We start from the raw sequence: 479,438 nt of genomic DNA on the forward strand, positions 1-479,438 counted from the left end.
GGCGAGATCACAAACTAGACGTAGAGGCTTCGCCATGTCTCATTTTCACTCCTCGATCGACCGATGATCGCATAACACTGTACAGTATTCTGACATACTGTATTCACACTTGTTTGCAATATTATTTCAAATAAACTTTGTGGTTTAATAAAATTTGAATCTACATAATATTTTCGATAAAATTAGTACACGCGATATAACATTATTAATACAATATTTACTAAGATCGAAAAACCACAATTGATTTACAGGAATTAGTTTTCTACGTTTACTACCTTTACCAATTTTGGTTATTCAGTTGAATATAGTTTCTAGAATCATCATTCTCAAACAAAGAGGTCACTCCGAAACCTTTGATATATTACAAGGTCGGTATTTCAGCCCGTTTAACATCAACTTCCATAAAATGAAGTGTCCATTCTATGTCTCGTCTGTGACACTAAATTCCGTAATATAAAATGTCTATTCGATATCTTGTCTACGATACCAACTTGCCTTCACATCTTTCTCTTACTTATTAACCCTCGATCGGCAAGTTAGAAATCATATTATTATAAAACACTTCAGACAGGCTGGCAAACTTATAAACTTCCAACTTAGTCTCTAAACATTACGAAACGATGTTTCTCGAACAGAGGTGGGTGACCTAATAGGTATTCCCAGCAAACGAAGTACGAAATCATGTTATCTATTTCTGTGTTAAAATTCCAACTTGATCAGTTCTAAACTATAAATACGTCATTTGTTGAAGGTAAGGACATGAGAATGTTCGAAAAAAAAAAAAAACAGCTACTCGCACAAGCACGAGTGGATCGTTCATCACTCTGCAACATTTTGCACTGTTTATTATGTATGAAAATAAACAATCGAAAGAGGGGGTACGTTCAGTGAAGAGAACGTCCCCAAACACAAGGGAGGCAGTACGCTCGCTCACGAATAGCTGGTAATGACGTCACACCATCCTCGTCTCTCACGTTCCGCAACCCGCGGTGCCCATCAGCCGTCTGCGATGAGTTTAGTTTTGAAAACAAGAGGCTGGTCGCCGCTCGTTGGCCGCGCTCGCGTCTAAACGAAAGCTCGAGGCAGAGTTAAAGCCCGGTGATACGAAAGGCTGTGCCGTACTCGTGTCTTGTGCGTGCCTCGTTTCGTCTGGTATTTTCTTCATTTTCGAAAAAACGTGACGAAAAAATGGACGCCCTTCGTGAGCAAGTGATGATCAATCAGTTCGTACTGGCCGCAGGTTGTGCCAGAGAGCAAGCGAAACAGTTGCTGCAGGCGGCACACTGGCAATTCGAGGTAAGAGAATGCCTTTCCGCATCTTTTTCACACCAAACATAGAGAACTTCACTATGTTTGCATTCACCGCGGTTCGATATACGGCTACGTAAACAAAGCAGTGAAAATGGCCGACCGACCAAGCGGTACTGCTACACGACTCAAAATTATTGCGTATTTGCACGAATTAAATTAATAGAACTGATTTAATTCGCCGGGTCGATGCTTCGTCGCCGGGTGTCACGTATGCTCGGGTTGAAGCCCGATCGATTCGTAACAATTCCAAGTCGTAACTGCTCGCGAGTCAGTGAGCGCATTTACTACCACATAGAGATGAAGTCCATTCATAAAAATCGTATGATGTTGCTAAGAGGTTTTGTTCGTTATTCGTTGCGACGAGTGGGATCGCTTGTGGCCCGTCAAGGTTATAGCAGCGCGCGATGCTTTCAGATTAACGCGTTACTACGGCTTCTGTTTGTTTTCATTTCCGCGCTTGTATTTAGCTGCAAATTTTGATTTTAGACTTGGCTTTTATTCACTGTCATCGTTAAAGCACAAGTACGTCTCACGTAAAGTTTCGTTGCCTCTTAAAATAGATCAGTGTATCTATATTGCGCTCAATTTCTTCGAACGTACCCTGTAAACGGACTTGGCTATTAACAATGGAAACAATGCCGACATCGCGTGTACGGCAATCGCGAACAATAATTATCTTTTCGGTACCGGGTTTCCAGGCCTATCGATTCGCAGGGTATCGTTTGTACTAAAAGCCTCCTTTGGTTTATGTAAATTAAATCGAATTCAGCTCTCGTTCGATATACCGTGCACTTACAATTTAACAACCCTTCGTACGTAACATTCCAAAAAGAAGTACAACCCGCGTCTCGCCGTGTAATTATTAGAACTCGTGAGATCGTTCATTACAATTGTAAATGAAAACAAAGCGCAACGACCATCTGTGAACTGCTGCGCTCTATGTAAACAAGCCTCGTTTCTATACGGTGGTGTATTTTTACATACTTTTTTGTATATTTACGACATAGAATCAATTTATTTCTCGCGTTCGCGATCCAGTAGCATCTCACCAGTAGCACTCGTCCAGTGGCATCCTCCACGCTCGTGAGTTGCATTAAATTAATAAACTCGTTTTGTTGATTCTACCTGCGTCTTAATAGTTGTATAAATAACTTGTGTCCCTTTTTTTTTAACAATTTATAGATGTTTCTGTGTCACCGAGAATTACTAAAATTATAGTCGAAAGCGTCATGAGTAAATATTTAGAAAACAAGAGGATTATTTTTGAATCGACTTAAGCAAATCCCAAGTTTATTTCTGTACTACGTTTACTAAAAACGTATGATGAAATGAAATTATTTCTTAAACCCTTTTAATACACATGTGTTATCGCGCGCCGCACCGCGTTAGTTTAATCGTGACTCAAATTGTTCGTTGAATATCGCTTCTCGACCTGTCCGTTACGTTCCCATATACAGGGTAATCATAAATTCACGGCACAAACTTTGCACACCTGCAGTACTCGTCGAAATAGATACAACAGATTTTCTTTATAATCGATTGGTTAATTCGCTTCCTGTATTATCGTCTATTATATTATTATTAACCCTTTGCACTCGGAGCTTTTCTGCCACCAGAAACTAGCACCTCGATGAAATCCTTCAAATCGTGTAATTAATTTAAAACGGAACATTTTCATTTCAACATTTCTTATATATATATATACAAGAAAGGAGTAATTGAATTTTAATTTCAATTTCAAACCACGATGGTTTTCTGAATTGGAGAAAGTACACCGAATTAAGTGACGATCGAGGATCGCCTCTCGAGTGGAAAGGGTTAACCCTCCAGAATGACGCACGATATGCAACGTACAATTTTTTACATTTTTATAATTAATTTTTCAAAATACATTTTCAAAAACTGTACACCAATATAAAATTGCAACGCAAAATAAACCATAAACAATGACCCAGAATTGATTATTACATTATCATCGTTGTTTCTACGGAATTTATTGTTATTTCGATTAGCTGGAAAAAACTAGCTTTTCGGGGACCACGTTTGCCAAAGCTTTCGTGTACCCGTTTCGACGAGTGCTGCACACATACAAACTCTTTTATCACGAATCTGTAATCAACCTGTGAACGCGTGACGACTTTCAACTCTTACGCGAGGCACAGTTGCTAAACGTGTGAAACGATAGAAAAGAAACTAAAAAAAAAAATGGATTAATTAAATATTTAATCACGAGATGGAATATTAACAATCTCACCGTGCAATTTCTACGGAGTTATTTTAATTTTTGCGCTGGCTTGAAAAATATCCCATCGTACACGTTGGGGTATTAAAAAAGGTGGAGTATTTCTTAACCCATTGCGCCCCAAAGAGTTAAAAGGAATCCGTAATGAAATTATTCGCGCTCCTTCCCGTCGAACTTTCACGGATTCGTACAGTTCACGGTTTAAGCTTAACGACTCTCGGTAATGGCAATGTGCGTGATAAAAAAAATAATGACGACTCACTCGTCCCCTAATTTCTCACCGCTACCCGAAAATTCGCAAGGTTGACGTTTCTCGTACTTTCACATGACATATACAATGCGGTCAAGAACCTACAGTGGCCTTTCCAGCAATTAGTATCTTATCCGTGGCGGGTATTATCGAGCATTTCTTTCGCGAAAGGTTCGCGTTTCTGGTCGCAACGAGTTCGTGGAATAAACAGAGCGCAAAAACAAACGCCGCTAGAATTTTGCTAGTACTATTAATAAATACATAGTGGTGGTTCTAAGTCCGTGGCGATTGATCCTCCTTATTCAGAACACGGGCTTATGTAACCGGATCGTAATATTAAATTAAACGTAACGCTGTTTACCGGGCGATTATTAGTGCATTTCGTACATCGTGCCTGGCATCAGTCATGGTCGTAGTTCTTGTAGATACAAGATGTAATATATGTTATACACAAATGTTTTTACACGAAGTTAGCGGTGACTAGCGGCGACTGTGTTAATTCATAATTAGTTCCTCGATGATAGGTTGCGAGATTAGATTGGTTATTCCGCGCTGTGTTTACTAAGCGATTGCAACACAAGGCTAGACTTGAAATTGTAATCTCGCTTGCACTTCAAATACGAGGTTTCACAAGAGTCGTAAAGGATGCCTCGTATTTATGTCATTCTGTTATTATTATCATCATCGTCGTCGTCGTCGTCGTTTATTTTTCCAATTAATTCTTTTTTCACGAAGAAATTATTGATTTTATTAATCGAAGCGTTGCAATTTCGTACGAAAATATCCAACGACAGGATTTGTATTTCTGTACCGCAGAGTCGTAATACATATCAGGAGAAATCAATATTTGGTGCCCAGGGAAGGTGGTTACGTGTTTTTATTTTCACGGCAGACTAAACAAAATTTTTTCTACTTTTTTTTTCCGTTCGTTTAGAAAACTCGACCGATACCAAAAGAATATATACTATGTTTGAATAATAATGCCCCGTTATCTCCAGAGAATACAAAGAAATAAGGGAAGAGAGAGAATTCAGCGCGTTTGTTGAATTCAGTCTGAGAACTTTCTCTGGTCGGCTGCTAATGCGTTTAACAACAGATTACGACATGGGTTCTAATGACTACTAGCAAGTCTGTTACGTTACTCCCGGTACCTTTCCAGTTTCTCTCTCTCCCTTTCTCTCTCTGGTCCCCCTCTCTTTCTCTTTCTCTTTATACCCCCTCCATCTTTTCCTCTCTCACTCCTTTCTATTTCAGTATCAATATACAATCTTCGAGGTATTTTCTTGATTAGTAGCGATGGGATCGAGCATATCGCAAGTAGTATCGAAATTTTATGGGATACGTGTCCCCTGTACGTGTACAGCAATCCCCCACTCCTTGTACCATTGTTTTTCAATCTAGGGGGCACTTATACAATACAAGGGAGGGGCAACAGAAAATGTGGATAACATCGTTTTTTCTTATCGATACATTGATCATCGAAGTTCAACAACTGTAGAGACATATTATTCTCGTAACATTTTAAATACACCTCTTATCTCGCGTAATAAATGTTCCTATTCGTAAATATTAGAATTTTGCTAATTTAGATTTAGAAAAAATTATACAAATATATCGAGTTAGATTATTTGCAATGTATAACGTAGTAATTATAATGGTGGAAGTATTTAATTTGACCAGAGACTTTCTTTGAAAAATTTCTTGCATTCAATGGATACAAAAATTTAATTTTGAATCGTTTAATATAAACGAAAACTTTCATATCGATAAATCTCGAGCGCAGAAATTTTCTTTTTTTGGTGGATTGTCTTCCAAACGATATTTCAGTAAAATCAAAATTCGACCGTAAAAAACCTTGTAAATATTGCTGTCTGTTTCTGTTCAATTAATTTTTCGAACATTTTGTACAGAGAATTCCATCAAGTTTCTACTTAATTAATAATTCATGTATTGGCAAGATTTTGCATTTCTGGTAGTGCAACTTTTGCTACAGTATATCTGTACCGCAATTCAAATGTATCACTAACCGTTGATATTTATCGCGAATACGGCAGCTATATTAAATATATCATTAATATATTTTACTATGGACGTATGCACAACGTTAACATACTGTAGGCAGTTTGAAGGATAGACTTTATTTTTCAATGCACGTTAATTTAAAACACTGGTGGTTGTGTTGAAATGCACCGACAGCGGTTGAATGATAAAACAACGTTCGTGTGAAACGAACTGTTAAAGATTCAGTGGTTGAAATAGGCACCTCCTGGTAATGATACAGTAATTGAATGTCGACCTGGAAATAAATTGGTAAAGAGGCAGAGCTATTAGATTGTTCGAAAAGTCATTTCGTTTTTCTTTTTGGTGAAAATAAAACACGATTTTTTTAGAGTGTGTAAATGTTTTATTAAATTATATATTCTCCATTTTGGAAAACGAAATGACTTTCCGAACAACCCAATAGAATATCCGATACAATAATAATAGAGAAATGAATTCTGGTAATTATTTTGAACGAACGTATGAATGTCTTTTCTGTAAAAGTGGTTGGGATTTGCAAATATGTGTAAGACATAGTGTTTTGAAGCATGAATCAGGATTCGGTGACGCAGGACTAGAATGACGTAAGATTTGGGTGATGCAAGATTTCGATGACGTAGGATTTGGTTGACGCAGAGTAAGGTTGACTTGGAGTGAAAGTTATATGTAGCTCGACAAGCTAGAAAGGATCATAACCTCGTATTTTTGTTTTCAATTTATGGCACCTGTTCGCAACGCCAAACAACTGAATATTGTAAAATATCAACCATCTGGCATTAACAGTTTTCGAGATACGATGAGTCTCTCTTCCAAGTGACAAAATGGGTACGCTGGGTCGCTTGAAAACGGGATACGTAGCGATCTTTGTCTGGAGCGGAGGTCCAGTTTCGCATATACCGTCCTATGAGGGACATTGAACAGGATACACCGAGAGCGAGCAAGATAAAACAACAAAGAGCGAGTTTCGCACTACATGCGCACGGTGATCGAAGCTTTTGAACGACGATGCACGCGTATAGGTGTGTCAGCTGCTAATGCAATTTAAAAATATTATACTTTTCATTATATCTGTATCCGAGTATTATCAACCGATTGACGAAGTTTTCCCGTTGAAAATGAGTTTAAACACAACCTTGTTCGAGGGCGAACGAATTTGCAGAATTTATAAGTGATTCATTTTACTTGTAATAAAAAAAACAATCCAAACAGTGTGGTCTCTTGAATCGTTTTCATAGAGAGAAACTTACCGATCCATTAAAGACACCGAGATCGGTACATCGCGAAGATGCAATGAAAAATATATAAATTTTTTGAAACCGATGTAAAAAATATACAGGCTCTTCTGTCTGTAATCAAATTCCACTGTACGGTGTTCGCTAAAAGTCTTCCTTCGTCCAGGAGGTCTGCGACGCGATGTTTGAGAAACACTGAGGCGTTCGATACTTTCGAGTTACGTAAATTAGAATAATCAACGTTATTATATTAAATAGAATATATTCCTTTCGGTTCTCAATACTCTGCTTGTATTCACGAGCGGCTCGGCTCAAAAACACGATCGTTTAATAATTTCTCCGTGCAGTATCTGGTACAAGCGCAGCGAAAATAAAGATCGATGAAACTTCACTTTACAAGGCGGCACGTAGAGTACACACACCCCGACCATGATTGTGTTTGTAGACTTCGTTCGAACTCGCGCGATATTGATCACTCGGGATCGACTTCACGCTCGTGGCCGATGTTTATTTTTAGCGTATTCGTATCGTGTTAGCAAGAGGAGCGAGTGCCAAATATTTTTCCTTATTCTTGCGCTTCGTCCTGAGACATTCAGTTTCGTCATTCGACATCGAGTCGTTGTTGGAAGATATAATTACGCGGTCGGTTCGCGAAGATGTTCCCATAGGCTACAAAGAAGGAGGAAACAAGACTATTGTTGTCATTATCGTGCGCTCGATCGTCAAAGGATGCCATTTAATCGGAGATCCTTTTCAGAGACCGGAGCCCGAGCTAGACGCGGGCAGATTACGACGATCCATTGCGGTGACATCTGGCAAAGTCCATCCGTTCTGTTTTTGTCGCCGCCAGTGTCTCTCATCGCCGATGAGACCCGCGGCTTCGTTTCAATTCGATAATGAAGGTCGACGGCCACCGCCGCTCGTACGATAATTCGTTCGACGGCGTGTTTTCGTTTCATCGTAACTTTCGATCCGAAACTCTCCTCCCCCCTCCCCGCGCGCGAACGCCAACGAAAGGACGACCCGTTTGACCTATCGGCTCGTCGCATTCCCGAAATTGTTCGCGCGTACCGCGGTGATCGCGAGATGAGAAAACAGCACCAGTATATATCGGAGAACCGTGAAAAATAGCACACGGCATGGGTGGCAGCGTGCCATTCTCTTTTATTCTTGAGACACGGCTGGGAGTTAGGGTACGTACTTTGTTTGCAAACAGCGCGAAACCTATTCGCGAACGATGTTTCCGTTAAATTGGTGCTCCCTTCGGGGAAACATTTTCCAATTAAAGAAATTACTCTCGAGTGCTCTCTTTAAACTTGGAACGCGAAAGGTTTAATCTTCCCGTCGGTGCTCTCGCGCGCGTCAATACTACAATCGTTGCTTATTTAAACGACGATTTTTCTTTTTAGATCTGTAATAGAAGTCATTTCGTTAATTATAAATTTATCTCGTTGTACATAGCGAATCGTTTCAAAAATGTATCCTACTTTTCGATAAATTTTCAGTATTTCAAGCCTCGTTGCAGTGGGTTTCTAAGCAATAATAGAAGTTTAACTATTGGAAAATAAATAAAGAAAATTTGTATCGAGCACGGACTTTTTTTTTTCGATGTAACGAAGAAAAATTCTCTACGAGAATTTCTGTGAACATTAACGAAACATACGTTGGAATTTATACCGAAGCTAATCGCATATGATTCGCATGTGACATTACGTCATTGTGTTACCAAATCGGATGTAAGATGTCGATAACCTTGAAATCTCAAAAAAATATGCCTTAACAGGAAAAATTATCGCTTACTAGAATACTTTGTCTTCTTCATTAATTTCCTTCGGTTCGTTAAAAAAAAATAAAGATTGTTTTATTTTGATATCCCGTTCCAGTATAAGGAAAAGTAGAAATTAAAGATCGATCGATAAAAAGTTCCATTAAGTTGCAAAATAATGTAAAAAATTAATACAAATTGTTATTGAAATCGTAGAAAATTTTGGAGAGCGATTTATGCATTAAACATAAGATTGATACCAAATTTCCAAAAAAGTTATATTAAAACGTACTTAAATAGCGCTGTCCTCGACTAATGTTCTTCATAGAAATAGAACATTCGAACGCTTTCAAGTATATTTATAATGATGCCACGTGCTAACCCTGTAAAAGTAATTTAAAAAAATGACAAGGAAAAATCATCTTTTTCTCGTATTTATATGTGTTCTAATTAGTGTAGTAAGCGTAAAAGACAAGAATCTTCCCGATACGTAGTCATAATGTATAACAATCGAGTACGTACGATTTAATCGCGGAAAGCTTCCACGCAACACAATCACCCGATCGTTTTTATCGCACGATCAAATAATTTGATTGTTTGTTATCTTTTGTCGGGGTTTGTTGACGTGAATAGAATTAACATTAACATACTTGTTTCGGAATTGTTTGCGATACGTGGCTCTTTCGACAAACACAGATAAGATTTATTACTAACAGTTTATCGGTATTATTTACGCGATACACGAAAGAAAGTTATAAATTGTGCCGATACCTTCTGCACCTCTAGTGATCTTTCCATTCGAGTTTTTCGCTCTGTTAATTCCAGTATACAAATGCCTTGCAAAATTATGGGACCAATTACTAAAGTATGCGAATTCCGTATGCCAAAAGTTTCACGACTTTATCGTTGTATTGAAAAATGGCACCGAGAATGATAACGAGTATAGTCCCAACATTACAAAATTATTTACAATAGTGGAAATATACAACCGATATTGTATCAACAGTTACATATGTTATAAAGTTGTTCAAATTATTATGTAAAAACTAAGAACACTCGATACTTCGGTGACGTACTTATTATTTTAATAACCTTACTCTTAGCGGCATAAAGTTAATTCTAAACTTTACAAGTACAGTATTCGCCAGATAATTGAAACAATCTGTCTCTAAAACGCTGAAACGAAATTACCCCCTCCACTATTCATGCTTATTCAACGTGAGAGACTCGTTAATTCGCGCGGCCCCTAGCATTTGTGTAAATAAAAACCATTTGCCAATTTACAATACCCCTGATTGGACGCAATATAAAATTTCATTCACTAACGAAAATTACAAAATTTATCTATATAGTTATATCTTCACGAAAATATCACCAATAGATTGACAAGATCTTCCCGATGAAACTAAGTCCAAACACGATCATCTTCTGACTACGTACCTTTGAGCGACATTGAAAACTAAAATGATACAAATATCGTGGAATCAAAAATAGTTCAAATGTTGTCGTGTTTGGGCTCATTTTCACCGAGAAAATCTCACCAGTCCATTAGCAATAATAATATATCTTTCGTGAAGATATACTAAAAGATATGAAAGTTTTTATTTTAAATAGTGGGTGACTCACACGCGCATGCCTTATCGTTCTTGGTTGCGAGTCACCAATCGTTGTTAATCTAACACTCGCTCATTGGCACGTGCAAATCTCGGTTTCAACTCGAAATAAGAAAGATCGGTTTATAGAATAAAAATATCCTCCCGGTTATATGAAATTGAGTAGACATTCAATATCATATAACCGGGGACGAATATATTTCATATAGCACTTATCAACACACCGTGTATGGCCTAGAACGAAACACATTTTTCACGTCCTACTTTTCTCTATATATTTGCGCCTTTGTCTTATCGCTTTACAAACCACTGCTGGCACTGTATATTTTGGTCTCTCAAGGTCACTTTCCCGATCGAAAATGATTTCACAAATTACCAAAGTCGTGAGACAGAACGACAGAATAGCTGAATAATATAGCAGGATTTACCGCTTAATCATTGTTTTTACTTGCAAATTTTCATAGAAATATGCAAATAGTTTTATCTGGACAAAAATTTCAAATAACAAGAGAAGGTAAATAATTTTTAATGCATTATTTGTCCAATTGTTCCAAAATTGTAATTTGAATTGTAAAATGAAATTATATTTTACATTGAACGAATAAAATTGTATTTGTATGAATAAACGTTACGAATAACTAGCTGTATATTTTTATTCGTCATCCGTTATTCGAATAAAATGTTTTCCACCTCTCTTTTTCCTGTACCTTTTTTTTCTTTCGTTTTTATTCTTTCGTGTGTAATCTCTGTAAATATCTCACGCCTCGTACACGTGTCACAAAAAAAAACTGTACAGTTCCTGAATTTTCTTACACGAATAATTACGGGGTCGATAAATTATTTACTAAGAAAGGTCCAGTATAGTTGATGATATCATTGAAGCTTTGTAACATATTCTCGACAACGAATTTTGTGCCGTTTATTATTCACACCGAACAAGGAAAAAAAATAAAGAAACAAACGAAGAAAACGGTTGAGCCGCGTCACGGTTTTTCTTGGCAGTAAGTTCGAAGAAACTAAGGCTATCTCGCTCATGTGTACGCAAGAATCGGGCACGAGAGTGTGTGTAAATTTCCGTAGCAATTGGGTCGGTTAAAAGTCGTTGCGTACGCACAGCCGTTGATCCGCGGTCGGTAAACTTTCGCGCGATCGCCTAAAGCGCCGATAAAACGCACGTTTATAATGTTCTGTCCTGTAATTTAGTCCATGGGTCTTGACAAACACGAACGTGTCGCGACAGGCACGTAAGGCAGCCATCGACGTATAGTGCATTGCGGTCGAACTGCGGTGTCCGACCTGTATCAACAAATACCGAGTCAGAGCTTGTGTACTTGTCCGCGCGATATTGAATATTTCAACAGCGCGTTAAGAAAGACACCAAAGCTCTCCTACGTGCGTTAACGTCTAGTTACAACCTCGACACGCAATCGCCCGGCCAAAGTCACGCGGTATACATACATATGTATGCTGTGCGTTCGCAATGTACCGTTTACAGTGAACAGACATTTACGTTCTCCGGCAGGCGCACAAATTTTTCGCGCGTGTAAGCTAGCGGATGCTTACTTTAAAGGCGTCTGTGAGGCGAAATTCTAGGAAGTTTCAAACTATCGAACTGATTTATAATCATGCGGAACGACCTAAGGATAATCGATCTCTAGTATGTCACACGATAGCTCTTCTTTTGACGCTTTTTTTTTTCGAGCCAAGGTAAGGACTGGGGAAGTTCTAGGAAAGATTGTCAGACGGTCAGTCAGTGAGAACGAACGAAAGAATAAAAAGCTCGGGAATTGTACCGTGAAATAAATAAAGTAACAGTCTGGTACATTATTACCAACTTTATATTTCCTTAATATTTAACACGTGTAACGATCGATTAATTTATCCCGACAAAACTTTCGATGAACTTCGCATAGAATTCAACTTACGTAGGAATTTTCGACGTGTAATAATATACCATTGAGATTGCGTTTCAGTTGCAATGCGATCTTGTGACACAAGTGTTAACGTTGTCGCTACGACGTATCCCCGTTGATAAACCAGAATGTCCGCGTGTAAATAACCATGTGTAAAATAGCGGTAATCGTCAAATGAATGGGCATTCGAGTAGATAGTGAAGTTTAAAAAATATATATACGTATAAGAAAATGAAACATTTATAAAGGTGGAGATACTTTGAAATTAAAACGTTAAAATTACGAGTGCATTTAGGATGTTGTAAATAGTAAGGATCGTATTTTGGTTGACAAATACAGTAATTTCCGGATAACTGAAACGATATTGGGTTTTCAGTATTTCAATTATCCGGGAATGATCGAGTTGTTTTCTTTTTTTTATTTCAAAAAGATGAACAATTTTCATCTATTGAGTACCGAGATTTTCTCAATGAAAATAAATCCGATATACATTATTTGAATTATTTCTAAAAAAAAAAAAACCTTCAATTTTTCGTAATTAAAAGTTTCATTTTCATCCGAGAAATCTTACCAATCTATCGATGACATGATTTCGTGTAGATACAATGACAAATATAAAAAGTATAATTTTCATCAGTGAGTGACTCAGACTGCCTGCGTATCTTATCACTCTGGTCTATAATACCATATCATCGGAGATGAGCAAATTTTTATTTAAGTAATACTTAAATGCCGAATGAAAATAAAGTTTTAATTTTGTTATGTCTCCAAACAACTCCGTAAATTCCAACAATTTCCAGATAAAAAAAAAATGATACGGTGTAAAAATACACCATTCGGAATAATAATAATTTGAGATGTAAAGTTTTATCCGTATCGAACGTCATTCAACCAGTTGTCGTTAAACAATTAGTCACTACGATATTTATGCGTACGGAAATTCTTTCGATCTCATTTTTGTTTTAATTCATTCAACAAAGAAAAATTATTTTAATATGTTTCGAGTAAAAATTCTTGTGTTTAAGTAGAGTAACGTAATTATTATTGATTTTACACGTTTCGCGTTGAAATTACAAAATATTCAGTAAATATTAACACTGTTGTACAATTACAATTATGTAATTGGAAAACGTATCGAGTGTCGCGTGTATTTAATCTTCGTTTTTTTTCTTTCTATTTTACAGACTGCCCTCAGTATTTTCTTCCAAGAGGCTGCGATACCTCCGTGTGCGCAAGGACCTGGTACGCATTTTGGCCAAGTAAGTCGACTCTGTCGTTTCGCTTTCAACAAAGGTTATCGGTTAGTGTAAATAATGCTCGAGCGAAAGGCACGGCCTGTCTTCGATCGTTCCTATATTCGTAACGGCCGACTAATCGATACGAAAGTATTTTCGCGTCGCGAGCGTCGACGACAGTTTCGTTCCGTCTCTCTCGCTCCTTTTCCAGCGGCACCGTTTTATTTGTGTCACGTGCAACGATCCACAACGCATCACGCGAACGACTTTATTCATTAAGTTCGTCGCGCGAATTGCGACGTGATCACGTGCCAGAAATTAAATGTTTCTTTCATTATTTTTATTTTTATTTTTTCTTTTTCTTTTTGCTCTCTCTTTTCTCTTCGCGGCCTTTCGTTCGTGCAAAAGCGTTTCAATTAGCACTGGTAAACATCCCCGTATCTCGAAACGTAATCGTTTGTTTGTTTTCGTTCTGTACGGAATAATGAACATTTATTACGGTTTGCTGCTTGTAAATAGTTATCGATCGACGTGTATCGTATACTGCTGAAAATAATTACGGGATCATCTCCTTAAATTATCGTCACTCCGTCGGTATAACGTTGAAGAACATAGTATATTATACAGGGTGTTCGTAAATTATTTGGTCAAACTTTAATAGCGTGTTGTACCGATCGTGGATAAGTGTCGAACGTACAGTCGGTGGCAAAAATATACGTGCAAAATTATAGTTAGTAGAAGTTATATTTACCGTAAGACACGTTGTACAAACAAACACTAAATGAAAAATATTAGAATCGAATTTGTTCTCCGGACCGGTTAGTCGCAAAAAGTGTGAAGACATTTTCGTTTTTCTTTTTATATCTAATATTTAGCAAAATTGTACAGGGTATTTCATTTATCGCGCCCTAAATATTTCTCCGCGCTTGTACGAAAAAATGTTTTAACGAGGTATTATTCGTTTCAAAGGGGCGCGTATTATGACGAACATTTTTTCCCTGAGGTCATCATTTTCGAGATTGGAAGGTCATCGGCATTTTTTTTAACGGGACGGTACATTTTCATTGCCGCGGTATTGTTGCTGGCGAAACAACAAGTTCAATCATACACGATATGTTGACCTTCTGATGACCTTCAACGCTAAGATTTCGACAGGAAAACTCAAATCGACGACCAACCGTTTCAATACTATCCACCAGTTATCTCTTTCTAAGATTGTCTCTTGTTTGTAAACACAGACCAGAGAAACAGTGCCGATGCTAACGTTCGACGATCGAGTCACGGTTTAAATTTAGAATTTCTAAGAAGCAGCTTTTAGCTCTTAAAACGATCACTGTAGATAGAAGACGGAATAGAATTTTCTGTTACGGTGAAGTGCAACCAGCATTGAACGCAAGAAGGTATCTTGGAAGAAATTATCTATCTTTCTCAATATACATTTTAAGAAACTTATTAGTACGTATAGTATGATACGATACGATACGATCGTTACTTTGAACTCCTATAAATGAAATTAATAACGTATATACATAGTAGTTGTTTATTATCCTTTCGTATCGGTGGTCATCTCGAGGTCAACATATCATAAGTAAATTCATCAATTCAACGCCAGCTGTAATACTATTGAAAATATGGCGTTCTATTTTTAAAATATTTCGATGACTTTGAAGTCTCAAAAAAAGGCGACCTCGAAGAATTTCACTCGTCATAACATTTATCTTTTCGAAACAAGAACATTTCTTCGTATCGTTAAAAACAGCGGAAGTATTTAAGATCGTAACGATAAACGAAATATGCACCTTATATAGTTTTATTTACATCTGCCTCGTTCAACGAGATAAAGAACATCTGTCCTCGTGGTGTTATTGATGAGATATTTTCTGTGATTCTTATTATTTAATTCTCCCTGAAACTCGCCGGAATGTGAATAATAATAAGACCGTATAATTTGAAAATGTAAATATATGCAACTTTGAACTCTTTACAGTGAATAATTTTATCCGGTTCCTGGTTTATCTATTCCGTTATCTGGTTTCCTCTTCCAATAAAAGTAGGAAGTATAGCTCAACAAGTTTAATAGGATCCCTGAGGTTGGAGTGAGTGGTAGGCACGAGACTAGGCGATTAGACTATTGCTCGGGCCTACAGCCTAGCGAACGAATGTCATCTGATACCGTTTAAAAGAAGTAACACCGTGAAATGATGACAAGGGCCAACGTAGAAGCGAATCCAGGCATCTTATACAACTTGTTGAGTTTTATGTTGTTTCCAGGTTAAATAATTTTTTTTACAAATAATTTCCATGTCATTTTAATAGTAAAAAAAATCAATTGGAAATATATATTTAAACTGGATTTATTACAAAATAATTACTCAATATTTGACAGGATTATTTCATTTTACAAACATAGAATACCATGATAGGATATTTGTTCACTTTTGTCTAGAACATACGAAGTTCGATATAAAAAGAAAACGGAAAAATAAACGAATATTCATTTTTAATAGTACTTGAGGTAGAGCACTATAATGAAAATCTATCATCGATAAGGTGTATACTATGTGAATATCAAACCGGGTACAAATCTCCAAAGAGATCGGAAAAAATAATTACTTTATTAAATACATGTCTAATATCTTTCTATGTAAGGCATAGATTGTTCGTATAATAGAAAGATCAAGTAGCAGACTATTCGGATAATAGCACCTTCGTTGGAGCTCTTTGTTGTAAGCCAAACTCGTACCGCGCATGGTTTATTCTCCTTCCATACCTAAATATCTGAGTTATCGGTACTAAGTAAATGTAAGCTTATCTAAGGTATACATAACTTTCCACGATGTCTCTTTTGAAATCAAGAAGGCCTACGTTATCAGTGTTGTAATAAAAATCCATTGCACGATGATAATTTTACGAGTTTGTGGTTGTGGGAACGCGCAATCCGCGATTACAGACACAGGAGGCAAACGAACGAACCAAAAATAATGATTTATCGTGGAAATAGGTACGCAATGAAAGAGGAATCTAAATAAACTGTACGAAATTAAGGCCAAGGTGATAATGATAATCGTGATTGTACCAGACATTAGTTCACTGTAGTGTCTGGCGTTAACCAGTTTGGACTCCTTTTTTTGTCTGTGTTCAATTGAGCGAACAAAGCACATATTTTCTTATCTTTGGCGTGGCAATGACGTTATTTCCAAACGCTTGGGACCATTTTAAAGTCAGTTCTTAAATTTGGGATAAAGGATCATTACAAATTTTTGTGCAAAAAAGTGATACGCAAACGATCTAGATGTATCCAGGATAAATTAAAAATAGGTGGCTGAATAAGGAATTTATTTTATTTTCTTTAAGCATGATAAAAGCTCGTATAACGATTACGGAGTACAAGTTATAAACACTTTGTCATTGAAGTAAAATTTGGTGAGAATGCCTGGCAAAATTTGAACACAAAAAAAAAACACCGTTACTGTCTTCTTTGTGTTAGAAGTAAATAATAACGGTGCTAGCTGTGATCAAAAGAGCCAAAAAGTAAAAGACGGGAAGAAAAGCAATATCTGTTCTAAGATCATATTTCTTTGAACATTTCAAGCAAGAATGGCTGTCACTGAAGGTTAAAAGTTCTATTCCTTACCTCAAATTTCGTTAAGAGAGAGAAAGCCACGACCAAACCATAAACAAATGAAAAAAAAAACGATACTTTCAAAATACTATACAAGAATATCCCGTTAAAGGATAAATATTCAAAATTATACGACTGAGTTCTAAGTCAGACAGCACAGATTTCACTGTTTCGTGTACCAATCGCTTTTGATGGCTTTAGTTGCGTATGCGTGCCATTTCTTAAACTTGCACATCGCTACTGATTTACACACAGTGATAAAAAATTCATTGTAAAAGATACATAGCGCATAACTATCTTTAATTGTTGAAAAATTGTAATGTTCTTTAGATATTGCATTGTTCACAGAACATTCGGGAGAAAAATTGAAAGTATATTTTATCGTATTATTTTCTGTCTCATTAAAGATATGGAAACATGCCAAAAGAAGAAGTAGAACGGTACAATAAAGTTTCCTCTCTGATAATTTCATTTTTTTCGTACAACGATTCACCTGTCCATATATTAGCTGCTGTCATAATTATTATATCCTCTAATTTCTTTCTTATTTAATATCATTCTATTTCCTCACTATTCTCCCAAATGTTCATATTTTTAATATTACACATTATAAGTTGTACGGAGACAAGTGAAAACGTTTATAAAAATCAGCTTGTCTAAAACCGATAATTAATTCGATATTAAATCAATTACCATTTTATATTCTATCTTTAATGCGACAGGAGATAGGCAGGTAATATCTGTCGCAATTGCGTGACTCAGCCTGTACATTTACCAGAATCGCAAAAGCAGTGGAAAATCTGTGTGTTGGATTACGTCTTATGGGAAAGTGAATAATGTCCTTCGGGGCATCTGAACGAAACAAATATACAGAAGCTGAATGTCATCTTACGTGAAAACGTCAGGCTTTGCATCACCGATCGAAATAATGTACACAAATAGACCGCGCGGATATTCGCGTCCCTGCGACGTATACCCGGCGTGTTTATTCGTGCACGATCTCGTATTGAACAGGACACAACAATGTTGCTACCGGAATGCGACTGGCACTACTCCTGAATCGTTGGACCTCGGGACCAACCGTCCAAACCAATAACCGACGGTAAAATTCATCGCGTCATCGTCGACGATTTCTAGTAACTCCCGACCAACAGAATTACGATCAAAAGCATGGCAACGTATGCTCGGAATCCGTGCGGCGACCAAATGGCAATTTAATGCCAACGGGCGTGGAATAATTGAACCGTTTTACATTCTTACGATTAAACGAACTTCGGGTTGGGATTATATATCGTTCACGGAACACGTGTCTCGTTAATGCGCAATAAAATAATCGCGGTCTCACTTATTGTTACGATCGCAAACAATATTTTTGATCCACGTTTTTACACTCGGCATTGTTAATATATCGAGCCGAGTCACCTGATAGCACGAGTTAATTGTATCACGAACATAACGTTTCGTACGTGAAATTTCATTTCCGCCGACGAATGACACGTAGAAGCGGTCCGAATGTATTTTGCCATATAGCTTTCGATACGAGTGGCGATTACAGGCTGTGTGAGGTTGCCAAGCGTCCCCGCATGCGACCGGAACGTCGCGACTACACTGTTGTCAAAAATGCGACTTTGACTTGCGTGTACATTTCTCGCTTAAAGATAGAGTTTCGGCACGGGATTGATGGAACCGAATCATCGAATTTAAATTTAACCGATGGATTCTGTACATAGAAAACGGTGAAAGTATAAAATAGCTTTCTTGTAGTAGAAAATAAAACAAGAATTAATGTACAAGTTTATTCGTAATTACACTTAGAAACTAAATATTCTTACTTATTAAATTAATACCGTTAATATTTATACTTGGATGGTTTTTATTGTGTAACATACTGTTTATAAGCATTTATTTATTCTTAGAGAAAAGGAAGGGGTATATGTATATGTATATGTATATGTATATGTATATGTATATGTATATGTATATGTATATGTATATGTATATGTATATGTATAACGATAACTTATCATCGAAGATTGCCAAAATATTACACGATAAACGATACATTACAATAGAACGACATCGATTAAATTATAATTTAATTTTGTAATGGATCGAATTACAAAGTCAGATGCAATATATATGAATGTACATCGTACCTTGATTACGCTGTTCCATATCGAACGAAAAATCAATAATCTTTAAATTTAATCTAGTTTCATTCACGAGCGAGGCGTATTGTTTATTAACGATGATGTTCGATAGCTTTATTATTTCCATTGATTTCATCTATTTTTAGGCATTAAATTTTTCTCGATATTAACAATTAACGCTAAATTTTTAATAATGCTTCTATTCATTTCATTCGAAAATTCAGCCAGCGTATATTCGTTCTTTTTTAGTTCGATCGACGTATCTTCTTATTTATTTATTTAGAACACATCGTAATCATTGATATCATTCTATAAATGTTCAATGTGCGCAAAATAAAGTCGAGTTTTAATGTACGATAATAAAAAAAAATTGACCTGATTTCAGTCTATATTTTCACGATTATTTACGATAAATCAAACACGAACTTCGAAACACTTTTTCATTATCTAATTCAGATGATATTACAAGATTTCTTTGTACAGCGATTGTCGACATCGATAATTGTACATAGTAGCCTGTAACGTTGCATAATCTGCAAGAGCTAAACTTCTGAAAAATGATCAATGCAGCATTCATATTGTTGCACCTGAACACCGTTCTATACCAGCTTTTGTACTTTCTCGTGGCTATTAATTTTACGCTTAACAAACATGAAATTTTAAAGGTACTCGTGCGAGATAAATGTATTAAAAATTTTTATTGCAGCGGAAGATCGTAAACGTGTAAAATACAATTTGTTCCGACTGTTCCTCGCATGGTCTGTATACTTAAATTTTGTTTGCACACGGTGAACTAGCTCCAAATTATTTTATTATGAAATCTAATTAATCAGGAAAATAAAAAACATTCCTCTCGACCATTATCTACCGATATTAAAAAGCAAACAAATCTACTATTACTTACAATTTATTATATCTCGGTCGGGTTAAACTTTTACTGTGCAAATATGATTTTAGGTGTAGATGATTTTTGAATTACTAAAAATCGATCAATATTTTCGAAACTTTGACTCGTCATTTTGTCTGAAAGGATTGTTCATGGATACAATTTTATTAAAAGTGGTATGAAATAGTTTTGATTCTTTTGTAAAATAAAATGTACGAGACGAGAAATATATGTTATTACATTACGGTAAACAAAACCACGTGACTACAGCAAGTCCATGTTGTTGCTCGATTCTTCCAATAGATGCAGATACAAAAGAATTTGTACAAGTTACCATTTATGTATATAAATAGCATTCTTGTTCGTTCTTGCTGAAGACTCAAACTTCTGCAGCAGTTTTTTAATGGAAGGTTTGCCCCAGTTTCCCAACCGTTTGCCGTGTCTTTTCGTCTTCCAACTCGCTGTGCGTCGGATCTATAATACCTAGCCAGAGCGACGTGTCGACACAACGAACCAATAAGATTCCAATCACGTGATGTTGTTTACATCACTCCATCTTTAACTTGAACTGATTGTAGTCGTTTGTAAAAGAAATTTAGATACGTACGATGATAAAATTGAAGAAACTCAAAGTCGGGATAAGGTAATATAAAATAAAAATTAAAAGTACCAAAAAATTATGAATTTGCAATAATCTTAATTTTCCCTTCAATTCTGCAATTTAAAATTCCTCGTTTAAAAAGAAAAATCGATCTGTTTACAAAAAACTGAATTGTAGTAAAATGTGAAAGGATATTACAGAATACGGATAATGGAATCAGAAAACGAAAAAGTTTATCAACAAGCATATATCCAAATTATTATTTTACCGTGTAATGTTTTTGTTCGTAGTACTATAAATGGTCACGTGTATAGATAGTAACGTACATGTATTGTTAATAAGAAAACTGTTCTGTTATCTGTATGGAGGTCATCAATGATGTTATAGACCAGATTGTACGTTACATTATCTTTCGAACTTACACGTTCAATGCGACAAAACTGATTCTACGTAACGCTACAATTTTTTTTGTTCCGTTTCTGATTCAAAGCACTTTTTATACATCGAAGTAACTGTTAAGACCCGATTTGTTATTTATCGGTATCACGACGACGGTGTTGTGTAACAATATATATGACTTACAAATGAGATAAACGGTATATAAAATTTTCATTGATTTATTTCCGGATCTCGAATATTGGTATACTTCCAGAGGTTTCACGACGATGCACGCGGTCCCTTATCAGCCTTGTAGCAAGAAAAAAAAACATCACGGAAGATTTCGAACTACATGGGATCATTGCGTAAGATTCTGATAAGAAAAAAGGATATTGTCACATTGTATACATTTGCTTTTTAACACTTCCGTCGTTTGACGTCACTCCATTGATCGATTCGACAAATGTTAATTATTCCTAGCATTCTCTTGTTTCATCAGTGAAACATACATATTTAATGTCTTTATACAGGGGATCGCGCCCGAGGGATTTTCAAAAATGATTGATTTCATAACTGTTTGCAAAATAGTGCAAAATTGTATTTAATAAATTATAATAATTCAATTGATAATGGAACGAGAATGAGCAGCGTTCGTATTAATTCATTTTCATATGATTAATTTTAAAGCGTCGCCTTTTTTTTTAAATTACTTAGAGAAGAGGACAAATAGAAATATGCTCTCAAGTTTTCAGATTTTTCATTTTTCACCCGCTATCAAAAAATAGCATTTGCTTAACAAAGTAAACTGGTTCAAAAAAATTTATTTAAACCGAAACAGTTTTTATTCGGGGGACCACTGTTGACAGTGTAAACAATCATTTATTGAAAAAAGTTAGTACTATTTTTTTAAATATTCTAGTAAAATAACAATTTTTTCAATTTTGAAAAATCTATGGATGTACGTTTATCGTGAAAAACTAAACTATGTTTGAATTTTTGTTAAATTTGAAATATTGTACCAAATATTGTTTTATTCGGTATGGAATGATCCTCAGAGTGTATCACACAATTCATACGGTACATATCTCTTATACGGTTGACGATAGAAAGAAGCAGTAAAAGAAAAAGATGACAGCGTACCAACATCTATCTTTTCATGACCTCATTTTTTCTTCAAGTGCAACGATGCATATGCAAGATGCAATTGCGTCTATTTTGTTTTACATAACGAAGCTGCACATTTCTTAAATAACCGGTTCATCTGATCGTTTCACGTATAAAAGTATCAAGGTACTGAAAAAAGACTGAATACAAATAATTGAACAATTTACGAGATATTTATGAATGAAGTATATTGAAAGCTGGATTGTTACTCTATATTGCAGCGTCAATCGAAATCGGAGTTTTTGCATTTTCTGTCCTTCAAACGTCACTTTAAAGGTGCTTCATTTTCAAATAAAGCACTCAGTTATCAACGTTCATATCGTAATACTTTTATCCGTAGAACGATAAGAAGAATCGATTTCTGTAATACAAAGTGTACAATTTCATTTTTGAAAAAGGTGCAATTAGATCCTGCAGGTGCATTGGTGCACTTAACACCTTATCGACGGTTGACGCAACCGTGCGTTAAAATAAATATTATCGTGCGGTACGGATGTCGCAACAATGCACGTCAAAATAAACATCAATGTTTATTATATTACTTATCGAAATTTTGAAAACGCAATAGTAAAGAGATATATGAAAATCGATAGCACATTTGTAGGCTCGTTTTCCTCTGTTGTTAGGAGTAGGTACTCAGCTTTGTGACCCCGTCGATAAGGTACTGCGAAAAAAAAAACGAGGTCATAGAAACATAGATACTGTCATACCATTCAACATTTTCTTCTACCAAGTTTTTCATCGTAAAGCGTATAAGAAAATACTATTCGCGCAAACTGTGTGACTCACCCCGTATATTGTATGCATTTATTTACACATATGTGTGTATACTCTTCCATATGTATTCGTTGACTTAGCCACAACAATGATTAAATAATATGCTTTTACAAACGTCTAATCGTTGTCCGCCGGACGTAGCCCCGTGTATTATGTACATTTATTTATACACATATATCTATATTGTTTCGTATCTACTCCTTGACTTAACCACAACAATGATCATTTTAATAAATACCTAATCGTTGTCCGTCAGACGTGGCCTCGTATATTATGTATATTTACGTGTACACATACACGTGCACATATGTACGTCTTCATTGTTTAGCCACAACAATGACCAAATAATACTACATTTTAATAAACGTCTAATCGTTGTTGTCCGTCAGACGTAGCGTGTATTTATTAGATCGAATCAGTGCTCGAGCTGCGGCACGTGATGCGTTTCGCGAAGCTTAATTGTCAATTAAACAAGCCATGCGTTGCAAGCGCGATAATTTTATCGATTGAAATACTGTTGCCGTGTTACTAAACACGTTTCCATTTACTCGATTCGAATCGGCGTAGCTGGCTGCCGCACTGCCTCGTTCAACGCCGTCGCCGTTAAGGCCTATTAAAATTTACCGAAGGGGGATCGTATTAATTTCACAGTCTGTTATTTCCAGACATCTGCGCAACAACGAATCGGTCGTATTTGGCTTAATTAAAAGACTCGTAAAGCTACGCCGGCATGACCACGTTGATTCAGCGGAATAAGTTCCTCCTCGTTAACTTATGCACCTAGTTCATCGCTGATTCGTTGAGATTTCGTTTTCTTGCGTTCTTCGCGTCCCTTCTTTGCGCGGTGCTTCGCGTTCTTCTCGCCCCTCCCTCGCACGGTACTTCGCGTGCATTCTTCTCGCTCCTCCCCCGGTCTGTACTTCACGTTCTTCTCATCCCTCCCCCAGTCTGTACTTCACGTTCTTCTCGCCCCTTTCGTCTTCGTCTCGACTCCCCCTCTCTTCACGCTGTACTTCACGTTTTTCTCGCGTAGCTTCGTTCACCGTGACACAAACTTCGCTTAACGTATTTCAAAACGTTATGAAAGGCAGAGAGAACCACTGCGGGCAGACAGTCGCTAGGTGTGTTACTATTCTCGGTCGGCGGCATTCCGATAAGCCGTGTGCCAAATCTTGGCCCAACCACTGGACTAACGACAACGTTCGTATCTGACGGCGAAACTCGCCCGCCTCCCAGCCCATTTTCGCCTTCTTTTCGCGACGGGTGACTCTTACGAATATAGTAGCCATCTCACAGATTTCAGCGCCGTGGATAGTCGCACAAAGTTGGTCATTTATGTATTTTGTACCAGTGCAAAGCTCCGCAAAAAGCGCTTCCAATATCGAAATGAACTAAATTTTGAACCACTTTCTTCTCTTCTACCATCTTCCTATCGCTTTAACTTCCTTCAAAGTAAGAACGTTTTAGCAACCAAGTATCGGGGCACGAATTAAATCAATGCCATTTATTTATTACAGTTTGAACAGGGTGAAAGACCTCTCAAGAAAATACATTTGTCGATTTTTCGCGACAAGGAAAGAAGCGAACTATTGTCCTTTGAGTTGTCGCGTAAATATCCCCACCAGTTCTTCAAACTGCTCGGAACCTATTTCTCGCTCTCGTCCTCGATGTATACAAACGAGCGGACCGGAGGTAAATTACTTGCTAATGCATAAACCTGGGCAATGAGCGTGTCCAACATTATGTTGTATGTATATACGAAATCCATAGTAATCTTTCTTTGTTTCAACTATGGGCCATTAAATGTACTGATAGGAGTGTAAGTTAAGAACGGTACGGTACCATAAATTTTAAATCAAATAGAACAAAGATCAATGTCCTTGGAAGAAGTGTAGCATCTATAAAAACCGGATATGTCTGTGATTGTAATACACCAACAACGAGAAATAAAAATATTGTATTAATACTGCATTATTAACTAGCTGGGTTCACCAACTATTTTTATTACTATTAATTGCAACATTGTAGAAGTTACACGATATGATGTAACATTCTCGATCTTTCTATTCCTTCAAGTAAAATATCGATAACTGCATTTTCTAAAGAGGATCCTCATCTGGAACGAAACATAATAAATCGTCATAGGTATTATTTATACATTGATTTTGCAGCTTTGAGTTTTATGATCAATGGTTAAATTTACAGATATTTTCATGTTTATGGCAACCCTCTTTTGATATTCGTTCCGTTTCGATCCATCTCTCATTTAAACGCGCTGCCAAATCCTCCAACATTTTTCCTAATTTATTTATTTATTCGTCGTTGGACTTCAGTTTAGATTTAATAGCCGCGTTATGGCTGCACCTCGGCTCGGCATGTACACTTATCTTGTTATATGTACTTTCTCTTACACTGTTGCGTAATAAAGACATTTATAATTATTAATTTTGATAATAAACCAGCAGTGGTTTAGAGATTGAACACTCACTCCCTCCATTTGAATTGCTCGGTTTGTTAAGAGTTTCTGAAGTAGGAGCGAAGGTGATAAGCATGGTTGCCAGATCTAAAATTTTGTTTTAAAAGAGCGTTTCAAAAAAAAAAAAAAATTAATAACATTCTTGTTTTACTAGAATGTTTTTACGTTAAAATTAAAAAAAGGAGTTTTAAATTGAAAAGGAGAACGAATTTAACCCAAAATAATTTGTAATACAGATTAGTCGGAATAATCGATAAAATGGCTATATTGACTTTACTTTATCTAATTCCGAACGTACGTAAGAGAGGTCCGTAAGTCGTGTTTTTGACTTATTTTTATTTTTGAAGAAACGAGTACTCAAATTGAAAAGTATTGTTGAATTAATTTCGTATTAACATTACACAACATTTAAATAATAAATACACATTTATTTTATATAAGTTATTTATATAAAATATGTTTTAAGTTACTCGAGTTTCTAAAAAATAAATTTTATCCTTTCAATACGTTCAATTTTTCGAGCTCTAGAGATCTCCGAGATATTCGATAATGAAAAATCGATTGTTCCTTGAAAATTGTCCACAATCGAACATTCTGTGACGTCTACAATTTCGAAATCAGATTCCCCAGTTGAGAATCAATTGTTGACAGTTTACATCGAATTATAAATAAATTTTATTATCATTTCCCGAAAGCTAAATTTCTTGAGAAACGAGAATTGTGAACAAATTGTAAGTTTTCGTCGTGGAAGACTTCCCGAGATGAAACGCCGCTCGTAAGTTTCTCGTAGTTATTAAGCCCTCCAGTCGGGTTCTTCTATTTATTTATGTAATCAGCCGGTCGTCGCCGCGCGAACACGTGTGCGCGTTGCATTGTCGCGTTCTGTCCACCTGGTACACCGATGGTTACATTCAGGTCCTGAAGGTTCGACGACCTTAACAACCGACGGGTTCTCGGCTCGCAGAAAGCTGCTTTTGTTGCTCTCTTTTCACCCACCTACCATAGATTTGTGCCGCTTCGTTCGCGGCTTACGTAAAACATTGGTCCGATATTTTTAGCTTCGCAGGCGAAACCGATGTCCCGTTCCGTATTTCCAAAATACGAGCAGGAAAACGCTATAAACTCTTCCGCGGTAACGTTTTATGCTTCGTATAACGGTCACCGTTGAAATTAGATGAATGAAACCCGAAATGCAATTCACTACACCGAATGCATCCTATTATTCGTCGACTTCGAAAATACGAATTGTAATCGAACAATCGGAGGATAGTTTACGCTTGGAAATAATTAATTAACATCCATTTCAGAAGTTGTTTACGTGTACGAGTTTTCGACATGTGTTTTATTATTGTTGTTGTTGTTGTTATTGTTATAAATAGTTTTTAATTTGCGCATGCGTTCTGTATGCTTGAACGAAAAGCGTGAGAAAAACATTAGAAGTTACATTAGCTACCGTAGGATGCGAAGATGTAATGAAAATTTTTTAAACGAGTCTCACGTACTTGAATTTATATTCTTGACTACATATTGTACTTGATCTCTCTATTACTAATTAGCTGGTCCGTATATAATAATCGCTTAAAATATAATTTTAAATAATTATCATTTCGAGAAATGATTTCAATAACATTGTAACGGAATTCTTCGTCGAGTCGGCTGCAAAACTGTGCGAAAGAATACCGTGGAAAACGGTGAAAGTGACCTTAAAATCTACTAAATCTTTTCGATACCTTGCCAACCTTTGGAAACCGAACCGACACGTGCAATTTGTTTCTCGAAATATCTAATTATGATTTAAGATTGTATTTCAATAGATCGCGATGCACGGAGGACTACCTTGTAGAACGAAGATATCGTGCACAAAGTTCAACCAATTTAACCGACTGCATATCAATAAGTAAGTCAGTCCGTTTGAAATCGTGTCGCGTAATATACGCGCCAATGTAATAATAATCGCGATATAAAATCTCTGCATTCTCATGCCTGGTGAAGGAACACGCGAAAGAGGTTGATTGTAGGTATCGATCCACGAACGAAGAATCTATGTTTGCGACCGTACAGTCATGCGCCCTGGTCTCGACCTAAATAATCATACACGCGATCCACGTGAACGTAAACAAACAATGTTATAAAACAGACGTATCAATGATGTTTATCGAGGCTTCTGAAAGTCATAAACATACATTTCTTTCGTAGATAACGCCCTGCAACACACCGGCCACGCCGCCAAATTTTCCTGACGCGCTTCTCGCGTTCTCCAAAATGTCCGCAGGAGAGAAAACTCCCTCGGGTAAGTTTCACTCTAATTACTTCTGCACTAGCGCGCTTTACTCGACAACAACCCGATCCTTTGCAGTCCACGTGTAAAACTTTTCTCAAAATACTGGTGGATCATTTTTTCCCCGTGTTATTTGCACAGTGTTCCTTATTAAAATATTCAATTAACAATAGTCGTATGGAATACATTTTTTTAACGACGTTTCGAATCATTCCTGGGAAAGGATTTCATTGATTAATCTTGATGAAAATAACGAACGAACAGGAATCTTGCGAGATGCACTTTTTAACGTTGTTATTATTAAAGAGTTGCATAGGAAGTGGCGGATATTGGAGACTGCCGTGCTTGATTACGCTTTTATAAATGAACATTATCAGTAAACGTCACAACATCGTTTTTATAGCATCGTTTGCATTTTTCGATAAAATTGACGTAAGATTAAAGTAAATTAAATTGAAAATATAAAATAAATAACAGCTAATCGGAATCAATTGGGTAATCGGGCCAAAAAAGTCGTAGATAACAATGAATGCTACAAATGTAGTTAGATCTTGTTGGTATAAATGTGCCGAATCTGTTGAAACTCGATGAGATTAATAAAATTTTGTTTTAAGCTCTTGTTAATAGCGATTAAAATTTTACCGAACAATCCATCGCTTCGTATGCAACAACTTGATAGTAATTTGTATAAAGTAACAAGTTCAAATGTATGGAACATAACTACTGAAGTAAAATAGAAAAAACTTCTGTATTAGCGAAAAAAATCGTATAAGTATTTTAATTGTTTTTTTTTATTCGATATATTTTACATTTTAGTTAAAAAGAAAAAAAATCTTTAGAAGTAACTTTTAAATATTAGTTTTTCTGTCTGAGCTTCGTTTGAACCATATATTTTACTTGTTTAACAATCATAAGTATTAAATTCATCGTACAAAATTTCACCGATACGTGCCTTTTATTGGCATAATAACTTATGCGCATTTCCGTTAATTTATATTTTCATCTTAAAAATAATTTGACGTAATAAATTATTCCACCAAGAACCTCCTATTTAATGAATCCACCCATGGTCGTTTGCATCGTCATTTTTCATCGAATCACATTCTGCTTTTATCGCACTGTTTTCCTTCTACCAAGGAACTAGTCGTTCCTTTTGCGCATACTAATCGATTTGGTAGAACGTAGAAAAACATTCTTGCACTTCGTAAACGTTGGCTACTGCTTCGTAACTATAGCCTCGTGGCCCTTTGTGTCCTACTTAGAACTTTAAATAAATTATTCAAGCACCGTTTAAGCTATTTTCAATTTGTTTTCCATATCAAATTATTATCAATAGGATATTCGGAATAATACATTATTATAGATCATGCTTAAAGTTTTAATATATAGATGACACAGATCTTTTTTTATATTTTCATTTATATTTAACAAAGAGCATGATGCGATCAAACTGAACTCAAAATTTCCATAGTAAACTATATTACATTAAAATTGGCATAAATATGCAGAGATTGAAAAAGTTATCAATACTGTTTCGGCAAAAAATTTATAAAGAAACTTGTTTTTGTTTTTAGTATTCTAGGCTAAAAGACCCTTTGAAAAAATATCACCTTAAAATCTCGAAGTGAAATAACCTTAGGGAAAGTTGGTTGTACTATTTTTGAAGGCCTGTAAATTAGTAGAATAATATTTTTCCTACTAATTCGCATCTTTTGTCATTTAAGAGTTACGTAAGCATAAACGAAGAGAGTGGTTTCTCCATTAATGTCGAAACATAGCAGCAATGAAATACGGAATAATTGTTAGATTGGACCAATGAATATTTGTATAAAGTTTCATAAAAACTGGTATTTATAGCTTTCCCTTGTCAGTTTATATTCCTCTTGTCCAGATTCTAACACTTTTCAATACGTTTCATTCTATACGCTCCACGTGGTGAAAAGGAAAAAGTGATATACTCGTCATTTGTCGTATCATACAGGATAACTGAAAACGGAACATGGATCTAAATTAGAAATTCGTTATACCATTGCAGGAATGTCTCCGAGTCAAAATGGATTGCACCAAAACTCGATGCAAACGGGGACGACGGTGCAGCATCACGGAGGACGGTGTAGCGTGACCGGGAACGCGCAACAACAGACGCAGAGTCAACAACAATTTGGCCTAGGCGAGCCGCAGAGATAAAAGAAACTGGTCACTCGGCGGCCCGTGCGCGAGATCCCGAGGTCGCTATGCGATATGCACGTTAACGGCGTTTAAAAGAGGATGCATGGTTTCACGAAAAAAATCTACTGCTCCCAAGAGTTACGCGCTGTGGCGACACGAGCGATTATACCCGAGATTCGCACGCGCTCGTATCCTCAACCCCAAAAGGACGCATGATTTCCTGAAGACGCGTTGCGCGCGCACCGAGGAGAGGTTAGGTTTATTTAGCGCGCGCGCGCGAGTAGAAGAAGCGATCTCCGTAAAACGGTCCATCGTATCGAATCATGGTGTATATGGATCTCTAGTAGCCGGTTACGACCCTCGATTGTTTGTTATATTCTTTGATGGTGCACCGAATGTCAAATCGTGTAATCGACGAGCCTCTCAGACCTCTCCGTAACTTTTTTTCTTCCGTCGATATATGTGTATGGTATGTCAAGGTGATATATGTACGCAGAACACGAGAGCAGAGGCTGCAAAGACTATTATCTTATTTTCTCTCCTTTAAACGCGCTGAGACGGTAGTTCCTACAATTATGAAAGACAGCGATACTCCTCTAGTGTTTATAAAACAAAACTTAGTACGCGTCCAGAATGCCGCTTGATTGTAAATGAGTAGCGAGAAGCCTCCTCCACCGTCCCGGGTATCTTCCTCGTTGTTTCTCGATCTACAGACTCGCGGCTAGATAGGAAACATTTGCGGTCCCTGTACCGCGGAAGTCAATGAGAAATTTAATACCACTTCCACATCATAGTACAAAAAATTGCCGGCACTGGATAGCGCTTAGCGAAGAAGGTTAGGTTTCTTATTTTGTTATAGTTGAACCAGAAACACTGCGAATGTAATTCGATTCTATTTAGCACCGATTAACGGATTGAAAAATTCGATGGAACTCATATTTCTTGTCACCCTGTTTTCAAACGATGATTGAACTTAATCAAAGGATTAGCACAAAATCTGATATTGTCGGTATTGTTTTGTATCGATAACGTGAAACGAAAGCAGAATTATTCGTACTCGATGCGACGCGAGTGACGAATAAAAGAAGAAAGGCAAGAGTCTAATCATAGTAAATGAGAAACTAACACACGAATTATAATTACATATGTAAAAAAATTGTAAAAAGGAACCTATCGATTATGTAAGGTCCATTAGGTGTATTTATGTAAAGTTATTGTTCGAGAAACTATAAATTTCCAACTGTCATTCATAACAGAAAAATGACTTGCTCAGATGGTATCCAGTGTAGGTCATTTTTTTCTACAGGGAAACTAAGCAGTGGAGCCATATTAGCTGAGCTGTTTCATCGTCAATTGAATTTACAAAATACGAATTACGAATAGAGATTTCGTACTGCCTGTGTCACGTGTAAATGATTTCATCGTAGATTTTCATGTTATTCGCTGGAATTCTTGTACGGCAGCTTGTGTAATTCACTACAGATCAGTATATAATAAAAACAATTTTTCATTCAGTTACCCTTGTTATAGTAAAGCGTTCGATACGTACAACCGAAGTTTATGTTCATTTTTCGCTCGAACGATTGTTTTTCACAATAGCAGATTTAATCTCACAGCGCATCTACAATTCGTATTTCGTTCGAGAGACAGTGAAAAAGAAAATTGTCGATGGATCATAGCCAACGATGAAGCTTCGCTGTGAAAATGTTTATCTACAGTTCAATTAATCAGTCACAGTTTGTAAATTGTTTGCCCGCAATTATAATCGTAGTCTCGAAAGATGCAGTAACAGACGTTGTGATCAAGTATAATCTAATTTTCATAGATGGAATAGTTCAAATATTTGAGTTTCGCTGCAGCTTCATCACTATGCATTCATTTATGTAAATACGACAGAAATTATAGTCATACAAAATTTAGTATGACGAGATGTTTTTCTCTAAGGTATACGCTTTAATATCTTCCTTGTGTTTGTACCATATGGACCAGTGTCCCGTAATCTCTTTACCACAAAATATAATTTACATGTTATACTTTGTTGTTGTGACCTGATTGTAAAATGTGTACGATGTATTGAAATTATATTGGCGTGATATGATATTTTTTTTAGAAAATATTTTGTTTGCCCTAAGAGCACACAAATTCCGGAACACTGGTCTTGACTATTATGAAAATACTATTATGTTAAAACTCATTATTATTATATTATTATTGTTTATTTGACTATCAATAATAATAAATACTGTTCATGTACATAATTCTGAAAAAATGATCTAAATAAAACATTAATAATGGTGCTTTCATAGATTTTTATATGATTTTATCTCACTGTCATTTATACCCTTTATACTTCGAGTTTAAAAAAACATTCGCTTGTAAAGTTTAATATAAACTTATATACATGTAAAACAGTTATCGACGTGCTGATGAATATAAACACAAATGATGCGATTTAAATGCTTATTGCTACATGATTATATAGAGTTGAAACTATACATGGGGAATTCACGACATCACGAGGATAACTTATTTTTATCACTTCATTACAAAATGCTGTAATTTAGTAAAAACTAATAATTCCATAAAATATTAATATACATTACGTATCTCTATACGGAACATTGTTTGTTACACATGTGTCAGCTGCATAGAAATTATATGTACAATAACTTTAGTATAGAATAGTTACGAAAAATTGAAAATCTCGTTTATGTTTCTACACCTCTAGCTAAGCCAGACCATCTGTCTGGTACAGGTAAGAAATATCGGTGCATAGCCGCTATGAAACGGGCTCGATATTCTTCCGGTGATATTATTGTTGGTAATTTTCCTTGGCCACCTAATATGCCTGATTTTTTTACCATTGTTTCTAATTTTTTATCCCACGTAAATGTTCGTATATAATCTGCCAATAGAACAACATTGAATAAAATAACACTTTGTACTTAAACAAACAATCATGTAACTTACCTATTATGCCTAATACGAGTTCGTCCGACTTTGGCTCTAAACCAACTAACAACGAATAATCCATTACTGAATTATCGGCCAGAAATTTTGTGTCTTGTTCAATGGCTCTGTTTAAAACCGCTTTAGAATGTGGCCTAATGTACAGTGGAGAGTCGCAGCTCACTGAAAATACAATTTATTTGAAAACTGGGAAACTGACGTATAAAAAATATTAACAAGATACTAACTATTCAATAAATTTTCATCAAGTAATACTAGTTCTCCCTCGTGACACATGTCGTCAGGATTTACAAGTCGATTTCTCACTGATCCTTTCAAATCAAATTTGTCCGTTATCGTCCTATTATAAAATAAGTTTTCCATCACTAGCACGCTAGTGCGAAGGGCTGCATTTGTCGTATTATTTTTAAAAGAAACCCTATAAACACCGACTATTTTTCCTAATAACGTCGGTTGCTTGGTTTGTTGACATTTCTCCATATAGGAAAAATAATTTGGTGCAAAATCAAGAAATATTTGCATTTCCAATCTGGACATTTCTTTTATGATGAACCTGTCGTCTATAAAGAGGAAACACATTTAGTCGAAAAACGAAATTGATATTGTACAGAAAGTATAATTTTCTGTTTCATTGGGTAACATTGTAACACACATTCCTACAATAATTGTTTACCTCGACTTTTACAGAAAGCGCTTCCACTTTTTCCACCTCTTGCCGCCCATTGTACACTTCGACTCATACTTCTCGTAAATCCATCTTCCCCACATGTTAGAACACTATCTCTGAGAGCAGCAAACTGCGCAGCAAAATATATTCTACAATAGAAATTGGTGGTCGCGTCGTTAAATTGAACTTCGATGTAATTTTGTTGTTTTGTTGCCTTTTTGTCGTCGTCAGTCGTTTCCGTCGCTGACAAACCTTGCGTGCCAAAATCCACATTCAAAACACTCTTATCGGCATCAATGGGACTAGCTGGATTTGGACTATTTCCTCGGAAAAACGATAAAACGGACGGTCGTTTAAATTCTCCCGATTGCATCAGTTCAGGAAGACTATCTTTATTTTCGGGGAATTTACGTTTGTTCAATGGACTGGGATTTAAGTCGGGCCCTTTTGTCGTACGCATTAATTCGTGCAATGCGTGTTTGTAATCGTGCGAGTCCAACGCATACGCAATTATAGAAGAGGGTTCCGATTCGTATACCACTATAGGTACGACCGATCTGTAAAATAAAAATAGTTTTATGTACAAAATTAATGAAAATTAATTTATTTGCAAAGTATTTACTTCTTTTATATATTATTATGGAAGTATTTAACACATATATCAATATTTTACCCTCGTTGTAAAATCCCCTGTATAAAAAGTTCAAAAAGTTATGTATAACAAAGGTTCTATTGCAGCTTTTAAAGCACAAAGTTTAAACAAAATACAATTATCGTACCCAAGAGGTAGTAAATGATGCTCTAAACATCCCAAAGGATTCGGTATTGGTTGAGTTACAGGTAAGGAGGGCAGTAATTGTGATAAAATTGTTTTCTTCTTCTTCTTCTTGTCTGGCATATCTTCCATTGCGGGAGGTAAAACGTCAGAGTGGTGAACAACAACGATTTCATCGGGATTATTACTTTCCAAGAGTTCATTATCTGAACTTTCTATGGCTTCCGTTCCTTGTAAATCATATTGTGCGGACGCAATAGCGTCGATAGCATTGTAATCCGCTGACATAGGACTCAAATCTTCAAGCTGCGATTCAGATGCAGTGTCTTCCGTTATGTATCCATCTGTGTCGATGATGCTGTTGCTTCCAGCGGTTAACGAGCGCTCGGTAAACCGTCGTGGTCTATCGTCCTTCTTTTTCACGGACATTTCTAAAATTTTTGCATTCCAAGTGAACACATTCTCCGATATCAACCGTTTAAGAATCACAATTCCGTCCTCAATTCTGAACATTAAAGCTTGAACCTGTTTTTCGGACACCTTACCCTCGAGTTTCTTAACCTCTAACGTCGGGGAAGTCAATTTCAATTGGATCTCTTCCCTTTTATTTTTAAAATACTGCTGATCTTTGGTCAATTGTTGCTTGGCGCCGTTTAAGCTGTCAATATCTATTTGCAGAGTCGTCAGCTTCTCTCGTATAGTCGAGAAAACTTCATCTCCCTTCAGCGCCAAACTTTTCATCTCCTCGATCACATCCGCGTGTTGTCTCGGATCGTAAATAATATTTATTAATGGCGGTGGCAGAGAAATCTCCCACTGAGATATCTTCGTATATTTAAACACGGCCAGCGTGTTTTTCTTCGTGAAGTACTGATAATGATCGTGATGGAGTAAATGTTGGCAAGTGTCCGTACCGCGTCTGAGGTAAGCGTTCCCATGAAAACGTAGTTCCAAGTACTTGGCAAAGGACAAGGACCATGTATCGCCCGACATTGGTACTACCGGTGAAACGCTTTTACATTTCACGCATTTACTCCACATCAGGATCTGATTTGCGTCCTCTTGGGCGAAAGGCTCAGTGTTCATTTCACTTAAACTAATGTGTATGCATCCACCGTCGTGCGTGAATCGTCGAACGTGTTGAGCAATTTGTGTTCGACAAGCTTGAGCAGGACACTTGTATTCAGACGTTAAGCAGTAACGTTCTAAAAAACGTCCGAGCGCGATATCATTCCTTCCGTATAAATCCATGTTAACCACCCATGGATTCACGCAGAATGCCGGTGTATCGTTGCCAGTGTGCGAGAAACTGCAGAACAATACAGACAAACGTTGATGACTCGCTGGATCCAAGCAGTCAGGCCACGTTGGCGTTTGATCATTAACCTCGGACTGCATTAGAATTTGCTTGTCCGATAAAACGTTATTAGTTGGATACAATCGGCTGCCACAAGCTCTGAAATTAGCTAGTAAAGTTTGTACTTCTCGACTATTAACATCAGTGGTCAACCTTGCTTGAACGAAAGGATGTCGTGGCTTCAATTTCAGCTTCATTAATGAATTTTCGACACCACATTGTTCTACGGTTACACTGCTCGTTTTAACTTCTTTTACTTTGTCTAAAAATTGGACAGAATAAAAAATCTCTCTTGGAAAGAAACTGCGCAGTACACAATTCCTTCCTGTTTCGGTTTCCAAGTATGGTATGGAAAATTTTAAATAAGGTGAAACGGTTAATATATTTCCCTCCAATGCTTTTTTAAATTTATTTAATAGTGGAAGGTCAGCGACACTCAAATGCTGACCGTTTGGACTAGTTGGATTGAAAACGTCCTCGTCGTCTTCGTTTAAATATTGATGCAGTGGATCGCTCCGATCACTAATAGATTCTCCATAAATACGTTTTTCATCCGAAGCAAATTTGTCTTTTACTTTTGGTTTCTCTGTTTCTTCTTCGATATCTTTGTTCACTCTTTCATCAACTTTACTATCAAATAATTCCAGAGTATTATTTTGATCTACACTACAATCCATATCAAGTTTGGAAGTATTAGTTAGACTATCATTCAATGTTTTACAATTCTCTGTGCTTCTTGAATCACTTCCAGAAGACTTTGTTTTAGTTTTGAATAATTTTAAAGTGTCATAAGGATCAGCATCTTCTGATAACATTGAGGATATTTGTTTAACAGAGTTGGAACTTATCTTATTCTCTGTACAATATGTTTGATCTGTTGTCTTATCTTTGAGGGGTGTACTTCTAGTAACTGGAAATTCTATTTCTGTGCTTTGTCTATCATTCAATGTACTTCCAGAATCTGTTTGAACTTTTGATGTTTTCAAAATTTCAGTCTTATCTGCATAATCTTCATCATAAATCATAGTCAGATCATTTTCTTCGTTAGTTTTGGTGTGCAATACTTTATTAGTTTCCTCCAAATCTGAGGAATCCGTATGCGATGATTCATCTAAAAATGAATTATCCTTGGGTGATGGCGGTCTTGCAAATTCATCCATAAGAAATGATTTTTCGAGACGCCAAGAATAGGCGGCAAAAATCATCATCGATGTTACATTTTTCACTTTTTTCAATTCTGGTTGAGAACCGCCTCGTAGTAAAATTGTAGCTCCAAGATGTGGATTTGAACATCCCTCAAAATACATTAATGTTTTAATACCATCTGAAAAAATCATTAAATTCTATTTCATTAAAATAAAAGCAACATGTCGGGATCGTTAACAACTCACTTTTTTCGCATGAAAAATTCCGCAAATAAAATTTTTTACAAGTGCCAAGCATGTATCTTGCACTTATGTGTGCATCAATAGTATTGACAATATTTGCACCTGTGCATCGTGCAACTCTTTCCAAAACACTAAGTTTTACATTTAAAACAAGTGTTACACCACATTCTCTAAGTCTATCTTGTGCTAATCTTGATACAGATCGATGTACAAGTACAACGTCTGGACCGAGAGCAGTAATTCTAGCAACTGTATGTCCTAAATATTCATTTTCCTACGAATTAAACATTGTTGTTACGACATAAGATAATAACACCAATTACAAGTTAATCAATTTTGTTCGTACTTGTAACATTACGGGTTCTAAACTTAATAGTTTTCCTTCTACACGTTGGTACATAAGTCCACATTGAAGTAACAATATTTTTGGATGAGCTATCATCGCATTCATTCCCCTGTGCGCAACATTTTTAGTACAAACTACACCAGACACGATTTCACAATCGTCTTTACTGCCACCTGGACATTTTTTTATTTGAACATATTGTCGAATATCCAGATCATCGACATTATGATTTAGATCTGGCCTAACAAAATCGACAATTTGATGCGCAATGGGAAGTATTATGTCTGACCACATTTGCGACAAGCCTTCTTTATGAAGAAGTTGTTTAATTAATGAATCTTCATGTTGTTTATACGCAGATCTATAATTACGTAGATTTATATATAAACTTTATCATTTTTATTAATTTGTACATAATACTTACGTCAAACATTCATATGCATGTAGTTCACCTAATATAGTTCTAAGGTTTGACGGTTTGTGCCAACCATTTCTTTCTTTAAATTCTTGTACCTGCAATGTGTCATTTAAAAGATCATCTGCAATTTTTAAATTACACTTATGTGATGTTTCTGTGGCTTCTTTCTGTTCGATTACACCATCACTACTATCTATGGAAATAGTAGTTAAATCTTCCGAGGTGGGTCTTTTCAATGTAACAGTAGATGATTCTAAGTTTAGATCTAAGTAAAAACTTGAGCTAGACGATGGTAAACGTCCAGTACTTTGTTGTACTGAATTTGAAGGCTTTGTTTCACTTTCAGAATCTGAAATATATTTGTATCGACAACATTTCTTCTTGTATAAAATATAGTATTAAATATTACCAGTTGTTGAATCATGTTGTGGAATTGTTTTCACCCATGCTGGTTCTTGTGCATCACACGTAGTTTGAGTTTCACTTAATAAATCCATACTTTGCATACGAGATAATTTTACTGGTTTAAATACAGTTGCTGTATCACTAAACACATTATCAACGACTACTGGTTCAATAAAACCTGCTTCCAGTAGTGCCTGCCCCATAGCAGTAGCCTGTACACTAAAAAATATTTTGTTTTAATATTTTACCATAATATTTTTTCTGTATTTCCATTTATTAATTTTATACCGAGTAGCTGCTTTATTTTGTGCTATCATCCAATTTACTAATTCACTAGCTAAAAAGCAATTGTGATAACTTTTCAGCCTAATTCTGTGTGTTTGTAAAATAATTGCTTGGTTTGATCTAAATAACTCTTCGTATATCTTTCTCAAAGAAGCTGAGTTTTGTAAAACAAGAGAACGCTCATGAGATGTTAAATAACTATTTACTGACCTGAAAAACACATTAGGTTATATATAAGTGTGAAATTCATTAGAAAAATAGAATAGATACAAAAATGTACCGTCCAATAGCATATTTTTCCTCCATGTATCCCACACTTGGTTTTCTGCAGATTGAAGTTTCATCCTCCACTGATTCATTTGCCCTTTTTTGAGTCGTAGGTGGTGGATCATTTCCATATTTGACTTGAAGATCTTCTTGCAATGCTTTTAAATCTGCTGACAGATCACTTCTCATGTCTGATGATTGTAAATAGGATAACACCACTTTGCAGCAATATGTACAAACTCTAAGATCCCCTATGGCCAAAATTTTGTTATCATTAAACATGCAAATAATAAATAATAGATATACATCTTAAATTTTCATACCAGTGCATCCCATGATTTTTCCAGTAATCTGATCAGAGCAGCACTTTGAACAAAATATTTGACCACACACACGACAATGATGTCTTCTGCGAAATGTTGTAAATCGTTCACCACATTCATAACATTGCTTGCTTACACTATCTGGCATCCAATAACTTCTTAATTGGGAATCTTTGTACGAGCGTAGATTCTATATTTAAACAATAACAATATAAATTTATACACTGTATTTTATATTATTAATATTTGCACAACACGTAAATGATAACTCACATTACTTTTCAGAGCTACAATGTTACTAATACGTTTTAAAACATTTGGTAAACTTCTTCCTTCTCGAGTATCTAATGGAAAATTCATCATACTAGAGCTGTCATCCTCTGGTGTTTCTTCAGTACTCTCTGATTGTTTCCATGACTCAGAATCGGACGAGCTTTGTTTCTCATTATTAGACGAGATTGTAGAATCGTCGACATTTTGTGAACCTGGAAATTAAATACAATATAGTACGAACTCTTTGATGATTACTAAATACTTATATTGTATATTAATGATGTAAAATGCTGATAAATATTCATCTAGGTAAGAAAAATTTATTTTAGCAAAAAGCAACATTTTTTATAACATTCAAGCACAACATGTAAAAAGATCTTACTTCTAGTGAAGCTAAAGAATTTCGAAAATAGGGAAGCTACAACAGGTTGACTCTCCTCAGGACTTAACGGAGCAAACTCCGTAAGTTTAGACGGTGAATTCATATTCTTATTCATTTTGCCTGGTGCTATCTTCTTGCAAACATTTTTAATATAAACTTTCACAAGACGACGTTTTCGTACTTGTACCAATAAATACAAACAGACAAATTTTCGACAGAAACGTCAAAAGATCACGCTACGCAGACGAAGTCGTCTGTAATGTTATCTTGATAATGTTGTATTTACATACCTACAGATGGCAGTGTAATACCTATGAGCGTAGTAAGTACTGCATACTAAATTTATTAAACATTCTGTTAAAAGAATGATAATTGACTTAAATTGTCCTTGACAATGATTTTCCTACCTAAAATAGAATTAAATTAAATAATATTAGCTCTTTAAATTTCATATGGAATAAAATTTTTAATTTATTACATCACTGGTAGAGGAAAAATAATTTTTTCATCAGATACTGGTTCGATAAGTTATTAACAATATGATTGTAGATATCATTTTGATAAAATATTAATTTTTTGTAACGAAATTTTTTAGTAATTTGAACCACAGTTAAATTTAACTATTCATCTCTGATGTATTCCCTTGAAAGTATAAATATGTAGAACCGTTGCCAGCTGAGAATGTTCCTTTCCATGGCGTCGTGAATTAAATTCTTAATTTCGGATCTGTCTATGCTAACTAATCCTGAATATTCCTTTATCCTTTGTATCGTCGATTACTGATAATCATTCTTGTCATCTGTGTTCAGCTAAATAGTACTAATTAATATGAACGACTATTGTTGTATGATTCCATAATATATTCGCACTTACCCGTTTATTTTTTTTTAATTGTTTGGCCCCAGACGTAACTTTCTTCAACAATTTTCCTGTTTTATTTTTTATTATTTGTTTACATTCCTTAACTAGGTATTTCTTTGCAAGAAATTGCTTTAGAATAACATATTTTATTCATTTACAAAATTTATTTTCACATTTTTCTCGAATTTGTATAACTCCAGCTGAATATTAGGTGCATTGAAAAAAGATAATTTAGAATAAAATATTTTGTCTAAAAATTCATCTAAGTGTATTTTTCTGCAAAGAGGGTTTTGAACAGTGAATGAAGTGGCCTTGTTGTCAGACTTGACAACCCTGAACAGAAAATTATTGAATAAGCAATTTTTTTTTGCTCGCTCATTCATCCCTTGCTACATTACTACCGATTGTTTTACAAATAGATTTGATTTAAGACAAATAGGACTATATTCCGAATTGTTACCGATTTTTCGATCACTTGTTTAAAACATTAGTAAAAAATAATAATGTGGATATAAATTTTATTTAGATAATATCCGATGTAATTTTTCTTTAGATATGTGAATTCCATAAACTACACAAAACTATAACATATCGATCAGTTTTTTAAATCAATGTTACGATGCACTTGATATTGTACTCTGTCCATAACATCAGTTATATCTCAATTCAGTTGACTTTATGCACGTTACGTTAATAACTATCTATACAATGATTTTTTACCCGTTTCGCTGTCATTAAATTTCTGGTATAATATAAGGTTGCAAATAAAAAATATATTACTGATTAGACATCATTAACAAAACGGTTGTAATTAAATCCTTATCTATCTATTCTTTATCTATATGATCTTCCAAGTTAAGTGTCGTTTGAAATAACGCTTAAAGTACTGATTTTATGAAATAATGGCAACAGGTAAGTTTTTTCTATTTTCCATATATAATTTACGGGAATAAAAATGTCATTTTTATTTTTGTTTTTTGAAAGTCATTCACCATGTCAATAGACTTTTTTAAAGCAGAATATTGCTAAAAAAAAAGGATTTCTGAGTCCAAGTTATATAGACGAAATATTTTAGTTATAATATACATTCATATCAAATTAAGATGTTTTTATCGATTTTAATTAATCAAACTTTTTACTCATTGAATATAACAAATTTTCTTTCATCCCTCCATTGGAGTCGCGCCCCCTATTTTGGAAAATACGTCTGTAATAAGTGAACGAGAACTTTTCTACATCTTATGATGTTTAATTTTAACTACTGCGTTCGAATACACGTGAATAACAATACTATTATTTTCTAATAAATTGTTTATTTCTTTGTTTAATTTTTACATATTTTTATGAGTATAAATGTTCAAAAATAACTTTTTGGGTTAATTCAGCGCAAAAGCTTTTCTTACCACTGATTAATTTAACAGTGAACAGTTTAACAACATGTAATCACGACGATTGAAGCTTGTACAAAGAAATCTGATTATGTCTTTACGGTTACATTCGCAACGTCGCACCTCGCATAATTCAGCGAAACGCGACCCAAGTGGGTAACAGAGAACGAGTGTTTGTCGGTGGTTTTCCTTATATCGCCAGCGCCCGCCAGTTCGAGCGTTTCTGCTCCGCAGCTGCGCAGGTGTATCGCCAGCACCTTCTCATTAACATCTTGCCCAAAAAGCCAGTCACGCCAGCACTTGGATCTGACACGGTCGAGTCATCCTATCGATCTTATTTTGTTAACACGGCCGACCCATCGACGAGCTGTTCGGAATCACTGATCACTTTGGCATCGTTGTGTCGCGCATCGAGAGCTGATCGTCGAGCAAAAAGATGCAATGGGCGAGGGCAAAAGCGAACGTTCCGGCAAAAGGTAATACGTCTTGCCACAGTTCCGCGAATCGGCGGGAAACGGATCGCGGAGTATCGAACTCCTAAGGTTTAACGAACGGCTAAGGAGACTCGTCGAAATCTATTTATAGAATCTTGGGCTCTTTGTGTTTCAACCGAGTATCGAAATTATTCGTGAAATTAAGCGAATTTTTACCAAATATCTGAATTTTTAGCAATCAAGTCAACCATTATTTTTTGCACACCTTTTATTTAGTATTTTAAGGTATACACAAAATATTATTTATATAAAAAATGAACAAAATGACAATTTAGGTGGTTACAATTATCATTATTTCGATTTATATATCTGGAAATGATTCTACTTATTAAGTATGCTAAAAGTATATAGACTTAAGAACATATGGTGATCATAACCTTAATTAATTTATCCGATTCTTGAAAAGGACGCAGAATAAAAATCGAAACATAGAATAATATTAATCCACATTATTGTAGCCTAGAATCTAGAGTCCATATAAATATGATTTGGAAGAGATAATAGAGTACGAAAATAATTCTTTATTTTCTACGAGGACAATTTAATTTTTATTTAGGAAATGTAACGTGTCGTTAATGCATTAACAGTGTTTCGATATTTTCGATACTAACCTTAAAATAAATCAATGACAGTATGGACTTCGAGTATGGAAAACGCAAATTTTTAAGGTATTCGTGCACGATAATGCAAATGTATAATCGGTAGATTCCTGCTTTCAAGGAGATCGAACCTTCTGTCACGAAAGGAAAATAAATTCGGGGCATTTTCTAAAATTGAACATCCATAATGGAATTGAAATTCGTATATATATTGCGGACAGCATTACGAGACAATCTTAACGATACTGTTGTGTCTGTAACGAATTTATTACTTTAAAGATATTTACTAGGTTTGCTAGGTTTCTAGGTGAAACTATTTTGAACGTATCAAATAACTTTAAGGAATTAAGGATATCAAGTATCGAGCGTAAATGAAAATTGACAACGATCGTCTACAAATTCGAATTGAGGTTTAATTTCCTGTCCTGACTAAAAGCGTTTCTTCACAATTTAGCTATTCACCGTCTAAATAAGCGTTAAGTGCTTCTATAGTCTTTCGGACGTTTTAAGTTTGTCTTTAAACCTTCAAAAAGTGTCACTACAGTATGATCGTAATAAACGTGTACTAAACTTTACCGCTATAAATATACAGACAATTCAGGTAATTGACCAGTAATTCACTGTATTCATTTATTTATTTTTATTTGATGTAACAATTTGAGATGTACAGATGCATATATGACATAAGAAAGTATAGAGTAAGAAATACAAGATTAAAGTTAATATCAATTATTTTAATTAGTAAAAATGTTGCACAATACGAATGGTAAAACATCTGAAATTGATATAAAAATATTATCATATGTTGCTCCGTGACGTAAACAATTGAATTTTATCTCCGAAACTCAAAGTTCGTAAATACGAAATGTATACAGAGCATCGGGAAAGTGATAGAAGGTAGTCATTGACAAAAATTAAATCAAAACGTTAACACGAATAGGGGAAAAGTTTTAGAACACATGGCCCTCTTATTTCTTCGAAGTAGATTCGCATGCGATCGTTGTCGGTAAAACGCATATAGATCGAATCGTGCGAACCAGCGAAATTACTGACCGAACCCGGTAGCACTATTGCGTGTGGCGTGCGTGAACGAGCTGTGGACATTTATTTGTCAGCGTATGGAGATTCGTTGTACCACGATGAACAAAAATTAGGGTCACCGGGTCGCGTTGGATCCCGACATCGTACTGCCCCGCTGCGAACGACAATTCGGCGCACGAAAGGATCTTGAATAAGAACGGCCATGAGTTCTCGTGACTTATATTCGTCGTGCGCTGTTTAAGCGAGATTGAAAAGGGAAACGCGCCTCGATCGCGATTACGAAGCGATTGCGATCGCTCTAACCCGCTGCCGCGATACGTGTGGATGTAAATGACAAATACCCTCTTATTCAACGATTAATTGTGTCGATAATTTTTGACACGATTAATAAAAAAAAAAAAAATCAGTTATCGCAGGAACTCTCAACTTTTTTAAAAATATATACCGCAAGAACCAAAATTTAACAATTTTCGTATCATTCGTATGTATTTGTATTAAACCGATTTTTATGAAACTTTGCACAAATGTTCATTGGTCCGAGTTAAGAACCATACTGTACTTCGTTACTACTATTTTTCGACTTTAAAAGAGAAACCTGATACCTTGTATCAGAGCCACTCGCTTTGTTTATATCTATATAACTTAAATTATAAAAGACACTGAACAAATTTTCAAATAAGAATTATACGGTTTCTCATTGTTTTCCAACTTTTTTTTTTTTTTTTTTTTTTTATTCAGCAGCCACATTTTGACGTTTATAAGCTAAAAATATTGCACAATGCTGTCGATAAAAAATGTTGTTTCGGTTCTCAGTCGTTTATATGTTCATTGGCATTGTAAAATATGAAGAAAATAGAAAAAATTTGGCAGCGATGGGATTCGAACCCATGCCTCCGAAGAGACTGGTGCCTTAAACCAGCGCCTTAGACCGCTCGGCCACGCTACCCCGTGATGAATCTCCATTCATGCGCAATCACGTATTTCTTATACCCTTTCCTCCGTACATTAAACCAACCCTTACCGGTCGAGTAACGAGCTGGATCCGTAAAAACACTTTTGTTATTTCGATCGCTGAACGAGGTGTATCAATGACTCTATTACAAAAATGTTAGGATATATGAATTGAGTTTCTAATTCCAAAAAAGTCGAGAATATGAGTTTTAAAAGTTCAATCGTGAACAGAGAATGTTAAACATTAAACATTCGTTAACGTAATTTCGATATTCTGCGTAAAAAGTCATGAAATTGGAAAAGCATATCACTTAGCGTGCAGCAATTGATGACTTTCCATTACGATACGAGAAAACCACGAAATAGAAAGCCCTTAGTGACAAATAATAGTAAATACAGAATACATTATCGGATAACACAATTATTAGATAATGCACGAGGATCAAACTGATCTCAAATTAGTCGTTCAGAGATTATTTGTATCATCGTTCTAAAAATCAGGAAGAGACCTTGGATAAATGCTTTGATAATAAAAGCAGAGTTAATTAAAAAAGTTATGGAATATAAATTTCGTATAAGTTATTACAATAGTCGGGTTATTCAATTTTAATTTTAATCGAACAAGTAACAGATAACGAGTTATTTATTTTTTATTTGTTATTTAAAATTTGAAATGCTTTTTAGCCGTGTATACATTGACAACTGCTTTACTTAGCATCTTCCAAGATTATTCTGTACGTTATTTACCAAAATTCTTATTTAAAAGAAAACCTGTGGACGAAGAAGTGGCGAATAAGTGATAATACATCTAGAATTTTATATAAAATATCGGTTCGATTAACTTCTGGACATAATCCAAATCCACATCGATAATAAACACAATGCACCGAATTGAGGCCAATTTGAAAGAACTCTGTAATTGTGTGCCAATCACGAAGAATCGTCGGTCAATTACACTCAATTACTTGTCTTGCAGGTCACGCTAAGATATCGATTATAAAATAGACAAATCCATTTCTCGCTTTCGATAAAATACAATACATCATGGCTCGTATAATTTGTTGCATAATAGTTCACCCAATAATAACCTGATACAATTTGTAATAAATAATATACGTATTATTTGATCTATTTGATTATTTGTAAGAAACCGAGCAATACTTGCATTCATTATTATAACGTTTATTGGAGCAACGATTCAAATAGATTGGAATTTCTTTTGAATTTATTCGAATCGAGCGAAATTTATTGAAAAACTTTTTGCGTTGATTACGAACAATGCTTTCCTCGTGAAGTAAAATAAAAAGTATTATGTGTAATAATTCGATAATTTCTTGAATTTAAATAATTAAAATTACGTACTTTACAATACCAGAGTCTATTAATTTTTTCACGAACCGTCCGCTTATATCACTACGTCATCATAACTTTGATAATGCAATATATGAAACTTTAATTACACGCATATCTCTAAAATTATCAACTCGACAATATCGAGTTATTACATACACCCAATATTTTACATGTAGCATCAGGGACCTGTAATCTACCGTGTTGTAGAAGTAGGTTAAAATCGGAGGGAGAATAGGTTGGGTGTTTCACTTATTATTAGTATCGAATTATTACATACTACATCGAGCATTTGTAAGATTTGGTTTAGTTTCTATTTTTGGCAACAAGAAAATTATAAACAACATTTGCAAACCTTAAGATCAACCATATAAAGGTAACCCGGAACAATATGTGTAATACAACTCACGGTAAAAAATATATCGATCGAATGCAAGAATAACGAATAGCAGAGATCAATTTTCGGGTCAAAGCCATACGCATATAAAAAAAGTTGCTTAATATCTCTAAAGATATACAATAAGAAATTGAATTTTTTAAAAGTATTAAACTATCAAAGAAGCTTTAACAAAATTAAAGCAAGTCTCTAATAACCATAGTAGTTGACACGAGCTTAAATCTACATAAATAATTGTTACTTTTTAGTTTTAAATAAGCAATTTTTTGTTAACGTTTCGACTATGATTTTGAATCATCTTATGATTGTTCACTCTTTTGCAAGTATTTTCAACTTAATCTTGACTACTCCTTCGTTTCTGTCTAATTTAGATTTATAATTTTCGTAAAAAGAAGAAAAAAAAAAAAATGTAAAAAGTGTAAAAGAACAAAATACAACTTCCAACGATTACAAGATCTAACGCCCGCAATCGCTTGCTTCGTATCGGTCAATAATTAATGATACAGGTGTATCGATCAGTATTTACTATAAAAGTATCGATATTGAAAATGATTCGTACGATGTATAGAAAAAAAACCGATCGATATTCATTATAAAAGTATCGTCGATGTTTTCGTGTTAGGAAAACGGTTCGATACAAAATGATACTTTCCTATCGATACGTTAGTCACATCGGTAACGATAGTCGTCAGCGTGTTACCTAAACGTTTCCGTGCCCGCGAGCCATTAGGCTCTAACGAAATTTCTTTTTCAGACTCCTCTTCGTAGATCGATGCGTCGCGTCTAGAAGTCCCGTTGTAAAGGCACGTAGCTTCGTACCACCCTCTTCCTGTTCCTCGTTCTGCCCTCTGCGCGTCGCTTCGCCTCCTACTCGACCAACCACCATCCTTCTCCTACAGATTCAGTTTCCCCGGCCTCGAAGATTCAGTCCGTTCCGGGCATCCACCCGGGTCGGTGCTCCATCACTTTCGTACATTTGGTTCACCGTTTCTTCGCTGGATTTCCGCGAGGAATCGCTTCTTTCGACAATCCTTCGATTCTTCCGTGAATTAACAATTAATTTTTTTCATTCTTCGGGGAAGGGGGGTGAGGGGGGGAAGAAAGAAATCTTTCCAATAGAATCTTCGATACGAATTTTATACCACCTCCAAGCATTCGTAATGTTCAATTCGATTTAATTGAAATTTAATTAAAATCCATCGGATAGTGAACAATTACCATACACAGAACGTTTCGCAATGTGACTGACCGCTTGGATTACTTTAGCTTCCTATAAAAGAGTTTCCACATATATATATATATATATATATATATAGGTAATATCGCGGAAGATTGTAATCAATCCGAGGAAATTTTCCTAAATGTGTGGACCGAACGTAACGTGATTTTATTGTGCAGTGGTCCGGGCAACTAACTTCGATTTCATGAATGAGACTTGTTAATACATGTACGTGGAGCTCCTTAAAGTAGGTGGAGGTTGAACGACCAATTGGTCAAAAACCGATAACATCGGACGAGTAGGGTAAACACGCTCTAGAACGTAATTTAGCAATGCGATAACAGTGGCCGGTATTTCATTACCCTAAAAGATAAAGAGCGATCGATACTTCTTACAATATAAACTCCGACGAAAGTCACGTTTCTTCGATTGATCGCTAACTTAATTTGTCGGTTAAAACGATGTCTCTGGTAATCGATAGTCGGGGCGAGAAATCTTTCGGAGTACTTGTTTCGACGAACTTCAAGAAGCGTCGATTGTCGTGGAAAATGTTGTTAAAAAAACGATTGAACATGTTGTACACAGGCACAGGTCCTCCTCCAAAGGTGCCAACAAATCGTCCTCGGACACTGAGCTAGCGCAGGGCAAAGACAAAGGGCGGAAAACCAAATCTAAGGAAAAATGGCCCCTTTTAGATGGGTTAACGGTCGACGAGCTGGCTCGTTATCGAAGAAGGCGTATTCACGGTCAACCGAAGGACAATCTGGGACTTCATTCTGAATCGAAAGACAAAGTTCTTGTCTCCGAGTATTGCGAAACCATCGGCGCGAACAGTGAGGACTCGCTCAAGGTTAGCGTTCTCGACGAAACTTTATATCCAATTTTCGTTCTCTCGAACGAAATGATAAAAATTTTAATCCTTAATCCAATTGACGAACCTCGTTTTATCAAAGAGTAAATACACGAAATTGAGTATAAAGAAATATTTTTTCCCCGAGAGTAGTTACATACCATTTGAAATACGACAAATGAATCGAAATTGTATAACACACGATTACGTAAGTTGTATATAATTGTATAACCTTTTTTTAACGAATCTTTTGGATTTAAAATTACATACGTCCCTCTTTCTCGAAGATGTGAACAATTCTCTATTTAAATAACCATTTTAAATGTCGTTGTTTCTGCCTTTAAAACTTTCCTAGACCCTTCAATTGTATCTCGCTTGTTTCTTACTGTCCTGTCCGATGCACGGGGTCTTAACGCGACCTTCTTTCAGGATCTCGATTCCTCGTACGAAGACGAATCGAAAAGTCTTATACCGTTTCGCGATCCGAAGAATCGTCACCGAGATACAAGCAGATAAAGTTTTGCCGGTGCAATACTTGATACTTCTCCGCTATTTAAATCCCAGTCAATTAACCGCGCAGCTGCGCACGCAAGCGCGCAACACGTGCCCGTAACGTTGTGCGCGTGAAAACTTTAACTGCTCGTATCTCGATAACGAAGCCTCGAATTGAAAAATAGAAAAGGACTTTTCGCTTTGTATCGCCACGAGGAATTGGGTCCTGGAAAAAAATCTCTTACTTGTTCGTTAATACTCTGTAAATAAAAATGAACGTGTCGAGATACACAAACGGCGCACGAATCCTAGAACAAGAGTACTTCGTTCTTCGATCGTATAAGAAATTTAATTATTGCATTTCAACTATCGTTGATAGTACAGTTACGAGGTCATCGATAATTCGTCAATTGAGAGAAGAAAAAGAAATGCGTTTCTAAAATTAACGAAAAATGCGTTTCCAAATTAATCGAGCAACAGCTTTCCGACTCATAAATGTATCGCTTTTGTCGTAGGAAAATATCTGGCCGAGAGGAGCTAAACAAATCGAAGATGTTCAACTGAAGGGCTCGATCGAAGGTGCGCAACCTTCGGATCGCGAAGAGCTCAAGGAACAAGAAACGAAACAAATCGATCATCAAACCGAAAGTAACGATCCTGTGAATTTTCTACCACAGATCGACGATGATAAAACGATGGAGACCGAAACCTCAAGCTCCAAGATCGCTGCCAATGTCAATTCGTGTAAACGACCATCTCTCGTTAGAAGGTATAGTTTCGATCAGAGTCACCGTTCTTCAAGCAACTCTGTCCATTTGAGAAATATTTATTCTTTCCGTGTAAATTGTAAAACACGATTCTCGTCCGTTTATTTCTAATCATACTTCCGACTATGCGTACCGACATATTCCAGAAAATATGGCGTACTTCAAAACCATAATTTGTTTAGCAATAATTTCAAGACGATATTGTTTCGAGTACATTGATCTGTGATTTACGCGTCATATTGGTCCTCTAGATGCAAAACACTGTGCACATCCACGTTCAGTGTCGTTGTCATTGTTGAATCAAAGCGCACGTTATTTCTTGGAAAAAGTGATGAAAAATTTGAACTACATACTGGCTAAACTATAGGTTTATAGTTTTTATTCCCAATAATAGCGCAAAAGAACCGAGACATGGATTTTTTTGTAATTCATTCTAAAAATAAGCCGAAAACACAAACAAATACACGATATATTTCGTAAACCACACAAGTGCTTCTCGATACTTTATATTTAATGGACGCTTGATAATTCATAGGAAACAAAATCATTGAAACGCGAAATATTTTCTGGCATATATCCTAATGTATAGTAACGTGTAAAATTAAATGGTATCAATTAGCGTAGCACGTAACATTAAAATTTTGCTGCTAGAACAGCACACCGTTCTTTTTACCATTGAATGTCTGTCATTTCTTGATTCGATGAAAGAAGGACTACTTTAAAACGGGACGGAGATCTTTATACGAACTCGGAAACGTATTCGTCGTACGTACCGTACGAGGGTCAACATAGACCCGAACTAGCTCGTAGACCAACGTCTTTAAAAATGGAGGGTGATTTGGACACGACGACTGAGAAATGCGAGAAATTCATTCAATGGTTGAACGTCAGCCGTCCTGAACTGATGCGCATGCCGACGAATCTAAAACTCGAGGGTGAATTCGAAACATTGACGGAAAATCATGAAAAATATGTACCGTTTGTTGGTGTACGAAGACCAGGATTGCTAAGGCAGAATACGAATTTGAAATTAGAAGGAGAGTCGAACTTTGTGCCGGAGTACGCTGATGTTTTTAAAAAGCATAATAACCGAGGTAATATTACAAACATCCTTTTTAAAAGCCGTGTTCGAAATCTACGATACTCGTTTACTTTGTTTTATTATTTAACGTCGCAGTACGCTCACAACCGATGAAACCTGAAACTCATCTGAAGACTGGAAGAGACTTTTTCCAAAGTACAGAGAACACCGACTACGTTATTAATTCTCGTTCCAAAGAAGTACAATCGATGGCTGAATTAAACGACATCGAGGAAGAACGAAAAAGTCGAAAGGATAAAAATGCAACAGAGGAAGAGATGAAAATGTTGGTTTCGAAGTTAGAAGATTTAAAGGGTCCGCCGCTTGGAATTCCCGAGTATAAAGACGCGTACAAGGCAGGTTTATATTCCTTCGTGTTGTACCAGTTTCGTTATGTGTTACCAAACATAAGCGCTTTTGAAATATCTACCTATCATTTATACAAATCATGTTATCTTATTTCGTGAAGTAACTTTGAAAATTATAATTTTGATTTTAAAGTATTTTCGTAAGAAAATCACAAATCTTTTTGTGTCATTAAAACTTGTGTGCGAACTATAACACTGTTATATAAAAGTTCATTTGAGATATCTATCATTTCAAATAACTCGATATTTCGGATATTTTCAAATAACGTTGCTAGAAATAATATTCCAAATAGTTATTTCTTATTTTTATTTTAAATAAGAATATCTCTTATTAATATTTTCAATGTCCAAGTCTGTGCGTTTACTATTAATACGATTTTGAGCGGAAATTCCTTCGCTTACAGGATTTTCCAAGAGAGCGTCCCAAAATTGTAAAACCTGAGGACGAAATCGGACGAGCAGACGGCTCTAAAATACCTTCGTCGCCTACGACCAAATTTTCAACTAAAATCGATCAAGATCCGGAATATAAATCGAAATACTTGGATTATCAAAGAGACCATTCTGTGTATCGAAAACCATCGATGCCTATTAGATCAACGTTGATTCCTTTGGAACATGGGACGGGTTTTGGTAAACAAGAATCTAAACGATACGATTACGAGCATACCAGCGAAATGAGATCTCAATACGTTCCTTATGGTCGCGTACCAAATGTCGAGCCTTTAAGAATGCCATCGAATTTGCGTTTGGAGGGCAACCTTGATCTTGAACCAGAATATAGAACAGCTTACTGCATAAAACGTGAAAACCAATTATATACCGAACCAAAAATGCATCGTAGACGAGATCGTAGTTTAAGTGCTTCCAAACGAAAAGAAAATTATTGGATAAATAATAATGTAGAGCAATATGATTGCGTAAACGCTGTCCAAGATCAAGATGCGTTTCAAGTGTTGCATACAGGAATTCAAGAAGAAAATATACGTGGAAAACCACCATCAGGTGGTCGAAGGTTTGTGTAAATAAATTTTCTTAATCTAATTACTCTAGCTTTATTTTAAAAAATGTTACTGATATAAACTAACCGCCATAAATATAATAATAATGATAATACAGAGGTTCGAGAACTTCGCTAATTCAAGTCCAAAGACCAATGCAGTTAGATGTGGCAGAATACAACACATTAAAAAACGAATCAACTAGTCCTACTTATCGTCTTCACGTCTGTAATGTTGACGATGAACCTCAAGGTTTCCGACGCAAACGATCACCATCACTTCAGTCTTCCGGAAGGATACGTAATCCTTCGCCCGATCGTGCAATTCAAAGCGATATTAGACCATATTCTCCTAGTTTTGGCAAAGGCACTAAGCAACACAGTAATGGTCAATCATTTGTTGTTTTGGATAACGAAATTTTTGACATGAATAAAAATGAGAGACGCAGAAGGCGAGCAGATAGAAATTACAATATTGATGGTACACTTGCCTTTTCTAAGGGAAGAACTAGAACTACAACAAATTGGATGCCTCCATGGTATGACAGTACAAACACTATTTAAAACAAGTGCATTCTAAACATTTTTATTTGCCTTATATATATGGAGAAAAAGGCATCATAGTTTATAATATTGGCCCAAAGTAATAAAGTTTTTCTGTAAACTAAAATGTATAAAGTATGTATTAATAATTATTTCTTCCAGACAAATATACATATATACAATATAATAAAAAATTAATACATATAATACATCACTTTCAACGTATATAATAATAAAAAATAAAAAATAGCAAATGCAACAAACCTCATATGGTATACAATTTAAGATGCTATATATTCATATGTATGTATATACATATGTGAACATTATATAGTACATATATCTCATAAACAGGAATGAAAAATATTTATCATCTGAACTATTTCCTTTATTTTTAGGATTGCAAACAGATGTTTTCTACAAAAGTCATATGATTTCAAAGAAGATATTATACAATTGTTTTTTAATCAGTGAAAATATTATATTATTTTTATCAAAATTCATTAGCTACTCCTGAAATTAATTCAACAACATACAACTTAGAGTGTTTCAAGATCACTACAGGTAAAAATTATTCATCTGATTTCCTGAAAACATAGAAGGTAATATTTCATTTAGTTAGATCCGACATTTTATATTTCACTTTAATCTGGTTCATCAGATTACTTGATTCATCGTGTTTGAAATCAGTGACTAGAATTCTAAGAATCTTCTCTAAAAATTATACTGAGATCATAAAATATATTGTATTACAGACCATTACTTAATTTCCAATAACAATCAAATATTAATAAACAAAAATATAACAGTTTTAAAAAAATAAGAATGACCTTACATATTTCTTAAATATTTTTATCCAAAATTAAAGTATTTTAAAAATCAAAATCATATAACTTGTGTTGGAAACATTATTTTGTACCTCTATAAATAAAAGAAATATTTTACATACAGATTATGCTTATACATAAACTCGTGCCTACAAAGTGACAACACATACATATATTGTACAGAGAATCCAGAAGGACCCTAAAATATATAATAAAATAATTTTTGTTGCTATTTTTAATTGCTTAAAAACACATGTAGAGATTTATTTCTTTATTATTCTATAATACTGTGATAATTAAAATGCAAATGGTCTTGAAATATTAAAAGAGGTGACTGTGAAAAATATTGTTTATCATAATACTTGCTTTGAAGTAAATAATATCTCTCTAAGAAACTTGTATTGAATACAAAAAAAATATCTATGGTCATCACAATAAATTGAATGCTCTACACATGTAAATTCAAAAAAGTCTACAAAAACCTACCTATTAAACAATTATATAAACAATTATAGAATGTATAATAATTATTAGTACGACCAATTTTATCACACTGCCATGAAAAATGTTAAAAGCAATTAATTTAAGAAATTTTAGTTATTTCTATTTTAGATGATTGCACATATAAAATAATTAAGAATTCATTTTGAAGAATTGATATATAATTCTGCCTTATTCTATTTATAAATATTTGTATTTTAACTATTACTTACCTGCTAATTCTTCGTGTACACCTGTCTTCATGTACTTTACATCTTCCATAATATTTTGGGTTATAAATTTTTACGAATTTGTTAAAATATATTTTTCACATCCGTCTATATACATAATGAATTGAGCTATATTTTTATTTTATGTGTATATATATATATATATACACATATATTATCAAATAAAATTATTTTTATTGGTTTGATATGTTTATTAGACGCTAGTTATAGACGCAATTAGTTTATAAAGATTAGTCAAGGTGAATTAATACTATTTATTTAAGGACGTATATTATTTTTAAAAAATTTCATTTATAATAAATGATCATTTTATACAATAATAATTTTTATAATCAACATTGACGAAATATTTGCAAATGCAATTCATTATATTCATATTGTTTTTACACCAGTGAGATGCAAGATCCAATTCATGCGTTGACTAGCTTTAACTAAATATACGTGTAATCGTTCGATTGTATGTGCGACTAACTTCACACTTTTTACCATGAGAGTTTAATAGGAATTACGGTCGGTGACAGAAGCAGTGTGCATGCATTGGAAACATTCATATATTGAATTTAAAACAAGTTTCTTAAAGATTTTGTAGTGAAAATTTAATAATGCAAAAAATGTCAGATCCGGAATTGGAAGCGATACGACAGCAGCGATTAGCTCAGTTGCAGGCACAACATAAGGTACATAAATAAGCATTCTTATTCTGTTCAACACAAAACTAAGTACTATATAATAAGTTAAGAAGAATATAAATAAAAATGAAAGGAAGTAATAAACAATACCTGAAATTATTACAATATAAAAATTAAAAATACATTATTATGAATTCTAATTCTTCAGAATTAAGCCTGTTTTATCACAGTTAAGTTGTGTTGAAATCAAACTATTTTTAAATATAATGTGTAAGCATTATTTTATAAATATCTATGTTTACTATTTCTATTATTATTGCATTTAATATATAAATTTTTAGGGCAACAATGTCGACAACAAACAAGGAATGGAAGAAAAAAGGCAAGAAATGGAACATATGAAAAATTCGATTCTTACACAAGTATTAGACCAATCAGCCAGAGCAAGACGTAAGAATATTTATATATTTAAGTTTGATACAAATGTAATTGTCTAAAATATATTTTTTCTTTAGTCAATACATTATGTCTTGGAAAGCCTGAAAAAGGAAAAATGATAGAAGGTTTGATATTAAATATGGCACAACGAGGTCAATTATCTAGTAAACTTGGGGAAAAAGAACTAATTAGTTTAATTGAAAACGTGAATCAACAAACACAACGGAAAACTGTTGTTAAGGTTAGATAAAATATGGTATATATAATCATAGTTTCTAAAATTAAGAAAAATTAGTGACAATTATTAAACTCTAGTTTGACAGGCGAAGAGCAGCATTAGATTCCGATGATGATGATTTATTGCACTGATAGATGTTACTCAGCCTGTTACTATCAGGCAGCAACATTGTATTCTACTTTATTTTCAAATACGAATTGAGGTTACAATATATAAATATATGCTTAATTCATTGTATGTTCTTATTTTTTATGGTACATTAAAATAAAATTAAAAAAAAAAAAAAAAGTCACATCCAGCTAATTTTTTTTAATTCAAAATTACTAAGTTGGATTTAAAGTATTATTCTTTTCTTTATTAAATATAATTAAATACACATTTAAAACCCATAATAATTTACTATTTCTAAAAAAGAACTTCCATACTTTGAAGCAAAAATGTGAAAATGTGAAAATTTACATTATGATTTATGTAAACCTCTGATATAAGATATTGTTTCACTACACTTATACAAAAACAGATGTATCACTGTTTCTAAATATAATCACAAAATCCTATTTAATATTCACATTTTTTCACAAATCTTAAACATATTTTATACTTCAATTACTTAAAATTATAATACAAAACAAATTTTTTCACATAATTTATAATAACTCGATTAATTGTATGATTTGTATTGTCTTATAAACATTCCATTTAGCTAAGATTTGTTTTAACCTTTACCAGTGGTACATGGTTTCCTTTGAATTTAGGTTTATAAGTCTCCGGCTTCACTGTTCTACAAATGATATCTAAACAATGGTAATCAATGCTTAAACGACACAGTAATATTTACGTGTCGATATATTTAGTAGTATTCTTTAACTACTTAATTTATTTGATCAATATTTAGTACATAAACAAAATCTCCACATGTTGTCATTGAAATATAGGAAAGAAAAAGTGAAATGTAAAACTGCAGCAATTACATGTTTCAGATCCGTTACATACACGTCTAAAATGATAATAAATGTGGAATAGTATGTAACAACTGTTACAAATACCTCTAATGAATATTCAATATTCTTGTGTATGTTTTGTAAAGAAATAGAATAATTATTATTTATTCATATTTCATAAATCGGTTTCCTTTTTTTTATACTAATATTATTAACTATATATTATTTCTGTATTAGTTATTTAAAAAAAAGTTTAGAAGTAAAAGAAATTAACACTTAAAAAAATAAGCTTATTTTTGACTGAGTAGAAAACAAGACATTATAGTAAAAAAAATTCAAGCATTGTAGCCTGTGCAGTAGCCAGTATTGATCCCTCTTTAAGGGTTATTCATTATTCTATTTAATTCATACAATTTTTTAATTTTATTGACTATAAAAATGACCGTTTAAATGATTCATATAGTTTTTCGATATTTATTTTGACAATATATCGAAATTTTTGAATATTAAATTAGCAAATTTTATTTAGATAAAACTAATAATTGTATATTGTAAAATAATAGTATATACACCTTCATATAATTAAGAGTCTCACAAAATTAATAGAAATAATAATAACCTATGTTTTTTTTTAGTCTTTCTTCATATGATTTGCTCCTGAGTTTTCTGTAAATTTATTTGACATTAAGGAAATGTAAAATATAAATTTATATACACTATAAATTTAAAAAAGAGCATTTAAATTACCTTCTTCTTCATCATCTGCATCTAAAATATCTGGACAACAAATGCCATAACATATTAATGACAAAAATCCAGCTGGTAAGCCAAATAAAACCATTGTCAAGATAGGGTTACCCATCCACATTGCTGTAAGAGTTGTTTTTAATTCAAACCATGATCTGTAAACATGGACGAGCCAACTGTTACCACCATATCGCTGAAAATTTATATTTTTATGTCAATTTGATTTTATTTCACAAAATAATTTAAATTTACAAATATACAAAAATAAGTTTTTATCTACCGGAGCACTTTCATTGCGAATTTGTTCTAGAAAAAACTCTATCACTTGTGGAGTCAATTTTTCTGCTTCATCCTCTGGAATGTGATGATGATTTGTTGTAGTATTAATAACAATTAAACTTGGCAATGGTAGAACCATCATTGCTATACTATTGACTAGATCAGGACTAGCTATCCAACCAAACTGAAAGTGGCTAATTAAAACAATAATAATTACAATTAAATTTCAATTAAAACTAATAATACATAAATTATTGTAACATAACTTACTCATGATACTTTTCTCGTTTGCTCTTAATTATAGATTCTATCATATCTTTAAATCGTGCCATATGTGGTGGTACTTCTTCTAATTGATTTTCTTCTACTACTGCTAAAACCAGATTTTTGTTTGTTAAGAAAAGTTGATTTATATTTCCTCTTGTTACTTTCGGGAATGTAGGAAAACGTTCTGCATTTACCCACTTATATAAGGTTTCGTTTAATTTTTCAATGTCATTCGTAGTATGACCTATGTTGCAAAATATATATCAATATTAAGTATTTAAATACATTAATACTCTAATGTTTTGCTTTTCCATGAACTTTACCAGTGAAATTATAATGTGAATTTTCTTTATAAACAAATAATGCTGGAACACTTCCCCTGGGAGCATGTTTTTCAACAATGTTTGGATGAGATTGGTAGAAAAATGCATGTGGTTGAAACACATCTGCAGTCTTGTGATAATATTCCTAAATACAATATTACTGTTAATCAAAATGTCTATTAATATATTATAGGTAAAATAAAATATCCATACCCATAATGGCCCAAATTTCTCTCCAATATACAAAAAGTATAAATCGCGTTCTTTTTTAATTGTGTCAAAACTTTGAGTTTTTGTTATTTCTTGGACAGGTGGACCACTCACTCTTAATGCAAATTTCACTATTTCATCTCGCGTTCTGTCTCCATGGTAAGTAAACTCTTGCTCACCTTTCAAACTAATAAAGATTAATATCAATGTAAATATGTTTATCTTATATTATAAGGACATATGTAATTTATTCTCTTACAACAAAATAGTTGGAAAGCCTTTAACTTTGAAAGCATGTGCTATACTTGTAAATCGAGTACAATCAACACGTCCTACTCTTATGGATGTTGCATGTAAATGTTGCGCTACATGAGCCCAGATTGGTTCCAAACGTTTACAATGTGCACACCATGGTGCATACATCTAGAATAAAATAGTATTTTAAGTTTATGAACAATAATGTTGCACATGTACTTAAGACATTTACTTTATACTATATATTGTTCGTAATAATTTATATTTATACCATTACTAGCCATTGTCCATCTTTACGAATGTCCAAGAACCTATAATACACTTTGTATCAAAATAATGAATTTTTAGATAAATGCTATAACATAACTTTAACCACTTTGTACCTGTCGCTTAATTCGAGTACACGCGATGCTGTTACATGTGTGAAAATTCCTGAAAAAACTAAATTATGTTTTAATAATAAAATTGCATCTCCTAAACCATATATACTAAAATTTTATATCATATAATTACTATAATTTCATTAATAGTTTGTTTATTATTTTACTAAACAGCAAATAATAAATAAATAAATTTTTAAACAAAATTTTAAGTAAATTAATTTTTCATAATTAAATGTATTTATAATAAATATGATTTATAAAATATTTTCCAGTGAAAAAAATATACCGGTAATCTAACTTTAATTGCTAAAATCAAATTAAAAGACTGCTAAGACACTAGGATATTATCGATCGATAGTATTCGAGGTTATGAACTATGATAGTTCACTGAATAACAGGGTCTCGCTTATGAAATTAATATTAATACAGTGTTATATTTTGCAATTAATTAATTGGAATAAATATACTTACCATAAACAAATGCGATGAGTACGAATTTCGTTAATGTTACCATCGCAGCAAACAGTGGGAAAACACTTCCGTTTAATGCAAAATATTATGCTCAAACAATTTATTTCCACATATTTATAATTGTTAACACTTTTAGCGGTTAAATTGCAACGTATACGACGAATTCCAGTATTTCTCTACCATATTTTCGTTTTATAACGCCACACAGTCTTCATACCGGCTTTTTCTGAACTGCTGAGTTCTGCGCTTTGCATCCGATACCCGCTGACATCTACACCAACACGCGGTGACACAGATTCATGCTGAATGAGGGGAAAGTCACTAATTGTAAATCCTATGTCCTCTTCAACTTCATAGTAGGCTTTTACATATGTATATAATTGTCACGTGATTGAAAAACTAGATGATGTTATTTATACATCATAATAGATTACACTATTCAATAGATAAAAAACTTTTTCTCTGTTTTGCAATATCCATTGAATAATTTTTATAGAGTTTCTCGTTCCAAATACAAATTCAGAAGTAGAATTGCTTTATCGTTCTCAGTTTTTGTAAAACCGCAGTTTTACAAGATAGAGAAGAATTTCCTAGATATTTTGGACAGTGTATATTTTTATTAAATATTGTGATTTTTAATGGGTGTAAATAACCGAACAAAATTTTTAAGAGAACTGATGTGCGAATATCTTACGAAATATTTTTACATTTTTACGAAATGTCACTTGGAAGCATAAATATAATATGCCAACTGCACGAAATATGGTATGTAAGGAGGGGATAAAAAATGCATTAATTGCGGTATGTGGCGTGCGTATAGCTTTCACTCGAATTATTGAAACTACGAAACTGAAAATACTAGCAGATATTTTTCTACTGTACTCGAGTTTACACGTTTCTTATGTGAGTTTAATACAATTATAAATAATTATAACAAAATTTAGTTCTACAAACTGAATCAGTGAATTATTTTGTGCAAATAACGTATAATCACAATTTATGTTGCAAACAGCAGTGTTAATCATTATACTTCAGAAATTATCATTGCTGTAAAACAATCGGTAAGTTAAAAGTCTATATAAGTTAATTTTTTTATATGTATACCAAAATATTATTTACACATTATACAAAAAGTATTTAACTTTCAACTAAATGTACGGGCAAAATTATTGTAAGTTTATTCTCTTCTGTTCTTCTCATATAATTATACGTATCAGTGACAAAATTTTATGGGTTTGTTGATTCAAATGTATCATCGCTTTCTGCATTAGATCCAACCTCATCGAAATCCTGAAAGGAATATTATAAAATAAGCTTTGTTGTTTTGCCGTTGTGTTTATGTTGCATTTTAGATTCTAAATTTTAAAACTCTTACGCAAACTTAATCGATATTTGTACTCTCGGGAAAATCGTGAAGCAACATTAAGAGGAAGATATAGAACGCATGTACGATGTTGAAGATGATCATAATGAAAAAAACGTACACATAGCAAAAAAATACAAAAGGATAAATAATTATGGTGATAGCAATGGTTGCTAATCTTGTCAATATACCGCCCATTTTTCGTTCCTGTTTGCGAGATTCACTTTTTAATTTATTTATATGCAACAATTTACAATCAATTCTTCTAATTTCTAATATTTTTTCTGCATTTAATGAATCATCGAGTTTTCGTAAACGTCAAAACACAATAGTTCGTTAAACTAACAAAAATTATTATTATCGTTTTATTTCGTATCCATGTCATGTAATTTCGATCATACGTAACGAAAACGATCGAGAATGATTCGATCCGATACATTTAAAAAGAGTTGTCCAATATAACACAAACATTTGTAAAAGAAAATCTAATTCTTTTTAAAAAAATGATTGTTTTCCACGTGTTTTACATACATATTATGTAAACATTTTTTTAATAAAAAATGTTCATACCTCTTCTTCGTCTATTTCACTGAATTCGATAGTAAACGGATGAACACCAACTAGTTTAAATATGAGCACAAAATAAATCGTAACCGCTGTGTTAATTAAAGTCATTAAGTAAATGGAATATAAATACATTAAGTACAGGAATGGGAGAATAATTATTTTAATAGAGATTTTAGCTATTCCTCCGAAAAAGTATCCCATGTTTGAAACGAAAGTGAATAGTGCAGATATTTACATACGATTTTTGTTTCAAATTGCTTCCTTTAAATAAACAATTTTTCTATGGAAGCAATAATATATTAAATGTATTTTTTCGGTCCGGGTTAGGTCTGTCTTGCATTATAAAGCATAAATGTCTCGTAGATACTTACAATCGATTATCTAACCAGCTTCATGCGTATTATACGTTACTATGTATGAGCGATTAATAAGTACTGAAATTTTCATTTAGCAACCCATTGAAATGAAAATATACAAAATGATATTTCTCGTATAAAGCGTACCAGTAATATATGTATGTATGTATGTATTTATTATTTGCACGTGAATTACTTTATAAATATTTTTTTTTTTTTATGAATATATAATTGTCTAGCGATTTTTAAATAATTAATATATAGTGGTCAGATCGCATATAGTGACTACAGAGCAAATTGTGGAATTTCCTTCACCACTACATAAGTACTAATGCAAGAACCATGAGCTCGGCACTTTGTACAGGTTTAATTTTTCCATCATATATATTTACATAGTTATTAATATTTAAATACAATCAATAATTTAGTTACTTCTTTTATGGATCCTAAAGTATCCTAACGAAAAAGAATGTAAACAAAATTTTTCCTTCCATTCACTCTCACAGATTGAATTTGAACAATTTTAACAACATAATACCAAGGATATTTTCTAAGTTACAACTACTTCTAAAATTTTCAGTTGTTAAAATGTTTCAAGTTTCATCCATGATAATAATCCGCCAATGATAACCCAAATAAATAGAACTTGGTATTATAATATTTTCCAAGATTAGTAGGTTTGATGGAATTACAAATAACATATAGAAGCAGAGACGAGTTTCTTGCATTTTACTTTTTTTACCGACTTCTCTGGTTCAGTTGAATGTAGTTCCTGAAATTATCTTTCTTAAACAAAGAGGTCACCCGAACACCACTGATATTTTACGTGGTCGGTATTTCAGATCGTTTCGCACCAAGCTCGGAAGATGACATGATGTATCCTATTTTTCGTCTGTGGTTGTAATACTATAGTACCGGAGCAGAATGGAGAAGGTTCCCTAAACTCCGGAGTTTAACTAGGAATTACAACGTGCGCACACCTTTCAATTTCTAAACATTCAATTTTATTAAGGAACCCCTTGTAAGCAACATTATTTTAAAATATAATATTTATGACGTACGTTATTGGTGATATGCAATGAATAAAATTTCATTTAATTTGTTCCTTATTAGAGAAAATAAAAAAAAATTATTTAATACTTTTGGGTAAAATTTAATCTTCTCTAAGATTTATTAACTTAAATTAAAAAATAAAATTAAATATAATAAAATATTGAAGGATAAATATAATGTCAATAGAATAAAGCATTTATTAGAAAGTTTTCTTATAAGTCTGTTTGTTATGTATACTGTAAAACTTACTGCAACTCAATATTTCTGAAAATATTTGATAAAAACTACATACGTAAAAAATACTAAAGTAAAATACGTTTCGTGTAACGGTTCTTTCTAAACTTAAAATACAATTTTATGTATAAATAATTTATTTAAATATTGCAATACTTAATTCTATGTACCTAACAAAATTATATCAGATAAGACTTTTTTTTTCGCCTGGGCTTCGGAACAGGAACTTCATTTTCGATAGTAAATGTTGCATTACTGAGCACAGAACTTCCACTTTCGGAGTGTTTTGTAACGTTCGAGTTATTTTCCGTATCGCTCTGAATCGAATCTTCATTTTTAAGTAATTTAATCGAATCTTCATCGCTGTTTCTATCGATATTACTCTTTTCCACAACGTACGTTCCAGCACTGTCAGATAAATTTGACCGATCATTATCGTTAAAAGAATCGTCGTTGTGGAAATTTTTCTTCTTCAAATTATTTTCTTGCGCCGGACGAATAAAATTAGTTTTGATATTTTCCAATGCTCCAATTTCTCTAAATTCGTCGTAAACTTTGGTCTTTCGATAGTTTGCAGCACTATCGGAAAGAGACTTCGACACATCATCGTGCACATTATTGCTTCTCATTACCTTTGCGCTCTTTGATCTTGTTTTCACACACCAGTCGCTCGTATTCATATTTTGCAGCATTTTCAATTCTACAATCTCACCCTGGACGCTGTTTCCTGGACTCGAATCAAAATACGAATATGAACGATCGTCAGTGCTGCAATACCCTAACGATTTCTTTCTTCTTAATTTTTCTTTTCTCTTTATTGTATGCTTGTTCTGAGTGATTAAAACTTTATCAGTTTTAGATATTTCCTGAGAAAAATGTTTCCCGGTCTCTACATCGCCCGAGGACCTTGATGTATTCGATAAGATTCTGTCAATCTTCTCGATGATGTTATACAAACGGTTCGCGCTTTGACTTTTGAACGTTCGCTCAGTTTCGTTTAATCGCAATAACCATATTTTCGCGTCGGTGGGCCTATCATCTTTTTCAATAGGGACATTGGTGGATTCGATAGAATGAAACTTATATTGTGAGTCTTGATTTTTTAAAATGTCTTCCGGTATTTGTATTCTACAGTTTGATCGCGATTTTTCTCCAGCTGCTGTGGAAACGTTCAAAAATCTCGTTGAAGTGTCGCTATTGTTTATTTCAAATCTAGTCTGTTCCGTCATTTTCAATCCCACGTCCTCACCGGTTACGTCTTTGTTGAATCTCAAAACTCTTACTGGTGCGGAACTGCCGAACGTCGAAAATACTAGCGTGTGTTCATACGGATGATAATCTACGCAGGTCACGGCACGAAAATTTCGATCGAGTATGTACTTCGCGAGAAGAACGCCAGTCTCCAAATTCCACACGTTCAAAGTGGAATCTTCTCCTCCGCAAAAAATTAGACCGCCACATGGAGAGATGCAGGCTGTCGATTGTATCCTAAAATCGGTATTTCACTGTAAATCGCATTATCTATCATTAAATGTCGTATCAATGATGACATGAACAAGATCTATCTTTCTATAACTTCACTTTTTTACAAGTGCAGCGACGCACCTGCAAAACGCAATGCACTTCTGTTTTAAATGAAATCGTATGTATTTTGTAGATAGATCGATACGTACGAAAATATCAGAAGAAGGTTATCGAGAAAAGAATGCTTCGCGAAATATTTCAAATTTCTTAAGAAGGCGCGTATTTCATTCAAGTGTTTAAACAGTTCACCATTACATAATAGATATATTCATTGTTCGAACATCTGCTAATATTTTTACACACGTGAAGAATCGATTTATCGAAAAAAAAGAAAAAAAAAACGTTTATGTAGTTTCATTTAAAAGAAAAGTGCAATTATATTTTGCGGGTAGATCGTTGCACTCCTAAAAAAAATTGAAGTTATAGAAAGTTGAAAGACACTTGCTGTGTCGTTCAACTGTTTCTTCGAACGTTATAGTATCATTCAAGGTAAGTCTCGTGCTATAAAAAAATACCTTTGATTGTTCAGCTCATTGTATTTTTGCAACACGACGCCAGTTGCGAGATCCAACATTCTTAATCCGTTATTTCTCGAATGCACGAGAAGCCTCGATTCTAAAGGGTGCAAAACGATCGTGTTGATTATTACACCATCGACTTCCCTAACCTTTATCTTTCGCGATATATGCCATTCTCTTCTGGACGGTGCATCTCGATTTTTCTTCACCGTCCATAGTATTATTGTGCCAACGCTATCTGCAGTTAATAAATTACTATTCTTTTGAAAGCACATTGAGTTTATGAAGCCTTCATGGCCTTCTAACTCCTGGCTAAGGTCACGATTCTTCGATCTCTTGTCTCGCGTCCAAATGCGCGCTGTCCGATCGTAACATCCGGTTGCTACGATTGAAGTGTCTTCGGGACTAAATTTACCACAGTATACGTACGATGGATGCGGCATCATCTGTTACAAATATAACGAGACTTGGTCTCGATCGGTATTATAGATACGATGATACACATTCTTACCTCTATGTGCTGTACAATCTGATTGTGGACATCCCAAATACGAGCAGTCTGATCTGACGAAACAGAAAGCAGATACTTATCATTGTTGGACCAATGGAGAGAATAAACAAACGTTTTGTGTCCTGAAAATCGGATGTAAACCGTTTTTTCTTCAACCTAAAAGCAATGATGAAGTACATGCGTAGTGTTGTAATAAACAAGGCATCGGTGTCAATAAAATTTGAAAACTTTGCTTATAATTTACCTCGTAAACGATGATAGGATAATCATGTTCCTCGGAATGACTGCAAGCCAAATATTTTCCGTTATTACTAAAAACAACGAAGAAGCACCCGTTCTCGCTGATCTCAGTTTTGAAATTATTTTCGTTCGGTAATTTACAGGACTGCGCAGCTAATCGCGTCCATTTTGACAAATCTATGGAATCCAAAGTACGATTCGAAGCCTTCTGCGATTCGCCACGTGCATCGGATAGATCGTGTAATGATAATTGCTGATAGAAAACAGATTCCAATTTAGGTGGATCGGTGGACGTCACAGTAACAAATAAACTACTGGGGTATTTTTCCCAGTTACTCGACTTCCACCACGTGTACGCCTATAAAAACAAAATTGGCGAAGAGCTCAAATTCTCAAATACAAGGTGACCTTAGAAACTGGAACAAGTTGTGTCTTACTTTTCGATAAAAAAAAAAAGATACAACTCATTCAATTTCTGCCTAAGTATAGTACTTATTTATTGGGCCTGATTTTAGCCTATACGTCGAGAACTGAATGTTCTATTCGCTATTTCTAATTAGAAATCTTAATCAATCTCAGAAGACAATAAAGGAGCAAGAAACGATTCGAGACAGTCGAAGCATCGAAATTTTGTCTCACTTCATTTCTCGGACGTCCGATAATCTATCCTTTGCATGCAGTGAAGCTTTGTCTTTCCCGTACCGTTCCACGCTTACTTTTTGTCCCTTTGATTTGCTCTTGCCGTCGACAAAAAAGAAGCAAGAATTTATGTATTAGGTCAGGACTCCACAGGCATTTTGTAAGCCGTGCATTATGTCACGTTTTCTCCACCGTAATAGAAACTATGTGTTTTAATGTAATTGATTATATAAGCGCGAAACACGGTCTGATACGCTACAGAAATGCCGCCTGTTGCGTGTCGCACGCAACGGACGAAACTCGCCCGTGGAGTTTCGACTCTTGTATCTATATTCAGTGCTATCCGGCGCAATGACCCGTCGTGTGCTGTTTCCCTTCCAATTTATCTCCGTACACACATGCCTATATGTGTCGGAAAACCGGACGATGCTAAAGAGGCAGCGTTCATAATAAGAAAATCACATAGTACGATACACGACATACATAGGTATAGATGCAATAATGTTACATTTAGGCGGAAGTGGGAGGAGTCTAGTATCGCGAGATCTCATTTACTCTTAACAAATAGATACCTAGATATCTGTTAAAGTAAAATTATTCAAGCCTACGGCAACATAGCTTTGTATATCTTTGAAATCACTTACTTCGCACGTGCAAAATCTCTCAAGTTTCTTCACACTCTTTCGAGGTTTGTACAATTGTAATCGAACCATTTTGTCAACGTGAAAGACATTGTTCCTTCCTAGGGGTCGCAGAAAAGCCCATGCAATCTTGTGCCAACAACTTTCGTGACCTGTATGCGATATCGGTACAATTATTTCGAAGTAATTTTACAAACTATCAGAGTATTATATTGCGCACCGACACTTGCCGAATTTATCGTAATTAAAGCTAGCCTCGACGAAACTCAACAGATCGACAATTTCGAAAAGGATTACGACTTGCTCGCCGTCGGCATTCAACAGTGCGTCAAAATCGTGTTCGAACAGTAATTCCTCCTCCCACACAGGCACTATGGATCTGTTTTCCTTAAAATCAAATTTCCCGGTTATTACAGGCTGCAAATATGTTCCCGTACTTGATTCATTCTTTAAATACTCTCCAGTTTCGGTTCTCACTATATGAACTTTCACCATCGGGTGTCTCGTTACATAGTCAATTTCTAACATGTTCGCCCTATGAATCGTTACAAGTATGTACTTTGTGTCCTTTTTGTTCTTTTCTTTCTTTTTCAAATCTACGTTGGTGTTAAGATACGGGCTACGTATCGAAGAATCAAAAATATTCTTGCGATGACTTTTTCCCTTTTCCTTTTCACTTTTCAATTGATACTGATGTTCTGTATGCACCGGTTTTTTTCGTTTTGTAATGGATCTTCTCAATTCGCTTTCATCGTACGTTGAACTCGAATGATTTTCGTCCGGATCGTCATCTTCGGATGTAGATATAGTATGCCGACTGGAATTAGTTTCATCGTTTGCGGAATGCTTTTTACGAATTCTTTTAGTTTTCTTGTTCACCCAACGACCATTATAGTTTGTTAAGACTTCTTCAGAGGAACGATAATCGGACTGTATCGTAACTTCTTCTAAACTTTGCAAAGTATTTGAATCGTTTAAGTTCCATTTATTGCTTTCGTTAGAATTTTTTTTCTTGTTCTGAGAATCACGATTTATTCTATTTTTCGAAGGCACATCGTCGTCGTTACACTCGTCAATACTTTTGATGTCTAATACATCATTTCCATTTTGTCTTTCAAAGCACTTAACATTTGAATGTTTCGATTCGTTCAAATTTTCGGCCATAGTAGTCGCTTGCTCTAAAATGTTCTTTTCGGCTAACGAGTGATCCGATTTTCTTGAGACGCTAACTATTTCTTTTATTTCGATTCCCGCGTCTTCACGATTAGTCTCAATTCTAAGAATTTCCTCGTCTTCCGAAACAAACGCTGCATTATCGAAACCGGAGTGTGTCACTGATAACGGTTGCACCGAATCTTGAATTGTATTTTCTGTTGAGACAGTTGTCCAAGAGTTGCCTCTTACATTCGGTAATCGAAATACTGAAGTATCTTTCGACCAACGTTTTCTTGGTGGTTTTTTTAATTCCTCAATTTGATTTTCCTGAGCACGCCATTGTCTTCTGCTACAGAATTTCTCTTTAACAAAAAATTGATTATTGTGCATCTTAGCCGATTTACTTTTCCTCATTGTTCCTAATCTTCTCTCGTCCATTTTATCCACCAAGGATTCCTGAAATTCTTCTGTTAAATTTATCGAATCCACAACCTCTATATCATTGTGTTCTTTTTTAAGATCTCGATACTTGACCGAATTCGTTTCTGATATTCTGCCTCTTTTCTCATGAAACGTGTCTGTTCTCGAAAATATTTTAGAATTCTCAGGTTCTTTCAAAGGAACATCCGTTGCTTTTTCATCCACTGTTTCATTTTTTCCCTTTCTTTCACCATAACATTTTTCTGCTTTATATTCTTGATGAATATCGACAAAAACATTTACCGATTCCGTTGTAAATTCCTTGAAATCCATAGAGCCCGTATTACCGAATTTCTTCGCCTTATTTTTATCGAATACTTTGAAAGATTTTTCGGTGTTTTTTTTTACGTTCGTTTTATCAACGATATTAGAATTTTCAGATGAATTATCAGTATTACTATTTTTGGTACATGATTTACTAACATTAATTACAAGCGACTGGGAGTTTGTTTCATCCTGATATCGCTTCTTCTTTTTTTTCTTCGATTTTTGTATTAATGCATTTCGCAATTCTAATTCCATTGTGTCTTTATTCATGTCAGAAGTTCAGTTTTCTTCATTATATTGTTAATCTTCAAACTTTTAAATGATATTTATACAAAGTACTCGAGTTTGTCGTAATTGCTCTTCTAAATTAATGTTTTTATTGGTATATAATTATAAAGCAATTTCTTTTTAAAGAGATACAGTACATATACGAAGAATAAAACTGTATTTTGTTTTGTTAACGATAAAAAATTATTTAGAAGGCTACTATAAACGGTTTATATACAATCATATTTAATGAAAACCGTACATCTCGAAAGCAAGGTTTCAAATTTTTATTTTGAAAAGAAAAACATTTATTTTTTACTTTAATCCCTCGTAAAGTTCCATTTAATACTAAAAAAGATAATAATGCAATAACACGAAGTAATCCTGTTTTTTTTCTTATTTCTTACGCAAAAACATTAAACATCATTTGAATCCCTTCAATTTCTTAATTATGCAAGTTTCTCATAGGTTATGTAACACTGGTATTCTTGAAATTCCTTTGGTTGATACGTGAATTGATGTAATTGGATCATTTCCTCCTTCCAGTAGAGTATATCATTTAAAATTCGAATAAAATTCTGTTTACACTTTTGTCAAAATACTCTTGCAAAATTCTCGTGTTAAATTTTTCACATATTTCGTAGTTTGCATGCTTTTCACTGTTTTATCAAAATTATTTTATTATAAATCAAACTAATTTTTTATAATTGATACATTTTTGTAGATATTATTGCTTAGATTTAAAAAAGTAAACTACTTGGTAGAGGAATGCTATATTGACAGTGATATTAAGTGTTAAATTGATTGAAAAGTGTCTATGTACATATTATGTCAATAAGTACGAAACTTCAGCTGTGTTGTTGTGATACAAGTTTTGACGAATCGATAGATAAGTGTGCTTTTATTTTGTAATACGATACTCGCTTATATATATATACATTATTCTGCTGTAAAGAGATTCAAAAAAATGTAATATATATATATATATTGTTATGTATTCGTTAAAAATGTGATCAATAAGTTAAATAAAATAATGTTTGTAAATTATAATTAGATATAAATTAGTATTATACACAGAAAAACAAATTTAATAAACAACAGAATAACGTTTTATTGACAAATTTTAGTACATGCACATGTTTAACAATCATTTTTTTAATTAATTGTTCCATTTATCACGTTTTTATCATTTACTTCCTCATTATCTGTTGCTGTTTGTCTTGCTATTTCCTAGTAAAGTGCAATAAATCTTTTAATTAAAATAAAAAACATTATATGTGGTCTAATATCACATAAAATGTTGAATCATACACACTGTTTTAATGGCACTTTCATAATCTTGTTCACAATTTATTATCATTTCATTATTAGTATCAAGATTGAGACACTTTGAATCTGGTTTCTCATCAATTTTTATACTGCCTGTTGAGCATTCAATCTCAAAATTGGTATTTCGAAGAGATTTCATTCTCAATCTCATTTCTCTATTTTTAGCTTCTATAACTTTTTCTCTCCGTGTCTCTCTATCAAGAAGCTATTAATTGCACTAAGATAATTATAATAAAAGTAAGTTAATAATTTTTAACTTACCGCTGTAAATAAAAGTTTATCATTTTTTTGATTAGTTGTTAATGCTTCTGAGAATTCAAGTAGAAATGTTGTTCCATTTTTATTTGCAACAGCAGCCAATTGTCCTTGTTCATGAGGTCGTATACATGTTAAAATTTCATCACACACCTAATATTTGTTATTTTAAAAATATAAATAGTATATCTAAATAATAATAATCAAATGAACATACTTTTACACTAAGAATTGGTGAATCTTGTTGAATTAATAAATCCCACACATCCAAAGTGCCATCCATTTTTATTAAGAAAAATATGGAAAATCGTGTTACACTCCATGCTCCACCCATTAAGAAGTCCCTGTGACCACTGAAATATAATTTAAATAAAATTTTGTTCAGTTGTACTATTGTATATTCAAAACTGTTAAATATATTTACGGTGTCCAAGCAATACAAGATTCTTTGCAATCTTCTGACCATATTCGTGTTGTCCAATCACCAATAGTCAAAAAATTTTTGACAAATGTTGGATTTCTTTCTAGACTTATCACAGGTCCATATTGTGCCTTAAATCTAGTTGCAATTTTCTCACCTGAAGTTTTACCTTTACGATTTCCTGATATTACCATACCTAATCATAAAAATAAATATATAAAAATAGAAATAAAAATATGTGGATATTAAATCCTGTTTACCATTTTCAAGACCACACATAAAACGTGTACCCATAGATGGTTCAAACTGTAATGCTGAAATTCCAATTGCTTTCTCAATATTTTGATCATCAGGTTTACATAAATCTATCACTAATGTTTCTGTAGGTATTTGTAATTTCCTAATATCCCACCACATTATCTACAATTTATATCTTTTCTTTATTATCTGTAAATATATTTTTATTTCATACTTTACTGTACCTGTCCATCCTTTGAAGCACTAAAAAATTCTGTACCACTTTTAGAATTTATCCATAAGACTTTATTGCATAAATCTCTATGACTAAATTCTACTGAACTAGTTTCAATTGGTTCTGGTCCTTTTCTAATATCCCAACAAGCTACTTGACCAGTCATTAATCCACCAACTAACATATTACTATCCTTAGAATTATACTCCAATGTTAAAATTGGACAGAATGGTTTTAATGTCATATAAGGAATATTTGGACTTTCTATAAATGCAATTAAATTTTCTTACTTACATATTCTGAGCAAGTCAAGTTTAACTTACCTACATCCCAAATATATGAGACAGGATTATCATTTACCCCCTTTTTGAAGTCAGTATTACAGTAACTAGCTGCAAAATAATTTCCCTGATCTGGCGACCAAGACAGGTGGGTTACTTGTCTTTTCATTGGTAAAATATCACGATATACATTCACTGTACGTGAATATGCTCTTTGTGTTAATAAACTTGGTTCCATGTAGCTATAGTATTGTTCATAAATATTACAAGTATTGTTTTGCAATATACAATGTTCTATTGACTAAAAATAGTAAATACTATTATTTATATCAGTATATTAATTTATAATAAAATTTACTCTTATAAATAAATAATGTAAAAGGAAATATAAATACAGGTAACAATTGAAGCATTGTATGAATATACAGTTCATCCTTTTCTATTTTACGTTTATATCTAATTATTTGTTCTGTATCTTTTATATTCAGATCCTTTGGCCAGCCACCTTCAGAATGACACATACTATTATCTTTGAATGTTTCAGTATTTGTGTTTACCTAATTATATTAATAACATATATTAATGTATTTACAAAAAATTTTAGCATGAATTTATACCTCATGAGCAGAATATGTTTTGCCACATTGAGTTCCATGAGTTGCAGGATCTACTTGAATATAATTATTCATATACTCTATATGTGGTTTAACATCAACTTCTATTTTTTGAAAATCTGAAAGGCTGCATTGTTTTCCAAATTGTATTCTTTTTTTTGTGTAAGTATATTGTAAATTCATGTTTTTCATATGTATAGATTTAATATTGATTTTCAGTACAACAAACACTAGCTGTTGATGATTTATTGCAAAATACTTTGAACTGTATTTTTTCAGAAAAACAGTATAATACAATTTTTCTTAAAAAAGAAAGTAAGTAATTACTAATGTTACTCACAGATTAAAACTACATATATTAGATCAATATATAAAACTGTTGCGTTAAAAATATGTGCAATAGAACATATAAATAACAGCATTTAATTTTGTGTACTTCAATGATTATATAGATATCAATGTTTCTCAGTTACTATAGTAACATACATCACAAGTACATAATCGTTTGTATTAATACAAAATTCTTTATTTAATACAACTTTAAAAATTTTTATTTATCTGCTTGTACTAAAATTGGAATTTTTGGATTTAAACCCTGGTAGAGTACACAAATCATTTTATATATTTTTACATATTCTGGTTCTGTCGAATCGAAAAACATCATATTGGAAAGTACATTCTCTGAAATAATATTAATATAATCTTTAAAATACTGTATTTGCTGTAATTGTTGTATCATTTCAAAGAATAATAACAATTGATTCTTGCTTTTGTAACATATACATTGTACTCTTGATATTCCTAAAAATAAGATAAAGTGGAATAGCATACTAGTGAATGCATTAAATTAAAGGTACCTTCAAATTTTCTATTATAGAAAAAATTCCAAATTCCATTTGACATCCATCCTGTTGTATCAAAGGTATTGCAGAACAATATATTTTGAATATCTGATTCCAAATTATGTAAATTCATAAATTCTTTTGTTTCGTATATTTTCCATATATTGTTTAATTCAGTATACACTTTTTTAATATTAGACAAATTACATATTTTTATGTCTTCAGTGAATAGATTTTGGAATAAAGATATAAATTTAATCAATAATGATGTATCATGAGTCTTTTCCATTAATTTATTTTGTACAATTTTATCCTGCAATATATGTATACAGTTATTTTTTGTTCATTATTTTATTAGTATTCTGTGAAAGTTGCTTACTATTTTGTTAAATTGTATCAAAAATATATTGAGCATTTTTTGTCGTTTTCCATTATCAATTGATTTTTCTGAAAATTCAATGTCAAGATATGTATGATACGCTTTCAATGATTTAATTATTCCTCCAGGAATATTAAATGCATTCAGACTGTCTATGACACCCATAGTTATAAAACTTTGTTCATATATAACTTGCGATGTTACAGTTCCAAGTACTGAACACTTTGCATTATTCATATTGGAAAATGTGCAATTGTTAGATTCTGATGATACTCTTTGTATTAAATCTTTTAATTCATTAGTGGATGTTGTAGATTTTTTGTCAAATTCAATATAATTTGTCTACACGAAAAATAATTATGTAAAATAACTAAATTATTAACCAAGCACTTGCATTACTATTGAGTAGATTAATGTATATTTCATTCTAATATGATTAAATTTAGCGAGTTTACTATATGAATTTTACAATTAAATTGAAATGAAATTTTGATTGTGTCACAAAATCGATATTTTAAAATGTGATGACCTTGCAGGAAGTCAAATATATAAATTATTATTTAGCTGAATTTATACTTATGAAGTATTTCCAGGTTTTAACAACTTCTAAAATATTTAACCACAAGTATATTTTTATCTTGCATAAATTACGTTTAAATAAAAATGATTCTTGTTTGGTTTAAAGTTTATTACAAAATTAATATATAAAAGATTATAAAAAAGTGGATAAAAATTGAAATGGAAAATAGTGTACCTGTATATCTATAAACTTATATTACCTTTGTTATGGAACTAGTAGATTTAAAATTATTTACTAATTTATAATCGATATTTTTAAGTTTTTTAATTTCCTTTGTATTTTTAATGTTGCATTTATTTATTGCAAGAAAATTTTTATTCCCCGATAAGTTTTCTACGGGCAATATAACTTGTTTATTATTCTTTGTTCCTTCATTATTCTTACTAATATTTTTTCTTTCAATGGGACACAATTTGTTATTGACTGCACTTAGATTTCTTACTGTTTCGGTTTCTCCATCACCTAATTTGGTAATAAATATAATTATATTTTTAATTAAATAATAAATAATAGATTTTTTTTGTTAAATATATACCAGTTGTACGAGGATTATAAATTTCAGATGTATTAGACTTTTTTAAATATTTCTTTTCTTTTATTACTTTCACAGATAACTTTTCACGTAATTGCTGTGTTTGTAGTAATGCCCTACTAATTCCTGCTGCAATTTCTTCGACGCTAATTTCTGGCTTTTAGGCAAAGAAGAACAAATTAGCCAAATTTGATTATAAAAAAAAATGCATAAAATGACTATTAATTGTCTTACATTAGAAAAAATGCAAGCATTTTTACTAACATCCTGTTTAGTTATAATTTCCTTATGCCATGGTTTTAAAGAGAATATTGCTTCATCACAATTTGACTTCAACACGTTTTTTACTTCTTCTGTAAATGCCAATGTCTGATGTAAAAATTTAGTCAATGTTGAAAGATTGAAGGTTTGTTCCATTCTTATGATTAATTCTTGCCGTTTCTGGTGGAGGAGAAAAAAAAACAAGAACAGAAGTGAATAAAAAAACAATACTTAACAACTTGTTATATAATCTACAGAAAATTATGTGTCACTCAAAGTGTTAACTGGGTTCCTCATTATATATATCATATAATTATATTTATATTTATAATATATTCAATAATTTTTTCTGATACACGTGCTAACTAATATTAAACAAAAATTGTGTTATTATTTATTGGAATTGTTTCATGGAAATTAAATAAATATGAATCTATAGAATAATGTATATGAAAATATATATTAGAATGATACATAATAAGACTTAAGGGTAATTTATTTTTCTTCTTTATCACTGATAATCCCATACCTAACATTTTTAGTTAGTCGAATTTAGGAAAATATTGTAATTATTTTTACCTTAAATGTTCACGAAATAATATTATGGATTGTTTTAAATACTGTAAATAAAAATATAGTTACAAATCACAAATTTAAGAAAAACGACTCCTTAAAATTTCTACTTTATCATAATAAGGACAATAATTTGTAGTATATGTGTGTTATGTGTTATACACGCGCAAATGTGTATACATGTAATAAAAAAACAAAATTGTTTTACAAAAATAAAATGCAATTCACAATTATACGAGATCCTTAGCTTAATGATTTTTCACAAATCATACCCTAATACATTAATAGCGCGAAAAAAAAGGATCATTTATAAACATTGCGGTTTTCTAAAGACAAAAAGGTATAGTAAAAAAAACATAACAATACCGATAGCAAAACTGCTCTGCTCCTAATTTTGTTTTGATATATAAATAATCTCCACACCTCGCATTCATATAAAATGCATTTTAAATCGAATAAACTGTTCTCTTCAAATTATGTGCAGTATATCATTTCAGATAGTTATATAGATGCATTGTGATCGAAGTATGTTAGTCGTATTTTTATGTGTACAGGGTAAAGTATCTAACAATAAGACTCGAATTGCAAATATCTCAATCGTTCTTAGTGATACATTTCCACTCATGAACTTTTTAATTATTATCATCAAAGAGATAATTATAATTCCATATCAATGAAATATTTGCAACTCTATTCTTAGATGATTAACCTTGTATAAGAATATAAACCCCTGTTTAAAGCTGTAAATAAATCCTTAACAGTTAATTGTACACTTTGAAAAACTGATTTATAAACATAAGTCTGAGAGTAACAAAATGAAAATGAATGATTTAAAATGATTTTCTATAAATAATATTTCTTAAGTAGACTGGCAGAGTAAATAATGATAATTTATAGTTCATCTTTTCTTGGCACATCATCATCTTCATCCTCTTCTTGAGCCTGTAATAATAAGAATTTGAATTTTGTAATTAACATAAGATAATTGGTATACATTAAAACCCATTGGCATCAATATCCACCTGAGGGACAGTCGTACAAGTTTAGATCCATTTACTAACAATTAGGTCTCTCTGGTGATCATTATTCTTTAATTTTGTGTTTCTAACACAAGAATGTTCTAACATTCTTGTGTTAATAAATAGTAATAATAGTAATAAATAGTATTAATTAAATAGTAAATATTGACATATGTCGTTTTATACACAATGTGTCATCTTCTATGCATAATTCATAATGCTTAGGGTTTACTAAACAAAATTTGAATTTTAGAGTAAAAGTAAAAGAATAAAAATTAAAATGTCAATAGATTAAAATATAAATGTATACAAACTTCTTCTGCAGCTTGAACAGAAGCACCATCAGAATCAATAAATTTGGAAAGTTCTTCAAATGTTCTTTCACCAGTGTATTCCACAGCCTAAAAATTTATTTTATGAATATCATTAACGTTTGAATAGTAATTACAAAATTAATATAATTTAAACCTAAGATACTTACTTCATTAGTTTTTTTTTTGAAAAGTATAATTGTAGGGTAACTAAGGATTTTCACATCATCTAATTCATTTGCAACAGCATCTAGTTTTGCTATGACTAAATCTTCAGTGTTTTCGTACTTTTCTCCAAGCTAAAAGTATATGAAATTACCTCTATAAATTTCTACTGAAAATTTTTGTTATCTACAAAAGCAAAACATATCTTAAGAATACGTACTGCTTCATAAATAGGAGCTAATTGAGAGCAATGTGTACACCATGGAACATAAAATTCGACCAAAACGTTCTTTGTTTTATCAAATGCAACTTCATAGAAGTTACTACTAACAAGAACTTTCACAGGGTGTTTATCCCAATCTTCGGGCAAATCTTCTGTATTCAAATGTTTTTTCAATTTGCCTTCAACATATGCAGTTACAAATTCCATAATATTTTCACTGGAAATTTCTGGTTTCTCTGGTTTATATTTAAGCGTTTTTTGGTCAAGGTTTATAATACGCATAACAGGTATGTCACTTTTCTTTATACCAAAGAATTCAAAGATGCGTCCATGATCAGATTCATCAGCATTAATCGTAACAAATAAAACCTGTACATATATTGCAATGATATTTTATAATATTTTCTATGAAAATTAATATATTGTGTAAGCGTATGATTCATACTTATACACACCTGACCACGGAAATTCTTTGCCAGTTCTTTAAGTTTCTCTACATGATCATCAAAATGACCAGCTTCTTTACTAAGGAATATAAGAAGGTGGCTTTTAATATGACCATTGAAAATCTCTTCTGCACTATTTTGATTGAATTCAACAACTAAAGGCATTGCATGTATAGAAATGAAATTTTGTAATTTCACAGCATCAATTTCTCCATTAAACTCACTTTTGCCTTCATCAAACTAAGACAAATATTAAGTACCACATACTACATCAATAATATATGTATAAATAAGCATAGAATAAACTATTAATCGTATACCTTTTTAAATAAAATAATTTTTCCATCTTCTACTCCATATTCATTAAAAACTTCATTGTTGCTACTTATACCAAATGCATGCTCATCAACAGCATTACCAACTTCCAAAAATTCTTTTGCTGCATCTGATTCTATATCCTAATAAGATAAAAAAATAAATATATAATATTTTACTTGTATTAAAATGTACTATAAACTAATTTATGTTAAATCATTACTTTAAATAAAACATAAAATATCGACCTTAAAGAATCCCACAATTGTAACATTATATGCTTCAATAAATGATTTTGCTTCTTCCACAGTTGGTAAATCTTTAACAGCTGGGGCAGTCTTCTTCATTACCCAAGCTATAATTTGGTCTGCTTTACGTCCACCATTGTAATCAATATCAATACCTTTACGGTAAAATCTGAGAGTTGGATAAGCCGTGATACCATGCTTTTCAGCTAATTCTGTTTCAACAGTTGCATCAACTTTAGCTAATTTCACAGTAGAATCAGTTTCTTGCAATTTCTTTGCTGCTTTTGCATATTCAGGAGCCAAACCCTTACAATGTGAACACCATGGAGCATCTAAATATTAATGAATATAAAAAAGTATTAAATTGTAATAAATTTATCATGCTATAAAATTAATAATGTAAACATTTAATAATAAATACACATAGACAATGCAAAACACAAATTATTCAAAATTTACAATTACATTAAAGATGTTTGAAATATTAAATACGTTTTTATATATCTCGAAATTATTTGTTCAATCAAATTGTACAAATAATAAATTGCCATGTTATTCCTTTCTAGAAAGTTACAAATTATAAATTAATTATCATGAAAGACTACCGAAATCACATGTACAAAATTTGGAATTTATTTATAAATTTTAAGATTATAACATTCATTATTAAGATAAATACTATTTACAAAATTTCAATTCCATATTTTTAAACATAAAATCAAAATATCATCAACAAGTGGTATTAATCTTAGAAACCGGCTTCTAAATGGTGACGTGTAAAGATCGAGCATCTGGATCAGCTTCAGTTAGACTTTGGGTGTTGTGTACAGAAGTAGTGAACAAAATTATGAATACATAAATGCAATTTAGAGAATCTGTTACAAAAGAAATGATTCGTTACTTACAAAATTCGATAAGCACATAATCATTTTGCTCGATAGCTTCCCCAAAATTATCTTTTGTAAGCACTAAAACCGCATCTTCGGTTTCAATTTTTGCAAGAGTAGTAGCAAAGACAAAAATTACTAAAAATGTTAGCGTAGCAAACTTCATTCTTCAAACAAAGCAATGTTATTTCCTAGTAATTTATGCCACAACACGTAGGAAAAATTTGGCGATTGTATCAGAAAACAGTAAACCTGTCGTTACGGTATTGAGATTGAAGGCACTCAACAGAACTCGTTGAAGAACACGAACAAAGTGACCAAGTACAATGATGTAGAGAACTATACAGTTGGTAGATCGCGGTTAATGCGTGGCATCACATTCACCGTGGGAGCTGCTGATTGGCCAATGCAATATTCAAGATTCTGTAACAAGTTCAGGATATCATTTTGTTTTTCAATGATAAGACGAATTTGTTATTTTACACAAAAGCAAAGATATTTTCTTTTCTTTTAAATTTGCATGCTAATTCAAGATAATTTTTATTTGGAATTGTATACAAATTAGTATTGTAGCTATACGTGTATGAAAGAAAAATAATCCATCGGTAATTACATTAATTCAAATATCATTTCTATTTGAAGTAATGATTCGTCACGTAATGGTTTAATGTTGAAAAATTTGTTTTCATTAAAGAACAATATATGTGCAAGTATTACAATATATATTCGATAATCAATGAAACTGTTACTATTGGCATATTCAAAATTTTGTTTACCTAATAATATTCATATGTAAATATCCGTATACATAATTGAATATTAAGTCACTTTGAAATCTACTTGTTTTTTATTTAAACTATAATTATTTTAAATTTCATTGAATTTCTAATTTTTCAATACAAAAATATTTAAATACATTATAAAACATACATGTAATATAAACATTTGTCATATTTTAGATTTTGTTTTCTTTTGTTTATATAATATCACATTACACATGTTACATACATACATATATGTAAGTACATATAATCAATTTTAGGCGATTAAAATAGTAATGCTTCAAATATTTTAATCAAAAACACAATGATATAACATTAAAATTAGTATTTTTTGTATAATAAGTACAATTATTTAATGTAATTATTTTTAATAATATATTAAAGAGGTAAAAGAATATTTCAAACAAAAATATATGGAATACGTTTTATATGTAACGTATAACGTAGTATCACTTTTTTTTTTCTTAAAATTGAAGCGTAAAATAAAATTTGAATATTTTTTACATAAAATTAAGAGTTCAAATATTACTGCTTTTAAAAGTGTTTTATTTTAATATAATTATTATATAAAATGCGAAATTTGCAATATTTTGCAACTATTTTTAATATAGAAATATTAAGATTGTTGAAAAACAATGAAAAGTAATTTTGAAATTTGCCAGTGATGAAAATATTTTAATGTGCAATAATATATTACATAAGTGCAGTTAAAATATAGACTACCCAAATAAATGGAATGAATATGTAAGTCGTAGTTTCGTCGCGCATAGATAGTACACTGCTATTACATTTCGATAATGTTGGTTTCAATTAAGTATGTAATATGCACGGTAATTCTATTTAATATATAATTGTTTCAACCACACAAACATGTTATTTGTATAATCGGTAAATTTTTTTTTAATCAATAAAACTCAATCACCAATTATTAATAAGAGTAATACATTTGCATTTTGAATTGGCTGTCAAAATAACTCAATTAATTTAATTTTCTACTTTAGTGAAATTATTATTATTAACTATAATTTCTGTTTTACCTAGAAGTGAGTGATGGAGGGGGGGGGCAGTATATTCCGAGGAATGTGACAATAAAAGGAATATTGGAAAATTAAAAGTTTTTTTTATATAATAGTGAATTTTCATTATCAGGATGACATTGTATACAGTAACATCAGAAATATTCACAGAAAATAAAAACGCTTCTGTAAAGTTTAAAAATGGCAGTAAGTTTATCCTTTTAATTTGTATGCAGTATTATATTGATTATATCATATTTTTATATAATATTGTAGTAATATATATTTTAATCAATATATATGTATGTAATCATAATGTATTTTCAGATGCAATATCAAGTTTTGCTTTTAAGTGTCCATCCTACATGATTAAACCAAAAAGTGTTATCAATAATATAATACAAGACAGTGACAACGATTTAGATATAGATAGGCAAAAAGAAGAAAAATTATTGATAGGTATAAATAAATTCCCAACTAATTATATAATATATAGAGTAATTTTTGCTTGTATGAAATTATATATTAATACATATTTTTAGAACATCATACGTCTACAGAACTGCAACATGTAGGATTGCAAGTGTGGCGGGGTGCCTTGTTACTAGCAGATTATATTTTATCTAATCCTGATATATTTAAAAATAAGGTAGTTCTAGAATTAGGTGCTGGAGTTGGTTTAACTAGCATAGTAGTAGGTTTCTTTGCTAAGGAAGTAATATGTACAGGTAATAAAAGAAGTCATTTTTATCATGAAAATTGTATACTATTCATCTGTATTAAATATTAACATATTTCTTGTTTTTCAGATGTTGATATAAAAGGAATATTAGAATTGATTCGTAGAAATTTTATCAGAAACAGTGTTTATATCAAATCTAAATTTTATATTAAAGAATTAGACTTTTTAAATATAAACTGGCCTACATTCTATAAAAAAAGAATGGATGAAGCAACTATTATTTTAGCTGCAGATGGTAAGTTATAATCTTATACAAGAAATGTAAAAGTGATGTACAAATTATTAATAATGTAGTATATTTACAGTAATTTATGATGAAAACATAACAGAAGGATTTGTTCAAACATTAGCAAAACTTTTAAATTCAGAAATTCGAAAGGTTGTCTATATTGCTTTAGAGAAAAGATTTGTTTTTACTACAGCCAATATGGATACTACTGCCCCAATGTATGAAGATTTTTTAAAATGCCTTGAAACACAAAAACTTAACTGGCATATTGAATATATTAAAATAGATTTCCCACGATACTTCAAATATGATAGAGTAAAACAAATGATACTCTTGAAAATAGAAAATAAATTAAATGAATGACTTAATTTAATATATACTAATTACAAAAAAAAAGAGTGATAAATGCTAAAAGTTTATGTTATAATACATATTCTTCATTGAAAGCAACAAACTACATGTATAATAATAATAATTAAATTATTGAACTTCTAAAAAGTAATAAATAAACAAATTAATCAGCATTATTTTAGAATGCAAATTGAACTACTTTTTTTAAGTTTAAAGAAATATTTACAAGAACTTGAAAACGATCGATGATAACAGGGAAAAGTAATATGTGAGATCTTATTTTCTTATAAGTATGGAAAAAGTATATGTATAATAAATCATAATTCAGAAAAAAAATGTGTCTATTTAATAATAGAAATGTTTCTGCATCTACTCATTATTATTAGTATTATTATTTGCAAAAATCTATGTAACTGTTTGTACGTGTGTGCGTGTGTGCGCGCACATCAGTTAAACTGGATAAACTGAAATATTTTATTAATAAAGGTATTTTCATCTACAATATAATTTTATATGTAGGAAAATTTCGCTATAATATATTATTACGTCAAGAAAATTAAAAGAAAAGACGATTTTAACAATTTTAAATAAAAATATTTATGATTTATCATGTCCATATGTTTATTGTATTTTTTTTTTTATTTACAACCTAGCATAAGTAGTAATATTAATGGACAGTGATTAAAGTCGTTCGAAGAGAACAAAGATTCCTCGTAAAAGTACTTGCTAAGAGCTTAAACGAGATTAAATAATACCACCTAATTGAACTATAAAGAAACGTCACGCACGTACGTACGGGAATGTAAAAGTTTCTTCGAACGACTATCGGCAGTAGAGTTGTGTATATTACACACAGAATAAATTCATTGTAATACACTAAATTTCATCTCCAAGCTCATCTGAGAGAACGACAATCGGCGAGAAACCATTTTACTAAAAACAAAACCATATACGTTTAATATATATAAATGAATACGTCTATTCAACTTAAAGATTACAAATTAACGATAGTCACTCTCATATTCAGATTTCTTGGCTTGTAAAGGCACTTCTTTCTACTTATTTCTTATTTTGAAGTAAAACTTATAATTTACAGCCTCAGTTTATTAAATTGAATTTACAAGAAATATTTGAAGTAATCATACCAAGGTCCCATCTTTTAAGAGATTGTGTGATAGCTTTTTAATTTTGTATCAACCTCAGATATTGATACATTTATCTAATTCATCTAATTGATAATTTAAATTAATATTACATAGGAGGTACAACTGTTTTAGTTTGTAAAAGAATAATCTATTATCTCTAATTATGAATGTACTAGATTCATCCAGTGCCTTTGAATTACTCCATGAACAGCAATTACATATAAATTTAATATATTATTTTTCATTATTTTAATGTTTCTTGTTTTGTTTCAGTTTTGTTATTAAAATATTATTATATCTTACAAATAATGAAAATTATAGGTATATGAGGCAATACGATTTTTGTACATTACTAAGCAAATAAAAACTTTAGAAAGTTGAAAACAAAATGTCATTGACTAGACCAAAAAAGAACGGGTATGTTATACTTTTACAAAGTAAGACATTCAATTACATACAGTCAAAATAAATTTCTTTTCAATACTCAATTAATTTTTAATTTAGTTAGAATTATAGGAGTTATTCAAATTGTATTTATCTGAAAATTTGTTATTTGCTTCATTTTTACATGAAAAATAAAACTTTCGAATTTGTAGAAAATTGATTTAGTGGCTAGAGCAATGATTATAAAGTATTAGCTGTAATATCAATCATTCTAATCGCAATTATATTCTTTGCAACAAATACTGTACAAAAACGTACAATTAGCATAGTAACGCATATATGACGGCTACTAATAACTATTTCCATTTTGGGGTGGTTTTTGGTGTGTGTTACCGGTATTCGGTATTGTATCCAAAACCAATTTTCTTCTATGGTATTCAGTACTTGCACTTTCACTGGCCATCGACTTTCGGCGTAAAGGCGTTGTATTTTCAGAAACTTGAACTATTGAATTTGTACTTTTACGCCGCGTAGGTATATCACTGGTTTGTCTCTGTCCTATTTCATTTTGATTAGACACTCCATTAGATATTGGAACCATTGTAGAAGTTTTACTACTAATAGTATTTGTTGCACAAGCTGTAGAAGCAGTTTTATTTGTACTACTTTGTATAGATGTAAATGTCCCAACATTTTTGTTAATAGAGTTTTGAATTGTATTATTATGATTTACAGTCTTATTTGATGATGTTGTTATCATACTAGCATGTTTACTAGCATTATTGTGGATGGATATAGTCGTTTTTATACTTTGTGAATTTGGTGAACCAAGTGGTAAAGAAGTTTTTCGTCTTGCATTGTAACTTGTTCCATCGCTATTAAAATTTACTTTAGTACTTGTACTACTTTGTTTACTAGTATCTGAAGATGCATGACAACCTGAACTAATCCATTTTTCAACTTGAGCTTCGTGAGATTTTTGTAAAACTTTTCGAATGTCACTATCTTCACCTCCTTCTTTCATAATTTCTTGTAATTTTTGAATTGTTTGATATAAAATCACGGGACTAATAAGACCAAAATCGAATAAACTGCACATATGTAAAACAAAATTTCGGTACAAGTTTTTCATGAGCAATTCCTTTCCTTTAGTTTCTAGAAACATCTGGCAAGCCAGTGGTATTTGGCAATCTCCTACATAGCCATATTTCATGACATGTAAATTCCACATTTTCATAAGTTCCTTTTCTCCTTCATTCACATCCGTAAAATCGTCAATCATCATCATTGTTTTTGTTTGCAACCATTTTGGATCATTCTCACCCTCAGAATCAATATCCATTTCTTTCGGATATATGGGCAAACACGTAACAGTATGATGATACAACCTATAGAAATTTACATACATACTGTATTGTGTAACAAAGAATAATACTTATGTTTCATAGCTAAATGTCGTACCTATTGTGTCCTGTAATGTAAGGTCTTTGGCTCTCATATTCATTTTCATCGAGTTCCAGAAACTCAGAAAGGCTTGGTTTAGTCCTTTTTGGACGACATACTAAAATATTTGTTACACTTGTGCGTCTTGTTGGACCTGTCCTTGAGAAAGCTATGCTACAAGGTTGTGAAATCAACTCATGAGGACTACCTGCATACGAACCATCATAGCATTCGTTTATTGCTACATCTATACGAGCTCCTTGTGGAATCGGCTATTAAAATAAATATGAACTATTTTATGATATTTAAATATTATAAAAACATGATGTTTAGAATAAATACTTACCACGTATGTGAATGTAAATCGCGAATGACACAGTTTTAAGTGCTTTAAAAGAGAATAAAGTTTTCCACAGTCTAAAGAGCACCATGGACAATGTAAATCTTCACAGGCTTCTGTTTGTTGACGACTATTATTATTATATAGAAATTGATAAACTATTTGCTGTGTACCCAGAGAAATATCTGCCTTTTCATTGGGTGTTGTTATTCTTGAAGAATTAAGAGGACTAGGCGTTGGCAGTGTACTATTATTATTATTATTATTATTATTATTACTACTACTATTATTGTTGTTGTTGCTGCTATGATTATTATTATTATTGTTATTATGATTATGGTTATTATTATTATTATTATTATTATTATTATTATTATTATTATTATTGGTACTATTATTATTGTTATTTGTGGAAGAACGTTCTAGACCAGCTAAAATAATAAATAAAATATTAATTTTATTCTTCTTACGTAACTTAAATTAGAAAAATCATGGACAACTTACTGTTCCCAGATCGATTTTCTTTGTTATCTCCACTTGGTACTGGATGTATTGGAGTTGGTCTATCTACCAAGCCATTACTTGGTTCAGTTGTCCAATTAAGTCTAAATTTTAATGTTGGTCCTTTGCTGAATACTTCAAAAGGACCACATTCCTTGATGTCAGGTACAGACTCCCAAGAGCTGTGTTTCTTTGGGCTAGATCGAACATTGGTTTGTACTTCCTGTAAACCTAATTCATAGTCGCCATCTGTCAACAAACATCGATTATGTTTATCGTACACTATGAGTTCAGAACCATACAATTTTACTTCTTCTCCTCCAGTTTTAATTGAACCAGTGGAGGATTTACGACGCTTTTGAGCTGGTTCTGAAACAAAATAAATTAATGTTGTGGTAATATAATATGCAATTTAATTTTGAACAAAAATTATTACCAACCATCTAAATCACAGTTATGTATAAGGCAGCCAGTATTGGACGTACAATAAACTCTAAGTAAAAGCATATAAGTCTTTGCTACATGACCATTATTTAAGCTGAACGATTCGTTAGGTATGGATATAGTAGGTGCTTTTGGCGGAGGTTGATTTTCACAAGGATTAATCGGAACTTCACTTGTACCAACAGAAACCTAAAGAAAAAAATAGTCTTAAGTATTTAAACATGAACAATAACTTATTTGACCAATTTTATATCTAACTAATTATAAAAGAAACTTGGAGAATTATACTTACCTGCATAATTGGTGAACTCACATCTTTTCGTTTTTTATGACAAATTTTCAATAATAGTGTTTCTACTTTCACAGGATCTTGAGGTGCTTCAGCTGCAATATTATTTTCATGATGATTTGATAAAATTATATTAAGTAAATTAAATTTTGAATAGTATCCTGTAATGTACAAATTGAAATGAAATTTTCTTCTTTCATATAGATTTACCTTTTTTATCATAAAAACCTAGAAAAGTAAGAGTCATATATCCACGGACACCTGGATTCTCTTCTTGATTATTTTTTGACATTAACTTTTCCAATATCATGTCAATTTTAAATCCCCGTCGAGATTTATGACTTCTAGACATACGTTGCTTCATATAAGTTAAATTTCTATATAGAAATATTGGCTAAAAAGAATACGTTATATTTTTACATAATCATGTATATATTTATTAATACACACATGGGAAAATATAATAAACACAAAATATAAAAAGGCAAATATGTTTTTTGTAACTGAAGTGTATAATAAATTTATAGAATAATAAATTTGTATACCTACCGTTTTTATGCATCAACGACAAATATAAAAAGTTTTGAAACATACTTTTACAATCTTTATTATGATGCATTACATTACACAAACATTCACAAACACACTACTATAGTTTATGATATACTTTGTATAACAACCCAAGAAAAGTTCACTTGATTGTTGGCACAAAAAAGTGTATTAAATACATATCCATTCATCTGATTTATGTACATATTATGCACTTATTGTTTTACTTTTATCTACTATGCATTTTCTATTATTATTGAATATTAAAATATTCAGTTAACACTTTGAGGACAAATTGAACTATAAATAATTAATAAATGAAATAAAATACAGGACACAGATTAATTTGTTTTTTACTCACTGAAATTTGGTTTCTTGTGCGTAGAAATCGATAAATTTGGGTTGGTTCTGAAAAAAAATACAAATGCATTATGAAACAAAAATTCAAAAAATGAAATTTTTAAATACTAACTTTGAAAATATATCAAAATTACATTATATAAGAGAAGAGTTAAGTTTAATAAAATCCCCCCAGATGGCACAAAGGTTGATATCTTTCTCAAAAGTAAAAGGATAGATACAAGAGTATAAAAGGTCTGGGTTAGGTGAAGAAAATTGATCTTCACAGTTCAAATAAGATATGATGATTAGGTTATTCTCGTTCTGTTACGAGATGCCTGCAAATTTGTTGTTACGCATAAAAGCAGGTTAAACCTCTCTGATCTTATTTTGTTAGGGAAAAAAAATTAAAACACTTCAGTCTGCATTAATTACTAAATTAGTTTTTATTTAAACATAACAATATTATTAATGGAATAAATATTTTTGATACCTAAAATACAGAATTGACCGTAAAAAGACATAATTAATTTTTAAAAAATTTGGTAACATTCATAAATTTGTAAATGGATAAATTTGAAACATACTTTTCGTGAATAAATATTTAGAAAAGACATATTTTACACCAGTTTGAATATGTACTTTTTAATTTGGGTATATTATTATATTATAAACAAAATTATAAGAAGTAGTTACAAATAAATTTAATCTACTTTTTAATGAAGAACACCTTTTCGTTTGATTATTATGATTATTTTAATACGAATTTTTCCAAAAGAGAGTACATTCGAACTTGGTAAAGGAATGACAGGTGTCCCATGCGGATTAAAGCAAAGGAGGGAACGAAGAGGAACCGACGCGCGCTTCGGCGCTCGGTACGTTTTCAACAAATGGGGTTATGTATGATCATTTTCAATATTTATAGAAAATATTTATAAAGAAAGGAAATCGTTAACTACTTAGACTCTGAGATCCTAAATATTAATAATTTTCAGGTCACAATTGTATATATAAAAGGGAAATGATAATTGTAGGTTCTTACTTTCGAAGGCCTGTAGGAATAGCTCATGATCTGCTTGAATTTGATCCATTCGAGGACCCTTCTGTCCATCTAATTCTTTCTCCCGCTTTTTCGGCGGCATTTTCACGCGATTCGTCGTCGAATATTCCACGGAAACTCACTTTCGTCACGTGAAAATACAATGACAACACCCGCCCCGCGCGAAATCTGCGGCGCTTAGCCAGCAACTAAAGCGCAACCTTATGTCGTTACCAGTAACTAAAACTGACTAATTTTTCGTTATCAGTATATATCGCGGCAAATGTAAATAATGTATTTATCATTTCATACACATATGAATATTACATAATTTAATTTAAATTATTTAATACTATACGTAATCCAAAATATAATATTGTTTATAAAGAATTTTCATTGAGTAGTACCTTCTTTAAATAAATGCAACATAGTATTTACTTCTCTGAAAGAATAGTGCATGTATTACGATGATAATGCACACATAGTATAAACAATATTAAAGTTAAAAATATATAAATTAGATTTTTTATTTTTTAAAAGAACTTAAAATAGTGCATATGTATTTTTACATCCCTTCAATAATTTCAATATACGGTTATATCGTAATGAAACAAGAGAATACTTAGTAATAACTATTTAAAAAACCAATTTGTCATAGTATACTATTTCTCTTAGAAATTTAAAAAGTAATAAATACTTATCACTTTTTCAAAATAAAGATAAAGTAAATATAAACAAACAAAGCGTTACTTGGACAGATCCTCATTGGTGCTACGTCGACATGACGTTTTGATCAGGGATGTACTGTGGGTCTGATGCACAAGATCAAAATACCAAAAAAAAATTAAACGATTGAGAAATTAATGCTGATATTCTTATTAAAAAATTGTTGTAAAGATTAAAGCATTTGAAAGAAACTAAGAATATTATTATTTATATATATGAAAATACTCGTGTAAATTTATTATGTTTGTATTTCTTTGGGGGATATTACCTTGCCAATACGCTCCTACTAAAATTTCATGTGGTTTTATTTATACACAGTCAAGTTGAACGTATTTCCGATTTTGCAAAATCTGATTGATTTGCTATTATACTTATACACACTCTGGATACTCTGGGCAAAAATGTGTAGGTTTAATGTACAGTGGAAAGCGACTAATAAATTATTAAAAAACTGATGGTAATTTTTCTAGGAATAAATGCGTAAATATAGTTTTCAAAAAAGTTTACTATTATGTACAAATAGTAATTTGTATAAATTCTATTGTATCTACATTTGTGGTATTTAAGCTCTCAGTATTCGGTTTATAAAATTACGTAGTTTTGTTTATATCGATTGTTGCTTGTTGGGTAAAATACAGTGTAATATTAAATAATATATTTCCTTAGTATTTTTTAAATAATTCTCTAAAGTTGGTATGGTTGTTAATTATTTTCTAAAGTTGGTACGGATGTTAATAGTTCTAGGTTGATGTAATGTTAATAATCTCTAAGTTTTACTAGACATAAATGCACATATACGTATTCCAATCATGCATAAAATATACTAACGAGTGAAGGCAGTGAGGATGGTTGACTGTAGTTAAGAGAAAAATGCGTTAACACGTTATACATTTTTGATATTCTATTTACATTTGCTGTTGGAATATTATAAACAAACAGTAGATTAGAAAAAAGTTTAAATTTATGCATACATTGATGTATTACAGTGAACTGCATATCACGTTTCTTTATTATAATGTGAAATAAGACAATTTTAACATTCAATGAAATTTAAATTATAACCTTTATATAATTTAGTTTGTGATAAGATGCACCGTAACATACTGCGTACCTTTAATATTCAATTTGTTCAAAAACGATTTTTCAGAAAAGATCAAGTAAGAGTTAGATTTGCACCCAGTCCAACAGGTATGTAACATGGATATTTTTCTTTATAATTTTATATAAAATAATTTAAACTTTATAAACTATTTTTTAATTTTTTTTTTGTAATATAAATAGTAGATTTAAATGTCTTTTAAGAAGAATAGTATTACTCATAAATATTCAAAATTTTACAGGTTCATTGCATTTGGGAGGTCTTCGAACTGCATTATATAATTATTTATTTGCTCGTGCTAATAATGGCACATTTATCTTACGAATTGAAGATACAGATCAAACTAGATGTATACCTGGTGCAATAGAAAAAATTCAAAATGATTTATTATGGTCTGGAATTATATCTGATGAAGATCCAATAAGAGGCGGACCCACTGGGCCATATATTCAATCAAAACGACTTGAAATATATAAGTATGATAAATTTCCTTTGATAAATAATAATAAGTATTTAAAATCTTCATAATTCTGCAATTACGTTATTATTAAAGTACATATCAATTTCATATGCGTACATCTATATATAAACATTTTTTTCTTATCAAAGTCACTTTTTAAATGAAGCCCATATATTTTATAACATTAAGCATCTTTTATTTACAAATATTTGATAACTTGAAAACTATATGCTTAAAAAGACAACTGATCTTGTTTCCAGAAGCAAACATTTTTCTGTATTATCAAAAATGATGAAATAGATATTTTACATTCTGGTAGTAGGTGATTATCTTAGTAATTAGGGTGATCTAATATCTGTTATTACATTAATATCTCAGAAATTATAAAAGTTCAAGTTATAATTTCAGTAACAGTATGTTTATAACACAAATATACTGTAGAAATATGAAGGTCATCTTTACATTTTGAAATAACAAAATATGTTTGTTTTTTATGTTAGGAGACAAGTTTTCGAATAAATAGAACCTAAGATCATTGGAAAGCATTCTAAGAAGAAAAATAATAAGAAGTATTTGTTTTTATAGAAATATCAGTAATAATCAAAATTTGTCTAGTTGTATAAATTATTGATTCAATTAAGATTCTTATATTGGAAGTATAATTACATTTATTATTGGAATATATAACATTATTGTCACACTTTTAATATTGTCAATCTATGCAGCAGACCTAATTTCTTTTGAATTATTTTATAAAGAAACTTTAAGAATAGGGATTATAAAAAAAATTAAAATATGTGTCAACGATTTATTATACATAACATGTGTGCTACAAAGAAAATTCCAATATTATAAGTTGAAAGAGTATCAGTTGTTGCATTAGTACAATTTTTTGTATAAAAATTTAAAAAGCCCTTTTTGTATTTTTTTTTTGTCAATAGTATCTTCCAATAATCTTATATTTATTGACTATTGTACCTATTTGAAGAATCTTTACTCTAGTATAAAATAAAGTTTAAAAAAGTAAAAATAATCTTTTCTCTAATTTTTACAGTTTCAGATATATTAAAATGGTAATCATTATTAAACAAGAATTTTCTTATTAATAAATATAAAATTTAATTGAAAGTGCTATTTACACATTGACAATTTTTTAGGTAAAAAATAGTTTTTAATTAGTATAACTTTTATTTGAACAAATATGCAATTGTACAATAACATTAATGTATGATTCTTAAAAATATGTTATATTTAATATTATTGCCACATTATAGAATTTTTATTTTATCTTTTTCTCTTAAAACTAACAAACAATACCTTTAAAAAAAATACTAAATTTAAATTTGTGCTATAACTTATATTATTTAAATCCTTAATATAATATGAAGATCATAATGTACTACTGATTAAATTACAGAGAACAAATACTTAAACTTTTAAGTAATCAATCTGCATATTACTGTTTCTGCACAGAAAGCAGACTGCAGTTATTACGAAGGGAAGCTTTGAAGTCTAGACAAGTGCCTAAATATGATAATAGATGTCGACATTTAAGTAATGATGAAGTGAAAGAGAAGCTCGATAAAGGATGTTCATATTGTATTAGATTTAAGGTACATGCAAATAAAATGAAACAGTACTATCTTGATTAATTCTATATTAGAAAAATTTTTTTAAAATTCTTGTAGTTATCTTCTGTATCAGAATATTTCGATGATATGATATATGGCAAAATTGTTCACAATGTTGCACAAACTGAAGGAGATCCAATTATTATTAAAACAGATGGTTACCCAACTTATCATTTTGCAAATGTTGTTGACGATCATCTTATGGAAATATCCCATGTCTTTCGAGGAATTGAATGGCAAATATCTACACCCAAACATATAATGATGTATAAGTAAGTTTAGACATTTAAAATTCTTATTAATACTATTAAATATATAGCCCTAATAATATAGAGCTTTATATGTATACATACAAATAGCTTAATATTCCTTTTAATCCCTTGGAATTGAAAAAGGAAAGTTACTATTCAGCTTTTGTGGATGGAGATTTTCGTATCCTAATAACAAAAGTGTATAAAAAAATTAAATCTGATGGTCCTGTGCCTTAATACTTTGACAACCATATTCCCATGTAGATCTTATCACTTGTTGCTGTTGCTTTTCACACAGTTGTTCATGATATTATTACAATATACTTATTGTGAAAAAAGCATTAAAGTTATCATTATCTAAATTTGTTTTTATTCCATAAAATATTAATCATATAAAGTTATCTGTTTATTTAATAATAAATAATGATATGAGCGTGATTAACATATAAATGTTAGAATTAACATTTTGTTTTACTTAAATATTGTTTCATGTTTTATTGCGTGTAGGACAAAATTTATAGTTATTAATAATTCAACATAATCTAATAGTAATGTTACATAATACTTATATCTAACAGTTATAAATTTTGTTAATTTTGTTCACCATATTAGAGCAATTGTATTAGCCAGAAATGTTGAAACTAAATAGATAATTATGTTATTGCAGAGCATTTAATTGGACACCACCTATATATGGACATTTACCTCTAATACTAAATTACAATGGAACAAAATTATCAAAGAGGCAAAATGATATACATATTGAGTCTCTCAGGAAAGATGGACTTTTTCCATTAGCAATTTTAAATTATGTTATACATGCTGGTGGTGGTTTTGATAATAAAGGAGGTGCTGAATATATTCACAGTTATGAAGAATTAATTAAACAAGTAAATATTCTTCTGTTTTGAAATTTTATTGTAATAAACTAATGATTTGTATTAATTATGTTACATGAATGTTTATTACATTCTATATTTTGTTTTAGTATATTTTATTTATACTCTTTCAGTTTAATGTTTCTAAAATAAAAACGAATTCCAATAAACTTTTACCCGAAAAATTATTACAATTTAATAAGTTAGAAATTTCTAAACTATTAGAAAATGAAAAAAACAACAAATTTTTAATTGAAAGAATTAAAACATTAGTTATGGAGGCATTTCCAGACAGGTATGCATTTTTTTTTTACGTGTACTTGTAAAATTCTTTATTACTTGAAGTTTTCATGTTACCTTAACTATTGCTTTAGAAAAACTGATGGAAGTTTATATTTAGATGAACATCATATAATTAAAATAATGAAATGGGCGCAAAAAAGAATGTATAAATTAAGTGACCTGGTGTGTCCAGAACTAGCCTTTTTATGGATTGTACCAACTGCACCATTGGATGTTACACAATCAGGATATTTAGGTATAATTAATATGAACAAAATATTTTCATATAATTATAACCACTGTTTTCTATTACAGATATACTTAAAATGTTGAATATGAAATTAATTGAAATTGATGTTCAAAATTATAACAAGGTCTGGATTAATAACTACCTTAAAGAATTCGCTAATGAACATAGGATTCCGTATCCAATGTTGATGAAAATTTTACGTGGTATTCTTAGTGGTTTGAAGGTAAATAAGGAAGTTTTAAGTTGCATTTCAGAGATTTAAAATTATGTTATATAATATATACTGTCACATATTTAGGATGGTCCACCTGTAAGTGAGATGATGGAAATTTTAGGAAAAGATAGTACATTATTAAGGATAAACCGTTATATTTCTTAAATTTAATCCTGTGATCAAATAGATTTGCAAGTTTATAATTGCTATCAAATTTAAAAACTAAGCATCTGTTTAATGTATTTATGAAACAAGATATTTCTACTTTGAACTTTATAACGGTTATTTATATTAATATTATAATAAAATGAACTCTATATATATGTAATTTTAACTATAAAATAACATATAAAGTTTAGACACCTAGTCAATTTATGAAGCATTTATCTTGTAAAAATTTATAACTATTAAAAAACAATTAGTTTTGTATATAATAATTGCATGAAGTGCTACAAACTGTGTTTCCAAAATTATTAAATCTAGAAATACTTTATACTTTACAAACACTCTTGTATAATAATAGGGTGTTTAGAAAAATGCAGAATATTTAATCAGGACTAAGTCTTCATGCTGATATGAATAAAAAATTCTTTTCCATTTTATAATCTGAAGCTTTGTTATTAAGATATAATGTAATTTAATATTCAATAATATAGATATATAAACACACTTACATGCAAGAACATGCGTGTATTACTAAGAGTAATGGTTTTAATCATTTTTCATGTACTAAAAATGCATGAATTTTATATTTTTACAATTTTAAATATATTTATTATATAGAATGTGGGAATGGAAATTATAGTTATTCAACAATAAATGTTACTGCTTTTAATAATGGTAAAAAAATGTTTACAAATAATGTTTTTCTTTAAACAGATTGAAAATATCTATACTGAATCTTTTGTCTTTTTTTTTTCTTATTTGTCACTAAGTACGAAATTGGGTTGAAGAAGAATAATATTTTATGATTAATAATATCAACTCTTTACAGAGATTACTTACATAAGGTGTTTAAAAATGTTTCATTTAATTATGCATTCTATACATTTTTCTTCACTATTTATTTTTTATTTGAATTCAATGAAAAATTCCATATCTTCCATGAAGGTGTTTTTTGTATGCCACGTTAGTGCTTTCGGAAAGAATAAATTAGTTCAATAAAAATCTTTAATTAGTTTCTAAAGTTATATTAAATAATATCACCATTTTTATTATATTAACATCATTATTTTCATGTTTTCACACATTCACATACACACCCGTGATACATTGTTTTTGTTTATCAAAACAAATTATGATAACAGATATTGTATTATAAATTTGATATACATTCCTTGTACCCTTGTAGAAGAGTGTACCTTCGTACACCCTGTACGCTTTATAAAATTCATTGTTAGTTACTCGTAAATATTTTAATAACTTGTATTTCATTTAATTTTATAATTACCATTAATTTCATTAATGAGAAACATAATTTAGAGATACATTAGAAATATATCCTAACAAAAAAAGTTATAATTATTAAGAGAAAGGTAACTTGAAATTAATATCTTAATCGAATCTGGTTGTGATTTTTTTATCGTCGTCTTTTTCTTGTTTTACTTTACCGTGTATTGTTAACTGCACACACCTAAAATTGTTTAAATTAATGGTAGAAGAAATAGAATTTCAACAAAACGAATTTATTTCTCAAGAGTTACTTCTTGAAATTTCAGGAAGTTTCACTGCTCAAATTCTTCTATTAAAAGAAGTTCTAACAGTTATATCTGTTTCTTTAGATTTTTCGAGATACTATTCCGCGAAAGAGAACCAATTTGTAAAAAAAAAACTCTAATACTGATATGTATCTCTCATTTTTTAGCCGTGTAAAAACTAGTGGAAAAATATAGTAATTCAACTAACATTTCATTTCTCTTAGATCGAAAAATCGAAAGATTTTTTCTTAGCATAACTGGTAGATATAAATATATACATTAACGTAATACATACTATTTTTAGAATATAACGCATGCCTTATTTGATGTACATTTAAATAACAAATCTTATGAATATTTGAATATTGAGTAGAAACGTAAATAGGAAAATGACGATGATACAATAATACAATTTATTAATGTTTTAAAACATTACTCATTTATTGCACTAGTGACACAATAGAAAAGGCTGCGACTTCCAATTTACGAACATAAAGCAAGTTGTGAGTTATGTATGGAAAGGAATTAAACTTGTAAAAGATTGATATTTGATAGTTTCTTTCTTATATCAATTTTAAATTCAGAGAAATTTGCAAACATTCAGGAAAATTTCTTAAAGAAATAACTACAGGAACGAACGAAAAGCCTTATCAATGAAAAGAAAAAAACATTTAAACGGTCAATAGATTTTCTTAACCCTTCATATCTTATTCGGAAATCACAATTATAATTTAAATAAGCAAATTTGAACCAACAAGATTAGAGTTAACTTCTACTACTGCTGGTGACAAAATTTGTTATATAAAGATGTAATATAAATTTTATAATTTATAATTTTTAATTTTCAATAAGTACAATGAATGTCAAGTGATAATAGAAGAATATATTACTAATCTCAGAAATGAGTGATAATAAATAGTGAGATCAATTATCGAAAGATATAATGTTAAAGTGTATCTACAAATATAGTAATCTAATTATTCTACACAGTGTATAATGTTATGATATAGTAGAGTAATATATAAAAAATGATGTGGTTTATGTAAATACATTTTATTTCTATAAGAACTATTGGTCATTTAAACTTTACTGCATATTATTTATCATTTATTCATAAATAAGTTACTTTATTAAAAGCACATTTACAGTTGGTTAAAAAAAAGTAAAGTGTAATAAAAAAATATTTTAAATTGTGACACAGGTACTATATTTGCTTTCTATTGTTATTAGAAGGAAACTAATAATATTAAAACTAAAAATATAGACATACTATATTCAATTTTGTATTATATCAGATGTAGTTTAACATATCAGTGAAAATTGACAAAGGCAATTAATGGTGTAACAATGAATGAATATTACATTATCTCTTCTATAAGAAATGCTAGTTTATTGACAATTAAAACTTACTAGTATACATCAGAAACTTAAATTGAAATTAAATGCTTATTGCGATTGAAATTGTGATAGTATCTTAAAAATGTTCTACTACTAAAAATTATTATGCTAAAATATAGTGCACTACTTTTTAAGCTGAGTTCCTAAGCAAGAAATGTTTCATTTGACTATAAATTTTAATGATATTCCATCAATAAACAACAATTTTTACAATATAATAAATCATGTTTTATATTAAAAGTCTAACATTGCAAGATTTTAATTATGTATCATATTATCATTCTGTATATATAGTTTATTTATTATAGTACTTTAAAGTCTATTATAAAAGAATTGAATAACTTTCGAGTTAAAAACAATTTTGGTTAATTTTTCATGATTTATTAATGACTAATTTTTGTTTTATTTCGTAATCACAAAAACTAGCTAGAATTTAGTATACATAATGAAACTGAAAACATTTGTACTTATGATGTATTTATTTAATTTAAATTAATAAGTGTTGTTATATTTTCATTTAATTGTGAGACAATTTAAAATTTGTAATCATATGAATATAGAAAGTTATTTTTAGCTTTAAAGTTACTTAATACTATCTGTGTTATATACATTTCAAAATAAATACTAATTTATTTATTATTTTACATACAAAATTAAGTACCTTCTGTTTATTGTTATTTGTTAAAAATACATTGAGAGAAATTTAAAAATATATATTCAACATATATAAGTGCCTCTTTGAATTCATAATTTAAGTAGATTTTACATATACATACACTGAGAACAGTTGAATATGTGTATAGCATGCAATGGTACTATTTTCAAAATTTCAAATAATAGATAACATTCACCAAGAACTTATTTGTGACATATATGCATATAACATATATGGATAAACTTTGATAAATGTTATGAATTCTAATAGATTGTGTATCATGTATTGTGTACTTTTTATTGAACTAAATAAATGTTATGTTACAATATGTTCTGAAAGATTAATAATTTATGAAATACTTCATATTTTAATATTAAGTAACTAACAGTGTATATTGTATTTATTATAATCATTTTGTTTTTATTTTAGTTGGTTTCTATAAAAAACATAATATAAAAACTTTTTATATTTGCTATCAAATATTAATTAATAATAAATTATATTGAAAATTTCTACACATATATGATAAAATATTTTTAAGATATATAAAATATATTGCGACTTTAGTAAAAACGTTTGGGATTTAATGATGAAGACTAACAGATGAAAATCTCATACGATACACTAAAATAAATAATATTTGTTTATTCAGTTAGAAATTATGTAATTATAAATTTGCAATTTAAATATGATCAAGCATAAAAGTATAGTCTATTTGAAACATAAATACATATGTATGTTTCTTAAATAAAAAAACATGCATGTATATATATATATATGTCATATGTTACTGAAAAAGTATTTTCATCTTCAGTACCAAATAAATTATCTTGACAGTAGAAAAATACAGTATTATTCTGAATTATTTTTTAGTTTAATAAAATTTTAGGACAATTTATGTCTTTTTAAAAATATTCCCTTTAACTGTATATACGTTTAAAATATATGTTATTGCTTAAAACATTCAGCATAATAGTCACATGGTTTATTCTTTTTTGAACGTTCTAAAAGATATGAGATGTACAAATATAAAATTACAACTGAATATTTAACATTATGTAATACTGCTATAATATTATTACTTGAATACAACATATAATTTTTGGTATAGTCTTAAATAAATATCACATGCAAATTATTTTTATGATTCAGTTTCTTACAATATTAAATATACAAGATGGAATGCATAATACAATTTTGAAGTTAGTATATTATAATATAATGCCTGTTAAGTAAGTATCATCCACATACTCAAGATTAGAAAATCTAAGATAGGCACTTTTGTCCTTGTGGTTTTACATTGGAATGCAAATATATATATATATGAAGAAATTGACTAATTTTTGTGGTATAGATTGAGCATCCAGTAACATTCAAAAAGACAGGGTATAACAAATGAAATGTTACATTAAATTGTATAGTTGTGAAAACTTTCAAGATTACATTACCGACATTTTATCCTAAAACTTATATTACAAAAAAAAGTTTATGACATTGAGAAACAGTTTCACTATTCTCTTTTCATTCTTTAAAATACCACATTGAAATATGCAATATTTTGCTCCTTCTTTGTGCTAGAAAGAACAGTAGAATTATTTAAAGAATTTTGCCTTAAACCAAGCAGTACATTAACATATTCATTCATTATATGTACTGCTAATTAAAAACTTGCTATTTATAAAAAAATCTAAGGTGTAAAATAATTAATGTGTACCATACAATCTTATTTTTAAGTTTAAATGTAACATAAGAATAAATGCTACAATATAAGACTAGACAAAATTATGAATTACTATATAATGTGTTACTATTTTAAGTTATTTATTTCTTTCTTAATAATGCCTTAAATTTTTTTTATTTATTAGCAATTAAAATTCGAAATATTTGTTATATGTTATATTTATGTTATTTTTAAATATAAACAAATATAAAACTGATAAGTCTATGTAATATTTTTAATATTAAATGTACAATAATAATTAAAAGTATTTCATTGTTACATGATTATAAAATTAGAATAATAAATAAAAATTACGTGAAGACATTTGATTTATGTCTTAGGTATAATAGATATTCAAAAAGTTTGTGTAATTTATTAAGATAAGATCACTCTAATAACTGTCAGTATCCCATTTTTAAATTTTAAACAAATTGTATGTATTACTAATGTAATGAATTAATGCTTTATTGTTATAATTACTAGTGTACAAATAATATAGAAATTTATTATTGAAATAATCAATATGTATACATCCCCGCTTTCGAGATGGAACTCTTTCTCTTTATTCAAGATTCGTATTATACCCTGTCATCTCCACTATTGTTCATGTTTCTACAGTGTGAAAAATCCGTCGACTTGAGAGCATTTTTTGTTGTGCGTCGCCCCGAATTTCATTCTCTAATCAAAGTTAGTTCTTACATTTATTATTATATCTTTATGGCAATATTACCAATAAATGAGTGGGTTTTTTCAATGAAAATGAATTTAAACATGATGCCATTCAAATTATTTTACATTGTGCGTAAAATGAAACACTTCTGTAGATCATATTTAGACTCACTTTTACCGAGAAAACCTTGCTAAATTTTGCCTAATATATATGTTTTATATATGTTAATATATTTTGTCTCAATGTACCTCATTCACTTTCTTCGTCGGACGGATTATGCGAAGATTGGTTCTTGACTCAAAATAATATTCGTTATCGACCTCAAACTTAAGACAGTAGATGGAACTTCAATTTTCATCTCAAAGGCGAGATTATATAGTATTTGATATTTCTGTATAATAACAAACGAAATAATAAAAAAAACATAAATTTATATAGTAAAATATAAACGATAAAAAATGAGATCAATGATAATATACACACGCGCGCATGTGTATGTGTGCGTGCGTGCGTGTAGTAAACATATATATATATATATGCAGAGAGAGAGAGAGAGAGAGAGAGAGAGAGAGAGAGAGAGAGAGAGAGAGAGAGAGAGAGAGAGAGAGAGAGAGAGAGAGAGAGAGAGAGAGAGAGAGAGAGAGAGAGAGAGAGAGAGAGAGAGAGAGAGAGAGAGAGAGAGAGAGAGTAAACTAACACCATAATCAAGATGTTACATTCATTTCCTTGACTCTAAATCACATTGGGCACAATTTCCAATTTTACTATGCTAATTTGCCTCTCTGAGAGACAGATATATATCTATTTATATTAGCATTTTCTGTCTCTCAAACACAATAAGTGGAGTGAAGCTGGAATAGCAAAATAGTATGGTGGAAATAATCCCTCAGATTTGAGTACAACTGGCAGCAAGAAATTTTTCCAAAATTAATAATATACTATAATATAGTGAGAAAGTGGAATATCATAATATAATGTACATTAAATTTATAAAGAAACATATACATGCATTCAGTAGACTTATAGATAGACATCAGACATTCAAGTATGCTGTATATACATCCATATGCAATTGCATATGTACATACATAACAGGCACACATATATACAACCACTCAGCATAACAAGCAAGTACAATATTAGCAAATCCACACATAACACCTTAGAGATGCGCTCGTAAAAGAGACCTGAATATCAGTGTACTGTACCTGCCTCAGGCTTTGAAACTACCAACTCCTATTTAAGAAATTTCTTATCTAATGTAGCTTCAACCTCTACCATTTTCACTCTACCCTGAAGAGTAAAAGAAAAGACACACCGCCAAAGGCAAGTACTTATATAAGGAGGTACTGAACCTCCCATCAACCAGTCATAGGCAGTACTGATAGATAGATCATCAAAAGATAATGATTGTTTTTCTTGCATTCACAGGTTTAAGGTTAATAATACATAGGGATTATTAATTTAAACCAGATATAAAAAATACCCAGGTACTTCAGAGCCTGATACTGTACCGCCATATAGGATATGTCCTGAGTAGACAAGGTAAAGTTAAATGTCTGTGAGATTTTTAATTTTTATAAGATTTAATATTTTTAAGTTATTAATTGTTTTTGTTCAGACGTTTTTATTTTCATAGAGGGAAACATCATTAAAAGTTAAGCCTCATATTTTATAAATATCTCTACTCAAGTTTAGTTCGTCTACTCAAGACATGATGGATATTAAGGTGTAGTTCTAAACTCTTAAGTACTTGACTATCTCATGTATTAATAGCATTAAATCGGATCAAATTATATTGGCCACTCAAGGTCACTTTTCCAACTGTAAATCACACCATATACTACACTTATTTCGGCATCATAACAGCTTGTCTCTGTTGGAAGACAAAATGAGTGCGCCCATAGATTTGCATCAAATAGTATAATAAGTATAACTCTATAGTGACTATTGAGCGCCCAGTCAATTTTAATAGTAGTAACAAAAATAACCAATAGTAATCGTGTTTCTATTAGTTTCAAAAACATAAGTATAAAAAAATTCTAGTAAATTGAGTTAATTTTTACTCAATGAACATGCTATTTAAGATAATCTCATATCTGTAATGTTTAATTTAACCGCAAGTGGTACTGAACTCCATTTTTGTGAAGAGCTCCTCAGAGAGTACAGTATTGAAAATGCGATACATTTTAGAAATTTGTTTTCTCTTTTTCTTTTATTAAATTTGTACGTGATACTTTTATTGCCATCGGCGGTTAATTTATACACGCGTTTAGTTTATTATTACTATTACTATCACTATTACTATTACTATTACTATTACTATTACTATTACTATAACAATAACAATAACAATAACAATAACAATAACAATAACAACAACAACAACAACAATTATCATCATCACCATCACCATTGTTGTTATTATTACTATTGTTGTTGTTGTTGTTGTTGTTATCATCGTCAACTCTGACAGTTTATTTTATGCAATTATTACATAAGATCGCATTGAGTAAGTCTCACTTTCATTTAATTATTTTATATTAAAAACATGTCTTTGAGTACTTTTTAATTATTTTAGGAAGATAAATACGATTAAAAGTTTTAATTAACGAGCATAAAAAAGTTGTAGAGCACTTACACATACACAGTGTACTATTTGTATGCATGTACAAGATTCTTTGTGAATGTGCATATATGCATGTGTATATATACATATATTTCATATAATATGGTTAGTATAAAGATTAGATTAATCTACAGAATATAGAGATTAACATACAGGGTGTCCTACTTAAATGGGTTGGGAATGTATTACTAAATGTTTGAGATAGAAAAGCATAAGGCAAAACCAAATGATTTTAAATGCTCCTACTTATCAAGTTACAGTTGCAAAATGCAATAATTTTTAAATAGGAGTTCATATTTTTTAGTGCATTAATCACCGCCGTTCCTCATCCTCCACATGAAAGCATTAAAACACATTTGCAAAAAGACTTACGATTAAGAGATACTTCAACTTTAAATTTGCGAAATAGTACTTCTATCTTTTAACATGTAAGAACCTAGATATTACATAAAAATAACAGAGATATATCCCCCCAAGCCATACAACTTTTACAAACAATACGTTTTCTTATTATGTTTTTGAAAAATATAATTCTTCTCTGTTTTGTTTTGTATTTACCAATAATAGTAAAGATATTAAGAACTCTTGTTTTTATTGGGGTACCTTATATAAATCAAATTTCAAAATTAATTAACACCAAAAATTTGTTTCTATGTGGTATAAGGAGATGTAATAATATTAATTTACTTGTAAACACTCCTTGTTATACTTGCAATATATAAGGTTCACACTTACAAATACCCTGTAATAAATAGTTTTTGATATCGTGTTATATATATAATATATATTTATATCATGTTATGTATATATGTAACATACACATACATATACAAATCTATTTTTTGTACAAGAAACTAAAGTAAAAAAAAAAAAAAAAAATATAAATTGCAAATAGAATACATTTGTATAAATTATATAATTGACAATAATTATTTCATATCTAGATTAACTTGTAACTTTCAAATATATTAATACTGCTTTGATTAAACTTAATGTAATATTCTGAGATTTTTAGTTGAAATATTTATCAAATATAAAAAATAGTAAATAATAAGTTAATATCTCTAAATTGATATATGATTTACATTAATATATAATTTTTGAAGTCTTTAATTTTTGTACAATGCACAAAGCAATAACTGTAACTTAAATCATAATTTAATAAGATTTTTGTGATGTCCAAATCTTATTTGTTTGTAAATGCATCATCGATGTTATGTTTACTATATCTAATAATGTTCTGAGATTTCAAATTGCATTAAAATATACTGTACTAAGCAGGACTGTATCATGTTTATATTCTAAAAAAACAAATGTTTGTTTCTAATTTTTTTGGTTGATTTCCAACATAAAGACAGTTCAATAGTTTGGCACAAGTAATATAAGTTTGTGATATAACAATAATTTTTCTACAACACTTCTGTGTCACACTGAATACTCTTTTTTATCTGAGCATCTATATTGTGAGTTTTTATCATTACATAAAATTTTTAATTACAGTGTAAGTATGATGCTGATCTGATATATGTATTTGTTTTTCAGGAATACACTTGACAACACAAAACTTATTTTCATTATCACAGATGTACGTATGACGTTAAGACTCTCAATTGATATAATAAACATTACTAATGTCATTCTACCAATCAGAAAACTTCCGCTTTCTGTGTATCTGTAGTAATAAGAACAAGTTTTTTCTTACCGAGCGTAGTCCTCAGAGATTTGTATACAGATAATTACCACTTTTGACAGCAATAATTCGTAATTTTAACAGTATTAACATAAATTTGTATTTGTCGATAATTATTAACCGTTATAGCACACTACATATTTTTATAATATGAAATGTTTAAGTGTCATATACCTAATTATTCAGATCATTGATAGCTTGTAAGATTCGTTTAACGTGTCCTACTTTAGTAATACCAAGTTCCTTAAGATCCCTACGGGCTAGTGTTAACAATTCCCTACCTCGTATGTCGTGAGACACGAACTTGTCTGTGTATTCACCCAATTGTAGATTCTCTAACCAGGAGCATACTTCTTGAACACCCCATGTAGTAACTTGATCCCTAGCAGGATGTCCACTAGAATTACCTCCTGAACGCCGGAATTTTAACCAGAATAAACCTTTGTGGCGATTTTTTTTATCACCCTGTTTAAATAAATCTTTTAATAAGCTTAAAAACTTAAAAAAAAAACATTCAAAATATGTTACCTGTTCATCTGATGGTAAACTTTGTAAATATACTAATCCTGTACCTCCTTCATCAAATATACATTTTTTCAATTCCTGTTCCATATTGGCCAAAGAGAATGATAACTTACTTTCTAAATCTTCTCGCAATCTCTGCATTAGATAACCCTAATTATTAATAAGCAATGAAATATCAAAATAAATTAATGAAATACAATATACTTACTAAATTATGTGCTTTATCTCTAAGTAATTCACACGAGTCTTCATAAAGTTGCCTTGCACTTGAGACTAATTCTGTTACAACTGGTCTCAAATCGATCTGTTAAAAAATGTGACTCATAAAAATGTTGTATAAATTAATAAATCAATCTTTATCTCTAAATAATCGTTTCAAAGAAAATATTTAATAAATCATGATGCTAAAAAAAATTAAAATGTAATTATAAACAAAAGATATTATTATTATAAGAAAGGATATTATTGATATTTAATAATAATTTAATAAAGACAACTACTAACGCCTTGTAATATTTTTCCATCAGGATGTACTTGTTCAAGTGCTTGGGCTGTCCTAGCTGCAACTTGATATAAATCTGGCTCTAAACTTGGATGTGATATAATGAGTAGTTTGACCCATTTAACCAGAGTTGTAACTACTTCAATGAATCCCAGTAAAATAAGCATTTCTTCGTCATTTAAAAGTGATGGTTTACTCTGTGTATACAAATGAGACTTAGGTTGTGATTGTAATTGTGCATTGCTTAAAGTAGATGTTGATTGGGATATTGCATTGAGCGTATTGCGCTGTTTCTCTTCCCATGTTTTTAAAGATGTTTCAAGAGCCTACAAAATACAAATTATATTACAGTTATTTTTTACACACAAACACTTGCGCGTATTATGGATATAATTGAATTATTTTACTTACCCTATTTCTGTAAAGCATTTGCATACGATTTTTGTGTATAATACGTATAATACCAGGTGGTTGAATCCAAGCTTCACCATCAACTTGTATAGGTACTCCTTCATCGCCCAAAATATTAATTTGAACTGTTTGACACTGTGCAATTCTATGATGCTGCAAATTAATAAGTCGTGATGCAGCCATTTGTACAGAACCAAATACAGCAACAACTTCCAATATACGGTCGTCAAAAGATGGCGCTAAAAATAAATCTCCTTCTTTTGTACCTCCCCAAAAGTTTGTGCCACCCATAAAGCTAAGAAAAACAAAATTTGTTTCAGTTGTAAAATTTAGAAAAATACCTACTTTATTTCTACATTTATACCTTGGAATGTTTAGTACAACAATCCCTTGTAAAGAAGGTAATGGTATCCGTTGACCATCACATTCTAATTGTACTCTTTGTTCAAGATTTTTATATGTTTTTTGTAACCATTGTTTGGATCCCAATACACCATACCACATATAATTTTTTGCCCGTGATCGACATTTCTCAGGGTGTTCTTCTCTCTTATGATGAAAGTCAAGACTGATTTTTGCATCAATACCAATTCCAAAATAATTATTCATAACACAACGTTCAAAATAGCCTTCCCTGGAAAATTGAACAAAATATGTTTTATTATTATAGCATACTAATTTGATTCATTCAATACAAAATAATACATTTTATTGTTGTGGGTATTATCAGTTATCTATACTAAACTTTTTTACTAAACTGTTTCAAAATATTATTATTAGATATAATGACTCATTATTAAATTATTCACAATTATCATGCATCATACATCATGCAGCTACTTTACAACAAATCATTAATAATTCAAACAATACTATAAAAATATAATCTTAATAAGGTATAATACTATACATAAGAGATAATACTTTAGTTATCAAATTTAAAAAATAATTAATTATATATTTAATAGAAATCGGTAAAAAGGAAAGTCTAAAGTAAGGTATGTTACAAAAATCTTATTATGTTGCGTATAAATACAAACCAAGTAGAATCAGTACAACAAAATGTATTAAACTTACATTAAAGTTTCATCAGGGTCCATTAATGGTGATACTGCAGCACAAAGTGCATCTGCATTTGCAAGTAATGCTTGACTAATGAGACCTGTTCCTCCACTGACATCTATAAAACATAGAATACTTAATAGAAATAATGTTTATCTTAAAAATTGCGTTTTATATAGTCAAATATTAATAATTTTATTTCATAAATTTTCTATTTTAGTATTAGTCTATTTATATATTCATACTTGGCGCCAATTAAGTTACATTCAAAGTAGTGTATCACTGTGGTGCAACCACTGTTTGTTTTCTCACTACTAATCAAACTTGTTTGCTTTTGTCTTGTATTCTTATATTTATTTTTTTTCAAAGGTATTTATATCATTATCTTTGTGTCTATAACTTTCTTACTGTAAAGAGATAAGGAATAAAGCAATAGAGTTAATAAGTAGTAAAAGATTTACCTCTCAGTGGGCTTGAATAGCTAACTAAATTGATGCCAAGAATAGTATCATAATTTTATGATACTACTTTGCATTTATCGTTTTGATAATATGATAGAAAAATATTATTTTATATGAAAAGTAAAATACTTACTTGGCCACATAGATAATTGAACCAAAGGATTTATAATTGGAAGTTTTTTAGTATCTTCGGTTTTATCAACGGATTTTACTCTTTCATGACGTAAACTTATATTAGAACCACCAAATCTTGCAGCTGTGGCAGCTAAAGAGACTACTTCCGATGCTTTTAATAAACTCCCGCTACTAATTCGACGAGTTGCTTGAGGAGAAAAACCGGATTCAAGCAGCTCTACGCTTACTATTCATTTGTAAAATAGTTTAATGTCTTTAAATAATTTAAATACATCAAAAATATTTTATGCAAATAATTTATAGAAACAATATTCCATAAGAACAAATCTTCATAAGTGAAAAATATAACTTCAGTAAAGCAATAAAAAATAGATATGTATAAACATATAGTATTTTATATATAATTTCATGTATTTTAATAAATGAAACTATTGACTTACACTTTTCCATACTTTCACCATTATGTCGTCTAAAGTAAGGGCTCATTTTATACCCTATGTCTAAATCATGTTGACTTTCAATCGACATTGATGGACTAGGCGGATTAATTATAACACTTATTGTAGGTGGAAAATTATTAAGTTTTTCGTTTGTTGGCGTAGTATCTGACGAAACAGTAAAACAACATACAGGACTCAATAAATCAGATGTTTTGCCATCTGGAGAATCTTTAGATTTGCCAACTTCTGTAGTATTTTGTCCAGATGGTCCTAATTTATATTTGACTTTATTATTCTGTTGAAAATTAATAAAAAGTTTTAATTACAATTAGTAAGTACATTTTAGATTAGAATCATTAGATTAGTTATATTAAATGTACCTCTTTCTCTATAATTATGGCATTTTTAGTTTGTTTCTTAAATGATCGTCTAGCAATATCATTGCCTTCTACAAATTGAGCTAAACTGCAATATTTTTGTGGTTTCTCAATATTCTCAGATTCTAAACACTCTCTTACAGAGTCATATTTTTCTCCAATCATTGTACTAATCAAATCTTGTCCAAGAGAGCTTAAATCATCAATTAAACTTTCAGAATTTTGTATTTCACTAGTAAACATGTCTGAATTATCAGGGGAATCAATATGACCAATTTCAGAACTATCAGATCTTTTTGTAGAATCAAATATATCACTACTTATACGAGCTAGAATAAATAAGACAAGTTATCTATAAAATACATACAAAGTAATTTAAATGTATTCACATAAAGTATTTTGAGTTCTTAATAGCAATATTTTGATATTAAAATGAATTTAATAATCTATGTAATTATACAAGTTATTAAATGTACAGTGTGTTTCGCATAAAGTGTTAGTAATAAGAATGTTGTAAGAACTACTAAAGATACAAAAACTGATATGCTTTATTACTTAAAAAAATAATACGGATGCTATTGTATCTTCTTCTTTCGGATAATCTTATAACAAATACATGTGATCATATACAAGTTTTCAGTGCATACAATTTTAAACATGAAAAAAGAACTCTGCCACTTTCACTAAAATAGTTTTTGAGAAAATAGTTCATAACACTTTATGCAAAACAACTTACAAAATAAAGTTTGATTTCTTAAAAGATATCTAATATAAAAATTTTATATTGTAAATTAAACTAAAATTTTTCCAAAAAAATAACATTAACATATTAATAACACGATTTTTTTCAATGCCACATATATGATGTAGTTGTTTAACATCAAAAGTTAAATAAATTATAATGACATTATTAATTATGATTATATACATTTTTTATTTATATACTTACCAATTTCACTTTCACTATTTCGAATAACATAACTCTTAAAATCCAAGGTATCAGATATTATACTATCTGTACTAACAATACTATTACTACAGCTACCTCTAGTTGTATCCATTTTATTTCTATTTTCAAATTTTTGTTCATGTTCTGGGGATATGTGTCTAAATTGGATTGAATCTGAATCAGGAGAAATAATAATGTCTTGCATAGTAGCATCATCTGAAGGTGAACTTGTATCAAAGTTAGTTCTTGTAATGCTTGTTTGAAATTCTGAAGAAGCTTCTATGTTATTATATTCAGATATATGTTGATCATTACATGCATGAATTTCTGTTTCTTGTTGGTTACACATAGTCATAGACTGAGTTGTAAGTGCTTGAAAGTTAAATGAACTGAAACAAAATTGAGAAATTTATATTTTACAGTATATTCTATGATAAACACATTACAATATTGTCTGTATCGTCTTAATTAGTTTAATTTGTTTCTGTTATCTTTTTATGTTATAAATAGTCTTGTGTTTCCAAAAATGCATTAGCTATTATTGCCTTCATTTTTGTATTAATTAATTACAACATTTAAATAAAAAATTAGTTCCATGTAATGATATTAGCTGTAAGAATATCAAAGTATTGAAAATGTATTAAAGTAGCACTGATTTCATTTTCATTAACTCATATATGGAAAATTTTGCACATTAATTGACTTTCATTTTCATGGCCTTACAGTTATCCAAAAGCATTATAGAAAATTAGAACACTTAAAAAATTTGTTATGGGAAAAATGGAAGAAAATATATTTATTGAATAAAGTACAACACGTTTGAAGCTATGGAAAATAAGAATTAAAAATGAAAGATGAAGAATAATAGAAACAAACGTTTTGTACAAAATTTCATGTAGCCTCTATGACTTTTGTGTTATTTTTTATCTATTGCAAAGTTTATAAATTCCTTTTTTATTAACATATATACCTAACCATTTAAAAAATAATATGTTTCAAAAATATACTGTTTCTATGATTAACAAACTATTGAAAAGGAAAATATTTGTGTGTATAAATTTATATAAATTGTAATTATTTAAAGTTCTATGAGCAACCTTAACATTATTCTTAATGATTATTAATAACACTGTTTAAGAAATTTTTCCAACACCTTCTTTCGAATTTGCAGAGTATCTCATTTCAGCATTGAACAGTTAATTTATTAAAAGAATAAGTGATGCTTAAATAAGTTTTGCTTTGCCTTAAAATATTATTTAATGTGTTTTAAATGCCATACTTGTAAGCATCTTGCAAGCATCTTGCAAGCATTTATTATATAGCAAATATTTATTGTTTTTAATCTTGTAAGAATATAATAATAAAATGCAAGTTCAAAAGTTGGACAGTGTAATTTGTATACAACATAAAAAGCAATATACTTACCCTTGTGGTAAATTTTCACTATTCCGCCTAATATCAGCAAAACCATCAGGAGCAGGCAATGTTAATAACTCTTCAGGTTGAGAATCTCTTCTAAGATCAGGCATTGGACTTAAAGATGCCACGTTAGGAGTAGGACTAGCAGTACATATTGAATCTTCTGTACTTTTTAGAGATTCTATGAATGGTCCTACAGATAAATTTTCAACGTGATCTACTTTCAAACCAGGAATATCCATTTGTTGCTTTTTGTCTAAAGTGTATTATTTGTATTATCAATAGGTATTAGAAAAAGCAAAAACTAGAAAAATAATAAAATTTAACTTACTTGATACAGAATTTACTATTGTAGTATCATCATCTAGTGAAGTAGTTATATTAGCTGTTTTAACAATATGTTTTGTATCAGCAATAATTTGATTATCCATAGTCAATTGTGAATATTCCACAAGATGTCTTATAATTCTTTTTAAACTGTTTGCTCTAAAAATTCAGTAAAAATGATACAAAATATTTAATGTCCATGTGCTATTAGTATTACATTTATACTTATACAAAGAGTAGTATAATATACCTTGACATTACAATTTCTTTTTCCATAAGACGTCTTTTCCTTTGAACTCTTTTTAAGTTTGTTATATCTTTTTCTGGCTTTTCTAATACTCCTTTCTCACAACTGTCTGGTGAAATAGAAATTTCAGCATTTAGTGTAATATTATCTGCATCTTCTGAATACTCAGTTAAATAACATTCTTCTTTACATAATATTTGTAATAACAAATCCAGCTTGTGCTGAAGTATTTTACATTTTTCTTCCACTTCTTGGTCCTCTGAGTTTATATTTTCCACTATATGTGTTGCAAAATCTTTTACTGTGTCACATAAAATTCTGTCAAGAAAAATATCTTGTTGAAATAATCTACATTACTTAATTTACTATATTTTTCTTGTATGTGTATATGCATATGTATAAATAAAATGTGTGTGTGTGTATTAATATTAAATTTCTAAGCAATGAATAATATTTTTTCATAACATTGTAGTTATAATGAAAATGTCATTATAATTACAAATTTATAGATAAAAACTTTATTGGAATGTTAGGATAGAATTCTAAATATTTTTATATAGTTACTTCATGAATTTATTTTCAATTACGTATTATTTATATAATTACTTATTAGTTATACCAATTAGTTATCTTCCTAATTCATTCTTATACTATTTTCTACGAAATACTTACTTAATGCTAGATAAAACTACATTATCTTGATCTGACTGTAAAATGTTTGTTATGTGCTTAATAACATTGTTCTCATATTGATGAATAATATTGGATTTTAAAGTAGTTTCAGATCGACTTAAAGCAGTTTTATGACATGGCAAAGATATGCTACGTTCAAAAGTCATAATACTCCATCGATCAAGCATTCTTGTGCCTGCCTTTTCATATTTCTCTAATAATTGGGGTAAATGAGTATCATCATCACAAGAAGACCCCCAACCCAATACACGAGCCAGATCATTTCCTGTTCCCAATGGCAGAACTCCAACTTGGCACTGCTTCTATTTTAAATTTTAAAGCAATAAATAATCTTACTAGATATTTTATAAATATATGCACGAAGAAACGATTAATAATTATGAAAATGCATTAGTCAAAACCTCAAAGTTCATGAAACTGTTTCCTATTTTTATAAACTTAATTTTGTTGGTTTATAGCTATTGTTAAAAAATAATGCAAATAAGCTACATAAACTTTGAGGGATAAGTTATATTGTAAAATAAATAAATATTTATCTATTATGCAGCATACATTGCAAATAAATAAAGTAACTTTTGAACACCAAAATAAAATTTGTTTCTTACAAAAATTTCTAAGAACAATTACATATCTCACTACAAAATATTTTATATTAAATTCTCTTTATTAATAGGTCTATATTGAATTTGTTTGACTACACATTTTATATTTTAATTCAACTTGTATTATTTATATCAATTTGCACATTCCTATACTAATCATATTTTAAAATAGAGCAGAAATTATTTTTTCCAAATTCTGTACTCAATGATTAAATTTTTTTACAAAATACTTCATAGCCTCTAATAAGAGAACTGGTTACAAACAGTCTTTACATTATAAAATGGAATTGAATTCATTTCATTGGTACACTGTAGAAAGAAAGTAATTAAAATTTAACAATACCCTGATTCTATAAACTAAAAAGACTGTTATAACAATTAACAATTTAATCTAAGTTATACGTACATGTCTGCAATTTTCTTTATGTTCTATAGAAATTACATTAATTATTATTTAAATCATAAACATATCATTGCATAATTTATTAACTACACTCAGCATAAAATAATTAATATAACAATGAATAAATTTCAAAAAATTTCATAAAAAACATTATTATATAAAATTATAAATGATAAAAGTAGCAACATAATATTTAACTGAAAATTATTCACATTTAAGAATACTTATGATATTCGTGCTTAATTTACACTTACCATCTACAAATAAAGTTAATGAAGCTTCACGCATACAAAGAATCCTAATGCACAAACACCAGTATCATCTGAAATAAAATGATAAAAGAGACACGCCATGCTGTTTAAAATATTAAAGCTTTCCATTATCATTTATTTAACTCTTATGTGAAATTTATGTGCCTACAATCTCTAAGTAAATTTGAGTCAAATTGACTCAATATAAAGCATGTACATCTTATGATAAACATAAGAAAATATGTAAAGTACTCTATGATACTTTTACTAAACAGGGTGGAAAGAAAAAAGGGTTCATAATTTTTAGGGCAGATAGTACACACCAAATAGAACAGAAAAAGTCCTAATAAACATCTGTTTTCTTTTTCTATTATCTCTGTGGCTGTTCACTGATCATAAAGATGCATAACTAACATTTCTGTAGTGATGCAATGTCTCATAAAAAGATAATCCTGTGTTATAATATGTGTATAGTGTGGACAGATAGATAATCTATTGTTTCTAACTTTATAAACATTAGTTTTTCGTCCCACGTTTATTAGAACTTTCCTGTTCCATTTGGCGAATACTATCTGCCCTAAAAATTATAAACTTTTTTTTCTTTCCACCTTGTACATAGAAGAGTATTGCTGTTCATCCTCAAATATACTTTTATCTCTATTAAAATAAGTTTGACAATATATATTCTATTCATTCCAAACATTCCTGACAGAAACTAATTTGTCTTTCATTTATTTTGTGATACATTTACGTTTTCTTTTTCTTAATTTTAAGTGAAAATAATTCACTTTTCACAGAAGGGCTAACAAAATTAACTTCACACAAGTATTCTGGCAAAATATTATAACATTCTAAATAATAATAATATAGTGTGGACATGCGAATCGTAGAAAAATAATTTCATTTCAGTTTTATTTAACTTAATTACGTTTTTTCAACTATATAATTATGTGACTCATAGATGTTTATAATTGTATTAAATGTTTGTGTGTACATATGTGCACATAAACAACATTTAATATTAATAACTCCATAGAGCATTGCAGATTCTGTACAGCATAATCAAGTTTAAGATAAATATATGTATGTATATAACATAACAAGTTTAAATTCATGCATTGGCCAATATTTACAAAATACAATATCACTCAAATTCTCTACTTTTACTTACATGCATCCCTAAACGATCAATCTCAGAAAGGACCCAACCAACAGATCCATCACCACTGCATACCAATATCCGAAATGGATCAAAATGACGGAACAACCTCAACCTATTTGCAATAAATTACCAATATGTTTTATTTTAAAAATTAGAACTTAAAAAAACAATTAAGCACAATAAATCTTACCCTGGCCCTGGCCCTCCTTTTATAAGATCAAATACTTGTGCTGGATTTAATAATTGTTTAAATCTTCTAAGAAATTTAACACCTTGATTGTCACCAGATTTACTATTTACAAATACTAAAAGTGGACTGCATCCAGTAGGTCTAATAGCTTCCCAAGCTTCATCACTACCTATTTTTTATTAATTCATATTATTTCAACATAGCAAAAATTGATTTTATATCATAAATAATATTACATTTTATAAATGTAAAACCTTATAATTATTAAAATATAAAAAGTTATTGTATATTAAAAATGTTACTAAAATTTTACAAGTTACCTATACTATGTAATGCTGTAGGAGGAACTACACTCAATTTAGCTGGTCCTAATGGACATTTAACAGACATGGAAGGTCTACATGCTGTGTGCACTGTAGCTCTACACCATAAACATCTCCAATCTTGAAGCCTGAATAAGTGGTAGAAGAAAATGAACATACAATTTAAATACTAACATTGTATACTTTTATACCTGAGCACAGAGCCACAAGTTTTGTCACACACTACACATTTTGAGGATACTGGTAAGTTGCCTTCCATCCACTGATGTGGCATGGTAATGTTCTAAACAAAAAAGTGTAAGCAATTTAACTAATGATTATCATTCTTTCAAATAAATTAATTTAAGGAATTATATTTATTATAATATAATAAAAAAAATTTATCAGTTGATTCTTCAAATATTACTTTTTATTTTCTATTATCCACTTATGATTTACTAAGCTTATGCAACTTATTCAATACATACCAGAAAATAGGTCTATAACTATTTGAATAATTTAATATTCAAATATTTTAAATGTATTCAAGAGTTATGAATAAACTTACAATATTTGAGAATATCATTATTGATGATCATTGGAATATTACATCTTGTCATTGTCAATCTCATTGCATATAAATGTATACAAGTACAAGCGGATCATTTGCGTAACATATCTTACATTAGTGGTTTAAAGCTCCTTACAGGCAAAAAATGTGAACCTATTAGTTTTTCTTTATCAAAATACAAATGTTATTCAATTAAAAAAGAGTTTAAAAACATTAAATAGTATCAACCATACCAGAAAATAGATTTCTTGTAATAATTTTATTTTAATCAATATTAAATTAATTGTAGTTTAGTCAGTATTATATATAATAAAATGAAAACAAAATTTTAATAAACTTCTTATACATACTCCATCTTGGTCCTCAATAATATCCTTGCCAATAGATGCCAATGTAGTCCATTTGCAATTATTTATTGCTTTTAGGCTACATCGTTTGTGAACTTTATATTTACATATTTCACAACTTAAACCATGAGAAGTAACACCTATGATATATAAATTATTGTATTTTATTTTATATAAAATAAATTATACATTAGCAATATTTGAGTCAAAATGTATTAATTTGTTAAAATAACAATTGAATTGGAAAACAGAATAATACCTTGATTGCTTTTAATATATTTTTAAATACACTACATTCTGTGAATATTTTAATATAACATCTTATTCACCAATTTATTTTAGCAAATTATTACTACATAATTTATCAATTTCTTTCTTAGAATATATTAAATATTATGATTTTTTTAAATGTTGGAACTACAAGTTTATTTTAAAAATTGTATTCTTTTTTGTTGTTTAATATCATATTAATCTATAATACTAAAATTGATCAAAATAAATAATTATAAATAAATAAAATTGTATTATGTTATTAATACTTCAAATATAATTTTTGCTTTATAACTTAATAGATTAATTTTTCTTATACAAAATTCAGAAGCTATTTCCCATTTGAAATATACCCCAAGAGCTATTTCCCATTTAAATTATATATTAATATAATTTAACAAAACAGAAAATGTATAGATACCACAATATGTATGTATGTACCATAAAGAGCATCTCTACAAACATTGCAGTATGTTGGTCTTGCATGACTTGTTGCATACCACTGATGATTACCACTGAGCATTTCTGTTATACCAGAATCAGTTTGAGGATGATTCTCTGCTACTGTTCTTAACGCATTTAACCAATCTTCCATTTCTTGTCTACTTTCGCCACAGAGAACCAATGATCGAAATGGAGTTATCACCTAATAATAAACATGTTATTTGATGCTTTGAAACTAATACTATATATAAGATATCATATTATAACATACAAATATCAATAAATTATTTCATAAAAAAGGAAAATAATAAGATTTTAATTTAATGCATCATATCCTAATAGGAACATTTTCCTAAAAACTTAACAACTATATAAAATATTTTACATTAAATTAATATAATTTTAAAAATTAAAGTTACTTTTATCATTCCTCATGGCACAGAATCTGTAGATCATAATACACTATTTGATAATAATTGCATTATATGTAATTGCATAATTTAAATAAAAAATTAACCATATTATTCTGAGAAAAATAACTTTGTGTATATACCCATAGAACAAAACGAAACATTACCTTGAATCGAGAACGGGTTCTCTGTTGCTTTGGTGACATTTGAATTGCAATTTCAAACACATTTGAATTCCTATAATTTGTACATATACCAAATAATTGTAAATGTTATATTGGAATAGAAGAAATCGACTTCTGGGTTTGCGAAAAGTATCATAGCAAAATGCACTGGGCATCGGAGTAACCGAAGTAGTAGTTGTAACCGCGATGCTCTTTTCTTCTTCTTTAAGCCATTGCTATGTCCTATTTTCCATGGCGCATGTCATGTCACCTCGTTTATAAATAAGTGTCCAAATGAAAACGACATACATTGTTGTAGAGTTTTATTTCGTGCATGATTCCTTTTGCCAATACACATTTATTCTGCTATCAAAAGCTACTATGAGAAATAAATTCAAGAATCACATACAAAAATGCAATATATCTAATTTTTAGGGAACTTCCATTCAAAGAAGGGTTGAATAGACTAAATGTGCGTATATTTTGCTTTCAGATATTGATTATATACTTAATTTAAAATTCATAGGATAAAACATTTGGTAATTAGAAAATGTAATTGAAGATAAAGTAAAACATAAATAACTTATTTTTGCTCATAGAACATTGATGTTAGTCTAATTATATTTATTTGTTATTTTTTATAATATAAGGAATTTAAATAATAAAACAGTAATATAAATTATAGTGGAATACATGTAACAAAAAATCTAAAAATATAAATTTGAACAAATTAATAAAAATTAAATATAAAATAATATATTTCTGTAACTCAGTTATATTTATTTACCAAATATATATGTGCATATGCGCACGCACGCACATATAATGAACATTCAAATTTTTACCTAATAAATGAAAAATACATGTATAATATAAAATAAATGTATATGGAAGTATACATATACATACGGATATATATATATATATATATATATATATATATATATATATATAGAGAGAGAGAGAGAGAGAGAGAGAGAGAGAGAGAGTAATAAAAATTTAGTATAGCAAAAATTTATTTTATATAGTACATAATAATAGTGTACTTTATAAGTATGAAAAGTTGGTTCTAAAGATGTTTTAAAATGAAGGGCCAAGTAAAAACATGCAATTTCCTTAGAAGGTTTTTACCATTTTATAATTTGAAGCTTCATTTCGAAATATCTATACACAAATAAGAATTCGACTTTCAACGCGCGCTGTTTAAATGTTGGACACTTGAATGTTCAGCTGTAAATACATAACTTACACAGGAAAATATACATAATCACGCATCAACATTGTATTATTAATTGTAGAATTTTTAAAATAAAAAGGATGTGCATCTTAATATGTGAAATAGCGTTAAGACCAGTGATAATATATTTCAAAAATCACTCATTTAGCATTTTTCGTGCGAGTATGTGTACTAGGTTGTTCAATAAATTTTATCGAACGACAAAACTTATTGATCAACCTATCATATGCTGCCACGTGGACAATCACTCATACTGTATACAAACTAGATGTTTTATACTGTGTATAAACAATGCAAATCGAACATTGGATTAAAAAATTTTAATTATTGATATCATGGAAACAAACCTTCAAATTGATTTTTCAATTTCTCTTAATATGATGAATTTACTTGTTTAAACTTGTTCTATTGTAGATTTTATATATCTCTCAGTAGTATTTTAAAATAGAAAAATTGCAAGTAGAGAATGGTATATGAATTAAATAAGAATTACAAAATTATCTTGTATTTAATAGAACCCGCATCTCGAAAATTTATGTGAACTAAACGCTCCTCTTAATTCGTTTCTACTCCGATGATGGCGCAAATATCATTTCATCGTATAACCTTATGGTAAGTTTACATGTACTCTTAACTATCAGGACGATGTAATATTTTTCAAATAAATAGTATAGAAACATATCTACAAAAATAAATAACAACAACAACAAAGACTATTAACTTTTTCTAAAAAAAAATAACCCATAAATGAATATTGTTATAATTACTCATTATGATTATCTTTAGTTCTAATTTATAAAATTATGAAGCTAACGTATTGAAAAGTTGTTATATATTATTCTGAATTTGCTTGACCATAGATTTACTTGATTTTGCGAAAATATTAATCCAATAACAAAATAATACTCTAACATTTTTGTATTATAAAACTCAAAGTATACAAGCATATAAGTGAAGTTTCTACTCGAAGTTTAAATGTAAACAATACGCGTACTGTGAGAGAATTTCATTGGTCCGTGCGTCTTTGATCAAGAGTGATTTATGCGTATATATTATGATGATAGCAGAAATCTATTATAAAATTGTCTTTTAATAAAACTAATAATATTTTCGAATGATCTATTTTTATTACACTTATACCTCTATTTATTTCAAACACAGCCCTCTGCTATTTTAACTCTGTTACAGTTACGTGGTTTTATTTACATGTAGTCCGTTTGAGTTAGAAGCAATATAGTAATTTTGTTGTATCTAGTTTTGAAAAATTCAATATCTTCACTGTTACCTTTCCAAATAATTGATCATCAACAATTTTCATTTATAAAGTGAATATTTTGTAAATAAAATTATAATTAAAGCAAAAATATAAATATAATCGATTAAAAATAATATATAATGAGCACAACCAATAATAAATCAGCTGCTGCTAGATTGGTGTAACATCACACACGGTTGAGTGACCTGGCTGTGTTGAACCTGCAATCACTTGGTTCAAGAGGAAAGATTAGAAATTAGTCAGAATCGTATATATGGTTAAATTTCTCGGTAGATAGTTAGTAATTATTGTGTTATAATATTATAATTAATTAATATAAGACATAATAATGATTTTGTTAGAGACACACAACAGGATACTAGAAGAGACGTTAACTAATAAAATAAAAAATACTTTGTCAGGGTAAGTAAAATACTTTCTTTTTTAAAGATAGATAGGTATTTTATGTTTCCGAGATAGAACCAGAGATTGCAAACAAGGGCGGTGTCCGTTTCAAATATTACTAATGTTTATTTTAACAGAATAAAAAAAAACATTTTTAACATTTACATGCACTATAAACTTTGTTCTAAATAAACAAAACGATTTAAAGTAAATGTTATTGGTTTTTATTATATTAAACATTGTTATATGTAAAATATAGTATTTATAACATTTAATACTTGAGAATTATATTCAAACTATGTTAATGCTAAAAATGATTACGAAATTTATGTAAATACAGTGTTCAATCAATTCATAATTAAAATATATATAAGAACATTATAATGATATTACATTGTTTTTTTTATTTACTACCAATTTAAGATGTTTTATATTTTACATATTTTGTATATTTGATACAACAAAGATATGTTTTTTTGTAGTCATAAACCAGAATCTATAGATGTTGTTGTAGCAGATTTTGATGGAGTTTTATTTCATGTTTCTAACTTATATGGTGACAAGTCAAAAATTATAGTAAGTTTGTCAAGACTTTTATAATCTATGCAATATATTTTTGTTTTATTTTATATTTTTTTTTATGTTGAATAATTCATAATATGGGTTCTGTAAGCATAAAGTTTATATTTTATATTTAATTATTTACAGATAAGTATTTCACTCAGATTTTATGATCTAATACAAAAGCAAGGAGTTGAGACGTTTCTTGCATGTAAACGTGGATTTTATCTTTTTGGTCCTGAACAAGGTAAATAATGTAATTGAAGTTAAAAATTGTAAGTCTACAATTCGTAAAATATTGTATAATAGTATTTAATTAAATCATTGATATTCTTTTTAGGCTATGATCTATCAATATTTTTAGACTTGAATAGTTTACCAGGAGATTGGGAATCACTAGTTAAAAATATTGCACTTTTAAAAAGGCATTGTTTTGCTAGTGTTTTTGAAAAGTACTTTGATTTTCAAGAAGAATATTATAATTCACCAGGTACACAATTACAGAAGCAGGCAATAATCCGATTTGGAGATAAAGAAACAATGTAAGAATATAACTTCATTTTGGAATAATACACAATGAAAGTAAATAGTTCTTTAATACATATATTTTTTATATTAAGGTATTTGGAAGCCAAAAGTGATAGAGTAACAGTGGTATTTAGTACAATATTCAAAGATGAAGATGATATGGTTATTGGGAAATTATTTTTACAAGAGTTAAAAGAAGGCAGACGTGCAAGTCACACAGCTCCACAAGTATTGTTTAATCATCGTGAACCTCCATTAGAATTACAAGATTCTGGGGTACCAGTTGATGACTGCATTGGATATATTACATTTGGTAAATATTGATTATATTTTCGCGTACATTAAAAATAAATGTAGATGTTTAAAAAATATATTAAAATTACTTGTTTAATTTTACCTTTTTATAATTAGTTACTGTGAGCTATTCACGTACTTATTTATTTTCTTTTATAGTACTATTTCCACGACATACAAATAGAGCTGCTCGCAATAATACCATTGATTTAATACTCATGTTCAGAAATTATTTACACTATCATATCAAGTGTAGTAAAGTTTATATTCACTCAAGAATGCGTACCAAAACAACAGACTTTTTAAAAGTTTTAAATCGAGCAAGATCTCAATCTAAAAGTACTGAAAAGAAAACCATTACGTAAGTTTTTTCTAGAGTATTCTATATTTAAAATATCTTGTTAGGATAATATACTTATAAGTTTATTTTTTACAGAGGTCGAACATTCATCAGGAAGGAATGAGAGTGTAAACATAAGGTTTTATTCCTAATATTGTTTTGCTAAAGAATAAATAATAAAGGTTTCATTTATCGTATAGATTTGCTAGAAACTCTTCAATTTTCTAGCAAGAAATACTTTTTGTAATGGAAAATTCTGGCTCATAAAATTAATGAGTCAAGAGCTTTCAGTCTTCGAATTTTATCACAAATTGTCTTTGAACAGTACAATGTTCTTTAGAAAAATCTATATTGCTGTAAACATATTAAAACTGTTATGTGTACAGCAACAAAGTGCATGATTAAAAAGTCATTTTATATTAAAGTTCTTATACTAATGCTACAAGAATGCATAGAGTTTACAAAAAAATCAAGAAATACATAGTGAATGAAGTTAAGTATCTTAAGTATTAAAGTTAAAGTACTATTTCTTTATGTAAAAAATGATAATGACATTAATATCAATCTTTATGATCAAAGTATGTACAATTGCATGTTCTGTTTTTTAAATATACTTTATGTTAATTGAGTTCTAGTGAAATCCATGTATAACAAAAAATGTTTAAAATTGAAATAATACACTGATGTATCATTTGTATGTTTAACACAGCATTGTGTTTTTTGATAAATTATTTGTATCGTCTATACTCTCTTATTAACATACAATTATTGTAATATAATCAAAATATTAATTCTATATAATAGGTGATATAATTATGAAACCTTCGTTTATATTAATTATAAATATTTATGTAGTAACAGTAGAAATTAGCATTATTGATTTGTAATTAGGAAGTGGATATGCGGGCTGAAAAATCAAATCAAGGTGCAAACTAGGGAGTGTCAGACATGAGTATTCATTAATAACCACACCCCTTTATTTAGTATGGACACAGGAGTTGAGTTTAGTATGGATACATTGTGTGTCTCTTAGAACTTCAGTTACAAGTGTTCTTTCAGTTAGTATATATCACCACATTTTTGGATTATTTTCAATGTTAAGTAAAAAAATATATAAAATCTTCAGCTTTAGTGTAAATTTCGTTGCAGTTTTAATCGTATTCAAGTATTGTGAATTACAAATTTTCTATTATAATTGAGAACATTTATATTCAATATTATATAAGTATATTGTTAATAATGTTTAATTCAAAAGGAAGATTTACATTATCCTTCGTAGTTTTTATTTATATAAATTCATTTGAAGGAAATATTGTGTATTGCTTATATCACATCCATTATAAAACAAAATTATACAATCAATATTATAAGAAGATAAAGTTAAATAGCTATATATGACAATTTGATACTGAAATTTATTCATCTATAAAATTACTAAGAAATTTCAGTTGTTACACTATGAAGGAGATGGATGAGTCAACTGTCACATCAATTTTGTCTTCATCTTTTTCACCATGTTCGCCTAATGAAGTAGCTATACGTCCAGGAGATTGTGTTGAAGGTGGTGTTGAGGAATGGTTGGAAGATGAGGCATTACCTGGATTCCGCGTTTGGCAACTCGCTGGCATAATTCTTTCTATATTACTTAGTGTACTCATTGGTCTTTGTTGTTGTATTCGATTTAGAATACCACGCACTAAGCAAGAAATAGAAGCTGATTATATTCGAAAAAAAATAACAAAAAGTTTTAGGAATGAATTATCTAAAATTAATAATATAGAAATGGATGACATGGATTTGAAGAAAGGTAAAGGAGCTAAGTTTAAAATGAAGTTATAATATAAAAAACACTTAAAAAATATTTACATTTTTCCAATATATTATTTCAATTAACCCCGATACATGTATATTTTCTTTTGTTACTAGCATTAAATAAAATTCAAAATAAGTTTGATGTGGAAACTCATGAAATACAGAAAGGACATCAAGAAGCAACACATGAAAGTGTACAATATGGATTACGATCAAGATTCAGTGCAATGATTAGTGGAATTCATTTCACTAAACAAGAACATATTAAACCTGACAATATAATTTGATAAATACATATACATATCACTATATCCTTACAGATATAATATTGACAATTATATTTACTTACTGATAATTAACATCTTAAAATCAATAGTATTTTTAATAGTGTTATGTTCTCCAATTAAAGTTTTGAAAAAACATAGTGCATTTAACAGAATGAGTAAATTCTACACAGTATTAATTGACTAAATATAATCTTTATTTTATGAGTATAATACAGAAATTAAGTTACTTTACATGCAACAATAATCTACAGCAAAGGATAATATATTTTGGAAAGCACTTAATGGGACTATAATGTATATTACCTACCGCATTACGTTTTATTTACTTATATTATAAACTGATTAGTACTGTTGATAGAGCAAATTTTTCACTATTATTAAGTAAAATAAATTTATATAAATCATATACAGTGTAAATTAAACTTTGTTTGTGACAAGAATTCAGAGTTTAAATTTCATGTTATTCATTATTAAAGATCATTAATATATTTGTTTTTAAATAATATTGAATTCTTAACGCCATTCTTATAATTATAAAGTTAAAACTTATACATCTAAGAAACAAAATCTTTAAGTAAATTACGTTTCTTATTGTCTCTCTGTCTCTTCCCTTCCTTTCTTGAAAAAAATGAAACATTCTTACACTTTACTATATACGTTAACAGATATAAAACTGTTTATTATTACAATTATGAAACAATAAATTTTTGGAAATATTATGAAATGAAACACAATTAAATACAAATATTCGTAAAAAATATTTATTACTCAACAAATATAAAAATAGTAGTATAATCGCCGAACTGAACTAAATATAAGTTCATAACTAGACCTTTACATAGAGACTATCTAAGCGAAAATAAAGAAGAATAAGAAGAAATAGAAGTCAATACTTCTAAAGAAAGTCTGAAAACTCAAGAAAATAAACGAAATAAGAGTTAAATTCTTTTCATTTTTTTAGCAATATGGATCCATTGTAAATATAAATTATAGGAAATAACATCATTTCTCACAGAGAAATACAAATAGAGGAAACATGCCTTGTCATATACACATCGCTCGCACGTAACACTTTGCACACACGCATATAGGAATGATTCAGTTAATCATAGTATCTTAACTACCTTAATGCTTCTTTCATTTCATAAAACGAATTTACATTTCTTTAATAAAGATGTCAACAAGAGATTTATAAAGGATTAATCTAAATTCTTAACATTGTATAACACCAACTGGTGAATTATTTTTCATATTTTTAATAATATCACATAGAGTAGTTATTCACATGGAATAATTTATGTTTTGATGTATGCATTAAAAAGGATAATACCTTTAGAAGCTCGTATGGATCAATAAGTTTTTTGAAATAATATATTAAATTAGAAAGATCATATAATTGCTTATTTGATATTATGATAAGGAAAGTATGTTTAAATAATTCCTTACTTTTTGACTTATGATCATATATATTTGAAAATAGATACACTTCTTTTAAAAAAAGCAATTTATAATAGAAGCATAAATTTAATAGAATTACAGTATGACTGATGTGTCTCATTAGATCCATATTGTGGTTTTTATTTTTGATTTTTCTATCATGAATTTCTAAGATTATTGGTATAAGTAGACAAAATTATAAGAGAACTCTCCGTATGGAGCAAAAGGTATTTGTTTAATTCTACTTATAAATTAGTAAAGTTTAGGAAAAACTTCATAGACTAGAGGATCCAGTAGAACCGTAATGTACAATATAGACATTATTTCCAAAGGATTCAAAGTTGTTTTACATTGTGCAAAACGTTTCCATAGTGTGAAGGAACTATTTATGTTTCTTTTAAAATCTACCTGCATGCGTTCTCTCTGTACGACTCTACTTGTAGTAATAAAAGGGTATAGACTGATTGGCATACACTTGTGTAACGATGACAGGATACCTCTAATTGATGAAGATTGGGAACTCACTACGAGGTAAGAGGTTTTCATACAGCTTGATTAAATAGCATTTAATTGCGCTACAAGACCACTAGCAGCAGTCGCGCTAAATGGTCTTTTAAGCGTACCTTCACGAAATTTTATTTCTCCACCACGAAAATTTCATTTTTGGGCTTAAATACTGAAAGCTGATGATCGTCTGAGGAATCAACGATAAGATGGGTAAAAAACTCCCACAGCTGCGACTTTTTGGTTCATCATCTAATGATTCTGTTACAGTTTCGCTCATAATGTTACGATGAGGCGTAGAATACGGGTACGGGGTTGACAGTGGATTACAAGTAATATGCACCTCCCCCATATTCCATTTATTTTTTCTATCATTTGAATCGTTTCCTTGAGTCATTTCAGAAAGACACGAAAAAGGTACCTTTTTATCTGTGAATGTGGTGGAACAATTAGAAATATTGGTTGTATGGGTATCCGATGTCAAGTCGTTACTTTTACGATGACTTGGTGCAGAATTATCTAATACAGAATTTGATAAATTCATTGACTTCAAAGATGCTTTTCTATAAACTTTCAATTGTGTAAAGGGTTTAATTGTTAATTGTGAAGATGATGCCGATCGTAAGAAATAGGAATTAGTATCTCTCTTAATATCCAAATGATTTTGCATAAAATGACAATCATTACTGCTTGTATTTAAGAATGTATTTTTAGGCGTGTCGGAATTTATGGATCGAGGTATGGATATAACTGGACTTGTGGATACTGTAACATTTGATACAGTGTTTTCTTGGGTAATTGCAGAATTTTGTATAGTGCACTCATTAGATTTTGTTTCATTATTATGTTTTATGTACTGAGCAGATACAAGATCATGTTTTTTGTAACCAGTATCAGATTTTAGTATACTATTTGTGCATTGACCATATTTCTTTTTATCATTTATGGAAGTGGAAAAAGAAGAGGTAGTTTGAGAAAGGATAGGGGTATTGATCAGCGCTTCATTTGTTCCTAATTGATTAGGACTGAATGAAGCGTCCATGAACCCTCAGCTTGGGAATCTTGAGTAAAATGCACAGGTCAAATCATAATTTTTGAAGCGACAATACTGAACATCTGTACGCAACCAATCGCCAGAACATTTCAGATAATCAGTTTGTTCTAAATCACGTGGGCAACTAGCAGCTATAGATTCTTTGTTAGCAAATATAGTAACAACAAATTTTTTCGGTTTAAAAGTATTTAGTACACGTCGTATTATCTCCTCATATGACGTTTCTGGAATGTTACTCTCAAATGATACATACGAAAACTCTGATTCTGGTGTAATGTGAATAGTCATGTAGTTTCCCTGTAAAATACGTTTTTTACTTGTAACTGAAATGTTTAGAATTAAAATTCAAAATTTGTATTAAGTATACTTACACTTTTAGATACTCCGTTCATTGAATATCCACAAGGTTCAAATAAAAAATCATCTATAATCATATTTGGAATAAGTTTATCAATTCCTGACTTTCGAGTTGCTTCATCTGCAGAGGAGCATACATCTCTAGTGAAAATAGTCATTATTTCTGGGTCTAAATGAGTCATGAGGATTTCCAAAGTTTGATCTGGCTCTGAGGGTTCATCTAGAGATTTCTCTTTATTCAGAGTATATAAATACCAACAATCTGTATCTACAGAGCCTAAACAATAAGCTTCCCCATCTAAAAAAGAAAAACAGCAGGCAGTTAAAGTTTCTTATATAATATTAATAATATTCATTTTACATAACATAAAATCTAAATTATATAGACACACATAAAAAATATAATTACCAGGAAAAAATGTATCAAGCAAAGCAACTTCCTCTTCAAATGCTTGATGTGGTGATATTTGTAACTCTGGTTTCTTATAATTTTTCCGTGAATAAAATACATTCTGAAAGAATTAAAAACTGTATAAGTATAAATCCTTCTTTATGTTTTTCTTAAGGTTTTGCTAAAGAAATAAATAACACGTGCTTAATCATATATAATGTTAAAATTGACATATGTACATCACACATTTATAGGTATAGTAATCAGAGACAATGAATTAGAAGTGATTTTAAATAAATGCATTTCATGTACAGTATCATAGGTAAGAGAGATCAATAAACCAAGAGGTAGAGATGTATCCTGTATACTAGAGGTTTCCTATATATAGACACATCACTTATCCATGCACTAGGTCAAGTTATATAGCTAAGTACTTTCGACTTCAATTAGCTTGCAGTAAATGAAAATTTTTATGAACAAAAATTGTGAAATGGTAATATCAGAATAACCAAACTTCACTATATTTACAATGTAATAATGATTGTTACAACATTGATTAATAATCCTCAATATACTCTTTCCTAAGAAAGTTGTTTAATATTTGTAAAATAAAAAGTTTCATGTACATTTTAAATATGCAAACAATTTTTTAATATAATGGAATCAATAACAAGTGATCAATTAGTAGTAAGATAATTAAAGAATAATAGAAAGAATATATACCTCTACTTCCTCAAAGCCAGTGTGCTCTTTTACAAGCTTTAAAAGTGGCTCCAAACACTGAAGAGGTGTAGTTGTACCACATGTTTTTAGAATAAGCCTACGCTTTGATAGGAACATGCTGCTTTCACTGTAAAATAAAAATTCATTTATGTTTATAATACTTTGTTTAATTTAGTAAATTTTAATAATGTACCATGTGCAATATTGATTTCTAAAAGTATTAAATAATTTGTTTTTTATTATGTTGTTATTATACAAATCTAAAAATTTTGTCTATTTCTATTTTCAATGTACCTATTTAACATTATGGAATTTGTCATATTAATGTTTCTTTGAAGTTTTAAATTAATTATTATAATAAGTTTTCAAATAAAAATCTTGTTGAACTAAATATTCGAAATGTTCTGTAGATTGCAAATAATATAAATTTTGAAATGTAATATATGTTTCAATGTAAGATAACATTATTTTACCTTAAAAAGGTTTTTATATTACCAGTTAACTGCATTTGTAAAATCTTATAAAATATTATTGCTTTAAATGTACATTAAAACGAAACAATTTTTATCCCTATTCTTTAAAACTTAATATGCATTTCTTTTAATTTTAGTTTGTAAAATATTACAATTCTTACACAAGGTTTTCCACTATAATTTATAAACTTAATTTTAGAAATATAATAACAAACAATATATCTCAGAAAACGTTAATAGTTGAAATATATTTCGCGTTCAGAAAAATATTCATATTGTAATTTGAAAAAGTAATTTAAGTTCATTGAAATTTTTATATTATGTAAATCTGTACCTAAGAATGTTTAAATATGAAAGAATATTTAAGATATCGAGTTATTGATATTAATTTCAAATGTAATTTACATATACGACAGTCTAGAGTTTAAATATTCATCACCTAGTAGTATTAAATATACATTTGTGCAGAGAAGCGTACCGAATTTAACTATAAAATTATTTCTACATTATTCCGTCTTTCCATACGATATTATTTTTAATAAATATTTCAAAAAGATAACAATAACGAAATACACATTCGACTAATTTAGAATTCGTTATCAATTTATTGTTTTTTGTTTCTTTTCCTAAACATATTCTTTATGGAGTTAAAACTATAGAATATCAGAAAAATTGTGACTCAAATAAAAATATTGTCAAAGAAAATACTTTATTAAACTTTATCCATTCTCGACTCCTTCTTCAAGTAATTTTGGTAATAATAGTGAATTGAAGGTTATCAGAGAATGAAAGTTATTAAAAGACATTTTACTTGGCTTCTACAGTAATATTATTTTTAGCTTCAGATTTAGACGGTATTAGGCACGGATAAAGGTATGACAAAATATTTGTACGCGTAATAAGATTTTATAAAATTTTAAACAAAATAAATAACGCAATTAACGTTGATAATTATTCGAAAAATATTCCATTTACTCGTTACACCAATTTGTAACAGATATTTAATATCGATCGTTGGCGACACTTAATAAAATTATTTCTTCGTCAAATACAATTTTTTAAGCTAAGTATAAATCATCTTAATTTAAAATACATATGTTTTTTAAAAATTTACGTTTAAAAACTATGTGAATGTCGGAATTTTTTTAAAAATATACCCCACATTCCGAAGGGTTATCATTGATATATTTCATATAGGCATTGACCCTAGATTTTCTGAATACAAGTAGCGTGATAAACGAAACACACGAGGCACTTTATTAGTTCAAACGAAAAGCAACGATAAGCGGAAAATAGATAAAATGGTAAAGTACAATGACCACAGACAAGAAACTAATTGAATAACGATAAAACATAAACGAATAAGGCATCGATTTCTTCCTGAACAGAGACAAAATTATATTGCATTTTCAAATATGATACTTCGTTATTTCGAATACTTAATTCTGTTTAGACTCATTATAAATTATTAAATTGTTTTGAAACGCTTGTAAATTGAATACAGCAATTTTTCCTAACTTAATGAAATTTAATTTTTACGCTTCTTCCTATGTTTTTGCATTTAAAAATTTGTGTTTATGAAAATCTATTATAAATTTATAAATTTAAATTATTAGATATACACATTTAGAGAAAAAGTAAGACAATATTGATGAAAATAATTTATCGCGATAAGGAAGAATTTATTTTTAGAAATAGCTGCAAAAGGTATACGAACTTGACAACAGAAGTAGACAACCTCTAAGTACTTGATAAAATGTGCGAGTTGTACGATTAACCTTCTCTTGTATAAATAAGTTAATCATGTGTACAATTATCATCAAAAAATTTTTGTGCGACAGATTTAACACCTATTTCTATTTACTATTAAAATTGTTGTGCATCACAAGCAATGCTTTTGCATCGTTTAATTATTAAAATTTAACAAATATAGTATGTAATATAAATAATTGTAACAATAAGAATAGATATGTACAAGATGACAAACAATTTGTGAAGTAAACTTTTCTGAATACAAAGTAATAGTGAAGAGAAAGGATACTGATGATTAATCAGACAAGAAGGGTGTATAAAGCGAAGTACAAGTTCAAGAATAGTTCCCCATGGCTCTAAGATAATTGATGCGTTTTTAGAGCAAATAATAATAAGTGTTACTGCAAGTGAGTGAAGAATTTCTGAAACAGAGTTACGTAATAATGTTATAATTTACATTACACGTAACGGTAATAAGTAACAAAATAATACTGAGGCACGATTATAAGATAAAGCATACATATAAAAATATGTTCAAGAAACACTGTAAATCTTGCAATTAAATTTTGCAGCATACAATGACAAAGTCGTTTTATACTAACAACTAGAGGTCACAGTAGTGGGGTCGTCGATTTGAAGCAAGATTTTTCCGGTGAATCTAGAACGAAAACGAGCAGACACATATCCGAGCGTTTGTATCAATACACATTTATTACAAAGATATTTAATATTAAAGTTTTGATACACCGAAGTAGTGACTTTATTACATGTGCAAGAGATACTACACCGTGTTTCTTGTAATAAGTAACTCAAATATAAAAAATAATTTAACGATAATACAAAGATTCCGAAACAAGTGAGATGTTTTTTTGTATGTACAAATTTAATTAGAAATGTGGCATTTTAAGTTTTACACGTCAGATTCCGAAGCTTTCATTTTTTATCTTTTTAAACATTCTTTATTTATACAAACAATAATCATTACAAAAATGAACAACAAATGTGCAATGCAACTATATCTCGCATGCTATTTAATATTCTGCATTATATCTTTCTAATAATTTTATATTATACTGCGCTTATGCTTTAATATACTAGATAATATCGCAAACTTTTATATTGAACCAGTTACATTACTCGACATTACCCGGAATAGGAAATATTATTTGACACAAAAGATATTTCAGCACTGCCTAATGTACAACGTATTTCGCTTTCAATTCTGTCACCCTTGGAGGGTATTAATGGCATGTAAGTTTGTGTCAATTCTCAGTTACTGGATTAAAAATTTATGCACTTTTTTTACACAAATAACTACAGCCGAGGTATTAAATATTTTATAGTTGACGTCTTTCCTCCCCCAATACCCCTTCATTAAAAGAATTATTTGATGTCATGTAATTTATAGATTATGCGAGGCTACCCTACTCATATGCCCCTAGATTTGGCTCAATCCTTATAGCCGTTTTTGAACGGTAACAAACATTTCGACAGAAGTGCGTTTTATTTTTATTTTGATTACTATCGGTTTTATGGAAAATTTATTTACTGCAGAAACAGTTCCAAATTTAGTTCACAACAACTTTAACTTTGCACATTTTTACTGTAAAATCAATGGTAAGCGAGAGATACCGTACTACATAGCCCTTTTATGAGGGGGGACACCAGACACCCCCCACCCCTCTCGATAGTTGTATTACATATTCTGATGCCGGGGTGTGTTAAAGCCATGTGGCGGTCATTTAGTATAGTGGATAGGTCAGATTCAGAAAGCACTTGATGAACGTCCAGTATAGTGGACACACGGGCTATAGAGAGCGCTTGGCGGCTGTCCAGTATATTGGACGCTCTATCGAAAAAGTTAACACTTTGACGAAGAGTGTCAATATACTTCTACTTCGACTTACGGCGGATGAAATATGCTCTTACTTCGATATACGGCTGGCAAAAGTGGTTTTAAACTGATATTATTATATTGTAGAATACTAATTAGCGACATTTACTTTTTTCGTGAGATGTCTTTGTCCCGACGAATATTTCCATATAAAGAAAGAAATGAATGACTGACTGGTCACGTCAGATTCATATGTAATGTTACACGTCCAGTCGGTAACCGTGTCATCGTAAAGTGTTAAGTTGGACACCCTATGGATACGCCCCAGGTATCATCACGATTCTTCTAGCAGTTTTTTCGCGACTTGGTAACAAACGGGTAGACACAACTGTGTTTTGTTTAGTCTTTCGCGTACGAGCTTCATACCTCGTATGAATTACAGTTTTTTCACATATGACTGAAATCCTATACGTTGTATTAGACTATAGTTTCTTTACAAGCGGCCGAGTTCCATATGCGGTATAGACTTCTTATCTGACTTGTCATAACTCACACATAACCTATATTTTTTTTACTATTGCCTGCTCTGGAAGAATGTATGTGAGAATGTATGTGATTTGGATCCATACGACGTATGAAGCCCGATCTCAACGACAGTTCTGAAATATCGGAGTGCATTTAAAATTTAGGTTGACCGCACGAAAATTATCCTTAGCCACATGGACAGAAAACTGACCAAGGTCGCCGTATGTGAAGGGTTACGGTAAGATTACCTAAATTGGATCGTATTAATAAATAGTTCAAATTAGTACAGTAATTAGAAATATAATAATTTAAGAAAATGTCGAAAGTGGTTCAATTTAAGTAACCTTAGTATCGAGTATATGCGTATGTACCTATATAGACAGATTTTGCGTTAACATCATTCGAGGAAAAATATATAAAATTCTATATATATATTGCATGTGCTAAAGAAAAACTTCATTATATCCTTACAAATCTTTGATTTGCCTGAGTAACATTAATTGATATCACAATATCTTGAAATGGAAGTTTATATTTTTCCTCCATTGGTAATTTAAGTAAGTTATCTACAGTAATATTTCTATTTAGTTTACTTACATTTAAATGACTTTACTTTCATTTAATTGAAATAAAAAATTGAAACAAAAGAAATCTGTTTTGGAATTTCGTTATTAAAACTAAATTATTATATTCATTAGTTAAATTATTTTACCAAAGGTCGAACGTTTGTCCTCTGCGAACTCGGGACATAGTATGCAGAGCGTCCTACTTAAAGCATTACAAGTTGTATTCTCCGAAACTATTTGAGTTAAGGACATTTTTCTCATTTTTATAATTGAAACCAACTCTTTATATGACAGGTAGCATGCCGACTTTTACATTTTCAGATAGATATTACCATATGTAATAACTTTTACTGGGAACACATTTTTCTACTTTACATAATTGAGGAGTTCTAACAAAAAGAAGAATACGACTTTAAGAATATTCGTTGCTATGTACCGTTATCCCCACTACTACTTAAAAGCTTCATTCTCTCCCCCACAACTACCAAAAAGAGGGATTTGAAGTTGTTAACAGTTCGTTTCTAATATTAACATTGCAGATTATTCGTTATCGAATTACTAATTATTCATTTTGCCACAATGTCTATATTTTTAAGTATTGTTCATTACAAAATCAAATCCATCTTATTTAAAGTCGTTTATTGTTAATCGAACCACTTTCGTCATTTTATTATCTTCGATCGATTGTGTTAAAAGAAAAAATACTAAAAAACGCTCTTGAGATAAAATATCAATTGGAGGAATACAAATTAATGCAAGGAGCAAAGAAAAAAACAATATTCACTCAACGATAAACTGTTTTAACATTAATCGCACAAAACGAACTTCGAATGATCTTCTCGTTTGTATAAGATTTCTGTTATCGCGTTTGGCTACTAAGAAGTAAATGAACTAAAATTGACATACGCAAAGGAAATATTGTAAACGGAAATAAGATTAAATCTCTTAGGAAAAGCTTTCTAAAACGAGATTAAGAACCTTGAACTCACTATCTAAGAAAAACAGTTTTTATCGGTTTGTATAATATTTATAAAACATATTCAGCTCTTTTCATAGTGTTTCTGTTAATAAGTAATAAAAGATGAAATACTCTTAAATAAAAGCCAATAAGATCCATGCGATTATACTAATTTTTTTCATATTTATTTTTGTATACCGTTTTATTAAACAACATATGAAAAGTTCAAATTATTAGATATATAACCATTTTAATTAAATAAAAATTATTTAAATAAGAATACAGTTTTCTAAAGAACACTTTTATAATATGTTTAAAAAATAATAATATAATTCTATTCTAGAGTCCGATAAAAGTTTTTCTTTATTGAGAGGATAAAAAGTGAAATTTACAAAACTCTGGTCTAAACAATGCACGGCACTACATGTCAATAATGTCAAATATTACCTGTATATTAGAAATAAATAATGGCAACTATTTGTGGTAATTTGATAACTAAATCGATCTAAAAATACCGCATATGTTTCTTACAAGTACGTTAGTAAGAATAGAAATAAAATTCAAGCTATAGGTGCGCTACACTTCACGTGTAATATTAATATTTTAGTTTTTTGTTCAAGAAAAATGTATATCGTCATAACATTTGATTTTTAAACTATTTCTTGCTCCATAATGGTTTAATTTAATGTTTGAAGCATTATTTTTTTATTATCGGTTATATAAAACTTATAGCGCAACTGAATCTATTTATACATATGCATTTTTATGAATCTCTCTGTTTTCTTCAAGTATATTATACATTTAAAAAAAAAATGGTAATATACAATAGACTATATTTTTTCTCTATTCATAATTTTGATCAATCTTACGAGAGAGAAGAGTCATTGAACTCGTCCAAATGTAGACTACAATTATAGTATGCACATCACAAATATTCGTTCAGTTTGAAAACAAAAATGAACGACCTTAACATTTTTTTGACTTTTTCATTTACAAGAACATAAATTTATCTGAGTATGTGCTACCTAAAATACTTTGACTTTACTCTATAACATTTACTAACGTTAACAAATTTTTGAAAATATTAATTTACCATCCTTTTTTTAACTAAGCCTATATATAGAGCGATCCAGACTTCACATGAAATTTGATGTTGTTTTTTTGAAAATTATTAGGCGCAGGTATACAATATTTCTTTGATTTTGTAGTTTTTGAAAGCCTGATTATGGAACATATAATATATTGTAACTAGGCATTCCAACGGGGTAGAGGGATGCCAACTTTTATTTTCTTAAAAACAAATAACATTTGTTTGAAGTTAAGACATACAGCGATAATTATATTTTACGCTGATGCTATTTTATTACATTCAATGAATACGTGAAAGGTAATTCTTTAGAGGAAATCAAACCAGATTTCACACTCCTTTATTTTTTTATGATATTTTATTAATGATAAATTAATGCCTGTAATTTCCACAACAAGAAAGAATATAAAATAAGGAAACTGTCTCTGTCACGTTACGATTGTTTTTAAAAAAGGAGGTAAATAAATATTTGAAAATAACTACTTTGAATATTTAATAAATTCAACTCTAGGAAATGTTTTAATTAACGCCTTTCAACGTATCTCTTTAAAATGATTTATCATTGTATCTCTTAAATCAAGTATTGTAGGAAAAAACATATCGAATAAATGTGTATTTGTTTAGAATTTTATTTAATAATAACAACAACAACAACAACAACAACAACAACAACAACAACAACAACAACAACAACAAAAAGAAAGAGAGGGGCAACCCTTTGCTCTTCTAGGATGTCTAATTACGTTACTTCATATATTGCATAAAAAGTCCGCGTAGGCCCTATAAAATCAATTTTTATTGTAATAATTTTAATTAAATACCGTTAAAATAAAAAATGAAAGAGACAAATAAGAGAATCTCATACAAAATATTAAATATAAGAACTTGTAAAATTTGTTACAACCTATTGTAATAAAGTCATGAAATATTAAATTTTATCGATTTTTGTACATTTATTCAATCATTGAAATAAGTTTTATCAAGCATAAAAAATGTTATTATAAATAAAAATGATTAAAAATTTACTCTATATTATATTTTATTGTTGGAAACATTTTTATGCCACTTCATTGCACACTTTTATATTTCAAACCCATATATAAATTACGATCGGTACGTAATTGTGTATGAAATCACATGCAGATAACGTTATTTAAGCTGTACTAATGATTCATTAGCAAATTAAATTTATAATTAGTAACCTATAAACACTTTCACCTTATTTGTTATTAAATACTTGGTAAGACAGATAAAATTTCGGATAATGTAGTGTACCATTCAATCACATTCTCAATTAATAATTGGTTTTGAGGATCAGCAAATTTTTGATCAGAACATTATTCAAATACTAATGGTAATGTACTAACAGTTATCAATACAATTAACGATTATATGTACAGTCCTGAGTAAAACATATCTTCTAAATTCCAATACGATTCATCTGGTAGTTTTTAAGTATATTTCACGTAAGTACAAATTAAGTATTGTTTATTAATGTATGTACGTGTACTGTAATAGTAATCTTATATGTATATGTACGTATTGTGCATCGCGTATAATTAATGAGATTAATCAAGCTCGTACACAAGTATTAAATTACTGAACTAAATACATATGGAATAATTAGAATATTTATATAACTTTATTACCTTAGAACATAAGCATCCACTTGTTCGGTACGACAAATGCTGATGATCTCGCAACGAACGATCTTGAGTAAGGACTGCCATTTCCATCTGGAAAAAAGTGTATCGACTTTAATAAAATTAAAGTCATATTCAAACTCATCTTGATTTTATTTTTATGACTAATAAATACTAAGATTCTTTAAGTATCTGTAAGAAATATTAATATTTTTATCAATATCATATCTCTTAATATTAGTGGGAACTAATATTGTTTGCTAATAAGTAGTAGACTAGTAATTATTAATGACTGTAATTCATGCATATACACGTGTTAATTGTCAGCATTACAATTTTTTTTTTAAATCAACAAACTTAACTTCATATTAATGAAATATAATTAATCTTACTTAAAATATTTGAGAAATTGTTAATTTTTGAATTTTAGTCGAAATCTTGTAATATTAATTTCGATGGATTAATTTTTGTAAAATAAAGAATGCAAAACTTGACATGTGATATTAAAGCATATTGATGATTTGGATAAGCTGTGCGAACTGTAAATAATCAATTGCAAGATCTTTTGACTTGCCAACAAATGTACATTCGACTATCATTCACTTAGGAATTAACGCGTGAAATAATCAGAAAATATAACTGTTGCATACAAGATTTTATAATTATTATCGCTATTTTTATTGTATTATTAACAAACACTTTCGTGGCATTATTTCACATGCAAGACAGCTATAGAAATTAAAATCGTTTTATGTCATTATCGGAAATATCGTTTCAGAGTTCTTTTTTCGTTATTTATTTAATTCTATTTATAATATCTTAGTATCCAAGAATTTCTATTGTGCATTTTATCAGTAAACATTAAAATGATTAATATTACAAAAAGGTATGTGTTTTATACGTGTCTTAATTTTATAAAATGAAACAGTATCCAAAAGTAAGTGTGATAAAAATAGTAACCGACCTGAAAAATTCTCTTAACATTGATCTATGCAAACAGTACAGTGTGTCATTTCTTAAGGAAGAAAGGATATTATAGTAGAGTAGCCCGTAAAAAATACTTCGTAAACAAAACTAATAAGCAGAACGATTGCAGTTTGCAAAAATATTATTGGAATCGAATAATATTTACAAATGAGAGTAAGTACAACATACAAGGGTCTCATGCACAATGTACAGTATAGCGGCAAAAGAATACAGAATACGAAAAAAGAAAATTGCAGACCGCTGTAACGCATAATAGAGGATCAGTTATAGTTTTAGGTTGTATGAGCCTGAGTGGCATTGGCTCTTTTCGTTTTATTGGTAGGATTATGAAATACAAAGTGTACAGTTATATTAAAAAAAAAAAAAAAAAAAAAAAAAAAAAAAAAAAAAAAAAACAACTAATATTATAAAGTACCTATGGAGTTATGTCAAAGAAATAATTCTGAATCATATTTGTTCAAAACAATATTTAAAAGATGCATTTTTAGAAGAGTAGAATAAAATTTTCAATAATATAAACAATAAATTAATAAGGTCAGTGACACAAAGACTACAGCAATTATACAATCGAAAGGCAATTCAACTAGATATTAGAATAACAAAAAAATTATTTTTTTTTACGTTAATGTATAAAATATTAGTTTTGATTATAAAGTTGTAAGTGTACAAATATTTAATAACCATAAATTTTTCTTATTTTTCAAGTTTTTGTTAATATTTTTGTAAAATATGCAAGTACATTAGCTGTATTTATATGCAGTTTACTATACAAATTTGTATACATATGTAAACATTATTTGTTTAACAAAAATTTTATAATAAACAGAATTATATCAATTTTGTATTGATATTATTCCCTGTATAAATACCTCTTACACTCACTATAGTAAGTAATTTTGGCGTTCTATCATTACGCTTTTATGTCAAACTGTAACTCTATTAAAACGTAATCATAACATCAAAATAAAATACAATTTACAGCACTAAGTGCATCCTATAAAAAACTGTTAATGGAATAAAACATGCATACTTTCAAATAATATAATTCTCTTCATTCATTTCCTTATATTATTTAAGAATTTATTTTATATTTAAACGTAAGCTTAAGACAACGGGGTGCTTTCTTATAGATAAAAAAGCACGAAATATTCTAAAAAATTGTTACGGACGTAAAAATTCGGAAATTTGTTCTTAAATTTTGTATCTACGAGTGAATGAAAACATTTGTAAGTGGAATAAAATAAATCTATAGAGCAGATCTAACAGACTTATAGTTATCATAATTCTAGAAAATATTTTCAATTATTTAATTACAAAGAATGTATGCAACAAATGGAAAGTATATTAATGAAATGATCGGAAGATGAGAAACTTAGTTATATATACATTCTTAATGGCAATGTGAATTTAAAACGCGTGACAAATTTAAATCGTTTTGTTACTATTTCTTGCATTATTAATTATGATAAATACTATGACATAGAAACGCATTTTTCACATATTAAAGAAACAATGATAATAAATAAAATAATTTATACAATTAATTATAGAAAAGTATTGGTATTAGCACATTTTTTAACAAAACCATACATCATTTATAAAATATTCATAAATACGTAAACCATGTAGAAAGAAAATATAAAATGGCATTTAAGCGAAAAATATGATTTATATGAAGTATAAAGTAAAATTATTTCGAGTTTTGCATTTCTCATTTATTAATACTTGCTAACATTTACAGTTGTCGTAACACGTAGTGTTTGTATGTATGCGTTGCAGCATGAGATAAACAGAATTCATTTACAACAGAACTCACGAAAAATTCGATAGTATCACGTTAAAGAGTGAAATCACCAAAACGTAATGAAAATTAACATGCTACATACTAATAAATATGGTAATGATAAAAAGAAGTAACTTAAACGTCAGCAATAATAACAGTAATAATAATGATAATAATAACACATACTTACACGACTTCCATTCAATAAACATTATACTTATTCGAAAAATAAACGATTATAGCCTAGTTAACTTTACTCTTTTAACAAGATTTAACGAAAGACTTATCTTCAAATCCAAATAAACCCAAAATATTACTTTATATATAACATAAAGTGGATTTTTAATAAGGAAATAAACGAATCAAAATTTTAACGTATAGTTTAAATTATTAAACGTTTCCATATTATACGATGGTCACTAAATATAATACAATTCATTGTAAAATATTAATGTGCTATGATAAAGTATAACATCATTCTATCTGAAAAGTACTTTACTCAAATAAAAATACGTACAAGCGTCCATATTTATCGAAACAAATGTGTCGAAACTTTATTGAACAAATTCAATTGATAATAACATACTTTTATCCGACAGGGAAATACAGGAATATATTAAACAAAACTTTATTTAATAATTATCTTCGTTCTCTTTTTCATGAAAATTATAATGTTTTAGGTGTATTGTATGTGTACGTGTGCGCGTGCATGTTCTTTCTGTTTCAGTAATCATATTCTTCAAATTTGTAAAAATAAAAAATGGTCAAATTAATATATAAATTTTATCGAACCATTGCTTTTATTATTTATATGTTTATCCATTCTTTTTGCATTGTCTATCTGATTAAATATTTCACGACAACATGGTATTTCTTCTCGATTCTTCTCGAATGAATGCAAAACAAATTCCAGTTTGAAGCTAGTCTTATTAGAAGAAAATGAATAAGTATTCACCAGTAGCGAATAAATATTAAGATGTTAAATTTTACTTAATTTATACAATAAATATTTTAAATTCTGATAAACAACGAAATAACAAATAATTCGAAATGATGGTAAAATATTGTCTTTCCATAATCATTGTATAATCTTTTTATAGATGTTGCTTATTAGTGTATAAATGTTTATTCAGTATATTCTTAAAAATTACTAACCAATTAATAATTTATGTATTTGTAATCAAATAAATCACATTTTTTTGAAATATTACAAGTTAAACAAAACACAATATTTTCCAGATTTTATATGCTCTTATTTAGACGTAAAATATTACAACTCTACAACTCTGAGAATTCACTTACTAACAGTACTGTTCAAATACGAGAACATTTGATACATAAACAATGTTTTATGCAAGAAAGTTATTCTAATCCCTAATTTCCACACTACACGTATATTATACATTTTTCGTAGAATATTAAATTTCAATCACAATTTGTAATTTATACTTTTGTAATATATTCGGTTCATGTAACAATATAATAGCTCAGAAATATTTGTTTATACGAAGATAAATTATATATCTCTCTTAATAAAGTCGCATGTCACATGAAGTATAATAATGATTTGTATACGATTTAAAAATCAAGTTTTTATATTTATAATAATCAATATCTACAAATTAGTTTTTTTTCGAACCACAATTGCTTAAAATACTAGTAAAGTCCTAGAAAAAAAAGATCATTACCGATACTTACGTCTATTTATATTCAATTTAAAATAAGGAGATAATACGATGTATATACATATCAGAGTCACGTAGTCTCACTTTGAGCGGTCGGTATTACTGGAACGAGAAGGTGGGCGCATCGATCTTCGCCAAAAAACACGACACATACACGCTACTGTACAATTCAATCTATTCAATGTTAGTATGTCGTCAGAATATTTTTTTCAACCATTTCATTTGTTTATCAATATTCAACAAATTGGTTAAAATAAAACAATACTAATTCTTATCAAATATCGAAAGCTAGTCGAACCAGTGCCTTATCTTTGTAAAAAAATCGACGCACGTGAGGCACTGATTCTCACGCAACTGTTGGGTTAAGCGCACTAACAATTACTATCAGAACATTGTATCGTGAGGTGCCGGCGATACAGTCATGGTTACCAAGCCGGTTTCATCTTACCAAAACATTTATTTCGATTAATCTATGTGTCATTGACAAATTCTTAGTATTTATGTTACCTTGAATTACATTAACCTTTGACATATGTGTACTTAAGTTCAAATATATTGTAAAGTTCTAACATTGTTATTAAATTTGCGTAAAGGTAGATGTTATACAAAAATAATAACAATTTTATGATAAAATTTTTTATGAATATTGTATGATAAGTTGCAAGAATTAAGTTTAAAGCAAAGATAGACAAAAAAAAGAATTTGATTAGATTCGAGACACAACATTTCAACTTACTGAGGAATCTGCCTGAGATCGCCCTGCTTTCTGTTTATGCTACTGTTGCTTGTGAACCAAATCTCGAGGAGTTTCTCCACGCCTTCAAAGAATTGCACACTATCAGTGCTGTCGTCTTTTGTAGTTGCCATCCTTTGGTGGCACTAAATTTTATTCACAACAGTGATACTTGTAAAGACAAACAAGAATTTCTTTTTTGAGTTTGTGTTTCGCTCCAAATGTACGACGAACCACTTTTCACACCAAACTTTGCTTTACTACTGAGAACAAGTGAACGAGCAATCATATCGGCGGTGGTTCTGTCCTTTTCCGTATCCCTCGCGTGCGCAATATGGTAGCTTCTGTCTTTTTCCTACTTCATCGTGTAATGTCTTTCTTTAACTATCGCATCTATGTTGAATGCATGTACCTACCTTTCTACCAATCAGAAACTGAGTTTAACGCGTGCGCATATTAACCAATTATATTTAATTCGTACAATTCATCAATTATATTACATTCATACAATCTTTGTAATAACTACGAAAATTTACGTGCAACATAAATGTGTGTATGTGATACAACAATTTTATAGTACAAATATTTTCAACTATAATGAAGCATGTACATAAACAATAATTTCATTATGTATCTGTTAACAGTGAGTCATTTTTATACTTATTATAAAATTATATTCTTATAATTTATTCATATTGATAAAGAAATTATAATAAATTATAAATATAACTATAGATTAACACACTTTATCAGTAAATAGAAAATACTTGGAATTGGTTGTAAAAAATTATTTTGTATCATATTCTATTATTAATAACGTCTCTTAAATTTAACTTACCGTTATAAATACTTTCTGAAATAACAACAAAAAACAAAGTATTATATTACACACATTATTCATAAAAGAAACATTTTAAAAATAAATTTGAAACTTATATTGCAAAATAATTTGTACACATATATTTTATGCTATAAATATTTATACTTTATTTGTTTGAGTTATTTTATTCCTTTTTTTTTATTTATTTTACCCTTTTTCTTAGTAATAAAATTTCGATGCTTCTTTTTCTCTACTTTTAGTAAAATATTCTCATTCATTGGTTCAATAACTTTTCCCATACTTATTTTAATTGTAGGTTCGATTAATTTTCTATGAGCATTTTCAGGTACAAAATTTCTGCCTATCGGCATCCTGAGACTAGCTTCATAGTCTTTCACACTTGTAAATGGATATGGCAATTCATTAACTTGATGTTTCTTTAATTTAGGATTATTTTCTTCAGATATTATTACATTTCCCTTATTCTCATCTTTACGGGATAAATCTTTTGGAAACTTTAAAATAAAGCGTCTCTTTTTACGTTTTGATACTTTAACGTTTTTCCCACCCCAAATACCCCATCCTGGTAGAGTTAAATCGATATTTTTAGGTTGAGATTTTTTCACCTGTAAATGAATTTTGCGTAATATTTTAAAAAGAGATTAATAAATAACTGATTAATAACATAAATATTTCAATGTACCTCTTCCTGCTTTTCTTTTTGAAACTGTTCAACAACATCATCATCAGCAAATGCTTCACTTATTACATTTTGTTTTTCATCTTCATTATCACTGTCATCCAAAACATCATCACCTCTGGTGATAACTGTTGGAAAATTCGTATTTAATTGCTTGTGTTTTACATTTATATATTTATTAGGATCTATTTCAATTTCAGACCTATTTCGTTTATTTATAAACAAAGTATTATTGCATTCTATGTTTTTAGAGTTTTCTAATTCAGTATTTAATTCCAAATTACTTTCATCAATACTTTCATGTAAAGATGTATCAATAATAGGTTTCTGACTTTTAGCTTGCATTTCAAGACCATCAAAATTTTCTTCCTTAAACTTAACACTCTCCTTAATTTTGCGTTTTTCTGTCATTTTATTATAATTTTGTGTAATATGTTGAAGTTTTGATTTAATTTGATTTTGCATTTTTTCTTCCATAATATCAAATAAATTACTCATTTTTTCATTATTTAAAATATCCAATGTTGAAGAGTGAAACACAGTTTCTGCATTAGCGCTTTCTATAGATTCCACATTCCAAATACTAGTAGCTGTAATATTACTCAAATCTTTCTTTTGCAATATGACTTTTTTACTCAATTTTTTATTAATATCTGACAATTTCTTTTTTGTATTTTCATTATATAAATTATTCGTTATATTTGCATCATTCGATCTCGTTAGTTCTGTATCCTTTTCATCCCTTTCAATTTCAGATGATTTTACATTATACATATTTTTACCTGTAAAGAATAAATTTATTACAAAATGTTTAACTTTCATTAAATTTACGGATATATAACTTTTTAGGCGTACGACATTTCTATTATTCTCAACACTAGTAAACTCTATGTTACAAACACTATTTTTGTATGTAACGAAAAAAAATTAATGATAAATTTTGTAGTTTCTATTAAACATTTCAATGATTTATCACGTATACCTTCAAGAGTAGAAAAGTCATTTAAGTCGCCCACTAAAATTTTTAATTGTTTAATTTCAGTTTCATTTTTATTATTAAGATCGAGTTTCTGAGTTCTTAATTTACTATTTTGTTCATCCCAATATTTACGGTAATTCTTAACAAATGTGTCTATTTCTGATGTTGTTTCAGAATTATACATCCATGGATTTTCTGTATCATCAAGTATGGTTTCCATAAAAGAACTATCATCTTCATTATCTATTTTGCTATTGTTTGGTTCTTTTAACTTTTGTGTTAATTCTCTACCAACTGATAATTGTTGTGCAAGTTCTTGTCGTGTCTAATAATGGAAGAAATAAATTAATAGTAAAATATTATGTAAAATAAAAAATACATAACATTACTAATAAAAAAAAATATGAATAGTTTATTACAAATATTATTATTAACTAAATTTATAAAGCTTTTAAATTCTTTGCTATTTTATGTGTAAAATTTGACTTAATGTAATACTTCCAAAGTAGTACGAGACTTGAGAAATAAATTTTATTTACAGGAACAATGATATATTTCATTCACCCCAATCAAGTATTCCTTTTTAGCTAACTGTATAGAAATGGTTCTCTCTGCTTCTTTCATTGCATATAATACACTTACATCTTTATCGAACTTTGCCCTAATTTGCTTAGATTTAGCCCATTTTCCTGTACTTTTATGTCTTAATGACATTCTCTCTTCTGCTCTACTTTTATCCAATAGTTCAAGTTTCTCCAGTGCGGCTTGTGGATTAATTTTTTGTAATTCTTCAAACTCCTTCAATTGTAGTTTTATTTTTTCTTTTTTTTGAACACGATGAAATTTCTTACTCTTAATTCTTCCTTGACGACGTGATTTTGCTTCTCTGTAAGACTGAAAACAAACAGAATTAAATTTAGTATATATAATATATAATAATGTTAAAAAAATACCTTCATAGTTTAATACAAACTTGTTGTGCTCTAACTCTTGCAGCTTCTTTTCTCTTTGTGATAATTTCTTGTAAAGTTAATGAAAATTTATCAACTTTTTGCTCAATATTCTCTTTCTGAGAGTCAAATGCAGCAAGTTCTTTTTCTAGCTCTGATTGAAGTCTGAATCTTTTGACAAATTGTTTGGATGGTTCTAAATATATTGATGACTGATTTATAGGAAAACGAAGTGATGCAGCTGACCTATTTTTTGTTATTACAGCATTCCATTTTTTTAGTTCTTTTTTTGTATTTTCAAAACCAACTATTCTTTTTATCTGAAAATAAATTAATATCTAGCTTACAATGCTAACTATCTTATACAATGTTTCTAATATTTGTATCAAATTACATAGCTTTATAATACTCTAAATAAAGATATAATGTAAAAAGCATCTTACTCTTTCTGCAGCAGGTTTTTCCAATGGTTTTTCTAATACATTTGCTTTCTGTTTTGCAGATTTGAAAGTTTTAGTAATATCAAGGTGATAACTCTTTTTACCCAATACCTTTGCCAAATCATTTACATAAACTGCATCTTTATCAGATATTCCACTTTTTACTAAATGAAATTCTGATACTTCTAAAGTAGGTTCACTTCTTTCTGCTTTTTTTACTCTTGAAAAAAAAAAAAATATTTGACAGCAGACACAATGTTTTTAAAATACATTACTAATCTTTAACAAACTACTTTATTACTCATATAATCACAAGACTACAAATAGATTCAATCGTATATCAATAACAAAAATTATTATGTGTGTTAACTTAAAATTAATTTTAAAATTAACAACATAAGACAAAATATTATTATTAAATAATATTCTAGAAGCAACGAAGCTTTAAAGTTTCACAATTTTCTCCTGAAAAATAAAATAATCATTTTATTGTTTAATTTTTATAATGCTTGGGTAGAAAAACATGAAATATTTACAGTTAAAAGATTATTCAAAATAGTTAGTATTTTTTTAAATATGTCAACATATAAAAAAATTCTCTTTAAAACATTTCATACATGTCTAATTACGGATTCAATCCATTTTAATGGACATATATGTATACAAAAAATTAACTTTGAAAAATAAAGGTTATATACTGCAATCTTATTTATATAATATCCCTATTTACCTTTTGCCTTTATCAAGTTGTGATACAGCTTCAAGAAGTTTGGAATGTGATTCTGATACATCTTGTTCTGTATTGTCTAAAAATTCTGTCTCGCCCCTCATTATTCTTATGTATAAAATATAACTTGTGCTCTACTTCTCACGAAACATAACATTTGACCATAAAAAAATTAAATATCTAGAGATACTAGTGTAATACGGTCTGATGTAGAATGCGCGTATAGTACATACCTCACTCGGCATGCTCTGTGTATGACTCGCACGATAGCCTAATTACTAATAACCATTGACAAAAAGCGCCAAACGCGTTTCAACTGGTGATTGTATAATATAAATTTTTATGTATTCAAAAATCTTCTGGAACTATTTAATTATATACTTTTATTAATTTTGAAATTTAAATAAATTAATAATTTAATAACTTTCAAAATTGTAATAAATGTTACAAAATTCTATTGAATGTTAATAAAATACGCATTTTTGGTTATTTATTAAAATTCACAAATTTGTAAATTTATTTATTCATTTAACAATTTTAATTTATTTATTTATCTGCATTTATAAATAAATTAATTTATTTATATTTGTTCGTATACAAAATGTATTTATCTTCTGTATTTATTAAACTTATTCATTCATTCGTAACATATAATACTTTGCATACTGTACATAACAATTTAAAGTTAGAAAAAAGTCCAAAACATACAGTTTCAAAAACTTTGCAAAATATTTTAAGGTGTTTTGAATTTTTATCTCAAACTTTTAAAACGACTTGAATTCCATCACTAGACTGTAGTTGTGATATATAAAACATGAAAAAGAAATTGAACTAGAATTTAGATGTTTATGCTCGTTTCATTTCGAGGCATATCGCCGAAAGCGCTGCAGAATAATCCACAAAAATCAAGAGTATTACCTATCTACATTAGTTATCTTTTGTCTATGCGTACCATACTGAAAGCTTAGATTATTGTTTGGATTACTATTCAATTTATTTGTTCTCTGATATTTAATATTCTAAACAATATGATACGCTATCGTTAAAATTCTACTAAGTAGAACGTTTATTGAGAGATCTGAAGTGATATGATGATTTATTTTAAAATAATTTTATCACTTTCCCTCACTATTAGTATGCGTACCTGATACTAATAGTGATACATATTTCGTGTAGATGAAGGTGAGCGTACATGTATGTAAATTTGATACGTATGTGCACGTTAAGTCAATCATTATTTCTCATAACCTTTTTATGAATACGAAATATAGCAGATGCAATTAGACAATCTTAAAAGATGTGGTTATATCCATGCGTCTTGTAGCCGGTAAGGGGCGAAGATAGTAGAAGCATACCATATCCAATGGAGTGGACCGTGTTCTCGTGATTTTTTGCTCGAAGTAGATTTTGCCGTATCTTCGCTTTGCGAAAAATTTTATTCGGACTCTAGTTAAGCGTGTAATCTCTACAGTGTATCATATCATGGCCTCGTCAAATAGAAAGATTCAAATTGGTTCTGCTTGGTTTCAAACAAAAATTAACCTAAGACCACAGCGCCGAGGTATCCATCACGTTACCGAAGAAATATTAAGAAGAATTCCAGAACTCTGCGAATTTTCTGTTGGAATTTGTCATATACAAAGTAAGTAAGGTTCTATGTTACAAAATATGAGTATTGTTTTTGCAATACTATGCAGTATTACAAAATAATAGTATTAATGGGAATGCAAGATTCTATTTTATTTACTTCTTTATTTAATGTAATTATACAGATTACCTAGTGTACTTAAAGAAAAAGTGAATTTGTATGTAGAACCAATTTATTAAATAGGAGCTTGGATTACACACGCACACGTACACGCGCACGCGCATGCACACACGCACACGCACACACAATTTAAACATAATACATACTAGACACTTGTTTAACCATTTTTAATTATTATTTATTTGAATTCCTGTATAAGAAAAAAATTAGAAAAAATGTTATAGTTTATTGTAAATAATATATGCAAACTAATGACATTATATCTTGTCTAATAAACAAAAGATGGACTTCAATGATAAATATTTTTTAAGAGATCTAAAAAAGAAGTAATTAGATTCAATAATACTGCAAGCAACAAAATTATTTTGAATATTAACATAGATAATAGAAATGCAATGTGTTATTGAGTATTAGCTTCTGAAACTTTATAAATTCAATTTTGTAACCAAAATTTATCAAGTTATATTTTTGAATTTAAAATGTTAAATAAATTTTTGCCATAGAATATACAAAATATTAAACTTCTTCTGCAAATAATACAAGAAATTTTGTAAATATTCTAAAATACAAAACTCGTTTTTTCTTAATTTTTAGTTCTTCATACATCAGCAAGTTTAGCATTAAATGAAAATTGGGATCCAGATGTTAGAGATGATGTGGAAATGATGCTTAATAAAATAGTTCCTGAAGGTTTGGCCTATAGACACAGTTGTGAAGGACCAGATGATATGGTAAGTTTGTGAAATGTATCTGTAGTTATTGAAACTAAATTGTGTAAAATATATATACATTTTTTTTTTTTTTTTTTTTTTTTATAATAAAGTATGTTAGTTTATTACATGTTTATGTATTGCTAAAAATTAATTTTAAGATCTCAATGTCAATGGATCAATAAATGTTTTATATTATTATTATGATAATGTTAAATGGTAATGCAATTAAATATGACTAATAATAAATACTAAATATAGTTATGTTATTTTGCTCAAGTAGTATATTTTAGATCGAAGGGAATTAAATTCTTTTACTTTTGATGTAAAAATCTTAGATAACCTTAAAATATAAATTTCTGTCTCTAAACTATTGTGAAGGTATATAGCTTTTTCATAATTGTATTATTTATAGCCAGCACATGTAAAGGCATGTTTTCTGGGTTCTTCATTGAGCATTCCAATAACTGATGGCAAATTAACCTTGGGAGCATGGCAAGGAATTTGGCTATGTGAGCACCGTAATGATGCTGGCAGTCGCAAAGTAGCTATAACATTGACCGGTTGTCTCAGGGATCCTGCAAGTAGCCCTTTGAGTCCTGTTAGTCCTATTGCTTCTACTAGCAGCTAGGACCACTCACACCCCCAACGGCGTAGTAAACGTCAACTGGGCATATCTACATCCAACTATTCAAGCTAGCAGCTGCTTAATTTTAGTCATATTCTAAGAGTATAACTAAAAAAAGAGTGTATGGATACTTTAAAAGTATACACATAAATATACATCTTTATATTGTGGACCTAATTACAATATTCATTTATAGTATGGAATTTAGTCATTTTATCACTATATAATTTTTAGAGTAATAAACGCTATTGACAATATTTATTATAAAATCTCATATCCGTGTAGAGAAATAATATGTTCATTTGTATTTTACTAGACATACAAATAAATAATAAATTTACATTTGGTGGTTTTGTTTAGATTACAATGAGGTATGTATTTCAATCTAAGTTAACAGCAGTGGTCAAGAGATGTGGTTCATTAAATATAATGTTGTTTAGTAGTTACAAACTGCCAAAGCAAATGTATGTATACTCCATGCATCCAAAAAGATGAAAATGAATTAGTGCAAGTATCCAGCACTCTTCTTCATTGCTCTTAGACAAAATTAATTTAATGCATTCTGATATAATGCGTCCAATACTCCGAATTTAATTATATAGCTTTATTTAAGAAATCCTTTTGTAAAAAATGATTATCAAAGAAAATGGCATTAATAAATACTCAGCTGAGAACTTGCATTATTTTTTACAATATGTAAGGAAATCTCAACTGTAGTATGTGCAATATGTTAAAACGTTCTAACTCACTGCTTATCATAGGGTAGGCATTTATAATGACGTTTCCATTGCATTGGGGGTGTATATAGATTATAATCAACACTTCTTTGCTGTGCTATTATATTTCTACTAGAGATATTTACATAAGCTATAATAATAGTTTGAACATGTGGGAAACTCAGTATGAAAGTAGAACAGTTAAGAAATTTGTCAAATTATGCAAATAATGAGTTAGAATGAATACATTGATATATATTTACCAATACAAAAATGTAATATAGAAATTTTGATTAATCTAATTAAATATGTAAAATGTCATCTAGGGATCTAGCACTGCAAAGAGTTGTAATAAAGATTATTTATAATGTTACTATATTAATCAAAGCTTATCATGGGAGCTTGTTGGCGTATCTAATATACTGTTAAGCAAACAGTTGATGTTAGTTGTTAATCTTTCTCATAAGTAGCATAAATGATCATTCATTATGATGAATGGATGTGCTTTAATGTAAAATATCCAATGCAGTGCATACAGCTTAAACATGAACAACTCATACATGCAGCAGCATTGTCAAAAATTATAATAATCAAGATCATAAATTTGTAGTAAATTATAAATTTCTTTTGTCCATAATGAGAATTATGGATCAGATTGCCAATATTCACAATATAAAAAACAAAAATTTCATGTGCAAATGTAAACCTAATTTTCCAATGTCTTGAATAATGCAAGCTCCTGAATATGTAAAAAGTATAATCGTAATGAAAATAATTATGATATTTAAATTAAAAAAGTTGGTACTTTACTATATAATTAATACATGTATGTAATAGCAATTTGCTAGTAATCTACTTGCATACCAAGATCATTTTATAAATTAGATAATTGGTAAACTATCATATTTGCAAGGCAATTACTGTAAACACTATTACAATACATTTTACAATTTAATGATACATAATTATATATTTAATCTCATCTCAACATTTACAAAATAATTAAAAATCACATTTAATTTTTTAATAAAAGTTCATTAATCTTTCATAAAAATTAGTATGATAATACTTTATTTTAAATACTGATGGAAAAGCAGCTAGTGCTTTTTTAATGTACTTTTGTAATTTTTTAAAATTCAAATTTGTCAACATACATCGATAATTTATATAAATAATCTATGCTTTTTTTTAGTAAGAATTTGCATATTACATAACATGCATGATCAGTGATTATCATGTAATTGTTATTATTATAAAAGGTTACAAATCTGACATATTTATAAGCATTTAATTCATTAGCTGAAATTATAAAATAAAGAAAATTTAAACCTCATAATTATCATGTGATTTGTAAGAAATTAATAACGTATACTGGCAATTAAGCGAAGCTAAGCTTCTATAAGAAAATAGAACATAAATTATAAGTAACACTTATAATATTATTTTTTATTTATACATACAACATACTAATTTGGTATGGTTTCTCATTTTTTGAGAAAAACTTTCTTACATTGTTCCAACAAATGACGTTAAAAATGTTAATGTAATATAATTGTGTGTACAATCTGTAGAGTTGTTCAAACATTTCTCAATCTTTTTCCTATCTGTATAAAAATCAAATGTTATAATTAATAATTTAATGTCTTTTGACAATACCCATACTTTATTTCATGTGCAATGTAAGAGGAAATGATATTAAATCGTATATATATAATGAATGGTTTAATGAAAATCTTGCCAAAGAATGTTAAAATGTAAAATAGTTTTGTGCAAATTTTTCCTACAAATATTTCATAATTTTAATTTTTAATACTATTTTACAATTTATTTGAAAATTACCAAATCCTTTTTTATTTTATGAACTGCTTTATTATAATATAGTACAAGTAACAATGACTAAGTTTAAATCCAATATTCAGAAATAATTAACAATTATATCTAAATATTCAGCTATTAATCAGATATATTTATATTGAGAGAAGTAATATTTAAAATAATCATAATTTTATAATTTATTGATTAAGTTACTTAATATTTGTACAATTTTCTAAATAAGATTCCATTAGTCTTTATTTAGCTGGATATAGTGGACCTGTATCTTTATAAACTAATAAAATTTAATATGTTAGAAAGAATCCTACATACATATTGAGTACTGCTATACATAAACTTAATGTTACTAATTGTACATATAAAATGATATTGAAACAAAAAATAGTGAGAATATCATATTTATGAGTTAATGTAACAAAACTTAATTGCAAATGTTGTATATTATCTTTAAAATATAGACAAATAAAAATGTTTGTATAAAATAAAGATTATAGTAGATAATTATACTACTTGAAAAGAGCTTCATTACAATACGAAAAGAATAAAATACAAAATGATGCATCTGTTCATTAATATAACTTTATTTCTACAGCTTAATATTTTTTTAATTTTGATGTCAACTTATTATTTATAATTATAAAAACTCGAATATTAATTTTTGTAACATTGAATTCAAACATTGTAAATTTTAAAATACATGAATATCACAAAATTATATATAATATACAAAATGGAAATTTCAAATAAAATATGGTTATACATTAGTTAAAAGGATATAAAAGAATATATTGTTATAAAATTAACATCTACTATTGGTTAATTTGTTGATATAAACATACGAATAATTAACAAACGGCAGCTTTGTTGTTGCAGACAAAGGTCCTAATGTACCAATGGATCAAAGCTGTATGAACGTGTTAATAATATACTGTATTGATTCACCGATTGTATAAGACTTCAAAAAGACAAGTAACTAATTATTTTCAAATATATTAGTTATAATATCTAGTAATTGCATATAAACAATGAAAACTACTTAATTTTTTAGGCTTTATGTGATTTTTTATACTTCATTTTAGGTTTAACAAAGTTAAATATTGATTAACGGAAAATATTTTTGAATTCCTAATTTTTATATGTCAAGATATTATTTCTATTGCTTTTATTATTTATTTTACTAGTTCTATACTTCTTGTTCAGTAGTTTACAACCAATAACAAGTTTTTTTTTTAAGTATCTACTGAGTTAACCATTCACATTAAATTAAATGGATGTGTTACCCTTTATTGTTGTAGAAAACAATTATAGCTAAGTAATTAAATAAATAATGTGGGTCAAAATGAATGAGTAAGTACATAGGTGTTTTTTAAAAATGTATTTCTCTTCTTCTCATAACTACATTTATCTTAAATAAATAATTAAATTTTAATCTATCCCAGGAAAAATAAGGAAGAGAACATCAGAATTCAAGAATTTTGTGACAGTCTATAATAATTGGACTTTGGGGTTTAATTAAAGGTGTTCCATACAATACGGATTGTGTCCTATTGTGCAGTCATTAAATTAGAAACTTAAATTTATATTTTATTAGTAAACTTTATTGTTTTAACTGGAGTAGGCAATAACAATGATTTGTTAAATATGAAACAAATAATATTTATCAATATTGTTATTACTAATGTTAAAAATATCGTCATTATTAACACTAGTAGTACCACAGTAATGCCATTTTTTACATTTGAAAATGTTCATAAAAGTTTTATTTTTAAATTTTTGTGAAGTGTAATTTGTTCATACCACTTTAATAATTATACTTTTTATAGACAAAATATACAATAAACAATAATATATTTTTATGTACTAATATGCAGCTTGTTAAAATATGCACCTATATATTTCAATTATTCCTCTACTTTACACTGAATGATATGGATCTTGAAGCACAGATCATTTTCATATTGCATCAAATGTAAGTTTATTAATACATGATTTAGATATAGAAACACAATAAGAAATATATATTGTATTAAAACAGTATGTTCTTATTATTGTTAACAACATTGCAACAGTATTCACATTGTACCAATATGATGATTGACATATAACAATCATTGTAATAAGCAATATATATTTATAAAGCACTTTTTCCGCAACATACATGATAATTATTACATAAATATATGCGAAAATATATATTAACATTGTTTTCAGAATAATAGTTTATAATACACTTACAATGTAATATTCTATGCACTTTCTTTCATGATTTTTCAATTGAAGAACTTAATAGTTAATTTTATGGTACGATAATATGGCAATATATTGATCCAAACTTATTATATTTGAATAATATTAATACATAGTAAACTTTTGTCATGGGTTTCATTATCTTACACTTTAGACCAATTACAGTGATACATGTTTAAAAATTATATATAAAATGTTTTACATATATGAACAGAGCACTTCTGGACCAATATATTAAATAAAGTTTAAAAAACATATATCATAAAATAAAAAAAATAATATGTAAGTAAAATTTAACGATAAAGATTATTTAAATTCATATTCTTTAATTATATATGTTCCTTATCGTTAAACAAAAATTAAAATAGAATACTTTGAAAAAAAAATATATAACAATAATATATATTATTGTGATGAACATTAATATACTAATCATGTAGAATGTGTAATCTTCAATACAACTTGATATATGCCACTAACGGTGGTAAGACCCTCAATATGAGATTGATATTATTTTACTTTATTTTCACAACTAAAACAAATATTTTTTAAATGAGCAAACTATGCTTCAGATCTATTACAGATATTTTAAAGATATATTCTGATAAAATTATATGTCGTTAAAAGACAAAGTAGAATGAGTTGAATTAGATTGAATTGTAAATTAACAAAAAGTATACAAAATTTAATTGTATATGAATATATAATATTGTAAATGGTAGAATACAAATAACAGTCTCATACTAGATTTGACATGCACTTACAGATTGGTATTGGAAACACAGTTTAGTGTTTGAAGATAATACACAGAAATATAAGTTTAGTTAATTTGAGGATTAAAAATATGATTAACAATTTCTGGTAAAGGCTTACCATCTGGTTTATTATTATTAGATTCATTCAATTCTTTATAATTTTCTGGTATTGGATGTGGTCCTGGATGTCTTAAATCATTTGTTTTATCTTGAACTTCTTTGAATGATGCTTTAATATTATCTAATGCAGTACCTAATCCTGTTTTTATTTGATTAAATTCTTGTGTCACTAATGAGAGTCGCCCCAAAAGATAATTTAAGTTTTCATCTACTTCTTCCATACGTTTTGTTATTTTGCCCACCTATTGTACAAATTATTTATTGTACAATATTAAAAATTCATTTTTAATGTTATTTAAGATTTAATTATTACCTTTGTTTCCATTCCACCCATAGTGGAAGTTGTACCATTAACATATTCTTCATTTTGTTTATGTAATTTATCTAATGCTTTGGCACTTTCTGTCATTTGTTGGTACATAACATTTATTTGTCTCCACACCTTTTACAAAATTAGTTATACAATTATTTAAAGATTCAGCTTATAAAAAAATTCTTGTTTAAATATTACCTGATTCATTTCTTGTTCCATTTTAGTCGTCAAATTTGCCAAAGCTCCATTTTGATTATCCATTATATCATTGGATATACCATCAAATCTTTGATTTAAGGTATCATTGATATTTATGCTTTGTGCTTTCACTAAATCCCCTACTTCTAAGAGAATTTGATGCACTCCATATTCAACTCTTTTTTTAGTATCCAAAACATGATCAGCCATTGAGACCATTACTGATTGCCCTTTTTCGAGATCATGTAATTCTTGATTAACATGTTCAGTATTATTTACCAAGTCCATTCTAAAATCTCAGAATACTCAATGAAATATTGTTATTGATTTTCAATTTATTTAAGATAATACACACATACTGCTTAAATGGAGTGCAGTTGATGCCAAAACTAGTCTATTTATAACATTCCTATACGATATAGAAATATTGTTCTACATAATTATATTTGTCATTCAATGTTTTACACTATGTACACACATACTTTACTATCAATATATTTTTTCCTGTATTAGACAAACGCACAAAAAATATGGGCATTTTTTCATATTTACCTCATGAAAAGTAGTATCTAAATTGTCTAACATCCTATATTATCATACTATTATAGCATATAATAGCATATAAAAATATCATATATAGACTACTTTTCAGTTCAGACACAATTCAAATTTGTAGTATTATTTGTTGTTATATAAGTATATAGTTATACAATAATGTTACCTAAGAGCTCCTACTGTATCTTTAGTTTCATCTTTAATCTCCATTAGTTTACTTTCAATGTCATTAATTCCTCTAGTAACAATATCTTCTAAAACATGTTTGGTTTCTTGTAAGAATGCCTGGGATTCATTGTGAAGAGTTTGAATTTCACTAATCCTAAATAAGAAAATTATATTCATGTATTTTTTTAAATAGTACATTCATTTCTTATTTTCAAATAATTAATATTTGAACTGTAATTATATACTTTATTGAAAATATTGTTTTGTATAGTCATGTGAATAAAAAGTGAATAATTTTTAACATTGAAAAGCATTAAAAGCTTTTTATAATTTTTGAATACATTAAGAAATAATAATAGCAACATACCTTGGTAATTCTCTAATTTGATTAGAAGTATTTTCTAAAATTTTTTGGATAGGAGGCAGTGCTTGTGCATACTGATCAATATTAGTAATATCAAATTGTGGTTCTTGCAATTTTTCTTTAATATTTTGAGAATGTTCTCTAACTTTTTCCAATGAAATTTCAAGAACAGTAATTCTTGAACCAATATCCAGGATCTATAGAGTATTTAACTTTAATATGTTTCTTAATATACAATTAAAAATTATTTACCTCTCCCAATAATGCTTGTGTTGTTCTTGATTGAACACTTGTAGTTTCTTTTAATTCCACTGTCTCAGATTTTAAAATTGACTCTGCTTTTGAAATTCTTTCCATTAACAATGATTCTGTATCGTTTAGTTTTGAGAAAACAAGAGAGATATTATCAACAGGAGGTATTGCAATGTCCGAACGAGTATTTACTTCAGATACTTTATTTTCAATATCTGTAAGCCATCCTTCCAAACGACTTTCTAAATCTTCCAAAGTGTCAACAGTTTTCTGCATTTGTATTCTTTCTCGTTCATCTCTCTATAAAAATTAAAACTTGTGATTATTGTATTATAGTAGATTCAAACAGTGTTATAAAAATATGTGCAATTTCATTGAATAATACAATTTTAAGTTAAAAATTACAAATACAATTTGTTATAGCTAATAATAATTATAAATTGTTATCCATATTAAAAATTATATTTGCTAATATATTCATATTAGAACTTTAAATTTTCAAATAATATTCTTTGCTTTATTTAATACAATATTCTATTAATTAATAAAATACCTGAGAAATTAATTGTTCGATTCCAGTTACTTTTTCATCAAGTTTTGTCACCTGTAATTTTAGAGCATCAACTGTTGACATGCGTTTTGTCAAAACTGCAATTGTTTTCTTTAATTGTTCACCTAATTGACGTTCTCGTGCTTCGTGCCTTTCTAACTTTTCATTATTTTCACGCATCATGTGTACCAAACTCAACATTGCATCCTTAATATCTTCATGCCTAAAAGCAAAATTAATTTTTTAATTAATGAAATATTATTATTTCAAGATTAAGTTTATATTACTATTTTGGCTAGAAAAATGAAATAATGATATAAAACTTACGTAATCTCTCTAGCTTTACCAAGATTAATACAAAGTAACTGTAAAAGCAATATTAAAATATACTTCATCTTTCAAGTATGATCAACAATTGGTACAAAGTAATATCTGAAATAAAAAAAATTAATTTTATTCTACAACATTGTACAACTATGTTTACCTTCAAAATAATTATAATAGGACTATATCATTGCTGTAACTACCAAAGTAGATGCTATATCTTTAAAATGAGTGGAATGCTTCCTTTGGTCAATTAATTGAATATGCTGTTATTGAGATAAGAAGCAAAGAGGTCATAGCTGATGACTCTTTGATGGGTAAAGCACCGTTGTCGATAAATTACAGTAATAATTAAAACTTTCATAGTTGTTGAGTAAGAACTAATAATGAAAATTAATATGAGTTCATTCTTTTTATGTTCATATTTAAAATATTTAGCATGTTTGAATTATATAATATTAGTAATATTATAATATTAATTATATTGAATTGTACATATGTGTTCATTGAGAGGGATGAAAGAAGAAGGGAAAAAGAGACAACAAAATGTTACAAGAGAATTATTTTTTATGTATATAAACAAAAATTGGTGCATAAAAGTAAATATAAATTAAGTTTTTATTCTACATTATCATCATAATGTTACATTAAATAAAATTTAACCCTATTTTATTATTATTATTTTCGGATGAAAACATTTATAATTTTTCACTGTTGTATTTCTATCTATATAGATGCACATTGAGTGCCATTTAATGGAGCCATATGGCATGTGGTCTACATAAACCATCTATTTCAAGTGCAATAAATTAATTCATGTCAATAAACCCATATATATATATATATATATATACTGTTACAAGTATTTAAAATAAGACATATATTATTTAATACCGAAATAAAGTAACATTTGTTAATTGTTAATTGTTATTTTAACTATCATTAGGACTGAAATTAATTAAATTTGTAATTGAGAGATAAAGATATTACTGAAACAATATTAATAGCTATTTTAATATAATTTAAATAGGATTAAATATTTATTTAAAAACAAAAATGCTTTATATCTGTGTGTATTCCATGTGTATAACCATAATGTTAAACAATATTAAGAAATACATAGTAATAATAAGTGATTAAAATGATTTAATATAAATATGGCTTTTATGCAATTATTAAACTTTGCTATATTATCGTATATATGTTTTATTATGATTCTTAGAACACTATAATTAACAATTATTTTAAACACTTAATTTTTACTCCACAAATAAACTGAATTTATTTCAGAGCGTTAGAAAATTAATAATATTATTGTATTTTAAATAGTTTTAAATTTATTATTTATTGTCGTGATTTCTAACACTGTATTTTGACCACCATTTTAAAACGGAAATCGAAACTTATATTCAAACAAAAAGAATTATATAAAATAATATATAAAATAAAAAGTTTTAATTTAAACATTTTACTTATGTATTATATGTTAGAAGTGAATCTTTCAGAATAATACATTACATTTTGATTATCAATAATAATAGAACTAGGAACATTTATCTATTTTCTATTAAATACTGTGTTTATAAACATTGGTAGTACGAGGATATAAATTAATAATTAATTTTTGAAAACAATAATATTACTAAACATGATAGAATAAAATACATTGTCAATAAAAAAAAGTATAATATATGAAATTTAATTTTACTTACATAAACAATAATTGTATTTCTTTGTGTAAAAATAGAAGACGTAAAGAACGTTCCGTTTCCTTATTCGATCAATGATGAACTGATCAGAACTGATTGTCGTATCATTAGCTAAGTCCATATTTGGATTTTTAAAAAACTAAACTCAAGGTATATCATATTATATAGCGACAAATAGCGGACGCGTTCAGTACTAATGAAATGCATCACCTAAGTCTGTTCTATAGGCGACAAAATGAATCTACGTATGTAAATAAAGCCATGTGACTGCGCAGGACCGTTAACAAGATATTCCCCGAATGCATACGAATCATACAATAGAATTTGTATGCACAAGTTATGAGTTGTATAGAAGGAGGTTCTATATTTACAACAGTTTTATATTAAAAGCTGTACCATCGCTTTTTCAATCATTTTTCGAAACTTTTCGTATTTCTAACTTTTGGTCAAAGATGTAACGGACCAATGACATTCTTTCGTTGTCATGTAATTTTGTTTACTCCTTTCGAACAATCATTTTAGTTGATACCTATGGATGATGCTGTAATGGGTGACTTTTTCCTAGAGGGTAAAATTAAATAATCCGGTAATTTACCCAGGAGCGCAATTGTGTTGTGGCAATTTTATTAAAAGAAGTGAAAAATGGGATTCGTAATCAAAAATTAATTCATAAATAAATACAAACTTTCATTTATTGTATTGTACTTTTTATTAAATTCGAGTTAATTTAGTTGCGTTTAACGCGTCATCAGCAATTTTAATTATATTATAATTAAAATATTTTGTGATACATTTATAAACTTTTCCTTCAATTTATAATATTATTATTTATATTTTATTTATTTTTTATTTTTCTACAAAAAATATATATTTTATAACTCTATGTATATTTATATTTGAATAATTAAATTATAAACGACAATATTAAACAAACTCAAGTTATTGAGTATAGTGATGTAATGTGAGAATTAGAAATCAATGTCAATGTTAAAATAGCATTACCCTCTATGAAACAATTCGTGATTTTTGGATAGATACTTTGTATAATATGTGCGCGCGTATATGGCGTCGCTGACATTTGTATGTGTGCTGATGTATCGTTACGTATCATGCGGGAATACGGTTTTTCGCTTGATTTGTAGGTTATTTTGTCTATATAATTATTTCTGCGTATCAATTAATTATTTATGAAATGACATTGTTGATTAATTGTGATTAATCACATGAAGATGTACAATTTTTTTATAACACCAGTTATAAAACAGATTTATTTACATGGTGTTATTTTTATACCAAAGCAAATAATTATGCAGAGTTCAATGCGATGCTCTTTCTGTCATTTCTATCATGGGAAAGTATCAAAATGTATGTTCGCTAATATATTATTATATATCAAATTGATATTTCTTTAATATATCATTTTTTCTAATTGCTTATTTAACAATAAAGCGTTGGTTGTTTCTGCTGATCAAACTGTTTGCTTACAAATTTTTGAAGTAAGAATATTTATCAGCATGGAAAGTACTATATTATTTATTACATATAATTGTATATTGTTTTTTTTTAAACATTACAAAATATTATTTTCTTCATTTTAATGAAATTTATACAATTTTTAATACAGATATGTATGGTACTGATATGTACAGCGAAATGACTTTATTTGGTACACAATAATTGCTAATTCAAATATATTTGTTTTTAAAATAATTACAATCAATTTGAATAATTACTATATTTTTAAAAAGATGTAAATTGCAAAATAGAGATGCACTTTATGAAAAATTAATATATTTAAATATTTAAAATAATAAAATCGAATAAAACTCTATAGAAAATATTTTATAAGGTGTAATATTTATTGATTACACATAATTTCTTGTACATTTTTATAAGTATTTTAATCTTTATTAGTGTGAATTTATTTTATTTACAGTGATGCATCATCATATTTGTACTCATACTACAATATTAAGTCCAGTGAATCAATCTAAAATGAAAAAAAAAGTTAAACAAAGAACAAAAAAATATGTTGAATTATTAGAAGGTAAAATTTTGTAAATAATTTTAAAAAATTGGAATAGCTTCTTAATTTTAATTTTTTTTATTACAGTATTAAATCAAATAACAAACAATAAAAGGAGTACAGTACAAAATGCAAAAGTCTCTGATACGGTCATAGTTGCCAATCAATCTGGTATCATTACAGATAAATCGCATAAAATTGAAGATATTACTTGCAACAAAACTTCTTTCCATTCAAAAAATTTAAATAAGGTTTGTCATATTTCTTTTGGGTATAAAATTGGTTTGAATATTGTAAGCATATAATAATTTTGATATTTTGTTGATTATTCATATTATATATTTATTTATTACTATTTGTATCTTTTAAAATGATCTAGTTAATTAAATTTGTGTGGAGACTCTGAAACGAATGAGTTAGGGATATTAAGACTATTTATAGATTTAATCTGTATCAAATAGTGGACATATTATAAATATTTAATTTTAATAATTATTTGTATATATAATTGTGATATAACCAGCAAAGTAGTAATTCTTTGTGAAAAAGTAAATTGGAATTGTAAACTAGTGTTTTTATACAAACTTTTTCAAAAAAGTTTTAAAACTTGTTTTAGACATTTTTATTAAGTTTATTCCCTGACCTACTCATTGTGAAATTCTTTTGAAAATTAATTTAAGAAAAAATATATTTCGTTAATTTTGTTATGAAATAATAATTTCGTAATATTTTATTTCAAAATTGTTTTTTTTTTTACAATTTTTAGTATAATTGTACTGTGTACTCATTTTTGAATGTTTGTGTTTTACTTAAAAAATATTTAACAGCAAGAAAAATATATTTATTTAAAAGTAAATATAATTTTAATATATGTAACAGGGACACAAGAGAGGTACATTTTGTAACAAAGAAACAAAAGGTAAGAAATTCTTTAATTACCATACATCTACTAAAGATTTGAAGAAAGCACTGCTAAATGGCGAAGAAATTAATACTATAATTAAGTCAAATATGTAAGTACTATAAAAATATAATATCTATACAAATTAAGTATAAAATTTTGTATATGTATTAAGAACATATATGAATTGAGATCTAAGTCACACATTAGACATGTGGAAACACAATTTAAGAATCATTATCTTTTATGATTTTGAATGACTTCTTATCCTTTATATTGCATCCCTTTCAAAGTATATATATACTCATTATTAATTGTATAATTGAATCTTTTATTGTGGCCAGTAGAAACAGTTTTAATTTGATTAATGACAGTCTTGTACAAGTAAATTATTATTTAGGAAAGAAACAACTCAGGAGAACAAATCTAAGCATCTTATTGATAACATTAATAAAGAACAATATATTGAAGTTTTGTTAGCACATATGCAAGTTTATCTAAGCTGTGGAATGCTAAAGAAAGCAAATGAAACATTAATAATGTTTAGTAAAAGTAAATTACACAAATTCCAGCCTCGTGATGAATGTATTTTACTTTATAATATTCTTTTAGAAGCTTATGCTTCTAGAAAAGATTTTGCGAAAGTATTAGAGCTGTATGACAAAATAAAAACTGATTTCTTAATCAGAATACCACAAACATATGCACATATATTTTGTGCTTTAGGTGAAACAAAACTTAATGAAGAACAATTTGGTAATTATAGATTGTTTAAAACAATAGTATATTTAAACACGAACAAAATGTAACAGCTTTTTACTTCTGTACAGAACTGTTTATAAAAGTGAAAAATGAAATGTATGCAAATAATATATCTTTTAATGACATCTTGACTAAATCACATTTTAAATATAATCAACGAGAAATTATATTAGGGATAATCGCACAATTAGAACCAACATTCGAACCATTAAATGACTTAGAAAATCCATTAATTGTAAAATATACACACAATGTTTTGACAAAAACTTCCATGGAAAATAATTATCAAAGTCCAGTGAAAGGACTATTAACAATTGAAGAATTAAAAGAGGCTTTAAATATACAGCTACAAAATGAAAGAACAATTAAGATACAAATAGACAGTATAGATAAATCTTCCAAAAATATTAATTTGATACATGTAAGATATTATTATATTCATTTAAATCAGTTTTTTATTTAAATTTATTTTAATTTTTAAAATTGTAGTTTTAAAAATATAATGTTCCTTATAAGGTATACTTATAAATTTGATACAATAGTAATTGGATTTTTTTTTATTTAGGAGGAAAAATTGAATAGTCTAGAAAAGTATTGGGAAGAATGTGCAGTAACAGCATTCAGAAGAAACGTACAATGTTTAAAAGAAAAAGAAATGCGACTAAATAAGCCTTTCATACTATACCCATTTTTGAAAGTGTTGAACGAAGAAGACTATGTAAATGTTATTATGCAAGAAATTAAAAAACTTGCTCTAGGTTCAGAAACTTATAGTACATGTCTTTCATTGTTATATATTGATGCAGGAAAACATATTTTTAAGAAATATGAGGTATGTAAATATTTTTATATTCATTAAATAAAATAAATAAATGTCATTTCTGATTATATTAATTATTTTTTCCATGGTTGTAAAATGAACAAAATTTGTTTTTATTCTTCATTATTTGATGTTACATGTTTAATTACATAATTATTATTTTTCATAATTATAATTTTCAGATTAAAATAAAAGAACAGACTGGGGTGATGGATACAATAATTAATGTTTATCATAATTACCTAAAATGGTATTTAAATACTGAAAGTATATCACAATTCAGCAATATAAATAATCGTAGTGTTTGGCAATATTTTGAACAGGAAGGAAATAAATTTTATACATCTATAAATGCTGTGCATATAAATTGGCCTCCAAGTATAATTGCAAAAATTGGCAAATTTTTATACAATATTATTGTAAATGATATAATAATTCAACCAGAGTTATTAAAAGGGTACGATTTTAAATGTTCTACTCCTTCATTCTATACATTGTTTAGAAATAGGGGAAATTATTTATCAGAGCAGGTTTGTACATTAAGGAATTTTATTATATAAATATTCTTTTAACATATTAATTACACCATAATTTAGTATATTTATTGATTGCTATAATTTGGTATATCAATTATAGATTAAGCCCCATCCTTTTGTATCAAAGCTGTATAAAGAATCACGGTCAGATAAGCTAACGTTTGATTCACATCTTATACCTTCATATTCTCCATCACGTCCGTGGACATCAGTCTATTCAGGAGGATATATTTTAAGTAAAACACAATTTGTAAGAATTCATAATAGCAAAGTAAGTTTGCAATTAAATCATTTATAACAATTTAAATGATGTAATTTACAATATTTCATCTAATGTTACCATGCTGAATGTTTTTATATTTAATTTAGAAGAAATGTTTTCAAAATGAAATTTGTATAATTTTGAATAGCTTAGACAAAAGTAAACTATTTCCACTGTTTGTCATTTCGGTAGTAGTGCCAAGGTAATCTTTAATTGTTTTGTATAGGGGATTAATAAATAGTTAATATATTAATCAATTAAAGTATATTAATCTAAAGAATAGATGATGATGTAGATTTCAAAGTACTTCTGTGGAGATATGATATGCAAAAATCGATATGTATATTAGAAAGCTGAAGAGAATGCTTCTGAATAAAATCCAGATTTAGTGATTAGAATTTTTGAAAACGACTATTTATCTAATAACATTATTCTCGTGAAAACACTTCTCATGTTGTGAACAACACTCAAGGATATTCTTTACAACTACGTTTCAACTACTTACAGATTCTTTATCCCTTGTAATTAAAGTATTAAGGACATTTCAAGATCATTACAATTTGTATTGTTTTATGAACTGTTCATAAAACAATACAAATTGTAATGATCTTGAAATGTCCTTAATATATATATCTTCCTTTTGATAAAGGTCTTTATGAATAAAGTAAGAAATATGTACTTAAGATTGTTATGTTCAATGGCCAATATGTTGTATTCTTTTAGTATATATTTTCAATATGGTAATACATGACTAACATGTACTATGTTTATTATTATTAAACTGAAGTCTTTTTTAGGATAATACATGGTATAAACTTATAAATACAAATTCACAACAATTGCATGCTGTTTTTGATTGTTTAAATCAACTCAGTTCTATTCCGTGGACAATTAATACTGCCATACTTGATATTCTGATTCAGGTATTAAATACTATAATTTGAATATTTTGTTCATTATTACTCATAACAACTATAAAGTACAATACTTATAAATAACTTATGTTTCCTTTTGGTTTAGATATTTCAGGATGGTGGTTCTATGGAGTTAAATGTTCCTCAATCAGTTTCTGTATTGGTTCCTCCACCTAGTATAAAGAAAGATGCTTCAGCTGCAGAAAAGCGCAATGCAGCAATATTAATGGCAAAGTATAAGCAAGAAAAGGATGAAATGTATTCATTATGGTGCGATACACTTTATAAATTATCTCTTGCTAATCATGTAGGTATATTATTATCTTTTTAAGTAGTTTTATAAGTTTTTGTAGTAAATTAATAATGAAGATATTTATGAATTAAATAAGTTTAATTTCTTTCTGTTCATCGTCTTGTGTTATGGAGAGTTAACACATAATGCAGCAAGAACTAATATTTATAAATATGACAAGAGTAGGGACAACACTGATTTAATTACATAATCATTTGATGTTTGAAATGTCAAAGTAATATAAATAAATAAATGTTGTAAACTGTATATAAATTATTCTGTTACATATTTTTATTATTTTTAAAGTTTAGAAGTAAAATATTTTGGCTACCCCACAATTTGGACTTTAGAGGACGGGTTTATCCTGTTCCTCCTCATTTAAATCATCTATCATCTGATTTGGGTCGTTCTTTACTCTTATTTGCAAATGGAAAACCTTTAGGTCCACATGGATTAGATTGGTTAAAATTGCATGTTATTAATTTAACAAATTTAAAAAGGACAAGCTCTTTGAAGGAACGTCTTGAATATGCAAATGAAAATATAGAAAATATATTGGATAGTGCTAGTAATCCTTTAACCGTAAGTTATTGCTTTATTATTATTAGTTTGTTTAAAGTTTTTTTTGTTTACGTGTTAAAACACACGATTAACTTGTAATAAATAGTAAAGTTTTGTGTGAAGTACAAATGTATAAATTTATAAAATTTTACAACTTAGAAAACTTTAAATAATTTCAAATGAACATGGTATTTGTATTGTAAAGGGTAAAATGTGGTGGAAACAATCAGATGAACCATGGCAAACTTTAGCAGGATGTATAGAAATAGCAAATGCATTAAAAGCACCAAGTATAGAAGAATATAAAAGTACATTTCCAGTGCATCAGGATGGAAGTTGTAATGGTCTTCAGCATTATGCCGCACTTGGTAGAGATCAGATAGGTGCTGAAAGTATCAATTTAGATCCATATGAAACTCCAAAAGATGTATATTCTGCGGTTGCTGGTTTAGTAAGGTTTATATGTTATAACTACCTATATAAATTTTGTTGAGGATAAAGAAGTATTTAATTATCCTTTAGATTGAGAAACAACGAGAGATCGATGATAAAAATGGCATTAAAATTGCTCAATTATTAAGAAACCATGTAAAGAGAAAAATTATAAAACAAACAGTGATGACAACAGTATATGGTGTAACAACATATGGTGCAAAACTTCAAATTTCAAAGCAATTGAGAGGTAAATATTTAATTTCCTTATTACAAATAATTAACTTATGTTCTTCAATCAAAGTCCATTATTTATATTTTGTATAGATATATCGGAGTTTCCTGCCCATTGTATTTGGTATGCCAGTATATATTTGACTGAAAAAACATTTAATACTTTGGGAACAATGTTTAAAAGTGCAAGAGAAATTCAGGCTTGGTTGACAACATGTGCTAAAATTATTTCTTCCATTTATTATAAAAGAGTACAATGGATTACTCCCCTTGGTTTTCCTATTATACAACCTTATATGAAACACAAAATGGTGAATAAGAAACAGGAAATGTTAGTAAAAGTATAAAATGTTTATGTAAACATAAACAGGATAAACTGCATAAAGTGATATTAACAAGCTGTTTTTCCTGAAACTCTTGGAACTTAAACCAAATTTTTTGGTTATAGATATTTCAAAGCTTAGTGGTGTAATTTTACCAAGGCCATATTATGCTTACAGATATGGATATCTCTAAATAGTTTGTTTAAACATAATTGTTATTTATTCGAAGCATGTTTAATATTTTTAATAATAAGAAGTTACTAACAAAGATTCTTTATTTAAATAAATTTTACGATAAGGTAAAACTTAATATGTTATATGTTAGAAATCATTTTATTAAATGCTTAAAATAATGCAAATCTATTTACAAATATATATTTTATCTTTCATTGACCTTGTAAAATATAAAAGAAATGTGTTAATACAATGTTTTACTATCTATTTGAAAAAAGACTATTTAAAAATTGATGTACTATTAACATTTCATTTTCTAAAAATGAGAAGATATTTCACTACTTCTTCCTTAAGTAGCTTGCCCTAGTTTGGTTACTATGTTTGTCACATAAACAGCTTCTCTAAGCTCTAATAAAGAAAAAAGAATTTATGGCTATCAATGTTTATTTTAGTAATACTTTAGTCAGTTCAGTCTGAATAAAATTGAGTCTATTAAATAATTTTAAATTATCCGAAAATATAATTAAAAAAATATGATATACTTTTTACTTGTAGTTTACCAGATGCACTAAAACAAAAGAATGCATTTGCAGCAAATTTTATACACTCCCTGGATTCTACTCATATGATGCTTACTAGTTTACATTGTAATAAAGCAGATATTACTTTTGTCTCTGTACATGATTGCTTCTGGACTCATGCTTGTAGTGTGGATAAAATGAATAAAGTGAGTAGAACATGAAATAAATATAATTAAGATTTTCAAGTATTACTTATATTATCTTATATGTTTTATAATATACATTCAAAACTCTTTATAGATATGTAGAGAACAATTTATTGCTCTTCATACTGAAACTATTCTTGAGGATTTAGCAAACTTTTTTATACAGCATTATAAAGCAGAACATAAGTAAGTAATATTTATGAAACCTTTTAATAAAGAAATAATACTCATGATATTAGAATCATTCATTGTTTTTGTTTTTTTAACGACATTAAAAATATTATTTTCTTTAAGGATTAGCATATGCATTGTATATTATATTGTATAATAATTGTACATATAATTTAGAGTATTAGATCATTTATTAAAAATGTTATTTTAAAATATTTAATACAGTCAACATAGTAAAAAATATATATTACTCTACATTTCATATGATTGCAGGAATCTAAATGTTAAGGACACATTACGTTTAGCACGGCTGAAGCAAAATATACTTACAGTGCCAAAAAAGGGAACCTTTGATATTAATAAGGTCATGTTATCAACATACTTCTTTAGTTAATATCTTATAATTTTTTATGTATATTAATGATGGAAATAAATCAAATTTGAAAATCATATTTACATTCTATGGTCTGTGTACTTAGAATTTCTAATTTCATATTTGGAATGTCAGTATTAATCACATAATATTTTAATAATAAAATCTATAATAAGAAATCTTTTTTGTAAAATTGTTGTATTTAATAGGTAGATGTGGCTACTAATATTGGTATATATTTCTTATTCTTGATAAGTGATGTAAATCTCTTATGATTATAAGAGTGTATCTGTTAACTGGGCTGGACATTGTACCCTAATACTTTTTTATTTGGTATAGCACTGAACCGATGTACTCCTGAAAAAAATTGCACTATACAATGATAGAGCTTTTTAAACAATGCCAAATTTTCTTTTACAATTTTTTTCTAACTTTAGTAAGAACAAGATTGTAGTCCGCCTCAGTTGCTAGATACGCTATATACGATATATATATATATATATATATATATACTTAATTCGCATAAAATTTAAAATAAATTCAACTGTAATCTAAAAAAATGTAATTTTTTATTTCTAGTTTCTGTTATTCATAATTCTTAAATATTATACGACTTTTACAAACATCTGAGTGTTATAAATATGGTTGCCATCCAAAGTATAAACGACATAGATTAGCAGGATCACGTGCTTGCTGTATAAGTCTCTCAACTTGACCAAATACACTTGATGCTAAACCTTCTTCAGTACCCTGCAGTTTTTGTTCTATTCTTAGAAGGGCTCTTTCTGCTGTTTTATTAGTTCCTGTAGAACCTAATCATAATATTTCTTTCATAGTTTTTATTAGTAGTAATATGATATTTCAAATATTTTAAGTAAACAATTTTTTTAAAGAATGATTATACGTAGCAAAATATAATGAAAAAAACAAAAATAAGAAGTTGCATTATTACTACTGCACTTATACTAAAAATGATATGAAAATAGAAATATAATATTTACTTTGACTGATTTCGACCGATTTCAAGGAATTTTCACTTTTTTGTATATTGTGTGCTTTAGCTGGTGTTATAGTCCATGTAAATAATGGATCATACAAAAGAACTTGAAGTAATGTTATAATTACTTGTCTTTGATTACGTAATACTGTTAACGTTTTTACACAGCAATGTCTCATTGTACCTTCTATTCCAGACACACCCATTGCTACTTCAATATTCTGCGTCAATCGAAATGGAATAGTCTCAGGAATCGGTAATACTTTTCCCTGTTCAAATGCTATACCTAAATATATTTAATAATATTACAATTTTATTTTATTTTTTTTATTATACTTTAAAATAATATAATTATTTTTACCAAAATCAATGTGAATCACTTCTGCAGTTGTTTGATCAATTAAAATATTATTTAAGTGTCTATCCCCTAAACCTAAGATGTATCCTGCTATAGACGTTGTTGCTATGCTAAAAAATAGAGAAAAAGAATATTGTAAAAGTTTAAACAGTAAATAATAGTTTATCGAAAAAATCAAATTTAATGTAGCAGTTAGAATAATTTTCATATAATAAAGTAATTACCTGCGTGTGTATGCTAATCTTCTTTCAAACCATGTTTCAGGAGATGGATATTTTTCAATAAAGAAGTAATGCATCACTGGATGCATATGAGCACAGCAATTCGTAAATACTTTTAATTTTACATCAGTTGATGATTTTTCCACACTCTAAAAATAAAAATAAAACTAAATAAAGAAATTAAATCTAAAGACTTCATACTATATTTGATATAATACATTTATTATACAGAATGAGCTATTTACGATTAGAATTTAAAATATTAATCAAGTACAATTACTTTGTCTCTTTTACAAACATAATCTTATTTAAGAAACTATTAATACAATCTTACTGCTAGTTTCTTCTTGCAAAAGCTTGGTGTATAATCTTTTGGATAATATTTTTTGTGAAGTCCAGAAAAACTATTTGAACCTGTCAGTATAGCTACAATGGGTATTGTATTATCACACCATTCTAGAATTCCTGATCTTTGTGTCAACGGTACAACCTAAAAAATTGGTATAGATTGTATAGATTGTATAGATTTTAAATGCATAGTAAATAATACTGTAAAAATCATGTCTATAATATACAACAAATATTATTTAAATATTTGAGTCTGATAGTAGATAAAATTAAAAAAGTAGCTTAAAAAATAAACAGCTTTCATTAAGAGTACCTTGTAAGTTCTAATCATTAATTTTCTTCGTTTAGTTTCGTTGTAAGTTTTTAAAAGTATATTCATTACATTAAAAACTTGTTGCATTACAGCATCTTGTCGTAAATCATCTTTTCCCTATAGAAATGTACTTAAATAATGGAAATTTCAATGTTTGAATTAAAATATCATGCAATTAATGAATTTATTTCATTTATGTTAATGAATATTAAAAAAAGTTAATAAATAATATACCTTTATTAATTGATATCTTGCAATACCATCCGTACCAATACAAATAAGCTTCTTTGGGCTATTTAGACCTCCAACAGTTTCATATGCTTCCATGTATTTAGAAATACTAATAATATTATTGTAATTTCTGGATGGCTTTGGATCAATTGTTAATGTTGGAACAAGTACGTTATTAAAATTTATAACTTTCAAAATTTCTTGATGTCTAGGTATGTTGACGATAGAGCCAGCTATAAATAATAAATTCATAAATAACTTATCTAAAACTATCAGTTGGTAAAAATTAACTATTAAATTAATTATTTAAAAATTCTATCAGTTATGATGAGTAAAATGTATCTATTATCAAATTATAGTATGAAAATATAACAATTATCTTTGTAATATAAATAAATGGCATTGGAAAATGTATAAACAATGATTGAACAGTATGAATGAAAAAGTGGCTTTGATCAGAAATGGTGTCATGCTGCATTTGTCAGCAATTCATATGCTAGCAGCAAACGTGTTAAATTATAAATTAAATTAATACTCTTTTAAATACACTTTTAATACACTTACGTTCACTTGAAGAAGTTGTATGATTAACTAACATAACCAAAGAGTGTGATAACTTATCCATTTCACACACAGTCAAGCTTATACTTGACTTCATTAATTCATGTAACAATTTTTGAGCTCCAAGAACCCTGGGCTCTAAAGTTTTATTTTTCTTAATTGTACTGTACTCGTAATCACCATATAAATTTTTTAATGCTAGTAATACTGGTAATGTATGATGTGGGTGCTCCAGGGCACAACGTTCCATAATTTTATATATTTTTTCAGAAAACTCATCAAAAACATCATTTATATGCACTGCTAATTGTGGAGTAAGTGGAATAAATTTAAATGATGGTATTTTGATAAGATTTATATGCAATAAATCACTGACTTCTTTTTTATGTATATTGTCTAACCAAAGTGCTACAATCCTAAATATTAATAGATTATAGACTTCACTTTGTTGCAGTACTAGTAAATAGTATCTAAAGAAAGAAACATTTCATATTATAATGTATATAAAAAAATACATGTTTTTATATGCTACACAAGTTTATAACAGTATTAGATTTTTAAGATTCCTTTATACAAATTTTTTGATTCATTGAAACTTACTGTAATGCTAAGATTAAGTAATTATCCTTCTCCTTTTGTATGCGTTCTAGCTCCGCAACATCATTTATATTTTGCCTCTGATTCAAAATAAAAGCTTTTCTAACATCCTTATCTTTAGTAACTGAATCCATATTGATTTCTTCACTAGAGTATGTAATACATTCTTTTAAACTTTCAAATTGGGGAGACTTCATATATGAACATATTTGTTCAAATTGAGCATCAGCAAAGCGAGCCAAAGCCACTTGAGTATCATGTAAATTCTTAAGATTATTAGTAGTTTGTTTATCAATAGAAATGCTTGTATCTATAGATGTTAAATAATATTTTTTTATTATAGCCTGAAAAATAAAGGTAAATAAAACACTATTAAAACAAATATCTAAATAAGAAATGTTCATCAATTACTGAAAGTATTTTATATACACCTCAGGATTTTCTGATTTTGTTTCAGCCATCCAATCTCCATAAACCCTTAATACTTGTGCTCGTAATTCTTTATCCAAGGTTTCTTTATACATTAAATTACGTAATAAAAAACGTCCAATTTCCAAATCTTTTCTAAGTCGTGCTAATAGAGATTCCTGATAAAGCAATTGATTTTGAATTTTTGGGGGCAAATCCTTTTGTTTTGCTAAAACAGCTATTATGAAAACATTACATATGGATAAAATGTGTATGTAATATACATAATTTAAATATTATGATAAACAATTTCAATGTAATTCATATTTTTATTTGTGTATACCTAATGAACGTGTAGCAATATGTAAATTTTCTTTATCTGCTGCTATTTTTGAAATTTCTAAATATGTATTAAATAGTGTATTTTTAAGCTTTACATTATCAATTAAAGTATCATTTATCTGATACATAATAATTCGTTGAGTTAAAATAGGTTCAAGGTATTGAAATTCGTTAAAATTTGTTGTATCTTGCTGTTGCCACTTTTGTAATACTTTTTCATATTCATCTTGTTTAGCACAGCTTAATTCTTCAATCTCACGAATTAGCTGTAATTGCATTAACTTTTCATAGATAGTTTTAGTACTTTCTGAAAATAATATATTCTTAGATAAACAATATTTGTTATATAGTAAAAAACTTACTGATCTTACCGAGGCTAATATTTCTAAGTGCTTTAATAATACTCATGCGAGCATTTTCAATTGCATTTTGTACACCTATTTCATTGCCTTCATGAAAATATTTTAATGCCTGATAATGAAAAAAATGATAATCGCATTCAGTTATGTTTGATTTTAATTTACAGTCATTTTGTACATATAAAGTCTGGTTTGTTTCACATAGATTCCAATTGCTAAGTCGCCAAGCACATTCATATTGAATATCTTCATCTATTTTTTCAACATTGTTGGATATAAAATTACCAAGTAAATATTGCAGACCAGACTGATGCAATCCATTAACCATTTCTGTAATGCACAATCAACTATATGTATTCCAAACTATTACATGTAGAAATATAATTTTATTTTATATCATGTACATAACATATAGTAATTGTCTCCCATATATTTAAGTGGCACATTAGTCATAATTTTTAATTTTGTAAATGTGGTCTATTAAATCTGATAACACTTATTAAAAATGTTCCAATATTTTGATCTATTTTTTATAGTCTAAACTAACATTGTGTTCAAATATTAATAGAATTTTATATGATTATAAATGTTTTATAAAATTAGATACAAAATTTTGATTCTGAATGATGTTACCAAATATCGAATCACTTACTTGAAAGTAAGTACTTATGATTTAAAATATTTCTTAAGATAACTCTAAAACTCTAGAAATGGTTTTCACTATCTTTATATCTTATAACACTTTATATAATATATTATGTGGCCCTGCAATTACTTTATAGTAGCATTAGGATAATTTGATGACTATATTACATATTAAAATTATTATATACTTACATACATACAAATATGAAATTTAAAATATTAATGGTTTCATGTACCTTTAATTACTGTCATATTTCCAAAAGATAGTTCTATATCTTGGGCAAGCATTACTTTATTCCATTCATGAGTTTGAACATAATGTTGTATACGACAAGAATGATCTTCTAAATGTGAGGAACCAGTACCATGAATGGCATCAAAGTCACCTATTTTTGCATAAGTGTCTCTAAGTATACTTTGAATTACTTTTCCATGTTCAGGTGCCAATTCATAGATATGATCAATTTTCGAAACATTAGTAAAATTATTATAGTCAATTAAAATATTTTCACAAGATATTTCTGCATATAGTATTGCAGTAAATAATGCTGAACAATATTGCGCAGCTTTTGCAATATATATATAATTCAATTTTAAGTGAACATTATCAGCAACTTGTATTCTCAGGTAATTTACAACATTTAACATACAGCGTACAATTTGACGATCACAATTTGTAGTTTTACGCATGTCACACAAAGAAATATTTGTTGCTATTGTAAAATTAAAATGGTAGTCAAAAAATTTATTGATACAAGAACATACAGCAGATGTAAACTTTTTATCTATATCAATTATTAGGAAAATAATTCTTGGTAAAATTATTTCACAAAAATCAGTATTTAATGCACAAATTGAGACTAAATTTTCAGAATAAAATCCTGCAAAACATTCGGCGATTTTACATGTTATCGTCACAATCCAATTACTATATGAACCATCAGATTTAATTGTCCAAATAATATTATCTGGATTTAAAATACTATCCATTTTTACATTATTTATATCAACCTTTCTCACTTTTGAATTTTTTCCAACTATAAATGGTTGAATATAATTTAGAGGTAGTCTTACTTGTGTTTCACCTAAAATAGATTTTAGATGTTCCATGAATTTTGTATTTAATAATTTTTGTCCCCAAAAAGATGATAATATAACATAAAGTGCATTAGCACTAACTTTTCGAAGTTCTATATTACTTTGAAATAAAAATTTTATTAGTTTGGTTACTATTTTATATGACAATATTTCTATTAAGTCAGAAGTTTCTTTAACATGACTTTTTTCTAAATACAATATCATTGAAGTTAAATCATTCGGACCTAATTCACCTAAACATTTTGAAGCTTCAATTGAAACATTTAGGTCAGAAGATGCTGTTAATTTTATGAGTTTATATATTAACTGGTGCAACATGCTTGAGGCACAATCTTCAGCAAAACCACGAAATGTTTCAAGTTTATTGTACAATTCTTGCAATTCTTCTTTTTTCACTGATAATTGTAGTCGTAAATGTGAAATATCTTCTAGACTATAATTTATGTTTTTATCAACCAAAGATTTTAAAAAATGTTGTATTTCAGTTTCCAGATTACAAGTCTTTCCAGTTTTACATTTTAAAGTGTTATGTACATTTCGGATTTTTTCAAAAATAGGAACATTTGGAAATGAATTTAACTTTACTATTGCTTCACATAATATCTCTTTTTGGTCGATTAATAGAAAATTAAGTATATTTAAAGCTATTGGCATTTTTTCTACTTGTGCAATAGGAATTAAAGTTACAACTATGAAACTTAAAATTTCTTTGATCTCTTCACTTCTCACAGGTAATACATGTTTCACAAATATGTACAAATATTTACATGCTATTTCGAGAAGAATATCATCATTTATTTTAATTATATAAAGTAAACTGCAACTAATATCTTTTATTAAGTACATAGACAATGTATTAAAGTAATCTTGTTCCAACTCATCAACAATTAGTGTACAAAAGAATATGTACTGATGGAAGGCTTTTATTTTATGTTCCACAAATTTTTTTTTGTAAACGTTACTAATTAAATGTAATAATATTTTCTGTAATATATTTGGACAATTATGTGCTAAAACATATTGTACAGACATTTCTTGTGTAAAAAAGTTTTGTTTCATATACTTTAGGCAAGTATCAATTATTTCTTTTTTAAAGTGAGGAGGGTCTGATATTGCGAATGAAGTTTGCACTTCTAACATTGTTTCAAGATAGTCTTCATCATGTAATCTTTCAATAAGACATATTAATGTTTCCTCAAATTTATCGTTAAATAAATTAGAAAATTTTTTTACTCGGATGAATTCATCTTGATTTGATATTAACTTATGAAACATTTTACTTGCTAATTTTTTTGTAGTACTTTCATTACTTTCATTAATACTACACAATAACCATGACAAAATTTGTGGAAAAATATTTTCAATAATTTGTTCAAATGATAAATTCACATAATCACAAAGAGACACAACATTAGAAAGATCTAACTTTTGAAATTTAATAAATGCAAATATATTAATGTGTGTTTTATAGAATTCTTCTTCAGATTTACACTGTACCAAATTCCAAGGAAATGGCTGTGACGAATACTTTGAATTAAACCAATAAGTCACTAAATAACTTAAATTATCTTCAATAAGATTTGTGTAATTTATTTGATTTGTTATAGTTTTTAATGCTTTTGGTATTATTTGAATTTCTATCTTTCGATCTATAACAAAGCATAACATTGTCAGTAAAGCACGACATTGAAATGTCCCATTAGTAGATATTATGGAAGTAAGTATTAGTAGGACACTTGCTATTTTGGTATCTTTTTCGTTGATATTTATGTTATTGTCCATTTTTTCATTACCAATAATTGAATTATTTACTAATTCTTCTATCTGTATAAACAATGTTTTTTTCCATTTGAAAGCAATGTTCGTTAAAAAATATACTTCTTGCAGACATTTAACTGCTTGTAATCGAACAACAAATAAAGGACTAGCAAGAGATAATAAAAGACTATCAACTATTGGCATTAATTGATTAGAAGTATCGTATAATGTATAATGAAAAAGAGAAGGATTGACAAGAACAATTCTTGAAAGACATTTAGTAAATTCTATATGAGTACGAAAACCACATTGTCTTTTAGATCGTAGCTTATTTAATTGAGAAATAATATTCATTAACTCATCTAGGTCACAATTATATTTTGCAGCATACTTAAGAAAGTATGGTAAAATATTTAATATGTAACGAACGGCAGTTTCGTCTTGATGGCATTCACGATATAATGCCAATAAATTTTTTAGTGGTATTTCTTTGTGATGCTTCCATAATTTTTCTGTGCCATATTTTGATAAAGATTCTAAAACTATGACTGCCATTTTAAACTCAACTGGACGTGAAAGTTCGTACATTTTTATATTAAGCAAATTGTTCATAAGTTTTGCTTGAGTCTCACATGTTTCTTGTCTTATATTCATACAACAGAACAATGCTAAAGCTTTTGTTGCTTGTAGTCTAATTGTACCTTTATCACAAAAGTTACATTGGTTTGTGTGTAGAACTTTTCTATCTAAATATTTACGTCTACCTTGAAAAGTACCATATTCATTATAATAATCTTTAGTTGCTTCATAATCTGCAATTTCATTATCTTCAATATTCATTAAACTAAATATATTTGTTAACATATCTAATGTTGCAGATGAGACAATTATTTTTGTTACATCTGTATTATATGAGGTCTCGTACAATACATTAAGTGCTTTTGTTACATTACAAAGATAGATATATTTACTTCTTGATGGATCTATATTTGCCAATAAAGTATAAATCATATTTAAATACTTTCTCATAGTGTGTACAAGAAATATTTCCTCGATGTTCTTAGGTATCATATTCAACTGCCTCATAATTGATATTACTTTTGCTACAACAGTAATTTTTATTATCATTATGTATAAATCATCACTTCCATTACTTTCATTAATTATGTCACATAAACTGTTCATTAAAGAAGTAACAATATCTTGCATGTACAATATGCTTTCAATTACTTTTGTGTTATCTTGAATATGTTTTTTCTCTTTTTCAATGAACAAACTACTATTATATGTTAATAATAAGTAGCAATTCTCAATATCTTCATATGATGGCTCAATATATTTCTTATTGTTTAAGCAATTACATGAATTATTAATATTATGTTTATAAAATTGTATCTGTTTTTCATGTCTTGACTTTGATGTAATACTAATCAACAAATAACATAACTCATCAATTACTATCTGTGTTGCCATTTTATTCCATGGTATATCTAATGCCCATTTTAATAGACATAGTCTGACAGAATTTGAATTCATTCTTGGTGAGCATATATTTATATTAACCATTGTAATATCAGTTGGCAATGGCAGATATTCACAAAGGATTATTAATGTGCGAAGACTCATAATAGACCACTTGATAACATTTGTGAGGTAGAGTTTCAAAATTGCATTTGGATTAGTTATTTTATTATTTATTATATAGAGTTGTGTAAGTTTATGAGTTGATGTCTCATTTTGATTTACATTTAGAGACCTAAAATTATAGTTTATTATTATTAAATGAAAAATCAATGTTTGATTTATATAATAAAATTGATATTGTTTTATAAAGCCAAGTCTGAATATTTTACCTTAATAATATATCCCATATTTTATCCCAATAAATGTTTGAATTTTCTATGTCTTCCATGGAAAATACTTTTTCATTCTTTAGCAGAACAGCAGCCAATTCATATAAGTTATCCATAATAGTTTCTTCTTTGCAAGATTGTGTAAGAAGATCTACTAGAATTTTTAAAAATGCTGTAAGGTTTTCCGATTTTAAACATTCAGGATATTGTTTAAGTAACGCTGTTAATATCTGTATTATTGGCCAAGCCTCTTCTGCATTATTATCAATAATCATATTAATTAATTTATCCATTCTGGCAGCAATTCGTCTTCGTTTTGTTGGTTGTATATATTCACATTCAATAAGTGATTTCCTTTCAATGATAATGTTTGAATTTTCTAGCATTTGTTTAAAAACTAAAATAATTGTATGTATTTTTACGTTTCATAATAAATAAGATATATGTATTTGAAAAGTATTACTAGAAAAAGAATATAAAAGTTACCTTCACTTGCAAGATAAATAAAACTTTTTGAAAGTGTATCTGCTTTAAGATCTTTCAAGATCATTAAATATATACTTTTAAGTATTGTATACCATTTTTCCCAATTATCAGCATAAGCTCCATTAGAAACTTTACATATTCCTTTAGGATGGTGAATTTTAATAAAAAGTAATAAAAGTTTATATTTCTCCAGTGAACTTTTTAGACTAATTATGTTTGGTAAAATATTTTCACAAAATCGACAAAGCAGACTTCTACACTCAGTTGCAATTTGCCGACATGCTGTGTTTGTAAGTTTATAAGCAGATTCTGCTAAGATTTCTTGATTTGTTTTTACATCAAGGAAGATACTTTCTGAAACCATATAATATTTAAAGTGCTTTAATCCATAACTGAATATAATATTTTTAATTAGATAAATAAGATATTGAAAACTTATCATTAAGAGAGGTTTATGTAATTGATTTTCTCTCTTAACAATTTTACCATACCTAAAAATAACAATATTTCTTTTACATCAAGAAGTAGATCCGAATGTAAACAACCATAATATACAATCATTTGTAATGCATCTAAAGTAGTTCGTTTATTTGTAAGTGAAGATACATTTTTATACGAGTGTACACATATCTTCAATAGCTCTTGCCAATGTTCCAATGACATCTTTACCTGATAGATTCTAAATGGAAGTATATATGAAACCAATATACCCATATAAGTTTCATGATAATATTCATACATTTTTGTCCCCAAAATTTGCACAATTAAAGGCATTATGTCTGTATGCTTTACAAGTGGCACTTTGTAACAATTTGCATGTTGAATTGTTTTTCGTATAAGTGTACATGTATTTTGTCTCTCAATAATTATAGCTCTGTTATGAGTATCTTTAGAAGCAAGTCTATCTGCTTCCTTTAATAAAAATAAATTCATTTTTGAATATTAAATATTGAATTTAATGAATTCATTTATAAGAATTCTTTAAATAAATTTATACTTACATTTAACAATATCTTATGAACTGTGTGCAATATATATGACCAATTTACAACACCTTGTACATTATGTTCTGTATTTCTACAAACCTCATTTACTGCTTCTTGATTTTCATATAATTCTAACAACTCTATTACACATTTCTAAAATAAATAATTACAATTAACATTAAGTATAAATGTTTCAATAAATAATATGCTTTTAATACAAAAGTAGTAAATAAGATTTTTAAGAAAATATTAATCATTAATTTAAATTATTATAAAATTATTTTAAACTATTAAGATGCAAAATTCAACATAACAAAAAATAAATTAGAATTAAATGATATATTCTGGATACATTGTAAAAAGTTAATTAAAGATGTATACAAAATTACGATATATACCCTTTTGTCTGTAATATTTTTTCTGATTGCATTTTGTAATATCTCTTGTATCCTTTCAGAATATTTTGACATTTTACTTACGAATAGAAACAAACTGACATTCTGTAAATGGTTCTTCAGTAAACTCCTTCCAATAAAAGTACTAGAAAAATGACTGCAGAGAAACTCATGAAATTCATATACATATGTAAATAGATATATATATAATACTGTAACCATACAAACCTGAATAACTAATGGCTCGCCAGCTAACAAACCTTTAAAAATAAAATATTACTATTAACGTCAACTTTTTATTTATTTGTAATATATTTTAACACTAAAAGTGTAGCGTGTGCGTTAATAATTTATTTATTATCAAAAATATGAATAAATTAAGTAGTTATGACAGGTAAATTGTAAAAATATTTTTTGTTCTACACATTTCATCGATTAAAATAAATTATTATAATAGTCAATTTATTTGAATATTATGAAAATTTTTAAATACAAATTAATGTGATTATTTAAGAACTTCAATATATTCATTGATGACTGCTATTAAGTTGATACGTCCATACAATATGTATGAGAATGATCATTCCCATAGGCCAATTCCACTTTAATTTAGTTTAAGTATTGGACAGAGTTAAACAATCACTCTCCACAAATAATGAACTAAATTGTCAATTGAATTCCTTTGTAAACAGATTATAGTTCATAATCATTCGTCAGGGATTGACTTACAAATGGCCTGGCAAGATAATTCTCCTATTACAAAAGTTCCAAAGGTACCTGGTACCAACTGCCAATTAATTGAATAATCTATTTATTTCAACTACACATAATATAATATATTTACAGACTTGCATTTTATACAGTTACATCACATATAGTTTTGTACACAATTAATACAATGAAGTGAAGGAAAATTTAAACAAATATTTGATTAAAATCTGTATTAAATAAAAAATACAAAAATAGCATATATTTAACTATATTTTTAAAAATATTTATCTAACAAAAGACTTAGTTAGATTATTTAAATATAATCGAACAAAAAACACTAACTGATGATAAAATTGCAAAAATTTGTTTACATAGATCGAAGGTATATATCACAAAGGTTACAGAAATGCAAATTAAAAATGTTATCAAAAACTTATCGAGAGATTAAAAAAGGAGAGAAGTAAAATAAGGGAAAGAGAGCGACAATTCATCTGTTTAAAATTAATTATCTTCATTATGTAAAAAAAACTGATAATAAATATTTAAAAGTGCAAGAATACGATCAAGTACCTATGCTTGATTTAAAGATAACTATATTGTAGAAAGAGATTGTTATCTTTAAAACAAGTTCCATTCTGTTTTAATACATTGTCAAGTTATAAATGTTAGGTAACCTTTCAACAGTGTTTTGAATAGTGTTTTTTAAACCTGATTCACAAAATTATTATAAACGTAATGGATATTTACTCATTATTATAATTTCATTTATATTATCATTTATACTAATTTTTATCTATCATTAATTTATTATCATTCGTTTATTATAATTAATTTTGAACAGACGGTTTGTCATCTTCTTTCTTTTGCTTTTTTCTTTTTTTACTTCCACTTTTGTTGATCTCTCGTTGTCAAGCTAGCTTTTAGTAACATTTTCAATTTGCACTTCTCTAACCTTCATGACCATACACTTTTAATCTACATGTATAAAAAAAAGACTGTGCGATTCTATCATCAATTGAATAATGTTCCTTGTAAAATTTAAACTTTTTTATTAATAATATTAAACAGTTGTAGCAGTTACATTTGTATTATATATGTTAAATAGATTTATATTTATTAAATATATAGCAAAGTATGGATTAAAATTTTTGTATAATAACTTATATTATTAAATGAGAGCAAGTAAGAGCAATACAAATTTAGTTAAACAAATATAGAAAAAATGTATTAACATTTACATTCTAATCAAAGTATTGAAATATTCGTACACATTTAAGAAGCAAAATTAAAACTGAATTTGCCTGAATAAGACAACACGAGAAAAAATAAAGAAGAAGACGAACAAGTTGTAAACACAGCATATGTATAGTTTATGTCAGAGAACTTGATAAAAACTGAGTAGTAACCGAATATAATAGGTTCCAATTAAACGAAACTGGAAGGGGACTGCGCACTGTTTCTTTTAAAGCGCATGCTTGTGCATTTTTCCGACATTTACGTTTTAGCTGTGGACATAACGTTTTGTATATTCACCTTCGAGTGTTATTTGCGTTTAATTTGGTTATAAAGTTTGTTTTCTATTCTTTGCATTGTAAAGATACATGTCACGGATTAAACAGTACTTTAAAAAATTTATTATACGCATCATTAATTTGTATATTTCTCAATGTTAAATTTAAAATAGAATCGCATTATCCTCTCGAGTTCTATCAATCTATAATCTTCGAATTCGATATTTCTGAAACTATATTTTTTGTGACACAAAAGTTTTTGTATACTTATTATATTTGCTAATATCAGTGCACAAGCTTTGTATCACTCAAAATGGCTTTGAAGATTCGGGTTGAATCTCCGAAAGTAAAATACACAGAAGATTATATTGAAGCACAATACGAGTATCAAACGACGAATGTTACAGAGGAAGACGGTATGAAATATACAGTAAGTGTACCATAAAAGTTATTTTTCTATTTCTGTGCACATACTTCTTATCTTAAATTCGATTTTTCCTATTATTTTTATTAAATATTACCTTGAAATAAAATTTCGCGAAAGAAAAATAATAAAGTGGAAAAAATACGTATTTTGCATTTTTTATATCCAACGCTAAATTTATATTTAATCAACGATATATGGTGCGCTCATTAAATGAATTACTTAACATTAAATTTTATTACAAGTAAAATGAATTTTTTCTTTTATTAGAAAAATGTATTTATGCGTACAATTATTTTTTACTGTAGAAATTCATTTTTACAAAGATTTTATAAGTAAGATATTAATTCATTCACTGAAGAGATTTGTTTGATTGAAATAATTTGTATACTTTAAACAATGCTAGCAATAGTAGTAATGAATATAACTACAAAAATACCCGTTTCTAGTGAAATTTACGGTTTTCTTATTATTTGTCAAGTTTTATAATGACTTTTCTGCATATATGACAAAATATATATTATTTATGAATGGTAAAACTGCGTATGATTTTATGAAAAACCATAATTGACAATTAATTTGAAAACAATTTTAGTACTATCCTTTCAAATTATTTTCTTACGTTTATAAGATTTTTTTATTTAGAAACATATCGTTTTACAATTTATTAATTTATACAATTTTACACATAAATTGCAATTTATGTATAAATTATTATCAGCACATTAAAAGCATAAATTATAATTATTAGTATTCTTAAATATATTTATAAATATAATTATCCACAAATTTTATTGTTAAGAAAAAGCCACAAATATTTAATTTAATTGATACATTTAAGGCTGGAAGGCTTTTTTTAGAAAAAATGGTAAAAATATTAAACATACAGATTTTGTATTTAAAAATTCTTTTTTAGGGAAAGGAACAAATATAATAAAAAATGAACAGCTGCTCAAACGTTATGATTTTAATTTTGGAAATAAATTTTTCAATTTTTGAAAACCAAAGGTTCTTGTATTGCACATCACTGTGTACTAGCAGAAAAAAAACTTGGATACAAATATTAACAATTGCTACGTGTAATATTATTTCCTTTACACACTTAAGAGTAATATATTACAGAATATAAATGTATACTTATTTTAATAGGTGACACCTGTATCGACAAAATTATTAATTAGAACACAATTGAAAGTTCCAAAACTTGGAGTAATGTTGGTAGGATGGGGTGGAAATAATGGTACTACTATTACTGCAGCATTGTTAGCAAATAAACTTAAGTTAACTTGGGAAACAAAGAATGGCCTTCAGAAAGCAAATTGGTATTTATAATAGTTAATACAACCTCTATGATTATTAATTGAACCATGAAACTAACATTTTTATATCTATTAATATTAATAGTTTTTATTTAATATTTTAGGTATGGTTCTTTAATCCAAGCATCTACTGTTAAGCTAGGTAGAGGAAAGAAGGAGGATGTATATGTTCCCATGTCTTGGATGCTTCCAATGGTAAATCCAGATGACATTGAAATTGATGGCTGGGACATTTCCAATATGAATTTATTTGATGCTATGCAGAGTGCAAAGGTTTTAGACATTAATTTACAGAAGCTATTGGAACCATATATGATGCATATGAAACCACGAAAAAGTATATATTATCCAGACTTTATTGCTTCTAATCAGGTGAATATTATTTTTGTTTCATTTCTATTACTATATATATTTTATTTATATTAATATTACTATCTTACCTTTTATTAATGTATTTATTCTGAATAAACTATGTTATTTCGTATTTGTGTTTTTAGGAAAAAAGAGCAAATAATATTATTTATGGTACAAAACTTGAACATTTAAATTGGATTAGAAAAGATATTGTGGAATTTAAAAATACAAAGAACTTGGATCAAGTGATTATCTTATGGACTGCTAACACTGAACGATTTTCAGAAATAATTGCAGGTGTAAATGATACAGCTGAAAATATATTGAAAGCTATAGAAGAAAACCATTCAGAAATTAGTCCAAGTACAGTGTTTGCTGTTGCAGCAGCTTTGGAAGGTGTAAGTAATCAATTTTCATATTAATTATTATAATAAATTCTTCATTGAATATTAACATATATTTATGTTTATACTTTTAGTGTACATTCATAAATGGTTCTCCTCAAAATACTTTTGTACCAGGAGCAATAGAATTAGCAGAGAAAAAAAAAACATTCATTGGTGGTGATGATTTTAAGTCTGGACAAACAAAATTAAAATCTGTACTAGTAGACTTTCTAGTCTCTGCTGGTATCAAACCAGTATCAATTGTCAGTTACAACCACCTTGGAAATAATGATGGATATAATTTAACTGCTCCTCAACAATTCCGATCAAAAGAGGTAACTTGATCTTACAGAACAATTATTTAATACTGAATAAGTAAGTTATATATTACTATGATTAACAACTTAAACAAAATTTTTACTTAGATTTCAAAGAGCAATGTAATAGATGACATGGTACAATCAAATAAGATTCTTTATCAACCCGGAGAAAAACCAGATCATTGTGTTGTTATTAAATATGTTCCATACGTTGGTATGTATACAAAATGTACAGGGTGTCCAAATATCATGCCATAAACGGAAATATATTAATTCCTCTTACCAAAAAAATAATAAACAATCAAAATAAAATTTTATGATCCAATTTTAAGACAGTGTTTAAATCTTAGGTGAAATACAAATTCATATACACTTTCTTTTGTGTTATGACGTAATAATTCTTTTGAAACAGTGGGCAGCTCTGCTCTGTATAGATATATATAGAGGCAATAAAGTATACATATCTCAACTGTAATATTTACAATAATTTTCTAATGAAAATTCTAGTATTGGTTTTTAAATCATTTGTTGAATCATTTCTTATTATGATCTACTATACATCAGACTTACAATATAATCTTGACCAGAAATGCAATCGATCAGTGAAATATTCTTATAATCATATGTTTTTGTAATTTTTTTAGCTGATTAAAATATAGTAAATGTATACATTTTTTGACACTTTAGTATTTAGAAACATATAAACATTTTAATAGATGCACATTCATGCAGCTTCTGTCAATTGCCGACAACTTTCACAAGAGTGTCATTGTAACAAAAGTTTCTGAATATAAACTAATATATAACATAAGAGCTATTAAACAAGGGTGATACAAGTTGAGTGTATAGTGATATTGACTGATAACTGTTGGCAGGTGAAGTCGCACACACATGACAGTAGTTGCCAAAGTATTATGTATGTGCAACTTCATAAGAGTTGCATACAATTTGATAAAAAAATTTGTATTTAAATTTATTTGGGATATATATGAATATAATAATGATTAAATTATATGGTGAGACAATAATATATATTTCAAACATTAAATTGAATCGTTAAACTATCATTTGTTGATAAACTTTGTTTTTAATATGCAATACATTTAATAATAAAAGTTCCATTAATTGTGTACATCATTTTATGGGAAAAATTAATAGGTACATAAATTTATTAACAAATGCGTGCATTAACTAAAAATAAGTACTATATTATTTCTCTACTGTCACAGGCTTTACAGAGTATTTCTAAGAATCAAGTGTTATCATGTATCTTTAATTATCTCACTTGTAAATATATTGGAAACAAAAGTAAAAAACACTGAGAGTAAATAAAATACATTTATATAATCAGTATTTAATGGTAGGGATAACTATGCGACAGTTAGAGATACAGTACTGTACATGCTTTTAATGTAACATAGCCATAATCTATTTCTTTGAGAATACTGAAACTGACATTTAATCTTTTATTAGGTGATAGTAAACGGGCAATGGATGAATATACATCAGAAATATTACTTGGAGGGCACAACACTATTGTAATACACAATACGTGCGAGGATTCTTTATTGGCCAGTCCCATCATTTTAGATTTGGTTCTATTGGCAGAAATTTGTTCACGCATTACTTTTAAATTAGCAGATACAGAAGACGAATTTACTAGATTTCATAGTGTGCTTTCTATACTATCATACCTTTGCAAAGCACCATTAGTACCACAAGGAACACCGATAGTAAATGCATTATTTAGACAACGAGCTGCAATTGAAAATATTTTAAGAGCATGTCTTGCATTACCTCCTGAAAGCAATATATTACTTGAGCACAAAGTTAATTTTGGAAAGCAAATGACAGATACCATACAAAAATTCTATGAATTATCGTATTGAATATATAAGAGTATGAAAGCATTGTGTATATTCAATTTCATACAATTTTACAATATATAGCTATGATGTATATTTTGAAAGGAGAATACTTAAAAGTATATTTTTACAGTAAATATTTTTATTTTTGAGTAGTATTTTTAAACAATAAAAAGTTGCTATATTTGGACAAATGTGAGATTTAATTATACACTGAAAATTAAACATAATTTCTGCTAAAAATGTTTTGTAACATACTATATAGTTCCATACATTTTTGTTCAATATAGATTTCATTATACAAAAATTTGTAATTCCATTAAATAGTAAAGTTGAAAAAATAATGAAATCATGATGTTACTTTGATTTTGCTACAAAATATTTACATAATGCATTATGAATATAACAGGAAATGATAAAATTGTCTACAATATATATTTCATAATCTGCATGTTATCAGATTATAATGAAAATTTGGTCAGAAATTAACTTCTTCAAATTACCATAAATATTCATATGGCTGACTGATTGAATTATGCCAGCTGACGTGCCTCTTACTGTTTTTGTACTACAACTGCTGAATCTATAACAATTGTAATCTTCAGTAATTCAACATTAAGTGGATGTTCTGTTCTTGGCTTACATTATACATTGAAAATTCCATTTTTGAAATATATATACTATTTTCTGCAGGTCCTTTTATTGCTCTCTGCATTTTGACAATATGCATTTTTAATGTTTTTTTGTTATGACACTTGTATTCAAGTTTCTTTTTTATTATATAAATGATTATTACTGAGTATTTGCTATTAATAGTATTTTAATAACTTTTGTTTGAATATAAATTCTTGGAAATAAACAGAACTTTCTTTATAGACCAATACAATAAATACAGGAAAATATATTATAATGCGGAAATTTTTAGAATAGTTTCATTTAATTTTGATACATACATGTTGAATAGCAGTTATAATTACAAATGAGATATCAATCACTTGTTCTTATTATATCATGATTCCTTATAGGTTTATAAAACTATATAATAAATATAAGAACTAATTATACATTTTGAGTAATACTATAATAAAGTATATATTTTTATTGCTAATAAATATTAGAAAAAAAGTGAAGGACTAAAATATGTACAACTATATTTTGTTTTTTCTAAGAGAAGAAAAATTTATAAAATCTATAAAAACAAATATTAATATTTTATAGAATTTAATGCATACAATATTTTTAAAAATACTTTTCAAAATCAAATTAAAATTAAAAGGGATACATCTAAAATAAATAAAATAAAATTTTATGAATAAATAATATAAATTTATAATATTGTTTCCTATAATATAATGAATGCATTAAATTTTAAATTGAGCTCAAATTTTGATTTATAATAACGTAATAAAAACATCAAAGAAATGTATGTATCATAAATAGTTATAACTATGATTAAAAAATTAAAATATTAATTCTCGAGTTTTTATTATACATTACTAAACTTGTTTAATTTACATATATCGGTATTTCTGAAATGTCATCTTTCTTTTATAAATATATTTTAAAATTATTTATAAAAAATGAATCTTTGAAACATTTTTTCTGGCACTTGGAAGACAATTTTTTAATGGATGTTTTTAAAAAGGAATCCAAAACAGGAACCACTTCCGTTCCTAGTACGAAAGCCATTTGTTTTATTCCAGTGTATAATATTCAGTGTTGACGGATTTCAAGAGTCTGTAATCATATTTTTTAAAAATGTTGACGTATATTATAAAGAGTATTTGTTGTTTCACAATTTTACTTCATTTATTTAAGAATATAATTGACTCATTTATTGGGATACGTAGTAATGTTATATATAATTTTCCAATAAGTATCGAAAACATTTAAGGATTTATAACTATTTTAAATTATAATATTTAATCTAAATAAATATTTTTAATCGTTTAATTTCTCCGAAGATAATAACTTATCTATCGATACTTTTAGTTACAGAAACAGAATATTTCTCTTGTGCAAGAAATCAAATCGGAATTTTCGCGGTTGTTATGTACAATTATACGCACGCGCCATACGCATTGAAAATAAACAGAAAAAAATGAAACCATATTAATGTTAATATAAATATAGAATATGTTTTATTTTTTTATTATATATACATGCTTATATTTCATAATCGAATGTTCGATAAGCTGTCATTATTAAATTCAATTTTTTATATTTGACGTTTTCAATTCCAGAAATACGATTGCGGCCATTACGAATAAACGCAACGTCATAACTTCGGTAAAGGAATTTCAGAACTCGACAGTTAGGTAAACGTGGCATATATTCTCGTTTCAGTGCGTGCAGTTTAACTGATTTGCTTTACGAAAGTTACATCTCTCGGATTGTAATCTATGACAGATCTTAATAATACATTACTGTTACAGAGTATCGTATACGAAAATATTCTATGGCTATTGAAAGCTAGTCATGAATTTCGGAAGTGTAGAATGCCCGTTGCGTAGGTCGAAAATAACATACGCCAAAGGCGCTATTGAATCGCGCCATCTGGATATCGTTAGGAAGAAATTATATTAGTTAGAGTTTGGAAAAACTTTTGAATAATGTTATTACTCTTCCCGATAACGAGTATTGTAAGGTAAAATTAATGAATTTAAAAATTGGTATAACGCACACCGTTCATGTTTGCGTCAAGTTCAAATGCAAGAGCATATATATCTTATGATTAAAACCACTTAACCTCAATTTTGGATGAAAAATGAATACCTGCTATTATGAGAACGTAATTTCATATTTGTCTTATGGAGAAAATAAAAAAATTCAATCTTTTCTGAGAGAAGAAATCAAAGACATTTTTAATTTCACAAATAAAAACGTAAATTTCAGAAGTCTGAAAATATCGGTAATATTAAAGTAACGACTGCAATCTATTACAGTAACGATAGTAAATAGTAAAATTATTTAAATTGATTTCTATCAGTTTCTCATGAATCATTAAACTTATAATAATGGCATTTAATGCATATAATAGTTCCGTATAAAATTAACCTAGAAGAGGAATAACAAGCACTGTAAATACAACATGCACAAGCAGCGTTACAAAATGGATTAATTTTCTTTTTTAATGATAAGGTAAATCAAATATAATTATTCATAATGTCGTTTTGTAAGAAGTTTTAAAAATAAAAGTACAAATTAATAGACTTCACATTAATTACTTTTTCAATAAGAACATTTGTTTACTTCGTTTCCTCATATATTTTATGTCTGTAATTCAATAAACAAAAGTAAAAATATGATGTAACTATAAGATTTACTTTCAACATCACTTTTTTTTTTATTTAGGTCATAAAAGTTAAAATATTTGCAAATACGTATTCAAAATACAATGCAAAAAATTTAAGTCATTGGATTAAAGATGCAGCACACTGAAGTTAATAACAGGGATCATAATTATAGTGAAGTAAAAGTAGATAATCTTCAATGTAGTGATAGCAATATTCAAAATGTGTTCGACAATGATATTAAAGCAGTATGTAAGTCAAATAAATCTGCATTAGTATCAAATAAAGAACCATTTGGTCAGATTAAAGATATAAATGAATTAAAAAAGATTACACCACGTGTAAAATTATTGGCTCATGATGCTAACAGTTTAAACGAATTAACAAAAATTTCTTTGCACAATAAGATATCTGCACAAAAACGACTATCAATACTGGAGCAAACAAAACAGGAATTAAGAAAATACTGTAGGACTTGTGCAGGTTTAAAACTTCCATTAGTTGACATTTTTAGTGAGAAAGGCATTCAAATGAGATTAAGTCAACAAATTAAACACTTAGAAGAAATAAATCCATATGACAGTTTGTCAACTCAAATGTGCATGGATTGTATCTGTGACTTAAAAATGAGTTACAAATTTTTTATGCAAATTAAGAAAGCAGAAGTTAAATTAAAATCTATTCACATTACTTTAACAGATACAGCTGCAAGAAATATAGAAGTAAATAAGATGCAGACTATAACAAATGCAGAAAATTCTGAGATGCAAACAGAAAATTTTGTAGAATACAGTACAATTAATCCATCTACAAGTAAAGAATATAATGAACAAATATCCCGACAAAAAGTATCTTCAATTTTTTCACTGAAAGATAATCAAAAATCTTTTAAAGAAGTTGAAACAATAGATACTGTTGATGAATCAGAAAATAAAATTGAAGTTGAGATTTTTGAAGATATGACAGTTCAACATAACAGTGATGATAATGAATCTATAGAAGAATTTGATCCAGATGATCCACCTTTTCAACCAGACACTTCTGATGCTGCAGAATCTGATGATGAAATGGATGTACAATTATCAAGCATAAAAAGGCGAAATACACAACAGAAGGAAAATATTATAAAACAGTGTTTACAACCAGTTTTTCTTTGTGATAACAATTCAGTTCCCGATAATGAAAATACAGATTTTAATCAAACAACATATAAATATGATACATCATTAAATGCATATATTAAAGTAGATGACATAGAAGGTAGTAATTATGTTACTGAACCATACAGCATATCTAAATCTGAAACTATATATAACAGTGAAAGTACAAAAGAATCTTTGAAACAGCCAAACATATTAAAACGCAGGCTTTTATTACAGACAAAGAAAGAATCTACTGAAGAAACAGATGAAAATACTTGTCAGTCTAATATCTCTGATAAAAATGGAAGTCATAAAGATATTAAAGTACAAAAGTTAGATCTACATAATCCTTTGAGCATTAATAGTAATCAAGAAGATGGAATAATGTATGTTACTGTTAAAGGTTCTAAACCAAATGAAATATTATTAGTGAAAGTTAAAAAAATGGATAAACCACTAGAGAAAAAAGATGATAAATCCTTAGGAAAAAAAAGTTTTGACATTAAGCCCATGGAAAAAATTTTAAAGCGATATGAAACATTAGTTACAAAAGAAAAGGATTTGTTCCCAGAAAGGACGAAAAAGTCTGAGATAAGAGAACAGATTATTGAGGAACAAATAGAAGAGTATAAGAAAAAGCGAGAAAAGGTATTAGGTGGACATGCTAATATTTCACTTCCTTTAAAACTTGAGGAAACTCAAACTCGTTACATTAAGCGCAATGAAAGTCAAGAGGGTCAAAGATGTTCTATACACACAGAAAATGATTCGATTGTAAATATACAACTTGATAAAGATAATAATGATAGTAATGTAAGTATTAATAAGATTGAAAATGATATTTCAGAAATTATAGAACCTGTAAAAGAAAAGGCTACTACTGAAAGAGCATATGTAAATACTGAAGAATATTTATCACGTTTAGCAAAACTTAAGTTAAAATGGGAAGAAGCAAAGAAGAAAAAAGAATCTCTTCAAAAAGAACTTGATGAATCTTATACAGAAGGGAATATTGAAAAACTAGCAAGAATTTTGGGAGAAAAAGAAAAGAACTTGCAAGATTTTCAAGATTATTTAAAGCAGCGAAAAATTGTAATTACGAGACTAAAGGATGAGGATATTATATCTCTTTATGAAGATAGGAATAATGCAGTGCTTAAAAACAGTTTACCTGATTTAATAGATGAAAGCCAACCAGCAGACTATATTCCAGAAGAACATTATCTGGAATGTGATTATTGTCCAGAAACATTTGCTTCTAAAGAGGTACTTGAAGAACATCTCAAGATGCATGATTATAAAATTATGCATTTTTGTGAAGACTGTATGGAAGAATTTCCAACAAATAAGGCAAAAAGAAATCACAACGTAGTTTGTATAAAAAAGTTATTGTGCAAATATTGTGACATGATGTTAGATTCAAAAGGAAAAAAACGTCAGCACGAACAAAAACATTGTGACAGTATGAATGGGCAATTATGTGATGTATGTGGTGAAAAGTTTAAACACCAAGGAACATTAGATCAACACATAAAAACGCAACACATGAGTTGGGAAAAAATATTTCAATGTCCAAAATGTCCTAAAAAATTTGCATTCAAGCAAAAACTTAGTTTTCATTTAAAATCTGTACACACCACATTAAGAGCCTATTTATGTGAAGATTGTGGAGCAGACTTTAAAAATCCTGCAAGTCTTAGACATCATAGAATACGTAAACATCAACCAGTAGGAAATAAAAGAGAGTGTCCAGTGTGTCATAAGTTAGTACCATTTTATAGTCTTTCAAAGCATATGCATACTCATAAAGCATATACTATTCAATGTCCACACTGTGACAAAATGTTCAAAAATAGTTCAACTTTAAAACAACATGTAAGAATCCACGAAGATCAGCGTCAATATCGATGCGATACTTGTGGTGTTGGTTTTAATAGGCGCGATGGTTTAAGATTACATATGAGAGTGCATGAAAAAACTGATAGTAGAGGATTAAAAGAATGTTCATGTCAAGTTTGTGGTGAAAAATTTCCAAATCATTCAACACTTGTTATACATAGAAATCGAGTTCACAAAGATGGTAGACAATACACATGTCATATATGTAATAGGTCAATGATTTCAACTAGGTCATTAGAATGGCACATGTCTCACATACACAATGAATCCCTTCCTGGTGTTGTAAAAGAAGATGTAGATGGAACACCAGAAAAGAAAAGAGTGTCATGTTATCATTGTAATAAGACTTTTAAAACAGAAATGATTTTGAGAACACACATTAAAAACACTCATATGGAAAAAGATCCTATGAAGTGTTTAGATTGTGAGTTAACATTTACTTCTGAGGTGAGATTAAGACATCATATGATGGTAACACATAATAGGCTAGAAGGAACTTTACCATGCCCACACTGTCCAAAGAGATTTGTGAATCAACTTAGATTAAAAACACATATGATATCTCATTCTGAAGAAAGACCATATACTTGTGAAATTTGTGGATTTAATTTAAAAACAAAGATTCAGTTGATCAAACATCACCAGAATAGGCATAGTGATGAAAGGCCTTTACAATGTAGATATTGTCCATGGAGATGTAAACAAGTTAGTGCTCTTGTATGTCATGAAAGGACGCATACAAATGAACGACCATACTCTTGTAGTGTGTGTAGGCAGCGTTTCAAATATTTAGGTGATAAAAACAAACATGAAAGACGACATGAAAGTTTAGGCGGATCTGGATTTAAAAGGATAGTACCCGGCCGAAATATTAAACCGAAAGTACAAGAAGATTCTTCCTGTTCTGATCAGGAGCAGGAAGGTTTGACTAAAACAGAACCTCAAGTTCCTGAAAGCGAATACGAAGAACAGGCAGATCAACAGTTCGAGGAAGAACAGATAGTTAAGTTTGAAGAACAAGAAATAGTAAAATTTGAAGAACAAGAAATAACAGAAGAATATGAACAAGTATATGAACAGGTAAATATATAATCTTATATTACTTCATAATAAATTCATTCTGGCCTAATTTATGCAAATGATTATGTTACACTTATTCTGTTAGGAATATGAAGAGACGTCCAGAGAGGCTTCAGATGCAGCAGAAGTTATAATGAATATGGAAGACACTACTGTCTACACAGAAGAAGTAACTGCAGATAATATTGAACCCACAGAAATAATGGCAGATGAAATGATGACAAATGAAATACTACAATCAGGTGCTGTGGTTCATTTGCAACAAGAAGATGATTCAGGAAAGATACAAGTGATCCCAGTTATGTTGTCCTTGCCTGATTTATCTGATGCAAATACAGAGGTCAATTTAGCTACAGCATCCATTATGTATAATAATTGAATTTAATATCGCATTTTGTACATGCGATATCCTTTGTAAAAAGAAGTGACTTTTAAAGTTTTATTGTGGTAATTAAATCTTAAAAAACTTTTTAATTGGGGTAAATAAGTAGGGGCTAAATCACATTCCTGTAACTAAAATTATGGATATTCTAAAATGTATATTTCTTTGAGACATATGTACGTTTCAGTTACTAAGGATATTAAATATGTACCCAAAGGTCGTGATAGTTTTCTGCCATTAAAGCAGAAATTTTGTAAGATTATTTCGCTATATGAAAATACTTATTAAGATTGTAAAAATGATGACAACAAATTTTATCTTCGTAATGCTTTTCAATACAAAATTTTCATTTAGTTATAAACAATAAATAAAAATAACTGCACTACGATATAAAGTATTTTGTACAAATCTATAAAAAATGAACATATATTTTACTTGATAATACATATATAAATTTCATGGTATTAATAAAATTGACATTATTCATAACCATGCGTTTATTTATGAAATATGTCGTTTGTGATTCATATTCATTCGTTTTGTTACGTTTACTAATTATATTATTTTCTTTTATGAGTATTTTTTATTTCTTATATGGTTAAAGCGTAGATAACAATTACGTTTTTACCTATTGTAGAAATAATGCATTTTATAGTTGTAAATTATAGTAAACTAAGAAAAAAATATCCTCTTTTTTTGTAATATATGTTCATATAACATACACTTCAGATGAAATTCTATATGTTTAAGACAAAAATTACATTATAGATTTTTATATATTATAAAATGGATGCTCAAGTGCTAGTTTAAGCATCATTTATATATAACATTTATTATTAGCATTGCTTTATAATATTTCTTTAGATAAGAGTGAAATAGAGACATTCATGTTAATTACAATTTCAAAAAACATAAAACTACTATTCTTATTATTATAAAATCAAATTCATTAATACACATTTCAGTAATTTTTATGTTTCATTAAAAAATTTACTATTTAATAAAGCTATTCTTAAAATATGGTATAATTACTAAAATTTTAAGCAGCAGGTACAGGTTTCATTTACCACACATTACAATAAGTTGCACATTTTCACATTTCAGTTTTCTTTTTATTACAAAGCAATTTAATATTTTAATTTTTATTTATTTTCTCATATTATTGAATATTTGTCTGTGAATCATATCTGTATTTTATTGTGACAATAAAAAAAATTTGAATGTCATTTACTTTTCTATTTGATATTTTATAAAGTATTTTTAATATTTTTACTGTACACATAAATGTTTGTTGAATGTAGATTAAAATTATGTTTGATCTATGGATTATAGGAAAATATACATTTTTTTAATGTATATGCAGTAATAAATCACATATTCTTATTATGTATATTTGTATAAAACGTATATGGAAAATACAAGTAGGTTTTGTATTTGTATAAAATAAAATTAATGTATACATTGTAGAATAATTGTAAATAGGTATGATTTTATCTAATATGCAGATAAATATTGAAATCGCTGTGCTGTACAAGAAAAATGTACAAATATACAAATGTATAGCAATATTAAAACTACATTAGTTTTAAATATTTTCGTACTTATTATCCTATAACAGTTGTAAAATTAATTTTACTAAGAGAAATGTGTTAATTTAGACTGCTTAATAATCTCTGATGTTTTTACAATAATTTTTTACTTTTCTAGATTTTGATAGTACTGTGCCAAAATAAGCCATGCTTTGGTTGACATAAAGCCTTCAGGTGGATTTTCACCTGCTTTTGCTAATCCTGTAAAAGAACATTGCAAGTATTTAAAATATTAAACTTTTATGTTTATCAAATCGACTGAAAATGTCTCCTTCAATGCTGAACAACAAATTATCACATTTTGTATAAGTACGATAATATTATGCTTATTACAATGTATATAGGATGAGTCACCTAAAACTGAAATCTAAAATAGTTCTGATACAAAAAAAGAAATCTAGGAGAAAAAATGTTTCTTTTGAAGGGGCAAATATCTTAATAAAGATCACATCTATTCATGGTTACAGTTTTTGAGTTTTCAATTAGTTTTTCATTTGGACTTTTTTTAAATACAATCTATAATCTTTTAAATGAAGAAAATAGTGACATGAGTTTGATTGTACCAAATGTACGATTTTGTTGAAAAGTTTAATAATAAAATATATTTAAAGTTGCATTTGAAAAACAGAGTATGTGACTATTAATAAATGAGCAAAGAGTGCATAATGTGTCACTCACCCTGTATATTTGTGTGCGCACACGATGTAGATATATACATATATGTGTATAATACGTACCACGCATTTTTGTTCCTGATATGAACTCAAAGTCTTCTTTTCGTCTTATGTCAAAAAAAGACATTTTTTTATATCTTTTATCATATGCAGCAACCTTGAATGGTATAATTTCTAGGTTTTGCAAACCTCGAGCTATTGAAAGAATTCGAGCACCATGAGTGGGATCATAAAGATTTCCATCAAGAACTGCAGTTTTATCAGGATGTGGTATACCAGCTGGGTCTCTTCCAACAATATAAAAGTTAGCACCTGCATTCATTCTGGCTTTTGCATGCCATTGTACCTAATATTATATAAGCAGCACTGAATCAAAAAGTGATAGAAACACTAGTATATTATAAGTTACATATATAATATGTAACTTATAAATATATAGATAACAACATAAAAATTTACCTCAATTGGTCCAGCATACATCATTGGACTGGGAAAAATGGCTAATAACGTAGAATTAGCATCTAATACACCTTCATTAAGTACAGCTTCATGTTGAAGAATTCTTGTATGTAATGGAACATCATCAACTTTTGTCCAACCACCCAGAGGATGTAAGAGTAATATAGGATTTTTAAATCCTCTTTCTTCCAATAAACACTTTCTTGTGTCCTACAAGTAAATAAAACAAATTCATCTATATTATTATATAGATACATCTTCAATACCAAATCAATAAATCAACATACTTGCATTAACAGTGCATGACCATTATGTATAGGATTTCTAAGTTGAAATGCAAACACAGCATCAGCTTTCATTTTCTTACATTTTATTCTAATTTCATTTGGTGTAAGCCTATATTTATCCAGACCATCATGCCATCTAATTCTTTTAAGAACTTCTATATCACCACCTACTAACCAATCTCCAGATTCATAAATCATCTTCACATATGGGTGGCCTAAATTATTAGTACCAAATTGCCATCCACATCTTTCTTCTTTCCTATGAAAATAAAATTCTGGCCTACGTAATATTGCAAGAGCCTTATTCTTATATTTCAAAGTAAAAGCTGAAAGTCCATCCAAACGTTCTTTATCCTCTGTGCATATTGCAAGAACTATTGGAATAGATTGATTAATTTCCTTGTCGCCTTGAAGGAGACATTTTAGATGTTGAGTCTAAAAATATTGTTTAAGTATTTTATGCTTATAATAATAATAATAATAATAATATAATTAATTTTGTGATAATATTTTATCGTTATTTAATGTTTCACCTAATTTTCTTGTACATACCTGGAGATACTGATCTTCTCTCATAAAACCTGTAAGAGGTGCAGCCCAACCTTCTGCTAAAACCTGGAGCCATTGTACATCTATGTCACTAATTTCTAAACTTTGAAGTGTTGTAGCTTCTGTTTTGGCAGAAGATACTCGTAATTCTGGAACGAACAACTCCCGTATTGATACTGTGGATTTTTGTAGCACTGGTATAATGCACTGTTTCTCCAGAAGATCAATAACTGTTGCAGCTGATTCTTCTGGGGTACAGTTTTCAGTGGTTACCACTAAATCAGGATTTACTGGTCTTTCATACATCTGGTCTATACCAGTAAAACCTTTAATAGCCCCTTGACGTGCCTTTTTATACAATCCTTTGGTGTCCCTAGCTTCACATACATTAAGAGGTGTATCAACAAAAACTTCAAAAAATGGAAGATCTGACATTTTATGGATTTCTCTTGCCATTTGCCTATCTTCTTCAAATGGTGAGACAAAACTACATAAACAAATTTGACCACTATCGGCAAATAATTTAGCTACTTCTGCAACTCTTCTTATATTTTCTTTTCTATCTTCTTTGCTGAAACCAAGGTTGCAGTTTAAACCACTTCTTACATTATCTCCATCAAGTCCATAAGCAGCAATTCCATGATTAACTAAAATAGCTTCAACTTGGAAAGCTATAGAAGTTTTCCCTGCACCAGAAAAACCTGTTAACCAAACAGTACATCCACGAAAACCTCTTACACTTCCCACTGCTTGTCCACGTTTTGCTCTTGATACATGGTGTGCTTGCTCCGATACATTGGTACAAGTCTAAGAAAAGTATTCTTTATAATATAAAATATTCAATAAATATGTGCATTATAACATTATTACATGTTAAAATTTTTTAACATTTTTAATTACATATGTAGATATATACATTTTATTTATAAAATAATAAAAAATATTAATATATATATTAACAATACATTAATTGTTATTTCTACATAAGTAAATACTATACAAATAAAACCATTTTAGTTATAGTTTGTGAAACTTATATGTCCCATTGTTTAGTATGTATGAAAAATAATCATAATGAATAATGTCAGCATGAACATAAAGTTTATCTGCCATATTATTTTAAATGAGAAAATAATATTTATTGTTTTTACATTTTCTTACATATATTATAAATAATACATATGCATTTATTTAAAGAAAAAATTATTATAATAAAATGTATGTGTATGTATATGTATTTTAATCGTATATAACAATTTGAAATATTTAATTTAATTAAGTACTACGAACGCAAAAATATTTCTAAAATCGAGTATAAAGTCTATTTTGATTATACATACCGTCATCATTCGTTTATTTGGAATTTCAATAGTTTCGTTTGACATAACTGTACTATATCTTGCTTCGTGTATTATGTAGTCACTCTTGTATATGTGGCAATTGATCGAATGAGATCAAAACTCAATATATTTAATATTTAACAAAAATTTATCTAGCTTTCAAACATCATAAAATAAATCCTGTGTATATCACGCCAAGTATAAGTTCTCGAACGATCGTCATTTATGAAAAGTATTGAAAATTACAATAAAAAGTATGTTATATCAACAACCTACTGTTTCCAATTGCGGCTACGAAGCATGCACTAACGGTAATACAAACCAGTTCTAGATACTAGATACTGCTAGATACTAGCCACTAGCACTTTAATAAAAAATGTATCTGTTAATAATCATAATAAATGTTGTTTCTAAGTTAGCTGTAATATCTGTAGATTGATTTATTTCTTGTACCATTTTATTACATATGATTCCGTAATTTTATCATAAAACATAATAATATTAAAGACATTGTAAAATAAAAAGATTATATACTCTTTTCTTTAATAAAATACACAACAAAAATTCATAAATTCTCATTTTTGAGGTTTGATGGTCATAAAGCTTTTAATGTTATGAATATTTGAATTAAACATATTATCTAATCAAATATTTCATTAATTTAAGTAATTTATTTGTATGCTTCCAAGTTTTTAAATATTGTCAAAACATAAATATTGAACATAACTGGTAGACGATTTTTTATCAACTATATATGTATGTGTAATTATATATATATATATATATGTGAGTATCAGGAAAAATGAAATTACTGATGTATTTTTATGCAAAGAATAATTTATTTTCTTTAATTAGTGAAATATTACATGAAAAAATTTCAACGCCATTTATAAATGAAATAATAATTAAATATATTGGTTATAAATTCTTTGTTATAATGCTATACTTTTCTTTATTAGAAATTTTATCTATTGTATGTTCAACATATACCTGTACAGTACTTGGATTATTTGGAAAATAATATACATGAGCATTAATGTTCAATATATCTTTTGGATTAGATTTCATAGTTATAGAATATATAGGTTCTCCGATAGATCCAAATATATCATCTATATAACCCAACAATATGTATTTTGTTCTACAATTTTGAGACATTGATTGATTTAAAAATAGTGGAGTGCCAAAATACAAAAGAATGTCTGGAGCAATTGGTTGTACTAGTACTGTGTTAAGTGTTTCAATAATACTGTTAATTTTTCCTGCAAGCTGTGTATCTTCTTTATTATATTCTAAATTAGTTTGTATTCTTAATTCTTTAAAAATTTTATTTATCCTATAAAACAAAATACACATATTTAAAAATACATATTGTACATATTGTACATATACAGTAAATCATTTAAAATTAGAATTGTAAATACTTCTATTGTTTTTGCAATAAAAAAAATGTTTAAGAAGAAAGTGTTAATTTGAATTAACATTAGTATGCATGCACATGTATAATATAGAATAGATGCGTGCGTCGTGTGTGTGTGTTAAAATCTCTAAATTCTTTAAAAATAAAATCTAAATTTTTTAAATTAAACAAAAAAAATATTGAAATTAATTCAACAATACTTTATGTTATTTGATTTGTGTATTGTGCGTGTGCGTGTTTATGTTAAGTTATTATTAATTATAAGTATTGAAGGTTAACATAACTTACTGATTCATTGATGTGAAATTATTTCCACTTTTTGAAGATAATGTGCAATTAATTCTGAGTGAAGTATATAATTTAAAAGAACAAGTAATATTTCCTTTCTTAACGTAATCTTCAGTATTGTGTAAACTTGTATTATAAATAAGAAAATATTTTATATAATCTTTGAATTTTTGTTCAATATATTAGTTTAGTATTTAATTCTTATTATTTCATTCATAGGAAGAAGTGTATTATAAAAATGCTATTATCACAAAAGTTAAGAATATGTTTGTTATATACTTGATTTTTATGGTAATTTTCGTTTTAAGTCACTTTGTAATCATAAAAGGTTACAAGTAAAAGTAAATAAATGCAAAAAACATTCCACAAAACTATACATAGTATTTAAACTTACCAGTACACTCGTCTAATACATTGAATTATTTTAGTTTATTTTTGTTTAAAAATCAAAACAAGCAAATAAAGAAAGGAATTTTTCACATTTTATTAATTTTAATATCTTTCTAATAGCTTCTTCAAAATTAATATATGATGGCAATAATATATTACTAATTGAATGAATTTAAACTGGTACATAATAAACAATTTTATATGTATTTTTTAAATATTTTATTTATATACATTACATATATACACATATGCTGGTACACAAATTTTAAACAAATTTAATTTATTTCAATTAAGATTTAGTAAAGTTACATTCATTTTTATCTTTAGTATCTTTATATTTTTCTTTGTTATTCTTCATTTCCCACAATCCATTTCTAACAAATCTTTGTGCAGCATCTTTATTTATACGTGGCATAAGCGTGTTTCTGTCTTCAATTTGTTTTGCACGTGTCATGGATTTCTTTAAGCGATCATTTTCTGACCTTATTCTATGTTTTGTTGGGTCAATTCCTAAGTAACCGTTACATTAGGACAGTAAGTACTTCAGTAATAGTGAGACTAATAATTCAATTTAATCTAAAAGTGCTGTATAAATATTCTTGTACAGTTTTCACTTTATGTGTTAAGTTCTTACCTTCTGCACGTAAATACATCCAATACATACTATTTATACTATAAGACATCAATAAATTATATTTAACTTTATCTGCGTTAGAAAGTTTTTCATATATTTCTGGATTTCCAGCAAGTCTAATTGTATCCTCAATTTGTAATGTTGCATCTCGAAATAGCTTAACTTTTGCAATAAGGTCTGTGTCATGTGAAAGTTCTTCAAAATCTGCATCCATGATTAGCCTAAAAAATGATATTTTAATTTATATTTGCATATTAATGTTTTTTTTTTTGCCGATTAAGTACCTTATTATAAAAAGTAAATTATAAAACTAAACATTTTTAACCTACTATCTATATGTCTAAATATTTAACATACTTCAAAATTTAAGATTGAAAAATGCTTTATTCTATATACATTACGATATTTACCGTTTATCGTTATTATAAATTTTTACTGTTGTAAATTATTTGATTATTTAGAATCAGTATATTACATTTTTTTTTGCTTTAAAGGTTATTACGTCTTTTTTCGTCAACAATGTATCTAACAGAGGCCGTTTCAACTCTAGGGAATTGCGTGTCGAAATACGTTTGACATCTTCTTTTCAAGTTACTCATGGACAATCAAACAGCTGATTCGTTCTGTGGTAGAGCACATGTGCGGCAGTTTGCTATGATATTACGGCTTTTTCTCACGAAGTAATAAAGTTTTAACAAAGAAGTACGTACTTGCATCTTGAAAAAAGAATATACTGCTCTATTTTATTTGAGTGTGCAATGAAAAAGAAAGAATAGCAAGATTTTTTTAAAGAAATTCTTGTCTAAGAAAAATGGCTGACCGTGATAGCGCATCTGAAAGCGACTCGAGCTCGATCGACGGAGGACCAATAATGATGCCACCGTCTCCTGTAACCAGAGAACAACTTCAAAAAAGAATCGAGTCATTACAACAGCACAATCGCGTCCTTAAAGTTGAATTAGAAACATACAAATTGAGAGTAAAGGCATTACAAGAAGAGAATCGTGGTCTTCGTCAAGCCTCTGTCATTATAGTAAGTTACCTGTATATTTTTATTAATTACGTCAATAAAATATCGATGTATTAATTGATTGTGTATCTCATTTTACATGAGATATTTCGACATTTCTATATTTTGATATTTAATGCTATTTTAATTAAATTAGAAAGAAACATTCAGTGTAAAAGGAAATGTTACTGACATGAAACTATCTTCTCTTTTCTATTACAATTCTCTTATTTTTATAGTGTTCTTAAAATTTATTTCTATTCACTTTTTTTTTAAAATATTTTTAGTTTTTTGTGCATATAAGAATTTATCATTATAAGGTCATATTTAATATAGAAATGCTTATATACAATATGAAACAAAATTATACTTTTGACAAATGTAGTGCATTTTATTATATAGATTGTACTTTGCAGTAATATGGATTAGGTTTTAGGTTTTTATTTTAAAGCAGATAATTTTTTGTTTCCAGTACATGATGCTTGAAAGTTGCACAAAATTAATAGTAGACATATTGATCTAAAATATCAGCATTTACTTTGGAAATTTTTTCAAAATTAGGATCTCTTAAAAAATGTACATAGTTACATCTAAAAGCCCAGGGGCTTTTTCAAATTCCTTATAAATTATTTTTTTAGAGATAAAATGCAATATATCTTCAGAATATAAATCTTGTTTGTTTTTTCTAAGTTCTTCAAATTTTAGCTCTTCAAAATCTTTATTATTTAAGAGTTATAAATATGACCCAAGTAGTTTAGTAAAACCTTCAGGCTTTGCTTCTAATTGTAGCACCCTTCCCATACCTGTATTGTTTGAAGTAGCATCCATGATTTTTAAATCCTTCAAAATCATCAATTATAAACTGAAGATATAACTTCACCAAAACATTTTTGTCTGCTTTACTTTATCTTATACATTTCTAATAGCTTTAATATTGTCCTAGGTTTTGTTATATTTATTCTAGGCTTAATATTTTAGAATTTAATGTTTGTTGCAGCTACAGTCTTAGCGAATATATTTTCTTTAAGTAATGTAATTTAAATGTAGTAATAATACTTTGATCCATTGGTTAAAGCAATGAGATAGTATTTACAGGAAGGAGAATAAATTGAACATTTGGCTTAAGGTCATCTAATAATTTAAGGTGGCCAGCTCTATTATTCAAATAAAATAAAATTTTGCAAATTTTCTTTCTTGCACAATATTCCTTAATTCTAGTAGCAAAGTATTTAAGAAACATTATTCAAAAAAGATAGCAGTGACTTATACTTTTAAATATAATTTCCAATAAACAGGAAGACTGTATTACAATATTATTTTATTATAAACTTCTGCAAGATGTTGGTAACATATGTTTGTACTTTGCATCATCAGCATTTGACAACAAAATATTGTTAAACTGTTGATTTCAAGAATGTAGCATCTTAAAATATAACCAAATAGCATTTGCAGCAGTTTTATAATGTGTATATTATTAATGTATTATTGATTAATTACTATATTACATAAATATGTATACATATTGTAATGCATAAAAATTTGTAATTAACGCAGAAATAGAAATAAACAGCAATCAACAATGTCAAATACAAATTAAGCCATTGCATGAAGTATGTATTGGTTGATTTTTCTTAGCATCGTATTATTAGTGCAAGTAGTATGTTTTACAAATGGATTTAAATATGATTTAAATGTGTTGTGAATCTGAATACCACTCAATAGTATTGTTTACCATAAAAAAGATTTATTGCAATGTAAGTTTTTTATTTATAAGGTTAATTCATTAATTTGAATTTTACAAATAATATTTATGTTTTCTAGACAATTTTAATTTAGGAAAGTAATTGAAGTAAAACATAATTTTATATATACTTTAATGAGTAAATAAAGATTGAAGAAAAGAACTTTATTTAATAAACACATATACATACAAAATATATATAACAATATAAACAAGGACTTATTTTTTAAAATTGTATAATACCAATGTATAGTTCTTGAAAATCTGTTTAAGAATTTATAACTTATAAGGAGAGTGCAAGTTCTTCGGGCCATTGATTTAGTCAAAACTTTGCATATTTGTAGATTTAGTCATTCAGTTCAAGAAAAAGTAGCATTATAAAGGTAACTACTCAATAGTTTTTGAGATATTTATGATTAGAGTTTTATTATTGCAATAACTATGGATTTACTCCAAATAATTACTGAGTACTATTGTGGTTTAGCAGTAACATCCAAAGGGGGCTGGGGTTTGAGTACCCCATTTGTAATTAATAGTTTTTAATCTATTTTTTATTTTGTATTAATTTTTCGCCCATGAAGGCATATAATTTTAAATAAATTGTAAATAAAATTTGTTAATAAAAAACTTTATTTTCTACACATTCTCATACTAGTATTTATTTATTACAAAATAATAAGAATACTATGTAAGAAGAACATATTAAATCTTTGTCAACAGAGTCTGAAAACAAAAGAAAACTATTCGTCACAGAATAAATATAAGAAAGTAGTTACTGTTGATTACAATAGTGGTATTTACTGTAGAAACAGAGAAAGTATAGGTCACATAACATCTTGCACATCGAATAAAGTGGATTATTACATGAATATCTACTTTTTACTAATAAGTCTTTTGAAAAACAGACTTGGTTAGTATTTTCAAAAATTTCTTTCTCCATGTATAAGACAGCCACAAACCATACATACTTCAGCATAGATAATTAATATTTACATGAGCAATAGGTTTTGTATTTCCTGTATATAATGATAATTCATATTTTTGTGTTCTTTCTATAGTAAATGAAATTGCCGGGGAAAATTGTTCTTCTTGCATAGTATTCTTATTATTTTGTAACAAATATATACTAGTATGAGAAAGCATAAAAAATGTTTTTATTAACAAATTTTACTTACAATTTAAAAAATTATGTCTTCATGAGTAAAAAATTAATACAAAATAGAAAATAGATTGAAAAAAAAACTATTAATTACGGACAGGTGACTCAAATACTGGCCCTCGGCATAAGAATCTTTGAATATTGCCACTAAAACACAACAGTACTTGGTAATTATTTGAAATAAATCTATAGTTATGGCTATAATAAAACGCTAATCATAAATATCTTAAAAACCATTGAGTAGTTGCCTTATATTGCTACATTTTCTTGAACTGGATGATTAAATTTATAAACATGCAAAGTTTTAACTAAATCAATAACCCAAAGGACTTTTCTTGTTAATGACAATTTAATTAACATAAATAATATTTAACATGTTAATGCAATAATTTCTAAAAACATATTTCATGAAAATTTGTTTTATAAATAAAGAAATAGTATAGTAAAGTAAAAATGATCAAATTGTTGAATTAGGAAGTAAGTTTGTTACAATAAATAAATTTTATAGTTTTTATATACTGAAGATTTTTATAAGTAAAAATTTTAACTATATTTTTATTTTCACAAGTAAAAATTTACTTGTGAACAATTATTTTATTTTCATAAATAAAAGTTTTACTACATATTGTAATTATATCATATTGTAGCAAGCTAAAGCTGAACAAGAAGAAGAATTTATAAGTAACACGTTATTGAAGAAAATTCAAGCGCTTAAGAAAGAAAAAGAAACGCTAGCACATCACTATGAACAAGAAGAAGAATGTTTAACAAATGATTTGTCGAGAAAATTGAATCAATTACGTCAAGAAAAATGTCGTCTAGAACAAACTTTAGAACAAGAACAAGAATGTCTTGTTAATAAACTAATGAGAAAGATAGAAAAACTTGAGGCTGAGACTCTTGCAAAACAAAGTAATTTAGAACAACTACGTAGAGAAAAAGTTGAACTCGAAAATACACTTGAGCAAGAACAAGAAGCGTTAGTAAATAAATTGTGGAAAAGAATGGACAAGTTAGAGGCAGAAAAAAGAATGCTTCAGATAAAATTGGATCAACCTGTATCAGATCCTACATCACCAAGAGAAATTAATAATGGTGATACTGCTACTAGTCTAAGTACACATATTCAAACTTTAAGAAGCGAAGTAGCAAGATTAAGACATACATTGCTCATCTCCCAACAAGAACGTAAGAATTTCTATCGTATAATAATATGGATGCAAAAACTATTTTTTTACATAGTTTTTCAAATATTAACTAATCATAGATATATTTACAAAATAACAAATTTAATCAAGATAACAAAATATATTATACTTTACCTACTATAGAATTGTTAATTTCATTCTAAATTAATTATCATTATATAAATTTGTTTAATATATTTATATATTATTCATATTAGACACAGAGAAAATGCAGCGATATGTGAATGAAGAAAAACAAATTCGTGAAGAAAATTTGAGACTTCAAAGAAAATTACAGTTGGAAGTAGAACGTCGTGAAGCTTTATGCAGACATCTTTCAGAATCAGAATCTAGGTAAATAATTGTAATATATAAACTATACAATTTTTAAATTTGATTTGAAATTTGATTTATTTGTTAGTTTGGAAATGGAAGAAGAACGGCACTACAATGAAATTGTGATGTCTGGTGGAAATATAAGAAATCGCACAGTTTCTAGCCCAGTGCCGTACAATCCTTCACCTAGTTCCTCTAGACCGCTAAGTCCAGGTAATTATACCTTTCTTTTTATGCATTATTTATTATATGTTTCTCTTTTTTGTATACTATTTGTTATTTGTAAATGCACATTTTATTAATAAGGATTAATGATACTGCTTATTTTAAGGTTCTTCAACTAGAGAGGGATTTAACACAAATCGATGTTATGCTTGTGGTCAGCCTACTGCAATTCCGTTTGCAAGTTCATCACCTCCTTCCACAGTAAGTTGTGTTTCATTGTAGATATAAATTAACTTATGTAATGCATTAAACGTCACGTATTTTTTTTTATGTTTTAAAAGCCTTTCACAACCTAAGTTGTTGCAGTTAAAATTGTTGAAGTTACTGAACATAAACTGTGTTTATTTTAGACAAGATTTAATTTAAAATATTACATCTTTTATTAGTGCATCTTTCAAACCTTTTTTTCCACAAGTTACTTCACATGTTACTCATATTTGATGCATCTAACAATTTTAACTGCATCCTGTATTTAGAAACTTTATTTGTAAAATAAATATATTTTAAGCTCATACTATTTTTTAATATTTTACAATATTTAAGCAGGGCCATGTGGTAACATCGTCCAATAGACGTACATCAGACAGATTTGTCAAACCTGCAATTCCACCAACTATTGTAAGTCCAGGTGGTCCACCAATTGCTAACACGGCTACAAATGCAACTGGCGGATCACCAATGGATATTGCTAAAACATAAGTCAGTTAAATTTCTCTAATAACAAATACTTCGTCATATATTCATATAAAGTACTTCTTCGGTTGATGCATTTGTACTATGTGATTGTATAACATATACGAGAATTATTTTAAAGAAAAAACTTGACTTTTTAATATTTTAATTGCTTCACATTCGTAGTACTGGGCATATACACTTAAAAAATACCCGTAGAAATGAATATACTATACATTTTTCTTTACTTTGTATCGAGTCGCTTAGATATTTCTTATAGTAACATGATGCAAAACAATATTTATAATAAAAATTAAATAACCATTTATAAAATGCTGATCTGCTTCATAGTAGCCTAATAATATAAAAATTAATCGAAGAAAAAGATTTCAATAGACTCGCTCTTCTAATTTCTTTTATGCTTCATTACTTCATATTATAAATTAATGTATTATCTTTCTGGCATTGACAAAGTGTAAAAAGAAACTATATTTTCTAATTTAAGTACTTAGGTGGTAAGGAAAACTATTTCTATAATAGTTACTATGTAACTTATTTAAATTTAAATATTCTTTTCATTTTATGATTAATCTTTGCAATGTAACTGCATAGCATAATATAAAAAACAATAGTATAATTTTCTGTGTTGGATTATTACAATTTTACAAATATTATTTGTAATGAAACTAGAAGAGCGAGGAAATATATAAAACATAATATAACTTTTAAAAAATGCTATTATGAATAAAATAAAACGGTCAACAAAAAGAACAGAAACTTTAGAATATTTATGTTACCAATCCTTTGCAAAATATTCTTTACTGTTTCAATAATTTAAGTGATACTGATTTAATATTTTGTATACAATCACATAACTTGACTATTTTACATACAAGCATTTGTATGTTATGTTTGAGTTCGACATAACTAACATTAAAATTAACATAAACATGACATTGTTGCATTTATATGCTGATATACTGGACATTTAGAAAAGTAACTACATTATTAACATTTATTACACTAATTTTTTTATTTTAAAATATTCCAAAAATTGTAACGTTATTATATTAACGGTGTTATAAATGTCAACTGCAGTAGTGCATGCTTCACTGACGCACGGTCGGGATCGTGACATGTTAATTATTTGTGAAGGTAGGTGTTTTGAGAATTGTCGTATTTTATCTCCTCGTGTTTTTCAAAAGCCACAGTAAGAAATATTGAGTATGAATGAAACAAAAAGAAAGATTTTTAACTCAGACCTGTTCCATTGAAGCAATTCCAGCAATTCGGGTTAATTTTGCGTCAATTAAGCGTGCAAAAAGTACGTCAGTTAAACGTGTCTTACCGAATTACTTCAATTTATAATTAATATTTATTTAATTTCGTGTGTTAAGCATGTCACTATGTAATGTGTTGACAGTGCTTGTTTAATTTTAAAAGTAGGTGTATGTTACTAATTCTCGGCAATGTTTTATCTAAAAATTAAACAAATATATTTCGGTTTTTGATCATAGCTTTATCTGCTGTTTTGTAACATATGTCATGTATAAAATATATTCGGTCGATATTTATATGAATGTGATAAAGTAAATCATAACAGTTTTGTGCTATATTTTATAGTAATTTGAACATTATTATTCACTATTGGTGCTCAAAACTATTAAAATTGTAAGATTTTTCAATTTATTATTAAAAGTATGTTATGGACAGCATTTTCATTTTTTGTCCAATATTAAAAAACAAATAATAGTTCAGTTTTTTGGTTAAAAAAATTAATATAGTTTTTCGCTATAGAATTTCCTATAATACAATTTATACATGTAATATTTGGGTATCATATGTGTCGCAATATCAAATTATAAAGTTATTAACAAAAAGGTAAACTGATTAACAGGAAAGCTAAATTAAACAGTAAGATAAATATTTATCTAAAGTAATTAAATTAATAACAAAATTATCGATTTCTTTTAAGCTTTACAAAATAGATGTTTCATGAATACTCTACACATGAATAAAATATTGTTTGCTACGTTATATAGAAAAATATAGATGTATCAATCGTCATATATAAAAAGGTTTTGTTAAAACATAAAATTATTACTTATCAATAATTATATGCAGATATATATTTCACTATTATGTATTATGTACTTTATTCAAGCTTTTACGAAATACAGTCACTTTTTTGCTATTACATCTATAAAATTTATTATTATCCATATAAAAAATGATTTAAAGTAATGAGATATACAATATACCAATTAATGCCATATGTACAGCAAGTATAATAATTATTTGATTATTGTATATGAAAAAGTAATTTTATGTACATTTTTTAAGTTATTTTTGTTTATGTATTAATAGTTAAAAGCTAACTTGTATTAAATTTTTATGCGCTGGAAATTCTTTAAGAAAATTTCACTTTGTTATTTATATACAACTTAATTTTAGTCATCAATAGTATGCTCTGTCAATTTTTTACATGTGGATATAACAAATCTAGCAATTATGAACCACATAATTAAAGAAATTGAATCTTCATGATAACATGGCCAACTTAAAAAGTTTTGTATTGGCCATAGCATACCTTTTGGAAAAATTATTACTGGTTTATTTTTGTAAAGATATGATAAAATCAACACGAACAAACCCTAAAAAATTTATAATTACTAAATTAGTGTACATTAAAATTATTTAAAGAACAAATGAGAGAAAAATTACCTACATTTAATATATAAAAACCATGTGTTATAAACGACTGCATCTTCATTCTAGAATGTAATCGCTTATTTGCTAAAAGGTAAATATTACACTGTGAAAAATTACATAGATAGATGAATTTATTACAAAATAGACAAATACATAATGAACTTATACTTCTATAAATTAGATTATAAATTAATTTAAAATTGAATTAATTATAAAATACTAATCATTATATTATATTTTTTAAACAGAATTTTGACTTACAATTATCAGAATGAAAATATTGCGAATTTGATAATTCCTGTTAATGATTATCTATATTATGTAATTATTTTACCTGTTTCTTTTAAAATGCCTTCTAATTTAACGTATTTACGTTGAAGTTTTGCATATTTTGCAAATTCATCAACTATAGATATCCCAACCATTTCATGTTTTAGGTTAATCAGATTATTTCGCAATTCCATATCATGTTTTGTTATTGTGTACAAACGAGATGTCATCTGTAGTGGAAATGGTAATTTGAAATAATGGAGTATTACTGTAAAGTATCAGTATTATAATACTTACATATTTAATTAAAATTGGAAAAACATATTCTAAAATACAACTTATAGTTGATACTATAAATAAATTCATTTTATGTTTTCAATAAAATGATATTTACATTTCACACTTTTTTTTTATATAATATTACTTGAAAAGTATTTCTCAATATCAATGGAAAAAACTTTTAAAGGTTATAATATGCAAAATCATTTACGCCAACTTTATCACTTATGAAAACATGTGTAACAGATGGGAAACACAATTGTACTAGGGAATTTGACATGAATTTTAAAGTTTTTTTTATATGTAATGTGTGTAAAAAGAATGGTCCAACTATAGTAGATATAAAAAAAGCACTTATTCAAGCATCTTATTCCTAATTGGTAAAATACGCATTATTAATTGCATTTTATCAACTGCAAGTTAGAACTCGCTCGTGGTTGCATGTGAACAGTGATGCCAAGCGAGAACTTCTGGGAATTTCTCCTCCGATTGGAAGCGAAAGTGGGGGAATAGTACATTATACACTACAGTACAATTAACAGCATGAGCCACACGTGGACGGTAGTGCTTGATGCTACGTTATTATGCAGAATTACTACGTTACTGCGAATTGACATCCGTCGAACGCAGAGCTGCGAAAGGGTAATTTTCCCACTACTACTCCTATTCTCGGAAGGTGGTCATAAAAGTTCTTGCTTGGCATTGCTGCATGTAAACAAATACTGGTTTAAATGGATTCCGGTCAATTCAGGGGAAAGTCACTATGATTCCAGTTATCCTTTTTCCTTCACAGGTGGTTCTCACTCGCGCTGCGAAATAGATATGCAACTGGTAATGAAATGGCTTTAACATTTTGAAATATTTAAGAAGTATAGCATTTAAATCGATACGAAATAACAATGTTTTGGCAATATGTCATGATATGTAAAGTAAAAAATAAATTATTTCAAGCATTAAATTATTTATTAAATATGTTTCCATTATGTCCTCAGAATTAATTTTGAAACATAATATATATGTAATAGAGTACATAAATCGCAACGAAATAACGATGCTGCTATTGGTTTTGTGGTAAATAACATATAAAATACGTAATTTAAAGATTGAATCATTTATTAATTATTTATCAGATATATTGATTATATTTTTAGAATTAGTTTCAATACATGTCACTATACTGGACCATACTGAGGTAAAAATAATTATTTTATTGTGTAATATGCAAATAATTGTATGCAAAGAGTAATAAATAACTTTGTACAGATAATTTGAGACAGTCATTCCATTTTACTTGCACATTTGGGAATCCATAAATGTAATTTTTATCTTTTGTTTCATGAGTCAAATATTAATACAACGATAGCTTGTAAAGTTTCCATTTGTACTTCTATTCCTGTATTTAAAATAGAAAATTGACTTTCTAAATTCTAAAAACTTATTATGCCACTAAGAAAAATATAATTTTCATACTATAATTATATACAATTTGCACACTAAAATCTCTCTGCATTTTCACTATGTCATATATAATATAATATCCACATTGAACAAAATTTAATACTATCATACATAACTGCAAAGCAATAGGAATAGATATTTAGTTTCACATTTTCCATCAAAGACTTTGATCATTTTTTTCTGTCGCATTTTTCATTACCTGGAAAATGTATTCCAATGTGTATTTCATCACATTGAATAATGTTGGAAAATTTATTTTAATATATTGTGATTGCACTAGTACAAGGATTACCAATACTTTCTGAATTATGTTAGATGTTGTCATTTACACACTAGCATGAATGAGTACAACTCCATTTGACAGCTATTACTTCTCTTCTATTTGGTAGATATTGGATACTTAAACTTCCAGTTAATTTAACTGTTGAATAGTTAGCAAATAACTCTCAACTGGAGGCAAAGAAATGAATATGTAGCAAATAACTTGCAGATAAATTTAACTGGAAAATATCTGGATGTAAAAAAATCCACTGAAAATCAGCTGCAGGAGAAACTCAAAAACCTCTTGCAATTTTGCTATTGAAGAAAAAAGTATTATACATAAAATTAATTTATTTACTAACAAAAATACAATGAAATAATCATTTTAAAATTAAAGATCCAGAATAATGTAAAAACAAATCGAATTATTCAGTATATTAAATATTTATTTCAGTTATCCTTATTTTCATAGTTTATAACATTAATATGCTAACAAAAATAATATATAAAAGTTATAACAAATATATGTAATCAGTCTTCCTCTCAGAAATTTTAAAACCACTAAATTTTAATATGTATTTGACATTTTTAAACCAAAGACAATTTTGTACAGTTCTCCATAAATAATCTTTTTTGAACGTTATGCCAATCATAAATGATACTTTTTATATATAATAAAATGTGTTTCAATAAAATTTTATTTTCATTATTTTCTTTGTTGGACATTTTCATTTATGTATGATCTTTTACCAGTTACATTATGTTAACAATTATTAAAATTCATGTATTTCTTTGTTTGTATTTTCAAGGCATTAAATATTGTTATGTGTCTTTATTAATAGAAGTAATTTTTTCATAATTATAGAAAAAATTAGATAGTTATAGGTTTGATTAAAAATTGCAAACTATAATTTTAAATTAAAGTACAGTGTTCATTTACCAAATATATATTTAAAGGTAGTATAGTAGACCAGAGAAGGAATATAAAATTGAATAATAATAATAATGTTATTGAAATACATCTTTATATGTGCTTTAATGATTGTAAATGCATAAATTTTAACAAAACTTGCACAAATAAAATATTCCTTTGCTTTACCAATTTCTTAAGTTATAACATATGATGTAACACTTTCTTATTAAAACTGTAATGAAATTACTGCATAATAGTAAGTAATGCAAGACATAAGTATTTTCATACAACCCATAACCAAACCTTAAGTGTTTATTTTACTACATATTTATAACAATACGTGTGAAATAATACATGTATTATTAAAATTATTCTATGTATAATTTTGAAGTAGGATCAATTTCCATAACAGTACTCTGCAATTCTGCGATATCACAAATAGGATTTTCTCTTAAATCAAGAGACTTTAATTTGTGTTTTTTTAACAATTGTGATATTTCTTCCAAATTTCTTAGTTTATTATTTCTTAATGACAAAACCTCAAGGTTTTGTAACATAGGGAATTTTTTCAAACTTTCTAACTGATTATTTGAAAGTGATAATTTTTTGCAATTCTGTAGACAAGATAACTGATACAAGGAGTTTGATAGGAAATTTGCATCAAGATTTACTTCTTCAAAAAAACCAAGATGTTCATTACTATTCAGTGTTGTTAGATTTAATTTTGAAAGATCAATTTCTGATTTTATTTCCTGATCTCCTTCACTGTTCCATAATTCGTACAATTTGTACTCTATTATACATTTACTTTCTGAAAAAAATCTTCATTATTCGATTTCTGTGATAATGAAATAAGCATTACTAAAATAATAATATTAGAAATGTGAATTACAATTACAATGTGCATGTTACTATTACATTTCTTGTAACTTAACTGCCAAATATACTTACGTAAATCTCTGTAATAATTAAACCGAAGAGGATCAATATTAAGAAGAGTGTTCAAACTTGTTAAAATATCATCATTAAATTTGATAAAATTGATTTTTTTCATTAAATGTACAGAAGTAAGAAGGGCCCATTTATTACTAGGTTCCAATTCTACAAGCTGCTTATAATTCAATAATTGTGCAAGTAATTGGTCTTCATTATAATGAGGTTTAAATTTGTTTTCTTTAAACATCCACTTTTGATTAAAATAGTATAAAGGGTAAAAATGTCCTTCAACATCAACCTTAACCTCCGTTATTTCATTAAATTGCTTTTTAAATTTTCCAAACCACAATTTAGAAAATTTAGTATTTTGCCAAGATTTCCACAGAACATTTTCATTTTCATTATTTATTTGCAAACATATTGATTCTATTGATATACTTTGATCAATAAAAAGAATCACATTATTGTCTTTCAGTAAAGCTTGAGAAAGAGTGGGAGAAAATTTATGAGTACTTAATAACCATCTTTGGTAAAACCAAGCACTAGTATCATTAGGATCTGTAAATGTAGCATTCATTACCAACTCCAGTTCTAAAAAAAGAACACAATTTTACAATCATATATTATAAAATAAGTGTAAACAAAATTTTACATATTTATACAATAATTTATGTACAATAGAAATATTACCATCTTTCTTTTTTTCATTAATATCCTGTTGGTTGCAATTATCAAATATTTTTGACAAAAGTCGACTTCTATAATGCCAAGAAGAATAATTAGAGAAATTATTTAAAATTTTTGAGGTAGAAAATTTGAATTCTTCTTCAGAAGAAATTCCTGCTTTTTGCACAACAAATTCTCTATAATTCCAGCAATGAACTAAAACAAAAAATAACACATTTATGTCTTATCAATTCTTAGACATTAAAACTACAAACATTGATAACATTAATGACTCACAGTTTCTTTCATCAAAATCTAAATACTTAGTACATAACATTAATTCTCTTTTCCAATCAGGTTTGTTCATGTGATCCATAATCCATTTTCTTTGGTACCATGTACAATATGATTTAGGATTTTGTTTTAAACAGTTTTCAGTAAGCATTAATTCACTCTGATAAAATTGTTTTAAAAGTTCTTCATTCCTGTTTCATTAAATTTTATATTATATCAGATTTTGTTTTTATTTAAATACAATATAAATATTCAATGAAAAATGCATATTATAGTCAGCAATAAATACTTTTCATTAAAACATTCTTTGATTAAATTGTTATATTCTTATTATATTAGCATTTGTAAAGTCATTCTTGCTAATTAATTGATACATTACATTAATAAAGTAATAAATTGAAATTATTGAATATTATTTACATTGTTTATTAATAAAGATAAACATTAATGTATAATTACCAGTTATTGTTTATAAATGTCTCTCTGCGAATATTCCATAATGTATAAATTTCAGGATGCTCTAGTAGCAAACGCTCAGTCATCATCATTAACTCATCATCATAAATTTTATCATTTCTCTGTAAGATTTAAAGCAAAATCTTTATTTTATACATGGTATCAACATCTTTCATTTCTTTATTTTATTCATTTGACTTCTTTATATTAAAATTTCTTTTTTACTTAATCTTTAATCAATAGTTTATTTATATATTAACATATTCTGGTTTCATTATATAATATAAAAAGAAATTACTTTTTGAAACACTATGCTCATGCCACATTTATACTGTGTAAGCTTTTTCTTTTGTTTTTTTTTCAATGCCTCTTCTTTTTCTGCACTTGTTAGAATTTTTAATCTGCCATGCTAAAAACAAATAATTATATTACATACAATATACGAAATACGTATTTATTTAATTATATTTTAATAAAACTGAATAATTTGAAAATATTAAATCAAAATAGTAAATTTGATTCAATTGCAATACATAAATAATATTATTTATTAAAATTCTAAATATATTGTTTGTAAATAAAATTGATCGAAAATAGAACTAATTAAAGTGAACTAAAATATTAATTTTTATTACCATTGTGAATGTTTTTGTAGTTTTTTAATGTAAAATGTCTTAACCTTGAAATTATTCGTTTTTAAGTTTGTTTGTATGTATATGATTCGGGTTTATATTTTTTATTTTATATATTTACGTGACTAATAATCCATTTTATAATTAACTATTTATTTTTAACATTTATAATAAAAACATCTATGTCAATGTTTTACAGTTTTTATTTAAATCAATTTTGTTTTATAACTTCTTACTTAACTATTTATTTTGACTGCAAATAAATTAATTACAAGTACATGTATTAGTTATAAATTCGTTTTTAATTATTTTTTAATTGATTGAAATAGTCACAAGTTTTTTCATTTATAAATTATAAGATACGTCACGTAAAATGTAGATTATAAGGCTTTGTTAGGTTGTGTGCCGAAATACGTGGTGTCAGAGGTCGGAGTTGTCAGACAAGCCACCGTTTTCATTCATGCGCACTGGAAATCGCAACACTATAAAATTAAATGCATTGAGTAAAACAGGGTAACGTATTTGTCTCTGCTTGGTTATTTTAGAAAATTATCTTAAGATTTTGTAAATGGAAATTCCAAGTACAGCCCTACTTACATTAATACAAACAGAATCGATAGAATTATTCTGAGATACATAAATTAGCATATTAATGACACTAATAAAAGGATTATACTTCGTCCAGTGAGAGTTAAGAAGTGCTTGGAACGTGTTAAACAAAACTATGTGACTAAAAAAAGAACTGAAACAAAACAAACATAATAGAATTTATACAAGTTGCAATTTATATATATATAAAAATAGCTGTGTGCTTGTATTATATATGTTAACGCATATAGATTTTAAACCCAGTGTTTCTATCAGGGTTGCTAAGACATTCTTATTAAGATGTTTGCAGGTAATTTTGGAATGTGTAGAATGGGCAGGGATTTTCGTGCTTTCCCTTTTTGACTAAGAATTTCATAGCAATCTTGGTTTTGATTCATTATGCGTTAAACATACAAATGAAAGACTGTACGACTACAAAGAATAAGTAATAGGAAATCTTGGATAAGAGACATGAAGTTAAAAGGGTTAAAGAAATATGATCACAAGAACATTCTTTAGCCATCTTACACAAATCTACTAACGATGCCATCTAATTGAAGTGTGGCAAAATTTAAACATTTATCTTCTTTCACATGTTCCTTCAAAAGTTGTTCGCTATATTGTATATAAGAATTTATATTTAAAAATACTAGATAATAAAAGAAAAGTATAACAATTTAATAGCCATTAAAGAAAACAATTTTATTAAAAGTATCTTTTGCTTTTTACATCGATTGATCGTTTATATTGACTATTACTATGGTTATTTGAAAATGGTATTATACAATGTTGTGAAACGAATTAAAATGTTGAGTACACTCCTAATCAGAGCTCTTTATCTAGAACTGCTCCTAACTATTCACAACTATACATACAGTATTCAGTGAACATATATAGTAATGTCTCATTGTATAACCGTCATTTGGGATCTCCAACAGTCTTGTGTATACAATGTGCGCAGATTAGTTGTCTTTGTATTTTATCAACAATAGCAGCTAGCAATTGAAAAAAAGAAGTAAGTAAAAGGCACTGAAAAAGAATGAAGGATAGTCAAAGAAAAGGACATTGTGTGAAAAAGAGTAAGAGCAATTAAGGGAGAAAGAAGAAGGAATTCGAGAAAATAAAAGTGAATAAGTACACATAGATTTTTCATCTATTCTTTCGTGTAAAATTAGGAATTGAGTACATTTCGTGCATATGCAATAAGCTTTTAAAAGCAGTAATGCGCTCCGATTCAAGTAAACAAGTTAGGTTTCAGATGCGATTAGTAAATACAGTCAATCGACCAAAATAACGAATCGCGCAGCTCGAGAACTATAATTAAAAATTATTCAGATCATAGTGTTTGGTCTTAGTTATATTAGAAAAGTTTCATCGGTATGTTACAAATATTTTCATAAGAATAAAAATTATTATTATTCTTTATTTTGTCTGTTATTATTCTTTATTAAGTTTGCAATCTTTAAATGCCAATTGCCTTTTTACAAAGTAACAACCGGTTCATATCGAATTTCACACTTCACTAGGGACGATGGGGATTTCCCTAATTAAACTCATTAATTGATGATAAATAAAAATGAATTAATACTAATACAAAAGAGTGCAATACATTCACATAAGATGGCTGAAAAACTTTTGAAGAGGATTTTTGTAAGTTGAGCCTTCTTCTATAAGCGACTCACTCCCGTGGATTATGCACAGTCCTTCAGGTCCGCGAGTAAACTGTTAGATGGAAAATCTACTTATTTTATAGTCTGTGTCAAACTTAAATCTTCATATAGATTTTCATGTCAAATATTGCGTTACGAATGTTTCGATACTATTCTGATAATACATATTAACTACAAACTATTAAGACTGTTTAATACTATATTTATAAGGATTATTATAATTTGCACAGAATTTTTTAACATAACCTTTCTTCATACTTTTTTAAATGTTTTTACATTGTTATCAAAGTATCTGTTTAACAGTTCAAATAAAGTAATCCATTTATTTCAACCTGTACATACAATAATTAACACGTCTTTATAATGTCTATATTAGTAAAATTATCAAAATTATCGCAAAATTTCTATTCTTTTAAAAATATTATTCAAAAATGTTCAAAAAGAAATATAAATTTCTCGTCAGCAACTCAGCAGCCTTCAACAATAAAAACTATATTCAAAACAAGTTTATTAGGAATTTCTGTTGGAGTGCTTATTACAACAAGTTATTCTTGGTATTTAAATACACAAAATTCAAAAACTTATCATCTTGATGGTACAGAATACAAAATTAAAGCTTTAAAAGAAAAACCAGCAGTACCAATTTCAAGAAAGGTTTGCTGAATTCACTTATTATTATACATAAATTATGAATTTTACATCCTGCAAAAAAAATTATTGTATCATAAACTTTTAACTAAAATTATTGAATATTTGTTATAGATCTGCTAATTATCAATATAAAATAAACTTTTTTTAAAATTTAGCAACTTTATTAATACATTTTTAAATGAAAAGGTTACCTCTATTGTGTAACAAGTTTTACTTTAAAAATTGATTTTTATTTTAGATTGTTTTACCAACAGATTCAAGTGGATTAAAACTTACCCTTTTCCAGTATCAAACATGCCCCTTCTGTTGTAAGGTAAAATATCCATATTAAAGGATCGATACTACTCTATTTAAAATGTTTGTATTTTTAAATAGAGTAGTATTTCATAAATAATACATAAAAAATATTTTAAAATGATAAATTCTAATATCATTTTGGAAGATGAGTAATTTTCAAAAAATTTATTAAAATTCCATTTTAATTGTTTGGCAATAACAAGTTATAATAAAACTAATGAATAAAATATTTTAGGTCAGAGCTTTTTTGGATTACTATGGTTTGTCTTATGATGTTGTGGAAGTAGACCCAGTATTACGTAAAGAAATATCATGGTCATCCTACAGAAAATTACCAATACTTTTAATGCAAACAGAATTTGGTTATCAACCTTTAAATGATAGTTCAATGATCATTTCACTATTAGCATCACATATAAAAAACAAGTCACAAAAGGTTGATGAATTAATAGAATATTATCCAAATATAGCATTGCATGATGAAAATAAATTGAAATATGAAATTATGAACAAATATTTTTTAATGTATAAAGAAACTTTGCCAGAAAATAAAAACCTGGATGCTATCATGTAAGTTATATTATGTAAATTAATTTATTATTGGATTTATTAATAGTTAATTTCTTGTAGAATTGATATTAATGTACAATATTTATTATGTGGCTTTTGCTAATTAACCTTGGTATCAAATTTGACTTACAAACTATGATTTAGTTCGCACACTTCCACACTTATCCCTTTCCTCTTTCTTCCCCCTCCCCTCCCCCTCCCCCTCCCCCATACACATCAATTACTTTTACTTCTTCATATTTAATTTCTTTAATATCCTAATCATTTTCACCTATTTCAGTATTTGTATCTTTTCATCTCCTGCTTCTTTTATACAGTTATTGAACTCTCAAACAGTTATCATATTTTTTTAATAGGTGTTTTAGGATCCAGTTTCCTTTTTTCTATTAACTCTGATCTTTTTCTTTGTCTTATTTTTTCTGTTGCATTCATATTTCTTTCTCTCATCATTTTTGCTCCCTGTGGACTGTAACTATTCTCCATTAAATAACTTACCCTGGTTATTGTCAAAAATTAATATTGGAAGTAATATTAAAGTCAGTATTAATACCATAACTAGAACCAATACATTCACCAACTTGGATGTTTTATATTTATTCAACTTAATGATTCTTGAGACTATTTTGTGAACTGGAATCACTATTTAAGCTTTTAATCTCTGTACATATTTGAAATATTGGTTAGGAACAAACAGTAATAAAATATAAATAAATTTATTTTTTTAGGGAAGAACATAAATGGAGAAAGTGGGCAGATGATGTACTTGTTCATACACTTTCACCAAACGTGTATAGAACATTTAATGAAGCTTACAAAACATTCAACTGGTTTTCAGAAGTAAGTATTTACATAATAGTTAAATTTAATATGACACAAAATGTATAATAATTTTTTATTTAAAAGTACGCATATTTTAAATAAAACACAATTTAATTAATAAATGAAATTAAATAAAATAATGATATTAAAGTTAATACATAAGTGAAAATGACATATTTAATATCTCATTGTCAATTAATTTTATTAGCCGTTTATAAAGTTACAAAAACATAATTAATTTTTAATTTCATACACATTGAGATACTCAGTATTGAATAATACCTTAAAGATTGATTCAAAGTTGATACAGTCTTAGAGCACATTAGTAAATTGTTGCTGAAACCTTTGATGCATTTTATCATATTTTATAAGTTAGAAAGATTTTGTCAACAATTCACTAATGTCCTCTAATCCTGTATCAGCGAATTGAACTTTTGTACATGTACTAAATCTCGCGGCAGCGAGAATTTTAATTAATCTAAAAATTGAGAGAATAATTTTTTCATTAATCAGGTTGGTAGATGGGAAGAATATTTTCCAACATGGGAAAGATTAATGATAATAAATGTGGGCGCTATAGCCATGTGGTTGATATCAAAACGCTTAAAACGAAGGCATAATCTTAAAGATGATGTTCGACAATCTCTCTATGATGAAGTTAATGAATGGTTACGTGCCATTAAGAAACGTGGTGGTACATTTATGGGAGGGGAAAACCCGAATTTATCGGATCTTGCTGTTTACGGAATTTTTAAAAGTATAGAAGGTTGTAATGCTTTTAAAGATGTTTTGAATAATACAAAACTTAAAACATGGTATAATGCTATGACGAAAGAAGTGGAGACACATTCTGGAAGTAAATACTTAGTTAATTAAATAATACAAATATTAATTAACTTTTTCAAAACTAATTTGTATTATTTAACTTATTTCCATTACTACAGTATTGTCTTGCAATAGGTTGTTCATATTTCGTTGTAAGTAGTTTCTCTATCCCTTCCACTGCTTTTGTAGTTGCCCCCGCGAATACGACAGACTGCAAGTGAACAAGAAGGCACATGATGCCAGCAAACCATAAAGTTTATTCGAGACTTTGGCGACTTTTATAACTAATCTTATATCGTGACGATTTTCACATTTCATTAACCATTATAGTAATCCTTACTGGCATTGAATGAAGACAGCATCCTAATTTCATTTCCTATTTCTAATGTTTTCTCCTGTAATAATAAATCTGTGAGTTGATTTCTCACTGTCCGCTGTTATAGAAACCACGTCTAAAGACAGTTTTCCAAATTCTCAAAACTGCATGTTCTTTTTTTTTAAATTTTAATTCGTGGACTTTAACTATATAGCTTCTTAATTTACTTTCCTCGCGTTGAATGCGTCGAATTGTTTCTAGACAGATTTGATACTACTCTGCTAAATTGGAATAATTCCTACCACCATGTTCAACTTGAGAAATTTAATCTTCTTCTTTTGCAGCTCATGATAATTTAACAATAATTTAACTATAATAATACATGCAATTGCAATAATAATTGTAATAGAACAATGTATTAAAATTTAAAAAATTTTTAATAATCATAAAAAAAAAACGATATTTCTTTTCCTGTATCCCTACATAATCGAAGCTGTTGAAGACTCGAGTGACCTTGTATGGTTTATTGCCGTCATTTGCCGTCTTTCTTATTCGTAGTTGGTCACACTCGCCACGGTAAATAAGAGAAGAACTGCAAAATTGAAAACTGTTTCGCTGTAAGTTGTACCTGTTTCTTCAAATGGACGATCTATAACGAGACAATACTGTACATTCAAACTAATTTTATCTTGAACTATTGATTCTTATTTGATCTCTAGTGTAATAAATTAGATATACAGTTGCATTTCATATTTTATTTAATTTATATAATACATAGTATTCATGTATATAAAACAGAAAATAAAAGGAAAATATAAAAAAATTGGTGTCCTGTATCTTGAATATTATTCAGGGTGAAATAAAAGATTATAAAAAATTATGCTTTTTTAAATATGAGATGAAAATTTGATAATTTGCACTTTATCCAGATTTAAAAAAGATTTTTGTTATTAAATAATGAATATAAGAAAAAAATTAGACAGTGCTATCCATTACCATTGTAGGAATCTAAGATGTGTCTAAATGATACACAGTAATATGAATTCATATCATGTCAGGAAAAAGACAATAGCTTTGGTTACTCCTTCTTCATGAAATGCATTTCAATCTCACGCGTAAAGCGTTTGACAGGAGGACAACATAGATGTGCTAAAATATTATACTATTGAGCCCAAAATGGCTTTAATCTTTCAAACCACTTAACTTATAACCAACAAGTTACATGAATCACTATGAAAGAACAGTATTATCAGTATCTTTGAAATGTGTAAAGTTCAAAATAAGGATTAAACTATTATTTATTAAATATACTTCATTACGTTTCAGAATTAATTTCGATACATGTTATTATATAGGACTATATTGTGGTAGGAATAATAATTAATTTAGTTTGTAATATGTAAATAGTTGTGTATATATGGCGTAAATATTACGAATGTGTCAGGCGAATTTATACCTCATTGATGCTCAAGAAGTAAATTTGTATTTTTTAAATAATTGGTATTTAATATTTTGAACAGTGTAATAAATATTTATACATAAATGTGTGTACATTATTATTGTGTGTTTCACAAACTCACATCTAAGTAATGAAATTGAAACAATTTTTATTTCAATTGTTATGTTGAAAAATGATAAAGAGTTTTTTAAATTTCAATTAGAAGGAAAAATTGTAGTAAATTCGACAATTAATAATTACATAAGTTATCTATAGATCTATCTTTTTAATTTAAACTGCACAAGGTATTTGACGATAAGTCAGTGAGAATCCTTTATTTTCTATTTCTCCCATTTCATCTCCATTTGTGACAACATACAAGACAAATGGTTTTGAATATGCTAAAAATGAGAAAATACTTTATGTAGTTAAAATTTAAAAAGTTTTACAACCTTTTATTTTAAAAAAATTAGAAAAAGTAAAATGTTTTTAAAAATGAATAGAAATTAATAAATCAATAGTTTAAACAAAAATTTGGAAAAACATTAAAATATACATACATGTTTTTGTTATAAAACCATTACCACAGAATCGTTCTACACCAACTGCACTGCCCACTATAAATGGATTTGCAATGATAACAAAGTCTTGGGTACAGTCTGTCCCTTGTTCTGCTGCAAATTCTGGACCTGAATAAAAGTTACTAATATTATTATTGTTATCACTGATAACTAACATTAAACATTGTATTTATTATAATTTTTTGTTAAAATGTAGAGGGTGTTTTCAAATTGAAATCACAATGAAAAAGAATAAGGAAAAATATTATAAATATAATATTTAAGCATAAGATACATACAAATATTTTATTAAAAAAAATATAAGAAAAATATTAAACGTAAAAAAATTAATAATAGGCTACCTAATAATTAGATATATTATTATTTAAGAATAGATCAAGAATATTTATTTAATTTTTATACACAAGCTGCGTTTACTACTTGATATTGAAATTTTGAGTTAGGTTTTATTTAATTTTATTTACGCCTGTATAATTCTTAAATTATAAAAGATATTAAAAAATGTTTCAAATAGAGAATGTAACATTTATCCTAATAATAGACCTGTTATTATAATTATAACATATATAATAATTTACAGACCTTTAGAAACGGTAAAACTTGTGTTTGAAACATTCTTCTATATCTTATGTAATTGAAGAATTACAGAGATGAAAATAAATTAGGTGAAATAAGGGGTGGTTTTTCTCTTAAAATTAAAAAGTAGCAACAATGAAAGACAGCATATTACTTACATTATTTACTTTACTACTTTTTTTTAAATATTTTTCACAGATATCTTACCATTTTTAATCTAATTGTAATAAAGTATTAAGATTTTATTATATAATATATACCTATTATAGTAGGGTCTAGAGAACCTGTGTCACCAGATACAGAAAATGAATTCGCAGTTGTTTGTGACCATTCAATGGCACAATATCCTCTGGCCATTCTTATGCACACACCATAATTTGTATTTGCTATTTCTCGTGTACCAATTTCTGGTGCTATAACATTTATAAATATATAGATAAAAATTATGTCATATACTATACAATTAATTATTAATTAATATTTTTCTGTTTGTAAAAGTTCTTTTCTGTTATATTATGTTAACATAAATACAAAAAGTAGTAAAGTATCTGAAAATTTTATAAAAAATTATTATTTTACTCAACATAAAATTTGCATATAAAGTTCCGTTATTTTAAAGTTTGTGTTCATTTACATTAATAACAGATAATTTAAAATTATTTATTATATCATACGTTAATAAAAAATGCAATTCAACACATTTATAACAGCGTAATTCCGCGATATTTATTCAATTTAAGTTATTTGAATGAATTTAACAAATTACAAGTTGTTTATTCGTAAATTAAAATGTTTATCTAGGTAAGAATTTTGACCCTCTTTGCCAGTGATTCATGCTGAAATGTGTTACAGCAACTTTTGAATTTGTAGTAATTAATACCTTATTTGGTTTTACAACATAATTGAAATTAAATTAATGTTTGTAATACATTATTTTTTCATTAATTCATATAAACTGTAAATAATTAATAATTTAATTCGTATAATTATTTCAACAAATTAAAGTGTTGCTAATAATACCTCTTGGATTTTGTGTTGTACCATAATTAAAACTTGTTACAGTATCTGAAACACTATCGTAATATTGTAAACATCCGTTTGGAGCTGTAACAAAGGTATAAAATACATGAGTATTTAATAAAAGAATATAGTATAGTTATACACATACCTTTATAAGTAGCATCACAGGGTATTTGTTGTATTCTTATATTCCAACGACGTTCTGTTGTGTACTCAGAATTAGTATCAACTGATATCATAATTGGTGTAGCACCATTAAAATCCATGTAAACTAGAAAGTTTAACAATATGTCAAACAATTTGAGAACAATTATTTATAAAATGTTCAACATTGTAACATCTTGTAAATTATTGAATATTTATATTTTTTTTTTATTGTTACCATGTTGGTTTGCATTTTCCCCGCAAATTCGAGGTACTGATGTTGATGATCCAGAAACTAGAACAAGATCGTAATCACAAATTCCACTGGCATTTGGTGAGGCAAGACTTAATTCCAAAAAGTCCAAACGTAACTAGAACAAAAGTTGTAGTAACGTTTTAACATTTTACTTTTTTACATATAAACTCTAACAAACTCTGTGCCAAATAAATTTTATCATAGTCCTTAATGTTTCAAGAGTTTACTTTACATTAAACAACACACGTATGAATTACTAAATATTTAAAAAAAATATTACTACAATTATTTGTGTGATAAGTAATAGAACAGTTAAAAAAGTATTATATTAAATAACAAAAAAACGGACAATATTTATTGATACAATAAAGTCAGGTTTTATACATATTTTCTTAAATGCACACCTGACATATGTTTGAATTACAACGATTCACTGTTATTGTACACCGCCCTGCCCCATCGTAAGTTGTTGGATACTCTGGATTTGTAAAATATGTATTATTTACATTCGTAGTAGATCCACATGATTTTTGAACTGTAAAAATTATTGATATATTAGGTTGAAAAAATATATGTAGATTACTTACAAATTATTTATAATAATTCTTTTAATTTCCAGAAAAATTATCTTTTTATTATTTTAAATTTTGAAAAACCCAATTATCTATTTACTTACAAACACAGCAAATACCATGTCCATTTGCACAAGTACCAGATGCTGTTCCTCCATATTCACGGCATTCTCTTCTAGTAAAACAAGTGCCATTTAAATTATTATTGGCCAGGCATTGTGAATTTGCAAAACGGATAACACTGAATAACGGGAAAACTGAAAATCCTTTTAATAAATTAATATCTTACACTTTGTGAAAAGTACATATTATATTTTGTCCTAATTACAAACTTCTATATAATTAAATTATATCTTTCATTTTTAGCTTTCAAGAATAAGTTTTGAAAATATATTTTTTCAACTTTTTAAAACAGTAAATATCATTTATTTTTAAATTATGTATGAACATAATAATTGAACATAATACACAAATATACTTCAAAATACATTTCTATCTTTATAAGCAATTTAATTTTTATATCAAAATTTGAATTTGTTTATTATAAATTTCTGAGGGTAAGGGAACAATTATTTTTATGTTAAAAAAGAACAATTTATTTTAATAATTACTTTCTTTTAGTTTATCAGAATAAATTCAATGTTATGTACTTCATTTAAAAATGTAATTAATACTTCAAAGATAACATTATTCTAAATATTTTCTTGCCAAAAAAGTACTCACATCTTCCCCGAATATTTGAATCTTGGATTTCCGTAACATTATTACTATCCAATTTACCAGTTTCACAGAAGGCGGAATTTCCAAAAAGAAAAATCATTAGAGCGACTATGCACAACATCTTTCGGACTACAACTGTTCGAAACGAACTTGATTCTTCCGAAGATTTCGTTTAACGGTATTCAAGGAATCAGAACAATTAGCATGTAGATAAGAACCAACTTACTGTTTGTTCGTGTATATAACTGTATTATTAATACCTAGCACAGAACAAGGTCAGTTAATAGCAAACAATTTCTATTATCTGAATAGGTATTATTTTATACTATGTTAGCCAGTTGTACTTTATGTCTTGTGTAAGATTACCTATGATAATTTTAATATGTATAAAAGTCTGTAACATTACACAAAATTTTTAATATTTTAAAATATTTTTATTGTATACAAGTAACTATCATAGCATTCTATTAAATATGTTTAGCCTTTTAACTGTATAGAATAGAATATTGTTACAAGATGCATCAGGAATTGATGTAATTTTGCATGTTTAAAATCTTACAATTTTGAATTATACCACATATTTATATATTAGTTGTTTATGGTAATAACTACTATACTAATAATTAATGCATTTGACTTTCTTGTACAGCTATATACTCCAATGATATTCTTCCTTAAGATTAAAGATTATTATTTGAGTTATGTTTATTTTATATAAGATTGTGATGTATTTTAATTATTTGAAATGTACAACAACAGTTTATTACAATACAAACAAAATTTAATTAGCAAACGTGTATCTCATATTAATGAAAGAATCTTAATTTGAAAATTTATTTAATGTTCTACAAAATGGACAGTGCCCATATCGTAATACAGCCAGTTCATAATCGTCCAAATGAAATAGCTGAAAAGAATGATGACAAGTTATTAACATAATATGCTATTATATTGCTATATGCAAATAGCAAATGAGAATTTTCTAAACTGTAAAGGGATTCCAATACTACTATGAATATAGTATTACATGTATTATTAATTTTAATTTATATTAATTTAATTTACTTTATTTTAACTAAAAATCAGAAAATAAATATGAAGCATTTTTCATACCTTTAGACAAGATTTACAAAAAGTAATTTGCAGATCAGGCAAAAGATTTTTAAAATATTGTGTTTTGAATGGTCTTGGCCATTTTATGATTAATACAGTACATGGATCCATACTTTTCAAAACACTTTTTCCCACAACTATAGTAGAAATGCTTGATTTTTCCTAAAATGTCATTTAATAAATGCATTAAAATCGAATTATTTACCAATTTAAGTAGTTTTATTAATATTTTCACAACTGGATGAAAATGGTACACATCGACATATAAAATATTAAATAAGTATGTAAATTATAGATATATAAGAAATATATTATATACCTCATATTTCATTAAACGTGCAGTAAACATGTCTACTTCAGGAATAATAATAAGCTTATCTTTATCTATCATAGTGTCAGATGATGATAAAGACTCATTTATTAGTTTTTCTGCTTCTTCATCTGAAATATCTTCTTCTAATTCAAATTCGACTAATGGTAGAATTTCTGAAATTATTTTTTCAATGCAAACTTCTTAACATTATTATTAAAATAATTTCTATTTGAATGAAATAATGTCTAATATGTATTTAAAAAATGTTGTAATCTACGTCTACAATAAAATTTTTTTCAGTTTAATTATACAAAGCAAAATATTTAAAATATATTTGAAGCTTTTTGAGATAATCTTTGAAGAAAATCTTTTTCAAGTATACAGTTACGTAATTTAAAGAAGTAAGTGGGATGTAAAAATTTTTCTGGAGCTTCTTTTGATGAGATACCAAGATCATTCAATTTTTTTAAGTAAAGTAAATATACTTTTCATTCATCATAAACCACTTTACGTTATCCAGAAGTTGTGTTAAAAATTATGAATTTATTTTTATATTAATATGAAAAATTTCCATGATTCTGACACTTTGAGAAACAAACTGATTTTAATCTTGACAAAATTTTTGTAGTTTCTAAAACGTTTCATTTATTCAAATATATCTTTTTAGATATTACACTGCACAATACTTTTATCCGAAGTAATACTCCTCTATTTATATTATATTCTTTGAAAAGATCTGCATATATAGTTAAATGAAACTTACCAAACATTACAAAGGAATATTGAAATTTTAAACAACACTGTACACAATGTCCCTGATTATCTGGTAACAACAGAGGATTAAAGGTTGAACACTTATAACAAAGGGGCATAAGTTCCTTAGGATCTCTATAAGGGGAAGCTTGAGCCAATAAATTCGAAATTTCTAACTGGCCAAGTTGCCATTCTGGAATTCTTGTTTTACGTAGTTTTTCAAGTAACTGCATTGTCAATTTATTAGCACCAAGAAGAGAAGCTTGTTTCAATAAAGTGTACATTATAATAAATTTTGAAACTCCATCTATTTGAATATTCTGAATTTTTGTTAAAAGAAATCGTGAAATGTTAAAAAGAGCTTCTGGCATTAATGATGTGAATGGCTCCTCCTAAAATGGAATTACTATTTTTACCATAATTATAAATTTTGAATAATTATTGTTATAATAATAAAATTGCTATTATTATGTGTTTTAAGAATTTATTATAAAGGTTAATATCATAAACATAAAGTTAATTTATTAAGATTATAAAATAAAAAATGATTTCCTTAAGGTATTTACTTACAATAGATTTATGAACTTCATCGTAAGCATAATACACATCAGCCTTTTCATAATATTGGGAAAACATTATTTGTAATTCGTCAGTGCTTCTGTTAAGGTTTAAACTAATTTGAGAGAGGAGCCAGTAAAAATAGGATGCATCACGAAATCTTTTCTCAGCAACTGCATTTTTTGCCAACATTGTTAAAACCATTATAGATTTTTCTGATTGTCCAGCTATCTGAAATGCTAAAATAAATATAGACAATTTTTAAATATTTGTAATTCTATACTACTATGATCATACTTAACAGAATATATTATATTTCATATTTCATTTTATCTATATTTTAAGTACATACATTTTATATTTTTAATTAATTTTTATTCGGTCACATATAAATAAATTTAAACCAAATTTTATATCAATAAAGTACTCCAAACAGTAATATAGTATTAATGTATTGAGAATTTGTGACTCGAGACTGGTATGAGTTCTATAACATAGAAAAGATACGTTTACTGAACGATCATTTTTCGCTTCTTTCTCATCGAAGGCAAGAGCGCGTCCGAAAAACTGAAATTGAATGCAGAACGGTACTTTCAATGTTTCAGCTGCTTCATATCGTTCTTTGCTTTCAGTCTCTTTACTCGTTCTCATCTGATCTCACTCTTACTTTCACAGGCCAGAAGTAGATTAGAAATAGTGAAGAGTGCATTAAGTCCTCAGTGTTCCAGGAAGCCATGCTGATATGCTGTACCGGCAATACCGGATGCGGAAAATCCCACACAACTTCCGTCTTTTAGAAAATTTTCCCACGTTAAAAAAAAAGGTCCTCAGTGTTCACTATCTGGCATGATGAACGCTATGCTTGGCAGCGAAAGAAAGTGAAAAACAGGGTAACCAAATGAAGTTTTTACGCTTCCCTTGGATATAGACTAGTAACCTGCCGTGTATCATAATACAAAAAAACACCCGTTATTTTTCCCCATCTAACGTGCGACCCCCTTAGATGAGTAGCGTCATGGCAGTGTAATCCTATCCTGCGATCAGGCGTTTCCAACACCGAGACCACAGTCCTCTCAACTTTATCCCTTTAAAGGGTTGGAGAAGTCTTAGGAAAGTTTCCCCCATGGAAAAGAAAGCCTTCAGCGTGCAAATCGAACCGCACTCTCGATGAATAAATACTGTATTAGGTTGTGCTCACCTTCCTGTGCTTCGGAAAAATGACCAGTTTCTGCCAACCACCTAGCATATGGTCCATATATTCTTGCTTTCAGTTTGGGATTTCGTTCAGCTAATTCAAAAGCCTCTGGCCATGCTTGAGCATCCACTAAGACATCTGCTACATCAGGATCATCGCCCAAACGACCAAAAATTTCTGCTGCACCATGCGTTGCACCTAATTTCTTTAATTTCTTAGCAATTACAGTTAAATTATCTCTATCTGTTTTATCAAGTTGTCTGCCCACTTTAATTAACATATCAATCCAACCATACTCTGCAATTATGTTAATTGCACGATCAACATCTCCTGCTGAAAGAAACGTTTCTGCTGCGGCACGAGGTTCTCCGAGACTTTTAGCCCACTCTGCTCTTTTACGTAATAATATCGTACGATCCTAAATGTATTATTAAAATAAAATTGGTATTCTTATTATTTTTAAATCTTAAGAAGTTACATAACATACAAGTTATTTATGAAATTAAATTCTAAATATTTAGAAATGTTGATAAAGGAGTATATCACTAACCTGGCTATTTCCACTGACAATAAATTCTTGTGCAATATCAAACATACGCAAATCAGTATACATGGTTAGTGCATATTGTTGCAAACCAGCTTTTTGATAAAGTTTTGCAGCATCCTTTAATTTTCCCATAGCAGCAGCAGCAGTTGCCATACATGCTTCTCTTCCCCATTCACCAGATTTAAGCTTTTCTTCTACTTCGGATAAAATTTCTATATACCTTAGGTTTTTAACTCTAGCAAAAGCAGAATATGCGATATTTAATTCTAAATGTTCTAAAGCAGAAATGCCTAGAGCAAACCAATCCGAATCTGCTACTCCAAGGCATGCTATTTGATAAGCATGAGAGAAGAGACCAATATCTAGGTATTGGTACATGAATAAAGATAATGGCACCTATATACAGATAGATATTTAAGTTATTAGTATATATAATATATCATATATGATTTGTTCAATAAATATATAATACTGGACAAATGTATTCAGACAAATGCTTTGTCATATTCCAAATAGTTATTTTTGCACTAAATCGAGAAAATTATATATAGAGAAGATAAACATAAGTAAATATAGTAACCCAATAGATTCTAATCAAAATATAGAATTTCTAATAATAATACACAAAAATATGAATGACAAAAATACTCTTTGCCCGAAGACATTTATCCGGTACAGTAGTTTACAAACTATTTACAATTTTTAACTTAAATGAAATTTTTTAGACTCAATTCTTAAATACTCAAATTTGACTTTACCTCCACTGTAATAATACAAGATCCATTTAAACAGTAAACTTTTGATCCATTGTGACCCACGACAAATCCAGTAAATTTTTGTCTATATTCAGTAAAATTGCCTACTTTAATTACCAAGTACTCTCCACTTGAAAAACACATTATATCTTCAAAACTGCTATTAAATGCTACACTGTTCACTTCTTGGAATTCTTGGAGTTTTTCCTCTGCATACAAATCAAATATATAAAGAATTCCATGCTCACTAACAACTGCAAGCTTTTCTTTTAATGAGCTAACATCAAGACATCTTACAGAGCCTTCAATTTTTGTTAAATGTACTGGGAAGGGATTATCTAAATATATTTTTACTATGTAGCCTGTGTTTAAACCTAAATGAGGATAAAAAGAAAAAATCGTTAAGTAAATTACCTTTTTTATTTGATTTGCTATAATATACTGAAAAATTAATTTAAAAAATAAGAAAAATAAACAAACACTGAGTAATAAGTTACATCATTTAATAAACATCAAAAAAAGTAAACAAATTGTTATGGATAACTGATTTTTATGTTTTGTGTACAAAACTAATAATCTAATTATAAAAATTAATTAATAAGTATTCATAAACTTTGGAAAATTTTAGATACTTTGCTAAAAATATTAAAAATTTCTTAATAAGGCAAATGTTAAAGCTTTAAGGAATTGGTCAAATATTTTACCATCACACAACCAGTACTTGTAATTATTTTTTTATATTTCTAATTTGATGCATTTTGAGAATGATGTTGAAGACAACTTTTTATCTCTTCAAATTTTGTTTTGATCAATTTCCTCGTATATTTATTAATAAATAATAGAGATATTTAGTGTCTCATATGTTGATGACTAACCAAATTATTCACCTCATATATAAATCTTTTTATAATACAAACCTGCAATTAAACATTCTTGGCCAACTGGACCACCCACGACTTTTATGTAAGTTATAAGTCCGTCAAGTATCCATTCTCTTTCTACAATTCCACTTAAAGATAAACTCTGTAATCTTCTTTCTGTACATAAAATTAAATTATTTGCTGTAACAACTAACAAATTACAACTTAAAGCTTGATTTAATTTTTCACATATACGATAATGCATTCCATCAGTGGAATTAGTTGGTTCATATATTATTACACGTTCAGATAATTGAACTGCTAATCTACATTTGTACACAGCAATGCGAGAAATCTGAAATTAAAGTGATAATCTTTGTAATGTATATTAATTATCAGTAGATTTCATTTAAGTACAACTATTGGTAAAATTTCATTATTACTATTTTTCAGAGGCAGAGTACTCCTATTTCCTTTTTAAGTTTCATTTTAACTTATACAGGGATTTTATTTATACGAGATTTTAAATACTTTACTTAATACATAATCTGTCACTAATTTTGTATTAAGTTAATTTTATTTCTGAGAACTAAATAATTATTCAATTTTATTAAGAAAATATCAGATTTCTAATTATGTACATTTACTTACCAAATCTTTACATTTAATTCGAACTTTTTCACTGGTAATCAGATTTTGTATTATTACATCAGTCATATTTTCCCTGTATGCATATCTATCTCCATATAATCCATGTATAACATTCCATGATAATTGTAAATATGTTATTGTACCATCCTGACAACCTAATGCCTGCATTGGTAAATAAAGAATAGCTTTATAAGTAATTACTTAATATGATAATTACATGCAGTAAAAATTGTAACACAAATAAAAGTGCTCGACTAATAATTATAATTCAGAACATTGAATCAAATAATATTAAAATAATAACTGATATATAATTAGATTCTCACAATATGTGTAGATGTTGGATGTACTGCACAACTCCATACCCAGGAAGAAAATGTACCACCAACATTAATTAATTGTATTCCATCATATGTCATTAATATACACTGTTTGTTACTTCCTGAAATCAAAATGTATTGGCCTCCTGCAAAATTGCACATTCTAAGAGGAATAAAATTTAATAATCTGTCTTTTCCAACTGGTTTTCCTGTGATTGAATAAAAGGATATAGTTCCATTCCATTCTGCGATACAAAGGACATCTGTAGAATTTTCCCTGTGAGTAAAGCCAAAATTCAGTGTTAAAATATGTTATATATTAGTTCTGTATATAAATACAAATTTAATAAATATTTTTTGTTACATAACTTGCATAAAATTTTAATTAACAGGATAAATTAAAATGATATTAAATTATAATAAATTTAATTAAAATTTATAAATCATTAACACAGTAAGATAATAACCCTTTATTACCATTGACGATTCCATAGTAAACTCCATATTGGTACTTCATTTTGTCTATCAATACGTATCTGTTCTTCTCCATTCTAAAATTCAATAATGTTTTCAAATAATTAAGTATAACAAAGTTAAAGTACATTTACTGTTTAGAAACTATTGAGCAAAAATAAAAATAAAAATATTGCATTGTTTAAATAGTTATTTTATTTAAAAATTGATTTTAAGAAACTAAAAAGATATAAATAAGAATTGTCCACAGTTAATATTCTATAGTCTTTAAAAGAATAAAACAAACTTTATTTCTAATAGACACATAGCCAGTTGCCAATCCAATGGCCAAATATTGACCATCGTTTGTCCAAGCACAACAATTTACTCTTCCTCTTAATTTATGTTTCACAACTGCTTTTTGTTCTGGAGACCAGAATGCTATATCTGATATCGAACAACTCAAAAGTTGATGTGATACTGGATTGAACTGCATAGCTTGAACTGCTTCATTATGTCTAAGAAATTATATTATAATAAATATTTTGATGTAATTGAAATGAGTGTATTATACAAAGAAATCTATTTTGTTTAATTAAATTAAGCATGGGATATAGAAATATATTGTGAATAATGTTTCAAATACAAATTCTTGTTTACTAAATATAATTTCTAAAATTAAAGAATTCAATTAACAAAATATTATATTTAGTAGTAAAAAATTTAACTTACGAATATTTAAGGATACCTTCCAATCTTGATGTCCAAATAATGACACTCTTATCTGCACCTCCCGATGCAAATTTTTTACCATCTCTTGCATAACATACACAGTAAACTATGTCTTTATGTCCTATGAAGTATAAATACAAATATGTCCTATAATTCTTTTATATTATTAATCCCTATGAACTAATCATAATGTATCAGAATTAGTTATTTACAAAAAAAAATAGTACACCTTGAAATTCTTAAACAATCTTCAATTTATAATATTATAAGTTTAATATTTTTATAAATATCAATCATACTTGTTATATTAAATAAAGTTATAAATATTCATTGTATAAAAAATGTATTTATTAAAAAAATTACAAAATGTAATTTAATTTGTATGATAAAATAAGGACACACTTCTGTGAATTACCACACACAAAAGAAAAAGGTGTTTATACACTTATTACTATCATTTTAATAATATGTTTCTTCTTTTTCATGTTTTATCATTACAATAGTCCTATTAGAAAAAGTTTTATGGAGAATTCATGTTGTTGTCATTATATTGTTACATACATGTGTTTTTCTTAAACTTTCTTGTTTCTCATAATTACTTAATTATTGTGGATGAATTTCTTTCTTCTTCTTTCTACCGTTATTAAAGTTTTCAAATAAATTACAGGCTACCTATTTGCTTCTATTGATATTTTTTACAAGTTTTAAAATTAAATCATCTAGATTTTACAATCGTTTAGTTTATCTCTAAAATCAATTTTTAAATCTACTATTTAAGAAATACAGTTTATACATATGAAATATTTATTTTTTTATACTACCTAACTACAACTAATATGACTCTAACACTAAGGATAACTAATAATTGATTAAAAATTAGAAACATTTAAATGTGTTATCATTTTATTGTATCAATCTTATCCACTAATTTTATTAATAAATATATTTTCTTCTGTAATAAACATTTGTAGTTGTATTCAATATATTTAATGTAATTTATACTTATAAAAGCATTAAACTCATAGTATTTTAAACTGAAAATTGTATAAGAATTTCAAAATGTGATATAAATTTTGTTTTCAACATGTTCAACTTATATGTACTACAAGAATGACTTGTTATTACAAGGCAAGAGGGTAAATCCAAACAATTCAATCTACCTTTTAATGGCTGAATTAAAGCACCTTCAGTTGTCTCATAAACGAGAACTTGCTGGCCAGCAGCAATAACTAATTGAGTTCCATCTGGGTTAAAACATAAGTCATATATACTGAAACAATGTTTTGTCCATGTTAGGAATAGTTCCTGTTATTTCAAATAACACACAAAAAATATTAAATAGCTCTATATGATAAAAACTAACAATTCAAAACTTGTCTTTTTGTATCATTGTGTAAATATTGTATATATACAAATTTTCATGTACAATACAAAATAATTAAAAATTAAAATATAAATTAAACTAATTTTCTTCAACTAATTAAAGAATTGTTTACTTATTATTGTATTGTACAATTTTGGTTATAACTTTCTAACTTTTATCTATAAAAAATAATTTTAATTTTACATTGATATATTTTGAAATCATAAATAATACAGCAAGAATAGGTATGTGGAACAAAAAATTACAGGAGCAATGCAAAAACAAATGAAAGAATAAATAATAATACAACCATATGTTTTTAAAAACAGTATTTAAAGTGTTAGAACTAAAATGTTATTAGTGGCAATATCATTAATTGATTGATACAGAAATAAAAATGTTCTCAATTGTTGTTTTTAGTAATTTAAGAAGAATAATTTTAAAAAATATTTTTTAAAATTACCACCATTCTGATTTGTCTTGAACTTTATCAACCCAAGCTGGTATAGCCTTCATTGTTAATTTTACTACAAAAATGATTTTTCAATATAATTTCAAGGTATTATTGACATTATTTTTATATATACGTTTGTTTTCATGGTTTCCACGGAAACTGTTAAAATGGCGCCGTAAATAGAAAACGTCATCTTTTATTACTCTATGTAAGATTATGAAATGAAGAAATAAATAATGGTTAAAAAATACTAATTCATGTAACATAGTATACTATATTACAAAATTTTAAATAACAATATAGAGATAAATGAGTAACAAATGTTGGGATTGGTCGGTACCATATCCTTTGAGTCCATAATTAGCTATTACTTTTATTACACGACTATCTACAATGATATATGACGAATGAAAGTTCCTAGAACATTTACTTCTAGCGATAACTATAACGTACAATGGTCTTGACCCACGAATCGTAGACCAAACACTACTGTAAATTTCAATTTCTTGTCCCATTATTAAATTATATAAATAGTACAAAATATTTTAACAATTTTTCAATAAAAATGAAATATATATATATTTGTTATTTACTCTTTATTCTTGAAAAGGATATATTAATCAAAAATTTTATATGAAAACATTCAACCAAAGTTTGAGGAATTTAGTAATCAACTATACATATGGTATTGTATCAGGGTATCGTTTCATTTCATGAATTAATTCTAGGTAATATTATTTTGACATTTGTGCCGAATTACTATTTTTCATAAATAATCCTGATAATAAAGAATTTTCAGAGAAATAAATATCTAAAATAAAAAAAATTTTTAAAGGAAATGTTACGAGAAAAAGGGGAGATAATACGTACCAACTTATGAAAGAAAAAACGACTGAACATAAAAACGAGAAAAAAGAAAATAACCCTAAATCAAAGTTCTTTGTTGAAACATTAATTAGTGAATAGCATTATTAATGAAATGTTCTAGAACAAAATGAGAGGGAAAAATTTGAATTCTATTTCTATTTCCTTTTTATGCTGTTTCTCCTAAATTAATAAATGATAATTAATTACTGTATTAATTCTATTTACTTTTTTAAACATTCAGCTTTTAAAAAAATAAAAGAATATACTTTAATTTTCGTGAAAAAAGTTTCTATCAAGTACGCATATTAAAGTGTTATTAAAAATTATAAACAAACTTTAAAGTTGAATAAACCATATTATAGAAATACTTAAAATATTTATTTAATTTTTATTAACTATATACGTTTTTATATAGTGTGGATTAATTTATACGCACATACATCAAATTGACTATATACAGGGGTAATCTCAGAAGTACCTAATTTAACAAAGAAAACACAACAAATTTGGGAAAAAATATTTTTATTTCTGTACATAGTCTCCTTTCAGATCGATATACTTTTCCCAACAATGTTCAATAACTTTGACATCCTGTTTATAATGCGAATCATAGAGCTCTGCAAAATAGCCATCAACTGCAGACTTCACTTCTTCATTATTGGCAAATCTTTTATCACCGAGCGATTGTTTCAAGTTTGGAAACAGAAAATAATCCGAGGGGGCTAAATATGGCAAATATGGTGCGCGAGGAAGTAATTCAAACTTTAACTTATTGTTTTTGGCCATTACAATAAAGAATGCGTGAACTGGTGCATTGTCTCGATGAAACAAAACCTTCTCTTTTGTCAAATGCTACCATTTTTTCTTGATTTCATAACTAAAACGCTGCAATAAGTTTGCATAATACTCGTCGTTGATTGTTTTTCCTTTCTGAAGATAATCAATGAAAATTATCCCACACGTATCCCAAAAAACTGACGCCATGACCTTGCCTGCAGATAGAACTGTTTTCGCCTTCTTTGGAGTCGCTTTTCCCCTTTCAGTCCATTGTTTTGACTGTCCCTTCGTCTTAGGTGTGAAGTGCTGGACCCATGTTTCACTCACAGTTATAAATTGACGCAAAAACTTGACTTTATTGCTGTGAAACTCGCCAAACACTCGATCGAAACATCCTCACAACACTGTTTTTGATCCGTAGTGAGTAATCGCGGCACTCATCTTGCGCACAGCTTTCTCATGTGCAAATTTTCAGTCAATATCCGATACCATTTTGTGGATTTTTGTCATCATTTCAAGTGTAGTCACCTCATTTGGTCAACCACTGCATTGTTCGTCTTAACAGCTTGTACGACCTTGTTTAAACTCTGTCACCCAATATTTTACTGTTGCAAACGACTCCCCCAAAGTAGAATCTAGCTCCGCTTTGATATAGATTAGAGTGAGGCCTTTCAAATGAAAGTATTGTATCACATAACGATAACCAATTTTTTCCATATTTACAAATTCACTAAGAGCGTTCACTATTGATGGCTGCAAATATTAAACAACGTAGTGTTATCAACCTTTAAACTTAAGATTTATAAGTTCGGTACTTCTCCCTTAGTTATTTTTTTAAAACAACTACCGCTATCTACACATCAGGTTGGGTACTTCTGGGATTACCCGTAGTTTTACAGCTGTTTTCTCAAAAATTACTAGTACTAGTTAAAACTATTAACATTTAAAATTATATGCGTAAAAGTAATCATACCATACTAAATGTGCAATGTATAATTACATGAAAAGTTTTCATTTCATTCTTCTCATGTTGATCTTGAAACAACATAATTTTTATTTAACTCTTTTTTCTCTAGAGATAATAATATTGTCATAAATTAAGGTAGAACTTTCAAGTGCCTCATCCTATATACATTAGCAGAAACTTTTACTCTATTTTAAGAAATTTATTGTACGAATTAAAAATTTAACAAATACTCTTCTTTATCTTATGATTAATTATTGTAAACATATAATTACATATATATTAAATATACTACTACATATCTACACGTACAACTTTTCACATATACATATTATTATACGTATACATTTCTTTAACATAATAATCTTTGGTATCAATTTTTGTGGGATGAGAAATAATGAAAATAGAATGCATAATTGCACTAAAAATGACAATAAATACATGGTATTGGAAAATTCTTACTACAACAATTGTTATCTTTAAAAGTTTTAATAATAATAAACATTAATTTCCAAAATAATATATATGCTACATATGATTAGATTCTGATGTTATAAGTGGAAAGTTTTGTGTATCTATAAGAAGTTCTTCATTATTTGGTTTTTCTTCAGGTTCAAATTCATCTATGTCTTCTTCATCAGTTATCATTTGAGGTCCAGTAGATTTATATTGAAATGCGGAATGTGATAAATCAACCTCTACAGGAAATAATGTCACAGCAGATAATAGATCTCTTGTGTTAGAATAATATTTTCCTAAACCAGCTGCAAATTTTTGCAGTTGCCACACAACATCTTGAACATGTTTATTGTCTAATAACTCTAATTTTACAAGCACATCTGATCTAAGTTTTGCAAATTTTGTACGAGCTTCTTGTCGACATCTTAACACTAAACGATATTCGTAATTGCCCGTTTCCACTCGATAAAGAGGTTCTTGTAGTGCTGCATAACTTTGTTCTTCATCATCTAATTCTTTTACTTTCAAGCAATATGAAAGGTACTCAAATTTTGCATCAGCATACTTGCTAATAGTTAATCGAGTATCTGGAATAGCTTTATGAAGATATGTGCCTAAGTCGTTCAATATGGGTTTTAAAGTTTTTAGCATTGTTACTCCAAACTTTTCCATTTGTCTATGTTGTTCACCAAACTGCCTGAAAGCTTCACTAGCTCGCGGTTGTGGTTCTCTCACTCCTATTGCAGCAAAAGTATCTCCAAATACTGAAACATGTACCAATATTATATAATTTATAATAGTATAGTTCCACAAGTTAAATAAGATCCCTGAAATCGGAACCATTGACCCAATCCTTTTTCCTACCAAGTATCTACACGAACTGTTTTGCATTGATCTTTGTCATCTTTCAATAGTCTTACTTCTTTTAAACAGTGTCAAATACTCTACGTCTCATTATCCGATCTCATGTTCAACAATCACCCCTACATTCTTAGGTTTCTCCTGTAGAGATCTTATTAAACTTATTGAGCTATACAAATTTCCGAAATTGGAAAACTAATACAAAGTATGAAGAATACTGACATATATAATATTTTAAATTTAAGTTTTATACAAAGATTTATGTAAAAGTACTTTACATTTAATAATTCAAATAAAAATTTCTGAACATACCTTTGTACATCTGTGTTAAGTCAAAAAATGCATGTAAAGTAGATTGAGCATGAGAAACTAGACCTCTATATAAATTTTCAGTGCGCTGTAATGCCATTAATCTTTGTACAAGTGCATCGTTACAAAGAATAGCACGTGACAATCCAAGTGCATCTGCTGTTGCACTTCCCATTCCTTCAACTAATCTATGTTTCACCTAAAATTTAACTTGTTGGCTATAAACAATACTGTTGTTAAATAATTTATAATAAATACATGATTAAAGTGTAATATAAACCTTCTTTAGAGCTATATCGAGAGTACGACCTTGTTTAGGATCTGCATGTAGTTTATTATAATTGATACTGACTTGAGAGTCACAAGATTGGATCATTTTTGCAACTTCTACTTTTGTCTTTCCTCTGACAGATATCCCATTTACTGCTACAAGTTCATCTCCTGATTGCAAAGTACCATCTATTGCTGCAGGTGTGTTATCAAAAATTTGTACAATATATAAGCAAGGACACAATGGTGCTCCACCTCCAATGCTTATGCCTATAAGATTACTGCTGTCTTTTTGTATTACAACGTTGCCAGAAGTAATCGTCATACCCCTGTATAAAATAATTTAATAAAAGAAATATATTAAATATCATTAAAATCAATATTTACTTTACATAAGAACTATAAATCTTTTAGATAAGTAAATGAGAGAATCTAATGAACACATCTCTAAAGATACATAATAGAAGAATAACTAATATTCTACTTTATATATATATTTACATAGCACAATCTATAAATTACTTCAATAAAACAAGTGTCTTGCTAAATATAATAAATAATTTAATACTATTAGTATTAATATAATAATAATTTCATAAATATATTAACTATAAGATAATGTTGATAATTTATACTTGTAACATTTTGTTAACCAAATAAACTTGAGTTATTAATTTTAAACGTGTAATAATGAGAATATATTAATATATATTGATGTTACACAAATATTCATAAAATTCTTACCTGACAGTTTTACAATAACTAAATGCTTATCAGAAATGTAATAAAAAAAAAAGTGAATTGTATTACTACAGTATATAATATACTATAAAGAAATCAAACATTAATATGATTTTAACGGCAAGCATATTATCATCAAAACTTACGTCATACTGCTGAGTAGCTGATGAAGAGACTGATCTTGAGCGACCAGTTCTACATCTGGTCTATATTTCACAATAATAAAAGAAAAGAAAAATGTGAAATTTATAAAATTTTAAAAATATATATTGATAAAGAGAAATGTAAAAAACTTAAATGAAAGATAAAATAATGAAACACAACAATGCGTACATGCGATCTTCCCTCATAGTAAATTGTGATTGCACATTAGCCGATGGCACGGTGGTTATTGGAAAAAAATAATTTTCCTGAAACTTTTCACTAGATTCGTTCAAAGTAATGTTATCTGTAGATAAAATTGTTTGGTTCTTCAGACTATTCCACCGCACCGTGGCATACAGACATGCATGTTACAAGAAAAGAGAAGCACATTTAAATTGAAATTGTAACACATATTAATAATGAAAGAAAGTTTTAGAAAACCAACATCTTATCCTCTTCAAAGAAGAAATCGTCATCGTAATCCATGTTTACGTTTGTAATCTGCAATATTATAATTAAGTTGATATCCTAAATATCACTTTTATTAATATATAAACAAAAGGATTGAACAATAAATCAAACAAATTGATATGCTTTAGTAGACATTATAAATGAAGTGAATATGTTATACCTGTTTGTACTATTTAAAGGAAAAACTATTGAGGTTACATGTCACAGGAACTTTCGAAAAATGATAGTATACATAAACTTTAGCCAATTTTAACGAATGAGCATAAAAAATAATTTTTTAGCTCAGTTTTCATGTAGGACATTAATTCGTTTCTGCTTCAAAAGTAAGTCACTAGCTCCGTATTAATCGAGGTGTTTGTTGAGAAGAAAGATGTTGGTTGGTGCGGAGCTGGTAACTTTCTTTTGAAATGAAACCAATTAATGCAATCAAGTGCATTAGTTTATATATATCAACTCTTTTGAATGATGATCTATTCTATACCTCGTTTATGATATATGGACAAATTTTCTACAATACATTTGCTATCTTTATCGACATCAATATTTGAGTTGAATATGACTTTTAGAGTCACCATTCTCCAATGTAGAGTGCGTAACAAAACCACCAAGTTTTTATACTTTAGTCACAGGTAATGTTATTCTGTGCTTCAATCACATTCAATTCGTATGACACCAACTTTTATTGAATATTCTGTCTATCTTATATTTCGTTTGTGGTCAAACTGACAGTTTGATTAGGAAATGGTTCTGAAGCAAAGATGGCAGTGAGAGGTGGTGCACAAATTTTTCTCCTCGTAATTTTGTGTATTTTCTTGTTAAAATCATGCAATGGAGCTGCGACAGACATTGAATTAGACGCGAAAGCACAGTTGTTACATAGACTTGATAGTTTAAATCTCTTATTATATACATTTTTATTAATATTAACTGTTTTAACAATATGGACATTTAAGCATCGTCGACTTAGATTTCTCCATGAAACTGGTCTAGCTGTCATTTACGGTAAGTCGTCTGCTATAGCAAGTATAGACATATGTATGTATTATAATAATTGATTATAAAATATTATGCAAGATTTAAGTTTAATTTTGAATTATAACTATATACGTATGAACCTTTTGTCATTTGGTTATTGCATACAGTTATATACATGTTAAAACTTTTACATTTGAAGCTTGTACTTTATAAAACAGAATATCTTCTTTTAAAATTTTTTTTGAAAATACAAATATTTATTTGCTGCAATGTATCTGTATATGAAATAAAAAAGGCTGTGTACAATTTTAGTTAATTTTAATAGAAAATCTGAATTGATAGCTATCTCTTTTAAACCAATATATTCTTGTTCTTCAAAATAAATTATAAAATTTACTTTTAGAATACATTAATATTCTATTTTTAGTATAAAAATTTGTTATAGTAATTATTATAATATTATTATATGTTTATTTATGTTTTTGTACATATATGTGTGTATAAAATACATAAAAAAATAAAAATTTGTACATACTTTAACATGATTATAAATATTAATGGTTTTAAGTAACAAATTTTAATTTTACTTGTATGCACTTTAATGGATGTCATTTATGTGTAAACCATGAAAAAATGATATAATAAAAATTCTAGTTATGCAAATTGTTAAGAATATTTTTATAAACAAAGAGACTAATTTATTTTTTTTAATAACGCTTTAAAAAAGTTTGAAATTAGTTATGAATATATGGATATAAATGCATATATTTCAGGATTAATTATAGGAGCAATAATTCGTTATGGTTTTGCAACAAGTAGTACCATTCTCCATATGCCTGTTGTGCCAGACAATAGTAGTAAATACAACCAATCAGTTCCACCAGATACGTTGTGGTTACGTTTTCCAGAAGATAAAGGAGGTCTTATTAAAAGTAAAACATTTTCTTATTCGTTTAGAGGAGAGATTCACAAGCAGGACAGTGAAATTGATCTAAAGGTATTTTACTTTGCTAGAATGATGCATAAAATATGTATAATATATAATGTTAGTGAAAATTAAGAGTTAACAAAATAATTAAATTATTACAGGCCACTTTTGATCCTGAAATATTTTTTAATATTATTTTACCACCAATAATTTTTCATGCTGGTTATAGCTTAAAACGAGTAAGTAATATCACCATACATTAACGCGTTCAATGTTCTTGCTTGCAAATGTGAGCACCATTTAAATGTGTAGAAAGACACATATTCTTTCTTTTTATCTAAACATTATGCATTCTGCAATGTATATAGTTACATTGTTTAGTTTTAGAAAAGTTATCAGAGTAATTGTAATTGCAATAGGTGTTGTGAATGCAGCAGACTTGTCAGTTAAAACTGTTTTGATCCACATGTGGGTAAGCAAACAGTGAACGTGTTAATATTTTATTTTACATTAAAAGAAATGTATGCTGTAATTAACTTTTCAATTTTTTATTTCAGAAATACTTTTTTAGAAATTTGGGAGCAATTCTTATGTATGCTTTGATTGGAACAACAATATCAGCATTTGTTATAGGGTATGTGTTTTTTGTATAACAAATATACCTCGTTAATAAGCACACATATACATTCTGAACTTAATAACAAGTTTATTTGCATCTTTTAGAGCTTTAATATTCAGTATTTCTTATGATAAATATGCGGCCATAGGTCATTTAGATTGAGTTTATCTGTTATTTTTCTCATAGGATGTAGATAAAAAGAAAAATTCTGCTCATAATACAATGCGTTACCTCTTTTAATCATATATGTCACTTATTTGTGTACTATACATCTCTCTTTTTTCAGAGCTTTGATGTATGCCTTTGTACAATTGATACCACTTTCTGCTTCATTCACATTTTTGGATACTTTATATTTTGGTGCATTAATATCTCCAACAGATCCACTGACAATAATCTCGATTTTTAATGATTTACATGTAGATGTAAATTTGTATGCATTGGTATTTGGAGAAAGTGTATTAAATGATGCAGTTGCAATTGTACTTAGTGGGTATGTATATAAAAATATTAAACCTTCTTATAAGGAGTCTTATTTAAGTTTAAATATATTTATAAATATTCTATTACAGTTCTATACAAAATTATGGAGAACGTTACCGGTCAGGATCAGGTGGATTTGAAACTGTGGCATTTTTCCAAGCATTTGGTGATTTTGTTGGAATATTTAGTCTTTCTTTATTTATTGGTGCTACAATGGGTTGTATTACTGCTTTATTAACAAAATTTACTAGAGTCAGAGATTTTCCTCTATTGGAGTCAGCATTATTTGTTTTAATGTCTTATAGTACTTTCTTAATTGCTGAAGCATCTGATCTCACAGGTAAAACATATTGAGATGTTGTATTAGTTAAAAATATTGTATAGAGTGTATTAAATTTACATGATATATTTCAAACATTGTATAATCTTTTTTCTAGTAACATAACTATTATTTTAAATAACAATTTATACACAGGTGTGGTTGCTGTCTTATTTTGTGGTATATGTCAAGCACATTATACATATAACAATTTAAGCCCAGATTCTCGTCAACGGACAAAACAATTGTTTGAGCTTTTGAACTTTTTAGCTGAAAATTTTATATTCAGTTACATTGGTGTTTCAATGTTTACTTTCCCAAAACATCATTTTGATCCAGGATTTATTTTTGCAGGATTTGTATCCTTGAGTTACCACATTATTTTGGAAATTAATATCTCATAATACATACCATTGAAACAAGATCCTTAACTTTCTCATTACAGCTGTGTGCTTTACTAGGTCGAGCAGCAAATGTATATCCATTATCCTTTATATTAAATTTGGCCCGAAAACCAAAGATATCAATAGATTATCAGCATATGTTATTTTTTGCTGGATTACGCGGAGCTATGAGTTTTGCTTTAGCCATCAGGAATACTGTATCAGATGTTCGTCAAGCTATGTTAACAACAACGAGTTTAATTGTAATTTTAACAGTTATTTTCCAAGGTGGAGCAACAACTCAATTTTTGAGTTGGTTTAATATACCGTGAGTGTGAACGAATTTTCTTACAATTATTTTTATATACATGATTATTTGCTTTATTTTTATTGAAACTGGTCATATTTCAGAGTTGGTGTGGACGAAGAAATAGAAGGCTTATCACATAATGGAATGCGTAGTGTAAGTATTATAATTTTATTTTATATTAAACTAACGTTATAAGCACTGAACTCAGTACAGTAATATGAAATTGTATTTGCACTAACATGTTTGTGTGTTAGATTTGACTTTTATAAATTGTCAATACAAGAAACGTAATAGTAACATTTAGCAAAAGCCATTTTTAAAATGGATATAATCATAAAAATGTAGTTCAGCTTATATAATGCTAATATTTACTTTAAAAGAACGCAATTTTTTTATCTCTTGTAAACTTTCAAGTTTTCTTCTAGTGCATATACTTCAAACTACATTGCTTTTTAACATCAAATAAAAGTATTTTCATGTTTTTAATTCTAAATTATGCATACCTAATATAGATGAGTATAAAAAACAAACATCAAAAGTAAGAAAATTTTCATTTTATCTATTTCACACTACATAAAAAAAGGAAACAATGATTTTTCTGTGGTAAATTAAAATATCGTCGAAGGTAAAAATTTTAATAAGATTATTTTCCTTTAGAGCATTCTAAACCTAAATTTAGCCCTTAATATCAGAAAGCATCTCTGTATAAATAAAATTGTAATTAATATTTTAATAAGTATCTAATTTTAAGAGTATATAAATGTATAAGGTATATTTTTTCAAAATCATCAAAAAACTATAAATATAATATTATATGCCATTAAAAGTCAAAGAACTATAAATTTCAAATATTTTTAACTACCGCATTGTATTGAAAAATGTGTTTAAGCTTATTGTAATGAATTTAAGTTAATTATGGTAAATTTAAAGAATTAAAAATAAAAAATACTTTACTGTAATATATCATACACAGTGAATGAATTTATATAAAATGATCTAGAACATAAAGCATAATGATGTTTCCTTTAAAAGGTTCCAAAAGCAAAAGTATTTACGCACGAATGCTTCAATTCAGACTGTTCTTACATTATTATTTTTATCTATCCATTATACCAAAGTGTCTGAAATACTATGGTTTGCATTTTTAATATCATTAATCACGATTAAAAATTTCCGGAATTTTAATTTTCATATTTATTAATTGTATGAAAGAATTACATTCATTAATATTGTTTCTTATAGTTTTACTTGAGTAATATTGGGTTACTAATGCACAAAGTTACTAAAAGTATAGCTTGCACTAGAACTTAATGTTCTAAGAAATCCAGCATGTCTGTTACATTGTAACAAAATTTATAAGAATGCTTTATTAATCCTAAATAAATGCGCTTGATATTTAATATAGAAAATATTGGAATTTAACTTGCCAATTTTAATAGTCTGGTGGCGAAGGTGGCTTTGGAGATCTGGACATGCATAGGGAGAGAAGTCCTCCGGTATGTTCCTTATTAATTCAAAAATTGAGTTATGCTATTAATATGATCACAAATAGTTCATGCATTTAACATATCTTTAAAGAAATAAGCTTTATCTATTTAGATTGATTTAAACTTATGGTTTTTATAGTATATATTTCATTCATTTTTACATAATTATATAGAATGTAAATTACTAGTTTTGTACATAACAACTAGTTTTATAAGAGTTGCTTTCTGTCATTAATGGATGTACAAGGTAATCAAGTTTAAAATAGAGATGTAATTAAGATTGTCTTATTAAAATGTTTGCAATAACAAGTAATTTGTCACATATTATCAATCATAACAATTGGTAACATTGTTTCTCAAGAATAATAAGATAATATGTACAAAAACAAGCATTTCTGACATTATCAAATGGCTAAAAACACATTAAAATTACAAATACATAAATATCTATAATTAAGACAAATTAGTTGTCATTTTTAAATATAAGATTTATTTTTAAATGTTCCGTTTCTAAAGGTTTAAAAAAATATTGTTTAGTTATTTGTTTAGTTGTCAGATTTAATCTGCTAAAAACTTTTTTAATCGCAATACTAATAATTATATTTATTTTTAGTTATATTTGCTTCTACGAGACAAATTAATTATAACACATAACTTAATATTACTAAAACTTTCAGTGCTATAATTTAAATGAATGGCTTTATATTAAAACTATGATTTTATTTTTATCATATCAAATGTAAATTCATATCAGTTAAATTTGCTAATAGCATGTGTTTAAATATTTCCTTTTGTATAATTTTTGTTATCCATTCTGTATGTTGATGATTAGTAGTATAGAAAATATTTACATACACTTATATTCATTAACAAAACATATGCAAACAGAATTAACAGGGCACACCAATGTAACAATGAACAATCAAGCATGTTCGTTAATACCTAATAACAACACCAAATAGTTTATTATATAAAAATTTCTGTCAACTTCAATATTTTATGAAATTACTCCATATAAACTGTAGTTTTCAAATTATTTTCATGTAATTTAAATTTATTTATCTAAAAATAGAATTAAAAATCTGTTTCTAAATATATAATTTTTAAACTATCTTTAATAAATATAACTGTATACTTATTACGATATTACATTTCAAGAAAATATCATGATCATACAGGATGGATAATCAATATATCCTTCACATTTCACAGTATAATTCTATGCAGGATGGATCATTACCAGCCAGTGGTGCAAAACCTAATGAAAAAGCATTGCTTGCCAGAATCTGGGGTGATTTTGATACTCGCTACATGAAACCACTTTTAACTCACTCCAGACCTACATTATTGGAAACACTACCAGTATGTTGTGGTCCTTTAGCCAGAATTCTTACTACAACACAACAAATGACACAGGTATAAAACATAATTTTTAAAGAAAAACTATATTTCAATAAGTTTAGTAAAATTATTAAGTATTTTATGCTAAGGTTATTATTTTCTAGGATGAAGCTATTCGAAAAGCAGATTCAGATTCGGATTTTTGTCTTGAAGATCGTGAAATGGAGCGGCGACGGACCAGTGTTCAACCGGTGAGTTTTCATCAACCTAATCTCAATTATACTATTAATCCGTGCTATCAGCCTATCAACACAGATGCCACTAATCCAGATGAACCTTATGTAATTCTTAATTTACACAGAAGGTAGAAGTAATAAATTTAAATTCAAATATTTAAATTTTTTACTAAACTTATCCATAATGAAAGTATTTCATACATTAGTACAAATGAGGTTATCATTTGTATTTAATTTTCCTGTAATTACATTTTAAACACTATTTCAAAAATTATCTCTTTGTTATACATTTACATGTAAACATTCTAAAGACACTTGTACAACATAGTCTTTCCATTTTATATGAAAGTACCACTTCAATGTTTGGTATAACACTTATATCTCTATTTAATGTTTTAAGTTTCCTGTTAATATCCATTGCAATTACATAAATCTCACAAAGGCTATGCTTTCCTAACTTGACAAATAATTGCTTATGCTAAATTCTTTCATATAAAATGTGTTGAATATGCATGAGAAACTCATTTTTCTTCACTGTAGAAAGGCGGTCATACACACGTGAACAATTAAATAGCGTACATAATATGCAATTTTACAATGTATTTATATATAGTAAGTATACATATTGATTACCATTTGAACATTTTATTAGTATAAAAAATATTGTGTATCGCTGTTTATCATAATTAGGTTTTATGGATTATTAACAACACTAACAATATTTTTACACTGACAAAAAATCAATTAGTTGTAAAATATACTGAAGTTGAAACGCCATTGTATAGGCATGAATCTACATATAGTCTTCTTACTAAAGTTATTTTACAAATGCAGTAAATGTATGCAACTATTCTAGTCATTAATTACCTGTAATAAACACATAAAGAATTAATGAATTAGACTTTATTCAAAATCAATATGTGTAATGCTACAGTTTGACACTTCCTCATCCATGTAACTTATATTAGTTAATATCAAGAAAATCACTTTATTTCTAGTTTCTGTATCTAATTTCTTTTAATTTGAAAATTATGTTTAATGTCTACCAACCTAGCTATACTGTTAAATATTAAAAGGATATATCTATTAATTTAACTTAAGCATCAAGAATTTGTATTTTTTACCAAGTTTTTCTTTACCAATTTAAAGTAATTTCTCCAGTCTACATTTGATCGCGCATTTACCGATTATCCTTTAGAGAAAATACTTACCAGCCTAACCCAAAATAAAATTAAAAATAATTACTTTGTGTATAATAAAATTTTTTAAATAGTACTTTTACTTTCATTCCTTTACGTTAATATTAAATAAAATCTATATTATTAGCTAACATTTCCTTACTTTTGTACAATTAGGAAATATTAGTTTAATTTTCTTATTTAAAAAATTTGATATAAATTACATATATGTTTGTAAAACATATTTATTTAAATAATAATTATAAAATATTATCAAAAAATGCACTGATTATTGTTTTTGAAATATTAGCAATAAAGTAACAAAAATAATATTGGAACAAAAAATATTTATTTATTGTCTCTGCACTCAGCTTGTGATGTGACAGTGTGATGTATATTAGCATGAATGCAAATTACAAAAGTCAAATAATCTATGGTACGTAAACAGCAAGTTTCTAGAGTCTGTAAATAATGTAATTTCTTTGAAATTAGAATAATTATAATATATTGAAATTACCATATTTAAAAATATTGTGATTGAACATTAAACATAATTTTCAGTTTTTAGTAAATCTCATAAGCTTTCATACTTCAGTAATATCTAAACAGTAAAATTATTAAGAAGTTTAGGGAGTAGACATTACCCTTTGCAATTTTTTGATTTTCTTTTACATTGCCTACATGTTACTATATATATAGTTCTAATGGTTAAAAATTTATTTCAGATCTATTGTATACTGAATGTTATTGCATGAGAAACCAAATCACTTTTCAGACATTAATTTTTATACAAAAAATATTGTTTAAAAATTGCCGCTTGCACACCACTTATGCTATTAGTGACAAATAATATCTATAAAATAATTTATTATATATGCTTTCTTTCGTTATTTAAAAATATCTATCACTGTAATATAGTATTACTTACAAAGTGTAATTACTTACTGCTTAACTTTTCCCACTTAATTATTGAGGTATTCCTTACAAAGTGCTATAAATGGCTTAAAGTACACATCATCATATTTAAGTCTCATGTTACAATTTTACTAATTATTCAAGTGAAATTGAAATATATGTTACAAATATTTTATAAATTTATATAGTGTATATAAGTTTTTAATAATAGTAGTATTATTAACATCTTGTTTTTAGATAAAGTTATTGTGCAATCGGCAAATGATTTATTCTGCTAGTGATAAACTGTTTAAAATTATGTATGTATAGTTATAATAGAGTGTCTTTAGTTTTGCATAAATTATTTTTTATATTTATTTTTATTATTTATTTTATTTGTTTTTATTGTTTATTTCTATTTGGTTTCTCCACAGACACATGTAAGGAGCTCTCCAAACAGAATACATTTATAAAAGTGAATATAACTAATATAGTTTATTACATAATAGTAAGTTGTATACATTTTTGAGGATCTGGTTGCAATTATTTTTTAAGTATTAACTATTATTCTCTCTATCTTTTAATATGCCATAAATATTTATATTGTTTAACATTATCTTGTTATTTTACATAAATCCTAATGCAGTATATTTAATTGCTTAAGTATGTAATTTTGTTATAGCGTAAGTTTAATTTCTTCAAATGATACAATATGTATATGCTTGCTTTTTGCTATATTGTAATTGATACCTCAAATAATATTTAGTGAGAAAATTATGACCTAGGTACGTGCATATGCAATATTCATGTTGACTCATATTACAGTTGTATTATAGTCTCCATAAATATTGATTATATTTTTCTGGTATTTGTTTTCTTTGGAAAATATTGTTCAATATTTTGGACAAGAAAAGATATTGACAACAAAAAGTTGGATGTAAGTATTTTCGTACCAAAAATAAATAATCTGAGGAAGACAAAATAAAATTTGTCTTTCATAAATTCTAAAATGGAAATATATTTTTTCAGAAAAATTTAAATGGCATGTGTAACAAAAAAATTATTTTCTTGAAAACAATTTAAATAATTAAAAGTTGCACAATAGAAGGAAAATGTAAATTACATTTAGTCTTCTTGTTTGATAGGCTATTTATTTCTGATCATAATACTTTTGTGAAAACATATTTTATTCCAAATACTTGTTTAGTTCAGTATGTGTTATATATAATTTTATAAGAATAATTTTGATTAAAAATTCTTACCTACACAAAACTGATATTCTAATAAGTGTATTTGGTGTACCATCAAATAATGTAAGTAAGAATATAAGAGATTCTTGATGTGTTTAATACTTTGTGGGGCAGCTGGGAACTGTGATGGGAGAAGTTAGTCCGGGACCACTACCACTGCACACATGCGTCGCCTTGCCAGGTTTGGTCGGCAGACATTTATAAAGACTAATTTGTATTGGTAAATAAACTTACCTTGATAAATATATAATACTATATGTCCAACTGATAAATGTATTTATTTAAAAAAATTATAATCTGTGCAGACTATTATACCTAATGTAATATTATCTGTCGTAAACAGAATTTGAAAAATATCCTCAGTATCAGCTGCCGGTATTATTAACATAAATCATTCTATAATCATTATGATAGCAAATTCTTGACTATAATATTACTTCTCCATAAAATATGAATATCAAAATAACTATACCTCATGTTACTTTTATCTTATAATTGTTATAGTTTTATAAACTTTACAATTTATTTTAAAATGATTTACACTACACTTTCAGACTTGAAAAATATCTAAATTGTTAAAACAACAGCTTGTATGTGTGTGCATGTGTGACATGTGTGTACGTGTGTGTACTATATTCAAATGTATGTTACATTTACTGGTTATATTAAATATGGTGAACTTGAATTTGATGATGTTCTTTACACAACAAAGATGTTTAATGATAAATTAAATTTTTCATTTTTAGTTGATATATAATTTACTATTCAGTGGAGGTCCTGGCTTGTAATAATTATTAGAGAAGAAATTTATCTTACAATGCTATTGGATCAAATGCAGTAATGTAATACCAACCTACATTTTCTAAGTATGCATTATGCATTCAAATATAATAATTGGCAAACAGAATAAAGTACAATAAACGATTATTAAAGAATTACACATTTGGTTAAAAACACTATATTTGTGCAAAATTCTTACATTAAACCTTATTATGTTGAAAATGTTAAGTTCTTAATACACATTAATACTAACATTTATGATTTGATTTTAAATTAATATGTTTGAATGTATTTCGCAATAGTTTGATAAGAATGGACAATTACAGTTGTAATACAGTTATTTGGATCTAGAATTTAATTTGTTGTTTTTAAATGTAAATTAATTTTGCTAACATATACAGTTGCATTTGCATTGAAGGTGCAGGACACTTAGTGTACAATGATATCCAAATATATGCTCTTTGTATTATAATTTGTAATTGTATAAGCATTTTTAAAATATTAAAAGTGTGTAATTAATATGTCGGACAAGCCAATTAAAACAAAACAGTATACTTGAAAAATTTCAACATGTGGCAAGTAAGACTAGTGCCAAAGTTTATTGTTTAAAAAGTTACAAAATAAATAATGAATGCTTTTCATAAAAACCATTAGAAGTGAAAGTCTAATATGTTTCAAATGTATGATACAATTTTAAAAGTTAACAAGAAATACATATTACAAGATATAATGATTATAAAAACTAAATAAGATGATATTGTTTACAAGAGAAATACATAATATTGTGATAGCAATGCTTGATAAATTTATTAAATTATTAGGTGTCCATTTATTATTTTGGATTTATTGTTATTTAATGTACATAATGTATGTACAAATGTATTTAAATATGATTTATTATCAACAGAATTTAAACTATTGAATACAGATATACTAAACATAAACATGGTTGATAAAGATACATAAATTCTTACTTTAGATGTTGGCTGTGAATGCATAAGAAACATATGCAAGTATGTAGTGTACATTCTAGAAATGAATATTTAAAATGCAACATATTAAGAAATTATACTTACAATATATGTATTATACCATTCTTTTTACAATTACATACATTTACTTAGTAAAGTATTTTAATTATACAGTGTTTTAGTTTTAAAAAACTATGCTAATTGACTAATAAATATTGCATTAAATCAGGATTTTAACATATAGTATTTAAAATGCTCTTTTCTATATATTGGACAGTATGTAATAATTACTATTACTACGCATACATATATAGAATACTGATGTTGTGATATTATGTACTACATTTTACAGTGTTTAATAAAGTATTTGTAAAAACAAATTGAAATCATGTCAAATTTAATTGATTACTGCACAATATGTATAAATAAAATTTCTTTATAGAACTCTGCAACTTCATGTGAATAAAAAGTATCTAAACATACAGAAATCCAGAATATAGAGCTTAAAGTATGTTTAAACATTTAATTTTTAGAAAAATATAAATCTTAATTATGTAAATATTATGATACTATTAATTGATCTTTAATAATCTTTCTCATATCATTAGTAACATGAAACATTGGTCCGTGTCCAGGAATTATAAAGTCGGCTTTAGTTATTACATAAGCTCTCATGTTCGCTTGAGTCTTTTGTAATTCCACAGTTCCTACATCTTTCCAGATCGATGGATCTAAAATATCTTCTTCTTTTTCAAACAAATCTCCTATAGATTGTATAAGAATATATATATAAGGTAAATTAATTTATTTAAATCATTAAAAATGATAATATATTTGTAAAAGTACCTGTTATAGCAAAATGTGTAGATTTTCCAGAAACCATAGTTTCAACCCATACAGTAACATCATCAGATGTATGGCCAGGGGTAGATATAATTTTAACTCCTGGGCAAAGTTTGTATTCCACTATATTCAGAACAACTATAATTTGTATGTGTTAAGTAATAAAAACTGATTATGACTTTTAACATATATAAAATGCTTCACCATTTTTTAAATCTTTTTCAAAAAATATATCACCATGATGAACACAAGTTCCAATTATATGTTCAGCATTTGTAAAAAGATTGTTATTCCCTATATGGTCTGCATGACTATGACTACAAACGACGTAATCAATTTCATCAGGTAGGATATTATGTCGTGAAAGCGCTAAAATAAAGTAATTGAGTATTTTATAAAGAAATCGAAAATGTTATTAAAATGATACCATGTATTATTTTGTCTCGATCCCAAGCTGTCATAGTATCAACAATAATATTTTTCGATGATTTTATTAATGTACAAGAGCAATTTGCTTTCATTATTCCATCTGTACATTTTGTGGAATATCCATCAAATAACACAATAATTTCACTCATCGTTTGAAATCAAAGTAAAATATAATAAAACTGAAAAGACTAATAATTATAATTTATACATTTTATATTTTATATTTTATATTTTGTATTAATAAAATTAAATCTGTTTAACTTTCCATAAAACAATTACGTCAAAAAGTTTTGAAACCAGCAAGCTTTATATTGGAGGTTACGTTTGCAGTATTTATACACTAATCAAAATATTTTTATTTTATAGTTGTGTTTAATGAAAAATTAATAAAAATACCACATCTAAAATGAAATTGGTAATTATAATTGTCATAATAGTTTAATATATATATATTGCACGCGCGCGCACGTGTGTGTGTGTGTGTGTGTGTGTAAGAAATTTTTGTTGTTTATATAGGTTATTTTTAAACATTACTTTTATTGTTACCATAAGTTATATAAATATTTTTCATCATTAAATAACTTTGATTAAACAAATATTTGATATTTGTTAACTTTCATTATTGTCTTTTAAAAATACTGTGTTTGTAGTATTGTTTATCAAGCGAACCAACAAAGCCATGTTTGGTTTTGAGTTTTAAGGGAATTACTCTAATGTTGGATTGTGGTTTAAACATGCAATCTATATTACATTTTATGCCAATGCCCTTAGTACCCAGTGCTAAATTTAATTCTTTGCCATTGTGGCTTCCACGTGATAATCATCAAGACTGGCAAATAGAAGGGGTTTGCACATTTATGTATCTTAATTTAGATATAAATAAAATTACATATTTCATGTGTTATGTTAAATTTTTAGGAATTAAAGGAATGTTGTGGTAGAGTATTCGTTGATTCTACTCCTGAATTTTCCCCACCATTGGAAAAAATAATAGATTTCTCAGAAATTGATGCTATTTTAATATCAAATTATACTTGTATGTTGGCTCTACCTTTTATAACGGAAGACACAGGTTTTAAAGGCATAATTTATGCAACAGAACCAACATTACAAATTGGACGATTCTTCATGGAAGAATTGGTAGAATTTATTGAACAAACACCTAGAGCAACATTAGCTACACATTGGAAAGAAATGTTACATGTTTTGCCTCCCCCATTAGCTGATGCTCTTAAACCAAAATCTTGGAAACATATATATTCATTGTCAGCAGTTAATACTGCTTTATCATATATTCAAACAGTTGGATATGATCAGAAATTAGTAAGTTAATATAATGGATCTATTGCCTTAAAGTAGATATTTATTGATCTTTTACAGGATATATATGGTGCATTAACAGTTACTCCTATCAGTTCTGGGTATTGTTTGGGTAGTAGTAATTGGTTGATTTCATGTGACCATGAAAAAGTTGCATTTGTAAGTGGATCTTCAACATTGACAACTCATCCACGACCTATGGAACAAGCTACATTAAAACATGCTAATATGTTGATATTAACAGGTTTAACTCAAACCCCTACTGCTAACCCAGATACTATGCTTGGGGAACTCTGTATGACTGTTGGTACGTGCAGAAACTATCTATTTTGTTTATTAAAAACTTAATGTTTATATGAAATTGAATTTTGCAGCAATGACACTTAGATCTGGTGGATGTGTTCTAATACCATGTTATCCATCAGGTGTTGTGTATGATTTATTCGAATGTCTTAGTACTCATTTGGATAAATCAGGTTTCTCACAAGTTCCTTTGTTTTTTATATCACCAGTTGCTGAAACATCTTTAGCATACTCAAACATTTTAGCTGAATGGTGTGTTTTAAAATGTTAACTTAGAAATTAGAATTTATATGTTTTATAGTCTAATTTCATTTTAGGCTATCGACAAATAAACAGAATAAAGTTTATCTTCCTGAAGAGCCATTTCCTCATGCTTTTCTTGTTAAAAATGCTAGATTAAAACATTTTACATCTACATATGCAGAAGGTTTTAGTTCTGATTACAGACAACCTTGTGTTGTGTTTTGTGGTCATCCTAGTCTTAGATTTGGTGATGCAGTTCATTTTGTTCAGTTGTGGGGTAATAATCCACAACATACCATAATTTTTACAGGTATTATATTTTATTATTTAATTATAGAGAAACACAATTTATATTATATCATAGTATATGTATAATATCCAGGTTACTTTGTTTATTTTGAATATCTTATTTTATTTTAATCTTTGAAGTTATTTGATACAACAATATGGTAATAAGAATATATTATTACTATAAAATACAATATTAGTAATTTTAAAAACTAAAAAAAAGTGACCTTAGGGAAAAAATTATTGATCATAATATTTATTCTTTTAAAACAACTTCTTTAAATATTTTTTCGTGATAATTTGCAATAAGTAATTATTATTTCAGAACCAGATTTTCCATACTTGGATGCTTTGGCACCATTCCAGCCATTAGCTATGAAAGCTGTACATTGTCCAATCGACACATCTCTAAACTTTACCCAAGCTAATAAATTAATTAGAGATTTAAAACCAGAACATTTGGTTATACCTGAATGCTATACACAACCACCAATAACTGCACCACATAGGACAGATCTTGTAATAGATCCAGTAGGAGTAAGTTTTACTCTATATTAGTAATAGAATATTTGTATGCAGATTGCTTGGCTTCCATTATGATGCCTTAATTTTTTTTCTCGCATTTAAGGAAAAACCTTTAATTACGTTTAAACGAGGTGAAGTTATAAAATTACCTTTGAAAAGGAAGAAAGGACGGGTATTTATTGAACCGGAATTAGCAGGTACTATAATTCCAAATGAAATTCGACCTGGCCTAAGTCTCGCTTCTGTTACTGGTGAATTGGAAGTTAAAGATAATGTTTATACAATAAAGGTATGCGTTATTAAAATAAAAATGTAATAAATATAAATTTCCAAAATATTTCTTAATTAAATTGCATTGTTAGAGTCTTGAAGATAGACCTACGGGAAAACGTAAAGCCTCTTCTGGTTCTCCTGCACCAATCAAGGAAGAAGTTCTTAAAGAAAGGAAACATGAATATGGTAATTTGGACCCCCAGGAATTACTTCAAAAACTTAACCAGGAAGGCATTCAAGGGGCTAAGTTACAGCATAGTCCAATTTCTACAAGCATTCACTTGGTACGAAACATATTTATTAAATAAATAAAAAAATTATATTCAATTTATATGTTATATTTATTCTTTGTTTATACTTGCAGCAAGATGAAGATACTTTAATTCAAATAGGAGACAATTCAACACATATTTTTTGTAATGGTGACCAAAAGATTAGAAGGCGATTGAGAACTATTATAATGCAATGTCTTAAGAGATTTTAATATAGCAAGTGAATACTATTAAATTATATATATTTTATATAGTGACAATTAATTACAACGTATTTTTCTATATAATTGGAATTTTTGTTAATTTACTACAGAGAAGAATATTAATTCTAAATATTTTTATCTAGTAATAAGCAACATTTACTTCTGAAATTATATATAATTTTGTTTTGTACAGACATAGACTATATTATACATAATATCTATGAATACATACAATATAAAAATGGCAGTATTAAAAAATCCATTCTATTTTCATAAAATAATGTATATTGACTAAAAGAATTATTTTCCTACACCCAATTTTAAGGGTTTCAATATGTTACTGAACCTTTCCCTATAATATAATGGTTCCAAGTAATTTAGTATTTGAAAAAATCTTCATATGAGTGTTAATACATTTTGGTTCACTCTTTAATAGTTATTATTAATAAGAGTGTTTTCATATAGTAACCTCTTTAGTAAATGAAAATTTTATTAAATAATTCGTAACAAACAATAGTAACAACATTACTTTAATAATTATTTAGTGATCCTTTGTTCTTAATAAGACCTAACAAAAATTAACAAATAAATTTCTTCTTGATATTAACCAATTTCTAGAGTAATATGGGCCAAAGATTCTGCTAAGTAAAGAAATTGTGTTTTTCAGAGCACTAGATTATTTGGAAACATTATTTCATATAAAAAAATTTGATAACATATTGAAACTTTCAAAATTGAGGATGGTCATATAATGTATTTCAAATAAAGAAACCAAATAACTTAGGTATATGTCATTATGAAACTGAAGATATATTTATGAAAAAAAACTTTTCTTATACTGTTATATTATGATATAATCTTTTGCAATAATATATATATACATTTTATACTGTTTAGGTAAAATTTATAACTAGTTTAAAACTAGTCGAAATATGTTGTTTACATAGTAAATTAAGTAGGAAAATGTTCTTTGTCATATGAAAGTGCATTAATATATTATAAATTCGATTAAATGTTGGGAAATAATACAAAAAAATGTACTCTATATCGTGTATTCATATTTCTTAATACTTATCATAGGCTTAATGTAATAACCATTATGCTTCTTCTATGCCCTAAAGATACAATTACTAAAACAATTGCATTTTTATTATTGCTGCATTCTGAATGGGCATACATGTATATTTTATCCATTGCAACAAATGTAATATTATCTACATTTTTATTTATTAACTAAAAAGCAATAAACTTGTTCTTACAGGTAAATAAATGTTACTGAAAATTTATGCTCGTAATTAATGTTACTTTATAAAATGTACAAAAAGCACTTTTAATTTGAAACGCACAAACGTTTTTTAAATACTGTTTTACGTTTTTCACTTTTTATTTGAAAAAAAAACAACAAAATTCAAGCTCAGTGGAAAGAAAGCTATCAAAATTTCAAGCACAAAAGTAATATTAGAACTTTCATTTGTTTTATATATACTGTTGATTGTTGAATAGATATCATAATCCATTCTTTTAATTCATCAATTCTATTTTTTTATCTGCATTATGAGAGTTTTCCACTTATTATTATCAAGTTTGGTAACATTAATATTACTTTAGGGATTAGCACTTTATTCTGCAATTGCATCTAGAGTGCAGCATATTTAACCCTAATTACCAGTAGCAATACCAAGTGATAGACCAGCTACAAAGGATGCAATGAAAATGTGAAATTCTGTAAGTTTAAATGTGTTATCACCAGTAACAGAGTGGTACCAACGTCGTGTACGAGATTCTCCATTTTTCAATAATTGTTCGGCTTTATCTAACTTTTTATCAACATATCTCTCAACCTGAAACAGTAAGTTCTATTACTAAAATAAATTATTTACTTCTAAAGTTTGCAAATATTTTTGTAAACGTAACATACAAATTTACACAAACTTTATAAAATAAGAAATAGAAGTAGGAATAAATTCCAATTACTCTGTTTATTACAAGGTCTAATTTAAACAGTACTTCTATTATTTTTTTCGTTATCATAACTTTTTTTAGATAAACTTGTATATATATGCACACATGTAATGAACAATTAAATACTAATAAAGATTATAATATGTATAGAATGCATATTTTTTAAATGCATATACATGTCTTTTAGAAATATTACAATTTTAAACACATACACATGACATGAATACAAATTTATACATAAATCACACATACTCACACGCGCACACACCCACACACACGCACATGCACGCACACGCCCCCACACACGCATATGAAAAACTGAAACAAAAATTTGTCCTATATTTAAATAATCTTATTAATTTAAACGATGTGTTGGGTTCTTACACATCAGTGAGAATAAAAATTATAGCTAATATACAATATTGATACAAAAAATACCGAATATACACTGTTTACTCCCATTTTTGTTAAACATTAAGTATTTTCTCATTCAGGATACTAAACCAATAAAGAAACCACCAATGAAACTTGTTGCCACAAATGAATTATTTTGACACCATAATCCTACCTGTAAAAGATGTGAACATATTATTTGTGGATTTTAATATGTTAATATCAATGACATATATGACAAGTACAATGGTATTGTAAACTTGCCTTATCCATAAATTTTGGTCCTTCACCAGTAACTTTTTCCTCTACCTTATCTGTAATCTTCTCAGCTTTTTTTTTAATTTTATCCCAGTTGATTTTTATATAACCTTGATGTGCTGCTATTTGCAACATTATAATACCACCACCAACAGCAAATGCAGCAATTTTTCCAATTTTCATTGTTACAAAGCCTGTCACCCTATATGAAATATTTATACAAAAAAGCTAGATAAATATTTTTCTTTATATATTTGTCATTGATTATGTACATAACATATCAATAAGAAACATTTTAATGAAAGTATTTTAGTATTGTATAATGTTAATATATGAAAATAATATTATTCATCTTTAATTTAATATACTCTACATAATATTTAACACATTGATTGTCCGATATAAGTTAACACAAATTTATTTGTAACAGAGAGATGTAAAAAATGGATAATGAGTGTTTGAGAGAAAATTAAAAACATTAAAACTGAATGTTTATTTCTAAAACAAAAATGAGTTGTCTTGCAGAAGGCATTTGTTTGAAATAGTTTCATTTTGCAGTATTATGACAGTCACTATGTTAAAGATATTAAAAGATTTTCAAGGAACTTTAATATATACATAATGCCTACCATCCTGATGTTGTGCCAATAATAATTTGTTTGGTAGCAGATTTCTTGCTCACATCTCCTAAAATTTTGTCTATTATATTTTTTGCATCCTTTGAAATATCCATGTTACATTCTTCTTTGTTTGCATCGTCTTTACTTTTTTTGGCTACAGGAAGACTCATTTTGATACTGAAAACAAATTACTATTTTCGGATCTTGTTCCAAATTTATCATTTTAAATTAATTACAAAGGAAATAGTTTATTAGCACATATATTTTTTCGAACTTTTAAGCTTATTATATTTTCACACATTCTTTTTCACAAAATAATCTGATTATCTGGAATTCTGAAAATAATCAAATATAAATGCTATTTTCATGTCTCCAAATAACAAAGTGTCACGAAATCATTCTTTGACTATTCGTCAGAACGAAAATATATCGATGATTGCATTGCCAAGAATTTGCAGTACTACATGTTCTGTTATAAGAAACTTGAATGTTTTGGAATTAACTATTTATATCTCATAAAATACGTATAACCAGTATATTGGAATAATAAATGTATTCCAAAATACAGTGAAAACAAAAGAGGTCTACCGTTTGAAACATTTTGTTGCTCCTAATTTGAGCGTTTCCTTGTGTAGTTTGGGCATGATTAAGTTCGGGTGTATCCTTAAATTATATAATATATTATGGTGGTTAGTATTTATACGTATAAAGCTCACCTAATCGTTAAATCACTGAAATATTTAACGAAACTAACGTCTTTACGCACATAAACCGCTCTGACAGATCGAAATCTCCGGTCTTTCACAACGACCGTTTGCGATTTAAAGAACGTGAGACGTTAGAATAACGAAATGACTACGAAACCGTTTTGAATGAGTACAATTATTATACTTTCAAGAAGTACGTATAAATAAAACCACGTGACTGTAAAAGAATCTTATTGGTACGTTGTGTCTGTCAGAATGTATCGTGAGTCCGATACGTAATGGATTAAAACGTAGAAATATTTGACTAACGATTAAAAAACCAATGGCAGAAATTCCGTTAAAGAAAATTTTTGAAAAGGTATTTCACATGGAATTAAAATATTACTATACTGTACACGAATAGTGACTTGCATAAATTCTATTGTCTAATATCTATTCAAGACATAGTTCTCCGTTATCTTGACGCTGTCGCAGTCATGTGGTTTTGTTTACGTGTATTCTGTTGAAAAATTGTATATACAGAACTATATAAATTTTGAATAATTTTTGTAAATATAAATGTTGTAAATGCAATAAAGAAAGCATGGATAATCTTTTATTTAAAATATTTTTTTAAAGAAATTATTGGAATTTACGTTAATAGATGCTTTATATTACTAACAATACTACACATTTTAACATTTACATCAAATAATAAGTAATTAATATCACTGTACACGATAATTTTGTATTTAATTGTTTACGCGTATTTTCACTATAAAAGATATTCACATTACTAATATCTAGCATTTTTTTCGTAAATGAATGAGTCTAGAAAAACTAGAGGAGGCAAAAGTTATACCACTTTTTATGAAAAATGTGAGAAATGAAAAATATGAAAAATTTCGAGTGAATAGCTGTTTTGTTTAGACTATATGTTTCTGATTGTTACGGCGAATTCAATATGTATAAGGATAATAATAATAATTTGATGTGTATTAGAAACGAGATTAGAACAAAATTAAACTTAGTTAAATATACTTAGTTAATAAATTTAGTTAAATATACCCCGGAATAAGATAAAGGTTTCAATTTTTTGCGCCATTCTGGGACGTTACATGGAGCAATATTCTTCAGTACCGGAATTACAAGTCGATGTGAACCATGGTAATGGTCTTCCATCGCGTGATTCGCCATCCTGGTTTAACCTGATCGCCGCTTTCAAAAACTTATCGTTCCGATGAGGTGACGGCGTGTTGAGGGCGCGAACTGGAAAGACTCTCGGATTTCTGTGTAAAGCGGCCTGTTCCGCGCGTAATCATGTGTCCTTTCTGTTTTTAATGAGAATATTTACCGTGTGTGAAAATGGCCCAGGAGACTGACGATATCAACTTGACTCCTCAAGAATTACAAATACTATCAGAACTAGACAGGTGATTTTAAAGTAAACAAAGTCTACAATAACAAAATGCACGCCGATGTCTTAATTTTATGCCTGTTTATCGTGTTTTCTTCGTGTACTTCTTTAAATATAACCTAAAAAGTTATTTGACAGAATAGGCGCGCAATTCGATCGGTTTATTTAGATGTGCGTGCAACCTACTGACATCCTTTTCATACAATGATCGTACTACATTTAGTTGATATATGTCGTGTTTTTATACTTTTTTTACATTCAAAAATTATTTATCTCAAAGACGTAAGTTATCTCGTGTAAGTTTATTTAACGAGTATGAAAGAATGTAATTTGTGTTTGATAATCTGTATTTCATGTCAAATATATTATGATTATTAAGTTATTAATGAATTCACAAATAGTTTTCTCTGTGTAACATCCTTTATATTTACATGTAAAGCTTACTGACTACTATGTTTTTGTCTTTAATTCATGTATAGTCGGCAGTTTGGATTTCTGAAATTAAATTCACCAGAGCAATCAAAGAAGAAAGCTTTAGTTGTTCGTGCAATTAAATATTTAGAAAGGATGTTAGTTCAAGCGCAAGCTGAAAAACAACGTAGGAAAGCAGATAGTACGAAAATGAATCCCGATGAGTTGAAAGATGATGAAGAAGACAAAGGAATCAGTATTGATCCTAAAACATATTGTAAACTGGGACATTTCCATTTACTGTTAGAAGATTATAGTAAAGGTAATTAATGATTTTGTATCAACTTTTGATTAGTCTTCTTTCGTACTTTTGATTTTCATATTCCTTTTTGTTTATTTTGGCAGCTATGTCAGCGTATCAAAAGTTTTATTCTCTTAAGGGAGATTATTGGAAAGATGCTTCCTTTTTATATGGACAAGGACTTGTTTATTATCACTTCAACGCTTTTCAGTGGTAAGTAATCGAGACATAACTGCTTTTTTAATAGTAAATTATTTTATTAAATTTCTCTTCCACCATTTTGCATGCATCATTTTTTGGCTACTGGCATAGTATTTAATTTTTATTCTTTTTACATTGATAATACACTTTGGGAGATGATAAACAATGATACGTATTTACTTCATTTTGAATATATAATTATAAGATCAAGATTTGTATATTTTTTCATATTTAAACGAAACAAGTAGGTATTTCGTATTATTTGCTTTAAAATGTTACACTATATTAGATTAAGCTTACAACTAAATTAAATTATCTTAAGTACATTTGTATTAAAATAATTTACTTTTGTATTATTATTGTCTCTTTATTCTTTTACGATGACTAAAAGGATCAAAATATCAATTAATTACCGAAATATCGTCGAGTAATCGATTCTGAAATGTTTATTAAACTTGTACTTTGAAAAACCAAAGTAATGCAGTGTGGATGAAAATGTCTCTATAGAAAAATGTTGTAATCTCTCATGAGAGTTGTTCGCCTTGAAAAGGGGACGTCGGCCTCATGGACGGTGTACACATAGAGTTCATCGTTCTCATCCTGTATCTTCTATTTTTTTAATTTCGTGCAAAATCCTGTTGGTAACATTATTTTGTTCCTTACTGTCGGTAAGGTAGTACGTCGCACAGTCTTGATAAGGTAGATCACCAGCGAAAGTTATTCTCGATCGAGTCAGTCATTAGTAAGTGAATTCGGAAATAGATGTCCTCAATTTTTCCATATTGAAGTAACGAAAAGTGCCTACGTGCCCAGTTGCTGTGGAGTTATGGCGACTGGGAAAGATGATGGAGAGGGGGATAGTAGGCCAAATACGCATCTGTTTCAGTAACCAAAATGGTAATTTAGATTTCTCACGCACATCTTCGTTTATACGCCACGATAATAAGTTACTTTCTTCATAATATTTTGCAGCTTTGCAAATAAAAATTACTCATGCTTTTATAATCCTTAGGATTAGTATGTTCATTTCGCATGTAGTGTTTGAGGCGAAATATATAAACGGATCTCTTGTTATCATTAAGCTACATATTTATGTACAATGTCATAATATCTATGAAGTTTCGAAGACGTTTTTACAGACATTCGTGCTTCAAATTATTTCGGTGACTCGAATATCGATTATAACGCGTCATGACCGTCTTAATAAAGCTGTTCAGGAAATGTAATTTAACCGTAATCGACGTCAATGATGTACAGATGGGCTTGAATTTCGGTACGTACGATTGCGCGGGAATGTGTAATATGATACTTGATTATCAAAAATTTAAGAATCGGAACATTTTCGTTAATTTTTCATTGGATACTTTGATAGAGTCCAGAAGTTTGCAGTACCGCCAAATATCACTTAATGCGGTTTCCGTCGTGTTAGTGACCAGGTCAAATGTTCGGTCGTCATATTCTAACATTATCTTCTTGTCGTGGGAATACGAGCTTCGTTAAAAATATCAAGTAGCAGTACTCAATTTCTAGTCACATGTACGTTAGTGAAATCTCTTGGATTAAATGTGAATTCCATTCTATGTAGTGTCAATTCTTAATTGATTTCTTTTAAAACTTTCATTGCTTTTAGTGTGTGTGTGTGTGTGTGTGTGCGCGCGCGCGCGCGCGCGCGCGGTATGCATTTAATTTTCGAGTTTATCGACTACTTTTGTTCGGTTTAAAAGTTTAAACGGTACTTTCTTATCATTTGAATCTTGGTTAAATTCTCTTTGCGAAACATAACCATTTTTTCAATTTTGCATTCTTACATTTTATTGCATTACGTGGTTCGTAAACACGTGACAGATATTATTACTGTTGACTTGACGTTTCCTGTCAGGCAATCGGCTTTGTAGACGGTCAGGAGTGGGAATATCGATTTCCTGTTCAACCCTCCTTAACTCGGATGGAGCAAGATTCCCGTGGAACAAATCTCGCAGAAAACTCCCTTTTGATCTTTCGGCATTCCACTCAATCACACAACTGTTATCGATATTTTTCATTCACATCTCGGGATCTTTTCCCAAACGATCGTTAACCCCGAGTGCGTTGTTTAATCGATCACGTCGATCTGAATATTCGTCAACGTGTTCGAAAAGAAAAATCGATGCGGAGAGTGTGACAGTGCAGTTCTAAAATTGTAAACGATCTAACCTTGTTTCTTCTAGCCTCGCTCGAGGAAGAAATCACTGGTTCGAGTAAAAATCATCGTCGGGGGAGAATATCTCTTAAAAGGTTGAAAAGCAACTGCGACTCGAAACCGTTTAATTGGCCACGATTATACGTCTCTACTTTTCTTTACACTCGTACCGCTATTAACGTCCATTGCATTCATGTTTCACGTGAGTCTTGTACGTATGTATGTATTTAATTGATTACGCGTAATCGATTACAAAGTTTCAGAGATTGCGAGGGTTATCGTTTTGCGTGTTACCGATACAGTTCTTTCTTTCTGGGTAAAACGTTAGACGACAAATCGATATCGACGTACCAATGACAGGGATACCGATTGTGTCGTTTCTTTGTGCTGTCATCTAGAAGTAAAAGACAATTACACGGCGGTGACGTGGAAAGGTAGAATGCCTTTCGTCTTTATCTTGGTCGATAAACCGCAGACTTATTCAGCGGGTGAAATTGAATGGAAAATCGTCTCTTTGCGGATGTGAGAGGCGGTTTCCTTGGATATATTGGATTACAAAGAGTCCGTTCAGGTGTGCTTAGTAGGAAGTACGTACGTAATAGCAATTATTCGAGATAGACCACTCGAGTGAAACGACAGGTTCACATACGTGCGCGTATCTTCAGCTCCATCGATATCGATGAATACCCGTACTTGTGGAAATTAAAAAGCTTCCGTGAAGCACGCTTGCTTCCAGCGTTTCTTTCCATTCTCGTTCCAATCTATCGTGCATATCAACTATAATAACATTGTAATCTACAATTAACGCTGTTCGATACTTTACGATACAAATCACACGGAAGAATTTAGACAACGATCAAACTATCATCGAATAATTATTCCATTAATGGTAATATTCGTTCAATTGAGAAATCGCAAACGAGTCGTAACTGCCTTTGTAAAAGTGCAAGTAAAATTTTCGGTTCGTTTTACTTTTCATGCTTCTTGGGCTTGTTCTCTCTTTTCCTTCCTTCCGTTTACCGTAGAAATGCAACAGTAAATGAAACCGCGAAGTCGTATCCAGCAACTGAAGAAACTGGAACGGGTCGCTCGATATTGTGCTATACAGTTGGCAGACTCGGAGATTTCGTCGTTGCAACGCGACAAAAATTTAATTACGAATTACCAGCCTCTTAATCATGGTCGGAAGAATTGTACTTTCATTATTATTAATGTCTTTTAGTTGTCAACGGGAATGTATCGTTTAAAATTATACGGACGCACAGTATTTGACGTTTTGTATTTGACGGTACAATTGTAAAAATTGGTCCGATACTGCAGTTCTTTTTTTTTTTTCGTTGTATTATTCTAACAAATTGTAATAACTTTGGATTTCGTGTAATCCGTTAATTTTTGTAACTCGCATGATAAAACGATTTTATGTACGGCATTGGATCGAGTGGTTTTCGATAATGTTCAATTTCGAGAATAAATTAGAATTTTATTGCGCGTTACTCGCGAGGTACGTGCGAATTGAAATCTTTGGTTTAAGGATAGGTTAAAACGGCGAAAAGGAAAAAGTTCCTAGACGCGAACAATGATTTTCTGCGTCGCGTGGGCGACGAATATGAAGGGAAACTTAAATCGAATAGTTGACGGAAAATGTCAGCGTTCCGCGTGATCGCATGCCGAAAAACGCTTCTTCGTTTTTCGAGTTTTCGTAATAACAAAACCGCAAAGAAATTGTTATATTAATTGCATTCGCGTGATAGGTTAGTTCATCGCAGTGAATGGCATCGCGCTACGATCGCGATAATTATACGAATAGAGCCACGGTTCGTCGATAACAGAAATTACAAAGAGAAAATGGTTCGGCGCACGCTACTCACTGAAGTATCGACGGTGAAATTAATATTACCGTTTCTGTACCGTGAAGTTATTTCTTTGTTTCCCCGCCGTACGTGGCGATGGGATCGGGCATATCGCAAACCGTATCTAGTAGCTAAACCCGACGGGATACGGTCGAATTGTGTACAAGTATAGTTTGAGAAACAAAAGCAATACTTGTACACTAGTGGAATCGAACCACGACAGATTACGATCGATCTTTATACCTACGAGTGCGTGGGAAAATAATAGCAGCACCGGTAAGCACAATTGAAACCTAACCAAACACGTTCGAACATACGAATACTCGATAATACCGATGGTTTAACAAATATTTTCGCTAAAAGTCGTACGTAACTCGATCTGTCCAATTCCTGCGGTTTCGTTATACACATTGCGTATTACGTGTCTGCACAGATTACTTTTGCTCGAAACAATTATTTCTATCGGGTTGTACGGAAAGTCATTTCGTTTTTTTTTTCTTTTTTTTTTGGGTGAAAATATGAAACACGATTTTTTTAGAGCGTATAAACATTTTATTAAATTATATATTCTCCGTTTTGAAAAACGTAATGACTTCCCGAACAACCTAATACAATCGAAGCGTAGAAATAATTGTACAAGCACGTTCAATACCGTTTATAGAATCTCGGAAACGAAAGTCGTTTGGATTCGAATTTATCAGGACTCTGGCGTTGGTTCCGAGACGCGGTACAATAACTTTTACAACGTTGCCACGTGACGAAGAATTTAACCCCGCAAAGTAGAGAATCTATCGGAACAGAGAGCGGACTAATATTGTATTTTTAACGTGTATCGTTCGACAGTCCTTCGATAGAAAGAAGGGAGCCTGCGACAACCCCTTCCATCGGTCAGCGAACCTTTTTTTTTTGCCAACTTTTCATTCCTCCTCCTCCTCCTCCTCCTCCTCCTCCCGCTCTTATTCGGAGTCGGTGGAGAGACATCCCCTCCCCTTTCCCCCCACACCTCCCACCCGGTTGAATGGAGACGAATCTCCCTAAGGGTGATTCACATGACGCGTGACTCGTCAGTTTGTAATCTCTCGTACGTGTGCGACTCGCGTATTGTCTATTGTATCGGTGTCTGCAATATTTATAGCGGCCACGGTATTATGCAGTCGTCGGCTCTGTACTCGCTACTGTTTTAATATATCGATCCTTTTGTTTCGTATGTGACCGACGACCGAACCACCGTAGAGAAACACGGCTACCTTCTCTTACCACCGAGAGTACCGTTCTTTCGATTCCATCGAGCAGCTAAGTCGTTTTTCCGTCCCGTACGATGCGATTACAGTCGGACGTTTATTGCGAATGATGGATCTACAAGATGAACAGCGAGCGAGCGTCCTGTCTCGCGGTTCGTTTTCAGTACGTTCGATGTCACGTTGATTTTCCATGATTCTTCGTTCGCACCGTGTAACGGTTTCACGTGTGTTTCGAAGTTACGTTCGAAAACGACGCTTTGGGCGCACCTCCGTACCTAAATGATATGGTACACGTGGGGTTCTTCGTTTTTCATACGTTTATTTTCATATTTTTGTATCGTCGAAGAGGATTGCAACGTAGTTGGGCAAAATTCTATTCAAAAATTTACTCGATCGTTTGCATTTTTATTCGTCCGTTGTAAAATATTGGGTTGTTCGGAAAGTGATTTTGTTTTCCAAAATGGAGAATATATATAATTTAATAAAATGTTTATACGCTCTAAAAAAATCGTGTGTTTCATTTTCACCAAAAAAAAAAAAAGAAAAACGAAATGACTTTCCGAACAACCTAATAATTTGATTCCAGTATTCTAGAATTCGAATTCTAATTTTTATTCGACAAATAACGGATGAAAATTATTCGAAAGACTTTCAACTAGGTACAAGTCCCTGGTTTTTGCTACAAAGACAATTGTTGTATAGCATTTTACGCTATATAAGTTTATCGAATCGATTCGTTAAGAATTAATATTATTTTGAATATTAATGGATATCGTTGTAATTAGTAAAGAAATAAAACTTTAAAAAGTAAATGTATACTTTAAATATACGTTACTAGGTAGTTATTGGTTACATCCGTTTCACGACAGTAAGTTTGATCAGAGATACTCCTCAAATAGGAAACGGCCAAACAACTAATCCTGTCTGAGGCAGTATCTGCTAGATAAAGCTTTACCGATAAGTCCAACTAGTAATTCCGGGACGAAACGTAAAAGGAATTGGAAATATATTTATGTAACAGGACATGCCCCGAAATTGATTGCATCGTTCCTAAGGAGCAATTTTTTCAAATAAATCAAGGTTTTATCCGCATTTATCCCGCATTGTTCGTAACGAACGACCAATGAAACATTTATTACGCGTTTTAAAACCAAATGCCAAATTATTGTCAACGTAACGTATTAATAACGTAAACGTTAATATTTTGTAAAGTTTTCGCGCGATGCGTTCACGAGGTGAGAATTGTTACGATTTCTAGTTTGATGTGTGGCTGTACATGGCTGAACACGTGCGTAGAAGGAGAAGCAGTAAAATCGATCGTCTGTAACGCATCTCTATGCGTTGCACGTGACTCAACGGCACTCTGCCATGGCGGACAAATGTCCCGGCTGCTGTAGCTACCGGCGACGTGCGTTGCTCGTGAAGGTTAGCTAGAAGCACGCTTAAAAGAAATTATGCGCATTGTATAAAAAGGAAATCACTTATTATTTATAGTTTCGTGTGAAAATTTAAATTTCGTTTATGATTCATTTGACTGCATAAATTATTTAAATATACACGTTGCTCGATGGTATTCATTGTCTTTCGAATATATGTAATAAGATAAGATACACAGGGTGTTTGAAAATTATAGATTGCAAAATTGTCTGGTTAATAAAGCGCGGCGAAGAAAAGGATAAAATTGTTTTAATTGTGACACACATACGAGAATTGTACGCGTCGTAATCTACGTAAAAGATTCCTTTCTTGGGAAATTAATACTTCGCGAAGTTTGAACCGATAATTCCAAAATCGATTTAAGCGCGATATTTTAAATGTATAAGTTCTTATCGAATTATTATCGATGATGTATCAAAAATTAATCCGCAACGATACATCTGTTTCTATTGTAGGTAGTACAGTAGTTGTCAACGTGCTTCCAATAGAAATGATAGAATATACGTTAGAGGCTGGAAGGACTGGGTCGATGTTACCATCGATTCTATTAAAAATTTATACGGGACAAAAAATTGGTGTAATTCAAATTTGCAACAACTGTGTGGCGTAGCTTGGATCGTAATCGTACACGATACGTACTTGCATCGATTCGGTTCTATAACGATAACATTATACCCTTGTACGTATCGAACATACAGCAAATTTATTTGTCTCGTTTTTTCGCGAAAAAACGTCCACGTATAAAATATTACGTAAATATTCGCGCACGAGTGAATGTTTGTTAAAAAAAAAAAAAAAAAAAAAAAAAAAAAAAAAAAAAAAAACGATCGAAAGGTAAAAAAAATTTTCCCTTACACCGTTTCCATGTTCTATTTCTAACATTGCTTCTCTTTGGATGAATTGTGATAAAGTTTCAAAAGTTACGCACCGTGTGTGTCGATCTACCGTGTATATATGTATATATTACGCTCGTTACCGATTGTCTCGGTCGTTTTCCCGCGGCAACAAACCGATGGAATTACGCTCGATCTTAAATGTACATAGTAATCTCCAATGTTACGCTTTCAATAGCGCGTTCAATGATACGAACGTTTAATGGAATCCAGAGGAACGAATGTGCACGCATAAAATTCAGAGACGACAAGGGTCAATTAATTTGAATACTTATCTTCCCCCATTGGGCGTGTATTCGAGCCCCGGGAATTAAACTAAGGAAGTAGTCCCTTAGCAGTCGGCGGTTCGCATTTATTCGCCCTTATCGCATCGGTTGTAAGTTTCCAGGTAGGCACCTTGCGCGTGAGACTTTTCACGAGCCCCGCACACGTGTACATCGTCGCTCAAACGACACGGCTGCACTCGCGCTGCATCCTGCCGCGTACGTGCAGCGCAAGGTGCATGCAAGCTCTGACCCAGATCGTACGATCGATATTCCCTGGCCCAGATACGCTTCCCGAGATTAATATTTTTTCCACGCAAGCCCGACGATGATCGATCCCCCTCCCTTCCCTCCCTCTCCCCTGTCTTTCTCTTTTTCTCTCGTTCACTCGTTCCATTGCTCGCTCTCTTCTCGAGAACTTCATCGCGACGTACCAGAGCCGAGAGAGATTCTCGCAAGCGGCGATTAACTATTAATGCGGGACGACGCTATGCAACGGATGTCTGCTACTTGCGTACCTATGCATGTACGTGCCCGTCGCGAGAAACTTGCAGCTGACTTCGCAATTTATCCCCGGTTACTTCCAATAGCTTTGTCGCGGTATCGCGACGGCAGTTGCGAAAAGATTAACGCACCGAATGGAAAGTTGCCACGGCTTTGGTTCCCGTAAGCGCAGGGTGCATCACGGTGTACGAATAGCAACCTCGTAGGGGTGTTCGGCACGCGAGATCAACGAAAAAGTTCGTACAAACGTTTATCTTGTTTCGCTTTGTTTCCGAGTTGCGGTCGTTTTTGTGTTGCGAGCCAAGCGGCCGTAACCGATTCGATCGAACACACAGATACGCGCAATCGCCACTTCGTATCTCGTGTACGATTTTGCTGATTATCCGCGCAAGACTTTCATAATGTTGCGTGAATCATACCAGTTTTTTAACGAGAGCGGTACGCGTTGAAAATTTCTAATAGCGGTTTCTGCGAAGATAGCGGAGCCAGGTGTACCGTATTACGAAACCAGCTTCAATTCAGACAGTAGATCAGATACGACGAACGATGACAAATTATTTTTGCATTCATCCCTGATGTTCATTGCGGTTGGATAGCGTATTGTCACGTGGTGATGCACGAGTACATATTTTTGGTATTTTTTTTCGTTTTTTATTTCTACTTGAAAATTGACATTAAACATCGCCCGTACTGGAACTGAAGTGAACTAATTGGTTTTTGGTTGATTCTGAATACTTTGGTTCGCGATATTTTAGCAACAATTTTTCCATTGTTTTCGGTGAATGCATAATTATACAAATTATTCGGAAATAAATCAAATGGGTCGGCTGAAAGGAAGTCGATGCATCGTAGGAGAAATTATAATTGAAAGTTAAAAAATTCAACGTTTATTTATGGTGTATGGTTTGTTTCGTCGAAGCTTGTAGTCTCTCTCTTTTGCAATCACGGGTCTAACATTGTTTGATAAATGTTTATCGTTGTTACGATTTTTCTCATTACGACGTTTAAAATTGGATTGCATTCTAATGAGCTGCGTTATGGTCCGCTAAATCATACCCGTAATTTTGGTAGACGCGAAATCAGTCGCACAAATTGTTGCCCACAATTTCGTGTTACGCGCACGAGTCTGATTTATCCGCTTAATTCGGAATCATTGATCCATGATTGATCCTCGAAATTCATTTCTCGTCGTTCTCTCGTTTAGAGTTTCATTCAGCAATGTGTACACACATTTTCGGAGATAGGAAGAAACTCTTCTGATAAAAGTTGTTCAGTCGTGAGTAGAGATAATCTCGCGTTTATGTTATCACACTCGTGGATAGTGAAAGCGTTAACGGGATGTTTATTTTACTTTTATTCGATAGTGGCTTCGAAAACGAGTTCAACGACTTACGATACAATGTGCTTCACAGTTTCTATCTCACAATGTGAACTCGCGACCTCCTGGTTATACCGATCTAGCTCACGTTTTCTATGCAGCCAATGCACACCATGCGTTATAATATACCAAACACATAGGGTGCGATGTGTATTCCAAGTTTTGCCAGGAACACGAATTTATAATTTCGAATTCATCGTATACCCTGTACATAATACGTATTATGTATAAAGTATGCGTTTCTCGTTCCCCACCAACGCTCGAGTTACTTCCTCCCTCGCGGAGCTATACTTACACAGCTACGAGTCGAATTTTCATTCGACAATTTAGTATAACGGTAAAGTTTCACTGTTGTCGTGATCAAATTACAAATTAAATAATAAGAACAGCAACACGCTTAACCAATAATGGTACAGATGTACTAGAAATACAGAAAATGAGAATAATTACAATAAAGAATAAACGAGAGAAAAATATAAGAAACATTCATTATTGAATAGTAATCCGTTAGAAAGCATCGCTCTTTAACGTAAATAGCAGTCCTGAGGTCGAGAATGCTATCCAAGCTCCTTTTCCGTCCGTACAGTCTCGTTTCTTTCAAACACTATCGGATAACATCCGATAAGCTTTAGTCCTAGGTGATAGTCCCATCGTCCGGTTTCATCTTTACTACCGTTTCTCCACGCTCGTATCGTACCTTCGAGGCTCTTGTTAAACTCAGCCGTGTTATACCGTGTCGGTGAAAATCGTGAAAAATTAACATTTTCTCCACCTTAAAAAGTTCGAGGGGTGGAGAGAGGGGGCATACCAACTTACTCTACCAAGGTATCACCGCCCGAGTATTCGAAAACAATTCGGTCGCAAAACTGAGGGGACGGTTGCAACGTTCCCCCGCGTTGAGATGTCAGCGCGTTACCATCGAGAGTCGAATTCTGCAGCGGCTTGCATCGGTGAGGCGGGTAACACCGGCACCGTCAAAGCGTCAGGTGGATTGTGCAATGACCGGTGCACCTTCGGTGCTGTGCACTCACGTACGGCTATATGCAAGCGTTACCGTAGGAGCCGGCGGGACAACGAGGACAACGACGTCGACAGCGGGCGGCAGGGAGTCGTCTCGGTATTACTTCGCGGATCGTTCGGCGAGGTCATGGTCAGCCGGCGTGCTGAAACCGAGAGTCAACAAACTCTGGCAGCCAGCAGCAAGCAGCGAGCCAGCTAACCGACGAACGAACCGGCAAGAGTACCCAGCCAGCCAGTCGGCCATCTAACCGGACAGTTAACCAGCCCACCAAACGTAACCCCCTATCCTTTCAGGCATGAGCTCCTCGAGGAAGCCGCTCGCTGGTAGCGGATTCTGTACGCCCCCTTTCTCTTTTACCCTTCTCCTCTTTCGTCCTTTATTTCTCCCTTTCCGCCTTCTTCCCGCTTTCTCCACACCTACCACCTCCTTGTCCGTTGTTTCTGCCCTGATACTTCTCTTCCTTCTTCTTCACCACCCTCCTCTTCTTCCTCCTCCTCCTCCTCCTCCTCCGCGTGTTACATCGCTAAAATTAATTCGCAATCATTATTTATAGCTCGACCGTTGCGTGAGAGGTAGCGTGTACCATACGCGGCAGGTGCGGCATTCATAATCGTCGCGAAACATGTTTTCTCTCTCGTAGTTTTTCGTGAAACCGCGATTAGCAGAAGATTCGTATTCCCCTCCTATCGTACGAACGCCATTGAACTAGGTATTGAATTATTATTTCGGAGAGAGGAACAGTCGTGACTTACCGATCCTTTGGCACCTTGTGCCGTGTACGTTCGCGATACTTTGGTGGTATTTTAAATTCGGATCGTTGGTTTGGCAAGCCACGTGGTCGTGGAACTTTCTCAATTTTGTAATTGATTCCGAGTCGAGGTTTCCTGGTGGTCGAGATATCGGAACGGTATGCTCGTTGATTGTATCATTTATCGGAATGGAAGCGATCAAGGTCAGTGCGGGTTACGTTCAATTTAAAGGACGATTCGTTGCCCTTGACGTTGTATTTATAATTGACAGCATCCGATTCGACGGAACGCATGCCTGTTTGTTTACAAGCGTATCGGCGCACACGTGCGACTATTTTTAAGCGCACGTGAGCGTCGTTTCGTGAATCAATCTCCCCCGTTATGGGATACGCCGCACCGTTGCAAAGTAAACAATGCGGAAAGTCATAAACAAGGTATATCGCTGTCGTGACTCAACGACGTGTTTTTCTCTCTCAAATCGATGGAAATGTCCACGGATGTGTAATTGGCTTTTAAAACTTAACGTCGTATTCGTTCGCATTGTTCTAACAGAGGTTCGGTAGAAAGTGAGAAAAAGACGCGTTATTTGCGCGCTCCTATTGTTCGAGTACAGAATACACACGTGTTTATGCACACTGCGTGGAGCACGCTGAGTTTATCGGCATTGGTACTCGTGACGTCGTGACTCGCGGTGGCAGCGCCCTGGACGGACGGGTCCGTGCCTCCGCGAGCGGTGACGTCATTGGGTAGCGGGGCGAGGTTTCAACCAATGGCGGCGCGACACGTCATCGCCTGCCTCTGCTCTTCGGCAACGGCGGAGACGGCGAGTCACGTGACGTCACCAGGGACGGCACGGCACTCCGCGGAGTTGAATGACCCGCCAGACCAAGTTCAATACACCGACGAGGAAAGACACGACCCGCGGACCTGCGAGTCCACGACCATAGTTCCTTGGTTGCTTGTTGTTTCATCCGTGTTCGGCCCTGGGGGAACGAGTCTTCCTTCTCCCGCGTTCGGCCGCCTCGGATACGCTCGGTACGTCTCGACTCTCCTCGGTTCTCTCGAATCGCGGTGCTGCTTGGACCGTCGAATCGGACCGACTCGCGTTCGATCCGACGGACCGTTGCATTCGGCGACTGCTTCTCCCTGCCTCTGAACAGGATCCCATACAATGTTTCGAAATCGCACGGATCCATTAGGGTGCCACGAATATTGCAAATTAATCTCGAGCGAATTTGTACCTTGTACTTAATTTTACGATATTGATATCACCTCGAGGATGTAGAATACGGTGTGCTCCGTAGTAAGGGAGTATTTTCGTAATTTTGTATAAACGAGATCTATTTTTTGGAGCTTCGAGAGTATTATCCCGAAATGGTCGTAGAGAAATCTGGAAAATTAACCAATGTTACAGGACTTTGAATCGTACTCTCTATATGCTTTAATCGATTTGCATTAAGAAGCGGAATTATTGGTCACCGGTAGGTTGAATTACCAATTACCGATATTGAAATTATTCGTATCGGTGATCCAAACGTCTGTTGAACTATTTATGACATTGATATTTAATTGACAATTGGCTGGTAAATATTCCGCTTCTGGATGCAAACGAATTCGCACTGAGCACTGAAATTTTTAAACCGATTCTCTCGAAATGAAATTTGTTGGCGGAACAATTCAAAAGTTACTTAGTCGATCAACGTGAAATTTGAGTATATTATAAAAAGAACATGTATATAACGAACGAACCACCGACAGTCAAAAATTTACATTTTTTAATCGACTTGAGGAAAGGAAGAGAATAATCTTTATCATTTTTTATATTGTATTTTGGTTATTTCGCATGGCATACACAGAGCGGTTTACGTAGAATTGGAATGGAAAATGTGTCCCTTGTCTCTGTTGACGCGTACACAGTTTAAGAAAGGCAATATTTGATTTGAAAGTGCGCGTGGCGTGACGAGAACCAGTTTTTGAGATTTCAAGGTCACCGCATTTTTTTTTTTTTTTAACGAAACGTGTATCTTCTTCATTAACACGGGCGTGAAGAGCATAATGAAACGGAGTCAACCGTACCATATATGGTATCAATTTATTGCACAATATTGAAATAAAACACGTCGAAGGTTGTGATTTAGAGACACGGAGCGTAAATGCAGGGTCAGTCGCGCAATTTGAACCAGTCATATCTCCTTTACGGTTGATAATAGGAAACGTACGAAAAGGAAAAAAGTTGAACGGTTTAATAACGTCAAACAACCTATGGTATTACTTTTATTGCAGGTGCAACTTACACCTGCAAAGTGCACTTGCACTTTCCTTTTAAAGGGCGTAGTTGCACCTGCGAGAAACGTAATGTCATAGGCATTATTAAACTGTTCAACTTTTTCATCTACCACCTTTTTCTATTGTCAATCGTAAAAGGGACATAACCCGATCAGATTGCGTGACTCACCGTGTATATTTTCTCATCGAAGCAGGAGAGCGTGCAGGTCGAGCGTTGCTACACGAAAAAATGTCCAATGGTGAATCGCCTAACGCTTTCCGGGTTACAACGTCCGCCAGTACGCGCTCCTGCTCGAGAGAGAAACCACGTGACGAGCAGGTTTGCGCACGCTCTCTTTCCAATGCAACTTCAAACACGGTAGTAGCATAAATTATCGTCGAATAATTCTCGTCATATTCTTTCTGTCTGTATTAAATAAATAAATAAATAAATAAATAAATAAATATATATATATATATGTGTATATATATATATATATATATATATATATATATATATTTAAAAAATAACTCAAAGACCTCGAAAGAGAAATTATTTCTCATTCTTCTCTTCGCCCTTAGAATCGAAGATTTTATCGTTTAATTCTTTTTGTATAACTTAAAAAAAAATTGCAATTTTAGTATCGAGATACACATGCGACAATGATACTTTACGACGTACCGTGTGTTCCATAGGTATTTAAAAAAATTTTAACGTTTCGTTGGAGAGGTCCTTTCGAAGGAATCTAACTATGCCGACTGTACGATTATGCGACTCGCTTTGTGCGTAGAAAAAAATAAATGGTATCTATTATCGAAATATTGTATATTGTCGCGCGAAAGGGTTATAATTTCACCGCAACGGTTTCCTCCGTTCGTTATGAAATAGCTTGTATACACGGTAGATCCTGGAGATACCGGGAGACAATATTCTTTCAGGGTGTTTAGCTGGTTACAGAAACACAACGAAGAAACAGAGACGAGCCAATTCGAAACATTAACGAAGCTGTGTTACGTTCTGGATAACGAGCGAATAACAACAACAACGACAACCCGGAGTGGAGATAAGGGATAATGTGGCGCGTTAATTGCGTCGAATCATTTTCGAGAGTCAGATTGTCCGACGGGAGCGACCTTTATCGTATCGTGCACAACCACCTTAAAAGCGAACGCAGGTGACGTCACTTTGTCGCGGTTAATTCGCCGCGTTGTCGGTAAATACGGATATTTTTTTCCTCGATAAATGTGTTCCACGTCGCGAAATTAGTCTATCGAAGGCATAGCTCCAGATAATTAAATTTCGTTCACGTTGTAGAAATTCCCTGCGAATTGCGACCGAGCGTATCGGCCCGGATTCGCGCGGTCCCCGCTGGAAAAAATCGCTTTTATTTCGGGCGAAACGCATCACGATCGGTCTGTTTTTATTCATTTAGCCACCGAGGAAGTTAAAATTAGTCGTCGCGACGTTACATCTGCGAGTCAGTGACTCCTATGCGAATGTTATTCGCTTGCACCAAAGAAATCAGTTATGCGCCCGTTCCAAATGGAGGACAGAGATTTTCAGCGCTTCGTGCGCGCTTCGCTGCGAGCGAATAAATCGAATTCCTGCACGGAGTTTATTCGATAAATATACTTTACTAGGCAGTAAATTATCCAATGGTCAAGCGTGCATTCGCGCAATGCAGAATCGCTTGAAAAGGTGCTTTTAAGTATTGTTAACGAAGCTGAATATTAACAGCGGGTTATCCATCGATTAAATATAGGGTGGTTCGATAGAAATGGACTATCATAATCGGTAAGAACAGTGGAGAAAAATGAATGTTAAATAAGGGGTGGTAGATGGTCATCGGGAGCAAGTATGGCGTAGAGGTGTATTAACATTTTGTTTGTTTTGCATTCGTTTCATTGTGCGTTGTGGGCATCGTGTGACAAGTGTAACACATCTTTAAAGTTAATTATGAAATATCTCACGCGCAGGATCAAATGATCCACAACGAACGAGGTTCTTATTAAATAAAATTCGATCTTGATAATTAAGAGAAAGAATAATTCGGAAGAAAAGAGAAGTATACAAATAACCAAACACCGATGCATCCAAGATCTTTAAACGTATCTTAATGGCTTAAAAGAAGCAACACCGGAATAAAATCTTACGTTACAACGCGTTCGTCTCTCGTTAATACGTCTATCCTTGTTCGATACATTTTTTGTGGCATCAACCTCAACAGAGGGTATTAACCGTAGAATGATTTCTGCTGCGCTCGTCGACTCCTAGTGTCACTTGAGACATCCGCAACCTAAGACATTAGCAATTCTAGTACATATGGTGCAATTAAAAAACTCTTCCAATTCGATGCAGAGTATTGTACTTGTCGATTTTATGCAAAACTAAACGACAAATAGAACCTCGTTAATTGCACGCAAATTCGTTGAACTCCGCTTGACAAGTGTCTTTGCAACAAAGTGAATTTCGAAATGGATACCATACCTTCCATTTGAGATGGAAGTAGATCATTGGTAAAAGGATTACACGAGAGACCGACTACTGGCCGTAGATTGTAGAAACGTATTGCACAAGCGGTTGATTACCTCGATAATTGTACAGATACTCGAGTAGAAATGTTCAGTTCCCTCTCTCGTAGCTGTCGAAGTTCCATTGCAGCGTAGAAGTACGGAAAGTCTAGCGGTAAACCCCGGAAGCTGTTATAGAGTTCAGGCGATCGGTATTTAACGGATCACCTTATATATACGATGGTTCTTGTTAAAATTCATTTGCCGCGAGAATAAGTAATATTCGACCGCGGCCAACTATCCAGCCCAGATCCGCTGCGTTTCCCGATTGAGGTATGAAACCATGCTGCGCGATTTATATGCATCCATTTGTAATAGATGTCGTGAAAGTAAGTTGGCACCAGCACCGTTGCAAGAGAAACGTAGGCATCTCACGAACACGTGGTAAAACGGGGTGCGTGTTACAGCCACGTGGCCTGGCATCTGATAAGACCGGCCTAACGTGCTCGTACTCGCCACTTAGGCTAAGTAACCGGCCATGTTCTTCTGAGGCCATCCTTAAAAAGTTCCCGCGGATCGGACTGTGAAAAGACATCCGTATCTCGTTAGGGTAGCCGATGAATTTTTGTTCAATTCATTGGAAGGGACTAATTAATGCTCGAGTACGGTTCAATTATATTTGAATAAATCGTACAATTAGTAGCGGGTTCGGACAGCGATAAATTTATACGTTAATGTTACCGATGGATCGATCGATCCTCTACGATGTGGTTCTTCGATAATTTGACTATGATTCTTACGTACAGGGAATGCTAGTGATATTTTGTGAACATTTAAAATAGTAGGAGTTCAAGGGTCACGATTTCAAGGTCTTCGTATCGGCGAAACGTTAATATTGGATTATAGATATCGATGAAAGGAGTGGAAAATTGAAAATTAAAGAAAAAAAAAAAGAGAGAGAGAAACGAATTGTATAAATATTCATGTTCGAGAAGCACGATACAGGATAGTTTTTTTCGTTACGAGGGCCCACGAAACCTTTAACCCCATTTATCTCTAAGAAGGCGTGGCCGTACATATACATGTCCGATGGAAGGTTGTTCCTTCCAGAATTTGTGGAGATACACAATTTGAGGTATGACTCATTCAAAACTGCGTTTCCATTTCCGGTGCCCTCCCCGTGTGAGTTTGTACGCCGAACGATACTTTTATCGTTCTCAATCCACGCGTCAAACATTTCGAAACTTGTTCAACGTGTTCGGATACACCGGAAACGGCCTGTTCGTAACTTATTAAAACGTTACTCGGACGATGTTCGTCGCTCATTGCGATTACTTATGCCAATAGATAATATCTCCGTGTCGTAACAAATACTTTTCACCGTGACAGACTTGGAACGATTTTGGGTTGTGGATCGATTCAATGAAAATCCTCTAAATCTATCATAAAATTCGTTCTATATTTAAATATCGTTTTGCGACAAATTGTCTCCATTGAAGGTTACTTCGTATCGTTGCATTCGTTGCGTCCGATAACGAGACAATAGTACAAAAAGTAAAATTTCGCTGGAATCACTCCAACGCGAATGTATAAAATAAAATGTAAACGTTTCGTCTAAATGGAGAAGAGAGGTGACCTTCGGTGTCGCGGAAGCGATTTCTCTATGGCGTAACTTCGGTCCGATAAGTTCTCCTCTAACTGCTATAGTTTCGGAAATAATTATGGCGTTAACGGTTACTGGACCACCGTGCACACGATCGATCGTTTTCTACTGTATAACGCGATTCTCGACCAGAGTGAAACCGATCCATTCCGGTTGACTTATCGATTCCGTTGAAAGTAACAGTGTTTCCGTAGAAAAGCGAATTAGGGCAGATAAGTGAGAGAGAGGGGTGGCGATGTCCGGACGATTTCGCGCGGCGTTACTCCGTATCGGCGAGCAATTATTTCCGCAGATTTATGCGTCATAATTTTTCACGAAGAGCGAGAGACGGACAGCTGGCAGATAAATTCGTAATCCGACGAGAACTGGGAAACGAGCGATTCCCCCCGGTTCGTGCCACGCCTGCCTGTGGCGTTTGTCCTCGTTGGGAATAATTAAATCTGAGTTTAAAGTCGCTCCCTCGGCTCGGAAGAAAGAAGGAACTGAGAAAACGAGATTGCACGGCAACGCTGTGTGTATTTTGGTAACGAACCTCTCGGCTGGAATTTTCGTCGTTTCCATCCTGACGAATGCACTCATCTCGCTGCTCTACTTTACAACGGATACGTGGAACGAGGCGGAGAATCGCTTGTTTCTCGTTTTCAACGGCACCGATGGCAGAATATTATCGAGACCACCTAATTGTTATCTACGTTAACTGCGTTACGCGTTATCTAACGTCGTTCTCACGAATCGTACGAGAATCGGTTCGCGAGTCGAAGCTGGAAATACTTCGAACAAATGACAATGTACGTTGAACTCGTTCGTATTGTACTTGGAACGAATGGTAATGTAGGTTGTATGTTCGTTGAAAAAGAAGGAAACATCGGCGATCGGAGAGTAAATCTGAGAAAAATATTACCTCTCTCGCTTCAATTTCGATTTTTATATCATATCCGACGTATGTGGATCTCTGTGTTAACAAAAGGTTCCATGACGTTGATAGGATTTAATACGTCTTCTTCTATTCTCCCTCTTCCATCTTTCCATCACTTGTCAGATTAATAATAATTGATACGCTTTATAATCTATATTTCTCCTAAAATATACTCCGTCCACGATATCTTTGAAACCGGATGAAATTTCATCCGTCGTAGGACGACAGTGTTCGATCTTACGAGAAGTATTTCAATCTCCCTACATTTCTGACGAGGCTGAAATAAAAACATTTTACTATTTAACGATACATTTCGATTGGAACAAACACGACGAAAGACATTTAAATAATGCCCGGTGTTTGCGAGACAGATATTCTATGCATGCGTCCAGTTGGGAGCTGTAAAATCTGATCCTGGAAGGAATGCAGGTCCTATTGGTCAGAATTTCGTAACGTGCACCACTAAACGTCACGTACGGAGAATGTCATTTATCGATCTGCGTTGAATTTAGACTCCGTTTGTAAAGCACTCCCCTTACTTCACGGTACCCCTTCGTATCGTAATTTTCATCGCTCAAGTGTACATCGAACGTTTCGATATATCATTTCGACGTTTTAACGATTTAACACTAAATGCACGGTGCTTTGTTCGTTCCAGGTATTAAGTAGGAGTTTTTTCAAAAGTGTGCAATAAATTCGATCAGATTTACGCGGCGGTGTTTTATTTTACACGGCGCGCATAGATTACACGTTAATACAGCTACGACGAGCCCGTGCGATTACGCAAAGGTTACATATTGCGTGCGAGATTTCGCGCACAGTTTTTCCTTCGATTAATTAACCGGTCATATAAAGTTGATATTTATGGAACCACGTCATGGCCGGAGCGTTACTTCAGAGTGAAGTAACTGCAATCCCCGTGCTTGTTTTTATGTAACTAACCTTCGTCGTGTTGTTATCTATCTATATTCCATTCGCTGTGGAGGTAAAGGCTCACGCTCGTTACGTGTGCTCGAACTTTCTTAGATAGCAGATTATCGCGGCAGAAGTATTTTTCTGAATTTCTAATGATCGTTTCACGTGAACAACGGCCTAGAGAAAAAAAACGCCAAGCGATCACTTCATAAGAGTATATTAGCAGTAAAAGATTTTATGCTCTCGGTCGGCCGGTATAAACTGCGTGCCTAACGGGCGCGCTTTCCCTTCTCGGCGTCGAGCAATTCCGCTTTGAAAACAGAAAAAAACTGAGAATCACTGGCGATGTTTCTTTGTCCAAGACGAGCGAACGTGAAACGAGAAAAACGAAACAGGAAAGTGGCGTCGTGTGTATTTTAGTAACGAATGTTAAGGGAAAACGTGACGCTTTGCGGTGGTGTGTTTGAACAAAGACGACACGATTTTTGACGGTCGAGAAGTTTTCTCTCGCTTATTCTCTCACGCTTTGCTAGAACTGTCCGCGTACTCAAAACTCGTGAGAGTTTTTTCGTTCGTTTGGTTACGGTTTATAGTGTTCATAAATACATTTGGCGAATGGTTTTGTCGCGTTGGCGTAGGCTTACGCGGCGCACAATCGAGCTGCACAAATTCGTTCGAGTTGCTCGAGTGATCGCGCTACTCGATTCTGTTACGCGAATTCCCTCGCGTTACTCGACTAATCGTTCGTTTCTTTTTTGTTTTTTTAGTTACTGGAACAACTAGGGAGCTACTCGAATTTCTTCGAGCAACTTGAATAATCGAGCTACTCGAATTTCTTCGAGCGACTAGAATAGTCGAGCTACTCGAATTTCCTCGAGTGCCTAGAATAGTCGAGTTACTCGAATTCCCTCGAGTTACTCGATCGATCGCATTATTCGAATTTCTTCGCAATCGGAATGATCGAGCTACACGCATTTCTTTCGTTTATTTCAGTGATCGAGCTATTCGAATTTTGTACAATCGTTTAATATAATCGAGCTACTCGAATTTTGTGCAGTCGTTTAATATAATCGAGCTACTCTAATTTTTCGAGTTACTCGAATATTTGAATTTCTTCAAGTTCCTCGATATTCGAATAGATGATAGGCGGCTAATTTTTTGTTACGACACAGGGACAGTTCTGTGCTCGAATTTGTACCCACTCGGAGCACCGTTTCTTTCTACATTTATATTTACCGATTCGAGCTGCGGCCCTCCTTTACGTTTTGCCTATATATAACGAATCGTATCCGTTTCCGCCTTCTCATTTGAAATTGTAATAGGACTTTTAAATAGACTTTTTCAAATGCAGAAAACAACATCCTCGTGAAGGGGCGAGTTACATTTACATCCATGTAGGTATGCGTTATATAATGTTTGCGTTCAACGATCTAATTTTCTATTTTATCCTACCCAGAGACATCATTAACGGTTATCGATCATTTATCGTTGCTTCTTAATATATTGATAATACAGTGTACTAATTACCGATTTTAAAGAACAGTTTTTTTTCCACACTTTGTACACGGGGTCCCCGATAACTTGAACACCTTAAATATCTTTGTCGCTTGTGACAAAATGTTCCATTTGAGTAAAGTTTGCCGATATCTTTTAAGACCAGAGTATTCATTCGAATATTATCAATATACGCTTTAGGTCAATTGAATATTTCATCGAAAAGTTGTGAAAACATTTGATATAAATAGTACCGTTACGCGAAGGTTAAGAAAATATCGGTGACCTTGAAATCTGACAAGAAATTAATTGCGATGAAATAACATTATAAGTCCCGTAGTAATTATAGAATAGATAAAAATGTGTAATAGTATGTTATTATCTATTGGTAAAGGCGTGCAGAAATTAATGTAACACACTTCGGGTAATAGAAATTTATTTGTGTATTAAATGTGGTAGTATAATTTTATAAGAAATCCACAAGGATTACTGCAGCAACCCAACACTTATGTATATATTTGGAGTGGTAGCGAGAATTTGACGAACACGTGCCTTTGTGAAGCGCTACAACCTTACTCTATAGAACCGTGCCAGATCGGAGACGTATAATCAGACAATTATGCTCATAATAATAGACTTGGATTCTTAGTAACTCCGCCGCGAAGAGATCTACCGGCGAAGCCTTATTTACCTACGTGCCTTATGGGAAAGTTTTTGGTCGCTTAGTTGCAAAAACCGACGTGCAATTTCACGACGTGGACGTTCACGCTTATTGTAACTCGTTCCTCGATAGTCCACGAATTTGAACCGGATAACGTTGAAAGATTTCTAAACTCTGTTTTAGCCAGACACGTGTGCGGGGTGTTTTGTTATTAACGGGAATAAATACCGCACCACCCTGAATACCATAAAGTTTTGCGCTTTACGACTTCGTACGATACCGTAACTCGAATACAAAACAAAATTAATTCCCGAAGTTTCATATAATTTTTTATATTCTTCAATGGGGATCTTTCGGTTAAGCATACTACTTAGCGGTTTAAATTTTAAATGGAGCACCAACGTCGCGAAATGCATATCGCACTTATAACAATATAAATATCGTGTTATAATTAAAAACGCTCTAACGTTCTTATTATATAAGTATATTTAATAATTGCACGTTAGAGAACGGATCGTATCGCAAATTTTTCTTGACCTCCTAGATCAAATTAAACGACTTGGCCAATGTTTCGATGAAAAATACGAATTACATTCAAGTGAGAAAAATCTATATTATCGATTCTCTTGCAGTATTTATTTTCATTTATGAGAGGTCAAAGATCGTACCGATTTTAAAATTAATGGAAATAGGTCGACTTTTATGTTATTCAAATTATCGGCGTTCGTATCGCTGTTACGGATAATCGTGTAAAAAAAAAGGCGGGAAAAGTACACGGAATCTAGTACTCTTTTAAAACAGTTTTAAGGATTCAAAGTTTTCGAAGTAGCTGAAATCTATCGATGCGAGTTTGCGAGGCAATCCGCATTGAAAGCAGCGTCGAAATTGCCCTTTAAGCAAGGTTAAAATATAAAATAGAAAAGAAACGGGTATATCGCCCGGGGCGAAGTATCTTCGCCGAAAACGATCACAGTTTTTTTAACAGTGGATCTTTCGATCCGTATCTCCGATCCACCTGAATATTATCGGACCCTAGTGGATTTTAGCAGAACGTAATATTATAGACGCTATACCGTTAGTACCATTCCGTGTTATTACAGAAAATTATGTACGAACGACGGTGTTCGAATATTTAACGATACAATTAAGATAGTTATAAATCGACGATTTTAATTATACACATCTATACGCACGTCTCGTATTAAAAGTAATTTTATTGTTGTGTATCGTGCAAAGCGTGATTACTCTGGCTAAATTTTTTTATGCCATGCTTATACATATGTAGGTCTTGGGCTTTGTATGACGTTCTCTTTCGCACAAAGTGGCAAAGTGATACCAGCATACGAGAAACGGATTGGCAAAGGCAAGCCTGCGCCGTGGTAATTCGGCATAATTTATTAACCGCTTTGGGAGGGGCAACTTCTCGTTCCGCTCGAATACGAATTTCCCGCGCAGCTGCCCGATACATCGATTCATACGCACGTTTTCGAAACGAATGCGAACTAGTGATTCCACTATGCAGGAACTTTCCGAAAAATTGGTTTAAACTTTCGATGTACACACGCGTATTATAAGCACCAAAACACAAAAGATTTGATGAATGTGTATTCCGAAATACTTCTCTCACATCGTCTGCAGTTTTAGGATAAACTATTCTTATACGTAGCAAAATGATCGGTAACGGGTGTTAAATTAAATCCAATACAACGATGTGAATTTAGTACGTCGAACGTTGAAGAGAATCATCATAGCGGCGATGGCCGAGGCAACGTACCAGATAAGCACGCTATCGAAACACTGTAGACAGCTGTAGTTCATACCGTGACACACGGGGTGGGTGCACCGGGCGGTGGCTTGTCGACGAGTGTCACGGTACTGTTCTAAAACAGGGCCACTACGCATGCGCGATTCCCCTATCGTTCGTTCTCGTCCCCGAACGTCCCTCTGCTGTAATATTACCGTCGGTCTCCCCTCCATCCATCTTCTCGTATCCCCTCCCTCGTCCTCTCCTAATCCCCGTGTACCCTTCGCGCCAGTCGCGTTAGTTGCGTGAGAGCCTTTAGTGGGGGAGGTGCTCTTCAGCACTCACTGTGCGTAGCACCCTCTCCTCTTTCTTATAATCACTGCCATTAGTAATAATATAAAGTAGAATTTATCCGTGGCCGTAAGCGGGTCCGATCAAGTGCGTGATTCGTGATTCGAACAGTGACACCGAGTTCGTGGAGATTTAAACCGTGGTCGGTGTCCACAGATCTACCAGCAAATGTGTCGCGGAGAGGAAACCGTAAGTGTTCGTTTCACGCCGAGAAAGAAGTGAGGTGAACCTTCGCGGACCCACCGTTGTGTTCCAAGTGCTCCGCTTCTCGCGGCAGAGCGCACGGTCGCGTTCCTTCGTGTCGAACAGTTTAATCACGTTCCGTCAGCTTTTGTTTTGTGTATCGACACGTTACTGCCCGACGCGTCCGACGGCCTTGTTTGTTCTTTCTCGCTCGCTATACTCGACGCGCGTTGCGTAGATGTATCATAATATGTTGCGTGCGACGTTGTGACCGAAAGCGACGTCTGGGATTCTGTGCGTGATTCCAACGAGGAAGTCGGCGAACTTGTGTACCGCCAGTGTGTGATATTCTCGTTCTCCAGCGTCCTCTTCCCGTTTCAACGAGCCTCCAGCGAACCGTGCGTCGGCCTTTCAGTGTACATGTGGCGTCTTCCTGGCGCTGATTGAGGTTTAAATTCCACCGGACCTTGGGCGATTTAAATGGTGAGTGAACCGCTGACTGTCGGTGCGTGCGCGTCGTGCTTGTCTCTTGGTTGGCACGCTTGCACGTCTACGCGACAGGAAGCGTGCTTTTCTCGTTGTTACCGACCACTGTGCGCGGCGTTTACTTCGAGATCGATTGTCGCGCGTTGTTTAACCAGTACATTGCGATGCAATTGAACGAAATACGCGTCTGTCCGGTTTTCCGACCGAATTTAGAAAGTCCGGGCGTGAAATTTTTGTCGAGCGGTACGATCGATGCCTCAGGGACGCTTTCGTATACGCCCTAGACTCGTCCTTTGACCCTTAAATGAGCAAGCGCTGTGTGGCAACGAATTTGGAACGTTATTTTTTTTTCCAAGCTTCTACTTTCTGTAATACTTTCATCGTTCGATAAAAGGGGAATTATTGGAATCACGAATACGATGAAAATATATTACCCTAATAAATGTTCGGGACTTTAGAAATTTTATTCGCAGTTTCTTCGAACTTGACGGTAATAATGTAACCTTGTTAGGTGGTATTCGAATGTAGGAGTTGTAGATCGGTACTGTTGAAAAATTGTTTAGGCATCCGTTTCGTTACCTTGACCCGCATTACTTTTTCATACGGTCGTTGGGAATCGTTTACCGATAGATGATAATTTTCATACACCATAGAGAAATATTTTCAATAGAATAGAGGTGGAGAGCTCGTAGCTGTATTTTCGTCACGTGTTTAGAAGGTATATCGTGAGTCGCGGTGTCGATTATTCCCGCGACCTTGACGGGACCTTGATTCCCGTTGAAAGTAAAGTCTCCGGTAAGCGTAACTCAAAATCACAGTTTACTAAATCTGCGGAACGCTGTGCGTGCGCGTCATGGGAGGCTAGCGAACGTGGAAACAATAACGTAGCATTAATCGGCTGCAGTCTGAGTAGGTCAATGCAACAAGTCGCGTAAATGCCAAGCTCGATGATGATAATGCGTGAAAGGTTGAAGAATACCGGTGCGCTGACTAACTACTGTTCAACGTGAATCGTTAACAAGGGAAAAACTAGGTCGCTGTGAGCGCGTGTATGCGCTTCGTTGATTTATTTATAAGTAGCTCAAAATTATATATATATATATATATATGATTTCTTTGATATTTGATTTCTTTAGATATTTTCGCAAATTGTCATTATTTCACAGTACAATGACGATTTGGAACACGGTATTTAAATTCGAAACAAAAGATTTCTTAGCTAAGCGGTTAAGACTATTTTTCCGTTCCTGATATAAAGGTCAAGGAACATCGGGTTGACCTTCTAAAACATGAATGAAGCAATCAATTTTTTTAGTTTCATTGCGACAGTACTTGGACAATATTTGTTATGTGAAAGCAAAATGAATTCTCAAATTTGCTCACAATACACACAGTGCCTCGAGATAAGACTCTGTTGGAACAATTGCTGAACGATAAGGGGAAGCGTGGGTACGCATCTCGTTATTTTGTATGTAAGATTTAAAACATGTAAAAAGACTTTTTTTAAACGAACAGCTATATACTCTATATTTTCTAATTTACCGAGTCCGTATATACGATTGCTACAATTCCTTAGCAAAGTTAGTGTCACGAAAGCAAAAATTTATTAATTTCGCAAAAGTTATATCAATAAACGTAACCGTAGACTGCTTCGATTTGAAATGTTCGAAGATCGCTGAGAAAAAGAACTAATCGACCGTTTTTGCTTATATTTGAGCAAAAAAAAAAACTGCCATATTTTATTTAAGAGCTACGTACTGGCACAGAAATAACAGCGAGAAAGAATAATAAAAAAATATTGTTACTTTCGATTCAGTTCGTCACGCCGTCGAAATCCTAAATCGAATATATTAAAAATCGTCTTGATGCACAAATTGGACGAATTCTTTCGCGAAGAAAGAATGTGTTTTTCGCTTTATATTGTTTCCTTGTTTACTTTATGTATCTTTTTTGCCGTTATCTTCCCCGTTCCCGATAAGTCTGATGCAAGGAACAATTCAATCCTCTTGGCAATGGTAGTGTGAAATGGAAAGCTGCGATGAACCTCAAAACGGAACGACACGACACAGACACTCTTTCATCGCATTTGAATTACTCGCGTTTTACAACTCATGGGCGGCGAGCAATTACAGTTATTATCGCGCGTTTAAAATTGTTTCAAGCGTTTTCCAATCGAGGTCCCCTCCCCCCCATCGTTTGTGCATAAAGTTTCAAAATTAATTTCCGTAAAATTGCGTTTCAATCGTCTCTTCGTCTTTTAATACATCGCATGTTTTTAACTCTTTCGGTTTTCTTTTTTCTTTTTTTCTATTTTAACGACATGAATTTTTTTTTACGCTTACACTGTTTATATACATATTTGCGATTATTATCACGTAAACACTGCGCTCATTTCGCGTGCCGCAGCCTCATTATACGCTTTATTGAGGTTATGTTTCGCGACATTGTAAACGATTAAAGAAAAATTATTTTTGCTTACAAAAGATTGCACTTCGTACGGAGGCCTTTTTCTTTTCTTTTCTTTTTTTTTTCTGCAACGTGTTCGAGTTCAAATTATAGCGGTCAATGAATACAAATAAACTGCGATACATTGGGGTTGTCGTTCAGCCATGTTCGTACGAGTCGAGTTTCAAGATTTATATCGATCGCAACGTGTTAAAATTTCAGTTAATTCCCAACCGCCTTGATGATCCAGATGCGATCTGCTCGTTCGAAAGATTTCCCCTTTTTACCAAGGAAAATAACGAAAGGAAAACTATACCTGTAATTATGAGAACAGTTTATCGAGGAAGTAGTATTTTATCCCGAATAGTTTCGAGTGACAACGGTGGTTGTTGCCTCTCACGGGTCGTCCGTTTCGCCTTGTGTTGATACGCGCATCCGCGTGTGTATCGCGTACATTTGTCTGCATAAGTCTCTCCTGTGTTTACGTTACCCACGTACGGGGAGTCCCCGGTGTTTAGCGAAAGAGGTGTCGAGTTTCAAAGCAGAGCAAGTCACCGCGACGCGCACACAACAAACGAGAAATGTAACGAACCCGAGAGCGGAGTTCCTATCGCGTAAACCAGATGGATGAAAAACGCTTTAAGTAACGAGACACAGGAAATAGAGGAAATGGAAATGTTTTCTCAGGATGTGGCGCGAGCGTGTGAACGTAGAAGAAATGATACACTAAATAGGAAAGAAAATTTTATCACGTCCACGGGGACGTTGGTGGGGGGTTACACACACGGCGTTTCGAAAAGGAGATTTATAACAAGGGAGCTCGGATCTTTCGAACGAGTACGTTCTAAAACGTACGCATTTTATCGTAGAACGAGACGTATTCTCGAACAAAATTTTACCGTGTTGCAAGAAAAGTATATTGTCGAATAGGAAGACAGAGAAGACTGTTCTTTTTTCGTTGTTATTTCAAAAGTTATATCTATCTTATTTCAAACCCTCGCTTCCATATTATCAAGATACTATACCTGGACGAACATTTGGTATCTTCCGATTTTTTTTTCGACATATTTTTCTTTTCAATGTTCTTCGCTAACTCACCACTGTCTATAGTTTTCAGCGACACCTTGGACATTCTTCTCGTAATTTTCAAACGACTCTATCACAATTCGTTTCCTTTTAATTATTTTTGCGACAGCTTTCGAAACATTGAATACAAGTATATTTATTAATAAAAGTCGACGGAGTTTTAACACAAATGCCAGCAAGACTTTCTCTGTCCGAATTAGCTTGGATATTTCTTGAGAATGGAATATTTTTATCACCACGTACGATACTGTCGCTTATTCGTTGGTTATTTAAAACATACCTTGTAATCGTTGGAATATATTCAGCTCTCTCTCTCTCTCTCTCTTCTTTTTTTAGCTTGTCCTACGGTCAAAAAATTCTGGACAATGAAACGCGAAAGAAAGAGTAGGCGAGCAGCGTAGAATTTAAATTCTTGATCTCACGGTCACTGACCATGGCATTCAGGCAATGCCACAGTGTTGTTGAACGAGTTGAAGATCAGTGCCCCTTGCTTCACGGCCTGAGTTCGACGAAAGATCCGACGATCAATGAGTCACTTATGTATTCATACCAGAAAAAACGACGCTCGGGAATTTAATTAACACTACCTGCCATGTAGCGCCCGAGTTGTTTTTCTTTTCTTGCCTTTTTCTTTTTCTTTCTTTCTTTTTTTTTTTTTTAATTATTGTGATATCGCGATTACGTATTATCGGTGGAAGGAATTAATGCGCAACTAATGTTAATCGTTACCGCATAGACGATTAAACATGGATCCCAGATAAGGCATTTGTAACGTACGAACCTCAACCCGGGCATTAATTCCCTCCAGAATCGTTAGTGCGTGTAATCGTGCTCTCGTTAATCTGATTACTCTGTTATTGCGTTGCGTCGAGCAATTACGTTGGTACACTACGATCCGTTGCACGCGAAATAAACAAAACCGATCAAACTGTTGACACCCGTGGTATATAAATCAACAAATATACAAGCTGAAGCCGAAACGCGTGTCACGATCGTGAAAGAATTCTACGTTTCAAGATCAGTGAAAACGTTAACGTATTCTCCACGAAGCTTGCGTTAATAATCGTTTTTTTTTTTTTCGGTAGAGAAAAAATCTATTTTATCATTTTCATTTACTTCGAGATGTGGAATTATTTCGTTCTCAGCCATCATATGTATATGCGTGTGTGTGTGTGTATCAGCGCATCCTGTATATTGGTTACGTTCGATTGAAAGTAAAAGAAAAAAAAATGAAAAAAAATGGACGATCGATTATCGAGGGCACTGATTACTGCTGGGTACGTTTACTTTAAGTTGATACACTGACGGAGATGTAACATCATAATGCACTTAACAGTGTATGTAAATATTACGTGCGCGGAACATACGGCTCTCTTGTATCTCTGAAAATTACCGTAAAATCGTTTCAAGATAAGCAACTATGTTGCCCGGTTACACGGCCAAGACGAGCGAATTGTATAAAAACGCCGCGCGCAGGAATGGGGATCAATTTGGTCGTTTTGCAACGCAAACACCTCGCGACATCCCAGAGGAGTAATTTGCACGCGAAACTAGTTTTCCCGCACATATTGGAATACGTGGACGGCGCGTAGAGACCAGGAGAGCAGAGGATGTGTTCGTACGCACAGTTAGGCACAAGTACGCGTCTCTGTCGGAGAGGAGTCAGCCTGATGTGATACAGGTACTAGAGACCGGGTCGTTGAACCTAGGTTCCTCTTGTGTACACTCCGCCACTGTCTTCCGCCCGTTTTCGTTTCAGTTTCTTACAGTAGGGAAGCTCCGTGGAATCTAAATGCGGGGCCGTGGCAAGAAGTTGAATAGCGCGGTGAAGTGGAAATAAATTACTTGGTCGATTAATAATTTAACGGGCTCCCTGTACTGGTAATTCAGTTGACTGATAATTAACCGTTCGACCGCTGACGAGTGCTAGATTCTTCGAAAAAAGAAATTTCTTTTTCTTTCTTTTTTTCCCCCCCGTATACAGCGTGCTGGGAATGCAATGGATTGCGTAAGATCGTGCATTTGATATTTTTTGTACGGAATAGCTACGTATTGATCAATTACGTTTGTTCGAATGACCTAGCAGCATATTTTGATCTATACTTTAAAACCTCGAAACCTTTTGTAGAATCAATTTGTATTTTTTTGTATAGAAGAAAAAATTGCTTCGATCAGTGCGTTAACAAATATAGAATTTTAATTTCAATCGTGGAAAAGATTGTAACTGTACGGATCTACGTACGGGTGCACATAATGATAAGGTATGGGGTTAAGGAGTATCGAGAGATCGTTCGATTTTGTATTATCGCATTTAACATCGTGTTTTGAAATTGTTTCGATGATGGAGCTCGGTCGAATTTTTCAGGACACCCTATACATTTGAAACCTAAAGTCACGTTAAATTACTTGTACGTTCCGTCCTAATCAAATGTTCATAAGTACACGTATGGCTCCGTGAGTTAACGATTTCCGGCATGTTCGTGGAATCCTGTTTGAAGTTAGTCACCAACTACAGTTAGTTTCCTGGCCTGCCATCCTGCTTGATCAAGGCGGCGCACACCTTGTCGGCTCGGATGCGCCTCTTGTTCGTGCACCTTCTTTTTTACTTGCACAGACTCTCGGTTCTGCCTAGTGTCTAGGCACAGTCTATACTCTCGGCGAAGGACTGGAAGAAGGAAAGGACGACAGGAATGAAAGAACCCTATTCTCTTCGTACGAGGGATTATTCGTAGCCACGAATAGCTTCGGTTTAGCGTAGAATTTCTACGATTTTGTAAAAGGTTTCGTAAAATTTTACAAGCGATAATCGTCGCTTAGAAATAACGTAAAGTAATCGTTTACTTGGAACGTATAAAAGTATTTAAAACACTTACGTTACAGTTTACCAGACGTACCACTTCCCGAAGTACAATACTCCGTTTATCGAACGATTTCGATAAAATCCTTTTGTAATCGTTAAACCCCTTTTAACGACCTCAAATATTGCGCGTACGAAAAAATGTGAAATACAAAAATGTTGTTTCGATCGAAGGTGTAGTCCGCTCCAATTTTGTAAACGCGATTTAAAGTTAACAAATTTACGGATACCGATATTCTCAGAAATACCCAGCGTTCGATTTCTAAACGATTAAATAGTCCGTTTAATTCTAAACTTCGCGTCTGTAGTTTATTTCCACCCTGTAGCCGAACTTCTGTGGTCGATAATCTATTTTTACCACGTGACAGACTGCGCGCGTCAAACGCAACAATAACCGTCCCGCTTTCGATTGGGCACGCAGTGGACATCTCTCGGTGGTATTCGTTCGTGAAACGCCAACGGGCGAACCACCACGCAGGCTCTCTCTCCTCTCCCTTTGCCCCTTCTTTTCCACCCGTGAAACGCCGTAACGTTCGGACCGAGCGGCGCGTACACGGGCTCGAAGCGATTCTGTCGAGATTGCCACGGATGCACGGAAGAAGCACTAGTCGCGTTCCGACTTCCGATTGGTAGAACACGGATCGTCGATCGAAAGACGGAGCGCGGTCAGCGTATCTTCCGTGCGTGCACAGTAATACGGAATCATCGAATGCCGAGTGACGCGACGCGCGTACGTGGTTCTCGATGAAATCACGACTCGAAACGAAAACAATATTTCGGGGAGCCGTGGACTCCACTCGTGACGCGGCAAAGCCGCGGGACGGCCCTGAGAGTTCACTACCTTCCCCGGATCGTTGCGAACGCCAGTTTCGAGACGGTGCGCGCGTGTGCGTTGCATGTCAGAGGCTCTCTCGTGGAGCCCCGCAGGAGAACGGTCCTTTCTCGGCACCGAAAACTGGTTCCGTATGCTTTCGTGCACTACATCGGGGGCCTACGCGGCCCGCTGCACCGCTGCCCAAGACTCTATCTGTCCCGGAGCAGAGAGCATAGAGGCTCGGGGACGACGAATTGGCCCGACGGGTCGGTCGTCGATTCCGTGGCCCAGAGGGCGCGTCGTTAGGGACGGTTTAGGAGTGAGTTTTCGTGTTGGGGCGGCTCTCTCCTTCCCCTTCCTCCACCGTCGTTCTACCGCTACCTCTTCTCGCCTCTTTCCGAGCACGCTTTCTCTCTCTCTCTCTCTCTCACTCTCTCTTTTTCTCTCTCGTGCTCTCCCCCTCTCTCGCTCTCTCTCGCAAGCTGGGGGCCCGCGGGAGTGACCCTGAAAGTTCAACAGCCCTCCCTCGAATGGCGCCCCTAACCGTCCCCCCTTCTCTCCACCCTCGTACCTCTTCCCGTGTCCCTTCCCTTTGTGTTGTGCACTGAAACCTAACTTCGCTTAGGCGGCCGCGGTTGCCGCCGCAGCCACCGACACGCCGTTTCTGTGCTGCACGAGACCCGACCTTTTCTTTCCGTCTCTTTTCGGTTGCTTCCTCTGTTTCCATGGATCGCGTGCGTGCGCGCGCGCGCGCGCGCGCATTTTCTCTCTATCTCTTTCACTCGTTCGCGCTCGGTTTCTCTCGGGCTCGTACCCTGTCCAGATATCTACGACGACCGGCCGCCTGCCAGCCGGCCCCGTGTTCTAAGGCTAAGGACCTTCGCGCTTGTACCGATTGCCCGTACATCACACGGGGACTCTTTTTCGCGCGAGAGTTTGAGAAATCGCGTTTACTCCAGGACTGTGGAACCAATTCCGTTCGAACTGTTTTTTCAATTCGGCGATCCACGCGTATACGAATATTAACGTCGCAATTTATCACGGAATAAGAATTGAGTAAATATCGGTTCCCGTTATCCCCGAACGTTCGTCTCGCAAAAAATTATTTTAGAGTTATTTTACCAATCGATCGTTGCGATTAATTTATGCGGGTCCGTGTCGGTGAATTAAACATCGTTTCCGAGGATATATCCGTTATAGTTTCCAACGATTTGAATCGATCGACTCGAAATAGCTATTCCATCTAACTGATATTTATAGACCGAAGTAAGGTACACGAGGATGTTATGAATATTATCGCGATGAATTATAAATGTCGATACCGTGATGAACATACGACATTTTATATACGTATCGCGATATTGTTCGTCCATTCGATATATAGCTTATTTTTGTTTTTAATTTACGTAACTGAAACGCGATTTATTTCACCGTTCTAAGAGGATCTTCACTGTTCTCGTTTCACTGGTTTCTATGTATCAGGTTGTTCAATTTAACGAGTGGAGTTGGTTTCTTTAGAATGTAGTCTTTTCTTATTTTTTGTTTTCCAACCGAAGCAAGTGAAAGCAAGATAAATTGTGTTTTTAACTGTAGTAGATTTCAAGTACGGGTACACAATGCGCGATACGACGGTACTTCGGAAATGTAAATTGCAACGTGAAGGACTTGAGTCCGGATGCGTTACATAACTCGAGTCTAAAGGCTTGAACCTTGACCATAAGATCAGCATTGTGCAACATTACTATGCACACTTGGTACCGTAGTGGTATATTTTCTTTTCTCTCTCTTGTGTTTCGAATATACTCTGTTTCGGTGCGCACAGGTACTCGAATCGACTCGATTATATACGTGTTTGTCGTTTCCAGGTTGTAAGCGCCAATTTCGCGCGTAGTTGTCGCACACGTAATGTCAGTCGTTACACGTGTTTCTTCTCGAGTTTCATTTTCAATGGACGTACGAAGACAACTTTCAACTACACCGGACGAGTATTTAAAATTTTCTTTATATTTTTTCGTGAACGTTAAAAATTCAATTTCCGCGTTCATTCGTAACGTTACGTTACATTTGTAAAAAATTTTCAAAATTAAATGAAAATTCTCTCGTTGGAACCGTGTCGTTTCTTTTAATTCGACCGATCGAGGTTCAACGGGTATTTATCATTCTGTACTCGGATGAAAAGATTTCTAACGAGTAATCGTCCAATTTACTCTCTAACGTTACTTCAATTTTCCCGTAATTTCGCTCGGAGTAAACGTAGTTTCTAACGAGAAAGTCTACTTTTTATACGTTTTACCGGCTCCGCGTTAGAGGATGCCCTTCGAGCCAAGGACGAGTGAATGGTAATGGCTTCCTAGCATCGAATAGGGTAATCTTTCGAGAGGTTGTAGGTAACGTTGCAACGATTGCAACTCGGGGCACGCTATGCGTGTGCCCGAGGTTACGCTTTCGTGTAGCTTGTTCGGAACGGAATAAGTATCACGGCGGAGGAGAGACGTTGCTCAATTAAGTAGGTGGTCCAGAGCTGTCAAATTAACGATAACTTAATAATACGCTTAGCCAAAGCCGTTATAAATTTGTCAAGCGGCAAGACAAATTTCTGCTCGTTTGCACGCGTCTTGTTATCCTAACTGAACGTTCGCGCGACAGCTTCCGGACACTTGGATTAATCAGTTTCCAGCTGGAGCATTTATCACAACATTTAGTGCCATTAATCTGTTATACCGGGTGGGGCAGTAACTCTGTTCATTTGAAATATTAACGGGACGGTCTGATGCACCGAAAGGATGTTATTTACAACTGTTGGACAACGGTGTCGGACACCATTTTATTCGTATAACGGGCAACAGTTTATTTATCGACTACGAATCAAGTTTTACGCGAATGGAAGTTCATCCGGGTAAACGGACGAAAAAAATCTTCGTTAGTTGTTCGTACAATTATTTAACCGATCGATAACCGGTGAACGTCCGTCAATATATTTTATTTTGTTTAATTTTCGTTGCACGGTATCGAGCGAGTATTATCGAATCGGACGAGAAGTACCCACGACGAGTGATCATGTTTCAATTTCACGCGTGCGCGCATAATTAAATAATTGACCTCCGTTGCGGCTATTAAAAAAGGAAGCGTGAATATCAGTTCACTACTTTGTATTCCCTTGAGGGAAAAAAATGGGAACACTTTTTATTCGGTTCGATAATAGAGTTTCTTTACGAGCGGAGAATCGAGATTCGAAGGTTAGCCGTATTTCTTAAGCAGAACTCGACAGTTTTTCCACTCTTGGCGGTATTCACGCGATTGAAAATCGTAGTCGAGGATTTTTCGTTTGTCATCGAGCAACGGTCGAACGTGGTCGTTGCGCAAGATTCTATAAGAAAGAACTAGTCCGGAAACGAAACCCTCGAGTGTACGATTTCTTCGTGTTGCGAAGTAACCATTGAGCGAGGTCAAGGTGGCAGCTGTTACCCGCCGCCATTTTTACGTCCGCTCCGAATTCTTTTCGTGTACGTGAAAGATGCGCACGCTATTGCAGGAAGTCGAACGAGCCGCAGGAAACCTGTGTTCGCCGTCGGCGTTAAATCGGACTTGTCGGTGATCGTGGGAAATGCTGGAAGGTGTAGCGAGAATAAAAGGATCAACCACCTGGAGAAAACTGGAGTAATTCTTCGTATCTAGGGTCGAGGCGAGAGAGCTTCCCGTTCGCTCGAAAATGGACACACGCTGCATTGTACGAGGACGTAATTCGTGACGGTGGATCCTTTTACTCTCGTTTATTTATTCTACCGGCACAGGAGAAACGTAATCCACGGTAGTGAATCGAGTTTCGAGGAAAGTAACGTTTGCACCGCGGTCTAGATGAATCGTTTCTTTCGAAACGAGCCCGTATAGACGGTAATTCCTTTTGAAAAAATACGTCGAAAGTATAGAGTACATTTTTTTTTTTTTATCGATAGCAGTTTTCGTTTTCGAGATCAATTTGGTTCGAAGATTGGCGGTGTACGCATCTGTGCGACCGAGAAACTTGTAAATCTCGACCTCGCGTGTTTCATTATCGAGCATCTGAACGTGAACTGCATCGAAGTCGTAGTGTTAGCGATGTTAACAAAAAAAAAACAAAAAAAAAACGCAATTTAATTCGACTTACGTTGAATGTATATTTACTTTAACGAGAAGAGTTACTTTTGGTTCGTATTGTGTATTTTGGATAGCTCTTTATATATATTTGTATATTTCTGTTTCGATCGCTAGTTGAAGAGTTTCTTATTTTAGAGCGACAAGGATATCAAATATATCCTTGTTTATTAAAGGACAAAATATTACGGTAGCTTGGATGACGTTCATTGCGTATTTTTCACACGTTCGTCGAAGACTGCAAGGTTGTGTTAATAAAAAAAATTACACCGAGTTGTTGGAATGTCTCGATCATAATGATTTGCTTCTCGTCCTGTCTTTAACATTTCAGTAAGGTGTATTTACACGAGTGCACGTTTCATTTTTTTTCTGTACTTTGTACAGAATAATAAGCAGCCAAGATCTTCCGTTCCCTTCTTTCTCTGTAATCTGCTTTTGGCGCTCGCATATTTTCACCGTTTATCAATTCCCCTTTGAAATATGCTGTCGCACCTCTTTTGGAAGAATTTCCCCGAACCTGTGACACCTTTTCCTCTTTTGCTTATTCTTCCGCTTTCGGTGCGATAATATTTTGCCTTTTGCCCTTGGAGAAATTTTCGTGCAACTTTATTCGAGTCTCGTTACCAGGAACCTCAATTAACTCCGGATCCGTAGGATGGAAATCCAATTGCCAATAAAGAAAAATTTCACCTTTGACAAAAAAAAAAAAAAAAATAGGTGAACTGTACACTCTGTGCAAATAAACATACGACTGTACGTTTGGATTAACTTGTTATAAAATCAATGATACCGGTGGCATACATCGGTACACGCGACCTTTTTTTTTATTTTCCACGCTCGGAGTTACTTAAAGGAAATCGCCTAGCAACGGCGAAAAAAATTAGCGAATAAATCCCCTCTGCGACCGGATTGTCTTTTCAATATCGCTCCCTTTCGTTTTCCGATTTTTTCATTGCCCCTTTTACCCGCTGGAACTGTTCGAACCCGCGAACGCGCTTCCTGTTTCGCTCGGCTTCTGTTGTCAGCTGATGATCTTCGCCGACACGTTGCTCGTGCTCATACGTACGGTACGTTCGTACTTGAAGGCCTCGTCCTTCATACGCGCACGCAGACACGCGTCTCCGTGTACAACCAACACACGCGGGCAAACGGTAGCACCGGGAAGGGGAAGAGGAGGGGAGGGGGTGTGTGTGGAGAGACGATGGTCGCGGAGGAGGTCAGAGTGGGGGACGCATTGCCGCATTCTGCGAACGTTATACATGCAACGCTCGTTGCAGCCTCGGCGTTGCGCTCGTTGCAGCGACGCGTAATCAGCGCTTACGTCACCTCGGTGTGTGCCGTTGGTGAGCGCGCGCGCATGTAACCGTGTGTGCCATTGCTCTTCCCTTTCGCTTTGTTTCTCCCTTTTTCGTCGTCTTTTTCATTGCTCCTCTTCCTTGTTTCGCGTTCCTGCGGGTTCACGCGCATGCGCCCGCTAATGCGCGCCCGTCGTGCGACGCGCGTGCAAATCCCCTCGCACATGTGTACGGGCACCGTCGCTCCGCACACCTGCATGTTTGTAAATACTTTTGGACACGGGATATTTGGAGGAGAATATTAAGGGACTTAAGAACACGAAGAAACTGAACCGTGTAAATATTCCGTGGTAAACGTATCGCGGTGTACACGATTATGCGAACGACTCGCGCGTGTCAGGAAATACGAAGGTTATGTTTTTCATGCGAAACGTGGCCAATAAATAGCACGGTTCGGAGTACGTAAATTTGGAGCCAACGTTGCGAAGAATAAGGAGTCGGTAGGGTCGGTGAAAAACCGAGGCGGTTGGAACACTCGTGTTTTAAGTAATTTGTGCCCCGCTCGGATAAAAATGTATCGGTGGGTACGCGTGTACACGAAAGATACGCAAATAAAACTCTCTGACGAAAACTTCCGTACCATTGTGTTTCAATACAGTTCTGTACTTTTGTACGTATTTCGTTTTGTCTTTCTCCTTTGTACTTTTTAAAATTTTGCCAACTGTACGGAACAATTCCGTAACAACGGAGGCGCACCAAACTGTATTTATCCACAAAATTAAGTTACCTACGCTCTTTCGAAATACGTGTACGTTCGTTACCTCAACTCCGTGTAGTTCGAGAGTCAAGAAAAATGTTAACCCGACGATAAATAGAAAAACGAGTATTGTAATTTTCATTTCAAACGGAACTTACGCGATAATGAATCCGCGTAACTTTACGGAGCGAACTTAATCGCATAACGTCGTCCGTCGAGGAAAAAGCGTTTTCACCACCCACGATTTCTCGTATCGCGCAAGCAATAGAGGCGTTTCAGGTTCGAATGTTAAGCGGCTCACCCCGTGCACGCGGTATCTATATACACGTTCGCGTATTATTTATGGGCATGATAATTCTGCATTGCATAACGTAATGTATCGCGCACGCGGAAGTCACGGAGCAATAATTAATCGTTAAAAGATAGTATAAATTGAACGCGTACACGGGTACCACGGTGCAGATGCGTGGATCTTTATCTTGGTGGCTCTTTACGCGTCAGATAGTTTAATGGATTCGTGAGCTGGAAAGAAAGGCGCTGCATAACGATAAGCCTTGGACCGAGTGCCACTCGCTACGGCGAGCTCGACGCGATAAGAAGCATTTTTGTTCGGGCCGGGCGCACGATCTATTCGCCGTTGCACACCTCGTATACATGAACGTGTTGCATCTGTACGAGCTGCATACGACCGCCACGAAACTTCCGCTCGCCAAGGAAATGATACTGTTAATCCGACGTCTCTCGGCTACCGTGCAAAACACCGACGTCGCGTTTAACTCTTTCAGGCACGGTTGCTAAACGCGCGAAACGATACAAAATAACTATAATTAAAAAATGGATTAATTGGATGTTTATTCATGAGAACGGAGTACTAACGGTCTCACCCTGCAATTTGTTCTTAAACGCGCGAAACGATACAAAATAATTAAAATTAAAAATAGATCGATCAATTATTTATTCATGAGATGGAGTATTAACATTCTCACCCTGCAATTTCTTGCTAAACGCGCGAAACGATACAAAATAATTAAAATTAAAAATAGATTGATTATTTGTGTAATTATAGGATGGAGTATTAACAGTTTCACCCTGCAATTTGTGGCTAAACGCGTGAAACGATACAAAATAATTGAAATTAGAAAATAGATTAGATGTTTATTTCTGAGATGGAGTATTAACAGTTTCACCCTGCAATTTGTTGCTAAATACGTGAAACGATACAAAGTAATTGAAATTAAAAAATAATAGATCGATTAGATATTTATTCACGAGATGGAGTATTAACAGTCTCACCGTGCAACTTGTACGAAGTTATTTTATTTTCTCACGGTGGGTTGAAAAATATCCCATTGTGCATACCAGGGTATTAAAAAGGTGGGGCATTTCTTAACCCACCGTGCCCCGAAGAGTTAACACCGACTTCGAACGAAAAATTTTGAGAGCGTGTTGCATCAATGAACCATACAAATTATGAACATCGAATTGAAAAATTAGTGGTACGTTCAAAAACGATTAACCAAGGCAACGTGACGGTTTAGTGTACAAATTTTGCGAAAGATCACCGAGTTTCGATATAAATGCAAGTTATAAATTTAAAAGATAGCGACGATGTTGAATCTTGGTTATAATTCCAAGCCGTATATCAAAGATCAACGGGTGTTACAACACAATTACAACACAATCTGTCAGTTACGCAAAATTATAGTTGATGGTTTTTGAACCGTGCGAATGAACTATTTGTTACAATTTTTTACATTTTGCCGAAGAACGTACAAGAGTTTCTTCTTATGTTATACGAAAAGTGACAATTATTTGGATACTTCTCGAACGATAATTCCTCGCGGTGTTTGCGCGATATAAATTTAATTATTAGTCTTACGTTCGCATTCCAGCTTCTTTTTTTTTTTTTACCAAGGAAAGCGCAAAGAATAAACTATCGTTATTTATTACAGGGGAATACATTTACGTGACCAACAGTTTACGGGCAGTCCGCATAATCTGCATTTTTCCATGACACGGTACGATGCATGTTAACAACATAGCAATTTAATGAGCCGAGGCTAATTATACTCACGTGAAAATTTCTCGTGTTGAGTCGCAGAAGCGCGATTTCAATAGATAATGAAACGAGAACTAATGGGAACGCTTCGACCCGTTTCCGGTCTCCGTGTTTTCTCAGTGTTTAACATTCTAATGACCGTTGGCGTCACACTGGCGTCACGTATAGATTGCGCGCTAAACAGTACTGGATATCTCTTCTGTATCTTGACCTTAACAGGAAAGACGTGCAAATTTATTATTTACTTTGTTATTATTACTTGTTTCCCTTTCGTAAAGATACTAATCTCATTGGCTGTACGTTCTACGTGTATATATTCCTGCGGTGCTATACCGGCCGGGAAGGTGTTAAAATGCTGTGAGATCACGGAGTGAGCTTGATCGTACAACGATCAATGGGCCGTATTTTTAGCGATGGGAACGCTGACTCGAGAAGATTTAAACGAAACGGGGCATTTCCCATTCAAGCTCGTCCTTAATCGTCTGAGTATACAGGCGCGACCACGAGCGCGGTATGTAGCTGTTAAAGTCGTTAAACTTTAATTGGCAATCAGGTCCAGGAGATTGCCACCTGCGCGTCCATGTTGCCGGGCATATGAATATAAACTTGTAGATCGTTGGAAACTGCACGATTGCATCGTTTTAAAAAGAACGAGCGTGTTCGTATTTCTTTTACTCCCGTCTCACGAGTCACGGATTCTTTTCGATCGCGACGAGCCCGGATAGGCGAAACGGAATTATTCCCACAACTGTTCGGGTTCGTTTGATTTGTAATAATTTTGTTTTTTTTTTCTTTTTTGTTTCTTAGAGAAATTTTCGCGTATCTGTGATAATAATTGGCGCAAATACAGGGCGTGGTAATAATTTTGCCTCTTTCTCTCTTAGAAAAATGTCAATACATGTACAATAATAATTGAAGTAAATATAAGAAGCAATAATAATTTTAATTTTTTCTCTATTAGAGAAATTTTCGTATATCTGCAAATTTTCGTACAACTTGACAAAATTTCTCCGCGATGAAAATTCTAAAATTCTAAAATTCTAAAATTACCGAAAGCACATTATTTTGTCGAGCTTCTTCGATCTGCATACTATTTTTTACACAAAAGTGTCTTTTGAAAAAATCGGAAAAAAATATGTTAAATTAGGGCAAAATCGCTACGGCCGCAAATTCGTTAAAAAAAAAAAAAAAAAAAAAATATAATTGTCGTCCGCCAATACCAACGCGGGATTACGCGCTCGGGCTACTTGTGTGGACGCGTAAAAACGGCACGCACGTGCTAACGCGAGGCACGTGACATTAAACTCGTTTCGCTCGAGACTATTAATAATACCCTGCAGTCGTACAACAGAACGTATTATTGCTCGTTGTTTGTCGCGCGTAACGCTCGCGACGGTGTAAGAGTTTTTACATAATTATTCGTCATGATTGACGATGCTTTAATAACTTTCGTGACTACTTTCGCGTTTGAAAACAACGGGACGTAGATAATTGCGTGTGAAAATTCAGGAAATTATCGTTACAGCCGCACCAGTAGGAAGGAATCGAATGCACTCTTTAAACGTGAAAATGAATTTAATTCGAACTATCGTATCGATTTTAGATCGAAATCTATCGAATTGTTTTGTTAAAATTATTGCTCGTATGTTTTCCAATATCGGGAATCATGGTCGGGTTTTTTTTTTTTTTTTGGTAAATAAAAGTTAATTTATCGCAACGAACGTAATTCTACTTAATTCATTGATTTCCAAAATATTCACATTTGGTCGGGTGAACTCGAAAGCTCGTTTCGTGAATATTATAACGCTGTGTGTAATTGCAGAGCTTTTATTTCGTCTTTATGTTTTTTTTACTTTCCTTACATTGTTCACGGACGGAACATTCGCTCGTTTAACGTACACTATAAACCTTGAACGTAATGAACCCAACGCGTACGTGTAACCAGCAGTTAAACGCACTTCCGACGGCGCACGCGTACCACCGGAAGTCGATTTATTGTTACGTTTTGCCGTGCCCGGTTCTTCGTTTCCGACCACCTTTCATCGAGCGCACTTGCAGCGAAGAAAATCGATATCGTTTTCTCCCTTTCAACTTTGCCCATTTCAAATATTATTCACTTCGCGTATATTCGTCCGTTTCGGTCATAATACTGCTCGGTATCTAATTATTCGAAGCAACGTATATTTATAAAATAGATTGAAATTAAAATACGAAAACTGTTGCAACTGAAATTACCTTTTTTTTTATCGAGAAACGTAAAAGTTAATCTTTGTAGATTTTCTGCACGATTCAACATTATTCGTTACAAGCACACGCATGATCGTAAAGGTTAAGATGTAATTTTAAATTTAATTAAGAACAATCTAAGAATGCGTTCAATGACTGGTTAATATTGACTATTTAATATCGAATTGTTAGCGGACAATTCTCGTTTACATATGATAGAGTAAAGGAAGAGAATTTATTAATCGATTTTGTGTTTGTATTTAAGTAAATAGTTTTTGAATTAATTAAAGAACAAAGGGAGTAAATGTAACATTTTATAATACTATAGAATGAAGTATTTTTTAAGAAATCAAATTTGTCAAGTTCTTGCATTGTTGCTCCTATGAGTAGCATTGACTTGATTTATTAGTATATAGCTTTGAGTGCTGGATGCTAAAAGAAAAAGAGATTATTTGTTACGTAATCGAAGACATTCGTATATCGAATGCTATTTATCGTAGCCTTTGCCTTTTGAGATAAGAGGTATAATAAAATACGTAATACTACGTCAAGAATTCTCTACAATTATTTATATATATATATATATATATATATATATATATATATATATATCGGTTTATATATATATATATATATATATATATAAATAAAAAAAACGTGTTACATTGAATGTTCTTAAAGTCGAATAGGAGTTCTAGGATTTACGTAGCTCAATATCATTCGTCGTAAAATCGTTGATACTGCTCTACTCTAAATATATACAATGTGCGTCCGTTTACAATCTCCGATTACAATGTTGTACACAGTTTATTTATGAGCCTATTAAAGATATCAGAGAGTTAGGAAGGAGAAACACGATAACGAAACTATTTTTTCAAATGATTAATAGCAGAGATTATAAGATCACTTTTTTCTTTTAAAAAGAGCAAAATATAGCGTGTACATTTAAACCGGATATAGTACTCTTTCAAAAAAAAAACTTTTGATAACAAGAATAAATAAAGATTCTACAATGTAAAAATAATTTTTCTCCGTAAATTTATGTCTACAAGAAAACGAAACGTTTTCAGTGCCAGTAGATCCAAACGTAACAATACAGGATCAGTATTTTTATTCAGATCCAACATTTCTAACGACAAATCGAAGATAAAAATATTTTTTTAGTTGTCATTCGTCAAACAGAGATAAGTATTATACAACAATAATCCTTGGATAAATGCTCGCTTCTCATCTCGGGTAAGTGGCTGCTAAGTCAATTTTTTGTCATCTACGGTGGACAATTGATACCGATAATAATAAATTCACGCAAGATCGAATCTTTGCTCAATGAAAGTCCACATTTTTTTTATCTTTCGCTACATCTCCGCGAAAGCATTGCCAATAGATTAGCCAGAGTTTTTGAACTGTCCAGTTGAACTTTCCAATGAAACTTCCAGAATTAGAAACCTTATTAACGAATAAATAATTAACGTACGACACAATTCAAACCTCAACAAACTCGATAACATTTTAAGGTAAATAGTAACACGACAGTGGCCACAAAAGTGTCCGTAGCAACGTTTCAATTTTAACGAATAAATATTTAATAATTTACCTGAACGTGTACCCAAATTAATTCAGTGTTTCCCAACCGATGTGCCACGACGCGCTCTAAATAGTTATTTCTCAACTGTAATACTCGACCCCGTTACATTCGATACAAATTCCTTCTTTCGTAATAAACGAAAACATATCTGAAAATAACATATTCAACAATATTACACTCTCGGTCCGAGAGCAAGGGGGAAACACCGATTTAATGGAACAAACGTCACGAACAATTCCCTGTGCGTTACTTTTGTTCCGTGTCTGGTATTCGAATCGAATTTAGCCCGTCTCTGACCAAGGTTGACAGAAGCACGAAGTTAATTTTTCATCGTCGTTCGATCGTCCCCTTTAATTGTCGATTACACGCACGTACTCGGCGAATGTTTGGCTGCGTACGCGGTTGTCGTCGCAAAGTGCGTCGCAAGTGTTGCAATCGGCAAACGAAATCCTCGTGTGTCGTCGAGCAAGAATAACACGATGCAAGGGCGAGACAATAAATGAGTAATGCTCTGTTTCGATTGAATAACGAGGGTCGACGAGCATCACCGAGCTCTCTCTGTATAGGGTTCGAAGAACCACCCCTCCACTTTCTCAACCCTCGACGCTTGTATTTTATTGCGACGCCGTTACACGCGCGCGCGGTCGTCGACGATTTTCGGAGAAACAATATTATTATTATTATTATTATTATTAATATTATTGTTATTAATATTCTTATTATTATTATTTCTTTGTTTTCTTATTTCTTCTTTTCTTTCTCCTCTTTCCCCGTTCGATTTTACGAGCGCGCGTTATTATACGCGCGCGAAGGCGAACCCCGCTATCGATTGCTCGCACGCCACCGGCGTGCACATCTACGTTATACGATTCCTGTTACGTTAGAACGAACGGTGCCCGTCGATAAACGGACACACCAATAAAGATCGTGTTACAGCTGTCAAAACAAGTATGCGTGGGTCTTGAAGCGTTCCGCCGCGCTTAACGCCCACGATTTTTGCGTCGGCTCGATGTCGTCCGGCCGGCAAATCGGTGCGCGAGAATTCTCGAGCCGCGAGAATCGTTCTCACTTTCTTTCTTCCCCGTGGTCAGACGGACGAAATTTTGGTCCGTGACGATACCGTTGCGTTAGAACCATCGAAACCGGCGAGGGTCGCTAACCGAAGAAAAGACGCAGTACATAGTAATAGGTTGTTCGATAAAACTTATTGAACAGTACTGTTCAATGTGGTACTGTTCATTGTAGTACTGTTCAGCGTGGTACTGTTCAATGTGGTACTGTTCAATGTAGTACTGTTCAATGTGGTACTGTTCACTGTAGTACTGTTCATTGTAGTACTGTTCATTGTAGTACTGTTCAATGTGGTACTGTTCAATGTGGTACTGTTCAATGTAGTTCTGTTCATTATAGTACACGTTCAATGTAGTACTATTCAATGTGGTACTGTTCATTATAGTACACGTTCAATGTAGTACTGTTCAAGGTGGTACTGTTCATTATAGTACACGTTCAATGTAGTACTGTTCAATGTGGTACTGTTCATTATAGTACACGTTCAATGTAGTACTGTTCAATGTGGTACTGTTCATTATAGTACACGTTCAATGTAGTACTGTTCAATGTGGTACTGTTCATTATAGTACACGTTCAATGTAGTACTGTTCATTGTGGTACTGTTCATTATAGTACACGTTCAATGTGGTACTGTTTATTATAGTACACGTTCAATGTAGTACTGTTCATGGTAGTACAGTTCAATGAGTTTTATCGAACGACAAAACTTATCGACTAACCTAATACTATACTGTTCGATAAGTTTTCTCGAACGATTACGGTCGATATCGAAGAAACAGTTGTTGAGGTACGAGATTAATTTCACAATGGGAGAACACAATTTTTTTTTTCTATATACTGGTTTATTAACACAGTTTCTTTCTCGATAAATAGTAAATCCTGAGTCAAAGAAACAGTTGTTGGGATACGAGATTAATTCCACAACGGGAGAACACAATTTATTTCTATATACAGGTTTATTAACAAAGAGAGTAACACAAAAAATATAACCATTCGTCACACGTGCACACTCTCTTTCTCTCGATCTCTCGATTCCACAATCGTATTACTATCTCTCGACCTCACGTATCCCATACACTATCGTCAATTTGGATCTGTAGCCTAATCGATACTTGAACTTATAATCTCTCAATCGTCCATATAAACGTTCGTATTCTCTCTCGTGATAAATTCGACAAAAATAACCTCACGCAACAGTTTCACCCCGCGTAGATGCAATCGAGCGATCGTCGTCCTTCTCGATCATTGGCGTACACCGGATCGAACTTCATTCATCGTTGAAAATTGAAACTTTGTACAAACGCCATTGTATCTTCGCGAGACTATTACCATAAGGATTATTAAGGATCGGCGACGCTCTCCAAATGAAAATTAACCCAAACACGATCTTACTGGAACTATTTTCAATCGCACGTTGTACAATCGTTCCGGAGAAACTTTCAATTCTGTATAATTAAAAATCGTCCCAACGAGGTCGTGTTTCGATTCATTTTAATAGTTCTCTTGTAAATATACAATGAAAAATATAATTATAGCAAAGTAGACGATTCCTTGTGCAACAAATTGAAATATTTCAACGACACGAATTATATTCGTAGAATAAAAACGTGACAACGTACGCCAAAGAGCGTACGTACACACCACCTGTTTAATTTACGATTGAATGCAATCTTCGTTAATTTTCGTGCAACCGAAATCGAAAATGCGTGCACACATCGCCTATTTAATTTACGATTGAACGCAATCCTTGTAAATTTTCGTGCAACCGAAATCGAAAATGCGTACACAAGTCGCCTATTTGGTTCCCGATTGAATGTAATCTTTGTTAATTTTTCCGTGCAATCTGGATCGAAAATGTAGTAAGAAGTAGAAAAGGTTTTGAACGCTTAAAAGTGAAACTTCTGATTTAAACGTGCTTTCAGCTCAAAGAGGAGGGTGGGAGGGAGAGACGTCTATAAACGCGGCGTTTCCGTGATATTCGAGGTATTTCATTTCCATCGGTTTCGATCGTGCGTATCTAGCAAGCACCGCGAAAGGAGAGAGAAAAAACGATCTACAACATACATACATACGTACATACATACATAGATACCCCCCTTCGGTTGTCATCCCTGGTGCTTGTGCTTCAGCCGAACGAACAATAGATTCTCGCGTGTGTCTACACGCACGCGTTGCAAGGGTTTTCGGTGCGCTTTCCGTGTGCACGCGTGGATCGTTCTTTGTGTGCCCGCGGACAAGTGTACGCGTCGCACATGTCACAGTGCACCCGCGAGCATCGGTGTTTCCACGGGAAAGTACACTCGAGAGCGAATGAAGGAAGGATACCACCACCACCACCACCACCACCGCCGCCGCCGCCCCGTTCCATTTTTTTTCTTCCTCTTCTCCTTCTTTTTTCTTTTTTCTTTCTTTCTTTCTTTCTTTCTTTCTTCCGCCGTCGCGCGATGGACCGGATCCTATGTGTTTCTACTTGAAATTTTTTTAAATAGCCGTCGGCAGAAGTAATTAGAGCGATTCACGGAATCCCACAAAGGCGTAATTCCTTGGGTAATTGGTATGATTTCGTGCTGCGCTCTTCGTAACGTGAATTGCGTAATTATCATCCCCGCGAACGCCGGGAACATCGAGGAGGCGTGCTCGACGAAAATTAAGATGAAACGCGACTGGATGGATCGAAATGAAACGCACTTTGCACCCGTTTCTGGGCACCGTGCGACGACTCGATGTTCCAACGATTCGTTACTTTTAACTTTCAACGTTACGGAATTATTCGCAACGGGCGACCGCGGAACGCGAAGTGTTCGAAATTGGCATCGAGATGCGTTTCAAAAGTCGCGAGACGAGTATTTGAAATCGTGAAACTATTTTTTTTTTCTTTTTTTTTTTTTTTAAAGTTTTGAAACGCGTTAAATTGTCGATTAAGGGAGAAAGTGCAAAAATGTATCGAACACGTTTGTGAGAAAAACGTCGTTAAATAGAAAGTACAATGTCTGGGAAAATGTACACCGGAACATCGTGGATCTATTGAAACAAAGATCGCTCTTCGAACCCCGCTTAAAGATACACCAGATTTACACACGTAAGTCTGAAGTACAACAATCTATTTCCAATGTTTATTCGATCGACGATGACTCGAATGAGCTTTTACCCGTTCAAAGTGGAACGCGTGATTCGACGATGTATATTTCAAATTGTAATTTTCAAATTCGTCGAAATTTGTCTATACATTGTATACCCGTTGCACGAAATTTCCAACCGGATAATATAATGTTGCTCGATTATTTGTACACGAGAGTGTATCGATTTCGCGACTGGAACGTGTATCGATGGCATCGAAACGCGGCGAGACAGTTGCGCCGGAAAATAAAGGACAATTTAATAAAATTCTTTCGCCGGTAACATCTACATACATGCATATAAATGATCCCCGCTAGATTATCCGCTCGCTCGCTCTCGCTCGCGCTCGCGCGACCGGTGGCTCGTTGTGCATGCGATATCGCGGAAAAGAAGAGCCCACACACGCTTGGCCAGTTTCTGCATGCGTGTGCAGACAGGGGTGGAGAAAGGAAGGGTAACGCGAGCGCGCGGCACCCCCTTCCCTTTTCACTGTGTACTCAGACCTCTTGGTTGGCAACCCTTCCTTCCAAAGCTGACAGTCTGAAAAAGAGGCGCGGAAGGGCTGCTGGTGGATATTCGAACTCGGCAGATGCCGAGTAGCGGCGTTGGATCGAACCCCAACCGATTAACGACTCCCTTCCGCTTTTTCTTTTCTTCGCCCCTCCCTCTCTTACTCTCCCTCTCCCTCTCTTCCTCTATAGTCAGCTCTATCTCTCTCCCCCTCTCCCTCTATCGAACTCTCTTGCTCTCTACCTAGCTTTCTCTCTCTCTCTAGCTCTCTCTCTTATTCTCTCTCTTCCCTCTCTAACTCTCTTTAACTCTCTTCTTCTTTCTCTAATTCACTCTAAATCTCTCTCTTTTCTCTGTAGCTCTATTTAGCTCTACTTAGCTCTCTCTAGCTCTCTTTAGCTCTCTTCTTCTTTCTCTAATTCACTCTAAATCTCTCTCTCTTCTCTGTAGCTCTATTTAGCTCTATTTAGCTCTCTCTAGCTCTCTTTAGCTCTCTTCTTCTTTCTCTAATTCACTCTAAATCTCTCTCTTTTCTCTGTAGCTCTCTTTAGCTCTCTCTAGCTCTTTATAGCGCTCTTTCTAGCTCTCTTTAGTTCTCGCTCTCTCTCTCTGTCTGTCTCTCTCTCTCTAGCTCTCTCTAGCTCTCTCTAGCTCTCTCTAGCTCTCTCTAGTTCTCTCTATTCTTCTCTCTGTCACCCCTCCGTACGCAGCGTGCGCGCACGTGCACGGAACATCCGTATGTCGCCCTTGCTGAGAATTCGCGAACGTTAAACGACTTTCAGGAAGTAGCCGCATTATTTGTTTAATTGATCTCGAGACGTCTTTAATAGGGCTCGCTGAGCGACGTGGGAACTTGTTCCGGGAGCGGTGGGGATTAATTTTAATATATGCCATGCTGGTGGGTACCACGGGCAACGTTGAAGATGCACTTCAACCCTTTGTGAGCCCAAGTTTTTGTTACTCGTGAAAGACTACGGCGAAAGATGAATGCGTTGTTCGACAGGGGAGGGAAAACTGAGAATTAGAAGGGTTCTCGGCGTACCTTGCGCCTATTTTTACGTGTCACGGCGATATGCACAGAGGTGTGCAAAGTAGTCGACTTTGGCTACGAAAAGTTTTTTTTTTCTCTCTCTTTTCATTGTAACGCTTTATTCAAATTATCCTCGACGAGTTCTCTCACCATTATTCAGTAGCAACGATATCATCCGACCTTACCGAATCGAATGAAAAAATTAATTCCACGGTAATCCTCGCTTTCGAGAGCTAACTTTTACACCGAATCTTATACCTGATCCATGCGCACGTTTACGAGGTGTATAAGCGACCCTCTTGTGAGATCCTTCCTGTTGTCGACTCGAGACAAAAATCGTTACCTATCTCGCTTTTTCCAACACCACGGAGGGTTTCGTTTCTTGAAAGCGGGGCGAACCGTACACGATCGACTTTCGGGTCAAATTCGACGAAATTAATTTCAAAGAACGCTGGAACATTTCCGTGGAACGATCGGTACAATCACCGTTGTTCGTAGCGTAATTTTAATAACGGACCCAGGCGACGTATCGGAACGGAATACGATACTTCTGGAATCATGCCCGAAAAATAATTCACCGAACAATTCACGCGTCGTGCGCCACGATCGTTCAACGTCCCGACGCGGTGACAAAGTTGTTCACAGGTGAGAAGTTTCTCCGTGTAATTGATCTTGTAAGCATTCCGCTGTCTATTTAGAGAAAGAAGACCGGTGCTAAGTTTAAATCGAGAACAACTCGACAACCTTGTCAAGTTCTCCGCTTTCAGTGTCAGGAAGATTATACCTCTTCGATGCCCGATAGAGCTAGCAATTACGCAACACGCCGATGGAATCTCGTACGCGCCGCGGTCCGCGACTTCGAATAATAATTATTAGCGCACTCGACGCGGACGAAGAAAAGAAAAGAGAGAGAAAAAGAAAATACCGGGCAATATAAACAGTAACAATTCTCGACGAGCATTCCAACGTGCGGTTTTCGAGAGAGGGTGTGCGCGCGCGCGTGTGTGCGTACCTGTGTGTGTCTCTACGAGTACCGGTGCAATACTCTGGCAACACGGGAACGCTTTTCGCGCTCGTTCGTACGTAAATACCCTAAGTAGCGCCTTTTGTCTTATTACTTTCAATAACCGGGACTTCATTGAAAGTGTATGTCAGAACGTAAAGACAAAAAGAGGTTGAAACGACCGGCGTGCTTTCGTCTTGCTACCCTCGAGCGTTTTTTTTTTTTTTTTTTTCTTAACGAAGCCTTTCGAGGTAAGGTAAATATTACGGAGGCTAATGGCACTCGACGTTAATGTTTACCGATGCCACTAATACCGGTTAATTGCATTTTATTTTTGCGTCATCTGTTTTAAACGTCCGGCTACTTAACGATGAATCTGGCGCGATGAAATGTCGAAATGTGACGCGACTCCATCGGAGACCTCGCGCCTTGTCGGGCGATCGTTCTTCGAACCGCGATGAAATTAAATTGGGTTACAAAATGGTACTGGAACCGCTGGAAGAGAGCTGGGAAGATTGCAAGAATTAATTTCAAAGATTTACGTTTCGAAGTTATCGAGTTACTACGTCACTTTCGAGGTATTTCGAATTCTCCGTTTCTTATATTCCATTTGGAATTTTGTTTCGTTCAAGGTCGTTTCAAGGTCGGGTTAAATGTTCCAAGAATCGATCTTTTTATTCCGGTCTGTGCGTCGCGTGTACCGTTAACGGATCAAAGCGTGAAAGCGGTTGGGACGAGTCGTTTGTTAATGGAAAATGGAAAATTTCGATATTTTTCGTAATAATTTCGCGAGAGTATTACGAATGGATTCGCGAGACTCTCCCGATGGAATTGAGTCCAAACAGGACCTAATTCGGACCACTTTTAATTATACCCAATTAAACATTTTTTTTTAGCGCGGTTCGTGTAACGTATAAATAAAAATCGTTGGAACTGAGTCGCGTTCGGACTGATTTTCCTCGGCGAGGCAGCGTCAATCTGTTTATAGTGCTCTCGTGGAGCTGCATTGAAAAATATGAGAATTCTAATTTTTATTATTGATCGGTAGTAATTGTGGACAAAACGTATAAAGATACGATTGATCTAAGAAACTTAAAAAAAATGTATATTGGAACAAATATTTTCCGCTCTGCGTTTTTATACTCGTTCCACGAAACAATTTAAATCGCCTGTGACACATTTTTCGTTCAGAAGATAATTAGGCGATGTTAGTTTTTCTCATACATTTTCTAAATTTTGAGCTTCTTTTTTGAAAATAGTGAGCTGCCGGTGATAACTTTATTCCTTTTCTAAATTTTGAGCTTTTTTTTGAAAATAGTGATCTGCCGGTGATAATTTTATTCCTTTTCCAAATTTTGAACTTTTTTTGAAAATAGTGATCTGCCGGTGATAATTTTATTCCTTTTCCAAATTTTGAACTTTTTTTGAAAATGATGATCTACTGGCGACAATTTTATTTGTTTCCTAAATTTTTAGCATTTTTTAAAAGAAAATAGTGATCCTCCGGCGATGATTTTATTCCTTTTCCAAATTTTGATCTTCTTTTGAAAATGATGATCTGCTGGCGACAATTTTATTCGTTTTCTAAATTTTAAGTTTTTTTATTGGAAAATAGTGATCCGCCGGCGATAATTTTTCTTTCTCCCTTTTCAAATTTTGTGCTTTTTTTTTTGAAAATAGTGATCTGCCGGCGTGCGAACTTTCGTCGTGAAAAAGGATCCCTTTCGCGAGGGTAGGAACAGAAATAAAGAAAATTGGTATCGAAGGGACACCGCACGGGCTTGGACGGAAATCACTTACAAAAGAATTATTCAACCTGAGTTTACGTTCTATATGCGCCCGAGTACAATGCTCCTGGAACATGTGCGTTTATCGAACCGACCGTTCCATGCCGAGTTATTTTTGTGTGTGCTGCTGCTGGCTTTCAGTTCGATCGGAATTGTTATCGGCTCTTTTCCCTCGATGCACGTATTCGAGGCGCCTTGCTTTCACGGAAATTTTTCGTTTGCACCGGTGAATGCCGTCGCCTCTCCGGTTACAGTTCTCAGTGACGTCGGTGAACGATGTCATTCGATTTGCCGTCTTTGCAGCAAGCATTGTCGTTCGTTGAAATTTTTTAGAACGCTTATTTTTCTCCCTCGAGGGTCCGGGGTTCGTAAGAAACGGAAGAATTCATTTACTTCGAGACGAGATTCTGAGATTCTCTTCTCGTAATTTTTTCTTCGATTTGAAAAAAAGAAAAGGTATTTGAAATCGTCGGTGGAACATTGTACTTACCTCGAAACGAAATACCGATATAGGTGCAACGATGTACGCGAATAATTTCGAACGAGTATCTCTTGGAAATAAAACGAATTTTCCTCGATTTTAATTTTTTATTCTAGTTTATTTTAATTTCATTTTAAGGTAAATTTGTACTGTCCGGTACACGTGTTAGAGATGACTATCGTGTTTTCGAGGCCGTTCACTTCGAAGGAAGATCTCGAAGTGTCTTCTTTCGAATGCAGTTTGCAGCTATTACGAACGAAACACGTGTACTCGTTAGTAACGAATTTCTCTTTCTGTTTTTCAGGTAAGTGGTTTTACACCTCGCTGTGCAAGCATCCAATCGAGTTAAATTAACTCGCGAAACCAGTGAGTAGCCCAAACTTTTTACAAATTTATTTTCTCTCTTCAATTGTCATTATCGTCGATCGTTGCTCGTACGCGAATCGTTTACTCGGAAACTTGAATCTGTGAAAGTGAACTCTTCCTATATTTAGGTATACTTTTCTCTGGTTCAAACTTAGGGTGCGACGACTTGTTTCAAAAGAAAAGATTCGCTGGACTAGCCTTGTTCAAGAGTCCATCGCAAAGCCAGACCTGTATCGGCTAACAAGATTATAGTTCAAAATCGATATTCCGAATTAGGGAAGGTGACGTAAAAATCGGGAAAAATCGCACAAGCAACGGACTTGTTCCCGTAAATTGAACCAAAAAATAGACACGAATAATTGACAAAAAGTAACGTCTCGATAATTCCCAATGTAAAAACCCTTGAAAACTCTACGAGATACGAGGAAATGTCTCCGTGATTCTCAACACGGTCGAAATTAATTTCATCCGTCGTCTCTTGTTTTCGTGTACTCGTATTTTAATTTATAAGTTTTCAAACGAGGAGTAAAAATCTCCCGTAAGTGCCGCGCCCCGAATTAAGCTGCTCGAATAAATTAATATAATCGCTATAATAAAAATGTCTTCGCGCGCCCTTCCCCGATAAATTCTCTCGGGTTACAATGTGGGGTGTGTTATCGTCGTTCCAAGACAAACACGATCTCCCCCTCGGAAAAGTACCGCGCGCGCGCGCAAAGAAAAAAAGAAAAAAGAAGAAAAAACAAAAAAGAAAGGAAAGAGGAAGGAAAAAAAGAAAAAAAGAGGATAGAACTCGCGACCAAGTTCGCCCGACTCGAATCTGGGACACCCTGTAGCCGAAGATCAATAAGAAGAGCGGACAGATTCCGTCGCGTCGTCGTTGCACAACTCTCTCACGACCACGTAGCTATCTCGCCTCATAATTAACGGCACGGATGTACGTTCGGGACGAAATAAAAATAGCCGTCGTGCAATCTACTCATCTGCTTGCGGTTGCACCACGCGAAACACGCCGCAGGGTCACTCGTGCTACTATGCGATGCAGCGGCTCTATCATTATACGCGCTCGCTATATTTCTCTCTCTCTCTCTCTCTCTCTCTCTCTCTCTCTCTCTCCTCCTCTCCCTTCTTCTTCCACTCCCTGTCGCTCTCTCTCTCTCTCCCAGCTCGATGCGGAGTCGATACGTCGCGCGTTTCGTAAGGAGGAAACGCTCTGACAGTTACACAATCAAGATTCAGTCTAGCGTCGAGAAGGTAGGGAGGCCACGGTGGCACGGTGACGATGGTAGGAGGAGGGAGGCGGGGCAGATTTCCCTCCAAAGTCAATTCGCTATTCCATTCAGAGCACTCCCCCCTCCTCTCTCTCTCTCGCGCGCGCTCTCTCTCTCTCTCTCTGACGTTGCTTTCTTTGCATTGCAATATACCCCCTCCCGCGCGCCTATCTGCCGGGTTGCAGGCATCGAATGCAACGGTACATGCCGGCCACGAGATGCATAGACGATGATAGCGTGCCGTAGCCGAGTACGGCACACGTACGTTACAAACGTGCCGGAATAACTTCGCCCTTGTCTACACTCTGCGCGGCGGCGCGCCTCCTTCCCTCGCTTTAGCGCGGTGCGGTTTCGTCGCTCGGACGAATAGCACCGGCCGTTCGTAAATTTTCCAAAGAGTGTTACCCACGGCAGCGAGCGAGCGAGCGAACCAACCAACGAACCAACGAACGAACGAACGAACGAACGAACGAACGAACGAACGCGGGCACCAAGAATGCGAGCGGGGAGACTGCATCGGCGGTTTAGCGCGATTAATGAATGGAGGAGCGCTCGCGCGCGAAAGAACGCGCGCCAGGATTCTTTTCCCGCAACGCTTTCAACGCGGCCGTGTTATTCACTGCTTTGATACGCGCGCGGTAATTATATCGGCCGAAGAATTCTTTTTCCTTTTTCTTTCTTCTTTCTTCTTTTCGGAGTTTTCACGGAGTCGGGTATTTTTCCCGCGTCGATCGGGGAGACGATAATATTAGGGGGACCGGAAAGTAATGTCGTTTCCTTACATTAAATTCAAACACATAAATTTTTAACGAGTTTTTATTTTTAATCAATGATATAATCACCCTCATTATCAACAACCTTTTGCCATCTAGTGTGCAAATTTTCAATGCCGGATCGATAAAAATCAATTGGTTTTTGAGCAAAATATACAGAGATGGCATTTTGAATATCATCCAAATTTGCAAATCTTTTGCCACTTAGAAAGTGTTGAAGCGATCGGAATAAATGGAAATCCGATGGTGCAACATCGGGCGAGTATGGTGGGTGAGGCAGTACCTCCCACCCCAATTCATTAATTTTTGCCAAGGTTCGTCTTGCGCAGTGCGGTCTTGCATTATCGTGTTGCAGAATAACGCCTTTTCTGTTGACAATCGCTGGCCACTTTTCAATTAAAGATTTATTTACACGATCTAATTGTTCACAGTAAAGGTCTGCATTCACAGTCTGTCCAGGTTTCAGCACTTCAAAATGAACAACGCCGCGAATACTCCACCAAACACACAAAAGGGCCTTTTTGGGGTGTAAACCTGGCTTAGCAGTACTTTGTGCCGATTCATTTGGAGAGAGCCACTGCCTTTTGCGTTTTGGATTATCATAAAGAACCCACTTTTCATCTCCGGTGATGAAGCGATCAAAAAACGCTTCTGTATTGTGCCGTTGAAGCAATAAGTTGCATGTGGTGGATCGGTTAGCCTTGTTCTCTTCGGACAGATTATGCGGGACCCAAACACCTGCTCTGCTTACTTTCCCAATCTGCTGCAAATGTTCTTGGATGGTCGACCAAGGTTGGTTAAGACTGTTTGACAATTCCTCGATTGTCTGACACGGATTTGCTTCCACTTCCGCACTTAACACGTCATTGTCTAACGTTGTTGGTCTTCCTGATCGATACGAGTCGGAAAGATCAAAATTACCGGATTTGAACTTGGAAAACCACCTTTGGCATTTACGAACGTCTAATGCATTTGGATAAACATCGCAAATGTTTTTGGTAGCAACTGTTGCGTTACTACCCTTGCGAAACTCAAAAAGCATGCAATGCCGGATATGTACCTCTTCTGGTATTTGGCTGGCCATTTCACCCAAAATTGTAAAGAAAAATTTTAAATTTAATTATTTACAACTAAACAAGTCACTATAACCTCAGAATGTCTTTGCTACGACTTTAATGTACACAATGAGCTGACAAATGACAATCAAATAGTGACATGCGCAGAAACGACATTACTTTCCGGTCCACCTAATACAAGCCAGGCGTTCGATCGTGAATTTTGAATTGTACATCGTCGCGAGCCGGGTGTGAAATTCAAGTTTCTTCGCGCGCGTTTCGAATATTTCCTCCGAGTTTCGCAATTTTTACTCGGCCAAAAATTACCGCCAAAAATTTTACTCCGGATCACTTGGAACATTCGAGGAAGATCGGAATATTACTTGGAAAATTCGAGGAAGATCGGAATATTAATTGGTTCATTTGTGAAAATGAATTTTATATCGTATCGGTGTGTGTTCAAGTGTAGTGTTTTGATAACGTTCACTCTGTTAATTGAACGACTGATCCGTACTACCGGCGGGGACGATCTTTACGTTTTCGCGAGTTAGCAATCCTTGTTATTAATACTAGAACACTGTATTGGACAGTGAAACCTGTTACTATTTGCGTCAGAACGTGTACGAATCGAAGTTAGACGCGGAAAGAGCAAATTGATTTACGAGAACGAGTTAGTTGCCTATTTTGATAATTGTCCACGAATATTGTAGGTAAAGTCACCGTTAATAATCGAATAATTTTAAAAGAAAGTATGAAACAAACCGAATTGTCTCCTTTGATAGTTAGTTCTAAGCTCTAGTTTATCATTAAACGTCAAAAAACAAATTTTCCCTCTCATCGAGTTCCCATTTACAACTCATCGATTACAAATCGCCTTTTAAAAAATTCTATTTCATCGCCTCTACCTTGAATCACTACAAAGAAACTTTCGTCGGTTTTCAAAGAATCTTCTTTCGTATCCGTCATTTTCGATCGTTCTAAAATCCTTTCGGTAGTTTCGTGAAAATCGAGAAAGAGAGTGACACTTCGCGAATCATTCTCACCACTGTTTTATCGCACTTTCGACGAAACTCGTGTTCGTCGATATCGAGGCGAGACGTATCGTAAAGTATATTTCTCGCGTTTGGTTGCCGGTGTTTTTTGGACGATTGACGCGCGAAAGAGGCGTACATCGTAAAATCCTCGATGGACTGCAAAGGTGGGGCTTCACTGTCACGTAGACACGACAGAGCGCATATGGTAGCGAGACAATGCACGTGGAAGGCTTATTGCACACGGTATCAGATGGCATCTCGTAGCCGCTGGAACATATTCCGCACGCACGCACGCATGCACGCACGCACCGTAATGTTCCTTGGTTGTATGCGCGGTTTACACGCGCGAAATTACAATCTGACACAGCGTCGCTGGTTGCTTAATGCCCGGGCTCGCTAAGAAGGAACTTTTCAATGGAAATTATGTTGCCCGCGGTGAAATACGCTTCATAATACGCCGGAAAAGAAGCGACGAGGAAGGGAAGGAACGGTACTCCGGGGTAATTTTCGCTCGTTCGATAGAGAGATTTTCTTAACTGGAAGTGGTTGCGCGATTGCGGGTCATTCGTTGAAATTAGTTGGCTCTTGCCAAGTGTGCTCGAAGTTAACAATAGGAGGCACCGGTTCCGTAGAATCTGGAAACGTGGACTGCGTGTCAATTCACGTGGTATAATTTTGTAACTTATGAATCGTTAATACTTCGACAATAGATGGATAACGGTAAACAACGCGACTGTGACGCAATTCTTTGCAACGCTTCGCAACTCTCCGATCAACACTTCTCATCTCAACTTTGCTCGGTTTGACACTTCTCGGTTCAACATTCCTCGGTTCGACACTTCTCGGTTCAATATTTCTCGATTCAACATATTTCAGCTCAACACTCCACGGTTGAATCGTTCTCGGTTCAACACTCCTCGGTTGAACAGTTCTCGGCTCAACACTCCTCGGTTGAACACTTCTCGTTTCGATACTTTTCGGTTCAACACTTTTCAACTCAACACTCCTCGGTTGAACACTTTTCAACTCAACACTTCTCGGTTGAACACATTTCAACTCAACACTTCTCAGTTGAACAGTTCTCGGCTCGATAGTTCTTGTTTCAACACTTTTCAGCCCAACACTTCTCGGTTCAACAGTTCTCGTTTCGACACTCCTCGGTTGAACAGTTCTCGATTCAATACTCCTCGGTTGAACAGTTCTCGATTCAACCCTCCTCGGTTGAACACTTCTCGTTTCGATACTTCTCGGTTCAACACTTTTCAACTCAACACTTCTCGGTTGAACAGTTCTTGGCGCAATAGTTCTTGTTTCAACACTTCTCGGTTGAACAGTTTTCGGCTCAACATTCCTAGATTCAACCCTTTTCAGCTTAAAACTCCTCGGTTGTACACTTTTCAGCTTCAACACTTCTCGGTTGAACACTTTTCGGCCCAACACTTCTCGGTTCAACAGTTCTCGTTTGAACATTTCGCGATTCAACAGTTCTCGATTCAACACTCCTCGGTTGAACAGTTCTCGACTCAACCCTCCTCGCTTGAACACTGTCTTTCTTTCCGCAAAAAGAAAGGCCCTTACCTTCTTTCTCGTTGGGCCTGTTTCCACCCCTACTTTCTCTTTTATTACCCTCGCTCGTTGCTCGTCGAATGCTCTCTTAAAGTTACGTTTTCCTAAACCTACGCTGCCCTAAAATTACGATATTACACTTGTACGCAATATACGCTTGAGCTAAGTTGCATCGCGTTACGCTGTACCAATTAGTCTTCTTATCGAAGACACGAGAAATTACCCAGCAATGAATCGTGAGAATACGATACCGTTATCGTAACCGGCGATCGTGTCGAGAATCGAACGTCTCTATGTGTGCACGGTTCCTCGCTCGGAAAGAATATTCTCCGGATTGGCGGAATATATCGTGGCGTTGCGTAGAAATGGTAATAAGAATTATGAATAAAAATGAGTGAAAATTTCTAGAAAAGATCCCTTATCTAGCGAGTGATAGGTGGAATGCGGTGAAAATTAAGTCGTTAGTAGACACGCGAGGGTCTGCAGATCCCCCTACTGGTATAAATTATGCGCTACTATCCGATACAGGTCGACCGTTTTTGAATTCGACGAAACAAAATTAAATACACGGGGTATAAATAATTATAGTCGTTCGTAATTCGAAGAAAGGGAAAAAGAAGAGAAACAAATTGTTACCCGCGAGATTTACGAGTCGCGAATAATAAGTTGGTCGATAAGTTTTATCGTACGACAAAATTGATCTAGCAACCTGGTATTGTACCGTTCAATAAGTTCCATCGAACGAAGAGACTTATCGAACAACCTACCGGTACATCGATTTCCGTTTCACTTGTGCTAGTTCTAAGTTTCAATTCTTCCGTGTTGCGCTAATCCTTTCTTTTTTGCACTCCGGAGGATTTACCCCGTAAATAAGTAAACAAAAATAAAGAAACGCGATCACGTTCGGTTAAAGGTGAAGAGTTCGAGAAACGAAATATTATATTTACAGAGATAAAAGAAACTTATTCTCCAGTTTTCCGTGATCGTAGAAATGGCGTTTGGCCCGTAATTGGACGATTTCCGAAAGAAATCCCCCTCGATGTCCGGTATCTCGACGAAACGTACCCGATATCGATCGATGGTTCGGATTTAGCTGCGCTGCTGACCAACGACCATCCGTAGCCCGGATTTCGTGGGATTTATTAAAGTTTTATCCTCGGTTGGATCGGATTTTTCTTTCTTCGGCGCGGCCCGTCGTTCGAAGGGTTGATATTCCGCCGAGCGGAAGACGCCGCGGGTGTTTTTTTTTTTTTTTTTTTTTTTTTTCCGTATCTGTGCCCACGATCGAGCGAACATCCTCCCTCGTTTAGCACCGAGCTTATGCAGGGCCCGCTCAGCCTCTTCGCATCCCTTAACGCGCCATACCTTCAAGCGGATAGGGCATTCCGAGTATTGACCCGTTTACCCTGCGCCTCTCGAGGCATCGGAGCAACGGAGCCCCTCTAAATTTCGCTAATTAGTCGTTGGCTTCCTCGTTGACGGATACATCGAACCCGTTATGGTCGTCGATCGCGTAAGCGACGCGTAACGATTCCTCGCGCGTCGAGTCGCGGCGTTTTTCATCGGAAAAATATGAAAATGTAAAAAAAAATATAGAAAAATTCAAGGACGCGTTGTACTCGGGGGGGAAGAAAGAAGAAAAAAAAAACAAGAAAAAATATACACGTCCTTTGATCGTCCACGAATCGATCTAATTGAAAGTTCCGACCTCGTAACCCCCGGTGATATTTTCTCTTTCGTTCCACGAAGGTCGTGGCGCACACGACACCGGTGTGTAACGCAATTAATGGCTTTTTGTTTTGTAATTTCATTTTTTCGTTCGATGGAATTCTTTTTTTTTTTACTTTTAATCGCCACGTCGGCCTTGGTACAACGTGTTCGTTCGTTCGTTCGAGTTTGTTTTCCTCGTGGTTTCGTGAATGTTAATTACGATTATTCAAATATCTCGAGTCAAATATTCTATTCACGAAATGAAAGCGCACGGAAGTTTACAAATATCACGTATACAAGTACGCTAGTGTTCTAGAAGTGTACTAGATTGTTCACTAGGTTTCGTCGTTCGATAAGAAATGGAACATGTGTGAAGTTTCACATAGATTTGTCGATTCATTCGTATATTTACATTTGTCCAAAGTTAAAATGTCTCAATATTTTTTTACAATGAAAAACACGACGAAAGTTATCGAACAACCTAGCACAAATACAAGTATTCCTTTATTCTAATTGCCAACGAAAGAACATAAACTGCATATTACACGACTATTGTCCACCGATGGAAAACACCTACATTTTATAATTTTGATCAAATACGAACAATTTATTCTCATTTCGAATATTTCGTTGGTGTCGCGATAGGAAACCGGTGGGTCGATTAACGGCAATGTTCACCTTCGACAAATACCCCGTTTGTTAACAGTCACGGCTCGAACGGTGTATCATGCAAATCTCTCCTCTCTCTCTCTTTCTCTCTCTCTCTCTCGATTTGATTTTCAAATCGCGCGAGTCACCTGTAATCTTTCCGACGTGCTTCCACCCACGACGTTTCTCGAGTTAAACATATGATTCGAGCTCAGGGGGCAAAGGTGAGTGGACATTCACGACGATGAGCGTTGTTTCTAGCGTTGAGACTTTGCAAGGCAAATCCAAAGGCCCGTGGGCCATCATCGTCGAACACATCCACGGGTTCGCGCCCACACGGTGCACGAAAATCGATGATCCCCCCCTCTACGAACCGTCCCAGCTTCCATCGCTGACTGTGTCTCTCATCCCCTGTCTGCGCTTACTCGTCATCCGCCCTTGCAGCTAAGTTGGGCTAGGTTAGGCTGCGTTTCACCGCGACTCGGGCTCATAACACGCAGGAACGCGTATCTGGACCGTTCTGACCAATCGTGGATCGTTGTTCGCGGGGAATCCCGTATCGTGGAAACGCAAACCTCTCGATAGCTCGTTAACCGAGCGAAGGCGTGACAATGGCGGGGTAACGAGCGCATTTATCGAACATTTTCGATCGTCTCGTCGCGATCGTTCTTCGAACACTGGAATTACAAGTCGGGTTAATCGGAGGAATTGTCGCGAGTGCGACGAAACGGGCGAAAAATTATTTAAACAGAACTCTTCGAGTTCTTTGTAATTGTCAGATTTTGAAGAAAAGAAATTTAGGCGTTAACGAAGGAACTGTTACGAATGTGATGAAACGAACGAGGCGAAAAATTATTGGAAAAAGAAAAATGAAAACTCTTTAATTTTTCTGTAATTGTCAGCCTTTGAATCGTTGCAAGTGCTATGAAACGAGTGACGCGAAAAATTATTACAAAAAAAATTCTTCGATTTTTCTATAATCGGCAGCTTTTAGAGAGAAAAAATTTAGACGTTAAAGGAGGAATTGTTAAGGGTGCGATGAAACGAGCAAAAATTATTAGAAAAAATAAACTGTATGACTTCTCTATAATTGTTAGCCTGTAAGGAAACAAAAATTTAAAAATTTAGGTAAAGATGATGGAATTGAATTTAAAATTAGGAAAAGTAACACGTACAACGAGTATGCGCAATCGTGGATTCTACGCCGATAGGGAACAGTGTAAAGGTTGGAGGGAATATATTGCTCGAAAAGAGGGGAATATAAGAAGAGAAAATAATAATTCGTTTATACGACAACGTAGTTTAATTAACTAACCCAGACTGCTTAGTACCGAATTTCTTAAAGTTACGAGAATAGAGTCTGTTTCATCACCGTCTGGTATAACGCTCGACCTCTTTCTCGTTCCACCTTTTCGTTCCTGTTCCCCTTTTTCTGTATTCGCCATTACTCTAGGTTCTTTCCTGCCCTCCCCTCCCAACCCCCTCCATTACCACCCTACCTTTCTTTTCCTTGCTCTATTATTCTTCTCCCTTCGCGAAGCGTTAGACCACTGCTCGTTTCTTTCTTCGATTTTTTCCCCTACCGGTCCCCCCTCCCCCCTTCGCGACCTTTCCCTTTCTCCTTCGTTCGATCTAGTCTCTCGTTCGATCCACGGTTTCGCGTACTGTATCCGGTAACCGACGACAAGAAATACGGTTATCGTTCGCGCGTACTGTACTCGCTGAGTTTTCTTTCGGCGCACTCTTTGTCACGTGGAAATTTTCTCGATGTAGTAAATTTTTAGGGATTCGTTTCACGGATTTATTCCTAGGGATTTTCGACCGCTTCAAAGAGCTGCAGAAATTTTCGCCTCGCGTTTCGAAGTTTTTCCGCGTGAACATTACTGCTCCGTTGGTAATTGCGAGTTAGAATTTTTACGTTCGAATTATTCGAACGTATGTTTCTTTTTGTTTAAATAGGTCGTATTACCCAGAAATTGATCAAAATTTAGAAATGGAAAAAGATAATTTTTGAGTTTTATTTTTTCCGAACTTAGATCATCTATGATTAAGCGGAATTTAACTCTACCGTGTGTAGAATGTTTAAAACGTGGTCATAAAATCGAGGATAATTTTAACATGGAAAAAGTTCAAAAAGTAGAAAAAATGGTTCAAAATTGTTCTTTAGAAACAACTGAATCGTAAATGGCATTCTTTGTTACTTTCCGGTGTTCTGTTCGCTTTTAAAATTGTTTCCGCTCCACGAAATAATTTCTACCTTGTATTGGAATCGAAAGGAACAACGAACGAGAATACATGAAATTATCCTAACTTGCGAATCCGATTTACTTGGCCATAGTCGACTTAATAGGGTCTGAGGCGAAAATCGTTTTTTGTTTTATGTTTCGCGCCTAGTTGACGTTCATTGACAACCACCCCGTGCTGCCTGTGGCAATTTAAATTCCGCGTAAGAGGAATCTGGGTTAAGTAGACGCAGAAATGCGAAGCAGGTGAGCGACGTTCATAGATGAATGCGTATTCTGAATGAGATCGATGGAATAGTTGCGGCACATTTCATTCACGGTGATCGGAAAAGCGTTTATAATTCGTTTCAGCGAGGAATCGTATATCGGTACGATGTTTTATATATTAAATTTTTCTTATATCGGCAATATCCGTTCTAATTAAAATTGTTCCACGTCTTTGAACAAGTTCTTGGACGAGAGAATGTCCGAGCGATTCATCTAGAAGGAAGTCTCGGTAACGATTAACTTTTGACACCAAATACGTTAAATGTTTGTCCAAAGAGCTGAGAAGAATTTATTACAGCTTATTATTCTATTACGTGTTTCTCCAATTACTATGAAGTTTTGGTTCGAAATATTCTTTCGGAGAGATACTTTCGTGGAGATACTTTCGTAGAGATACGTTCGTGGAGATACTTTCGTAGAAATACTTTCGTGGAGATACTTTCGTGGAGATACTTTCGTGGAGATACTTTCGTGGAGATACTTTCGTGGATATACTTTCGTGGAGATACTTTCGTGGATATACTTTCGTGGAGATACTTTCGTGGAGATACTTTCGTGGAGATACTTTCGTGGAGATACTTTCGTGGAGATACTTTCGTGGAGATACTTTCGTGGAGATACTTTTATGGAGATACTTTCGTAGAGATACTATTTCGAATACATCTCGTATTGTAACAGGACAGTTACCTTGACAGTTGAGTAAAATACAGTGCGAATTGAGCAAAAAGTGATCGAGATTTGACAATAGTAGTATCCGAATGCCCGGAGTGGAATTCGACGCGGTCGGGACGAAATTAATTGGCCGCTCAAGGTCACCGAAGCGCTCTCCCCACCCTGTACGGTTCGGTTCTCCCCACCACCTCTCCGTTCTTCCACGCAGACCGCGCTGCGTCTTTCGAGGTACCTGCGTACGGTAAGTTCTCGAGTTACTCGTTCCAATCCTCGTTCGTGTACATTTCGTACGTATTTATTTACACGTTGAACAAAAGTGCGAGAACCTATCCACAACGAGAGAAACAACATTCATCGGTCAAATTAAATTACATTTAATCTACTATAATTCTCTACAGCGTGTCCTATTTTCGCGTTTACGATTTTACTTATTGATCAACCGTTCGAAAAAGGGGAGTTACTGTACTCGTCGCTAGTGTCTCCTAACGAGAACACGGATTCGAGCGAGAAATCGCGCAGACTATACGTTTCACCTGTGCGTACGCGTTTTCACGAGTGCATGATGGGAAACCGGTTGAACGGTCATTAATTACCGCGTAACGTCGAACGCCACCCTCGCTTGGCGGCGGTCCAATTCATCATGCGCTTTGGATTTAACCCGGTACAAGAGGGGTAGGGGGTAGGTGGGTTGGAAGAGAAAACTCCCCTTAGAAAAAAAAAAAAAAAAAAATTTTTTTTTGCGGCGTACACGCGCGCGCGAATAAGAAAAACAGACGAACGCGCAGGCGCGAACGCGACGCGGCAACAAAGGAGGCGAGAAGCGTGGAGAAAGATACACAAAAGCTCATCAGCGATTCGTTCGCGAGTCGCGATACATCTTGGGGGACCGCTTTGATCCTCGATTTAGCGATGACCTCGTTAACCTCGGCCCAACGGTTGCTCGGATCGAAGTCGGTGATAGTGGCGAAGGGATGCGAACTTTTCCATCAGTTTTCTGCGTCAATTAAACCCTGGAAAGAGTTTGTAAAGATTGGGGCCTCGTCGAGCCTAGCATTCGAAAGATTTTAAAACGCGGTTAGTTACTTTGCGCGAAATATCGAAACGAGTATTTTTCACGATATTTGCGATCGTCGTTCCAAATTTCTCTCGATGCAATCGTAAATTACCGGTAATGAAACTACCGTCGCACATAAAATATAGGGTGTTCCGATCGTCAAGTTCCCGAATGGTTAGCGTTAAAGATCACAATTTTTCGTAATACGTCTGAATAATTTGCACGCGTTCTTTCAACCGTGTACTTTCCCCTCGTTAATTTCCCATCCGTCTAGATAACACGTGTCAAGTTTCGGGTTAATCGGTTTGACGGTTTAAAAATGGCGCGAAATTCAAATCGACCGTTGACGATTGGTACACCCTGTACCTGCATAAGGTAATTATCGTATATAAGGTGAGCGTAGGAGGAATCTCTCTCTGTCTTTATCTCGATGGTTGTTGGTTCGATCGATGGAAAATCGGTTTGGTAAATATTCGTAAAAACGCGCGATGGTTTCAGGTTGATCGGTTTGACGTATTAAAAATAGCGCGAAATTCAAACCGACCGTTGACGATTGGTACACCCTGTACTTGCATAGCGTAGGAGGAATCTTTCTTTGTCTATACCTCGATGGTTGTTGGTTCGATCGATGGAAAATCGGTTTGGTAAATATTCATTTAAAGTGGAGAGCATGGTGTCGACGCGCTATGGTGGGGGAACGAAGGAGAGCCACGGTCCGGTCGAAGCGGTGTCGCGCAGTACGGGGATTAAATTCAATCCAATCGGAAGATATTCTTTATGCCTTTGAAATCCAATCGGTATCGGGGAGGATGAAGGGTGGCCGACGCGTAGTAGCACATTTCGCACGGCACTTTCAATTCAACCATGGGAGGGATTCAATTTCTCGTCTCCCCTGGATGCAAGAAAGGGACATTAGCGGGATCTGCCATTCTTTTGTCTCTCACGGCGTCGTAGATTCGACGGGACACAAACGGGGGGTTAGGGTGTAGTCGTAGGGTGGGGCGAAGAGGTGGGTGGGTGGGGGGTTGTAGCCAGGGGGCAAAGTCCCAATTTAATTCGGATGAATCCTCGGGACCCGGTCCTCTTTTACCTCTCTCGGTCGTTCCTTTACCTCTTTCGTCTTTTTCTTCCCCTTTTCGCGATATAAAATATTCCGAGAGAGCGAGAGAGAGAGAAAGAGAAAGAGAAAGAGAGCGCACCGTCGGGGCACGCATGCATCCTTGGACGTAAAACGCGCCCATGTACAACAAAGAGAGGACGTAGGTGGCCTCCTAATTCTTTTTTTTATTTTCTCTATCGGGACCCTTCACCATCAGCCGCCTATGAGGTCTCTGCTGTACAGGTATACACGAGCTATTAGAGGTTTCTAATATGTTCTTTTTTACATCGTGGTCGGGCTCTCTCTCTCTCTCTCTCTCTCTCTCTCTCTCTCTCTCTCTTTCTTTCTCTTCCCCCTCTCTCTGTCTGTGTGTTCGTCTGTCGTCTCTGTCTTTGTCTCTGGTCTCTGTCGAGTTTCGAGAAAAACGATGGTCGCGTATGCGTTCCGCTCGTGCTTCGGTGATTAAATGGTACCATGGCGCGTCGCGGCTCTACGGATTCCTTGCGCGAGTTATGGGATCGTTAGCGCGGAATCTTTTTTCGAAGCCGTTGACGAGAACTGTTGGGATTCGACTTTTTTCTCTCTCTCTCTCTCTCTTTTTTTTTGCTCCTTTTTTTCCCGCTCGCTTCGTGGCGTCTTTTTTCGGCACTTTTGCGTGTTCCCCGGGATCATTGTTTCTCAAGGTTTTCAAGATCGCCGATATTTTTTCGCACGAGAACCTGTACCTATTCTCCTCGCGCCGTGTTAACGGTGATTAATCTTCGTTGAACGTATTCGATGATCGCGTAAACTGGCTTGGAAAGACAGTAGGAGCTTCGATCCAGGAAAAGGTTCACTCGAACCCCTTTCGTTTTCAAACAACACCAGTGTCTGCGAGAAGCAAGAAATTGGACTATCCGAAGATATCTTCCAGTCAGAAAATATTCCAAGGACGATTACACTCTATACGATCCAGGAAAAAGGTTCACTCGAACCCCTTGCGTTTTCAAACGCCCCCAGTGTCTCCGAGAAGCAAGAAATTGGACTATCCGAAGATATCTTTCAGCGAGAAAATATTTCAAGGACGATTATACGTATACAAAACACTCTATTGTCCTCGTAATAACTCTTATCGGGTAACCGCAACGATACCCGAATAACCGGTGAACACGATCCACGTTTCGCATTGAAACATATTCAACGATAATACCAACTAGCCGCGTTTACGCGAAATTGAAAGCGTAATTATCGGAGTAATTTCGAGATAATTGCAAGAATACATTTTCGTATATTCGCCGGATGCGAAAATAGCAGACGGCTGGATGGAAACGTTCTCTTTCATAATACCGGGTACGCGGTTACGTGGCCCACGGTGGAAATAACAGGGTAAAATCGCGGGAATACCGTGGGGCACACACGGCGGCGACCGCGGACAACGACGTTAAATACACGAAGAAAGCGGTAGAGGTTTCGTGTCTTTTCAAATACGACGAATAAAAAGAAAATATGGCCGAACGATGCGTTCATTGTTGGGCCCGGTCGGCTTTGTTCTGTATTTCATCCACGATCGGTGGGCACAGGAGACAGGAGGACACCACCGGCCGGTGAATTTTCTTTTCCGCTCGAGAAATTCGTCGTCCGTGGCCCCCGGTACACATCGCCCGGACACGTATTTTCCATCGGCCTACCCTCCACAATGGTCGTCTTCCTCGGTGCCTTTCAGAGTGAAACCGGCTGCACTGCCATTTACCATAGGATTTTAGAAAGGTTCCTTTTACAAAGTGGAGCTCTAGTTAAGTTTTTGTTGGCTTCCAGCGTCGCCTCCGCCGCCCACCCTCCCCTCCCCGCTCCCTTCCACTCGTCTCTTCCCGCGCGGTGCGGAGACGAGAGGCCTTTCTGCTCGCGTTCCATTCGCTTCTGCCGATCAGAATCCATCTAACCGATTTCGGGATCGTCTTAAGGTGGGTTCACGGTGAGACGATCGGCTCTTCTTTTATGCCTCTCCCCTCGTCGTGCAGACGAGTGAAAAAAGAGGACTCGTAGACCTTACCCGAATCCATCGCGGATCCGCGCTCTAATCGAAAAACGACGAGACCGGTGAGAACGGCTCGGTTCCATTTCCGAAATCGTGTCTCTCCCCTGTTGTTCCAGCTCGCTCGTGCTACGGACATTTTTGCTCGCGGCGAGTAGGAAGATGGTTAAACGCTTTAAAAATATGCGTGTACGGTGTCTTGTGTATGTAAGGGGGAACGAGATTAATTTTACGTTACGATTAACTTCGAATCGTTAACAATCGTAACGTTGATCGTTACAATCTCTCGTGTAATAGGTTGTTCGATAAGTTGTGTCGTTCGATAAGAAATGGAGCCGTTAGGTTGGATGTTTTATTTTTCGGAAGATAGTACCATTATTTGATGAACATGTGCGAGGTATCGCGTAGATTTGACGACTCGTTCGTATATTTACAGTTGTTCAAAGTTGAAGTGTTGTAGCATTTTTTTTTACAGTGGAAGAAACGACAAAACTTATCGAACAACCTAGCGTATACAGGATGTCCCAATCATCACCGGTCGATTTACTTTTTCAATAAAACTCGAACGGTTTAAGTGATCTTGATATTTTTTATTTTATTTAAAAATACACACTTGGGAGTTAATAATGGAACAATATATCTTCCAAATAGCCCAATCGCGCTTTTTGAACAAAAATCGCACCAAACGGTGACTCGCTTTGGACGCATTGGCAATTGTTCAATTTGTAGTAGATTTTCCAAGCTCCGCGTGCAACAATTTTGTTTATTCGCGTATCCACCGAGGTGAAAACGTCTCGTTGCTGAGGATAATTTAGTCGAAAAAATCATCATCGTCTTCTTTCTTCCGCAGCGCCCAATCCACGAACTTAACAACGTTGGAAATTGTCCAATGGTTTAAATTCTTGGCATAATTGAATATTACAAACATGCAAATGAAGATCTTTTGTCAAACTTTGCAAAGTGGTCCTCGAAATATTCGAGGTATACGCTACTATGAACCTAACTTTCGACCGTTCTTGTATCTCATTTATCGATTCCTCTATCCTCGATGCTGTTTATTATTTGTTCAATTAAAACTTATCGAACAACCTAGTATATTTATCTCTACTTCTACGTATCGTATTTCGAATCTTGAATTCATCTTGCACACAACTCTTGCAAAACAGAGATGCGATATTACTAGACTTCTTAATAATCCTCAGACCTGTAGATCGTACTTATGAATCATTATCCGCGCAAGATCGATACTCACGGAGGAATATCATCGAAATTATAATTATTATCGTTCAATGAACGATCTTATTGCGCAACGTGTACAACGGAGGACCGTTTTTAAAGTTGATCTCATCTTGTTGTCGGTGAGAGAAAAATGTTTCGGTCGAAAGTCGAAGAGTTTCGAGATTTCTACCTTACGTAACAAAAGTCATGAATTCTTTATAGGTGGAAGCGTTTCGTACACTCCGAGAGATGCCATCGTTCTTACTTTAATGTAATCATTTTCGCCCGGTTTTGATTATTATTCAACGATACGTAACCATAACGTGTCGAAGTTTATCGTCGTTCATCGTACGCGTTTCAAATGAAACTTTCCGTTATGGCAACGAGCCTCGTCACGAATTCTTTTCTCCGACCGAATCTTCGGCATACCAGACCGGTCCCGGCTGTACGCAATTTTCCGTTTTCCTTTGAAGTAGCTCGACTTTCCCGTAGAATCTCCGTTTAGGGAAGAATTCGATTCAATGCTGCTACCTTCTTCTTCTCGCTTTGATCCTTTTTTCTTCCGGAATCTATTCACGTATTTACGCTACGGTCTCGGGATACGAGCCCACCAGCGGCCATGGAAAAGAGATAATCTCGTGTCTGCAGCTCGTTTCATACAGAATTTATGGGCCAGTTTCCAAGTGATCGCCGTGTTACCATCTTCCTCTCCTCAAAACATAACTTGCGACACGTTCGAGCGTGGTATGCGAGTACGAGAATACGAAGACACCCGACGTTTGTCATTTTCATTTTCACCTTACGGACGTACGGACGTACTTTCCACTAGTGAAATGAATTTGTCGTTCGGTAGTGTTTATCGACCGATCGGATTCGAATCGTCGATAATTAGTTCTGAAATTTGCACCGAACGTGTACTCGATACTGTGGCGAATTTAATCTAAACGAAGAACCCAATAATTTAAAATATTGGGTTGTTCGGGAAGTCATTTCGTTTGTTTTTGTTTTGGTGGAAATGAAACACGATTGTTTTAGAGTGTACAAACATTTTATTCAATTATATATTCTCCATTTTGGAAAACGATATTACCTTCCGAACAACCCAAGACAATAATTTGAATAGTAACGAAGAACGAATCGTTAATAACGATAAACGATTACGCAATTTTGAGAACAGAGGGAGTATTTTTGAGACACGAGCGTTACCTTCGGGTTTAAATGAGCTTTTCTCAGAGAAGAATAGTACACCGGTAGACCTTTCGCGGTTAGACCGCGAACTTTTGGACCGCACTGCGTAAGATCGAAACACTGGAAACGTTACCTGAAAGTTCCATCGAGGTAGCCGCCGGATCTGTAAGCACCAGGAAGACGCGTTTTGTAAGGGAACACCACGGTATCATCCTCCAGCTGGTAAACAGCTGCTCACATCCTGTCTCACGTACGCTATGCGGCTCTTCTGTCCTCTTCCTTCCTGTCCCCGACGAGACGTTCACGGCTTTTTTTTTTCTTCATCTTGTCTCCTCCTTCGCTTTCTCTCTCTCTCTCTCTGTCTTGCTCTTACTCTTGCTATTGTTATTGCTCTCTCTCTCTCTTGCTTTTATTCTTGCTGTTGCTCTTGTTCTGGCTCCTGCTCTTACTCTTGTCTTCTCTCCTTTCTTATTCTTGCTCTTGTCTTTTTTCTCGTTTTTACTCTTGCTCCTATCTTTGTTCTTGCACTTGCTCTTACTTTTTCTCTCTCTCGATTTTTCTTTTACTCTTGCTTTTGCTCTTGCTCTTACGCTTACACTTACTCTTTCTCCCTCTCAATTTTTTTCTCTTATTTTGTGCTTGTTCTCTCTTTCTTGCTTTTGTTCTTACTCTTGTCTTCTCTTTTGCTCTTGCTCTCTTTCTCTTGCTTTTGCTCTTGCTCTTTCTCTTGTTTTGCTCTTGCTCTTGTTTTCTCTCTTACTCTTATTCTTGCTCTTATTCTTTTTCTCTTTTTCTTTCTCTCTCTCTCTCTCTCTCTCTCTCTCTCTCTCTCACTTGCTTTTGTTCTTACTTTCATCTTCTCTCTTTCTCTCGCTCTTACTCTTTTTCTCTCTTACTCTTTTTCTCTCCTTCTCTCTCACTTGCTCTCTCTCCCTTGCTTCTATTCTAGCTCTTACCGTCTCTCTTGCACTCGCTCTTTCCCTCTCTCGATCTTCCCCTCTTTCTCGTATCCTCGTTCTCGGTCTCTCGCGCGTACGCACACTCCCCCTCCCGTTGTTCGAGATCTCTCGGTGTTCGGAGGCCCCGAGCCAAGGTGGAACAAGGGCCCTCCGAGCGGTACCAAAATGGTGGACAGGTGCATCGACGAGTCGCGCACAGCGCCGAGTGGCTGGCACGCGACTGCACGGCTGTTTACCCATTAAAAATCATGCCGGGACTCGCCACGTATTACGCGCGTGCTTTTCACGCGCGTGTGCGTCGCATTTGCGAGACGGAAGGTGCGCGCACGCTTACGCGCGCAGCGCCACGCCGCGCCGCGCCGCGCGCGTACCCAAGCCGTATACATTATCGCGGAGATCCAAGGCGATAGATTAGCGCGCCGCTAAACTGTTTAAACGCTAGCCGGCCAGATAGCATCGCGCCCATGAGAAAAGGCTGCCCCGTTAATTAGTCTGGAAATCGTTACCGCGATTCGACCCAATTCTTTGATTACATACGCAATGCTACTGCGATCTCTCGTCGCGAACAGCGCGCGATCGTTGTTTCAACGAGCCGATGGTTAACGGGTTACATTATGGTGGATTTCAATTCATCGAGCCCTCGACTCGCGATCTATTTTAACGTTGGAACCAACGACGATGAACGTATCGCCATTTCTATCGGATCGCGCGTACGTGTCTTCGAATTTAGACGGGGAGAAGGTAAATTAATTTACCGAGTACCGTTAGTCGTCTATTTTGATAATTGTCCACGAATATTGTAGGCAAAGGCACCGTTAATGTACAGTTTTAAAATATATGTTGAGGTAATTTTATATACATTGAAATAATTTTAAAAAGAAATTCGAAACAAGTCAAATTGGCTACTTTGGTCGTTCTAGCGTTAAAGAGTCGAACTCTGTACGCGCGATTGTTGCAAAGAAGACTGAAATATTTCAATTTCCATCAAATGTGAAAACTATTTTGTTCTCGAGACGGTAAGAGTAATGTGAGATGTTTAAAGGAAGGGATGAAAATTACAAATTCGTCGATTATCAATCCGTAGTAGGTGTAACCACTCGAGGGATTAAATACCAATTCGGTACCGTGGATTGTGCGGAAGACATTAGAGATTGAATTCTTTTCACCGGTATTTAAATTTATTCGAACTGATCGATTTGGTCTCGTGATCTGTTTGCAACCTTTTTTTCAAATATATCGAAAGAACTTGCTTTATAACGTATTCTGTACAAGTATCTTGTTATTATCAGGTACGTTTGGGTGCTAGTTCCTTTGTTACGAGTCGTAGCTTAAAAAAAAAATATTCTCTTTGATGAAATAATCATCTAAAACACTGTACACGTGCTCTGAATAATCAAAAATATTGCCGGGTACCCCGACATTTTGTATTCCGTGCTGATCGAATATTGCCATTCGTTTCTGCTTTGTATTCGGTCGTGTTGTTATGAAATACTTGTATTCGATACGCACTTATATTCTGTTTCGTCGTCGAATAAAGAAGCATCGCTGTTCTAGATACGTTTTATTAATCACATCACATATATGTACACCATAAATGTGAATATTGCTTAGAAACGTACACGATATAAGCAATAACGTATCGGTTTGGATATTAGAGTTCTTCGCTTGTTAAAAGTTCTCACTTTTAACGAATTCCTAACAAGATGTTAAAGATGTTACATTTATCTAAAATATGGGATAATTCTTGCACATGTTTTCGTACAAGAGGATCAAGAACATTTGAATTGTACGAAACAACGGTGAATTTTTATAATGGTTTAACGAAGACATTTTCAAGTTCAATTTTTCTATTTATTCGTTTGCAGTCTGGTTATTGGATCGCATTGTGGACGATCGATTAAACGGCAAATGTACAGGGTGCTTTTAAAGTAAGTGATAAAAATTTTGGAATCTGTTCTACTTATTGTAACGATGATAATGTGTCGTGCAAACGTACGTTCAGGAATGTTTCCTTTACGAGTTATAACCTTTTAAAGTTGCACGTTACAGGAAGTGCTTAAAGCGGACTCGAGCAAGAGGACCGTTACTTAACCAATACTATGATTCTTAACATTATTCGGTGTCTAACGATGTTATAAAATGTTCCATTATCGTATCGGAGCAACATAAAATCGTATTTACGCGCTTCGCGCTTAATGCAAATCCAAGAATCTTTCCACTAATGTACAATTTTCAATGCGTCTAACCCGGAAAGTGTGTTTATACATTTTTCTTATCGTTGTAATATTTTAAAAATATTCCACGACATTTTACACGAAAGTACAATTTATACATTAATATAATTCAAAATGTAATTCATACTTCGGACAAATTCACCGTTCGAAATTTTAAGCGAAGATTAAAATCGGACAACAATTGTGTATATGAACCAAGAAATTGAATCAAGTTGTAGCACGTAGAAATTCAATAGAGCCTACTTTCCCGTGACTGTATATTTTTAATTATTGTAAATACTTATAATTGATCGCGAGAACAATTGTTTCGTTAAATGTGAATTCCTACGACCAATTAAAAGATACCATTTTACCGGAGAAAATTTCCTCCGAGTACTAAGAACGAAATTAATATTAAACTTCGCGTATTAAATATACGGTAACAATTTACGAGTGATTTTTACTATCGAAAAGACAATGCTTGTTTAATCTCGCGTAAATCGCGAAAGTGTGAAAGTTTCTAAGGGTTCGGTAATTCTTTAAAGGTTCTTCGATTCGTATCGCATAAATTGTTGTAGTTTCGCGCAATGATAGTCGAGCGACGGGGTCATGATTAATTACGAGCGAAACAACGTGCACCCTGTTTTAATATCATGCATGGTTTGCTTATCAAATTGTCGTGTTACGATTGCGGGATTAATTCATTAAAGAGAATATCATTTTCTGTGCGAACGAGGGGAATTTTAATTTAGATAAATTTCGAGATAGCGGGTTTACGTTCGATTAACATCGTAACATTGTGATTCGTCTTTATTTAAATTATTAATCGTTGCACGTGCACGCGATTAAACGTTCTTGAATAATCGGTACAAATTTTGAAAAATTCTTTCCTAATGTACACGCTGACCCGCTAATTTCTTCACGGTGATTATTTTTGTTCTTGGACGATCGTTATTCCAGACGAAGGAATCTAATGGAACAAGTCTCGCGCTGGTAAAAAAGAATTTAAACGACTGGAACAACAATTGGAATAATTATAAGCGGACGAGCGATTGAAATTCTTCTTGGACGAAGTCTTGGATCGATTATCGATTCGATTGCGTTTGCAAATGAATCGTTCTTTCGTCTGTTTGTTCGCGTCTACAAATCCTACGTGTGACATTGTTATAATGATAGCCTTGAAGATCTGATAACGATGCACCTTCACGCCACGTCACATTTCACGTCTGACTGCAAAATGGCAAGGGCAAATGTGTCTCGATAAACAGGTGATCATTGCAATCCCGCATACAGTGCTCAACAAAAGAACCATTGTAATTGTAATCACGTTTGCAACAACATGCTGGTCGGAAGATTACCTCGTAGCATGTTTTCACAATAGATCGTAGAAGACAGTGTTCGGAATATGCTCTGTAAATAAATGTGAACAAGGTATGAAACAAAGACGAACAAACTTTTATTCGAACGAGAAACGACGGTTAAACCGAAGGTGTGATTTATTTGCAACGTTTATTCAACTGAACGGATAAATTTTCATTCGTTCACCGTGAAATGTTTTGTGATATAATTTCAATTCTTATTTTATTCGTTCCTCGAGACTTTTCGTGGAGATAAAAATTTTACTGGGATAAATTCTCTGGTATTAATTCTCTCGTGAAATATTATTACGTAATATTAAAATACTCGATTTTAATAATTTCGATAAGATTTATAAAAATCTATCGGGCCTGTTTCTTTTTATTGCGTCGATACTCGGAATAAACGACGTATTTTTTGCAATCTCTATTAATATAGTAATCTATTTTTAAGTAACCGCGTTTGTATCAGCGCGCAATTATTTTCGTGTAAAAGTAAATTAACCGTCATCGTTAATTCTCTTCCCAATGAGCACGCGCACAATTTAAGAGATGCGTATAAAATGCATTGTTGCATCGCGCCGTGTACGAAGCATGTCTGGGCATTATTCAAATAATTTCGAATAAATATTTATCCGAAGTAATTAACCGAATAAAATTGTTTCGGTTTCGGATAATAATTATTCGTTATTCATAATGAATTATTCTGTCTGCAACGGTCGTACAATGTTTCGAGCAATCATTAATATCCAATTAAAATAACTTGAATAATAGATTCAATGTAGTTTCCTTTTTGTGTTTTAATACTTTTCGGTAACTCGATATACTTGGGACAATACTTACCAGCATGTATCTATTTATTCGCAACGATTCTGGTCTTACGATCACTAGACGACACTTTATCGATATAAATTATTAAAAAATTATATGCACCTGGATGATTTGAAAAATCGATTTTTCAAAAATACGTTTATTCGATTGTACGATATTTAAATTATACACAGTTCAAATTTTATTTGAAAATTCGTAAAATAGACAAAGTTATAGCCTATTGTAGACAGATACCTCGTTTATTGTTTCTGACATAAAAGAGGGGTTTACCTGGGCTTTTCTCATCGATTACTTCAGAGATTTTGAATATTTAGAGATTTTCCCATTGACTTTATACTTGTCGGATGATCACGGTATATTCGTATTCTGAAAATCTCATTCAAAAAATTTCGATAAAAAAATTTTCAATTTCATAAAAAAAAATTAGTGAAAATGTACCCAACTATTCCCACCGCTAGGTGTACGTAACTCCTTAATCGCTCGAGGGATTGTTTTCTCGATCGTCCCGTATAATAGATGGACAGGTGGAGCAAGCACCTTTTAATGCCGCGCACTGTCCGATTCTCTGGCGAGAATTGTCAGATCGCAATTTACCACTGGCGTTCAGGGTCGCTCATATTTCATGACTCGCACGGTATGTAGTCGTTAAGTCGTTGTCTCGGCCACGATAAGGGTTTTAGCGAGTGCCGATAGCATCAAAGATATACATACTTGACCGATGCGAGATAAGGGAAACGTCTTCTCCAGCCTCACGTTCTCGCGGCCCGTAATTTACTGTCATTTTGTAGTGTCCGATACTTCACTTTCGTTTTCTATCCAGTTACATTGCGAGCAATCTGAATTCACCGATAATATCTGAATTCGATGAGAAAAGCGACACGATTAAAAGAAGCCTTGACTTTACACGATCGAGGACAGAAAGTATTAGAATATATTTAACATCTCGATTTACGCATCGTTTTAAAGAAAGTTTCAAACGAAACGATCCTTTTAAAAGTTATCCATCGTGCGTAGATACGTTTGAAATCTACGGATATTTTCTTTCTCGGAATAGAAACGTTCTGTAGAATATCGCTAATAAAATGTCTCAGGTGAAAAAGAAGTTGGGAAAAATTTCTAGCGAAATTGAAACAATTTGTAACGCTCGTCACAATGTTCAAATACCTAGTAGGAATATTCAGATACTTGATAGCATACCAGTAGTCAAATACTCGAATAGTAAAATACTCGAATAGTGAAATACTTGAGTAGTGCAATAATCAAATAATTAAATACTCGAGTAGTGAAATAATCAAATACTTGAGTAGTAATTAAGTTAAGTAATCAAATAGTTAAATATTCGAGTAGTCAAATACTCGAGTAGTCGAGTAATCAAATACACGAGTAGTCGAGTAATCAAATACACGAGTAGTCAAGTAATCAAATACACGAGTAGTCAAGTAATCGAATAGTTAAATACACGAGTAGTCAAGTAATCGAATAGTTAAATACACGAGTAGTTAAATACTCGAATAGTCAAATACTCGAATGGTTAAATACTCGAGTAGTCAAATAATCAAATACACGAGTAGTGCAGTAATCGAATAGTTAAATACACGAGTAATAAAATAATCAAATAGTTAAATACTCGAATAGTCAAATACTCGAGTAATCGAACAATCAAATAGTTAAATACTCGAACAGCCAAGTAATCGAACGATCATCGAAGCGTTCGAATATTCAGATACGCGTTGCGTACGTTCGAAGAAAGTGCATCGCGCGAGTAGGCTCCGTTTCTCTAGTCCGGGTGACATTTTTTTTTTCCCCTCCCTCCCCGTCCCGAACGAAGCGCACGATCGAAGTGGACGCCGGTTTGCTTAACCGGTTCGAAAAAAGGAAAAAATAAAATAAAAGAGAATCGGTAAAAGTTAAGCGGGCTAAGGACAGAAGCGGGGTCCCGACGGACACCTTGTCCAACAAGATTTAGTTCAACTGCACTTTGCAAGCTGCACCTGCGCGGCGCGTGCTACGGAGATGCATCTGTCGCATTCGCATGCGGCCACGTGCCTGCGCGCGCGCAGACCTGCCCGAATCGTGGACACTCGCGACCGAGAAATGCGATGCGCGGACACTCGGGGAACGAAAATGAGAAGCTTTCGCCGCGGTGGAAGGGCACCGTGCGAGTACAAATTGCTCGATCGAATTTGCGAAACAAATCGTTGTTGGCAACGGAGAAAATAACATTGAGGTATTACAGTGTCGCGTTAGGATTGCCAACCGACCTCGAGATCGTGAAACTACTACGTCCACTCTTACTGTCCATTTATCGAAATCGAATAGGTATATTCATCGAAAGAAAATCTTATCGTACGAAAATCAAATTATCTGGTTTAGTCGATTTATTACTCAGATTTATCATTTATATCAGAATTTTCGCGAAAACTTCCGATTATCGATCTTGGTACACGTTTATTGTGAAAATACTTGCAGTGTGTTACAATACACGGCTAGTCGCTACAATTTGCGATTCAATTTAATTTTTACAGGTAGATACTGATCGAAGTTTCTAATTGTTGTATCGAAACGTTTGTACCGATAAAAATCACAATTTGGGTGTTATTTTGTATTGTCGAAGGCTCGTTGCGTTTTACGTGTACAGAGAAATGATATTTTCTATTTACGATACTCCGAATTATTGTTCGAATGTCTCGTGTACTCTTTCCACGTGATCCGGGAACGGTAATTTTAAACGATGCCGAGGAACCAAATTGAATCGAGACGATGATTTCAAGGATGCGTTTGAGCACGTACCACGCACGATAATTAACTGCACGAGAACTCAATCGTGTGTTCGTGGAACTTGTTATTCTCTTTCGAAGTGTAATTAATACCATCCTTATTTTCGTTAACATTTTATTATTGTGTTTCATTTGAACGAGACGCGATAGCCTCTTCATTATGTCGATAAACTTTGTTTGTCGTTTAATAGGTTGACTGCCAAGTACTGCAAATATACACTTTCTAGGTCAAGTGATATGCCAAACGAGTGTTTCGTTTATTCGTAATGGCTTCTGTTCCATTTTATCGTTTGATTTGCTCCTTTTGGTCGTTTGATATTGTTCTCTCTGTGTATTGTAATACACAATGTTACAATCCAAGTCCGTGAAACATCTTTTACTTCTTTCACTGCGTAGATTCGTTCCGTGAAGCATTTACGTGCCATCGTAAGTCACGATGCGTAAGAAGACATATGTGTCGTTGCAAAAAGACGTTAAAGAAACGTTTAAAAAATGTTAAAAAAGTCTGCGATTAAATTGTGAAATTTTCCAAAATATCTCAGAATAGTGCTCGGGATTTATTCACAATGATAGGAGAAATTATAACGACAAAAAGAAAAACTTTTACCTTCGATTTATTCGGCAGCTGGAATTTTTGTTTTTTACACGATACAAATGAATTTGAAGAGATTCGTTGCTTCGAGGTAAATTTTTCAAAATGTCTCAGAATAGTGTTCGGGATTTATTCACAATGATAGGAGAAATTATAACGACAAAAAGAAACACTTTTACCTTCGATTTATTCGACAGCTGGAATTTTGGTTTTTACACGATACAAATGAATTTGAAGAGATTCGTTGCTTCGAGGTAAATTGGGGAAGAGATAACGGCACTGCAATCGATGAAAGGTATCCTGTAGCGAGATTAATTGTCTCTCTAATAATATTTGCTGGGTTAGGCGTGTACAGTTATCCCGTTTTATCGTGAAAGATAAACCCCAAAGTAAAATGGAGTGCGTGCACACATTCCCCCTTATCTAACCCTGCCAAGGAAGCTATCTATAAATGTATCTTCTTTCTCGAATATAGTAATGCTTTCCATCGAACGTTTCTCTCTTTTTCTCCTGAAATCTATTTTAGAAGATACGCCACGAATCGTACAGCACGGTAACGAATCTCTTAGATGGAAGATTTCGCAAACTCCGGTTGAAAAAAAAATCGGTGCAAAATTTTTCGTTCCGAATATTCCATTAAATATTTCGTTAAATATTCCGAAAAATGTTAACCTTCTCCACTCGAATTATTCTCGACAATTCACCATTGATAAATTTCCAATTATTGCAATTCGTCTTCGATGCACATAATAAAAAAAAAATAGTAGAATTCCCCACGATGTAAGAACTGAAAATAAATATTCGTGTTCTTGTTCGAAACGAATTCGAAAAAGCAATCGTACCGTCTTCTGTTCGGTGTTTAGAGAATCACGTACGTGCGAAAGAAACGTTAGGTGACCGTGGAATTTTTTTCAGAGAAAATTGCGATGCAATCATCGAATCAACGTTCGATGAAAGAAACGTTAGATCGTTTCGTGATTTTTACGGGAAAATTGCTAGAAACGGTCCGGTCGTGTACGATGGAAAATTTGTCCAGATCTCCGGTCACGTCGAGTGCAACAAAATTGCATCGCAAAAGTGCATCGATCGCTAACGCGTAACGTATAGCGCGATTCGTCACATCGACGTGTAATTTTCGATAAAACTACGAGGAACGATCCGATGTATATACGATACAGTTAGCTGCGCTGGAAAATTGAGTCGAATTCAACGTGAAGAATATTCTTTCGTTAATCTTCTCCCATCGACAGGTAGGCGGAAAGATTTCTACAAAGTGTACGTCCCATTTCGTTCCGTCTGCCTCGGGAGAAGGGTATCGTGTTTGTGCACTTACACGTGAACGGGCTACTGGTTCTGGTAAAACGTATAATGGAATCTATAGTTGGCACTCGAGGCAGAGGGCATCGTGCCTAAAACGATACAGCAATGTATTTCAGAGAGTGAAACAACTTCTGATTCTTGCTCGGAAGTATCGAATGGGAGCCAGTTTTCTTTTTAGATTTACAACGATCGTGCAACGTTCAGAAATATTAGGAGATTACGTTTCACGGACGGTTTGGAAAAGTAACCGAAACCGGCCCGGTGGAAATACCACGTGCACGCGTTACGTAACAATATTTACAAGACGATTGAAAAGATAATCGAACACTTTGGAAAATTTGCCAACTCCATTTGCGTTACAACTACTCGATCGAAATCATATTTCCAAACGAAACTCGATCATAGAATGATACACTTCCGAAAGAGTTGAATCGTTATTGATAATAACTCATACCTAATATTAAAGTTTCAGAAATATTTCACCTCGCACGATCGCTGGCTCGTATCGATTATATATTTATTTAATATATTCGCGAGAGCGACTCGAAGCAGAGGTATACTCCCGAAGCAATACTATTATCGTTATTCGTTTATTAAACGGACACATTTACGAGAAAATTACAAACAACAGAATATACCTCGTCCCCGAGTTGTCACATAGAGATCAATTTAACGTAAGTTACAATACCGATAACTCGTAGATGGAACAACGATAACGGTAAAGATAATCGCACAATAAACTTCTTTACGAATCACGGAGACAGAAGATTATCAATTAAACATTTCTCGCCCCGTGGTGTTGAACTTTCGTGAAGAACCGACGTAGAAACGAAACGTTCGCGAAACGGTCGCTTAGGATTGCAAGCGTTTCGATGAAACGATCCGTGCGAGATTGCACTTTCGATGAGAAAAAAAAGGAAAACCGAGATCGGAGCGATTCGCGCGATGGATTTATCACCCGTTATTGACTCTTGCGGTGAAGATGAAAGTTTAACGGTTTTCTTTCGTTTCGAGGTGCACGATTGATACTCCCCGGGCAGGGGACGGTGCTGCTCGTCTTTTTCTACGTTCGTTGCTAGGGGCGAGGGAAGAACTGGATTAATTCACGATACACCCGGTATGCATTCGCGGGGTCCTATCGCGGGGAACGAGATAGCGCGTTGGTGGTAGTAGGAGTACCGTTGCGCGCGTTGCATCGCATGGCAAAAAGACCGGGCAATTTCCAGCTGCACAACAATGCAGTATTACGGCGTTGCGAAACCACGCCGGACCGAGGCTGTCTCTGTCTCTCGTCTGTCGCAATTTACGATCTAGTCTGGTGGTCTTAGACGTGCCTTACGATCAGAATCGCCGATACTGTGCATACCTTGTGTATAACCGTTGACGTGCACCGTGATAAACTCCGGAATAAAATTATTTACGAGAACATAGAAAACGCATTAGAAAATCGATTAGATTAACAACGAAGAGCGTGGAAGGAACGTGCCGTTGTTTTTCGTACGATTGTCGGTGTGGGATCGCGTGGAGTTAATCGTGGAATAAAATTATGAAATTTTGAAAAATAAAATTCTCCGCTGGAAATTACGTGTCGGCGAGTAGGTATCGGGAAGTAGATGGCCAACGGGAATGTATAATTGTATCGATCATTTATTTCGGTAATCGACCTATCAAAGGGCAATTTCAGGCTGAACTTGCGTCGTCGTGAAACGAATTAAACGAGGTTAAAATTTGTTCTCGTGTAGGTACTTTGTACGAATCGGAGCGGAGGTAATTGTGCGCAAAAGAGAAGGGGGATAATATTAATGAAAAATTTTACACGAGAGTGTAACAATGCCTTTCTTTCCTCCAAAATGTTCATTTATTTGTTACTTTCACGATTGTTAAATTTTCAATGTTTCGAGCTATTTTTACGAGCCCTTTTCAAGAATAATTCGAACGATGAAACTAATAAACCTTCTAGGTTGAAAATTAAGTTACGATAATTGTAATTTTCTTTCGTTGCGTACGTTTAATTTGATTTGATGAAACGACAAATGGGTACGAGCTGGTGGTAAATTTAATCGAAACGATGGTTGTATATTTTTCTTTTACGTTCGAATTGATTTAATTTTCGTTCGTGTGCAAGCGTTGCGAAACTAAGCCTCCTAGATTCGTTACGTTTTATTCCAGTTCACTGGCAATGATATCGTACGGTTCCCGTGTGTCCAGCAGCGGTCACGTGGCAGATAAACTTGAAATTAACGCTCGACGTTTGCGGCGGTTTGGTTTGACGCGGATCGCTGAAAACGGAGTACGTATGTATACTCGCGTAACACCGCGCGCATCGTGTAAAATTGCAACGTTACACGATTACAAACGTCGAGCCAATGGAGAAAACAATACACGGAGAACGCGATATCCGGCTTTGATTGTAATCAAATTGTTTCCACCGAGTGTCCACGGGACTCCGTTTATTGCCAATAGAAATTTCAAAATGTTCCTACGAGTAAATTAGTTACATTGGTTACATTTTATACCGTTTCCTACAAATGTTATCGTTCACGATATCGATGAAAACGTTTCGGAACGAGACAAATCGGTTTTCGAGTGCATCGAGAAATTGCAAATTTACAAATTTACAAATTTACAAGTTTACAAATTTACAAATTTACAAATTTACAAATTTACAAATTTACAAATTTACAAATTTACAAATTTACAAATTTACAAATTTACAAATTTACAAATTTACAAATTTACAAAATTTACAAAATTTACAAAATTTACAAATTTACAAATTTACAAATTTACAAATTTACAAATTTACAAATTTACAAATTTACAAAATTAACAAATTTACAAAATTAACAAATTTACAAATTTACAAATTTACAATATTACAAATTTACAAATTTACAAAATTAACAAATTTACAAAATTAACAAATTTACAAATTTACAAAATTTACAAATTTACAAATTTACAAATTTACAAATTTACAAAATTAACAAATTTACAAATTTACAAAATTTACAAAATTTACAAAATTTACAAAATTTACAAAATTTACAAAATTTACAAAATTTACAAAATTTACAAAATTTACAAATTTACAAATTTACAAATTTACAAATTAACAAATTAACAAATTTACAAATTTACAAAATTAACAAATTTACAAATTTACAAAATTAACAAATTTACAAATTTACAAATTTACAAATTTACAAATTTACAAAATTAACAAAATTTACAAAATTTACAAAATTTACAAAATTTACAAATTTACAAATTTACAAATTTACAAATTTACAAATTTACAAATTTACAAATTTACAAAATTAACAAATTTACAAAATTAACAAATTTACAAATTTACAAATTTACAATATTACAAATTTACAAATTTACAAAATTAACAAATTTACAAAATTAACAAATTTACAAATTTACAAAATTTACAAATTTACAAATTTACAAATTTACAAATTTACAAATTTACAAAATTAACAAATTTACAAAATTTACAAAATTTACAAAATTTACAAAATTTACAAAATTTACAAAATTTACAAAATTTACAAAATTTACAAAATTTACAAAATTTACAAAATTTACAAAATTTACAAATTTACAAATTTACAAATTTACAAATTTACAAATTAACAAATTAACAAATTTACAAATTTACAAAATTAACAAATTTACAAATTTACAAAATTAACAAATTTACAAATTTACAAAATTAACAAATTTACAAATTTACAATTCGGTGTATTAGGAAACTTCGATATCGAAATAAAACGGTGAATTAACTCTGCACTTCGCGATAACCATATATTGGAAAAGTACATTGCAAATTTTTCGTTCGTAAATTGAATCCTCGAAACGAGAATTGTTATGGAATAATAAAGACGATTCTTCCAATTTTTCTGTTGCACCATACGACGACGTTTTCCGTAAATAGATAATGTTGCGGTATAATGAAAAGCATTCTGCACTCGGGGGTTAAGAACCGGTGTTAAAACTGCCACGAACACCGGGAGTGTAATCGACGATACGTGCAACGTGCTGCAGAAAAGTGCACGGAGAAAGGAAAGAGCGTCTGAAAAGAGCGACGAATTGTCGCCCCATGGCGAAGGTCGAATGTCGCAACCGTCGTTGCATTTTGAAATTATCGAAGGTGCAGAGAAACAAGGAGAGAGACATCGACGGGCGTCGGTGCAGCTGGATCGTCGATGCAGGTGCAGATGCAGCTAGGTCAACGCATACGCTCGCAGCGGCGGTCGACGGTGTCATCGGCGTGTACATTTGTGTGCTGAAAATTAATCGATACACGCGCTCGATCCTCCTCGATAAATCCAATTAAATTAATCGTTACAAATGGGACACCACATGGACAACCGTATGAAAAATGCACGAATGTAATATTCATTAGCGGCCTTCGTTAACTGCTCGTATTCCCAGGAGCAGCAGGGACACACTGTGTGTATAATAAACCTCCACGTATCGCATAAAGGGACGTTACGAGGAAGTAACTAGTTGGTTATTATCGTGCAATAGTAATTATCGCATTTTTTTTTTCGCCTCGGAAAAATAAACCCTCCGGTTGACCAAGAAACAACGATCGTGTACAATTGTACCGATGACCAGCTGTTGTTGTTAATTATTTCGAGGCTCTCCCATTGATAAAGCCATGAATAATTAACTTTAAAATTTAAAAACGTTTCGTATTCCGAAAAAGAATTATATCGCGATTATTATTAATTACCTCGGGGCTCTCTTCGGGTATCGATAAAGTCGGGGACGATTAATTCGAAATTATTTCGAAACATTTTATTTTCCAAAAGTGTACACTCTGCCTTAGGTTACCGGAATATTATTCAATCGTGCAATCGTTCTTTTTTTTCTGCGAGAACAAAATAATCCACGGTGAAATTTAATTGTGGAGAATTTTTATAAATTTGAAAAACAATCTTCTTGATTTTCCTTTATCCGTAGAAAGAATCCTAATACGTTAACCACACTGACAATTAACGATATTCATACGATACCAACGGTTTTGAATATTTATATCTCTGTTTGAAAATTAGCTATCTCGTTTTCCATGTTTTCTGTATCGTACACAAAGGTCCTTAAAATTTTCAAACATTGTTTCGTTCGTGATTTAGTGTTGTGGTTGGTGACCTCTCTTCTCTTTGTCGGCCTGAAGTTTCGAGCTGTTCGTACGTTTCGAGTTGTCGGGCAACTCTGGTAGGGTTTCAGTGTCTACGATGAAACGGTGCAGAAACGCAGATGCAGTCGCGGCACGGCGTTGACGAGTGCGTGGGAGTGCAACGTGGGGCGACGAGATCGCGATGTGGGTCACTAGGAAATTGTTAGTCGTCTGTCGTTCTGACAGCCTTCCTGCTTCGGCGCGCGCAATGTGGGCGCCATTGTCTGATCTCACGGCAGGATGTGTAGGACTCGCATGCTAAGAAGGGCACGAGGAAAAGTTCGACGAGCGATGAATCGTTGCCACGTATGTTAATCAGGAATTCGGGATTGTAGACCGACGCGTTGAAAGTGAAAAGTAACTAAAACCGGCCCGGACCAATTACCACCAACAATGTACAATAATACAGGACGGTCGCGAAACGTTCGAATGCTTCGAGAAATTTTTCTTTATTTTATTTTCCTTATTTTTATTGTCTCGAAACGATCGAGACCACATTTTCAGATGAAATTTAATTATCGTGTAATACATTTCTGAGTTACGTACAAAGTACAATGGCGGATTGAAATTAAGAAATTAAAGAAAAGTTTAAACATGGATACAGAAAATAGTAAGGTTATTTATTTTCGAGATACACGTTCGGATTTACTCGAATGGAGGCTCGGTAGCGATTTTTATTCGTAGAGACACGTACACGTCGTTCGACGAGGGAATTGAATGGGTTACAACGAGAGCGAGGGAGACAGAGCGACAACGAGCGAGTCTCGCATTACATGCGGGGTGTGTCGATCGCTAATACGCGATGAATTCTTTTGTATTCTCCATTGTGTATTTGTAAGAGTTTTATCGACGAATCGGTGAGGTTTTAGCGATAAAAATAAGCTCAGACGAACCTAGTTCGAAATACTTTTTTAATGTACATTGTATCGCTACCGAAAAACTTTTAACGAGGTGCAATTAAAAATTGTCCGAATATGATCGTGCTTGGACTCATTTTTATCGGGAGGACTTCAGCGATCCATTGATAATACTGTCAGGAAGTTGTGATAAAAAATGTACAAATTTTAATTTTCATTAATGCACGACACTCGATACGATTTTATATCGAAACCATTTTAAAATTAACCGTCGTTAAAAAAGTGTTCAATCGACAAGAAACGATCTCCAACTTGCTGGTTCGTCGTTTTTGCGATTACATTTTCCGAAAAATGTCCGCCGATCGTTTTTCTAATAATCGCGTGTGTTTCACTCGGATAAATCGACGATTGCCGCGCGTACGCGTGTACAAAAATAACAGTTAATTAATACGATATCTCTTTCGATTTAAGGTAGTCCGTTCCGTTGGACGTTTATTTGCATACCGAGGAAAGCGATTTGTTACATTTCACTTTCCCGCGTGTCGCTAGTTTCAATGGGATAAAAACAGTTGCATAACGGGGAATGGAGAGCAACAGCAATGAGAATACGAATCCGTGTGGGTTCATTCTGCCTCGCGAGCTCTCCGAATGATGAACATTTATTATCTCTTTTTTCAGAGCGCGCCACGCCGCCCCGCGTTCACTGCTTTTATATCCGGTGCGCTTACACGCCCACTCTTTCTACGATACCGTAAACTTATTAGTAGCTGAAGTTACATCGCAATCGACCGTTCAATTACGTATCCGTTGGGCACAAAAATCGGACAATTTTATCGTGGATCAATTTTATTTAACCTTAAAACTACCAAAGGGGTAATTTGAGCGGTTTTGAATTTCTTTTTAAAGTTACTTGATTACTAACAGCGCTTTTGGCTGAAATATTTGTAGATATAATAGAAAACTAATTATATTCGTAAAGTAGTTCGTCTTTTCCCTTTCTACTTCCAAAGATACGTATAAAATCTGGTAGAAATCACCAAAGGGGTAATTTGACCGATTTTGAATTTCTTTTTAAAGTTACTCGATTATTAAAGGTGCTTTTGCTTGCAATATTTGTAGATATAGTAGAAAACTAACTATATTCGTAAAGTAGTTCGTCTTTTCCCTTTCTACTTCCAAAGATACGTATAAAATCTGGTAGAAATCACCAAAGGGGTAATTTGACCGATTTTGAATTTCTTTTTAAAGTGACTTGATTATTAACAGCGCTTTTGGCTGAAATATTTGTAGATATAATAGAAAACTAATTATATTCGTAAAGTAGTTCGTCTTTTCCCCTTCTACTTCCAAAGATACGTATAAAATCTGGTAGAAATCACCAAAGGGGTAATTTGACCGATTTTGAATTTCTTTTTAAAGTGACTTGATTATTAACAGCGCTTTTGGCTGAAATATTTGTAGATATAATAGAAAACTAATTATATTCGTAAAGTAGTTCGTCTTTTCCCTTTCTACTTCCAAAGATACGTATAAAATCCGGTAAAAACCACCAAAGGGGTAATTTGAGCGGTTTTGAATTTGTTTATAAAGTTACTCGATTATTAACGGTGCTTTTGCTCGCAATATTAGTAGATACAATAGAAAACTAATCGATCGTAAATTAATTCGTCTTTTCCCCTTCTATTTCCAAAGATACGTATCAAATAAGAATAAGTTCACAATCGGTAGTTTTAGCATCAACTCCATCGAATGCACCGTAAACCATTGCACTTCGAACCGAACTTCAACTCTGTGTAACAATAAAAGCGATAATACAAAAATTGAAACGAAACATTTCGAAAAAGAAAAACTATACGTTTCTATATATTTGTAACTTTATATTCTTCCATTTACAGTTCATTGTACCACTGGATAACGCGCGAGATCGCGGCCTATCGTGATAAACTTAGCAGTACGATAATCTAAATTCGCAACAAGATGCACCGGGACGACGTTGCATCGGGAATTGATTATTCACCGGTACCTTTGGTTCTGGCAACGGTGCATCGACGATTTGGTCAGGGACACGCGAGATCACCGCGCGAAATAAATATCGCGGACCGGAGAAGAGAAACGCGTGCAGATTTAACGGAAGTGTTGGCGCTGGCGCGGTGGTAATCTAATTTTATTATCGTCGAACGAACAACGTCGTAGATGTCACGATAACGCAATTATCATGGAGGAAGTAGTCGATTCACGGCCCTCGACAACGACCGTCGTTGCAATTATCGTGCCCGAAAATATTATCACGCGGAAGTGTTATCGGCGGGTACGCGCGGGGCTGTTCGTGTTTCTTCGGAGGGCGAAATAAATCGTTCCTTTCGGCTCGGTTCGCCAGTTTCACCGTGGCGCGTGCGTGGGCGGGCAATTCCGCGCTGCATATAGCCCCGTATCGTCGAGAACCGCGAGAATTACTATTCTAACGAGCGTGAACCAGCGCGATACCGACAAGGACAGAGAAATGTAAACACGAGCCTGCCGCGAATCGTTTCTGCGGATTTAACACCTTTCGTATTAACGTCACCGGTTGACCTACGCCCGGATTCTCAATCCGGTAGGTCAACGAGTACATTATCGACACCGTCAGCGAGAACACTCTTGCGAGATTTTACGATATCGTTCGGTGTTACGTCGAATCATCGCGTACGGTGCGTTAGCGTGGGTCACGAGTGACCCCCACGGTGACGTTTCGATGTTTCGAATTGAAAGTTTCCAGAACGAATTTTTTCTGCGTCAAGTGTTATATCGTATTTACGATATTTACCGTTGTCTCGAATGTATGGGTCACCGTTGACCCGTGGATATTATTTTACTCATCGGTACGGTATTGTCTCGTCGTAAGTAGTCCACTCGAGATTCTTAAGTCGAACTTGGTGGAAGGGGCTGGTCAACGAAATTTAACGATCGTTACGATGCAAGCTTAATTATCAAAGCTGTCAAAGACTCGAAATTTATGGTTTTGTGCACTCGTTTCAGCAACTATAAAGCAGTGGAGGGGATAGAGAGACTGTCCTACAACGAAATTAGAATGACGATCTGTAAGGAGATAATAGGTGTATTGAATCTGTACGTGGAATACATTTAGCGAGGATCTCGAAGAAATTTTTTATTCTAAAGAGTTAACGTTTCATCCTCCTTCTGGGTATGTTTTTTCTATGAATCGGTGAGATTGTTCCCTTAAAAATAAGCCCAAACACGACCCTGTTCGGACTACTTTCAATTATGCTACAAAAAAAAAATTTTTCAAAATCAATTCGCCTAACGTGCAATCTCACCAATCCGTTGACAATTCTCCCGCGAGGATACAATGAAAAATATAAAAAAAATTGTAAGTCGTGTCAGCGATGGGGTCTTGAAACCGAGATACGAAAAATCGGTTTCAGGAACGAATTCGCTACTATCCCTCGCTGAAAGATTTCTCGCGATCAGTTTACACCCCAACGAGAGAATTGTACGCGAGGAAGAATTATCATCGCGTTAAATTTACAATATTTTCCGCGTGTCTCAGTTACTCGATTCACTCTCGTAAGATTTCATCGTAGCAAGATAATTTTCTCCGTATTTTCACAGATTCAAAGACACTGAGAACGCTATACTCGATTATCGTCGTAACTCCAGATTTTCGCGTGTCTCGGCTACTCGATTCGCTCTCGTAAAATTTCATCGCAGCAAAATCATTTTCTCCGTATTTTCACGGATTCAAAGACACCGAGAACGCTGTACTCGAGTATCGTAACTCCACGATCATTTTCAATGTATTTTCACGGATCGAAAGACACCGAGAACGCTGTACTCGATTATCGTCGTAACTCCAGATTTTCGCGTGTCTCGGTTACTCGATTCGCTCTCGTAAGGTTTCATCGCAGCGCGATCATTTTCTCCGTAATTTCACGGATTCAAAGACACCGAGAACGCTGTACTCGAGTATCGTAACTCCACGATCATTTTCAATGTATTTTCACGGATTCAAAGACACCGAGAACGCTGTACTCGAGTATCGTAACTCCACGATCATTTTCAATGTATTTTCACGGATTCAAAGACACCGAGAACGCTGTACTCGAGTATCGTAACTCCACGATCATTTTCAATGTATTTTCACGGATCGAAAGACACCGAGAACGCTGTACTCGATTATCGTCGTAACTCCAGATTTTCGTGTGTCTCGGCTACTCGATTCGCTCTCGTAAGGTTTCATCGCAGCGCGATCATTTTCTCCGTATTTTCACGGATTGAGAGACAGCGAGAACGCCAGACTCGAGTATCGATGTAACAGCAGATTGCGCGAGCGAAAGTTACCAGAAGCTCGACTTGGCGTATTTCGCGATTCAACGACGCGCGTTAAAGAGCGCGCGGCACGGGCGCAGAAACGCCATAAAGTGGAGATTTTCTGGAAGAATGGAAAGCGAGTTTCTCCGTTGCGTCTAACCATTTAGGATTTTACCATTGTCGCGTGGGTGTCGAAACGTATCTTACCACGGTGTAGGGACATTCGTGCCACCCCGGACGAGGTAGAATGGCGCTATTATTGCGTAAGAACGGCCAAAGGTACGAGCAGCTGACAACGATACCGTAATATGTAACACCGTGAACACGAAGGTCCATATATTATTATTCCCTAAGCGAGATTGTAACGCGTTCTGCCCAGCTCGGTTGTTCGCGGTTCGAACACGATAATTGCAACGGCGTCGTGTGTAATAAAAAAAAAGAAAAAATGAAATTTTGTTTTGTTACGTCAACGTGCGTGAACGATGTGACCGCATTTCAAGGAATGTTTATCGCACTTGTAATAATACAATACCGGGGTTATACCGTGGTTAAGTTGGGCGTGGCGACAACACACGGTGCAAACACTGAAATATATCGGTCGCCGCTCGATACGGAAAATACGATTTGCGAAAAAATTTCACGAGTGTGTTTCGAAGTGTGATCGTTCGTATCCGATTGTGAAATTATTCGTATCGCGTTTCACAATGGTCGTTGAACGATTATATTCCGAAAGAGAGTTTTTAACTTTTTTTTCTTTTTCTCTGTCTCTACCTGGAAGAACGAAAGGAAGAAAAATCGTGTAATCGAATAATAAAAGTTCGTAACGTACGGCTGTTAAAAAATTGTATCTGTATCGAGGACCGACAATTTGAACATTTACTGCAAAGCACCGTGCAATAAACCAATTTCACACTTTCAGCACCGGTGATGGTACCATTACCGCGCATTGAAATCACCGGAGCGACGGCCCTATTAAGGTTCGCGATTTTATTGCGCGAAATCTAGCCGAATTATCGGTCTGATTTCATCGCTGTACAATTTTACTTTTTATTTCCCCGTGAACGGTGAAATTTCTTGCCCGATGTAATCAAAGTTGGCAGAGGTAACATTTTTATTCATCGGAATTCCAATATCGTGATACTGGCGTATTAAAAAACGGTGCAGCGCATCGAAAGCGTTGAAACGTATTAAGTTGTTCGATAAGTTTACAGTTAACAGTAAAGTATAGTACAGTGCTAGGTTCAATGCTCGATAAGTTTACAGTTAACAGTATAGTATAGTATAATATAGTACTAGGTTCAGTTCTCGATAAGTTTACAGTTAACAGTACAGTAGAGTATAGTTCTAGGTTCAATGCACGATAAGTTTTCAGTTAACAGTATAGTATAGTATAGTACTAGGTTCAATGCTCGATAAGTTTACAGTTAACAGTATAGTACACTATAGTACTAGATTCAATGCTCGATAAGTTTACAGTTAACAGTATAGTACTAGATTCAATGTTCGATAAGTTTACAGTTAACAGTATAGTACTAGGTTCAAGGCTCGGTAAGTTTACAATTAACAGTATAATACAGCATAGTACTAGGTTCAGTGCTCGATAAATTTTATCGATAAAATTTATTGAACAATCTATTATTAGATTATTGCTCGGAAAGTTTCTAAATTCGGTTCCCCGATGAACGAAGCGAAATGTTTATTGCATAATTCACGAACGAGGATCGTGTCCATTTCACTTACAAATACAACCGGACTTAAATAGGAATAACTGTAAATCGTGAATCGATAAACAGATCTACGACACGTATGCATACTAACTGCAGCATTTATCGATATTCCGTACAATTACCTAATCAGCATATTGTATTTAAACGTAATACACCGTACTGGAGTGGTTTAGAAATAAATTGTGGATACAAATCCTAAAACTATTATTTGATAAATAAAATGACATCGCGTGTATTATAAAACATCAATGTTTTGTAAAACCGATGCAACATTAAACGAACGATGAATTCGTTTCAAAATGACTGGTTTTCAACTACGTTTACAGAAAAATTTATTTTAAATTCCACAGCATATTTTCAAAACTCGTGACATTTTTTATCCTATAGAACACTCTACGAGTAACTTATTTAATGTTGTTCCGTGCAAATATTGGACGTTGAAATCGTTCGCGGCCGTAAACTCGGTGTCGCGAATGAAATTGCTCGCGTTCGTTGTTGACGCGTTCGTTATTTTTACATTTTTCTCGTTCACGTGAGGACACGTCGGTATCCGTGGTTTTAACACCGACACTCCGGTCGGTAATAGCAATAATTCTGAACAGTAAACGCTCGGTGGAGGCCACAACGGGCCCGAGAAAGCTGTGCGTGCATCGTCGACTATCAAGATTGAGCAAACTATAACGAGGAAGTTATTAAAAAAAATAAAGAAGAAAGAAAGAAAGAAAAAAAAAGACCGCGGTCGTGTTTGTATCGCGGAAAGAGGATTTCGCGTTGCAACGTTTCGCGATACCTACGGTACCCGGTATCGTTCTCTACGTACCTGCGAGGTACACATACCTCGTGAGGTTTACTCGGTGGAATCGAGTTCTACACCCGTGTAATCGCAAATATCAATCAGTTCGATAGAATCGACTGTACGCGCGAAAATAAACATTTCGTTTAATGTTCACCCGGTGAACACACCGAGGATCGAAAACACTGAGGTTTATACTCGCGAGGAGTATTACACACTGTTGAATGTATCGAGAGTCGGTTTTCCACGTTGGTTTGATGTTTAATCTTTCTTTTCTTTTTTCTTTTTTTCTTTTTTTTTTAAGACGTTTCTAATTATATTACACGAGAACCGTGTCGTTCCACCGGCAGTTTAAACGCGGTTTAGGCTGTTCGTTTTACCATGTGGCCGCCTGTTCGTACTTCTTATCTGGTTTACCTTTTTCGAAAGTCCCGGAACGAACCTGTTGCGAATACTTTCTTACGTCGAATCTGCACCCGGAGCGCGATTAGTGCTTCGATCTTTATTGGAATTTCTTAACTACGGATTCGAAACTCGGTGCATTGTAACAAAATTTTCGAACTTTGCGAATAAATGGTGGTTTTGTCTTTTTCGCGAGATAGTGGAACCGATGGTGTTACTATTTGGAGAAAAAAGGAGGAAAATTTACGATTTCGATAATATTCTCTGGAGAGTTACTTAATTGAGAGAGGAAATGGAAGTTGGATAATTTTGATTATTTTTAAAACTATAGTTCTTTTCGAGCGATTAGTTCTTGGACGATACGTTACTCGAAGTTAGTAATTTTGGATAGTATATTTCTTAAATTTTTTCACGGAGTATTGGTAGATAACATCGAATCAATATCCATTTGAAATACTTAATACTTGGAACAATTGTAACTTTCTTCGCACACTTTTCAAGAAAATACACTAAAAAATCAAACGCGGTCTAATTTTTCTTAGAATGAATTTTCGATGTGTTTTCCAAATTTGGAGCTTATTTAAAAGAAACCAAATATCTCTTAGAAGAAACTTTCCAAGTGATATACTTTTTAGATTTGAAACTTATTTACCAGAAACCAAATATTTCTTGGAATGAATTTTCGAAGTGATGTACTTTTCAAATTTGGAACTTTTTTACCAGAAACCAAATATCTCTTAGAATCAACTTTCGAAGTGACGTACTTCGAACTTGATGTTTCAAATTTGCAACTATTTAAAAAAAACCAAATATCTCTTAGAATAAACTTTCCAAGTGATGTGTTTTTAAATTTGAAACTTATTTAAAAGAAACCAAATATCTCTTAGAATAAACTTTCCAAGTGATATACTTTTCAGATTTGAAACTTATTTACCAGAAACCAAATATTTCTTGGAATGAATTTTCGAAGTGATGTACTTTTCAAATTTGAAACTTTTTTACCAGAAACCAAATATCTCTTAGAATCAACTTTCGAAGTGATGTACTTCGAACTTGATGTTTCAAATTTGAAACTATTTAAAAAAAAACAAATATCTCTTAGAATAAACTTTCCAAGTGACACCTTCCTAATTTTTAAACTTATTAAAAAGAAACCAAATATCTATCAGAAAGAACTTTCGAAGAGACGTACTTCGAACTTGATATTTCAAATTTGAAACTTATTTAAGAAAAACCAAATACCTCTTAGAATAAACTTTCCAAGTGACACCTTCCTAACTTTGAAACTTATTAAAAAGAAACCAAATATCTTTTAGAAAGTACTTTCGAAGTTACATATTTTCCAAATTCGAAACTTATTTAAAAAAAAATAAACTACACACTTAAAACTAAAATTGAAAAATGGTATTGAAACGAAAGTATCGGAACAGTTTCGAAAAATCGCTGTACTCCTGCGCGCGAAGCTAAGAAAAATCGTATCGATGATCGAACATCAAGAGCGAAAGGGAAAACGTCGAGAATGTTTTCGCGTGTTGTGTTTCGTGTCGTCGTCTTGGGTGTCCAACGACGAACGGTCAACAAAACGGCCATTAATAGGTTATACTCGCGGTAATTAATTTATGAAGTGTTAAAGCGGCCTCCTGTGGCAAGGGTGCATTAAAATGCACCCTTCGAGGCTACTGCATCGCGACGCGGGAAACGGTGGCTGCCTCTGTAGACGCACTTGCACACGCGCACGCGCACACATATACAGCACGCACGCACGCACGCAGGCACGCAGGCACGCACGCACGCACGCGCGTGTACGCGGCCTTTTCGTGCCGCGTACACACGAGAGCAGGAAATCCGAAATGCTCCGGTGTACAATAATGAGACGGTCCTCGCGATTCTCCCGAACGATACCGAGAGAGGCTCGTCACGGTTTTAATGGCTTCATTTAGATTCCATTTCAACGCCCGCGGCTGCCGTTTAAAAGTCTCCCCCGACCAACGTCGATCCTGGACGCCGCAAGATTTCCTTAATCACGTGACTTTACTACCGTGATTGCGTTTTCTTCCAGTCGAAACCATATCGGCGGTGATTCGACAAATTAGAAACAGTTTATTGCTCCCCGTGAACGACTGTGCACGTACACCTGATACAGTGAATGAAAAATGGGATCTGAATTTTATACGTTCGATGGAAAAATCAATGACGGTTCGTTGTACAACATTTTATGAAATCTGTCTATAATACTGTCTATTTATCTATGTATCTATGTAATATAGTATAAGCTTGTCAAATATTCTATTGAGTTTCTATAATGTCTCATAATTATACAAAAATTATCTCTAGTTAATGTGTGTATATATAAGGTCTCTCTCTCTATTTATAATACTGTCTATTTATCTATGTATCTATAATATAGTATAAGCTTGTAAAATATTCTATTGAGTTTCTATAATGTCTCATAATTATACAAAAATTATCTCTAGTTAATGTGTGTATATATAAGGTCTCTCTCTCTATTTATAATACTGTCTATTTATCTATGTATCTATAATATAGTATAAGCTTGTAAAATATTCTGTCGAGTTTCCATAACGTCTCATAATTATACAAAAATCATCTCTAGTAAATGTATGTATATATAGTCTCTTTCTCTATTTATAATACTGTCTATCTATCTATATATCTATAATATAGTATAAGCTTGTAAAATATTCTGTCGAGTTTCCATAACGTCTCACAATGATACAAAAATCATCTCTGGTAAATGTGTGTATATATAAGGTCTCTCTGTTTCATCCAGACCATTGGTTCTACGGAATTATGGTGTTTATTATACAAAGATAAGAGTTCGTCACCAGGGTGAATTGCGATTCACATGTGTCTTCGGCGGATGAATCGCGCTAGTGTTACTCGATCGTGGTACATTGAATTTCACGATGAAAATTTTTATATTTTTCTTCATTATCGTTAATAACGGATCGGTTGTCTCGATGGAAGTGAATCCAAAGACGAGTTCGTTTAAACTGTTTTCAATAACGCGTTATTGTAGTTACTTTTATCGTCAAGTGTCTTCGTCGCGCGTGTCTAGATGCATACGAAAGTAATAGGTTGCTCGATAAGTTTTGTCGTTCGATAAGAAATGGTTTCGTTTTATTTTTCTAAAGATGATACTACTGTTTGACGAACGTATGTGAAGTTTCACGTAGATCTGTCGACTGATTCGTATATTTACGATTGTCCAAAATCGAAGTGTCATAGTATTCTTTTACAATGGAAAAAACGATAAAAATTATTGAACAAACTAGTATACGTATATACAAAAATATAAACCTAGTATACGTATATATCAAAATATAAACCTAGTATACGTATATATAAAAACATAAGCCTAGTATACGTACATATAAAAATAAAATATAACCAGAATACACTTAGCTAGAAATATCGTTATACAAAACCTAAATTAAGAATTCTTCGGCTATTTTTCGCGACAAATTTTCCACAAGAAAATATACTCAATAAGAGCGTTAGTTTACGCGATTACATCTAGCTTCCGGGGATTGCAAAAATTACGCTCGTGGGAAATCAGAGGAACAAATCAACGAATTGATTAACGAATAAATCTCCGTTCGAGTCGGTGTCGGAGAATTTCTCCGATCGCTTTGAAATTAATAATTCAGCTACCGATCTCGAACGGTTTCGTGACGATCGTTATCGCGTGCCATCGTCGTGGTTATCAATCGTCGTAAATTTGGGTATTTTTTTTTCTCTTTTTTTCTTTTCGAACGCGTATAAACTTTCTAAAATATCCGAAACCGGCGATCGGATCGATGAAACGTCAACGATGCAGAAACGAGATGCAATCTTGACGCGATTAGTTATAGTCGTTTACGCGTCGCGCATATGATCTCTCTCTTGTGCGCGCGCACGAGCGCGCGTGCGCGTCTATTTGTATTTTTCAATCCGGCCGACGAGGATGATAAATATCAACGTCACTCGTCAGACTGGTACTACAAGCTGTCTTGTGCTGAATCGATGTTTCAACCTATAAATACCCGGGTCAATGGCAGCGGTAGCAAACAAGCGACATCAGCCGACGGAATCAGTATCGGATTTCGTTTCTGTTTTGTCATGGTTGAGATAGGTCAGTCACAGATCCGGCGCTACTTCGCGAATGGTCGTTCTATTTTCTGCCCGGGGACCTAAACAACGCTGTCCAAGAAATTTTTCGATTCGAACGATTCGACTCCGTAACGACTTTTAAAAAAATATTGCGATAATTTCGGGAGTAGGATATTTTGGAAATATTTTTTTTCGAAAAATTTCGACAATATCGATGCAGCGAATTGCATAGAAAAGTATGCGTGACTTTCTTGGAATGTTTGGTATTTCTTGAGGCATTTACAGTGCATCGAGAATTCTTTGGGGGGCGCCACTGTGACGAAAGAAAATATATAGTATACTCGAGATGAGTAGTCGGTTCAAAATTGAAAAACTCGGAACATCGATCCGTTGATGGAGAAAGATGTCCAAGTTAAACATTTTTATCCGTATTGAACAATTTCTTTCGCGCCCCCTTGTCACACTGTCGAACGTATCTTCGCAATTTGTTTAGAATAAAATTATCGGTCAAGGTTAGGTTAAGTTTCTCAGCATTTTTAATTTCGTCTCTTACTTACGAATTGTTGGTATAGTTTATATAGAATACAAATTGTGCACGTACGATGTACTTCCAGTATACGATCTTAATTTTCAAAAATTAATCACAATCGAACACGGTCGAATGTATTACTTTCTCGCGAGAGGAAAAATTGAATGAGAATTGAATAACATCGATTTCTATTGCAAATCGTAAACACGCGTGGGTCACGAGTGACCCTACGGAGACATTATCCAGGACGAATACGTTTTAATTATTATTGTTAAATATTTCACAGTATCAACTATCGATATTTACCATCGTGTGAATATATTGTGAGCACCAATGACCAAAACTTGAATAAGAATTAAATAAAATGAAATTCCATTGAAAATCACAAACACGCGTGGGTCACTCGTGACCCACGGAGACATTATTCAGGACGAATACGTTTTAAGTATTATTGTAAAATATTTCACAGTATCAACTGTCGATATTTACCATCGTGTGAATATACTGTGGGCACCAATGACCAAAACTTGAATAAGAATTAAATAAAATGAAATTCCGTTGAAAATCACGAACACGTATAGAAGAAACTGCGTGCAAAGAAGCAAATGGTAGTTCACAGCAGCCGTGAACTCTACACGACGACAACGACCTACCGAATCCGCGTTTTGGTAACCGTGGTCGCCGCGAAGCCGGCGAGGAACGCGGTATTTTTACAGTATCGTCTGGAATCACGGCTAAACGCGTGTGTTCTCGGTACGAACCGACTCGCGGATATTTCGCAAGAGTCTCTCGACTCGAGTCACTGACATTTCTCCTTCTCCCACACGATCGAGCAGGCGTGTGTAACAGTGACTCATTCCCGAAGACAACGAACCCCGAAAGGAAACGCGAGTGAATGAAGCGATGAATGGTCTTCCCGTGAATGAATTTACTACCGCCTTTTACGCGAGAAGGCGACGGTCATCTTTTTGCCCTCTATTCTTTTCTGTTTTTTTCTTCGTCTCTCTCTCTCTCTCTCTCTCGTTCTTTTTTATTTATTTTCTTTTTTTTTTTTTAATACCATCTTCGTCCGTTCCAGTTTTCATTGTGCTCGGTCGTCGCGGCGCGCTTCAATTAATTTGTCGTCCTCGAGAGCTCGGTACGGGAATTAACGTTCTCGTTACTTCCGCCTCCTTCCCCACACCACCCCCCGGTCTTCCACTGTAATGAAACAATGGCATATTTCTGCTTTATCGCGCCCGAATATTATTATTATATTCCTCTCCCCGATGATTCTCGTTTCTCCTGTCCGCGTTTCAACGAGTGTTCTTCTCCCCCGGTTTCCTTGGCGACTTGAAAACGAGCCGACCGGTTACGGGTAAAAGTTTACTCGCGCGTTTAACGAGATTCGATCGAACAGACACGGGGCGAGAAACGTCCCCGATAACGCGTCGTCGTTATCGTAAACAGTCGCGATAGGAGGGAGAGGAGGCAGGGGGAACAGACAGAATGCAAAGTGGAAACACCAACCGTGAACACCGCGTTGAGAGCGTAGGAAACGGAATCTCGTAACTATTGTGTTCCGGATCGAGCGAGAACGTGTTCTCGAATTAATCATTTCGATAATCTCGAAACACACTCTCGCGGCTGGTTAACACACTAAAATTACCAAAGGGGTTCATTTAACACAGTTTTGAATTTCTTTTCGAAGTTATTCTCTCGATTAGTAACGATTGTAACGGTTTCTAGAGGGTGTTGTGATGAAGTGAGAGGCAAGCGAGTTGGTAAAGGAAAGAGAGCGTTTTGTGTCGGATTTTTGCTAGTGGACTCGTCGTGTAAGGCATCCTAGCATGCCCCGCCTTGTATTACGGGACATTGGGTTATCGGTAAGAATCGTATATATACCGATCGGAGATGGTACGGAAACTTGCGGGAAACTGTCAGCGGTCGAGTTTCCCTCTAGCGGCGAACGTGGGAGGTAACGTCATAGGCACGAAATATTCGGTGAGAATTATCGAAATAGAAATATGTACGCTAAAACTACCGTAGTAATTCGATCCGTTTAAAATTTTTTTTTAAATTAGTCAATTATTAACACGTTAAGCTCTATATCTGCCTTCCTTAAATGCGACGATTTGTGAATTTACAGTTCCGATAGAAATGAAAAGAAACTTTAAAATTCGCAATTTTGTGCAAATATTGGCTGGACAATTTCTTCGAGAGAGAGAAAAGTTGAACATAACCTTACTGTAATCGCGCTCGAAGAAAATTTCTTACGAGCATTGTATCTAGTATCGTTTCAACACGTCGAGAGAATGCGTGTCGTAATCGGAAAATTCCATAAAGATTGTATACAACGCAACTGTAACGATCATCTCCGTATTACGATACTTAAAATAACGTAAGAATCGAACAGATATGTGCTGGTACTCTTAAAATTGTTGAATACATTTGTCCTGTTTAACGAATGACTCCGTTCCTAAAATTTACCTCAAGGAACGAAAATAAGTTGCTAAAATGTAATTTTCCTATATTTCTTCTATATTCGAGTAAAAAAATTCAAACTCGATTTCTATTGGGTTGTTCGGAGAATCATTTTCCAAAATGGAGAATATATAATTTAATAAAATGTTTCTACACTCTAAAAAAATCGTGTTTCATTTTCACCAAAAAAAAAAAAAAAAAAAGAAAAAAACGAAATGACTCTCCGAACAACCTAATAATTCCGAATCGTTTCAAAGAAAACGTGGTAGAAATATCTCTTCGTAAGCCTCGAGCAAGAATCTCTCCATTTTGCACTTTCATTTTTTCGAAAAAGTTTGTAAACGATCGATTTGAATTGATTTACAAAGACAAGGGTCGGCTCGGGAGCGATTTTAATTCCATGTCGCAAAGCTTCGAGTGAATTTCGAAAACGACGATCCACCGACGATCGGTTTTCAATGAACTTCGAAAAAGGTTGGTCCGAGTACTTTGGACCGGATCGTGGGGGCATTACAGCACCTGTTACGCTATTGGTTCCCGCAGCGGCGTAGCCTGTTCAAAAGTGTGCCGCCCGCGCTCACACACACAATACGCATACAGAACTGTGTCTCGTAGGACGAGATTGACGAGTGAACTTCAAAGCCTCGAATTGCTCAATCCGTGTACGTTGATTCGACTCTGGCTTCTGTCCAGGAGGGCCAAAAGCCGAAATAAAATGACACTCGAGGTTGGTGTACCTGGAATTCGCACGTGTCGTTTGCCAGACGATTCATCGAAGCAAAGGATCGATTTAAACCGCCTAAATGGTCGTCTGGGGAAATGTCCGACGAACTTGGAAAATTCGAAATTTATTTATCGATTCTTCGCGTGGTATTTTATCCCTTCCGTTTAAAACGAACAAATTCCTCCGTTGTTGTTCAATCAGACCCAGATCTCTTAATTAGACTCTAACTCGAAAGTTTCTACCGTTTCGATTAAAATGTATATTAAAATATCTTATAAATTTGTTTACTCGTGCTAGTTAAATATATCGATGTAATTACATCCAGCTATAATTGCTCTATGATATAGGTACAATATAGTTGTCCAATTTATAATTTCCAACTAGGTGTCTGCGATTCAGACACCGGAGGACATTGACTCAATTACGCTTGATGTAGATTAATCTACGACATAAATACGATACATTTGTCCAATTTATAACTCGTAACGAAGCGTCTGTAATATCTAATCACATCGATGCAATTAGTAGTAACTATAATTTCACCGCGAACCCTATAATACAGCGTTACGTAGGACCTTGGGAGCGCTTGTTCCGCTTCCAAAGAGTAATGATATAGAAAGAGTACTTCAAGCGGTTAGAATAATCTTTCTAATCGGTTCTTGCTCGTTCAAGGTGTTGAAACACGCCCCAACGTTTCAACGCCAGGATAAACGATACAGGAAAGAGTAACGAGATGGATATATGGGTTTCCTGAGTTTAATTAAGGAAAGAAACCGATATCTATGTATCTATATCTGTGTATATATATATATTTTAGTTGCAATACCGTATACAATGGAACAAAGCAAAATGATATATATTGTGCGAATTACTAGGTGATATAATGGGGAGTACAATACCTAGTTGACGATAAACTTGTCTAGTGGGAACCTTCGGAGGTTCAGGACCTTGTCAGCGCTTTGTGAACCTACGATCGATCCAGCTTGTCCTAAACATAGAAGAGAGAGGAAACTTGTTTAAAGACGACGTTTCTGAAGATTCGTTTACGCGTGGGCGAGTTTCGTACGCAAAAATTTCTCTCTCCTCTGTATACAATTTTAGACGAATAGAAGAAGATTTATTGGGTTGTTCGGAAAGTCGTTTCGTTCTTCAAAATGAAAGATACATAATTTGATAAAATGTTTATACACTCTGAAAAAATCGTGTTTCATTTTCACCGAAAAAACGAAATGACTTTTCGTACAATCCAATAAATAACAGACCGAAAATGTTTCCCTGAAAACAATGTTTGGCACGACGAGAAGGACCTGTAGATATTATTATCGATAGTAACTTTTACGATCGATATGACGAATTTAATTTCTAGAAAAGAAAGTTGACCGATATATTCGACTTCTAGAGAAGAAAGTTTACCATTAATAAAATTGTTTTATTCGGAGCCATAAAATCTACCTGACCTCGTTTCCATCACGGATTACAAACCACTCTTTATAAATGAAAAATAAATATGTTGCAGTCCCGCGACGATATTCATTAAACCTTTTAGTTACTTCTTGTACGAAGAGCTCTCCTGTGCGTAAACGACCTAGCTAAAAGATTAACCCTTTTGTTACGACGATCCTCTTTGCTAGAACGCCCCCACTCGACGTGAAGCCACGCCGAAAGTGTACACATTGCGCGCCGACAACGTTTAAGTTTACGTTTTGCGTCTAGAACAGTTGCTCTCGCAATGATTTTCGGAAGACAAGAACTTTTCTTCGAAGCAAGATATTTATAATTTCTTAATGGGCTCTCTTTGATTAAACATTGAAAAACTGCAAGTTCGAAGTAAACGCGAGAAAGAACACGACGAGCGACTATAATCGCCCGTCGTATGTAAATGGGTCTTGTGCAGAGTGTTGGCAATTATATATGAATGGAGGATTGTAGAGAGTAACTATAATCGTACGTGAATAGAGGTTTGTAGAGAGTAATTGTAGTCGTATATGGATAGAGTCTTGTAGAGAGTAACTATAATCGTACGTGAATAGAGACTTGTAGAGAGTAATTATAGTCGTATATGGATAGAGTCTTGTAGAGAGTAACTATAATCGTACGTGAATAGAGGTTTGTAGAGAGTAATTGTAGTCGTATATGGATAGAGTCTTGTAGAGAGTAACTATAATCGTACGTGAATCGAGACTTGTAGAGAGTAATTATAGTCGTATATAGTATGAATGGAGTCTTGTAGAGAGTAACTATAATCGTACGTGAATAGAGGCTTGTAGAGAGTAACTATAATCGTACGTGAATAGAGGCTTGTAGAGAGTGATTATAGTCGTACATGAATGGAGTCTTGTAAAGAGTAGCTATAGCCGCGTGCGAATATAGTCTTATAGAGATATAATTATAGTCGCATATGGATCGAGTCTTGTAGAGTAGCTCTAGCCGAATAGAGTCTCATAGATATATAACTACAGTCGTTTATGAATGGAGTCTTGTAGAGAGTAGCTATAACCGTGTGTGAATAGAGTCTTATAGAGATATAACTACAGTCGTTTATGAATGGAGTCTTGTGGAAAGTAAGTATACCATACGAATGGCGTTTTACGAAGAGCGATTATAGTCGTACGTAAATGGCGTCTTGCAGAGAGCGACTGTAATCTCCCGCGGTAGCTAAAAGATCAAATACTGTTGCCAAAGCATCGGTGAGCTAATAAATGCGGATCGAGAGGAATGAAGACATTGCCATTGTATTTAAATAATGTACACGGCTTTCGACGTGAAAAAGCAAATGATCAATTCTAATGGAAATTCGTTGAAAGGAGGACCTAACGAGAAATCACAAGATTCAAGAAGACGACACAGATGGAATCCGCCATAACGGTGTACATTGACCGAAAAATTAAAAATTGAATCGTGTTACAACCGGCACGGAAAATTTTGATCAGCTCATCGAGTTCTTTCACTCGACGACTAAGTGGTTAAACAAAATTTGATAAAAAAATCACCTTACAATATTTAGACATTTTTTTACTTACAGAAGAAATTTACAATCGATAAAAGGTTTATTGATATAAACCTTGAAAAAAAGAAAAAAACTTCAACACGAGGCAACAATGAACCAACAGCTGGTAAACAGGAAGGAAAATAAACAAACAAACAAATAAATATATTTAAAAAAAAAATGATACAAATACCGCGAGACAACGTATCGGGTTCCAGCGATGCGAAAAAATATAGGTCGCTACGGAACGATTGATACGATGGTCTAATTTTGCAACTAAACCGCTCGTGACACAGACACGCGCCTAATCGGTACACACTCGTTGCCAGGAAACATTTGTTTCCGGTTTACCTCGATGGCGTCGAATCGGTTCGTTTTCGTCGACCGATACTTCGTCCCCGGTGTCTCGACCGAGCGAGCATATGCACCGATCCAACAGCGTGTCATTTGCCACTGGCCGATTGTTATTGTTAGCGTCCACCGGTCCCTATGGTTTTTTTTTTTTCCTCTTTTGTGCGCGCGTTCCCTGCGCGGCCGTTCGCGTGACAAGTCAGAACACCGACCACTTCCTGTTCATCTTTCTCTATATAAACCGAACACGCACGCAAGCACGCACGCACGTACGTATGCACGCACGCACGCACGCGAGCACGCGCTTGTACGCACGATGCACGCGATTACGCCGACGTGTTTTTGGCGTAACGAGAACGCGTAAACTCGTTTCGTAACCGTGAATTTTTAACGATCGCTATTTTTATCGATCCGACCCGTACTCGGTTCGAGCCTTCCGCGACTCGAGTCCGAAACCTTAAAGGGGAGGAATCGAAGAAATTCGCGAGCACTAGATACTTCTTCTCGCATTTTTCTCGAAATTGAAAAATACACAGCTGCTCGAAAATGTTGTAACGAGATTGGAAGTGTACCCGATAAAGATACACGACGCTCTTTCGCGGAGAGTTCCAATCATTGAACTTTAAACGCGTTTTCCTCGAAACAGGTTTTTTAAAGTGGAGGGTAACTTTTCTCAGAAGCTGCTTATCCGATCGACTCGAAAGTTGAACCGTGTATTCACGATAACGCTCTCTATCGTTGCGTACACGAATTTGTATACACTGTTTTTAAATTGTTTTTTTTTAGAGACCTCGAAAATTGTCGAGCTTTTTTGGAAAATTTAGATGGGAGTTTTTTTTTTTTTCTTTAAATTTGCCGTGAATGAAACAACATTTTTAAAAATCTGTGAGCGGAACGAGAACGATATTGGGCTGGTTTTAAAAAATTCTACTTTTATTCAATTCCGACGGTTAGGACCCGAGAAATCGATTTCACCATGCGACTAGGGGATTCGGGTAACGTGTTACAAGGATGCGTGTATTTTTTATATGCATTCACATTTTTTTGTAAAAATTGATAGAAATATTGCCCAAAATTATACACTTTTACTTTGCGTACGAAATATTTATATTAAATGTTCGTACAAAAATGCAATAAAATTTCGAACGTATATTCGTAATTAAATTTTCCGATAATATATACACAGCAACATTGTTGGAATATTAATGGGTGTGCAACAAAGGAATTCATCTCTGGGAAGAATTAAGGCTTCCTTCGTATAAATTGTATCGCTTCGTTGATTCGTTTCGCTCCTCTTTTGCTTTAGAACGTGTAGATGACAGTGAGATTATATTCAATGTGTATCCATGAGCATCGACTCGGTTCCTAAGCAACATTTCGTTGGAAAGTTGTATCAAAAATAAATACATTAAAAATTGTACTGCCCGAGATCCGTAGACGAAGTGTTCGAGTGAAATAATCGATACTTTGGGAAGTTTTGTAACGTTAAATATAAAACAATTCGTCAGTCCTCTCGGTTTGATTCGTTCTCCATATCTTATGTACTCTGCAATGTGAGTACGTAACATTTAATAAATTTAATGTCCCTTGAGCGTGGAATTCGAATTGTAATTACGGTTAAACGTTCGTTGATTTGGAAATATATCTGAAAATTGTTGCGCGATATGCGTATCAATAAAAGACCGACCGATGTACCGTAATTGCACAACTAATACCATTAACGCTAGAAGTTTCTTGCCATTTAAATAATTCGGGGAATAATTCTAGGGCAGTTGATTTCTTAAGAGTTCGACAAAAAGAGGCAATATTTAAGTTACAAAACTTGGTATTTCAACATTTACGAGAGAATAAAGCGTGAATACCGTACAACGAAAAATTGAGATCGGCAATGTAGCTAGTTTTCGTATAATAAAATCGCGAACGTAATTAATACTGGTATCGCTTGGGTGATTTCAATGCGTGGTAATAGCACCATTGCCGGGGCAGAAAGTGTTTAACATGTGTAATAACATAGTTTTCTCAAAGGAGTTCCTTTATTATAGCTCATAAATTAACAAACATCCGTTTTACTTAATATTGCAGGTATACTTGTTTTTTTTCTCCTTTTTCTTCTTTATTCTTACAAAGAGTGCTTTCGAATGCAGGATATACGAAGAAAAAAATAGACTAAGATTGTAATTTGCATATTATTTTTAAATTACAATAAATTTCAATATTGTAACAACGTTGCAATCGATACGCAAAGCGAATAATTCTAATTGCTCTTACAGATCGATTCTAAAATACGGACAATTTTTTGAATTATTATTTATATAGAAGTAACTATGTAATAACATGTCTCCTGTATTTCTATTATACTTTTAAATCTTTTCGAATATACTAGGTTGTTCGATAAGTTTCGTCGTTTTTTCCATTGTACAAAAATACCACGACGCTTCTTTGAACTTTGAACAATTGCAAATACACGAACGAGTCGACAGATCTGCGTGAAATTTCACACATGTTCACCAAACGGTAACACCGTTTATAAAAAAATTAAACCACGAATCTAATAGTGATATTTCTTATCGAACGACGAAACTTATCGAGGAATCTATTATACAGAAAGGATTTGAAAATCCGCCATCGTGTTTCGATACTATGTAGGTATTTACTTGCGACGCGCTTGATCCCATCGCTACGTGTAGAAACTCGTTAATACGGTGTGTCCGATGAGGCGGGTATTCGATTACATCGAAGGCGAGGCAGCCTTTTAACGCTTTAAGGGCTGAGCAAATACCTCCGAGCAGCTGCCTTTTGCTGGAAAACCAATTTTCGATTGAGTAAACGTCCCCAGTTACGCAGAAGCAAACGACATTTAACTCTGACATACCGTGCAACGTTATTAGTCGCACAAAGTTAATAAAGTTTCACCAAACCCTGTTTAACTCTACCAAATACCTCAGGTTTGTTCAATCCTCCTGTACCTCCATTTTTATACAAATCATGGATTTCAGCGTAATAAATTTTATAGATCTAGTTACATTTTCAGGTAAATTCGTGTTTTCTTTACTAAACGACATACTATGCAACTTTATTAGTCACACAAAGTTAAAGTTTAACTCTACCAAATACCTCAGATTTGTTCAATCCTCCTGTACCTCCATTTTTATACAAATCATGGATTTCAGAATAATAAATTTATAGAACTAGTTACATTTTCAGGTAAATTCGTGTTTTCTTTACTAAACGACATACTATGCAACTTTATTAGTCACACAAAGTTAAAGTTTCACCAAATCCTGTTTAACTCTACCAAATACCTCAGGTTTGTTCAATCCTTCTGTACCTCCATTTTTATACAAATCATGGATTTCAGAATAATAAATTTTATAAAACAAGTTACATTTTCACGTGAATTCATATTTTCTTTATTAAATGACATTTAACGACATACTATACAACTTTATTAGTCACACAAAGTTTAAATTTCACCAAATCCTGTTTAACTTCTCAAAGTACCTCAGATTTGTTCGATCCTCCCATACTTTCATTTTTATACAAATCATAAATTTTATACAAAACATAATAAATTTCATAAAACCAGTTTCATTTTCACGTAAATTCCAGTTATCTTCATTCGTTCGTATCACAGAACCATTCAAAGGCAACATTTCGAGGTGCACGTTTCCAAAAAAATTTTCTAAATATTTCACGACCCCCGTACCGTGTCGGTAAAAATGATATGCTCGTCGATTGAACGCATAAGAGACCGTATGTAATCGTACGCCAATTAGCAACGCGTCAATTATCCCCGAAAAGTAAAATCTGTGTTCGAAAGTCGAGCTCGCTAATAAGGTCAACGTCCTTAAAGATTTGAAGCATCTCGAGTTGCCAAGGATTAATTCATCGGTGGGATAGACAGGTTCCATTGCATTTTCATAGTGACGTTATTAATCAACGTAGGAACGGCTTGGCGATTGTTATCGAACGGATAAATGATGCGCGCGACACCCGTCCGATTAGAATTTTATTAACCACCTCCCCCACCCCGCTCCACGAAAAATTTACTCGCTCGAAACGGTTCTTGTTCGCGCGACGTCTCGTGCCACGATTGACAATCGAATCGTCGGTGTTCGAGGACTAATGGTCGTTCGTCGACCCCGAAGAAACGTGTCCCAGCGGACAACCAGCGATAAATATTTAGCGCGGATTGTTTCGTCGATATTTTGCAACCGCGGCCGCAACGAAACAATGTCTCGTTTCCTTTATTAATCGGCCAATTGTTTTTCGTTTTAACGTTCGAACCGAACGATACGAAAGATTACATTCCCTTTAAATATGTATTTTTCAAATCGTGGGAAATTTTCACTGTTTTCGACCAAATAATTACTCGAAACATCTTGCGTAGTTTTCGACGTAAATTAACATTCGTCGATCGATAAATATTTCATTGTAAAATTTCCACGAGTATCGAGTGTCGTACGAGGAATAAAATCGATCGAATAATATTTCTTAAACAAATTCTCTTCTCTTCTCTCGAACGCACAGTGGTGTGTAATTCCACATCGTTTTAAGAAAACGTTGAACGTATAAATACGCGATACAGTGATTCGAGAGAGAAATCGGTATCAGAAAATTGCTCCGATTCGTGAAAAATAAACGGAATTGAAACTGGTATTAATAAACGAAAGCACAGCGATTTTAGAATTCTATTTTATTAAATTTCTAATCATTCTATTAACTCGACTGTCTTTTTACTTTTGTCTTCAAAATTTGTTAACCTTAAGTTACAATCTTTTTTTCTCATTTCCAAAAGTCAACTCAACGTTACAGTAAAGAAAATTTTTATTGTAAAGATCAAGATTAACTTGTCGTTTCTTTATCGTTTGCACCAACAAGTTTAATCTCTAAAGTACGAAACAATTTATTGTCACGAATGGTTCAACACTAGAATTACCGACAGATTTCGTAATATTAAAGTATACCTTATATATATCTAAAAGAAAATCAACCAACGAGGAAAAAGCAGAATTTGTAAAATTGATCACATGCGTGGAATAGAAAAATCATAACGTCTTCGGGAAACGTGACATGGAATTTAAAATAAATTTCATACGAAAGTAGTCATTTTGACTGGTTGGTAAATGTAGTGTTAAGTATCCGTAGAAAAATTTTCGTTTTCGTAATATTAAGATATACCTTATACACGTCTAAAAGAAAATGAACCAACGAGGAAAAAGCAGAATTTGGAAAATTGATCACATGCATGGAATAGAAAAATCATAACGTCTTCGGGAAACGTGACATGGAATTTAAAATAAATTTCATACGAAAGTAGTCATTTTGACTGGTTGATAAATCTAGTGTTAAGTATCCGTAGAAAAATGTTCGACATTGTTGTCGCGACGAATGTCTAACGAGAGTGCAATTTTGTTTGTTTCAGGGCCGTGAAAGCATTCCAGCAGGTGCTATGGGTGGAACCAGGATTTCCACGGGCCTGCGAGGTTCACCTACGGCTCGGCTTGATGCTGAAGGTCCACGCTGACTTCGACGCCGCCCTGAAGCACCTGACACTCGCTCTGATCGATGCCACGACACCTGCTTCCTTTTCCAAGCTCGAGAGTGAGTCTCGGTTTTCGTCTTGCATCGCCTACGCGACCGATTCGTATAAAAATAATGCACCGACAGCTGTCGACCGCGAACCGTTTTTATTCCGAAATCTTACGCCGACACCACATGTCGTTCGACTTTCTTGCTGCATCGATCTTTTCGTGTGCCCTGCACGTGCACTCGTTCGCGAAAAACGAACGCAAAGGTCACGGAATGCAAGGTGTTGTCTCGGTGTGATCGAGAGAAAGTATTATCGCTACGTTTAACGAATCATCCGTGTTAAAAAGAAATGGTGTTCGTTGTAGGTGAACACCTCTCGTGGAATCGTTGTCATAGAATTGTATTATCGAATTACACCGATGGTCTCGGGATGATCGAGAGAAAGTATTATCGTTACGTTTAACGAATCATCCGTGTTAAAAAGAAATGGTGTTGATTGTAGGTGAACACCTCTCGTTGAATCGTTGTTATAGAATTGTATTATCGAATTACACCGAGCACGGTTCTAACGGAACAACGGGTATCTCGTCTCGTGGTTATTCTTCGTTTTGCTTTTAAAATCTGAAGAGATTTTAAAAAATTGACTATCTTCTTTCCTGTGAATAGTATTGTATTCATTGTTGCAACGAGTGCTATGAAACGTGCAACAATCAGCCATGAAGAAGGCCAGAATACCGAATGTGTTCCGTGTTTGGCAACGCACGACCAGTGCTCGGTGAATAGCAGTAAGCTACTGAATACGTAGAAGTAGACCCAACATCGTAGGTAGTCTACGTCTTCATCGGTAATTAGCACGTACCCTGCTCGAGGTTAGGACTGAACTTGTTAAACTCTGATCTCGATAACGGATGGAAGTAGATCTTCGATGTGAACGACACTTCTAACTCGGAATCACCTGCTAAAACCTAGATGTGAGAATTATGCATACTCTATATTTTCACCGGTAGCTGACACATTTGGATAAAATGACACTTATTTTTATAACGAATGGAATTGGACACACAAGGTATAAAACATTTTTCATTCGCAATGACCTGCTAAAACGTAGAAATACACTGCAAATCACAAAGAGTCCAAGCTTTCGACGATAGGTACCATATGGTGCCTAAACTCGACGTCAAGAGAAAATAGCACTTATCTCTACAACGGATGGAATTAGGCCCATAGTGTATACGACCTTTTTAGTTCAGAATCACCTGCCAAAGCGTAGAAATACATTGCAAATCCCAAAGAGTCCAAACTTTCATCGGTGGATAGCATATGGTACTTAGTCTGACGTTAAGACGAAGCAACACTTATCTCTATAACGAATGGAATTAGGCCCATAGTGTATATAACCTTTTTAGTTCAGAATCACCTGCCAAAACGTATGAATACACTGTCAATCGTAAACAATCCGATCTTCGTGCATAGCCAGTAAATATTGCTCTACTCGATACCAAAGGTTAAACGATGCTTATTTTAATAATGGACGTCAATAGACCCTAAGTGTATATAATCTTTTCGGTTAAAAACAACCCTCCAAACATACCAGTCAAATTGTTCGGTCGTTTTGGGAAACACCCTGTGCAGTGGTACAAAATCCCATGAATAGAACCGGTGATCTTATTTCGAATATATTATAATAGCAATAAGGGAATTTCCATGAAAATGTGCGTCACCGGTGAAGCTTTCACTTCGAGCTCTCGCCTTCCACGAACACCTTATTAAGACGAGCTTTTGTTACGACTTAAAAATTAAAGAAGCACCGAACCACGCCCCCTCCACGAATACATCAGGTATACCACTTTCGCCAAAACTTCACTCCTGTTAAAATCATTTTGTCGAGACCCCTAGAGCTACCTCGTCCTCGTTTCCTCAAAGGCCATTACCGAAAGTAATTCTAAAAAAAAAGTCGCGCCAGGGCCCTGGCAAACCTTTGTGCATCCCGTGGCAAATTTATATTTTTCTTTTTCTAATTTTTAATATCTCTTTTATCTCCAACAGACGAGAAGTCCTCCGATTTTACGCGCCACCGGCTGCACCTCTGTTTTTAACAACGTGTACGTAATCAAAGGGGTTATTTTTAAAAAAAATTTTTCAAGACCGGAAAGTTTAGAAAATCCGAATCCTCGTCAAATCGAAAACGCGCGCGTGGTTTCCCGCTGTTTCGTACGTAAGGATTTCTTCGTCGTTGAGTTCCAGAACTAATATCGACAACGCGATAAACGTTTATGGTAATAAACGGGGTACGGAGCGTATTCGAGTTATATTAATTATCGTACGCTGAATCGAATTTTATTTCAAAGTTTCAATTGCGAATGCAAATATTCCGTGTAAAGTGATTCGCGTCGCGATGAATTATTTATCGCCTTGGTGTATTCGTATTAGTTTCGCGGAAATAAAGTATACTTATACATTAAATTTACGATTTTAAGTTCAACGTTGATACGAACGTATACGTGTACGTTTTATCTTCGGGATAATCCCTTATGAAATAATCGAGAGTATTTCGATCGAACGATACCATTATTCCGAGCTATTTTTTATCGTACGATTATCTTCGATAATTTATTACAATGCATTATTAGCCGGTGCACCGTTTCGCTCGTGATATTTCAGAATCAAATGTTCCGCGATAAGTAAAGTGTTTCACGACCTCGATTATTTTACAATCGTTGCACGTAATAAGGTTCGATAATACCGGAACGGTTCGCGAGTAATTAAAAACTTTTCATCGGTTAATTTAAAATATCGCATCGAGTATTTATTCTACGCCCTAGTTAATTCACCGCGCGGAACATTCGAAAGAATCGATTCGTTGAAAGGAAAGAAATGAAAGAAGCAAAAAAAAAAAGAAGAAAAAGGAAGAAAAAAAAGTATGAAAACTTCCGTTGGAAAACTGTGTTTCAACTTCATTTTGCAGGTGTACCGTTGCACCTGGTAAATGAAATAAGATTACACGGTATTAGACGCGATGCGGGTATTATGTATATTCTTTTTTCACCGGTTTGTTTTCATTTGCCGGTAATAGAGGGACACAAGCTGTCGTGACTCAACTTGTACGAATCGATGCGTCCATACGTGAGTATCGACTGTCGCTACCGAGTCGTTGAAAAATTCATAAATAGAAAAAAAGGAAGGAATAGAAATCGATCACCGACATTTGGCTCGTGTTCATTTTTCTTCTCGGGACGCAAAAATGTCCCGTTCGGTGTCGAACGTGTAAAAAGTCCGAGCCACCGGTGAAAATTCTCAGCCAGAAACCTGGAAAAATAATCCCCCTTCGCGGAGCACTCGCGTGCGTACTTTTAATATATTATTCAACGGGCCACGATGAAATCGATACTTCCGCCGCGTGGAAAGTGCCTATTACATATTTACTTGCGCGCATTCGTCTTGACAACATCTCGACCTCGGTTCTTTTGCTCACTTTCTTCTTCGAACTTGACCCCATTTTCCAGCGTGATACAGCGACTGTGTTACATCACGTGTAACAACGATAGCTCCTATCATGCGTTGTACGGTATTTAAGGGTACGGTGGAGTACGTACGTGGCCTTAGTGGTCTCCTTGAACCCACGTGACTTTAACCCTCGGCTGTGAATTTGCAACTGAAACCTTTCCTCTCTGTATCGTGTTTAGAAAATTTTATTCTTATCATTTTATTATAGGTTTCGTTTAAATTAGCAATATTTAATGTTTCGATTGAAAGAAAAAATATTTAAGGAGAGTATGGAATATCGATCCTTCGGGAATGGACGTTTCGGAACGGGAATTAATTAGGAAACCGCAGGAAAATAACGCGAATTAAAAAATTACCTTACTGGATGTATCATTTTTATTTCGATTTAACGAGTTGTTATATTGCGCGTATTGGAGAATCCCCGAGGGAAATTGTAGAGTGAATTCCCCGGTGTACGTACAAAAGGGTAAAAGGATATTGTCTGGCAAAGTGTCTTGCAGAATAATCACACTATTCTATTTTTAAAGAATATTCTTGTTACCGTATGTATCGGGAATATTCTTACGAATCATCGTAAAGAATATTTTACGTTCCTTAAGAATGTTGAATATTCTTTCGCAAGAGTCGAATAAAATATTTTTTAAATTGTAAATATTAAGATTTCGAAAATATTCTTCATGCATGTTACCATTACCTATATGTGATATAGTCTTCGTCGTGAATATTAAATATCCTCCAGTAAACATATATGTACGTCTTCATCGTGAAACATATATATATATATATGTATTCATCCTATTAAATATTCTCCAGAAAGAAATATAAAAAAAAAAAACGATAAAACGCGTCAAATTTCTCCAAATTACTCTACAGGATTTTTTTTTTTTAAATAATTATACGTTTCACCGATGCGACCAGAGATCGTTGAACTCGGGCGTACACGGGCGTTAATTGCAACAAAATTATCATTTCATATTACTGCTCGATGTCGGTGCAATATCAATACGTGAAATTAAATCGTGAATCGTGGAATTAATACTCGATGGTAATGAAAGTAGCGTAAGAGCACAGTCACTGTTCCGAGCAAGAATCTATCGAGTGTAACGCGAAGCGGAGCAGGACTTGAAACCTTAATTAATAAAGCGGGAATCTCCGTTTCTCTTTCCGGTCGGGATTTCTTGCCACTGTACAGCTTTATCCGCGTCACTTTGGATTACCAAGAAACATGAATGAGTCACATGGGTACTCACACGGAAGACGGCTCGGTCTGTTGTACTATTTAATGGCTAAATTTAGTACGGGGGATAAAAATACGCGCAGATACTGGCCACGTTATTATAATAAACTTTCCGCGCTGGAGAATTGTTACGAGACATCAAACCGGTTCGAGTAACGGGGGAAAAAATTAAAAAATTTGAAAATTTTTAAATTTGAATATTTAAGTATTTGAATATTTGAAAATTTAAGTATTTGAATATTTGAATATTTGAAAATTTGAATATTTGAATATTTGAATATTTGAATATTTGAAAATTTGAATATTTGAAAATTTAAAAATTTGAATATTTGAATATTTGAATATTTGAAAATTTGAAAATTTGAATATTTGAAAATTTGAATATTTGAAAATTTGAAAATTTGAATATTTGAATATTTGAATATTTGAAAATTTGAATATTTGAATATTTGAAAATTTGAATATTTGACAATTTGAATATTTGAAAATTTGAATATTTGACAATTTGAATATTTGAAAATTTGAATATTTGAATATTTGAATATTTGAAAATTTGACAATTTGAATATTTGAATATTTGAATATTTGAATATTTGAAAATCTGAATATTTGAATATTTGAAAATTTGAATATTTGAATATTTGAATATTTGAATATTTGAATATTTGAATATTTGAATATTTGAATATTTGAATATTTGAAAATTTGAATATTTGAATACTTGAATATTTGAATATTTGAATATTTGAATATTTGAAAATTTGAATATTTGAAAATTTGACAATTTAAATATTTGACAATTTGAATATTTGAATATTTGAAAATTTGAAAATGTGAATATTTGAAAATTTGAATATTTGAATATTTGAAAATAAGTGAAACGACAGAAATCGCAACGGTGAATCGAATATATTGAAAACGGTGAAACTTTTATTGAGTATATTGAAAATAGTTTAACATTAGAATAGATTTCGATAGATTTCTGTATCTTAAATTGTTTCTCGTATGTATTTTAGGAAAATCGATGATCGAGGAAATAGTGGAACTTATGAAATTAATCGTATTTATAGAATAAAAAACGCATCGTAATAGCTTTTAAAAATATGCTATGGGATTCGAAGTAACTTACTTCGTTCAAGCTGTTGTAACCAGTCGTTGTGTCATGGAAAATTAACATGGAAATTAAACATAGAAATCGTTTTTGAATAACTACCAGAGTCGAGTAAAAATTTCGTTATCGCTCGAATAATAATTGTACGTTGTGCACGGTGACAAGATGCAAATTGACGTATACGTTGCAGTAAATATCTTTTTTTAGTAAATTTATTCGCGCGGTTCTTTTCAGTAAATTCATTCGCATATTTTCGTTTGTAAACGTTAACGTTACTTGTAATGTATACGTGTACATTTTCGTATTTATTCATACTTTTTTTTTTTTTATCCTGAACGAGTTCCGTACATGTCGAACAATTTAATAACCGAATTATCAAAGCTCTCACATTTTACGTAATATTGCAAACTATACAATAGACGCACCTCTTGAATTATGTGAAACGATACAACGTGTCGTATCGTGAATTTCTTTATTCACGCGCAGTGAACGTATACATTCGATAATAAAAGTATCGTTGCACCGTGTATACGCTCTTATCGGTGAAATTAGTACGCGTACAAATACACTGCAAAGTACGCAAACTCGATTGGCCGCTCAAGGTCATCGAGTGGTTAACCCCCACCATGACGTTCAGCTGCTCCATCTTTTGTCCCTTCGCGTAAACACGCTCTCTCTGTCTCACGAACGTGAACGCATACGTCGCTGCCATAAGAGAGGAGGTAATTTATGACGTCATTCGTAGAGCGACCTTGAACAACCAGTTGAGTTCGCGTCTACGATAATAAACGTTTACGACCAAATTTTCAGTATACCTAAATTTACTGTAATTTTTTAACGCATCAAAATTTTACGTACACGTACACGCTGCCATAAGATAGGAAATAATTTATTATTAATTTATGACGTCATTCGTAGAGTGGCCTTGAACAACCAATTGAGTTCGCGTCTACGATAATAAACGTTTACGACCAAATTTTCACTATACCTAAATTTACTGTAATTTTTTAACGCATCAAAATTTTACGTACACGTACACGCTGCCATAAGAGAGGAAATAATTTATTATTAATTTATGACGTCATTCGTAGAGTGGCCTTGAACAACCAATTGAGTTCGCGTCTACGATAATGAACGTTTACGACCAAATTTTCAGTATACCTAAATTTACTGTAATTTTTCAACGCATCAAAATTTAACGTTCCTTCGCCGGTTTAAATAATCGAACGTCGATCGAAAATTGTCGAAACAATCTAACGTTAAACGGAATTCCCCTAAACGAGGTCCCAAATCGTGTACACGGCCCCATGGTCTTTACGCAACTGAATCATTCGGGAATCTGATTCATTCGAGCATTTTAAACGATCTCCCCCATCAGATCGTACTCTCGAATCGCTTCCCTTTACCGAGAAATCGTTTCGTGTCTTTACTCAACCGGAAGTTGCACTTATCAAATAGCGCGAGCAACCCGATTTCCAGGCCAGTCGCGTGTTGGTCAATGATGCGATCAGGAAGTGCCGAACGAGTTGCAGTAAGTGTAATTCGGAAGTGAAACAAAATCATAGAAGAAGGTGTGCATCGCTTCGAATTGTAATATTCGTACACGATACGTGCATTTCTATCGTGTGTAATTTTACCAGAATCGATAGTGTTATTTTCAATTCTATTTATTTCTCGTTCGAAAATTTTACCTCGAGAAAATTAACCACGCCATAAATATTTGCTGCAGCTGGAATTTTAGTTATTGGAGAATATTTGCAGCTTTTTGAAAATTTTGATCTGAAAATAAATGTTTTTTTTTTTTACACGGTTCTTCAATCTACATACGTATCGATAATGGAAAAGTTTTTCAACAACCAGTGATCGATACAATTGTAGAAAGAAGAACGTGTTCAACGAGGCGAAATGAATACCTGCGAGTAACTTTTCTATACGTATCACAGTGTCGAAGAGTTTAAGGTCACGTCGACCTTTTCTCAAACGCAACATGGTACTTTTTGTCACGTAACATTACTACCGACCCGAACCGGTGAAAAAATGGTGTATTTATGATCCACATCGTCGCGGTCTTGAACTTAATATTCATATGGAACGACTTTGCGAATTTCTATTCACGGTGTATCTTATTTGTTATTCGTTTATGTTGCGACAACTTTATGCACCATGAATAAACCATTAATGTACGACTCCAAGTGTATCGCGTGTTAGTCATTAAACCGGATTCCACGAATAGAAATTCATAAGGTCGTTTGGTGTTAATATTGAGGTTCAAGGTCATCTCAAGGTCGTTTCATTCAAACGCTTCGAATTTACCTTTGCATCGACCGCGAAACCATCCGATGAAAAATAACGCGTTTCGATCAACTTAAATATAGAAGCAATTAAAAACACAAAAAGTAACAATTACGAATGATTATTTTCAAGTATTCTTTGCGTCGCGTTGAACGAAACACTCGTACATTCAAAAATAAAATTATTCGAGGATTATTCGAAAATTGATCAAGCCACAGTAAAACCGTTAAATGTAAATATTTTATATTTCGTAAATTGAAGTTTGTGATAATTGTAATTGCGCGTTACTCGTTTAAATATGTTCGTATTTTTTTATTCGTTTATCGTAATCCCGGTCGATTTACTGTAATACGATTTCCGCGTCTCTTGCGATTCACGCTGAAGTACGAATTCCTTTTGCGTGTTTCAGTAAAGTTTCACATAGCCCACCTGTACGAAGTTCAAGGGAAATATCGCCTGGCCAAGGAGAATTACGAGGCGTTGCTTAAAGAGAAAGCTCTGCCCTCTCATTTGAAGGCCGACATTTGTCGTCAGTTAGGTAAGTCGAAAGCAAATTATCCCAAAGATAACCGTCGACCGAAACCATTTTCGAACCCCGGGCTGAAAAAAAAAAAAGAAAGAAAAATCCACCGACTCGAATAACGCGATCGATACGACAATCGTCGTTCACTGAACGATACATTTGATTTCGTACATCTATCAAAAAATTCGAGAACGAAGTTAAAAAATTCGAAAATTTTTAAACGTGCACAAGTGGAAAGTATAAAATCATTACGTGTAACACAATCATTTTTCATCGATGTGATAACACAGGGGTAAAATTGCCCTTTAGAAAAAATGCAGAAACATGAACACAAATTGAATCTTTTTTTTTATATCTATGAATCAATGTAACAATTGAAAAATTCGTATTTCCACCTACATATTTCCTTTACATTTGACTAGAAAGAAAAGATTATAGCTCTGTTGAGTATATGAATATCTTTCAAACACTTTTTGCAATTTATTTCTAATTTGAAGATTTTGTTACAAATTATCGTTTGAGATGGAAAATTTGTTCTGTCGAAAATACCTTACATTTCTTCTCAATTATGGGTATACTGAATTCTATACTACACCACTATATCGTGGGTATAGTCAATTCTAAGTTTCGTCGACCAATATTTTCTTTCAAACACTTTTTATAGTTTCTTCCCAATTTGAAATAAAATTTATCCCCCAAAATACGTCTCGAAATTTGATTCCAAACTACCCTCAACGTACACTCAAAATTAGATTATAAATTATCGCTCGAGATCGAAAATTCATTCTTGTACAAATATGTTACAATTCTCCCCAATAATCCAGAAAATAATCACTTATACTCTCTTCAACCAACGTACGATTTCAAAACCTTTCTATAATATAATTTCTCTCCAATTTGAAATAAAATTTATCCCTCAGCATACGTACAAAATTCGATTACAAATTATCCCCCGTATTTCGTCACGAATCATCGCATAAAAATAAAAAATTCATTCTCGCAAAAATACGTTACAATTCTCCCCAATAATCCAGAAAATAATCACTTATACTCTCTTTAACCAACGCACGATATCAAAACCTTTCTATAATATAATTTCTCTCCAATTTGAAATAAAATTTATCTCCCAAGCATACGCTCAAAATTCGATTACAAATTATCCCCCGTATTTCGTCACGAATCATCGCATAAAAATACAAAATTCATTCTCGCAAAAATACGTTACAATTCTCCCCAATAATCCAGAAAATAATCACTTATACTCTCTTCAACCAACGCACGATATCAAAACCTTTCTATAATATAATTTCTCTCCAATTTAAAATAAAATTTATCCCTCAGCATACGTACAAAATTCGATTAAAAATTATCCCCCGTATTTCGTCACGAATCATTGCCGAAAATAAAAGATTAATTCTGTGAAAAATACGTTAGGATCGCCCTCGTCTATCGTCAATCGATACCATAGTCAATTACACTCTCGCTATTCGTCACTCTCGTCGAGCGAGCAATGTATGCAAAGCGATCAAATTTCGCTTACCTGCCCCTCGGGCTGTTACCAAGCTATTTCGATCGAGTAAGAACCCGAAGGACGTTGCCGTTGTACAATGTAAATTATGTAATCCATGGGGAATCGAAGGTCGACCACCGCCTCGCGACGGCGTTATTAAAAACCACCCCGATGGAGGCGCGCCGGGAGCCGTGCTCGCCAGTTTCGACCGTAATTGAACAATCGCGAGCCCAATCGGAACCGGAGCTTTTATTTTCCAACGATAACGTCCTGGCGGTGCTCCCGGGCACAGAAGTGCCGCCTCCCGACCGCTGGGTTAATTAAACCCGGCCCTCTTGTACGCGCGCGAGATCCACCGTTTCAACCGCGCGGAAAGCCCGCGTTTGTTGCGCGGTTTCGGCTCCTCGGATTTGGGCTTAAGGCTCGAGCCGAGTGTACAACCAAGTAGCAGACACGTGTATTGATTTATTCCGGGCCGGGGCGGGCCAGGGATGAGATCGGTGGGAGGAGACGGGGAGAGTGTGCGTGCTCGAACGAGAGAAGAAAAGAGGGAGAGAGAGGGAGAGAGAAAGAGAAAGAGAGAGAGAGAGAAAGGGTAAGAGAGAGAGAGAGAAGCAAAGGAGAAGAAGTGGGGAGACGAGATTCGATAAGGAGACCCGATTGTGGGAATTGTCTTTTGTCTCTTTGTCTTTGCACTTTCATTCACCGATTTTTTCCTTTTCTGTTTCGCACACTGCTTTTTTTTTTATATTTCGCATCGACGAGAACGAATATATATGTGTGTACACGGTGGTTTCGTTCGCAAAAGAAAATTAACACGATTTTTCGTCGACAAGAGAACGATTTTATGATTCTACTAGTTTGGACTTACTAGGTTGGATACTGTTTAATTAAATTTTTTAATGTGACTTTTATCGAGGGTTACTTTGTATATTGGGCAATTAGAAATTCTTTTTCGAGGTAAGAGTCGAATTAGGAAGGTATAGAGAAATTGTCCAGAATCGTGATCTTCGAGATTGTAGAAACTTTCGAAGAATGCTCGGATAACTGACACGATTTCCCCCCGGATAATTGAAATTATTCGGACCTAACCCAGACCTAACCCGTCACTTTGCGCGTGTAAGAAAATTAATTGTCCCTCTCGATGACTATCCCTCAAAGCTCTCTTTTTTTCTATCATGTATAAATACACTATAAAAATATACTAACTACTAGATCGTTCGGAAAGTCATTTCGTTTTTCCTTGGTGAAAATGAAACACAATTTTTTCAGAGCGTATAAACATTTGATTAAATGATACGTTCTCCATTTTAGAAAATAAAGTGACTTTCCGAACAACCCAATAAATAGCTAGAAATAGTTAGCTGACCTGCAATCGGACTCGCATTCCTTCCGCGTGCCATCGAACGATACACGCACTCTAACTGTACGAGTGCATAAACTATCGACAAGATATACACGAACCGAATGTTGCGAGTTGTCTCCTCGTTATTACCCCTCGGTACACGCAACATTATTTCTGCGTCTCGTGGCTGACAGATGGCACAAACCGATATCTCGAACCGGCGCTCGTGCACCGGGAAGCGCACTAAGCATAGAATGCACCGCTGCAACTCCACGTGTGCACGGTGCACCGCCCGTATCTTTCGTCGCCGCGTTATTAACTCGCTGCGGGTCGCATTAAAGCGGTAATTAAGCCGGCGAAGATTGTCGGTTCCAGTAATGGAATCATAATCGAGGCTTGTTACTGTCCAATCGTTTAGCACTGTGCACACGGATTACGCGTGGCGATTTTTTTCTCTTTTAAACGTTATTCGTCACCCTTTGACAGTTATCGAAAACTTAAGTCGCAAGTCGAACGGTTGGAACATCAATTGGGCCAAACGTAATAACCACGAGTCTTGTACACATTGTACGTTCAAATTTTCTTAAAAATGTTAAAAAGAAACCCTCGTGTAATGTCTTCGAGAAGAAAATTTTCTAGCTTCGCGAGGACAGGGAAAGTTGCGACCTTGCTGTCGATTATGACACACGTTATCGAAACTGAAATGGTAAGGTAGTTAAAGCTAACATCAATTGGATCAAACGTAACCACGAGTGTACGTTGTACGTTCGCACATTGTACGTTCAAATTTGTTTGAAAATGTCAGGAAGAAACGTTTACGTAACGTCTTTTGAAAAGCAAATTGAACGTACACGAGGACAGGGAGAGTTGTAACCTTGCTGTTAATTACGATACAACTCGCTGTTGATTACGATACAGCTTACCGTTGATTACGATACACGTTATCGAAAGTTAAATCGTAGGCGTTAAAACTAACGTCAGCCATTGGCTAACGACGTCTGACACGCTTGAAATAATCGTTGCGTTCGTTCCCGACGGCGTCGTTTTTCATTTTTAAAGAGAACGAACGAGTAGACACTCCTTATCCGTTTGACGTTTCGTATAAATTACCGAACCGTGTACGATTTAGAAGACGGAGTATTCGAGGTGTCGATGCATCGGGACCACCGAGGGCTCTGATAACTGCGAGTGAAATATGTGTTGCGAGCGTACTCGACATCGGTTTAATGAGGTAGTACTACTACGTGACACGGCAGGTAGAACCGAAAGATTATACAGGTCAAGCGGCACGACGCGCTGACCCACTTGCACGTCCACAAAAACCCTCGCCAGCGAAGGTTCTGCCGGTATGAAAACTGCAAAGGGGCTCAGGAGAACCTACCACGAGGAAAACAACGAGAATCCTCGATCGATTCATCGTCGACCGAAGAACTCTTACTTTCCCCGGCAGACGAACCTTACTATTGGCGTTTACGGACTCGCAACGGTTCTTTAAAGCGCGGTTAACTTTTAGAAATAGGTTACGTCACTGTTAACTGGTCCTGTGTTTAAAAAGTACGCGTTTATTGTTACTTTCGCATTTATACAAAATTAAGTAAAAAATCAATCGTACCGAGTCTGTTGGCGCTTATGGACTCGAAACGGTTCTTTGAAACGCGATTAATTTTTGGAAATGGGTTACGTCACTGTTAACTGGTGTTGTGTTTAAAAAGTACGCGTTTATTGTTACTTTCGTATTTATAAAAAATAAACAAACGTAATCGTACGGTCTGTTGTCACTTATTGACTTGAAACGTTTCTTTAAACGCGATTAACTTTTAGAAATAGGCCACGTCACTGTTAACTGGTATTGTGTGTAAAAGGTACGCGTTTATTGTTACTTTCAAATTTATAAAAAATTAAAGAACGTAATCGTACCGAGTCTGTTGACGTTTATGGACTCGAAACGGTTTTTTAAACATTATTGACTTTTGCGAAAATGATGAAAATAGATTACGCCGTTAAGAGGTACGCGTTTATTGTTACTTTCGCATTTATAAAAAATAAACGAACGTAAACGTACCGAACAAAATTTCTTTTTACGTACTTTTAAAAGTAATAATGTAAATAATATTATTACTTACGTTAGAAACACGTTGTAAAATGTAATTGTCTAGAAAATATAGGTCTTTAAAGTACCTACCTTTGTAATACTTATACTATAGGGTCCGACACCCGAAAATTTGTCGATTGAATTAGAATTTCTTTAAAAGAAAAAGAACTCGGAAAATTATTTTATTTAAATTATTCTACGTGGCTCATAGTGTATTTATTTACATATGCTCGTGTTCTAAATACACTTTTTTCTCGAAACTATATTTTCAGAAAGGGTGTGCAAGATATCTCGAAATTTAGCTAACCGATCACTTTGAAATTTCGCAGATACCTTTACCGTAACATTTATCGAGGAATGATATAGCATCTTTTTAAACATCAATTATTCCAAAAAATATAAACAAAAAACACACATTTTTCTCTCAAATTTGACTTCTCGAGTACAAGTATCTGCCATTTGGACAATTTTCATAAAAATTAAATCGTTCGAATATGAATCCCTGGAGAAAATATCGCAGTTTCTAGAATTTTTTGAATTTTTCTCGCACCTCGTCCCGTTCGCCCGAAATCGTGCACTCCGATATACCGTATCCAAAAACAATCGTCGAAAGCAATAACGTCTCAAAGATCGCGACGAGGATCGTTTCTAAAAAAAATGACCTCTGTGTTTACCCTCTCGTTATCGTATAAATGAAATAACAAGAACTTATACCGAGCAAATATTCTACTTTCGCGTTTCTGTTGATTTATAACATATATTACTCTTAACGCGTCAACCTGTCCTGTCCCCCTAATCCTCCGACCTTTCCAGCCCGCGGTGCTAAAATCTAGAAAAGAAAAGAAAAGAAAAAAAAAAAAGAGAAACAAAAAGAAAAGAAAAAGAAATGAACGCGAAAGAAAAATGACCTGTACGCTGATTCTCGCGTTCCCACGATAACGGTTCCCTCCTCGAAGCGTTTCGTATCAACGAGAACGACGCTCAAAAACGCTGGCCGGAAGGTAAACAGCCGTAAAACTCGGCACAATGCCCCGAGAACCGGGCAGCGATGTTTACAACGTAATTACACCCGGCATAATAATCTCACGAGCGACAATAAAATCGCACGCGTTCGTGGAAATCGAGCGAGACCCGATGTCCTCTCGTTCCGTTGCGTTTACGCTCGACGATTATCCCTCGGGACAAAATTCGACGAGCGGGTGTCCCCTCGAGGAGTGCAAGGTTGCACGGTAATCCATGACAGAGCTAACTTATGAAGTACACGAACGAGGGGGGGAGGGGGTGAGGGGCTGGCAAAAAAACGAACGAAAAGAAAAGCCGAGACTGTCGAACCGGTCGCGGTGCCGACACGCGAGAAGCCGTAAACAGGTTGTAAAGAGGAGTCTTGTACCGTTTGGGACCCGTAACAGGGTACTTATATAGGGTGTCCCAAAATACGCGTCGAGCGGCGACCAGACGCACGGAAGACGCGAGACTTCCGGGATTGGTCGAACGAGATCGACGTAGCGGCGCCTCCGCCAATGGGAGGGCAGGGACACCGGTCCCGCCCACTCGTACCACCGTGTTACGGATAAGGTGGAACAATACGGAGCAATTAAACGCGCGTCAACGAAATTGCTCGCGTTAATTTGGATAAGTGCGTAAATAAATGCGCGAATTACGCACCGGTATCTCCGAAATGTATTTTATCACGCTTGTATTTTGTTTCGTGTTTTCACCCGGGCTGGTTCGAGTATCTGTTTCGAGGTTAGGTCGAGAATAGCCCCGTACCCCCGCCTTTGCACCGTGTAGTTATCTTTACTTTTGCGTGTTATTATTTCTTTTTTTTTGCTTCTTCTTCTTCTCGATACGTCGTTTCGCATTGTGTTCGAAACTTGAGGCAACAATACGAGACTGATAATAGCGCGGTTTTTTTCGTCGCGGCGGAGTTGCACGCAATACGAAATACCGAGGGAAAAAATAACACGGAGGGCGTGTCCGTTTTTATCGCGACACGGTGGAACGTCTCGCGACGAACCGAAGATATTGGAAGTGTATTGTTAACGAAAAATTGCTGGACGGGAGGGGGACCTCGTACGGTTGCAAATCATTTTTCCAACTCACACCGTGACAAATAATCTTTTTGAGAATATTTTACGCGGACGGTCGATCAAGGTAAAACGCACACCCTGTACGGAAGCATCACGAGAATTATTATTGCAGTCTCGCGTTAGAATATTGTTACGATTAGAAGAATAATACGGTGGTAATGCATCTCGGATTTTTACCGTAAATGTATATTTATCTTTACCTCGGTGCATTATTTTTTCCCTCGATGCTTCGTTTCGTACTATATACAAGTCTCGTACAAAAAGACGTATTGTAACCGCACGACGCGCATTACCCCGGCCACGGCGCGACGTTATCGGATATATAAATTAGCGAGCAAAGAGTAAAATATCGTATCTCTTTGAAATCTCGAGAGCTACTGCCGAACAGCTCGTTAGTCGTCTTGGCGACAGCTGCCCGAGCTCTATTTATTGACACACTCGGTGGAACGATAATAAATCTTATTATACTATAAGAATGATAAATTCTATATAATAATAATAATGATAATGATTATAATAATAAAAATGATGATAATAATCAAATTGATAATAATAATAATAATAATAATAAAAATGATGGTAATAACAAAATTGATAATAATAATAACAAAAAAAAAGATGGTAATAATCAAATTGATAATAATAATAACAAAAAAAAAGATGGTAATAATCAAATTGATAATAATAATAACAAAAAAAAAGATGGTAATAATCAAATTGATAATAATAATAATAATAATAATAATAATAATAATAATAATAATAATAATAATAATAATAATAATAATAATAATAATAATAATAATAATAATAATGTTTTGTTCCAAAAACAATGCTAAAAATGTCCGTCAGGAAACATTTGCACAACCGCTACGGCCCGATGCATTCTCCAAATGCACCGTACACCGCCGTAAAATGCACGCCCCCTCCTTCCCCTCCGTCGACAGAAACGGTCTTGCGATGGCCTGCCAGCCTTTCGGTAAAATCGTCGGCTTCACTGTAAACGTCCAGCATCGCCAAACCGCACTTCCGTAACGGCGAATTCCCGCGTGAATTATCGAGCGGGTTCGCCGTGCGGGAGAAAGTGCCGAAAATCCCTGGAATTCCAACTTTCGTCGAGGTTTCGCGTATCGTTCCGGGTTTCGCTTCCCCGGGCGAGCGAACGAACGAACGAACGAACGTCGCGCGAAATTAAACGGGCGAATCGCGGCCGTGGATCGAGTCCACCAACGGCGTTTAAATTATTCGAAGACGTCGATTCGGTGTGTGTTCCAGCGACATCGTCGCGTAATTTCGCGACCCGAACCGCATACCGGCCGTGTAATGAAATTTTATCCCGCCAAGATGCGCTCGTCCACTTTTCCGTCGCTCGGTCCGGCGAGGCCTTTGGCCGCCGATACACGGGCCCCCTGACTACCCCCACCACCGCCCACCTGACGCCCCCCACTCCTACGTACTCTTCTTTTCGCCCGAATATTTCCTGGCTCGCTGGAAACTCGATACGCCCAGGCTTCGTTTCGGCGAGAGTTAACGCGATCGGTGCACTCGCACGCTTCGGGGACGGTAAACATGGAAATTCCGCGTCGATTAACGGGCCCCGGTAATTTAGAACATCGAACACGCTATGTGATGTTATTTTATTTATTAAAAGCCTTTGCGCAAGATTCTTCCGCGACGAAGGAAACTAATCGATAAAATTTCTTAAGAAAAGAATTACAAATAATTTGGTATGTAACTTTCTTAGCGCAATATTTCGTATATTTTTACATCAACCCTTTGCGCTCGATGAAATTTTTTAAAAAAAGAATCACGAATAATTTGATATGTAACTTTCTTAGCGCAATATTTCGTATATTTTTACATCGACCCTTTGCGCTCGAAGACTCTTCCGCGATGAAGAAAACTATAATTCTTAAAATAAAATTTCTTAAAAAATTAACTATAATAATGTAACTCGAAATGAAATTGTTACGCGTATCGCAAGGAGGGTCGAGTACAACGCGAAAATACGGGAAAAAAAATATACATACGATTTTATATAAAATATTTATAATTTAGAGAATCATTGGTAAAGGACAAACGGTTGGAATATCGTACGAATAATACAGTGTTTCAATTTATTTTGCTCTCCGATATTCATCGAATTAAATGGTAAAAACACACACAGATTTTTATTCTGCGGTCCTGTTCGGTTCGTTGTGTAATTTGAAACGAAATTATTATGCGTATTGCTCCGAGAACCCAAAACAAAATTCATCGATTTTATAATTTAGAAAATTATTTATCGAGAGTAAACGGTTGGCGACCGGCGTGCTGCAACAGGTAGGGTGAAACGAATATTACATAAATCCGATCGATCGTATTGTTTCCTCGGCCAATGGGGTATGGAAATAATTGATATTTTTTCTTCGGTTTTTTTCATTCCATCTTTCGATTATCTAATAACACACCCGATGTGTAACGTAATAATTCACCCACACTTCTTTGATCCTACCTTATTTATTTTCAATCTGTTAATTATCGAAGTAAATAAATAAATCCCTGTAAAGATTAATTATTGATAGATTTTTAAGCATCAAGTGCTTAATAATGCTAAGAAATGTGAATGAAAAATATGTACGTTAATATAGAATAGTATTGTTTCAAATTTATTTTCACAAACGTCGAGAATAAAATAATTAATGTTTCTCTGGTATGTACGTTGCAAAAATGGCCAACCTTCATATTGGATGTCTCCAATCCTCGTTGAACGATTCCTTACGCGTAATACGTTCGGTAACTTCTTCGTCGATCGATGACTTCTGTTTACTATCCACCATCCTCCCTGTCTTGTTCTTTCGATTTGTCTTTTATTGTCTCGACCTTCCTTTACTCGACCTTCGTTTTACTTCTTTACTCGAAACGCGTTACTGCGAGTCAGACGGTTATTAGTCTCGGGCAATGTTAAGTCGTAGCTTGTGTTTATACTAGGTTGTTCAATAAGTTTTATCGTTTAATGAAACTTATCGAACAGTATAATACTAGGTTGCTCGATAAGTTTTGTCATTCGATAAAACTTATTGAACAGTACTACATTGAACAGTACTTATTGAACTTATTAAACAACCTATTACAGTTACAAATCTCTTCTTGCGAACATTAAAGTAAAATATTAAAAATCAGTACTACATTGAACAGTACTGTTCGATAAATTTCATCGAACAACCTATTACAGTTATAAATCGCTTCTTGCGAATGTTAAAGTAAAATATTAAAAATCGTCGAGTACAAGCAATTCGTCCGTGTAAAGCGCGAAATACCTGAAAGCTGAATGGGTTAATAAGATCCACGAGGGTAGTGGCTCGAGCGTTGAATAACGATTGGCCGGGACGAGAACCAGGCGATTAAACCATCGTCCAGGCTTACACTGTAGACTCTACAACCTATCTAGTGGATGTTATCCGATACGGTTTAAAAGGTGTAAGACTACGAAAGGATGACAACTAAGTCCAAAGATCTTACTTAACTTGTCGATAGTAGACACTGTACCTTGATACTTGTACAAATCGACGAGTGGTGAGAATAATCGCCCAATTAACGGGTGCAATTGAAATTTGAACTCTCCGAATAAACAGATCGAATTTTAGCTTTGATGTAGGTGGAAATTAAAAATCAAAAGTCTCGCCTTGAAAAAAGGAAAGAAAAATTTCCCTTTAAAAAAGGAAAGAAAAATCATCCCTTAAAAAAACAAAACAGAAAAATTTCCCCTTAAAAAAGGAAAGAAAAATTTCCCCTTGAAAAAAAAAGAAAGAAGATTTTTTACACAAAGGTCGACACGAAAAATAAAATATACCGAGTTTCGAAGGTTAACAAACATTGATATAGTAATACGTAGTATTGAGGTATAGATATTGTTCACTGGTCTGGACGAAATGGAACAGTTTCGGATACGAACGATGACGAGCAATGTTGTCCAACGATTCATTGGTTTTTACGCCGCTTGTTACACGAGAAAGAAGAATCGATCAGGTAATAACGATACACTATGATGAAACTCCGAGTCTATAAAAGCCACCTACTAGGCAGAGACACAGTATTCTATCAAGATCGATCGAAGAACGGATATCAATGCCCGAGCTCTGCTAGTACTTGCGTATAAGTTACGATCGTGTGATTGTGTAAATCCAGTGCTGGCAATAAAATAAAATAATCGAAAATAATAATAACGATAAGTAAATAATTGTTGTAATTAATAAATAAAATCGAACAATTGCAGGAAATCCGAAAACTCGTTTGATATTTATTTAACAAACGTTTCTATCCCCTTCAATGTCGCGTTAATTTAACATTTCACGGTAACGTATTGGATTTCGAATAAAACAATCTTCTCTTCTTTTTAAATTGAAAATCAAGTTCTGGAGATCATATCGAATGTATATATATATATACAAGTGAAAAATGAAAGTGTAAAGAACTTAATTGATATTTCTGGAAGTACCGAATACAAATATGAAAAAAAAATTGGCAAATGTGTGTCAGTAATATCTAATAATAAATGACATTTCTACAGAAGCCTTCAACCGAGTTGAAACGCTCAATAAACTTTGATTTAACTTACACCTACAGTTACTCGCAAATATATCCGCCCACTCCATCCGTCTAACGTATTTTAATCAATCTTAAAATTGGGGCCACCGATCTTAATTCACATCGGTATAAAAAGCACGAAATGAAAGTAAACAAGAATTAAGATTTCGAAAATCGTGTATTGCACTCGAACGTTACACAATGTGTACGCGTACTCGATATATTTCCTACACACGTCTCAATAATAATAAAAATACATATTAAAAAGACTTCGATAATATCAAACATTTGTTACGTATTTAAACATGTTATATCGATTCGTGATATCGTTCCCTGCAGACCAATATTCCCACGAATGGTGACTCTATCGTAACTCTATCGTAACTCTATCGTAACTCTATCGTAACTCTATCCTAACTCTATCGTAACTCAATCGTAACTCTGTTGTAACTCTATTGTAACTCTATCGTAACTCTATCATAACTGAATCGTAACTCTGTTGTAACTCTATCATAACTCAATCGTAACTCTATCATAACTCAATCGTAACTCTGTTGTAACTCTATTGTAACTCTATTGTAACTCTATTGTAATTTTATCGTAACTCTATCGTAACTCTATCATAACTCAATCGTAACTCTATCATAACTCAATCGTAACTCTGTTGTAACTCTATTGTAACTCTATTGTAACTCTATTGTAATTTTATCGTAACTCTATCGTAACTCTATCGTAACTCTATCGTAACTCAATCGTAACTCTATCGTAACTCAATCGTAACTCTATCGTAACTCTATCGTAACTCAATCGTAACTCAATCGTAACTCTATCGTAACTCTATCGTAACTCTATCGTAACTCTATCGTAACTCTATCGTAACTCAATCGTAACTCTATCGCGATTGAAAGTTGAGAAAAATATCGATAACCTTGAAATCGCGCAATGTGCGACCTTGGGAAGAAAATATTCTTCTCTATCGTTTGCAACCATCATTTTCCACCGTGGCTGGTTTAACGTTATCGAAGAAGGAAGACGATTATTTTAAACAACGGATGACTCACCCCGTAACAGCGCCGTTAACGTGTATGAATGGCGAATGACAATTAGAGCATGGTGTGGACGCGTTAATTTCACTGGATGGTTTACGAGCCGACCGACTTAATTCCATTTAGAATCACCGTGCATTTAGTATCGCGTTCTACGATTGTGTAATAACTTGTTGCAAAACTCTCGTTTTCCCACGGCACGTGTTTAATTTAGAGAGTGCAGCGGCGCGGAGACGCGAAAATTACCGCGATTAAAATTGCACCGTGAGCTCGGGAAATGTGTCCGTTCGTGATATTGCAAAATGGTAAAATAAAATAAAGGGGAAAGGGAGGGGGGGGGGGGGAAGAGTTTCGAGCGTTGAAAATTAACAACACCGGAGAAGATTCGTTCGCGCGATACTTCTACGGGATAACGAAAACAAAAACGCGTGATTATTTCATCGATTTTTGTTTCCACGAGCGTACGAAATTTACCGGTGATAATTCTCGTTTAAACAATTCCAAGATCGATCGATATCGCGAAACGTTATTGTTGTCCAGGGTCAAGTTTAATCCTCGAGAGAAAAAAAAAGGGGCTGCTTTCATCCGAACGAATCTGTGGAGAATTTTTATATAGCTACAAATTTATTCTCGTCTATTAATTTTTCAATCCGACAATTACAAGAGTGTACATATATCTACGCGTAAGAGTAAATTGTACGAATTATTTTCTCGCGAGTTTAGGCAAAATTTGTATTTTCCACGTGGACGAAAATAATCTCTCTGATTTTTCCATCGTTGCATTCGATGCACCGATGCACTACGAAAAATCGCTCGTGCTTGTAACTCTCGCACACCATACGTTAAAAACATAAATATTCGATCGAATTACCTTCATTACCTTCGATACGATTATTCACCGTCTTCGTGATAATTATTCGATTTATTTGAATATACACAGGGTATTTCAACGTTCAATTCGTTGCACACAAGTATATAAACACAAAATCGTCCTCGATCGCCATTAATATTCACAATTCCCGATTCTCGAATCTACCCAGAAACCCGTAACCCGTCGCGATTAACAATACAAAATTGTTGCATAAATTTTTCAAACAAAGTTCTACGAATTATCCGACTGTTTCTTTTTTTTTTTGCGCAACAAAGTTCCAAATAATTGTCCAACGGAATAGCTCCTCCCGGTTCTATTTACACGGCCGAGCTTAAACCGTCTATCTTCTACCTTTGCAGGAGAAGCAGGTCTATCCACGGCAGATAATAATGAACGAAAGAACTGGGAAATAAAGGTGTACCGTTACAGCTAACAGCTGCCTTTGAGGATGGCACGTACACCACGCATACACCCGTGCATCTACTTAGAGACCCTGGCTAGAGAACGAACGCCATAAGAACTTCGTTTAAAAAATTCCCACCGGACGAATCGCGACAGAATCGGTATAATTGTCGAATAAATGTTCAATTCGTTCCAGGATAAAGAGAGAAAGAAAGACAGAGAGAGAGAGAAAGAAAAAAAATTACATTCACAATTCGAGTCTCCGAGATAGTGGCCCCGCAGCCGTTTCTACGCCTATGTTTATAGAGGGTTGTAATTCGAGACCGCCTCGAAGGGAGAGTGGGGTAAAAGTGGCTACCCTAGGCTATACCTGCGAAAATCTATTCAGTTCGGTACTCGTCTAGTGTTGAGGCAACACGTCCACCATTCCTGTAGTGTTCCACGTGAACGTTGGTCACAGTTTTCGCGCGTAAAGCGAAATCCGCGCCCCGGTTTGCGTTCCCGTTTTCGCGCTCGCGTTTCTTCGGGAGAGAATCACCTCTCACGTTGGATGGAGAGAATTAAAATTGATTTCCGCTCGGCGTGGTGCTACGAGGAACACGCGTGTCCTGGTAAGACGGACATGGGACACCGAAACGTTTCGGAAGGTCTGCGACAGTGGTGACCCGACCAGGCCAGGTAGATACCGGAAGATATCGAACGAGACGATCTGGCTAGCCAGTAACACGTGTCACGAGACTGTGTCGCGTATTTCGAACGATAGCGGAACGAACGAAATGATTTCGAGTGTCTCCGGTTCGGAGCAGGAGTTGATTAGATATTGGCGCGCGTTTTTGATCGTTTCGCGATTCTCGATCGACGTTTGCTGTTGGTGATCTTGTAAACGGGGTGGTGTAATAACTGGGAGGAACTACGAATATTCGTTGAATGTAAATTAATTAATAATACGGAAGGAGGACAAAATTAAAATCGATCGAAATTACAATCGGTGCTGTTGGTACTCTTGTAACCGGGGTGGTGTAATAACTGTGGAGAAACTACGAAAATTCGTTGAATGTACATATATTAATAATACGAAAAGAGGAAAAAATTAAAATCGATCGAAATTACAATCGGTGCTGTTGGTGCTCTTGTAACCGGGGTGGTGTAATAACTGGGAGGAACTACGAATATTCGTTGAATGTAAATTAATTAATAATACGGAAGGAGGAAAAAATTAAAATCGATCGAAATTACAATCGGTGCTGTTGGTGTTCTTGTAAACGGGGTGGTGTAATAACTGTGGAGAAACTACGAAAATTCGTTGAATGTAAATTAATTAATAATACGGAAGGAGGAAAAAATTAAAATCGATCGAAATTACAATCCGTGCTGTTGGTGCTCTTGTAACCGGGATGGTGTAATAACTGGGAGGAACTACGAATATTCGTTGAATGTAAATTAATTAATAATACGAAAGGAGGAAAAAATTAAAATTAGTCGAAATTGCAGTCGGTGCCTGTTGCTTTTTTTGCACGTAAGGAAAATTGTTACGAAATACGTGGTTTTTATGAAGAATTGATTGATTGGTAAATGCGGTTTTAATAACGAGAGTAAGTTTTTTTTTAGAGAAATTTCAAGTACTCTCAGAGCGAAGTGGAAATTAGAATCGGAAAATTGAATCGTTTACTTCCTATTTTGGGAACAAAATTGAAATAATATTGTGCGCGTTAAACAATGTTTAGATAATTGGACAATTTTTAGTGGTTGAATCTCAGGAGTTTATAATAGTTTTTCTGTGTTCTGTACGGTTAAACAAGGTTAAGATAATTAGAAAATGTGTTTTGGTGAGACGCGAGAGTGAGTGAAAATTAGTGAAAGATACTCAAGAGAAAAGGGTAAATTTATGCGAACAAATGATCATCGCAAAATGATCGAAAACTATGAGATAAAGACACGCCGATATTGGCCGATAATACTTCTGATTGTTTCTGAACCGAAGATTCACGTGTTTCTATTGTTTTGTAATCTGATCCAGTAACACGTGTTACGAGATTACGTGCATTTTGTATCGAATTGAAATTAAACAGGTTCTTGATCGATCGAAGCAACGATTTACACTGCAGGTTCAAAAGCATAAGTGTTTTCTTTATTTATTGGTCATTATAAACAATACAAACTGATAGCCAGAAAGGCAAGGGTTCTGTTGTCGTAAAATTGTTTATTCAAATCCCTACTAACTTATATAATATCTAAATGTTTTTTATTATATCAATCGATTGATAAATCGAGTCTTTTATCGCAGTAAAAAGTTTCTCAATTCTTTTCACTTACGTTCGATACAATATTATTTATTAAATACTGAAAATTAAAATTCTCGAAAAACCACTACTCTATATATTTATATATTTTACCACTCTATATATTTACATATTTTACCACTCTATATATTTATATATTTAACCACTACTCTATATAAATATTTTCAAATAGCTTCCTAACACACGAGAAATTAATATGAGAAATTGAATAGAGAACGTTTCGTTACCGTGATAAATTGCTCGAATCAATGCATCGTCTCGTTCGCTGAACAATGCAACGCGATGCAAGTGCATTGTGCGCAATGTTCACCGACGGTGGCCACGAACGAAATTCTTTCCAAATACGATATGTACAATATTTTCTCCGTTGCAGGATGGATGTACCACGTTGTTGACTGTACCGTGCTGGGTATAACGAGACAGCAGAAGCAAGCGATCGCTATTCACTGCCTGCAAAAGTCTATCGAGGCGGAACCGAAGAGCGGCCAAAGCCTTTACCTGCTGGGCCGTTGCCTTGCCGCTTCTGGAAAAGTTCACGATGCATTTATCGCTTACAGGTAACGTGTTCCGGCGTGAAGAGCGCTAATCTCGAAATTATTGCATTCATGCATCAACCGGGGTACTTTAAGCCTCTTAGACGGCGGCACCAACCGATTTCCTCGTTTTGTCAAGTCTTCGATTTTAATGCCTAAGCGGGCATTTAATACCTTGGCGTTAACGCTTGAAAAACGATCGTTTTTCAATTAACTTGCGCGGGGTGTCTTGCAATAATAATCACCGATTGGAATTCGATGGACAGAACTCATCCAAATGGAATATCGAGTTTCTTACAATTCAAATTTAATATAATTTAAATTTCATCGAAAGAAGTAAGGAAAAATTGAAGAAAGTTACCCAATTGATGGGAAACTTCACCATTTTGGATAACGTAATGAAATCTTGTTCAACTTTATTAAAGTATTTATTATTTGAACTGAATCGATGTTTCGAATGTATCGAAATAACGGTTGCAAAAGGCGAGAGATCGAAACACCGTTTAAAATGGTTAACTTTTCGTTTCGTTTCGAATAAAATTCGCTTCCACGCTGTTTGTTAATCGGTGGATTTTCAAACGCGTTCAATTACCGAAGCTGACGTAAAATGGAGCCTAACAAACGGTGTGACCAATTGTTCCAGGAATTCCGTGGAAAAGTCAGAAGGCAATGCTGACACGTGGTGCAGCATAGGCGTCCTGTACCAACAGCAGAATCAGCCTATGGACGCGCTGCAAGCCTATATATGCGCGGTACAGTTAGATAAATCTCACTCGGCTGCGTGGACTAATCTGGGCATTTTGTACGAAAGCGTTAGCCAACCCAAAGACGCTCTGGCTTGTTACGTCAACGCATCCAGGTAAAGTAACCGCCGAAACGCGTGCGAGATTATATATATATATGTGTGTGTGTGTATATATATATATATTTTTTTTTGCAATCACAGCGCGATGAAACGTGCGTATTTCCTCTTGAAAGACGATTCTTCGATGGTCAGCATTGAACAAATTTCCATGAGGCTCAACAATCCTGCGTAAACTTCTATTAATTGTACACTCGTCGCGATTGTGATACTATGTACTGACATGTACATTTTTCAGTTAAAATAAATATAATTTTAACGTACTCTTCTATTTTAACAGTGTAACGAAAGAAAAGTAGAAAAAATGATAAGAAAGACGGAGAGAGAAAAAACTCGACTGTCCGCGAAGTTTGAGGTGTCATCTAATGACACAGTGATCTTTTTCTTGTGTAGGGGTAATAATAACACGCCGAATTGCACGGGTTCACTGGCGGGCCTAGGTGGCGCTAAATCCGGCGGTAACACTCCGATGAACCCATCTCTACAACAGAGGATAAACTTCCTGCAGAGTCACTTGAGCCAAGCACCGATGCCTTCCGTTGCCACCAAGTAAGTTCGATTCACCTTCGAAAGCCTCAGTGTACACGTACGGTAGAACCTCGATAAATGAACGTTCGTGTTGATAAGTGGTAACTTGTATACTGTGGAGCTGATTGCTTAGCAACCAAGGAGTGAAATCGATGGTAAAAATAACGACGAGAGTGATTGTAAACAGCAGAGATGCACCGTACAGACACACCTCGATAAAAGTAAAAATAAAAGTTTTGTATACTCTGAGTCGTAGCTTCGCGTGAGCGATACTAATGAATCGGCGAGATCTTCCCGGTGAAAATGAGTCCAAACACGACCTTGTTCGGACTATTTTTAATTATACGTTATACGAGTCGTTTTCGAAAAATTTTTAATTTTGGATCATTAAAAGTAGTCCGAACTAGTTCGTGTTTGGACTCGTTTTCATCGGGAAAAGTTCACCGATCCATTAGTAATACTCTTACGAAGATGCAACGAGAAATATAAAAATTTTAGTTTCGACGAGTCAATGTTTATAAATATAAACAACAAAGGGAATATTTATCTATCGCTTAGAAACGAGAATTATTCTATCATGGAAGCGAAGCTCCTTATTGAATCAGTTATCAAGATACTCGCAGGAATTTCCAGACCCTCTCTTCTACAATTATCGAGGTTCCATTGTACACGATTGTAATCTATAACCGAGATAGATATAGAGGACGAAATGACTCGACGGTGTCTAATTTGTGTTACTCAGGCATCAACGCACTACGTTATTCTAATTTGCAAAATATTATATAATTAAAAACTCTTCACAATTCGTTGGTTCGTTCGCAATTGGAGCATGCATTTTTTGGTTTCTGTACAAAGTTTTCCCCTTTGTTCATTCGTACGTGGAATTTGATAAAAATTGGTAAAATTCACTACTACGATAAATTATTGAAATATTAACGTACAGGCAGGACTGAAAGTTGTCCGTATACCGTTAGAAATATATAAATAATCTCAAAAGAAAAATACATCGGATCATTAATTAACGTTTTTCGCGAAGTTATAATTTCCGTTTAAACGAGGACAACTTTTTCTAAGAAAAATGCGAATGCCTCGTGCGGAACAGATTTTCACGCGTTGAGTACGTGTACTCGTTGAACGCCCGTAAGGCGTTCAACGCCCACGGTTTATCGATCGATCCAGAGATTGCATACGCCTATGGGCGTCGACTATAACGAAAGAAATAGATACGTTAACACGCTCGATAGCGTTTAACACAGATTCCACGCATTTGTCAGGCACGTTCTAGAATGTCCGATCTATAGAATAAACAGTGATCACAATTGTACAATATCTCGTTTAAACGTGTATACATCGGAAGCGAGAAGACGCTTCACCGAAGCTATTCTTCCGGTTAAAATTATTCATCGTCGAATCAGTAGCTCCACGGTATTGGAATTGATTTGTTTTGACGCCTGACCTAGATCACTGTGTAATATCTCATCCGAGCATAAAACTTCAGAACCGACCTTTCTAATGCTGATCCCGCCACTAGAATTTCTAATTTTACTTGCGCGATTTTATTACTCATTAAAATAACCAACCATCTTTAGAGCTTCGTACATTTCACGTGATTAGACATCGAGTTAAAACACTCGGACAAAATAAACCAATAACGCTCCTTTCGTGCCCCTGGTACCGTGGTTTATTTTTCAAAATTATTCAGAAACCGATATTCTCCAATTATTCGATCGATGAGCGAATTCACTCATTTTGCAATTTTAATATCAATCTCGTTTACAACATAGCTGTTCGAGTTCTACGTACATTCGGTTGAAAATTATTCAAGAGCTTGGTAATTAATTGAAAGAAAACCAACAATGCACAGCTTGCGTCTTTATTGAGAAACGTTACTCCTCGACTGTATATTCTGTTGACAGAACCTGAACGACTGGACGCAAAATTGTATATAATAGAACGTAACAAGAACCAATACGTAACGTGTCAATGAACAGAAGAGTAAATTAATTTTTTAACGAAATAAAATAATACGTACAATGTCGAATATAAGATGTGTTTCAAAACCACCAAGTGCATAGTACGTCCATGCACAAAACGAGGCTTGCCCGTAACGAGAAGAGGAGAAGAGAATTAGTAAATAAGATGTAAAAAAAAAAAAAAGAAAGTACGTTAATGTAACGTACGTAACGTGTATAACGTATGTAAGAAAATAATTGAAAAACGATGTGCAAAGAAGTACCTGGGAAGAATAAATTGATAATTGTTTGTACGAAATGATCGTTCCGTTTCACAAATAATTTACAAAAAAAAAAAAAAAAAAAAAAAATACTTCCCGATGTTTGACAAGATTCTAACTCAAAGTTTCTGTTTATGGTTCTTTCAGTCTCGAACTCATATAGAAAACGTTTACGATTATCCTCACGCAAATGTATTCCACGTAAGGCATTTTTGTGTTGTCCACACGAGCGAATCGTTACCAAGGAGAGATAAGGGAAAAGTGATTGAACACAAAGCGCGTTGCTTCGTGCTGCGCAAAACCGTCTACGTAAATGCTCAAAATTCGTATTCTGTATGATCGTCAAAAGAGCAAGCCCGCGCGAATGTCTAACAGTCTCTGTAACGCGAAATATTTCTGTTTTCACCAAGGAGGCGGCAATTGCCGTCTATAGAAGAGGCTTGGAACTTGCCCATTAGCGCTGAGATGTCTAGCAGGCAGCAACAGCAGCAACAACCATCCACCGGTCCAGGCTACAAATACGGCACTACGCCATCTGGCCCGCCACCTCCTTATCCGCAAGGACAAGGACAGAATCTCAACACGAAAAGATTCAAGGTGAGGTGTGATCAGTCACTCACCGAGTAGATATATCATTGGACACCGTCAGAGTCCTCCGGTTGCACGTTTTCCCTCGATTAAAACGTCCAATCCCGGTTTCAGCCAGGAGAGGAGCCAATCTCTCCGAGCACGCAACAAAGGCCACCACCGTTTTACCTCTCGTCGCAGCAGCTACAAATGTTACAGTTTCTCCAACAGAATCATGGCAGCCTGACGCCGCAACAACAAGGGCTGTTGGCCCAGTTGCAGCATCAGTACAGATCCATGCAACAACACCAACAACAGATCAGGTTGCAGCAACAGCAAGCCGCGCAGAGAGGTCTCAGGCCTGGACAACCCGGTTACCCGACTGGCTACAGCCATGCGCAGTTAGGGCAACCAGGTGTCATTAAAAACTACGGAATACCCCAACAACCGGTACCTATTCTTTCATCGATGGATTTAAACGAGTATCGCCGACGATCGGTATCATCCCCCGCGTTCTTTCTGTTCGTTGTAGTTGCAGCAAGGTGGAACCGTTGCGTTGCAAACAGGATTCTCCGACTCCAATGTCGGTTACAACACAGCAGCGACCGGGAACAGCCAGACGCCAGGAATGCCTTACAAGTCCGCCTCCGACTCGAGTTTCCCCCAGAGGCAACTGACTACCTCTGGCCAGTACAACCAATACCAGCCTAATCAGTACACCGCTCAGGGTTACACTCAGATATCGTCGACGACGAGCAACTATCCGGAGGGTTCAGCGGGTAACAAGGATCTCGGTGTCACGGATCAGGAGCTCCAGGCGTTGTTGTCGCAGAAGGACATCGCGACGTCGTTGGCGGAGGATCTGTTGAAGCATTTCGGATCCGAGGACCTGGACGTGAAGGAGGAGGCGCCGAGTATTATGAACAACGGTACGCTCAGCTCGGGTCCGTTCTCGCCGTCGAATCTCGAGGAGAGCACCGAGAAAATCAAGGAGGTGAAGCTGGAGAAGATGGAGGACAGTCAACCGTCGTCCACGTCGAAACTGGAAACGTACGAGAAGAGTAACGCGAAGACACCGACCCCGACTGTGGAAACGGTGAAGTGCGAGGCAACCTCGAGTACAAATAAAACGGAAACGACCGCGCGAGTCGAGCCCGTTCTCAAATTGGAGAGTTTGTGCGAGTCTCAGCCCGAGCAAGAACTTAGCATAGACATGGACTCTAAAAATGTCGTCGAGGCGTGCAAGGGCCAGGGATTGAAAGGTGTACCGAATTGTTCTATACTTAGCGATCGTTCGCCACCACCAGCGCCACCGGATCCCCCGACGCAAAGGTTAACCAAGGAACAACTCTTACCACCGACACCCAGCGTTTACCTGGAGAATAAGAAAGAAGCGTTCAGTCCACAGCTACAAGAGTTCTGTTTAAAACACCCGATAGCTGTGATCCGTGGCCTGGCAGCCGCTCTGAAGCTAGACCTTGGATTGTTCTCCACGAAGACGCTGGTGGAGGCCAATCCCGATCACGGTATCGAGGTCAGAACGCAAATGCAACAGACCAGCGACGAGAACTGGGACCCGGTCATGGGTAGGAAAGTATGGGGTTGCATCAGCCACAGAAGCCACACAACCATCGCGAAATACGCGCAGTACCAGGCCTCGAGCTTTCAGGAGAGTTTGAAGGAGGAGAGGGAGAAGGCTCAAGGTATACACACCTCGAATTTATCGGATTCGGATTCGAAGGACAGCACTGGTGCTGTCAGGAGGAAGAAGAACGCGTTCGGTTTGGCTGGGCGACCGGGCTCGAAGATGTTGCGATTTGGGACCAATGTAGATTTATCGGACGAAAGGAAATGGAAACCGCAGCTTCAAGAGCTAATGAAATTACCAGCGTTTGCCAGAGTCGTGTCGGCCGGGAATATGCTCAGCCACGTTGGACACGTTATTTTGGGCATGAACACTGTCCAGTTGTACATGAAGGTACGTCGTGCATCGTGAATTTTGATTCACCTAAATGTAATCAAATTTGAGAGAGTCTAGTTTTGAGAAAAGAAACCTTACAGAGACGATGATAGTCCAACATGTGATTTTATTCGTATTTTTTTATACATCGCGTTCAAAATTTGTATACCTTTTTTACTCCTCTTATTAATTTTTATATTTGTATTTTTATTGTAGATCTATATTTACCATAGAGAGCTAAAATTTCAACTCAAGTTTTACAAATACATAAAGCTTGTCAAAGGTTAAATTGATTTGTCGCGAGTTTTGTGGATAGTTGCATTTACTCGTTAAAATGTATTCTTTGTCAATTGGAGCGCTATAACTACGTCGATTCAAACGATATTTTCTTAAGAGACATCTTTTGTACTTTTGCAGGTCCCTGGTAGCAGAACACCCGGCCATCAGGAGAACAACAACTTTTGTTCCATTAATATCAATATCGGGCCTGGAGATTGCGAGTGGTTCGCAGTGCCTGATGCATATTGGGGCGTAATTTGTACTCTCTGCGAGCGGAATAACATCAATTACCTTCATGGCAGTTGGTGGCCTTCTTTGGAAGATCTGTACGAGGAAAATATTCCTGTGTATAGGTTTCTACAAAGGCCAGGCGATCTTGTCTGGGTTAATGCGGGTGAGAAGATAAAAAATTATTATAAATTGTTCAGTGTTAAATTGGCCTTCGTAAACTAATAAATAGAGTAAGTTTTTAAAATATCTTTTTCCACGGACGATTTTATAAACGAACCTTTCATGCTCGTGCAGTTAAATACATTTTTATTTGAATATTAAAGTAAAATAACAATTACAAAGCGTTCCAAACAAATGGTATTCATTCTCTTAGGTTGCGTACATTGGGTTCAGGCCGTCGGCTGGTGTAATAACATCGCTTGGAACGTGGGTCCTTTGACAGCTCGTCAATACCAATTGGCAATTGAACGTTATGAGTGGAATAAGTTACAATCGTTCAAATCTATTGTACCGATGGTACACTTATCCTGGAATTTAGCTCGGAATATCAAAGTGTCAGACCCCAGACTGTTTGAACTAATTAAAAATTGCCTATTAAGGACAATGAGACAGTGTTGCTTAATATTAGAATTTGTAAAAAGTAAGGGTGTGGAAGTTCGATTCCATGGACGAGGAAAGAACGAAGCATCCCATTACTGTGGGCAATGCGAGGTAAGTTGTTTCTACAAACATTAATTTTTACAAAATCGTTTACTAACTTTCAGAAAATTATATAACTGAATTAAAATCCTGTGTATCGTATACAATAGCACTTACCTTTAATGTCTGATATATAAAAAATAATAATACTAATAAAGTGTAACATTGAAATGATCCAATTAGTCACGTGACACACTCACAGAGTAAATATTTAACTTAATTTTGTTTCAGATTGAAGTGTTCAACATCTTGTTCATAAGGGAACAAGAGAAGCGACACGTAGTGCACTGCATGGATTGTGCACGAAAGCAATCCCCATCCCTCGAAGGATTTGTTTGTCTAGAAGAATACAGAATGCGTGATTTAATGGACGTTTACGACGGATTCGCTCTACACACGTCTTTAACTACTCCCTCATCGGCTCAGTCTAGCCAATCCTCCTGAGGCTACATGCAACACAGATATTTGGACTTCTTGAGCACTCTACAGTGACTTCTCAACGGTTCAATTTCTGTGTTCGAAAAGGAACTTTACGATAAGCATTATTCAGGTACCTGAGAGCTACTATAAAAAATGGGGAGGGAAATGACAAAGCGGAAAAATTAGAAAATTTGACGCGTTGAACCGTTCAACGCCCAAACATCGTTTTCCATGACTAATTTTTAAGACACGCACAATATTTGGTATAGTCACTGGAGCAATCGAAAGTTTTGAACATCCTGACAATTAGTTAGCACTATTTGTACAGACGGTTTAGATTAATGACCCATACTCGGATAATTTCGTACTCGCGCGATACTTGTGAAAAATTGTTCTAGCTCTCGGGTATGGTAAAGTCGAAGCTACGGGAAAAAAAAAGGAACGAGAGAAGACTGTTCGCTTGTAAATTACACGGTACCACGCGTAATCCTTTGATGGCATCGCCGTGCGAAAGCTTCACGATAAGACATGCTGGACATAAGTTATCATCGAACTTACCCGTGTTTCTTATCAGTTTCATGTCATGGCAAGGGACTGTAAAACGAGCATTTAAGCGTATGTAATATTCGTTACAAGTTTCGTCGCGAACGTAGGGAAATTTTCTTCGTTGCTGTTTTCTTTGATCGCGACTCAAAAAACCAAAAATGAAAAAAAATTTAAAAAAAAAAACAGAAAAGGAGTTCATTGCACACGAGAAAATCACGGAAATGTTCACTGCCAATTACGAATATGTTAAACGATGATTACATTTAGTCCAAAGTGATGAGGGATAAGCTGTCGTTAACTATTGTTACGGGATTAGAATACGGTTGTAAAGTATTGCGAAGCTGCTCAAACATACTTGTACATTTTTGTAAACAAGCGGATCGAGACGATTATTGATTTTTTATGAAATTCACGAGGATATTTAGCATGGTTACGAATGTCTTACTGCCAGTGACGGTAGGTTCTTCGAGCAGCAAGACAGTGGTCTCATATCAAGCTTAGGTCTCTTGAAACGATTATAATTAAGCTTTTCTACCATTTTGAGCGCAAAATACGGGATAGAAAACGAATTACAAGCAGTACAGTGACATTCGCGACAAATATCTTCCTTCAGAACGAATCAATTATTGTGTCATTGCGGCTCTAACATATTTGTATAGTAAAACGTATGGTTTGTATAGCAATTACTAAGATATAACTTCTGTGTTTAGAGCGAAAGAAGGGAGACACGTGCTGCGAACAACTTATAGAACGGCGTTTCTCAATTTACGGTTTACGTGATAATTCGTCGCATACGAGGGAGAAACGTGAATCACTTAGGATCGGACATTAGAAATCGTGTGTAGAATTATTTTTAATCTTTACGATCGCGAAATGACAGAGAAATATTTATTAATTCTAAACGAATTAGATACAATCAATTTGAATAGTATATAATAACTAATTCGTCTATACATCTTATTTAATGAGCAGAGAACAGACAAGAATTGTGTTGGCGAATCTTTCGTTTAAGATTCAATTTAACTTAATTCGATCATGGAACATTTAAAACAAATTTTAACAAAACCACCGGAGGCATGGAATTTCAGGATCAATTCGTTTTGTCGAGAGAAAAAAATTGGGAAACGCTGATGTATAATCGTCTAACAGCGGAGTAATCGTATCTTAAGACAAAGAAAAAAAAAAAATTTATAAAACGTACCTTTAACTCAGTCTCGTCAATTCGCATTGGCGTTTACCAGCGCCAAATGTACGTGCCAGAAAAAAAAAAGAAACAACACAAATCTTACCTACCGCAAGTGTATAAATAATGCAATTCTTGTTCCGCCGAAAAGATGTATTTTCGCAAACGCGTGAGAGAGAGAGAGAGAAAGGGAGAAAATGAACGAAAAAAAAAAAAAATACAAGAGGTAGATAGTCCGTACAGGTCGTGATAAGATCATCGGGGAAAAACGATGTATTTTTGAAAATCCTAGAAATGCTAGTTCCGCCGAGTTAGTTGACGATGAACGACAACCGCATTTCTCCTTTTATATACGCATGACCAATCTCAACGTTGCGTCATTCAATTGCAATATATTTCTACATAATATACAGCAATGGCCGTGTGTATAATGCTAGTTTCTGGGACGTGTTAACGCGCAGTCCACGATAACGCGTTGGCGCAAAATCGATTGGTCACTCAAGGCCGTTATCCCCGCTACGTTGATTGGCTTCTCTCACCACGCATGTTCACACGTAAATCCGCAAGCGAGTTGGAAAGACGTTGCCATAGATGTTTTCGCGCGATTCACGCGGTTAGAATAACAGCATTCGTCGACCAATTGATTTTGTTCTGACTGTATGCGATCTCCACGGGTTCAGAAACTCGTATCGAAGAGTATTTTAATTCATGCACTCAAATGATCTCAACGCATATAATATATATTGGCGGTCAAGAGCGTCGGTGTACTCTGCCAATATTTCGAACTGACTTGATAATTTCGACTAACGATTAATGAATTATATATGTATATATGTATATATACATATATACGTATATATATATGTATATATATATAAATATATTTAATGTAAAGGTTAGGTTAGGTAACAATGCGAAATAAAGCGGAACAGATGGCTCAAGAGCTTCGATAGTTAATACGAACAAACCGAGAATAATCATGCACCGCTAAGCATATATTTTGCTAAAAGCGACGATCATCTATTAGCATTGATTCAGGGCATTCGCAATGTCGAACAGCAGATCCATAGCAGAATAAACGGAATTTGGTCGCTCAAGGTCGCTCTATCTCTTGTCTACACGCAAATCTGCCGATACTCATTTTTTGTTTCTGATAGAGGAAGATACTGTAACGTGGCATAAAAGAGTCGTATATATGTGGTTCACAGTGGAGGGGAATGGTCTTAAGCAGCCAATTGATTTTATCTCTGTAACGCATAGAAATTTCTTGGCAAAGCGAGAAGAAATTCTGATTCGATCCCAGGTCACAAATTCACACATGGTTTTACAAGAGATTCAAGAAAAAAAAATTGCTTTGCTATCATTTCCATTGCGGTTAAAATCCTGTCGCATTGCCGATGATCGAATGACAAGAAATAACATTTGAAAAATGCTTCCGTTTCGTGGGATTTGAATACACGCGATACGGAAACGATAATTACGTATGTACGTGATAAATTTTTCAATAGCAATACGTACTGGAATTACATTATACAGCGGTGTTTTTCGTTCGGTAAAGGTTCGCAGCGCTGGCAGTCCAAGTTTGTTCACGATTACTTTTAATTTACTATGAAGTTTGAAGTTCTTCGAACGATGGAACGTTTCGTTTGCGAGGCAACTGGACGCGCCGCATAAAATAATATTGAGGAAAATACTTGTTCTCATGGATCGTGTGCGTGTCCTGTTACCTGCAAATGGAAAGGTCCACAATTTAACAAAAATTTTTCGAAAGTCTAATAAAATGATTTGTAAACAATTATTGGTAAAAACGTTAACTCATAGATGGATATTTTACAGATTTATAAAGGAGTAAATATCTGTAAATGAAAAAGGCAAAATATTTCTAATTCAAAGGAATCATTTTCCTTGGAATTGAATTCTTTATTTTTGAATTATTCTGATAGCATATTTTGCAAAGGTATGCTACAATTGTGCAGAATGATTTGAAAATCTAGTATATAACTTTGAACAATTGGCAGTATTATTGTTAATAAAATAGTGCCTCAAAAACACATGATAATTTTAATTGATTTAAAGAGAAAAGTCACAACTTTAAGAAAATGTGACACTGGAAAACAAAACGGTATAAAGAAATAATTATTTGTTCAGGAATAACTCGATGAATTCTTATAAGCGAAGTAATATACTAGATTTTTCAAACAGCCTGCAACACGATGTGTTTTAAGTTAGAAACAAAAAGTAACATAAAAAAACATTAGAAATATAAAGTGTACTATTCATAGCAATAGACCAGTTAATGTAAACTTTCTTAAGTATCATTTGTAGATTTAATTGGAACTCGACTGGTCTTCAGAGGGTTTACATTTGCTAGTCAATTTATGTCCAATGTAAAGTCATCAAATTTTCATTCTTAGTTTTGTAAAGCTTTAATTATATTTGGTGATACATCACAATTCGGTTGAGCGAAGAAAAATAAGAAAAAACTTGACTAAAGGGAACTGTATCCATACATTAATTTATCGTTTAATGGAATGTAAGTAGATGTAAATATCTGATTTTTGTTTTTTAAAGTCGAAGACATGCAACAGGATTGTATAATAATTGCATCTCATAACGATCGCGCGATCGTTTATCCTGCACGTATGTATGTACACAGATCTGTAGGAGTTTCGTATTTTGATACCGATGATTCGTGGAGTGACGTCACATTGGTTTTATAAAGTTATGCAATTTAGTATTGCGCACAAAACACTAGAGAATTACCGCAAGAGAGGTCAAGACCACTCTAACCTCTCTTCAAACTCTTTTCTGGAGCTCCATAAAGAGGCGCACATACAAAATTGCGTAGTTCGAACAAAATCGAAAGAAACAAATAAAAAAATACAACAGAATGAAAGATGAAAATTAAGAAACATGCAGACATATTTTCGCTAAACGATGTACGAAGAATTTCAGTTCCACAGGATACCTCGAAACGAATATCGTTTGAAACAATGCCTAACCTATTGATTCTATGAGACAGTGTTCGAGAGAACATTTTTACTCTTTTTTACGTAGAGTTTGACAGAGTAAAATCAGGTTCGCGCAAAGAAAAAGAAAAATTTTCTTTTTTCCCAATGTTACATAAAGTCAGCAGCACATGCGTTTTTTTAAATGGTACGTATTCGTCTTGAGACTTCCTGTATTTGACCGGTGGCCGAAGTTAACAAACAGACACGAAAAAGGAAAAGATTTATTTTTTCTGAGCAACCGAGGGTGTAGGAAAATAAACAATATTTTCGAATCTCGTCTGTAACGTAAAAAGAAAAGCGAAACATAGCGAGCCAATAGCAGAAAAGAGGGGAAAACGGAAGAGACGAACATTCATGACGTAGTTCTTAAAGAAGAAACTTGTAAAACTGTATTTTAAACGTGAAAACGTTCACTGCCAAATTGTGATAAAACAGATCCCACCTTTAACCCGGAGCGTTTTCTTAACTTCTGATCGCATTGACCAATTATTTCCTCCTGAATAGTTACCGTGAGTTCTGCACATTCGATATACATAATAGTCGTCTATATTTTTCCTTAACATTTAAGATATACATATATATAAATATTATAATGTCGAAAAAGAATAGTGTTGACCAATGCAGCTAGAATCGAAGGAAACCGCTCCCCTATTTTAAACGTGTAGCGTCTTAATGGTTAAAGAAAGAAACAAACAAAAAAAGATCGTATTATAATATTTTTCAACGGGCACGTTTTACCGTTTAAAAGTAACATCTGGACCGCCTACAGCGCTCTCCTATATATTGTATGTTTACGTGTACAGTGCCTTTATATCGTAAATGAAAATGAACAGAAAGAAATGAAATTTTTAAGAGACGCCCTTTGACTTTCGAGAAATCAATGCGCGTCGCTCTAACCTCTTGCTGCTCGACGCGCCCACGTTGAATGAATGGAAGCGGAGAGAACAGGGAACGACTTCGGAGCATCGACTCCAGGAGACATTGATTCCTCGAAGGACTAAGGCGTGCGGTCCCTCCCACGTGTCGAGACACATTCTTCGAGTTAGGTTCAGATTGTAATGATTACGCTAATTATATTAATGTAATTAGATTATTATTGAAGTATGTTGTAAAAGTGTACAGTTGGATCGGGTGGTCTCTTCGAGCGGGAGATCACGCTGTAGCTAGCCTTATTATTATCATTACGACTATTATTATCATGGATTATTATTACGGTTAATTGAAATATATTGTGTTTACCATAACAATGTAATATACAGTTACACAGAGCTCGACTGTGCTGTACATTATGATTATTAACAAGAACGCTGCTGCCTGCCCCTGCAATTATTATTAAATTGACTTTTCCCAAAATGCTGTCTGCCGCTCGATAATTATTTTATTCCCGGTAACACGGGGCTCTCGAAGCCGAAGTAATTCCTGACAATTGTTGAATGTCGGCGTTTTCCATGCTCTGTGCTTTTAATAAATTGTGATTGCCAGAATTTTATTTCTAACCAAACACGCTTATGAGAATTTAATATATCACAATAGGATTTAAATAGCAATAGAACTTTATATATCAGGTTATGAGTAATAATTGTGTTTCTTATAAAATGAACGTTTAAATTGATATTTAGTTACTCGGTCATGTGTCGATAAATTGTCCACTACTTTATATAAACGTTTTTAGGTTAAACTACTTTCTTCAAATGTAGATGATCTTCTTTTAAATACTTCCAATTACTACAAATATTTGTATACTCTATCACAGTTATGTTAACAGTAGAATGAACCAAAATTCTGACAACCATAGTTTATAGAAGTTCATTTGAAATACACAAGAACAATAATAAGGAATTGAAGATTCTTTGTTGTCTTCTTTTATGTTCATTACATACCTTCCTGCTTAAATAGATGTAACACAATTTTGGACAACTTTACACTCGGCCAAACTTAGATCTATATTTTCTTGACATGTGCAATCAACTTAACAAAGAATAAAAGTATAATAAACGCTGAAAAAAATGCAATACAAATATTAAACCTATTGTTTGGACGTGCATTCATTTTGGCACTTATTAATTAAAAATTAAGTCTGTTTTTGCATGTTCGCAAATTGTGTCAAAGTTGTAGTCCTTTGGGAGATAATTATAGCAATACAGGTTTACTAAATTACATTTCATTATAACTTCAGATTCGACTCACAATTGGAAAAAACTAAATGAATTGCATATTCTTTGTGAATACTAATATCATGTATTAACTTAATATTAATATTATGTATAAAATAAACTATTAATATTGTCCTGTGTATTACATACTATTAGCACAACCATTATAAAGAACATGTGATTCGTTTAGTTATTGGGTGTTGAGATTGAATTAGGATCGATAGTAGCAACGACGTTGGAATGAAAGAGAATGAAGCACGGTTAAATATATAAGCTTTAATAAGTAGATATTCACAATATATGATACACGATGCAAAGCGTTATATACGTTGTGCGAACAGGAAGAGACTAAAGATGGACGACCGAAAAAATCGACGCGTTCGCAGCAGCAGCGCCCCGCACGAATGTCGGAGGACTGCCGCAGCTTCAACCCACAACATTGTCTACAATATAATCTATAATATTAATATTTTATCAAAATGAAATACACAAAAATCAATTTATTTTATTAAAATAAAATATACAAAAATTATTTTACTTTATTAAAATAAAGTGTGTAGATTTACATTAATTTTGTTCAGCACTCCGCTCGAAAAGTATTATTCTCCCAAAGGATTACGATGAGACGAAAGTGAGTAGAAAATTGTAATGCCCGTAACACGATTTTAAATAGAGAACAAAGTCAATTTGCACCGGTCTAATGGCGAACATTGTTTGAATACAATTAAAAGATGAATAAGTTGACCGATAAAAGAAAGTAAAGTATCGGTTAATACCATCGTAAGTGATTGTCGGTCTTTGAATTTTGTTTAACCCTTAAACTGCGGATCGTCTTGGCGATCAAATAGCGGGCTCTAGGTCCATTCTAATCCAAATATGAATTTGATTAGTTTGCATTTAAAGTTATAGGTTTCGATTGAAATTTTTCGTTATTAGATTTATAAATTTTTTATTTCTATATTTCAATGGCTATAACGAGCACGAAAGCAGGTCAACGGCTACGGCTGTTATTTCGCGGTTATGATACAAATACTACACGGGTCACAATGAACCTGGAGTCCGCTGAGCGTGGGTTAAGGCGAGGTACTTAAAACTGTCCCTCGAAATATCTTCTTGATTTTTGGAGATAAGAAATAATATTTTTAATAAAAGTTTCTAGACGACATCACACAAAGATATCGTTTCTACTTGTACGTACATCGAAGATCTGAAAAGAATGCCCCTGAATGGAATTTAAATTTGGTAATTAAAATTTTTGAAAAAGATTATTTCACTGTTGGTCAGGATTTGTATTGCACGAATCGACGACTGATAGCATTATCACATAAACAAACAATTTATCACATTGTGATCGTTACTCAAGAGCATTCTTTAGAACTCCTTTCAGTAGAATAGTCAACGTCTCCATTCGTTTAAATAAAATGTGTTTTTTACCGATACTTAATAAATAGTAATTAATACTCGTTTTAAAAGTCTCTATTAAAACATAAATAACAAAATACATAATTACATTATCTACACAAAATGAACAAAATTGCATCACGCAATTTATTCCTGTTGATATCGAACAACTTCTGTCTGAAAACTTGTTTTCCATCTCGAAAAAAAAAGGAGTTACTCGTGTGGTCTGTTTTTAAGCGCCTCACCTTGTATAATTCAACGAAGGTGAGTCGTTTACGCAACTAGGCACCAGCAAATCGAACGAAAAAACTGATACGATTGCGATACTTATGTCCTTCGAAGTGCCCGCATTTGCTTGCGACGCGCTTGAACGACACCATAAACGACGGCTGCGAGGCTTCGGCATCTGGTCGTGTGTTTCGTCGAGCCTTCCTGCTGCATGGACCCTTTGCCCAGCACGAAGTAAGTCTCCATTGTTCCCTTGCCTTTCACTTCAATGGGGCCCCTTTTCTGAGTCTGGTATCCCCTCGACTCCAAGAACTATTGTACAAAATATTTATGACATTCAGAATTTAAGTTCCAAGGCAATGAATACTGCTTAAGACTTCAGGGTTCAAAGATTTTCAACGTTATCTGTATAATATTTGGGATTCCCATAAACTGGAATAATCTAAATTAACCACAGATAAGATACAGAATAGACACCTCATCTTATGGAAATTAGCGTCATACGATCTGAAATGCAAATGTGTAAAATATGAGTGGTTTCGGAGCGACCTCTACGTTTAAGAATGCTGATTTCAGGAACTATATTTAACCAAACCATCAACGTCGGTAAAATATTGTAACAAGTTTCATCAATTTTTACAAACGAAACACACGTTTTAAAAACATGAGACTAAAAATATTTTTTAAATTATAACTATCCTAACAGCTTGATTGAATTTTCTATGTCTCTATCTTATATCTTGTCTGTGAATTGGCCGTTCAAAAATCGTTTACCGACCGTTGTTCGTATTAGACCCGATTTCTACTTTAGCATCAGAGCTTGTAGAAGTTTTTATTTAATTTATTTCACAATTACCCTAGCAATCTCCTGCGGAACTTGTATCTTTCCCATGACGCCTGTAGAGTCCATACGCGAAGCCAAGTTCACCGTGTTGCCCCAAATATCGAACACAGGCTTCCGAGCCCCGATTACGCCTCCAACCAACGGACCACAGCTAATTCCCACTCTTAAATCGAAATTATTAAACGAATGAATGTTCACGTCTTCGAGACGTAGTCGCATGGCCACGGCATAGTCTACCAATCTGCAAAGATGCTCCATGTCATCTTTGTTTGTGTCCTGAAAGGAAAATATTGAAGATCGTTAAGACGTTATGTATAATTCTGCTTGTTTAAACGTAAAAATGTTCGTATAATAGTTTATCCACTGTGTCTCATATGTTAAACTATTTACATTAACTCTAGAAGAACTTCTAAAATTTCGATCGATATTTATCGTCTCTGTTGCTTTCTTCTTTCTAATTACATTTTTAAATTATAAATATAAGATTATTTCGCTTCCATGGGTACTATTGGGTTGTTCGGAAAGTCATTTCGTTTTTTTCTTGGTGAAAATGAAACACGATTTTTCTAGAGTGTACAAACATTTTATTAAATTATATATTCTCCATTTTGGAGAACGAAATGACTTTTCGAACAACCCGGTAGAAATTCGCTTAATTTATATCCGACGAAGTTTAAATACAAGAAAAGCTAGAGTCAAACCGTATGAAATTACATTTTGGCACGGATTGAGGCCGGAAGCTGCCATGTAAGTCGCTCCGACTGTCTTAATTTTCTCAATACAGTGAAACCGATTCTCGTCGAGGAGTTCATCGAAATCGGCTGAAAATAAATCATCGAGATATAGATTTCGAAGAATCGATCCAACGTTTCGTGTAAAATGGGCCAGATCTCGTTCACCTATGATCTCGTTCAATAAACGAATACACTCCATTCCTTTGTTCACGTCCTCCGAGTAGAATTCGGTAAAATTCGGCACGCTGGCGAACATCACTCCCACTTTGTCCCGCGATTGGGAGTACAGTTCCTGAAAAATGTATGAAAAAATGAACAAAATTGTAACGTTCGACATTGGCGTTCATCGACAAGAGATACCTCTGGCGCTCGTTCCTGCGTGAGGAAGTGGTGGGCCACGTGGTCCGGTAAAATATTCTTCAACAGCTGCATGTTGTTGTGACGCGACTCGATCATGTCGCTCAGTTCCCGTTCGGCTTGTTGTTTCCACAGGAAGTCCAATCTGGACGTAACTTCCACTAATCTACCGTGGTACGTGACCATCACGAGGAACACGGTCAGAAACGTCAACATCTGTGCCGAGAGGGGTATCGATGGCCTGAAAAAATAGAACCGCGCGATCGTTACCGATGTCGGATCGAATTAATCGTGGAGAACATGCTGTACGGTCTACCGAGCATGTGAACAAAGTTTTGGATAACGATCATTTCGAAACCGAGACAAATTCCTGAAAAACAGACACTTTATCAGACACATTGAAACCGACACTGAGCAAGTTTTCGAAATCGGACCGACTGATCTCCACGACAGGGATTTACGATTTGCTATTATTCTCTGTGAAACTGAGGTATTCAACAACATCGAGTTTTAGACACAACGTTTATCACGATTAACGGTTACCGAATATCTAACGACAAAGACTACCACCGATTAAATTGTATCTTGATCTTGTATTTTAATCTTGCATCGATTGAAATTATAATATTTGAATATATCAAGCAAATGAAGTATTTTCCTCGAATATACTTTACTTAGACGGAAAAATATTAAGACTCGTGACACACGATCTGATACAATCTCTCTCCCTCGTTATAAACATTACTCTAGCGTCTTCGCCTTGAAATACGTTGTCGGGTGTTAAAACTTAAAAGACGTCTACTTGAAACTTTTTTTTTCCAATCTTCCCGAAGCAACCGTTAACGCGCAATATAAATTTTATCGTTTCGTCACCTGGACTCTTAGCATACACCGGAATACGCGTACATATTAATTGCGTTCGCGAGTGACCTCAAGGACCCCTGAAATATGAGATTCGGCATGATAAAAACACGCATCTCTTGAATTTTAACGCTCGATAATGTGCTTCGAGGACCACAAGAATGCTCCCCGTTGGAAATCAACATAATCGACACATCCATGGACAAGCAAGTCGCGCGAGACTCACGAACTCTCCTCGTCGGGGATCGAGAAGAAGTCTTTGCAGACCACGAGGATCAGTACAGCGTAGACCGACACGATGATCGTGGCCAACGCTGTCTTCGTCAGGTAGTACAGCTTCAGAGCGGAGGCGAGCGCGATCAGACACAAGATCCACGTGAACACCATGTACTCGGGTCGCACGCAGGTGATACTCATCGCGATCTCCTCGTCGTAGTCCGTCGAGTACAGAGGTTCGGCTCGTGGCTCCGTACGCGGTGTCGACGTTGTTTTCCTGGAGACGACGTTCTCGTCCCTACGATCACGAGCGAATCTATAATGTCTTCCAGACGCTGGTACTGTGCGTGCATCGTTCGATGGCACACGGGACGGCTCAGGGGCAAGAAGAGTCCCTCGTTTGCTATCTTCGTCACTCGCTTCAGTTAATACGCGCGATCTCTTCTACAATTAGTACGTTAGTTACTATACAGAATGATCAAAACAGTGTCCACGACTTCAATGATTTGTAACACTCGTCGAGAGAAGTAAAACATGTCTAATTGACAGGGATCTTACGATCGATCCTTTCAGTGTAATTATTACATTAGGTCGTCCCATAAGTAATGTCGTCTCTTACCGTACTTTAAATTAACACTTGAATCGCATCTCGACGATGTGTTTATGGAAACTTCTTTCTATGTAGCTTAAAGAGTGCTCTCTCGACGGTCTATCGGTTGCGTTCGGTGCAGTTCGATCGACGTTTTTCACTTGAAAAGAAATTTTTAAATTACCGCGTGCGAACTTCATTTGCGACATTGTACGCTATATGAATTCGAAAAAGGTAGTACAACTACGGATACGGTTAAAAACATTTGTCAAGTGTACGGTGAGCACACTACTTATGGGATGACCTAATACTTATAAACGTTCGATATCCTGAGTCCCTTCACAGCGAAACCAGAGACGTTTAAAGGTACCCGTTCAATGTTATCAATGTTAAACCATTTTGTTCCTCTCGATGAGTACTACGTACATGCCCTTGAAGTGTCTTGGACCCTTTTCTCTTCGCGCGAGTACGCTCTGTGCAAATATGTTTACAACCATCGTGTAAATACGCTATACGAGCTGATCAGACCCGCGTTCCTTCCGCGTGGCATCGAGCAACGCACGCACCATACGTGGCGTTGTTCGTGACTGTAAAACCTGAACAATTCTTTTCTTCTTCGACCTTTCGGCAGGCTAGCCCCGCCTTGGAGGGTCCTCGTCAGTTCCGTGCCAATGTCGCTGAAAAGGTGGGGTGAGGTGTGGTTCTCCTCGCGAGACGTGTCTCTCCGCTCCTCGAGTGGTTCGTCGCGAAGTGCCGTCTCCAGGAACGTCAGTATGAACTGGTCCAGACCAACGGTGGTCGCCACCAGCCGTTCCGGCTGCAAAGTCGGCGTGGCCAGTTGTTGTTGCTGTCTCTTCAATCCCAGAGCTTCGGGGTATCGTCGAATCGACGCTGGACAACCCAGGACGCCGACGATCGACGTCAGTGCCATCAAGCTGATCACGCTGCACATGAAGATCGTACGGTGTTGCTTGTTGTGAACCAACATCGACGAAGCGTGTTGCAAGTACGTCGGTAGACTCTTGAACTCTTCGGCCATCACCAGGATGGACGACGCAACCAGGATGAGCGTCGTCAGCAGCAGAGACAGCAGGAGGATCGTGCAGCTGCGAGGAACGGATCGTATTAAACTTCGGATCGAGAATCGAGAGAACATTCTGGGTACCGAGCAATTGGAATTTTGACGAATTCGGTTTCGAAAGTGTTCTTCGTTACGACCGCTTCGGTTTTAGGTCGATTCGTGGTGATTCGACGAGTTTATCATTCGAGGATACAGAGGGAGAATGGAGTTTGCTAGCTGGATTGAACATTGGAAACGAAAGACTGTAATTTTATGAACTGTAACTTACTCGAGCATAGAGTATGTATTCGGTGACGAGTGTATCGCAAACTACACGTGTATCCTGTTTTCGAAGATGAAGCCAAATACAAGTATTCCGTAGGTATATAAATAAGTACCTTGTCGAGCATTCTTTTAATCGCTTCAAGGATTTGAAACGATGCAACGCGGAAATAGCCACCAAAATTGCGATTAACTACCCGTGGATAAACTTGTCAGGGATGGACCAGCATGGCAGCAAAGTTGATGGACGTCGTAGGTAAATATCGATTGGAATTTTTGTGCGATTCAATTAGTATAATTCGTCCCTGAGGAGACCTATGGATTTCAAAGTCTTTTCGGTTCTTCAGCGCAATACACTTTGTACCCCTTTTATGTAAATTTGAAACGCTGATACCGAGTGTTGCGCAAAGAATTATTCTATTTTCATATTGTACGAAGCGGTACAACTCACACGTTTGAAATATCTCTTTTACCATTGACGATATCATAAAGTGTACTCGAAGGTCTCGAAATATCGTTACGTCGAAATTGATAATATTTGCAAAAAATCTGGCATCGTGTGCAGCGGAAGAATGAACACCGAACACGAGCGACAAGTTTATTAGAATATTATTGCTATTGTTAGACATTAATATTTCGTAGCGATAAACGTGACCGAAATAACCATTCGAAGGATAAACCGACTATTCTCGAATTCTCCAGATATAATTGCGAATATTTCGACTCGTTGGCTACCGCCACGATCGTTAAATTTCAACTATGAATTAGTGAACAGTTCCGGGGCTTGATTTCGAGTCAACTTTACGAGACGACTGACCCAATTCCTGTAGAAAAATAGATCACACGGTAGGTGTGACACGGTCGCTTACTCTGGCAAAATAACAGCTTGGCAGATTGCGATAAATATCCATACGACGAAGCAACAGATCATGTTGGACTTGAACATATCCTCGCGCAATTGGCCGAACTGCAAACATACACGATGCCTGTATCGCCAGAAACGTTGTGCTCGATTAAACGGACAAATGGATACATCAACGTCGAGCTGACCTTCGATTCTAGGCTTTCGTCGTTGTAACGCAAGGTCCAAGCGTTTATGTTCGCCAATCTCATACGCTTGTTGCTGGCTGTTTCGAGGCCAGCGGCCCTCAGACCAGATGGTGCGGCTTTGTTACTCTTCGCGGAACCGTTCTCTTCCTCGAGGTACTCCGATTCCAAATTGCTGACCGAGGTAGCCGTGTTCAACTGTGTTCAAACAATGCACCGTTAAACTTTCGAGATTTCCCCCCTTAACACTTTCGCTGACCACAAGGAGAGGTTTTCAAGTGTCCACCTTCGATTGCTTTGATTTTTGAATATTTGTAAAAGTATTCGTTTCTTTTGTAAAAGAACCGGAAACTAAGAGGCGCACGAGTTTTTACATTAGCCAGTTTTCATATTTATTGTATGTGAGGTACCAAAGATTCCATTGTTAGCTTAGAGGCTATCTTCAAACTCGTATCCAGCTGGGTGATAATCCAATTATTGGATTATTAATCCAACTATTAATCCAATTAATCCAACTATTGGTAATAAACTAATCCAATCGTTTGAATACATATTTAAAAGACTCGAACCTGTAAGAAAATTCAGAAAATGTTGTAAGTAACTTTGGATATATATTATTTTACGATAATAAATTAGTTTCACGACCTCTTACACTTACTGAACAGTGGACTATCCGATTGGTCAATTGCATCTGACATACTAAAACCTGGTGAAATTCAAGTAAAAATTTTTCGAAAAAATTGAGTACCAAATAACGAGGATAATTAGGCACGATCTTGCTTATTGAGAAAATGAACCTCAAGAGCATCAAAACAATCAGGAAGACACGCCTGAAAACCTGTCTTTGTTAGTTGTATCACAGCGTTCAATCTGTACTGTGGGAAGCTGGAAAGATGTCACTTGGTAAAAATTGTGAATCTTATTGTCTCGGACGTTTCAATCGTTCAAAGGCATCGCCATCGAGCAAAATTGCTCCACCTTGTCCAAACTTTCCTTACACACGGTACCACATTCCCCATAACCCGGGTGACATCTTCCCAGCTCTCCATAGTACGTCGAACAGGCGAATTCGGATTCTGCCGCAGTGTTCAACTGTACATCGTGCGCGCCAGAAGTCGCTTGTCCGTACGTTGAACTTGCGGTATAAAAACAAACAGATCGCGTTACAAGAGTATCTCTACCAGCGGACGAAAAACACGGAGACCAGAATATTCGGTTGCTTCGTAAACGTGTTTGTCACATTTCTAAATGCAGAAAGTAGCGAAAGAATAAGACGATGTTTGTCCCGTTTGCCAAAAATACAACAAAATTCCTTATATCAGAATGTGAAAGAAATCCGGGAAAGTAACGCGCGTCCCGTTGTCAACGATGTGTACAAGAAATTAAGAAACGATCCACCGTCGTCCAGATTGTAACATCGGTGTTCATCGTAGCGAAAACCAACGCTTAAACATTTAAACGACGCGTTTAAATACACGTTTCGATACACCGCAACGAACAGAGTAGGTATAAGTTCTAAAAGAAGTAAACATTTTTTTTGTTGTACCGCACATGGTTATTTTGGTAAGCGACGAAGGGTTAATTATAGATATTAGCCGCGGACGGTTACGAACGTTTTCGAATGGAATTTCTGGAGTCCAGTCAACGCCGATCTCGTCGTCCGTGGATGTGTTCGGTGCGCTGCTATTCGCGGCTAACGGGTTGTTCATTTTGAAACTCTTCTTAGTTTTACCGCCCTCCTCCTCCGATGATGCCTTGGGACGCGATGAATATCTTCGTCTCGATCTCAAGGGTTCCACTTGCTTGATCAGATACGTCACCACGTTCCTCTCCTTCAGGTAATTGTCCCTCTCGGTACCGTTTCCAGGCTCCACCTCGTACACATCGTTCAAACAGTTCAAGGTGTCCTCCGAGATGTGTACCCGCCTGAAACGCATCGGTCTCTGTCAACGTCTGTACGATTCGCACGAATATTTCGTAAACGTGCACGGATGCTGATTATAAGCGTAAAGTCGGATCAGAGTCAACCGGTTGGCGCCAAAGTATTTTTAAGCATGATGGACAGGTGGTCAGGTGTTACCTCGCTTTCGGAGGGTTTACGAGTGGGTCGAGAAAGTAAATAGAGCATCGACGCGAGCAATGCACTCTCGTTAACCACTTGGAGCTATCCAACACTGTCAGATATCGGGTGACAGATACTTGGAAATTAAATTAAGATCACAGGGGGATAACTTAATGCTTTTACAGGCGATTCTTAAGCACCGTAGAATTTAACGTAGCAATTGCGAATATTATATATAATATTATACATAGTATATATTAATTTGTAAATATAAAATATATATATATTTTTTTTTTCACAATTTTATATAAAAATATATATATATATATTTTTTTCCACAATTAATATATATATATATATATTTCTTTTTTTCACAATTATTATATATATGTATGTAATATTAAAGTAAAAAAGATGTTCGAAATATTGGAATAAAAGCGTCTGGATTCCATTCGAGGGGCTTTCTCTTCGGCTCTCCAGTGCAGAAATTGTATCCGGTGTGACACGGAGTGGGGGAAGCGACCTTGAGCGGCCGATTGAATTCGACCCGACTGTAGAGGAAACGTAAAACTTTACCCGGGAATACCACCACTCTCGAGATGATTGGCCAGTGTCACGTCATAGGACCAGACGTCGAATTGCCACTTTCGAAGTCCTAGTACACCGCAGAGCACCGAGCCGCTATGGATCCCTATTCTCATGTTTAGATCAACCTGAGTGCGTATCAATGTTTTTTTTTTTTTACATCATTTTTTTACTTATTTCTATTCTAAAACCTGTATTGCGTGTATGTACATAGAAGTAAACTATGGCGAGAAGTGTGCAAAAGAGACGAGGTACACGTAAACTTAAACGTTTTATACAAGCTGTTCCATTGAAGAGAAAAATGAACGGCCTTTGTTAGTAACAAAGTTGTTTGATAAAGATTGTTAGTATCAATCGTAAAGATTGTTGGTAACAATAGTAATACTTTTTCGAACGGTCGTGGATAAAGGAAGTACTCGAGACGAACAAGTTAAGTGGAACAACCTGTACGTAATGTAGCTTTTTAAGAAATTCAATGATTTTTATCGTTAACTTTAAAGCGTTCTTTCGTTCGTCGATACGTTGAAAGTATTCAGGTAAAAGGTGTACCGGATTCAGGTTTTTAATTTCATAACACAACGAGAGGACTAAGGAAATGGAGAAGCACAGCTGTCGTACCAGCTATAATTATAAAATGATAATGTATTGTAAGAACGCGATGGGTCGAGAAAGACCCGAGGAACGCATCAGAGTTAAGAAAATTTAATTACCTGCGTTGTGTACCGCACGTCCCTGATCGCTTTAATCATATGCAAGCCCATTTCGACGCAACAGTGAGCATGATCGCTTCTGGCGGTCGGTAGCCCGGAAACACAGTAATAACAGTCCCCGAGTAACTTTATACGCAGACAATGATTCTCCGCGGAGAGTTTGTCGAAACGCGCGAATAAATCGTTTAACACCTTGACGAGCTCCTGGGCGCTACAATGACTGGCCAACGCTACGATAGAAGTTCAAAAAATGCATTAAACGAGTTGTAGTATTCATACCGAGGCGCACGCTTTAAAACTGTATCATTGAAAAGCAAAAAAATAGTGAAAATTTAATATTGAAATCCGGAGAAAACTTTTTCGATCATTTCTGGACGATAAGTTTCTCTTACGTTTATTTTAATTATTAGGTTGTTCGGAAAGTCATTTCGTTTTCCAAAATGGAGAATATATAATTTAATGAAATGTTTGTACAGTCTAAAAAAATCGTGTTTCATTTTCACCAAAAATAAAACGAAATGACTTTCGTTATGACGTTCTTCGACCCAATAGTTAAAGATTACGATGTTTTTTTAATCGTTTGATTTTTTACTCGTCGAATGTAAGATCTGGTAAACTATCTAGACAGAGTAGAGTATCGTTGTTCAAATATTAATCAAGAGTTTCGACAAGACTCCTTTAACGAACAAATTACTTTGTCAATGTAATTCGAATCTCTCTGTACACGATCCCCTATCGTACGAGTACGAGTTGTATGAAAATATAATTTACCTCGATTACATAATCGTCGTCGAGCGTTTCGAAGTTGCGATCGAAGGAACGAGAAAATTTGATCGCAGCGACTCGACAAATCGAAAACGTGATTACGTACCGGTGAAGCCTTTGATGTCAGCGAAGAGTATGCTAACGTTCTCATAGCGATGGATGTAAATTCTGTGAAATTGATTGGGTGTAAAGGAGATCGTTCCACCTCGAGCAGTTTCACGGGCGATGTCACGGATCATTTCTTTGGCCACGAAATCTGGCAAAACTATAACAGACATTCATCGTTTCTTAATATTAGCACTTCATTGAACCACGTATCGCATATTATCTTAAGTATCCTCGATATTCCAGTCATACTATATTATCCCCGAAGCCATCGAATTTTCACTATTTTTAAAGATATTTGCAAAGGTCAGAGTTATTGAACCACGTTTCAACATTCGTGCACAGGGTGTTCCAAACTGCGAAATATCTCGACGAAACAAGGCGAATCTCGCACAAATTTCTCAACGGTCAAAATTTATAAATATCACGGCACACAAACTTAAAACTACCGTCACCGGATACCAGCCGTGAAGTTTAACGAGTATAGAGTGTACGTACAAAATCCCCGATTCGAATTCCCGTAACATTGTCAATTTTTCAGTATTCCATTACGATCGGTTCGGGATGGTGCTCTCGAGGCTGGAATCTTTGAATAAATCTTTCAAAAAGTGTATCTTTCACCTCCAAATTGAACAATCGACCGTATTCGATCGCGGAAGAAAAAATTTGTTTGAAATCTATCCTGTTTCGTCAAAATACACAAGGACGTTCGAGACACCCGGTGGTCAGTTAAACGGTTTCTTAAACGAAATTAAAGTAAAATAAAAATCGTACAAGATCGTTTGTTATCGGTTTGCAACGCGCTGGATTGCAAACGACGCCGCTTCCTTTTTCTGTTTCGTTTCGTTGTAATTCACGTAGCTTCCCTAAACGAATCATCGTCGGTAGAATCGATAATATGCAAAAGCAAAGTACTGCCAGGCTATCGGTAAAACATATCTGGCGCAATCGAGTGAAAGTGTCTAGTGACCCTTTTTGACACTCGGCTGAGCAAGTTACACGCGCCGACGAACCCCGTGCTTGCGGCGCAACCCCGTGCGTCTTTATATACTACGCGCGACACGTTCGACATACGTATAAATATATTTCATACCTGTCGAACGTACGTGAGCCGATACATAATCACACGTCCCGTGGTATATTTATTCGAGCACCGTAATACCGCCGAACAATCCTCGAATTAACCAACTCGATTCGTACACACGACGGACCACACGGGGATAATTACAGCGGGCCGATACTTTATTTTTCGGTTCCGCGATGCACGATGCAACAGTGCAGTTCCTTGTTGGATGAGCCTGCATTTGTCTCTTTAGGATACGTGGAAACTTATCCAGTCGAATTTAACACGCATATCGCGACGTTACGTTGCTCGAAACGATCGAGGGGAACCACGTATAAATGATCAAAGAAACAAGTGTACAATTAATGGAGTTAATATTTTTAACGAGTGTCTAATTCGTGCACGTTATCGTTCGAAAGTATTCGAATCTTGTAAAAGAATTTCGTTACGTTTCTTTTTTCTTTTTTCGAAGGTGTAATTTTATGTAATTTGTGTGTAATTTTACTGGTATCTCGAAAGAAAATTTTTGCAACTGAAACGTATAAATTCGATAAAGCGTTGTAAATTTGTGTTACACTGGACGATCGAATACTTTCGAACGATTGCGTAGCGTGGAGGAAGTTTCGAAGCGTCGACTCGTGGAATAATTTGAATCCACCGATTGTTTCGAGCAGTACACGAGGAAAGGAAACGTTATTTATTTTTAATCGTCGATATACAGAGCGTTCCGTAACTTCAAGGGTGAATTTAGCACACAAAAAATAATGAAGAGAGTTCACGCGAACGTTTGTCCCGTCCGACCTTGTTTTCGAGTTTGCAGCCTTCTCGTGTGTTTTACCGGCTGTTTACTTGTGGTCACCCGTTGGTTGAAAAACGGCTCACTGTAAACAGAGACGAGCGAAATTTGTATCTGGATAAAAAGTTTCGAATAACGAATAAAAGATAAACAACTTTTTATTCGTTATTCGTTGAATAAAAATTAGAATAATCGTAGAACGAAATACGCTACGCCAGCTTCTTTCTACTCGTCGTTCTTTCTTCGAATTCAAACTTTGCCCATCTCTAACCGTAAACGATCGAGCGTCTAATTTCTTTCAAACACGTTGCAACACTTCAATATCTAATCTCTCGTATGGGAGAAATTTTGAAAAATATAGTTCCAATAATACGCTCTCGTTGATCCTGCGAACCAAGATTCAGCTAAATCGTTGCGTGCAATTTCTTCTCTCGCATTAAAATCAGACTATAGCCGTTGCCTTGAATGAATCAGAGGATGAGGATATTGTTAGAATATAAAGGAGGCTGCAACTCGACAACAAGGTCGGATAAACGTTCGAATGAAGAGTTTTTTTATTATTACTGTAGACTGAATTCACCCCCTGAAACTCACATACTGCAAACCACTCCGTATTATTAATTATCTACAGTAATTTACCATCCTTAAGACCGTTTCTAATGCCCTCGTAAGACGAGACTGGTTCTCAGTTTCCGTTTACAATTTTTCTTCCACCCAGTTGGTTTCCGCCGCAAATAAATAAATGATGAAAATAAAAAATGAGACGATAAGTAAAAGAATAAAAAATGAATTGATACTTGTATGCGACAATGGTAAAATACCGAGCAAAGTCTCGAAAGGTTCGACGTGATCGATGAGAAAAAAATGATCGAATCGAACCACGTTCCAAAATCGATCTATTCGTCGTTTATCCTTCAACGGTTGAGACCATAATCGTCCTATAAACGACCGATCTGTATTCGTCGTTTATCAGTCAGCCATTATCGACCATAACGGTCCAGGTGAGGCCTCCGGAAGCATATCTCACCGGATAGAAGCAACTTCTCCTGTCGGTTGTTCTCATTCTGTGTCCTCTGCCGGGTCTCCATGGATCGATGGGTCTCCAAGAACGCCTGCCTTTGTCCTCTGTCTGTCAAATACTTAGTGTACATGCCAGCTAGATTCATTGCAAGATAAAGAAGGACGTTGGTCGTTAGCATTCGAACTATGCACGCGACATCGTGCAGCTGCAATAGCAAAACGACGTGTATTTAACAGAAAAAACAAACAAAGAGAAGAGAAGAAGCTGCAAAATGGATAAACACGTGGAAGTTCACTGATAAGAAACGAAACAAGGAAGAGAGGGCAGGGGTAGTATAGAAATTAAGAAGAAGAAGAAGAAGAAGAAGAAAAAAGGAGAAGAAAAACCAGGCAAAAGTCGCGTTAGCAAAAAAAAAAGAAAAGAAAAAGAAAAGAAAATAGAGAAAACAAAGTGAGGAGCCGTACGGTGTGACCAGAAATTTAGAACCAAGGGATTCTTACGTATGTCGGGTCTCGCAATAACGTTATTCCCGCCATAACCATGTGCGTTAAAGCTGTCCCGTAACCGGCAAGGACGCACCATCTCAAAGGTAACGGCAGCATGGCGTACGGTGCGTACACGACAAACAAAATGTACCACATTAGACGTTGCTGGCTAGAGAAGTCTAGACCTGCGCCTATAAAACCTGCAATCGACAACCCGTACGTGAAATGAGCCATCTTTGTCTCCCGGTAGCCGTCGCGTCGCCCGCCGGGGCGTTGTTCTCCTTTACCATCGAGGCTCAATAGTTACAGGGTTGGTACGTTAAATAGTGCTACGAGGATCGCCAATCGATAGGTAACCCATGCCTGGTACAAGTTCGTTCTACCGCGTTTCTCTCTACGGTTCGCTGGACATTCAAGCAATTCGCTGGACCGCCAACGCACGAGCCAGTGGAGCAAAACCCTATTCGGTAAACGGAAGATACGATCTCCCCGCGAGCGTGTACACGTACGTACACGTGTACACGCGCGTGTCGCGATTGCGAAACATCGCGAAACCGCAACTGCCGTCCGCGAATCCTCGCGCGGAACCCCCCGGTCGCGAGGAGTCCGCGTGCGTGAAAAAAAAGAAAAAAAAAAAGAAACGATTCCGACACGCGGATCGACCAGCTGGTTTGCGAGTTCGTCACCTTGCGAGTTGATCAGTAACCAAGTGAATATGGAAGCCCAGTACAAGTAATTATTGGAGAAACACCGCCACCAGCCGAGAATGCACACCAACAGGTTCGCCGCCATGCAACAGGACGCCCAGGACAAGGATTCGATGAGACCGCCGCTGCCCTCCTCCCTTTGCCACAGCCATATCGCCATGAGAATCATCTGCGCACGATGTCGGGTGTGAGGAAGATTGGTCAAGAATGGTGCTTACCGCGCGGAGCTGCGCAAGAATGTCCCTGAGTAGTGTTTGCCAAACCCTGAGTAACGTTTATCAACCACTGAGTAACGTTTCTTAAGACTGAGTAACGTTTACCAACCCCTGAATAACGTTTATCAAATCCTGAGTAACATTTCTTAAGCCTGAGTAACGTTTATCAACCCCTGAGTAACGTTTCTTAAATCTGAGTAACGTTTATCGACCCCTGAGTAACGTTTCTTAAGCCTGAGTAATGTTTATCAACCCCTGAGTAACGTTTCTCAGCCTGAGTAACGTTTATCAACCCCTGAGTAACGTTTCTTAAGCCTGAGTAACGTTTATCAACCCCTGAATAACATCTAGCAACCCTGAGTAATGTTTTTCAGTTCTGGGTAGTCTTTATCAGTCCCGATTAATGTTTTTCAACATTGAGTAATATCTATCAACCACCTAAGTAAGTATGTACCAGCCCTGAATAGTATTTATCAACCCCTGAGTAACGTGTATCGGCCCTAAATAACGTTTATCAACACCGAGTAATGTATATCAGAAGTAACCTTCTTTTGAAAATTCTGAACTCGAATTCTATCCAGGGACATTCTCTCCAGCTTTCCAGTACGCGATCGTACGGGGTGTGCGAAGAAGTATGCGCCAGACTCGAGGGATACACAGGATGCGTCGCACAATTGGGACAGGCTGTAGCCCTTGTTTCGTCGAAGAGAGAAAAACCATATACGGGGAAAAAATTAAATACACCGACGACTATCTTTCTGCGACTTCAGTTCGTTTTATCGGTGCAACCGTGCATCAACGAACTGCAATTGCACTTCTGTGTTCAATGAAACTGTGTATGCTTCTTTTTCAAACGAATCGATACTTCTCGCTATTTTTTGGATAAAAATACCGAAAGGAGAATATAGCGTTTCAATTTTATCGATAAAACTTTCGTCGATAAAAATTACAAATTTTGCCCATCTCCGACCACTACTAAGTACTGCAAGGTATCTCGATTGGAAGTGACGTTGATGATCGTTCAAACGGAACCATGGAGATCGATATTAAAGGATGAGAGAATTGAGTACACCCTGGTCCCTTCCACACCAGAAGGTTCGATAGATTGGATTCAAAGATTGGACCATCGTGGTAGCAATTGGTAGCGCGAGGTTTGGGCTAGATGAGTCACAGTTAACCGATTGACTGCCCGAGTACGAGTCAATCGATACAAGGTACTTGTCGATCTCTCATTGGACGTCGTTTACAGGTGACGTCCATTTACAGCGGGCGCTCGAAAAAGAAAAGAAAAAATTAACACGCAGCAAAGAACCGAATGTTCGTTCGTTAAAATGATAAAATAAATATGAAGTTGTCTCGTAAGCGTCTGTACAAAGAGGGATATTGGGAATTGTTTCGACCAATGACACCGTGGCAGTCAACCCGTTAATCAATTTCGACATTGTTCATGCAGAGACAATGGTACTGGACGTTTTTACTAGGAGCGCTACTCGAGTGTATCCCAATCCCGATACTCAAGGGAGGATATAAGCTGATCACAGGCGAAAAAGCCACAGCTACAGCCGAGGCTACCTTACCAGGCTCATACTCAATGTGCATGCACGGTAAGTTGGGCACAAACTTTCTCGCACACCCTATGTACGCTTCATGCGATCGAATCCGAAAGTCGAAAGTGACTTTTACGTACCTTTAGGCTGAGATCGACGATATTGAGCATTATCAGCGACTTTTGCCGTTGACGATTCGAATAATGAAGATACGAGATCTCCAGCTGCTTGCTGTGGAAGCTGTTCGAGAGCGACGGACAAAATATTCCCTTATAGAGGACTCCTTTCTTGAAAACATCTGAAAATATCCAGTCGTATTTATAGTCGAAGGTTGTACGTATAATATCAATTAAAATTGTTTATGGTATTATTATTACGGCGACACGGTTTCAAAACCGTCCACCATTCGTGCGTGTCTCATTTTATCCATAAAACGTGAAATATAGTATAGATACGGTACAAATACGATCGATGCGGGAATCTTTCGACTATACTACTTCGTCTATACTTAACTGAAAAATACGTTTTAAAAGCCAGTTCGCAGGCTCGATTACTGAACAATCAATTTCCTCCGAACGTGTTTCGATACAATTGAGTCCAAACGGTCGAGTGTCAATGAAACAAAAGTTAAAATCTCGCATTTAACGAGATCGAGTGTTGTTGTACCGGTCGATTGCTTTTGTACCGTGTCTTTGTTGTTTGTAAAATTTTCGATAAATGTTAAAGAGAATTCAATATTGCATAAAATAGTCCAATACGCTTTTCCTTCACCTTGAAAACTATCATATAAAGTACCGTATAAGGAGTTTTTAAGTTGGCGAGTGTAAAGAATGCTGTTAGATTTAATCAGGATAGACTTTGAATGATTACAATTATCGGAAAATTAATTTTCATATTCTCTCGCATTACTGTAATGTCGTGACTGTACTTACATACAAGAACAATAATTGTTTAAAATAATCTACAATGTATTTTCCTTGTAATGAAACATAAATGAAATTAATTTTCAGAATAGTTTCTCTTGAATATTTTCTCCAAGCAATACTTACATACTCTGTATTTACATACAAAAACAATTGTTCAAAGTAATCTACAATATATCCCCCTTCTAAAGAAACAAAAATGAAATTAATTCGCGGAATAGTTTCTCTTAAATATTTTCTCATAGCAATACTTACATACCCTGTATTTACATACAAAAACAATTGTTCAAAGTAATCTACAATATATCCCCCTTCTAAAGAAACAAAAATGAAATTAATTCGCGTAATAGTTTCTCTTGAATATTTTCTCGAAGCAGTACTTACATACTCTGTATTTACATACAAAAACAATTGTTCAAAGTAATCTACAATATATCCCCCTTCTAAAGAAACAAAAATGAAATTAATTCGCGTAATAATTTCTCTTGAATATTTTCTCGAAGCAGTACTTACATACTCTGTATTTACATACAAAAACAATTGTTCAAAGTAATCTACAATATATCCCCCTTCTAAAGAAACAAAAATGAAATTAATTCGCGTAATAGTTTCTCTTGAATATTTTCTCCAAGCAATACCCTCTTACAGAGGTAATACGTAACCTTAAATTCATTAGTACGTATTCTTAAATTTCATTATTTCGTCACGAATAAACAAACACAGAGTACAGATCGTACCTCGCTGCGTCTGAGCTTCAGCGTCAACAGGTTCCTCGGCGAGTACCACATCCGGGTCGGTTGAAATCTCCGGGTCCTCGGGCGGCTCGTTCTCTTCTTCGGTGTCTGGAACTTCCGGATCGTTGTTGGACTTCCGGTCCTCCCATGCCGCCAATCCTTCCCTGCCCAGCCTCTCGGAGGTCAGCTTCTTCACGGCCTTGATCCATAATTGTTTCCTCGGGGAAATACTCAACCTATCGGCGTCAAAGAGGAAGCCACGGTTAATCGTCTTCGACGAATGGACGCGCTCGTCGTTGACGAAGAACATTCAAAACACCCATGATCGTGAAACATCTCCATAGAACTGACACGTGAATACTGAATGCATATCGACGCCGCTCGAGACGCGTTAAGATCAGGGCTGGGACTACTCGTCGAGTCTCTTCTGTATTCGAATACAAATATTCGAACACTTCGAGCGATTGAAACGAAGCGTTCGAATAATTCGCGCACCGATCGAGTATCCGAATCGTCGAGTATTGGAAATTTAAATCGAATCCTTCGAACAAAGGAAGAACGATCTTCTCGGTCTTAAAATTTCGTTCCTCTCGCTTTTAAATTTCATTTTTATTCGAGATTTATAAAATTTGTATCCTGGTGATGAAACAAAAGTGCGTTCGCATTTTTCGACCGGTAAGTAGCTCCGAACTATAGCACGCGATACTGTACTCTATCGTACACTTGTGTAAGACGTGTTACGGAAACGAGGCGCTCTATTTGTACACGTTCGTGTGCAATATGTATTTGTATACGTTTGTACAACACGTGCGGATGATTGATCATCCTTCTAAGAATCGTAAGAATAATTTCATTCATCGTTACGGTTTATCCGTACGCGTAACGTGATCACCGACCGATGACAAGGTGTAATATTTAAATGCATCGCTATTATACGAAGTATTCGAATACAGGAGCAAACAAGTGAATACTTTCTTATTCGAATGATAATATTAGAAAAATAATGTACGATGTTTGTTCGTAGTATTCGAGTATCTGTAAAAGATTCGAATAGTCCCAGCTCTAGTTAATAGTCCGTGACACTGCTCAAAATAATTGGAGGGAAAACTCGTTTTTGAATTGTGCTCTTGCGTTACGGTGATCGGACCAAATAATAAAAACAATTTCCTTCTTACGCGTGGCTTGACCCTAAATTGTTTAAAACTTCGCGAAGATCTCAAAGCACGCCGATAGTATTATTTTGGTATCTCAACATTGATTAACTCTTCCAGTAATTTGACTAAAAATTATAACACGTTTGTTCCGATGGAATTTATCTAACTCGAAGAAATTTAAAAAACTAAAAATATATGAAAAATACAAGTAATAAATAGAGACGAATAATACTTTTACGACAAGGTCGAATATAGTTGTAGAAAAATTTAGCAATTAGGTTTGTTTCTGTTTATCTATTAAGTTGTTCGGAAAGTCATTTCGTCCTTTTTTTTTGGTGAAAATGAAACACGATTTCTTCAGAGTGTATAAACATTTTATTAAATTATATATTCTCCATTTTGGAAAACGAAATCACTTGCCGAACAACCTAATAATTAAAATAAACATAAGAGAAACTTGTCGTCCAGAAATGACTAAAAAATTTTCTCCGGATTTCAATATTAAATTTTCTCCATTTCTCTTCTGTTTTTCTATAGTACAGTTTTGAAGCGTGTGCTTTGGTACGAATTCTACATCTCGTTTAATGCATTTTTCGAACTTCCATCATCAAATGTACACCTAGTGCGTAGTCACGTGCACAGTGTATTATTTGAAACGTATGGAAAAAGACCACTCGTTTACTATACACTTAGAACACGATATTCGTTAACCGGTCTGTCGTATTCAACCACTGTTCCAGGATTATCCGAATATTTTGTCCCTTGACTAGTTCGAACAATCAAGGTTCTTTTGCATATGAAATTCGTCTTAGCAGACTCCTTCCAAGCAGAGCTGCTACGTAACGTTTGCACGATGAATAGCATATCCGTTTGTGTGTTCAGTTACTCGCATCACAAGATGTTTAATACGAAAGTTCCGCTCATCCTGATATTTGAAGCGAAACTTCCATCAATTCTTGCTACTTGCGACAATCAAACACTCTTAGAAGCGCGTTGCTCGCGATGCAATAAAAAAAATACTATTATAAAAATACACTCGTAAAGCTGTACCTGGTTCACGTGGAATCAATTTTACGCGTAGAGCGCGTTGGAAAAATTGTAATTTTAAATAACGCGTTCTCGGTCGCGAATCGTCGTTAGGTAATGTTCAAAAGATTCTCATTGTTGGTCCGTACGTGGTACAATTTTTAAAGTGTCGCACAACATTGTAAACGACAATGTCACTCGAGCAGGTGATACTCTAATTATTTTGAGCAGCGTATAAATAAAGTAATTACGAAACATTTATATAGGTCACGGTGGTGAAATAAGGTAAACATTTTTTATCAGCAGAATTGGCTGTATCAGCTCTTCGATATAAACACGAATATCACATTTATGCAAACGAACAAAAATTTCCGGTTTCATCGAAGACAAAACAATTACTCTTGTTATCGATGTTGGCTTTCGCTTTGGTTTCGATTCGTTTCGATTTGAGCACATTAATTTAAAACGAAAAAAAAAAAAAAAAAAAAAAACAAACAAACGAGAAAGAAAAACAATGATCATATACGTGTACATCGAGTGATCGAGGATCTGTGAAGTTTGTAGGATGAAAAAACGTATGTTCATTCTTGTAGGTAGAAAAACAATGTACAACTTAATACGAAGATCATTTCCAGTAACAATTTCGTTGTTAAGAAGCTTCCGCGAGAACCATGATTTGATCGATATTCGCTCGAAACTGTTTCGGACAAAAGTTTGATCATTTTTGTTTCTTTCGTTCACGTGTAATTTACAAGAGTACGAATGTGTTTTTCAAAATATTTACGTGAAATGCGGAAAAATGACCGAGCAACCACTTGAATTGATTCTTTTCCAAGTTACCAAATCTTGGAAATTATGTGCACGAAAACTCTTGACCCCTTTACATTTAGCAAACTTTAGACGCTCGACTAATAATCGTCAGCAATAAACTAACCACTTCGAGTATTTAATCCAATATTGACTCCCTTTATTGGGTAACCTTGCCTTTGCTATTCAAATCATCAACAATCGCCATCAACGTTCCTTACAAAATTGATCGTAAGTATCAACTCTGTTTTGAAGTTGAATTTTTTTTTTCGTTAACAAAAAAAAAAGTAGAAATAATCTTCGCGTCGTTCGAAAAATACAAAGTACGAAAAGATCGTCTAGACCCTCGTGGTTCGTGAAATGGTCAAACTGTTGTTTAAAACTGCAATTTTGTGACGCGAAACAACCCAATAGGGTAAACTTTAATTACGATCAACATGGGATTTTTCTTTTTAAAGGAACTAAAATTTTTAAATATTATCTTTTCGTTGAAACGATTCTACACGAACGATATCAATAGAGATGGGATAATTCCGATCACGGGGTATTTACGACCACCTTCGTTACCCTAAATACGAGGAAAAATAATATTGTATTATTACGATAGCTCATTTACGTTACATTCGTATTGATTCGAAAATACTACTGATCTTGTACACGCTATAGAATAGTATATCACTCGATAACGCGATAAGACTAAGTTTATTCAATTAAAAGTATTCCCAAATGTGTACATAATAAGTTCGTTGAAGTTAAAATTTGTTTAGAGCGAATTAATACAATCTTTTACGTCTCGATCGTAATTAAGTTTAAGACACTAATCGTAATAAAAATTGTAGAAAAAATCGACAATACAAGAATCTTTTATTAACATTGTTTGCCTTTGTTCGGTTTGCCAAATACCAAATACCTTGCATCGTTGGGGAGCACTTCGGCAGAAGTACTTATCTGAACGAAATTGCCCCTGTCGACGTAATACTGGTTACCAACAATACACTAGGTGATCGAAAATACCCCAGCGACTAATCGAAATAACCCTATTTTTTCGTTCGTCACAATTTTCACCGAGGTAATTCCGACCATTCACTTATCTCGTTTCAAATTTAGCTTAATATATTTTATTTTTAATATAATGCTCCCAAGGGACACACGTTCGTGACAATCGTGAAGGTTTTTTTTGTTTTTTGTCACAGGACCAATGGTTGAGGATTTAATTTTAATTTTTCAATTGTGGTCGGTATTATCCTAACCTATCCCATACAGTTAGTCACGCAAGTCCATGTACGCGTAACGTGTTAGGAGAAACCAAAGAGTGAACGAAGAATGTACGCAGTTGTAGAATAAAGAAGGATTAACGTATCGATAAAATGCTAGGAAATATTAATATTTTTGTAAAATTTAGTACGACTACCGTATCCGTACGTACGTCCGCACGTAACTCTATAATTTTATATTTAGTATCGATACATCCTTATACTCGAGTTCCACGAATACCGTTTCTTTAACGAAAAATCCCCAAGCGTCTTCGCGTCCTACGTGTTATCGAAACTCTCATCATTTCTAGAACATTGCATCGCCGTTAACGTACGTGGACTATCGTGACCGCATGTATATACTCGAAACACGTTGCACTGCTCCACAAATAATACGTACGGTATCCCGCAATGTCTTGCGACAGCGAATAACGACATTCGCGCAAAATGCATGAACGATACATCATAATTAGTGCACACATATTTTTAAATGCGAGGTACTATCGATCCGAACACGGTTCTCGCGCGGGTAACGTTCGAATGGTTGCGTGTGTAAAAGAAAGAAAAAAAAAAAAGAAGAAAAAGAATCACCAAAGGAAAAGCAATCGTGTGTTCGTGAACAGAGAAGTGTGCGTATGCAGGTACGATGCAAGCGTGTATATATACACCACCAAATGCGTGAAATCTTTGTCGGAACACCTGACAATGTGACACTTACCGAACAGTGTTATTGTGTTAATGATGTGTCGCATTAAACAAACGAAACAATTGAGAGAGTCTTCTTCGCATGTACGATATATATATAGAGAGATTTTTTTTTTTCTTTCTTTCTTTCTTTTTCTAAGTGTAAGCAAAGAAAGAAAAAAGAAAAATACGAAACAAGAAAGAAAGAAAAGAATAATAAAGGAAAAGAAAACGAACGAGAAAACGAAAGCAAGAAAAAGAAGAAACGTAACGGATCGAATCGACGCGAATACTTACTCATTGATGCCCGCGACATCGCTGTCCAGCATCATGGTCCAGGTCTGTTCTGTAATCATTATCCCCCGGATGATCCGCGTAAACGAACAACCGCTCACGTTGTGATTGTCAGCTGTGCAATTGCCTTAGTATCCGGCATTTTCACACACCTTAAACCAGAACTTGTTAAGAAAGGAAGCCAATTTCTCGTCGCGCCCAGCGTGGTTCAATGTTAGAAGATCGAGGTTCGATTTTTTATCGAGACATCGCGGCCGCTCGTCGGTAAGCTTTGTCCTCGCAATCGATGGTAAATCCATCGATTTACCGATCGAAACGCGAGGACGGAGCAATGATCGACCGTTCCAGACGCCCTAACAGTGTACGGATTTCCAGCCGAGGGAACCGTAACACGATAGTCGGACGCGAGGCCGGTAATGTAGTCTACGAAAATTTTTCGACAATTTCGTCTTCCATCGGAAAAATTTAAACACCTTCCGTCGGGTCCTTTTTCGTTCTCTCGTCTTACGAAAATTTGAATCGTTCGCAAGAGTCAACTGCCTCCCCCTTCTCTTTCACTTGTATACAATAGTGTTCTGTTTTCGTTTATCTCTTTTGCAGACATGATCACTTATGCACAAACATTCGTCGATCGCAATAATGAAATCGTGGTGACACGCTCTCCGCGCAAAAAATACTGTAACGCGTGAAACGAAACGCATGTCCCCCTCGGTATCCGCGAAGGATGGTTTCCACGACAGCGTCGAGAACGTCGAGCTTATTTTTGTACATTTCGACGTGGATGTGCGCGTGATTACGGAGACATACATTTTTACACCGATGCACCGACGCCCGATATTCTTTCGGATCGCGTAAAAATGCACACGGTCGACGATTTTGGACAGTTACGGCGAACTCGAGGCTAGAATTTGAAAATGTTCGTTACGGGTTCGCGAACCGAGTCGACCGAGAGTTCGCGGATACCGACGTGGGTTATGCTACGAGCTAGCGGGAAAGAGAGAACACTAAAACGGACGATTGAAAGAAAAATGGAATAATTTACGCGTCGAGCGAAGTCACCGCGTTTCGTTTTTGCCTTACCTGTCGACTTCCGTCTACAGTTGGCAAGGATGAGCGAGCAACTCCGCGCGATTTGTTCGTTCCAGCATCAAGACCGCCGTCGGCGAACGAAAACGGTAAGTGTTCCCGAAAATCGCGAGGGGGCATCCGCCAACGATACAAAACCGCGCGCTTCTCCGAGCGAAATCGGTTACCGAGTCGGTACCTGATCTTCAAACGAGTGAGTATAATGTACTTGTCACCGCGCGATGGCTCTCTTGACGTCAGATACCTTGCTCCATCCCCTCTTGGATGCAACGAAAAAGAAGGGATGATCGAGGAAATACAGGAAGCGATCGTCAAGCGCATTCTCACCCGATATTTGCGTATAATCGTTTTCAAAGGATAGTTTGCGAGTACAATGACAGCTACGTTTAAAGGAGACCTTACGAAGTCTACTGTTTCGTGATTTTTACAAGTAATAAGCACATAAAGAAATCCTCTTCACTGTGCAACGTTCCTTTCAAAATACTTACTCTTCGCCTGAAACATTTCTTAATATCAATATCAATTTCGATATTCTTGAGGACCGATTATATCGGAACACCCTATATCGAGGTTATTTTAACAATTAATGGAGTAATTACCGAATACTTTTCTATATTTAAAAATATTTTAAATATACACACACATTTAGTGTTATAATGTTAAATATATTATTATATATAAGTAAAAAGAAAAAATATATACATAAACACACACACACACACATATATATATATATTTTCTCGATGAGAGTTGAATTTGCCCTGCGCGATGAGTGCTGAACGTTCTCCCCACCATTCCTGATTCACTCCTGCTCTGCAAAGACGAGAGCGAAATAAAACGAGTGTCAGTGGGATTGAAAATGAACGGAGAATGGTACGAACATACGAAGCTCTGATACTTTTTCTTGCGTGGTCTTTCGAATATTTGGTACTCCGTCTTTCGTGCAAACGACATGTCACGCGAAATCAAAAGTGGATATCAAAATGTGCAATTCCTTTTTCGATTAAGCGCCTCACGCTTTGTATTATATCCGCTTGCTGGTCACGCACGCAAACGACGGAGTATGAGGTATCCAAAAGATAGAACAAGACAAAATATCAATGCTGCCTTTGTTCCGTACCATTGCTCGTTCACTTTCAGATCCTCTGATTCTCTCTGATTTCGTTTCGCTCTCGTATTCGATAAAAAAGGGGCGAGAAACAACTGCTCGAGAATTGAATCCCTTCTACGTTATATAATATACGGCAGTCCCAAACTGTATGCTCTCATAAAAGAAGTACTGTATATATTAATATATTGTGTATTGTTTATAATTCAAATATAAAATTATTGCAAGTGATCTTACAAAAAATAAAAATCTTATTTATCACGTATAAAAGGGCATTTTATTTTAGGTTTTGTGTACATTTGTATGCAGTGGAATCCAGGAACAGAAGGACTTAACATGCGAGCGTTGAAAATATATTTTTCCACCCGATGAAATCGCAATGATCTTGAGAATTTTTAAACATTACATTTTGAAGATAAATTTTTGCTACGCCATATTTGCTCCTTAAAATAGTTAAAATGACGGGTTGAACATTTACTTTAGTGAATCACTCTATAATTAAATATATTATCTATGTCAAAATATTATTTTATTTCTTAATTAGAACAAATGTTATTACGTATACAAGCATGTATATAAACTTTTATATCGTGTATAAAGTTTTCTGAATTACTCTATAGAACTATGTTCGTATAGTTAAATCAATGCAATTAAATACTTTTGTTCTCAAGTCATTTCGTTTCAGTGAACATTTTCATATTAACAATATTAATAAAATTGAATATAACCTGAAAAACATCAACTGTAAAATTGAAACTAATTTAAGTATAAACTTTTGTTCAACTTTTAGCTTCAGTATTTTAAAACTTTAAAAAAATGTTCAGTGCATAAAGAAAGGCAATCTTGTATTAATGTTGCGCAATTTTTTCCAAAATTTTTCATCTAACATTAAAATAGTAAAGAATAATTTAAATATCTTTTTTTTAATCTTATTATAATATAGTACAATACTTTTTCGCATCTGAAATTTACAATACTATTAACAAAATATTAACAAATTTACAGATGTCTAGTTTTTTAATATTGATAAATTCTACACTTTCTAATTATTCAGAATCAATCGTACTTTAATAACTCATAGAAGAATATAATTAATCAAAGAAATATTATTATATTTATAGAGCGAAAAAATACATAATATTGAAATATTATAAATCCTTGATATGTATATATCATATCATGTCATAAAATTAAAAGAATCGATTTTTATAAATCCATTGATGCATAATAAGCGTAATGATCGATGATTATTGGTGCAACGCGTGCGCTTTTCAATACGCGCGGCTCACAGTACGGATGCATATGCGCATTATTCATCATGCCGATCAATAAAAACTAAACAGAACCTATAGAGACACATAAGGCGTTTATACACTAAAAAATTGTAAGATACATTCTAAGCATCGAAAACTAAAAGAGCTTGTACTGTTCCATGTCGGTTTATTTCACTATATAATATTGAAATAATTGTTTATATTAATGTATACTATTCTACATTTTATCTAGAAAAAATGATGCGATACTCATATTGTACGTAATGTTTATGAATCCTCTAAGGTAACACTTATTACTATTGATGTCACATAGTGTAAAGAATTTTGTCATTTAAATTATTATAAATATTTTCAATTGCATTTATGATAACTAATTCTTCCAAATGTATTTATTTTTAAATAAAATAAATATTTAATTAATATTATTTATATTATTTATAATGATGAAAATTATGTATAGAAATTTACATTTATTACAAAATTTTATTACAGGTCATTTCATATACTAAAAATAATGTCAGATCACAGTAAAATATTGCTATAAAAGTATATAGTGTTCCTGTTTAGTAGCTCATACTATAATGAATAATAATCAATTTGTGATATCTATTGCTAACTATAAAAAGTAATATATGCAAAAGTCCTAAGCAAGGCCAATAGATTTACTTTTGTTACAAGTATAGCTAATACACATACTAATTGCCACCTGATTGATAAAAAGGAATATGTGAATTAAAGAACAATCGTAACTGTATAATGTATACATACAAAATAAAAAATCATAAATATAAGACTATACATAAATACTTAATATATAACTTTATAAATACCCAAGATCAAGTGACATTTATGGATAATCTTGTAAAATTTTTATTAACCAGAAAGTTTTCTAACATAATGAAATTACAAATTTTTGAATTAATGAAAAGAAAACGAAAGGATAAGTTTTCAATATTTATACATATGCTCAATGAAAATCTCAAACGTATTCTATCTCCTAAATCTAAGGTATACTGTAAGAAAAGGAACTTCCTAATTGTAACGTCCTTCTAATGGCAACATACCATGCTCATCAAAGTAAAGGACAGTACTTCAAATACCTGTCCCTCGAACATATGTAAATTTAATGAATATAAAAAAAGAAAAAGTTTTGTTACAGGTGAAATAAGAGATTACTGTGTTTACAAAAAAAGACACTAATAATTGAACAACTAGACATATTATACGTACAAGTATGCAATCTATGCTTCTAAAAACTAATATTGCATACTTTCTGACAAATGTTTACTATTCCTACATTTACTGAACATTCTTTAAATGTTTACCTCATGTATTGTATGTAATGCCACTGCGTAAAATACATAAATCTCTGTCAATATGGATATTATTACACAAAATGTCTGTTCTATTACAAGAAATATCAACCAGAGTGGAAGAAGTATATAATCTATATTATACATATTGCAATATAAACCATAACAAAATATATTCTGAAACAAACTTAAAAAACATATTCTTAATAGACATAAAACAACGACAATATTATGATGTGTTTAGAGTACTAATGTTATTAAATCTAGGTAAAGTTAAAAAGGTAGTACTCAAAAAAGCAGTCAATACAATTATTTTGAGCAATTACTTTTTACTTATTATCTAGATTAATATTTCATTATATTTGAATATTTTTTCTTTAAAAAATTGAAAAAATACTCTTGTGTACATTTTTTGTGTAGAATTATTATTAAAGATATTATTTTCATTTAGTTCTTTCAGTAATAACTGTGAATTCTTACATAAGAATATTCTTAACTGACATTTTACATTTCAATCAACTTAAGTATTTCTAAACACCAAGTACGTATCTAAAGTAAAATATCAATTACAAATTACATCTAGAAACAATTTCATCATTAAATCAAGACTAAGTTATATAATTTGTTAAATTCTACAAAGATATATAAAAATTATCAACCAATCATTTTTTTTATAAAATGAATCTATTCATATTTACTTTTTAAATGTGTTATAAAATCTTGTATCTGCATATACAATCATATTTATTTATTTAAAAATTAAATATATCAAAGAATGATTTATATTATTATTTATCTTAATAATGCTACTCATCTTTTTAAGAATTAAATTTATATTTTTCTTTGAAATATATTTATTGACAGTTTACATAATATATTAATATAGATTTCAAGGAATATGTTTATTTGAAATAACAATTCGTATAACATATTCGTGTAAACATTAGTATTTATTGGCACCTTTTATCAAGTTATCATTATCAAAAATAATATTTTACCGCAAAGTAACATTAAGTTATATAACATATTCATAATATTGTCTTACTAATTTAACAAAATAAAAATATATTTCATAAAGCATTATAAATCATTAATCATGTAATGTTATATTTTACTGAAAAATTGCGTACGTATTTAGTCTACTGTGAATATTGAAAAAATAAATGGCTTCCTAAAATAATTATAAACTTATGGTATGGATATTTTATACCAATCAATGATGACTTTTACACTTCTCTATATAAACCATAAACTCCTATAACATACTATCATTGATAATCTTCTCAAATTATATATAATTAAATTACTTTAGCAAATTAGGAATAACATTCACTTAAATAGAGGATGTTGCAGTAAGAAGAAAAATAATATTATTTAGTAATAAAACCGTTTATCACATACAGAACAAAAAAGCCTATTATTATTGGAAAGTAGAATAAATACCACTTTTTAACATTGTAACTTAGGAGAATTGTGGATAGAAAACAATTAATGATCAATAAATGTGTATCAATCTAAATCAAAGATGGAATGCTGTTAATTTTCGCCAAATTGTCTCTAGCCTCCCATGTCACAGGTAGATTTTATGCAAGCATAGTGTTTTCTAATAGGTCATCTAATAATAGTCATTAAATAATTAAACTCTTATGAAAAATAAAGTATGTTCACAAAAATATATAAAAAGCATATGAGCAGTTACTCTATACAGAGTAAAGAAATTACTTTAAGAAATATATATATTTCTTAGATATACTTATATATTCCTTAGAGTGGAAATTAATAAATTATTATTTGAAACAGTGTTAAAAAAAACAATGACTTTACATGGGTATTATTTACTGAAAACATTATAAATCTAGATATTAAAGAAATATAATACGCATACACGCGCGCAAACGCATGCACACATATTTGCGTGTGTATATGTATACATTTATACAGCTTTTCCCTATTCTTATGTTTGTATTTGCAGACACACTTACTGAAGTATGAATTGTTTGCAAATACTACTAAGTAGAAAGATTATTTCTATATACTAAAACCTACCCTCGAACATAAACCGTTTAAACTGTACACAGTCCTTTTAGCACACATATAGGAAAGGATTATTGATATACCAACATTCAGAAGCTAATACTCATTAGTTTCTTTTAACTTTTGTGTCATTCAAGTTTTTCTTTTCATCACGCGTGTTAAAATATGTATATTATGTGAGTGTTTAACCAACAAATGTAGCTCGACCTTCCTCTACTAAAAGTCGATCAATATAAATGTCTTCAGTTGTATTAACGTCTATTAACTTTAAGCCCAATATTGTATCAGCAGGAGACAATCCATCAGGTTGCGATTCAACAACTATCGATACAAAATTTTTCTCCACAACCAATTCTTGAAACCTTAAACTATCTTCAACAGACCAATCAACGTTGATCGGTTGAATGCCTGTTTAAATTATTAATAAAACGTACAAGGTAAAGTATATTTTGCGAATTGAAATCAAATTAAAACTAAGAAAGAGTGAATAATTACATACCAGCTAGCCTTGCTTTAATAGCTTGATAGGGTAGTTCTAAGAACTGACTTTTCAAAGGTTGTAATTTATCTAGTGGCAATACTGAAACGTCTCCAAAATCGCAAAAGTAGACGCTAACCATGTTTTCTTTGATTATACTTGAAATGCATACCCTTAAAAAAGATTAAAAATAAGTAAGAATTATCGATAATTTTTAGTATACTGATACACAAGAACAAAATGCGAAATATAAGTTTATAAATTGCTTTTATTTATACCTATACCAATGACCATCAATATGTTTTGCTGCGTAAAGTTTTCCTTCTCTTACAGTATCTGAAGTTGGGGCAGAGCCTTTGAACGATTGACAAGCTTCTTGCAACTGAATCATCATTATCTAAAAAATACATTGTTGCTGATTAAGTTACGCATGATACTCCTTTATAGAAAAATTTAAATAAAAATATACGAGACTAGTTCTTTGCATCCTACAGTTTAAACATACAAAATAGTTACCTCTAAGGAAAGCTTATCACGAAAAGGTTGAACAGTAAAATTTCCAGGATGAGCTGCCATTGTTACATGCACATCGAAGTATTCACCAATGCCCGAGATTTTTGGTGGTTTTAAAGATTTTACAATTTCGTCAACTTCATTTCCTGCGAACTTGGAATTCGAGCGCTTCCTCGGTTTTATATTATTATTACCATCACCCTGTGATCTGAAAAGAAAATTATAAACAAAATTTATTATTAATCACTTAATTATTTTTATTGTACATTTTTGTACATTACATACCTTGTAAGTTCATCTTCAAGGGCCAAAGTGTTATTGATAGAAACAAGCATATTACTTGGTTGAATTCGCTTAAATAATTCAATAACTGGAATATCATTTTCAGTTGATACAACTTTTACAAGAAGGGGTTCACCCTTTGGAGCAATTTCTGCAAGTTTTGTAACCATCTTTTCATCAAACATTGATTCATCAATGTTATGAAGATGTACTTTTAATGCCTGTTGTACAAAAGTCACATGCTCAATATTTGTTTATTGTTAAATTTTATGAAAAAGTTACCCATTTACCTGAGCTGGAAATTTTGCTAAAACTTCAGATAATCTTTCCAGAGAAAGCAGACTGGTACTTGACGTAGTAACAGTCTTACCAAAATCAATTAAAAATGCTTTTAATTGATTGTAAGCATTGCTCACAATTTTCCCTCTGTACCAATTATTATTCACTGACACAAAGTATGTTTTGTTAAAGTCAATTTTAGTTACAGTACAATTTTCTATCTCTTCTGAATTTAATCCAGTACATATTAATCGATTCAACAAAGACACCAAGATCTTCATACTGTTAGATTGTACTTGCACAAAAACATCACCATTTTGTTCTATATGGGAAATAAATACTTTGTATACTTGTCTTCCCTATGAATAACACACAAAAAATTACTTTTTATCGTATATTTACAAATATCTTACTTTTTTAATTACACATTACTTAATACAATCATGTTTTCATACATAAAGCATTAGTAAAAACTTACACTATCTAACTTAGGAGCTGCCACTGTATGCAAAATTTCTTTAGACAATTCCGAATTTACATTAATATCGTTTGGTCCGTGTGAATCATAAAAAATGACAGTCAAAAATGGTCCGTTCTGATCTTTGTCGCGGTTGACTATTTCAATGTATAATGCACGATCAAGCAAAAACTTTTCAATTTGATTCACAATAGTGTCACACTTACTAAAGTCTTCCAACCCAGAAAGACATAGTCTTAATGCCTAATATATAATTTAATAAAATATTTAGAATTTTTTTTTTATAATGTAACGAAAGTTGAATCTTGATAAACATAATATCATAATACCTGAGCAGGAAGCAGACAGAACTTTTTGTCTAATATCTGTAATTTACTGTGATGAAAAGTATCTTCATCACCATGATCAATGAACAAAACTGTAGCCATTCCAGTTATGGACTTGTAATCTACACAGCAAACTCTGTGCCATGAATCATCTTCGAAGATAACGTAATAATTACCAATTTCGATTGGTATTGGTTTAACAGAACGTTGAATTGCATTATAATATTGAGCCATTTCATTTATCATAATATCAAATTGATCCTACATATAAATCAAATAATAAGTTTAAGGAAATTACACACAAAAGAATGAATCATAGATGGAAAGTACTTGACTTACGCTGTACGAATCTTCTACAAGTCTGGCCCACACCTCAATAGTACTTATGACACATGTAACAGATACAAGCAAAAAATCTCGTTCTGGTAATTGCAATTGTCCAGGTGCTGGCGGTCCAATTGGATTTAATTGTACTTTATCTGTTTTTGACAAAGTAATACTTTTTATCTAAAAGTAAATTTATTAAATAATCTCACCTTATCTGCAAATTTATATACGCATAATATAGTGTACAATTTTCTAAATATATTATTTTACCTTTTCTGGAGACGAAATATATCGACGTAAAATTACCGAATTATCAACACCTTTTTCTAAGATTATTGCTGGATATCCTTCAACAATTTCTTCCCAATTTCCTGGTAAAATTTCCTTATATTGTTGCTTATAGTATATGGGCACTTGATGCATGAAAATACCATTAGGATGAGCATCTACTATAAACAAAATTCGACCTTTTATTATATTTCTATTTTTAGTTTCATTAAGTCTAAAAGATGATCCATATTTTTCAGTAAGATCAAGTAAAGCAAAATTTGCTGCAAGTTTTTGTGCTTCATCTTCAGAATGTGCTTCTTCTGGATAACTGGAATATCCATGTGGACCAATCTGAAAATATATTTTTACAGCTGTTATTAAATAATATTAATTTATACTAAAATATTACATAAAAAATTCCAATATCAGATAGCATAATGTTATCACAAACCTTAACTTGTGCAAACACAGCTGGCTCTTTTGTATTTTTAATTGTTGTAGGACAAATTTGATATACAGGTTCTGGAAGATTTAATATATTAGTTTTTCTTCTTAATTCGTCTCGTGGGTCAATAGGCTGTGGTTTTGGCACAATCTTGCTGGCACTATTTAATGATGTCTAAAAGAAAATCATTTGTCTTATTTATTTGTGACTCAAACGTTAAAATTAAAAGTTTTGTATATTAGAAAGCACTAAAATACGTTTACTATGATATTTCCTATATCGAACAACATCGAATAATTCAACTTGTTAATATACAGGGTGAAACATTTAAAACAGGTCACCTGGGTAAGTTATTTATTGGTAAAGATAGAAAAGAATATTTGAGACAGAAGCTGTTAAATTCCAGAGGGAATAATGTATCGTGACGTTTCTTTAGTTTCAGATGGGAGGGCTATAGATATTTCAAGGTTATTAATTCTTTTAAACTGAAACAGTATATTTTTTTTATTTACCATCGAATAGAAATTTGTAAGAAGAATAGAATAACTCAGAATTACCCAAAGGAGTAGTTATGATAAAAACATTTTCTTTCAAGAGATAGACTTAATAGTTTAGGAATTTGTATATTCACAAATCAAGTTCTAATTGAAATGTTCGAAATGGTAACCTTTAACAATGATATATTACATGTTCTGAAACAATTTTCTAAGAAGAATTTTTGCAGTTCCCATCATTGTCTTATTATAAATTAATAGTATAAGAATACTGTGATAAATGTAGTAGAAAATAAATTAAAAAATAATTTAATTTTTAAAAAATGAATAACTTTGAAATGTCATTGATGCTTCCACTTGGAACCAAAAGAACATCACCACACTATATTTCCCATGAAAACAAATAACTTCTGCCTCAAACATTCCTTTCTATCTTTAACAATAAATGAGTTATCTAGGTGACCCGTCTTAAATGCCTCACTCTGTATAAACATTAACTTCCTTTAATTGTATATGGTTATAAATATTTACTGATGAATTCCTTGGAAGTTGTTGAAACTGTGATTGGTTATCATCTCCTAAAACTTGTCCAGGTGAAAGGGGTGACAGCACTTTAGATTGATGCGAAGATGCTGAAATACTGGTTTGTAAATTAAGCAATGGGGGTATACTAGAATTAACTTTGAGTCTTTCACTTATATTTGAAGGTTTTCCTTTAGGAAGAATTTCCACATTGATGTTAACAGTCTTTGGTTTTTGATTTATCACAGGTGTTGCCACCTTTCCATTGTTCTTTATATAAGAATCATCTGTGGGCTTATTGAAACTTTGGTTTGTTGACAAAACAGAATTTCTTTGTCTATCATTCAGTCTCTGAAAATGCATATAAATAAATTTCTTACTAAAAAAAGTAAAATAATAGGTGTACAACTTTGCTTGCATTGTTTTTTTTCCCTAAAATTTGAGGCTTTATTGTAAAAAACTGGTTATACATTTATGATTCAAAGTATCGCTGGCCTCTACTTTCTCTGATCTTTCGGGCAGTGTACGAATTTCGCATAGAATAAACTGGTCATCTTTTGATCCACCACTATGCTGTGGATCAATGCTCCTCAATGTCAAAATCACAGTTATTGAAGCATTGAAAGCTCACTCACGACACGTTCTTTCACTAATAGTGGCCCCACTATAAGTATTTGAGAGCATTCGATGAGCCTCAGCTGCAGATTTCTTCATATTGAAGCAGAAAATTAAAACCTCCCGAAAATGAAGAGAATTTGGCTCATAAACTGAAATTCTCAATCGAGAATAACTTTATGATGCAGACATAAATCAACTAATGTTTCTATGGGTTTATGTTGACAGATGCCCAAGTTTATTATGACATCTATGATCTATTTATTTCGACCACCACTTACCGCCAGAGCCATCTATCAGAAAACGGCGAAAGCAAAGTTGTACACCTAATGTATAAGTATATCACTTACTTTACTTGGTGAATTTGGTGGTATATCATAATCAGTTCGTATATATCTTGGTTTCTCATTGTTTTGATAAATAGTAATTTTTGTCGACATTGCAGGGACTGATGAATTTTGTCTAAATAAGACATTTAAAAAATATTTAAAACAAATACTTAAAAAATGTTTTTTAACTTATACTTTTATGTAAATTATTACTTTAATGAAAATAAAATACAAATTAACTCTATAAAATAACAACATTTTTAGTACTAGAAACGATTTTGCTCTTTCAGTCATAATATATTTATTATATTTATTATATTTACCTTCCAATTATTTGTGAATTATCGTTACCACTTCTTGCAACACGAGGAGAATTCTTTCTTACCATCATAGGTGGACGATATGGAGTTGGTCTTCGAGCATTAACCTGCATTGCACTCATGTAATTTTACATATAAACAGAATATAGTAACAAAAATAAACGATTATTTACCAATTTTTTATGTTTCTTAGATCCTGCCTTTTGACGTGCAATTAACTTCGTAATATGTGCAGATTCTTCTGTGGGTAAAGCTTCTACGTAACATTCTCCTCCTTTTTCAGTAGTTTTAATACCAGGAATAGTACGTAAAAAAGCAACCAAAGTTTGATATCCATATTTTCGAAATGGTATATTTTCATCAATAAGCAATTTATAATCTCCTACAAAATTGTTAATGTAAATATAAACAATTGTACCATAAAAATAAGTTAATTTTTTATATTAATTGTAGTTTTTTCAATATACATAAAAAAAGGCTAATAACGTTTGAAAGAAATTTTATTTCTATAAATATTATTTTGATACCTATTTGACTTAGTACTTACTGCTTAAATGGTCTATTTTGACACCACCTTTTGAAGATATCAAACATGCTCGTAAATTTTTGATCACTTCGTCTCTATCCATTACCACTTTTTTGTACGTTGGAAGATAGCAATTTACAAATTGCAAATGTAAGAATTAAAACCAGAAAATTTAAATAAAAAATTAATTCAAATAATTACAGTTGATACTGTTACTTTATAAAAATAACTATAATTAGAAGTAACAGATTGATACACTGTAATAATACACAATATTTAGTTCCATTGGATATATCAAATCATGACAAATTAGTCCAATTCACATTTATGAAAAAATATTCATTTACTAAATAAAAGTATAATTAACAAATAATTATACATAAAATATATTTTCATTTTTGATCGGTATAAACACATTCATTTTACGGAACATTTTTCAAAAATATTTATGATTCTTGAATATTATATCATAACATCAAAGGACATATTTAATCATAGAAAATAAAGTTTGGTATAATTACATTCTTTACAAAGAGTTGTATTAGGATTTCTTGAAATATATTGATATTCTGAATATTATATTAATATTTTAGCAATACCTGACATAAGCAAAAAATTAAAATACTGTAATAAATTAATATTTCCGATTTGTATTCACGAACGATTGTAATTAGGACAACGCCGGCAAATGGCGATCAGATCGGTACTGTAGAAATTGATGAAATCAATGACTGTCAAATATTTCAACAGAAAGATACATTTTTTATGACTGTTTAAATAATAAAAAACCAAAATTCTTATTTTAATCAAATTTATAGAAAGAACATTTCAATACTTCAATATTTACTTTACAAAATTTGTCAGTTATTTAACACTTACTGTTATTAGGTACCACCCACATGACAATTTGTTAATGAAGCAATTATTATTTTTAATATAATTCAGTGACAATGAATTTCAATATTTAATTTAGGTGCAGTTAATGCGACGCAAAATATGTACATAAATAAACAAGATTTTTTTTATGAAACGTAAAACGTATTTCAACATACAACTTTTAATTAATAATATCCTTGTTGTTTAAAATAACAGACGTCTGTAAATATATTATGTCTACTGCACTGATATTTTATCGGTTGCAAGATTAAATATAACAATTCAAACTATAATTGCTTAATAACGACATCGTTGAATTGTATATTTTCACCAAAAAGAAAAAAATAGCGAGTTTAACAAATTATATAAATATTATAAATGCTTATTTCGTTAAAATGGGTACACTATTACCTTGACGTCATATAAATTGATAAAACCAATTATAGTTCCCGATGACATGTAACGAGTACACAAACTCGAATTGAAAAGGCACTGGCAACAGCTGTATACCAAACTACGTGCAAGTAATATACATTCTGCAGAAGATAATATCACGTATAGATGAACAGATAAATTCTAATTTATAATAAATATCTATTAATTAGAGCCACAGAGTAATTTTAAGAACGATGAAATTCCTTGCAAAAAAATTTAGGCCACCGTTATATATGTATATAAGTTGAAACATACCTTCTTCGTTGATCGTCGTACGCATAAAGGGAGTCACGAACCTTCTTTTAAAACTTTACCAAACTTTACCACTTCTTGCGAAGACCGATCACTATTTTGCAACAACTCAACTGTTTCTAACATTCCCTCCTGTTTATCGTTCTCGAAGACCTGTTTCTAAACTCCATTACACCTCTGCAAAGTAACTGCCCAGCCTATCATCTCCTAAAGTAACATGGAATACCTCGTTCATCCAATCAGATTTTTCCATCCTATTTTACACTTTCATCGTAACAGACCAATCACGAGTTAAAACTAAAAACGCGGCATATTTAACGAGCCATTTAAGTAACAAGATTATTTTCAATCGTTCGAATCTTATTTAAATTATATAATCATAAAATTGGAGTATATCGTTTGAATAATTTTAATTAATAATATGCTACGCTAAACATTAAAAGATTTTTTGAGCCTATAATACTATTTAAAATAACTATTATTATATTGTGTATATCCAATAATTTTTATATAATTATACATCAACGTAAATATATATAATTTTATATATTAATAATTCAAGTACATCCTTAATGTTTATAAATTTCGCAATTTAATTTGTGGTCTACTTAATAACTTCAATGTCACAAATAATATCGAATGCTTAGATGTAATTATGAATTGAAATTTAATACTCGTGATTAAATTCCGTGTATTATAAGATATTCTATTATATCAGATTTTTCGTAACGGAATAATATACATACCTTATTCATCCTAATACAAATGTAGCTATTGTCAAAATGTAATTTTACTTATTTAAGAAATAAAAATACTTATTGTGTAGTTGCAAAAATCGTACTTTAAACATTTTTTTAAATACGTATAAAGAACAGTAATCGTAAAAGTAATAAATCGGTGTCTGGTTCGAACGTTTACAAAAGTGTCCCTATTTTCTCAATCACATGCACGCCAGATGTAAACTTATATAATGTTTTAAAGCGAAGAAAAGAACGTGCCACTCGGGAAAGGTCTGCAGATTGTGACAAGAACAAGCAAGTTTGTAGCAAAACAGATACCGTCGGCTTTTTGTAGTGTTGACCTGAAATGGGAGAAAGGATACTTTCCCCGTTGTCTGTTCAGTACGGTAAGTCATAAAAGTCAATCAACGTGTGGCTCTTGAGGAGTTTTGGATGCATGTAGTATTTGTTTTTGCAGAAACAACAAGGACGAGATATCGAATATCGAATCAATGAACACATTTCCTAGCCGCCTATGCATCTAAAATACGAGTGCTTTAAAAATCCATTACACGTCATTTTCCAAGGAACCATTAAAAATATCAGTATTTGTTTATTTCTTTATCTATGATATTAATTTCTTTATAAACATTGGATAAAAGAACGTAACTCTATAGCTTACAATATATATGTGATTATCAGAAATGTTTCGATTGAAAGATATTTAAATTAATAAGAATCGTTCTATGGAGTTCGAAGACAGAAAGTCATATTAATTGGAAGAATATAAATTATTTTAATTATATAAGATAATTCATCTTTGTGTACTGAAGAGGATTAAAATATAACTGATCAAAACGTTTATTAAATACATTAATTTATATTAAATTGTATATAACTAGTATTATGATTAATATTTATTAATTATTTGAAAAATGAAAATTTCACAATACATGCCCGTGAATACACAAGATTTTCCATCTGTTTAAATACGTTCGCGCTCGTTTATTCCTGTTCCCATATTCGCACTTTCACCTACAACCTATTAATGTCATCTATACTTATACAAAATTTAATAGATTATATTTAAGTTATCAATTAACGTTACAGATTTTTATCAACTTCAGTGGAAAAATATTAATTTCGCATTGTGCGAAAAGTATGAGACTTCGCGAATAATAGTTGAGCATTCGATAATCTAATAAAAGATAATAATAATTATATTGTATGTGTGTCAATGATGTTTTGTTATATGAAAGATCCTTCTAGAGAATAAAATATACAAACTATCAAAAAACATTTAGTTGTGCTTGTAATTATTAAATAAGCAGTAAGGAATTTCAATGTTACCGTGATCTTATTTGTTTACGTTAATAAATTTTTTTTCTCTACATATACAATTAATTTTACCGAATAAAAGTGTATAAATTTTCAAATGTTAAATTTTCAAAGAATAACTCAAATAATCGTAAACGAACATATGGAGCCCTTCGACGATTGTAGTGTTTAAAGAACCAATAAAACTTCAAGTTCATAAAGAACGCTTACTATATAATACAAAGGATGAAATTTTATTATCGGTTCGGGTTCCTTTGGTCATGTGGCTGCCAAATGTTCCATCGTCCTAAAATTAAATAATTTCTTTTTACGTTGATAGTTTCGAAAAATTAATTATTGTAGTTGAACGATTTTGAAAATACATTATATTCAATGTTAAAATTCTAAAAACTTAAATGGGATAGGCGGCCACTTAAGAATTAGTAGAAAATAACACTATTTTGATAATTAAATAATAATATTCGATATCAAACATTTGATTTTCAATTTAACGCTGCTTCCACCGCCGTGTTGCTTAAAAAAATATCGGTCAATTTTTTGCACATCGCTTACAAAGTAAACATAAAAAATAAAATAATTTCAAAAACATTGAGAAAAAAATAAAATGTATGGCGATGCACGTTACGCGGTATTGGTTTTGCCCTAGTGCGCGAATTATATATCCATATTATACTACGCATCAATAATTGAAAAATTGAACAAAAGACAATAGTAATTCCGAATAATAAAAATTAAAATGACGATATTTACAACATGACTGAATTTTAAGTGTTATAATTTATTAAGGATTTATTTGTTACTTTGTACAACAAATGTATAAATTTTTTAAGATCTAAGAAACAATACTGGTCTTATTGTTGATAAATTGTTTTGTCATGTATGGTAAAAAATCATAGCAGTGTAAATTTATTTTCAAAATGACTATCAAAATGTTTCTTTTGCAGGACAAAATTTAAAGAATCTAAGCTTCAAATATTAATTAGATTTATAATAATTAATATTTTCTCAGCTTAGAAATGAATATAAACACGACACTATCAACACTCCATAAGCATTAAATGTGAAATGATGTGTCAATTCATTTTAGTAAACCTTTTAAAATTTTAGCATTTAATATTTTGAAATTTTTTAAGCTAAAAATCTAAAATTTTACATAAATTAAGTTCTCAAAATGATGTTAAATTTTGTACAATTTAATAAAACTTTGAGTGCAGTTCATTTGCACTTAAGAGAAATATACAAAACTGTTTTATTCTTTTTAACAGAATTTATGATTCCAAAAGTGTAACAATGAAAAACATTAATATATATAGGCAAAAATTGATTTATACACCATCAATTGCAAATTTGTTGTTCAAAAATTAAATCATTTCAATTATTCAAAAGGTGAAATTCATAATAATGATAAACATGCTTTTGTATATTTTCTTGACCATTAATATTGGTCCTGTATTCACTTATTGAACACCTTGAGAGTCTTGAGATTTTTAAAAAACTTGCATCACAAGTCATATAATCGAAGTTACATGTACATATATTAATATACAAAACAGTAGTCATTATATACAATTATTTGTTTAATTAATAATTAATTGTATTTCGTTAATACCTAAGTAATCAAATATGATATAATCCAATGCATACACATGTCTTTATTGCAGAATAATTTATAATAAAACTTAACATACTACAATATAATAATATAATTAAATACTAAGAGAAAATTGTATGAAACAAGCATTTTAACAGACTTTAAGTAATATAAATACATAAATAAATAAATGAGCCTTCATTACCATTTATCAAGATATTGAATAAAATACAGAATACACATTGTTAAAGGTGGATGAATTCACTAGAATATTCTAAAATATTATACCGATTTTCTTTGGAAACTTTATAATATTTATAGGACATATATTATTTCATTTATCTTCCTACATTTAACAAATAATACAATTAAATAGTTTATTTATGAAATTTATAATTAACGCAATTTAGTTCCCAATTTTTACTTTAGTATTACGAATCACTAATTATGCCCAGTGGTTAATTATTTTATTAGTCATACTATGCTTTTTAATTTAATACTTTGTATTTCGTTAACAATTAAGAAGTAACAAAAAGAGATTTATATGGCTGTCTGAACTTTGTATAATGATTTATGATTAAATGAATAATTGAGAGACATATTAAAATATAAAAATTGTTTAAATCTATATATGAAATTTGTTAACATTCACACCTACTGCATTAATCCATAAATATAATTATTTATTTATTTGGTTTTCTATTAACAAAAATTAATAATTATATAATAATAATTTTCTAATCTTCCACTAAAGCAATATTTTAAATATATACACTTATGATTTATAAATTTACAAATAAATTGATTCACCCTATCATTTTCACATGAACATTGCTTTTCTTCTTTTACAAAATTATTTTAAATTTATACACTATAAAATTGTTGTACTCAGTTGCGGGTAATCAAAATTTGATTGATTAATTCAATATGAATTAAGATCTTAACATAAGATTTAGATTAAACTTTCATTCTTTTATGGCATTAATTATGTAAAGCATATTTAATAAATAGAACTTATTTAACTATCTAAAGCTCATTGTATCAGTCCTGTAATGTTAAGGGTTTTGAGTATTTTATCCCATAAAATCAGCCTTTATTTTGATTTTCCAGTTAATGTAAATAAACACAATGTGATGTACTTATATTTACTATCATTATTTAATAAGTTAATGTTTTAAAGCTTTTCTCATGTAGAATGACTGAAATTAAAACTATAATCAATGATACAAATTGAGAGGATATCATTGAAAACTTGCTTGTTTAAAATCTGTAATTAGTATAACAAACTTTTAATCCAATACTACTTTTATTATTAAATTTAATAATCTCATACTAGTTTCCTTTTCTTATTAAGAAATATAGTGTTCAGTTTCAAATAAAACTTGCGATATCAAAGTTAATGATACAAATTTAAGAAAACTGTTATAAATATCTGATAGAGATGTTATCAAAGATATTACTTGCGATTATTTGTTCCTTTTCTCTTTTTTGAGGCAAATATAATCAACCTTTCATCTATATCATCAAATAAGAAACTAGGAGTATTAGTCATTTTTAAAAACTGTGTATCGAATGTTATATTTTGAGTATTTTTTTTTAATTCATTAGTTTCTCCTTGTTTATCACGTCTCACTCTATATAATGAACTCTTTACCGAAGAATAAAGCGGTACATCAGCAATAAACTGTTGTCCTTTATTAAACAATTTTTCCACTTCTTCTTTATATATTTGTGCAATTGGTAATATTTCCTCCCTCGCTCTTTTTCTTGCAATGGACATATGTTTCTTTATTTCACATTTAGTTATGTCCGGTTTGCACGTATGTTCGATAAATTTTAAAATTTCTCCATTTTTTGTAGTCATGCGACCTTTACATTTTGATGTCTTTTCATTTAAGCAAAGCCATGTAACAACATCATTGTTACTTCTATATTGACGAAATTGGTAACCTTTATAGAGCCCAAGAGGTTTTCCCTTTGATGTTTCTACTATTTCCATTTTTTTAATAATTAACAAGAGTATACATATATATTAACTTTTTTAGTATGTATACATATGCGTCGTGTGTAGTTACAAACTGTTTCTGTAACTGTAGATGGATTATAGCCAACAATCGTTAAGAATTCATTATTATGTCATGTCATATATTTTCACCATATTTTATTTACATATTAATAATTGGCACGAATTTGTATACAGAATGATTGATTTCATATTTATTAAATAACTCGAATAAACTATTTAATTGTACATTATAAGGATACTCGCGGTTCAATACACCTACTCAGTGGTTGTGGTTTTCTATCAATATCTTTCATATCGAAAGATTTAAAATTTGCGAATATTTATTTTCATAAAAGCAGCCTTGCGATTTACCATCGTTTAATTAACATGTAAAAGTTATTTATAAACTTAATTTTAGAAAAATTTGTTATTGAAACATTAATGTAAAATTATGCTTAGTATCACATATATGATTAATGATATATTAAATAATTACGTCATCATTTTTTTAAATTTATAGTTTTTCTTTTAGTAGTTTATTTGAACAATACAGTTTAAATAATACATGAAGAGGATGGTGTCTTCGTAATACTTAATTTTTTTTTAATCTTCACGATTACTCATTTAAGAGGTATTGATAAATTCAAAACGTTTAAATGATACAAAAGTTGACTACTTCAAGGTGTTCAAAAAAAATGATAGCGAACAATAAATCGTACTAACAGTCGGTAAAATAGTTACGATCGATGTTTCTAAATTTATTTAGAAAAAAAATAAAATTTATTATGAATCTGTATTTTATTTACTCCAATCATTAAACACCAGATTGCAAATTAAACACTTCGAGCAATTTATTTTGCATACTTTATTACATACATTTACATGCATGTTATATGAAAGTACTAAGGATATCAAATTCAGATTTCAGAAAATAAGGATGGGTTAAGAATAAACTCGTTTGATACTTTTAAAGGAAAATTTATTATCATAAAACTTGATGAAAAACCCTTTCATGATCAGTTATTAGTTTTGAATAACAATTGTTCCTGTCATTCTTGCACTTAGTAATCGCTTAAGCCATCGTAAAGCTTTAGAAGAAATTTCTTTAAATCAAGGACAATTGCAGAATGAGGAAGAAAAAAATTAACATTCTTACGAACAATTAAGGAAAAATAAAATAATAGCCTAATATAAGATGTTTACTCTTTTTTAGGAGCCACAGCCTGTTTGGCCTGATGAGCCTGCAATACAGCTACGGCCTCCTCAACCTTGGCTTTCAGCGATTCGTTATGCTCCAACATGTGCAGGAGCTCTGAGTTGTCGATTTCCAACAACATTCCAGTAATCTTTCCAGTAAGTTGCGGATACATACATTGAATCAGCGGGAAGAGACGCTCTCCCAACATTTGTTTCTGCTCTTGCGGTGGAGCAGCTGCCAGCATCGAGGCAGTTAATGGTTCCTGGCCTTGAATATGAACAGCTTGCTGAACAGGAGTAGGAGCAGGGATTGCCATTGCTTGTGGTGGATTACGCATGTTAGAAGTGTATTTATAATTTGACGGACGGCTTTGAGCTGAAACTCCCACTGCTGGACCAGCCATGGAACGACTTTGCATATTTGCACCGCCCACCGCTTGTTGACCTACAAACAGAAATATAATTAACAGGAATATTCTCACGATAATCTTTAAATAGTTATAAAATAATTAAGTTTTTCATTACCAGTAATAGGTCTTGCAGACAAGGTATTTCGCATAGTACCAGTTTGAGCAGTAGGAGCACGTGGAGCTGCTCTAAATGGACCTTGCATTGTAGCAAAACCAGAACTTCCAGTTTGTGCATTGGGTCGTACTTGATTTGGTTGCGCCGGCCAGCGTGGTGTTGCACGAATCTGTGTCATCTGTGGTCCGTAAAATCTTTGCGGCTGTGGCATAGTGGGAACAAAATAATTTCCAGCACCACCAGGCTGGAAAATTTGACCCATTTGTTGCATTCGCATATTTGCCAGACGTTGCATATATTGAGAAGCAAGATGTGCTTTACGATCTTCTTTACGCTGAGCCAGAGCAACATATAATGGTTTAGTAACTATTATACGACCGTTCATCTCTGTAACAGCTTTGGTAGCTTCTTCGGGAGCTGAGAAACAGACAAATCCGAAGCCTTTGCTACGTCCTTCTTCCATCATAACTTTAGCAGAGGTAATTGTTCCGAATGGTGCAAATTCGTTACGCAATCGCTCGTCGTCTATGCTATCGTCCAAGTTTTTTACATAAAGATTTACACCTTGATAACGATTTAAGCGTTCTATTTTTAATTGCTCGAACTTTCTCTTAAGTTCTTGTTGACGCTCTGCCTTTTTCTGCGCCCGTCCAACATACATACACTTTCCTTCAGCAACCTCTTTTCCATTCAATTTAAGTACTGCTTGTTCAGCAGCGTCAGGATCTTCAAAAGCTACAAAACCAAAACCTCGTGACTTTCCGTCATCTTTAATCATTACTTTATGACTGGTGATGGTCCCATATTTTTCAAACATTTCTTTAAGTTTGTCATCTGTCATATCTTCCCCAAAGTTTTTTACGTAAACATTGGTAAAAAGCTTGGCTTTTTCTCCCAATTCCTTTTCACGTTCTTTGCGGGGTATGAATTTACCAACATATACCTAAATATTAAAAATATTGTTATAAAGTGTACTAATGCATTTTTTTATAGTGACACAAAAATAAAAAAGTTAATAGTAAGCAAAATATTACCTTTTTTCCATTTAGCAACATGCCATTGACTTTATCAATAGATTTATTTGCTGCCTCTTCAGTTTCAAAATGAACAAAACCATAACCTTTAGAAACACCAGATTCATCTTGAGCCACTTTGCAACTAAGGATGTTACCAAAAGCAGAGAACGTGTCGTACATTGCTTTATTGTCTATGTTTTTATCTAAATTTTTTATGAATACATTTCCAACACCAGATTTTCGAAGAGAAGGATCACGTTGAGACCACATAATACGAATAGGCCGCCCCTTTATCATATCAAAGTTCATGGTATCCAATGCACGTTCGGCTAAAATGAACCACAAATACAAATTACATATTATCTATAATTATCATAATTAAATACATTTTAATAATATAACATTATAATATATTACCTGTAATTAAATTTTATGTTGCATTCTAAATTATAATATAAGTTCCACTATGCAAACAAAATTTTATTTTCATAATATATTAGAGGAACAATTTTCATAATTAATTTATATTATTTTTAAGTAGCTTCTAATTTAAATATACAATTCATAATCGATAATTTCAAATTCATAATATAAACTTTGATTAATTGTCAATTTCTTTTTAATATAAAAATAGAATTACAATATGTTTTGATTTCTCTTGCCTTGATTATTATTGCATTTAACATTGTACACGATACGCAATGAGTACGATTCATATTAAAAACCTATAAACTAACTGTACAACCGTTTCTACACGACATGATACGATACGATTTATCTCTAACCGTGTAAGTGCCAGACGGTACCATCGCACTTCTCCTGTTCAGTGTCTAAAAGTGCCAGCTAGTCGGCCCATAAAGTCGAGAATTGATTGCACGCTTGTATTTTGTCTATGCGTATCTTATAGAAAATAAGAGTGGCGCAATTATACCATTTGGCACTTTTCGATCGGATATCTGCAAAGGCACGTGGCACTCAACAGTTAACATCGTCATTGCATACAATCGCTGGCAATTGTCTAGAAAAGGAAAGAGGAAATGATGGAAATATACAAGGTATGACTCAACCAACCGTCACAACGATATTCTACTTTGTTCAAAGTAGAATTCAATATGGTGACATCGTACGATGCGAAACACGTGTCACGCGCAGACAAATGATATGGCTGAGGATAAGCTTTACGAAAGGTCTGGAGAATCTAGGTCAGAGAAATATTGAAACAAATAAGCAATACACTCACCATCAGCTGGTTGTTGAAAGTTGACATAAGCATAACCGAGCGAGCGTCGGGTAATCATATCACGACAGACGCGTATCGAGAGTACAGGCCCAGCCGATGAAAACTTCTCGAATAGCATCGCCTCGGTGATATCAATATGCAGGTCTCCCACATAAAGTGAGGCCATAGGATAGTTCGGAGCTCCCGGATTCATTTTTGTAGTATTCTCTTGATGCGCAACTTCTAAAGTTTAAAATTCTCTGGTTTTTGGTTTCTCCCGTTCCTTCAATATGGCTTGCGCTCTTCCGACCACGTTGCTCTTCGTAACGCGATGATTACTATTTTTTTCCACACTTTACTTATGTTTCACGGTTTTCAGCTACGGTTTTACGATTTTTTTGTTTGTATTTTTTGAAATTTTTATATTTTTTTTGTTTTTTTTTATAGAAGAGTTATTTCACGAATGGAGGTGGGTTGTGTGACCTATTTTGTGGAAAAAGGAGACACAACCACACGTGAACACAACTCTACTCTTAATGAGGAAGAGGCATTGAAAGTAGTTCCCTCCGTACTTATATACTAACCACCGAACGCATTCATCGCCGGAAAAATAGTTCCTCTTGTAATTGCAACGCCATCTGTAAATGGATCTAGGGTATTCTTAAAATAGTTCTATGATGAAATATGATTTTTGACATTTAAATAACTAATAGAAGCTTATTGTCACACCCACTGTAGTTTTGAAACCAATGTAATACATTTTCTATATTGAATTTTAATAAATTTGAATTTGTTGTAAATGTTGCTTTCAATTTTTAAGAACGTATCGGAAGTTGCAACATGATAAGCGTTTTGTGCTGTAGTTCAAATATACACCACTATCAATTTGCGAATATATCATGTAATAATAAATATAATTTTGCAAATAATATAGATTAAGTTACAGATTATGTTTATGTAATTATGATGTTAACATTCTTTTATACTTGCGAATTAATATAATTTGTTAAGTTACATTGATTTGTTTTACTGTATGAAAGTATCAACCATAGAACTTGTGACTAGGGACTCGTCGTGTTTACATATTGTCTATAGTAGCTACATAGTAGATCTTATTCTGCAAGGTAGGAAACGTTAGTATCATCAAGTTAACGTAGAACGTTTGCAATCAAGTTCTAAGTAAATCAGTCCGAGGAGAAGTACAATACGAAAATGAATTTTTTTAATCGCCTTCTTCGTACGTAAATGTTTAATTAATAGAAGTTTACGATTAAAGTATACGTAAATAGATTTTATTCTTATGTAATTATATTGTCTATTTTACAGCAAAATCCTTGCAACATTGGGTATATTCAATGTCTAGATTTAATCAGTATGGTAATAAAATTGATATATTATTATAATAAGTATATGATTAAAAATTAATAGAAGTTGACTTTAATTCTCATAGCTATCAGTATTTTTTCCCAATATGTTTTATATTTTTACAATTTCTAACATAATGTAGCTTTAAAAATGAATTATGAAATAAATTTTTGGTTTTATATGAATTTAGGTTTGTATAGAGATGATTGCCTTTACGAAACACCTGAAGTAGTGGAAGCACTAAGGCGATTACCTAAACATTTATTAGATGAACGTAATTTCCGTATTGTCAGAGCTCTTCAATTGAGTGGCCAAAAGAGAATTTTACCAGAAGAACAGTGGACGAAACTTGAAGAGGTAATTTAATACAATTGACTAGTAAATCTTTGATATATTTTTTATATAATTTCATTAACTTTTATTAGAAATATTTCAAACATGTAATTTCTATTATTAAATAGGATGTATTATACCTTAGACCATATTTGGTAGAAGTATTAAGAGAAAAAGAAGAAAAAGAAAGCTGGGAAGCAGAATAATGTACAATAACTACGTAGTGGATCTACATTGTGTATAATTTATAGTCTAAAACCATTGGCTTGTATGTATAATTTATAAAGATTAAATAAACTATATTTATCACTCATTCAATCTTTGATGTTTCTAAATGTATTATATATAATTCATTTACTTTATTTAATATTGTATACAAATATTGTAAACAAATATTTGATTTTAGGGTCAGAAATACCTGTACGTTTAAATTACACAAATTAGTTTAAATATCATAAAATAATTTCATATATTTGCCAATTACTTTCTAGTAACATATATTTTCTTTTTAATTTTAAATTACTTAAAGTATACTACATATTAAATTTAATTATTTATATAAATTAATAATTAATAACAAATAGATATAGTTATTAATTATACAAATATATATAAATTAATTATTGAAGACTCTATTTAAGTTTCTTAAATCAAGTTGTTGAAGAATACTTTTGAAAGTCTAATAAATGAGTGTGTGGTTGGAAGCTTGAAGCTGATGAAGATTTCTCTGGATGACCTTTTTGTTTAACGATATATGTAGGAGCAAGCATGTGATTATTGGTAATTATGTTCGCATCAATTCGTAGCTCATTTAACACCCTTTATGCAATGACTTATTCATCATTCCCCCACGAAGATCCGGCGTACAGTTAATGCGTAATACATTGTGAATAAACGCGATGATATTAAAGAGAAATCTACGTGGATATTACAACGTGAGGGTACTCGATCGATTGTTTATCGATTTGCAAATAAAACACGTCAGATTTATGCCGCAGTAAACCATTTTTGTATTATACGTATAAGATAGTTTCGCGGGCAAATGGCGGATCAATATCTCACCCCCACGCGGATCTAAGCGGCATCCCCGGTTACCAAAGATTTACGCAAACTAATTTGAGTTTTGTGAGTGAAAAAATATATTCTCACCGTTTCCATTTTTTTCTCTTAGTGATCATTTGATTATTTTGTTGTGTCATCAAGTCATTCAATGCCTACCTTCCATACGACTCTTAAAAGAAGAGTCTTAAAGTGTGAACTACACGGAAGATCGTACAAAGAATGATGCAAAAGGTGGTAATGGAAGATTGCAATTTGAAAAATTGTTATGTACGAATTTTATGTAATATACTTGAAAGCTTTGCTCATTCTAGTTATTTATCATTATTCTTTTATATAGTTCGCAATAGTAGTTCATAGTAAATTGTCATTGTGTTTCGTACAACTTACTCCTTCGCAACGGGTTTCATTTTTATTTGGTATTGTACATGGAAAAATAAAAAGAACAATTTTTTAAAAGTTAATTTTATCAGGAATGTGAATTTTAATCAAGATACGAAGTGTCGCTACGTGAAAAGTGAAAGGGTAACACCACTCCTCCGGAATCGGGCGTAAAAAAATTGGCAAAACGGTTCAGTCGGTTCAGTCTAATAATTAAATTGCCGTCGTGGGTGTTCAAGTACCTCGTTTCTTGAACTCGATTCTAAAACAACTATGATGTGTGTGCGAAGGTAATTTTTAAATGAAGTAGCTGCATTGCTTTCAAGAAATTTTATGTTTTAACATTTCAATTGGATTGAAAAGACGCGTGTGTAGTATATAAAAATACACGTTTTGATTATTTACAGATGCCGGAAAAACAGCGATCAGCGTGTTTCCAAACATGGAAAACGCTGATAATGAGTCATTATAAAATTCAACATCATACTTTACACTTTACACAAAATAAAATATCTGAAGAAGTGTGTACACAATAAATTTTTTGATGTTAATAAACGTTTTAGTAACTGTATGTCATTATTAGAGAAAAACAATGCAAAATATATCAGGTGCTGCGCCAAAATACTACCTCTGTTACATGTACAAAGTTACAAAATTGATTGTATTAGAAGTAAAATAAAGATATAAATTACATATGTATACAAACATACACACATATATGAATTAAGTCTAAACGGAGAAATATATTCTGATGTATTAGTATTTACACATAAATGTATAACAGATTAAACCAGAAGCTCTTCCTCGATACATGTCCTCTAATTCAACAATGTATTACTTTCGAATAATATGCCATGAGGATATTTGATAACATTGGTCTTTTGACAAATGCATAAAAGCGAAAGATATACCAACAGCTCAAAAGAAATAGAGTATTAATTAAATAAAGATGAGCATACCATATGACGAAAACTTGGTATGGATAGTAGTGGTTGGGTTCTTAGTAGCCTTTGTTTTGGCATTTGGAATCGGAGCTAATGATGTTGCTAATAGTTTTGGAACAAGCGTTGGTGCTGGAGTACTTACAATATTTCAAGCATGTATTTTAGCAACAATATTTGAAATTGCTGGAGCTGTACTCATTGGCTATAAGGTATTGTAAAAATGAATTTATTTTGTAAATTTCAGTTTACAAATTTATTTTATAACTTTCATTTTATATGTTATTTTATAGCTCAAAGTAGATTAATTAATAATTCTTTTAGGTCTCAGATACAATGAGGAAAGGTATATTAGACGTTGCATTGTATGAAGGCCATGAAAAAGAATTAATGATAGGAGCATTGTCTAGTTTAGCTGGATCTGGTATCTGGTTATTACTAGCAACAGCATTACGGTTACCTATTTCTGGAACACATTCCATTGTTGGTGCTACAGTTGGTTTTTCACTTGTTTGTAAAGGTACTGCAGGGGTTAGTAAAATCATTATTTTAATAACTTAAAAATATATAAATATTGTTTCCTAATACAATGGTACCTCTAGGTGAAATGGATAGCTCTTGCAAATATAGCAGCATCTTGGTTTGCAAGTCCTGTACTTAGTGGAATTGTATCAGGTGCTATATTTTGGCTTCTAAGAAAATCTGTACTGCAATCTAGTAAGCCTCTAGAACAAGGTCTTCATATTCTCCCATTAGCATATGGTCTCACTGTTGCTATCAATGTTATGTCAGTTGCACATGATGGACCTAAACGTAAATAAATTTCATAATTTTATCTTAACACATATTTGCATTAAGTTAATTCTAATACTGTTTCTTATGTCTGTTTTCAGTTTTAATGCTGGACAAAGTGCCATGGTGGGGTAGTTTACTTGCTGCAGTAGGTTTTGGTTTGTTTTCGGCTATCTTTGTTTATTTATTTGTTGTACCATGGCAAAGAAAGAGGATATTAATTTCACTGAATAGCAACGAAAAAGCAACAACAAAGTTTGATACTTGTGACAAAAAAGAAACTACAGCATTATCTGTTATCTCAGAAGCCCCACATAGTGGTAGTAGTAGTAGTAGTAACGGTAATACAAAAGAAGCAGCGCCAAAATTACGTGGTAATAGTAGTGCGAGTCCTCTATTAATAGTAGCAGGATCAGATACTGAAGGTGTTCAAATTGAAATTGAAAGAAAAAACGAGGAGCCACCAGAAATGTCTCAATTGTTTGCTTTTTTGCAAGTATTGACTGCAGCATTTGGTAGTTTTGCCCATGGTGGTAATGATGTCAGCAATGCAATTGGACCACTTATTGCACTTTGGGCTGTGTATGCAGAGGGATCAGCTAAACAAGAGGCAGAAACTCCAATGCTTATATTACTTTATGGTGGTCTAGGAATATCAACTGGTCTTTGGGTATGGGGACGTAGAGTTATACAGACTTTAGGACAAGATTTAGCACGAATTACACCAACAACTGGATTTACTATAGAGGTATATTAAATAAAAGAAACAATAAATATTATTAAGTAAATCTACTATATAAAAACCATTAAATAAATATACGTTTAACAAATATTATAGAATAAACAATAAAAAGAAATAATATTTTTTCTGGTATTTTTTAGGTAAATGTATTGCATTACAGATTAAATATTGATTATAGGTAGGAGCAGCAGTGACAGTTTTGTTGGCAAGTAAGGCTGGTTTACCTGTGTCAACAACACATTGTAAAGTGGGATCAGTCGTTTGTGTGGGGTGGGCTTCACGTGGTGGTGAAGGAGTTTCGTGGAAATTATTTCGTAACATTGCATTCGCATGGTTGATTACTGTACCAGTGGCTGGCTGCTTGTCTGCAGGATGTATGGCTATTTTCAAAGAAATAATTAGTTTGTGATTTCACTGTCAAGGCAACTAATAAATTCTAGTGAAAACCATCCAATGCTACCATTGTCAATAATTTATGCAAAAATAAATGATCAAATATTATTTAAGCTAGTTATCCTTTACCTTTAAATAATATAATTATTAAATTCTTAATTATTCGTCATTTTTTAAATTGAAAATAGTAAACAAGTTCATATTATTGTGTATTGTCAAATTATGAAATATTGTTACATCAATAAGTACTAGTGTTGTTATGGAAACGGGTTCAAACAGATTTGGCAGTTAGACGACTTAAATATCGTTTCATGGAAATGTCAAAGAAAAATATATTTTACTTGATAATTTTATAATTTAATATGGAAGAACTACCACTTATACCGGGCTATACATTTCGTGATCAAAGTGTAAGTTAAAGACAGAAAGAAATTGATCATTTTAATATCATAATTGCTATATTTAAACGAGTACAACTAAAGATGAACTTTTTTTAAAGATTAATGATTATAGATTAGTGCAAAAATTTCATTTTTTGAATGGTTATCGCATGGTACGCGATAGTGATTTTGGTATTGGTGGAAAACCAATAGATGCAACATCTACTGCATACGCAAAAGATACACCTATCGTACAGTACGTAATTGAAATTATTGTAATACTTATTTTTCTAAAATTTAATTACATTGAGTAGTAAATTATATTTTTAACGATATCCACTTATATATTACTCAGATACGATCCATCGTTAACGTATGGTCGTGCAAAAGGATACGCATATCGTCAAGTTATTCCACATTACGCGTTATTTACGCAGAAATGCCTTTGCTTTAAAGGGTTTTTTCGTCAAGGGGTGTTTAATTCACCGGACGAACACTTTCGTATACGTTACGTAAATATAATATACTTTTTGGAGGATGATACTATTAGCGTAATAGAGCCCCCAGTTGATAATGCTGGCTTTCTGCAAGGAAAGCTTGTTAGTCGTGGAAAAATTGCAAAAAATGTAAAGGGTGATACACTTTACTGGAAGGATTTGAACGTTGGGATTGACGTATGTACGTTTAATGAATATCTTTGTTGCGATTCTGCATGTTTTCTTATAAGTCGTCGGTTAGTTAGTTACTACAAAATTCAAAAACTTATTCACGGTAGAATATACGTATCGTGTATTAAATAAAAATAATACGTTGATTCGAACAAAGGTACGTTCAGTTTTTGTTTTCTTTTTTACGAAATTTTATTTAAAAAAAGAATTCATTAAATTTATTTTATTATTTTTTTGTACACAAATAATCATTTCATTTAATTCTGATTTAATAATTTCATTTAATTCGATTTTGTAATATGTTATCATTACGTATCGTTGATTGCAGGTATTTATGGAGTAGTTTATCATACTATCGATTGCGATCTATTTACCAGAGAGTTTTTAAACAGTCAAGGCATCGATGTCGGAGATAAGGAAGAACCTCCTGCGGATCCTTACACATTACTTCGTGCGTCTAACCAGAAGACACCGACGCGTGTTACCCAAATTCCAAACGATGCTAGACGTCGATTCTTAGAATACGATAAAATGGTGTTATCGTTCACCGCCACTTGGAACGAGGATGTTTATCGGATAACGTATTTCTTAATGGACGATACGATAACCGTGCGCGAAATTCAGAAACCTAATTGCGGAAAGGATCCAGTGGCGGTACTATTGAAAAGAATGAAAGTTCCGAAAGATTGGAAAAATTTACCATCGTCATATCCGGCTGTATATTTAGAATACGGCGATCCAGAGATCGTCGAGTACTATACGCCGAAAGATTTTGTGGTGAGAGCACGAGATATTCTTCGAAGGAATCGTAACGAATAAGAAAGAAAGATCAGTCCCGAGTTAAGGGGTACACGGGTGTTACGAATAAACAGAACGTGGACAATGCCGAGTAACTTTTGTTTAATCGCGGACTTTACGAAAATAATACCGACCGAAACTAGCTCCGACTCGATACGACTCGCAGTTACTTTCCGGGACTGATTTTTTTTCTTTTTATTCTTTCCATAGAGTTAGCGTTGCTCGTCGATCTTTCATTGTAATCTCTTTTCTCTCGTTGTAGATAGGTGGCACAATTTTTATATTCAGTCGGTGTTTCCTTATCCACGATTGCAATTCTTTCACACGAGAATATTACTCGGGTATGTTAGGAATAACACAACCGGAGAAAATTCCACTTCCGATGGAGAAATCGAAACCGGTGCCGAGATATGTACCTCCGCCGCACATCGGTTTCGGGTCACCCGAAGATACTTACGCCAGTTGTTTGTCACTTATGCCTAAACTACCTAAAAAGAATGTCGTACGGCAACTTGTTAATTTTCCGAAAAAGTTGCGGTATTCTATGCAAATGGACGCAGTTCATCCCGAGGACAAGGATCGTGATTTTATATTGGAGTATAATCTATGCGACGGGACGATATCGGTACACGAACTCGAGAAGCGGAATTCGGGACGCGTCGAGGGCGCCTTCTTGAAACCTATGTTGGTTCCGAAACCGAAAACCGGAAGAGACAATCCGGAGTATTACACTCCTCAGGACTTTTTCATCGGCGCGAAGATTAATATCTTTAATCATTACTTTATTGTACACGGTGCCGATCTTTACGTGTACCGTTACATAGAAGCGAACGCCGAAAAATTCTCGCGAGATGTACGGGACAATGTTCGCGATTACTTCGTTAAAGAGAATTTACTTAGCGAGGATATAATGGT

At 32.7% G+C, this 479,438-nt stretch overlaps 46 protein-coding genes, 7 long non-coding RNA genes and 1 other non-coding gene across 142 annotated transcripts in view; 24 read left to right on the forward strand and 30 right to left on the reverse strand.

Moving 5' to 3' along the window:
- Nucleotides 1-796: 796 nt before the first annotated feature.
- Nucleotides 797-32,409, forward strand: LOC143151268 (UBA-like domain-containing protein 2). The gene is made up of 4 exons (XM_076320286.1): nt 797-1,296; nt 13,551-13,625; nt 27,852-27,945; nt 29,969-32,409. Exons 1-4 carry the CDS (start codon nt 1,189-1,191, stop codon nt 30,118-30,120), a joined length of 429 nt encoding a protein of 142 aa, XP_076176401.1. The 5' UTR covers nt 797-1,188; the 3' UTR covers nt 30,121-32,409.
- A 206-nt stretch (nt 32,410-32,615) lies between these two features.
- Nucleotides 32,616-40,205, reverse strand: Fab1 (1-phosphatidylinositol 3-phosphate 5-kinase fab1). 2 transcript variants are annotated; one of them, XM_076319997.1, is made up of 14 exons: nt 39,959-40,205; nt 39,577-39,788; nt 39,304-39,493; nt 38,994-39,231; nt 38,717-38,923; nt 38,433-38,647; nt 38,030-38,372; nt 37,606-37,966; nt 37,263-37,533; nt 34,519-37,195; nt 33,746-34,296; nt 33,300-33,632; nt 33,073-33,234; nt 32,616-33,007 (listed from the first exon to the last, which is right to left on the reverse strand). In XM_076319997.1, the coding sequence occupies exons 1-14, from the start codon at nt 40,071-40,073 to the stop codon at nt 32,811-32,813; spliced, it is 6,072 nt and encodes a 2,023-aa protein (XP_076176112.1). In that variant the 5' UTR covers nt 40,074-40,205; the 3' UTR covers nt 32,616-32,810. The 2 variants fall into 2 exon arrangements, 1 of the variants encoding a protein (XP_076176112.1); XR_012993257.1 differs by lacking the exons at nt 32,616-33,007; nt 33,073-33,234 and having other exon boundaries at nt 33,494-33,632; nt 33,746-33,888; nt 33,992-34,296.
- Nucleotides 40,206-42,439: 2,234 nt separating this feature from the next.
- On the forward strand, nt 42,440-53,656 carry LOC143150865 (uncharacterized). Of its 5 annotated transcripts, XM_076319433.1 has the most exons (8): nt 48,425-48,505; nt 48,844-49,108; nt 50,116-50,369; nt 51,076-51,461; nt 51,545-51,804; nt 52,221-52,831; nt 52,936-53,355; nt 53,522-53,656. In XM_076319433.1, coding segments are annotated over exons 1-8 (2,235 nt in total). In that variant the 5' UTR covers nt 48,425-48,467; the 3' UTR covers nt 53,523-53,656. The 5 variants fall into 5 exon arrangements, with proteins under 5 accessions (XP_076175530.1, XP_076175555.1, XP_076175548.1 ...); XM_076319415.1 differs by lacking the exons at nt 48,425-48,505; nt 53,522-53,656 and adding an exon at nt 42,440-42,683 and having other exon boundaries at nt 52,936-53,515; XM_076319440.1 differs by lacking the exon at nt 53,522-53,656 and having other exon boundaries at nt 48,144-48,486; nt 52,936-53,515.
- On the reverse strand, nt 45,206-45,287 carry Trnal-aag (transfer RNA leucine (anticodon AAG)). The gene has a single exon. It is a non-coding gene; the product is annotated as a tRNA-Leu (tRNA).
- On the reverse strand, nt 52,276-55,297 carry LOC143150939 (uncharacterized). The gene is made up of 3 exons (XR_012993208.1): nt 54,900-55,297; nt 53,308-53,480; nt 52,276-53,186 (listed from the first exon to the last, which is right to left on the reverse strand). It is a non-coding gene; the product is annotated as an uncharacterized LOC143150939 (long non-coding RNA).
- Nucleotides 55,298-55,394: 97 nt separating this feature from the next.
- Nucleotides 55,395-56,510, forward strand: Pdcd-5 (programmed cell death 5). The gene is made up of 4 exons (XM_076319549.1): nt 55,395-55,594; nt 55,888-55,996; nt 56,062-56,225; nt 56,300-56,510. The coding sequence occupies exons 1-4, from the start codon at nt 55,520-55,522 to the stop codon at nt 56,351-56,353; spliced, it is 402 nt and encodes a 133-aa protein (XP_076175664.1). The 5' UTR covers nt 55,395-55,519; the 3' UTR covers nt 56,354-56,510.
- Nucleotides 56,511-56,614: 104 nt separating this feature from the next.
- On the reverse strand, nt 56,615-60,403 carry Tmx3 (Thioredoxin-related transmembrane protein 3). 3 transcript variants are annotated; one of them, XM_076319488.1, is made up of 10 exons: nt 60,099-60,403; nt 59,628-59,676; nt 59,516-59,555; nt 59,249-59,412; nt 58,993-59,176; nt 58,780-58,924; nt 58,460-58,700; nt 58,191-58,383; nt 57,911-58,103; nt 56,615-57,829 (listed from the first exon to the last, which is right to left on the reverse strand). In XM_076319488.1, the coding sequence occupies exons 1-10, from the start codon at nt 60,139-60,141 to the stop codon at nt 57,795-57,797; spliced, it is 1,287 nt and encodes a 428-aa protein (XP_076175603.1). In that variant the 5' UTR covers nt 60,142-60,403; the 3' UTR covers nt 56,615-57,794. The 3 variants fall into 3 exon arrangements, with proteins under 3 accessions (XP_076175603.1, XP_076175613.1, XP_076175595.1); XM_076319480.1 differs by having other exon boundaries at nt 56,616-57,829; nt 59,628-59,685; XM_076319498.1 differs by lacking the exon at nt 60,099-60,403 and having other exon boundaries at nt 59,477-59,555; nt 59,628-59,684.
- Nucleotides 60,404-63,622: 3,219 nt separating this feature from the next.
- LOC143150843 (uncharacterized) lies at nt 63,623-73,468 on the reverse strand. 2 transcript variants are annotated; one of them, XM_076319372.1, is made up of 14 exons: nt 73,289-73,468; nt 73,067-73,228; nt 72,714-72,972; nt 72,401-72,654; nt 72,179-72,338; nt 71,922-72,114; nt 71,715-71,850; nt 71,504-71,650; nt 67,975-68,131; nt 67,748-67,896; nt 66,469-66,822; nt 66,225-66,380; nt 65,711-66,159; nt 63,623-65,159 (listed from the first exon to the last, which is right to left on the reverse strand). In XM_076319372.1, exons 1-14 carry the CDS (start codon nt 73,466-73,468, stop codon nt 63,851-63,853), a joined length of 4,065 nt encoding a protein of 1,354 aa, XP_076175487.1. In that variant the 3' UTR covers nt 63,623-63,850. The 2 variants fall into 2 exon arrangements, with proteins under 2 accessions (XP_076175487.1, XP_076175479.1); XM_076319364.1 differs by lacking the exons at nt 71,504-71,650; nt 71,715-71,850; nt 71,922-72,114; ... (3 more) ...; nt 73,067-73,228; nt 73,289-73,468 and having other exon boundaries at nt 67,975-69,999.
- Nucleotides 70,762-71,474, reverse strand: LOC143153893 (uncharacterized). Its single transcript, XM_076325530.1, has 3 exons — nt 71,229-71,474; nt 71,093-71,143; nt 70,762-70,860 (listed from the first exon to the last, which is right to left on the reverse strand). Exons 1-3 carry the CDS (start codon nt 71,391-71,393, stop codon nt 70,762-70,764), a joined length of 315 nt encoding a protein of 104 aa, XP_076181645.1. The 5' UTR covers nt 71,394-71,474.
- A 367-nt stretch (nt 73,469-73,835) lies between the features above and the next one.
- LOC143147243 (uncharacterized) lies at nt 73,836-76,035 on the reverse strand. Its single transcript, XM_076312335.1, has 7 exons — nt 75,853-76,035; nt 75,695-75,775; nt 75,529-75,548; nt 75,286-75,298; nt 74,507-74,848; nt 74,143-74,440; nt 73,836-73,966 (listed from the first exon to the last, which is right to left on the reverse strand). Exons 1-7 carry the CDS (start codon nt 76,033-76,035, stop codon nt 73,836-73,838), a joined length of 1,068 nt encoding a protein of 355 aa, XP_076168450.1.
- A 511-nt stretch (nt 76,036-76,546) lies between these two features.
- Pdi (protein disulfide isomerase) lies at nt 76,547-80,389 on the reverse strand. Its single transcript, XM_076319466.1, has 8 exons — nt 80,085-80,389; nt 79,180-79,511; nt 78,937-79,074; nt 78,626-78,856; nt 78,168-78,539; nt 77,953-78,081; nt 77,786-77,872; nt 76,547-77,394 (listed from the first exon to the last, which is right to left on the reverse strand). Exons 1-8 carry the CDS (start codon nt 80,230-80,232, stop codon nt 77,344-77,346), a joined length of 1,488 nt encoding a protein of 495 aa, XP_076175581.1. The 5' UTR covers nt 80,233-80,389; the 3' UTR covers nt 76,547-77,343.
- A 1,003-nt stretch (nt 80,390-81,392) lies between these two features.
- Nucleotides 81,393-83,800, forward strand: LOC143150916 (methyltransferase-like protein 22). Of its 4 annotated transcripts, none has more exons than XM_076319536.1 (6): nt 81,393-81,592; nt 81,890-82,071; nt 82,192-82,323; nt 82,407-82,592; nt 82,674-82,841; nt 82,912-83,800. In XM_076319536.1, exons 2-6 carry the CDS (start codon nt 81,999-82,001, stop codon nt 83,196-83,198), a joined length of 846 nt encoding a protein of 281 aa, XP_076175651.1. In that variant the 5' UTR covers nt 81,393-81,592; nt 81,890-81,998; the 3' UTR covers nt 83,199-83,800. The 4 variants fall into 4 exon arrangements, with proteins under 4 accessions (XP_076175651.1, XP_076175625.1, XP_076175633.1 ...); XM_076319510.1 differs by having other exon boundaries at nt 81,523-81,662; XM_076319518.1 differs by lacking the exon at nt 81,393-81,592 and adding an exon at nt 81,627-81,736.
- A 1,177-nt stretch (nt 83,801-84,977) lies between these two features.
- On the reverse strand, nt 84,978-89,852 carry Su(z)12 (Polycomb protein Su(z)12). 2 transcript variants are annotated; one of them, XM_076319384.1, is made up of 9 exons: nt 89,663-89,852; nt 88,643-88,689; nt 87,943-88,126; nt 87,736-87,827; nt 87,440-87,632; nt 87,003-87,368; nt 86,505-86,929; nt 86,177-86,430; nt 84,978-86,103 (listed from the first exon to the last, which is right to left on the reverse strand). In XM_076319384.1, exons 1-9 carry the CDS (start codon nt 89,760-89,762, stop codon nt 85,065-85,067), a joined length of 2,700 nt encoding a protein of 899 aa, XP_076175499.1. In that variant the 5' UTR covers nt 89,763-89,852; the 3' UTR covers nt 84,978-85,064. The 2 variants fall into 2 exon arrangements, with proteins under 2 accessions (XP_076175499.1, XP_076175508.1); XM_076319393.1 differs by lacking the exons at nt 88,643-88,689; nt 89,663-89,852 and adding an exon at nt 88,282-88,534.
- On the forward strand, nt 89,263-95,991 carry Glurs-m (putative glutamate--tRNA ligase, mitochondrial). The gene is made up of 10 exons (XM_076319453.1): nt 89,263-89,495; nt 91,533-91,573; nt 91,726-91,960; nt 93,362-93,557; nt 93,633-93,847; nt 94,494-94,716; nt 94,839-94,999; nt 95,079-95,242; nt 95,302-95,459; nt 95,535-95,991. Exons 1-10 carry the CDS (start codon nt 89,368-89,370, stop codon nt 95,613-95,615), a joined length of 1,602 nt encoding a protein of 533 aa, XP_076175568.1. The 5' UTR covers nt 89,263-89,367; the 3' UTR covers nt 95,616-95,991.
- A 5,282-nt stretch (nt 95,992-101,273) lies between these two features.
- Nucleotides 101,274-119,007, reverse strand: LOC143146313 (diacylglycerol kinase eta). 7 transcript variants are annotated; one of them, XR_012991900.1, is made up of 24 exons: nt 118,577-119,007; nt 117,997-118,201; nt 117,289-117,425; nt 116,580-116,671; nt 116,386-116,516; nt 116,066-116,234; nt 115,885-115,987; nt 113,437-113,759; nt 112,768-113,082; nt 112,522-112,676; nt 112,197-112,446; nt 110,772-111,160; nt 109,826-110,151; nt 109,446-109,740; nt 109,004-109,231; nt 108,425-108,527; nt 107,712-107,981; nt 107,348-107,642; nt 106,939-107,262; nt 106,643-106,738; nt 106,438-106,584; nt 106,191-106,374; nt 101,839-101,981; nt 101,274-101,598 (listed from the first exon to the last, which is right to left on the reverse strand). XR_012991900.1 is itself a non-coding variant. In XM_076310504.1 (23 exons), exons 1-23 carry the CDS (start codon nt 118,613-118,615, stop codon nt 101,962-101,964), a joined length of 4,596 nt encoding a protein of 1,531 aa, XP_076166619.1. In that variant the 5' UTR covers nt 118,616-119,007; the 3' UTR covers nt 101,274-101,961. The 7 variants fall into 7 exon arrangements, 6 of the variants coding, with proteins under 6 accessions (XP_076166619.1, XP_076166611.1, XP_076166605.1 ...); XM_076310504.1 differs by having other exon boundaries at nt 101,274-101,981; XM_076310496.1 differs by lacking the exons at nt 101,274-101,598; nt 101,839-101,981 and having other exon boundaries at nt 105,456-106,374; nt 112,197-112,383.
- Nucleotides 119,008-121,284: 2,277 nt separating this feature from the next.
- Arpc2 (Actin-related protein 2/3 complex, subunit 2) lies at nt 121,285-123,598 on the forward strand. Of its 2 annotated transcripts, XM_076307872.1 has the most exons (8): nt 121,299-121,355; nt 121,428-121,488; nt 121,953-122,046; nt 122,179-122,278; nt 122,372-122,573; nt 122,652-122,872; nt 123,013-123,214; nt 123,290-123,598. In XM_076307872.1, the coding sequence occupies exons 1-8, from the start codon at nt 121,340-121,342 to the stop codon at nt 123,315-123,317; spliced, it is 924 nt and encodes a 307-aa protein (XP_076163987.1). In that variant the 5' UTR covers nt 121,299-121,339; the 3' UTR covers nt 123,318-123,598. The 2 variants fall into 2 exon arrangements, with proteins under 2 accessions (XP_076163995.1, XP_076163987.1); XM_076307880.1 differs by having other exon boundaries at nt 121,285-121,488.
- A 191-nt stretch (nt 123,599-123,789) lies between these two features.
- Nucleotides 123,790-125,579, forward strand: LOC143144979 (uncharacterized). 2 transcript variants are annotated; one of them, XM_076307914.1, is made up of 3 exons: nt 123,790-124,251; nt 124,642-125,000; nt 125,120-125,579. In XM_076307914.1, exons 2-3 carry the CDS (start codon nt 124,652-124,654, stop codon nt 125,290-125,292), a joined length of 522 nt encoding a protein of 173 aa, XP_076164029.1. In that variant the 5' UTR covers nt 123,790-124,251; nt 124,642-124,651; the 3' UTR covers nt 125,293-125,579. The 2 variants fall into 2 exon arrangements, with proteins under 2 accessions (XP_076164029.1, XP_076164020.1); XM_076307905.1 differs by having other exon boundaries at nt 123,794-124,251; nt 124,633-125,000.
- On the reverse strand, nt 125,543-128,275 carry LOC143144975 (uncharacterized). Its single transcript, XM_076307891.1, has one exon. It carries the CDS (start codon nt 128,273-128,275, stop codon nt 127,355-127,357), a length of 921 nt encoding a protein of 306 aa, XP_076164006.1. The 3' UTR covers nt 125,543-127,354.
- A 6-nt stretch (nt 128,276-128,281) lies between these two features.
- On the reverse strand, nt 128,282-144,135 carry Samdc (S-adenosylmethionine decarboxylase). Its single transcript, XM_076307859.1, has 6 exons — nt 143,788-144,135; nt 138,603-138,689; nt 129,759-129,885; nt 129,054-129,156; nt 128,659-128,942; nt 128,282-128,584 (listed from the first exon to the last, which is right to left on the reverse strand). Exons 1-6 carry the CDS (start codon nt 143,916-143,918, stop codon nt 128,282-128,284), a joined length of 1,035 nt encoding a protein of 344 aa, XP_076163974.1. The 5' UTR covers nt 143,919-144,135.
- Nucleotides 133,797-137,879, forward strand: LOC143144990 (uncharacterized). Of its 5 annotated transcripts, none has more exons than XR_012991566.1 (3): nt 133,797-134,336; nt 134,507-134,580; nt 137,578-137,879. It is a non-coding gene; the product is annotated as an uncharacterized LOC143144990 (long non-coding RNA). The 5 variants fall into 5 exon arrangements; XR_012991567.1 differs by having other exon boundaries at nt 133,797-134,145; XR_012991573.1 differs by having other exon boundaries at nt 133,797-134,184; nt 137,578-137,630.
- Nucleotides 144,136-144,701: 566 nt separating the features above from the next.
- Nucleotides 144,702-148,555, reverse strand: LOC143143184 (U3 small nucleolar RNA-associated protein 14 homolog A). The gene is made up of 7 exons (XM_076304193.1): nt 148,404-148,555; nt 147,677-147,893; nt 147,257-147,553; nt 146,926-147,177; nt 146,287-146,608; nt 145,308-146,086; nt 144,702-145,230 (listed from the first exon to the last, which is right to left on the reverse strand). The coding sequence occupies exons 1-7, from the start codon at nt 148,502-148,504 to the stop codon at nt 144,784-144,786; spliced, it is 2,415 nt and encodes an 804-aa protein (XP_076160308.1). The 5' UTR covers nt 148,505-148,555; the 3' UTR covers nt 144,702-144,783.
- An 808-nt stretch (nt 148,556-149,363) lies between these two features.
- LOC143143588 (UPF0047 protein YjbQ) lies at nt 149,364-151,678 on the forward strand. Of its 3 annotated transcripts, none has more exons than XM_076304991.1 (5): nt 149,364-149,594; nt 149,672-149,800; nt 149,872-150,042; nt 150,763-150,899; nt 151,294-151,678. In XM_076304991.1, coding segments are annotated over exons 2-5 (525 nt in total). In that variant the 5' UTR covers nt 149,364-149,594; nt 149,672-149,799; the 3' UTR covers nt 151,510-151,678. The 3 variants fall into 3 exon arrangements, with proteins under 3 accessions (XP_076161106.1, XP_076161097.1, XP_076161117.1); XM_076304982.1 differs by having other exon boundaries at nt 149,364-149,582; XM_076305002.1 differs by having other exon boundaries at nt 149,364-149,582; nt 149,672-150,042.
- Nucleotides 151,679-156,462: 4,784 nt separating this feature from the next.
- Nucleotides 156,463-161,769, reverse strand: LOC143150161 (uncharacterized). Of its 2 annotated transcripts, XM_076318235.1 has the most exons (10): nt 161,614-161,769; nt 159,905-160,009; nt 159,581-159,800; nt 159,028-159,327; nt 158,779-158,972; nt 158,410-158,565; nt 157,689-157,977; nt 157,491-157,619; nt 157,176-157,419; nt 156,463-156,834 (listed from the first exon to the last, which is right to left on the reverse strand). In XM_076318235.1, the coding sequence occupies exons 2-10, from the start codon at nt 159,970-159,972 to the stop codon at nt 156,818-156,820; spliced, it is 1,617 nt and encodes a 538-aa protein (XP_076174350.1). In that variant the 5' UTR covers nt 159,973-160,009; nt 161,614-161,769; the 3' UTR covers nt 156,463-156,817. The 2 variants fall into 2 exon arrangements, with proteins under 2 accessions (XP_076174350.1, XP_076174343.1); XM_076318228.1 differs by lacking the exon at nt 156,463-156,834 and having other exon boundaries at nt 156,987-157,419.
- On the forward strand, nt 160,280-160,706 carry LOC143150174 (uncharacterized). Its single transcript, XR_012992974.1, has 2 exons — nt 160,280-160,500; nt 160,636-160,706. It is a non-coding gene; the product is annotated as an uncharacterized LOC143150174 (long non-coding RNA).
- Nucleotides 161,770-162,511: 742 nt separating the features above from the next.
- Nucleotides 162,512-171,191, forward strand: Mtrnapol (mitochondrial RNA polymerase). 3 transcript variants are annotated; one of them, XM_076317360.1, is made up of 18 exons: nt 162,517-162,975; nt 163,547-163,657; nt 163,724-163,887; nt 164,516-164,649; nt 164,938-165,293; nt 165,368-165,720; nt 165,865-166,131; nt 166,302-166,649; nt 166,756-166,926; nt 167,715-167,840; nt 167,938-168,138; nt 168,430-168,705; nt 168,890-169,135; nt 169,207-169,366; nt 169,444-169,681; nt 170,403-170,574; nt 170,669-170,760; nt 171,019-171,191. In XM_076317360.1, exons 1-18 carry the CDS (start codon nt 162,834-162,836, stop codon nt 171,137-171,139), a joined length of 3,678 nt encoding a protein of 1,225 aa, XP_076173475.1. In that variant the 5' UTR covers nt 162,517-162,833; the 3' UTR covers nt 171,140-171,191. The 3 variants fall into 3 exon arrangements, 1 of the variants encoding a protein (XP_076173475.1); XR_012992858.1 differs by lacking the exon at nt 171,019-171,191 and having other exon boundaries at nt 162,514-162,975; nt 169,444-169,661; XR_012992864.1 differs by lacking the exons at nt 170,403-170,574; nt 170,669-170,760; nt 171,019-171,191 and having other exon boundaries at nt 162,512-162,975; nt 168,890-169,140; nt 169,444-169,581.
- Nucleotides 171,192-171,668: 477 nt separating this feature from the next.
- Nucleotides 171,669-183,170, reverse strand: Tefu (Serine/threonine-protein kinase tefu). Of its 4 annotated transcripts, none has more exons than XM_076316208.1 (18): nt 183,078-183,170; nt 182,695-182,832; nt 182,185-182,605; nt 181,694-182,047; nt 181,208-181,604; nt 176,735-181,110; nt 175,866-176,183; nt 175,496-175,801; nt 175,176-175,390; nt 174,748-175,088; nt 174,151-174,617; nt 173,590-173,819; nt 173,356-173,472; nt 173,029-173,184; nt 172,698-172,843; nt 172,477-172,583; nt 172,300-172,401; nt 171,669-171,930 (listed from the first exon to the last, which is right to left on the reverse strand). In XM_076316208.1, the coding sequence occupies exons 1-18, from the start codon at nt 183,147-183,149 to the stop codon at nt 171,752-171,754; spliced, it is 8,442 nt and encodes a 2,813-aa protein (XP_076172323.1). In that variant the 5' UTR covers nt 183,150-183,170; the 3' UTR covers nt 171,669-171,751. The 4 variants fall into 4 exon arrangements, 3 of the variants coding, with proteins under 3 accessions (XP_076172323.1, XP_076172308.1, XP_076172316.1); XM_076316193.1 differs by having other exon boundaries at nt 172,120-172,401; XM_076316201.1 differs by lacking the exon at nt 173,356-173,472 and having other exon boundaries at nt 172,120-172,401.
- Nucleotides 183,171-185,579: 2,409 nt separating this feature from the next.
- Inos (Inositol-3-phosphate synthase) lies at nt 185,580-191,032 on the forward strand. 2 transcript variants are annotated; one of them, XM_076307405.1, is made up of 7 exons: nt 185,580-185,726; nt 186,870-187,042; nt 187,144-187,411; nt 187,537-187,791; nt 187,872-188,114; nt 188,205-188,313; nt 189,573-191,032. In XM_076307405.1, exons 1-7 carry the CDS (start codon nt 185,610-185,612, stop codon nt 189,986-189,988), a joined length of 1,581 nt encoding a protein of 526 aa, XP_076163520.1. In that variant the 5' UTR covers nt 185,580-185,609; the 3' UTR covers nt 189,989-191,032. The 2 variants fall into 2 exon arrangements, with proteins under 2 accessions (XP_076163520.1, XP_076163511.1); XM_076307396.1 differs by lacking the exon at nt 185,580-185,726 and adding an exon at nt 186,652-186,797 and having other exon boundaries at nt 189,573-191,029.
- A 1,235-nt stretch (nt 191,033-192,267) lies between these two features.
- LOC143144698 (uncharacterized) lies at nt 192,268-198,186 on the forward strand. Of its 4 annotated transcripts, none has more exons than XM_076307362.1 (4): nt 192,268-192,309; nt 192,400-193,105; nt 193,319-197,378; nt 197,464-198,186. In XM_076307362.1, the coding sequence occupies exons 3-4, from the start codon at nt 193,392-193,394 to the stop codon at nt 197,755-197,757; spliced, it is 4,281 nt and encodes a 1,426-aa protein (XP_076163477.1). In that variant the 5' UTR covers nt 192,268-192,309; nt 192,400-193,105; nt 193,319-193,391; the 3' UTR covers nt 197,758-198,186. The 4 variants fall into 4 exon arrangements, with proteins under 4 accessions (XP_076163477.1, XP_076163487.1, XP_076163467.1 ...); XM_076307372.1 differs by having other exon boundaries at nt 192,270-192,611; nt 193,005-193,105; XM_076307352.1 differs by having other exon boundaries at nt 192,270-193,105.
- Nucleotides 198,187-199,176: 990 nt separating this feature from the next.
- Papss (3'-phosphoadenosine 5'-phosphosulfate synthase) lies at nt 199,177-202,990 on the reverse strand. The gene is made up of 6 exons (XM_076310982.1): nt 202,659-202,990; nt 201,322-202,125; nt 200,770-201,204; nt 200,483-200,692; nt 200,087-200,369; nt 199,177-199,550 (listed from the first exon to the last, which is right to left on the reverse strand). The coding sequence occupies exons 1-6, from the start codon at nt 202,701-202,703 to the stop codon at nt 199,456-199,458; spliced, it is 1,872 nt and encodes a 623-aa protein (XP_076167097.1). The 5' UTR covers nt 202,704-202,990; the 3' UTR covers nt 199,177-199,455.
- A 586-nt stretch (nt 202,991-203,576) lies between these two features.
- Nucleotides 203,577-204,689, reverse strand: LOC143147251 (uncharacterized). Its single transcript, XM_076312348.1, has 3 exons — nt 204,679-204,689; nt 204,367-204,492; nt 203,577-203,994 (listed from the first exon to the last, which is right to left on the reverse strand). Exons 1-3 carry the CDS (start codon nt 204,687-204,689, stop codon nt 203,577-203,579), a joined length of 555 nt encoding a protein of 184 aa, XP_076168463.1.
- Nucleotides 204,690-204,959: 270 nt separating this feature from the next.
- On the reverse strand, nt 204,960-206,073 carry LOC143146591 (nuclear nucleic acid-binding protein C1D). Its single transcript, XM_076311026.1, has 3 exons — nt 205,801-206,073; nt 205,391-205,611; nt 204,960-205,266 (listed from the first exon to the last, which is right to left on the reverse strand). Exons 2-3 carry the CDS (start codon nt 205,602-205,604, stop codon nt 205,046-205,048), a joined length of 435 nt encoding a protein of 144 aa, XP_076167141.1. The 5' UTR covers nt 205,605-205,611; nt 205,801-206,073; the 3' UTR covers nt 204,960-205,045.
- LOC143146576 (coiled-coil domain-containing protein 6) lies at nt 205,946-212,080 on the forward strand. Of its 3 annotated transcripts, XM_076311006.1 has the most exons (7): nt 205,946-206,092; nt 206,183-206,423; nt 209,947-210,487; nt 210,705-210,840; nt 210,908-211,035; nt 211,154-211,248; nt 211,591-212,079. In XM_076311006.1, exons 2-7 carry the CDS (start codon nt 206,202-206,204, stop codon nt 211,744-211,746), a joined length of 1,278 nt encoding a protein of 425 aa, XP_076167121.1. In that variant the 5' UTR covers nt 205,946-206,092; nt 206,183-206,201; the 3' UTR covers nt 211,747-212,079. The 3 variants fall into 3 exon arrangements, with proteins under 3 accessions (XP_076167121.1, XP_076167111.1, XP_076167131.1); XM_076310996.1 differs by having other exon boundaries at nt 205,952-206,423; XM_076311016.1 differs by having other exon boundaries at nt 205,962-206,423; nt 211,594-212,080.
- Nucleotides 212,081-214,063: 1,983 nt separating this feature from the next.
- Nucleotides 214,064-215,183, reverse strand: LOC143147079 (guided entry of tail-anchored proteins factor 1). Its single transcript, XM_076311963.1, has 4 exons — nt 214,999-215,183; nt 214,766-214,931; nt 214,448-214,515; nt 214,064-214,373 (listed from the first exon to the last, which is right to left on the reverse strand). Exons 1-4 carry the CDS (start codon nt 215,065-215,067, stop codon nt 214,170-214,172), a joined length of 507 nt encoding a protein of 168 aa, XP_076168078.1. The 5' UTR covers nt 215,068-215,183; the 3' UTR covers nt 214,064-214,169.
- A 143-nt stretch (nt 215,184-215,326) lies between these two features.
- On the forward strand, nt 215,327-216,247 carry LOC143147087 (uncharacterized). 2 transcript variants are annotated; one of them, XR_012992166.1, is made up of 4 exons: nt 215,327-215,622; nt 215,774-215,811; nt 215,973-216,051; nt 216,132-216,247. It is a non-coding gene; the product is annotated as an uncharacterized LOC143147087 (long non-coding RNA). The 2 variants fall into 2 exon arrangements; XR_012992165.1 differs by having other exon boundaries at nt 215,327-215,811.
- Nucleotides 216,248-217,895: 1,648 nt separating this feature from the next.
- On the reverse strand, nt 217,896-222,909 carry Rabggta (Rab geranylgeranyltransferase subunit alpha). 5 transcript variants are annotated; one of them, XM_076326448.1, is made up of 9 exons: nt 221,194-222,909; nt 220,965-221,078; nt 220,600-220,849; nt 220,263-220,373; nt 219,968-220,086; nt 219,512-219,699; nt 219,239-219,430; nt 218,564-219,139; nt 217,896-218,423 (listed from the first exon to the last, which is right to left on the reverse strand). In XM_076326448.1, the coding sequence occupies exons 3-9, from the start codon at nt 220,600-220,602 to the stop codon at nt 217,981-217,983; spliced, it is 1,632 nt and encodes a 543-aa protein (XP_076182563.1). In that variant the 5' UTR covers nt 220,603-220,849; nt 220,965-221,078; nt 221,194-222,909; the 3' UTR covers nt 217,896-217,980. The 5 variants fall into 5 exon arrangements, with proteins under 5 accessions (XP_076182563.1, XP_076182472.1, XP_076182384.1 ...); XM_076326357.1 differs by having other exon boundaries at nt 220,600-221,078; nt 221,194-221,338; nt 222,794-222,887; XM_076326269.1 differs by having other exon boundaries at nt 220,600-221,078.
- Su(p) (prostaglandin E synthase Su(P)) lies at nt 222,843-227,851 on the forward strand. The gene is made up of 5 exons (XM_076326582.1): nt 222,843-223,508; nt 223,744-223,818; nt 224,038-224,372; nt 225,098-225,209; nt 225,705-227,851. The coding sequence occupies exons 1-5, from the start codon at nt 223,218-223,220 to the stop codon at nt 226,065-226,067; spliced, it is 1,176 nt and encodes a 391-aa protein (XP_076182697.1). The 5' UTR covers nt 222,843-223,217; the 3' UTR covers nt 226,068-227,851.
- LOC143154546 (uncharacterized) lies at nt 227,841-231,775 on the reverse strand. The gene is made up of 9 exons (XM_076326601.1): nt 231,643-231,775; nt 231,024-231,176; nt 230,752-230,882; nt 230,330-230,462; nt 230,096-230,218; nt 229,948-230,031; nt 229,188-229,340; nt 228,331-228,459; nt 227,841-228,171 (listed from the first exon to the last, which is right to left on the reverse strand). The coding sequence occupies exons 1-9, from the start codon at nt 231,758-231,760 to the stop codon at nt 228,062-228,064; spliced, it is 1,134 nt and encodes a 377-aa protein (XP_076182716.1). The 5' UTR covers nt 231,761-231,775; the 3' UTR covers nt 227,841-228,061.
- Nucleotides 231,761-242,010, reverse strand: Oseg1 (intraflagellar transport protein Oseg1). Of its 5 annotated transcripts, none has more exons than XM_076325995.1 (16): nt 241,716-242,010; nt 241,050-241,159; nt 239,890-240,010; nt 239,465-239,675; nt 239,182-239,255; nt 238,711-238,981; nt 238,385-238,546; nt 237,791-238,088; nt 236,877-237,247; nt 236,122-236,514; nt 235,575-235,989; nt 234,389-234,615; nt 233,829-234,210; nt 233,072-233,238; nt 232,753-232,914; nt 231,761-231,899 (listed from the first exon to the last, which is right to left on the reverse strand). In XM_076325995.1, exons 1-16 carry the CDS (start codon nt 241,766-241,768, stop codon nt 231,822-231,824), a joined length of 3,495 nt encoding a protein of 1,164 aa, XP_076182110.1. In that variant the 5' UTR covers nt 241,769-242,010; the 3' UTR covers nt 231,761-231,821. The 5 variants fall into 5 exon arrangements, with proteins under 5 accessions (XP_076182110.1, XP_076182031.1, XP_076181950.1 ...); XM_076325916.1 differs by lacking the exon at nt 231,761-231,899 and adding an exon at nt 232,282-232,546 and having other exon boundaries at nt 241,719-242,009; XM_076325835.1 differs by lacking the exon at nt 231,761-231,899 and adding an exon at nt 232,282-232,546 and having other exon boundaries at nt 241,716-242,009.
- Nucleotides 242,011-244,784: 2,774 nt separating this feature from the next.
- Pick1 (protein interacting with PRKCA 1) lies at nt 244,785-247,888 on the reverse strand. 3 transcript variants are annotated; one of them, XM_076308299.1, is made up of 7 exons: nt 247,730-247,887; nt 247,544-247,599; nt 247,288-247,431; nt 247,101-247,160; nt 246,224-246,542; nt 245,947-246,142; nt 244,785-245,537 (listed from the first exon to the last, which is right to left on the reverse strand). In XM_076308299.1, exons 2-7 carry the CDS (start codon nt 247,582-247,584, stop codon nt 244,843-244,845), a joined length of 1,455 nt encoding a protein of 484 aa, XP_076164414.1. In that variant the 5' UTR covers nt 247,585-247,599; nt 247,730-247,887; the 3' UTR covers nt 244,785-244,842. The 3 variants fall into 3 exon arrangements, with proteins under 3 accessions (XP_076164414.1, XP_076164422.1, XP_076164431.1); XM_076308307.1 differs by lacking the exon at nt 247,288-247,431; XM_076308316.1 differs by lacking the exons at nt 247,101-247,160; nt 247,288-247,431 and having other exon boundaries at nt 247,730-247,888.
- Nucleotides 247,889-248,091: 203 nt separating this feature from the next.
- Nucleotides 248,092-259,528, forward strand: Nhe3 (Na[+]/H[+] hydrogen exchanger 3). 10 transcript variants are annotated; one of them, XR_012991622.1, is made up of 14 exons: nt 248,129-248,571; nt 249,318-249,541; nt 249,634-249,711; nt 250,030-250,106; nt 250,378-250,584; nt 250,664-250,914; nt 251,050-251,252; nt 251,339-251,604; nt 251,688-251,739; nt 253,026-253,082; nt 254,286-254,489; nt 254,579-254,665; nt 257,508-257,659; nt 257,752-258,075. XR_012991622.1 is itself a non-coding variant. In XM_076308221.1 (13 exons), the coding sequence occupies exons 2-13, from the start codon at nt 248,328-248,330 to the stop codon at nt 254,780-254,782; spliced, it is 2,067 nt and encodes a 688-aa protein (XP_076164336.1). In that variant the 5' UTR covers nt 248,092-248,198; nt 248,299-248,327; the 3' UTR covers nt 254,783-255,449. The 10 variants fall into 10 exon arrangements, 9 of the variants coding, with proteins under 9 accessions (XP_076164336.1, XP_076164328.1, XP_076164354.1 ...); XM_076308221.1 differs by lacking the exons at nt 257,508-257,659; nt 257,752-258,075 and having other exon boundaries at nt 248,092-248,198; nt 248,299-248,571; nt 254,579-255,449; XM_076308239.1 differs by lacking the exons at nt 257,508-257,659; nt 257,752-258,075 and adding an exon at nt 258,087-258,657 and having other exon boundaries at nt 254,301-254,489.
- Nucleotides 259,529-260,070: 542 nt separating this feature from the next.
- LOC143150005 (metallo-beta-lactamase domain-containing protein 1) lies at nt 260,071-261,491 on the reverse strand. Of its 2 annotated transcripts, none has more exons than XM_076317993.1 (4): nt 260,994-261,491; nt 260,771-260,935; nt 260,570-260,668; nt 260,071-260,487 (listed from the first exon to the last, which is right to left on the reverse strand). In XM_076317993.1, exons 1-4 carry the CDS (start codon nt 261,142-261,144, stop codon nt 260,285-260,287), a joined length of 618 nt encoding a protein of 205 aa, XP_076174108.1. In that variant the 5' UTR covers nt 261,145-261,491; the 3' UTR covers nt 260,071-260,284. The 2 variants fall into 2 exon arrangements, with proteins under 2 accessions (XP_076174108.1, XP_076174099.1); XM_076317984.1 differs by having other exon boundaries at nt 260,570-260,689.
- Ints9 (integrator complex subunit 9) lies at nt 260,927-264,678 on the forward strand. 3 transcript variants are annotated; one of them, XM_076325269.1, is made up of 11 exons: nt 261,023-261,158; nt 261,362-261,410; nt 261,646-261,840; nt 261,914-262,318; nt 262,376-262,622; nt 262,690-262,870; nt 262,936-263,171; nt 263,475-263,686; nt 263,778-263,963; nt 264,037-264,231; nt 264,312-264,678. In XM_076325269.1, the coding sequence occupies exons 2-11, from the start codon at nt 261,402-261,404 to the stop codon at nt 264,429-264,431; spliced, it is 1,986 nt and encodes a 661-aa protein (XP_076181384.1). In that variant the 5' UTR covers nt 261,023-261,158; nt 261,362-261,401; the 3' UTR covers nt 264,432-264,678. The 3 variants fall into 3 exon arrangements, with proteins under 3 accessions (XP_076181468.1, XP_076181384.1, XP_076181304.1); XM_076325353.1 differs by lacking the exons at nt 261,023-261,158; nt 261,362-261,410 and adding an exon at nt 260,927-260,945 and having other exon boundaries at nt 264,312-264,677; XM_076325189.1 differs by lacking the exon at nt 261,023-261,158 and having other exon boundaries at nt 261,258-261,410.
- A 782-nt stretch (nt 264,679-265,460) lies between these two features.
- On the reverse strand, nt 265,461-268,530 carry LOC143145511 (FUN14 domain-containing protein 1). Of its 4 annotated transcripts, none has more exons than XM_076308981.1 (4): nt 268,372-268,530; nt 267,665-267,832; nt 267,042-267,237; nt 265,461-266,278 (listed from the first exon to the last, which is right to left on the reverse strand). In XM_076308981.1, exons 2-4 carry the CDS (start codon nt 267,823-267,825, stop codon nt 266,081-266,083), a joined length of 555 nt encoding a protein of 184 aa, XP_076165096.1. In that variant the 5' UTR covers nt 267,826-267,832; nt 268,372-268,530; the 3' UTR covers nt 265,461-266,080. The 4 variants fall into 4 exon arrangements, with proteins under 4 accessions (XP_076165096.1, XP_076165084.1, XP_076165088.1 ...); XM_076308969.1 differs by lacking the exon at nt 268,372-268,530 and adding an exon at nt 268,244-268,369; XM_076308973.1 differs by lacking the exon at nt 268,372-268,530 and adding an exon at nt 268,244-268,356 and having other exon boundaries at nt 265,461-266,263.
- Nucleotides 268,531-268,652: 122 nt separating this feature from the next.
- On the forward strand, nt 268,653-415,079 carry Utx (Utx histone demethylase). 8 transcript variants are annotated; one of them, XM_076308822.1, is made up of 17 exons: nt 268,653-268,720; nt 269,479-269,774; nt 270,238-270,491; nt 270,575-270,683; nt 310,713-310,778; nt 381,724-381,902; nt 390,384-390,512; nt 407,093-407,276; nt 407,896-408,111; nt 408,199-408,285; nt 408,508-408,663; nt 411,286-411,472; nt 411,578-411,892; nt 411,975-413,420; nt 413,820-414,075; nt 414,286-414,623; nt 414,843-415,079. In XM_076308822.1, the coding sequence occupies exons 2-17, from the start codon at nt 269,707-269,709 to the stop codon at nt 415,053-415,055; spliced, it is 4,203 nt and encodes a 1,400-aa protein (XP_076164937.1). In that variant the 5' UTR covers nt 268,653-268,720; nt 269,479-269,706; the 3' UTR covers nt 415,056-415,079. The 8 variants fall into 8 exon arrangements, with proteins under 8 accessions (XP_076164937.1, XP_076164948.1, XP_076164957.1 ...); XM_076308833.1 differs by lacking the exon at nt 310,713-310,778; XM_076308842.1 differs by lacking the exon at nt 408,199-408,285 and having other exon boundaries at nt 268,654-268,720.
- LOC143145531 (uncharacterized) lies at nt 271,455-277,342 on the forward strand. 2 transcript variants are annotated; one of them, XR_012991714.1, is made up of 2 exons: nt 271,455-271,568; nt 272,879-277,342. It is a non-coding gene; the product is annotated as an uncharacterized LOC143145531 (long non-coding RNA). The 2 variants fall into 2 exon arrangements; XR_012991715.1 differs by lacking the exon at nt 271,455-271,568 and adding an exon at nt 272,163-272,207.
- On the reverse strand, nt 378,848-418,476 carry LOC143145543 (uncharacterized). The gene is made up of 2 exons (XR_012991721.1): nt 418,279-418,476; nt 378,848-379,097 (listed from the first exon to the last, which is right to left on the reverse strand). It is a non-coding gene; the product is annotated as an uncharacterized LOC143145543 (long non-coding RNA).
- Nucleotides 418,477-422,180: 3,704 nt separating this feature from the next.
- On the reverse strand, nt 422,181-447,701 carry Adcy8 (adenylyl cyclase 78C). Of its 10 annotated transcripts, none has more exons than XM_076308942.1 (20): nt 447,560-447,701; nt 446,483-446,531; nt 441,265-441,491; nt 439,745-439,902; nt 437,822-438,011; nt 437,151-437,335; nt 436,657-436,855; nt 433,772-433,930; nt 432,901-433,130; nt 432,182-432,318; nt 431,157-431,469; nt 429,547-429,741; nt 429,366-429,463; nt 427,751-428,260; nt 426,576-426,863; nt 425,492-425,729; nt 425,297-425,423; nt 425,112-425,218; nt 424,410-424,673; nt 422,181-423,865 (listed from the first exon to the last, which is right to left on the reverse strand). In XM_076308942.1, exons 2-20 carry the CDS (start codon nt 446,515-446,517, stop codon nt 423,653-423,655), a joined length of 3,873 nt encoding a protein of 1,290 aa, XP_076165057.1. In that variant the 5' UTR covers nt 446,518-446,531; nt 447,560-447,701; the 3' UTR covers nt 422,181-423,652. The 10 variants fall into 10 exon arrangements, with proteins under 10 accessions (XP_076165057.1, XP_076165048.1, XP_076165013.1 ...); XM_076308933.1 differs by having other exon boundaries at nt 441,265-441,497; XM_076308898.1 differs by having other exon boundaries at nt 441,265-441,497; nt 446,483-446,631; nt 447,560-447,694.
- LOC143145538 (uncharacterized) lies at nt 445,845-449,271 on the forward strand. The gene is made up of 3 exons (XR_012991716.1): nt 445,845-446,142; nt 447,080-448,841; nt 448,960-449,271. It is a non-coding gene; the product is annotated as an uncharacterized LOC143145538 (long non-coding RNA).
- A 2,958-nt stretch (nt 449,272-452,229) lies between these two features.
- Tapas (tudor domain-containing protein 7 tapas) lies at nt 452,230-461,249 on the reverse strand. 2 transcript variants are annotated; one of them, XM_076316182.1, is made up of 18 exons: nt 461,065-461,244; nt 460,786-460,910; nt 459,520-459,606; nt 459,146-459,354; nt 458,976-459,079; nt 458,674-458,785; nt 457,718-458,059; nt 456,699-456,866; nt 456,248-456,598; nt 455,990-456,157; nt 455,654-455,911; nt 455,325-455,567; nt 454,858-455,205; nt 454,571-454,788; nt 454,289-454,493; nt 454,051-454,169; nt 453,794-453,945; nt 452,230-453,702 (listed from the first exon to the last, which is right to left on the reverse strand). In XM_076316182.1, the coding sequence occupies exons 3-18, from the start codon at nt 459,599-459,601 to the stop codon at nt 453,479-453,481; spliced, it is 3,303 nt and encodes a 1,100-aa protein (XP_076172297.1). In that variant the 5' UTR covers nt 459,602-459,606; nt 460,786-460,910; nt 461,065-461,244; the 3' UTR covers nt 452,230-453,478. The 2 variants fall into 2 exon arrangements, with proteins under 2 accessions (XP_076172297.1, XP_076172287.1); XM_076316172.1 differs by lacking the exon at nt 460,786-460,910 and having other exon boundaries at nt 461,065-461,249.
- A 2,062-nt stretch (nt 461,250-463,311) lies between these two features.
- LOC143151201 (uncharacterized) lies at nt 463,312-466,773 on the reverse strand. The gene is made up of 2 exons (XM_076320113.1): nt 466,364-466,773; nt 463,312-463,404 (listed from the first exon to the last, which is right to left on the reverse strand). The coding sequence occupies exons 1-2, from the start codon at nt 466,706-466,708 to the stop codon at nt 463,312-463,314; spliced, it is 438 nt and encodes a 145-aa protein (XP_076176228.1). The 5' UTR covers nt 466,709-466,773.
- Nucleotides 466,774-467,671: 898 nt separating this feature from the next.
- Nucleotides 467,672-471,210, reverse strand: Pabp (poly(A) binding protein). Its single transcript, XM_076306036.1, has 4 exons — nt 470,693-471,210; nt 469,471-469,781; nt 468,437-469,379; nt 467,672-468,356 (listed from the first exon to the last, which is right to left on the reverse strand). Exons 1-4 carry the CDS (start codon nt 470,883-470,885, stop codon nt 467,914-467,916), a joined length of 1,890 nt encoding a protein of 629 aa, XP_076162151.1. The 5' UTR covers nt 470,886-471,210; the 3' UTR covers nt 467,672-467,913.
- Nucleotides 471,211-471,752: 542 nt separating this feature from the next.
- On the forward strand, nt 471,753-472,682 carry LOC143144049 (cytochrome b-c1 complex subunit 7). The gene is made up of 4 exons (XM_076306049.1): nt 471,753-471,908; nt 471,998-472,048; nt 472,227-472,393; nt 472,498-472,682. Exons 1-4 carry the CDS (start codon nt 471,884-471,886, stop codon nt 472,573-472,575), a joined length of 321 nt encoding a protein of 106 aa, XP_076162164.1. The 5' UTR covers nt 471,753-471,883; the 3' UTR covers nt 472,576-472,682.
- Nucleotides 472,683-473,238: 556 nt separating this feature from the next.
- Nucleotides 473,239-476,779, forward strand: Napi-iii (Na[+]-dependent inorganic phosphate cotransporter type III). 7 transcript variants are annotated; one of them, XM_076327320.1, is made up of 7 exons: nt 473,243-473,698; nt 473,902-474,099; nt 474,217-474,962; nt 475,075-475,281; nt 475,353-475,563; nt 475,644-476,290; nt 476,463-476,779. In XM_076327320.1, the coding sequence occupies exons 3-7, from the start codon at nt 474,759-474,761 to the stop codon at nt 476,691-476,693; spliced, it is 1,500 nt and encodes a 499-aa protein (XP_076183435.1). In that variant the 5' UTR covers nt 473,243-473,698; nt 473,902-474,099; nt 474,217-474,758; the 3' UTR covers nt 476,694-476,779. The 7 variants fall into 7 exon arrangements, with proteins under 7 accessions (XP_076183492.1, XP_076183435.1, XP_076183444.1 ...); XM_076327329.1 differs by having other exon boundaries at nt 473,243-473,662; XM_076327340.1 differs by having other exon boundaries at nt 473,243-473,494; nt 473,573-474,099.
- Nucleotides 476,780-477,039: 260 nt separating this feature from the next.
- LOC143147257 (EF-hand domain-containing protein 1) overlaps nt 477,040-479,438 on the forward strand; it is a 2,694-nt gene continuing 295 nt past the window's right edge. Inside the window, 5 exon segments of the mRNA XM_076312361.1 lie at nt 477,040-477,112; nt 477,115-477,313; nt 477,413-477,735; nt 478,054-478,502; nt 478,786-479,438. The exon segment at nt 478,786-479,438 is cut by the window's right edge and continues 295 nt beyond it. Coding sequence (XP_076168476.1) covers nt 477,040-477,112; nt 477,115-477,313; nt 477,413-477,735; nt 478,054-478,502; nt 478,786-479,438 — 1,697 coding nt within the window.

This window comes from Ptiloglossa arizonensis, chromosome 1, assembly GCF_051014685.1.
Source record: "Ptiloglossa arizonensis isolate GNS036 chromosome 1, iyPtiAriz1_principal, whole genome shotgun sequence".
NCBI classification, from domain to species: Eukaryota; Metazoa; Arthropoda; class Insecta; order Hymenoptera; family Colletidae; genus Ptiloglossa; species Ptiloglossa arizonensis.

What these genes read in the sequence shown, in the direction of transcription:
- Arpc2 (XM_076307872.1), top strand. An exon ending in TCTTTTTGGTCCTGAACAAG is followed by an intron (nt 122,279 to 122,371) that starts GTAAATAATGTA and finishes TATTCTTTTTAG; the next exon opens with GCTATGATCTATCAATATTT. An exon ending in TTTGGAGATAAAGAAACAAT is followed by an intron (nt 122,574 to 122,651) that starts GTAAGAATATAA and finishes TTTTATATTAAG; the next exon opens with GTATTTGGAAGCCAAAAGTG.
- LOC143144049 (XM_076306049.1), top strand. Translation starts at nt 471,884, where the DNA reads ATGAATTTTTTTAATCGCCTTCTTC. An exon ending in GTCTAGATTTAATCAGTATG is followed by an intron (nt 472,049 to 472,226) that starts GTAATAAAATTG and finishes ATATGAATTTAG; the next exon opens with GTTTGTATAGAGATGATTGC. An exon ending in AGTGGACGAAACTTGAAGAG is followed by an intron (nt 472,394 to 472,497) that starts GTAATTTAATAC and finishes ATTATTAAATAG; the next exon opens with GATGTATTATACCTTAGACC.
- LOC143144975 (XM_076307891.1), bottom strand. Translation starts at nt 128,275, where the DNA reads ATGGACGCTTCATTCAGTCCTAATCAATTAGGAACAAATGAAGCGCTG.
- Papss (XM_076310982.1), bottom strand. Translation starts at nt 202,703, where the DNA reads ATGTCAAACGAAACTATTGAAATTCCAAATAAACGAATGATGACG. An exon ending in GTCATGCACTGTTAATGCAA is followed by an intron (nt 200,693 to 200,769) that starts GTATGTTGATTT and finishes ATTTACTTGTAG; the next exon opens with GACACAAGAAAGTGTTTATT. An exon ending in ATCAGGAACAAAAATGCGTG is followed by an intron (nt 199,551 to 200,086) that starts GTACGTATTATA and finishes GTTCTTTTACAG; the next exon opens with GATTAGCAAAAGCAGGTGAA.
- LOC143144698 (XM_076307362.1), top strand. Translation starts at nt 193,392, where the DNA reads ATGCAGCACACTGAAGTTAATAACAGGGATCATAATTATAGTGAAGTA. An exon ending in ATGAACAAGTATATGAACAG is followed by an intron (nt 197,379 to 197,463) that starts GTAAATATATAA and finishes TTATTCTGTTAG; the next exon opens with GAATATGAAGAGACGTCCAG.
- LOC143151268 (XM_076320286.1), top strand. Translation starts at nt 1,189, where the DNA reads ATGGACGCCCTTCGTGAGCAAGTGATGATCAATCAGTTCGTACTGGCC. An exon ending in CGGCACACTGGCAATTCGAG is followed by an intron (nt 1,297 to 13,550) that starts GTAAGAGAATGC and finishes TCTATTTTACAG; the next exon opens with ACTGCCCTCAGTATTTTCTT. An exon ending in CTGGTACGCATTTTGGCCAA is followed by an intron (nt 13,626 to 27,851) that starts GTAAGTCGACTC and finishes TTTCTTTCGTAG; the next exon opens with ATAACGCCCTGCAACACACC.
- Ints9 (XM_076325269.1), top strand. An exon ending in ACATACCATAATTTTTACAG is followed by an intron (nt 263,172 to 263,474) that starts GTATTATATTTT and finishes TTATTATTTCAG; the next exon opens with AACCAGATTTTCCATACTTG. An exon ending in TTGTAATAGATCCAGTAGGA is followed by an intron (nt 263,687 to 263,777) that starts GTAAGTTTTACT and finishes CTCGCATTTAAG; the next exon opens with GAAAAACCTTTAATTACGTT.
- Utx (XM_076308822.1), top strand. Translation starts at nt 269,707, where the DNA reads ATGGCCCAGGAGACTGACGATATCAACTTGACTCCTCAAGAATTACAA. An exon ending in TGTTACGTCAACGCATCCAG is followed by an intron (nt 408,112 to 408,198) that starts GTAAAGTAACCG and finishes TTGCAATCACAG; the next exon opens with CGCGATGAAACGTGCGTATT. An exon ending in CTGTCCAGTTGTACATGAAG is followed by an intron (nt 413,421 to 413,819) that starts GTACGTCGTGCA and finishes GTACTTTTGCAG; the next exon opens with GTCCCTGGTAGCAGAACACC.
- LOC143143184 (XM_076304193.1), bottom strand. Translation starts at nt 148,504, where the DNA reads ATGAGGGGCGAGACAGAATTTTTAGACAATACAGAACAAGATGTATCA. An exon ending in CAAGAGTTAGAGCACAACAA is followed by an intron (nt 147,178 to 147,256) that starts GTTTGTATTAAA and finishes GTTTGTTTTCAG; the next exon opens with TCTTACAGAGAAGCAAAATC. An exon ending in AAAAAGAAAAGCAGGAAGAG is followed by an intron (nt 145,231 to 145,307) that starts GTACATTGAAAT and finishes ATTCATTTACAG; the next exon opens with GTGAAAAAATCTCAACCTAA.
- Pabp (XM_076306036.1), bottom strand. Translation starts at nt 470,885, where the DNA reads ATGAATCCGGGAGCTCCGAACTATCCTATGGCCTCACTTTATGTGGGA. An exon ending in TGTTGCTAAATGGAAAAAAG is followed by an intron (nt 469,380 to 469,470) that starts GTAATATTTTGC and finishes TTTAATATTTAG; the next exon opens with GTATATGTTGGTAAATTCAT. An exon ending in GTCTGCAAGACCTATTACTG is followed by an intron (nt 468,357 to 468,436) that starts GTAATGAAAAAC and finishes TTCTGTTTGTAG; the next exon opens with GTCAACAAGCGGTGGGCGGT.
- Rabggta (XM_076326448.1), bottom strand. An exon ending in ACATTTATAAACAATAACTG is followed by an intron (nt 219,700 to 219,967) that starts GTAATTATACAT and finishes TTAATGAAACAG; the next exon opens with GAATGAAGAACTTTTAAAAC. An exon ending in TAATGAAAAAAAGAAAGATG is followed by an intron (nt 219,140 to 219,238) that starts GTAATATTTCTA and finishes TTCTTTTTTTAG; the next exon opens with AACTGGAGTTGGTAATGAAT.
- Inos (XM_076307405.1), top strand. Translation starts at nt 185,610, where the DNA reads ATGGCTTTGAAGATTCGGGTTGAATCTCCGAAAGTAAAATACACAGAA. An exon ending in ACTTTATTGCTTCTAATCAG is followed by an intron (nt 187,412 to 187,536) that starts GTGAATATTATT and finishes TTGTGTTTTTAG; the next exon opens with GAAAAAAGAGCAAATAATAT. An exon ending in AACAATTCCGATCAAAAGAG is followed by an intron (nt 188,115 to 188,204) that starts GTAACTTGATCT and finishes ATTTTTACTTAG; the next exon opens with ATTTCAAAGAGCAATGTAAT.
- Napi-iii (XM_076327320.1), top strand. Translation starts at nt 474,759, where the DNA reads ATGAGCATACCATATGACGAAAACTTGGTATGGATAGTAGTGGTTGGG. An exon ending in CTGTACTCATTGGCTATAAG is followed by an intron (nt 474,963 to 475,074) that starts GTATTGTAAAAA and finishes TAATTCTTTTAG; the next exon opens with GTCTCAGATACAATGAGGAA. An exon ending in CAACTGGATTTACTATAGAG is followed by an intron (nt 476,291 to 476,462) that starts GTATATTAAATA and finishes TATTGATTATAG; the next exon opens with GTAGGAGCAGCAGTGACAGT.
- LOC143146576 (XM_076311006.1), top strand. Translation starts at nt 206,202, where the DNA reads ATGGCTGACCGTGATAGCGCATCTGAAAGCGACTCGAGCTCGATCGAC. An exon ending in CTCTAGACCGCTAAGTCCAG is followed by an intron (nt 211,036 to 211,153) that starts GTAATTATACCT and finishes GCTTATTTTAAG; the next exon opens with GTTCTTCAACTAGAGAGGGA. An exon ending in GTTCATCACCTCCTTCCACA is followed by an intron (nt 211,249 to 211,590) that starts GTAAGTTGTGTT and finishes ACAATATTTAAG; the next exon opens with CAGGGCCATGTGGTAACATC.
- Samdc (XM_076307859.1), bottom strand. Translation starts at nt 143,918, where the DNA reads ATGGCAACTACAAAAGACGACAGCACTGATAGTGTGCAATTCTTTGAA. An exon ending in GCTTGATACATTTTTTCCTG is followed by an intron (nt 128,943 to 129,053) that starts GTAATTATATTT and finishes TTTCTTTTTTAG; the next exon opens with ATGGGGAAGCTTATTGTTTA. An exon ending in TGAACGGAGTATCTAAAAGT is followed by an intron (nt 128,585 to 128,658) that starts GTAAGTATACTT and finishes CGTATTTTACAG; the next exon opens with GGAAACTACATGACTATTCA.
- LOC143150843 (XM_076319364.1), bottom strand. Translation starts at nt 69,916, where the DNA reads ATGAATAAAGACACAATGGAATTAGAATTGCGAAATGCATTAATACAA. An exon ending in ATCCTATCATCGTTTACGAG is followed by an intron (nt 66,381 to 66,468) that starts GTAAATTATAAG and finishes CATTGCTTTTAG; the next exon opens with GTTGAAGAAAAAACGGTTTA. An exon ending in AATGAGCTGAACAATCAAAG is followed by an intron (nt 65,160 to 65,710) that starts GTATTTTTTTAT and finishes TACCGATTTTAG; the next exon opens with GATACAATCGACAGCCTGCA.
- LOC143153893 (XM_076325530.1), bottom strand. Translation starts at nt 71,393, where the DNA reads ATGAGATTGAGAATGAAATCTCTTCGAAATACCAATTTTGAGATTGAA. An exon ending in ATGAAAGTGCCATTAAAACA is followed by an intron (nt 71,144 to 71,228) that starts GTGTGTATGATT and finishes GCACTTTACTAG; the next exon opens with GAAATAGCAAGACAAACAGC. An exon ending in AGGAAGTAAATGATAAAAAC is followed by an intron (nt 70,861 to 71,092) that starts GTGATAAATGGA and finishes ATCTCTTTACAG; the next exon opens with CAGAATAATGTATATATATA.
- LOC143150161 (XM_076318228.1), bottom strand. Translation starts at nt 159,972, where the DNA reads ATGAAGTATATTTTAATATTGCTTTTACAGTTACTTTGTATTAATCTT. An exon ending in GGTAAAGCTAGAGAGATTAC is followed by an intron (nt 159,801 to 159,904) that starts GTAAGTTTTATA and finishes TTTTGCTTTTAG; the next exon opens with GCATGAAGATATTAAGGATG. An exon ending in TCGAACAATTAATTTCTCAG is followed by an intron (nt 159,328 to 159,580) that starts GTATTTTATTAA and finishes TAATTTTTATAG; the next exon opens with AGAGATGAACGAGAAAGAAT.
- Adcy8 (XM_076308898.1), bottom strand. Translation starts at nt 446,541, where the DNA reads ATGATTACAGAACAGACCTGGACCATGATGCTGGACAGCGATGTCGCG. An exon ending in GATGTCGCGGGCATCAATGA is followed by an intron (nt 441,498 to 446,482) that starts GTAAGTATTCGC and finishes TGACGCCGATAG; the next exon opens with GTTGAGTATTTCCCCGAGGA. An exon ending in GGAGAAGTTGCTTCTATCCG is followed by an intron (nt 433,931 to 436,656) that starts GTGAGATATGCT and finishes TGTCTGTTATAG; the next exon opens with TTTTGCCAGATTTCGTGGCC.
- LOC143150916 (XM_076319536.1), top strand. Translation starts at nt 81,999, where the DNA reads ATGACATTGTATACAGTAACATCAGAAATATTCACAGAAAATAAAAAC. An exon ending in AGAAGAAAAATTATTGATAG is followed by an intron (nt 82,324 to 82,406) that starts GTATAAATAAAT and finishes ACATATTTTTAG; the next exon opens with AACATCATACGTCTACAGAA. An exon ending in TATTATTTTAGCTGCAGATG is followed by an intron (nt 82,842 to 82,911) that starts GTAAGTTATAAT and finishes GTATATTTACAG; the next exon opens with TAATTTATGATGAAAACATA.
- LOC143146313 (XM_076310481.1), bottom strand. Translation starts at nt 118,615, where the DNA reads ATGTCACCAAAGCAACAGAGAACCCGTTCTCGATTCAAG. An exon ending in AATAGTAAATTCTGTATCAA is followed by an intron (nt 112,447 to 112,521) that starts GTAAGTTAAATT and finishes AATACACTTTAG; the next exon opens with ACAAAAAGCAACAAATGGAT. An exon ending in ATGGAAAAATATTACAAGGC is followed by an intron (nt 106,739 to 106,938) that starts GTTAGTAGTTGT and finishes ATTTTTTAACAG; the next exon opens with ATCGATTTGAGACCAGTTGT.
- LOC143150865 (XM_076319406.1), top strand. Translation starts at nt 48,468, where the DNA reads ATGAGACTTGTTAATACATGTACGTGGAGCTCCTTAAA. An exon ending in TGTACGTGGAGCTCCTTAAA is followed by an intron (nt 48,506 to 48,843) that starts GTAGGTGGAGGT and finishes TGTTGTACACAG; the next exon opens with GCACAGGTCCTCCTCCAAAG. An exon ending in CCACCATCAGGTGGTCGAAG is followed by an intron (nt 52,832 to 52,935) that starts GTTTGTGTAAAT and finishes ATGATAATACAG; the next exon opens with AGGTTCGAGAACTTCGCTAA.
- Glurs-m (XM_076319453.1), top strand. Translation starts at nt 89,368, where the DNA reads ATGATTATTTTAATACGAATTTTTCCAAAAGAGAGTACATTCGAACTT. An exon ending in ATGAAGAATTAATTAAACAA is followed by an intron (nt 94,717 to 94,838) that starts GTAAATATTCTT and finishes ATACTCTTTCAG; the next exon opens with TTTAATGTTTCTAAAATAAA. An exon ending in ATGGAGGCATTTCCAGACAG is followed by an intron (nt 95,000 to 95,078) that starts GTATGCATTTTT and finishes CTATTGCTTTAG; the next exon opens with AAAAACTGATGGAAGTTTAT.
- LOC143146591 (XM_076311026.1), bottom strand. Translation starts at nt 205,604, where the DNA reads ATGGATGCAGATTTTGAAGAACTTTCACATGACACAGACCTTATTGCA. An exon ending in GATGTATTTACGTGCAGAAG is followed by an intron (nt 205,267 to 205,390) that starts GTAAGAACTTAA and finishes ACGGTTACTTAG; the next exon opens with GAATTGACCCAACAAAACAT.
- LOC143147243 (XM_076312335.1), bottom strand. Translation starts at nt 76,035, where the DNA reads ATGGAACAAACCTTCAATCTTTCAACATTGACTAAATTTTTACATCAG. An exon ending in ATGCTTGCATTTTTTCTAAT is followed by an intron (nt 75,776 to 75,852) that starts GTAAGACAATTA and finishes TTTGCCTAAAAG; the next exon opens with CCAGAAATTAGCGTCGAAGA. An exon ending in CTATAATAGAAAATTTGAAG is followed by an intron (nt 73,967 to 74,142) that starts GTACCTTTAATT and finishes ATATTATTTCAG; the next exon opens with AGAATGTACTTTCCAATATG.
- LOC143144979 (XM_076307914.1), top strand. Translation starts at nt 124,652, where the DNA reads ATGAAGGAGATGGATGAGTCAACTGTCACATCAATTTTGTCTTCATCT. An exon ending in TGACATGGATTTGAAGAAAG is followed by an intron (nt 125,001 to 125,119) that starts GTAAAGGAGCTA and finishes TTTTGTTACTAG; the next exon opens with CATTAAATAAAATTCAAAAT.
- LOC143150005 (XM_076317984.1), bottom strand. Translation starts at nt 261,144, where the DNA reads ATGAGTGAAATTATTGTGTTATTTGATGGATATTCCACAAAATGTACA. An exon ending in TGAAAAAGATTTAAAAAATG is followed by an intron (nt 260,690 to 260,770) that starts GTGAAGCATTTT and finishes TTCTGAATATAG; the next exon opens with TGGAATACAAACTTTGCCCA. An exon ending in TACACATTTTGCTATAACAG is followed by an intron (nt 260,488 to 260,569) that starts GTACTTTTACAA and finishes TACAATCTATAG; the next exon opens with GAGATTTGTTTGAAAAAGAA.
- Pick1 (XM_076308299.1), bottom strand. Translation starts at nt 247,584, where the DNA reads ATGGATTACGATGACGATTTCTTCTTTGAAGAGGATAAGAT. An exon ending in ACTATGAGGGAAGATCGCAT is followed by an intron (nt 247,161 to 247,287) that starts GTACGCATTGTT and finishes TGTGAAATATAG; the next exon opens with ACCAGATGTAGAACTGGTCG. An exon ending in CTTAACACAGATGTACAAAG is followed by an intron (nt 245,538 to 245,946) that starts GTATGTTCAGAA and finishes TACATGTTTCAG; the next exon opens with TATTTGGAGATACTTTTGCT.
- Nhe3 (XM_076308221.1), top strand. Translation starts at nt 248,328, where the DNA reads ATGGCAGTGAGAGGTGGTGCACAAATTTTTCTCCTCGTAATTTTGTGT. An exon ending in TGGTCTAGCTGTCATTTACG is followed by an intron (nt 248,572 to 249,317) that starts GTAAGTCGTCTG and finishes CATATATTTCAG; the next exon opens with GATTAATTATAGGAGCAATA. An exon ending in CAACACAACAAATGACACAG is followed by an intron (nt 254,490 to 254,578) that starts GTATAAAACATA and finishes ATTATTTTCTAG; the next exon opens with GATGAAGCTATTCGAAAAGC.
- LOC143147251 (XM_076312348.1), bottom strand. An exon ending in AATTTCACATCAATGAATCA is followed by an intron (nt 203,995 to 204,366) that starts GTAAGTTATGTT and finishes TTTGTTTTATAG; the next exon opens with GATAAATAAAATTTTTAAAG.
- Mtrnapol (XM_076317360.1), top strand. Translation starts at nt 162,834, where the DNA reads ATGAAGATGTACAATTTTTTTATAACACCAGTTATAAAACAGATTTAT. An exon ending in TAAGAATTCATAATAGCAAA is followed by an intron (nt 166,927 to 167,714) that starts GTAAGTTTGCAA and finishes AGTCTTTTTTAG; the next exon opens with GATAATACATGGTATAAACT. An exon ending in GTGAATAAGAAACAGGAAAT is followed by an intron (nt 169,682 to 170,402) that starts GTTAGTAAAAGT and finishes TTTTACTTGTAG; the next exon opens with TTTACCAGATGCACTAAAAC.
- LOC143154546 (XM_076326601.1), bottom strand. Translation starts at nt 231,760, where the DNA reads ATGTTGTGCATAGTCGCTCTAATGATTTTTCTTTTTGGAAATTCCGCC. An exon ending in ACATGGTATTTGCTGTGTTT is followed by an intron (nt 230,883 to 231,023) that starts GTAAGTAAATAG and finishes TAATTTTTACAG; the next exon opens with TTCAAAAATCATGTGGATCT. An exon ending in TCTAGACCCTACTATAATAG is followed by an intron (nt 228,460 to 229,187) that starts GTATATATTATA and finishes ACTTTTATTCAG; the next exon opens with GTCCAGAATTTGCAGCAGAA.
- Pdcd-5 (XM_076319549.1), top strand. Translation starts at nt 55,520, where the DNA reads ATGCAAAAAATGTCAGATCCGGAATTGGAAGCGATACGACAGCAGCGA. An exon ending in CCAATCAGCCAGAGCAAGAC is followed by an intron (nt 55,997 to 56,061) that starts GTAAGAATATTT and finishes TTTTTTCTTTAG; the next exon opens with TCAATACATTATGTCTTGGA. An exon ending in AACGGAAAACTGTTGTTAAG is followed by an intron (nt 56,226 to 56,299) that starts GTTAGATAAAAT and finishes ATTAAACTCTAG; the next exon opens with TTTGACAGGCGAAGAGCAGC.
- Tapas (XM_076316172.1), bottom strand. Translation starts at nt 461,089, where the DNA reads ATGCGTACGACGATCAACGAAGAAG. An exon ending in CTAAGAAACATAAAAAATTG is followed by an intron (nt 459,080 to 459,145) that starts GTAAATAATCGT and finishes AGTGCAATGCAG; the next exon opens with GTTAATGCTCGAAGACCAAC. An exon ending in TATTAAAGCAAGGCTAGCTG is followed by an intron (nt 453,703 to 453,793) that starts GTATGTAATTAT and finishes TAATTTAAACAG; the next exon opens with GCATTCAACCGATCAACGTT.
- Pdi (XM_076319466.1), bottom strand. Translation starts at nt 80,232, where the DNA reads ATGAAGTTTGCTACGCTAACATTTTTAGTAATTTTTGTCTTTGCTACT. An exon ending in TTATGTGCTTATCGAATTTT is followed by an intron (nt 79,512 to 80,084) that starts GTAAGTAACGAA and finishes ATTAATATTTAG; the next exon opens with ATGCTCCATGGTGTTCACAT. An exon ending in CAATTGTGGGATTCTTTAAG is followed by an intron (nt 79,075 to 79,179) that starts GTCGATATTTTA and finishes TTATCTTATTAG; the next exon opens with GATATAGAATCAGATGCAGC.
- Tmx3 (XM_076319480.1), bottom strand. Translation starts at nt 60,141, where the DNA reads ATGGTAACATTAACGAAATTCGTACTCATCGCATTTGTTTATG. An exon ending in TTCACATTATAATTTCACTG is followed by an intron (nt 58,701 to 58,779) that starts GTAAAGTTCATG and finishes TTTGCAACATAG; the next exon opens with GTCATACTACGAATGACATT. An exon ending in TGCAGATGATGAAGAAGAAG is followed by an intron (nt 57,830 to 57,910) that starts GTAATTTAAATG and finishes ATAAATTTACAG; the next exon opens with AAAACTCAGGAGCAAATCAT.
- LOC143145511 (XM_076308969.1), bottom strand. Translation starts at nt 268,299, where the DNA reads ATGCCCAAACTACACAAGGAAACGCTCAAATTAGGAGCAACAAAATGT. An exon ending in GCAACAAAATGTTTCAAACG is followed by an intron (nt 267,833 to 268,243) that starts GTAGACCTCTTT and finishes ATTTGTTTTCAG; the next exon opens with TATCAAAATGAGTCTTCCTG. An exon ending in GACCAAAATTTATGGATAAG is followed by an intron (nt 266,279 to 267,041) that starts GCAAGTTTACAA and finishes TTTTAGTAATAG; the next exon opens with AACTTACTGTTTCAGGTTGA.
- LOC143151201 (XM_076320113.1), bottom strand. Translation starts at nt 466,708, where the DNA reads ATGGAAATAGTAGAAACATCAAAGGGAAAACCTCTTGGGCTCTATAAA. An exon ending in ATGTACCGCTTTATTCTTCG is followed by an intron (nt 463,405 to 466,363) that starts GTAAAGAGTTCA and finishes ATTTAATTTTAG; the next exon opens with GACGATGGAACATTTGGCAG.
- LOC143147079 (XM_076311963.1), bottom strand. Translation starts at nt 215,067, where the DNA reads ATGAATTTATTTATAGTATCAACTATAAGTTGTATTTTAGAATATGTT. An exon ending in TTCCAATTTTAATTAAATAT is followed by an intron (nt 214,932 to 214,998) that starts GTAAGTATTATA and finishes TTTCCACTACAG; the next exon opens with ATGACATCTCGTTTGTACAC. An exon ending in ATGGTTTTTATATATTAAAT is followed by an intron (nt 214,374 to 214,447) that starts GTAGGTAATTTT and finishes TAAATTTTTTAG; the next exon opens with GGTTTGTTCGTGTTGATTTT.
- Tefu (XM_076316193.1), bottom strand. Translation starts at nt 183,149, where the DNA reads ATGTCAAAATATTCTGAAAGGATACAAGAGATATTACAAAATGCAATC. An exon ending in TACTTAATCTTAGCATTACA is followed by an intron (nt 174,618 to 174,747) that starts GTAAGTTTCAAT and finishes TTCTTTCTTTAG; the next exon opens with ATACTATTTACTAGTACTGC. An exon ending in AGTGATTCACATTGATTTTG is followed by an intron (nt 172,402 to 172,476) that starts GTAAAAATAATT and finishes AAATATATTTAG; the next exon opens with GTATAGCATTTGAACAGGGA.
- Oseg1 (XM_076325835.1), bottom strand. Translation starts at nt 241,768, where the DNA reads ATGAAGGCTATACCAGCTTGGGTTGATAAAGTTCAAGACAAATCAGAA. An exon ending in CAAGACAAATCAGAATGGTG is followed by an intron (nt 241,160 to 241,715) that starts GTAATTTTAAAA and finishes ACATTGTTTCAG; the next exon opens with TATATATGACTTATGTTTTA. An exon ending in TTGTCAGTGGAAATAGCCAG is followed by an intron (nt 235,990 to 236,121) that starts GTTAGTGATATA and finishes TAATACATTTAG; the next exon opens with GATCGTACGATATTATTACG.
- LOC143143588 (XM_076304991.1), top strand. An exon ending in TGGAATTTGTCATATACAAA is followed by an intron (nt 150,043 to 150,762) that starts GTAAGTAAGGTT and finishes CTTAATTTTTAG; the next exon opens with TTCTTCATACATCAGCAAGT. An exon ending in GTGAAGGACCAGATGATATG is followed by an intron (nt 150,900 to 151,293) that starts GTAAGTTTGTGA and finishes TATTATTTATAG; the next exon opens with CCAGCACATGTAAAGGCATG.
- Fab1 (XM_076319997.1), bottom strand. Translation starts at nt 40,073, where the DNA reads ATGAATAAGAATATGAATTCACCGTCTAAACTTACGGAGTTTGCTCCG. An exon ending in CAAAATAAAGCAGCTACTCG is followed by an intron (nt 38,648 to 38,716) that starts GTATAAAATTAA and finishes AATATTTTTTAG; the next exon opens with TGTACAGGCTACTGCTATGG. An exon ending in CGCTTTCTGTAAAAGTCGAG is followed by an intron (nt 33,633 to 33,745) that starts GTAAACAATTAT and finishes TCCTCTTTATAG; the next exon opens with ACGACAGGTTCATCATAAAA.